We start from the raw sequence: 576,716 nt of genomic DNA, 5'->3' as shown, positions 1-576,716 counted from the left end.
AAGTTCATACCCAAATACAGAGCATAAATGAAGCAGATGCAGAGATAATGCTCCAAGTAGCACAAGGAAAACATGAAAATAAGAAGTACAAGGTAGTACAGACAACACAGAATCATTGGTTTTAGCTAGAACAAGTGACTATATGCATCCAATGAAGTGAGCTGTAGCTCATGAAAGCTTATGCTCAAATAAATTGGTTAGTCTCTAAGGTGCCACAAGTCCTCCTTTTCTTTACACGAACGTAGTGACACTAAACCTGGAGCAAACTATATAAGACAAAGCTTTACGAGTGCTTGTGTCTATCATTTTGTTAGGATGGCCAGACACCTGGGCAGAATCCCCATCTGCCTCTCAACAACACTGGAACTATCAAGACAAGTAGAGCACACAAGATAGTATCATATTATATATAAAGGTGGTTGAATCATAATACCCAGATCATTGAGGTCAGCAATTCTCATAAGAATACATCAGAACCACTGTGGAATAGAATCCTTTATCTGGGAATCAGACACTGGCCAAACATGACCAAGGATATTAGAGACCTGGTGAGCAGTTGTGACACGTGGGAAAATGGAAGCCACGTAGCAAAAAGAGACAAAGAAAATATATAGTGGTCCCAACAGACTGGGAACAATTTAAGAACGGATTTTTTCACCACAAAGCACACAGACTATCTCCTTATTGTAGGGTACTATTCATACTTCTGAAAGCTAGAGAAACTGTCAGAAATTACCACAGTGACCATCATAAAAAAAGTCATGAAGCATTTCAGCAGGCATAGGATCCCAGACTGTATAGTTTCAGACAACAGACCCCAGTTTATCTGCAGTGAGTTTGTGCGATTTACCCAGGAATGGGAATTCAATCATATCACATCACCACCATGCCACAACCAAGCAAATGGTGAAGTGAATTGGCAGTTAAAATTGCTCTATTAAATTCTATTAATCTCTATTAAAGAAAACTGCAAAAAGCAAAGAAAATAGATGGTAAGCCATTCTTGAGTAGAGAAACACTCCCACAGAAGACATTAACAGCTGCACAGTTAAAAAAACACATGACGTCAAGCAGCATACGTATGCTGGTGCTGATGGCCCCAAAATTACTGCAAACAGCAGTGGTAGAAGGAGTAACAGACAAAAAGAAAGAATGATACACAAAGGCCAATCCCTTTACGACCAACAACCTAAAGACCTCCCAGAACTACAACCAGGAGAATCTGTCAGGATCAAATTATTTCCTTAGGATGAATCATGCACTTGGAAGTCAGTTACATGTGTTGAACAGATAAATCCTTATTTCTATAATGTAGCAGTGGATGGACATATATTTCACAAAAACTACAAACACAAGACAAAACAATGAACACGGAAGACAGTTCACTCCACTGAGACTTGGTCAGCAGGACATGAAGGAACAGGGCTCATGAGAGACCAATTAGATATCAGAACAGACTCTCAAAAGACCACACCTTCAGAAAAACCAAGTGCAAAGCAGTCTCCTGTCATCACAAGAAAGATTTGCACTCGCTCCAACATCAAACTGCCTGAACGGTATACACGAGACTTCGTACCACACTAAGGCTTGAAATATCCCAGATCCAGAGGAAAATACCTTAGTTGCCATGCAAAGTTAAGAATTAGTTCATTAAAAAAGAAGTTGGTGTTAAGTTATATAGATGATGATTCCTACTTTATGACATTTTAGAGTGTTACGTTATAGTATGAATATAGTTGTAGGTCAAAGTATTCGGGTTTAATTTTGTTATCTCAAGTAAATAAGGCACAAGGGATGGTATGCTAAACATCCCCCAATTGGGGATGCTATGCTATTAGGTATAGGAACTTCGGCTACGTCTACACTTGGAGCTAGCAGTATGACTCCCAGCTCAAGGGAACATACTTGCATTAGCTCTCATCGAGCTAGTAAGCTGAAAATAGTAGCGTAGCTGCAAGCGCACAGGAAGTGGCTTGGGCTAGCTGCCCAAGTACATAGCACGGGGCACGTGCAGGGTTTGTACTCAAGGGGCCAGCCCCTCCCACTGTTGGCTGCTGCCCATTTTTCTGCAGTACATTGCTTGATGACAGCTAGTCTGAGTGTCTCCAAGCTGGGAATCAATCCCCCAGCTCCATATGTAGACGTACCCTCTCTAGTACTCCACTTTCAGGAAGTGCTTGAAAAGAGAGGACAGTACATGTGGAAGACATGGAGACTCCATGCACTGAAACTAGTTACACCAGTTTGAACTCCACTGAAGTGAGCAAGAGTGCAGGGGTGCAACTGAGGGCAGGATTTGGCCCTGGATCTCCCAGTCCAAAGATCATGCATTAATAGTAAGGAAACCCTCTTGACACTTCTAATTCCAGCTGTTTAGAAGCTATTCTTTTAATCACTTCACGTGGGCTACAGCATCTTTTATTAAAAGAGGTCTTAATTTTCTGATGCCTCCAGGATAGACTGTGCCTTTGTCTTAGTTGGTCAAGCAAGAGAGTAAGACTCCTTGAACTTCATATCCCCGTCCTTGGCCTACTTGACTTGTGGGTCTGAGTCTGATGTAGAATGCAACACCCGATCTCCGGATGTTCAGCCCTGTGAACAAGTGGGCAGAAAGGAGGGAATGGGTGGAGCTCTACTTTCACTCCCCTTACTCACTGGGCAGGAAAAGTTGGAGGAATAATCTGCACCTTTTCAAGAAGTGCAGAGCAAGAGGGGAGAAGTACAGGAATTGTGAGTCTCTGAGGCCCTGGGACAGAACCATTACATGATGCATACCGCCTTCTCAGGGCTGAGCCCCCTGGGCTGAATCTAGCCTTATGTGATCAACAGTAATTTTAGTCAATTACAGTATTGTGCTCCAAACCACAATGCAAATGGTCAGTGCATTGAATGACAAACTTGGATAGCTCATTTTTAGAAGGAGTGCAATTATTTTAAAATGTACAGATTTCCTACCAAGAGACCTTGTAGAATAAGGTGGGCGCTCTTTTATAAGTAAACAGAAATAGACATCCTTCTGCATGTTAGTTCATCACAAATTATTGAAAAGAAACGACACTTTTGTTATTTAAAATGAAAAAAAAATGTTACTTACATGTGTACATTTGAATGATATCCCTTTGGATCAGGCTTGCTGGGTGAGCATAAAACTACAACTAGCATTTTATCTTTCCCTCTTCTTACTAGCAAGTTAACTGCTTCATCTTCACATTGCTCACTCCTTAAGTAGCTTAAACTTACTTTTAACTGTTACATGCCAGCAAAACAGGTTGCTTAATTGATTTGACCTTTCACAGTATTTTTTAATTTTCAATCTTAGTTTCATTGTTCCATCTGGCACTTTAAAACGACATCTGGTTAACTGTACTTAACCAGCTGATCACTGTACAGTTATTTTTAAATGTAATGTATGCTTAAACAGATGTTATTTTTATAGATGTAGATCTAAACTGCACTTGTATACGTGCTATGTCTGCATAAGTTCTTTCTGCAATTCAAATGTTGACACCAAAAATTACAAGCCAGAATGCTTATGAACTCCACTATTATGTTACTGCACTTTTTTGCAGCTTGTTAGGTAAACATCAATTCAAGTTCTTTTTTCTCTCTTCATTGCACATAAATAAAACATTAGCATTTAGTTTATAAAGTGATGAACATTTTGCCGTGTTGGATTTAGCTTTATAAATACAACTGCTGTCAGCAAGAAAAAAGGATTTATTGAATAAATAATAAGAAAGCTAAAGGAAAATGAAAAAAATATATATATTATGCAAAACATGGTGTCTGTCAACAGGTCACATAAGGTTCCAGTTCCATTCCAGTGGTATTGGTATGCCCGTGTGAGATTACTTCATAGATACTCCACCTTTTCAAGGTAAAGTTAATCTCCTGAATCAATATATAGACTGGTGGAATACCTCAAGACCTTTAGTCTATGCAGTAAAACACTGAAACCTGTAACTGTCACAAATAACTTGGGGGCTAGATTGTGGACCTCCTAGGGTGAGCACTCACTTCCACCAGAAATCCCACTGAAGTAAATCAGAATACTCACATAAGTAAGTGATCAAAATGGTGAGTAAGGGTTGCACAATCTAGCCCTTACTGCTTCTGCATATGGCATATAACAAATTAATCCAGAATGGTGCCTTATTCTCAGAAGGCCAGCTTCTGCCACCCTTATATCAAGTAGTACCTTAGTCCTCCAATGATCCCATTGAAATCTTAAACCCTGCTTAATTTCAAGTTTACCAAATAAAAAATGTTCTGCACCTGGCAGACTTTTTCCAACAGATTAATGGGTTCTTCAGCATACAGCGCTTCCTCCCCAAAATAAAGTCTGTACATGTCATAAGGTAACACAATATTAAGGCTGTATATTACTTTACACAAAGGAAGTGGTCACAGTCTCAAATATTTCGCAGAGAACTTTAAAGTATCATTCTCAAGGTTAAAAATTGCTGTTATACATAATACCTCAGTAATTGATAGACATTTTCTCTCTCCAGAGTCCATTTTCTGTGAAAAACACCACATAACATCTGTTCATAAACAGTCCTTCTGTGAGAACACTGACACAGGTCTTGAGCTTCTACCGGCTCAATTCCCCTGCCAAATACAGATGGCACAATGTATTTATACAGCTGAATTTTTTGTAATACAAGCCCAACTATATCTTCGGGTAAGACTATGGGCAAACATGTGCTCATGCTATTCCAGTGACTTACCTCAAGTCATTTAAACTATTCCCTCTGACACAAAGACAAATTGTATCACAGTTATGTAAGTGTTTTGTCTCAAAATCACCTTCAGCAATCAGCACAGAACTCTACAGAGATAAGGACATTTTGGGCAGTAAAGGAATTCCAAGTCTCGTATTAATGAACTAACAATTATATTAAGATTCAGGACTTGGGGCTAGTCAAGATGATGTGATGTACGTATTTGTCCTTGTATGGAAAATATTCAGGTTAGCAGTTTAATTTATTGTTCTTTCAAAACAGAAATGTTAAACAAAATGAGACAGAGATACTGCCATTCAACCTCTGAGTAGGCAGTGATGGAGGGGGTAGGTTAATCACATTTTATTGCATATTATGACCGGTATCCCCCTAATGCAATTCTAAATGAATACTTCCAAATAATGCATTCAGAAATCACTTCTCTGTGTAGTTACATAAGAATATTGAAGACCTTTCCGGTATTTATGAGATTTCTTTTGCTACTTCAAATCTGACTTCTCCTTCCAATGTAGGTTGTTGGCCCTTTGATATCCTCTACTGCTGTCTCATCCTGCAGATAGAAACTTTATAGGGGTACTGGAACAATTTTTATTGTGGGGGTGCTGAGATCCATTGAACCAAACTGTAAACCCTGTATAGGATGGAAACCACTTCAAGCCAGGGGGTCCCACACCCATAGTTTCAGCACCTATGGAAACTTATGCAGATACCTCACTTACAAACTTCAATGGGACTAAATATGCATTTAAAGTAAAGCAGCAGGATTGGAGCCCTTGAATCTAGACAAATTCCAAAAACAAGAACAACCAAAGGAGAAACAAACTTTCAGCAATGCACCATTGAGAGTCTCCCACCTGCTCAGTTTTAGATACTCTGAAGCTCACCCAAATAAATACATCAAGGAACACTTACACAAATACATGTCACTAGTTTATTTCTCTGTCTATATTATAGACTGGAATTACGTATGGCAGACACATGATCAGGGAACACATCCACAACACACACTTACATTATGTAAACCACTTAGGCTCTATCCACCGGAGATGCTGCCAACAGGCCTATGTTATATTCCTCCATCTGAGTTCAGGAGCACACATGTAACATCTGCAGTCTAATGTAGGCTAACCCGTCTTTCTCTAATGCCCTGGAGATGATTTCTGCACCGTCATTCTGTGATAGTGTCATGATCTCATTCCACAATAGATACCACTCCCCGTAGGCTTATTACATGTGAGAAAGGGGGCCAAAAAGTGAAAATTATTTGCTGAGAAAAAGTTTAACCTCCATTCTCCTTTCCTATATTTGTGTTGCACAGATGTAACACAATGCCTGTAATTTTTTTTTTATATATATAAACACTAAGATATTCAGTTGGGTGATATTTTTTTCGGGGGGGGGAGGGGAAGTGAGGGAAGGGTAAAATCTTACCCCAAATCTCAAATATACCAAATTGGAACTTCTTTAAAGGGGTTTTCTATTCCATTAATGAAGTCCATTTTGGGAATTAAGGGGGATTTATTGCATAAAAACTTGGAAAAAAATCAGAATTCCTGCTCAAAAAAATCCTGTAATGATGATGCGAACGGACCAATCAGTAAGAAACACATACATTTAGATCAGATTTTTAAAGAAAGGAAATGTATGTTTGTGTGGGTACAAGCAACCCATAACCAGACATTGATACTTCCTTTTAACTATGGTACCTTTAACAAAAAAGGTATTCCTTGAAGCCTTTCATCCTCCAGAATGAATCAGAAGTGCTTTTTAAGGGTGACATCTACCCTATGCAGGGCAAGCATAAAACTATGCTCCACTTAATTCTTACTTATGTCCTGTTTTATATGGACTTAAATTGTAGATATGCCTTATGATGGCTCTCTTCTGGGTGGATTTCACCCTAAAAACTCTCTATGAGTTCAGTGGGGCCAGGACTTCACCAATATCCATAATAAATCTAAGCTAAGACCAAAAGACACATATAAGTAGAAATATCAGCAATTATGTCTTTCTTGGTGTCTTTTAATTATTTAAAGGAAATTCAGATACTGCAGTGATGGATGTCCATATCTGTACCTGAATGGACAGACAGATTTAACAGGGAAAGAAAGTGGTTTTGAGGTTAAAATAGTAGAATGGGATTCAGGAGATCTGGTTCTGTTCTTAACCCTGCCATAAACTTCCTGTTTCACCTTGGGCACGATACTAGGCCCAGATCCTCAAAGACACTTAGGCACCTAACTCACATTGAAATCCTTCGATTGAGGATCTGGGTCTTCATCTGCATATGCTTCTTAGGTTCCCATCTGTAAATGGGCATAATACTTTCCAACCTCACAAAGGTGTTGTGAAAATAAACGCATCAAAGTTTGTGAGGTGCTCAGATATGACAGTGATGCATGCCACAAAAATAGACAATAAATAATATACTCCTCTGTAAAGACTTTTGCAATTCCTTCTTTGGATTTGGGAGGTTGTCAGTTATACTTTTTTTTTTATAAGCTGACAAGAAAAACTTGTTAAATAAACACACGTTAAAAAAGAGATTACATGGGAAAGGATGCTGCTTGCTTTTTCATACAAGTATTAACAAGGAATGATACAAAATGCATTATTCCATTTAGATATTGTGCTAGCTCATGGCCTGTAATTTGGTTTGATGCATTGTAAGCAATGTCTTGACACGGTGTATGCGATAAATACAACTCAGTGTATCAGACATTGAGTGTACTAAATCCACAGTAATGCCTCCTTTTTGTAAGTAGTTTATGCTCTAATACTTTCCATTTTTGTTCTGTCAAGTATCAATTGAAAACAAACCAAGGACACTGACAACCAAGTACTTGCTGCTAGAGAACTCTGTTATTTATTTCTGATACAGCTAAAATGTTGCAGCGTGAATAAATGATGGAATAATTTCACCGTTCAGCACATTAAAATGATTATAAACAAATATCTCCTTCTAAACACTCACAATTGCATCTATTCCTCTCAGCATTTTTTTCATTTTGTGGCCCCCTTTAAATCCCCAGCAGTATTTTACTTAAACGGTGTTTCAACGGCCCTTAACACATATTATAATGATCATGTCTTCAGTTTCATTTTTCTGAAGTTCTTTTTAATTACCAAATAATATCCTATTTGAAGAGCACATCTTTGATATTCTCCTCTGAATTTGGTCATCATAATAGTTTGTTCTCATTAACAATATATTTTTAATCATGTCATAAATGTGTTTCATTTTCATGGTTTTGTTTTCTACAAACTGTTGTCTAAAGATGGTCAGACCAAGACAGGGAATTGATACATCCATTGTGCTTCACACAGCAAATGGTAGATGTCCAAGTGTCATTCAGACTATTCTCTTTGGGCTAGGTTCTGACATGGACTATGCACTGACACAAAGGACAAGGTGTAGGGATGTAAAGGTGCGGACCAGACTACCTGGAGCTTGGGTCCATGTGCACAGGAGTAAGTGGGGCTACTTGTCCGTGTGGATCCTTGGTTCCATATCTGACCCACAGGCTAGAGAAGATGAGCCAGCACAGAGATATAGTTATTAATGCCAAGCATAGCCCCAGAAGAATATTACTACTCTCCTCACCCCGAGGAGGAAACAAGAGGGCAATGAAAGTCAGAAGGGGTATTGCTGAGCCACAGTTCCTCCTGGGAGTATTCCTGGGGTGTTAGAGTAGCAGCCGTGTTAGTCTGTATTCGCAAAAAGAAAAGGAGGACTTGTGGCACCTTAGAGACTAACAAATTTATTTGAGCATAAGCTTTCGTGAGCTACAGCTCACATCCGATGAAGTGAGCTGTAGCTCACGAAAGCTCATGCTCAAATAAATTTGTTAGTCTCTAAGGTGCCACAAGTACTCCTTTTCTTTTTCCTGTAATTCATGGATTCACCTAAAGTCAAAATCCTAATATAAACAATGGGAAAGTTCATCTGAGATACACCTAACTTAGCAGAATTTTGTTTTGAGATGTATCTCATGTGATCATTACTGAGTGCTGTTCATTGGCTCTGATCAGCACATTTTCCCCTGTCAATATTAAGCTGTCACTAGCTTCTCCTAAGATAAACTCTTTTGGATATGGATAGGGCATAAAAAGCTCAGAGCATACGCATCAGCCGCCAGAGCTTGTTTCATAACAATAAAATGGCAGCGTCAGAGATGGATTAAGAGTAAATGGAGCCCATATCAGTCATAATTCCTCCCAAACTTCCTCACAGTATCTCCCTGCTCTCAGATGAGCTGCTGAGGCTCAGGCCCCTGCTCAGTTTGGGAACAGGAAGATCTCTCTGGCATCTTCCTGAAGCCTCCCACAGCATCAACCAGTTTGCACAGAATTGGGGCAGACAGGTGCTTTGTATGAGCTGATGCTACTATACTGTGTATGCTGGATGCTAGAAGCTTGGTCCTCTCTGTACCCAAATTCACAAGTCCCATGTGACCAGGGGATAGGGACCCTACTTTAGTATGCCACTGGAAAAGCATCTATCTGCGACTAAAACAGCATGCCTGCTATAGAGAACAGTGCTGTGTGTCTGCCAACTAGAGGTTAGACACTAGGGCCCACCTGAGCTGGAGCTGAGGAGCTCATAGCATGACTCAGTAACGGAGCTGGTTGGTGCACAAGTCACCTCTGTGCCCCCTGGTCCTGGGAAGACTGGGAACCTGACCAGTCCTGCCATGTAAGCTGGAGCAACTCGAAGGCTGTTCTAATTCATTTTGGCTGCCAATGGCCATAAGAAGCTGTTATACCAACCGCGAATTACTGGGGCACAGGGAAGTCCTGATCACACTCCATATTTCAGAAGCAGGGTGGTTTTATGGTTAAGAGATAGTCCTGGGAGTCCTGAGGGAAAGCTTACCTCAGGTTGTCCACAAGTCCCATTGAACTCATCCACGGATCACGATATTACTTTAGATGCCACCCGACAGTGGATACCCAAAAATGGACCCCCCCCAGAATTTGAGGCAATTTTTTTTAAAAGTGTGTTCACCTCCCTCTGCATTAGTCTCTGTAACTGAAAAATAGGAATAATCCTTCTCAATGTACACACCTCCCAAAGATGTGAGCCTTAAATAATTAATGTTTGTTAAGATATTTGGCATCTTTGGACACAAGGTGTAACATGTACAAAATATTATGACTTTAAATAGTGTGCAATAAACAAGAATACCTTTTTAGATGGTCTATAATGGTGTACAATTTAAGTCCCAGCATTGCTTCTCTGAGCTGTCCTGCACCTATATAGTACCAGTAGCACTGTCTATTGGGAAATTCACAAGAGTTTAATTAGATGTTTGTTTTAATAAGATTATTTAACAAAATATCAGCTCTTCCAGTACGATAATAAATGAGCTGCAAATACAGTTTAGGAAAATTACATTTTTATTAGCGGGAATTAAAAAATCATGTTATTAGAGTTCTTATAATAAAACCTGTGTATATTTAAAAGGCATTTAATGCATTGAGGTCTGGAGCCTTACCCCAGATATGTAGGCCACACAGCACTACTTATCTTGTAAAATTAGCCTTTCTGCAGCAAACACAGTAGGAGGTTTCACAAGAAATGTATGTACTCATATGAGCTTATGTAAGTGAGGGTCAGATTGAGCCAGAAATAACATATTATATATCTGAAGTGTTGCTGTAGCCATGATGGTCCCAGGATATTAGATAGACAAGGTGGGTAAGGTAATATCTTTTATTGGACCAAGTTCTGCTGATCAGAGAGAAAAGCTTTCGACCTTACACAGAGCTCTTCTTCTGATCACCTCGTACAGAACCTGAAGAAGAGCTCTGTGTAAGCGCAAAAGCTTGTCTCTTGCACCAGCAGAAGTTGGTCCAATGAAAGATATTGCCTCACCCACCTTGTCTCTGTATATTACATATGAGCACATAAGGCCAGATTTTCAGAGGTGCTGAGTATCCACAGTTCCCATTGACTTCAGCTGGACTTTTGAATGCTCAGCACTTCTGAAAATCAGGCTCAAATTGTACCAGCATATATACGCAATACATATTGTGTATATACACACACCATTCTGGGTGAAATTCATACCACACTTACCTCACCCACCTTGTTTATCTAATGTCCTGGGACCACACTTCACTCCTGCTCACAATGCTCAAATCTGTGCAGGGAACTCTCTAAGAGCTGGAGGGGCACAGCATATACTGCCTCAGAGCAGGTCATGTGTGAGATTGCAATGCAGCCCTATTCTGGGGTTTTGGACAACTGGACCTGGTGTCCAGTGCAAGGCATAATTGGTGCAGAGGGTCCTATATGGACTGTCCATACCTAGGAGAATTTCACCTCAGGTAAGTGAGCCAGAAACAGATTCTTTCTGGGACTACTTATGTGACTATAGTTAATCACCTGAATAAGTGTTTGCAGAATCAACCACTTAGATTGAAGCCACTCCAGGACAAGGACCTTGACTTCATACTAGTGCCCAATGCACCTAGCACACTGTAAGTGCTATCATAAATAATAATGTGTTGGCATTACATTGGCATCTCCTGCATGATCAATTTCCTGCTGTTGCAGAAGTGTGAGTGTTAGAGGACTTTGATCTTTCTGAGATTTTATGTTTCTATCATAAGAGAATCATAGCACATAAGCACTTTTTTACTAATGCAGTAAGTAAGGTGGCAATATATAGTACATGGACATAAAATGAATATTAAAAGGGACTGAAAACCATTCCTACACCATGAGAAAAAAACCCTGAAAAATACATATACAGTAGCTATTCTACACAGACTCCACTTTTCACCTTCTTTATAGATTAAAAAAAGTAGAATCTGTTAGGAAGAGATCTCAGTGCTAAAAATATGTTAAGAATATTTTAGCATATGCATTTACTAATATTGAGAATGGTGGAGGTCGGTTGTTTTTTGCAGTTTCCAAGTCTGTTTCACCTACTGCCTCTCTCTCTCTCTCTCACACACACACACACACACAGTTAAAAATCTCAGATAAAGCATTTATGTGTCTACATAAAAACAGGCATGCATTTATGGGAAAAGAGAATGCAAAACATTCTTTGCATAATTTGTTGGAGGGCAACAGTTTATATACATTGCACACTTACAATTTACGGGTGTTTCATTTTTTTACATCTCTCCAGAAACTTGTATTAAATTAGGGATCTCAAATCAAACTAGATAGTTCTCTTTTCCTCCTAGTTTATTGCATCCTGCAAATTCAAAGTTTTCCAGTTTTCTGACATAATATTGCTCCTGTCCTTAGAAGTCATGAAGCTATTTCTACTGGAAAAGTACTGTAGCCACTGTAAAGCAATGATCAAAGGATTGCTACAAATTCTGAGGATGAAAAACTTGAATCCTTCTATTATCAAAATATTTTCAAAGGTTTCCCTTTTGTATGCATATCAGTTGCTGACATGCATAATGAGATCATGCGGGAAATACACAGCTGACCTGAACTTTTAGGAATAAAAGTATAAAAAGTAAAATGAGCAAGCTAATAAAACCAGTGCATGACCCCTTGTGATTTTGGGGCATAAAATGACTGAACTTTCTTGAGAGTGGAATGAATGCTTTGTACATTCCTCCCCTACCTCCTCCCTCAAAGCATGACTGAGTGTAGATTTACTAATAATGGTTTTAGCTGTCTATATACTACATAATGTTGTATGTCATGGACAACTTTAGCATATTTCAATTTGACTTCAACTTCACTGACACAAAATCTTGACATTGTCTTGCCATAAACAATGCACAGATTATGCAGTGCATATAATGCATGGTATGTACAAAGATATCTGTTTGCAGAAACCTTGCTTGAAGAGACATTTGTTACACCTCAGTTGCTATATTTATAGAGTTCTGTATACAGCATGACTCACCCTATTTGAGAGAGAATTTAAGAGCTCTTTAAGAGCCATATGCTGCCCTTATTCCACACTCGGAACTTCCACTCTGATGGAAGTTGCATAGGTGAATGAAGGACAACATATGACCCTAAAACAGTAAATTGTAGAAAATCAGAATAGTGTGTAAACCCTTAGGACCAAAATCTGAATTATTTTGGTGCTTAAAATTTAAAGAACTGAAGTGCTCAACTCCCAGGGAAAACTCGGGTGTCTATGATTGTTACCGAACTAGAAATGTTCAAAAAGAAAAGGAGTACTTGTGGCACCTTAGAGACTAACCAATTTATTTGAGCATAAGCTTTTGTGAGCTACAGCTCACTTCATTGGATTTCCACAGTATGCATCCGATGAAGTGAGCTGTAGCTCACGAAAGCTCATGCTCAAATAAATTGGTTAGTCTCTAAGGTGCCACAAGTACTCCTTTTCTTTTTGCGAATACAGACTAACACGGCTGTTACTTTGAGAAATGTTCAAATATTCACATATAGAAGATATATTATTTTTACATCAATAGAAAGTTACTTATCCAATCTCCCACTCCCCAAACTGCACAACTGATATTTTTAAATTAGGAGCAAGAAAGCTAATAAGTCTGATATTAAAAACAGATTCAAACACTACATTTAGAATCGCAATGTACCATGACATTGTCAAATTACCCTAATACGTCTATTCGAGGAATAGTAATCAAAATTCTCTGTGATTTTAGTTTGTGGAGATTTATTTTTATATTTAGGTTATTCTCTTGTTTTTGTGTATCTATCTTAAATTTCCTATTCAACTATAAATAAAACTGTGTGTTGATAGTTGGAAATATAAACATCTTAAGTGTTTATTTCTTTTAAAGTCTTACCAGTATACTTTGCTTCAATTAAATTAATGTAGGACAGTAAGATAAAATATAAATCAACATCTTAAATTCTAAAGTATAACTAAGTTATAGATTTTGAATCATGGAAAATTCTTCTCAGCACTATTTTAGATGGGAAATTCACTCAACATTTTACCATTGTTTATTCTTTAATAACTAATCATCCGTCTTGGTCTTTCAAAAGTTCCTGGCATTTCACTAGTTTACACATTGATTGAATACTGTTCCCAGAATTGCAGGTGGCATCGTGCCAAATGCTGTGCTAATCAGCTGGAAGATTTATTCCAGTCGACAAGTGTTATAAACATAAGGATTCATAAGGCACAGTGTTGAAAATGAATACTGATGCTTTCTTTGAGATGGTTGAAAACTTTTTTTGTGAGCCTTCGATAAGAAACAATGACAGTCTTTACGATCTCCTATCTGTGGGCTTTGATTTGAAAAAAACATGTTCATTAATACTTAAATCAGGTTTAATAACTATCTGCCGTTTTAACAAATTCAAATATAATTGTACAGTGGCATATGCAGAGCAAATTGCACGTGAAAAAATACATGAGGAAATTCATAGATTAACTACTGTGCATTTGAACAGATACATTTGCTGCAACAGGATATATTATTATACTAGTAGATGGGTGGAGAGAGAATACAAAGGAAGCTGAAAAAATTCAAAGGGAAGCAGCTGGCAGGTAAATGCACTGAGCCAGAAAGGAATAATAAGGAGAGCGGCAGTGAGTGGAAAACGGAAAGGATAGTAATTTTTTAAATAAAGAAACAAAAAGTAGAGAGAAATGTATGCTGCAGTTTGGAGTACTATGAAACATAGATTACAGAACAGCAAACACGTGTACTTAGAACAAGAGGTAATTTGCTTACTTGAATATGACTGTAATAGGAAACCTCCATTATGTGGGATCTATTGAAAGAGGAGAGGCTAAAACTAAGAGCCAGAAGTGTGGCAATGTCAGAGAAGCCATAGATAATGACTGAAAGAGGCTTGTATAATGGCTACTAGAGTAACAAGAACATATGCTGAAGTTAAAGAAACAGCAAAACGCATGCAGCAATTCCATCCCTGGTCTGACTGCTGCAGTCAATGGAGTCATGCCAGGGATGAGTTTGGTCCATGATCAATACCAAGGCCAAGATTTTAAAAACTCACTAGTAATAATTGGTGTCTCTGTTTTGGGAGCCCAACTTGAGAGGCACCTCAAAGGAGCCTTATTTTCACCAAATTTTTTAGGCTTTTGACTTTCTTCTCCCATTTTTTTTTTTTTGTAACAACAAAAGGCACGGTCTTAGCCCAGACAAAATATTGCCTTTCTACTTTCTGAAAACAGTTTTGGGAGGGTCTGAGGGGACATCTACACTGAAGCAGGAAGGTGTGATTTCCAGCTTGAGCAGACATGCCCACACTAACTCTGAGATAGCACAGTAAAACTAGAAGTGTTGCCGCAGGACGGGCTAGTTTCCCTGAGTACAATCCCGTCCATGACTCTAGGTATGTATTTGGGTGTCTAGCACATCCTGCCACTCATGCAACCAATTCTTTCTTTCTTTCTTTCTTGGAAACTTTTTATTAAAGCAAAGTTACAATAAATCATTAACATATTACATTGGACATTACTTATTACTTATTCAGGATCAGGTTAATATTAAAAGAACCTGGCTAAAGATTCTGTCTTGCTGGCTGGGAAGCTCTCCTCCTTTGGAAGCTCTCCTCCTTTTTGGTGCTTCTCTTGTATATGTATTTACTTTGTGTTTCAAATCGGACTAGATCAAAGCACACTAATAAATTGTTAATGCTCGTCAGCAGGGTGCACACAGACAGTTAGTCCATGGCAAGCTAGTGCAGAGTAGATTCATACCCCAGCTTTCTGCAAATTAATTGTTTGTTTTGATAAGCCCTCGGTAATTCAGTTTACCAAGTAATTCAGTTTACCAAGCAATGTCAGACCCTTAGTTTCATCCTTGACAGTGAGTGAGATTGGTTAAAAGAAGGAGCCCTATTTATGATGTTCAGAGAGTACCATTCACTGCAGTATTGAGATGCAATCTTGAACATCGTCTTGTTTGAAATATGATACCAGGCAGATAAATTCAACAATCCAAGTTGGATGTAAAAAGAGAACTCTAATACTCCATTTCCCCCCCTTTTATGAATCATTCCAGTTTGGTTTTTAATCTGACATGAAATGAAGAGAATGGCAAACTTCTGACATATTCAACAGTGATGTCTATTATGTATGGCTAGATACAGTACTCACAATATCAGGTCATACATTGCATTCAGCTTATATTAGTAAGAGAAAAGAAGGTAAATATTAAGCATAATCTCCCTAGGATGGTTATGCTAATGGAATTCTTCTTACTGACCAAACAAAACAAGCACATTATCATCATGACATCTCACTCTTCCAAAATTTGGGAAAAATTGTGCCAGGGATTGTTTGGCAGAACTTTCCATTGGTTTTGATGAAAACTTCTACTTTAAAACCAATGGCACACTGCTCATGATGATGGTAATATAGGAAAGCTTGTGCTTTCCTCTCTGGTGCACAACAGCAGACTCCCCAGTGCCAATGTTTCCAGGGGTCAGTGGTATTACTAACGTGCAGGTGGCGGTACTGGCCCATTAAAATCAGAGACACTTTTCATTATTTTCCTTGAATAAGATAGGGCTTTTTGCACAGTCATTTCCTAATGTTTGTTAAGGGTGAAAAATTACCATAGTTTATAACAACATTTACAAGAATGTATAGGGCAAGGTTACAGGGTCCTGCCCCAGAGAGAACCCCATGTGCACAGAAGTGAGTCACTGGCCTGCTCCCCCTTGACACTGGATGCAGGATTACTGGGCTTTCCCGTTGATCATTTCCTTCAGGTGGTCACCTCTGTCTGGGTCTTCTGTGGCCTAACCCTCCGGCCAGGTCACTGAAAAGGTTAATCCCCTACTGGAGGACTCAAAGTCCCAAAATGAAGACCACCTTCAACATTTGTCCCAAGTTAACATAAAAAAGGGAGTTTGTCCCCTCTGGGTTCAACTCACAATTCTTTTCACTCTTATCAGAACACTGGACATCTTCTCAGTTCCCCTTTTCCTCTTGAGGAACACTGGCTCCAGGACTGCATCCCTAGAGCCAGGCCCCTGGAACAAGGAGTTAGCTCCACTCCCCTAGCTCAGCTCTCTTGCCACAACGCAGCTCAGTTGCTTTCCACTACAGACAGGCCCTAACTGCTGGGTTTCCTCCTTTTTAAAGTCCTATACCCAGCACAGGTGTGGCAGGAAAACTTGCATTTCCATAAGAATGTAGATGCTCAAAGCTCCCAGTGTTTTGCAATAGCAAGATGGGATTATGGCTATTGTGAAGTGGCTGAAGGAAGCTGTTATGTGCCAGCAAGATCTAAGATTCATCTACAGGTCCCCTTTCGTAACCAATCATTGTTTACAGTTTTACGATTTTTACCCAAAGCAATCAACTGCAAAGTAAATCTTAGTAAAAGCAGCCAGAAAAGATCTGAAGAGAGAAATCCATTCAAAATTTATTCAGCAAATAGTAAAAAGCATTTTAACAAACAAACATTTTCAATCACTTGAAGACATGGGACACAAGCATCAAAGACGTGAATGTGCTAGATGAGTATATCTGCTTGGAAAGCAGCTGTACATTTAATGCAATAAGGGGAAATGGAAAGGGGATGAGGCAACATGACTTACACTCTTGTGTTTATAAGAAAAAAGCGTTTGTTGGCAGTATTTCACCATGGTTTTAAAATGATTGCAACAAGAATGAATGGATGTCCTTCCATTAAAAAGGAATAAGATAATTTAAAATGCAAAAAAGGTTAATATGCATAGATATTTCAATATTATGTACCTGAATTATCTTCATCACAGAGTACTAAGGGTATAACAAATGAATAGGGTAATAGCTGAATAAGCAAATACTGAAGAGCGAAAAAGGTCAAAGCAGCACAATAAACTATTATTTTTCTAAGTGTGCATGAAGCACTGAAATAGTGATACCTTATTCTCACGGCAAAAATTGTAATGAGAACAGGAAATGACACACCATGAATCTATTGTCTTGACAATGATGTAATGAGAATGGGAAATGGGAAGAGCATAACTAATTTGCCTTCTGATCCTAAAGTTGTCATCTTGTGGGTCTGTTCAGATGACAAAGAATGAAGGATGCTGGACATCAGTGGGAAAGCGTAGGGAAAATCACAAGTAGAATGATATTGTATTGTCTAAAAGTAGAGTGCATTACAGGAATAGACTACAAACATTAGGGTTTGTCTGCTAAATTACTAAAGATGGATGCATTAAATAAAGATTATGAAGTCTTTGCTCAGTTGGGATTCTCACAAATAAAGCAAAAGTTGAAATGGCGGGATGAGAAATCAAAAAGTCTCCCACAGATGGAAATGTGAGAATGATCGAACAAATCAAATACAGAGATTCAAGATGAGTCCAAGCCACATGTTGGGCTCCAGAGCCAAAGTTCAGGCCCGCGCCCTGAGGGAAATATAGCTGGGGAGCTTGTGGCACTTATGACCGATTCTGAGATTCATGTGACTTTTATCCGCTCCCTGAGTTGAGCAGTAATTCTTTTGTGGCACCCAGTGCTCCTTTTTTAAATTCGTTTAAGTTTTGCACCCAGACCACTAACTGAAAGAAATGAATATTATTTTCATTCCTTACTGTTTAGATCAGGGTCATTGGATTGAAGTGGTCAGTGTGAGATAAACAGGCTTCATGCTAAAAACTGAACATATTACAAAGAAGGGTTCAAATCATTCACAATTTAAAACATTATACATTCACTGCCCCCAGTCCTCAGGCAGCCAGAGGATTGCCATGGATATGGTTAGAGATGCCAAGATAGCTTGAAACCAAGTTTGCATCAGGCCACTCTATTTTGAGCTGTGTGAAGTGCAGCTTGGATGGAACCCAGAATCTGGGCCACTGTTTGAAAACGCATTTTTTGGCAAGGTCAGGGGGTGCAGATGCATTAGTCACAGCTTACTGTACCCTCTTTTGTTCCTAAACACCTTTCAGAAGTATACAGTATGTTTTGTAGGGTTAACAAAAGCATATACCAACACCAGTAATTCTACAGACTATCCAGCATGTATTGATGCGTTGGTGTCGTTTGTCTATGGCTGTATTGCTACCATTCAAATTGCCACTTATGAATGACACCAAAGCTTTAGGGGTGAAATGTATGGCGAAGTTATGAATGTCTAAGAGTCCTGATTTCCATTTTGATTTATATTTAAAATATTGATTCCATCAAAGGGAGAAACAGAGGAAGATCATAAAGAAAGTGACATCTTCAAAGGGACAATGCAAACAGCAGATTGATTGATTGATTTGAAGATGGGGAGGAGTCACATTTTTCATTTTCATCGTCACCTACTCAATGTATTTTATTAATCTCATTTTGCTGAAGTACAACAGGCTGCATCTATTGATGTCATTCAATACTTTGTAATAAAACAGATCACTAAAGTGCTTAAGGATTCTCAGTTAACGATCATGAGTCATTATAGTTAACCATGATGGATATTTTTCTATCATCCTTTTCAATACAATAAGATGGTAGTGCAAAGTTACCATTTTCAAAGATGAGGTGGGACAAGGATTTCCTTAAATGCTGATCTGTGGATATAGTAACAACAGTATCTGGTGACAGGGTACCAAATTGTCTACATTACAAACTACCTTCAAATACAGCAGCACAGGAAACTGTGCTTTGGATAAAAGTTACAATTTTTCCCTATGAATGCTTTTTAATATGGATTACAGAGTACCCTTATTAGTATCAACTACAAATTGACATAGTACATCACTGCATCTACTTGAAAGAGACACATAGTTATGTCTCCAAAGTAGGGATCAACACAATACATCATAATGGCTCCAAAACTGTTGTCAGCACTATGTATTATTAAGATTTTCAGGCACCTATATTTCAGCCCATGTCATGTTCATTATGGATTGAAGCTAAGGCACCAAGCTGCAGTTAGGAAGCAAATAACATTTACTTTATTTCATTGTTGTGCCTTTTTGTATCATTAGAAATCAAGATAGCATGGCAGGTGTTTTACCCGCCTTTTCCTGTGGACTCTTAATATTAAGTGATGTCCTTCATCATCTCCCTGTTTTTCCAAAGGTAGCGGATCACCCCAGCAGAGTCTACAAGGTGTCACACCCACACACAGTAGCCACAGTAAAGATCATGGCACACTTCTTAATCTGGGAATTTGTTGCAGAGGAACTGGGAGAATTTTCCTGTTGCCTCTTAGCTGATGTGGGATGGTGACTGGGGAGTCAGTAACCATAGCAGGCAGCCCTTCAAATACCCTGCTGAAGGGAACGGGAAAAGGCCAGATGGTGCATACTGAAAACCTGGTAGCAGAGGGGAAGAGGAGTGGGTAGTCGACTGGGCCCCCATTGGAGAACAATAAAAATTAAGGAAAGGGTCACTCCAAATTCCAGTAGTTTATTTTTAATGATAGTGAGATGTGCACAATATGAGGGAGGGTTATTCCTTAAAATTAGGGTCTTTTTTTTTAACTGCCTGCTGCAACCACTTACAAGTTAGTGGAACTATTCATTACTCAAAGAAACCCAATAACCTTCTTGAAGAAAACATTTTGAGAACTATCAGATTATTAGTACTAGTGATGAGTGAGCCAGTTTGGGCAACTGAAGAATTGACCCACAACTTGCCTAAAAGTTGAAATAAACACAAACTGATCTTTGAGGTTTGAAAACAGTTAGTTGGTGTTTTGTTTGGTTTCCATTTACCTCTGTCTAGGGTTGGGCTGAATTTGTCTTTTTTAGTTTTCCTTTGGTTGACATTCCCTGTTCTCTTTCTCCCTCTTCTAAGAGCAAGCAGACTCGTTTTGTTTTGTTTTGTTTTTTAATCTGCAGGCTGGTACAGAAGACTGTGCGAGAAGGGAAGGTTGGGTCAAATAAGTGGGCCTTGCATTTTGACTTGAACATGGTAAGGATAATTCTCTCACTCAGCGCAACAGACAGATGTCTCCTGCTTCCTTCCTGTCTTGAAATTTTCCACTGTCCTTGGGTGCTGCAGATAATTGCTTTGGAGGGAGAGGGAGTCCCTAGATGGTCCCAACATATTGAGAGCCCTGAAGATCAAGACTAGGGCTTTGAAGTTGATTGTGGGTTTGATGGGCAGCTTGTGGAGCGATCTGAGTACTGGGACACATTTTCTATATTTCTTAGCAGGTGGGTTGGTGCATTCTGCACCAGCTTCAGGCTTTAGAATCAATGGATGCATTCCCAAATACAGTGGGTTACAACAGTCTAGCCTGGAGGACATGTCTTGAGAGGATGAAACAGAGTCTTCTGCCCAGCTGAAGATGCAATGTTTTCCTTGCTGTAGTTGCTACTTGGATGTCTAATATCAAGGCAGACTCTAGGAAGACTGCAGAGCACTTTTTGATGGAATAGGCACCCTCTCCTGAAAATGATAAGGTGGGGTTGGTTATGTCTTCAAAATGTCTTTCTCTACCTTTTAGTGCAGGGGTGGGCAAACATTTTGGCCCGTGGGCCACATTGGGAATAGAAATTGTATGGCGGGCCACGAATGCTCACAAAATTGGGGTTGGGGTGCGGGAGGGGGTGCAGGCTCTGGGGTGGGGCTGGGGATGAGGAGCTGGGGGTGTAGGAGGGTGCTCTGGGCTGGGATCAAAGGATTTGGAGAGAGGGTGGGGGATCAGGGTTGGGGGCAGGGGGTTGGGGCGAGGGGAGAGGCTCAGGGGTGCAGGCTCCAAGCAGCGCTTACCTCAAGTGGCTCCTGGAAGGAGTGGCATGTCCCTTCTCTGGCTCCTATGTGGAGACACAGCCAGGTGGCTCTGTATGCTGCCCCATCCGCAGGCACCACCCTGCATCTCCCATTGGAGCGCGTAGGAGCTGAGCGGGGCCATGCCGCAGCTTCTGGGAGCCATGTGGTGCGGCCCCGACCCTGCGCCCCTGCCGGAGCACCAGACCAGGGCCGAGCCATGTGATGCGGCCCCGACCCAGTGCCCCGGCCGGAGCGGGGCCAAGCTACGTGGTGCAGCTTACGAGCTGGATCTGGCCCGTGGGCCATAGTTTGCCCACCTCTGTTCTAGTGGTACTTCCATCTTCCCAACTGAACTACAGTTTGCTGATTCTGATCCAGAAGTTTATATTGTTCAGTCTCTGGGATAGCATGCTTTGCATCTGAGGGCCATTTAAGGAGGTGAAGTCTGATAGTCAAGCTGTAAATGTTGAATTAGGGTCAGAGAGAGAATGGACTTTTATAGTTAATTTCCCCTCCTTTCCAAACCTCTTAAACAACATGAGTTTGAAAGGTCAACGCTAACTCTGACCATACAGCAGTAATATATAGTGAACCAATTATGGCACTGTATTGATTAGTTGAATATTTAATATCTGGTAAAAAGATGCCTCAGACCAATGTATTGGACTCTCCCATCCTAAGCCAAATTCTCTGCTGATGTAAAGGGGCAAAATCAGTTGAAATCAATAGAGCTGAGTCCATTTACATGGCCACAGAATTGGCCATGCAGACTGGACATTGTTTAAAAACATCTACTTTTATTAGGAAAAAAAGTCTTTACAAGTATGATAGAAAATTCTTTCTAACCCAGTGACATTTTAGGAGATCTATAGTATAACTGAATTTCTTGTTTGCATTCCAACTGAAGATAAGTGTGAGCTTTGCTTTTTATTCGTCTACCTACTAGAAGCACTACATAATTCAATTATAAGTACCTCCAGGAACCTTCTAATTATATGTTAGCAGGTCAGGAATGAAATAGCCATGCAACCCTTTAGTCTGGAATAACTGACTTAAAACACTGGACAGAAAAGTTCATCTGTTCATTAAGAGGCCAAGTGTAATGTAGTTAAGAGCTGCAATGAGCTGTTTTGTTGGCGATCTGAATGTCTGGGGAACAAGCCCCTCCAAAAATGGGGGAAGTTAGTGATCTCACTTGTTACTCATTGATAAACCAAATAATGAGAAGTTGGTTAAACACATGGGAATCGTTTGTTGTTTTATTGGCTTTATCTCGGACGGAATTCACATGAGGAAGGAGAATAAGTTTGCAAGAGCAGAATAAAAATAACTCCCACAATAGAGACATGAGAATGGTATTTTTTCATAGAGGTTTCTGCACTGGTCTTAATTAAATCTTCCCCAGGCTTGCACAGCTTTAAAAAAAAGTTACAAAACAAGAACCTGTCCATCAGGCCGGTTTTTCTAAGCTCTGACAGCTCTAAACGCAGGCAGCTGCAATACAAGCTTCTCCTCAAATCCTTGAAAATGACCTTAACCTCAGGGTGAAAGATAATGTAGTTGCTATGCTCGCTCTGCACAGAGTGTCTAGTGATCAGAGGCTCGTGGCAAAATATGTATATTTTTTCTTATGATATAGACCATTGTTCGCTGGTAACTCATGTGATACCACAACATTATCTCTATGACAGTTTGATTTTTTTAAAATGTGAAGGAATGGCATGAATTCAAACAGACCGTCACTTCAGCATCTAGACAAATGACTTTGTAATGCCTTCTGAGTTAACTCCTCCAGAGCCACACAGATGCACCATTAAAAAAACTATTTAGGCTCCCAGTCTTCTTTAAATTAAACCAAGGATGGGGTGGGCTAACGCAGTTCCCAGCATACTGTGCAGCACAGTGTTATGTAGGGGCAGGTTCCTCAGCCGGTATAAATGTCATCACTTAATTTCAGTGGAACTGCGACAGTTTACACCAGCTGAGGATCTGCCCCTGGAAGTGTTATTTAGGGGCAAGTAGAGGCTTGAATGTCTATAAAAGAGACACAATTATCTGGTAGCACTATAATCAAAGCTGTTCAAAATAATTAACAATAATCATTAACAACAGCCGCCACCACCTCTCACAGAAAAAACAATCCTGCATTAAAAGAACATTATTAAACTTGCAAAGTCATGCCCTCAAAAGTTAGGAAACACCAGAATTAAGGTTTCCTGTTCCATCCAGAAGGATCCCAACATACTTTTGTACATGGTTTCTCTGAAATCAGCCACCAGCCAGGTGTTCAATGTCCAAAAAGCAGTGCATACACACCAGAAGGAGGCTTTAGGAGAATTTTGAACAAGGACACCCTGGCACAACCTCAGGTGAATCTCAAACTACAGTTTCAGAGTAACAGCCATGTTAGTCTGTATTCGCAAAAAGAAAAGGAGTACTTGTGGCACCTTAGAGACTAACCAATTTATTTGAGCATGAGCTTTCGTGAGCTACAGCTCACTTCATTGGATGCATACCGTGGAAACTGCAGCAGACTTTATATACACACAGAGAATATGAAACAATACCTCCTCCCACCCAACTGTCCTGCTGGTAATAGCTTATCTAAAGTGATCATCAGGTTGGACCATTTCCAGCACAAATCCAGGTTTTCTCACCCTCCACCCCCCCACACAAATTCACTCTCCTGCTGGTGATAGCCCATCCAAAGTGACAACTCTTTACACAATGTGCATGATAATCAAGTTGGGCCATTTCCTGCACAAATCCAGGTTCTCTCACCCCCTCACCCCCCTCCCAAAAACCACACACACAAACTCACTATCCTGCTGGTAACAGCTCATCCAAAGTGACCACTCTCCCTACAATGTGCATGATAATCAAGGTGGGCCATTTCCAGCACAAATCCAGGTTTTCTCACCCCCCCCCCCACCCCCATACACACACAAACTCACTCTCCTGCTGGTAATAGCTCATCCAAACTGACCACTCTCCAAGTTTAAATCCAAGTTAAACCAGAACATCTGGGGGGGGGGGTAGGAAAAAACAAGGGGAAATAGGCTACCTTGCATAATGACTTAGCCACTCCCAGTCTCTATTTAAGCCTAAATTAATAGTATCCAATTTGCAAATGAATTCCAATTCAGCAGTTTCTCGCGGGAGTCTGGATTTGAAGTTTTTTTGTTTTAAGATAGCGACCTTCATGTCTGTGATTGCGTGACCAGAGAGATTGAAGTGTTCTCCGACTGGTTTATGAATGTTATAATTCTTGACATCTGATTTGTGTCCATTTATTCTTTTACGTAGAGACTGTCCAGTTTGACCAATGTAAATGGCAGAGGGGCATTGCTGGCACATGATGGCATATATCACATTGGTGGATGTGCAGGTGAACGAGCCTCTGATAGTGTGGCTGATGTTATTAGGCCCTGTGATGGTGTCCCCTGAATAGATATGTGGGCACAATTGGCAACGGGCTTTGTTGCAAGGATAAGTTCCTGGGTTTGGTCCTCAATTTCCTTGGAAGGACGGAGGGCTAAGTTAACCCTAGTGGGCTCTGAGTTTGGGTTCTCAGGGAATCTAGCTCTCCCACACTGGATGCTTAGACCACTAAGACATGCCCCCAGGTACAGAAAACTCCAGAAATGAAATGTACCCATTCTCATGAAGGATCCTCCTGAATTTTGAAGCATCTCCAGGGTAGCTTCATGTTAGGGAGAACAGATCCAAACATTTTCTAGCAGGACATATAAAAATAGCAAAGTGTTATTTAAAACAATTGATCAGGAAATTCTCACTGAGAATTCTCATTTATTTTGCAAGAGTATCCTGAACTAGAATGGCAAGCAACACAGCCATCACAATGTGCGCTCTCAACTGAATTTAACATGAACAGGATTGTAGTTAGCAATAAGATATATACATGTGTGTAATCATAGTCTTATAACCTTAACCATTAACAGACATATTTTCAAAGCAGTCTCCACAACAGGCCTGCAAAGTGTCAGATCAAACCCATTGGCATGAACTGAAGCATGCATTTTACACACACAAACACAGTATACACAATGGTCCATTTTTCATGTACAAATATGAAACAGGTTTCAGAGTAGCAGCCGTGTTAGTCTGTAACTGCAAAAAGAAAAGGAGGATGTGTGGCACCTTAGAGACTAACACATTTATTTGAGCATAAGCTTTCGTGAGCTTCAGCTCACTTCATCGGATGCATTCAGTGGAAAATACAGTGGGGAGATTTATATACACAGAGAACATGAAACAATGTGTGTTACCATACACACTGTAACGAGAGGGATCAGGTAAGGTGAGCTATTACCGGCAGGAGAGCGGGGGGTGGGGCAGGGGGGTAAACCTTTTGTACTGATAATCAAGGTGGGCCATTTCAGTTGACAAGAACTTCTGAGGAACAGCGGGGGCAAGGGGAGATGGGGGAGGAATAAACATGGGGAAATAGTTTAATTTTGTGTAAGGACCCATCCACTCCCAGTCTTCATTCAAGCCTAAGTTAATTGTATCCAGTTTGCAAATTAATTCCAATTAAGCAGTCTCTCGTTGGAGTCTGTTTTTGAAGTTTTTTTGTTGTAATATTGTGACTTTTAGGTCTGTAATCGAGTGATCAAAGAGACTGAAGTGTTCTCCGACTGGTTTTTGAAGGTTATAATTCTTGACGTCTGATTTGTCTCCATTTATTCTTTTACGTAGAGACTGTCCAGTTTGGCCAATGTACATGGCAGAGGGGCATTGCTGGCACATGATGGCATATATCACGTTGGTAGATGTGCAGGTGAACAAGCCTCTGATAGTGTGGCTGATGTGATTAGGCCAAGAGCTCTACGATACAACTGCATTTGCTTCCTCCCCGCCCTTCTCCGCTCTCCTGCTGGTAATAGCTCACCTTACCTGATCACTCTCCTTACAGTGTGTATGGTAACATGCATTGTTTCATATTCTCTGTGTATATAAATCTCCCCACTGTATTTTCCACTGAATGCATCCGATGAAGTGAGCTGTAGCTCACGAAAGTTTATGCTCAAATAAATTTGTTAGTCTCTAAGGTGCCACAAGTCCTCCTTATTTTTAGCAAATGTGAAGCAGTTACACGTACAAATCTGTGCATTCACAAATTTTGTGTGAACATTTTTGAAGGCTGCTTTGACAATTTGGCCCAAAGAGACCAAATCATGAAATAGAATAGAGTTCAGAGAATACTTTGAAATGTGTATAACTGAAACCAGTTAAGACACTTTATGCTTGCTATAAATTCTGTGGTCTCAATCAGCAGGATTACTAACTGTAAAAGTACAGGCTCCCTTGGCAACCAGAAGAGCTAGAAAGTTAGCTTGAAGATACAATTTTAGGCCCACTTCCCACCAATACCTACCCACAAGAATAACTTTAGATATGTCAGCAATCTCTGTTTCCAGGATCAGGGCCTTAGATTCAGAAGAATTCTGTGGAAATCTACAGGAAGACTATTCACAGAAATCTCACGTTTTTGCATCCACATACTTCTACTGTCTCATCCATTACCATTTCACTCTTAGGTACTCTTCCAATTTTGCTAACAAAGTATTATTTGTTGGGTTCTTGGGGTGTTTTTTTATTTATGTGTTGAAAAGTCAACTCCCTGCATCCCACCTATATATTTTCTCCCTACCTTGGTCTGATTCTCACCGGAGCAGTTAGAAGATCTTTAGTTCTATAGCAGAGCAGCTGTATCAATGTAAACTATTTGTTCTAATATCGTTTATCTTTATCTATTACTTAAATTGTAACTGTAGCATTAAAATAGGGAGCAAAATAGAAATCAAAACAGAAAACAATTTTCAACTAGAAAAGTGTATTGAAAGTGTTAACAGAAGAGGCTGTCAGGCAAATTTTATAAACTTCTACCAATGAACTTTGAATTACCCTGCCCCTTTCATATTTTCCAGTTAACATACATACATCTGCTCCTGCCATGTAATCAACTGATTGTTACACAAGCATTTTCTAAAGCTATGACAAACTCAGATTTATGAGGTCAAAAAGTTCAGATTTAATCCATTCAATAGCTGCAATTTATCGTCTGATGATAATTGTATACACAAACATTGTAATGATTTAGATGACATAGTGTAATGATGAAATCCGTTTATTTTAAAAGGGTTTCTAACCTCTAAAATATGTTGCCATGAACACCTTTCTAGGTCCGCTTTTAACAACATGGTTATTATTGTTTTATTGATCAGGATTTTATTAGTGATTTGACACTTATATTTCATGTTAATCGAAAAAGGTGTAATTTTTCTACAAGAATATGACTGTAATTAATTATATCATTATTATGTTTTCAGTGCATTCCATTTAAAAAGGTCTAGAAAGTAGTGCTTAATTTATCATACATGTATTATAAAGAATATGTAAACCTCTTTTAAACAGACAGAGAGCACGATCCTTTTGGAGATGATGGGATATGACATAGGCACTATATTTATAGATTCCTGCCTCTATAGTGACCTGATTTTATAGTGCCAGCTATTTTGAAATGGGATTGTAAATTAGCAATTTAGAAAGCCTGGATTGCTCAAAATATTACCATCGTTTAGTCTTATAACGCTAATTACTGGTCATTCCATAATGCCTTCAATAGATCAAGAAAACAATCTGCCGGCAGGGCAAAGAATGGTGTGTCAGAATAACATTGCATTACATATATGACTCCTTCAACTTGCAAGTTCTGCAAATGATTAAATATTGCTGCAAACAGACTTTGGTATAGACAATAGTTGTGTTCATTTACCTTTTCTAAACATGAAGCAATGCTTGTTGTTGTAAACTTTGTACAGACTCTAAAACATTTAGCTAAATGTGAAATTTAAATTGATCTTCAGTTTATTGCCATTGATCTTTTCACTTTTCTAAATGTAACAATGTTCACCGCTGGGAATAGAAACCTGTATATACATCAGCAGAATTTATGCTTTCAACCAACATAAACTTCACAGGGGGAACTACTATATATAACCAAATGCTCATGAAATGAAGGATTATCTTGTGTTATCACATGCTGTACATTGTGCAATATCGTGTTTGCAAACTTGTCACATAAATTCAAATTCCATTAGCAATATCCCTTGCCTATAGTCAATTCAATTGCCTTACTATACATTTGCACTAGTACTCTGCAGTAATGGTTTTAATCCATACAATCGAACATCATGTGTGCAATAAAACATTATCAGTGCTCGTAAAAACAAGCCTTTCAAATTACACCTTTGTTTTATAAATACATCAGTATAAATAATAACTATATTCAAAACGTGCAGATATTTGTATAATGCTAATTATTGTTTTCCCAGTTAAAATACTTTAGGTTTACAACATTTAAAGGACAAAGCATAGACACTCAGGCCCCAATTGTGAAAACATTTATGCCTGTAACTTCACACATGAGTAGAATTAACCACATCCTTAAACTTTGGGGGCTCATGGCCTGATGGTCCAATTCTGCCTCCCTTACTGATGCTGAGCATTACCTTACCCTCTGATACCACAGAAATCAGTGGAGCTCCATGTGGGCTCAGGAATCCACTTTCAGAGACTAGTTTGAAGGATTGGTGCTTAAGATACTACTCAGCATGATGGTAGCAGAATGGAGCCCTAAATATTTGAAACCACTTATTTCATGCTGACTACTTGAATATCGTGTGTTTCAGTTGGGGGAAAACCAAAACATACAACCCATTATAAAATATTAAATGAATAGCTGAGCTTGTTCTGTGGTAATGATATGCAGATGCCTTTGTTGCTTCGTTGTTCTTAAGCAACACTAAACTGGCTCACATTTGTCACCCTTTAGATTGCTAATAAACAATAATGTTCCTATATTTTTGACAGTAAGGAGATCTGATCAGTACTGTTTGAAATGATCAGTATAAGGAAAGATTTGGCTTAACAAATGATATAATTTATCCTAATATTGTAATGAAATGGGCGAGGAAGATAAGCACCTTGCTATATTTTAATATGTGCTGAATAAATCAACAGTCATTCTGCTGGAAAGTTTGTTCTTTTGTTTGGAAAGTTGTCATGGAATGAAATTACGAGTCCCAGTTTGTTTTATAATGTTTAAACTGATACTCAGCTTGCTGCAGAGGCAAGAGAACTGTGTGAAATACACAACATTTTTTATTGTTGAAATATGCATAGCAGTAGAAAGGGCTCTTGTCTATGGCAGAGCAACCAGGGCCATATGTCCATCAAAGCTTGGTCATGGACAGGCTGCTCCAACTTATGGAAAGCTGTGGCAGCTGATAGCTTCCTTGCAGCTTCTATGCCTTGACCTTTTGGTCTGACCAGTGAACCACACTTACCCACTGAGGCTCTTTGTCTCCCTCTAGTGGCTGAACCACATATATAGGTTTATAAGTCTGTTCCCATGAGGCTAATGGATAGAGCTTGTTAGAAAAATTGCCAGAAACATTTTTGGCTGGAATTTTCCAATTTATCAAAATCAAAATGTTTTGTAGAGAGTTCAATTCTGACAAAGTTCCACTGGCAGCTTTGGGGCAGCTTGCTGTCCAGACAGCCTCAGAGTCAGGAGCCCCATGGCTTCCAGGGACCATAGCTCCAGAACAGCCAGCCTGGGAGGCTGCCTCGAAGCCATGGCCCCATTCCCTTTAATGAATAATTCCTACAGTTTTGTTTGGTTCGAAACTGGAGCAAATTCAAAATTTCAAAATTGCAAAATCCTGGAAAACAGAATTACTTTTCTCAGCCCTGCTCTACTAATGGACTTGGCCCTTTAGCTCAAGCAGTAGAAGCTCATGCTTTTAGACCAAAAGGGGTCAGGTCATTACACACACTATTGAGGATCTCTAAGCCACAGGACCCTGGAGAGACCCTTGGACATTTCTGCAAGTGAAACTAGAACAGGCCCTGGCCTCTTCTACATCTGCCTACAGCCAAAATTGCCACAAATCTCTGCCACCACTCTTCTACATGTTACCGTGAAAGGGCAAAACCACAGCCTTTCTAGATGGGGATGGAGTTTGCAAATGGAAATGCAACAGAAACAAAACAAAAAGGTTTGAGCTTTTCCAAGGCGGGGTACAAAATGCTTTAGAAAGTGTCTATGTTGCTGCTATCTACTTAAATTGACCGTCTCACAGCAACAGGGAGGAGAGAGTCCCAAAAGACAAAAATGTTTCATATAAATGTTTCATGGACTTGTGCTCTGGTAGGGCAAAGAGACCATACTGTTATTTCTGTTTCCTTGGGTGGACAATACCAGCCTCCCCCGCCTTCTTCATTCTACTTTAATGAGCAAAGCACCCACTAGCATGGTTTACATGTTAGTTACTAAGGAAGCCTGTCTTCCTGGAGCTTTGTCTTGATCTCTGGTGTGCTGATTTTCAGAGGGGATGGTTTCAGTGCAATGAGACAATAACCAATGCATATTTCTTGTTTTAGTTACTGAACTAGTGTTATCAGAAGAAACGCTGACATTTGGTTGGAGTTCTTGGTTTTACATACTCTCTCTATTACACTTTTCTGATAAGAAACCTCAGTAACAGAAATGTACCTCTGAGACTGACAAGAAAACACAAACATCATCAACAGCCTCATTCTCCTCTTTTACCCATTTTACACTGGTGTAGGTGTTACTCCTGATTTGTACCAGCATATACGTAAGGGGAGAATCAGTTCCAACATTTTAAAGTGAACTTTAAGGACTCTGATGTGTGGGATCAGCAGTCACAAGAGGTTCTGGTTTCTCATACTGAAACAACCGTATACTATTCTTTTCTTGGTGCCCAGATGCCACAAAGGTAAGCACAGAATAAGTACCTAGATAGCTACAGTCCCCTCACCCCTGCTCCAAAAAAAGCACAGGACTGTGACTCACATTCTCCACTAATAAAATACAACATTGAGGGAATGGGTCTATGTGCCAAAATCAGTGGAGTAGCAGCTTGTGGTGATGGTGTCCATCATGTGTGTGAGTGTATACGTTAAGGATGGACACATAATGTAGCAATTGGGTGAGATGCAGATATTTGGACATTTCCGATCTGGACCTTGTTCACTCAAGGCACTGGGAATTACCTTTGATGTCTTTTTGGCAGAGGTGGGAATATGGACCAGGGGCCAGCAAAGATCTTCATGGCAGGGGACTGCTCCTATTTTCCACTCCAGCTTTTTGGTCAAGTGACCATTCAGTCAGAAGCCACCTGGAAGAGATTACCTGATAAAACTGTTCTCTCCTATCCCAAATCCAGAAGATGTGGGGCAGAGAGAAACAGCTCCCACCGGCTATACTGTCAAAGAGAGAGCAAGAATGACCCCTACAACACTGCACTGATTTCCTGGGGCCAGGGACGCTCCAGTCTTCTTCATGGTATTCCTACTGCTCAGGGCCTCAGGCAGAGCATTATGCTGCTATCGCCAAAGGACCTGGGTTGTCTCAGGCCAATGCAATCTATGCAGTGGCACAGGAGCAGGAAAGAACCCCTTCCTTCCTTCTACTGTTGCTACAGTAATACGGTCTCACTGCTTCGAGGCACCCCCTACACCCTGAAGTCTCTTTTCTAGATCTAAGGAAGCAACAACCTCAGCAGGCTCCCCTAAAGATAGTTGTCTGGAGAAGCTCCATTGAGCAGGGGTCTTTAGACCCCTGGAGACAAAGGTTGATCATCAAACATGTAGAGGGGAAGTGGGATCCTGGAGTCGGGCAGGGAAGGAAAGCCTGAGAGGGATTGCGGAGAAGGGATGCTGCATTATTTAGATTCTCAAATAAGGGCTGGTACTTGAGCTAGTTAGGAAATATCTTTAGATAGGTTGCACATAACTGATATGTGTACCACTGCCCTCTGCTGGAACATAGCTAACCTGAGGCCCTTCTCCTAGCTGAATCACTGGAGATGGTATTTGTTTAGGTGACTAAGCAGAGGCTATTGTTTAACATGCCAAGTCAAGATGTTGCACCAGGAGAAAACGGGATGGAGATAGGGCACAAATCACAGCTGTTTGGTCCCCTGTTTTAATCCCCTCTTCTAAAGAGTATTGTGTGATAAGGTCAATTTGTACTGTGCTTACCTGGAACTCATGTTAGTAGAAGGGAAAATGCCAATTACTTTCATTTAAAAATAGACCCAGAGAACATGTTCTATTTTTTTCCCCTGCTGATTGCCTGGTGGTTTTATGGCACTTATTGCTGAGAAGGAAATCAAAATACCATCACTGATTAGGCCTGAAATACTTGTTTTTGTTTGGATAGCAATCTCAAAACAGAATGAGATGCTTTCTGGTAGGGAAGAGATATGTACACCCTATTTTATACTGTGTGCAATGCATGCATACCCCATTTCATAGAGAAAGGCTTCCGGAACTGAAATGTTAAACTTAATGAACTAACATTCTTCTAGGGAAAATGCTGAGAAAAGTCCCAGATGCATTAGTCCAGAGATCTCTCAATCCCCCCTAACAGTCAGTGTCCTTAATGCAAGAAATAGCAACGAAACAGAATTCACACCATCCCTGCAGCTCATTATGCAACTTGCCACAATGAAGTAGCCTTGACTTGTTTGAGGAGGAGTTCAAATGTTAGTTATTCACACTGCCTAACGAATATTTTACAAACCACATAAGAGAGGATTGCATCTGCAGTGATGGATAACAACTGTGAAGCAAAGGATGGTAATGAACAAGGAGGAGTTAAGAACAGCTGGTGATTCATCTCAAACTTTGACTCTCATGAGAAAAGCATTCTTTATATAGTATAGAACTTTATTTGTGTAAAGTATTTAGTGTCTTCCTAGGGAATGGGATGTTTGGAACAGGATGCTGGGCTACTTGGTTGGTATTAACTGGAGACCCTTTGGGTTCAGTATTTCATATATTACAAGTGGATGATTCAGAGACAAAAATCTGGATTCCATTTCATTTTGCTTCAGCTTTTTAAGCACATTTGAACAGTTCATTTTTATAGTACAGTAGTAGAGGAATACAAGGAGACAACCATGCTTGCTAAAATCTTCAAATCTTCATATGGATTTTAGGGTAAGGGAAATTCTATCAAGGAATTCATAACTTGACAAAAGAGACACTCTGATGGACTTCACAGCCAATATGTCAGGGTTTTTAAATTATGCTTTGTTATCTTCTTCACACATGGTAGAAACTTTATGAATTATTCTCATTGAGATGATTCCTCTTTATAATGTCTGAAAACTCTAGAGTTAGAGGACACTTTGATTACTGATTTCACTAAGTATTAACAATATCTCTTCTTCTCAAGAAAATGAATATTCACATATTCCACCCAAAACCAGCCTCCCCAGACTTGAAAGACAACATCAGTCATAAGTTGCATGTCTTCAATTTCAAAGGCCACTCATGACCCAGCAGAGCACATTCATTATTGAAATGTTGACCACAGCCCCGACTACCCATAATGCCAACCTCCATTGCCCATTTGTTTAATTTTCAAACAAGCACCTTTGTACTTTCTCCGATGCTGTCCCCCATGTATGGGAGGAGCTCCCTGTAAATATCCACAAAGCTACCTTATTATCCTCCTTCAAAAACTCCCTTAAAATTCTCATTTGCTGTAATGCCTACAAAAAACTTGATGACAGGTCACTGGTCCACTGATACCAGTGTCTGTCATTCTGACTGTGATGCATGGCCAGAAAGGGTTAAGCATCCTGCAGGATAAATGACCCAAATTCAACTCTTAGAGAGATTTTGGTAGAAATTTGTGGTTGTGTGTGTTTATGTAAATATTGTTAGACGTTAACAATGTAATCAAACAGTCCCTGTCTATGCTGTATTCTGTTAATTCAGAGATCAAAAGGAGATCCTAACATTTAAATGAACTGTAAAAATAGTGATATCACTGTATTCATCTCCCTTTGAAATGTATAGGAAATCACCTGTGAATGGTGGAAAACAGGAAATTGCCTTATGTTAATCCCTATAGCTAATTACCAGTGATGCTTAAGAAATAGGTCTACCTCAGAGTCTCCAGGATTGCCTATTGGTCACCTAAGGACTCTGAGCTTTCAAAAGAAGGCCTGGAACTGTATAAAGATGTCTTGAGTCCTGATCCTTTTTATCTCAGATCTGCTTGATGCTTCATGCAGGGGAAGCTTATATTGTAAGATTGCAAAAAGAAAAGGAGTACTTGTGGCACCTTAGAGACTAACCAATTTATTAGAGCATAAGCTTTTGTGAGCTACAGCTCACTTCATCAGATGCATATCGTGGAAACTGCAGCAGACTTTATATATACACAGAGAATATGAAACAATACCTCCTCCCACCCCACTGTCCTGCTGGTAATAGCTTATCTAAAGTGATCATCAGGTGGGCCATTTCCAGCACAAATCCAGGTTTGATTGAGATCTCCAGTCCCATCTGGAATACCCTGAATATGAACATCGGACTACAACCTATGGACTAATTCTGAAAGAACTCTTTGCAACTACAAGGCTCACCATCTCTACTATGAATCTGATCTCAGAACAGTACCCATGTCTGTATGTATGCTGATCTTTTAACCAATAGCCTCTCTCTCTTTTCTTTTTTAATAAATTGTAGTTTAGTTAATAAGAATTGGCTGTAAGCATATATTTGGGTAAGATCTGGAATATTCATTAGCCTGGGAGGTAATGTGTCCAAACCTTTGGGATTGGTAGAACTTTCTTATATGATGAATAAGATTTTCAGTAATCCTCATCATATTTGACTGTTGGATGCCTAAGGCTGGGCTGATATAAAGGGAACTGTGTTGTTGGCTTCTGGGCAACCAGTAAGGTATTATAGATGCTGTTTTGTGCTGGTTTGGTAAATCTAAGTATTGGAATATCCACCAGCTTTGGGGATTGTCTGCCCCGTTCTTTGCAGTTCACCCTGAGTAACTTCAGCGTGGCTCCCCTGGACCCCAGTCACAGTGACTAATATAGTCTCATTATTTCCTTGTACTCCCATCTAGCTGTCTGTATCCACCTGTTGTCTCTTGTCTTTTACGTAGGCTGGAAGCTCTTCAGGGTGGGGACCGTCTTTTTGTTCTATGCTTATATGGCACCTAGCACAATGGGGTCCTGCACTGGACTAGAGCTCCGAGACGCAATGGTAATAATAACAATAAAATAATAAGAGCTGGTTCTCTTTTTGTTTCTCAAAACTCATGTGGGGAGTGACCCTAGAAGTCCTCCACATGAGCCACTCCTTTTGACTGCAGAGGGGAATTATTCTCCAAAGTCAGTGACTGATCTGATCAGGTAGGCACAGATCCTGCTCAGGCTCTCTCCTCATGTGCTCACCACTCTGCTACCATGAACATCCAGTGTAATGAAGAGTATAACAGGGAGCAGAGGATGTATCTCATTCCTGCTATGTACTAGCTCACTGGGGGAGCCTTCGTTTAAGAAACTCAGTTATTCAGGGCTGAATTGTCACTCTGCAGCCCACTCTGAGTTGGAAGCCGTGAGCGGCCATGCTGCCCCAGGAGCAGAACTGTGACTGTACTCTTGCTGCTCTTGCTCCATGGAGGAAGTAAGTTTTGCCAGCCCTCTTTCTGGCACAGCTTACTTCCCCCTGTGCACTAGCTGAGCTTCACTGAGGGGACGGCAGCAGGGTCTTCCCACTTCTTGTGCTTACCTGCCCACTACGCACCCATCTCCCGCCAGGCACTTTTACCAGTAATGTGAATGACCCGTGCAAAGCTTTAAGGGGACTCCTTACTCCCCCTTACTTCCTGAATATAAGAATATAGCCAGCATCATGATGTGGCTCTCAAGTACTAACACAAAAACATCTCCAGTTTTTCCCTCATCTAGACCCGTTGTGACAGACATACCCTGAAAGTCTAGCTCAAGAATTTCTCAGTAAGGCAACTAGCCCTCTCAGCTCACAAACCCTGCACATCATACTAAAAAAGGATAATTAACTCACAATTGTTTACCCTTCTCGGTGGTGCTTCATCCACCCCACCAACTGGAACTCAAAAGACCCCTTTTCTCACTTTTTCAATCCTTGAGGCCCACAAGACATATCTACGGTCAGACAAGGAGCATTGGATGCGATCCAAGCCAGAGCTCATTAATGACAGGCAGAAGAAAAAATCAGTGCTGAATGAGACTATAACAGGGTTCAAAAAAAGAACTAGATAAATTCATGGAAGATAGGTCCATCAATAGCTATTAGTCAGGATGGGCAGGGATGGTGTCCCTAGCCTCTGTTTGCCAGAAGCTGTGAATGGGCGACGGGATGGATCACTTGATGATTACCTGCTCTGTTCATTCCCTCTGAAGCATTGGTCACTGTCGGAAGACGGGATACTGGGCTATATGGACCATTGGTCTAACCCAGTATGGCCATTCTTATGTTCTCACCCTCCCCTCCTAATGGGGCTGATAGTTGAAGTAGGTGATTAGATAGGTAGGTAGTAGATTAGAAAAAATAAAAATGAACCCCAAAGTTCACTTAAACCCTAACATGACCTGAGCTCCAATTCAAAAGAGGTCAGCTGAAAAATAATTAGTTTCTTTTTCATTTTCCTTCACTGCTAGTTTCTGTCTGGAACTGGAGGCAGAAAGTGGTGGAAACCTCACAAGAACATCAGCATAAATGTTACACACGTGAAACTGCCAGCTGCCTTTCTGAACCAAGCTGTACCTCCATAGCGTTGGAGTGTTGAACATCAATAGTTGAGCACGATGCATTTAGGACTGAATTGTAGAAGGTGCTGAACAAGTCCTGAAGGGCTCTGGGGACCCTCAAATCCCACTCAGAAAGACTGGCTTCACTCAGCACCTCACAGGATTTGCCTTCACAGCACCACCTGCCCTTGGCATGCTTACAACGCATGAAATGGTTCCAGAAATCATCCAGACAATAATGCCAGATTCACCTAGGCTAGCTAGAAATTTCAATTTGCATTATTGTCCTTTCTGTTTAGCAGAATCCCTGAGCAAATTCAGTTGAGCATATTGGAATATATAGCTTCTCTTATTTTTCTTGTCACAAATTCATATTAAGCAGCTGCTGGTTTTATTAATTTATGTATTTTATTAGAATATTGTATTTACATAAGTTGTTCTAATGGCAATGACATATCAGAAACCAAATGAAATATTTGTTGGCATGACACACAAAATTAATTGTTGCCTAGGGTCTAGTACACAGACAATAGCCGTTAATATGGCTTGTTTGTAGTAACAATATTGTACCAATTAAAGTGGGGCTAAGCTACTCAGATCTCTTAAGCTACTTAGTTGATGCTTGAGGATGTGAGACTTTGCACTCTACATCATGGGAAAATAACTGGACTTATTTTACTAATGCATGCCCTGCAATGGATTTTTAAAAATGTTCTTTAATACACTGAAAATGGACTAGCTTTCTTGTCCAATGTTGATTAGCGTTGAATCGCTTCTTGAACGGGGAACTGAAATCCCCACTCCTATATTCCAATGCCTCATTTAGCAAGTGCTCTGGAAGACTATTTCTCCCTCTCTTACTCCAAGTAAGCCACAGGTCTGTCCTCCAAAAAAACTTGATTGAATTAGAGATGGACTCAAGCCACAGAGTTTAGATCCAAACACTGAAAATGCCAGGATGAGAGCTGGAGTCTGCTCATTATAAATATTGGGGCCATTTGCTAAATTTGGATCTGGACATAGTTTTGGATTCCAAACCACACCTCAGAGTTGTACATAGCTGAGAATTTGGTTCAGAGCCATCTAATTAAAGCAAATAGGATGAAATTCAACTCTGTGCAGAGAAAACAGTACAAGCCCAGCAGAGCACTTATGTCCTGCTTAAGCTCTAGTCTGGAGAGGCTAAGGAGGTCTTAAGTGGCACATAGGCCTTGCGCAGGTCCTTGGCTAGAGATTAATTTCATCCTAGGATAGGGAATAAATCTCCTCCTATTCACTCAGTGTACCTGGGATTTAGAAAGTAAGGCTAATGGATCCATGTCTTTACAGATTAACTGTCATGCTGAAATGTGCCCTGCATCAAAATGTGACCTTTTTGCTGTGAAGCATGTGCAAATTGCTGTGAACATATCTTGTGGGCATGTGTACATGTGCATTGAGGAACTGACATCTCAGTGAAGCCCCTGACCTTAACCTGCCCTTTGCCCTCAAATTTCAGTGAGTGTTTCCTTTTCTTCTGTGCACACTGAATCAGTGCAGGGATTCTGCAATACTATGTGAGACTGAACTGTGGTAGATGGGGTTAAGCCTCCAGAAAGCCCCTCTCATTCAGATTCTAGGCATTTTTGTTCGCCATGGAACCTAGACTTTGGACTCTGCTGTATGACATGGGGGTTAGCTTGAGATCTACAGGAGGGCACCTGTTGATGGCTATGGAGACCTCATCAAAATGTGCCCACACTCCCCTAGTTTTCACCCCGGTCCCATAGAGAGCACATTTTGATGGGCTCCCCGTGCCTGTCAAAATATGCAACCACAGATTACACTGTCTGAAGTTAAGATAGCAGACAGGCATATTTTGAGAGGAGACCACCCAGAGTGGAGAGGTTCTTATCCAGTCAGTGGCCTGAGGGCAGGATCCTTGGCTGTGTTCTGGATGCTACTGAAAGCACTTTCTACTTTTGCAAACTACTTTTTTACTTCATGAAAATGCGCAAATCTGAACCTTGTGAAGAGGAGATTTTTATGTTCACTCAGAAAGGGTGAAATTAACCCCTGAGCAGAGAGCCTGCACAAGAACTATGTACAACTTAAGCCTATATAAGCCTTCAAAATATGGCTGAAGCAGCACAGAGGTCTTTGCGCTGGGTTTGGTTTCACCCCATTGTATGAAAAAGGCATTTCATGTAGATTGTGCTGCATGCACAATTTCCCATACAGCTGGATTTACCACATACTGTAGTGGCTGAGTGAAAGCAGGATATCTAATGGAACAGGTAACTCGTGTGTCCACCCAGGAGGAATGCACTGCCAGGAATTATCATATTTACAATATAAAGGGAGACATATTTTACCTTTGTCCCAATTAACCTTGTAACGAGATGTATTGGTGTGCTTATTAATGACAGTAATGAGATGCAGACAAGACAATGCATAAAACATCATTGGGATATAAATTAAATTCAAACACACAGATACCTTTATGCACTGGACATGAAGGGAAATTATTAAGAGGCAATTTCATAAAAAAAAGGCTAATGAGAAAGAAAGTTCAATATTTTTCCTAGCTCATACCCATCAGTGTTAGAAACCTGTTTGACCACTGACTGAGGAACTGGTCCCATTGATATTACTGTGTAAGCTATCAAATTAATTTTATGATTGTTCTCCTGAAAGGTTTAGTTGCTACAAATAGTTATATGTCCATTATCCTGTGACTATATATTAGTCTACATTTTAATTTGCTTTGGTTTGTATGCATAATTTAAAAACAAAAATGTCTTTTCTTATCGTTAATATAAGCTAATGTAGATTCGGAAAGTTTGTTTCTCTCCTGAATCAAATCAAGATCACCTTACTCACGATACTTAAGGTTTTATAGATCAAGGTGAAGGCCCCAATCCTTTAAACAGTTTCCTCAATTGGCCTGACTAATTTTGTGCATGTGAGTAGTCCCACGGACGATAAAAGGTTAACTCACATGCTTGAAATTATACACGCATTTAAGAGCTTTCCTGGATTATGGCCTAACTCTTTCACTTCTACTGGCCCTCATCTTCATTAGAGTCAATGGTTAACTCCCATGCAACTCTGAAAATGTAGTGTGTACCTCTAAGCGAAATGCAGACTTTAAAATGCTTCTCATGAACAGTGATAACAACAAACTGATTACCATGCTGGGCTTTATAATAGCATTTCACTATCTTTTCATTTATTAGAATTATAACAAACAGATAAATTACAGACACATACACAAACAGCTATGTAAGCACAGCTGATATATCACTTTATCAGAGGAGTGATTGGATCTCAATGGATACTGGAAATTATATACAGTACAAGTACTAGCTGATGGCATGACTTATAGTCATCATGAGAGGCAGGAGGCCAACGAATAGCGCTTCAGATACATAGGAATTGTTCATGTTATTACAATCATACCCAGCAGTGTTATTTATTACGTCTTTAAAATACTAAATGAGCGGAAAGCACAGAAAAAATTGTTTTTAAAATGTTGCTTTATTTTGAACAGCATCGCACACCCATATGTGCTTTCTACAGTAAATGATTAGTGTATTATACTTTTACAATATTTTTCCTCTGTTTAATTCCATCAATTAATTTTAACCAAATGCAAATCCACGACAGCCTTGATTTTCAGTCAACAGGAATAGATGCTACTCAGCACCTCTGAAAATCAGCCTCTAATATTATTACTCATATTACGGTAGCATCTGGAGACCCCCATTGAGACTGAGGTACTATTGTGCTAGGCACTGTACAAATACTTATAATGGAAAGAGACAGCCATTGCCCCAAACAACTAGCAATATAAAAAAATATATACAAACCAAAGGTGAATAATGGCAGAGCAGATATAGGTTATGAGCAGTGGTGAAAGATCACTGGGTGTGCCACCTTCACTTATACCTGTTGGCTTGAAAAAGCACTATTGTTTTTAAAACTGCTCCAAACCACTCTACAGTGATGAACAATGCAAATACAAGGAGTAGCATGAGGCAATCCCAGCACAAAAAGTTGGGGTAACCATGTTTAAATATTAAAAGGTCTGGGCCAGACTGTGACTAGCCCCTAAGATGGCAAACAGTGATGGAAGGAAGCTAAGAACTCCCAACTACTACCCCAAGCTCACACTGGGAATAGAACACAGGTTTTTTTTGACTCACAGGTCAGTACCCAATCCACTGGGTCATGCAGTAGCTTTCTTTTAAGAAGCGAACACCTGCCGAGCCTGATTTCCTTGCCAGTTGAAGTGCTATGACACAGTGCAGGATTAATGACACAGAAGTCAATAGAACTACACTGGTGAACGAGAGCAGAACTAAGGCACGCTGAGTGCAAAACTAGTATTTTTCATGAAATCAATGTCTTCCACTCAACATATGCCAGCCGAGTGGGTATAGATTTTGAAATCAGTGCTGTTTGGGGAGATGTGAGTCTGTTTACAGAAACTCTTATTTCAGATCAATGGCATTTTTTAACCTGCAGTAGTTTTTACAGTCTTCAAAATTTGGCTTGTGATCATGAAAAATTCTGTATCACTCCGCACGCTGCTTATTTCAAATCGCTTTGAGTCAAAGAAGAGAAGCAAAGTTATGTGAAAGCCTGTCTGGTTTTTATGCTCCTAGGACGAGTTACTGTTTGTTCACCAATGCCTTAGCTTGTCCATTTTATTATGTAATATTGCACGAGTGAAATTATAGGGAAGGGATGGTTTAGTAAGCTAAGCACTGGGTTGGAAATACAAAGGCTCCCTGGTGTGATAGGATTAAATCTCAGCAAAGTCAAATCAGCTCTTCTTCCCTAAATTAGATAAAGTAAGCTCCAAGCAATTTACTTTGCAGGGGTCTTTCAGGTGCGACTTTAGGCCATGTCTACATTACAGCAGCTATGGTACTGCTGTAGCACTGTGGTATAGACACTTTCTACATCAGGGATCGGCAACCTTTGGCACCCGGCCCATCAGGGTAATGCCGCTGGCGGGCTGGGACAGTTTGTTTATCTGGAGCTTCTGCAGGCACGGAGCCCCGCAGCTCCCACCAGCCGCAATTCGCTGTTCCTAGACAATGGGAACTGTGGGAAGCAGTGGCTAGCACCTCACTCGGCCCGTGCAGCTTCCCGGGAATGGCGAACTGCAGGGCTCCGTGCCTACAGACACTCCAGATAAACAAACTGGCCCAGCCCAGCCCACCAGCGGCGTTACCCTGACGGGCCGGGTGCCAAAGGTTGCTGACCCATGTTCTACATCAACAAAAAAAGGTTTTCCATCAATGCAGTTAATCCACCTCTCTGAGCAGTGTTAGCTAGAATTCTTCCGTTGACCTCACTGCTTCTGCAGGGGGAAACGGGGGTTAGGTTGACCTAACTACATTGCAGAGGGTGCAAAAAATTTTCACAGCCCTGAGTGATCTAGCTAGGCCAATCTAGTTTTGAGGTATGGACCAGGCCTTAGAAACAACTTGGTGCAGACGTCAAAAATCCCCTTGCATTTTGGTTTATTTTTTAAAGGGTAAAAACTGGCCCCAGTATCCTTGGTTAAAAATGTCACCTTGCCACACTGTTCTGCAGAATGATGTGCGCTCACTATCACCCTGGAGGCTGCTGTGTGACTCTTGCATATATATGTCTTGGGAAACTTGATGATAAAATGGCCATGCAGTTTATGGCCCTGATCCTGCATTGAGAATCACTTGGGCACAGAATTCATGCACAAAGTTTCATATTTGGGATCTTTAAAGGTAAGAGTGTTATTGTTGAGTTCGCTTGTGATTTATGTTGAAGCAAAACCAGAACCAAACTTAAAGCTAATGGTGGCAAGGCCAGGAGTGATAGCAACTGTAATGAACGCAAGACATAAGTCCAGGGGAGGAAAGTCTGGTGTCCTCATATTAAATGATCAATTCAGTTTTAAATATAGAAAAATTCTCCTAGGAGCTACAACTCCTGGAGCATGGCTCACCTTGCTGGGCAGAGGCTGCTATGACATACAATCCCAACAGGGTTTTGTCAAAACCAGATATCTCTCTCTATCTGGAACAGAGACAGTGAGCTAGGTCCCCTCCCTGCTGCCTTTATGTAACTGTATAGCAAGTAACAAGCAATCTGTTTGCACCTGACATTTTAAGTGCCAGTTGATGTGGGCCACCAGGAACCAAAAGGTATTTTTAAATTTTATTTTCTAATCTAGTTATTTTTTAATCACAGCAGCTAAGTGAACCAAGGAAGAAAACAGAGCTGCTGAACAACAAAAATTAAATTAGTAACTGTGCACCCATTGCCAAGGGCAACATACATTTGACAGAGGATATGATAATGACAGATGAATCCTCACTCCCCACCTAAATTCTCTCTCTACAAAACAAATGCAGTGTCTTAGATATTTTCACGCACATTCCAGTCACCTTCCTTCCACAGCAGCTGCTTGGAGCTTTGTCAGTGAAGGCCAATAGAGGTACAGTTTCCTGTCATTAATATAATGGGGTCACCCCAGTTTTCAGCTGACAGCACTGGATTTTTATGGCTTCTCATGCCTTTTCTTTCCTGTTCCACCTTTGTCCTTTTTTTCATTTTTTTCTGGGAATTTTGCTCTCTTCCTCTCTCTGTTTCCCCTGTTACAGTCCCTGGTGCCCACACTTTGATTCCTACACCTTCCACACCTCTTCTCTCTTTTGATAGAGTTGGATTGTCGGACGCCCGCTGCAGGCCATAATGGCAATGAAACAAAGATAATACAATCCCATTTGATTTTGTTCATTGTCTTTCAAACTGCTACAAACCACTCTACAGGGATGAACAATGCAAACACAAGTAATAGCATGAGGCAACCCCAGCACAAAAAGCTGGTGTGACCTCATGTTTAAATATTAAAAGGCCTGGGCCAGACTGTGACTAGCCCCTAAGATGGCAAACAGTGAGGGAAAGAAGCTAAGAACTCCTGAATGCAAGGGCAATTCACACTTGCAGTTCCTGCACTCGCAGCATTGGAATATGTGTCCCTGCTGGTGGGAAGCAGGCATGGCACCACAACCAGCCTGCAAACCAGGCTAGATACAGCTGGGAGGTTAGGGAGAGTCTCAAAGGTGCTAGCCCACTGTCGCACTGGGGTCTTTAACAGTTCATATGACCCAATTTTGCAGCTCAGATCTGAAACAGAATGGTGAGACGATGAGGTGGAAAGATGCAAGAAGAGTATTCCAGCTGCAGAGGAGAAGGCTCTTGTGGCAACAGTCTTCAGAGGAAGAACGAGCAAAGGAGTGTTAGATGAGCAAAGGAGTAACAGAAGGCACAGAAAGCGTCAAGGGCAGATCAAGTGCAGAGCAAGTTTAAAAGAAAAACAAACAAAAAAGAGGGCAGCTATTATACCTAGGAACATAGGAACTGCCAAACTGAATTAGACCAATAGTCCACTGAGTCCAATATCCTTTCTCCAACAGTGACCAGAGGAAGGTACAAATAATCCTGAAGTCAGCAGTTATGGGGTCACCTATCCTGCTCACAGGTGCTACCTGTGATCCTGCTACCAGCCAAGATCAGCTTATATCCCAAAACTGGAGGGTCCACACCCATTATCCCTTATGTATGGTAAGGAGCTAAATCAGACTCATATGATCTCTATAATGTACCTGAGATCTCCACCAGTCTTGAAAGCGGAAGACCCAATGCTTTTCCTAAGCCCGGGCCTATGCACTGTTGTTGCTATGCCACCAGGTTGGCAACAAGTATTCATTATAGTTACTAATATAGGCCCCAACTCTTCTTGCCTTAGTCACAGAAATACTGCCATGTGCCTAGATAAAGTGACTAGGTTTGGCACCTGTCCGGCAACTAAATTTTCCCTTTAAGCTAACCAAACACACACCTAAGCGATGTATCAAATACAGCATACACCACTTACTAATGATTAATAGAAGTTTGGATCAAGCTTTTGGCTTTCCTAGGATTATCAGACACTAATACACAATATTTAGCAGGTTTCAGAGTAACAGCCATGTTAGTCTGTATTCACAAAAAGAAAAGGAGTACTTGTGGCACCTTAGAGACTAACCAATTTATTTGAGCATGAGCTTTCGTGAGCTACAGCTCACTTCATCGGATGCATTCAGTGGATGAAGTGAGCTGTAGCTCACGAAAGCTTATGCTCAAATAAATTGGTTAGTCTCTAAGGTGCCACAAGTACTCCTTTTCTTTTTGCGAATATTTAGCAGGATGTTCATGAAAGTGCACCCAATATAGAATACATTTTATTCCTTCAAAACCTCATTTTATGTAGAGAGAAGCTTTCTCCTTGTTTTCCTTTGCCAGATAAACTCCAGAGCTGGAGAGCTTTTGTAACAAGGGGCTAGCAAACAATATAGAATTTTGGAGTGAAACCACATTTAGACAGGAGACATGAGTAACAATACTGCGTGTGGCAGACAATGGAAAGGAGGGATTGCAAACTAATAATGACAGAGCTATTTTATTATTGAATAACCAGCCTCAAATTTTAGAAACATAAGCTCTTCCATTTTCTATTGTTAATTTTAATTAGTATTTTCCCTCAATAGTGTCCCTCTTTCCATATGCTATTTATACATGTGCAAAGAAAATATACAATACATGCAATGTTAGCAGAATGTCAACAAAACGTGTTGTAAGCAATATAAGAGTTCTACTATGTCTGGATTGGGGAAGGTCCTGGCAATGATTTTAGCTTTTGTAACAGAATATTCCCTTTCATGCAACTCCCTTTACTGTGAGCAAAACAAATTGAAAAATTGCATACATTTAAATTTAAATTTGAAAGTAGATTTTGATTTGACTATGGTTACAAGCCTTTTCTGTTCACTCTCTAGGAACATCCTAACACACAGGTTTACTAGCACAACTACTCACAAAAAGCAAATTATCAACTTGATATTGGCAACAAATTGTTAAATCTGTATTGCTGACCACCAAAATTCAAAAATCATGAGTCAGACCACAAGAAATCAGGAGATCAGCCCCCAAATCATGAGTTTGTTTTTTAAAAAAAAAATTACATGGTGTTTTGGTGTGTCTTATGAGTTTTGAATTCCTCCTGCCCACCTATGTATACTTAAATATGCTATCTATGGTGTGTTGAGCCCTGATCTTGCAAAAACCATAGCTCCCAAGTTTTGTGCGGCTCCATGTATGACGTTTTATGCAAATCATTTCTAGATACGAAAAGTACATAATTTGCATACTGGCAAATAAAGGGAAGTTTATGGTCATATAAAAATTAAGGTCAATATACCCAAGGAATGGTGGGGGAAGGACATGGAGTGGCACAAAACTTGGCCAGTGTATTGTTAAAGGGTACGAAGGGAGAAGTGGGAAGCCAGGGCAGGTCTGTTTGTGGGGTGTGTGTGTGTGGAATATGGGAGTGGCTGGGGCTGCCAGAGGCACTGGGTGGGTGGAAGGGTCAGGAAGAAGCTGGGGGTAGCTAAGGGAAGCTGGGTTTGGGGGTGTATCCAGGGGAGGAAAGTAGGAGTAGGAGTCTAATGAGGGAAGTGGTGCTGGGGACAGCTGAATTTGCAGGGGGGGTCCACAGAGGTAGATGGGGGGTGGGTGCTGAGGACTGGGTGGAAGCTGTGGGCAACTGGGACCTGTTCAAGAGGGGGTGCTCAGTGAATAGGGCCCCTCATGTTCTGTTTCTCCTGCCATCTCCCTTTTTCTGCTGCTGCTTCCACCACCACAGCTTACTTGCTCTTCCAGGTGCTTTCAACCCACTAGGAGCCAGCTGGAGGAGCAGTGAGACAGAGGTCACTGGGGTGCCTGCTCAGCAGTTGTCAAAACAGCCTCTGGAAGTAAAGAGCCACAGTCGCAGGCCATCCCTACAACCCAGCTGGACACACAGCCTTCAGGCTGAGTTGCAGCAATGCACAAGGGGTGGTGTGTGAATGTTGCACGAGGTGCATGACATTTGGAAGGTGTGTCAAAAACTTACACAGGAACTTAAACATAAGACTTCAATGTCTAACATGCATATGTCTTTCTGGAATCAAGGGCTTTGTTAATAAATTAGCTCTCAATGAACACAAACATTGCTATGTGACAAGTAAATAATCAACGTAACAAGAATCATGAATATTTACAATTAACTGTTTGCACACAATCTACATGCCTAAACATTTGTCATTATTTTTAAATACCTGAATATAAAAGCAAGTTAACATTTTCAAACAAATATTTTTGGGTCAAAATTTTGACCTTTTGGAAAAGAATTTTTTCAAGATAATTTTTCAATTTTTTAAAAAAATATTATATTATTAGGAAAAATATTTAGCCTGTTGGTAGTTCTGTTAACTGCAGTTTGGAAGATATGGTTTTGGTTTTCAATTTTTTAGGCCTTGCATTTGAATTTTGATTGGTCCGCTTAATTCCAGGGTGGATTTTTTTCAAAATTAAAAATTTCAGTTTTGAATGTTTCCAATGACTAATATACATATTTTCATTTATATTTTTTCTCACATGAAATTTAGGGAAAAAATTACCAAAAATAATGGAACAAAAATGCTTTTGAATTTGCACAAATGTCCACGGTTTAAAAAAAAAATCAATGAGTTTTAATAAATGCAAGATGAAAAAGAGCAAAAATTTGTCAAATAAATTATCTGTTGTGGAATATTTGCTCATCTCTATTGTGAAGTGAAATCTAGGCCATTATCCTGCAAAAACTTACACATGTGCCCAGTGCAACCAGTCCCACTGAGCTGGCCTTAATGTCTCTAACCTTAAGATAATTAAGTACCATTTTCATCACACAATTGATTAAAATGGCTTGACACTACTCCTTCTATAGAGTCATTGAGAGATTGAAAGAGAAGCAGTGTCTGCAAAGTAATGAACAAGTTGCCTTGCAAATGGAAATAGAGAAAATATAATGTTCCAAAATAGATAAAAATAATATTTTCCACTCATATTAGTGTCTTGTCCTAGGATCTAAAAAGCACTTTACAGGTGGCTATTGTTATCTGCAGTTGACAAATGGATAAACCAAAGCATAAGGGGTTAAATAACTTACCCTGTGTCACATAGGACATCTCTGGCAGAGCCTGAAATAGTAGCCCCATTGAAATTACCGGGAGTTTTGCCATTAACATCAGTGGGACCAGGATTTTACTCCAGATTCCTAGGCCTGTGCTTTCAACAGCTAGAGACTACTATCATACTTCTTCCCAGCTTCACAATTACAGACCTAAAATTGGTGAGCCTGCCTACCTATGGGTGACTGAAAGTAATGTGTCCAGGGGAGTGGAAAATACTTGCATAGAAATAGTACTGAAAAGATTACAAAAATGTATTGACAACACAACCAAGTATTGATTGTACCCCTGAGGTGAAATTGCAGAACAAATTAAAGACCCATCCTTGCAACATTCCAAAGACTTTGACCAACAGTGTTATCTGTTACAGTGTAAACCAATGATCAAATATTAAGCAAACCTATATAGAGTAATTGAACTAATTTGTGGTCCGCATGCATGTGGAAAAGGGGGTGTCAGGTTTACTGCAACATTCATTACTCAAAGGTAGTTTCTGTAGACTATCTCCAAACCTATGTTTTACAGAAGACAATTTACAATATTGCCTGCTGTACACACAAGTAGATAATTTTATTGTTCAGTTTAAAACACATTAACTAATAAGCTATAACAACTCTATCTTTCATGCTGCCAACTTCATAAACAATGCCTAAAGATAGAACAGCCACCAACATCCCCAGAAAGTACTCTTGGTTGGCATTAATTCATTCAGACAACTCCACTGAAGAAAATGCATCTTTTTAACTACCTGCACAGTAAAGAACATATGCTTCATTAATCTTCAACAACTCAACTTGAAAACAAACTACTCCACTCAGAATAATAAGTCCATGACTGTCATTTCAAAGATACCAACCTACTACCCATAGGAATTCAGTCACCCAGAAAGCATCCCTTACAGGCAGACACATTTTTCTTGCTTTAAGGACCAGAGACAAAAAAAGGGAGCACACATGAACATGTGCCTAAATGAGAAGACACTGAATTCTGGAAGCAGATGTTTCAGGAATGCAGGGATACCCTCTTGTGTATTTGCAGGAAGGGAGAAAGAGAGACTTTCAGATAACTCAATATTCCTAACTTCTGTATGGTTGCAATTTTCAAATGGGCCTAAAGGAGCTGGCCTGTATAATCCGTATTTAAAAACACAGTAAGGAAGAATTAAAAAGAACAGAAGGACAGTGACCCAGAAGGCCTTGAGTGGAAATCTATAATTCTCGTCTAACTTTGTTGATTTCACAAAAAGAAAACAAGTGCCAAAATCTTCCACAAAAGCTGATTGACTTGTTATTGATCATAATCAGGAGGCAGTGATCTGATTTGCACATAAGTAAAAAAATTAGTCACCAAAGTATGAAAATGTAGAAACAAGAATTGAAGGTGAAGAGTAATTTCTTCTTGCTATGGACACACTCCTGCAGGCTAAAACCCCACTGCTATGTTTACTGGTCTTGCGAATTGCAGAAGGGACCTCAATTAAGCCTTGAAAAGAAAATGCTTTGCAAAATGTGCACGTCAGTGGAGAAGTTGGCATTAGCTCCTTTAACTTATTTTTCTTGGGTTAGACCTTGAGTTGGAAAGAAGTTTAGTGAACATTATTTTTCAGTTTTATCATCATTATTATTATTGGAGGGAAAACTCCAAGATGCTGCAACCATTTCTGGAGATTGAAGTCCTCTGTTTATCCAGAAAATACGGATAGTATGTGCAATTCAGTAGAAGCTGCCCTCAGATGGCTTCTGTCATGGTCTGAAGATCCGTCCTCTGTGAAATTAGCAATATCTGAGGCATCAATTTTGCTGAGCTCTATGGCTCAAGCTCCGACTGTTTGCTCTGGAAAACTATTTCTCTCTCCTCCTATCCTGCTGCACTATTGAATATTCAGGGTGGAGTAGGGTTTAGAATCCCAGACTATCACTTCTGACTGTTAGAGTAGCAAAACAAGACACGCTCCTTTATTTTTAAATTAAGTGTTAGTGCAGACGTTAGTTTATAATAGAACTGGTAAAAACGGAGAGAAAACAATGGTGAACATTTCATTTTTGCTTCATATTTTTGTTTATGTCAAAAATTTCTGGCCTTCATGGCAGGAAGCTGGAGGTGGAAATAAGTAGACAGGCAGTTCATAAAGAATTGTTTTATTTCTCTTTGCTCCTTCTGAGTTTTGCTTTGAAATCCAAATTCAAATACACCCAAAGTTTCAATAGGAGATTTAGTTGAAAATCCGGGGTTTGGACTGGTCACAATCAACCAAAACTATCAAGTTTTGCATGGTTTAGGTCCCTGGGGTGACAACTCATCTTTTGCAATCTTTCAGCCTGATTTAGGTTATTATTATTTGTATTCCAGTAGTTCCCAGAGGCCCCAATCAGTATTGGGGGCCCGTTATGCTGGATGCTGTGCAAACACATAGTAAGAGACAATCCCTACCTCAAAGAGTTTACAATCTAATTTAACAATAGATGCAACAAGTGGGTGTAGCAACTACGCAACTGGAGATAATAGGTAAGGAGATAGAGGGTAACAGTGACAGGTCATTATATAGACCCAGTGTGAACACACCTAGATGATTTTGAGTCATTTACACTTCATATAATATATTTATTTATTTAATATCAGAAATCACTACCTTGACATTATCTGCTAGTAGTTTCCCATAGCCCTCACAGTAGAAGAGGATCCTGAAGAGGTATTTGAAGGAGAACAGAGTAGTAGCTTTATGGATTGGTCTGGAGAGTGAGTTCCATATGTAAGGGAAGAATGCCTGAAGACTATGGATGGAGAAGTGGAGACAGGGGGCCAATATGATAAGATACAAGAATGGACAAGGAGGTGGGGACAGAGTTGTAAAGGGCTTTGAAGGTGAAGGTGAAAGCAAGAAGCTAGTTTATGAGAAGTGGAGAAGATGGAGCCAGTGGAAGGACTTAAAATAAACATGGTGGCTGACATAGTCAGAACAACAGATATGTAAATAATTATAGCAACAATATTTTAAATGGATCTGAGAGTAGAAAGGGGATTTCATGAAGACCAGAAAGGATAAGGTCTCACCGGTCAACATAGGAAGTGATCAAGGCCTGGATGAGAGCTTTAGGAATAGGGACTGAGAAAAAGCGCTGGATCTTGCCTTGGAGGAAGAAGACACAGCCTGTAGGTGTGCTCTAGAGAGAGAGGGAGGGAGAGAGGGGGAGGAAGATGCTGATACCCAAGTTACTGGCATGAGTAAGAGGGAGAATGACTGTGTTGTTAACAATGATAGAGAAAGGGGAATGAGAAGGTTTTGGGAGGGAAGACAAGGAATTGAGTTGTGGCCATGATAAATTGAACTTGTCAGCAAGACATCCAAAAGGATGATTTAAATGAGACTTAGCTACCTGGTCTAGTAGACGTGTAGAGTCTTGCTCTCCACATGGAACATGCATGGAGAAAACACACTTGTTATATATGTAACCTGCTGTTCATGAGTTCCCAAAGTGCTGATTGTTTCCTATTTTGGGCTCTCAGTTAAAAGTCTATGGTTATGGCAGGCACCATCAATTGGTGCTGTTGCACAGTCTCCCAAGTTATTTTTCTTAGAGTGAGAGCAAGTTTTGATGTTTGAGAAGACACGCTGTGTTGTTAGTTTTGTGTTATGCAAGGTTCTGCATCGAGGTGCCTCACTCTTCCAGGCTAACTGGACCTCTGAGAATTACATAGGCAGCATAGGGAGTTCCTGAGGTGGAATGGGAAAGAGGACGAGAAGAAAAAAGTTCCCTGAGTCACTCTTAGTTAGCCGTTGCTTGGAGAGGCAGAGGAAGAATTAATGAAATATGAGCCTTTGAGGGTGGCAATGAAGGGGAGCATATATGGGGGGGGGGTTGTTACAGAAAGGATCACAGAAGACTACATAGAGAAAGAATACAAAAACACATGGCCTTTCAAAGCTACTGAATGGTGAGATTCTGATATGGGGTGGAAAGAGAAAAAGCAAGCATTGATATATAAGAGAACATCAATATTGATGGATTTTTAAAAACTCTCCAATTTTGAAGACTGTTTTTAAAAGCATTTTAAAAAAATCTCTAAAGAGTTTTTTAAAACTATGATTCCTATTATTATTCCCCATATCCATATATTACCATATCATTTAGCACAGAATAAAGACCCATCAATTTAATTACACAGCAAAAGACAGGTGGTTGTTGTTTTCTTTGATGATGATGCACTGTAACAATAAACAGGCCTGTTATTTCGAAATTAGCATATCGGTTATTTCTTTGATGATACAACACCTGTGGTTAGAGTGCATGTTAAACCTAAGAAAATACCTTCTGGAAACATCTCTACAGACCTAAGATTTCAAATTTAGAACAACAAAAGCTCCACTCCAATCCCCTGTTATTAGAAGGAACAGCAATTAATTATTAAAAAAGGAACCAAAACATCACCATCAATCCTGCTGACAAGGGGTGCTGTTGGTTACAGTGGACAGAGACAATTATGCACATATCACAGGGCTACAGACAACTTCTGAATTACAATTACTCCAAGAAACTCACTGCAAATATCACACATGAATGTAACTGAAAAACATTATCAGAACCGGCTTAAAGCATATGTTGCACTACAATTAGCGGGGGAAAGCCAGGCACCAACCTGAAAAATTATACTCACCCAAGCACTTTTTATATGTCTCAAAACTCCGTAATTCTGGAAACTGTGCCAAAAAAAAATTAAAAAAATTAAAAAAATTCAAGTACTGCACTGGGCCATGGTACATTAAATGAGAAAGTATCTGGGCTGATTGGAGGGATTTTTCAGGTACTTAGCTCAAGAAATTCAGATTCTCTTTTCTTGAAGAGATTAATCACTGCAGTGTTGGTAATATATACTATAAGAGATGGTTAAACAGGACCTTGCAAGACGTACTGCAAATAGAACAAATTCCAACACACAGATTAATGTTCCCTGCTTGCCCACCACATATGTGCTCTATTTGGCACTGGTGAGGCCACATCTGGAGTATTGTGTCCAGTTTTGGGCCCCCCACTACAGAAAGGATGTGGACAAATTGGAGAGTCCAGCAGAGGGCAATAAAAATGATCAGGGGGCTGGGGCACATGACTTATGAGGAGAGGCTGAGGGCACTGGGCTTGTTTAGTCTGCAAAAGAGAAGAGTGAGGGGGGATTTGATAGCCTTCAACTACCTGAAACGGGGTTCGAAAGAGGATGGAGCTCGGCTGTTCTCAGTGGTGGCAGATGACAGAACAAGGAGCAATGGTCTCAAGTTGCAGTGGGGGAGGTCTAGGTTGGATATTAGGAAACACTATTTCACTAGGAGGGTGGTGAAGCACTGGAATGGGTTACCTAGGGAGGTGGTGGAACCTCCATCCTTAGAGGTTTTTAAGGCCCAGCTTGACAAAGCCCTGGCTGGGATGATTTAGTTGGTGTTGGTCCTGCTTTGAGCAGGGCCATGGACTAGATGACCTCCTGAGGTCTCTTCCAACCCTAATCTTCTATGATTCTATGGTATGGCTTCCATGGTATTGGCAGTGGGAAGAATTTGTTCACAAACTAATTCCATTATAGAATGCTCACGGGAAGAATAAGAAAAGGTCCTAAGGAAAAAAGAAAACTGATAGGGAAAGGAGAATATAAATAAACTGGGGAAGATTAGTGAGTGGGTTAAACCAGTATCCTTGGATCCTGACACTGAACTGAGAAGGTGCCTGGATGCAGGACTGCATCTGAGTGCAGTGCACAGCCAACTGGGGCTGGAGGCCCCCAGGATGGGTTCAGACTGTTTCCAATTGGAGGAAGATCAGGGACTCAAGAGTGGATAAAAGACATTGTCCATCAAGGGTACCAGAGAGGAAGTCATCTGGGCCTTTGTTAGCCTTAATTAAACCTTGGATAAAATGAACAATGAGCAAAGGAGAATCTGCAAGTAGAGTAGAAGGGGAGGGAGAAAGAAATGTGGAGAATGAGATTAGAAGGAAAGGGGGAAAGGAACTAGCAGAGAGAAGAGAAATGAGCTGATTTCTCCTTCCCCTACTATTTCCTTCCCCCTTTCCTTCTAATCTCATTCCCCTCATTTTCATGAATATATATATCCTTACACAGAGTGGGAAAGAAACCCCACTAATCTCAGTAAAAATAAAAACAGTAATAATTAGAATTTCTCAAGCCCAGTCCAACTCTTCCAGAGGATTCAAAGTATTTTACAAACATTCAATGATTAATACTCTTCTCCTGAGCCCCCATTGAAAAGAATTGGAGAGTCACACATTTTAAGGAAATAGACTACTGGAGCAGAGTTTTGCCGCGTGGACCTGATATGCCTTTGGTCATTTGTGATTTCATATATCCATTCCTCCCTCTCCCCAACCACCTGCTAATCGAAATCTCCAAGCCAATCAGAACCTGAGCCACCAAAGAAGGAATCACTTTGCAACCACCAGTTACATATGCAGGGAAGACTATAACTATCATCCAGTGCTAAAATATGGAGATACTGACAACTGAGAATTAGAGAGAGATCATGCCAGTCCAATTCCAACAATCCATTTAGGTCACCATTTACTAATATTTCCTGTCCGATGACTTCCATTTGCAATATAACTTGGGTTGTCAATTATAGTGTGCTTCAACATAACAGGCCAGATTCCACTGAAATCAGTCACTTATTTATGCCAGTTGAAGATCTGGCCCATTATCATTCAGAAATATCTCTCTCTCCTCTCCCCCACCCCTTAGCTGTATGTGTCAATGAGCCCACAGACCCATAGAACTTACATTTCACTCTTTCACTAAATATTTTAGAATAGTGAACACAAAAAGAACAACCAGAACAGCCTAACAGTGGAAAGGCCATGACAGTATTATCTGAGCATCACTTAGCATCTCTGCTATAACCTCCTCCAGCCATGTTCCCCTTCTTCCAGAAAAAAAATCTATAATATGTAATGATTTAGAATTAATATATTGATTCCCTAGGTCCTTTAATGAATTCAAATACACCTAGGGAGTCTAACCAAGACATCTGTTCATGAATAGTGAGAATTATTACTAAGTCCTCATGGAGAAGGCAAGATGCCATATCTTCCCAAAGCATCTCCCAACTGAGAAATCAACTGTCTCATAGCTGAAGTTCCCTGTGTCAATGTTTTTCAGTATTGTGCCTTTTGGGGTTGCTACTAACAAGATCCCCCTCCCTAACTTATTATATCCCCCTGAAAGGAGGAAGAAGAACCCAGCAAATTTGATTGTCCAACTAAATGTGCATACCTTTATCATATAAACGGGTGACGGCCTCAATTAATAATAATTACTGCTCCGAAGTTTCACAGATCCCTTTTTAATCATCTTTGGGCTTAACTGATTTACCCCCAAACTCCTCTGTCTGCCAAAAAATTAACATTTCATTAGACAAATCCTAACCTACTCCCTATTCTCCAATATCCAACCCATCTGGAAATATTATTCCTCATCAAATGTCAAGTTTGCACAATACAATGGAAAACACTTATACATGTATATAACAAGAAATAATGTGTACACATGTGTAGATATGTTTTATATTAAATACACCCACATTCCCACCCATCCCTCAACACTCTGCAAAAGATGTCGGTATCTTCACTGGTTACCATTTTACCTCATCTTCATTCTTCTCAATTCTTCTTTCTCCCCACTCCAAGCACCTGGCAGAGATTAATTTACCTCTACTGTCAGAAATGTAAACCATCAGCAGCCTGTAATATTGAAGAGGTTAAATGAAACTTTTGACAAGACTTGTGTTTAAAATCTATCTTTAGCTGATGACATGTCATCCACTAGAAGATGTGCAATCAGGATAGCAGGCCTGAGAGTCTGAAAAGTCAGAGAATGTGAAGTTCTACTAGAGGATTTTTTGGTTTAGCAAGTCGTAAAATATATTTTCTATTTATGGTCTGAACAGTGACTGTGTAAAAATGGCACCTTCCTACTCAAAAGATCTGCTCCCTGTGTGGATTCAGAGACATTTTTATTACTGTTCTCAGAAAAACTATGGAGCAGATCCTCAGCTGACTTAACCAGTGTATGCAGATTTACACCAGTTGAGGATCTGGTTTATAGGGTTTTTCATTATTAATACTTTTTATTTATGTTAGCTCTGAAGAACATATAGTCCTGGGAGAGAGGGACATTAACACAGTCATGTGGCTGTTAGAACCAATTTTTTTAAAAAGCAAAACATTAAAATAATCTTTTCCTCTAAATATTTTGAAAAGTTTTCACTAGCTCTAGTTTTGGAGCCATCAGCAGCAACGAGCCGCACATAGAAGCATATGTGGTTGCAAAAGAGGTAAGTGTCTTAATAATAATCATATAGTCACATACAGTCGCATTACCTCCAGGTATAGTGAACACTACAGTATTATCCCTTTAGGTGGCTACCAGCATTGATGCTATTCTGGCCACATATCAATAGAACTTTTTGCTAAATTCCCTTTGCAGCCTTGCTACCTTAAAGTATACATCTCAATTGCACTTTATATGTACGCTTATTACCATCACTTCTCAGACTGAAGCTAGAATTTCACTGTGTTGCACAGAGATTCCACATTCCTGCCAAGTAGCACCTTTCCCTTTGAAGCATATTGTAACGGTGTTCACATTTAAAAGCATTGCTTGAAATTATACACTTATTTTGTTATGTTCAGTGCTTTTTTCATGCTGTAAGGACGTGTTTTGGTCTCCTCCATATCACTTTTGTTTCCCATTAAACGTATTTGATTAAAATATATTATTAGGCATATTATTCTCCAGTTTCTACCTTTTGTTACCTGAGAAGGATTGATTAAATCAGCATGATGTCAACCGAACAGTGTTTAAGACTCAGTGTGACCACAGCTGATTTTTATAAAGGATTTTCCTTTCTCTGGATGCCAGAGGGGTGCAAATTTATTTGGTTCAGTCATTAGTGCCTTTTCCATTACGGAATTCTAAATCAAGAGACTAAACATGTCCCAGATTAGTTTTTCTGTCAATACTGTGTTAATTTTACCTGGCACTTCTGATTAACCAGAGAACTTTAGATTGCAGCCGTGCCAGTATTAGGTGCTCCAAGGTAATTTTTACAGGTTTGTTGTAACTTGCAGCACAGTTACAATAATAATACCTTAATAATAATAATACCTTACATTTATACAGCACTTTTTCTCCAGAGCTACCCCAAGGCACTTCACTGACTATATATAGGCTTTACTTCACGCACCGCCGATTGCAGCCACCTCGGGGGTGGAACAGAACAGCCTTTCTGTTTTCATCTCTGTACACTAGCTTTTGGGAGGTGGAAGAAAAAGAAAAGGTATTTCCCCCTGTAGTTTCAGGTGAAGGAATTGAGTATACAGAAGGCCAATATTCAAGATAGGTTTTAGCCAAGACATCACACCTCTGTTCTGGTCAAAATTTCTGTATGGTGTTGGATGAGCGTTAGTGGCCAGGGATATGTTTTTTATATAGAAAGTCAGAATTGTGTACTCTCCTAAAGATGTTGCTACCTGCAGCAAATTCATGTGAAGTGAGAGTAGTGCCCAAAGTGCTGAATTTCATCACAATAACCTGTTCTAAAGGTAAGTGTGTGTATCTTTTCCATAATGTCATTTCACACAAGGCATTTTCACATTCATATATGAGATTTTTATTCAGACACACACACACACAGGCTGACTCATTCACAGAGGTACTGCTGATATAGCCTTTGGTAGGTTGCAGGTTGGTACATGCAATGCTCATTCATGTGTGTCCTGACTCATGCAATTCTAAATTGTCCATGCATGTTCACAGAGATTTTCATGACCTTCACACTTGCACAAGATATTGGGATTCATGTCATGTGCTTGCCTCTAGCCTGTATTAACTGACAGATGCTAGGGAGCTTTCACCTGCTTCCAAGTACTCCCCAAAATATTTTCTTTCTGCATGCAAGCACCAGCTTTTGTGATGTTAGAAGTAGGGTTTCCACATATGCTCTCTCCCTCCAATCAGAGCCTTTACAGGACTACTTCATATCACAGCCAGAGCACATGCCTGCTAGCTGGCTGCCTACAGGAGTCTGAACCCCCCTTCTCTGAACTAATATCCATCAACAGTTTAACAAGGTGTCTCCCTCCATTCCTGACTAGCATCCAAGACATACCTGCTGGCCCCTATTCCCGCTTGGAAAGTTCCTGTCTACATAGGTATTTACATGGTCCTCATCACCATACTGTCATGCCCCCTTGTGCTCCTACCCCACCACCCCACCCCATCCAAGAAGTCTCAAACTTTCTGCAGTCTGAAGCATCCCAGCATCTTTATGCATCAGGTCATGCAAAAATTCAGGCATCAGACCTAGAAGATCTCCCATATTTTCTGGAAGTCTATCCCTGAGGACACAGGTCTGTGCAGTAGGTCAGTGAGGCTAGACAGAGATGGAGACCCAAGGCAAATAGCTCTTTACCCATGGCACATATGCTCTATGATTTAAATTACCTGAAACTTATGCTTTGCAATGTGTGCAACTTTATGAAATTTAGGGTCCATCTCCTGGCTATTAGGGGTCCATCTCCAACACGAAGCAAGTCAGGGGGCCCAATTAGAACACATGTAACTATGTGTACCTGGGAGGAAACAGTATGGTCCATTTGTAGGGGAGTGACTGGGACTCAGGTGGCCTGGATTCCGTTCCTGGCTCTACTTCTGTTGCAAATTGCTAGAGTTCTCTGTGCCTCTGTTTCTCCATACTTAGAAGGTCTTCTTGATGTAGATCATAAATTCTCTGGGGCGTGGCTGACTTTGGGGAACTACAGACTGGTCAGCCTCACCTCAGTCCCTGGAAAAATCATGAAGCAGATCCTCAAGGAATCCATTTTGAAGCACTTGGAGGAGAGGAAGGTGATCAGGAACAGTCAACATAGATTCACCAAGGGCAAGTCATGCCTGACCAACCTAATTGCCTTCTATGATGAGATAACTGGCTCTGTGGATATGGGGAAAGCGGTGAACGTGATATATCTTGACTTTAGCAAAGATTTTGATATGGTCTCCCATAGTATTCTTGCCAGCAAAATAAAAAAGTATAGATTGGATGAATGGACTATAAGGTGGATAGAAAGCTAGCTGGATTGTCAGGCTCAACGGGTAGTGATCCACGGCTCAATGCCTAGTTGGCAGCCAGTATCAAGCGGAGCGCCCTAAGAGTTGGTCCTGGGGACAGTTTTGTTCAACATCTTCATTAATGATCTGAATGATGGCAGGGACTGCACCCTCAGTAAGTTTGCAGATGACACTAAGCTGGGGGGAGAGGTAGATGTGCTGGAAGGTAGAGATAGGGTCCAGAGTGACCTAGACAAATTGAAGGATTGGACCAAAAGAAATATGATGAGGTTCAACAAGGACAAGTGTGGAGTCCTGCACTTAGAACGGAAGAATACCATGCACTACTACAGACTGGGGACCGACTGGCTAAGTGGCAGTTCAGCAGAAAAGGATGTGGGGATTACAGTGGATGAGAAGCTGGATATGAGTCAACATTTGCCAAGAAGGCTAACAGCATATTGTGCTGCATTGCCAGCAGATAGAGGGAAGTGATTATTTCCCTCTATTCAGCACTCGTGAGGCCACACCTGGAGTACTGCATCCACTTTTGGGACCCCACTACAGAAAGGATGTGGACAAATTGGAGAGAGTCCAGTGGAAGGCAACGAAAATAATGAGGGGACTGGGGCACATGACTTACGAGGAGAGGCTGAAGGAACTGGGCTTATTTAGTCTGCAGAAGAAAAGAGTGAGGGGGGATTTGATAGCAGCCTTGAACTACCTGAAGGGTGGGTTCCAAAGGGGATGGAGCTAGGCTGTCCTAAGTGGTGGCAGATGACAGAACAAGCAGCAATGGTCTCAAGTTGCAGTGCGGGAGATATTAGGAAACACTGTTTCACTAGGAGGGTGCTGAAGCACTGGAATGGGTTACCTAGGGAGGTGGTGGAATCTCCATCCTTAAAGGTTTTTAAGGACTGGCTTGACAAAGCCCTGGGTGGGATGATTTAGTTGGGGTTGGTCCTGCTTTGAGCAGGGGGTTGGACTAGATAACCTCCTGTGGTCTCTTCCAACCCTAATTTTCTATGATTCTATGATACAGTACCTAGGACAATGGGGTCCTGATTTTGGTTGGAGTCTCTAGGCACTTCAGTAATAAAAACAAGTAAATATTAGTAAATTAAGGAACATGGCATAGATTCTGTCTACACTACAAATTGTAACCATGCTGCAACTGGGTTCTCTGACTCTTTGGATTGTAGATAGACCCTAAGAAAATGGCAAGGGAAGGAAAGAGGGACTGCAGCACCTATGTCTCTGATGTTTGTATCCTGTAATATACCACTTCCTCCCCCATCTACCCGAAGTGCTTGTTTAATTCTGTTTTAATATGTAGTTTTTAGCCTCTAATGCTGTCCCTGGGAGTCATGCTCTAGTTTGTTTCCTCAGAGTTTCTTTAGTGTCATCCTTTCTTAACTGTAGATATCTCCAGTAACTCAACTATATACAACTACAAGGATTACTGAATATCCAATGCAAGAGACAGCAAGATGAGCCGTCATGCCAAAACTGTTCAAGGAGAAATTGTTTAGCCTAAGCAGTTTGGGCCAAGTTTATCCCTTGTGCAACTCCAATGAAATAAATGGAGTTGCAACAAGGAGGAAATTGGCCTTTTATGTTTGCATTGAACCTGAGAATGACAAACTCAAGCTGTCATTTCCCACAGTCAAGACACATGCAATTAGATAACTTCAACAATATTACAGTTGAGAGACAAGGTGGGTGAGGTAATGTCTTTTTTACCTTTTTATACCAATAAAAGATATTACCTCATGCACCTTGTCTCTCTAATATCCTGGGACCAACACGGCTACAACACCATTGCATACAATATCACAGTTGATAGGCATCTGCTTAAATTTCTCTAGTCATTATACCACTTGGAGTATAATCCCCATGTGATTGTTCTGACAATTAACCCATGAATGGCCTGGGAAAACAGAACCATAAGCAAGTATCTAACGCGCCGCACTCAAAAATCTCACTCCAATTAGCCTCGTCGCTAACAGTGTTTTTCTATCTATCACACGAGTGCTTTGTTCACTTTGGTGTCATTAAGAAAATGGTTAAGGGGTAGCCACTAGACAACATTTGCCTGCTGCTTGTGCCACAACACTACAAACATGTGGGGGCAATATATGTAAATGCTTTATAAATAATGACCCAGAAGGGACATAGAAAGGTCAATGCTATTTTCAGACGTGGCAAGGCCTATAAGATTAACTCTTAGCGCAAAGCGGCATTGTGCTGGAAGGTAATTTTAAACTGGCATTGATTTGAGGTGCAATTTGAAATTCATGACAGCCTATGTAAATGCGCTTGTGACACGGAACAGACACACAGTATAGATGATGTGTGACATCTTAAGAGCATGTAGATTTTTTTTATACAATATCTTCCTTTTTGATATCGTGGACCAATTCTGCTCTCAGATTACACCCATGAAATTCAGAGTAACTCAGATGACTATAGAGGTGTTATTCTGGATTACATCTTTGGCCTCTGTGGAGTTAATAATGTTCCCATTGTAAATGTAACAGAGGAAGGAAGTTTTAGGGGCCAAGGATGCTGATGATTCAGGTTCAGCACGAGTGTTAGTTCCATCACTTTACTTATCAGGGGTGGGAAATATGAAAGAGGAAAAAAGAGAGAAAATGGAATGAAAGGAGAGGAGGAGTTGGGAGAACACAGGAGAAGGAAAAAAGTGAAGGGACATTAATGCCTGTTTATTTTTCTCATAACCACTTTCTTAATCCTCTTCCCTACCTCTTCCCACTCCCTTGTGTAAAATAAGAGCTATCAGACACAAATGGGGACATGCGGATAATTTTGCTGCTCCTTTTTCAATGCACATTTATTCTTTAACTCCACAGGACCTTCCAAATATCAAGGGAAAACAGTAGTCAGTAATGGGTTTAGATACTGCCATCCTCCTAAAAGAGACAGCGTGCTGACACTTTAAGAAAACTCCAAAGGGGTTAATCTGCAATTAGTTATAGGAAGAGGCTCTCTCATGAGTGGGATAAATATGACTAATGTGCATTTTCCAGACACAGTTAAAAAAACAAAAGTAGAAAAACATGTACCCTTTCACACAATAGACCCATTATTATTTCTACATATTTTGGTATCATTTGCAAATTAGGAAAATCACAATGCTTATATTATTTCAATCGTAGTTACAAACAGAAATTCTACTGTGTTGAGTCAAAAACTGTCCCCTTGCCTCAGCTATATTATGTACAGTAGATAAATCTAATCTGGAGCTTTTTTCCCTCCCTCCACATCATTTAGCGATAAGAATATCTTTTGGATTAATTAGAGAAGTCCTTTCATTCAGTAAAAGTCAATTGTTTTCAGTTCATCCATTATGTATAATTGTTGTCTTTGACTCACACAGATGCTGGCTATTTTTCATGGTTAATTAAATCAACATTTCACCACTGTATTTAAATGTATGTAGCTCAGCTTTAACACCCTGTGTTTTATACCTAACCCTAACCCCTTGAATACCCACTTTGTCTTTTTTGAACTAAGTGCATAATTCAGCAATTCCAGCAGAGGGCAGTCAAGCAAGAATTATCATTTCTTCTTAAGCCTAGAAGCTATGATGTTGCTTCCTTATATTTTTCAAATCAAATTAATGTCTTAATGCTCCTTTTTTGACAAATGTAACTTTGGCAGTCCAGCTCACTACACACTTAGCTTACTATCTAAACCTGAATAGGAGTCCACTGTATTTCCAAGATAACAGACAAGGTATTTATAAAACACATATTAAGAACTAGAGTCACAGATTCAGTGTTAACAACTGATGTTTGTATAACCTTCCCGCCCTCTTTATTCCCCAATATAAATAGGTTTTATATAAATAAACCTTCAAATAAAAGGTTGAAACAAATTGACCTGTCTAGCAGTTATCTCCAGATTTAAAAATCTTACAGCAAATTTTTGCAACAAGAAAGGAATTGTCAATTAAATATGCTTTTTCTTCTGTTTGAATTTAAGTCCTGAATCCTGCAAACACTACTGTACATGAGTACCTTTACACATGGGAATTGTCCTATTAATGTTACTTATGTGTGTAAGTGCCTGCAGGGATTGGGTCCCAAATAATTTTTTAAAATGCAAATAAAAGTGGATTTTAAAAAGCTAGATTTTACCCATCAGTATGGGAAATGTGTATAATATTTAGATGATCTGTTATTTTAATTTTCTCTTTGAGCAGATCGAAGGAAAACTCAGCCAATTTAGCCCCAAACCATAAAATTATAGTGATAAGACTGGAAGGGTCTCTTTAATGAAGCGAATGTGAATTTTAAGCTTATGTGGGATAGACACTACACTGGACATTCTGCAATAGTTCCCTACCTCCCAACTTACTTTACATTAAACAGATATTTGTCAACCTGGGTTTCTTTGCATGAAACATTAAAGGGGACTAATTTTTATAAAATGTTGAGCATCTACCCTCTATCAGGCCTCTTTTATAATGTCTCAAGCTGAGCAACCAAAATCACTAGTTACCTTTGGAAATCATGACCTCTACAAGCAGCATGCTTAACTATATCCTCACCATGATTTGCAATTGTTCACCAATCCCAAAGACCCGTTGAGGGAGGATGGGTTGTCAGTTTTGTGAGTGGTGTAGAACATTTTTTCATATCTCTGAGGTCATGGATGCAATTCTAATCTCACTCACCAGCAGACTTTGATGGAATTTACATCAGCATAAGTGAGATCAGAATCAGACCTGTGATAGCATCCTGATATTTAATTTTATTCAGTCTGGCCCCTGCCCATCCATTCTCACAGCATTTCCACCAGTTCTGCATATACTCTTAATTTCACTGGAACGCAGATATTGAATTTCTTCACAGCTCCCCAAGGGAACGACTTTTTCTGGTGTCTGGGTTTATGGCTATCCTAGACTAGCAATCAGCTTTCTCCTTGAGGAAGGAGCAGCCTTTTCGTTCTACCAAGCAAGTTTCCTGGCTCCAAGTGAATTCTGCTTCATGGCACAAATGAGTGCCTCCTCCTTATCCCAGGAAGACTTAACCTTAAATTCTGCTTTAGAGATCAAACTTTGTAGAATAACTACATTGAATTATAGAGTTAGAAAGCTGTTCTAAATTATGTGGGGACTCCCCCTAAATCAAGGGTCTTCTGTGGTGGTGAGATCCACTAACTTATACTGTATGAAGAAGCCATAATATAACAGTCAGGCCCATGGTTTTGATTCAGGCCCATCCTTCTATATTAACTTTTTATAGAAACCTGTAAACAACATACAAAGGATGCTTTTATAGCAGTGGTAATTATCAGTTCAAGGCTAGTTTTTAAAACCTGCTCCTGAAGTGCTTGGAACATTAAACAATTATATATGACCACTTGAAACATTAGCTGTTCCACTTGAAACCATTGGCAGGACTTTAAGAACAGCCCTGGCAACCCTGTGGAAGTAACACTAAGGATGCTCCCTCTAGTCACAACCCCTTTATTTTATTTTTTTTAAGCTGCCATGGCTGTGCCTCAAAATTAAAGTTTCTAGCTATGATTAAAAGAAAACCCCAGCACTAACCTGTGTATGTTTTTCTTTTTAACCCTCAGCTGAGGCGTTCTATTCCCTTCTTGATTGTTCTGCTTGCCTTTGCTTTGCCCCATGCTTCTTTCTAAATGGAGCTGCTCTTGTATAATGCTCAGCTGGGGTGCTGCCTTCCCACCCTCACAGAACTCAGAAAGATTTGCACATCAAGGCAGATAATTGACACTAGGTTAAATAGAGTTTGTAGTCCTGATTAGGAAATCTTTGATAAACCAACCCCCACACACGTTTGTTTTATTTATTTTTTAAAAATAATAATCTTTCTGAACAGAGAGGGAAAGGGGAGTTCAATGACAGAGACCACTAAATGATGCAAGTCGGGGGACAGGTGGTTTTTCCTCACATTTAGTAGGTAGATCTTTTCTTCCAGAGGACTAAAGATGTTTATGGTTTTTTTTTTTTAATTACACTGTCCAGAAGCCACTGCACTAAGCACTGTACAAATACATGGTCCCTGTCCTGAAGAGACTACATTCTAACTAGAAGAGACACACAGAGGGTGGGAGGAAGGAACAGTTATTATCCCCCCGGGACAGCCAGGGAGCTGAAGCACAGAGAGAGTAGGGGCTAGATTCACAATAGGGGACTTGGGCTGAACAGATTTTGACTTTTGAGATAGGAAAACATTTCAATATCTTAAAAAATCTTCTAGGATGGGAGAACCATTTCCTGCCTCTCTAATAGGCATTTGCTGCAGAGAAAGATGTTTTGTTGTTTATGTCAGAAATGCTCCTAACCATGGGAGGAAGACAGCCAAGCAACAGGTATTTGCGGAGAGAATAGTAGTAAGGAACCAAGCCCAGTGAAAGGTAATGTGCAACCACGTCTGTAAAGAAAAGCACAAAGGACTATGTTTAAAAAATAAGTGAGAGAGAAAAAGTAGAGTCTGGAAGACATAAATGCCTGAGGAAATGTACATAGGAGGAATCTGTGAGTAAACAGGCATATGACTGCCGGAGAGAACATACACATAGAATTTCACAATTTTCAAATCATGCATCTTTGTGCTCTTAAAATAATAAATTAGAAAGATTCCTAGATTTACACGTGGGGAAACACTCAGTGCTACTGCTTGTTCAGACAATGGCCTCACTCCTACAAGTTCACTCACACAAACGGACCTCTGTGTCTGCGCAGAACCCCATGGAAATCTTACCAGTCATTTCAATGGGAACAAAATTAAGCCAATTATAAGGGCTTTGGAAAATCCCACCCTAAAAGTCCCATGAGGGAAAATGATAAGGCCTACTGCTGTTGAGACTTATACAAAGGTACAGGGACATTAATTATCATGCACCCTGTAGCCTATTTTAAGATGGCTGTTAACTTGCAAGAGTTACAATGGCAAAACAGTGTAAAAATATTTTATTATATTCAGTGATATTGCTAAGATCAAGAGACAAAGACACATTTGAAAGTGGCTCGCAGTCATTTATATACCTCCTGCCTCCATGCTAGCCATTTTTACTTGCAATAACCATGCATCAGTACCTTCGTTGCATTACCTTATAACTCCTTTTCTCTTTTATGGTCCTTTGTGGACACATTTTTACCTGCTTAAATCTCTCCATACCTACAAGGAAAAATATGTGACAGATACACATGAGTACTCTGCACTGTAATGAATATAACAGAGACACACAAATGTCATCACAGCCCTCAAACAAAGTTTTACTAGCTCCTTCTACAAAGACACATGTAGCTTCCTGGAAATACATTAGGCAAACTGAGAAAGCTTCTAGATCCAAAGCTTGTTTTTTATCCGAGTTACTCAGACTGTGATGACCTTATTCAAAGGATTGTCCCTCCCTTCATTTGGCTATTTGGTGTTATGCTGGTTATTTCCCTAAGGAGATATAAAACCCAGTTTGCTTCTTTTGAAAATGCGAGAGAGCTTAATTTTCTCACTGCAACTCTGGAATTGAACCATTGTTCTTAAAGGCTGCCAACAACTGAGTTAAGCAAATATCTGAGATTTTACCAAATTAACAAATGAGTCGCCCAAAAAGGTCGTCCATTCTTCTAGCGTTTAAAGTGCTTGCCGAGCCACCTCATAGCAGCTTCATCAGCAGAATGAAGGGTCCTATGAAATCTAGTCTGTTAACACTTGTCGACAACACATGCCATTGACTTATGGAGGCCACATTGACAAGTGGGTCATCGTGCAGACCCCATGTGTAGAGGTCGGATGTGCATATTCCTTGACCAGTTTGGAACCTGTTCAGCAGAGTACAAAAGTGAGGCGGCAGGTCAAATACTGGTGGTTGAATGGTCGGATCAGTGACAAGGAAATCCTGCCAAACATCTTCAGCCTATCACTCACTGCACCACAGGGTTGGTGCTGACAGATTCCAATCTGGCAGCTGAGGCCACAATGGATGCCTTGAGGTAAGGCATGCTCTGAGGTGACTTAAAATGTCCATGTACAATGGAAACCCTGGATTGGCAAGTAGTTTTTCCACCACTCTGGCTGTAGACTCTGTACAATGAATGTATGGAGGGGCTATGTTGCTCAGAACTGATAGCCAGGGGATAGCAGTGGGGCACAGGGTGCCTGTGCTGATAGGCATGGTTGAGTTCAATTTGACATTGACCAATTTAGAGTGAGGTGAACGACACCACATAGGGGTACAGTATTCCGCTGAGGAATAGCACAACGCCAGATGTGTGCAGGCATCCAAGAGTTGTCCATGAATCATGATTACAGATATCACAAGTCTTATGCCATTCACAACACCTGCACTGGTAAGCAAAATAGATTAGGGAAAAGTTGAAACTAGCTCCTAGAATGCATATCAAATTTGGCTGAATCGGAGAAATTTTGCTTGTCACTGAATCACTTTAACTAGTGTTAGTCTTGACTCAAACCAGAACAAAAACTCTTTTGGTTGAATTACAATGGAAATCTCTCTTCTCCTGGGACTCTGTATCCAGCTGGTGGAAATACTGTGAAAATGGACGTCGTACATCAACAGGAACTACAGATGCCTCAGCTAATGTATATACTAGAAATGTGGCAGGAGAGCCCATCAGCACTCATTTCTCTCTGAAGCAAAATAGTTAATGTTGACATATACATTATTAAGCTTTACAGTAAATGCTCCATTGAGATGGATGGGGAAGTTCCTGAAGCTGTTTCAATCACTCCAAGGGTAACAAATATTACAGTGGAAGGCTTGGTTCTCTGCCTCTGCAATCCTCTCTTGTTCACGTGTCAGGGTTCCAGTTGGCCACCCCCAGGGCCAGAAAGGGATTTTCCTCCCCTCAGTGTATTCTGGAATTTTATTTATTTTTTATCTCTTTCCTCTGAAGCATCGGGGTGGCCACGGCTGGAGATAGGACACAGAATGGCGAGAGCCAGGGTTCTGAGGTGACACTGAACATTCTCTCAGGTGCTTGGCTGGCTGCTTCTTGCTCACATGTTCAGGGTCTAACTGATTGTCATATATGGAGTTCGGAAGGAATTTCCCTTGGGTCCGAGTGGCATTGACCTTGGGGGGGTTTCACCTTCCTCTGCAGTGTATAGGTGCGGGTCACTTGCCAGGATTAACTGGGTGTGTCTCACTTAATCATTTCTCTGCCATTGTAGAAGCCTCTGGCACTGGAGCACCTTTGTCCATCCTATTTTCTCCCAGTTGCACATAATTGTCTCATCTCCTGTGGGCTGTATCAGCGTTGGTTTAATTTCAGTTGTTGGGTTTAGTGTGAGGATGCTGGGTCGTTTTGGTGGCCTGTGGTATATATGCAGTCAGAGTAGACGTGGTGGTCCCTTCTGGCCTTAAATTCTTTGGCCCTGATCCTCCAATCAGGCAGATCCTTATTTCCATGTGCAGTCTAATGAAGACAATGGGGATCCACATGGGTGGAAGGGGCTGCCTGAATGTATCTGACTGTAGAATTAAGGCAGCTATATGGCTGCCAGTAGTTTCTTGTTGTCTGCTGTTTTAGCATGTCCTTAAGAGCATGCTTCAAGGCTTATATATTGTTTTGGGCTTTCCCCAAGAGATTGTAGGGGAAATAATGTTTTGGGTGGATATTATTTTTATTTGGCAAATGGCTCCAATCATTGTTCAATGCTAGGCACTGTATAAACACTTATTACACAGACAGTGCCTGCCCCAAAGAGCTTCCAAAAGAGATAAGAAGGTTACAACAGAAGAAAATAAGTGGATGAAACAAACTCAGAGTAAAGAGGCAGAGGACAAATTAACAGTAATTCCAACATATGTTAGGGTAATGAATTGTAGTCACTGCTTACCTCTTGCCCAATCACTGATCCTACTGTTATTTTGCATGTTTTTTAACAACAACAACAACAACAAAAAAGAGTAAGACACCTAGAGTATTTTCTAGATGCCTTGGAGTAATCAAAACATCTACAATAAGTGGAGCAGTTTGATTTCCAGTTATGAAATGTGCATTTAGCTCTGCGTGCCTTGGAGTCTGAGTAAAGGTTAAAAATTCATAAATAATATTATTCCTGCAACTTTTGCAAAAATCTTTGAAAGATGAATTTAGCAATATGTGGCTTTTACTGGTATTACATTAAACAGCAGGATTTCCATATGGCATGAATCTGCTGGATTGTATTGAAAATGGGGACTTTGTTCCAAATTTCTATGCCATTCTGTCAGTGTGTCATGAGCTACCCACAAGCCTTTGCTCCAAATGAATGTGCCAAGTAGAATAATCTTGAGTTTGCCTTCCAAAGGGAAAATACTGGTACTGAGGTTTGAAATTTCCTAGCCCCCGACTCCCGGAAACAGAGATTTGCAGCAAGTTCTTTTATCAACAAAGGGTTAAATGAAAATGTGTCATTTTCATACTAATAATGTGTTTTATATTGAAATTTGTTCTTCACATCTTTTCTTTTTAGTATAAGTGTTGGTGTGTATGAGTGATATGAGGATAAGTTTGCTAGGGCAATTACCCATTATTGTTGAGTAGCTGAGTAGTCCCTTGAGCAAACTCATGCATAATTTGTTTGTGCATAAGATACAGCAGAGCTGAGGCTGCAGTATCTTACATGCTGCAGCTTATGGGAAAATGTAAGTTTTTTTCCTCACTATTATGCATTTCTTCCCCTATTGTTTGAACTCAGACCATCCTTCTTGCCCCCTTGATTCTGCACCCCATCATGGAGCAGGATTTTCATAATAAGTAGGTGAAGGTCAAAAATACGTTATACAGGGAAGGGGGGTGAAAACAGTGAATTTCTCCTACAAGATACATTACAATATTCATGTCCAAAAGCATCAATAGAGCCCTTAAAATAAGTCCTACTCTCATTCATTCATGGTGTCTCGTCCTATCTGCATATCCTTGTTATCTAAGGAAAGCACTGTTGTCTGCAAAGGTGAGGTTACCTTTCTCAACGCACGTGTGGAATGGTCTTGGATTAGACAGGTTTGGTTTGATATATAAATTATGTAAAATAATTACCTGATTTTTTTTAAACTCTGACCTTTTGCTTTTTGACATTGCTACACTTTCCTTACAAGCGGTGAGTTTTCTTTTCAGCTGTCCTTTGGTCAGATTCACCCTGAAGAAAAATCCTGTACAGACAGCAGAAATTGCCCATTTGAAATCTTGGATACCTTCTGTGAGCGGGGTGAATCACTATGGCTGTGTGTCCATCATGTGGACCTAAGCTTGGGATTACCTAGGCCAGAGTCACCATTCTACACCTGTGAATGAAGGTGCTCAGCTATCTCAGGTCCAGAATAGGGAGCTAGCCCCCTTTCTTTTTGGGAATAAGAGAATATGAGTAAAACCCCTTTCCTCACGTCATGATCTTGAGGTACTTCTTTCACTGGTCTGAAATTTAGAAGTGATTGCAACTTCTGATATAGCATGCACAAGTTGACATTCAGTGATTAGCAACTCAAAGTCCTCCCTGTTGTCTTGGGGAGTTGCAATTCAAATAATCCTATTTTGCCAACAGGGCCTGTTAACTGGTGATTCTTATTTGGAGCCTTGATGTAGAATAAATGTTTTCATCCAAATAAATCTATGTCAGGAACTGGGAAGTGGGTGGTTTGACTTAGTGATTAGAGCCAGAGGCCAGCCCAGTGGTCAGATTCAGAGTCAGGAACTGGGCAAATGAACAGGGCTGGAACAGGACAGGAACCAGACTGGGAACAAGGCAGCCAAAGGAGAGATCTCAGCTGTAATCATAACTGTTGAGCAACTGGCAACCTGCCACTGCAGATGAGCTTAAATACGGACCTGTTGGCGCCTTGCAGCCAATCGGGCAGGCTGGCCAATCGGACGATTCTGTCACAGCCTTGCTGGGCTCATTAACTGGCCTGAGGGCTGGGCTTCCTAGCCCCAGGCCCTGCTGAGGAACTCAAGCCCATAATTCCTGACAACCTAGTTTTATGGGTTCCTTGTCTTTTGGTGTCGCTTTGTGTTGGCTCTGTCTTGACCTCTCATTCGCCTCAGTGACCACTAAAGACCTGGGTGTGGGATGCTAATAAAAATTGTTTGAAGCCCTGGAAGGCACTTGGTAGCAATGGCCTGCTCTCTTTGAGCTTGGTGCCAGAAAAGCAAGCATCTGCCAGAGCAACTTTTCCAGCTCTAAAAGCCCCTTGCTGATGAGCATTGCAAAAAATCCTGTTCTGGATTTGTGCAGGATGTCCAGCAACCTGAGAGATTTTATCCTCTGGGCTCTAGACAGATGATGCAGGAACCACAGCCTCACCTGGAGATGATGATAATGATATGTAAGCCAGAATAGATTGTCTTCTGCTTGTAACAACCGATCAGAGCCATGACCAATCTGTTCAGCTGGCAGTAGAGCAGCGCAGTTCCAGCTGTAATCTGGGAGTGCCCTCACACTGTGCTCTCTTTGGTACCACAGGTATGCTTGATAGGAGTGCAGGAGTAGCAGTCAATACTGAAGAATGCACCTTCACTACTGCTAATTGTGAGGAGTCCAATACCAAAGAACCAGTAGGTCTTTCAATGCCAGATAGGACTCTGGTACCAAATACATAAGTGCCAAAAAACAGATGAGTAGGTGGCATAGATACCGGAACAGGAGTACTGGGAGGCCAGTACTATGGAATTTATGCAGTACTGAGGGAGCTGGTCTAGAGACACAGTGACTGGTGCCTGACTGGGTACCAGAGGTATCTTTATGCTACCCTTTTCATTTGAGGTTCTACAGGATTTATGGCTCCTCGAGGAAGGACCTGGTAAAGGAGACCTAGTTCTCTTCCCTCTGGTGACTCAGTAGGATTGTCTTTAGGATCAGGTACTTCATCTCCATTCACAGAGGAGCCAGCAGGAGAACTTTTAGATGACAAGTGATCAGATTTTTCTGTCTCAGGTATCCCAGAGTTTAATGAGAGATGCATTGATTTCTCCAGAAGGAACATTTTCAGCCAGACTTCGTAGCTCTCCGGGTTCTCTGATATAAAGATTTACAGATGGCACATCTTTCAGTAATGTGCTCCTCACCCAGACACAGCACACATCTGGGATGCCCATCATTGAGAAGCATTAAAGTCTTGCATGAAGGGCAATTTTAAAGCCTGTAGACTTATGTTCAGTCATAATGACTGATCCTGGTACGGGTGCTAAAACTCAGGGAAACAAACAAGCACATTTCCTTCTAAATGAAGAAAGGAAATGCTATCAAAAATCTCTAACACTAAACCTAATGACTAACTGCTAATTACCTACCTATTGACAAAGAATAGGCCACACAATGAGCAAAGACACTGCAAGTTCCAACTCATAGGACTGGGCAGTGAGAAGCAACTGCAGGGTGGCTGAGATTGCCTCACTCATTATTCTCTCAGTTGGAGACACGAGGACACTTGGGGTGCAGGCGTGGCCCCTAATGGACACTGCTGGACAAAAGAATCTGAGCCCAAGTACACTGGGCACATGCACACAATGGAATATATATACACCTAGACAAGTCCTTGAAGAAGAACCAAATTGTTATACAATATGAAGAATGTTATACAATATGAAGAAACAATTTTGTTACAATTAGTATTAAAGGATTGATCCTGCACTATTGAAGTCAATGGGAAGTTTTATAAGTGATGACAATGGAAGCTGGGCTAGGCCTTAGAGCTTATTAGACATATGCTAGGAAAATACTCATTTTAAAATGCTGTATATTAGTATTTATTTGCTAGTTGTCTTCACTAGAATATAAGAAAGTATTTGAATATATACTTAGGAGGATGGATACCTTCAGTCTATCAGATAATTGTAGAATAGAGGTTATTGTGCATTGCAAAAAGAAAAGACTCTGTAAAAACACAATAAAATTAAGATATAGTTCCTATTCCTTGGCTCAAAATCCTTTCCAGTCATTTATATTAACAATATAGCTTTAACACCAAATTTCTGTAACCACAAGAGGTAAAAGAAGCAATGATTCTAGCCACTTGCAATTAGGAACCACTACTAGAGAAAATAGAATTTTAATGGGACATAGAAGTTGTTTGGGTAACGATGGTTGAGTCCTTTTGGCTCTGTTTTTCCTGAGAAAAACACAGGCTAAACCATATAATGGCATATCTGAATATGGAAAATTCCTCTGCTAAAAATATCCTATGTAAAATTGTATGTAAATTAACATCTGGGTTTTTCAGCCATAAGGTGTGAAAAGCTAAAGGAGTTAGTCTTGTACTGGCTGGTTTTGTATTTTTTTTTTTTGGTTTGTTTTGTTTTGTAAGCAAAAAACTCATAAGAACAAACAGGACACTTGGGATTCACTTGGAAAATATGGCTTGTAGGTGTTTGTCTCTGTCTGAGGGGTTGGAGCAAATGCGGTTGTATTGCAGAGCTTGGCTGTAGACGATGGATCGTGTGGTGTGGTCAGGGTGAAAGCTGGAGGCATGTAGGTAGGAATAGCGGTCAGTAGGTTTCCAGTATAGGGTGGTGTTTATGTGACCATTGTTTATTAGCACTGTAGTGTCCAGGAAGTGGATCTCTTGTGTGGACTGGACCAGGCTGAGGTTGATGGTGGGATGGAAATTGTTGAAAACATGGTGGAATTCCTCAAGGGCTTCTTTTCCGTGGGTCCAGATGAAGTCCTTGAGGAATTCCACCATGATTTCAACAATTTCCATCCCACCATCAACCTCAGCCTGGTCCAGTCCACACAAGAGATCCACTTCCTGGACACTACAGTGCTAATAAACAATGGTCACATAAACACCACCCTATACCGGAAACCTACTGACCACTATTCCTACCCCCCCCCCCCCCAGACGTTCTGGTTAAACTTGGATTTGTGCTGGAAATGGCCCACCTTGATTATCATACACATTGTAAGGAGAGTGATCACTTTAGATAAGCTATTACCAGCAGGAGAGTGGGGTGGGAGGAGGTATTGTTTCATGGTCTCTGTGTATATAATGTCTTCTTTAGTTTCCACAGTATGCATTCAATGAAGTGAGCTGTAGCTCACGAAAGCTCATGCTCAAATAAATTGGTTAGTCTCTAAGGTGCCACAAGTACTCCTTTTCTTTTTGCGAATACAGACTAACACGGCTGTTACTCTGAAACCTGTCATTATGCAAGGCACTGCATTTAGCCGTATGGAGTGGAAATCTATCAACTGCATGAAAAAACTTGTACAGATACAGATAGACATCATCTTCCTTTCCAAATGCAAACAGATGGACATCGTACCAAAAGGACTGAAGGTAAAAAATCCATTACAATCTACATACCACACAGACTATGCTGACAGCTTGTGCCACACGCTCTCAAAGAAACTGCGGAATCACCTGATCAACATCCTCTACAGCAAACAGGGAAAGATTAAGAATGAGCTCTCAGAACTGGATACTCTCATAAAAAACCAACCTTCCACACAAACTTCCTCGTGGCTGGATTTTACTAAAACTAGACAAGCCATTTACAACGCACACTTTGCTTCTCTACAAAAGAAAAAGGACACTAAACTTTCTAAACTACTACATGCTACAAGGGGGCACAGCAATGGTTCCCTCAACCCACCCAGCAATATTGTTAACCTATCCAACTATACTCTCAGCCTAGCAGAAGAAGCTGTCCTATCTCGGGGCCTCTCCTTCTGCCCCTCCACCCCCACGAACATGATACAGTTCTGTGGTGACCTAGAATCCTATTTTTGACGTCTCCAACTCAAGGAGTATTTCCAAAATACCTCTGAACAACATACTAATCCACAGAGGCCTCCCTACCAACATTACAAAAAGAAAGATTCTAGGTGGACTCCTCCTGAAAGTCGAAACAGCAGACTGGACTTCTATATAGAATGCTTCCGCCGACGTGCACGGGCTGAAATTGTGGAAAAGCAGCTTCACTTGCCCCGTAACCTCAGCTGTGCAGAACACAATGCCATCCACAGCCTCAGAAACAACTCTGACATCATAATCAAAAAGGCTGACAAAGGAGGTGCTGTTGTCATCATGAATAGGTCGGAATATTAACAAGAGGCTGCTTGGCAGCTCTCCAACACCACTTTCTACAAGCCATTACCCTCTGATCCCACTGAGAGTTACCAAAAGCAACTACAGCATTTGCTCAAGAAACTTCCTGAAAAAGCACAAGATCAAATCCGCACAGACACACCCCTGGAACCCCGACCTGGGATATTCTATCTACTACCCAAGATCCATAAACCTGGACGCCCCATCATCTCAGGCATTGGCACCCTGACAGCAGGATTCTCTGGCTATGTAGACTCCCTCCTCAGGCCCTACACTACCAGCACTCCCAGCTACCTTTGAGACACCACTGACTTCCTGAGGAAACTACAATCCATCGGTGATCTTCCTGAAAACACCATCCTGGCCACTATGGATGTAGAAGCCCTCTACACCAACATTCCACACAAAGATGGACTACAAGCCATCAAGAACACTATCCCCGATAATGTCACGGCTAACCTGGTGGCTGAACTTTGTGACTTTGTCCTTACCCATAACTATTTTACATTTGGGGACAATGTATACCTTCAGATCAGCGGCACTGCTATGGGTACCCGCATGGCCCCACAGCATGCCAACATTTTTATGACTGATTTACAACAACGCTTCCTCAGCTCTCGTCCCCTAATGCCCCTGCTCTACTTGCGCTATATTGATGACATCTTCATCATCTGGATCCATGGAAAAGAAGCCCTTGAGGAATTCCACCAGGATTTCAACAATTTCCATCCCACCATCAACCTCAGCCTGGTCTAGTCCACACAAGAGATCCACTTCCTGGACACTACAGTGCTAATAAACAATGGTCACATAAACACCACCCTATACCAGAAACCTACTACCGCTATTCCTACCTACATGCCTCCAGCTTTCACCCTGACCACACCACACGATCCATCGTCTACAGCCAAGCTCTGCAATACAACCGCATTTGCTCCAACCCCTCAGTCAGAGACAAACACCTACAAGATCTCTATAAAGCATTCTTACAACTACAATACCCACCCGCGGAAGTGAAGAAACAGATTGATAGAGCCATAAGAGTTCACAGAAGACACCTACTACAGGACAGGCCTAACAAAGAAAATAACAGAACGCCACTAGCCGTCACCTTCAGCCCCCAACTAAAACCCCTCCAACGCATTACTAAGGATCTACAACCTATCCTGAAGGATGAGCCAACACTCACAAATCTTGGGAGACACGCCAGTCCTTGCCTACAGACGGCCCCCCAACCTGAAGCAAATACTCACCAACAACCACATACCACACAACAGAACCACTAACCCAGGAACCTATCCTTGCAACAAAGCCCGTTGCCAACTGTGCCCACATATCTATTCAGGGGACACCATTACAGGGCCTAAAAACATCAGCCACACTATCAGAGGCTCGTTCACCTGCACATCTACCAATGTGATATATGCCATCATGTGCCAGCAATGCCCCTCTGCCATGTACATTGGTCAAACTGGACAGTCTCTACGTAAAAGAATAAATGGACACAAATCAGATGTCAAGAATTATAACATTCATAAACCAGTCAGAGAACACTTCAATCTCTCTGGTCACGCAATTACAGACATGAAGGTCGCTATCTTAAAACAAAAAAACTTCAAATCCAGACTCCAGCGAGAAACTTCTGAATTGGAATTCATTTGCAAATTGGATACTATTAATTTAGGCTTAAATAGAGACTGGGAGTGGCTAAGTCATTATGCAAGGTAGTCTATTTCTCCTTGTTTTTTCCTACCCCCCCCCCCCCGGACGTTCTGGTTAAACTTGGATTTATGCTGGAAATGGCCCACCTTGATTATCATACACATTGTAAGGAGAGTGGTCAGTTTGGATGAGCTATTACCAGCAGGAGGGTGAGTTTGTGTGTGGGGGGGTGGGTGAGAAAACCTGGATTTGTGCTGGAAATGGCCCAACTTGATTATCATACACATTGTAAGGAGAGTGATCACTTTAGATAAGCTATTACCAGCAGGAGAGTGGGGTGGGAGGAGGTATTGTTTCATGGTCTCTGTGTATATAATGTCTTCTGCAGTTTGCACAGTATGCATCCGATGAAGTGATCTGTAGCTCACGAAAGCTTATGCTCAAATAAATTGGTTAGTCTCTAAGGTGCCACAAGTACTCCTTTTCTTTTTATTAATTATTAAGGATTTCTAGGCAAGCTTAGCTGATATTCTTGGATGCATACATAAAAATTGTCCACCTATTAAAAAAATAAACATTATAAGATAGGTTAGGCAGCCCAATGAGTTCCTTTAAAGGTCCCAACCACATCTCACTGATGTCAAATGAAAAATTCCCATAGTCTTCAGTGGGGTTTAGGGCAGGTCCAAGAGAGACAAAAGGAAGGGGAGAGAGAGGAATGAAGGAGAAGGGAGATGTTCTGCAAGGATTGGTTGGTTTGTTTTGGGTGAATGGAAAGGCAAGAGTGAAGCTTTTTTCCAGCTTGGATTTTTATGTTAGAAATTTAGGTCTTGTTTTCCCTGTTTTTTCCTGATTCTATGGACAAGTGAAGAACAGAATGGATTCTGACACAAGAGATGCCATACAAATGAAACCAGCTTGAGAGCTTGATCCAGTGTCCATGAAAGTCAATGGGATTCTTTCCACTGACTTCAATGTTTTTCAGAGTGGGTCCTAAGTAACAGAGGAACCTATTTAGTCTGACTGTTTAAAACCCTTTGGCTTGGGCTAATTGTTTTAAGTCCTGTGTAATTCCAATTGCCCAATAAACAATTGGGAGAAGAGCTGTTTCTGTATTATTTTTTTTGTCAGATTCAACATTTCCAGCCCTTCCAGTTAAGGCTAAGAAAAGTTCCACAACCCATGAGACTTCAAAAAAGTGCTACAGTAAAACCATGCAACACCAGTTAGACATTCCTGATTTTCCTAAGGTAAATTACAAGCAGCAAAAATTAACAAACAAAAAAACCCTACAGGCTTTGTACATTATAAAGAGGCAGTGGAGGTGGCCAAAGCTCATTTTTTGTTTCCTTTACAGGCCATCTTTCAACCTCGTCCATGGTGCGTCCTGTTTTAGTTTTAAATAACTCTTAAGCTTCTTCTTTTGGTAGAAATGAAGAAAACCATAAAGACCAGCTGTCTAAATGTTTGAGGGAAAAGAGAGAAAATGGCAGACTAGATTTGTATACAAACCTTTAGATGTGATTAAATGTACCCAAATAAAGCTTCTCAATTTTCTATTATTAAAAGCAAGATATAACAATATTTTGGACACTCAAGACTTTGAGCTGTTTATTCGTTTTCTTTCTTTATGCTTTTTTCCCCTGAGAAACCTAACAACTGAAATATAGTAACAGTGCAGAATATTTATCAAGGAAAACAAGCACTTAACAGAATTGCAACTTTCCAGCTTCCACATTTTCAGAGAGAAAAAGCAATAGACAATGAATCAACAAGCTGCTGATACTGTATTTACTCCTTAGAATACTGGAACACAAGAGAAATTATTTGCTTTAAAAAAAGAAAATTAAATATATAAGAATAAAAAAGACAAATCCAAGTTTTTCTTTCAAACTACACTCTTGAAGGAGCTTTAACCACAGATCTACAAACCTTCATGTTCTCCCATTTTGATAATATTTGAAAATAAGGTCAATATTGAGAAGATCTATCTAAGGAAAGAGCTAGTTCAATTGAGTCTCAAGTATTCCAAATATGGAGGGTATCCTTAGGCCCACAGGTACCACTTATACATCATCTTCTCACTACTTATTAGGGCTGTGCAAATTAGAATGCTTCTGCACAGGACCAGGGCCAGGACAGACACAGTGCTGACAGGAAATTAACCAGACAGTCCACTTCCTGCCTCTTTTGGGTCTGTATTAATCCCTTCTGTGCTTTAACGGTACAACTCCATACCAATCTCTAATATATTTTTTGTACCCAGCCTTCTGCCCTTTAGAGATTTAAATTATGATAATTTACACGCAACTACAACCCTGCCAGCTTGCCAATATACAACTTAAATCATTCACCTCACTTATGATTTTTGATCCATGAAGTGCTATATAAGCATATTGTATTGTCTGTCACAACACAAAATAATTGCAAAGCCTCTGTAGCAGATTTCATGAGATTTACTCTAAAATCTTGAACAAGTAATAGTTTGTTCTTTTAAATTCCATACTTTAGCAGCACTTGATCAATACAGATTTGTGCTATTGTCAATACAGGTGATAGTCTTCTGCAAATTTAGGCAATTGGAATTTTTTACTACGATAATGTTAAGAAAAGAAAGTAGATGATTCATTTATTTGATACCACTGAAGGAACCAAAAAATTGCTACATTTTATCCATTCAGTGAAATTTCTAATACCAACCAGCTGCTGGGAGAGAGTGGTTTTCAATGGGACTAGTCATGGTAGTAAAGTTAAGCATGTGTCTGCAGGATAGAGGCCATAAGACATAAACTTAAACTGAGTGCATATTTGCAAACTCCAGAACTGACTGGGGTTTTCCTCTGTTGTTGAAATTGTTAGTATATGCACCATCAATAATTAACTGCATGGTAGAGCAGAATGTTATTTAGGCCCCAATCCTGCAATGAAGTCTGCCTGCATGGAGCTCTTTTAAGGATCAGGGCCTAAGAATTCCTAAATGCAAGCTGGAAAAACAGGGGTATAGTAAACACTAGCTCCCTTACCAGGTTCCCACAATGTGCTAAGGTCTATGTAAGCTTTAGTAGAACACATGCAATAATACAATAAGCTTGGAGCTTTATTTACTATACAGTGAAATCAGATTTGACCAGTTTGCAGCAAAGGTAAAATAAGAACAGCAGCAGCCTGGAATCACACAGTGAGTAGGAGAGAGAGGCTGAAAATAAATAGTGTGTAGAAGGTAAAGGAGAATAAAAGTAAACTTGCCAGTAATATGCTGAAAGTCATAATCAAGGCAAAGAATAATCATGACGATTTCTGGGAAGCAGGATGGGGAGCTACTTCACTGAACAGAATTAAGAAATCTGCAAACCCGTGACTCTCCCTCTGACACTCAATGGGATCAGAGTTGAGCTAATTGAACTCAGCTATGCAGTGGCTTTATATTTATTTTTTTAAAGCTCACTGTGCTGGGTTGTAATAGTTTGTATTAATAACTCAATATATATTTCTGGCTGTATGGACATCAAAACCAACTGTTTATATGTTAATAGGCCCAATCCTACTCCTTTTGAAGTCAATGGGTGTTTTGCCATTGACTTTAATGGAGTAAAATTGGACTCAGAATGTTATATATTTATACATTGTTATATATTCACTTTTTAATGTTCTTGCTCTGCAGAGTTCTACGCAAGTAAACGTGACTTCTACCAGAATCAGTTAAGAAAAGGAGAGGACTGTAAATTTGTGTGTATTAAACAATATGAAGCAGTGTAAACCTACAGCAGAGAATCTCATGAGTATAAGATTAAAGAACATACTGGCATGTCTAAACTTACCTCCGGAGTGATTGATCCAGCAGGGGTCGATTTATCGCATCTAGTGAAGACACGATAAATTGACCGCCAAGCACTCTCCCGTTGACTCTGGTACTCCACTGGAGCGAGAGGCACAGGCGGAGTCGACGGGAGAGCATCAGCCGTCAACTTACTGCAGTGAAGACACCACGGTAAATAGCTCTAAGTACGTCGACTTCAGCTACGCTATTTTCATAGCTGAAGTTCTGTAACTTAGACCAACTTAGCTCACCCCTCCACCCCCACCCCAGTGCAGACCAGTGCATTTTTGTTTAATGCCGTATTTTGCCTTTGCCCTACCCCTTCATCAGTAATAAGGCACACATAGTACAGATTAAGGGTCAGTGAAAGTGAAAGCAGTTTCCAGATGCAGAATTAAGGGTATGTCTTCACTGCAGAGTTAACTTGAGTTTCTACAGCTGAGTTTCTCCACTCAAGCTAGGCTAGCTCAAGTGAGAGCATCCACACTGCAAAGGATAACTCATGCCATATTCTAGTTACTGCATCCTCACATGCTGAACAAAGTGAGGAGCTGAGCCTTCTGGGAGGCGTATCCCTTGCTTTTTAGCACTGCATGAGTGTGAGATGCTCTTTGAAATCTTTCAGAGGTTACTTCAGAAAACGTTCTCTTTCTTTTTTAGGCACATGAGAGAAATGGTGTTAGACCAGCAGCTCATTATAGTACAACTACTTCCGATTTTGTGTTTGCAACCTGCATTCTGGTGCTAAGGCATAGATCACGCTCAGAATGATGACCTGTACCAAATGTTGGCATTAATGGAATTCTCATTTTGGGAACAGGAGGCAGATACAGGGTATGAGATGCAGAAGAGTCCTTTTGGCAGTGACTTCTTGCTCTCAGAATAGGGTGACCAGACAGCAACTGTGAAAAATAGGGATGGGAGAGGGGGTAATGGGAGCCTATATAATTTTAAAAAAAAATCCAAAAATCGGGATGGTCCCTATACAATCGGGACATCTGGTCACCCTATCTCAGAAGGTGGCAATGTGTTTTATCTAGGACAGTGATACTCAGACCTCAGTGGTTCAGGAACCTAATTAGCTATCAATATTATCCAAAGGAGCCACATTAATGTGAATAAATTGTTCCATTTACTATTTAATATATACATACATATATTATAATTGATAAAATAATAATACTATAATAATATATTATTCTCACAGCAGAAGACTGACCAAGTATTGTTATTTTATAAACTACAATAGGTTAATAACATAGTAAAAGCATCCTGACTGGTTAATAACTTAGATTGGTTAATAATTAAATCACACAGGTTTTTTATATCATGTGCTGCAAAGAGTGGCAGGAGTCACATTGACAAGCCACTTGCGGCTTGTGAGCCTTAGTCTGAGTATCACTGATCTAGGGGATCATACAGATGCATTTAGACATCACGGAAGTGGAGACAGCCCAGGCAGACTTTCATAGCTGAGAAATATTTGTATGCTGATTGGCGGTTGTGAATCAGACCACGAACACAGAATGGCGGTTGTGAATCAGACCACAAACACAGAATGGCGGTTGTGAATCAGACCACAAACACAGAATGGCGGTTGTGAATCAGACCACAAACACAGAATGGCGGGACTACATTGTCATGCAGACCTGAGATGACCAGCAACAAGGTGAGGAAGCAGGGACCAGGAACAAGGCAGGGTCTGTTTTAGCAGGTCAGGGATCTGCCTTATTGTAAAGACAACTTCCTGGTGCTCCTTCCAGGCTTAAATAATAAGTTTGTGGCAATCAGAGGTCACAGGAGGAGCTGCCAGTTATCTCTACTGTGGGCAGCACTTCCCACAGTGACTGATATCCCAGGATGTATGGTGTGTTGACCATAGCTCTGCCCAGGCTGCCTGATGGCAGCATGGAAGTGCTACTCATCCAGAGCCCTGCACACCCAGGTTCAAGGCCCAAGAATCCTTATAGAGTGTTGCCTGTTGAGCCTGGCCCAAGATCTGTAATGAAGTGGACAAAGAGGCAGGTGCAGTGATGGATTACTGAATTTACTTAATGGGTTAGACTCTCTTTCCCGCTGATGCTTCCACTCTGTAAGAAGAATGTTTTCAGTTCCCTGTGGGTGCTGATCCTCCATGCATGCTAAAGGGCCAGTGGTGTGCCATAGTAACTGGAGAGGCAATAAATTGGTTTAACCTGTCACAGCTCTCCAGGCAGATGTCACTGTAATGGCATCTCATTGAAGGTCTGACGGAAGTATGTGTGGTAGCACATACAGACTGGAGGTTAGCCAAGCAGCTACTAGTAATATGAATGACCAAATTCAGCTGAGCAGGGTGGCTGGGACTCCAAACTGCACAACAGCATTCAGCTGGAGTAAACATCAGGGCCAATACAGATGCATAAAGGACCAAAGAGTTGGAAGGTTCCTGATTAATTTACATATCAAGGCAATGCAGAAAGATCTTTATTTTCAGGTGTTTCAGGTGAAGCCAGCATGTGAGACTATGGTTGAGTTTTACTCCCAAGCATGTGACAACTGATTGGAATGGCAGTAGCGGTTCTTGTATACGGATGAAGATGCACGGATTGGCAGAATGATTGTTTAGATGGAAAAGAGTTGCCACTGTCTTGGTTTCTTTGAAAATTAGTCTCCTTTGCTGGAAGTAAAAGGTCAAAATATCCATGTCTTGGCTGAGATTCCCTTCAATCCTATGGAAGTAATTTCCTGTGTCAGGAATACAGATGTCATCAGCATACACACACATGTCAGCCTTCATGTCAGGAAGGTCCTATGTGTATACGCTGAAGAAAAGGGGAGCCAAAACTGGCCCTTGTGGAAAGCCACTGCAGAGATGTTTAAGGCAACTGATCCCACTCCCCCCGCAATTTGCAGGATGAAGTGTTAGTTATTAATAATTTCTTGGATGAAAAGCACCAACTGCCTACAAGGAATAACTTGCAGCAGTTTGGCAGTCAGCCTAATATATCATGCAGTGTCATAGGCTTCCATTAGATCAATAAGAACTGCACTAACTTTCTTTTCTGACTCAAATGTGTTTTCTGGGTCTTGAGTCAGACACAGTACATGATCTTGGGTGCATCGTCCTCACCTGAATCCAGCCAGAACTCAACAGGATTAGTCTATCAGCTTATAGATAACATACTGTGGAGAAATTGGTTTTGTCAGTTTGTGGTTTTTCTGGCTTGGGAAAAACCTATGACATTTGCTCTGCATCACACTTTTGCAATACTGCAATCCTGAGTATAACAAATCAGAAACTGAAGCAGCCAGCTTTCCGTGACTGGGTGAAAGTGAGAGGCACACTTGTGGATGTTATATAGACCAGGAATCTTGTTAGGCTGAATCTGATGTATAACCAGATGGAGCTCTTGATTAGTAAAAGGGGCCATCAGGTTTGTGTCCACACTCGGAACCTGCAGTCTCTCAGCAACCATCATTTAACTGCATGGTTGAAAACTTAGTCTGGGTTAGGCACTCTGCTGTTGGCACCACCTGGGATGTGATGGACTTTTCTGTGAACGGGGAATGGGTCTCTCTTTTGCCCAGACTAGAATTTCAGATCAATCTCTTAATAGTTTGACAGGCTTTGTGACTGGAATACATGAAGTTCAGTTTGTAAACAGGTTCTTTTAATCACTCTTACTTGGTTTGGTCTGGAAGGTTAAGAAAGGTCTCTAATTTAGTCAAAAACCTCCTGTTAGTTCTTGGCAGATTTAAATTTGTGATATAGTCTGGTTGCATCAATGATGATACAGGAATGAATTGTTGATTAAATAAATCCCCAGGTTATATATTTCTTTGTAGGAGCTAGAACTTTATCACAAAAAGTTTGGTGGATGGCACTAATTTTGTTCCAAATAGCTGATTCCAAGTCTCTATCCACAAGAGACTCCCAACATGGATAGGAACAGATCCCACCTTGCTTTCTGGAAATTCCAATGAGGTTTGTGGAGGCTGCTTGTAATTGGAATTTGCATGACTGTTGTGATCAGGCATGACCAATGCTGGAATTGAGGAAATATATCAAGCACTTTACGCTTGATAACCATGGGAGGGTGTTGTTCAGTTGTAGAAAAGGTGAGGTTGGGAAAAGAATGTGAGGTCCATCCTTTGCTATGGAAAGTGGGTGGCTGCTAATGGTCATATAGAAGCTGCAGGTCCACCATTGACATCCACTCCTCTAGCCTTACTCTATCCACATCATCATCGGGTAGCTCCAATGGGAAAGGTGTGAATTAAAATCTCCACAGTAGAGTGAAGGACCTGAGAAGATGGTGTGCCAAAGTTCCTCCTCTGCCTTGGTGAGTCCTGCACTTATTGGCGGCTTTGCTCACCTCAGAGGTTCATAGCAGCCCTCAGTTTGGCCACTTTTGCTAGTGGCTCAAACCTGCCTTTTACTCAGCTAACCTCATCACTGGCCAGCATGGGGAAAACGAAGAAGAACAATCCCTGCAGTTTCTGCTGGTCCACCTAGTGGGTCGGGGAACAGGCCAGGGACCTTCCCCTCTGGTGGGACCCACAGTCCAGGTCAACTCCTCTTGTATCCAATAAGGGAGATGGGGGGAACGCAGGCCCACCCTCTACTCTGGGTTCCAGCCCAGGACCCTGTGGATCCAGCTGTCTACTGTGTTTCTTCTAACAGCTGTGTGACAGCTACAACTCCCTGGGCTACTTCCCCATGGTCTTCCCCCAGTACCTTCTTTATCCTCACTGCAGGATCTTCCTCCTGAAGCCTGATCATGCTTGTACTCTTCAGTCTTCCAGCAGCACACCTTCTCACTCCCTGCTCCTTGCGTGCCCCCCCCCCAACTGATGGGAGGTCCTTTCTAAACCAGGTGTCCGGATTAACCTGCCTGCCATAATTGATTCTAGTAAGTTCTTAATTGGCTCCAGGTGTCTTAATTAGCTTGCCTGTCTTAATTGGTTCTAGTAGGTTCCTGATTGCTCTAGGCCAGCCCTTGCTCTGGTCACTCAGGGAACAGAAAACTATTAATCCAATGGCCAGTATATTTGCCTTCTACCAGACTCCTGTACCCCACTGGTCTGGGTCTGTCACAATGGGTAAGTTGGCCAGTTGGCAGATGCAGTTTTGTAGATATTGATAAGTCATTTGCTTCACTTATATAGCCTGTCATTTGATGACATCATTTGGTGCTGATGATGAGACTGGAGTTACTGGAATACCTTACCTGACATAGGATGCCATCCCATATTGCCACTCCCCTGGTTCATGAAGCCCTGTAAGAAAAAGGTTTAATTTTACACTAAGCAAGTGCAGGAGAGTGGTGGGATGTGTCTTTGGCCAAATGGCACTCCCCACAAACCCGTTTGGACTGCAGCATGTATAATGCCATTCATGTTCTTGTGGCTGAAAAGTAGCCATCTCAAAAATATTAATGAATTGCTAATCTGAAAAACAGTTTAGATCAGGTCAACCAAACGTTTCATTTTTATAATTTTGAAATGTTTCATTTCTATTTTTACCTTTCTATATTTATTTTTACTTTTCTATTTTAAATTGACTAAAAATTTAAATGAAAGTTGTTTCTAACTGAAAAAAACTTATTTAAATAATGTTAAAATGGTATTTTTGACAATTTTGAAACTTATTTCAAAAATTTTTTTGAATGGGAAAATTAATCAAAACTGACCCTTTCCTACAAATAATTTTAGTTGTGAGGAACTGGCGTTTCTGAGGGGAAAAAAGTGTTGTCAATAAATTCCCAAGCAATTCTAGCAAGTGCACAGGCAGTTCAATGCCATGTCACAGTACTGGAAGTGGACATCATTAGAGTAGCTGCTATACCTCCACCACAACTGCACAGGGTTGGAATGAATAGGATACAGTTGACCACGTGCAAATCCATCCATGGAGTGGCTAACGTCCCACCCCGAGGTTACTGGTTTCAGGATGCGGTAGCATGGAGGGGATGCCATGATAGGAGGCTTGGGTGGAACCTTGGCTGGGGCCGGACCTGGATTGGTCTTGGAACTTTTGGCCATCAGTCTCAGCATGTGCTAAAACAGGTCACTTTGTTGCTGGTGGTCCTGCTCCCTCATGGACAATGCAGTTTGCAGCTATCCTCTGCTCCCTCTCCAGCATCTTCTCAACTGTAGCTTTGTTTTGCCTCTCTTCTCCATCATCTCCCTCTGCAGATCAAAGAGGCAGTCTGACCTACTGATGAAATCCCAGTGCATTGCCATCAACACATCATCCCTTCTGCTCTTCCTTCTGCTTCGGAAGTTCTGGACCCTGGTGCTGATTGTCAGTGATCTCCTAGGTGGGTGTCTGGCCTGCACTGGGGCAGATGGCCCTGAAAACAATGAAATAATTATTCCTCTCCCCGCCCTCCCCCCCAAGAGAAAAATAATATTTCTTCCTTTCCATTTTCTGCACCACACAAAAGGAAAAATTGCAACTTTTATCACCTTGGCATTCATTCTCCGCCATCTCTGCATTCCTCTGTTCTAAAGCTGCTTCAGACTTCTCAGGGACGCTAGGCTTGTATTAATAATTCTTGGTTTTCACACAGGCAGCAGTGTGTGCCGCATTAAAGCAATGCTTGCATGTTTAAAATGTATTAAAAAATCTTGCATTGCCCTTGCCAGGGGGAAGAAGGGTTTTGGGGATCACAGAAGAGGGCAATTGTCAGTAATGCCTCCTAGTAGTAAGGTCTAGTGGTTGAAGCAGAGGTCAAAGCTAGACATTGGGCTGGGACTGGGCCAAGGGTGGTGCTGAAATCAAGATCCACAGACAGGCTGGGGTCAGAACTGAAATCTGCGGGAAGCGGCGGCCAGCACATCCCTTGCTATTGCACAGGCTGATTTGCAGCGCTGGTGGGGTTGGAGAAATGCCTGAACCCAGGAGTCACCTGAGTCGTGTTGCATGCCTGGAGGCTTTGTCACTGCAGGCTCTGTGGGAAGGGGAAGCCAGTGAAGCTGAGTTGTTGCCATATGCCTGAGTCATGTCACAGGCCTGCCAGAACTTTGGTGTCAGCCTCAGGCCTGCTAGCTGTATGATGGGAGGACATTCTCCTAGATGCCCTTTGATCTGACAAGTGCAATACTGCTATAAAAAATTCTACAGGTATAGAGAGCCATAGGCCAAAGCAGGCTTTTCATACTGGCTGGATATAATTTCTGATCCAGAACCAGTGAGTAGGTAGATAAACAGAACAAAGGTTTCAGGGGGAGTTTTGGGAAGGCATCAAGGGATTAGCAGCACACAAGTGGACTCTAGCTGTATCTAGGCAGCTAGCAGTAGTTTGAGCATTAGAACCACTCCAGTTGACCCACTGACATGTCAACCAGCTCAAATGTAAAACATCACCCCACTCAAGTTAGAGGTTTTCATATGTGAATGGGAGTCAGGTTAGAGCCAGCACTCAAGTTATAACTTGAGTTAACTTTGCAGTATAGACAAGCCCATAGTAGGAGGACATTTTCTATGCCTAAGTTGTCCACCTTAGCTACTTACATACACTTTTTACTTCTACTTCTTATGTAGATTACTACTGAGATATTTCTCTCTTGAAACTTCTATGTGTTCTAATCAATACTTTAAAAGGTTGTGTATTGTGTGTGTGTGTTCTGTGGGGTGCATTCAAAAAATTTTAATATGTGTTCTGAATACTTCAGTGTTGATTCAGAACATGAATCCATGTTTCATATGGCAAGTTACAATGTTCCCTATTCTATCTTTAAGTCCATATAAGCATTTTGTTTGTGCAGAGATGTATACAGTTTGTGTGCTACATGCCATAACTTTGATAGAAAAGCAATTTGCTGTCACCAATTTAACAAAAGTTCCCCCCACCATGCATCACGTTTTCCTTCTTAAAGTCTGATAAACCACATGTATCATTTAAACAAAATCTCATCACCAAGGAGAGAGGCAAAACACTCAAAAATATACTGAAATACAGCATAAAGTTCAATGTGTGCAAACTATTATAGTGAGAGAGAGAAAGAAAATTTTGTAGGGTGGATCCAACAACCTTTTACAAGAAGTTCTAACATCTCCATTGTTTGCATCTTTGAAATTTGTCAGAGAGAACACCTTTGGGCCAGAGAAATGCCTTTCTTTGTTCCATTAGTTTCCATGCAGGTTTGACAGAGATATAAACTTTTGATAATTCCCTTCTGTCACTTTCATGGTCAGCAAAATATTGGCAGCATGTCAAAATAATAACTCAACATGAACTGGCCCCATGCCTCCATCAATGCATCATAGAAGATCATGGTTGGAAGGGACCTCAGGAGGTCACCTAGTCCAACCCCCTGCTCAAAGCAGGACCAATCCCCAATTTTTGCCCCATATCTCTAAATGGCCCCCTCAAGGATTGAACTTACAACCCTGGGTTTTGCGGGCAAATGCTCAAACCACTGAGCTATCCCTCCCCCCATCAGCTGCACACACACTGCACTGGGAGCAAATAGCTTTTCTGGAAGTGGGTGGAATAGAGTCAGACCAGTCCCTCATCTTGAACCCAGCATATGGCAGAGTCCTGTGGAAAAAACTATAGCTGCTCATATAATTTAAAGACTGTAGTATAATGCATATGCACCAGGGAGCAGAAATAAGGTTGCCTGGGCAACCTAATTTTGGCATTTCCTACTTTCAAGTGCTTGACTTTGCAATCTAAATGTTCTTTTAACACAAGTGGAGTTTTTTTGTTTTGTTTTATTCAGTACAGTCTATATTACAGAGAAAGGAAAAGCAAAGCTTATATTTACATGTAGCTATAAATGACATCTTTTTCCAAAGGAAGAAAGCAGTTCTTTATGCAATTTGGGGTTAGAAATGCAGACATTGCTCATTCATTCATTGCATCCGATGAAGTGAGCTGTAGCTCATGAAAGCTCATGCTCAAATAAATTGGTTAGTCTCTAAGGTGCCACAAGTACTCCTTTTCTTTAGACATTGCTCACCCATCTTTGTGAATGCCTGCAGGCTCATAGGAAGGACCACTGGCTGACACAGCCCCCAGTGCAAGTTAGAGCACCCTCAGGACTGCTCCAACTTGAACCAAGTATAATGGCTCCCCAGAATGCATTATATTCTGGTTCCAGTCCCTCCTGGCCCTGACACACCTGCTCCCTGCCCCTGGAACACCTCTTGTGGCAGGGGGACCAGAAGTGGCCAAACCACAGAGTTTTAGGCTGGGGCCATGAGGCAGAGTTTAGTCTCCTTGATATCACTGAAACATTCTGAGAACTGATGACATCTTCCATTATCTACCTATAGGAAGTCAAAGACCTAGAATTGGTAACAAATATATTCAGCACCATTTTTTCTCCCATACAGCTGTAGCTAGTTTTATTTTTGACAAACGCTGATAGTTATGTAAAATTATTTTGTTTTGTATTAATTGTATTTTTATGTCTCATGGTTGTTTTTGAAGTATGCGGCATCATACATTGAATCAGAAAATTCTGATCTTTCATCTACGCTCCAGAGAATGACCTGAACTTTTTAAAATGAAATTCTATAACATTTGTGAATAAATGGTCCAAGTTTAAAGCTACAGACCATCCCCCCCCAGTTCTTGTGCTTTCCATTAATTTGGGGTTGTATTGGTATTCTGTTCCAATTAGACTCTGTTAGTGCTTCAAAGCTTTATCTTATCTGCAGATAACATTAGAGATGAGAGCTTCCAGTTTTAAATTTGGTTTGTAGTTATTTTAAAGATACAAAGACATCATTTGTGAATAGCTGATCAAATGTTAGAATAAATACCTATTCTGGGATCCAAAAGAACCAGAAAACTATTTCCCTTTTTGAAGTTCAGTTTCATTTAAACACTGGGCCTGATATTCGGAAGTGCTGAATTCCCACAGCTCCTGTTAACTTCAGCGGGTGTAGTAGGAGCTCAGTAACTCTGCAATCAAGCCATGTTTCTTTAAGGATGACTGGTGGAAAGTAGTTTACATAAAAGCAGGAGCTGGTTCGCACCTGTTCGCACGAACCTGTTGTTAAATTTTGAAGCCGGTTTAGAACCGGTTGTTAAAGGGGGTGGGTAAAGTCCGGCCCGCAGGACCATCCTGTCCGGCCCACCTGAGCTCTCAGCTGGGGAGGCTCCCTTTTTTAATTTTTACTCACCCGGCGGCGCTCCGGGTCTTCGGCGGCAGACCTTTCACTGGCTCCGGCTCTTCGGCAGCACGTCCTTCAGCGACTGCAGGACCTGCCGCCGAAGTGCCGCCGAAGACCAGGAGCGACTGAAGGAACTGGTTCTTCAGCTTTTGGCAGCTCATCACTACATAAAAGTGCAAAAAGTCAGGGGAGAGGGAAAATGCTTAGGTCTGGTTTTCTTCCAGTTTAAAATCACAGTGCTTTCATTGAAACTAAGACATAGGGTATGTCTTCACTTCAGAGTTGGCTCAAGTTATCTACACTCCAGCTAATTTCTCTTGAGTTAGTCGAGCTTGAGTGACAGCAACCACACTGCAAAACACCACTCAAACTGACTGGATTAACATCAAAGACAGCTGCGTCCTCTCTGCATTGCTAACTTGAACAGCCATGTTCCAGCTTCAACCCATACCCCTATATAGGTCAGTTCGCTTGGGTTTAAAGTGCCACCTAACTCAAGCTGGAGATTTTTGTGTTTGGACAGACATTGGATTGGGGGCAACACTCATGTTACACCTCAAGCTAACATTGCAGTAAAGAGAAGCCCATTGAGGTTAACTAGCCAGGAAGGAGATGGCTGGAAAATGTAGCTGAAATAGATTATGTTAGGAGAGAGGAAGAATGAGAAGGCCAGATAACAGAGAGATCAAGGAAGAACTAACACCTGAAAGGGCAGGCAGAGTTTGCAGGTCGGTAGTGCACTGGACTGTGGGTTAGGACACCTAAGTTTCATTCTCATCTTGGCCACTGATCTGCTGTGTGACTTTGGGCAAATCGCTTCACATTTCTAAGCCTCTGTTTTTCTTCTTACCCCCTTTGTCTGTCATCTATACAGGTTGCACATGGGTTGGGAGAGGGAGCTCTCTCTTGTGTAACTACAACACCCAGCACAGTTGGGCCCTGATCTCAGTTGGTCCTCTAAGTACTACTGTGGTTCAAATGATAAGTAATAAAGGAGAAAAGAACTTGGCGGCAAAGAAAACAAGGCTTAGCACTTGAAAAGACCTTCTGCTCTCATAGTTGCTGTTGCCCCTTGGGACACAAACACTTAGTTTGCATCAGGCTGGGGTGTGACTCTACCCCATACTAACCTGCTACACGTTAACTGCCCATGTGGACCCTATTGACATGCACTAACAGTTCTCTGTTATAATGACCCACCTTCAAATGGGAGCAGATCAAAGTGCACTAAGGAACGGATAGTGCGTGTCACGTGGACACTCAGTGCACGGCAGGCTAGTGCGGGGTTGATTTACATCCCAGCTTGCTGTAAACAAGCTGTTCATGTAGAAATTGGTATTTTTCTTTTTAATTTTACAGTGGAAATATGGGAGCATTTGGGGTACTTTTCTCCTCTGCTTCCTCTATGACATTAGTAACCTCTGGCTAAACTTCTACTGCAAACCCCTACAAATGTCTATGCCCCATTTCCCCCTCTTTAAACACAGTACCACGCGTCGCCAGTCTGCTATGCCAGTGAGTAACAAAGTAAAACAAAGTTCCACAGCTCTCAATGTGGTACACAGAGTTTCTGCAAAACTCTACTGTATAGAAGATTGCTTCTCATTAGCTTTCTGAAGTTCTGCAAAGTCCTTATTTTCTTTGTACTGCTTAGAGTGGTTGCAATATATAGAACATTTGTTTGATATCTCAAATTTGCGGAGGTCCATACAAACAAGCTATTTTGCATTTGAAACATTCACAAGACTGGATGGCGTGGCTGAAAAGAGCACACACGGTACATGAAGTCACCAGGATAATTTGGCTGTACATTTTTATATGCCCACAATTTAATATTCTACCTACAGAAGTGTGATTAAGAAGAGAGTCCTTAACTCTGACAGGACACATTATACATTGTTATTGGAAATGATCATGGAAAAAAAGTAGCAGAGGAATGGAACTTCTCATGCAAATTTACTATAGCATGGGATTTTCCAAAGCTACAAAGCACCGCTTGCCAGCACACACTGAGCTGGCTACATGCTGTCAGTATAAGGCACAAGAGAAATATAACTGCTTGACCGAATGCTGTGCTTTGGACATTTCATGTGGCTGTTGATGCAAATGTCATCATTTACAAGACCTCTCTCGGAAATGAAACCACTATGGATATACTTCATATATTCAGATAAAAGTCACTTAAGACACAGAAATATAATGTTGACCTCTTTGCCATCTGGATACACCTAGGACTCTTAGACCTTTATTCCTCACTTAGATTCCGAGACTGAACATGGTCCCGGACTCTTGACCTAACACTAAGCATGTGAAGCAGTCCTGACAGTTTGGAGATTTGCTAGGACTGGGATTGAGATGAATTTTTTCTCTGGATTTGATGGATACTACAATCTATTAAAGGATCCTTTTCTATGAAGTCCTTGAAAGCATTCCTAGTTGAAGAGACCAGAAAAATAAACTCTTTTATATGCCTAAATTTCAACAAGCATTTGATGCAGTACATTTATCTGGCAACAGATTGATATCATATCTATTTTGGCATGATGATTATTTTTTATCCTCCATATAAATGCCCTATTTCATAATCTGGAAGAAAAGGAACAAGTGATGGCCCATAGCCATTTAATAGCTATAAAATAAAACCTATAAAATAAAAATGAAATGAATTATCAACCCATAAACTAAAGTTCGGTTGCTTAAAATGGGCCATGGCTTTAAAAATTCAATTACCGTTTTAATAGAAACAAGTTTACTCAATATATTAACTACCTTCTTGCATAACGTTATTTTTTTCTCCTCTTCAGAGCCTAACACTGTTGAGAATGTATGATAGCTGGCCTTTCCTCTAACTATTTTAAGACTGATTAGGAAATAAAAATATTGATGCATTCATCCAAAATAATTAATTGATGCCAAAAATAGCACACAGGAACATGTCTCAGTTGAAAACTAGTTGACCAGGATAATAAAAGTTTTCAGTTAATGTTCCTGGATAGAAAACATACTAGGACCATTCATTGAAAGTCAGCAATGGAGACCACTTTGACCAGGAAATTCTTCTGACCTTCTTCTGAACCACTTTGGAGGCTCCTTCTTTTGCTACATATTAAACCATAACGTCAGTTTTGTGTCCTACGTATATTGCACTATTATTTTGAAAGGGATCCTATAGCAAAGATCAGAGGAGACTCTTCTCTTTCTTCTGTTATAGAATACATGCCCCAATTTATTTAACTTTTTTTGACAAACAGAATCCTTACAGGTTATGGGGGAGACATTTGCCAATGGAATGTCGATGACTGGCAACAATACACATATTTTTGGATTCCAGAAGATAACGCCTACCTGGGAACACTTTTGAGGTGTGGTAGTTCTGGGGGTTGTTTGGGCTTAAGGACTTTGAGAAAATCCCTGGAAAAAAGCACGGCCCGAATGGATACATCTAAATGGGTCTGTTTCTAATATATTTTAAATCAACAAATCTCTTCATTTGACATGGCACTTCCTGATAGAACACTAGCACTGGCCCTGATTTTGCAATCAGATCTATGTAGGCAGACCTATGCAAGTCTAATTGATTTCAGTGGAACTCTACACAGAAATAGGAGTCTGCCTGCAACAATGTGGATCCAATTGCGGTATCAGCACCGCTATTTGTAGATTCCAAGCACTTGCCTCTGTTCCCCACCCAAAGTCACAGGTGTAACCACATTAAAAAGATGTGTGTGTGTTGAAGGGGAAAGTCAGGGGGTGAGAACACTTGACTCCTGAAGTTCCACCCAGGATATTAAAATGCCAGTGTGGACATACTCCTTTATACCTCCCTGCCACCCAACCAGTGGTTGCAGTTATTCCCAAATTACCCTGTTTAAATTATGTTTTTTAAACCAATGTGAGTCTCATCCTTGCATCACGCTGATATATAGTAAGAGCCGAACCTGCATTTCACAAACTAGCTAAGGACGGTAGAAGAATCTCAGTCATGTTGGACAGGAGATTTAAAAAGAGAAAGAAACAATATTTTCTCCCTGTGAGAAAGAATGACATGTGATGGGAGAGGAGAAGAAGATATTGTCATAACAAAGGGAATGTGTTATTATTTATTGGCCACACTTAAGCACTGGGATCTTGGATTACGGTATCTAGTTACAAATACTGCTTGAAATTTTGTAAATATTGCAGAAAGGTAAGATAACTGGATAACTCTGAATTTATTCCATAATTAATATTTTCAAAATTCAGCCCTAAAAATGAGTGGCTTTTTCTTTCTTGCTGCATATTACACATCTTTTTGTATACAAGATCTTGTGGGCTTCTGAGCCCTCAAATCCCACTAGCATTGGGCTTGATCCTGCTTCCAGTAATGTCAATGGGAGTTTTGCCAATGACTTTGATGAGAGCATTATACAGCCCATTAATGAAAGCATACAGCACCTCACAAGATCAGGCCAGAGAGAGACAATAGCTCTGCACCTATGAGGCGCTGACTGTAAGCTCTTTGGAACAGGGACTGTCCCCGATTGAGGCCCTACCGCAATACAATTAATAATTATAAATAAATCCTGCTTAATCCAGGCCTGCTCCCTTTGGCACCCTTGACTAGAATGACCCACTAAACTCACTGGCAGTTTGAAAGAGCACAGCACTTCACAGGATTAGGTTAGATCTTTCCTAAAGGGGCACTTCTGGACTAGTTTGCACACATCCATTATTATTTTAACTTGCATTTAGCCAAAACATTCTGGTACATTTACCTGATTTGTCGCTATTAATTTCCCGGCTCTTTTCCCTTCTTTTACAGAGTCACTGAGTTATGAACTGCAACACTAATGTGTTTCCAAACTGTTCTTGATTTGGAAAGATGACATTTTTATGCCACTCTGATAAGGCTGGGATGTTGTTCTCCGCCATCCCCCACCCCCAACCCTCCACGTTTGATAGTGCATGGAAAAAAAAAAAACCCCAAAAACCAACCCAGCAGTAAGTTGGCTGATTCTGGCAGCAAGACAAATCCAGCACCACACGTCAGGGAGGAAGAGAGCGCATTGCTCATCCTTTCAGTTTTGTCTGTGTAAGGGAATGCTGGACATCAACAGACAACAAAGGAGGCTGCAGGAAGAGCTGCTGAACTGCTTCCAAACCCCACTACTTTTACCTCTTCTGATTGTAATATACAGGTAAAAATATTGAAATGCTTTAGCAACTGGACTTAGTGAATAAAAAAGCAGTTAGAAGAAGACTAGACAGCCTAATTTTATTCCTAGCAAACAATGGAAGTAAACTACAATGTATGGTCTAATAGTTACTGTATATATAATACCCTCAGGTACTGTAACTTCGCATGCTTTGGGTTGGATGATTCTCGTTAGAGCAAATAAATTGCTGAAAGTGTTAGTAAAGATTTTATTGGTTACACTTTGCTAAAGTTACCTTTATAAATACTTTATTATTATTTATTTAATTATAGCTTACTTTGATAGCATTCTTTATAACTGCATTAAATAGGCAGTGTGGATATTTTTAGCCATAGTGGATCTATGATATGTGTTATAATGTACTTGTATTACCACCATGTTAAGAATTTATTATAAATGCATTTCATAATATAATTTATAACAACATTACTGAAGATTGCATCTACAATCAGCAATCATTTAATATTGATTTAGAAATGCTATATTAGTGTATTGTGTGAGAGATTATACAGTATATCATGGATCAGAAAAAATAGTATATGTATTCATAGTTCATTACATGATATCAGCAATCTAAGAAGAGAATACACTTTTTGTTTGGAACCTTGGTTTAAAGAGGAACTTTTGACATCCCCAAATTCTTTTCTCCCAAATAGATGTCAGAAGACGAGACAGACAAGGTAAAAATCAGAGCAACGGAAAGCTTTCAAAATGACAAGCAAAATATTCCTTGGTTGAATGAAGGTAGGTTGCATTGTTATTTATTACATTTCTATTTATATTCAGATATAATTCTTTTGGTTTATTAAAACTGATTGCAGCATAAAGACAAAAGAATGTGGATGAAACTCCCATTAACTTCAATAGGGCCCAGATTTCATCCCGAGAGTCCTCTAGCTGGAAGTCTCCAGTACATGCAAGTAATTTTGTTTAGTCTTCCAGATGGCCTAAGTTGTCAGAATTTAGAGCTGCTCAAAGGTTTGATTTCTTGATATAAATGAGCTTGCAATCATCGGGGAATCTTTGTTATTTATTAATTATTTTATTATTTATTATTAATAATTATTATTTTGTAATTATTATTATAAGCCTGCTACAGCCACAAAGCATTATGGACCAAACCCCAAGCTCCTTTCCAAGGTTTTACTAAGTCAAACTACGAGTTAAGTGAATCAAAGTTTGTACGGGTTATACAGAGTTGGGTAACAATTAAGTACGTACCTTGGAGTTTGGCCCTATATTATCTATGTTAGGGAAAGACAATATTATAATCTACTTCCAATATCCATTTGTTAGCATTGTTTTCTTTTTGCATATAAGGAAGATGACCAAATGTTAAGAAAAGTGAAGAGAAGTACCACAGTAGGAGACCGCAAAACTTTTCTTTCTGTAGGAAATAAATTGCTAATAATTATTAAAAGCATTCAGATTTTATTCAAGTGCAAGATTTGTTTAAAAGCATTTAAGAAGAAAAATACATATAAGATTATGTTACTTATTTCATAATTGCACATAGCTACAATTATAAAGATGGAAGTTTCTTCAATATTTTACACTCTAAAAATTGATCTTCCAGGTTAATACATAACGAATTACAAAATATAAACAGACACAAAGACTATCTTTGACTAGTAGAGTCACTGTATGTTATTTCACAATACGTCATGGAGGTATATATGATAACTATATGCACTAACGAGTGGCGATTCTAAGGCAAAACGTTACAAAATTTATGAAATGCATTTCTCACATACTCCATGCTCAAGAGTGTGTTATGGTTTGTATTATAGAAAATGACTTTTTAATTCTAACAATTTTTAGGAGGGGTAAAAAGAAGTGATCTGTTATTTTGAAATACTAGATGCATAGGTTTGCAAGAATGAAGAGCTCATTTATATTAATGATTATATTGTAATCTATAAAATGTGTTTTATTATATTTATGTTATTCCTACTGTATGTTAACTGAGTGGTAAGGTCTAGTCATTGGGAGTAATTCGCCCTGCAATTAAACAGAACAAGATTTTATTTTTTTCTTGTTTTTCACTCCCTATGCTGACAAGATCATTGTAGAAGTGGCACTTCCAAGGCATGAAAATCATAGCATTGGGTAAAACTGATTGGGCAACATAGATCCTCTTTTTGGTTGAACAGTAACAACTTCCTTCCTTCTGTACACAAATCCTGTGTCAGGGGGAACTCTGTGTATGCGAGGTTTGCAGGATGAGATTCACAGAAGGCAATAGTTCCGACGGAGACAACCAAAGAAGTTTCTGATGCAACAAGACAATGTTGCACTGGCACTTGTAACATCAAAACTACATGAATGAGACCAAATCCATTCCAGCATAACACACTTTTTGACATGATGCAAAAGGTGAATCATTATCATCATTTTATTGATAGGAGACTAAAGCACAGGGAAGTTAAGAGACGAGCCTAACATCGTAGAAAGACCCCAGAGGGGTGGTGGGGAGCTTGGATCTCCTGACCCTAGTCATATCCATTTGTCGGCATGGGTTCAAATAGGATTCAGCTTTATTGTGTCTCTTAGATCTGCAGATCCTTGCATTATAGGCTGATGATTCTCATCAACAGTATTTGTCAAACTAACGTGGTATTTTTTTTTGAAGCAATTACAAGTTTGGCTGATAAAGGTGTTGAAATAATGTACTTAGACTTCCTTCAAAGGCATTTGACTTGGTTGGTGTAACATGACATTTTGATTAAAAAACTAGAATGATATAAAATGAATGTAGCACAAAGTAAATGGATTAAAAACTGGCTAACCAATAGGTCTTCCAACTATATGAATGGAAGCATCATCGAACAAGTGTATTTCTAGTTGGGTCACACAGGGATTGGTTCCTGGTCCTATGCTATTTAACATTTTTATCAATGACCTAAAAGAAAACAAAGTCATCATTGATAAAGTTTGCAGATGACACAAACATTGGGGGAGTTCAATAATGAAGAGGATAGGTCAAAAACATGCAGAGTGATCTGGATTGCTTGGTAAGGAGGGTACAAGCAAACAATACGTGTTTAATATGGTGAATGTAAACGTATACATCTAGGAGCAAAGAATATAGTTCATATTTACAGGGTGATGGACTCTGTCCTGGGAAGAGTTACTCTGAAAAAAGATTTGGGGGACATGATGGATAATCAGCTAACCATGAGCTCCCAGTGGAATGTTGAGGCCAGAAAGGCTAATATGATGTTTGGACGCATAAACTGGGAAATCTCCAGTAGGAGTAGATAGGTTATTTGGAACTTCTGTGACTACTGCTGGAATCCTGTGTCCAGTTCTGGTGTCCACAATTCAAGAAGGATTTTGATAAATTGGACAGAGTTCAGAGAAGAGCCACGAGAACTATTACAGCAAATTCTTTCCCAGGTATCTGCCTGGTGGTCTTGCCCACACGCTCAGGGTCTAATTGATCACCATACTTGGGGGCGGGAAGCAATTTCCCCCTGGGCAAGATTGGCAGAGACCCTGGGGGTTTTTCGCCTTCCTCTGCAGAATGGGGCACAGGTCACACGCAGGTTTAAACTAGTGTAAATGGTGAATTCTCTGTAATTTGAAGTCTTTAAATCATGATTTGAGGACGTCAGTAAGTCAGTCAGAGGTTAGGAGTCTATTTTAGGAGTGGGTGAATGAGGTTCTGGGGTCTGCAATGTGCAGGAAGCCAGACTAGATGATCATGAAGATCCCTTCTGACCTTAAAGTCTATGAGAATGACTAAAGGATTAGAAAACATGCCTTATGATAGGACTCAAGGAGCTCTATTTTTAGCTTAACAAAGTGGTTAAGAGGTGATTGATTACAGTCTATACGTACCTATATGGGGAACAGGCTCTTCAATCTAGCAGAGAAAGTTATAACAAGATCCAATGGCTGGAAGCTGGAGCTAGACAAATTCAGACTGGAAATAATGCATAAATTAGTTAACCATTGGACCAATTTACCAAGGGTCAGGGTGGATGCTCTATCACTGGCAACTTTTAAATCCAGATTGGCTCTTTTCTAAAAGATATGCTCTAGGAATTATTTTGGGGAAGTTCTGTGTTATATAGGTCGACTGGATGATTACAATGGTTCCTTCTGGCCTTGGAATCTATGAATCTGTTTCATTATGTAGGGTAACCAGACAGCAAGTGTGAAAAATTGGGATGGGGGTGGGGGGTAATAGGCACCTACCTAAGACAAAGCCCCAGAAAATCAGGACTGTCTCTATAAAATCGGGACATCTGGTCACCCTATCATTATGTATCTACTTCATTCTCTTGAGGAGTGTGTTTCAGGGATGCCTGATTGATGAAATGATAAGTAGAGCCGGGGTCCTATGTTTCGTTAGCATTAATAATATTTTTGTCACGTTATCAGTCTCTTCTGGAGGTTAAGAGCCAAATTCTACCCACTGATGACAATTTACTGTGAAATGCAACGGAGAGTAGAATTGGGCCTGAAAGTTTTTCACAGTGACTGAGTTAATAAATGGTTGTGAAGTTTCTTGGAAGAGATAGACATTTTTATTTTTCCGTTATTTCTATTGATTTTGTATGTTTTATTAATAATTTTTACAATATTTTTTGTGTGCAAACATTTTAAATACTTGTGTATCGCTTCTGGTTTTCAAGCTAGGAGCAAACCAAACAGTCTCCAGCAGCAGCTCGACTTCTATGTTTAAACATTTTAAAAATAATAACATAGCTTTCAGCCATCCCAATAAACAATGAGTTTTCTTTAGGCAGAGTAAAAAGCTGTATGTTCTTTTAGCATTCACTTTTAAAGACAAGTTATTTTTATTCATGGTTTTGTATTGATTATTTGTTCCTTCTGAAAAAACAATCATGAACCACATAGTAGCAGAAATATGCATAAGAAATACAGTATGGAATTTGATTTTTATATAGTGTCTGTCATACTGGAGGTTTCCCAAAGTGCTCTATAAAGTAATAACTTATGTATTGTAGTGCAGTGACTCTGTATGCAAATGAGAGACCCATTATGTACTCATGGGCCTTGAATATTAGAACCTGTTTAACAGAGGAAATGTTGAGCCAAATATCAGCTTTATTTATTCTCTACTCTTTTGGAAGGGATATTTAACTTCCACCTTGCCAGCACTAGCTGAAAGGACCTTAGTATTAAATTAGTTCCAAAGAATGGCACTGCTAACAGGAGTCTTTTTGACTCTGCCTTATAGCATCGGCATTGGGTAAGAGTCAAAGCCCTATACTGAGGATGAAACTTCTGGCCACAAAAACAAGAGGGCCATCAAATGGGCCTTAATGGCATTATAAAAATATATTATGTTCATTTGACAAACACAGTCAGCAGACCTGCAGAGCTTTGCTCATCAGTAACAACTCTGACTGTATTGATACATTTTAACTCTTTCCCTCATGCTTTGTTGGTTGCTCATCTTACAAGCCAGTCTTCAAAGCACCGACTGTCTCTTCCTATGTCTGTATAGTATCTAGCATGTTGTGGGCACTATTGTAATTCAAATAAATAGAATAATTATAGAGAATTAAACTAGAAAATGAGTGGCCCTGTTTTGCTAGCCTGTTAAAGGGTCCTAGCACATTTATATACATCTTGGGTCAAACTTGTAGACCTGGAACTAGATTACCATATGAGAGACTCCACAGGTTTAGAACCATAATACTGCTGCAAGGGCTGCTGTAAGTTAAGTCAGCAGTAATGGCCTCATTCCACCAGTTAGGGATCACTGGAGACTTCAACCACAACTCTTCCTGCCAGTAGTCCATTCCCAATATATTCGCTTCACTGGAGAGCTGGAAGTGGGTATGTAGAGTTTGGTATGTCAGCTTTTTGGCATCTCATGATGCCCCTCTCTCTTTCAGAGTTGCTTTTCAGCTGCTTTGTGCTCCCAATGCCGTGCCAAACAGCTAGAATGGGGTGCCAGGATCTGGCCCCACATATTCCCACAAATGAGCTGTTCTGATTGCTGTTCCCATCCGATGAGGCTGCCAACTGGTCTCAGAACAGGCATAACTGGAACTACTCTCTCCGTCACTCATTCCAGTTGGATTGGGACTGCAGAGATTGGTCTATGCACCTAAAAATAATCGGATTTCCTGCAAACTGAAGGTAATGGGACTCTCAATGGGTCCATCTGTGTAGATCTGATTGCAAGATCAGGGCCTTATGTATATAAAATACTGGTAATTAAATGCAAAACTACTCAGAATTCAAGGATTTTTGCATTTCACTGTGTACTCAAAAATGGGCCCATTTGTGAGGAAAATTTTGCTAAGGTACACAGACAGTTTTGTGAAGCAAACACTGGCTCACTTTCTACTGAAATAGGCCTGATAATAACGAGGAGTGGACCTATATCCTAAGCACAAACAGCTTTCACAATGAAACCATGTATTTTGTCCTATTGTAAAACTGGAGGCTGTGAAACTGCACAAGGTCAAACAGTGAAGACATATATGAAACATCTCAACTCAAGTGAATGTTACCGCATAGGATCATTTACCTGCTTCTCTCTAAAAAATATGATAGGCCAAACTCTCTGCTAGCATAAATGGATACAGCTCCTCTAAAGTGGAGTTTTGTCCAGTTATACCAACGTAGAATTTGGATCAGTATCACCATCATTTTATTACTATACTAAATATGAATGAGTAAAGAGACACTGATGTAACTTGCAGGTAGTGTTAAAGAAATGTCCTTTGAGCGGTCGTAACCCATCGTTCCCACCGGTTTCACACTCCAGCCGGATGTGCAACCACCAGACCATCACACCCCAGGTAAGAAACAACACTGAGGGCGATTGAACACTCTTGAAATGTTTAATTTGAATCAAGACAATATTAGAGCATCACAGAGAGTCTTCTGAAAATGTGAATGCACGGCGGAAACTAACTGGGCAATAGCCCCCAACCTCTCACTTGCATCATTGTTGTGGTGTAGTGGTAACACAGTAGCGGTCAGAGCCTCAGCTGGGGTAAAGAGGAGTCAATAGACATATACCAATTTACACCAGCTGAAGAGCCGGTTCAAAGTTCCAACTGGAAAGAAGTCCTCGGAGTTCTGTACAAACACTAAATTTAGTCTCACAACATGAGTTAATTATGTCTGTATGGATAAACTAAGGCAGAGAGAGATTACATACTTGCCTAAAGTAGTAAGGGTGAAACTGATCCCTGTGCCAGGGGCCAGAACAGGTCTATGCATCACTTATGTCCCACAAGTCCCACTGAAGCCCTTACAACAGGCACATAAGAGGTGCATAGGCCTCCTGCTGGCCCGAAGCACAGCAGTCGGTTTCACCCAAAGTGATTAGAGCAAGGACTATAACCCAGGAACTGACACTAAAACAGTTTTATTTGTGTAAAATTCATATTTCGTTCCATGACATTTTCACACAAAGATCTACTGTTTCAGTCAGCTCAGCTCTGCACACATGCATCCCCCTCCAAATGTAACTTCTGTGAAAACTGAATGAACTGGCTTCCTTGCTCTTCCACCAAAAGTGTGAAAAAATGCTAATCTCCAGCCTTTCCCCAAAATAGCCCCTTTCCACTCTAAAGTTCTTATTCATTAGCAGCATTTTGGCAAAAAAAAAAAAAGCTCTTTTTTGGTTCATTTTCTTACAAATAGTGTGTACATCTCTAGTCCTGACTTTTAATCCCCTGCTCTAACCAATAGATCTTCACCCTAGAGGGAAATTGAGCCCTGGGCAGTGGGTCAGAACAGTGTCAGCGCTTAACCACAAACTAGGGTTTAAGCAGTAGATAAAGACTTCTGCATAGGGAGTAAATTTAACTCCCAAAGAAGGCAGTACATATAAAAGTGAGTCTTGCTTATTTTATGGACCTGATTGTAATGATGATATTCACACCAACTAGTACCTTACTCCACAAATAGTCCCACGGGGTGAGGTTCTGTGCTGCATCTCTTAATGGCACAACACAGAATTATCAGCCTGGAGCAGAGATAAGATGGCTTTCTGGGCTGTTCTTGGAGTTTTAAGCAGCCCTTACCATAACTTAGGGGGTCTAAGCATAAATTGGGTCCACTGACTTTCAATTCTTTAAGAGAGTCCAAACCTCTTTAATTTACCTCCTGATGGGAGGCTATGCTACACTGCAAACTAAGGCGCGAGTGTGATGTAGGTAGGCATACCCACACTAGCTTTAATCTAGCTAACAGAGGTAACAATGACAGGTTTCAGAGGAACAGCCGTGTTAGTCTGTATTCGCAAAAAGAAAAGGAGGACTTGTGGCACCTTAGAGACTAACCAATTTATTTGAGCATGAGCTTTCGTGAGCTACAGCTCACTTCATCAGATGTTTACCGTGGAAACTGCAGCAGACTTTATATACACACAGAAATCATGAAACAATACCTCCTCCCACCCCACTGTCCTGCTGGTAATAGCTTATCTAAAGTGATCAACAGGTGGGCCATTTCCAGCACAAATCCAGGTTTTCTCACCCTCCACCCCCCCCCCCCCACAAATTCACTCTCCTGCTGGTGCTAGCCCATCCAAAGTGACAACTCTTTACATAATCAAGTTGGGCTATTTCCTGCATAGATCAAGGTTTTCTCACATCCCCCCCACCCCCATACACACACAAACAATATGAGTCAAGCTGTCGTGACATGAACTTCCCTGCAAATAGCAATCTGAGTGCACCCCCAGCGAGCTTATACTAGGGTACTACGTCTCTACCGTTGTTACCCATGCTAGCTAGATTAAAGCTAGCGCAGGTATGCCTACCCACACCACAAGCACACCTTAGTTTGCGGTGTAGACCTATCCTAAATTCAGGAGGTTAATTAAACAGATTAGGACCCTGAAAGATTCAAAATCAGTGGACCCAAATCTGCTCTCACACCTATAAACTGGCTCCCCAAATTAAGCTGAAGGCAGGGATTTGGTCCAGAAGTTTTCACTCTCTTTCCAGCATGAATTATGGTAATGGATTTGGACAGTAGGACCTTTCAGGTCTATTCATACAGCAACCAATAAAATAACTACACAATGAATGCTGTAATCTTAGCTGATGCTGTCCAGCTAGGAATGACAAGAAAAAGAAGACGTAAAAACTGATGCTACTGATCCCAGAGGGTTGGAATTCCTGGAAGGTGCCATGTCAGCTTCAGGACTGTGACCAAATGAATTAATTAAGACAACCCTTCCTTTAAGTTGTAAAACAGTAGATTTAAAGACTCTCCTCCAATGGAAATGGAGTATATGAAATGTAAAATGATTCCAGTTCAGTGCTCCTAATGGCAGTTTTATAAACTGAGTAGTCCTTGATCTCTGTACTGCAGACCCCTTGGAAATGAAAAAAAATCAACGATAGTCATATAGTGTGAATGTTCAGTATCTGAACGAGAAGGCACACTATTCTCCAGCAATAGTAAGATATTTAAAAGTAAACTTCCACTCTGAAAGTCAACTGTAAAAATGGTTCCATGTCTGTTAAGTCTCATTTCCTTTCCATTCAAATTTGCTCAGTTGCCAGGAAAAACTAGTTTTTCTAACTAGCATTTTGGTAAACAAGCCAAGATCTGAAAATAGGCTATGTTCTTTTTGTCTCATGCATCAGTAAAGATTTTGCAGGCCCAATTCTGCTCTCAGCTGTGCCTGTGCAAAGTTATTGTCTTTAAACTTTACCCTTGGTGGCACAAGTATAAGCAAGGGCAGAATTCTGCACCATAGCTACGATTTAACTGGTGATGTGCAATCCAGAATAGACTCCAACTCACATTTCCTTAGTCCTCTTGGGTGTCAACAACTAAAGACTGCAGAATTTGGCTCAAGTGTGCTTACAAGCTGCTGGACCAAGATCTTACTGAAGCAGTCGCAAACATTCCATTCACAAGGTGGCTCAGTCGAAGCATTTTACCATCTCGCCTAGGTTAAGGACCTATTAAATGCAAAACAGGTCTGCTGTACTCCTGTAGAAGCCAGAAAGACGCACGTATGTGATTAGGCACAATAACTATACTGGATTATAAAGAACGTTTACTACCAATAAAAGTTGTGAGTATTTCAGAAGACTCTTAATAGAATTGTTAAAGATCCTGAATATAAAAATCCTCTCTCTAACAAGAATTTGTTGGTATTTGATTCTAGTACATCTACCATTTCCAGTAAGCTGTTTGCTTTTCTTCTAAGGTAAAGGGAAGCATACTGTTATTTTCCTTAACCAATGGAAACATTTTTGAAGGCTCAAAAAACAAATAATAACTGACACCAGTTGTGCTCTGGGGTAATTGCACTGACTTCAGTGGGTAGCTTTTGATTTATACTGGTCTCAAAGGAGGATAAGGCCTGATGAAGCCACATATACAGCATGTGTATCTGAAGGCTTACTACTGTGAAAAAGCAGTCTGCACTCCTGTTAGTGAGAATTGTCCATGTCTCACTGAGGTTTTCCTAAAATTCATTTAGAAATCTTTTTTATTACTTAAGAGATAACCCATCAGAAATAATCTGTTGTATAGGCCAGATTCTCAGCTGCACCCAGCCTGAAGGGGAGTTATAAATAAGTTGGTGGCAATCATACCAGCATAGGTTAGAGCAAGCTGCAGCCTGCTCTGAACTACTGTACCTGGTGATGGACCCCATTTCATGAATGAGTTTAGAGTCCTTCTGAAAATAAACAGGCTTCAGATGTATACATTCCAAAGTAACCTACGCAACTTTTCAAATGGAAGTACACTTTCATCCATTGGCCGGGAAGTATTTCAGTGCTACACCTGCACGTATTTTACCATTTAAGATTTTTTTCATAGTTCAGAAGTTTCTTTTTGCACAGCTACAATTTTCAGAAAATTGTTTTCAGTTTTTCCAGGTTATGTATTGATAAGCAGAATGAATCAGGCAGAGTCAATCATTCTGAGGTGTGCCCCTATGACAGTTAAAGTAACAAGACCTGATTGAATTCCTCAAAATGAAAAATAAATGGTAGCTGAGGCACTGATCAGTTTTTATGGAGGTTCAAAGGTCTCCCATTTTTCTTTTAATAAAGTAGGGCCTTAATTCACTACAGGTGGAATTCATCCCCGTGCAAAGGACCAACATAAGATCTATGCATGACTTAAATACCACTTCAGTGGTGGGCAAGCTTTGGCTGGCCCTCTCCACAAGATGATTTTCACCCTACTTAAGGCAGCAGCTCTTCAGGTTTCTAAATCTCCCTTCTAGTTTCTGGATTTAATCCCGTTGAACACATTCAAACAATGCGGAAAATTAGGTAAATGATAAATTCAGACAGATTGTTTATTATCTTCTTAATGCACCCATGATTGCACTGTCTAAGAAGATAATGTTATATATTCTTACACACACACATTCTATATAGACACACTCCAGAAATCTGTGTAACAAAAAACCTCTGCGTGAACATGTTGACAAGCTCCAGAGATAGAAAAGTAGATGAATTCTTCTCTGTTGAGCTCCTCCAGCCAAATAAAAATGTTTCAGTGCTGATGATGCATCTTTGAACTGATTACTAACACAAATTAAGCTTCCCTACATCGTTGCTGAAATATGCCCATAAGCAATTTGAAAGGAAATATTGTTCCAACATTCTCAGAAGATGCAGGTGCCAAGTTCTCTAAAGTTTTTAGAGATTAAATAGATGTGATGGGTACACAATTTAGCAGTAGCACTGCATCCATAATGAAAAGGAAAATATGTACTCTGCTTCAATATGATCATGTAAGTAGGGTCTAGAGAGTAAAATAATACAGGGCCTATTAATCTCTTCCCATTGAAGCAAACCAATCAGGAATAAAAATTAAGGTGAGAAAGGTCCTATTTGGTAATTTATAGAAGGCAATGTTCTAAATAAAAAGTATTGGCTCAAACAAAACATTGAAAAGCAGTTACAGAGGAAAAACAAAAACAAAATAGCTTTATGCCAATGGAAAACAGACAATGTGTGTGGGCAAAAAAGATCACATAACCTACAGGAACCCACAGACATTTGGATGCCAAAACCAAAGTTTGAATCTGCAAATCTCCTTCCTATTCCTGTAGCATATATAAAACAAGTAAATTACATTACACACAATCACTGCATTAGCTGCATGCATATTTTTCAGCTAATTGCTATTCAGTCTTTACAACTAATGAGTAGGGTTTTTAAAAATGAATTTTCAGTGCAACGTGGGGGAGATTTTGGACCTGCACACTTTCATTTAATTTAAAACAGAATATCCCTTTGGCCCAAAGCAGAATCATTTATCTTCCAACCTTTGGTTATTCCGATACAGAACCCCGGTTCCAACCACTCTTATTTTGCAAACTAAAAAAAAAAAATACCCAATGAGACTTTCCAAAGCCAAATGCAAAATCATACTGGTATTTCCCATCTCTGTTTTTCCAAGTATTATTCCAGTTGGTGAAACTTACCTCTGTGTGCTCAGAGCCAGCACAAAGTCCATGCATCAATTAACTCCCACTTAAACCTCCGTGAAGGCCCTCTGCATGGAGATGAATTTCAGCTACAGAGGGCTTAAATACCAAATAGATAGGTGCTGCATAAAAGCCTAGGATACAGTCTCATGTTATTCCAATTATGCAAAGACAAGCCTGATTTATCTACATACACCCATTAGTTGCTTTTCCTGAGATCACCTTCACCGTTCCACCTTTGAGTTAACACTCATTTTGCATACCCATTGAATGCCAAACTGGAACAACTTACACTACTTTATTATTAACGGGCCACACCACCTTGAATGGTCCCTGTCATAAATATAAAGGGAAGGGTAAACACCTTTAAAATCCCTCCCGGCCAGAGGAAAAATCCTTTCACCTGTAAAGGGTTAAGAAGCTAGGATAACCTCGCTGGCACCTGACCAAAATGACCAATGAGCAGACAAGATATTTTTAAAAGCTGGAGGGAGGGAGAGAGAGACAAAGAGTCTGTCTGTGTGATGCTTTTGCCGGGGACAGAACAGGAATGGAGTCTTAGAAGTTAGTAAGTAATCTAGCTAGATATGCGTTAGATTATGATTTCTTTAAATGGCTGAGAAAATAAGCTGTGATGAATAGAATGGATATTCCTGTCTGTGTGTCTTTTTGTAACTTAAGGTTTTGCCCAGAGGGATTCTCCGTTTTGAATCTAATTACCCTGTAAGGTATTTACCATCCTGATTTTACAGAGGTGATTCTTTTTTACTTTTTACTTCTATTAAAATCCTTCTTTTCAGAAACTGAATGCTTTTTCATTGTTCTTAAGATCTAAGGGTTTGTGTCTGTGGTCCCCTATGCAAAATGGTGAGGATTTTTACCAAACCTTCCCCAGGAAGTGGGGTGCAAGCGTTGGGAGGATTTTGGGGGGAAAGACATTTTCAAACAACGCTTTCCTAATAAATAAACCCAGATAAACGTTTGGTGGTGGCAGTGGAAGTCCAAGGGCAAAGCGTAAAATAATTTGTACCTTGGGGAAGTTTTAACCTAAGCTGGTAAAAGTAAGCTTAGGAGGTTTTCATGCAGGCCCCCACATCTGTGCCCTAGAGTTCAGAGTGGGGAAGGAACCTTGACAGTCCCATAGACTAAGTGCTAACTGCCTGTAGTAAACAATCTGTTCCATCTTGTATTTAGCTGTGACTCTTGGAGTACCTTTCCCAGACCTGAGGAAGAGCTCTGTGTAGCTTGAAAACTTGTCTCTCTCACCAACAGAAGTTGGTCCAGTAAAAGATATTACCTCACCCACCTTATCTCTCTAATACCTGGGACCAACACGGCTTCAACAACACTGCATACATATCGCCTGCAAACTGAATCTTTCTTTTCATCAGATTCTGACTAGCATTTGCAATCATCGCCAATACTTTTTCATTGTTTATGCAGTCCATTCTTATATTTTGAGAATTGTTCTATAACACCATCATTAAAAGGATTGTATCTGATTTTAGGAGCCATGTATTGCTAGCCATTATCAATAGTATCTGAGCATCTTTTGCGTTAAACAGATTAGCAATAGTGAAGTCCCTAGGGGAGTTCAGGGAGTCTCTGTCTTTCTATTTCAGGTTATAGAAAGATCTGCTTGAGGTAGGGATGATTTTAAGTGGCTAGTGTGAGTTGGTTGTGGTTGAGAATGCCACTCTCTTTATTGTGATAAAGTTTTATCAAATAGGAAGGCTTTGCAGCATTTCCTAAAGGTGCTCAGACTCTGGATTTGTCTAATCTCCTCTGGAAGTTCATTCCACAGCTGGATCCCCTCAAATGAGAATGCTTTGTCCCTGGCTCTCATATGCTTTGCCCTGAGCCATGTGATCTGCACTGACCCAGAGGAGAATTTATGCACAAAAGAGATATAACATAAGCAGCAGTGCAAGCTTCTCCACATTGTTCCAGTCCTGGCCTGCAGGGAACTGCCAGTAGTCATGAAAGGATAGTATAGTCTCCATGCCTTAAAATGTTTTCATGTAAAATAAATAAAATATAAAACTAAGCAGCGGTTTTACAGTATGACACAGCAGTATTACTTGCATTAGGCCAATTTACCACTTATGATAGCAGTAATAGCACTAAAAGCCAATAAAAACGGTCTGTTCGTTCAGAGATTGGCTTTTATGGCTTATTCTAAATATTATCAAGTGAATCAAAAGCTGTCATTATAGTGTCTAAAAAGCCTTCGTACCTTGTAAGCAAACAGTGTGACTTTGACAAATAATCATTAATATGCCTGTGTGAGGCCAGGGAAAAGAAAGAAAGAAAAAGGAAAACCCAATATTTCACCTAACATAACTCATTAAGATCATTTCAGTCAGATTTTAAATAAGATAGTTTTATACATAAACTGCCACAATTTCCCCCAATTGTTTTATCTGTGTATAATTTTCAGACAATCAGAAATGTTTAGATAGCGCAACAATGAGATGTTTAGCTGGATATAGTGACATATCTTCATCAGCTCTGGAAAATGCTTAGGGCTAGATTGTGCTTTTAGGCCCAACCCTGAGCAAGGGGTAGCGCTCAATCCCAGGAGGCATTTTGTCTCACAAGCATTACACTGAAGCACTCTTCCCCTGCGCTCTTCTTGCTCCACGAGGGAAAGTATGCTACTGCAACCCCTGAAAGAGTATCATTTATTTCCTCCCGGATACCTACCCAGTTAAGCTGCCCAGCAAGAAGGGAGAGAAGAGGAGTATCCCGAGAGCACGGCTGAGTAGGCCTAGCAAAAGGATGGGCGATTTACTTTCCCATGCTGCCCTATGCAGCTGAATAAGACAAGCTGTTACATATTTAATTGAAACTCCACCAGACCCAGTCTCAGCCATCTACATTTGTCCTTTCTAGCCTTCGAAGCCCTGACCACACTACAGCTCGAAGTTCAGTACCTATCTTGAAAATATGTATCATGGTCTGTGCTTGTAACTGACTTGCAAATACAACTGTCGCTAGCATGACTGCAGTGACTCTAGCAAAATTTCTCTAACCCGTTTTGACAAGGAAAACAGCCATACTACTGCACTTCTACAGACCACCACAGCGTGGAACAGTAGCATAGCTTCTTAACACGATTGGATCACTGTGTAACCAGGTTAGGTGTGCACCCTTGTTAAGCCTGAAGTTTCAGAAATCTGGAGATTTTACTCACATGACTTGCTTGCTGAACACGCATCAGCCTGTTTACACAGATGGCAGCAAGTGTCCTGCTTACCAGAATGTAAGATGGATGAGGCTGCAGCCTGGAATGAGTTTTAAGGACACAGGAATTGCTGTGCTCCTGCTGACTCGCCTGGTGCCCTGGTAACTCGGATGGTGCCGAGAGGCTCTGCCCCTGTTTGCTCTTTGTCCTAAAAGGCCTATGGTGGGGTTGTTAGGAGTGCTGCTTGCCCTGGGCTGGGGCGTGGAAGGGTAGGCTGGCTCCTGAAATCAGCTGGGCGAAGCTCCGGCTGGGCTGCTAGCTCCAGCTGGGTACCTAGTCCTGGCTGCTTAGGGGCTCTAGCTGTCCTGCCTATTGCTCCTAGCTATAGCTGGCAGGCCCCCTGGGGTCAGGGAGAAATGGCTGCTCCATGTCACTGTCGCCATAGCTCCACTCTATGGTTAAAACCTTCAGGGGGAGACTTAGAGTCTAGAGTCCTTGAGGGCTCTAATCCCCGACTAGAGGAGCAGCCTAGAGTGTGTCCTCAGCCCTCCAAGCTGGGCGAGTGTTAAGTCCCTAGCCATGGGCCTCCCAGCGAAGCTCATAGCCTGAAGGGTCTGGGTCTAGCCCATGTTACCATAGCAACAGCCTTACCAGGCCAGAGGTCCTGGCGGGGGAGGACCATCATTGCAGGTTCCTCTCTAGGCTCCCTTTCTTGTTTTGTTGGGTTTTTCGTCATGAAGGCCCTCTGCATGGAGGTGAATTTCAGCTTAAATACCACACTGATAGGTGCTGGTTGGGGTCCCTCTCTATCCCAGTACACACTTCAGGGATCCGAAGTGGCAAATCTATGCGTGGGGACCAGTACCCTTGGATGCAACACATTATCTCTGATGCCCTTGGAAAAGCAGGAATTCTCTCAGCCTCACTGAAGCTTGCAGGGGCTTTGGACATCTCTCATGTTCAATCAGATAAAGATATTGAGTACAGTTTAGATGCAGATGTCTGTGCAGAATGAACCAAGCTGAAGCCAGGATTAATCCATTTATTTTTTCACTTCTGAACATCGTCATTCACAGAGTCAGATTTCGTGGCCTAAAGGGACGATTATATTCATCTAGTCTGACCTCCTACTGAACTTAGACTTCATCCAGAAATTCCTGCATCTGGTCTAACAAGACCATGTTGAACTACAGCATATCTTTTAGAAAGACATCCCATCCGATTTAAAGACTCCAAGAATCAGAGAATTTACCATGTCCTTTGTTAATCCGTTCAAGGGGCTAGTTACCCTCATTGTTAAAATTGAACTGCATAAGCTCTCAAGTACACTTCATGTCTGTCAAGGTTCCTTCCCCACTCTGAACGCTAGGGTACAGATGTGGGACCTGCATGAAAAACCTCCTAAGCTTATCTTTACCAGCTTAGGTAAAAACTTCCCCAAGGTACAAAATATTCCACCCTTTGTCCTTGGATTGGCCGCTACCACCACCAAACTAATACTGGTTACTGGGGAAGAGCTGTTTGGAAACGTCTTTCCCCCCAAAATACTTCCCAAAACCTTGCACCCCACTTCCTGGACAAGATTTGGGAAAAAGCCTCACCAATTTGCCTAGGTGACTACAGACCCAGACCCTTGGATCTTAAGAACAATGAACAATCCTCCCAACACTTGCACGCCCCCTTTCCTGGGAAATGTTGGATAAAAAACCTCACCAATTTGCATAGGTGACCACAGACCCAAACCCTTAGATCTGAGAACAATGAAAAAGCATTCAGTTTTCTTACAAGAAGACTTTTAATAGAAATAGAAGTAAACAGAAGTAAAGAAATCACCTCTGTAAAATCAGGATGGTAGATACCTTACAGGGTAATTAGATTCAAAACATAGAGAACCCCTCTAGGCAAAACCTTAAGTTACAAAAAAGATACACAGACAGAAATAGTTATTCTATTCAGCACAATTCTTTTCTCAGCCATTTAAAGAAATCATAATCTAACACGTACCTAGCTAGATTACTTATTAAAAGTTCTAAGACTCCATTCCTGGTCTATCCCTGGCAGAAACAGCATATAGACAGACAGAGACCCTTTGTTTCTCTCCCTCCTCCCAGCTTTTGAAAGTATCTTGTCTCCTCATTGGTCATTTTGGTCAGGTGCCAGCGAGGTTATCTTTAGCTTCTTAACCCTTTACAGGTGAGAGCAGCTTTCCCCTGGCCAGGAGGGATTTCAAAGGGGTTTACCCTTTCCTTTATATTTATGACAATGTCCCATAAATTACACTGGGAAATTGACATTGGCCCTTATTGACACACAATATCACAGTGGAGACCAATCTAGCTGCCCCATCTCACTTAGTCTTTCTTTGACTTGTGTGGTAAGAAGATCCAGGGCAGGTGCTTGCCTGATGGTAAAATAGTTCATTGTGGGTTCAGGGCAATCCAGGGAAAAACACTTCCCAGGATGGCTTGGTTTGGAGGTGACAAGGGAAAGATTCTTACCCAGTGAGAGTGAGGCACAGCAGATGCAGGGTGCATCACTCCCAAGTACATCCTTGTGTCTGGTTTAAAAGAAGTCAACATACCTCTTACTCTTTGAAATGTGCTATTAATTACAGGCTTTGAAGGACTAGGCCCCATTGGCAGAGCTATATAGCTTGGTAGAATCTGGAGGGAAAGATGTAGTTTTCTGCCCAGTATCACTTTTTGTGGATTTGTGCCTCCTGAGTTCAAACAACTCCAGAAACAAAAAGTGAAACTCAGCTGAAACCACCACGTTTCACTTCATTTTATTTCAGGGTTGGAGAGAGAGTGGAACAGGTGCAGGGAAGGAGGCAAGACTCCTCACAGGAAGACCGAGAGGAGGGGAAGTGCTAAAACAGAGTTTACTGATTCATAAATAACAGTAAGGTGTATGATCCTTTTTAATGCTCTCTGAGTTCATGCAAATATCTCAGAGTACCTAGTAACCATTTATCCACATTACAAACGCTGCCCACAGACTGAACAACTGCTGTTCGGTGCCCAGGAATAAGCGGGTCAGCAAAGGTACAGTAATTCAGGATTGAGGAGTACAGGCTGCCTGTTGAAGATGGTAATATCAGTGTCACCTATCTGTCACTTTTAATAGCACTTTCCAATAGTGATTCATCACCCCTTCTTCTATCTCAAAAGTTACTACAAAGTTAAGAGGTAAGAGAAGAGTCTAATTCTGTGAAGGTTTCAAAGCTTGAGAACTTTGAATTTAATCTTATGGATTTGATGTGTGTGTGTTGATCAGATGACTAGCTCGTATTCAGCTATTAGTCACAATTCTCTCTTTTAGGGTGAAACTCATCCCAGTGCAGAGGACCAACACAACTCCAATCCACACTTTTAAGCCCCATTTTAAGCTCTGTTTTGAAGACACTGTGCTAGGCACAATGGTGAATTTCATCCCTAGAACCAAAGCTGCATCACACCACTGCCACATGCAAAGACCCAAATGCAGTGGAAATACAGAATTTTTGTTACAGTGGCAGGAAAAAGAGTCAGCACAAGACATTCAACTATCTGTTGCACACCACAAGGCGGTGGTCCATGGTGACTGGATGCAGAAGTGTTGAGAGAGGCATTGTGGGAGGGCCACATGAGTATGGAATATGATTTTAAGCAGAGTTTTATGACAGAGGCCCCAATTCAGCAAGATGCTTAATTCAGTGGGACTTGTGCATTTAAAGTTAGGCACGTGCTTAAGTATTTTGCTGAATCTGGGCCAAATAGGATAGGAAGATGAGGAAGGCTCTGGGCATTATTTCTGCCAATAGGCTGTAATAGAGTCTGTAGCCCAGGTGCAATGTTACTTAGCACTGTCTCTCTGATTTTCTGAGGGAATAGGTACGAATCTGTCCTCCCCGCGACTCCACCTGCATAAATCCACTGTGGCTTTGCCCAGCAGCCCAGGACTTGGCCATATTTTCCATTTTTCCTTTTTAGTGAGACATATTGATATTTTTACCTATGTGTATTTTGTTTTGTTAATGGGAACTTTTTCAAATACGGTGTGGTAATGGACTGTGGCGTATGGGATTATACATTCATTATTCTCAAGAGCACTGTGTAGACTGTACCATTAAGACACGAGCAAAACAGCAGATCAGGGGCTTGGATTCTGGCAAATGAGCTCTTCTAAGCTCATTGCTCTGTGCCCGGTAGGCTTGGTTTGGCTCCCCTTTAAAGCTTTGTGCTGACTGAGTTCCGATTGCTCCAGCCAAATGTGTTAGAAAAAGGCTGAGATCACTGAGCACTCTGCTCTGGGTCAGTCAGATCAAATCAGGGTGAAGCCATGACCATTAGCTTGAAGAACAAAAAAGCACTAGAAACAACTGGCCATATGGTGTTCCAGTTTAATAGATAAACTGTTCTTGGGGTTCAGGAATGACAACTTACTAAATCAAGGTGGGGTTCTATTACTAGAGGAAGGACGCTTATTATTTTATATCTGCTGATTTCAACTATACCTTTATCTTCCTTGGTTTTTTTGCTGGCTTTTACAAAGATAAGAGGCAATTTAACACAAGTAAAAGATTGCCATTTTACCATGAAAAAAGCTGCTTCACACCCTGAGGGGCAAATTGGCGGGGGGTGGGGGGGGCTGGGTGTTGGAGGATTCATGATTTTGCCCTTTGCGATATTTCACTTTATCTGCACCAAAAAACGAGATGGAAATAGACGCATTTTGCTAATGGAAATAGACACATTTCAGCTTCGATCAAATTCATGAGTAATTGTGAAAAAGAAAATCTCAGGTTGTGCCCATGAATACTCAGCGAGGGGGAACACCTAGTAATTTTGCATAGTTCTGCTGACTGAACAGTTTACAGCGCTGCATAGAGAACTTTAAACAATTGACTTTCCCAATAAGACAGGTGAGGCGACACTAATAATGCTTTACACCTTCCACTATATGGTCAATGAACTTTGCTGATATTAACAAGCTAAGCCTCACACCTTTGTGAAGAAGGTTGGCCTGAACCAAAACTTTGGAAACTTAAGTGAAGGTCTGCTCCAGATCTGAACGTTGTGGCTGGATCCTATTTCTATAATGGACCAAGCCAAACCTTACAGCTGAACCTTCTTGAACCCTGAGGAAGTTCAGATCAAAACTTTGCAGACTGGGTTCATCCTTTCTATAACCTCTATATTATAGGTTGAGAGACTGAAGCACAGAAATGCAAACATTGAAAAGTGGCCACCGATCTTATTTATCTCATTTTAGAGTGCCCATCTTGCACCTTATTTTCTGAGATGTCGAGAATTGCAATTCTCATGGAAAAAGAAAAGGAGTACTACTGGCACCTTAGAGACGAACCAATTTATTTAAGCATAAGCTTTCGTGAGCTACAGCTCACTTCATCCGATGCATCTCTCATGGACTTCATTTGGAGTTGTAAACGCTATGACAGTTAGGTCCCCTATGTTTTAAGTTGGTCAACCAAAACTTGTGCCACCCAAAATCACTGAAAAAATCACTTTTTTGAAAAATGTGGTCCAACATCACAAGGAGCTAAAACTGCCACTGGCTTCACTGGGAGCAGGATCCAGCCCAAAGTGACCTAGTGTCGGTACTGTATTATTAGACTCTAGGTTTCCTGATTCTCAGTCTCATATCTCAGTCAGGACTCCTATTTACTTCAATGGGCTTTGGATCAGGCCCTTAGTGTTTTCAGGAAGGAAAGTTTGGTTATTTTAACATGAACTGGATGAAAATACCGCCCTCTCTGGGTAGGGGATGTGTACAGGTTAGGAAAAGTCAATTTCCAACCTCTGCTGTAGCTGCACATTCTCCTCCTTGCTAATACCTCTCACTGTTTGTTTCTCTCTCTTTGTATTATTTAACTCTTGAATATTTTGTTATACAGGTTCCATAAAAAACACTATATAAAATAAGAGTCTAATCCTGCAAAAAGCTCAGCACTCATGCTTTGAATGCTGGGAAAACTGAGGGCATTCAACATCAGGCAAGAAGGACCATGTAACTGTTTGCAGAAAGGACATTTGTAGTACACACGCACACAAATATGCCCGTCAGTGAAACATACTTAACCTGCTGATTTTCAGTTACAGCATCTCTCTACATCCTCAATCCATAATGCTGTGCGCTGTGTTTGCTCTGCAGCTAAGATTATTCTAGCAGTTGCTTTGGAGGAAGGCCATCTTCATCCTCGAGGCAGTGTAAGCTCTCCTGTATCCAATGTCAACTAGCATTATTAGCATGTCTCTTTTAGCTGCTTATTCCCATTAATTTGTAATAATATACAAACCCATTCAAATAAATAATTGCACAGAGTGAATAAAAAAGCAATTTATACTGTTTTTTTATCTGCGGCAATTTTTACAAATAGTTCTTTTAAGTAGTCTTAATAGTATCTCTTTAATATTGCCATTACAATTCACCAGAGTTCAAGAGCAGAGCAAATTTACATCTGTTAAAATAATGGAATTGACACTGATATTACATCATTGCTATTTTAAATAATCATTCTTCATAATTCCAACCTATATGCCTCAAACTGAAAATAAAAGGCTTGATCCTGCTCCCACCAAAATCAATGGTAAAACTATTGACTTCCAGGGGAGCAGGGTCTAGCCCTAAATGTGGGGCCTAAATTGACCTTACAGTGTCTCTTTGGATTTGACAGTGTTCACTTATGTAGTAAAGAAGAAGAATTCTCTTCACTGAAAGAATTACTGGGTGAAATTCTATGGCTTGTGTTGTGCCATGATAGATGATCAAGTGGTCTCTTCCGGCCTTACAAATCTATGAAGCTAGGTAGACAAGTGTGAATTTCAAGAGAATAATAGTTATCTAATTTTATCCTTTTTTTTAATACAGGAAAATAGTATTTTATAGCTGTATTTTGTTTTGATTTTAATGGAATTTTGTGATTTTGCTTCTTGGTGATTTCATTGGGATTTTGTTTTAAATGAGTATAGTCTGAAATTTCACAAATTCACCTTCTCTCAGTGAAATTTCAGGAGTGTCACTGGTCATTAAGCAAATATTTACCGGTAAAAATAAAAACAAAACTAAAAAGGGGCTGAAATGAAAGATAAGGTGTTCGTGAGGGTCTTCAGTAAACCATGAATGCAGTGTCACCGTAGACAGCATAGCTTGTAAGAGGCTAGTATTATTGTTGAAGATAATGAAATGAGTTTCCACCATTTTCAGACATAAATCATACATAGGAAATGTAAAACCATAGCCCTTTCTCCGATCAGGGAAAAAAGTGAAATGATAACTTCAGGAAACCCAGTGTAGGATGATGATAATTTTCAAGACTATGTGATATTGGAGAATCATGGCTTGTGGTTAAGGTGCTGGCCTACAGGACAGATGAGCAACATGCAGTTCATGGCTCTGCCACTGACTTCCTGTGTGAGTTTGCACAAATGATTTGATCTCTCTGTGCTGCAGTTCCCATGTGTAAAATCCTCAGACCTCCATAGGCTATTTAGATTGTAAGCTCTTTGGGACTGCCTCCATCTAAGTGTATGTAGAGCACCTGGAGCTCCAATCATGGGGTCTCTAGCCTCTGTTGTTAATACTACTATTAATACAATGCCAGGTCACTCTATTTTACTAGAAAATCAAACCAATCAGGTGGTTGCTGGAGGTATTTATGTACTATAATACTGGGCATGTTAGATGTTTTTTGGGTGCCAGCTACTGAGTACCCTACAGAACTGTCTTATTAGAGCTAGTCTAATAACTAAAGTAATTTCAGTCTTATTTTATTACCACTGCATTGCCTAATATAAATAAAACAGCTACCATAGCTCAGCAACTTGGAGCCAAATTCAGATCTTGTTTACATCAGTGTGAAACCAGAGTAACTCCCTTTGTGTCTTGATGCATCACTCCAGATTTAGGTAGATGTGAGAGAGAGAACAGAATTCAGCCCTTTAATATTTTAAAATAAATAAGTAAATCCAGGAACAGGCAGGCTTCACTTTACTGCTTCACAATCCCTTCTCCCTCCCCCATGCTTCCCCCCAAAAACTATATTAAGGTTTTTTTCTGTTTCCACAGCAGGACACCTGCCATGCTGCTTATTTAGGAAAAGGAAACATTTAGCTTGGATGGTAGAACAATGTCTTAAGAGCAAAGATTATTAGGCAATGGAATGAGCTGCCTAAAGAAGAGGTTGAGGCACTGTCACTAAGAGGTGTTTAAGAAGAGGTTAGAGAAAACACCTAAGGTATTAGCCTACAGGAAAATTTCACTCCATGCAAGGGATTTAGCTAATTGACCCATGGGGTCTTTTCCAACTCCATCCACTGAGATTCTTGTTGGCATTGTTCTTCGGATTCAAAATCCGGGCTCATCCAGTTCACGCCTGTAGCACTAAGTCAACATGATGGCTAGTAGAAGCCAGCCTAAGGGCTGATGCTGACTCAGACTCAGTGAATCTGATTAGCGATGCGCCTCTTAAACAGAAGCTACTACTATAAATGGCCTTTTTGACCAATTTGCCTGTCTATTGCTTCACAGTCACACACACTGCATGCTAGTCAGAGAAAGGGGTGGGATAACTGATGGGGAAGGTGTATTATTGGCATAAATCCTTATTGCTCTGAACATAGGACAATTAGCCATTGCTTCCTGGACCTCACCGGTGAGAGGAAGAGGAACGAAATAAGTGCTTGAAATGATCTAAAAGGATGACTCTTCAGTCCTTGGTCCAAATTCTCCATTCAGTCTGGCTATTTTGTGCAGTCTTTACAGATTACATGAGGATTCCTCCTTCATACAGTTGTCTTCCCAGAAAAAATTCTGTGCCATCTATACACTTGGCTCCCAACTGGGGCATAAAGGGTGTTGCCTTAGCATTCCTACACACCAGCAATCCCCTTTTAAACCCTTGCAGGGGCATCAGAGAATGTACCCAGCAAAGTTCTGAGCTTAAACACGGTTTTTAAATGAATGAGGGGAACAGAAATTGTGGAAAATGCTCACTTATCAAAGATGTATATTGCTGTTACTGACAACTGTGTTAAGAAAAAAATAGCATGCACTTAAAGACAGCCTCTTTCTTGCTTGCTGATTTTTTTTGGAGAGAGATGATTTTTAAGAGATTATTGAGACACATTATTTAAGATATGATTTTAAGAGCCTAGTTTTCCTCTCACATTATCCATGTAATTCAGGAGTGACATTGAAATCAATGGGGTGAGGTTGGTGTGAAACCAGTTTAAATGTGACCCGTATCAAGCACCGAGGCATTTGTGAATAAAATGAATCATTCTTGTTTTGTGGGATGATGCTGATATCCATGAAGAATCAGCATACAAGGCCTGATTCTCCTCTTACTTACTCCATTGTAGATCAGGAATAACTGCATGGAGATCAGTGGAGTCATACTGGTATAAAATCAATGAAATGAAAGGAGGAGCAAGCCTATAGTGCCAGATCCTCAGCAGGTATAAATGGGTTCACCTCTGCTGAGATCAATAGGAGCGGCACCCATTTGCACCAGTTGAGGATCTGGTCCTTTATCTTTATTTTATTTACATCCTGAAGCCCTGCATGTATGTTGTTTTAGGGCATTTCCCTCATTTATAAATGACGGGGGTAGGGGTAGCTCAGTGGTTTGAGCATTGGCCTGCTAAACCCAGTGTTGTGAGTTCAATCCTTGAGGGGGCCATTTAGGGATCTGGGGAAAAATTGGGGATTGGTCCTGCTTTGAGCAGGGGGTTGGACTAGATGACCTCCTGAGGTCCCTTCCAACCCTAACTTTCTATGATTTGAGAGTAGTTATGCTATAGTCACAAAATACAGCATTCTATTGACATCACAGCCAAGAAGTAAGATTTTTTTCCACTAGCATCCAGTGACAGCTATATGGATATCATCATCAGCTGCGTAAGGCTGAAGAGCCACATCATAAATTGTATGGATTGTGCAAATTTGACCACTTCACCTGAACTGTGCCCACAAATCCGTCTCCATAGGGACTCCTTAATATTCCAAACTCTGAACAGCTTCTAAAAGCTTCCATTTCAGAAAAGAACTTTATGCTTTACCGCCCCACACTATCATTATTATCTGCATACATATGCACACAATATGTGGTGGTGATATAGCCACATGAACTGCAAGACAGGATCAGATTAGTGGTCCATCTAGTCTAACATCCAGTCTCTGACAATAGCCAGTATCAGCTGCTTCAGAAGAAAGTATAAGAAACCCTGGGGTAGACAGCCATAATATCCCTGTCATAAATCATGGGAGGAGAAAAAGTGTTCAAAAAACCCCCCATCCATGAAGATTAACCTTCTGAAGTTTCTGAGAAATTCTTCCCTCTGGGCAAAGAAGTCTGTGGCTATATGGAGGAGGCATGTAAAATGGCAGCCTTAAAACCTGTCTGAACCTAAGGATTTACAGGAGAATCTGGTCTCTGTGGTTCTCACTGGCCTCTTCCTACCAGAGGTCATGTCGCCCAGGCTCCCAGTATAACTGTACATTGCCCACTCCTGGGAATGGGGAGGGTGAAAGCCACTTTTAAAGAAGAGTAAATTGTGCGCAGCTGCTCCCTGGCTCCAACTCAACAACCCCCAACAAACCTGCACTGCATTGACCAGCTGCATGACATTTGTACAGAAGGGTTTCCACAGGCTGTGGGTGGGTGGAGAATGTGTCACTTCCCTTTCTGTTGATTTCATGGCCATTCGTTGTTCCATTGCTCCCATCCACACCACACACCAGAGGACACCATGTGACCTAAATTAATTTTTGTGTGATGCCTATTTTTTCTATTAGCACTCCTTGTTGTCACCCAGTCATGATATTTACATTGATTTATCCTCAAGCACTGTGGGTGGGTTCCTCAGTAGTGTAGTCGTTTACACTATGCTTGTTACTATGATCTATAGATTCTACGCACTAAATGGTCCTGTATATTGTACCCATTTCTGACAAAAAGGACACTTTGCCATTACAGGCATATCTGCAAGGTATCGCTTTTCATATCTGTGTCCTGTGGGATCCATGCGAAAATAGAGATTATATTTATTCAGAAATTAAATTAGATTAATAATATTTAAAGTAATTTACAAATAGCAATCAACCTCTGTAATTAAGCTCAAAAGAAAAAGGACATATTAACAATTGAGTATCTCCCCTCCTCTTAAAAATTTTAATACTTCATACCTGTTAATAATCAGGAAAATAGCCCTTTCAAAAGTAGCATTTGCAGAAATTGGTAGGATCATTTTGCTAATTCTAATAGTCTTTTAATGAAATAATTTGAAATAAAAAAGCATGGAGACTGAATGCCAATGGAAACATATTGCTGATACAATAAATTGTTAATGTATTTTCTAAATGAATGATTTAAAATAGCTATTAAAGTAAAGAGAATGAGCTTATGTTTTTAGTAATGACTTTTCTTCAAAAAGAATCTGTAAATCCCTGACTGCAATTTCACATCCCAAAAGGACCAGCAGTCCTGAGACCGGTGCTTATTGCCTTTATGTTTAAAAGTAGTATACTTGATTTTATGTCATGGTTTTAAATATTTAGATTTACGGTTGTTTATGCTTTTCTATTTTAAATCAAATCCTGTTATTCTCTCTGACACACAAAAACAATGCTCTCACCCAGTGAGGTCTATTTTTGTACATATACATATATACACATAGGCAAAATAAGTACAATTTTATTCATAGGAGTGCATAATGATTCAGGCTGTGATTGTTAATAAAAATGCATTTCTAACCATCAAATTTGAGTCTATTATTCTGAGTTAATTGCATTTGCCCTAAAGAGACTTACAACTGGCTGTCAGCCTATTTGTGTCAGTTTCATTTTATTCATCAGTCAATCTTGTCTTCCCCTTTTTTGCATCCCATATATTGATCAAATAGATTTGTTAGAGTGCCTCTGCAGCTTTAAAAAAAGTTTGTGTTATACATCAAGTTTATTTGATTACTGTATTCGTTTGCATGTTATCTTAATTGATATTTCAGTAGCAAATAAGTGCCCTTTTGATGGTCCCACAAGATTTCCATTACTCCAATCCAAGTAACTAACTTGTGGATGTAATGAAGGTGGTGAGAAAAAATATAAACATGAAGCCTATTTTTTAAATGACTGTTAATCTGCAACAGTGCCATGTTTGAGCATTTTATATGACCGAAAGAGAAATAAGTACGGTATGAAACTTGATTTTTATAAACATCAGTGCTATACCAGTATCTATTATGCTGCATATAAAACCCATTAACAAAACACACACAGTTGGTAATATAAATTAAGATGAAATCAGATCTGGAACAGAGTGTTTTAAGGGCAGTGGGGAAAATGAAACAAGATTATTTAAGGCATAACACCTTGAAAAAAATTGGAGAAGCTGAAATTGAAACATGGGAGGGAAAACAGTGTGTTGCATGGGCCAAGTTGCTTGTAAGGGAGACAAAAATAGGTACAGATAATTACTAGAGCAAAAGGAAAGTGGCTAAATGGTGGTCCTTTCTTCTTCAATTAATAAGGATGTGATCCTGCTCCTACTGAAGTCAATGGGAGTTCTGCAGTAAGTTATATAGAAAAAATCTGAGTTGAAATTTTGACCCCAGTGAAATCAATGGGAGTTTCACCATTAACTTAAATGGAGCCAAGATTTTAAACCGGTTCTTTTGCGAGGCAGAAGTGGTGCAGTCATTTTCCCATTATGAAAACCAGAGAAGCATTGTATACATTTTCATTATCGACTAGAGTGTGCAACTCTGGCTCATGTCAGTGAGCACTTAATCCCTGATCCTGAATCTGCACGGATGGACCCTGGAGTCTGCACGGATCCCTCGTAGCTTGCGGGGTTGTAGCCAGAAGCAATGCTCTGTGACTACTAGTATGAGTAAGTGCTCACTGCTGCCAACTGGGGTTACACAGTAAGTGCCCTATTGGCAAGATTTTCCAAACATCAGCTCCCGCATTCAGATCCAGATTTTTCAGAAGGGCTCAGCTGTCATTTCAGATCAAACTAATTGGCCAATTTTCAAAAATGTGGTTCATGCTGAGAGGATCTGGGGGGCGGGGGGAAAGATGTGACCATTTTAGCAAAAAGTGCATTTTTATTGAAATTTTTTGGAATTTTTGTGGCCAGCTCTACAGCTAGTCAAAACATGGGCTCAACTTTTCATGAAAACGTGTGTGAAAAACTTGTTTCTGGTTTTCAAAGAAAAATGTCAAATTAGAAATTTTTCAACCAACTTTTTTGCTGAGGTCTTTTGATAAGTTGGTCATAAGCATCACACTTCCCGTGCGAGTTAATTGGATACAGAGCACTTTTGCAAACCTGGCCTACTTGAAAATCAGACCCAGATCTGTTTTGGAAATCTGTCTGGTTTCTTTGTATTTCTTCTCTTCAGTAGTCTTTTGTGGGCATCCTCTCATAACATTTCAGACTTTTCACTCAATCTTTTCTTCAAGTGACAACAGGGATTTTAAAACTCAATGTTCTCGAAACAAAAATCAGCTCTGCTACAGTACGAAGGCGGTTAGCAACATTTCTGAGATTCAGAATGGTGTGGAATGATAGAATAGCACAGTGTTTCAAGTCAAAGTGTTACAACCAACCAGAACGCAATATAAACAGGAACAGATGAGAAAAATACAACCTCAACACCTTGGGACAACAAAGAAACAGGGAAATGATTGCCACATAAAAGACATTTCAAAGACCTCCCAGAAAATCAGGCATAAAAATCCCCAATAAAAAGGCTCAGAAAGAAAACTGTCACACCCCCTAAGCCTCAACAGACTTTAACAAGATGTTCACATGAGCCAGAGATTGTCTCCTTCGGCAAAAGACAAAAGGCACAGAAAACAATAGTGTCTAGCGTAGGATTAGGAGGCAAGAGATAGCTAAAAAGGCTTCCTTAACCTTACAATTAGAAATCCAAACTCTCTAGCCAAGAGGATAATCAGAAACATGCTGAAAACCTATGTCACAATAACTGTTGTACCTTTCTTTACTCTTTGAAAACTGATATATATATATATATTGCATCCCCTGAGAAATGCTTTGATGACGACTCGATTACAGGCAGCTCCCGCTACCAAACCACAATCCAGCACATGTGGCAGTAACATTTTGTTTCTCATAGTTCATATTTCCCTTGCCACCCACCAGACTGAAATTAGATTACCAAAACTCAGACCAACTTTCCAAACAGGACATTCCAGTAAATGTTCTGCTAAAAGCAAATTTAAACATAATGCCGACAGACAATTGGCTTATCGTGGCCCAACCCAGATACAAATACAACTCCCTCATGCCAAATACACTAAATTAAATAGATTTTTCTCTGGTTAAAATGGAAACAACTTAGCTAATATACTGGGCACACTGAGTTTTATTGGCATTACTAATGCTCTGAAGCAAGAGGGGGAGTATTGGCAAGTGTAGAAATGAGACTGAGGAAAAAAACAGGAAACTTACAGGCTGGAAAGACATTTGCGAGCCTGTCAAGTTTATCCTAGCTATTGGAGCTAACTAGTGGCCATAAACTGAATAGCTACAGAGATTTAATTATGTGCCACATAATTCACCACAGATTAAACTTTCTGGAGCTGAACTGGCATATCCAAAACGTTACTTTATAGACAGGAATTGTCCCCAGTTTACAGAAGATAAATTTGGACACAAATTTCAGAGTAACAGCCGTGTTAGTCTGTATTCGCAAAAAGAAAAGGAGTATTTGTGGCACCTTAGAGACTAACCAATTTATTAGAGCATAAGCTTTCGTGAGCTACAGCTCACTTCCTCAGATGCATATCGTGGAAACTGCAGCAGGCTTTATATATACACAGAGAATATGAAACAATACCTACTCCCACCCCACTGTCCTGCTGGTAATAGCTTATCTAAAGTGATCATCAGGTGGGCCATTTCCAGCACAAATCCAGGTTTTCTCACCCTCCACCCCCCCACACAAATTCACTCTCCTGCTGGTGATAGCTCATCCAAAGTGACAACTCTTTACACAATGTGCATGACAATCAAGTTGGGCTATTTCTTGCAGCCAACTTGATTGTCATGCACATTGTGTAAAGAGTTGTCACTTTGGATGGGCTATCACCAGCAGGAGAGTGAATTTGTGTGGGGGGGTGGAGGGTGAGAAAACCTGGATTTGTGCTGGAAATGGCCCACCTGATGATCACTTTAGATAAGCTATTACCAGCAGGACAGTGGGGTGGGAGTAGGTATTGTTTCATATTCTCTGTGTATATATAAAGCCTGCTGCAGTTTCCACGATATGCATCTGAGGAAGTGAGCTGTAGCTCACGAAAGCTTATGCTCTAATAAATTGGTTAGTCTCTAAGGTGCCACAAGTACTCCTTTTCTTTTTGGACACAAAGAAATTGAATAAATAGCCCAGGTTCATTTAACCTAGGAGGAAATTTCAGAGTTTAAGACATCATAATTCTCAATTGTACTTTTAAGACAACTCTCAGTATCCATTTGGAAATGGACTTCGCTACGTAATCCTTTGCTAGATACACTCTTGTTTAAACCATCTTGGAGTCACTGAGGAAGGAAAGTCACCTTTTCACACTCATTCCTTACCTGCTGCTCATGGCGGTTCCTCTCTCCAGCTCCCTGCGATCCCAATGCATATGCAGAGTATTAGAGCAGGTGCTCTGGGCACATACCATTTCATTCTGCCTAGCTATACTCCATCTCAAAAGGTGCAACTGAGAAAGATATTCCTCTTGCTGACCTGGCCTACATTTTTGTACAGTGTTGTAGTGTGGGGGGTTAAACACGTCTGCAAAGCTCTTTGTTTTCCACTGGTGCGTGAAATGATCCCTCTGTAGGTAAAGTGCTCTGGGACCAGCCTACAAAGAGCAATTGAGCACATTCTGATCAATGGGAATTCTGCACATATGGTATGCCAGGGGTACGAAAGAGGACTCTGTCTCTTCAATTAAAATAGTAGGGCTTTAGGATACATACACTGGTTTTCCAAAATACTGATATCCAGGCCATACTAGTGCTGCTACAAAATCCAGCCTCACGATGCTGTTTGTTTAATTCTTGTTTTTCAGAATTGGCCAGTCCTATCTTACAACCTCTTGGAGACTCAGGTAAGCTTCCCCACCTATCTGAGCTACCCCTTTCTGTGAGGAATATTAAATGATGTTACGATAATTATAACTATTTATATAGCACCTGTCATGCAGAAGAAAGAATTATATATAATTTAGTATGCGTAGGGAACCTGGTCTCCATCTCGGTTGGCTTTACTTATTGATCTGTCATCTGAGTCAGGTTTCAGCCCATCTCTAGAAGGTGTGTGCATATTCATTAGAACCAGCAACAGTTTAAGATGTGTAAAATAATATATCCAACTCAGAACTAAGAGGGGAATGTATGTAGGCCACCATACAGTGTATTTATGTCAGTTGTTTGCAATATTGTTGTAGCTATGTTGGTCCCAGGATATGAGAGAGACAAGGTAGGTGAGATAACACCTTTTATTAGACCGTTGGTCCAGTAAAAGATATTATCTCACCCACTTTACCTTAGTTGGGCACTTTGCTTGGATGCCGAGGTTAAACCCTTTTTCTCTTGTGAATATTGCAACGGTACCTTTTGACAGATGGTTTGATAAATAGCCACAAGGATCAGAATGTGAGCTGCATGAAACCAGCTTGTTTCAGTTTGCAGAATTTCAGCTGCCGAAACCCAGCGGTTTACTTTGGGTTGATGCAAAGCTGAGACTTCCGGGCAACTCTCACTGGCTGCCTAATGAATCTTGCTGGTTTTTTGCTTAAGTCAGAATTTAACTACTTCTTATCCCAAAAGATCTCACCTCTGCCCTACCTTTATTTATCTGCTGGAGTGGAAAGGATTGCAAAAGAACGCCCCTCACATCTGGCCACTTCTTGCTGCTTTAGGGGACTCTCTACCCCTTTAATCCAATTTAAGGCTCCTTGAAGGAGTGGGATGTCTGCCTGCTTATCCTCTCCCCATTCAGCAGCAGCAGGATTGGGAATTGTCCATCCAATCCCTCTACTTCTGTAATAGCCTTCAGCATGAGATGCGTCAGACAAAGCTGGCTATTGAGGCCTTTAAGATCACTGCCATGACTCACTCCACCCCACTCCTGACCTGACCTTCTCTGTGTTTCTGCATTAGATTGTGAGCTTATAAGATTCCGCACCAAGGACATTTGGGGATGTTATAAAAACAAGCTGCTTACAGCAAGCACCACATCATCTAACATATTTGTAAAGCATCAGGAATACTTCTGGCACTCAATAAACAAACCATACTAGTAATCATTGGAATTGGTCTCAGAATGTCCTGATATTGCATTGAATTGAGCTGAATACAATAGCTCTGTGCTGCATTTTTTATTGTTCCCCTCAGCCCCCACTGATTGAAGTTGCTTTGATCAGAAACTAATTAGCAGGAAGCTCATTGAGGGTTAGTTGGGCAAGGTCAAGACTACATTAATCTGTGCCGCTAAACCACGATGAGGCAAATCATTCAGTGTAACTAAGAAGTAATTCAGACTGCACTTTTGGCATTTTTCCCCCCTCTTTTGTTCTGTCAGTCTGAAGAGAACAGCTCGTGTGCTGTAATTTAGAATAGAGCTTTTTTAAAGCTTTCACTCAGGAAAAGCTTCTGGAGCTCTGGGGGTATAGCTTAGCTCAGAGAAATAGAAAGAAAGCAAGTTTGCATTGACAGCTTGATCCCAGAGAGAGGTGGCTGCCTGCTTGTCTAACAGGTCCTTTGGGTCTGGATGAGGCAGAGACAGAGGAGCAGTCATATTAAGTGAACGTGTGCTGCCAATGTTAAAGGAACAATTACCATTATTCTGCATAGTTCACTGTTTGCTTCTGCTATTTCCTTCAATAAAACCTCTTTTCACTTGCCAATTGGAGCTTGTCATGTAACAATATTTCTCATGCACAATACACATACTGAAATGCCCTTGTGTTTTTAATACATTTATAGTGGTTAACAATAGTGGTATAGTGACAGAAAAAACGTACTTGCTTTGAATACAGAATAGATTCAAAGAGGAATAAACCAAGGGCCCTGTTCTGAAAGGATTAATGCCAGACTTAGGGCTGGATATTTGCCTGATTTTGGTGTAAAAGTGGTGGCACCTCTTTCATTTAGTTGATGTCTAAATATTCATCTCCAAGGTCCAGGCTGTGACTTTCTTACTCCCATTGGGAAGGAGTTACTCACATGAGTCTTCAGTGGTGACTTCAGTGCATCTACTCATGTGGATCATCGGTTCATGTTAGATTCACAGTTAGGTTCCAGATTGGATTATATCTTTCAGACATAGTCTTATAATACATCCATAAAATGGTGAACAAGTCCTAAGGGTGACAGAGGAAGAGTGGCATCAAAATAAGTGAACAAGGAATACCGATGCTGGGATGCATGTTGACAAACTTGAGTGTGTCTGATTCTGTTCTGTGTGGGTATCTAAGATGTGGAATAGGCTTCAGAGGAAGATTGTGAAATCCTCATCATTGGAGGTTTTTAAGAACAGGTTGGACAAACACCTGTGTGGGATGGTCTAGGTTTACTTGGTCCTACTGCAGCCAGGAGAGGCTGGACCTGATGACAACTCAAGATCCCTTCCAACCCGATATTTCTATGATTATGTTTATATGGTGGAGACTTGCCCTTAGTAACAGTGTCAATGTATTAATAAAACAATGTCCATTTTTGACTCCTCTATTCTGATCAGAAATTTTATTTTGGAAACTTGATCATATTGGTAGATCGTCTAACTTGGGGTGAACAATGAACCCTGAGAAGAATGCAGGAAAACTGAATTAACATAGCTTTTGCTTCTGCAGCATTGCTACAATTTCAAAGGATTTTTTAAAAACAAAACAAGCTGAGCAATACAGATAGAAAGATGCATCGTACTCTTAAGCTTCACAAGCTGCAGTGAAGAATACTGTGAATGAGACATTTTCAGTTATTCTTTAACTGTAATAAATAACAACGGCTCCCTGGTGGCTTTGCCACAAACTCCATGTGGGGGACAGCACATAGCTGCACTACTGCACGAGTACCCAGGGAAGCATACTGTGACTCCAAATCCACCTCTTGGTTTTCCCCGCTCCAAAAAAGGAGACCGACTTGGCCTCAGCCCTATATTCAGTGCAGTGTATGTCCCCTGGCATACTGGTGTAGCGGTGCTGTCTGGTAGATTTATGGGGCGGTGCCTGCCAGCCCACTCCCCGACCCACTTATGTGCGGGTGTAATAGTGGTTTTGACCACGCTGCTGCCCACAATATGGGTAGCCAGGTCCGGAGAGTGAGGACTGCTTCATGACCTCTTTCTCCACTGCGCTGGTGCCCAGGATAGGCCACAACATGCCCCATTAATAAGAATAAATATAAATCCAAAACCTCAGTTCTCTGTTCAGAAGAGGGAGGATGGTGTTGTGGTTTCAAGCAAAGGCTCGGGTTGATACGTACTTGATCTGAACTGGTTCAATCATCCCTCGAGGCAAAAAGATCAGAAAAATGCACTGTAAGAAAAAAACACTAACCACAACTAATAACAGGACAGCTTCTTTACAAAAGCCCTGTGGGACTGCAGCCCAGAACATAGCAGCTTTGCCATTTAGGAGATCCAAGCTGCAGCTTAACTTCAGGCTCCGAAACAGAGATATAGCTTCTAGGAGTCTCCGAAAGGGGACTCACTTTCTCAAGTGCAGAAAGAGTCATGGCATGATACCAGTGTGCCTTGGCCACAGACAGGAGGGAATCAATTAAAAACAGGGGGGAAAAGATTAGCTATCACAAAGGTGAAATGCCACAAAGACCTGCTGCTCTCTGCACCAGCCCCAAATTAGAATTATTTGCTTATTTTTTAAACTGAAAGAAACATAGATGTTGCTTAATAGACAAATTGGAGAACAAGATCCCTACCCGAAAGACCAAGCAAGATAGTTTTAATTAATTATTAATTATTATTATTGTGTACTATGGTAGCACCTGGAGCCCCAATCAAGGACCAGGACTCCATTGTGCTAGGCCCTGTACAAACATGGAATAGAAAGATTGTCCCTGCCCCAAAGAGCTTATCTGCTTCTCAAGACTTAGCAAATAGAAAAGTTCACCCAGATTTTCTTGCCACCAGCTGAACCAAACAGAATATAAAGTACAAAAATAAAAGGTCGGAGGGGGTCTTGAGGTGGCCAGATACATTGTTATGAGGAAGAGCTTATAGTCAGAAACCTCAGGCCATCACCACAACCACCAAAATGTACAATGCAAACCAAAAAGAAATCTGGTAGGAATTGGAGATGGGCCTGAACCAGAATTCTGGACTAGAACCTCCACACAGTGTAGAGGTTCTGATCCAGAAACAAAACTCTGTGGCTCAGGCCCAAGTATATGTGATTGCATAGCGTTGGACCCAAACGACCAACTTTTCAAACATGTTTCAGAGTAACAGCCGTGTTAGTCTGTATTCGCAAAAAGAAAAGGAGTACTTGTGGCACCTTAGAGACTAACCAATTTATTTGAGCATAAGCTTTCATGAGCTACAGCTCACTTCATTCGATGCATACTGTGGAAACTGCAGAAGACATTATATACACAGAGACAATGAAACAATACCTCCTCCCACCCCACTCTCCTGCTGGTAATAGCTTATCTAAAGTGATCACTCTCCTTAATGTGTATGATAATCAAGTTGGGCCATTTCCAGCACAAATCCAGGTTTTCTCCCCCCCCCTCTCCCCCCCCCACACACACAAACTCACTCTCCTGCTGGTAATAGCCCATCCAAAGTGACCACTCTCTTTACAATGTGTATGATAATCAAGGTGGGCCATTTCCAGCACAAATCCAGGTTTTCTCACACACACCCCTTTTTTCCAAAAACCACACACACAAACTCACTCTCCTGCTGGTAATAGTTCATCCAAAGTGACCACTCTCCCTACAATGTGCATGATAATCAAGGTGGGCCATTTCCAGCACAAATCCAGGTTTTCTCACCCCACCCCCCCCCACACACACAAACTCACTCTCCTGCTGGTAATAGCTCATCCAAACCGACCACTCTCCTTACAATGTGTATGATAATCAAGGTGGGCCATTTCCAGCATAAATCCAAGTTTAACCAGAATGTCTTGGGGGGGGGGGGAGGGTAGGAAAAAACAAGGGGAAATAGGCTACCTTACATAATGACTTAGCCACTCCCAGTCTCTATTTAAGCCTAAATTAATAGTATCCAATTTGCAAATGAATTCCAATTCAGAAGTTTCTCGCTGGAGTCTGGATTTGAAGTTTTTTTGTTTTAAGATAGCGACCTTCATGTCTGTAATTGCGTGACCAGAGAGATTGAAGTGTTCTCCGACTGGTTTATGATTGGTTAGTCTCTAAGATGCCACAAGTACTCCTTTTCAAACATGATCATCACTGATGTACTTTCAACCCCCACCCCACCCCCAAATTGGCATACATAATTGAATGACTGTCTGCATGAGCCATTTCCCTGATTGCATAAATATCTGGTCACTTATTTTGGTGCAAGCCTGGGAACTAAATACTTTGAAAATCTGACACACATGCACGTAGTCAGAGTCACACACTGCAAATGCATTTGACTGTTTTGCCCAGATCTTTATTCTGAAGACAAATTACACCTAAAAACTGAACTGTATAAGCTAGGTAATGTAATAGGGGTGTTTTGGGATTAACACATCCAAAAATATTCTATAAAAAACTTGGTCAAACTTCTTTCAAGGTCCGTTACAACTACAGTTCTCTTTCGTGTAAGAAAACAAAATAGACACACACTGTTCCTTCCAAGCATGGTTCAAAGCATCTTTAAATTCAGCTTCTTTTTTTTTCAGGCTGAGCAGCCTTACTTTTTATAGTTAAAAGTAATTTTAAAGCAAAAAAAGGAACATAAACAATATACACTGACTCTTGACACTCCATTGCTTTCTTAACCTAGAATAATAAAAATTTGCAAATGAACAAAAGAGTGGGAGGAAGATATCTAATTTACAATGTTTTTGAGATAAAGAACACTACAAAAAAAGATCAATGTGAATAATAAAGCATTGTTAACTGAGTCATGACATTTCTATTCTCAGTGAAGATTTGAACAGTAGAACTCTGCAAATGAGCACCTTATGCCATTTTCAAAGTGGGAGGAAGATGTATAATTATAATTTTTAAAGTGAAGAGAATTAAAAAAAACGCTGTGAAAAAGTTTATTGAAAAACATATCGACATATCAATATGACATAAATTACTTTAATTTTATTAAACTAGGAGGGGGGAAAACTCTCTCTCTCTCTCTTTTTTTTTTTTTTTAAGACTGGTTGCAGAATATGTTCCTTGAAAAGAAATTGCTTTATGAAAAAACTCTTTTGCTAAGATGAAACAGCACAGCACTGAATGTCAGCACTACCATATATTTATTCTGTAACTCTTCCAACAGCTGAGATCTATAAAAGAAACATATTTTCAAAACAGTTTTAACCTCCATTGTCTTGATCACTTGCATTAACATTTTTCATGTCACCTACTGAAATCCCTAAAAGGAACCTTTTATTCAGTCAAAATTAACAAATCTATTTTTAAAAAACAGCCACTGAAGCATCAGAAAGACATAAGGTTGTGTATTTTATTTGACATATATTTTCAGCTGTCTCTCTCGTTTGTAGGATGAGAGCAACATTTTATACTGATGTTATCAACTCTGGGGAGGAGGGTGATTTTGAGAGTGAGGAAAACAAAGTCTGCTCCCTCTGCATGTGTGCCTTAAATTAAGAATAAAAATATAGTGTTGATCAGATCCCTCGGATGGAGCCTTTTACTGTCTTGGCATTCATGAAGCTGGGAGCCAGCTGTAAAATGATAGTTTGGGCCTAATTTTATGGTTAGATATATGCACATGGCTCCCATTTACATCAAAGGGAGTTGCACACATGACCAGAATTTGACCTTCACCTCTTCCATCTTTAAGCCTGCACAGAGCCAGAGTAAATAGGCTAAGTGCAGGCAATTTAATGGAGTTAGGGACATAGGCCAGGATTTTCGAAGTGAGTAGTGATTTTGGGTGCTCAACTGGAGAAATCTCAGCGGATGGGTGCACAGCACTTTCTGAAAATCAGACCCCTTTGATGTATCATTTTGGACACTCAAAATCACGAATCACTTTGAAAATCTGCGACATAGAATCTATTCCCAGTACAAGAGCAAGGTGCAAGGAAACCCCTTCCAGACTATTAGTTCCAATCTCTGGACTGGCTTGGCAGCCCTGCCAAACCCCTATTAACTGGCTCCTTCAGCCCACTGGAACTGTATATGCCCGTGCCAGCATAGGCAGAGCTACTGTGGAGTACAGTGCAGTAGCAGTAGCCCCCTGTTGTATCGTAGCTCTCATTGTGACTCCTGCATAGTATCATGTGCCAATTGGTGAATTTCACCCTTTGGACCAGATTCTGCCACCTTTACTCACCTAGAATTGTACATTATTTCTTGATTAGTCCCATTGACTTCAGGATAGCAGTAAGTCAATATTAGTGTAAGGATAGCAGAATAAATATTCATATAGCATGGATAGCCATGAAGGTATATGACAGAGGTGGCCAAACTGTGGCTCACAAGCCATATTTGGCTCTTTTACCATTGAAGTGTGGCTCACAGAGCCTTCCCTCCACCCCCATTCTCCACCTACCAGACGGGGGAGAAGCTCGGGACCTCTGCCTTGCAGGGGGGTAGGCCTGATCCTGAAAAGACCTTGTCATCAAATCACACTGCATAAAATTAAGCACATGCATAATAAGCCTCTGCTAGATAAGGGCCAGGGAGAGGGGGAAAGGATATATTATAAAGAGTGATCCATCTGAGCCATGGTGCACAAGTATTTGGTACTAACCCAGTTGACTTTCCTCTTTATTTTCTGTCTATATCCATCTATTCCTCACACATTTTTTGCATTCTGCATTTGCCTCCCTCCTGTTTCTGTGCCCAGCTGTTCTCGCTTCCTGAATCTACGTCGGTAAAGGGAAGTAAATTAAACCTTTCATTGAACAGATTTCAATATTAAAAAAAAAATCCCAAACCCTCAATTTCATTCATCACATTAAAATTCAAAATGAATAAAAAATGTTGAAGGTGGAAAAAGGTTGGCGGGAGGGGCATATTTTTCTTATTTCAAAACCAGTTAAAGTTACATCCATATATTGGCTTAATTAATTTTTATAATATCTGGTATAATTTGTAAGAAGTATTAATGGAACTGGATGGGAAGTGGTCAATCAACGCATTCCTGTCAGACTTTAGGATCTGGGCCAAAATGTTTGGCCAGCCCTGTGATAGACTTATAATGAGTCAATAGAGGACTTTACAGTCTATCGGGTCACTGATTGATGAACTAAGAATTTACGTGATGGGGTCAAAAATCCCCCCTACAGAGATCACACCATTAGCTTTGCCCTTCCAACAGCAAAAAACAGTAAACCCAAGCTTCTGTGAATTACTAATCCATCATCATAAATCAGAAGAGAGAAGCTTGCACAATTTCATGATGCCATGAGAAGCCCAACATGTATTTACAGCCTTGCTTCCATGCTGCAAAAATAAGCCATTTCTAAATCCCTTGTATCCTAAAGCCTGAGCCGAGTAAAATATGGTCGGCATGAGACACTAAAAATGGCCATGAATATACTCTTCTCTAATAGATGGGTTTAGAACAGTTGCAGCTCTCTCTCCCACCTTCTTTGAAATTAATCAGAACAGTTCTGTTAAGGTGTGTTCCCTCAAAGTATTCACAGTGGCAATGAGTAAACAGGGAATGATCTTGTGCAAGATATGGAATTTCAGAGTTCTTAATGCACCAAAATACTGTGAGATTTAAAGGACCATAACAACAGGACCTCCTTACCTAAGGTCTTGTTGCTGAGGGGGAGTTTGCTTGCTAGCCAGCCTTTAGACTGCACTGGGGGGAGATGATGCCCATCCAGCACAGAAGGGGAGGAGTTCCATACAACTGCCCCTGCAGTGACTGGCCCCTGAAAGACTTCAGAGATAATGGGCCTGCTCCTCTAGACCCCCAGAAGACCTGCCACAGCAGGTAAGATATGGAGGCGGGGGCTTGGTGACAGAATTTCAGGACTTCCCCCATCTCCCCTTAAAGGCTTCTTTGCTAAACATTTCAGAACCTCAAGTGAAGTTCACTAGTGTTTGGAACTGGAGATGTGTGATGTTTAGATTCTTGGTAAGACTCCATAGCCTTCCCATATTCTCACTGTAATCCTGTGGACTCTCCTCCTTTCCCAACCTTCAAATTCCCTGTACCTCTGAAAGGCAGTGGCATGCCTGCTTCCTACAATCCTCTATACCCACTCTTCATTTTGAATTCTTTTCCTTATTATTATGGGGTTGGTTTTGCTTCCTTTCCAAACAAGAAAAGCAGAAAAATAGGATAACAAAACAGGATGCACTTTCCTTTTAAAAATCCCCCAACAACCACACTTGCTTCCTCCCACCTTGACATAACAACCTTCAGAATAAACTATTGGCATTAAGCAACTTGACTGATTCATGTGCGGAACCACATTTTATTATGGTGTCTCTCTGTGCTGTGTTGCATTTTTTCCGCGACCAAGACAGCTGCACAAGTTCCCTCCCTCTCTAAGCTCTTCCCATTGTAATTCTGAACCCTGCTGACCATCCAGGTAAGATTCAGCCCTCGAAACAGTATGACACTGAACAAAATTACTGCCTAAATTTCACCTCCCACTTTCATCACAACACAAACCATGTGTGTTAGGCTGGTGGGAAAACTGACCCACCTGAAGTCAGTTAAAAGAGCTAGAAAGTTCCACCTTTTCACACGGCAACACAAAACTTGGCTTTTGGTTTTACTTTTGCTGTGATTCTATTCAAGCCAAATGAGCTGAGTTCAAAACATTAAAAATACAAGAAGTATTTTCCTTCCGGTCCAATGTAGTCCTGCCTACTTCATCAAGGGACTGAATGGACATGGCACATAGCTATTACAGTGATGGGTGCATGATAAATTAGACAGACAGAATGACAGAGGTATATGAAATAATGGGATAAAGAAGATCAGCCACGCATTCCCTTTTTACCTTTTCTCCTGATACAAGAACATGGTGACTCTCGATAAAATTAAAAAGCAATATTTTTTAAATTGATGGAAAGTTTTTCATATAATACACAATTAACCAGTGGAACTCTTTGCCACATGATATTAAGGCAAAGATCTTAGTCTGGTTCTAAAAAGGATTGGACATTCATAGGGATATTAAAAATAACATAAGCTTTAATATTAAAAATGTATGAGAGATTTCAACCCTTATGCGTCAGGACTTAGGCCAACCACTAACTTCCTGGGCTTAGGAAGAAATTTGCTCCATATGGATGTTATTGCAAGATTGTACATTGGTGGTGGGGGCAGTTAACACCTTCCTCTGAAGCTTCTGGTACAGTATATGGCTGCACAGACTGACCTGATGAGGTATATGAGTAGACAGAGATTTCTTCATTAGGGTGCATTTCTCCCCCTCCCCGCCCCTTGATTTTTTTCAGTGGATAGTTTGTTGAAGTCGATCTGACTGTTAAAAACACAGGCATATATGAGTATATGATAGCTATGCTACACACATATTTAGAAGGTAACAATGGGGTTTGAACCTCCTGCCAATCTCTAATTGTAAGGGGTTTTTTATATTCACATTTCAAATTGATAATAAATAATATCCACTGTACATAATATATTTTAAAGATTATTTGGCTTCATTTATTTTTCCAAGCACTAACCCTATTACTGACCATTATAGTATCAAACTATTAAAAAAATGCTAACACCTTTTTTATGCTGGTCTAGCATAATCTTTATTTCTTTAGACACTTTGTGCAAACATTAAATTGATAAAAGACATAATGCAGATAGACCCATAGCTGAACTTAAGGTAATTACATAAAAATGAAATGGAGACCTATAACGGTACACTGCATTCTCCCCTATTGCACTGTTTTCTGGAAGCAAGGATCCTGCTTGTCATAGCAAGTTGCTTGCTATGGTGATTGTGCCATGACTCGATCTAGCTGTACAAGACAAGTATAACATTACTTAGGGGGAGATTTTCAAACTAAGAGTCTGACCCCAAAAATGTACTGTATTTTCAAAGATGTACTATTCTTCAAAAAACAGAGGAGTCCTTGCATGGTATCTGTCAAGGTTCCTCCCCCACTCTGAACTCTAGGGTACAGATGTGGGGACCTGCATGAAAAACCTCCTAAGCTTATCTTTACCAGCTTAGGTCAAAACTTCCCCAAGGTACAAAATATTCCACCCGTTGTCCTTGGACTGGCCGCTACCACCACCAAACTAATACTGGTTACTGGGGAAGAGCTGTTTGGAAACGTCTTTCCCCCCAAAATACTTCCCAAAACCTTGCACCCCACTTCCTGGACAAGGCTTGGTAAAAAGCTTCATCAATTTGCCTAGGTGACTACAGACCCAGACCCTTGGATCTTAAGAACAATGAACAATCCTCCCAACACTTGCACCCCCCCTTTCTTGGGAAATGTTGGATAAAAAGCATCACCAATTTGCATAGGTGACCACAGACCCAAACCCTTGAATCTGAGAACAATGAAAAAGCATTCAGTTTTCTTACAAGAAGACTTTTAATAAAAATAGAAGTAAATAGAAATAAAGAAATCCCCCCTGTAAAATCAGGATGGTAGATACCTCACAGGGTAATTAGATTCAAAACATAGAGAACCCCTCTAGGTAAAACCTTAAGTTACAAAAAAGATACACAGACAGAAATAGTTATTCTATTCAGCACAGTTCTTTTCTCAGCCATTTAAAGAAATCATAATCTAACACGTACCTAGCTAGATTACTTACTAAAAGTTCTAAGACTCCATTCCTGGTCTATCCCCGGCAAAGACAGAATATAGACAGACACACAGACCCTTTGTTTCTCTCCCTCCTCCCAGCTTTTGAAAGTATCTTGTCTCCTCATTGGTCATTTTGGTCAGATGCCAAAGTGAGGTTATCTTTAGCTTCTTAACCCTTTACAGGTGAGAGCAGCTTTCCCCTGGCCAGGAGGGATTTCAAAGGGGTTTACCCTTCCCTTTATATTTATGACAGTATCTTTTGTTACTCTTTTGTTTGACAGTGTTGTACTGAAAAATTCAGGTTGCATCTATGCCTTTATATTTCTGGTTTTGATTTCTCTTCAACAGCACTTGAAGGATAAAACTTGACTTGAAACATGAATACTAGCCGTCTAGTGGATACAATAAATGTTAAACTGGCACTTATTGACTATTTCCATCTGATTTTTCAGTCTAGGTCCATTGAAGGAATAAGTGTATTGTGAGGGTGACTGCATTGTTACATAACATGGCAAAGTGAGCACTTGACATATTTGTTTAGTTATTAAAAGTAAAACCCTGCTCAGTTTTTAGGGGCACATTTTGAAAGGGTCCAATTCTCAACCTCTCCTCTATATTTGCAATCAAACACTAGTTTGTGATCACCAACAAATGCTGGTGCAAATGATAGAAATCAAAATTCTAACAAGTCTCAGTCTTGCAAGAAGCTCTGCATAGGATGGACTCCTGGGTCTGCACATTCTGAAATCAGTGAGTCTCAGAGTGGGTATGGAGGGGTCTGCCCATATGGATCTGTTTGCAGGGTTGGGGACTGAGGGACCTGTGACAGTGAATGTCTTTTACACCCACAAATCAGGTCGTTGTCTAAATTCTATCCCTTGGGCCTGCAGTTGGTCATGCCCATCAACTGAGGGAGAAACATTGATGGTGTCTGATTACAGGCCTTCTTTTGAAAACTGGGATTTCAAGTGAGAATTTGTTTTAGAAGATGCCATAGATTCAAATGAAACAAAATGTACTTTAATGTAAGAGAGTCAATATTTGTTCAGTTGTAGGTGGGTCTATCATCAGCAACTCGTACAAATATAATGTAATGATAGCTAGCTAGCTAGCTAGATACACAAGCATATGTACCTACATCCACATTTTCAAATCTATATCTGTATCTATATCTGCACACCTACATTATAGTTTTAACAAGATGTATATGGTAGTAAACCAACCTGCTTCTTGAACTACTTGTAACTGGGATTAACATCAGTTGAAACAAAATATGACCTGAGGGAAAAAGTCACTGATTCTAAGTTTGATTTAAATCAATGGGAGTGTTGCCTTTAACTTTTGTGGAAGCACAATCAGGCTGCTGGTGTAGAGACTTCCATATTTGCCTGTAACATTTCCACTTTCCTGAAAAATGTTCTAACATTTCAGAACATGTCTAAAGCTAAATTCTGCCCTCAGATACACCCATGCAACTCCAGTTTAGGTCAACACACTGGACACCAGAGAGTACTTAGCATGGTACTTATCAACTAATATTGAGGTGAACGTCTTTTATTTGCTTTGTCAGATAACTATGGTGTGGACTATGCAATAAAATGTGTACCAGAGAAAAGTTTACCAATACGTTCAAAGTAAATTGCTTCCTCCAGAGATCTGATACCTCTATTTGTGCATCCTCTTTTTTCTTAAGCCTATCCCTACTTGGAGATGCTACACAGTACAGTGTCATCAAATACAAATGGCAGAGAAATTTGTGATTAGTCCCTCATCTATGTAAGGTGGAAAATGCCAGTTCGTGCACTTGTAAATACACTCCAAGATTGACAATTTTATTGCATTCTGGGCTGGCCGGGCTGGACAATGAATCAATATATGTTTGATTTTATGTGGCTGGTGTGAAAGAGATAGTTACCTTCAGAAAGGATATATTATGAAACTAGCAAAATCCAACTTCTGCTCTGCCACTGATGCAGCCTTCATTGCCCACTTGTTACATTTTCAAACAAGACCTCCCCTGTGCTGCCCCTCACACTTCGGGAGGAGCTCCCCCTAAACACCTGCAAAGCTATCTCATTGTTCTTCCTCAAATCCCTCCTTAAAGTTTTCTTTTGCCTTGGTGCCTATAAAAAACTTGACAACAGCTAAGCAGCGGGTGTGCTGTGAGCACTCTCTAGTGTGATGATCAATACTACCTTATTGTTTCCTTGTGCTCCTTTGTCTGGCTGTATTCACCAGCTGTCTCTTGTTGTTTGCTTGAATTGTAAGCCCTTTGGAGCAGAGAGCGTCTTTTTGTTCTGTGTTTCTATGATGCCTAGCATGATGGAATGGGATGCACAGCAGAAAAGAGGGGAATGGGGGTTAACATGAAGTCATGGGGGAAAATGGGGGACGCGGGAACGGGTGAAGGAGAGAATGAGGGGAACAAAGAATCTCTGAGGGGAGGGAGATTGGGGAAACATGGTATGGGGAAAGGGGGGCACATAGAGCCCATGGCATGGAGGGAAGTGGGAATGGGGTACACACAGAGCAGCTGGTATGGGGAGAAGAATAGGGGATCCTGGGTATGTCAGGAGGGGGCAATGAGGGGCACATGGAAACTCTGGCAGAGAGGCGATGGGAGGGAGTTGCAGGAAGTTCCTGAAATGGAGGGGGATGGGAAGGTGGCATACGGGAAACTTGGTGGGGGGAATGAAGGGAAGCCAGGAGCTACAGAAGCTGTGGAGCATGCACCCCCTAGTGATAATAAAAATAGTTTTACTAACAATAGCTCTGTTCCCTTAGAAGCCTACGTGGACACAGGAGGGATTTTCACTCCAGCATTTCTTCGTAGCATCCCTTGTCTTCTTTTAAAAAAAGAACTCTTTAAAAAATGGCTCAAAGTTAAAAAGTAAAATATACAGCCCCGTACTTCAACTGTATATTCTCTCCGTGTTCTTATACTTCACTAACCTCTAGCCAACTTTTTGGTCTCTGCCAATTACTTTGTGTACAGGCAATTTAAATTACATGCAGTCTGACTATGTGTGATAATTTAAACCGATTGTTAATTAATTCTGTAAGTAAATAGCTACTGCAATCTCTATAATCATCAAGGTTTCTCTAGCTATCAACCTTTTTCTTAGCTGCTCTTTATTATACAGTATGGAGCAAAAGTATGTGGGGGGGAAATGATATGCATGATCTCTTGCTGGGTCCTTGCCACAGAAGGCAGCCCCGCTTCTTGAAAACCTTTACGGCTCTTCTTAGAATTAAATGTTTGCAAAACTGAGCTGTTTGTAAAGATTGATTTTCTGTATATAGCTTAAGAGGAAGCATATCATGAGATTTAGGTTAGATAAAAAGTAAGGCTCTGTGTGATGTGAGGTGCCAGTGTTAATCAACTGGAGATAAGAGTTGATGAGGTTATATCATCCCAGTACCAGTGAGACTGGCTATTAGTTATGTTTCTTGGCCTCTCGGTCACTTTGGAGAGCATGTTTACTAGTGCTTGAGAGATTCCTCAAGGTTAGACTGAGCTCAAAATTCTCTTAAACCATTCCCTAATTGGTCCTTAAAATTAAGATCTATTTGGAAAGTCATAATTTCCCCCCTGGTTTTTAAGCTGCATCTCTCACATTACTATAGCATGTGAATCAAACTATCTTTTAGTCACTATAACTAGGACATCCAAGGCCAACAGTGCAAATGAAAATGAAGTCCTGAAACAAGGTGTAAGGGTCCTAATCAGAGACCATCTGGCTCTCTTGGCAACAAAATTGTGAGCCATTGCGAAAGAACAATCATAGAATCATAGGATATCAGGGTTGGAAGGGACCTCAGGAGGTCATCTAGTCCAACCCCCTGCTCAAAGCAGGATCAATCCCCAATTTTTGCCCCAGACCCCTAAATGGCCCCCTCAAGGATTGAACTCACAACCCTGGGTTGTGATCCATGCTGTCCCACCTGCACACAGGTACCACCTACATGCAGTTGTACATCATGTAGCTGGCTGCCAGTCTAAAAAAAACAGTGATGCAACTGAAAAATAGTAAGATAACTTTTTTGCCTCCTAGTCTACGACCAAGAATTATAGCAGCAATGGCTAGCATGCCACTCCAATTTGGTTCTATTTGAATTAAAGTCTCTGCTGTTTAGCCTCGTTTGATCATGCCCCATTGAAGTCGATGGTAGTTTTTCCACTGAATTCTCTGGGTGTAGGAGAATATCTTTAACTGTAAGCCTGCAAACCCTTCCTTTTTGAATATACTTATCTCAGGCAAATAGTCCCATTTAAGTCATTGGGACAACTATGATGAGTAAGGCCACGGCTGGGGAGTCAGGGTTTATAAACAAGTAAGGGTTTACAAGTAAGTAAGGGTTTATAAACAAGGGTTTATAGGATTCCCACAGTGGGAAATTCTGAAAATGTCGTTCCTTTGGTCCACTGGCTTAGTACTACATGTAGACCTTTTATTTCCTTCCCCCAGATAACCAGCTTACAAGTGAAAAACATAAAGACAAGAAACCTATGAAAGGTATTATGAGTTCAGTGTCGGAATTCAGCATCATAGACGCTCCATCCAAGGACACCAAAAATGAGAAGAAATTGTCAGACTCTAGTACATCATCATTATCTTCCCTTGAGAAGTGCAGGACACAATTCACCTATATTGAAAATGATGCATCAGTTCATCAGAGAGACAGTGATGGTATGTTTTGCAAAACAGATTAAGTGTAAGCAGATTTCTAAATAATATCTGTTTAAAGAATGCCCTATTTCAGTTGAAACACCTGCTTAAACATTGGACAGGAAGTTCAAGAATCTAAACTAAGCAACCATGAGATGTCCTAGAGATGGTTTACGCTGGAGTTGGGAATCTAAAGAAGATTGCTTTAAAGTGGCCATGACATGAGGGTTCTTATTGGTGGGCCACAATACAAGAATTTAAGTCCAGTGGGGACATGTCTGTGCTTGTGCATAGGCTGACCAGAGGTCCTGATTTTGGGGTCTTTTTCTTATATAGGCTCCTATTACACCCCACCCCCGTCCCGATTTTTTCACATTTGCTGTCTGGTCACCCTACCTGTGCATGGATCTTAGGAAATAGTCTTTGCATAAGGATGGTTAGTAGGCATTGGAAGAACAGACTCCTTCTCCCAAGGCAGCAGAATGGCATTGTTATTGCTTCTGCAGCAGCGCCTATGAGCACGGACGACCCCTTATGCACAGTGGCTTGCCTGCTGGATCCATATAGTTGGGAGTCTATTACCCACAAATCTACCTTTACCCCACCCAGTCCTAATCCTGCCTCTATCAGCCTGCTGCAAAGACTCACAGAGGACCACACTGAAGAGGCCTTCTCGTATTCTGCCCCTACTGATGCAGAATACAGCATCCTGTTTATGCTGCTTTTAAGCCCTGATACGACAAGGTACTTAAACATTTGCCTAACTTTAAGCATGGTAGTAACACCACTGACTTCAAGGTGCTTAAATTTAGGCATGTGCTACTGAACCTAGGTGAAGCATGGCCTTGAGGCTTTCGATTCTGGCCTGCCTCTGCTAGCCAATATGACCCTATATATGCAAAATACTAATGTTATATCAGTACGTCACATGACTAGGGTTTTTAAACATTTGTTTTCTACCAACTTGAAAGCAAAATGCTGTATAAGGCTGTTAAAATACAGAACTTACATGGCTTTTGCATACTTTGTGAGAACACCCCTGACCCAAAGAAATGTTTGCACTTTCTAAAAGGAAATGTATTTGGCTGCTAATCCAAAATTTGCATGTGGCTATTATTTGGGGTTGTTTTTCTTTTACATAATCAAAACAAGTTATTTCTTTCTCGTTCATTATTACACAAGTCATTAATGTGCTGACACAATCTTTGGTTTTCATAAGAATTTCACTATCCACCATGTATCCATGCACCAAAGCAGAACACCCAGGTTCTGTAACTTAGTACAGACTACATCTTGTGTGAACCAGCATAACTACACTGAAGTCAACGAAGTTACACTGATTTACAGCAGCTGAGGTTCTAGCCCTAAATATTCTCATAGACATGATACATCCCAATGAAATATCTGTGATGCTCTTGTTCCGTAGACTAAATTTCCTTATGTGGGCATTTTATAATAAAGCATTGGAGAGGATTTTATTCAATATAGCTGAAACATGTCAGCTATATCATGTTAATGATCCTTGAATTAAGAACTACTAAGTACAGATCAACACAATAAACCACAATGCTCCAAAGGAGCCATTACGATATATTGTATCACTGATTCTGTAATAATTGTAGTGCTTCATATACTTCTAGTGATATCAGAGTGCATTCAATCTTCTTTAAAGAGGTGAAGTAGTTATTCCATTAAGGGGGACTGATCCAGCAGTTCCAACACAAATGGGTGTTTTACCTGTGTAGTGATGACAGGATTGGTCTCATAAATTGTTACTGGTACACAGGAGTGGTACATATGTGAAGTAAATAACAGATTTCACACAGTTAAAAAACGAAAAGCAAAGGAAATTAACGAAAACAATCTGTGCTCAATTAAGAACGTTAAGAATTGGACGTAAGCCAAGAAAATCAAGGAAACTCAAGATTTGTGTTTGTCACTGAACACTTCGTTCAATCTATTCTGACTAGTTATTGTAGCTGATTGTTAGGCACACATATGGCCAAATCCTATTCTCTGATACAGCCATGGAAAAACCCTAAAGCCAGTGAAGCCAGCTGTGTTACCTGGCTATAACTGAGAGAAGAATTTGGCTCACTTTGCAGAAACTGCTCTAGGAGAGTCTGATCCATGGAGAAGACACCCATGACTTCAATGAGATTTGAATCAGGCCCATACCGAGACTCAGCAGTATGAATTAAAGATGGATTGACACCCACAAGCCACGAAGAGCAAGAAAATGTAGAGCAAAGGCAGACCCGGAACACTATTAAAAATAGTTATTTTGTGGTAATTAATCTAATAATGTAGAAACTGAGAGCTGAGGTCATTGTTCTCACTGAGATAAATGCAATGCCTTTCAAAAGGAGCAGGAAAAACAGAAGAGAAAACAGGAGATTGCATCTTCTTTTGTGCAGTTTGTGGCTAATTTATTTTCAAATATATGAATGAATGCATAGGAATGGATGCTTAATTGCTAATATCTATTATTTATATACATTACCACTTAACACAGGACAAAAAAGCCTCACACATGCAGATTTTGCAAGATGCGTTACATCCATTAGCACAGTTCATGGTGTGTGCTCTGATGGGAATTTAAAAGCATCTTTACTGCACATCACAGACTTTGTGCTGAAACATTACTTTATTTTTAAAGTCTTGTGCTTTTTGTGCGGTCCCTTTCCTCGGTAGACCCTTAAGAACTATTATCTATTCTCATAAGATTATGTGAGCACCACTCAGGTTAATAAATTCAGGAAAATCTGTGTTATTAGAAAACAGATCTTATTTTTTTTTATTTTAGAAAAAGCTGAAAAGATCCCTAATTGCTGTATTATTTTGAATTTGATATATCTTATCAAGGTGCAAGGGGGAAATTTCATAAATATAAGATACCTAAAAAGAATAGTCTTAATTACACCATGGACTAGTGGATAGAATGATTACATTTTCTACACTGTAAATTTCATACAATTAAATGCAGCAGTGTCACCTTATAAAATGTTTCAATTTTCTAATTATTTCAGTTCATTTACTCAGAAAAAAATATAAGCATGAATTTACTAAGTATTACCAAAATCTAGTCATTCTCATTCTACAGAACTGACTGGGAAGTTAGTTGTGCTTGTCTGAACTTAAATAGATCTTGACATATTGAAATAAGTATTAAAATTGATAACATTGCCAATGCTATGCTACTTACGGAAAGAATTTCAATCACATGCTATTTATTCTTTATTCTACATGCTGAATAGACTTTTTTTAAAAAATAAAGAAGTTGGAGTGATTTTTTTTTTTTATCATCAAGGAAGTTTTAAAAAAATTCTTCTGGAAAGTGTCTGGCTGTGAACTTCTCAGTTAATTTCATTGGTCATCTTGCATTATGTTACATGATATATCTCATGCCACAACTGAACAAATGCAGCTGAATAAGATGCCTGATAGTTTGTCATACTAGAGCAAGAAATGTGATAATATCCAATATTTTTTCCTGAAAGTCCCAGTGAAAACAATTCTCACTATTGAAACATATTTTCCTTTAAAAAAATTTAAAAAAAACAAAAACAACAGTTGAAAAGATTTGGGCCCTGATAATTAATGGTGTTGATCCTTCTGGGGGAAAAAAAGGAAGACAAAAACCTTTGTTGATAGGCATTACAAGGTGCAGTAAAGTGTGGCTTCTGACATGATATCACCACAAGTATAGCTTAGGAATAACAACCAACAGAGAAAGAGAAACAAAAAGCTGAACGACCAAGGGAAAAGGTCATGTTATGGTTTCTGAAATAAGTGAATGCACAGGAAGGGCAAATCATTGGCAGAATCCACCACACTTCAAACTGCATCTCCGCCAATTTCCAAATAGTTCAGATTTGCCTCTGAACACCTTATCTTGCTTCAACACTAACAAATGGGAGCTGAGCTGTTTGGAAAATCTGGCTCTAATTGTAGAGGCCGAGCACGGGGAAATCAAAGCCTGGGTGAGCACATTAAGGCAACCTTCTGGGGCATGTTATATATACTGTAAATATGAAGTGGCTGCCAAAGCACCTGCAACATTACAGGACAATTACTCTAGTCATGAACTGGTCCTTCTGGGGCTGATGCTTGCTGATATGTAAGAGTGACTCCCTTACACAATGCTGGAAAGAAAACGACTTCCCTTTAAAATGTACCTTTCCAAGTTGATACTCTTTTTCCACATTTTTCCCCTTTTAAAAATTAACAAGCATGTGAATTAGAAGGTGAAAAGCCTATTTAAGAGAGAGGGTGAACTGTGACCCTGGGCAGAGCGTAGAATACCAAACTGCAATGTGTTAACTCTACTCTGTACTGTTCCTTTTCCACCCCCTTTTTGGTAAGTGTTGCAAGCTAGCATTCACTGAACTTCACTGGAAGTTGAAGCTAGAAAAACTCAGACTGGAAATAAGACATACTTTGTTTACAGTAAGCGTAATTAGCCATTGGAAGTACTTGCCAAGGGTTGTACTGGAGTCTGCATCACTGACAATTGTTAACTCAAAACTGTATGTTTTTCCAAAAGATCTGCTCTAGGAATTATTCTGGGGAAGTTCTATGGTCTCTTTTATACAGGAGGTAAGACTAGGTGATCACAATGGTCCCTTCTGGTGTTAGAATCTGCGAATCTATTAAATCAGACTCCTTATAAAAATCAGACTAGAAGCATGTGATTAATCTGTGCTGTTTTACACCACTCCACAAGTGAGTTCTGCTCTCACCCATAAATTCATCTAAATCCTCATACATCTGCCATGTCTAATTCTGTGATTCGGCTATACAGCATCATATGCATCCTAACTGACCCTTTCCATCTGAACAACTAATAACAACTTTAGTAGACTTTAAGGGCTTGATCCAACTCTCACTGAAGTCAGTGGAACTCTTCCTGTTGGCTTTAGTGAGCATTAGATCAGGCCCTAAAATGCTTTGATGGGCTGACAGCCCATAAAAATATTATTTCAACAGCAAGAGTGCAATCCTCAAATCTTTACATGCAGGCAAAATCCCCACTGGAAGTTTTGCCCGCATAAAGGGTGCAAGAATGGGACTGCGGATTTCTACATTGAATTACAAATTCCTATCTGAAAAATAAAATCTATTCTATAGCCTATGGCAGATGCTGTGTTCGAGTGGAATTACTGGCATCACACTAGAGATACATTTATGTAATAATGTAGTACAATGGAGAGTATCCTCACTGAGTGAAATTGACGCCTATGCAGAGGGCCAGCCCAGGGCATCAGCACTACTTACATCCTCTGTACAAAGGTAAGTTTCACTCATATGGAATACTTTCATCCAAAGCATGGTGAGGTCCAGACCAAACAACACAGGACATCATTTTATGTAATATGTTTTACTGCTGTAATTTTTCAAAATTATATTTTAAGCTTAGCTTGCAGTGATCTCTGACTTCTGTGTCTTATTTAAATGACTTCTGTGTCTCCACAGCTGCCTAAATTTGGAGTACTACGATAGTGAATCAAGCCCTCTCTCTTTCCTGTATCTCACTCTTTTTCTTTTTTCTTAGATGAATGTGCATCACTTATCCTGGCCTGCTTGTTCTGCCAATTTTGGGACTTTCTTATAATGCTGCCTAATACCTGTGAAAATTGGTTGATAAATATGTGCTGTCCATCCTATAGATATCACCATACCTCCAGTGAAAACCACTCCAACAATGACTGCAACTGTGAGTGTGACATTGATTGCAGCATTTTTGAATCCTGTCACGAAACCAGTGAATGTCTGGAACTTGCCTTGGAGATTTCTGAAGTCTGTTATCACTAATAGGAAACAATTGACAGAATTCCCATAAACTATCTGAATGGAAACTGACACAGTAAAAAGGATATACAATTTTTTAAAATAATTGGAGTGTTTGCTAACCAGGGCTGTGTGTTTTCTCTGATGTCCCTTTGGAAGAACTGTATAGCATTACCAATGAAAATTTTGTTTGTATGATTTCACAAATCACTGAAGCCAATAAAGAATGAAACCCTGTTTCCTACCTTGCAACAGATGAAAACAAAATTCCTAAATACCAGCTGTACTAATTGCTTTGCTCAGGGTCAGTCTCACTCTTTTATAAAGCTCTCCATTGCATTCAACATGGATTTCCCTCCATCCACAGACATAAGACAAATTAGGATATTCTTTTAGGAATGATATATATTAAGTCTTCTTCCTAATGGATTATTACAAAAATATGTATTACACATTGTTGGGTATTATTAATAATGTATGCGATAACATCATTTTATAATTAAAAATGTATTTATACAATCTCTTAAAATACACTTATATGCTCAGTTTAGGCAGAAAAGAAAATTAAGTGAGTTAGAAACCATGCTAGATGTAATTACAATAAAGGTCTCTAAAAAATCTCCAGTGAATTTTGAAGAGGATGCATTTTAACAGGGTACTGCAATTCAACAGTGTATTAATATGTGTGCCTACCATTATATAATATCAGGTTATGCCTATTGTTCATTAGTTATAGGAAAGAACTCCTTAATTCTAATTAGCATTAATAGAAATTGAATGCACACTTCTAGAGGAGAATTTTCCTACGGATAGCCAGTAATGTTTTTTCCCAACTTTTGTTTGTCTGATTTTTTGTAAAGAGCAGAATATTGTAAGCAATAACAGTGTGGGAAAACAGACATGAGTGCACAAAAGATTAAAAAATGCATAAAAGATAAAAAATGACAGTATCCAACTTGGAGGCACTTACTACAATCTGTAACACTCTCTGTATTTTTCTTTTCTGATAATGGGTCTGATTAATAAAAATGAAATGAACATTGTACATTACATGTGTGACAACAAAAGGATGGAAATTCAGCTACCAAGGGGCGGAGAATCTGCACATTGAGCAAAAAGGAAAATACAAAAGTTGCTCGTTCATGTGGGAGGTTTACATACTGAAGCTGGCCTGCTCTGTGGCAGCATTTGCCTTCTTTGTGCATTCACAGATTTCCAAGCAAGCTCACTGATTTCAGTACGGAAGAAATATAGTGCCTATAGGGGCCAAAAGAGGCATCCTCATGGAAAGCGTACAAGATCAGATCCTCATCGGGTACAAATCAACATAGTTCCATTGAAAGCAGTGCAGCTATAATGGACAGTATGTCTGCGCTACAGGGGGCGTGACTGCAACTCAAATAGACATATCCTAGCTAGCTTTAATCTAGCTAGCTCAGATCCCAGAGCAGTGACACTCTGGTAGCACATGCTTCAGCTCGGGCTAGTTCCACAAATAATTACCCATGGTTCCACTCCAGCAAAAGCTAACTTGGGTATGTTGACTCGAGCTGCAATCACACCCCATGGCAATACAGATACCACCTGGGATTACAATATAGACATACCTTGATTTATACCATGGGAGCATCAACCCTGAAATTTACAAGAGATTTGAAAAGATGTAACAACTACTTGTGTATTTCTTTTCTAGTAAAAAAGACTGTACATAAAAATGTTAGACTGTAATACTCTTCTTATAAATATTTTAAGGCCATATAGTCTCCTTTGCAAATTCAGCACTTTTTATTGTAATAAAAATAGACTGTATTTGGGAACAGGTGCATTAGACTCAACTGTACCTGATTTCTGTGCTTCTTGTTGAGCTGGGGGGCTGGAGTAGAAGAGGCCTGTTCACACTTTGTTGTATTATGTGCCATACAATGTCAAGCTTTTCTCAACTTTAGCCAGTTTAAGGATTGAAATGTGGGTTTCCAAATGGTCTAGCCTGTGCCAGATGTCCTACTGGGGAGTAAATTTTCAGTGTGGAGAACAGGACACAGAGGTCTGCATCTGTCAAACCCTTATTCACATTAGTTGTCCTTTCCTTATTAGTGCAAATAGTTTCATTGATTTCAATGCACATATGTGAAAGGGTAAGGAAGGCTACTCATGACCCTGACACTGCAACGTGATGCATAGAGGAGGACCTTTCACAGTTGGCCTCAGTCAGATTCATCAGGAGCAAAGAGGTCTGTCCATGTGCAACACCTAGCAAGATCAGGGTTTATTTGACTAAGGCTTTGTAGAATTGGGCCCATATTTCCTATTACCTTTCAAAGCCAGCTTTTCTTCATATCGGAATCCATAGGGGTAGTGGAGAAATGGCAAGAACAGGACCAGGAGAGTCACAACCACAACAATGACTAGATGGGACAGGTCTCCCAACACTTCTTTCGGCTGTTACATGGGTTCACCACATGGAAAAGGTTGAGAACCACTGCAGCAATCGATGATGATCTTTTAAATAGTACAGAAGTGTCTCCTCACCTAATGGTTATGGGGGCATGCTATTTGGTTTCTTGTTTTATAATGCAGATGGATATTTTTGTGCCCTACAGCATGAACTAAGACACCCTGGAAAATGTTCTTCATCCTTATGTTACCTTAATGACCGAAAGGACTAACAGCTCATGTCTTCCCTCATAAAACGGTTAATTGCAAAATACAGCATACTGCATTTTCATGACACAGAGGAACTATTTAGCACATTGAGATCAGACAGCAGAGCAAGTGGGCTAGAATAATTTTCCCCCTGAAATATTCCAGAAATTAGCTTTTCTATTTAGAGATCCATCTTATTCCCACACATACCTGACTTTCACAAGTCAGACAAAATCCATTCATCAGATTCAGACTTAGACAGACAGTGTTCAGACAGGTTAAGCACAGGTACTCAAAGCAATTCTGAGCTGCATTTTTGGTTTACCTCAGAGAAAGGCCTACTCACTCAAGTGGGAGGCATTTGGGCTGCATCATTGGTCCATGCTGTCAGAATCAGCTGTGCTGCCAAAGTGAATGTCAGCTCTGCAATGTGTGAAACCTCAACTCTTTAAGACAAGGAATAAAATATCACCATTTTGTAAATGGGAACATCTCCCTGATACTCTGCCTTTCTTCAGCAACTTTATTTTTAATCCACAAAACACTGACAGATTGGGTGGAGAAGAGAGCCAATCACAACGAGCCACTTGTTCCCCTCCTACAGAAAAGGATAACGTCCACTGCAAACTTTCCGAGAGTCTCCTCATGAAGATTCCTCTGCATCCTCCTCTCCCCCACTCCACCCGAGAGAAAATGGCCTTGCACTTCACAGAAGGCTCATAGGGCACAACATGAATGAGGCTGTAATCACTTTAAAGGCAGAGATTGCCATTCACTGTATGTTTTACAGGTCCTAGAACAGTGTGGTCTCTCACTGCTGCTGCAATATAAACGTTAAACAATAAAATAAATAATAACGATAATGGAAATCCAGGCTTTGCACTGCAACTAAATTCTGTGACCACAGGCCTGGTGTCTGCTTCTCCATGGCAATCTGAATCCCTCAAGATGTGCAAGAGAGGAACCCAGGACCAGTGTCCTCAACCCAAGAAGATGGCCAGGTATAAAGAGGAGAGCAGGCTGCATTAGCCCCCTTCATTATCCTCCAGCTTCTGAGAGCTCCGGGGCTGATTTTTACCTTTTGACACTATCTCAGGTCAACCAGGATGACCAATGTCTTTCAAACTGTAAATTGGTGGTGTGACTCTGATTAGGATCCTCAGGCACTGCTGTAATATAGATAAATTACTATTAATTATTATTATATCATTCCTGTGTTGTTGTTTTTAAATAAGATTTCTACTGAGAAACTACACACTCTTTTAGCATACAGCATATAAATTGTACAGCCTAACAAGTACAGGCAAAAAATAACGAACCCCATATTGACCTGGATTTTCTAAATATTGTGTGTGAGTAAGAAACATTGGCATCTGATCTGTGTTCCATGGCCTATATAAAATGAGTTGTGGACCGAGGCCAACTCCTAATGGGCATGTGCCTACATCATAAGCACCATCAATATAACATGCAACCCGAGCAATGATGCCAAGGATTGAGTGTACACAGAGCCCTTCCTGGCCCTTATGGTAGCTCCTCTATGCCCTGGGTCAAGGCATAATGTAAAGAGCAATGCCTGTGGTGCATCAGCTCCCTTAATAAAGGGCTTTCTTCTCCAGAAACATCAGTTGGTGTCTGATATCCACTTTAAAATGAGGGTGGTAATAATTCCGAAATCTAGAGATCAAATTCTGCCTCCCCTCTAAAGTCAATGGGATAGATTGGGGGGAAATGGGGACATAATTTAGGATGTATGCATCAGAATTCATCTCAATCTCAAAATGCTTGAGCATCCATTATTATCCCAATTTTACAGATGGGGAAACTGAGGCACAGATGTCATTGTGATTTGCACAGGCACCAGGCCTGGGAATAGAACCCTTTTCTTTTGACTTCCAGTCCAGTTCACTACCCAGTGGATCATGCTGCCTCCTTATAGAACTGAAAGGAGAAAAAAAAAAAGATGTTCACAGACATTGTAGGGAAGGCATGCCAGAACAGAATGTGGTAAATGACAAAATAATATTGAAAAACTATGCTTCTGTCTTAGACAATCTTGCAACTGAAACATAGTTATGTTCATTCCCAGACAGCATTATACTAAAACGAACATGGCACAAAAGGAAAAAGAATCATATGAGTGCACAAGGAAATGATCATCAGTGTCATTAAACTGTATACACAATGTATATTGCCAGCTTTGCCATGTTTTTCTATGAAATAAAAATAACAGCAAAGAAGAGAGAAGATTTTATGAGATCAACTGTATAAAAAGCATGAATGGCTTCCATTAGCACAGCACAGTTGAGAAAGGACAAGATTTAAGTCTAATATAAATATGATAAAATTATACAACTGAAGTGACATGTCCTGTTTAGAAAAGACAGAGCACAGAGAAAGGCGTAAGAAGACAGCTGAGAATTTAGTTTTATAGTGTTAAAATATATGTTTCATCTGGCACAGTATTTACAACTCCCTGGCTTAAATGTACTGCTAATGCTTCTATTTTATACTGTATCTGCTGTAGCTATGTAATAAGTGCCCAGCTAAGTTACAGGAACATCCTTTGTTCATCTTTATTCCAGTAAATGGGTATCATCTATCTCCCCAAAGTTTTAGTATTCCTTATCAGTTAATAAAGTAATTATACACACACACACACACTCTAAATATTATAGCTGGCTGGAGAATGACAATTACAGGTTTTGAAATTTGTTTTATTTCTGCACTAGAATGGAAACAAAACCTTTCCAATGTTTTCACAAAATGCACTTGTATCAAAATATCTGTTTTTCAGATTTAAAATGTCAGGTTTTCTCTTCTGGTCTCCCCCTCTCTGGAAGTGACTGGACAGTCCACCCTGAACCTCAGGAACTTTCTTGTCAAAAACTTTGTCAAAATCAACATGCCTCTGCAAAATATTTCACCTTTGCCAAAACACCACATTTTGACAAAAAAAAAAAATAGTTAAATAAGTTTTGGCCAGCTCTACTAAATATACACACACACAAACACATTTAGATAGATCGATCGATAGGAGTGTTTACATGTGCAAATGTATGTAATATCATATGTAAATCAATTGTTATTATCCAGTAATAAAAATGGCAAGTGATCTTTAATTTTCCAGGAATTCTCTTGGTGGTATAATATCCACCCTTTTCTGCTATACTGGAGGCAAATGTGTAATGCTATATGCTGGAGAAGAATTTGCAAAGCCATGTCTTATTCTGTCGATATGTACTATTCACTAACCCTTGTAGTTTTCAATTTCTTCTCTCACTATCTTATTTTATGACCTGCTCAATCATTTCCTAGTTTACATCTAGCTACGGTTTTTAAAACAAGTTTTCTAAATATTTCATTTCGGTAGAGCTTAAAATCAGGGACACGCATCAAGATTAATCTTTTCAAAAATATAATAACCAACAATTAATCCATTTCCAAACCCTCATTTTTAATACAAAATTCAGAGTTTTGTATAGTTTATAACCCATAATACCCATAAAGTCATTATATGAGAGAGAAAACTGGAAACATCCAGTTGGAAAGCAGAAGGTATATTTTTAGCTACATCAAGCCAATTGTATGCAGCTCTGCACACTTGTGTAATTCCAACATCAAAAATAATCCATAATATTCCAGAGGAATAAATCCAATTCTTAGTTATATACATTTTCCTACAAGTCGATCAAAACTCATTCCAAAAATGTCTCAGTCTCTTTGAGAGTTAGAGTTGGAGCAAAAGACTGATTCCTTTAAAATGCCTTCAGAGCTTCCAGAGATGTTAAATCTAATTGCCCATAGTATAGCACTGATCCACAAAGGTTTAAGTCATGGAAAATGTATTTTATCTTTATAAAAGTTTTCCTACACAAAGTTTATCATGGCACAGTAAAGTCAAATACAACTTGCTCCTTACGTATTCCAGGTGGAAAGAAATTAACCTTTGATGCTTCACCTTGATTGCCTAGTCGGGCCAGAAAAATGTATTTTCTTACTAAAGAGCTAAATATTTTTCCTTTTGAGTAAGAAATGACTGGAAGCCAAGGCACATATAAAAATTATGCATGAGGAAACTGTGGAAATCAGGCAGAGCCAAGATCAGGGTCATTTGATAACCTTAAGAAGCTGCTTTATTATTATTAATTATTGGTATTGCAGTAGTATCTGGAGGCTCCAACTGAGATCAGGGCCCTATTGTGCTAGGCAGCGTACATACACCTAGGAAGAGACTATCCCGGCCCTGAAGAACTTACCATCTAAATAGACAAAGGGTGTATTATTATTCTCAGATTACAGATGAAAATCTGAGACTAAGGCCTTGTCTACACTATGGGGGTAAATTGACCAAAGTTACGCAACTCCAGCTGTGTTATTCAAGTAGCTGGAGTCGATATAGCTTAGGTCGACTTACTGCGGTGTCTGCACCATGTTGGGTGTCTCTCCCGTTGACTTACCTTATGCTTCTTGTTCCGGTGGAGTCGATCTGCGGACAATTTAGACCCGCTAAATCAACCCCGGGTGCATCGATCACCGCAGCTTCAATCCCCGATAAGTGTAGACATGCCCAGAGAGATTCAGAACTCCATTCTAAGGTACTTGCCCAAAATCAGAAAGGAATCTGGGATAAGCCAGGAACTGAGCCCCAAGCTGCTGAGTCCCAGCCCAGGGCCTTAATTGCAAGACATGGCAGAATTCCGGATGGACATGTCTATAGAAAGGAGAGAGAAGGAACAGGAGGAGGAGACACAAATCATTTTAAAACATCCTTGCAATCATTCAAAAGGTATCTCGGTTCTAATTCTTTTTGATATATGTTAAGTTTTTAGACCTTGCCCCTTGCATTCTGCAGATCTGAGCCATTTGCTTCTTAGGGCAGGGTTAGATACACAGGCATTATTCAATGTGGACTTCAGTTAAGTCTGGAGTCAAGCCCCAGCAGCTGAGGGTAGGCTAAGAAACAGGGACCCCTCTCATCGTGGTTCTAACACCAAATCCATCTGCAGCCTTAATAAGAGATCGCTACATAGCTGAGAACAATGTTTATGGCTCTCTGTGCTCCAGTACACCTCAGATTGATGTTAAGTTTATTTTTTAAGTTGAACTAGATTGCCCTGCATCTGTATCTTGTTCCCTCCTCACTAATTACCTTGTGAAAAGCCAGGTGATTCAGCCAAAAACTTTAAGACTTAACTTGCATTTGGAAAACAATTAATAGACCAATATGACCTTGGAATTCTTCCCCTCCCACCACACCAAACCTGTTCTAGTTCCATTAAGCATCAAAAGATCATACTCTCCCCCCCTTATGGAACCAGAGAGTTTCCCTCCTATAAAGCAGAGTGTAAAGGCCAGCTGCACTCCTGTGGCTGCTGTTACAATCTGCAGCCTCACTTGCCAGACCCCAGGATCTATATAGGCTCACAAAGACTATAAAACATTTGGTGCAGAGAGGGGGGGAAGGGGAAAGAAATGCCTGAGAGCTCTGCTTTATAGGACATTTTATACTTATTTGCACCCATGCCAAATGATTGGCAACCTCTTTCAAGGGGCACCAGAATGTTACCCTGAATATACCCTGGAAGTCAAAGCCAGCTATCACCTTCTCCGATGTCAGCTCTCTATAAGACAGGACCAAAACAGAGCTGCCCTGTCCCTATGACTTGGTTAATTCTGGGTTACGTGCACACAACTTCGGCAGGTTGAAGCTCAGTTAAAGTTTTAGTCTCTCTGGCAGTCTAAGAAACAGGGACTCCAGGATCCTCATCCTGGCTCCGACGTCAAATCCATCTGCGGCCTAGGACGAGTCACTTAACAGCCCTGCCTCAGTTTCCCTTTCTGGCAAATAGCACTAATACCTACCTTGCAAAACTGTCCTGAGGATTCATTGAAGGAACATTGTCAACTTAATAGACAACCACACTTCTCTCTGAAATATTCCTCTCTCCTGTTGTTGCAACCCTAACAGCTACGGGGACTGTGACTTGAAAGCAGCTAGCAGGAATTAAAAATGGCTGGCGTTTTAGTTTGTTTGCTCTGTGCTTTGGGCAGTACTTTGTGAAGAGTCAGCATTCTTGTTTTGATTCTGGTTATTGGCACTTCCTATATCTCACAGTGGTGTGATGACATCGCCTTTATACACGGCTCTGGAGGGAGCTCGTGTGCAAGCTCTTCCCCAGGCCTAGCATGAGTTGTAGAACAGCTGCTGTTTCTCACTGTGTGTCTAGAACAGAGTCTTTTCCTGGGACCCCTATGCAGAGCCAGAGAACAAGAGAAGCCAGGTAAGAGGAAGCACAGATGATGGCTGGGGGAAAACTCGTCTTTGCTCCCCAGACAAGCAGAGGGCTGATGAAAAACTCAGACCAGGGGGCCAAGGAGCAATCGTCCTGCCTCTCCAGACCTCTGCACAGTGGTAGGTAACATCAGCAGCCTGGGGCGTGGCCACCAAGGGTGGCCCTGTCTTTACATGCTAAGCTGGCTGGAAGGAGTGAGTTTTAAAGAGATTTAAAGGAGGTGAGTGAGATTGCTTGTGAAGAGGGGTGAGGGAGGCAGTTTTAGGCACTGATGGCAGCATGATAAAAAGGCTGGTGTCATAACTGGGAGAAGAAGACTAGAGGAGCGACATGCACAGCACGTAAGAAAGAGACGGTAACAAGCCGAGATCCAGTCGGAGGCTGAGCTGTGTAGAAAGGTGAGGGCAAGTAGCTTGAATATGGAAGAAACAAGAGGCTGAAGGTTTGAGTGGTCGCCTTTGCTGTGATCACAGCTATTGCTAAGGGTCTAAAAACAAATGTGCCCTGTCCTGACATGAAAAAGGAACATTTTAACTCAGCACCTCTTTGGCCGTCATCCTTCTTTTTTTCACATGTGTGTGTGTGTGTGTGTTTTATTTGCAATTTTCCTCTCTCTGTGGGTTGTTCTTGGCAACACACGTTCAAGCAGTTTGTGCTTTTGTGACAGCCATACTTTGTATTGCAATGAGACAGGCTGAGTTGCTGATGTTGCCAAGAGTTGAGACAAAGAATATTTGAAACAAAAGAAAAATTATTTATATTACAGGAGCACCCACGCTTTGCTAGGTACCATACAGACATCTAAAAAGACATAGGCCCTATCCGGAGGATCTTAAAACATAGAAAGACAAAAAAAAGATGATATGGCAGGGAAAGAGATGCAAGATTCAAGTGCAGTGGTCAAGGTGATGATGGGCAAATGAGTTGTTAGTTCCATATTTTGGGTTGTTTGGTATTTGTTTGTATTAAAGTTCATTTAATTCTTCCTAAATGCCCTTCACCCTAGTCACTTAGTTCTTTTTTTTTAGTTTTTTTTTTAATTTACAGTGTAAACACTCATTTTTTGAAAGTGATGCTAATGAAAGCAGAAAATTAAGAACTCAAAGCTTAATAGTAACTGTGGCTCTGACCATCAGATCTGGGCAAGATCTGCTCAGCACAGGATCGGACAGGGGGGAAAGATGGGCAAAGGTGACTGATTTTAAGAGCAGAAGGAATCATCATGATGGTCTAGTCTGACCTACATTACACAGGCCATAGAATATCACTCAGTGTTTATGCATCAAGCCCAAAGACTCGGGATTCAGCTAGAGTATGTCTTTTAGAAAGACATCCAATTCTGATTTAAACACAGCGGGCCAGATCCTCACTGGGGGCAATTGGCACAACTTCACTGAAATCAGTGGAGCTCTGCTGATTTACATCAATTGAGGACTGGCCCTTTGCGCTTACCTAAGTGCTGGGAAGGCTGGGGACTGCTTTGGCTCCAGACGCAAGTTAGAACAACCTCCGGACTCCTTTAATATATGCCACCTTGTGAAAGCCCCTTGGGCGTAAGGCACTGTGCGGGGGTGAGAGAAGCATTGACCAATAAGTACATCCCCTTGCTCCTACCCAAAAGATAGATTTGATAAGAGTCACAGGGTCCCAGTTCTATAATTTAGGTCTGTGAAGTCTCAAGGCAGGCAGAGTTACCAGTGCAGGTTGAAGAGAGCTTACTTCCCCCAGTCCAAGTTCTGTCTTCCTTCACTCTTCCTGTGCAACATCTCTCACTTCTTCCTGTGCAACCTCTTTGCTGCTAATGGAGTAGCACAGGCAGAAGTGAGAGCAGAATTTGCCCCAGTAGCGTGATCTGAGATTGTTAGTGGACTGAATTTTGTCAAAACGACTTTGTTCGACCCACTATTTTGAACCTTCCTATGTACAACAGTTAAGACTCAGATTTGTCAAAACAGGATAGGTGCTGCCAGAGGATTAGTAATTCATTTTTTGTCCCTGTACAAAGCCATTTTAAGGAAAGAAACAACATGTCAGAGCTATGCTAACAACTGACTGTACCAACAAGGAGGGATTTGACGTATTTTTCTATGCTGCAGTGACTGTTATAATAAAAGACAGCAGTGCATTAGTGAAAGATTTATGCTAGTATTTCAACAATGGAAAACATGAGGGTGACTATGTTCTCATTCTCCCTGAGACAGGCAGCCAGGACACGTCATGTAACAATATTGCCAGGAATGAAGTTACAGCTGAAGAAATGCTGATTTGCTCATGCAGTAAGACAGTTCCAGGAAGCAGGACAAACCCTCGCTTTATTTGTGGTCTCAGATGGAGAATTTCATAAGGGAACTGCCCATCCCCGCCTGTTTAGGAAAAACTACTTTCCTGATCCCAGAACATGATGAGAAAAGGTGACGCACCAACCTGCCTAGAGTCACCCACCCTGCCTTGAAGGGCCCAAGTTCTTTCATGGTCCCTTCCTAAATGTAGCGTCCTTGGTGGCATCATAATTGAAGCCATCTGTACCAGGAAGACAAGCTGATTGAATTTACTAATGATACATTCTCTAGAAACCTTTGGTTGCTGAACCCAGCATTTTGTGCCCACAATTAAATTACAAACAAAAAGGGCATTTGGTAACATTTGACACCGTGATGTCCAAGTAACTGGTTTATAGGAAAATCAGCAATAAAGACCCACTCTGTCCAAAGCCAAAGGGAGATTTGACTACCGACAGAGATAAGAACAGGACTGGGTCCCTATCAGGGGTATTGGAGCTATGCAAGATTACTATTAATGTTTTGATACACATTTGTATTTAAAAACCCACCCACAGTCAGATATAACCAAAATGAGAGAAAATTATATTAAAAAGTGAGTGAGAACAGCCATGTCATCCCAAAGCAGAGAAGGGGCTCGCTCCTTTCCCACCCACCATGTACAGATTGCCCAGACTGCATGGAAAAGTGGGGGTAAAGGCACCATCCTCCCCGTTCCTTGGTGCTCCAGAGAGCCTTATCTAGGGCTGGGGACCTATGCACAGGAAGGAAGACGGGTGCATGGTCTCCATTTCTAACAAACACTTTGAGGCAGGGGCCATGCCTTCCTCATTATTTGCAGAGCACCTAGCTCAATCAAGATTGCGGTCTCCAGTCACCATATAAAAGATTAAATAATAATAATTCCTCCATGACCCTTCCCAAAAAAACAGTGGGTTGTTTACGAGGGCTATACTGACTGTTCACTTCCACAGGGAGACGCTTGGCACAGGCAGAAACCCCTAATCTCCTTTACAAGGAGGCTTGGGGGGCAGCTGCTGGCAGGGGAAGTCCTGTGAACTGTGAGGTATCTGCAAAGGCAGGCAGCATAGAGTCCCAGGGTCTCCAAGCTACAACTTGGTGCCTCCATGAATCTCCCAAGCTTTCTGCATAAATCTTGGGGCACACGTGTGTTTCAGGTGCAAAGCCCTCTACTCCGTTTCATGTTGAACAGTAGTAGGGCAGGTTCCATGAATTTCAGTCATCTGCTCACGTTTATGCAGGTACAGGAAGGGTCCAGCGAAGAGCAGTTAATGCAGATAAAAATACAAGGGGAGCTAACCAATCCTGGCGGCTGTATGTTGTTGTCAGTGTTGCCATCATATGATATCAAATTTCTGAAAGACTCATAGCCAACCACACAGCAAAATGAGTGTGTGTGTGTGTTTGTGTACACGCTTAGAGCCCAATCCTCCATGGAGGTCAATGTTCATTTCAGGTGTATCAAAGATGGAGTAGTAGTCTCCCAGGTTGCTCCCAGGGGTGTAATGAATGGGGAAGAGGAAAGAAAAAGGGCAGAGAATTACAAGGTGAGTTAAACCTTGTATCCCTCTTGGAGATAAATCTGAACTCAACCCATTAAGTTCAACAGGACAACTGTTGTGAATAAGAAAAACAGGGTTTGGCTGCTTATTTGTCTCACTTACTACTGACAGCTCTCTGATCTATAGAAAGGGCATTCTAGCAGTAGGGATGAGTAGAGATAGCTCCTATAAAAAGCCCCTGATAAAAAGAAAAGAGCACATATTTATGAACAAGCCAAGTGCTTCAGTGAACATTTTCCCCCTCTATAGAAGTCTGATCCAAAGCCTATTGACGTCTATGGGTTTTGAATAGGGTCCTCATAGAACAGGAGTATATAAACAGTAGGATCTGGCAGTTGTAATCATTTAATGGAACGGACTACATATGTCCATGGACTTAAAAATAAAGCTTTGAGGGGCTAGTTAGTTTTTTTTAAACTTCCCTACTTGCAGGGGGGACCATAAAACCATTCTAGCATGAGTCAGAGAACCAGACTTGGCAAAGTTAAGCCTGCCACTTTAAAAACAGAACACTAATTAAATAAACTAGCAACAGGGAGAATAAAATAGCTTTCCCCCCAGCCCTCCCCCCCACAGTAACTAATCTAGCCTGAAGTGAATTAAAAAATATTTTACGTGGATCCCATTCATATACAAAATAAAGAAAAAAACATGCTTGCAAAAATTCACTTGGCAAAAGTCTAACTCAAACTGCCCTGGCATAAAAGTGCAGTATTATTTTTTTAAATCCAGTCTAGATAGAAGGAGGATTTAGCTCTAAGTGATTGCATCTCTGAGGAAAGGTCAAATGAATAGACTTTGTAGAGCTGTTCTCTGCAGAGCTCATGCTGATTTGTGGCCACTCTGCTCATCCATTGCAGTGTTGGCAAGTCTCATGATTGCGGTATTTGGTGTTTTTCTAAAGCCTCAGCTCGTGGAGTCATGTTATTACATGAGAATGTTAGCTTTCATATTTTTTTAAAGAATATATATTTCCAGCCCTCAAGGTTGAAGAGAAAAGCTTAAAAATGTAAACCCTAAAGGCTCCAAACCCAGAACTCCAAATTTACTATTATTTAAAATCTCAGGATTTTTAAATTAATCCCAGGATTTCTGGAGGGGCTTGACTCATGATTTGAGAATGCACGGAGTTGGCTGTACTGGTAACAAGCTTATGAAGTGTGTGCCACGTTTCCTTCTAATGGAGAGTCAAAAATAGAAGGTAACAGCTTGCTACTACTGTCACCTAATGGAATTGCTCCTTTAGCCTGGGCTTTTGAACTAAAGGTCCTGTGTACAAATGTTAATGTGAGGGTTATTGCAGATCTACTGGCTACATTCCTGCTCCCTCCTACAACATTCCTCTATGTTTCCAGGGATGGAGTGCCTGTAGAGCAAAACTCTGCAATGCATAGGAGGTGTGAAGGTCCACATCTAGGCTCTACTTTGGTCTGTCCTCCTCTGCACATTTGAGAGCAAGCATTCCAGAAAAATAAGACCAGTTCTGAAGTCACAACAACATGCAAAAATGCTCCCATTTTCAGCACTTCAAATTGTTTTATGGACATTTGGCAATTTTCTTAGAGATTAGCCACCAATTTGTATCATATCCATTGCTTATAAGCAGCAGAATCCTAAGAAATATTAGGAACAGCGAGACACTACAAAGATTCGTGGGACAAAAGCACCAATAATTTGACAGAAAACAATCTATTTATCAAATACAACTAACTCCCCAGTAAAGCACCCTACACTTCTGGTATTAGTCAGGAGTAGATGTGAAGCTTGATGCAAGGATCACTGGGTGCGGTTCTGCAGCCTGTGTTAAGCAGGAGATCAGACTAGATGAACAAAGTGGTCCGTTCCTATAAAAATATTTCAGCCAAAATTATGCAGAAACTCTGCTCAATTTACCTAAGGGTCATCCCATTAACTTCAATAGGACTCCACTTATGTGAATAAAACAAGCAGGACTTGCTCCAGAATTTCTGTCATCCCAGATAAGCGACAATGGATACAAAGCGCACAGCCTGAAGTTATTCATTCCCAAGATTTATTTTTATTGACCGCTATTTACCGAAGTATCTGCAGCTGAACATTTGGGACTGTCTCTATGGCCAGCTTAACCTGCACAACGCTTCCCCAAGCATGAACCCAAGAGCAGGCATGATGCGCTCCCCATTTTTACACGCTGCAGCCTGTGCACTGTATGTTATTGTTATGGGAGGACTGTGCACTCCCCATGCATCTAAAGCTTCCAGTAACTTCAGCGGGAGATGCAAGCGTACAGTGAATGCAAGCACAGGGCTAATATGGGGTGGAGCACATTCTGTCCAATATTATAGGGTCTTTATGCACATACATAAATTCCATTAATGCTCATTAGCATTCCAGGCACACATTGTAAGGGAAATAATTGACTGGGGTGCAAGAGAGTTCATAGTGAGTGAGAAATATGTGACTCCTATTTATGAAGTGTCTCTCTATATTCCATGGACTACATTTGGTTTTCAGTTACAGCTGGGCAAGACCATTGGCTCAGTGGCTTATGCAGTCTATATGTCTGGAACTTATATGGCCCCATCAACAAAACATTCTGAGCCCCTCACACACATTGTTGAATTTACTCTCCCAACGCCCTCTGAAGAAGGGCAGTATTATTATACAGAGGGGGACTGAAGCACAGAGAAATCAAGTGACTTACCCAGGAAGGCTGTGGCAAACCCACATCTCTTGATTCCCAGCCCAGTGCCTTAACCCTGGGCTCATCCTTCCTACCTCCTGTAACAGAAGGTATCACGTGTTTCTAAATTTCTCATTTAAATTACATTTAATAAGGAGGGTATATGAGATTTTATTTACAGAAGTTTCCTGCTCAAGGTAATAGGAGAAAATAAAAATCTATTGACTGTGGGTAGAGAACAATGCAGACACAGATATTGTTTATTGTCACTGTGTAACTACAGATAAAAAATCATTGACTATCACTATTGTTTATGGTTATCATCTGCAGTAGTTAAAGGGACAACTCCTACCTTTTTTCCTCACACACAACTCCCATTGATTTCAGTGGGTAAAATACCATCATAATGTTGTCTCTCTATACGATAATCTTAGTAAATGATAATTTCTTGACAACCCTATACCTGAAGAATTCTCACTAAATCATAGAAGCATAGGGCTGGAAGGGATCTCAATAGGTCATCTAGTCCAGTCCCCTGCACTGAGGCAGGACTAAATATTATCTAGACCATCCCTCAAAGGTATTTGTCTAACTTGTTCTTAAAAACTTCCAAATGACAGAAATTCCACAAACTCATCGGCAGCGAGTAAATCGCCGGCTGGGGGAGGCTAGTCCCCAGCCCTGCCCCTTCTGCCTGAGGCCCTGCCCTTTCCACCACCACCCCGGCCAGAGCCCAGAGCGCCCCCCTCCCCCCGACCCAGTCCCACCCCAGGCTAGTCCCCCAGCCCCAAAGGAGTGCCAGGAGGGCGCACAGCCCCAGAGCGCTGGGAAGGTGGGTGGTGCATGGCCCCAGCCCCCCCAGCCCTGGAGCTCTGGGAAGGCGGCCCCCAGCCCCAGAGGGCGGGAGAGACACAGCCCAAGCACTGGGGGCTGGAGGACTGGAGCCACATGCAGGAAGGGGTGGTAAGCAGGGGGCGGGGGCACGCCTGGCTGTTTGGGGAGGCGCAGCCTCCTCCAGCCTATGTGACCCGCCACCCGGGCACAAATTTCCTAGGTAATTTGCTCCAGTGCTTAACTACCCTTACAACTGGGAAGTTTTTCCTAGCGTCTAACCTAAATCTCCCTTGCTGCAATTTAAGCCCATTGCTTCTTGTCCTGTCTTCCACGGCTAAGGAGAACAATTTATTACACTCCTCTTTTTAACCACTTTTTACATTCTTGAAGACTATCATGTCCCCACTCAGTCTTCTCCAGATTAAACAAACCCAATTTTTTAAAATCTTTCCTCAGAGGTCATGTTTTCCAGACCTTTAATCATATTTTTTGCTCTTCCCTGGACTTTCTCCAATTTGTCCACGTCTTTCCTGAAGTGTGGTGCCCAGAACGGGACACAATACTCCTGCTGAGGCCTTCTCAGTAAGGCTGCGAGTCTGTCAAAGAGATCACAGAAGTCACGGATACCGTGACTTTCCAGGACCTCCATGACTTCCACAGCTACAGACGCTGCCTCCCGTGACATCCACAGCTGCTGGGGTGGCCCTGGGTCAGCTACTGCTGGACCAGCCTCAGGGCCAGCCGCACCAGCTACTGGTCGGGTGGCCCCGGCTGGCTGGTCCAGGGGGCTGCCAGAGAAGCAGTGGTCTCGAGGGTGGCCCTGGAGCGACGGTCTGAGAGCAGCAGCAGTCCTGGGAGCTGCCCAAGAGGCCGTCAGAGCAGCGGCCCCCGGGAGCCTTTGAGCGGGAGGAGGCTGGGGCAGTCAGCTCCTGCCTCTGGAGCAGGGGCCGGCCGTCAGCCCCGAGGGCCCTCCAGAGCAGTGGCACCCTGGAACGCCCGGAGCAGCTAAGATTTAGTCAGGGATATTTATAGTAAAAGTCATGGGCAGGTCATGGGCCATGAATTTTTGTTTATTGCCCATAACCTATCCTTGACTTTTACTGAAAATACCCATGACTAAATCTTAGCCTTACTTATTAGTGCTGAGCGGAGTGGAATAATTACTTCTCATGTCTTGCTTACTCCTGCTAATATATCCCAAAACAATGTTCACTTTTTTTGCAACAGCATTACATTGTCGATTCATATTTAATTTGTGATCCACTATAATATCCATATCCCTTTTTTTCCAGTACTCCTTCTTAGGTAGTTATTTCCCATTTTGTATTTGTACAGTTGATTATTCCATCCTAAGTGTAATACATGGCATTTATCCCTATTGGATTTCATCCTATTTATTTCAGACCTTTTCTCTAGTTTGTCAAGATTGTTTTGAATTCTAATTCTGTCCTCCAAAGTGCTTGCAACCCCTCCCAGCTTAGTATTGTCCATAAATTTTGTCTGTATTCTCTATGCCATTATCCAAATAATTTATGAAGATATCTAACAGAACAGACCCAGAACAGATCTCTGTGGGACCTCCACCCAATATGCTTGAGTGTGAACCATTCAAAACTACCCTCTGAGTACAGTTTTCCAACCAGTTGTGCACCCGTCTTATAGTACTATAGGTTCATCTAGGCTATATTTCCCTAGTTTGTTTATGAGAATGTCATGTGAGACCATATCAAAAGCCTGACTAAAGTTGAGCTATATCACTCTACTGCTTTCTCCCTATCCACAATGGTTGTTACCCTATCAAAGAAGGATATTAGGTTGGTTTGACATGATTTGATTTGACAAATCCATGTGACTTGTTACTATATTAGCTAAATGCTTACAAATTGATTGTTGATTCATTATCTTAATGCACGTTAAGCTGATTGTCCCCCTCCTCTCACCCTCCCCCTTCCGGTTGTCCTTATTCCTCTTTTTATAGATAGGTACTATATTTGCCCTTTTCCAGTCCTATAGGATTTCTCCTGCCCTCCACAAGTTTTCAAAGATAATTGCTAGTGGCTCAGAGATTCCCTTCAGACAGATCCTTAAGTATTCCAGGATGTATTTCGGAAGCCCCTGCCAACTTGAAGACATCTAACTTGTCTAATTTCAGAGTAGCAGCCATGTTAGTCTGTATTCGCAAAAAGAAAAGGAGTACTTGTGGCACCTTAGAGACTAACAAATTTATTTGAGCATCCGATGAAGTGAGCTGTAGCTCACGAAAGCTCATGCTCAGATAAATTTGTTAGTCTCTAAGGTGCCACAAGTACTCCTTTTCTTTTTGCTAACTTGTCTAAGTAATTCTTAACTTATCCTTTCGCTATTTTAGCCTCACGTCCTGCCCCATTTACATTCTGTTAGTTTTCTGATCACTGCTAACCTTTTTGGGGAAAACTGAAACAAAAAGGGTATTTAACACTTTGGCCATTGCTGCATTTTCTGTTATTGTCTTTCCCTTCTCATTGAGTAACAGGCCTACCATGCCCCCAGTCTTCCTTTTGCTTCTAATGTATTTGTAAAATGTCGTCTTGTTGTTCTTTCTGTCCCTAGCTATTTGGGACATTTTGGGCTTTGGCCTTTCTAATTTTGTCCCTACACACTTGTGTTGCTTTTTTTATATCCATCCTTCATAATTTTAACTAGTTTTCACTTTTTACAAGGCTCTTTTTGGAGTTTCAGGTCACTGAAGATCTCCTGGTGAAGCCAGGGTGGTCTTTTACTGTACTTCCGATCTTTCCTGTGCATTGGGATAGTCTGATCTTGTGCCCTTAATAATGTCTCTTTAAAAACTGCCAGCTCTCCTTAACTTTTTTCCCTTAGACTTGCTTCCCATGGCCTCTTACCTACGGATTCTCTGAATTTGCTAAAGTCTGCCTTCTTGAAGTCCATTTTCTTTCTGCAAAAGTGTATGTCCCCAGTGGAGTAATATTTTTTGAAAGAAATTAACTGTAAATACCTTCCCTCCATCTATATTTCTACACTTGTTAGCTTTTCCTCCCAGCTCTCCTCTGCCTTTCAATATGCTAAAATTGAGCCTGGAGAAGAACAGGACATATGTATTATGAAGAGTTTCTGCCTATAGGCTTAGCATGGGACTTGAGCACATGCATAAACTTAAGCACATGCCTAATTGCTTTGCTGAACTGGGAGTTAATTTTTTTTTATTCCACAGAGGGTGTAAAATCTATTCAAATGAATTCTTATAGTTGCCCTGTGAGTCTGTTTTGTACCAACATAACCAATTGCCCATTGTAAGAAGACTGTAACAAACTCACAATACCTCCTATTCCTCATAGTACATGCAAGTAAGAGAAACTTAAGCTGTATTTGAATCAGCATTTCTTTCTGTGCTTACTAGTTGTAACACTCAGACTAATGCCATTGACTGAGCTGTATACACTGAAATATAACATGCTCTTCTATATAATTAATGGAACTTTGATTCAGGAATAAAAATAATGCAGCAACAATTCTCTTGGATCTCAGACTCCCATCAGGACCTATAGCCCTGTCTTTCTTTTTCTCTAACATTGGTCATTCTTTTCCAAAGTAATATCCATTTGACTATCAAAACTAAATGGTTTATTTTTCAAATGGTAAATTTTTTCAAAAATGTATTGCTGTACAAAATATGTCCATCCTCATTAGATCCATTTTCTCAATTAAATTCAAGTTTCTGTGTCCAAAAGGCATAAATCTGGGTATTGATTTGGTCATAAAATAATGAAACTCCCAGAAGCCTTCTAAACCCATTTTACTTGGATGAGCATATAGGCTTTTAAAATATCAAGTTATTCCAGTATTTAATACACATAACTGCTTTCAGAGGTCTAAGGCAATAAGGCATATTTCCCCACTCCATTTGAAGTACCACAGCTACAAGCAATGGCCCCCTACTATTTTTAAAGCTTTGGACCATATTTTATTCAGTGTGAGCATGATATTTTTTTAACATGAACTTTATACCCTGGAGCCAAAAATCAATAACCTATCGAATCAAAGGTCTGTAAAGCAACAACAGGCTCCTGGTGTTGTGCACCCATAAAATGCATTTCAGTCTAAATCTACACTTCCAAAATAGTCTAGTTCTGAATTTATTGCCCTGTTCCGACAAGATTACTGGATAATCAATGTGTACTTCCAAAAAACAAACTTTTTTAGGGAAAATATTGTCTTCCCTTCTTATCAAAGCAAAGAACCAAAATCAATCATGCTACGTTTTTTATTCTGGGCCCAATTCTACAGTCCTTATTCACACTGAGTATGACATGACTATGCAAGTAGTCCCATTAATTTCAGTGGGGCTGCTCATACAGGGTGAAATAGATCCTTGTGCAGAGAGCAAGCCCTAGTCCTGTGTACCACTTACATCTCACTTAGGCTCCATTTTTGAAGGTTTAAATTGGATTTATCTGGTAAATGTACATAGGATTTAGCAGTACATAGGTCTCATACTGGTGATTTGCACAGGAGTGAATTTCAACCATTGTAAAGATGGTGGAATCAGACCCAGGATAAATATCACAATTTTGCTTGATTTTACTTTGAAATCCCATCTACATTCCAGTCACAGCTTGACAAAAAATAATCACACACAGTTAAATACAGTATTTTATGAACATTCAGAAATGTTCTTTTCTAGCGTGAAGTGAAATATACATGAAAACCTATTTTGCTAAATCAGCATATATGCTGTGTAAACATTTTTTTCTTCAGTCTACAGAGTTTAACAAACAAACCTGCCTTGAATAGTGCATCATTTACTCTTTTGATAACTGGGAACAGCACTCTAAATTTGGTGCTTTTGCAACGTATTTGATGCTCCAATTTCCTTCAAATAGCTACTATGTGCTATTTCCTCACCTGCCTTTAACAATAGAGGGCTTGATTTACCATTGGTTCACAGTGGTGTAGCTCCAAGAGTTACCCTGATGTAAAACTGGATTAACAGCCCCTCTACTTGTACATGTAAGTGCAAAAATAGCTTTTGAAGGAACTTGAAGTATCACGATCACGTTTCAGTGGAGTTACACCAACATGGAGTTACAATGGGGCATTGTAGTAGTGAATCGAGCCCAGAATATTTATATTAAGATTACTAATGAGCATAGAGAAACATAGGGACTTTCATTTATGGGAGAGTCATATCAACTCTTTAAACTATGATCTCAGAACCATCTGGTAGAGAATATACAGTACATATAGTAAGCCAAATTCTGCAGTCCATTAAACTGACAAATACAAAGTGAGACCGAAGACTTCAACCAAAGCTATGCTTATTTTTGTTTGATGTATCTTTCACCTTTCAATTCCCTCCCATAAATATAGCCAGGGTCTTGTCTTTTTCAGACAGCAGACACATCTCCCCTCTGTACTAACCATCACAGACTCTAGGAGACAGACCACCTTTTCTTGCTTGATCTGTCATGTGTTTCCCAAGAACATAGTTCTTTGAATATGTTGATACCCAAGCACCATCACTATTGTATGTTCATGATCCTGTTCTCCAAACTGAATAGTTTCAGTGACTCTTATTAACTTAAAGTAATTCTTCAGACCCAGAGATAATGACAGGATTAACAGCACCTGAAATGTGCTTCTTCCAGAATTAAATCCACCACTGTAGCTTTGCAAGGCAATGCCCATCTTTGAAAGCTTGAACAGCTGCAGAATGGGAATGCAGCCTTTTCTTACTTCTTTTGTGACATCTCTTGTTTTGGCTGGTGCTTTTTTGTTATCAGAGAGATGGTCAACCAAATGTGCCGGAAAGTCCATTTCTAGCAGAGTGGACCAGAGTTTTGCATGACAAACTGTAACATTTGATTTTTGTGCTGCACCACCTGGCCTGTAGTTTCCTTGGTCTCAAATCAGAATCCTGATTATGAATGTTCTAAGCTTGACACTATCATTTATCAAGCGTCTTGTGGTTAAAAGGATGCAAGCGGCACATAACAGAAAAGGAGACACTGATGCAGAAGCATCCACAGAAAGCATTGCTCGAGCTGTCTACAGACTCCAAGATTAAGTGTGAAATCTGACAGGAAGAATATGTATTAAAAATATGTGTTGACAGAATGATTTAACTAATATTTTAAAGGCAAAACATCAACTGCATTTCCATATCATTTATAATCTTGGTGAACAGGGTACTACAGAACAGGCTATCCCCTTCTGTCATCATCTCCTTAGTCTCTACTTCATTTTACAGCTCAAGTATGCTTTAGTAAAACAAAGCTTGAGCTTTAGGACCAGATTCTCAGCCGGTGTAAATCAACATAGCACTATTGATGCCACTGGGGCCCAGATATCAATGAAGCTGCGCTGATGTACAACAGCAGAAGCTCTTAACCATAATTGTTATGCAAGTTCCTGTAGATACAGACAAAAGTCGTCTCAGGAAACAAATATCAGTGACACAAACATTGGGAAAAAAAAAACCCTCAGCACTCCATCTATGAGAAGAATCTACTATATGGATTCCACCGTGGTGTTTCCATTATCCCATAAGGGTGAAAGTATCTAGGTAAAATGGCTGGCCACCCTTCCTGCTAGAAGGGTCTGTCAGGTGATCGTTTTCCAAATGATGCTCAGTTCTCATTTTCTTTTTCCTCCATCTCAGATTCCACAGTCTCTTCACTCTCCCAAAGCCAAGTCTGCAGCTGGTGTAAATTGGCAAAGGTTTATTGAATCCTGTGGAGCGACACTAATTTACACCAGTTATAGATTTGACCCCCCCCCAGTGTCTGAATGAGGCAAGTATCTCGATGAAAGCAAACTAACTGCAGTTCAACACAGAATCATTGGCACTGAAGCCTGTTGGCAGGATTGCATTCTCACCATCTACTGAAGATGCGTGCCCACAGTCTCAGGGTCCCATTGGATCCATTACTGCTCCTACACTCTCAGATGACACAGTGTCCCTTCATATTTCTGGCCACACACATTTTCGGTTACAGTACTCTAAGACCATCTTCTTCGGGCTAGCCTTGAAATCCACCTTGAAATTCCAGCTGGAGCACAACACTACTAATCTGAGTTCAAGATTCTGCACCGGCTTCCGGGTACAATTCAAGGTAACTCATGCTCTGGGAAGGAATGATCTGAGAGATCATCTATGATCTGCTGGGACACTTAAGATTGGCTGAGATGTTTTGTGTCCTGGGGCTGATCTTCCCAGGGTTGATGGGAGAGCTTTCACGTTGGAGAGCTCACCCTTTGGAGGTCCAACTAGGCCAAAGAAAAGTAGCAAACAACACGGTCTGGCTCTTTTTTTTTTTTTTTTTTTTTAAGTTTAGCTTAGCATTTAGTTCACTGGTTTTGTTTATGTGTATGTTTGTTTCTGGTTATGGTCCAAGTCATGTTTTCTTCCTAACAGCTCAGTAGCCTGCCCTTCAGAGTAATCTTGCCACTGGTAGCAGTTTTAGTTTCATTGTTGCATCCTGTTGCAAGTGGCTATGTACTGATGTGTTTTACCTTTTGTTACTGAAACACATAATGGTCAGGATTGAAGGCACTATATTGAATACAATAAATAGGCAACTACACCAGGAATAGGTGAGGGATATGAAGATGTGAATCATCTCTGAAAGGTGGTACATCTAAGAATGTCACAGTGTTAGACCATCCCTATTGCTAAGAGTTGAAACATCAGTTGTAGAGATGATTGTAGTAGAAAGTACATGGAATAATTACCAGAATAGTAGTGGCCACCCCAGTTTAGAGGTGAATGCTAGGCAGGTCTCTAGGTGAAATATATCTGGAGGTTGCTACAGAGCTGAAATTGTTCAATCCATATAAAAATGTCAGCGCTTAGTTTTGTGAATGGAATGATACTTGTGCTGCATGCTCAATATTAGCCTTTCATATTAGCAACTTCATAGCAACTCTGTTTCTTAAAATAGGGAGTTACAGTGCAAGCTTTTATCTTATATAATCCTTTAGAAAAGAAAGCTCCGACACCTTTGGGGGGTTTAAAACATCAAACTTTCAGCCACAGACCTGTCTTATCAAAGGAACTAGCAGCTCTATCTAGGGTTTATGGTCATTAGAGGAATTCCAAATTGCCTGTTTTTTATAGACTACCTACATAACAACCTCCTACTGTATTTAAATTTTTGTAATTTTCTACCCCGATGCGATCTTCATATCTAAATGCACACAGAGTATTTTACATTTATCAGTTTAATCCCATAGTTATGTCTTTCTTTAAATGCCTGTTGCTCAACAATGTATTAATAGTGAATTGTTTTTTGGAAAGAAGATATTTAAACATAGTCAGTTTATGATGATTCCCTATATTTTTTTAGCCAGGAAAGACATCGTTAATGGCACAAAAGGCTATATTTATAAAACCTGTTTACCTATTTAACCTCATATATATCATTATTATGGGAGAACTAAAGCAATTGCATGTCTTCTTTTTACCAATGTTTGATTTTTAGGCAATAAAAAATACCGCTCTCTATTTATTATTGGTAGTTAAACAGTGCTGGCATATAAAAAATGGTAAATGCACTCCCCACCCCTATCCCCATAGAATACTGTAAATCTTTGAATTATAATCCACTAACACAAGGAGGTGTGCTGGTATTGGCAAGGAGTTTCAATTAGCTGACAAATGAAGTGAAGAGTTATAACCGGGTTGCAGCAGGTACTAGATTATCAGAGTCTAACCCTCCCACTGCAGTCCTCTTAATCTTGAGTTACAATTTGGTCTACGGCTGGGACTTACTCAAGAAAAACACTAAAGCCCAAGCTTAACTTTAAGCATGTGAATGCTTCCCACTGAATTAAGTTAAGCTTGTTCTTAAGTGCTTTTCTGGATGAAGGCTTTGGTCCCACTGTGTTTGGGGAGCAGGGAAGTACTTAACGTGGGTGCTGGTGACAGACTCTGGTCACAGAAAGAAAGAGAAAGATGAAGGTTGATGGAGAATGATTAGACAATGCAGGATTTTAAAATGACAGACATAGTGTCAAGATGTCTGGCGTGGCTCATGCCTGCGAGTGCCAACCTCAGGGCAGACTGTTAAGAAACAGGGCACAACCCCCAAATTGTCTGTGTAGTCTATAATTAGATTTCACCAACCAAGTATCAAGTGTGAACTCCTCAAGCACTATAGCAGCCTTAACATGGAGTCACAGGCAGTCCCTTGGACAATCTATCTCACCACCTAGGCAAGTTTGCCTTTGTGATAGATGGTCCCTTATATCAAAAATCACAACAGTATTCAGGTTATTCCCAGTCCCAAAGAACCAGTCACTTACCCCAGGTCCAATACACCCTGATCTCTCACCAGACAACACTTGTAGTAAATCCTATAATAAATTAACTAAAGGTTTATGAACAAGGAAAAAGAATGAGTTATTTACAAGGTTAAAGGAGGTAAACATAAACACACATGAGTTACGGTCTTAGGCTTCCAAAAGTAATAGAAGCTGCTAACATGCAATCTCTATGTGTCCTTTAGAGCTAACCCAAGCCAGGGATGCCTTGTGTATGCTTAGAAGTCTTGTCCTATTTCTGAAGTCCAAGCAGCACAGAGATAACATTTCTTCTTGACATGGATTTTTATTCCCTTCCCCCAGAGCTCAAGCTGATGGGATGAATGTTTGTGCACCTCTCATCTTCATGGGTGTGGGGAGAGCAACCAACAAGTATGTTGGCCACTGATGTTCCACATTGGCTTGTCTGGTATCTCTGGGCCTTCTTTTGATGGAGAGGAGTTGACACCTTTTGTGGTCAACTAGCATTTCACACTTGATAATGCTTCTCTCCTGACTGTGGGTGTTTACAGTTTTAGAGCAAACACTTTCATAGTTACAGAGCAAACACTTAAATATTGCCTTATAACCTGGGATACAGATGTCATAAGTGAGATTAATGCAGGAAGCAACTCACAAGCATTTCATAAAGTCTAAACCCATTTTTATAAATACTAACACACAGGTGAGCCAGACTGGTTTCCAGCTCTGCAAATTTGTCAGTGTCCAGTGAGGCCTAGGCATGAGCTGGCACCTGATCTGCCAGCATCACAAATACTATCAGGTAAATAAGAACGGTGGCTCCAAATTGTATGTTTTTTATTTAAGTGTCCCTCTTTGCTTTAATTACCCATTCCCACATACATATGAAGAGGAGGGGAAAGCAAGTGCATAGCTTTTGAAAGGCCACTGGTCTGTCCATAATCGCCAGGAGACTGGCTGGCCACTCTGATGAGCAGGAGAAAGACATGGGCAGGTCTTCCTAAGTAGCTTAGATCACATAGGTGGGCTGACCCTGGACTTTTTCCACATCCAAAACTCCCATCGATACCAGTGAAATTTTTGTGCATACAAAGGGTACAGGACAGAGCCCAGAGAAAGCCTTTTGAACCTCAAGCTCCACAGGGACTTCCCTCATTGCTGTCCTTGGCTTCCCCAGTAATGTACCTCCATAAGCAATGCTGCCACTGTCTGTCCCCCTCCTGCTTAGCTCACATCCATTCCCCTCCATTGTATGGGCAAGCTGCAAAGGAGGAGTTAGCGGTGTTCAAAGTGGAAGCTACTTACAATGCAAATACCACACAAGGTTAGGTGGAGCAACCAAATTGCTCCTACAGTATTAGGTGGATCCTGGGGCTACTCCTCTAGTAAAACCTCTTTGCTATGCAGAGCTCAATTCCAATGTAATGGCCAAGGGTGACTGCAAGGCCCAGGACTACATGCCAGGCACTTTCTCTCTTCACAGCCCTATCTGTGTACAATTAGACTCTTCCTTGTCCCCACTGTGCTGTGCAAAAGGACACGAGTATACATGGCCCTCTCTTTCCCAATGTATTGTCACTTAACAACAGAAAAACTTTAGGAAAGCACAAGCCCTCTTTTATTTACTTAACAAGCATAATTTCCAGAAACTAAATCATATTTGAGCAGTAATGTATACATAGGTCTGTGCAAGGCAGCTCAGCTCCCTGAAAAGTTGATATGTGCTGTCGATTTGCAGTGTATAATTACGAGAGAGGAAACGAAAGGGGGGCAGGCTGTCTCAGCTACCGCACAAGCCAATTTGACTATTGCAAAGCTAATTAAATATGTCTGCTGTGTATAAAATATATCATCTCCAGATCACAGCATACTGCTAAATTCTTCATCTTATTAAAAGCTTACATTAATGCTTTTCCGACATAAATTTTAATATTGGACAGGTACTATTTGAGGAGCCTGACAATAGGAATGACCTAGATTAGGCTGACAGTGCCAAAAGATGTATCACCTAAGGCCGTCTTAAAGAGAAGAAGGATGAGGAATACAGTCTCCATTATTGCTTAGCCCTGATGTGCTGGCATTATCTTCAAAAGCCCGATCTTGCTTTGCCTCCTTCTCTTTCGGTACAGTCGGTGGCTATACCAGGGAGAGGAATGATATTCCATGCTTGCCACATCTTATTCCCTGGATTATAACTCAACTGTAGAGGGATTTAATGGAGCAGTGGATGATGGTTTAAATCTGTTGACATGTCCTCCTGTAGTTTAAAAAATTACAGGAGAAGTTGGATAGTTCCATACTAATACATTTATGCACTGGGTGCAGCATGCTAAGAGAGGCTCAGAAACACAGTAATATGAATTCCATCTCCTTAAGAAAAAAAGAGAGACCTAGAGTCTGATTCTTAGTTATTCTTTCCATGTGCTTGGGTTTGGAATACACTGGGGAACAAAGGTGATTCCAATGTGACTTCAATCTGGCACCATTCCAGATCTTCGTTGTAAATTGGAACAGCCTTGGGGGTGCTTTAACTTACACACTGCTTCCTGTGGGTCCAGAAAAACAGAGAATAGTGCATTGCATGTAGTCTTCTCCCTATGTGAGGAAGCAGTGCTGGCATAGAAACCTTGTACCAGCTGGAGTATAGGGATCTGCACAGAGTGTATTCTTAGGGGGGCGTTTCCTCACACTTTACATGGCCGGAGTGGTGTAAAGGGGCCTTAGTGTACCTGCACAGAGGTGATCAGAGCTCTCTTCACAATGTCCTTATTCCCAAAGGAACCAGCAAGTAGATTTAGAAAAGTCTTTCACTTTCACACCACTTCTAATGCAGAAAACAGGAAGATTACCAAACAGCAGCACTATTTCTTACGTGCATTACTGAATATGCAAAATCAATCAATCAATAAATAAATCAATAAATAAAGTGAAAATAGCTTTAAGGATCCAAAAACAAAAGAGAAATTCCAAACTAATAGAAACTCTTCCATTGACTTTCGCACAACACTTGCATTGACACTGTAAGCTTTCTTGGTATTAGACACTTGATTGACATTGTGATGGCTCATTCAAAGCATAGATGATGTCAGTGCAACTGCATTATGGTCTTCTCTTGACATTGTAACAGCTTCTTACGATTTTTTTTTAATTCTTCCCGTTGGCATCCCAAGGGCAATTGTATTGACAGAGTAATGCTCCTGTTACAATGTCAATGTATGAGATCGTTTCCTTTCAGGAGAGGTGATGGAAAAGGGTCTCATCACAAAGCAGCTCCTGGATAAAGAATTCAATATATGGTCAATGGAACCAGGAGATGGCGTTGTAAAGGTCACACATCCTGATATTCAGCCATGTCTGGGAATTCTCTACACCAAGAACAATTTGGGGCCTGATTTTCAGAGGCGTTGAACACACCAGATTTAAGTGAAAGCTTGTGGAAGCTACCTCTGGAAATCCAGCACCTGTGAAAATTAGGCCATGTAAGCTCTCTGCTATTGGGATGATAAGGTCAAGAATCTTTTTAGAAGTCACATTTTTCTTTTGTAATTGGTGATGGTCTTTCCACTAAAAGGTCCCAATGTAGAACAGCTTTCATAGACCTCTTCCTTTTCACTTAAAAAGGCTACACAGGAAGCACTCTCGTAGCCAGGTTAATTCCCCTACAGCTGTTGTGCGTGGGGAAAAAAGAAAGGGAGAGTCACACAGATAACATTTTGTCTTCAGAATTTATTGACTAAGAAAGTGAGGAATACAAAAGAAGCCCATTCCAATGATATCCCAGAAAGGAAAATACTCCATTGGCACCCTCTTTTACTGTACCGCTGGGTGACAGCGAGGCAGGGAATGAAAAACCAAGACTTACCTGGGATGAAAGATAAATTATCCAGGCTCCCTGTAGCTCTAAACTGATAAAGTGAAAACAAGTGTCACCGTATGTCACCTAGTGATTGTATCTGGTAAAAAGAAAATTCAACATGAATTCAAAACACAGGAATGAAAAACCCACTGAGTGACAACGGAGGGGACTCTGGGCCCAGATTCAGCTGCTGTAAACAGCTGTAGATGTGCTGAATTCAATGCCCATTTTCACCAGTTAAGGATTTGGTCTCAGGTCTTCTGACAATGTCTTTAAAATAATGGTGCAGTCCTAAAACTGAAGTTACGGGCTAGAGTCTCATTTGGGCTAAGTCTCTTTTACAACACTCTGTAAAGTGGATGGAAATTACATTTACACAAACTTCAAGGCCACTTTACAATGACAGAGTGGCACAAAGTGACCTTAGTGTAAATGAGAATGCGGCCTTGTATTTTTAGAAGGAAAAGCATTATTTACCAGGAAAATCGAGGACAAACTGTTCCCCACCAGCTGAAGTGACAAATACAGTTGGGGTACCCAGAAAAATATTTGAAGCTACCCCCAAACTAAAGGGAAAAAACAAAAACAAAGAGTAACAATAAATGATCAACATAATCTGGCTGGCGGACTGGAGCACAGAAACAAAAAATTCTGCCTCTTAAAATAGGAGCTTGAATTATCTAGATATGTACATAGAAATAAGTGACAACAGCTTTGAGATAACACTTCTCCTTTTCTGCATATTTCAATAAAGTCAAAGTTGAGTGGGAAAATATTACTGCCTTGAAAAATAAATATATTACGATATATCAGCTATAAGAGGAATATGCGCCACTGCATAAATATTTAAATACAAATTTACAAAGTGTATATTTTGAAGAAACCCAGGCCAGTAAATTTTGGATTATAAATGTATATTCAGAATTTCATGGGGTTTTTTTAAAAAAAACCATGAATTCTGTTTCACTGAACAGAAATGGTAATAATTTGTTTGTGTTGTACTGATATTCATTTTGCATTCTGTACTCCATGCTAACATTTTCCAATTTCCTTTTAACCAGAAAAAAATGGAAAAATTCACCTTAAATATTTCCATTTAAATTCCTTCTATTAAATTATATACTTTTATAAGACCCCCACGATGATCAAGATTGATTTCCTCTAAGGAATTTCCACCCTTTGAGAGATTGCCAGCAATTCAATACATATAAAACACAATAAAGTCACTAAAATTTGGTAATGGAAATTCGGAACTGATATACCAGAAATACTTTTTCCCCGTGCACCACTCAGATAGCCTATGGAATGCATTGCCACAATACATCATTGAAACCAGGCACTCAGCAGGTTTTAAAAAAAGAATTCGGCATTTATACATACAGCGAGGGTGACCAGATATCCTGTTTTTAAGGGGACAGTCCTGTTTTTTCTGGTCACCCTATGTAGATTCAGAGTTATAACAGTTACAACAGTAAGGATTAAAAAAAAAACACTCAAATGTTTTTGGAGGTGATATAACCCTCATGTCTCAGGGTGTGAGCCAGCCTGTAATTAGTGTGAGCTAGGAACAGACTTTTTCTTTGGACTTGTTATTCCCAGTTATTATAACTGCCTACTGTAGGGTTTCTTGCCTCTTACTCAGAAGCACGTGGTACTGGCCATGGCTGTTGGACTAGATTGAGTACTGGTGATTCCTACGTAAACTGTTAATATCTGAAATCCTAATTCTACATTCCTTAATCAGGCAGAACTGCCATTAGGCCTTGACTCTATAAAGCTTTGCTCATGAGCAAACAGGTTGAAAATATTAAAACAAGACAGTGAATAATAAATAAAAAATTGAAGTCAGCCTGGCAAGTGTCATGAAATTGAAAATGTGAGGTGTGCCAAGAGTGTTATGATTAAGCTTGGGAAGGAAATAGACTCTGGTCTCATAATTTATAAGAAACAAAACTGCTTAAGTGGGGCTAATAATAAAATGGTCAAGGAGAAAAATAAAACTGGTCTGCTATGTGTCGACCCCGTCCTGCAAAATGTAAAAGTCACTTTTACTCAGTTTGTCCTTGCGCTTAATGCTGGCCAATAAGTGGTTCAAAGGGGGTGGGTTTTTTCCACTGCATGGAGGAAAGAAATTGAGGAGGCAGATGGGTGGGAGCATGTGATCAGATTTTGGTTTTATGTTCTTAACTGGAAAACTGACTTCCACACCATACAACACTCCACAGGTTTCAGTGGGGTAACAACGAGGTTGCAAAATTTCTTCTTTCCCATTCAGTTACTATGCTTGTTCATTAACATTTTAACTTAAAGTCCAATTTGCTGCCAATCACAGTGTGGGTTACCTTTTTAAATAAATAATGCATAATGTGTACAATAAAGGCCAAGGTAAAAATGCAAAAAATTTTAATAGGGGTGTCTTGATGAAAGGTACCAGTCATGCTTTCTGAATACTTTATTAACCTCAGAGCGTTGTGGTTTTTTATTTTTTTAAAGGCTCATAATGAACTACTAATATACCTCTAATAGTAGAAATAGCAGACTTCAGACGTGCTATTCCGATTACTGTTCTGTCTGAGTTAGAGCGCTTAAGCCCTGTGATAAATGCTTATGTGGGGCTTAAGCGATGCACAGGGTCTTGTGCAGGCCTTCTTCACTAGGTGAATTTCAATCTCTGGGTAAAAATGTGGATCCCAGTTTTTAAGGGTGGAATGTTGATCCTGAGAGAGCCAAATTCTGGTCCCATTGAAGTCAGTGGGATCTTGCCCAGCTTACAGGTAGATACTAATATTGCAGGCTAAGAACAGTAGTAATAGAAGGGTTTCATTTTGTTTTTTTACTAGGTTAATGCTCCGGGAAAGTTCTGCTTTACTCTTTCATCATATTTGGTCATCTTTGATATTTACTTAATTTTTTAAAAGGCTACTCATGGCAAAAGGTGGTCAAGTTATGCAGCTTTTAGAGTAGCAGCCGTGTTAGTCTGTATCCGCAAACAGAAAAGGAGGACTTGTGGCACCTTAGAGACTAACAAATTTATTTGAGCTTAAGCTTTCGTGAGGTACAGCTCACTTCATCGGATGCATGCAGTGGAAAATACAGTGGGGTAAGGTGAGCTATTACTAGCAGGAGAGTGGGGGCGGGGGCGGGAACCTTTTGTAGTGATAATCAAGGTGGGCCATTTCCAGCAGTTGACAAGAACGTCTGAGGAACAGTAGGGGGGAAATAAACATGGGAAAATAGTTTTACTTTGTGTAATGACCCATACACTCCCAGTCTTTATTCAAGCCTAAGTTAATGGTGTCCAGTTTGCAAATTAATTCCAATTCAGCAGTCTCTCATTGGAGTCTGTTTTTGAAGTTTTTTTGTTGAAGAATTGCCACTTTTAGGTCTGTAAATTGAGTGACCAAAGAGATGGAAGTGTTCTCCAACTGGTTTTTGAAGATTATAATTTTTGGCGTCTGATTTGTGTCCAATTATTCTTTTACGTAGAGACTGTCCAGTTTGGCCAATGTACATGGCAGAGGGGCATTGCTGGCATATATCACATTGGTAGATGTGCAGATGAACGAGCCTCTGATAGTGTGGCTGATGTGATTAGGCCCTATGATGGTTCCCCTGAATAGATATGTGGACACAGTTGGCAACGGGCTTTGTTGCAAGGATAGGTTCCTTGCTTAGTGGTTTTGTTGTGTGGTTGCTGGTGAGTATTTGCTTCAGGTTGGGGGGCTGTCTGTAGGCAAGGACTGGCCTGTCTCCCAAGATTTGTGAGAGTGATGGTCGTCCTTCAGGATAGGTTGTATATCCTTGATGATGCGTTGGAGAGGTTTTAGTTGGGGGCTTAAGGTGATGGCTAGTGACATTCTGTTATTTTCTTTGTTGGGCCTGTCCTGTAGTAGGTAACTTCTGGGTACTCTTCTGGCTCTGTCAATCTGTTTCTTCACTTCAGCAGGTGGGTATTGTAGTTGTAAGAATGCTTGATAGAGATCTTGTAGGTGTTTGCACCAGCAACCACACACCACACAACAAAAACACTAACCCAGGAACCTATCCTTGCAACAAAGCCCGTTGCCAACTGTGTCCACATATCTATTCAGGGGACACCATCATAGGGCCACTCCCTTTTCTGCCTTCCAGTCCAGAGCCCAGCCTTCCAATATGGAGGGTGATAGATCTCTGCAGCCACACCCACCTCCTTATACTACAGTAACAACTGCCATATCCAGTACATAACCCTTAAAAAACACCTGAACTACAACCTAATGGAAGAAGTGCAATTGTATATGGGTCTCTGCTAGTGATGAAGCAGATGGATGTGAGTTGCCTGTGTTATTTTTTGTCTCAAGCTAGCAAGAGATAGGGTTTCAACAGGCCTGTTTGGGAGATTTTAATTTCTTTAAGTATAGTGAAAGCATAAAAGCAGAAGAACAATAAGAACGGCCGCACTGGGCCAGACCAATGGTCCATCTAGCCCAGTATCCTGTCTTCCGACAGTGGTCAATGCCAGGTGCTTCAGAGGGAATTGTGACAAAGCTCTGTCCTTGTCTCCGTGGGTCTCGCATTTTCTGGCAGATTTTGCTAGCCTCAGAGGCTCACTGTGACGCTCCACGTAACCCTTCTCTCTCTAGAGACAAGGGTCACAGTCTACTGAGCCATTTTCATCATAAGCCAGTGAGGGAGCTGAGGAGAAGCTATCCTCCCTTGTACAGTCTCTGTTGTCTCCCAGTCTCAGTGATTAATTGCGGAGGGGGGGCAAATGGGGAAGCCCAGGCCCGCCTTCTACTCCGGGCTCCAGTCGAGGGACCCTAGTAGTATCAGCTATGGTATGACCTTTTAGAAACATGACATGTACAATTTCCTGGGCTGCTTCCCCACAGCAGCCCCCACTTCCTCAAGCTCCACTTCACCCTTACCTGAGGGCCTCCTTCCTTGTGCCTGATATGGTGTGTACTGCTCAGTCTCTCCAACAGCACAACTTCCTCCCATAGCTTCTGACATCCCACCTGACTACCTGGGAGGCTTTTAACTAGTTTCAGCCAGCCCCTGATTGGCTTCAGGTGTCTCAATCAACCTAGCATCCTCCCTGCCTTCTGGAAAATTCTTAATTGGCCCCAGGTGTCTTAATTGACCTGAAGCAGCTGCCATTTAACTTATCCTGGTACCAGGGATTTGTTTAGCCTGGAGCTAATATGTCTATCTCCCACTACTTTTCTATAGCCATCTGGCCTTGCTCCATCACAGAATGAACAGATAATCATCAAGTGATCCATCTCCTATCACCCATTCCCAGCTTCTGGCAATGAAAGGCTAGGGACACCCAAAACACAGAGGTGCCTCCCTGACCATCTTGGCTAATACCATTGATGGACCTATCCTCCATGAACTTATCTAATTCCTTCTTGAACCCCACTATAGATTTAGCCTTCACAACATCTCCTGCCAACAAGTTCCACAGGTTGACTGTGCATTGTGTGAAGTACTTCCTTTTGTTTACTTTAAACCTTCTGCCTATTAATTTCACCCTGATTCTTGTGTATGTGAAGGAGTAAATAACACTTCTTTAATTCACTTTCTCCACACCAGTTATGATTTTATAGACCTCTATCATATCTCCGTCTCCTCCAAGCTGCAAAGTCCCAGTTTTTTCACTTTCTCCTCATATGGAAGCTGTTCTGTATCCTTAATAATCTTTGTTGCCTCCAATTCTCATATCTTTTTTGAGATGAGATTACCAGAAATGCATGCAGTATTCAAGGTAAGGGTGTACCATGGATTTAGTATAGTGGCATTATCATATTTTCTGTCTTATTTTCTATCCCCTTCCTAATGATTCCTAATGTTCTGTTAGTTTTTTGGCTGCTGCTGCATATTGAGTGGGTGTTTTCAGAGAACTATCCACAATGACTCCATGATCTCTTTATTGAGTAGCAACAGCAACTTAGATCTGTTCCATTGTTGTATGCAGTGTTGTTGTAGCTTTGTTGGTCAAGGATATGAGAGACACAAGGTGGGTGACATAATAGCTTTTATTGGACGAAGCTTGTCTCCCTCACCAACTGAAGTTGATCCAGTAAAAGATATTACCTCACCCACCTTATCTCTCTAATATAGATCCCATCATTTTGTACAGTATGGGAACTTTGAACTAATTGTGGGAAGAGAGAAATGAGAAGGTAAATTTCATTTACTTTATCTCCCTTTTTACAGTAGCTAAGGTCTAAGGTAAAGGTTTGGTCTCTTTTTGGTCCATAAAATATGGATTGCTATTTTCAAACTACATCAACACCGCTAATAGCCATTCCCATTAGTCAGCCCTATAATAGCATTGTGATGCTATGATATATTGACATGATAAAACAATGTAGCCCAGAGGTTACTGATAGGGCAGCCTTTTTCATTGACAAATAAATGCAGACTTTTAAATGTACTCCTCTTGGCACCTTTCTACCCGAGTGATAACATAGAAACTTACGGCTAAACTGTGGAGCCTTTACTCATCATAGAGAGCTCTAACTTATGTGAGTAGCCCCACTGAAGTTAATGTTTCTGCTCGCCAGCATGAGGAAGAGCCCTAGGACTCTGTCCAATAAAGGGTTAGTGCTGATTATTTTAGAACACATCAAAACCAGGGCTGTTCCACTGCTCGCAGGGATGGGATGCAGGGAGCCTGCACTGAAGATGCCGACATCTTCTTGTATAGTGCCCACATTGTGGACAGAGACTTCCAGGACAGGGGCAAATGGCAGGGCTGGTGGATCCAATCTCTCTCTCATACACTATGCTACTCAATAAAGAGATCATGGAGTCATTGTGGATAGTTCTCTGAAAACACCCACTCAATATGCAGCAGCAGTCAAAAAAACTAACAGAACATTAGGAACCATTAGGAAGGGGATAGAAAATAAGACAGAAAATATGATAATGCCCCTATACTAAATCCATGGTACACCCTTACCTTGAATACTCTATACACTACGTATAGAAGTGCTGCTGTGACAGCTGCTACAGCAATACCCACAAAGCAGCTCTCCTTTGCCATTCCCACTGTCCTCATCCACACGGATCACCTTGACTATTCTGTCTACCCAATGGGAAGCGGATTTGTCCCCTTAGAGCTGGTGTCTACTCCGCCTGTTGTGTTATGATTTAAAAACACCGTTGCACTTAGGTACCGAATAAATTATCCGTCTTCCTGATTCAAAACTATGAGTGCAATTCTGTTTCAAATGGCAGCATTCCATCTCCTTAGTCAGCTATCCACAAATTGATCTTTCCATGTTAAAAAAAAAATACAAGTCCAAATACAAAAGAAAGGTAACGGGCAATTTATTGGGGCATTTTTAAACTTCAAATTGTCTGCAATGTCTGTTTGATGGATCTCTCTCCATTCTGTAGTATACTTGCAGTGTGTTCTGTATAAATTGATGTTAAGCAAAGTTCAGACGGCACTGGATCTACAATAGAGCAGATACGCAACCCTCACAGGGTTAGGGAGTCGTCCTTACAGCTCAGTTAGTAGAATACCTTTCAACAGCATTAAACTAGAAATTACCAGCTGAGGCTCTTCATATAGCTTCCAATTCAGACTAAAATACCCAGCCAGTGCTCTCTGCTCCAACAGCTAAAACACTCATCCATGCTCTGATTACCCCCTCCTGTTATTACTGAGACCTCTTGCTCTCCCAGATACCAGCTACACTGGTCCTTCCAGTCTATCCAAATTCACCCACTAAAATCATGTTCAATGCATGCCATTCAGATCAGTCACTTCCACTCCTTGAATCCCTCCAATGACTCCTTATCTATGGCTTCAAGTTTAAACTTCTTGTCCTCACTTTCAAGGCCCTCCTCAGCTCTGCTTCTGTTCACATTTCTGACCTAGAATCTTATCAAATTCATAGATTCCAAGGCCAGAAGAGATCATTATCATCATTTTGACCTCCTGTTTAACACAGGCTTCCCCAATATAATTCCTAGAGCAGATCTTTTAGAAAAAACATCTAATCTTGATTTAAGAGTTGTCAGTGATGGAGAATCCACCAGGACACTTAGTAACTCATTCTAATGATTAATTACCCTCGCTGCTAAAAATTTATGATTTATTTCCCATCTGAATTTGTCTAGCTTCAACTTCCAGCCATTGGATCATGTTACACCTATCTCTGCTAGATTGAAGAGCTCATTATTAAATATTTGTTCCCCATGTAGATACTTAAAGACTGTAATCAAGTAACCACTTAACCTTCTCTTTGTTAAGCTAAATAGATTGAGCTCCTTGAGTCTATCACTATAAGGGATGTTTTCTAATCCTTTAATTATTCTTGTGATTACCACCCCATCCTGCTCCTCTCACTCCTAGCTCACTGCCTTTTTTCACACGCCTACACCAGGCATGGAATAAATATCCACTTCATTTCTTGTTTGCTTAACTTTCACCATCTCTGCACTTATGTTCATCCTAAACAACCACTTCTGTTATGTCCACAAGAAATGAACAAAACACACACACATAGTTTGCCTTATCTCACCATTCGGGGTCAGCAGCTCTTGTTCTTCATCTCTAGGGGTTCTTGTCCAGGTTATCTTCCACGCTGACACCAACCTTCTTCATGTCCTTCTGCCACATCTCAAAACACCTATTTCCAGGTCTTCATGGTCTTTGTCCCATGACTATGAACTTCTGTACTCTCTGGCCAACATATCTCACATCTCATGGTCTCACATGACCGAGCCATCTCAGTCAATACTTCACTAGCTTTTCCGTAATGGGAGCTACCTGCATCATGGCTCATATTGTTTCATTGCAGAGATATTCCGCTCTTGTTTTACCCAACATCCATCTGAGCATTCTCATTCTGGCATGGTGAAGTAGTTAGTCAGTCTTCTTTCTTCTTCATTGGCTAGCATTCTGACCCATATGACATGTCTGACCTAATTAGGAGCTTATATGCTTTGCTCTTAGTTAAATTGGCATATTCTTATCGTAGAGAATTCCCATCAACTCCCTCCTCTTACACCAAGTGCTGCTCATGTGGTTCCCAAGATCCACATCCCCATTATGGCTCAACACTGAACTGAGGTGTTTAAATTGTTGCACAACCTTTAACTCTAGGCCATTTATTGGCTTCTTATTGTTCCTCTCCATGAATCATTAGATGTATTCCATTCATTCTCTGATTCATAAGTCATTTTCTTCCAATGCATCCTTCCATAGTTCTAGGTCTCTTTCCAGTTAGTATTTATCTTCACGGCATGACATGTCATCAGCAGAAAGCATGCTCCATGGAGCCTCTCCCCTAATCTCTGACATCAAGGTGTCCATTACTATCACAAATATGAATGAGCTTAAGGCTGCTTCTCACTACTATTAAAATACCCTTGGTCATATCCTTGATAGTCTGAACATGTTTCTTTGGCAGATTGTGCAACTGCAAGCACCACTTAATAACAGTTCTCCACAAACTCTGTCATAAGCCTTCTCTAAAGCCACAAACACTAAGTGCAATTTCTTGTGTTTCTCCTTATACTTCGCCTACAATATATGGGCTATAAACGCTGCATCCATTGTTGACTCTTCTAGCATAGACCTGAACTGGCTGTCACTTACGCTCCTCCCAAACACTTTTCTCATAATTCTTTCCAGTAATTTTATTGTGTGAATCATTAACTTGATGGGTCGGTAACTACTATATTTTTGCATACCCTCTATACATGTTAAACGCAAAGTTAACTGATAGATTTCCTGGTACATACTGTCTTATGCATTTAACTTATTAGACACAGATCCAGAAATCTCATCTGCTAGCACAGACCCCTGTAGCACCCCAGGGTAAAATCATATAGAGGTGCAAAGGCTTAGACTAGTGCCTGCAATTCATTGTTACAGCATAGAAAAGGAGGCTGAAAATTTACCTCTCACTGCAGAATTTCTTCTAGACCACAGAAACTGCCTGTATTAGTGGATATGAGAAGCTATGGTCCTTAAAATGTAGCTGTTCAGTCTTCATGCAGTCAAACTCAGCATCCCAGATTTGGATGTGAGAACAGGTCCTTGTGACAGAAAGAGTGCTGTTCAGTGATCATACTTAGAAGATGAAGAAACCTCAGGTTCTATGACAAATAGGGGGCTATGTTAATCATTGTAGCCAGATCTCCCATTTCCCAGTGGGAAGTGGGGTTAGTTGTTTAAGAGGAGGACAGAGGTCCTGTGTTGAAGGCTGAGAGATCATATGCTGGAAACTGGAGCTTCTTACCATCCTCAGGATCAGTCTGGCAGACACAGAGCTCCCTTCAGTGGAGAAACCAACCGCAGTAATTTAGCTTGTTGTGGGAAAGTGAACACATGTGCTATGTGCTAAGGCCTTTAGCAGGAAAGTTCACTGTGGATCTCTGCTCTGGAACACAAATCCATGAGCTGTTCCTTTGTCTGTAAGGGCACGAGTCATGAAAAGGAGCCCAAGGCCAAGCCAGAATTAGCCCACCAATCTGCAGATTGAGAGGCATGGGCATAACAGTGCAGAGAGCTAGTGAGCTTCACCACTGACAGTGGCAACACACTAGGAAAATGACTCACCTATATAACAGGCACATGTGAGCACTAAAAATGTCTGAGGTGCTTCTCCTGATGACTGTATACTATATTCAACTATCCAAGGAGTCACTCTAGATTGATGGATGATATGTACATAAGAAAGCAGGTGACACTTAGCTTTAAATTGGATGCTGCAGCACAAGAAGATAGACAGTCCATGGGGAATGTTTGAATGGCTTATGATTACTACCATTTCCTTTTTCCAAGTCCTGACTCGGGAAAGCATCCCTATTCAGGAAGGGCATTTTCACCACATACTTAGGTTTAATCACCTGCTTAACTTTATTTGACTTAACCACATGATTAAGTACCTTTCTGAATTGGGATAGGCTTAATCAAACTTTCCTGAATCAGCAACTTACTTCATAGGTTTGGCCATCTCTATGGGCGATGCTGAGTTGTCAAGTACTAATGAACTGTGTTCTAAGTTGATTATTAAATTATTAAATTCATGAATGAGGAAAAAAGAATAGTTAAGAACTTAGTTAAAAACAAGATTTTAGCCTCAATTATTAGGGAAATGACATGCAAATAAACTCATCCTGCCTGTTTGCCATTCTTTAGAAACTGATCGCAATCCCTAAATTAAACAGGTTTAAAACAGAGCCGTGAACTCAGTTTAATTAGTTTTAAAATATCGACATCACAGTAATAGCTGTCAGATGGAACTTCAGCACTCGATCAAATGTACACCTTCATCTGTGCCCAAAGTGAAGCTTTGCTGCTCACACTCAAAACTTCTTATCTCTTAATGTCCTGGCTGGAAATCAAGCTAATTTGGGATGGCAGATGGACTGACTGACCAACTGGTGTTTTAAGACTCTAATCCACATGTGCTAGACTTCACAGCACTCCTTGGTAAACTCCTCACCTTGTCCTGAAGCTTTCTATATGAGCTATCTTCGGTTACAAGCACAGGGAAGATGCAGGGAAGAGTTAAAAGTGAATCTCCTGCCTCTTTGAACTGTTTTCTCAGCACTGCGTGTACACAGATACACTTTTGATGTGTTAACTAGAAAATCTGACTGAAAAAGAACAAAGCAGCTGTCACTGAAAGGAAGACACTGACGAAGAACCACACAGCCTTTTATTGAGGAACTGTCAAGATTGATCCTACGGCACTCAGTTTGTCTGTTGTATTTATCAAAGACGTAGATCAGATGAAGGAAATTAAAAAAAATTCCATCCACTGGACATTTATTAATGGTCTCTGATAATGTATTTCATTTAAAACACTCATGAAGAACATTTTTTTTATCAGTTATGGGACAGGAATACATACATGTGGGGATTTGTCATAAATCTTTAAAAAAAAAAATTTGTCATTGTTGAGCAAACCCATTTAATTGCCTGCAAAGTATTAAGTTGCAGACTCACTCAGTTAAAAACTTTTCTGGTTGGAAAAGTTCAAAAATGGTTGCCATTTAAGGAAAAGCATAATGTTCAATAAACATTCGTATTATTTGTACTGAAGTAGAGACTAGTGATCCCAGCCAAGATCAAGGCACCATTGTTCTAGGTGCTTTACATATGTATATTATGAAATCATCCTTGCCTGGAAGACTTATAATTTTAAAAGACAAGACAAACAATGGGTGGGATAACGGGAGTATAATTACCCCTTTTTTACAGGGGGTGAGGGGAAATCCAAGAGATTAACTGACTAACCCAAGGTCACACAAGAAGTCTGTGGCAGAGTTTAGAACTAAATCCAGACTTCAGCATCTCAGGCCAGATCCTTAATTACAAAATGATCAAGTAAACAAACAGCCTGGCCTGACTGTTAACCAAACATGTCATACGACAGTGGGTGATAATGGGTTACATATTTGATACGACAGACCGTAATTGCCTTTAGAAAGACTTCATTTGACAACAGCTACTGTAGTGTGACATCGAAGATCCTGATCTTGCAATGAGCCCCCCTGAGAGAACTAAGACCCCAGTTTCCCCAGTAATTAGCATAAAAAACTAACTGTGGTCACTATGTGGTATCTCATATTGACAATTTAGTGATGAAGACTCTATAGTTATGTCTGACACACAGCAAACAATATAAGCCTTTTCCATGTTACACAAACCTTTATTAAAAAAATAAGGCCAATGTTTCTTTAAAAGTAGTCATAATACTTTACCTTTCCTCTAAAGATCTGAAAGCACTATGCAAATGTTGATTAAGAATCAAACATCTCTGGGAGGGCAGTTAAAGTTGTACTTACTATATTTTCTGGAGGAGTAACCTTAAGCATAGAAAAGGTAAACAATTTTTTAAAAGAATGTCCTCTTGCATCACACACAGTTGCACACCTACAATTCCTGTGGTTGTCCACACATACTAAAGTTTTGTGCATGCAAGTGGCCAGTTAGCAGCTAACTAGTCATTTTCAGCTGATTATACCCTATTTACACATTCATTAATGCCTGGTGTTACCAAAGGAGCACATGGTTGTGTGCAGAGGTGGGACTCCTTTGGAAACCAATTTGGTGGTGTGGTATGCCAAGTCATACAGTGAGTCAGTGACAAAGCCAGGAATAGAACCGGGGTATTGGCTCCCAGGCCTGTGCTCGAATGACTAGACATCCCATTTTTCTTTTTACTAAGCAACCTCATGTATATAAAACACCAGATTGTTGTGGATGGACTACGCACAGCACCTGTCAGGCTACAGCTATAGACATATTGTGCAGCCTTCAAATTCTTGTAGGCATTACTTCTTTAACAAGAAGGAAAGCATTCTTGTGGTGGGCTTTTTTTTTCTCATTATATCTTACAGTATAAACCTCCCAAGAGCAATTGACATCAAATAGAAAATACACAGAAATCCTTCTGCGTTTCCTAGGGCAAGCAACTGAACACTGAGTAGCCAAAGAAATACACTACCAAAGAACTGGCACCAGTGGTTTTATGTTGGCAAACAAAATCCTTGCTAATAAGGTACTAGCTATCTGTGGGTCATTCATGTGCCAACTGACTATATTAAACCATTTGGCACTAACCTGCTGATTTTAGAAAAGTGATGCTTTCAGAAGTGGCAATCAGCATGGCAAAGTGAGAGAGAAATACTTGGAAAGGAAATAAATATATGCCTTAGTTTATCAGTCACAGGTTAACTGAGGATGGATGCTACTTAAGTTCTCATACCACTCTCAGTGTTCTACAGTTTGAGGACCTACACCACCTTCAAAAGGTCAGCCAATCTCTGATGGATCACTGAAATTTGAAGTATTTATGTGGGGCCATTCTTTTAAGGTGCAAACACAAACTCTCACCATCTAACTTTGGTAACTTAAAGGAAAGTTTTTGTTTCTTCCAACCTAAAGAATGGAGATAATTCATTAAGGGCAAGATCCTGAAGTCCTTATTTAGTTTTTGCTCACTCCTTATTCAGCCAGAACTTCCCCTCAAGTCAATAGATGATTTGTCCGAATTACAAACATTAGCATAAGAACAGCTATACTGGGTCAGACCGAAGGTTCATCTAGCCCAGTATCCTGTCTTTCAAAAGTGACCAATGCCAGGTGCCCCAGAGGGAGTGAACAGAACAGATAATCATCCAGTGATCCATCCCGTGTTTCCCATTCCCAGGATTTGGCTGTAGAGACAGGATTTTGTTGATGTAAGATGATTTCAGTGAAGCTACCCTGCATTACATCCACTGAGGATCCGGCCCATAGATTTTACTTTTTCTGAAAAAAACACTGAAAGCTGTGACAGACATAGCCCAGTATCAAATCCCTGAGCTACAATACACAATAAAGATATGGCTTTAATAATTTTCAGTTATACTTCCTCTGCGAGCATGTTAGTGAATCTCCCCCAAAAGTAAATTATTGAGGCAAGATGATATAAAAATCTTTTGATGAGTGTCACTTTTCCATTTAAAGTTTTAGCAAGATCCTGTTGGATAAGACGCCCTTTTTTTCCGATGGCATATTTTGTTTCTATGCCTCTCTTTCAATCAGCAAGCTGTTTCTACTTTTTTAATATACTTTTCTAACAAAACAGAGTGGCCATTCAAATGGCTCTATTCACAGGAAGTGCTCACATTCAGAAATACTGATCTATATTTTATTTAATTTTAAGAATTTTTTTTTTTCATTTTCGGAAGATGAAAGCTCGAGCCAAATAAGAAATGGCAGTCTTTTTTCAAGGCAAGTTTGGAGGAAGACTTACAGTGGGTTGCATTAGGAATCCTTTTCTTTCATGTAAATAAATAGATCATTTACAAGAGCTTTTTAAGTGAGAAAAAGCGTCCAGGACACCAAAACATTTTAACTCAGTTATATGGAAAAATGTAGCAAACTGAAAGGATAAATTCCAGAATATTTCTTTTTATATTGGTACTGATATACTGAAGCCAGATTTGCAAAAATAAAATAACTATGGAATAAAATTAAAAAGCAGTTTAATTAGCCAGTCATATCCCCTTTGCTTTAATTTCAGGTATGTAAAATAACTAGTTACTTCATTTCCAGCTACTCTGTCTTTCACTTTATTTAAAAACCTGCATTTGTGACTCTGTCCCCTTACTGCTGAAAGTAACATCACAAATTTAAGTCCAATCCGAGCCAAATTCTGCCCTTTGAAGCCTTGTGTTCACTAGGGACATTCTGCAAAAAATTCCTCATTCATTCAGTGCTACAGATTGTTAACGCTGTTAAAAGTGCCATGTCAATTAGACCTGCTCTGGTAAGGGTGAGATGACATGATGCTTCAGATCCCAATTAAGGAAAGTGTCCCTGTGATAAATGAAGTGGTGGGATAGCTCCTTTTGATGGACACCCAGCTAGCCAGTTAGCTGCAAAATCCTTCTTGGTAGTTGTTCTCTGCTTGTTTTACACAGGTAAAGAAAAAAAAGTGGGCACCTGACCAAAAGAGCCAATGGGAAGGCTAGAACTTTTTAAAATGGGGAAAGAAACTTTCCCTTGCTGCTCTGTGTCCCTACAGCCCAGAGAACAAAGGGAAAGTTTCTTTCCCCATTTTAAAAAGTTCTAGCCTTCCCATTGGCTCTTTTGGTCAGGTGCCCACTTTTTTTTCTTTACCTGTGTAAAACAAGCAGAGAACAACTACCAAGAAGGATTTTCTACCTAGAAGAATTCTAAGGATTCCTTACCTAGAAGAAATTATTTGGATAGGGAATGTTTAGTTAGACGCTGTCAGGTTTATTTCTTATTTTGGCTTGTGGATCTCTGTGCTAACCCCCGATGCTTTTGTTTGCTTGTAACCTTTAAGCTGAACCCCCAAGAAAGCTATTTTGGGTGCTTAATTTTTGTAATTGTTTCTCTTAAGATCTAGCAAAAATTCTAAGTTCCAGATGTATTTTTTTCCTTTTTGTTTTTAATAAAATTTACCTTTTTTTAAGAACAGGATTGGATTTTTGGTGTCCTCAGAGGTTTGTGCATGTTGTTTGATTAGCTGGTAGCCACAGCTAATTTCCTTTGTTTTCTTTCTCAGCTCTTCCCCGAAGCGGGGTGAAAGGGCTTGAGGGTACCCCACAGGGAGGAATTCCCAAGTGTTCCTTCCTGGGTTCAAAGGGGGATTTTTACATTTGGGTGGTGGCAACATTTACCAAGCCAAGGTCAGAGAAAAACTGTAACCTTGGGAGTGTAATATAAGTCTGGAGTTGCAAGTATTAATTTTTAAAATTTTTGTGGGCCCCCACTTCCTGCACTTGAGGTGCCAGAGTAAGGATTCAGTCTTGACAGTCCCTGATCAGGACAGCACCTAAGAATGTGCTTAAACATGTGCTTAAGTCCCATTGAAATTAATGGAACTAAAGCACTGGTTTAAATGTCCTGCTGAATGACAGACTTAAGCACATTTTTAAATGATCTGGGCCTAAAACATTAGGAGGTAGCCAGTACCCATGTACTCCAACAACTTGGCAACACTCCCCGCTCAAAACAGTGGCACCTCCTAGACTATGTCATTGTGCGAACACAGAATCTAAGAGATGTCCAAATCACCGTGTCATGAGACGAGCCGACAGTTGCTGGACTCACCACCACCTGGTGAGGTCAGTCACATCCGTCAGGATTGCGCCGAAACATAGAAAGCAATCCAAATCACACAGACAGCAGTACAACAGCCAAAGACTTTGATCCTCAGTGCACCAAGAGAACTGCCAAACACTCCGCAGTGAAAAACTGGAAATGACAACACATGTGTCAAAGAAGACTGGGAAGCCCTAAAACAGATCATCCATGAGGTTTGCAAGGAATCCATTAGCATTGCTATCCACCGGCATCAGGACAGGTTTTGACAACAACAACATTGAGATTACAGCTCTTTTGGACCAAAAGAGAAAAGCTTTCTGTGACTGGCAAGACCATCCATCATCCATTCAGAAGCAGAGCTCTTTCCATCAGCTGAAAGCTGAGGTTCAAAAGGAGGATCTGAGAAATCAAAAACAAATGGTGGGAGGACAAAGCAAAAGAAATCCAAACATGCGCTGACAGACATGATATGCAGAGCTATTTTGTGAGACAATGACCCTGTATGGACCAAGCTCAAGTGGCCTCACACCTCTGAGATCGAAGATGGTAGTCCCCTTCTTAAAGATAACGAATCCATCAAAGAACACTGGAAGGAACATGACTGAAAGCTTCTAAATCGAGACTTGACTGTGACTGATGACACCATCAACTCCATCCCTCAGCACCCAATCTGGGAAACTCTTGCTAACCGTTCCACCAACACCTGAGGAGATCTGCAAAGCGATTAAACAAATGAAGAACAATAAAGCACCAGGTCCTGATGGCATACCAGCTGAAGTACTGAAAGTGGATGGAGAAAAACTGACTAACAAGCTTCACTTGCCGCTCCTCAAAATCTGGCACACTGAAGAAGTCCCTGCTGACTTACGTAATGCTAACATTGTCACCATTTTCCAAAAGGGAGACTGGGCTGACTGTGGCAACTATCAAGGCATTGCTGGGAAGATTCTTGCTAGAATCTTACTGAATCTCCTGCTCCCCCTTGCAAAGGAAGCACTTCCAGAGCCCCAGTGTGGCTTCAGACCATCACGAGACACAACCAACATGATTTTCTCAGCCAGGCAGATCCAGGAAAAATGTCAAGAACACCATTAGGAGCTGTACATGGCCTTTATCAATCTGACCAAAGCCTTCAACTCTGTCAACTGTGAGGCTCTGTTTAAAATCATGTAAAAGTTTAGCTGCCAAAGCAAATTTATCACCACTGTAAGACTCTTTCATGACCAGATGACTGCCTCCATCCTGTGCAGTCACTCAAACTCTGAGGCCTTTGTCATCCAAACAGGTGTAAAACAAGGCTGTGTATTGGTACCCACCCTTTTCTCCATTTTCTTAGCAGCTATGAAAACACTAACCCAAGACCGTCTACCATAGGGCATTGGCATCCAATATTGGATTGACGGCAACCTCTTCAACCTTTCTTATCTCCGTGCCAGAACTAAAGTAATGTTGGCAACAATAACCAAACTCCAGTACACAGTGGATTGTGCTGTAGTTGCACACTCAAAGGAGGATCTATAAACAGCCCTTAATTGCTTCTTTGAAGCTTACAAAAGCCTAGGGCTAACTCTGAACATTGGCAAAACAAAAGTTCTCCACCAGCCAGTCCCCGGTCAATCATCAGACCCAGCAAGGAAGATCTACATCGACAAAGAAGAACTGGAAAATGTAGAATACTTTGCCTATCTTGGCAGTCATCTCTCACAGAGAGCAGACATAGACGTCGAGATTCAGCACAGAATTCGCTGTGCCAGCCTTGCCTTTGACAGACTGTCTCACCGGGTGTTCAACAATCACATCATCAGAACACACACTAGACTTTTAGTTTATAAACCGGTGTTAACCACAACTCTCCTCAAGGCTGTGAGACTTGGGTGACCTACAGAAAACACCTAGAATGGCCGCACCAGTACTTTCTTCGGAAGATCCTCAACATAAAGTGGGAGGATCATTGTACTAATGTCAGTGTCCTCACGGAGGCTAACATCTTCAGTGTTGAGGCCCTGATTATGCAGCACCAGCTGAGGTGGAGGGGCCACTGTGCATGCATGCCTGATGTACGCTTACCAAAACAATGGCTGTACGACGCCCAACTCACCAAAGGAGAAAGGAAACAGGGAAGCCAAAAGAAACACTTTAAAGACACCCTCTAGGTAAACATCACGAGATGTGGCATCAACACCACACACTGGGAGACAGGGCCCAGGATAGGGATAACTGGCGAAGACTTGTCAGAGAGGGAACGTCCACTTTTGAGGAAAATTGCAGAAAAAGGCCAGAAAAGAAAGGAAAGACAATGGTGACGCAGCAATTATAGCCCAACCCTGTCTTCCAACACCACCTGCAATGTCTGCCAACGAGCCTGTGGCTCAAGGATCGGACTCCTCAGTCACCAAAGGACCCATGAAAAATAAAACCTGTGAAAGAGATCATCCTCAATCTCGACGGATCGCTGACAACAATTTTTCTGATCCCCATAGCTGCGAAATAGAACCTGTGTTGGCAACAGTGGGAAATTTTAGAAACAAATTCTCTAGTATAGACAAATCTTGATGTTTATGCTCAACACCTCAATGTGAAATTCGTGCAATAATATAATTTCACAGTCAATAATTTGCTCAGCTCTGTTCACTAATTAAAGCTCTCGTTCTTTTTTTGCCTTTGAGGGATACTGCTTCTGCCAGTCTTTTGTCTAATTCTTTATAGTTATATTTTTTCTTTGTAGTTAAAAAGTGAAATATATTAGCAGCTCACAGCGAGTGATGTGAATCCATGAAAAGCCCTTAGTTGCCAGCATTCATTAGTGAATGCAGCAGAATATTCATTTATTTCCTGACATTAGCCAAGTGGAGCACTCTCTCATTTTTGGCTCATCTGAAAGTATTGCTGTGGCTAGTTACAAATAGTTCACAAATACTGAAGTTGCCCAGGTCTTTTGCATATGGTTTACTAAAAGGCATTTTCCTTGGCTCTCTGGAAAAGCTTTATACAAATCTTTTTCCACTTCCTCCCTCCCCCCAGTCTTAGCAAAACTTTTCCCATCACGTTACCTCCACAGATAATCTCTTGTCTTTAGCTAGCAATTTAATTGTGGCAGATATTTGCAACACTTTACCTGAAAGGTTGCCACTAAGGTAGTTGGACATCATGGTCCTGATTTCCATCCCCTAGGAAAGTGGGGATTTGCATTACACTAATGAGGTGCCACAGAACTGTGTGATGTTCTGCATCCCAAATTTATACATAGAACTTAGTACAAACAACCACAAAACTTGGAGAATAATAGATGCCCATATAATGTGTTAACTCTCTCTATATCAGAATTACTTGATTTCCTCCAGGATTTATGGATTCTAAATATGGAACACAAATGAGTATTCAAGAATAAAACAAAACTAGAACGAGGAAGTCCCTAGATGGGGTTCAAAGAAGACTGAAAAGAAAGATCAAGGTCCTGGAAAACCTCTTATGTGAAAAGACATTGATAAAAAATATATGAAAAAAATATTGGAAACAATGAATGGTCTACAGAAGGTAGATTGAGAACTTCTGCTTTGTGTGTCTCAAAACACAAGACCAAAGGAGCAATCAGTGAAATTAAAATTTGAGTAATTCAGAACCAATGAAGATTAATACTTTTTCACACTTATGTGTAAGCTGTGGAATTTACAACTGCAGGAAGTTGTTGAGGCGAAGAACTTATGAAAATTCAAAAAAGGACTGAATATTTATATAGATCTCGGGAATATCCAGAGGTACCATAAGTAATAACAATACATTTTGGAAGGGATATTCAATAGCGCTGGTTGGGAATTTTTTTACAATAAGTTTTTCCGTCACAAATTGCTGATTCATCAAAACCAAAACTTGTTGTGGAAACTTTTGTCAGGAATATTTCTCAGGTTCAGGATGGAATGGCGTTTCAGAGCAAGACAGACCTACCCTAGAAGAGCCAATAACCCTGTGGGGTTAGGGCACTTACTTGGGATGCGGAAGACTCAGGTTTAAGCCTCTGCTCCAAATCATACAAATCATTTGCTTATACAGTCAGTCTCAATCTCAAAACCTGTTCCACTTTGTGTTTATATTTAGAATAAACAGACTGCTCTCTTCTAGCCCCGGCTTACCAGGAATACTGTCCTCTACTGAACCCAATCAGCTCTGAAAGGACATCTGCAGTTCAGGTTCTCAGTTTCCTTTCAACCTGTTTCCCTCAAATGATCTTCCCTTGAAGCAGCAGGAGTCTTCAGCCTTTATTTGGCTAAATATATAAATATTTAGGCACTTACAGATTTGAAATATATGTATTTGTTGGAACATTTACCACCTGCTATGTAAAGTTAATCCATGTATTACAGAAAACAACTTCTTTATCATGTTTAGTCTAATGCAAAATTAAACGCAGCTCGATGCCTACAGGCGTTTAATGCTTATGAATCAGTATTAGCATAATTACACCTTTAAGGCGCAAAAAGTGGCATAGCGCCAGAGCCTTGCGTTAGGGGCAGTGTGCAGAGGTGCAGGCAGCACTGTGCTCCCAAGGAACACAGCCATTAAACCACAGGCAGCAGACTAATGAGGGGGCTGTGAGCTTGTCTTCTTCATAGAGGCTTCTTGCAGAGTGGTTGTCCTCCCTGAGCAGAAGGACTCAGCCCATACAGGTGGGTGGCATGTGGTTCCTTGTGTACCCCTCTCCCTTGGACACACATCCAGGGTCCTGGGCGTGAACTGGCCTTATGTTCGGAGTTCATTATTTGCTCTGCTGGTGCAATGCACTCACAGGGCCTGATTCTTAGCTCCACTAGGGCACCTGTACACCCCTATTAAGGACCCAGCGCAGTGTAAAAGGGACATAGTATAAGTAGGAACCGGGCCTGCAGAGCCTGAGGTGGCCCTCTCCAATGTAGCCTTTCCTACACAAAGAATTGGTACTCTCAACATGGCAGGATGTTCTGCTGTATTTTGTGTCTTGTTTACTTCATGCAGCTTACACTGTGTAACAACCCCTTTGCTCTTGAAAAGAGGGGTTGCTTTGGGAAGCATTTGGGGCCTTCAATATGTACATTGAATCTATGTTCTCCTGGAGTGGTTGGAAACCAAGTACTTGGCAGAATGAGGTACTTGTGTGTTGCTTTTGTAAAGTTTCTCAGGTGGCAGTTTGATCAGGCATTGCACAAGTACCAGGAGCAGTAGACAGGGCCTGAATGAACAGCAATTCTTTGGGACAATACCTCACAGCAGATTAGCCACCGCTTATTGTTCTTACACATCAAATTGGGCTTGATCGTTAAATACATGGCGTTTTTTCCCCTGTAGGAAGACTTATAAAATACAAACCAAAAAAGAGTACCCCCTTAAAAATAGCCGAGTTTACCTCAGACATTTTGGAAATGTCTAAACCGCCTGGTGTTATTTTCACTAAATGGATATTGACATTGTTAGTTCATTTACAAAGCCCAGGCACACTTCAGCATTTATGCTACAAACAGTAAATGGAGTTGTACACTGAGGTGACAATTCTTGATGCTGACAATAATATATGACATGACAAGCCTTGACTTAAACAATATAGCCAACACCTGGGGAACAGGTAGAGAAAGTCAGCTTTGATCCGACTGCAAGAATTCAATAACCTTTTTTGTTCTACAGACAAAATCAAATGTTTGCAGAACCTGAACAGAAGTATTCAGGGTTGGTAATAAATTCAAATATTTTGCTACAAGTCTTCTAGGAAAAGAGAAGCATGTATCTAACCTCTAAGGAAAAGAGAAGTAAGACGCTTGAGAAGAGCTGCGCTGTGCTGAGGAATATGGCTTCCCATTTGCACTGACACCTTTAATTATAACTTCTGATGTTTTGACATATAAATAGCTAAAATGTGCTTTTGTATTCTTGTTCACTCGTAAGGTTGAAATGTCATCAAGTTTCATTGGGATTAAGATGGGGTCCAATTTGCTAAAAAATGCCTCATGCATAAGAAAGTTCTGTGCACTCTTTCACATGGGAGTCTCTCTGTCCAATTCATCATGCATTCATCTTTCACTTGGAAAGAATCTTGACACACTGCTCAGGTGAATTACTGAAATGCAGGGAGAGTAACATCAAAATGTTCTGGATGCCAGGGCCCACGTGGATGTATTTGTACAAATATTGCTAAAGTAAAAGTGAAGATATTTGATCATATATTTTACTTTTTTGTCCCTTCTGGCTAGTCAGAAACCGTGCAAAATCTGTCTGTTGGGGGGGTTCTTTTAGAAAAGTCAGACCCTGATGTGATGGGTTGGATCACAGAAACCCTCTTGGGGCTGCCAGCTGATGTGCCAAGACTACTTCTGCCCCTGCTTTCCCTGCCGGCTTGGGACTCCAGCACCCTGTCTTGCTGAGCCAGACACACCAGTCTGCTCCAACACAGACCTAGGGTCTGAACCACGTGACCCAAAGTCAGTTAAAGACTTAACTGAAAGCAACTTAAGAAGTGTTCCTGTCTTTAACACTCAGATACCCAACTCCCAATGGGGTCCAAACCCAAAATAAATCAGTTTTACCTTGTATAACGCTTATACAGGGTAAACTCAAATTGTTTGCCCTCTATAACACTGACAGAGAGATATGCACAGCTACTCCCCCCCTCCCCCCAGGTATTGATACATCCTCTGGGTTAATTAATAAGTAAAAACTGATTTTATTAAATACGGAAAGTAGGATTTAAGTGGTTCCAAGTAGTAACAGACAGAACAAAGTGAATTACCAAGCAAAATAAAATAGAACATGCAAGTCTATGTCTAAGAAAACTGAATACAAATAAAAACCTCACCCAGTAAGGTTCCTTTTACAGACTAGTCTCCTTCTAGTCTGGGTCCAGCAATCACTTACACCCCCCGTAGTTACTGTCCTTTGTTCCAGTTTCTTTCAGGTATCTTTGCGGGTGGAGAGGCTCTCTCTTTAGCCAGCTGAAGACTAAATGGAGGGGTCTCCCAGGCGTTTCAATAGACTTTCTCTTGTGGGTGGATACCCCTCCCTCACCCTGTTTAGAAGTCCAGCTACAAGATGGAGTTTTGGAGTCACATGGGCAAGTCACATGTCCATGCATGACTCACAACTTACAGGTAGCAGCCATGATTTACATGCTACCTTGAACGTCCTCATGCAGACTTCTTATGTGGATTGGAGCCTTCCAAGATCCATTGTGAGTAAAGTGCTTCTCAATTGGGCACTTAACTTGCAAATTCCTTTCTAAAGAAGCTGACCAAATGCTACTAACTATTTCAAAATCAAGCAAGTACACAGCCAATATTCATAACTTTAAATACAAAAATGATATATACATACAAATAGGATTAATAGATTCAGTAGATCATAACCTTTACAGAGATATATCAGATGGCATATGTAGCATAAAACATTCTGGTTATATCATATATACATTCATAAGCATATTTCCATAAATCCTTATGTGGGGCACCGTCACACCTGAAACTTCTGAAAGAGCCTTTGCAAAATTATTATTTTTTATTTAATTTAATCTAATTTAAAATAAATTTAATTTAAAAATTTGCAAAAACTTCTCAGTTCATGAATCTTTGAAGTGAATTTGAGTTCAGTTTAAATGAAATTTGGACACACGTATGGATTTTCTTTGACACCATCTAAATTTCCATCTGTTTTCAGTACAATATCAGGTGAAGTGCAGGTGATTTTACTTTGAGATTTCAGAAGCTCTGGGAGAGCAAACTCACATGCATTGAAGCCAAACAAAATGTTCATATGGAAACCTATGAAGCAAAGCAACAGTTTTACCATGGGTATTTTGAGCAATTCCATGATGTGAAAGAGCATCTCTTGTTGTCCTAAAACTGAGGCTCAGAGGGGTATGGAGCATGTGCCATGGAAATAAGTCATCTCAAACATAACACCGTAATTTAATGTGGCCATCTGAAAAGGCCGGTTCAACAGGCCCAGAAAGCATGCAGCTAGCCACAAGAAAAAGTCCAGGGCTCTGAATCCCCACCCCCAGAGCACCAGCTTGGGAAAGAGGATGCCCATCCAAGCAAATCTCTCTGACACTTTGTGCCCCAAACAGTAGAGCAAACAAAAGCAGACTGATATCACGTGAAAAATAAATGTCAATGCTTCCGTTCTCCCAGTGTCTCACCAACAGTGGCATGGCTCAGCCAAGCCAGAAGTGCTGCTCCTCAGGCATCCATCCAGCAAGGGGAGTAGGGTGACCCCGCTGTTTTGCTGGAGAGGGGGAGAAAGGGCAATGGAGAGGGAAAGAGAAGGAAGAGGACAAAAATAAAGAAGGAAGGCAGGGAAGGAGAGGAAGAGGTTTCTTGCCACCAATCCCTCCCCTCCATCCAACAGCAACTCCTACTTAGGCTTTGCCCCAGCAGGAAATCTATAGCCAAAACTAAAACAATCCCCCAACCAAGGTTTAATAAAACTGACTGTGTCAGAAAGCCAAAGCTGCCCTAGGGTAAAATTAGTGTCTTCATTTGGGCAATATCGCCCCCAGCTTTTGGGCAATATATTACAATCCCAGTCTGTATTTTTACTTTGAAGCCATATTTTTCTACTGCTGTCCTCTCCAAAATATACTGTTCCCTCCCATTGTGAGTATTAGGGGTGGATAAAGTTTGTAGAGTTTGAGATTTTGCAAGCCTCAAGCTCTTTTTGGAGTTAAAATTGTTAGGAACACTCATTTGACTTCATAAAATTTCTGTAGGTCCATTAATGATCATGCACTTAAATATGTACTTTTCAGGAAGTCCTATACATTAGCTAGCATCTATCATAGTTATGTGGACTACTGTCAACAGTATATGCACTTATCACACAAATGAAGGTACCAATAATCTGAACCTAGTGTACTTATGTAAACAATATATGTTTCTTAGTAACTACGATAAGAACTAAATCCTGGACCCACTGAAATCAATGGGAGTTTTGCTCTGAATTTCAAGTGGACAAGGCATTGGCCCTTAATCTATGTCTTTTGTTTCTGTATATAATAGTTGTGTTTTGGGATACAGTTTGTATAAAAACAAGTTTCTCATTTTGCTACCTCTCCTTTTCTAGATCTCTATGTAGTTCAAGATCCTTTTGGGGACCCTTACAGATATATGAATCATGTATTAATTTGGGCAGTTCACCTGTGGCACAAATAAAGAGTTTACATTAGGCTGACAGCTCTTATCTTGCTTAGGACGTACAGTTGCCTGGTTCCACATGTTTGCATGCGTTAGGATATCATCATAGAATCATAGAATATCAGGGTTGGAAGGGACCCCAGAAGGTCATCTAGTCCAACCCCCTGCTCGAAGCAGGACCAATTCCCAGTTAAATCATCCCAGCCAGGGCTTTGTCAAGCCTGACCTTAAAAACCTCTAAGGAAGGAGATTCTACCACTTCCCTAGGTAACGCATTCCAGTGTTTCACCACCCTCCTAGTGAAAAAGTTTTTCCTAATATCCAATCTAAACCTCCCCCACTGCAACTTGAGACCATTACTCCTCGTTCTGTCATCTGCTACCATTGAGAACAGTCTAGAGCCATCCTCTTTGGAACCCCCTTTCAGGTAGTTGAAAGCAGCTATCAAATTCCCCCTCATTCTTCTCTTCTGCAGACTAAACAATCCCAGCTCCCTCAGCCTCTCCTCATAAGTCATGTGTTCTAGACCCCTAATCATTTTTGTTGCCCTTCACTGGACTCTCTCCAATTTATCCACATCCTTCTTGTAGTGTGGGGCCCAAAACTGGACACAGTACTCCAGATGAGGCCTCACCAATGTCGAATAGAGGGGAACGATCACGTCCCTCGATCTGCTCGCTATGCCCCTACTTATACATCCCAAAATGCCATTGGCCTTCTTGGCAACAAGGGCACACTGTTGACTCATATCCAGCTTCTCATCCACTGTCACCCCTAAGTCCTTTTCCGCAGAACTGCTGCCTAGCCATTCGGCCCCTAGTCTGTAGCGGTGCATTGGATTCTTCCGTCCTAAGTGCAGGACCCTGCACTTATCCTTATTGAACCTCATCAGATTTCTTTTGGCCCAATCCTCCAATTTGTCTAGGTCCTTCTGTATCCTATCCCTCCCCTTCAGCGTATCAACCACTTCTCCCAGTTTAGTATCATCCGCAAATTTGCTGAGAGTGTAATCTACACCATCCTCCAGATCATTTATGAAGATATTGAACAAAACCGGCCCCAGGACCGACCCTTGGGGTACTCCACTTGATACCGGCTGCCAACTAGACATGGAGCCATTGATCACTACCCGTTGAGCCCGACAATCTAGCCAGCTTTCTACCCACCTTATAGTGCATTCATCCAGCCCATACTTCCTTAACTTGCTGACAAGAATACTGTGGGAGACCGTGTCAAAAGCTTTGCAAAAGCTATCCTGCAGAGTACATTCTGTTTTCAAAGAGCATTCTGCAGAATACGGGCATCCAGTTACACATGTTCACATCCTATTTATATAACATTCAACTAGGAATATTTACAACTTTACTTTGGGGCTCTTCTCTAGAACAAGGCAACGCATTCCAAATAGAACTGTGCAAACAGGTTCTTTCGTTTGCTGGCAGGTCCGAAGAATCAGGAAAATTTCATATGGTGTCAATCCAAACCAATTTTTTTTTAAATTTTTGTTTAACAAAAAATTGTCAGGTTTAAAAAAAAAAAGCCCATTCATTCCTCCACCACCAAAAAACCTTACAAACCCCTCAACCCAACCAAACAAAATGTTTCATTTTGATTTTGAGCGTCTTTCTTTAACTTTTTAATATAAAAAAATCAAATTGAAAGACATTTTGAAAAAAAAACTATTTGTCTTAATAAGTCAAAATGTTTCATTTCGAAAAGGTCAAAAAGGACCATTTCAACTTTCATGATTTTTTTCCTACATGAACAATTCTGCAAAACAGATCTGATTTTCTAGAAAGTTTCAGTGTCACTGAATAGGCATTTTTTGCTGTAAAAGGTTCAGCCGAAAAATTTTGCCCACCTCTAATTATAAACCCAATCTGAAAAGAGGACCCTGTAAGGTACGTTTACACGGCAATTGGGCGCGTGCCTCCCAGCACGCATAGACAGACTCATGCAAGCTGCACTCAAGCTAACATGCGGAGAATAGCAGTGTGGACTTGTGGCATGACTGGCAGCTCAGGCTAGCCCCCAGAGCTCAGATCCAAGGGGCCAGGTGGGTTTGGAGTTGGGTGGCTAGCCTGACAAGCCTCCCCTGTTGCAGCCTCCCCACCGCTATTTTTAGTGTGCTAGCTCAATTCGCACTAGCTTGAATCTGTCTATCTGGTCTGGGAAGAACATTCCCAGCTGCAATGGAGACATAACCTTATAGGTTTCCATTTTCTTGGGTGTAAGATTTGTGCCCAAGTATTCCCTATGTTTTTGTTCCTAAAGGACAGAGTGTGTCAGGTCCCAGAAGTTTCTGTAAGGAAGGAAGGAAGCCACTGTTCATTTGTAAATGCAAGGGATAACTGATCCCATTTCTCAGAAACTTTGATAAGAGGTCTGCCATTACAACACACACCTATCTAATTTATTGGACATGCTGACGACCAAGATATAAAGGATGTCTAGATATATAGAAAGACTGCAATTTTTACACTGGAAATATTTGGGAGATAGATAGATAGATAGATAGATAGATAGATAGATAGATAGATAGATAGATAGATAGATAGATAGATAGATAGATAGATAGATAGATAGATAGATAGATAGATAGATAGATAGATAGATAGAGACAAAGTTTCTTCTCTGCCTTGATGGGTCCTGTGCTTATTGGCGGATTTTCTCGCCTCAGAGGTTCATGGCAGCCCTCAGTTTGGCCACTTTCGTGGCTCAAACCTGCCATTCACTGAGTTAGCCTCGTCACTGGCCAGCAGGGGGAAAAGAAGAAGAACAATCTTCACAGTCTCTGCTGATCCACCTAGTGGATTGGGGAACAGGCCAGAGACCTTCCCTTCTGGTGGAATCCACAGTCCAGTTCAACTCCTCTGGTATCAAGTAGGGAGTTGGGGGGATGGAGGGAACCCGGGCCCGCCCTCTACTCCGGGTTCCAGCCCAGGGCCCTGTGGATTGCAGCTGTCTACAGTAGCTCCTGTAACAGCTGCGTTACAACTACAACTCCCTGGGCTACTTCCCCATGGCCTCCTCCCAACCCCTTCTTTATTCTCACCACAGGGACCTTCCTCCTGATGTCTGCTAATGCTTGTACTTCTCAGTCTTCCAGTAGTACTCCTTCTCACTCTCAGTTTCTTGCGCCTCTTGCTCCCAACTCCTCGCACACACACCACAAACTGAAGTGAGCTCCATTTTTAAACCCAGGTGCCATGATTAGCCTGCCTGAATTGATTCTAGCAGCTTCTTGATTGGCTGCAGGTGTTCTAATCAGTCTGTCTGCCTTAATTGTTTCCAGAAAGTTCCTGATTGATATGGAACCTTCCCTGTTACCTTACCCAGGGGAAAGGGACCTACTTAACCTGGAGCTAATATATCTGCCTTCTATCACTCTCCTGTAGCCATCTGGCCCGACCCTGTCACAATATATAAATAAATAAAAATAAAACATTCAACTAGGTTTATATATATAAACCCAAATATTTCCAGCATAAAAATTGCATTGTCTGTCTATTTATCTAGACAGTATACACACACACACACACACACACAGTATACAGCATGTCCATATACTAACATCTGCAGAAATATCTGCACAACCTCTTTCCTTCTTGTAACTCCATTAAGTTGTTCATTGACTCTATGGAAAGCTCCTTTTAGTTCCTACCTTCTGCTGAAGCAATGTGATCAATATGCTATTGAGAAAATAAGTCAGCTTCAATAACTGCATTTAAATATTTATCTGCTTGTATCAACATCTCATCTGTTATTGAAACAATTCAAAACTTCAGAGATTAACCATTCATTAACTAGGGATAAAAATTCAGTCCGGATCCATCATCCCTCTCTCCAGTTCTCCTCTTTTTATGGCTGTTGCCCTAGAAACAACTGTCAAATGGAACCTTTCAACATTTTTCATCAAAAACGTTTTTAAGAAGAAAAAAAGCTTTTGTGAACAAATATTTTTGCAAACAAAAAGCATTTTGGCAGAAATTTCCAATTTTTTATCAAGAAAATTGGAAACTTAAACCCTAAAAATTCTCCAGAAAAAAGTACTAAGATATACAATAGCCACCAATATGCAATCAAGAAACAAAAAAGATTGTAGGATGTTCAGTCTAATCCAAAGAAAAGTTTCTGGGTTTGACAACTGTTTTCAGCAACAAATTTCAATTTCCAATTTAAAAAAAAAAGAATTCTTGCCCAAATGAAAATTTTTCACAGAAAAATTAGTTTAAATGTTTGAACGGAAAAATACCAACCAGCTCTAATTTGGACTCTTAAAATGCTTAACACATGCCTGAACTGAATGACCATCTGATCATATTCCTGCAGCTAACTAGGATACTGACTGTTTGCAAATCCCATTTCTTGAATCATTTAAACGAATTTGGACCCAGTCCTGCGCACATTTATGCACAAGTTTAATGTTAAGCATGTGAGTAATCCCACTGAAGTACTCAAGCAACCAGCAGAGAGAGGAAGGCCGTCCAGGAGCATTATGGGGGGTCAGGAAGGGAACTAGAAGGATGATGAAAATGGTGACAGCTGGGTGTCAGGTTGGTAGCAGTGCATAGGTGAATGGGCAAAGGGATTTTCTGGAAAGCTTTAGAGATAAGCAAGAAATCACCCGGTTAGGAGATATTTGCACTTAAAAAGTTTATACCCACAGGCACAAACACACCCCATTTACTTCTTGTAACAGAATCAGGTTCCTGACTGAATTCTTACCTGCGTTCCCAGGGGGAAAGTTTCTGAAAGAGAAAAGAAGAAAAATTAGCAAATGGTAACATCAGAAAGAATGACCTGCATTCAGACTGAACATCTCAAATGAAATCCACTGTTGTGCCAATATAAGAGTCTTGTGTTAAAGCTATTACCTTCCAGACTTGGGGAAATGTGTGGAGTCTGTAGGCAGAATTAGGGCCTGGGGCTCATTTTAAAATTCCACTATGCTCAGCTATCCTGCTTGTGCCGTAGAGTAGCTTTGGATCTCCTCCAGTCACATGGCTATAAGCTTGGTGGTGATTAGTTTTACCCAGTGTCTGAAGATAAACAGGAAATTTAAGGCAGTCCCACACCTAAGTCAGCCATTACAAAGCACTCAGCCCGGTCGGGACAGCCATGGTGCAGCACTGGGGCTCCAGACATAACTCAACCCCTCTAACAGACAAGTCAGCAGGCAAATGCTAAAGTAAGTCTAGGTACCATTTCTGAGTGATGGGATTGTGACATCAGAGTCTGATGAGTGACATGGTGGAAGGGGAAACGACCCAGGCAAATCATGCTAGTGTCTCGAGAGATTTATAATGAAATGGAGTAGTACCTGTCACATTGCGATTTACCAAAAGTATTGTTATAGTCAGGATTTTAATTGCAGTCCTTAATCATTGGAACAGTTCCAAATATTTAGTCTCTCTTACACATTAATGTATCATTTATGCCACAATATATATGTAAGGGCATGTCTGCATTTCTTTTGGAGCTAGAAATAGCCTGTTGGGTCAAAATCCAATTTTTTGTGTGTTTTATTAAAGTGGGAAAATACTGATTTAGAGTTTTAATAGCTCCTCAAAATGCTGTTACAATCTGTCAAGCAAACAATACGTACTCTCAGAATTAATGAGCCTTCCTAGAGACACAGCCTACATATGGAGCCAGAACACTATGGGGCCGAAGAAAAGGCACAGCTATAGCACCTCAGACAGCATTTGCAGAGGTAGGGCTGGATTGTGCCCTTAAGGCACATCCCCTCTGGTATGTGGGTACAGTGATGCACCACTTCAAAAGCTGGCATACTGTCTCCAAGGTGTCTGAGGGCATGTGTGTTACATCCAGGCACACGGAGTTGCAGTAGCCCTCTCCCTGGAAAAGGTCAACTCTTCTGGCTAGTACGCAGGAATGGTGGAACACGAGATTTGCGCTTGCCTATGCACTAGCCCCAAGTGAGCTCTTTCCCACTCCAGCCCCAGGTTTTAAACCCACTTATTAGGCAGGAACCAGCAGTGAGAAACAGGTTGGCCAGGAGCATGACCATAGGGGTCAGGAAGGGCACTAGAAGGAAGATGGAACTGGTGGCAGCAGGGGATCAGGCTGGCGGCAGTGGATGAGTGAGGAGAGGGGAAATTGGCTTATTAACTGAAGGTGAGGATGGAAAGCTTAAGGATGTTGGAGGAGGAGATTTGGTTTGTTGGAGGGAGGGAGGGAGATGGAGAGAAGCAGGAGATGGGGCTGGGCTGAGGGAATGAAAATTAAAGCTGACCGAAAAATAGTGGAAATTGTTCGTTAAAAATGTCATTGCGATTTCCACATTTGGAAAACTGTTGACCATCTCTGTTGAACCTCATTATGGTTCCCTGTGGAAGGGTATATACCCTCTTTCTGCGCTCAAGGGAGTTAAAACTCAGCACCAGAAAGAACGTATGATTGGATACTTATTTACTGTATAAACTAGCCAAGATTAAAAGCTCTCCCACAATGTAGGGCAGTGGTGGTTTGGCAGCCTGCTCCCCCCACAGCTTCTCCCTTTAATTTCCTAGCTCAGTAAAGGCCACATAGGTAGAGCCAGCCTGTCTTTATGGGCATGGAAGGGTGGCTGGAGTGGTACTTCAGAGCATCAGGAGGCCCTTCCTTCCAAGAAGTGAGAGTTCACTGCAGCACCCCTAGCCTCTACCAGGCTGAAAACTGACTGCCTGGGCTGGGTCCCATGCGTTGATGTGGTAACATACTGCACTGGCCACCAGACTGTCCCCAATGGGGAGACTCCATTCTGCTCTTGGGGAGAACCGCACTGGCACCAGTCGCTGTAGGTGTTTTGCTGGTGGTAGACTCAGGCAGAACAGCTCAGGGAAGGTGGGGGCAGTCTAAATGTGGGATAAGCAGTTGACCGAATCTTTTTCCTTCTTTCGGTCCCTTCCCTGGTGCGGAAGGTGGAAGGACCCTTTCAGACTGCCTAGCCCTGCAGGAAGGCACAGGACAGAGGTTGTGGGTCTTCTCCACACAGGAGAATAATGGTAGTTGAACGGTTCCGTATACCATCTCCTCTCCTACTCCGTACATGACATTGAAATGGTCCCCATTGCTTAAGTAAAGTGCTGAAACAGAAAGGTAAATTCATCAGTGTGAAACATTGTACTGACCTGCAATCCCTTGACTTTACACACACACACACCCCATCATTTCAGACACCCATCTCTCAGGTATCCTAAAGCTGTTGAAAATTATGCACAAACTGCAAGGCAACAGTATACTCAGAAATCAGACTTGTACGAGGTCACCCGTGATACCTATAGCATTCTACAGTGTCACTAAAACATTCTTTAAACATGACCAATGATGGATGGGTGAGCTGAGGTGACATAATCCCTCTTTACTTAGACGCTGGCATAAAATCCAGTCCCACTTTCATGTCAAGTTCAAGTCTAAATTGTATCATATACATTAAAGAGATTGTATTTTTTTAAAATCTAATATTATGCTTCTGAATACAGAATTTACCTAAGTAAATAATTATTTTTAAACCCAAGATTTAGGCAGCTTTCGTATTCTACATTATGCTAATGTTTGACAATTACTAAGTGTGGGTATCAGGCACTTTTTTTTTTTAAGTTTAATTTAAAGCAATTTGACATGGAAAGGTTATTACTTTAGTTGCCAATAAAAGCTGTACTTTTAACATAAGTGTACACCAAGCCCTAGGGTATGTGACTATTATCTTTTCTGCAATTATGTGGTGTTCTACATGAATGTTAAAAAAAACCCTTCCAAATATCAAAAGTACTAACTTAGATACAATATAAAAGTTGAATAGATAAATGGGAAACCCGGTTAGTACAGACACAACATAGGTTGAGGTTTCCTCCTAGAGGTAATATTAGGAACAACGCCATCTGGCTTTGACTGAATATATTAATTCAGACTCTATATTAACACCACAAACACTGGGGGAGCAGAATATCGGTTTATTTTATAAACATTCTAACTTGAGGTGTAGATGTTTCCATTTTGCAAGCTCACCAGCATTTACAATAAGGGCATCCTCTTTCAAAAACTCACCTATCTTATGTGCCTTCTGTACTAAAATAAAGGGGCGGGGGAGGAAGAATCATTTATCATCCATCTTGAGCTTTGTTTTTTTTTCCCCCTTCCAAAAGAAAATGTGTGCTTGCCACTAACTCCAGGGCTATATTAATAGACTTCAAAGCCAGAAAGTGGCGCGGAGCATTTGATCCCACTTCCTGGGTAACGCAGTGTCATAGAACTTCACCCAGAAATTTTGATTGAAATGACTTGCTCAACACCACACAGCAAATGCATGAGAAAGCAAGGGATAGAACCAGGTACTCCTGGATCAAGGGCCAGTTGCCTCAATCACAATACTGCCCTCTCTCTTTAAGGAACGGACCACGTTGAGGGTACCCCAGCAGTACACCTCCCCATTAAGAGTTTCTTGGGCCATTGTGCCTCTCTCTAGGAACACAGGGGAAAGGGTGACTGCTACACCAATCTTTAACTTTCTAAGTGGTACAACAGGGCACAGGCATGGCAGCCCTGTACTCCTACAGTCCCTGAATAGAAACTGATCTTCTCCCTTATTAAATTACTCCTCAGACCACGAGAAAGGATTTTCCACAAATAGCTTGCCACCAGGTCAGACAAACTTAAGAAATCAGTCAAGGCCAGAACGCAGCCTAATGCAGGCCTGCTAGATGACCAGGTTACATTTAAAAGTGACCCACGCAGAAGTGTTTGGACAACCAGGCTCTGGGGCAAGACACATTCCAGAAACGTTTCCATCCATGGTGCCAATGCTCAGGGGCACTGGAAAAAGGGGGGCCAGGGCCCCGCACTTTTTACCGGCCGTAAGGGTGAGCGATGCGGGGAGGGGGCGGAGAGGAGGGAGCAGGGGGACGAGTCTTAGGGGGAAGAGGCAGCACAGGAGCGGGACTTTGAGGGAAGAAATGGCACAGGGTGGGGGGCTTGGGGAGAACGGGCAGGGCCTTGCGGGGGGCGATGTAGTGTGTGCGGGGAGGGGTAGTATTCCTGCCTACGTTTCCACAAGATTCATTTTTCTGGACAAGTTGAGAATTCCATGCTGAGCCGGCGCTAGGCATAAGCAGACTAAGTAATTGCTTAGAGCCCCGAAAAACTCAAGCCCCACCTCCCCCATTCGCTTTTTATTACGTGTTGGGCGGGGGGCAAAATATTTCTGCTTAGGGCCCCCCATGGGCAGCATAGCCTCTGATTTCATGCAAATCTAAACCAATGGGAATGCATCCACCTCCACTGTTAAGGCAAATACTCTGCCACTTTCACCATCCATTTATTACTGAACCAATCCTCTATAGTGGAAAAAATCCCAGTGAGAGGATACTTCCCTAACTACCTCTGGATAGGGATTGTTCTGGGGGAACCATTACTGTCCCACTCAATGGCAAACCTCTGAGCTGGGCTGGGTAGCATTAGTGTCCCTTTCAAAAGGCACAGGAATAGACCACTGTCCTCTGGGAACAAATTGGAGACCCTGGGGAAACACCTTCAGGAAGAATTCTACTTAAAAGGCCCAGTTAGTCACCTAAAGACCCAGATGAGCTAAAATTCCCATATTTGTTGCAGACAATAAAAACCCTAGAGAGGTCTTACACCATGGGTACAACTACCTAGCCTTAAAACTGGTGCTGATCATAATGTAAGCTAGGTCCTCTGAAATGAGAGACCCCAGTCTCCACAGCTCCTGAGGACAAAGTGGGAGAGAGGACATTTCTTTAGCAGGAATGAGCTGGGGATAACCTGAGGCCAGCAAGCTATACTGTTTGGAGTCTATAAGCTGAGTCATAGACTGCTGGCCAATCAAACAGGAACGCCTTTCATTGATCCTATAGAGCTGCTGGCAGCCTTTCAGGACTAACAACTAGCTGATGAAGGTAGACACACACCTCACTGGGATGTCTAGAATGAATCTCTGGGGAAGTTACACAAGTGGGCCTTCCTAGGTCCTACAAGGCTCAAAATCCAGACTTCCAAAACAAATTCAGATAAATGCTAGACATGCACAAGTCCATAGGTCCAGATCTAATGCAGCCGAGGGTGCTGAGGGAATTGGCTGATGTGATTGCAGAGCCATTAGCCATTATCTTTGAAAACTTGTGGAGATTGGGGGTGGTCCCGGATGATTAGAAAAAGACAAATATAGTGCCCATCTTTTACAAAGGGAAGGAGGAGAACCCAGGGAACTACAGACCGGTCAGCCTCACCTCAGTCCCTGGAAAAATCATAGAGCAGGTCCTCAAGGAAACCATTTTGAAGCACTTGGAGGAGAGGAAGGTGATCAGGAACAGTCAACATGGATTCACCAAGGGCAAGTCATACCTGAACAACCTGATTGCCTTCTATGATGAGATAAACTGGCTCTGTGGCTATGGGGACAGCAGTGGATGTGATTATCTTGACTTGACTTTTGATACAGTCTCCCACAGTATTCTGGCCAGCAAGTTAAAGAAGTATGGATTGGATGAATGGACTATACGGTGGATAGAAAGCTGGCTAGAGTGTCAGGCTCAATGGGTAATGATCAATGGCTCGATGTCTAGTTGGCAGCCAGTATCAAGCAGAGTACCCCAGGGGTCAGTCCTGGAGCTGGTTTCATTCAACATCTTTATTAATAATAATCATAGAATCATAGAAGGTTAGGGTTGGAAAGGACCTCAGGAGGTCATCTAGTCCAACCCCCTGCTTGAAGCAGGACCAATCCCCAATTTTTGCCCCAGATCCCTAAATGGCCCCCTCAAGGATTGAACTCACAACCCTGGGTTTAGCAGGCCAATGCTCAAACCACTGAGCTATCCCTCCCCCAATCTGGATGATGGGATGGATTGCACCCTCAGCAAGTTCGCAGATGACACTAAGCTTGGGGGAGAGGTAGATATGCTGAAGGGTAGGGATAGGGTCCAGAGTGACCTGGACAAATTGGAGGATTTGGCCAAAAGAAATCTGATGAGGTTCAACAAGGACAAGTGCAGAGTCCTGCACTTAAGACAGAAGAATCCCATGCACCGCTATAGACTGGCTAAGCAGCTGTTCTTCAGAAAAGGACCTGGGGATTACAGTGGACGAGAAGCTGGATAGAGTCAGCAGTGTGCCCTTGTTACCAAGAAGGCCAATGGCATATTGGGCTGTATTAGTAGGAGCATTGGCAGCAGATCAAGGGAAGTGATTATTCCCCTCTGTTTGGCACTGATGAGGCTACGCCTGGAGAATTGCATCCAGTTCTGGTCCCCCGCCCACTACAGAAAGGCTGTGGACAAATTGGAGAGAGACCAGTGGAGGGCAACGAAAATGATCAGGGGGCTGGGGCACATGACTTATGAGGAGAGGCTGAGGGAACTGGGCTTGTTTAGTCTGCAGAAGAGAAGAGTGAGGGGGGATTTGATAGCAGCCTTGAACTACCAGGAGGGGGGTTCCAAAGAGGATGGAGCTAGGCTGTTCTCAGTGGTGGCACATGACAGAACAAGGAGTAATGGTCTCGAGTTGCCATGGAGGAGGTCTAGTTTGGATATCAGGAAACACTATTTCGCTAGGAGGGTGGTGAAGCACTGGAATGGGTTACCTAGGGAGGTGGTGGAATCTCCTTCCTTAGAGGTTTTTAAGGTCAGGCTTGATAAAGCCCTGGCTGGGATGATTTAGTTGGGGTTGATCCTGCTTTGATCAAGGGATTGGACTAGATGGCCTCCTGAGGTCTCTTCCAACCCTAATCTTCTATGATTCTAAATGCCCTACCTCTCTCCTCCTTGCCCTTCCCCACACATTCAAAAGGAGAACATGAAAGGTAGTAGACTGGAGGAAGACAGGCTCTGGATCCAAATAGCTGGAGCTCATTAATTAAGGGAGAATTTGAATTTTGAAAAATGCAGCCTCTCATTTTGGTTGTCTGGGATTTTGTTTTGTTTTTAAAGTGACTGTGTAGCTTGTGAAATTCCCAGAGTATCCATCTTGCTCTGAAGCCTCCGCTCCCCAGAACAGATAATGCCCAGGCAGCTGAAATTCAAGCTTCCCGTAATAACTTACCAACATGCTTCCATGTTAGCCTGGAGGGACCATCTCTAGACATGAAAGGTTAGTTCAGTCTTCATGGCTTACTTGGTCCTTGTTCTGTCTGCTGAGATTGAAAGCAAGGAGTTCAATTACAGTGCCAGTGGCGACTGCGGCTTGTGCTTCAGATCAGCTGAAGTTTGCTATTTTACCCTTTCGGTAGGAGCTGCAACAAGCTGTTCACCAAAGGTCCAACCCATGATATACAAGCCCCTCTAGGATCACTTGGAATCACTCCTGATGAGTTCACCAATGTGTGCACCTTGAGATGAAAAGCCAGCCAGAGAGATGAGAGAATCGCACGAAACCCTCCAGAAAATGACACGGAATGAGGCAAGTGTGGGAGCTAATAGAAAGGCAAGAGTTTATGAGCCCAGAAAAAGAATAAAATGTTTAAGTCCTTAATTGTTTTGCTTGACAATTTCTCCCAGAATTAAGCTTTCCAGAAGCTTATGAGTTTGCCAAGCATTGTCAATAAAGTAGATCATGCACACGAGGCAAGTTTTCCAAGCCAACAAGCTCTAGTCTTAACATCAACACTCTCCGGTAAAATGAATCTACATGAAACATGAAATATTTATTAAGTATCAATGGTCTCACAGAAACCTTAATGAAGACAGGTATCTTCTTACACTTTATCCAGTATGACAATACGTTGGCGAAACACATAGCTAACAACATGATGGTGAATGTCAAGTCTGAAACAATTATAGCAATTCACCACAATAATGGGTAGCCAGCGTGTGGACATGTAGTACTAATAAAAGTAATGACATCCATCCACAATTATTTATGTTACAGTAACATATGGCTGCCAAATGAAAAACAAATGGCAAGGATTTGCAAGTGAATTCTTGCAAATAAATTTTCTTTAATCACAGAGGCTCAGCTTAAAAGTCCTCAGATGGGAGACAATATAAATGCAGAATACTGTCATTATTATTGTGCCATACTTTACTGTCTCTAAACAATGAGCCTGATTCTATTGCCCATACAGGTTTTTCCACTGATGTAACTGCATTAATCATTGGAATTATTACGGATTCACGTCAGAGAACTTGCAGTTCTCAGGAATTTTACAAAAACAAAAAAAAAAAGTTTCAGTAAAACTTTGGCTCACCTTTGCCTGACAAAGGGAAAAAAGAGCCCAAGAATGCATATGCTTAATTTAAGCATATGAATGTCCCCATTCACTTCAATGGACTTTGAATCAGAGCCATTATATTTGCAAAACATAATTCTCTGTTAAATACATAATTTTCTGGCAGAGGAGTGTATGTGTGTGTGTATATATATAAAAATACTGTGAAAAATACACCAGTAAATATAAAATGGCAACATTCAGGATCAAATGCAATCAATTTATTTTGTGAGGTCACATTTAATATTCGGGAGGGAGGCGCGGGGAAGTTAAACAATTCACAGATAACACTGATACAACATGAATAAAAAACACCCCCAAAAAAGCATGCAGCACAGACCAACTAATGTTTGCTTTAAAAAAAATGTTCCCCCGGTTAAACTAAATACCAGCTGAGGCCTTAGCTATTGTAAACTTACCTACATTCTTTTAAGTACTAACTTCACAAAGATTGAATGCAGAATGTAAAGTCTCAAAAAATTCGTGAAAATAAAGGATTACATACATTTTTCCTACAAAATTATTTCTAGACTAGATGAGTAGACAGGTCTTCAAACAACATTTTAAACAAGGAAGCACTGGTTTAACTACCTTATCTGTTTTCTGAAGTGTTTTATGCACACACTTTTGAAAAGATATATTTTTATTTTATTTTATTTACATGTAAAGAACCCAATTCTGCGAGGAACTCAGAATTCTCTGGGCGCATCTTCGCTTGTAGACTATGGTGAGAATCAGGATTCTTTCCTGTCTACTTCCCACTCTTGTGCTCATGCATTAGAAGTGCTACAACGAAGCAAGCTGCTCCGTTCTTTTCTACCACAAGCTTTGACCACCCTCTATGGCCAAATTGTGGCCTGTCATGTAATCTGAAGCTTCAGATGCCAGGTATACTACAGCCGCCTGCAGGTCTGTCACTTGAGCCAGCTTCCCAGCAGGAATATCTGTTAGCCAGCGCTGTACCAGAGGCTTCAGATCTTCAGAATGGATGAGCGGCGTGTCTACAATTCCCCTAAAAATCACACACACACAGTTACATTTTTCATACGTAGCACTTATAACAATAAAACAAGTAAAAAGAAAAGGAGGACTTGCGGCACCTTAGAGACGAACCAATTTATTTGAGCATGAGCTTTCGTGAGCTACAGCTCACGCTCACGAAAGCTCATGCTCAAATAAATTGGTTAGTCTCTAAGGTGCCACAAGTCCTCCTGTTCTTTTTGCGAATACAGACTAACACAGCTGTTACTCTGAAATAAAACAAGTGGTGACGGGAATACAAAATGCCACTTCGAAAAGAAAACCATGAAATAATAAAGTAAGATCCCAGCTTTCATAGGTGCTGGCACTAGTGGTGCCGGTCGTCCTGCTGCTGCACATCCTGGCTTGAAGTTGTTTCCATCATATACAGGGTTTACAGTCTGGTTCAATATCCCCACCATACAGATTGGTCCAGCACCCCTGGACAACGTTAGACATCATGTAGCTCTGCTAAGGAGTTAGCACACAAACTTCAATCATGGTTGTCCCTTCCTGTCTTTCATGGTTGATAAATCGACTTAGCGGTTTCCTCTTAAAGAGAGCACTCATCGTTTGTATCGTTGGCTAACATAGGTGCCCCGTTATCTTCGGTTACTTACCAGAATACCCAATTTACATTTTCCTATAGAAAACAAACATAACGTAGAAACAAAATGAGCACAACCAGTCTGTCTCTGCATTTTGGAAATGTGTTCCATTTACCAATTTCTTTTTTCATCAATGCACAGCCTAATGTTACACAACATGTTTGCATACAGTTCAGAAACTGAAAACAGTCCAAGTTTCCATATGCCAAAATACTGAAAACAAAATCCAGCAGCACCTTTCGCAGCACTAAATTCACTTTAAGATGAAAAGGGGGCAGGGAAAGGAAAAAGTTAAGCAAAATATGCCAAGCATAACCCCCCATTGAATAAACAGCATGACCAGTTACAAAACGTGTACTAAGCTGGATTGTTTCCCATTAATGAGCCAACTACAGAACGCATTAAAACTCTGCTAAGTTCATTTCCCTCACATGCCCTAAAAATGAGTGGAAACTGTAGAATGCACATTACAGTACTAATATTTGGCTGGCTTTGATGACTTTAACTGGAACTGATTTGTCATACTCCTCCTTAACAACATATTTGTATTTTGTGAAATGTGTCATTTTTTCAGTCCCTGAACAAATATATTTACATAACTGTATCTAACGAGGAATTACATTTAACTTCTCAGAAACGACAATAACTAAAACCTGAACTGCCAATTCCACTTCATTAGTGTGGTAGAAATGCATTCCAAATGTTAATAAAAATTCCAACATGCTGATAAATTAGCGCTTCTAAGGAGCATGTGACACCTTGGTTAACATATTCAACCTCAATTATATTTCTCTTCGGCACCCTGTTATCTGGAACCTTTGCTGGCAATCAGAGGTGCTGTTTTTCAGTGGCCAATTTTCTAGATAATGTAGCTTATCAACACTGTGGGTAAACTTGCCAATGAAATCAGGCTGCACTGAACCACACACGCTAATTGCATCTCTTTTTTATGCATATTTACAGACTGTCACTTCAAAGAAATCAGTGGCCCATTGAGGCACCCAGTTAGCTGGAAGAATTGCCTCTTGCAAATGAAAATTAGCAAACAAGCTAGTGATAAATATGAAATGAACAAAGTATAAAAATACCGTTTTGTTCTGAAACTTCATCATCCCAATTTATCCTTCCAAGGAAATAGGTCTGAGAAACACACTGGATTCTGGGTATGCGATTTACCTTTTGTTTTAAATGAAGCCTGAAATTTTCGATTTACCGCATTACTAGGTGGAAGGAATTCAGAATACCCCCAACATTTCCATTTTTAGTAATGGGACACACTTTAAATACCAGCTTTATATTTGCTTTTAATTATCAATAAAAACCATAACTATTCAGAAATGCTGAGCAAGGACAAATTGATTGAGCTCTCACATAGTAATACAAAAATAGAATAAATTCCAGTATAACGTGTAGACAGTCTACTTATTTCTCCTAAGCACAGTCTCCCTCCCACCTGTTTAGCACTGGTTTTCTGGAGAGAAAACCGGAGTTTTAGTTGCAGAAGTGAAAGCTATGGTCCTAATCCTCCTCTAACTTGATATACACCTGTGTAAAACTGGTGTCTATCCACTGAATTCAATAGGGTTACTCTTGATTTACACCAAGCACTATATCTGTTGGCAAACATTCGCAGGATCTGGTTCTAGGTTTCCATGCCTCTATAGTGTTTTGATACCCTAATTAGCGAATGCTGGCATTTTTAAATGAGGGTTTTGTTTTACTAAGAAGAGGATCCAGATTAAGAAAAATAATATATGTATATTCATCAACCAACTTCAAACAGATAACATGGAGACTAAATATAGTCAGAGCAAACTATAAATCATTGAACCAGTGCCTTCAGCTGCCCTTCCTTTAATTTTGTTTCAAGAGTAAGAGGTCTGATGAAAAAAAAATATCACAGGCAATTTTTATCGAGAGAAAAAGATGTAGCACACAACTTAAAGTTGCAAACACACATACTGATACTATAAATATTAAGCATGTCATTGATCGTACACATCTTCTGGGAAAGGCTTGGTGCCAAGTTGGGCAATTTAATGTTGTAGAACCCTTTTAGGCAGATTTCAGTTGGCTTCTAACCAGTTCCAGCAAAGACAAGTGCCAATGCATTAATTCCCTACCTCATCTAGTATGCCGTGCTGGGCCTATCAGTACTTTCTGTTGCATGTCAATGTTTTATCAAACTGCTGGTTCCTTAAGGTTAGACATGAACATCAGTATTCCATTGTTGATGCATAGAGCAATTTGAGACATTAAAAAACAAAAACAAAATGCAATTGCCTAAAGCATCTCCACAATGAGAGAGAGTGGGGAAAAAAAATCACTTAACTGGATTTGTGTGTGTTCAATCCCCATATGAGCGGGGTGGGGGGGAGAAGAGGGGGGAACTTCCCTCTCGGTGTAACTTGATTTCTTTCATATGAGTTATTAATTTGAATGAGTTAAGTACACTCCACTTAATCAGAAAATGTTTAATCAGGAGATACACTTAATTGGGACTTCTCTCAAGGAATTACGTTTAAATCCAAAGATACTTAACAGCAATGACTGCTGCTTAATGGGGACAGTAATGCTGCTTAATTGGGAAGCCTTTGGGTGATATAGTGGTGCTTAGCTCTTTCCTGTGCTACAATCTCACACTACTTTTGTGTGTGTACTCCCCTAGCAATGGTTTGCACACCCTCCATAATTGGGGCACATGTGGAAATTTTTATTTGCTTCACCACCTCCTGAACTCCTTTCAGACCAACTCTAGATACTGGGCATCTTATAGCTGCCTCTAGTCTAGACAGTAGCTCAGCCCCTCTTTCATTGCACATGGTGCCTCCTTCCTACTCCATATACCTATCCAATAACATGACAGGCTCTGAAGTGCCCTGGACTGCAGATGAAGCAGGAGATCATAAGCTTGAGAATCTTAATATCCTGGAACCAGGGGTGATGGCGCTTGCATGGGATCCAGGTTAAGGAGCTTGAGGCACCTTGGAATCTCCACAGAGCAAGGAGCTGACACATTCTGCTGGTGAAGCAGAGCTTATTAGTCAAGGAGGCTAAATAGCAATGCATAGAGATGGTGTTAGTTGCATGTGGAACCTGTGTTGTTTGGCAACTCAGGCCAGTTAGCTTCTACTGACGTTGCTGACAAGGTCTTCAGGGGAAAGACAAGAGAGAGTGTTATATGAGCAAGCCAGTGAGAGCACTGATTAGCACAGCTGATTAGCCCAGGCTTACAGGCCTGGCCTACTGTGTTGCTATGCAAATTAGAAGCTCTGCAGGATATGGGCTTCAAATCAAACTTCAGGGGACACATCTGACCCCCAGATGACTGAGAATTTTGGTTCACTAGGGTTCAGATAACCCAGGTTTGACCATAGTTGCTGTTCAAGGAACTTAGAATTCAAGCTCCAGCTCAAATTGCCCTATCCAAATAGAGCACCAGTCTGAAGTTCTCCCCCTTTAAAAACAAACTGGAATGAAATTTTTTGGGGGGAGGGGTATGAATGCAATTCAAAATTTGCAAAATCAAGCACGCAATCAGGACACCCTGAAAAAGCAAAGGTTCTTTTATAATGTCTACTCAGCCACATTGCATATTTGTAGTATTTTCTATCACTTGTTAAATAGAAAATGTCATATGTTATTGATTGTTGTATTAATGCATGTGCTAACATTGTCAAGGCAGCTTGATTAAGTGGGGGGCACTGTCACAGATAGAATTTACCCCTACTGTCCCTCAGGGTTTCAGCTGCAAGAGGGCAGCTGTAAGTTGTTACCTGGACTCTATATAAGCCCCAGTGGTTGCTGCCCAACTGAATAATTGCATCCATTTCTCATTCTGGTCTTGCCCTCTCACCTGCCAGTTTCGTCCAGTTTTGAGGATGTGCTGTTTTCCCATAGATCCTCAAATGAGAAGATGCAACCATTTAATGCTGCTTCAACTCTCCTCTAGTTGGGCTTCCTGCCACCAGGAGACTGGGCAGAAATTAAAAGTGGCCCAAGACAGGGTGAATCTAGCCCAGCATACAATGTGACCAATTAGGAGGCATTTGAGACACAAGGCATTACTAAAAGTTTCTCTTGAAATATTTTGCAATTTTCCAACTATGGAATGGTCCAATTTTCATCACCTTCATGTAGCATCAGTGCCAGTTCTTTGCACTAAAATAAGTAATAAATTTTAAGGATATGATTCATTTAACTTTACATAATTAGCAATTTAGCTGCAAAATCAATCAACACATAATATTTTATTCTCATGGGACATTAACACTTATCTTTCCAGTTCAGCAGCTATTAGGTATTGTATGTTGTGTCTACTGTTCTTGATGAAGATGGGTTAATTTAATGTGGGGTTTTATTTTTTTCCCCCTCACTTTGATAGTATCTGGGACAGATCTACTGGTGACCATAGGAATTTTGTCACTGATTTCAGTGGTATCAGGATGAGGCCCTATGTTAATAATATCACGTGAGAGCAAAATATAATATATTCATAAGATTCTGGCATGCAATGTCAAGGGCTGATAGGTTTTTAACACTGCCAATTGGATAGCGCATTGGCTATTTGTGATCTGGGTTGGATCCAAAGAAAATTTGCCTTGTGAATCTACAAGCTAGGAATGAACTTCTCTCTCACTCACTCTCCAACTCCCCCCATCCTCAGTATCCCTCCCAAAAAGAAAGAGGCTGTACTGGTGAACTATATAAAATGTGAGGCAGGGATACCTGGTCAGCAAGAGAATTCAGAAATTCAATAAATTATGCAAAAATCCCTGCCATAACATTGTATGCACGGATACATTTTATGCACGGCTCCGATGCTATGTTTGATATGCTCATTTACAAAAATAAATTGATGAAAGCTGACAAGAAAGGAAAAGAAAAAAAAGAGTGAATGTTGTCATGTTGAAAGAACGCTCGAGGTCAGATGTGACGATGTGGAGATATAAGGACACTGATAATAGCCAGGATCCAACAAAGCACTTCAGCATGTCCCCGATTCCAGAAGAAGGATGGACTCAGGTTTGTGCTTGCAAGCTTTCCTGAACTGGGACCCAAGTGCTCCACTATAATCATCAGGCAGTTCCATTGACTTCAGCAGGAGTACGCGCCTGCTTAAAATAAAGCCTGTGCTTAAATGCTTTGCTGAACTGAGGCCTCTGTGCACATTTCTGGGGTTCCATGGGGTCCTTTTATTGAAATAGTTGCATGTTATAATAAAGTCTATATGCCAGGTTCACTTGAGCATTCAGGTAGACCTGTAAAACCGGGCCAGACCCTCACTCTTCCACCCAGCAAAGCATTCAGCATCATAAGTGGGCCTATTGCCCCAGAGAGGAACCGGGCCTGAAATTGTGAGGTGCTGAGCACTTAAAAATGCGTGCAATGGGAGCAGAAGATGCCCAGCACCTTGCAAAATCAGATTGTGAGCTAGGACTGGAAGATTTGACTCACGGGGATTGTGTGAATATATCTGTGGACACGCCAGAACCTCTCTTTAATGTACAGAATGAGACTGAAATATGTATTCCACGTTTCCATGTCAGCAGAGAAATGAATTTGAATATCCAGTCATTGAAAAGAACATAAGTGCATTTGAGTTCAACATGCAGTGTTTTAAGTACATGCGAGTGCCAGCATGTATGTATCAAGAGCTCCTTACCTGGGTACATTGTTAATAATAAGCCAAGAAAATCATGGACAATATACGCCTGATCCGAACCCCATTGAACGTAATGGAAAAACTCCTGTTGATTTGAGTGGGCTTCCAGTCAGACCATATGTGATTATTAAATATTCATAACTAGTATGTCTAAACCAGGGTTCCTCCGGTATAGCAAAAGCTCTTTTCCTCACTGAGCATTGGCAGCCTTCAATGAACAAAAGTCTCCCTTATTACAATGGGATTCCCACATAGAGAGAGTTTGCAGGTGTGGGACCAAAAAGTCTAGGATGAGTAAGAATTATTAAAATTAAACTCAGTTTTGGTTAATGATAGAAAAAGAAAATCCTCTGAACGGATTTTTCCCTTCCAAGCATCAAAATACCTTTTCTCCATTTTCAGACAACTCACAGCTAACATGAAGTTTTACTATACTCTCTGCAAAAATGTTTTATATGTATATATATTCATTCCTGCAAAATTTCCTGCAAAAAAAGTTACCGGTTGAGCTGAAATTTCTCCTGCTTGTTAAATAAGTGTATTTAACAAGCAGCAGACATTTCAGCCCAACGGGTAATTTTTTGCAGAAAGTTTTAAACACCTGAAAGCTTATAACTTAAGTGCCTCTTTAACCACGGTTATTCTGAATGTGACACTAATATTCCGGCTATATTAATAAAGGGTACCGATATATTTCTCAGCCAGAAAGTATATTGAAACATGACCATTATTTTCTGATTCTGGTGGGCCCCAGGAGCTCCAACCTGTATATAAAAATTAATTCATTGCAGCTAAAAGCCTCTCTGCTTCCTACCTCTATTGTTAACACTAGCTCTGCCTTGCCAGTTCTTGCTACAGCTTTGCTAACTTCATTCAGTCCTCCTGGCCCTGGAAGCTGGTGTAGAGTCACTAGAGCTAGACACTGGATCAGCAACGTTGAGCTGTTGGTACTGGTGTGAGTAAATCCTAGTTCAGAAATAGGATGTTATTTAAGTAATCTGTGGATTGCAATGAGCTAAGAATGGAATCACATTTATTATTAGTAGTAATAAATAATAATAATAAACAGAGCCAGCATACAGAAGTAAATCAAAGAATTTATAGAATCAAAATAAAGATATTTTCAATTGAACTCTGTGATATTTTTCTCCACTTTATGGATTAAAATATTTAACTTGTTTTTCTTAATTTCATGTACATCATATTTTCATTATTACAAATACCAGTTAGTTAAACTTCTGGGTTAAAATTCTGCACTTCTTACTCTGATTGACTTCAGTGGTCTATGGAATTTGACCGCTCCCAATTAATGTAATCCACTTGAGTTTTTGCTCAGTATTAACTTGCACTGAAAATTGTATAATAAAGAGTGTGTGTGAGAGAGAGAAAGAGAAAAAGTGTGTGAGAGGAAAAAAAAAAACTTTGCTTCGTGTTATTAAAAGAACAAAAACAAATAAACAACATAACCCAAAACCCCCTACATCTTTAAGATTTCAAAAATTAGGTAAAATGTAACTTGTAATGAATAGTTTTTGAAAAAATTAAACCTAAAAATCCTGTAATTGCCAGAGCTGAATGGTGTCTCAATTACAGCACTACAATACAGCTTTTAAAGTGTCTGTATATTTGTCTGAAGTAAAAGAAAAAAAGAAAAAAAAAAAGGAGAAGCATTGTCTATTAAGTGCCAAAAGCCTTTTCTTAAACCACAGAAGGCCTGGACAGAACTAAGGAAATTTTTCATCTGGAAGAGAAATGCGAAAAATTACCCTTCATGTTATTGGAAAACCTATTATCAAATGCTAAAACCTTTTCTCAAATCCCTCAATATACACAGCCATGGAGAACACTTTGGTTATAGTGATTAAACCTTTGTTAAGCAGAAGGCAAAATAAAAAGGGATGCAATCCACCTGCTAATTAGCAACTTTGTTTTCCTAGATTTTCTTAATTTGAGCAGTGAACACTTCTTATAACATTTCATTTTTTCTGTACTTTATAAAATGAGACTACATTGTACTTACGGGGAAATGCAGTTGACTCTTACTCCCCTGTCAATCCATTCAGTTCCTAATGTCTGTGTTAATTTTACGACCCCAGCTTTTGAGGCGTTGTATGCTAACTGCTTCTGCGGGTGAGGCACTAGAATAATTCAGAAATATGAAATATTGATTCTTCACATATTAATATGCACAGGGAAGCTAAAAATCACAACATGCACAGATGAACTAGCTGCCCTTTCCCCTGATGTTTGGCAGGTAACATGAAGGAATTCTAATATAGCAAATCCCTACATCTATATTTTTCCTAATATAATATATTCCATCTAATATTTTTGCATTAACAGCTGGAGGATTGAAGAGAAAATGAAGAAACAACAGCAATAAAACAGACTGCAGATTTTAGAACTACAAAAAATAGATATTACAACGATATACTCAAAATATTTGGCTGTATCCCACAAATAGAAACATATGCACAAACACACGTTCAATTTTTATAATACACACATACAAGTAACTGCCTGAAACAAGTTATTCTGCTTAATTTATAACCTCTCTCTATTATCTCATCAGGTGTTTGTGGGGTTGTGAACACGTGTGCCCAAAATTCAGATGATCTACCACTTTCAAAATCTGAAGCCTTTGAAAATGTTTCACAGATGTCACATGTCAGTCATAAAGGAAAATGATCGGCTTGTTAATTACAATGTTCAAGCTTGCTTCTGCTGGATGTTCTGTTAGTTCTACCCCGTCGCTGAGCTCTTCCAGTGTTCCAAGGAAAAACTACTTTAGAGTAGAACCTCAGCTGGTGTAAATTGTCATAATGCCACCAAAATCAGTAGAAGTCAATTCTGCTCTTGCAATTTACACCCGCTAAGGATCTGCTCCTCAAGTATTTTTAGCTACCTGGCTTCCATTCTGACCTATTTAAACAAAGTTGTTAAAAAAGCAGTGAAATCTAAACATGTGCAGTTTAATATTAAATATTACTGAGCTGTAATTCTTTTTTTACTGAGGGAAATCAGTACTAAATACCATTAATGAGGTAAAAAAAAAAAAACAGTGTCTGGTATTAAAGTGTTTTAAAAGGCAGGTGCACTACTGAATTTTTGTAAGGTATATCAGCATATCAAATTGGTTTTAGTTTCATGTGACTACTGGCAAGCACCATATAATACAGGTAGGAAAATTCAGTAAATAAACAAGGGTTTGAAAATGAGCATTAAAACAGCTTAGCTAGCAATTTTATGTCACCCTTATAAGTACCAGATGGTATTCACCCAACAGTTCTGAAGGAACTCAGATAAACTGCAGAACTACTAAATGGTTTGCAACCTATCACTTAAATCAGCCTCTGTACCAGATGACTAGAGAAAAGCTAATGTAATGCCAATTTTTGAAAATTTTACCAATTTTTACCACTCAAGAAAGAGCTCTTTAAAAAAAGAGCTTTCTTTAAAAAGGCTCCAGAGGTGATTCTGGCAATTACAGGCCAGTAAGCCTAACTTCAGTACCAGGAAAACTTATTGAAACAACAGTAAAGAACAGAATCATCAGACGACAGATGAACACAATATGGTGGAGAACAGTCAACATGGCTTTTGTAAAGGAAAATCATGCCTCACCAATCTATTAGAATTCTTTGAGGGTGCCAACTAGTATGTGGACAAGGGTGAGCCAAAGGATATACTGTACTTGGACTTTCCGAAAGCTTTTGACAAGGTCCCTCACCAAAGGCTCGTAAGCGAAGTAAACAGTCATGGGATAAGAGGGAAAGTCCTCTCATGGATCAGTAACTGATTAAAAGATAGGAAATAAAGAGCAGGAATAAACGGTAAGTTTTCACAGTGAAGAGAGACCCCCAAGGGATCTGTACTGGGACCAGTGCTGTTCAACATGTTCATAAATAATCTGGAAAAAGGGGTAAACAATGAGGTGGCAAGGTTTGCGAATGATACAAAATTACTCAAGATAACTAAGTACAAAGCAGACTGCAAAGGGATCTCACAAAACTGGGGGATGAAAAATGGCAGGTGAAATCCACTGTTTATAAATACAAAATAATGCACACTGGAAAACAATCTCAACTTTACATACAAAATGATGGGGTCTAAATTAGCTGTCACCACTCAAGAAAGAGATCTTGGAGTCATTGTAGATAGTTCTCTCACAACATCTTCTCAATGTGCTGCAGGATTAAAAAAAAAAGCTAACAGAATGTTAGGAACCATTAGGAAAGGGTGAGATAATAAAAATCTCAATGTCATAGAATCATAGAATATCAGGGTTGGAAGGGACCACAGGAGGTCATTTAGTCCAACCCCCTGCTCAAAGCAGGACCAATCCCCAACTAAATCATCCCAGCCAGGGCTCTGTCAAGCCTGACCTTAAAAATATCTAAGGAAGGAGTATACTGTATAAATCCATGGCACGCCTACACCTTGAATACTGTATACAGTTCTGGTTGCTCCATCTCAAAAAAAAGATATATTGGAATTGGAAAAAATATAAAGAAGGTCAACAAAAATTATTAGGGATGTGGAACAGTTTCCATAGAAGGAGAGATTAAGAAGACTGGGACTGTTCATCGTAGAAAAGAAATGACTAAGTATGTGATAAAGGTCTATAAAATAATGAACAGTGTGGAGAAAGTGAATAAGGAAGTGTTATTTACCCCTTCACATAACACAAGAACCAGGGGTCACCCAGTGAAATTAATAGGCAGCAGATTTAAAACAAACACAAGGAAGTGCTTCTTCACACAAAACACAGTCAACCTGTGGACATTGTTGCCAGGAGGATGCTGTGAAGGCCAAAAGTATGACTGGCATAAAAAAAAATTAGATAAGTTCATGTCAATTTTTATTCAGCCAAAATGGTCAGGGATGCAATCCCATGCTCTGGGTGTTCCTAAACCTCTGAATGCCAGAAGCTGGGACTTGACAACAGGGGATGGATCACTCCATAATTGCAGTGTCCTGTTCATTCTCTCTGACACCTCTGGCGTTGGCCACTGTCAGAAGACAGGATACTGGGCTAGATGGACCATTGGGCTGACCCAGAATGGCTGTTTTTATGTTCTCACTTCTCCTATACTCCAGAACTTGCATTTATCCTCTAAACCCACTGTTTATAAATGTTGCAACTTAAATTATAGGAAAAGGCCGGTAAATAAAGAACAATATTGTTGGATTATGCAAAAACACTGAAATGACATAGGCTCCAGTTCTTCAAACACTTCAGCACATTTAAATGTATGCATGTGAGTAAGCCCATTGACTTTAATGTGACTTCTCGTGTACTTAGATTTGAGAACTTGTGTGTGTGTAGGATTGGGAGAGAGCAGGACATAGCTAATAGTTCCTCCTCTTTATGTATGCATTAAAGATTTGAAAGGTCCTTCATTTGTCAGATAATGCATTGTGTAGTTTGAAACCCAAGTCCATTCCATATTTTTTTTTCCAAAACAAAATAATTAGGATTTTATTAGAGGAAATATTTCTCCTTTCTCTCTCTCTTTTTTTATTTGGGGGGTGTGTGTGTGTATATATCACATCACAGATGCAGCACTCCATGTGGGCCGTTGAAATGGAGTGGAATATAATTCCTTGATTAATTGCTGTACACCAGCTCCAAGTTATGTACAAATTTAGTAGTTAACCTTGTCACCTCACAAAAGCAGTCATTGCTAAACTTTCCCAGTTTGTCTGTTTGTAACAAACTTGGAGTTTCCTAAGAGGATAAGGGCTTTTGCATCTTCCCCCATCAAGGCATTGCAGTTTTCAGTGTGCACAAACTAAAACAGAGATTTGCTGTAAGATGTTGGAATCTGCCTGCTGATTTTGGGACAGAAGCTCATTAGATATTTTCTAGAGTTCCTTCTTCTAAATGCGTCTCTCTTTACAGAAAGGGTTAAGGAAGGCAGTTTAGAAGATGAAATATACACCTCCTGAAACACTTGGCCTCTCTTAATTGAAAGCACTCAAGAGCGAGCCAAAGGGTGTCACAAAGTGGATGGCTTTCACAGCGGTACTGTTTTTGCACTGAAGTACATAGTACCAAATCCTGTTCTCCTTACTTCCGCTGTCATCTTCGGCTGGACCGCTCATGTGTACAAAGACAGAATTTAGCACACACATACACAATCAAAAATTGACTAGAGCATCTTCATAAATGTAAAGATTTATCTTCACCCCAGTGGAGAACACTTTAGAAAAGGTCACTTCTCTTACGGCTCTGTAGGAGTGGGGCTGGGAGAAGGGGGCTAATTTCCCTACTGGTTCACATATTCCCTACTGTTTTGCATACACGGAGTGAGGGAAATGTAAGTAAAAATATACCAACATCGGCTGAGTTATATTTTTAATATCTAATACAATGCGATTGCTTCTTTACTCAGTGATTCGGGGGTTCTACCCTGCCCTTGATACAGGCATGTAACATTAGTGGGGGGTTTATACACTTACATGTTAGAGGATAAACCCTCTTACCACCAAAGATAGTCACTGCAAAAAACAGGGACCTTAGCTACACCTGGATAACTCAGAGTAACTCCATCTGCTCTCTGTTACACTGGCATATATCTGGAATACCTCTGGTGAAGCCACTGGAGATACTCAAAATTTATACAGGCAAAACTGAATGCAGAATCTCAGCTTGATTATATTATTTATTAAACTATTTTAGGGAAATATATCTGGGAAACCACAGTCAAAATTCTATCCAATAGGATTAACTCCCCTGAGTTTCTCCTCTGCTCATTTTGTTGTATCTACCAAAGAGAACTCAACCTACGAAAAATTATCCAGTATTTCTAGAAACATTCCATACTATGCCAGTTGGCCAACATACTTAAATAACCGAACAACATATTTATTTAACATTCAGCAGATGGACACGATATGAACATCGTGATTTTCAGTTATACTTTTAGAACTATTTGGCGGGGGGAAGGGGTTAATGCCAAGATTCAAACAGGTTCATGAAGTAAACACGTTCCATCTCATCTTAATGACTGGTCTCACTAGGCCCACTTGGATTAACATTCTTTGACATTTAAGTGTACCCCTGCTGCCTTTCCCAAGATATTTTCACTTTAAAAATACTCTTTTATATTTCAGTAAAGATTTCTAATTGTGATTAACATACTTCAGGGCCAGATTGTCAACTGCTGTAAATGGACATACTGCCATTGACCCAACCAAGCTGCGCTGACTTACGTCAACTGAGAATCTGACCCTCAGTTTGCAGTTTCAGTAAGATAATTGTAATTGAAATATTCTCTCTGGAAATATCACTCATTTATTTAAATAAGAGACAGCACTTTTGAACAACAAAAATGAGAGAGAGAGAGAGAGAGAGTGTGGTATTTTAACACTCAGAAGAGCAAATCCTCAGCTGGTGTAAAGCCAAGGATTTACCTCACAGCTGTTGCCTAACATTCTATAGTGTCTATATCTACTATTAAGCCTTGTATTGTTGTTGCTATTATTCTAATATAAATTGTGGTTGCACCTCAGCACCACAGGCATGTACTAGGACCCCATTGTGCTAGGCACTGTATAAAACACATAACACAAGTTTAAAGCTTTGAGTTTGAGCATTGGCCTGCTAAACCCAGGGTTGTGAGTTCAATCCTTGAGGGGGCCATTTAGGGATCTGGGGCAAAAATTGGGGATTGGTCCTGCTTTGAGCAGGGGGTTGGACTAGATGACCTCCTGAGGTCCCTTCCAACCCTGATATTCTATGATTCTAAGTTCCGTTTTTATTTTTGCTTGTGCGATTTGCAATTCTCCATACTTGGGGAAAGGGACTACTCTTATGTTTAACCATAAGTAAAACAACTGGTAATGACACTTATAAAAAGATTAACAACAACTTTATAAATGCATTTTTGAAGAAATATTTAAAGTTACTATGTAATAAACCGAACAGAATGTCATAGAATGTCAGACTGGGCACAGTAAAAAATAAATGTTATTCCCAAGGAAAATAAAAAGACTGAATATTGATGTAACATTCAGCAGATGGAGATGATATTAATATAGGGGTTTTCTGTTGTACTTTTATAGCTACTAGATTTTCTTGTCTAGCTTGGTAACCCAAGGCACCGTTTGATTTTTGGATTTGGACAATACTGCAACAGATGTCCAGACCAATAAAATAAATTCCTAAAGGGCTATGCTTAATTTGTGTAATTGATCAATTTTTGTTACATGGGCTTCAGTTCGCCAGCCTGTAGCTGCTTCCCAGATTAGCTCAGCAGTCGGGATTTCGTTCCATATGTTCCAACAACAGTTTATTGGCCCTTTGATGACACTGCTGATACCGCAGCGTCAGTGGAGACACCTGTTGGCGACATAATGAAATAGAACAACTGGTATTGCAGCTAAGGGAAGAGTGAAAAGCTTTTGGATAGGCTGTAAACACTAGTAAGGCACAGGTTTCAGAGCAGCAGCCGCGTTCGTCTGTATCCGCAAAAAGAAAAGGAGGACTTGGGGCACCTTAGAGACTAACCAATTTATTTGAGCATGAGCTTTCGTGAGCTACAGCTCACTTCATCGGATGCATACCGTGGAAACTGCAGCAGACTTTGTATATACACAGAGAATATGAACCAATACCCCCTCCGACCCCACTGTCCTGCTGGTAATAGCTTAAGGCACAGGTTTCAGAAATGTTATACATTGCGCTCAGATGAAGGGAGTTACACCAACACGTTTCTTCCATAATTAATGTGTCAGACTCAAGGAGGGTAACTCCACCTCTTCTATAGAAAAAGTAATATGTGCTCTAAAACATGGAGGACAGATAAATGTTGAAAAATGAGATCATAAAAATTTTGTAGTGCATTTTCCCCTAATACAAAATGTCAGTGATTTACTCCTTCCCAATACAGGTTTAATTGATTCAAATAGCATTGGTAGTAATTAAAATATGGATTCTAAAGCACAACTGTTAGATATCATCACTCACCTATTAAACTTGCCATAGATGCTGTGTTAATTATCTTCCCATATCCTTGCTTCAGCATAATGCGGCCTGCAGCCTATGACAGAAATTAAAGGAAAGACCAGTGACCCCTTTTGTGATTGTGCTAATAATTACATGATAATAAATTAGTCTTCACTTTTCAGAAGAGTTTATGGATTTTTTTTAAAAGTGCACAGTGTAAAAATTTGATATAAAATGGCTGATGCAGAAAAATTTCTATTGTCATTTTAATTCAGCTACTGTGTTGCCAAAATTTTCAAAAGGTGAATAGTAATAATGGATGCCTCTAGTATTGGGAACTCCAACCGATATCCCACAAAAGGGTCTGATTTTCAGGAAGTTTTGAACACCCGGCCTCTGAAAATCAGGTCTCTTTTTAAGGTGTCTCACCAAAAGTTACTAGTTACTTTTGATAATCTTGGCCTAAATGTATACCTGATTCACAGTGTCACAGAATTGAATTTTTATTTTATTTTTTTTTTATAATTTCAACAGATAATACCAATGGTTATTTTTAAGCATTTTTAATTTTTTTTATCTATTTAAATTTTTCACAGTTGAAAAAAATGCTTAAAACCAATGATGGTGTGCAATTTTTATTTAATTAAATTTTCACAGATGTGGGAAATTATGCGGGGGAGTCAGACAATTATTTAATGACAACAGACATGGAAATACAAAAAGTCAAAGCTTGATAACCATTAAAACACAAATTGTCAACATCACATGTCAAAATACAAAAAGTAAATGTCCTTAAACTCTAAATAAGTTCTCAGGCAGCATTCTTCTTACTTTGCCTATCTGTAAATTTCAGTTGTTATGGATGGAAATATTTTTTCATCAGTTTGCATTTGTTTGCTGAAATCGACATTTACTGACAAAAATCTAATGTGGCCAAGCCTACGGATACATAGCCAAACTATTATTAACACCCGCCAATATACGTTCGATTTTATGATGATAATTAGCAACAAGAATATTATTAAACCTCTGGGTAAGTCAAATGCTCAGAAAACAGCTACAGGAAAATAGTACAGATCCTCATACTTACTTGGCAGCACAAAAACAAGCCTCGTAAATTAACGTTAAAAGTTTTGTCCCATTCTTCTAGTGAAGTGTCTTCACTTGCAGAATTCATGTTAATTCCAGCATTGTTACAGGCAATATGAACTGTGCCCCACCTAGCTACAATCGCATCCAGAATCCTTTGCACATCTTCAGGTTTGCTTACATCTGCTGCCAATGCAATGCTTTTTATCCCTAGATTAAAATGAGATTGATAAAACAAATATCGTCATTCACAGAAAACAAGGTATCCTTTCTTGTGTAACTAGTTACTAATTCTTAAAACAAACAACAACAAAACCAGTTTAATCACCACTCCACAGATGACAGCAAATTATGTGCTATTAATGGAAGCATGATGCATTGGGAAATGAATCTTTTTAAAAGTTTTTAAGTTTAACTTTGGTAGACTGCACTTACTGTAGTCTAATACACAATCAACTTATTTAAAATCAGAGTTCTGACTCTCCAGTTGAATGAATCTTTGAATACTACACCATCTTCTGTTCAAAAGTTTAACTGCAGCTTATCAACTAAAGTGATGGTCATTCCAACAATTCTCTGAGTGCTATGGATCATAAAGTGCATCACTTTCAGATGACAGTTATTAGCTCATAAACAAGACAAAACAGAGGAATATTTTATCTGTTGGGCTACAGATGTTTTTACAGTGAACCCCAGATGCCACAGAAATCAAATAAATTTGTCAGCCAAACTGATTCTAAACATCAGGTTTTTAGAGTTTGGAGTGTACATGTTCTTTAATGTGTAATAATGTATGCAAAAGCCATCCAGAACTATAGCTGTGATTTAAACATGAAAATCTAAATATTCAAAATTATGGCGCTCATAGTAACTAATTCATAGTAACTAATTCATAGTAACTAATTGGCTTCTCAGAATGTTGTTGTCATTTTGACTTTTTTCAACATGTTGGATAATGGGAAAACGTTGATGTGCTATATAATGCTTGCCAAAGCCCCCATAAAACTGATGAAACTTTGCATTGACATTGACAGGTTTTATGACAAATTTTGCTGAAAACTCAAAAATCCAAAAATGCTGACCAGCTCCATCTGTATATCTGCTTTTGCTTCTATGCTAACAGACTTGGTCCATTAGTTGACGAAGTAGAGTCTTATGCTTTTAGGTCCAGAAATCTGCCTTTCAGTCCATGCATATGACTCAACAACCAGGCTATTCATTCTTCGTACACCTTGGTGCCGATGTGCTGTGGTGCCAAAAATATCTCCATCGAGGAGTAGCTGGTGCCCTACACCACTCAGGATTGTCCATTGACCTGTGTTGGTTTGTCTCAAACCTTAATATATATGTAGCAAAATGTAAACATATTCCTGTGTTATCACTAGTCCTGCAATCTGATCTGTGGAGATGGACCTCTGTGCCTGCATGGAGTCTGACTGACTGCAGTGGAAATCCAGCCACATCGATAAGATTGCAGAATCGGGGCCTTATCTTGTATTCATAGGTAGAAAGAAGGTTTTTTTTCCAGAGCTCACCCTATTTTACCCTACACAGAATTTCATCAAGATCATTTTCACCACCTCTTTTTTGCAACATTTCAGCATCCCAACTCCCACCAGCGGTGATACATTGCTAGAGTTCTTTTTCCCCGCTGCATAAAATAAAAGTGTTTCACAACAAAATGAATAATATTTTTGCTACAATGTAGTGATTGTGGAGAATATATAATAATAATTACTGTACCTGATCAAAGTCACACTTAAATCAGGAAATTAAATGGCTAACATACGGGTCTGATCTTCCATTGATGCACCCGTGTAACTCCCATTAAAGTTAACAGGACTTGTGCACATGCATCAGTGAGAGAATAGTCCCCCTATAGGATCCAAGCATCACATCAAACAATTAAGAAATTCTGTTTTCCCCAGGTATGTATCCCCAGCTGCCGTTAATGCTAATGGGAGTGATAGGTGAGCATCTAGCGAAGGACTGAAATGTGGTTTCTCATTAAAAATAGCTTACCAAATTTAGCCAGTACTAATCAAATCCATTAAATTGCTCTAGTGCCTGAAAGGGCAAAGAAACTGGACTTTTCCCTCTTAAAATAAGATACTAAAAAGAAAATTAAACAGTTAGAAATATAGTCTTAAAGTGGGAGCCCAGTTCTGAGCCTATAAATCCAAGACAATTCAGAGTTAAAGCTAAAACCGTCTATTTAAGTCCAGATGCAGATGTTTGTTGAGATGAGCAATTTCAGGCCCCTAAGCAGTCCCCATTGATTCTGGTCATTCAACACACATGAAGGCAGTGGGACTTCTCCGATGCACAAAGTTAGTCATGGGAGTGTTTGCAGGATTGGGGGCCTTAAATTGTATGTTATGAGTCAGTTTATTGCAGAATTCTCTCAAAGCCCTAGATATGGCATGTATAATGTCAACAGACTCCAGTCGTCGGTGGGCAGGGTCGAACCTGCGACCACTGGAGCTAAATGCATGAGCCTCTCCTGCATGAGCTAAAAGCCACATGGCTATTAGCCAAGGCTGTAGCAGACTCATCAATCTCTAGCTGGGTTAGATGCCACTAGAGGAGGACAGAGTGCCACACGAAGCAGACATGGGTTACACATGCACTGAACTTGGAACAGTTTTTTCTGCAACAGTGGATTAACTTTGCAGAGTTTATGGAAACAGCTTTCAGGTTAAACCAGCCAAAGAAAGAGCTGCAAAGGAGTGAAGCACTTGATTTAGTTCTCTATGGCAGTGACTGTCTTGTTATGTGTGTGTACAATGCCTAGCACAAGCCAAAGATTGGGATTGCCACGTTTCTATGTCTAAAACTCGTTCTGGGGTGATGGCACCATTAATGAAGGCAGCAAAATGTTCCTTGATACAGAATACACAAACTGCACAAATGTAAAGAACTCTTAGGAGTAGAACCCACATTGAAAGACTCTGAAAAGATCAATCAGGTGATAATTCAGGGCAGTGTTTCTCAACCTTTCAAGTTGGTGACCCTTTAATTTGAAATCAAAAACTGCCATGACTCCCTTACACTTACTATAAAAATAAAAGTGAAAAACGTATTTGTAATAAACCTGTATAATTTATGTGAGAACAGAGCTGGTCAGAACATTGTCAATTAAATGTATTTTCATCTAAATATTGTTTCATCAAAGCCAAAAACGTTTCATGGAGACGTATTGATTTTCATAGGATCATAGAATATCAGGGTTGGAAGGGACCTCAGGAGGTCATCTAGTCCAACCCCCAATTTTGAAGAAGTTTTCAGTGGAAAGGTTACTGGGGTCCAGGATGGACTCTTGGGTCACTTCTGAGAGAGAGAGATTGAAAACCTGACCATTTCAATCCAAAAATGGACATTTGGACACAATTCAGTTTGACAAAAACTTTTTAAAAAACTTGTTTCCGATCTGCAATGGAATGAAAACAATGTCAAAACTTCCAAGTTGTTGCAAAACAGAATTGTCATCCTCCAGCCAGTTCTGTTTGAAAGGTTGATGGTGAATTCTTTACCTTAAAGGGCAAGGATGTGCGGGGAGTGAGAGATGGAGGTTTTTTTCTTTGCTTTAGATAGTAATAAAAAAGGTCACGCCTTACTACCACTCTGATTGCTTTCTGTGAACCCCCTAGGAGACACAAACCCTTGGCTGAGAAACACTGGGCATCAGTTGAGGAAAGAATGAAAAACTCCTCTGCTGAAACTGTCCTACAGAAAATTTAAACTAGGTTTCCAAAAGGAGTCGGTTTGCCGACAGTCAAAGTGTGTCATCTCCAAGAAAGTCTCTTGTTTCCCTCAAATAACCCATTCCCTTCAGAATACCCTGCTCGATACATATAATCTAACCGTGAAAGCATGTCCAAAAGGCTAGTTAACATTCAAGGGGTAGCTATGGTGTTCCAAATCCTATACCTTTGGCGCACAAGAGCATGAAGCTTTTTCAGGAAGGAAGAACTGGATATCTCAAGGAATTTGTTCTGATCTATAACAATGACCTAGAACTGAACAGCTCTGGATCCCATTACAAAGTCAAAGATCCAATGGTCAGACCCAGTAGTCAAAGCCTTACCATTAGGCTGGTGTTCAATGACCTAGGTAAAATGAGTATCTCATCACTTAGTACTGTTTCTACTGCATAAACCAGCACCTTTTTAAACAGTCTTACCAGAGAGACCAAGGATTGTATAAGCATGGAGTCTAAAACACTCCTCTCTCTGATGGAGATTTGCCCTCAGGAAATGGACTGAGGCACTAAGGCAGGACAGTGGAAGGAGTTTTATGGCCACTGCTTGCACTCTAGCTGTTCTGCAGAAGAACCAAATTTGTGTTGCAACGCTGCAAATGTACTTTTCACAACCAATTTTCATTTTAGAAAATTTCTACTTCAGCTAATACACCACAGAAAAACTGACCTAGGTCCTCCCTGCAGTAGCATACAGTCTATTACAATATCCGTTTACACAAATATTAGAATACAGGCCCAGATGGCAGTATCCCACTTTCCTGAATGAAGCTACATCTTTGATGATATTGAAGAATCCGATGTAGCGGAAGGCTTGGATGTACTTTCACAAGAGGAATTATAAAATGAGTGATACTTCATCTCTTTTCTCATTAAAACTCTATTTCCAATTGTCTATGTTTCCTTTATGAATATAGTTTAGCTTTATCATATTTGCAAACGTCTTTGGAGAGGAATTGAATTTTAGGTCCTATTTTAGTAATAAAAAACACAAAATGTAAGTGGTTTGTAGAAGATTTCACCTATTGTTTGGGATTTTACTTGTGATGTATGTAAGTATTGTGTACCTATATCTGACCTCTATGCTTTTCACTGATGCATGTTTTGAGGAACTATGGCCAATGTTTCCAAAAGTGACAATTGACGATTTTGGGTGGCTCTAAAAAGATCGGCACCCAAAAATTAACAGGCCAGATTTTCAGAATGTGCTGGCTACCCTGGCCACTGAAAATCAGGACCTTTCAATGGGTCCCAAATTGGACACCTAAAATCAGGCAGTCCTGAAAATCTTGTTTTTCAGTATGTTTATGTCTGGCATATCCCTCAAAGTTACATGTAACTAGCTGACCCCCTTAAAAATCTCAGGCATGCTCAGCATTGCTTCTCTTCAGCCCTTTCCCTAGCTCCTCTCCTTGCTTTCTGCCCTGTGAACAAATTATTCCTCAACGACGGCTACTCTATGATGCAGCGAGTGGAAGTCAAGTCACACAGACAATGCCTGCAGCCTTTTCACAGGCAAAACCCTCATTGAGGCTAATGGGTTCTGAACAATGACTGAAGCCTTTGGCCCACGATTATTAGATATACAGGAGACAGATTCATGCCATAAAAAATATTACCCTATGCACTCATGACGTGTTTGTGGCCGTACGATTGGTTTTGTGTGTGAAAGGAGAAGCTGTAGTTGGGATATGTATTAATGGGCGCATGGGCTGTGTCTGGCTGTTCTTTATTAGCAAGTCTTAAGTGCCTTAGCTGCCACGTGATATAACATAAGGAACAACTCTTTCTGGCTGATTGATGTATATTATATAGCACTTATTAATAAAAGATTGCTATTCTCTGTGCCCATCAGTCATGGCTCATTGTATGCTGTTTTTCCTTCAGGTACCCTGGATAAAGAGTTTTATACACAGTAATTTGCTTTCCTGGTTGTGCTTACTCTGTGAGGTAACACAAGCAGGCAATGTGACATTGGTTATTGCTTGCTGACGCAGTGCTAAGATGCTGCGTGAGGCAATCACCCTCGGCAACTGTGGCATGTGTGCGCTATTTGGAAATTCTTTGCTTTGTTATTTGACTTATTCTGCATCAAAACTCGATGCAAGATATTCTCCAACAAGCCACCAGCTACGCAAGTTTAAAATAACAAAGCACACAGACATTACAGGGATGAGCACTGTAGAAGTGCATGTATGAGGGCAATCAGAGAATTAGTACACTGCTTACCTTTCAGGCTGAGCTCTTCTGCTACCACTTCTGCCTTTGCAAGTACCAGATCAACAATGGCTACCTTAGCACCTGCTTCCCCCAATGCATGAGCAAAGGCTCTTCCTATCCCCTGGCCTCCACCTGTTACATAGGCCACTTTGCCATCCAAACGCAGGCGATCAAGGATGTGACATCTGTTATAGCCCCAAAAGACATCATCTTTCACCAGTTCTTTCTGTAGCAAAACACCACAATGCACTGAGGGTCAAAATTCAGTTATGTTAAACCCATTAGCCCCCCCACACACACAAATTATAGAATCATAGAAAATTAGGGTTGGAAGAGACCTTAGGAGGTCATCTAGTCCAACCCCCTGCTCAAGGCAGGACCAACCCCAACTAAATCATCCCAGCCAGGGCTTTGTCAAGCCGGGCCTTAAAAACCTCTAAGGATGAAGATTCCACCACCTCCCTAGGTAACCCATTCCAGTGCTTCACCACCCTCCTAGTAAAATAGTTTTTTTCCTAATAGCCAACCTAAACGTCCCCCACTGCAACTTGAGACCATTACTCCTTGTTCTGTCATCTGCTACCACTGAGAACAGCCTAGCTCCATCCTCTTTGGAACCCCCCTTCAGTTGAAGGCTGCTATCAAATTCCCCCCTCACTCTTCTCTTCTGCAGACTAAATAAGCCCAGTTCCCTCAGCCTCTCCTCATAAGTCATGTGCCCCAGCACCCTAATCATTTTCGTTGCCCTCCGCTGGTCTCTCCAATTTGTCCACGTCCTTTCTGTAGTGGGGGGCCACAAAACTGGACACAATGTCCAGATGTGTCCTCACCAGTGCCGAATAGAAGGGAAGAATCACTTCCCTCTATCTGCTGGCAATGATCCTACTAATGCAGCCCAATATGCAGTCAGCCTTCTTGGCCACAAGGGCACACTTCTCACGTGTGTTAGGGTGTGGGGTAGAATGTGTCGGGAGCTGTTCCTTCCTGCCCCATTACTTTGGTGCAAAAGGTAGGATTGAAATCACGCTACCCAGGTCAGTGAAGTCCAAATGCCAGCAGAGCTATCAGCTCCAGAGGGGGTATGGAGGGGCAAGGCAATGGGGTAGAATGGCTCTGCTGCTGAAAATTTCACTGGATGCTCTAGTCACATAAGTGTAGCATAGCGCACTTCACAGTGAATTCTCTTGCATGCCCAGGGGTCATTGTGAATGTCAAAGGCATAACACCTCCAAAGGCACAATGTACCTTCAACCCCTCCACTATAGGTATGTCTGTGGCTGGCCTGTGCAAGCTGACTTGGGCTCTTGGGGCTCAGGCTGGGGAGCTGTTTAACTGCAGTGTAGACATTCAGGCTCGGGATGGACCTGCAGGACCTGCAAGGTGGGAGGCTTTAATCCAGCTAACAGTGGGGAAGGGAAACTAGGTGCATATTGCATAAAGTAGACGTAAAGGGGTAAGGTAGGAGGGGGGAAATGGCAGGGTTACTGTAATCAATGATATAAAGAAAACAGCTGGCTGCCCCACGGCACATTATAATTTATGACATGCCTCACTCCGATACTGGTTTCTTTTACGATTCTTACTCTTTAGGCAATTACTGGGGAAAGTGATGCATGCAGGATACATTCTTCAAACGAGATTGTCTCTTTAATGCATAAAGTGAAAACAAAGGGTGACATCCTGCCCCAGTGAAATCAATGTGAATTTTTCCACTGACTTCAGCGAGGCCAGGATTTCACCCATACTGCTTATGGAGAGAAAATACACACCTTTGATTTAATCACCCTATCTGCGTGCGCACGGCTCCTTCGGATGACACTCATTCCGCCTTGCACAGGTAAAATAACCTGGAAAAACACGAGTGTCCAAATCAACACTGAACCATTTCGACTTCAGGGCACACCACATTGGGCCTGAGCCAAAGCCCATTGAACTATGCGGCAAAGTCTCCAAGGACTTCACTGGGTTTGGGCTAGGCCCATGCTGGGTATTATGGTGGTTCTCTCTTTGCATGCTGCTCCCTGCACATGAAAGTCCCTTCCTATCCCAATATGACAGTCCTCCATCTTACCTCATATTCCCATTCAAGACTCACTACTACTTTCACAAATGCTAGATCAATAAAAATGCCATTTTGTCTTCCAGTTTTATAAACAAGACACAGCGTCTGGGACTTCCAGTGCATCTGATTTTGATTGTCGAATGAGATTTTATGTTCTTTGGGACTTGTACCAAGATTACTCTTGGAGCTTAATAATAATAATGAGTGAATATTCTCTGGACAATCTTACCTACTACTGTTTGTGTTCTTCTGTATATAAATTACATTTTATGCTCCACCGCTATGATTTGCAGGCCTGAACTAGTGACCTGGTGCCATTGTCTAGATGGCAACCATACCTTAGTGAAAATGACACAGCATCTTGTAGACCCAACACCACTGGCCAAACACAAGAAAATAAGATGGGCAGGCTAGGTACCAGGGTGACTTAGTGATTAAGAGTAGGTGTCAGGGCCTGGACAGTTAAAGCGTCAAATACCCTCTTCTGCAATTGAAGGCAACTATTTCTGATAACACAACAGAGCATGACGATGCACAGTATGAACCATTTGGATCTAGTAAATCAGACCTAGTGTTCCACTGGGTGAATAACATAATGAACTTTTTGGTTCTCTTGCATACCCTGCTGGAACTGAGCAAAGTACGTTTTATAGCGTGGCCACTACTGTAGGGAATAGACAGCAAGAGTGAGACAGCCTACTTCCAGGACTCTTAAAACACAATATTGCTGAAGCAATTTCATAGATGCTTACAATACCAATATAACCCTTAACTAATTGTACAGCACTAACCTGCTCAACGCGAGGATCTGAATTAATTACATTATTTAATTTTCTGACAGCTAATACATTTTCATCAGATATGTTCTCCAGGTAGACTTGTCCTTTCATGAGAGTATTCTCCACACAGATCACTCCATCCATTCTCAGCAAGTGGTTATCCATGACAAAGTTGTAGTCGTTAACGGCATTTCTTTGAGCAGCATCAATAAAAACTATATCAAAGTGTTCGCCCACAGCCACTAACTCCTGGAGAAAAATAAATGATGTCAAAAGAAAAAAGTACTGTTTCCATGCAGGTGGAGGGTCTTGGAACCAACCTCCATATGAAACACATGAAAAACGCCTAACGGAAAACACTATTTTAAAGTAATTATCCTAATCAAAAGTCATTTCTGCTGGAAAGCAGCTTTTTGATTTACAGAGAGCAAGGTAGAACTGGTTGAGATGTTTCTGTATACAGGTTGCCTTGGCTATCTACATACTACCGTATCTATCCACACAGATAAGTCAAGCCCTTTAAATTCCTCCTACCAGTGCCTGTGCCCACATCTGTGTGAGCAACTGAACCCACAGTGTTTTAATACCTCATAAAGCACCACATTCCCAACTGTTGATGGATGCTTGTGGTACAAGTCAGAGGAAATACAAATCAAGATCTCTTGCATTGGCTCAGACACACATCTGTACCTCTTCACTGTGGGGTGTGCCTGCATTTATATTCAATACATTTTAAGAAGCTGCATGTAGCAGGCAATATATGATGGAATTTTCACACATGCTCAGAGTTGACTTAACTCTATTGAAGTCAACGGGAGTTTTACTATGGACTTCAATGGCAGCAAAGTTAGGCCAATGCTGAATGTAGCAATACACAACAAAGAAAATGTTTTTGACAAGAATTAAAAAAACCTCATGAAACAAAGGCTCAAAGATAGTGAGGGAGTCTACCACAACACATCCAAGCGCCCAAGTCTACAATTCCTGATTAACATCTGAACAATGCCATTCTCCTGGGTGTGACCCTTGCTCTCTCTTTCTATAATATAGTCATACTTATGCACCCGCTATCTATGTTTTGGTAAATGGACAGGTTAGGACAGAGATGGACAAACTATGGCCCACAGGCCACATCTGGCATGCGAGACCAACCTACCCTGCCCTTGAGCTCCTGGCCGGGGAGGCTAGCTGCCAGCCCCTCCCCCGCAGCCACACCACCACATGGGCAGTGGGGCTGCAAGCTCCTGCTGCTCTGAGCAGCATGGTAAGGGGGTGGTGGCGGCGGCGTGTGGCGGTGAAAAAATTGGTAGGGAGTCCCAGGGGGCAGTTGGAGGGGGCAGAGGTTCTGGGGTTGTCAGGGGTTGGGGAACAGGGGGGTTGGATAGGGCGTGGGAGTCCCGGTGAGGGGCAGTCAGGAGACAAGGAGCAGGGGGGTTGGATGGGTCAGGGGTTCTGAGGAGGCAGGAAGTGGGAGGGGGCGGATAGGGGGCAGGGGCCAGGATGTTTGGGGAGGCACCGCCTTCCCTACCTGGCCCTCCATACAGTTTTGCACCCTGATATGGCCCTCAAGCCAAAAAGTTTGCCCACCCCGGGTTAAGAGATTGCTGCTGGGACACCACGTCTTTTGTTAGCAAACTTGGCTTATGTCACTGGCTTGGTGGCTTATGAGATTAGCAGACTCTCTCTAGTCTAGCTCCTGGTGAGTTTGTGGACCTCTCACAGAAATGTCCACCATTAGTGGAACTAATTGGCACCCTTATTGGCATTGTAGCAAATGGGACAAGAAACTGAATGAATTCCTGAAGAATGAATCACCCTGTAGAGACGATATATCCAGAACAGCACTGAGGGCCACGGGTGGGGAAGTTCAGAGAGCTCGCACTGCCGCAGCCTGTTGGATGGATAAACATAAGCCTTCATACTCCAGGGCTGTCAATGCAGCACTTTTCACCAACCCTAAGGACTAGATCACGGCATTCCCACAGGCCCAGAGTAAGGGGATATGTGCATTGTGCTGTCCCAGAAGTAAACCAGGGACCAAATTATGACAGAGAGTCACAATTCAGTCCCTAATGCCTCCTTTGCATGAGCTCAGCTGCAAGGACCGAGGCACGGTAAAGGGGTAGCAGAGTGAAAGCTTCACCCACTCCTGCTTGTGCCTGCCCAGTCCCTGCCCACCTATATGGGAAAGGCTGTAATGGCTGTCAGGAGCTCCTCTCCCTTGCTCGTTATGGCGCATGACAAAGGTAGCCCACATAGGTGAGTTGGGGGCATCTCACACCCCATTAATCTTCTGCACAGTTTGTCCCAGGGGTCATGATTTAACCCTCTATGCACATTAAAATATAGTTAGGGAAGTTCCTTTTTTCCTGTGCCAGTGATTATTTTGTACGTGTTTATCATGCACATTCTTATTTGAGTCCTCTCTACACTAAGCAGATCTAACCTTTTCAATCTGTCTCCATATGGAAGTATCTCTGGACCACTTCTATTTCTACCCTATATCTTTTTTGAGATGTGTTGACCAGAGCTGAACTCTATATGCAAGGTGAGGGCACACAACTGATTTATACAATAGCACTATAGTACCTTTAACATTATTTTCTATCCTTTTCTTCAGACATCCTACCATTTTATTTTGCTCACCACTGTACACTGAGCCGATGTTTGCACTGAGCTCTCCACAAGTCCCCTGGCTTTTTTCCTGAGTATATTCAGTTATTTCTAGAAAGCAACAATGTGCGAGAGTAGTTAATATTATTTGTTCTAATGTCATCACCCTGCACATGTGAACAATAGATTTCATCTGCCATCATGTTGCTCAGGTACCTAACTCTGGTAGGTCCCCCTGGACTTAGGCACAATCTTCTCTACTCTTGACTAACCTAAATAATTTTGAGTCATCTGCAAAATGTTGCTACCTCACAGTTTACTCTTGTTTCCAGACTATTAATGCACGGTCACCTCACTGATCAACTTTATCCCACATTGCACACTGACCATTTATTCCTAGCTCTTTGAGTCTTTCTCCTAGACAGATTCTGATCCAGGACATATCTCTCACCCACGACTCTCAGTTTCTTTTCTAGCATCTCTAATGGTTTTTTGGAATGGGGTAGTAGCCATGCTGCCATGGAGCCTAGAGAAAGTTCAAAGGCGCAGTGTAATGGCCCTTGCCTCTAGTAGCTCCCTGAGAGCTACACAGGTCTTGGGAAATTTCTGGATGTAGGAAGGAACCCTCTCTCACCTCCAAGGGTGAGCAAATCCCACTGCTTCCCACCAGAAGAACTGGGAGGAATTGCCATCTATGATTCTATGAAGCACTTGCATGAGAGGAAAGCACTTGCATGAGAAAGTGATCAGGAACAGCCAGCATGGATTCATCAAGGGAAGGTCATGCCTGACTAATCTAATCGCCTTTTATGATGAGATTACTGGTTCTGTGGATGAAGGGAAAGCAGTGGATGTATTGTTTCTTGACTTTAGCAAAGCTTTTGACACGGTCTCCCACAGTATTCTTGTCAGCAAGTTAAGGAAGTATGGGCTGGATGAATGCACTATAAGGTGGGTAGAAAGCTGGCTAGATTGTCGGGCTCAACGGGTAGTGATCAATGGCTCCATGTCTAGTTGGCAGCCGGTATCAAGTGGAGTACCCCAAGGGTCGGTCCTGGGGCCGGTTTTGTTCAATATCTTCATAAATGATCTGAAGGATGGTGTGGATTGCACTCTCAGCAAATTTGCGGATGATACTAAACTGGGAGGAGTGGTAGATACGCTGGAGGGGAGGGATAGGATACAGAAGGACCTAGACAAATTGGAGGATTGGGCCAAAAGAAATCTGATGAGGTTCAATAACGATAAGTGCAGGGTCCTGCACTTAGGATGGAAGAACCCAATGCACAGCTACAGACTAGGGACCGAATGGCTAGGCAGCAGTTCTGCGGAAAAGGACTTAGGGGTGACAGTGGACGAGAAGCTGGATATGAGTCAGCAGTGTGCCCTTGTTGCCAAGAAGGCCAATGGCATTTTGGGATGTATAAGTAGGGGCATAGCGAGCAGATCAAGGGACGTGATCGTTCCCCTCTATTCGACATTGGTGAGGCCTCATCTGGAGTACTGTGTCCAGTTTTGGGCCCCACACTTCAAGAAGGATGTGGATAAATTGGAGAGAGTCCAGCGAAGGGCAACAAAAATGATTAGGGGACTGGAACACATGACTTATGAGGAGAGGCTGAGGGAGCTGGGATTGTTTAGCCTGCAGAAGAGAAGAATGAGGGGGGATTTGATAGCTGCTTTCAACTACCTGAAAGGGGGTTCCAAAGAGGATGGCTCTAAACTGTTCTCAATGGTAGCAGATGACAGAACGAGGAGTAATGGTCTCAAGTTGCAGTGGGGGAGGTTTAGATTGGATATTAGGAAAAAGTTTTTCACTAAGAGGGTGGTGAAACACTGGAATACGTTACCTAGGGAGGTGGTAGAATCTCCTTCCTTAGAGGTTTTTAAGGTCAGGCTTGACAAAGCTCTGGCTGGGATGATTTAACTGGGAATTGGTCCTGCTTTGAGCAGGGGGTTGGACTAGATGACCTTCTGGGGTCCCTTCCAACCCTGATATTCTATGATTCTATGATACTGATACTGATTATGATGTCTAATGGTGTTGACTGGTGACCAGGTGGGCGGCCTTATAGATTACCTGTGTGTGGTGACTGATGCCTTCTCTGCCCAGAAAGCTGCTCTGGGACATTCAGAATTCAATCTGGGGCCATTTTCTCTCCAGCTGCATGTGTTTCAAAAATGCAACATTTCACCCATCTACCTAGAGCAGATTTAAATTCTTTTAAGCCTTGGTGTTTAGAGTAAAAGGAGACTAATGACATTTCCCTGGATTGTTTGTTTCTACCCCAGTAAATCTTAACAGCACTTCTTATCTCCAGCTTTTTCTCTGTCATGTTAAGACTTTGGGCAAAATGAGGAAGAGCGATATCCTGTGATGTATGAAAGGAAGAGTTAACCTTAGTAACAAATGACTTTGGAGTATGAAGTATCATCTTATCCTCCTGGAATAAGTAGTAAGGTTCATGTCTTCTAACAGAGGTTTCAGAAACTCTTCTAAAAAGGTGATTTGGACCATCAAGCATGTATTTATGGTGAGAAAATAAGGGAAATTAGATAACTCCAGTGCGGATGGATGAGTTATGAAAGCTCAACGCACAGTGGTCCGGTCAGAGGTCCAGAAGATAAGCCTGATTGTTAGTATGGATAGACATACTGCTGTAAGGCACTTAGATAGCACTGGGAGGTCTACCAGAGACATGCATGAGCCTATATTTATGACACTGTTTACTGCTGAGATATAAGATATCAGATGTAATTGCAGGAGATCTTAAGACCAAATCTAGGCTATTTTGTAATAAATCCAGCATATCTAGGTCATCTGGTTTCCTGGAGCTGATCTTGTTATCTCAACAGTAGTAAGAGACTTTGTCTACACTCCTACGTAGGCCAAAGTGGTGGAAGGTCTGTGGGAGGCTAGGAAGGTCACTATTATTTTGGGAAAGTATCTCAACTTGTTTAGGCTTTTTACTCACTAGCAAAGCAGTCAGGTTCAGGTAATCTGGGTAAGGAAGGAGGAGCAATTCTTGGAATAAGAGCTTGCTGGGAGGATGGACTGGAGGTCTCTTGAAAATTCTACTAGGTCTGAGAAGCATAGCCAGTTTGGGTTGACAAGAATAACTGTTTCCTCCTTTTTGATTTTTCAAATTACCCTTCTTGATACAGGAGGAAGACATGCAGAAGCGGATTTGGCCCTTACTGAGCCAGAGCATCTGTTCCCAATGATTTCCGGTCTGCTTCCCTAGTGAAGAAAAAGCTTTTTTGGCACGTTTTTGACTGAAATAGGTCTATCTGGGGATTGCCTTGCGCCCTGGATATCAACAAGATTTCCTCATGATTCAGACACCAGTCTGAGCTCGTTACCCACTGACAATTTACCTGCTTTAGTGATCCCTTTTATGTGGAATGACATGCTGGAATAGCTTAGGTCATTTAGGTCACCAGCTTAGGGACAGGTACAGTTATTCTTTCTCATGTCTTTAGTCCAGAGGAATCCATGAAATTCCTTCATGTTCAGCCTTCCCTATGGTGTAATCTCTGTGCATGAGATCAGAAGACACAAGAGCTGGCAATTAAGATACATGGACAACACTCACTTTTGTGTCACCTCGACTCTGTGCCTGGATTTCAGTGGTCACTTTTTGCCTAGGGAGACTGTGGTCCTGCTGGCCTCTGATGAAGCTTTGGAGAGGAGAGAGGATGTAGAGGCCTCAACAAGCCATCCGGTCTCTCACCCCCTTCCACTGGCAGAGTGAGGTCCTATGAGCAGGGAGCAGTTTTGGCTAAGATCCCCTGAAAGGCACCACTTAGCCATTGCCTTGCTCTATTTGGGCAGGATTTAAACAGAGAGAAGGAGCTTAGTGTGAGCCCTGTTTGGGGAGCAATGCACAAAAAATATTGGTACTGTAAGGGAGAGGATGGGATCGGAGGGGGGAATTCTTTTTGCTGCTATCCCCAGAAGTACCTTTAAAATATGGGATTGCAACAGGTCGAGGGGGAGCGCTAGACCACTGCTCTGATTGAACTGCCAGAGACAGAGCAGCTGGCCCATGGGCAGAAGGGTTGTGGTCCAACCGAGGACCCGTTGGGAGTCTGACCTGTCTACTATTTGCAGGAAGAGAGGTGCAGCCCAAGTATCTTGGACTGGCTGAGAGGCTGAGATCCAGAAGGAAATCATTTGTCTGCAAAACAGTCTGCTGAAACCCACTTGGGAACAATTTCTGTGCAATCCCCACACCTTCGCTACAGAAGCATCAAAACAAATTGTCTTAATCCAGGGTTAGCTTGGCTGCCTGCATTTATTGTTTTTTCTTACTGTAAATAACTATTTCTTTTTAAAAAATCACAGAACCATTTGGTATATTAAAAGTACGCCAGAAGGCAACATTTTAAAGAGCATAAAACTATTGCTAGTTACGGAAAAAAAAAAAAAAAACTAGAGACAAGACATTCTGAATGAGCAAATGAATGAATCTTCCGCCAAATCTTATTTAAAACCTGATGTAGTGTTGATTGGAACCACCGCTCACACCAGGTACCTCCAGACTCACTCAGCAGAACGACTGTCCAGTTTCTTTTATATGGATCGTACAGTCAGTATATTCTAATAAAGATAAACTCCAAACTCATTACTTTTGATACACCTTGTTCTTGACCTAAATGTAATCGTAATTTTTCCTGAGGGTACATAATATACATGAAAAAGTTCAACTTCCTTTTAAAACACCATTAGAATATTTTACTGGATGTGGACATACACTCTGGTTACTCCTAAATGCTATTCTATTGAGTACAGTTTATATTCACTGGCAAAGCTAAATCTCAGGGGAAGCTAGAGAGGGAATGCAATTTCTAGTAATAACAGCTCACAACAGTGAATACTATCCACTTATCCCCACAATTTCCAGCTATTTTGGACTCCTTTCTGAATTAACCTTTCATATCAAAAGGAGCAATTCTGCACACTAGAGACTCCGACACAATTTCATGCATAATTTATTCACTCAGTTCAACATTAAACGCAGAGTCCTTGACTTTGTCAAGGTGGATTCTGCTGGCAGACTTCACAAGCAGCAAAACAGGAGAAATGAGATCTGCAGCTCAACCTATTCACCTATTCTTGCTGGTAAAGGGGGGCTGGAGGTAGAAAAAACCCTACATGGTTGCACAATGCCCTGAAGTCAGCGCAATCTTCTGCAAGCATGTTAATTTTTTCATGTTGTATTTTAGACTTTGAAATGGACATAACAAAAACAACAAACCTGAATCATTTCCCCTGCACTTTGCATTCACGTTGGGCCCGATGCTGCATTCTTTGTTCAACAAAAACTCCCCCACAAGTCAATGGGAGTTTTGTATGCAGGATTGGGCTCATTTGGTACAACCCTTGCATGTGTGTGAAGGCATGTTATTTAGACAGAATACTACACATTGGAGTATTTTTTTGAAAGGGCTTAGTTTGGAAAGGATTCTGGGGTGTCAGTGTGAGCACCAGAAGTCTGAACACAGAAAAGGGAAGCTTCCATGCTTATTTCAAAAGAGTTTAAATTCTGTATTTTTGGTCATTCATCTGTACCAAATTCGGGACACAAGAGGTTATTTTTTCATGCTAGCAAGTGCATGCTAGGCTGCCACTGCCCTTTGCTGCCTATTTTCACTTGCACCTAACGCAGGTTTGAATCAAATATTCAAATGTGAAAAGGCTATTGCATTATTATTATTAAACAGTATGCCTCTTCCATGGATGGATTTGTATATGCCAGCTACCTGCAGGAGGTAGGTTTTTACACACCTGGTGAATCCCTTCAGAAGTGGTAGCTACATTTCTAGGAAAGATTTTACTGCATTGCACATAAAGAGCTGCAGGTGAGGAGAAGTTGCCCAAATGCATTAACAAACAGGCAGTTTTTCACCATAAGCAGCATATCTATCTCAGGCCCCGATCCAGCAAAGCCCTTAAGCATGTGCTTAACTCTAAGCATATGAGTACACCCATTAACTTCAACGGGAGTACTATGCTAATCTAAATACCGTACAACCTGGTAGTGTTCTGAGGCATGGATGGAATACACAGTGCTCAGAGAATATGCCAGGCAGTCCTATTAAAGATAACTTTGGCATGTATGATGTATCTTCCCAGTGTTGGTGGCATGCAGCATTCACAGAGTTGATTTCTACCTGCAGTGCTAAACAAAACAAAGCCATGCAATAGGATGTGCAGAACGGGTAATCTTTGACAAAGGGACTAAGAAACTTGCTGTGATTATATGTTTAAGTCACTAGAGGGAGAGGCTTTGGGAAGCCTGCATGGGGGGTATATATGTATCCTCTGTGCTCTGCTGCTACACTTCATGGAAGCTCCATGAATGGGGTGAATTAGGAAAGCTATGGAAGCATGTCCAGTAGATATGATCTATATGGATCAAATTTCCTGTGGGCACAATTCCTGTGGAAGCTGTTGCAGACTACAGGCCACAGTAACACTCAAGGGGAGTTTTTGTTGCCACTCTATGACTTGGGGGTCAGGACGATTCTGTCTCCCATGATCCCTGTGGAGCACCATGAAGAAAAGGAATTTATTGGGGCTCTGCCATGGAAGAGAGCATTTGGGCTGAGCTTTCATCTCTTCATAAGTTTAAGACCAGAAGGGGCCATTACATCATCTAGTGTCTGACCTCCCACATATCAAGACATTACATTTCACCCAGAGAACCCTATGCTGAGCCCAATGACTTGTTAAACTAAAGCATTTTAGCTCTCAGGAGACTAACCTATTGTACGCCACCAGCAAAGGACAGGAGAGAGACTTAGGCACCGATGTCACCAGAAGGGAACTGATTAGGTGGCATATGTCCTGATGATCCTACCAGACAACCCGTGCTCCATTCTCCAGAGGGAAACAGAGAACTCCCAGTGTTGTCAGCCCATCTGACCCACAGGAAAATTTCTGGTGGTCAGTTAGACCCTAAGCACATGAGCACGACACATCAATCAGGCACCTAAGATAGGGGATTCTCCATACCACCTCAGAGCACCAGTCCACCACAAGCAGCTCTAGCTCTAAGGTTAGAAGGAAGAAGCTAACACACATGTCCCATTGAGCACCTGTGCAAGACACACAGATATCTGACCACTTCAATAGAATACCACAACTAAAAACATCTTTTGGCTCTAAGAAATCAACTTGAGCTGCAGACAGACATTTTCAGCTCTCGTTTTTACACGTTTACCTAAGAATATCACTGGGATTTTCACAGCTGCCTAATGGGGGCTAGAAGCACAGCTCATCAATTTCAAAGGGAATTGTGCACCTAAACCCATCCCCTGCTCTTTATAAAATGTAATATCTTTTCTATGAAAAAATAGGTTATTGTCATTACTGCTGTACCTTAAACAGGTTTTTTTTTTCCATGTACGTAAGAACATAAGAATGTCCATACTGGGTCAGACCAATGGGCCATCTAGCCCAGTATCCTGTCTTCCAACAGTGGCTAATGCCGGGTGCTTCAGAGGAAATTAACAGAACAGGTCAATTATCATATGATCCATCTTCTGTCATCCAGTCAGAGGCTTTGGGACACCAGAGCATGGTGCTGCATTCCTGACCATTTTGGCTAATAGCCATTGATTGACCTATCCCCCCCATGATCTTATCTAATTCTTTTTTTAATCCAGTATTGTTTTGGCCTTCACAACATCTCCTGGCAATGAGTTCCACAGGTTGTAGTTAATCTCCTAAAACAGTGATCCTGCTCCTGTTGAAGCCAATGACAAATTGCCTATTGACTTCAATGGTGCAGGGTCAGGTGCTAATACCGTAATTCTTCAATCTTTCCATAAGAAGGAACCCACAGCCAGGAGGCAATAAGCACCTCCAACCAAATACCGAACACATTCAACTCCCACTAGCTTAAATGGGAGTTCAAGGCACTGAGCCTCTTGCAGCATTGTGCTTGGAATGTTCTTTTGGTGGTTGCTGATAAGAAGCAACAGGAAGATATAAAATCAATTGCAGCATTATGTTTCAAGTATTTAATTTTCATGTCTTGGCTCCCATTCTGGTCCCTTCTTTAATCTCTACACAGCAGGTACCCTGCCTGCCTCTAGACATTTTAATTCAGTCACAGTAAGTCAGTTGCACAGAATGAGCACTAGAGAGCAACAGCAATTCAATTAATTTCACGCTCACTGCAGGGAGCAAGGATTTTAAACACCACTTGTTGCAGGTGATCTGTATCATTTCATGTTCAGGATGCATGCCAAAGGTCTATTTCTTTCCTATCCAAATGCATAGGTCACAAAAGCCAGAAGTCAAAAAGCTCCTGGCCATTCAATTTTAGAAATGAATACAGTCCCTGCTAATGCAAATAATGTTACAGCTGAGCCCACACTTTAAACTGACGTCATTTTCAGTCTCAAATTCATTGGCATTAGTACTAGAAATGTCCCTTGCTTAATGATGCCTACCATGGGTGATCAGCAGAAATAGAACCCTCAACCTTCAGAATCAAATGTTTGGGTAGCTAACACTTCAGACAAAGGAGTGCCTCCATTAGCAGGTATCAGTGGTAGGCTTTACTCTTCTATGGGACCAGCCTATGGACCAGACAAACCAAATCTGACTACCATGCTACATAATGCTTTGGAAGTGGAAAATTTTTGTCCTGATTCTCTGATTGCATCATCAGTAGGAATATATCTAGAGAGTATCATCAAAGAAAAGACCTCTACCATTTCAGCGGCAGAACTTGGTCCATCTTTTGTAAATCGTACCAGATGGCTAGTCTCTGTGGGGTCAGTCACAGAGGGCCACATGTATACTTTGCCCATGTGTTGCTTTGGGAATCATAGGATCTGATCCAAAGTTCACTGAAGTCAGTGGAAAAGCTTCAATTGACTTTGATGGGTGTGATCCAAAGTCCACTGAATTTAGAGATGAATCGTTCTCCTGATTAAAAAGTTTCAACTCTTCTAGATCGGGAACAGAAACAATACCGTGATTTAGCAGTCCAGTCACACACCAGGAATAACAAATAGCCCCAACTAAATAGTTGAAATGAACAGTTCATGAACAATCCACGCACTGAACTTTTTTTTTTTTTTTGCATATTTGCAAATGGCAAAGAAATCAGGATAAATCAGCAACCTGAGAACAGGAAATAGGACTACATTTATTTGCAAGCAATACCATCACCAGCTCTAAAAATGAAGTCCCCTTCCTTAAGATTGCAACCACTTTGGGCAGGGAAATGTCTTTTTGTTCTGGGTTTGTACAGAACCTAGCACAGTGGGGCTCCTAGATGCGACGGTAATACAAATAATGAATAACGAATAGTAAGTGAGTTTACCTCCAGAGTGGCTGCTGTGGGTCCCACTTTCACACTTATCTGTTTGACATGAGATGAATAATCAGACGCTTCCTGGCTTTTCACTCCAAGATATGGCTCTGTTGCACATGCAGTTATTCTTCCATCAACTGGCAATGCCTCCGCCATAGCAAGGATAACGCAACCTTTAAGCCTGCCAATTAATAAAATCCTCTTGGCTCCAACCATATGAACAAACAGCCTGAGAACTTGGCCTATTTAAAGAACATAACAAACTGTTAAAAATAACCATATTAAAGACAATACACTGTACATTGTTCACAATGAAAATTCAATCTAACTTCTAAGTGATCTTTTTTTTTTTTAATCACATCTTAAAACACTTCAGAATAGGGGGTTTAACAACAGAATCTGACAGCATCTCATCTAAAATGCTGCTAACGACAACAGAATAAAAGTCCTGGTTTTAAGTGTAGAATCTTTATTATCAATGCTGGTATTGTTTAAGTGCTTGTTAAATAGTGCTTGAAATATTGCATATTTTAACATCCCCCCAGAAGAAAATGGCTTTAAGATGTCTTCTGTATTCTTTCTGGGACCAGGTTAAAAAAAAAATCACATTACCTTGCATTTGCTCTTAGAGTCATTATCCCCAGACAGCACCATCATTTAAGAAATTTATCATCAGCGCTGTCCTTTGAACAATGTATTAGTGTAATACATTACAAGAGTGCTTCACTGCAATGATGTATCACGGAAAAGAGGGCAACATCTGGGAAGAATGAGTCCAGGAATAGATTTAGTGCAATAGCTTTGCACGTGAACACAACCCCAAGTGTCGTTAGTTTGGAAAGGACCAATACTTGCCCCACTGCAAGCACACTTAAACCACCTCTGCCAACCTGCCATTTAAAAAAAAATTGCCCTTCACCCCATTAATCTGATCTCTTTATTGTTTGTGAAAGAGGCAGAGCAGGTTTGCAAATTGGATTTTCAAGAAAAATGAAGAATTCAACCTGAGAAAAACCTCTCATTTAAATCCTTTTTGTCTCAAACACTTTCACGTTGTCCGCCGGCATCCATCAAACCCTCTCTCTGGATGCATGGGATATAGTGGGACGAGCATCATGGTCTTACTGGTATCTGGCATTCAAAGCCCGTAGCATTTAATTGTGACTCAGACCGATGGACTTGCCTTTTAGATAGCCAGAGGCACATTCTTTATGAGGCTTAACTTTTGGTTCAACTCCTGCGACTTTCAGCTGACAGCCTTCAAGTGAGGCTATTCTAAAAAGGAAAAAAATCAGCTGAATGTTATTGTCTTGTACAACATCTACAAATTCCCCCACATACACCATGGCACAAGACACGGCATGCCCACAAATAGTGGAATGATATGCAAGAATATTGGGGTCCAGAAGAACCACTGGTACCCTGAGCAACAAGGGTCCCCGGAGGGCTTTGAAGCAGGCAAGCAGCATCACAAGAAGAATAGACTGCTCTGCTGTGGTATGTTCCGGAGGCTCCTATGCTCCACAAGTCACAGAATTCATTCAGAGTCAATCCAGCTCTAGGACAGCAGTAACTCCCAGGGCATTGGTAGGTTGTGGTCATGGTTTATATAAAACAGAACCGCTGTAAAGGAAAGGAGGTCCCTCGTTGAGAGCTGATGTGTGGCAACTCCCCAGCTGTTCTTGGTATATTATCTCTGTGACCTCCACTGAGCACTCCTTTTCTGGGCTGGCAACTCCAAAACAGAGCTACTGCCTTCAGCAGGCTCAATTTCTTGGAGATGGAGCTCATTTAACCTCCTCTCTGTAGCCCGGGAAGAACCCACTGGACATCAGGAGACTCCATGATGATAATCTTGGGAGCCACCAGGCATTATTCCACAGAGCCCAGCTAGCGTACAGTGTATGCCAATCAGATAGGGTTAAATAAGGGTATGTCTACACAGCAATTAAACACCATGGCCTGAGTCAGATGATTTGGGCTCGTGGGGCTCAGGCTACGGGGCTGTAAAACTGATAGGTAGAGATTCAGGCTTGGGCTGGCGTCTGAGCTCTGGGACCCTGGGAGTAGGGAGGCTCTGCTTTGGAAAGAAGACAGCATGGGATATTGAAGCAGGCCAGAGCCACCAGGCAGGTGAGATTCCCCCATCTGAAGAGAATACCCACCACAGCTGTCAATCCCAGGAGGCTCGTGACGCTTCTACAGGCCAGAATTTTACGCCACGGAAGCTATTTTTATTCCTCCCCCCCACCCCACCCCCGCCAACCTTCAGTAAAATGAGAAAGAATTCATAACCCATATCAGACACACTCAGATAATCCAAGCCTTGAAGAGCTGAACATTTCCTATAACCTCTTTTATGCCCCTCACAAATGCTTTAACAACTTTAATAAGATAATGTATAGCTATTATCATACAGCTAGCGCAAGTCAAACAACTATCAGCTATTATTTCAGCAACAGAACTAATGCTCAGCATTCCCGTAATCCGCAGACTGGAACAGTTTACACATTGTCAATTTCAGAAAGAATTGGCTTTTCCCACAGATCAGAATTTACGCTGATAGATGGGAACTGTTTAGCAGACCCTTCACACCCAGGTAATATGCCGCAGCAAAAAGAGGAATAATGAGGGTATCAACTGGACTTCTGAATTAATGATACCTAAAATTAGCTTAATTAATTAGTTTAGTTACTAAAATAATTTAGTTAGCAGCATAATTAATATTTGTAAAGCACTTTTGAGATAAAAGCTGTACTGCATACAAAGGCTATTATGATTGGGCTGAAACCTCAGGCCCCTAATGCGTTTTATCGAGAAAGTTCAGCTGTGTTTACTCGTAACTAGAAGAAGCAAATAGAGAACAGCGTGTTAAAAAAACCAACGGCTGCATTCGAGCAGGATCTCCAATGTTGCAGACTGTTAAAAACATAGCTTGTTCTTATTAGTGGTTAAATCCTGACATTCTTTCTGAGGCCTCGATCCTGCAATGAGCTCCACATAGGGGTGCGGGGGGAAGATCCCTGTGCCTGGACAGAGCCCCAGTGAAGTTCATGTGAAGGTCAAGGCAGAACTTGGGCCTTAGCTATTAACCAATTGTTTTGCCAAGTCCTTACTCAGACAAACTCCCTGGTTTTATGGGAACAGAGAAGAATCAAGCCCCTTCTTTCTTAGCTCTCCTAAAACCAGTACAAAAAAAATCATTGCACTGTGGGTTTTAAATGAGTTCTAAACAAGAAGAAAACTGTTAAACGGTATGCATATGGTGAATCTATCAATGGGAGCGGTGGATTCTCCATCTCTTGAAGTCTTCAGATCAAGACTGGATGCCTTTCTGAAAGATATGCTTTAGTCAAACACAAATCCTAGGGCTCAGCATGGGTAACTGGATCATATTCTATGGCTTGTGTTATACACAAGGTCTATTCCATTCAGGTTGTTAGAATGTTCAACATCACAGTATCTGAGCATCAACCACTATTGCATTAAGGAACATGACTAACATCTGTCTTATGTTTTTTCTCTCATCCTCTCCTCAGTGGGAGAAGTGTGTGCAGTGGAGTGTTCTGGTTTGCATTTTTTAATGATTATATTTTAAATATATAATGTATAACAGATATGTAGCAATGTGTGTGTGTTTGAATGCACACACCCCCACATAGGTACATTGCTTTGTGTTTGGGTTAGAGAAGGCAAGGTAAAAGAAATGTGCCTTGCACTTTACAGTGGAAGGAGGTGAGGTTGTCGTTCCTGCAGGAGCTCATTCCACAGTCTTGGGGCAGCCCTGAGGGATTATGGTCCCTTAGGCCCTTAAAATCTACGGCTTTAGGGATCAGACCATGAGAAAAATGCACAAGGTAACAAATAAATCTCGTTACTTCTTTGCAGTTGACATTGCGTCCAGGTAAGGGTCCAGTCCAACAGCAATATCCAGAGCTTTCTGTAAATAATGCTTTAGCTGTTCAGGAACACGAGAGTCACCATGTGCTATTTCTCTGGCTTTCCTAAGGTTCTCAGCAATAAGCCCCATTGGTGTTTCTGAAAAAGAAAACAAAAAAGGAAGTACTTTTCAAATTGAATATGGCAGTACCCCGTACAACGATTTTGTAACTGCTCCGGTTTAATGGTTGTCCAGTGGAAAATAAAAGCTTTTCTGTTTTTAAAACCTGAAAACAGAATTTTGTTTTTTGACAAAATGAAAACAAAAGAAAACACTTGCATCAAAAATCCAAATTAAGTAAAAAAAATCCAGACATTTTAATTGAAAATACATAGAATTTTTCAAGTTGTTCTTGTAGCCATCAAGACCTTCTGCTCCAAAACATGCAAGCCCCTCTCACCTGACTTGAAGGAGAATCTCCATTAACTGTAGAAACAGCCACTAAAGGGCATTTGATGTGCACATAACCCACTGGTGAATGTGTGTTACAGGATCCTTTCTGTGCCTGATTTACAGGGTCAGAGTCTGTTATAGCCGCAGCAAGGAAGCCTCAGCTTTTCAGTTAATGCTTCTAGCTCCAGCAATCCTGGTTCAATCCCTGTGTGTCTGCCAAGATGGAGTAGTCTGTCTCACGAGCACACACACACACTGACATTCTGTTTGGTACAGGGCAGTTGTACGCACGCACACAGTATTACACGTTCCACCAGTCAGACAAAGTTTGTCTTAAAGCACCGGGGTGTTTAAAATGAACATGCTGGCTCCGGTCATGAGCGATGGTCAGGAATTTTTGACAAAACAGTTTTTTTTGGAAAGGAGAGACTGACTCTGCAGCTTGGTGCTCCGGGCACTCTCGTGGGAAGTGGGAGAACCAGATTCAAGTCCCTGCTCCAAATGAGCAAGATCGGGGACTTTGACCTGGGTGTCCCCTCCACCTTCCACATGACAGCCTTAAGCACGGGGCTGTTGGCTTCTCTGGGGTCTCCCTTTCTCTGCGTTGGATTCTGTGACAATTTTTGAAAGGTCTTTGGTTTGTCTCACTGACGAACGGGAAAAACTTCTGAAATCTCAAACATTTTCACAGGTTGGGAAAACCCTTTCTTGCCCAGCTCCTGCTGCCATTGAACTATACTATATTCAGCTACAGGCACAGAAATCAGCTCCTTCTGCTTCAAGAACACTTGAGCTAAAGCAAATGTGCTATTAAGCAGCGAAGTATTAGGACTTCTAACTGCAGCAGTAAGTCATTAGCAGGGACCGAACACGGAGGCTCTGATTTCCAAAGACTCTGAAGCCTCTCTATGTGATCAAGGAGTGTGGTTGCACTCCATCTGGGAGTGAGGGGGGGCGGCGGGGCCCTTGAGAGTCCGAGCCACGATGTCGACACAGCTATGCGTAGTGCACTGGCATGAGCCCTGTTAAGACAACTCTGTGGGCCTGGGCTGGGAGGCTTGCCCTCAGAGGCAGCGTAGAGGTGCCCAAGGAGACGAAGAGCCACTCCCAGATCCTTTTCATGAACCAGCCATAGGTGGCGACTCTGTGGGTGCTCTGGAGCTGTAGTGCCCACGGGGAAAAAATAGCGGGTGCTCAGCACCCACCAGCAATAGCTGTTCGGCCACTCGGGGAGGAGCTTGGGGGAGGGTGGAGACCAGCAAGTGGGGACCTCAGGGAGGGGGCAGAATGGGGACAGGAAGAGGCGGCGTGAAGGCAGGGCCTTAGGGGAAGGGTCTTGGGGAGGAGCACCCCTAGGGAAAAGGAGAAGTTGGTGCCTACGGAACCAGCCACTATCTGATGCCATGCTTGCAGTGACATTTCTTCAGGTAGAGAGAAGTGGCCTGTCTCTCACACACACACACGCAGCCAATCCTGCACAGATCACAGAGCGTTTCCAATAGCAGTTCTCTCAAGGTGCCTAGTTGCAAAGTCTTAGCACGAGATGTTCGTGCTTTTTTGCACAGATTCTCACTTACAGCTTTTAGCACCACACAGTGAAAAATCAAATGACAGGGGATATGGGGGGTGGGGGCATGGCAATACCCTATAAACAGCAGCATTACAATCCAGTATAACAATCGATTCACTTGAGCAGAATTCTTCCAATCTCCATTTGTCAAAACGCATGTTATGCTGTGAAGGGATCTGATGACAGCAATTTCAGGGCAGGACAAATCAAGCCGTTTTTAACACAAGTGGGGTGGAGTTGTTTTCTGAAGGGCAACATTTTATTCTCTCTGTGATAGAAAAGCTGCTAAAGAACATCACAGCAGCAAGAAGGACCAAAGGGCCATGGCCTTGGCTCCCGGCTCCCACAGGCCTGATCAGCAGCACAACCTGCAGGGAGTCTGGACCCAATGGCCACACCCACCCACCCACAGTACTCTTGGGGGGGCGACAGGGAGTGGCTTCCTCAGCAGCAAAGAGTGCTGGGAGGTCTGTAATGGAACTGCAACTCCACCTGCTGACTTACCGTGCCTGAGCCGAGGATGAGGGCAAGGTGCAACAGCTGGCCAGCTGGTCACAGAATGACCTGGCAGCAGGATTCCATCTCCCCCGATTAGGGTGACCAGAGGGCAAGTGTTAAAAATCGTCACAGGGTGTGGGGGGTAATAGGTGTCTATTTAAGAAAAAGCCCCCAAAATCAGGACTGGCCCTATAAAATCGGGACATCTGGTCACCCTACTCCTGGTGACTGAAGAGCGTTCATACGAACAGCTCAAAGGCAAGCCCCCGTGCACCGACCTCGCTTCCCATCAGGTGCACCGGGCGGGCAGAGCAGGTTGGGCCATGGGGGAGCCCATTTTTCCAGGCCTCCCCCCAATTGGCCAGAACCCCTGGGCACAGGCCTCTTTGGCCCACTTGCTAATTTGCCACTGCCAAGGCTGATCTGTTCCAGTACCCTGCTTCTGTAGCTGTCACAGTAGGTAGATGTGGATAATCTGACCCCACATTAGATTTCATCCTGATTTCTAATAGTCAGAGACTGGCTTAAGCCCTGAAGCATGATGCTTAATATCCCTTGCAAAAATGTTTATCATTAATTATGATAACTCTGCATATCCACAGAAATGTCTAATCCCTTTTTGAATCTTACTAAATTCTCAGCCCCAACAACTTCCGGTAGGAATGAGTTCCCTCATCCAATTACATGTTTGGTGACAGTCTATCTCCTCATATTAGTTTTGAATTTGCCACCTTTTTAATGTAATGGAATTAAATTATGTTCTTGTATTGCAAGAGAAGGAGAAAAGAAGCTCCGATCTATCTTTTACAGAGCATTTATTATTCACTCTGAACAGGCAAAGGTTTTATTGATAATGCAGGGAAAGAAAAGGATTTGCCTGCAGTCTATGAGTTTTAAAATCAGTGAGTGACATTAGTTTGAGTAACAGACGCAGATTCAGTTAATTCTCCAGAACATTTGCTTGCTAATTAAAACAGATTTTGTAACTCAGCCCCACCTTTATTATAACACCAACCTCAGGTGCCAGGAATTATGAAAGGAAGAGAAACAGTGAGAGCTACGTGCCAACATCAAGTATATACACATTACACAATCACCCCAGGAAGCGCTGCACTTATTAATGATACCCTGGCCCAAGAGCAGAGGTCAGAATTGCTTTAGTTTATGCAAGCCCCAGACAAGTCCGATCAGGACACAATTCACGGCTAGCGCCCTATCAAATGCTACATACTACTGTGAACTTTTTAAATTCTATTTCTACTCTGCATAATCTAGGTACGTGATAAGAAATCATTTGAGCAGCTGCTCCTCTCCTTTGCTGCTTTGGGGAAGGACCTGTCATTTTTTTGGTTGCTTGTTTGTATAGCACAAAGCACAATGAGACTATTTGGCTATATTTTCTTTTTTCTTCCCTAAGTTTCTCTTGAAGATCCCTCACACCTTCTCCTTTCGACACCTGTCCTCCTTCTCTTCACCCCATTCTCCTCTTTCTACCTTTCTGCATCCTCCCCAGCCAATCTAGCATCATAACTTCAATGTGTCGGGGGGGGGGGGAGAAAAGGACTCACCAGGAGTTGGATAACACTCCCAGATCCAAAGCCGAAAAGGAGCCACAACCAAAGGGCAGGCAGGAGCTACTTATAGGTTCTATAGCACCAGCAGTTCTTAAAACAGAACCACAACTGTTCAGCATCAACCACCGTGCCCCAGTTGCAGGCCGAGAACCCCATCTTCCTCCACCCCCCATAGAAAGGATGCTGACTCAGAGGGAGGTTATAACTTCTGGATAGAGCCGAGCTAATTTGGGACAGACTTGGATTCAGATAAGCATTCAGGAAACTCAGAAGTCAAAAAAAAGAGAAGGGAGCAGAGCATGAGGGACTCACTGTATAACCTTGTGTCATATACACAGAGCCACATTCTTTGCGGTATAAACTGGTGTAATTCCATTGACTCCAACAAAGCTGTGCAATGGAGAATTTGGATACATTCAGAATTCAAATATACCTGACGTTTGGGCAGATGATAAGAGGGTGGAAAAATAAAAGGTGAAAGACCCAAGCTGACCTTCTGCCCCAACACTCACCTCCAGTGAAGAGTCAATGACTATACTATAGGGGGTCTAAATTAGCTGTTACCACTCAAGAGAGAGATCTTGGCGTCATTGGGGATAGTTCTCTGAAAACATCCACTCAGTGTGCAGAGGCAGACAAAAAGGCTAAGAGATTGAGAAAGGGATAGATAATAAGACATATTGCCTCTATGTAAATCCGTGGTACACCCACATCTTGAATACGGCATGCAGATGTGGTCACCCCATCTCAAAAAAGATATATTGGACTTGGAAAAGGTTCAGAAAAGGGCAACAAAAATGATTAGTGGTATGGAACGGCTGCCGTCTGAGGAGAGATTAATAAGACTGGGATTTTTCAGTTTGGAAAAGAGACGATTAAGGGGGGATATGATAGAGGTCCATAAATCATGACTGGTGTGGAGAAAGTAGACAAGGAAGTGTTATTTACTCCTTCTCATAACACAAGAACTAGGGGCCACCAAATGAAATTAATAGGCATCAGGTTTAAAACAAACAAAAGGAAGTATTTTTTTCACACAACGCACAGTCAACCTGTGGAACTCCTTGTCAGAGAATGTTGTGAAGGCCAAGACAATAACAGGGTTCAAAAATAACTAAATAAATTCATGGAGGATAGGTCCATCTATGGCTATTAGTCAGGATGCGCATGGATGGTGTCCCTAGCTTCTGTTTGCCAGAAGCTGGGAATGGGTGACAGGGGATGGATCACTTGATGATTACCTGTTCTGTTCATTCCCTCTGGGGCACCTGGCATTGGCCACTGTCGGAAGACAGGATACTGGGCTAGATTGACCTTTGGTCTGACCCAGTATGGTCTTCTTATGTACTTACAAGTGAAGGCTTGATCCAGCAAAAACAGAAGAATGTGAGTAAGATTACATCTTTGCAAGATCAGACCTGTACACAATCCCCTGGGAGGCTTGAGTTATAGGCTCAGATGGACCTTGTGCACTATATGAAATAAAATAGGAATCCAAGGGTATTATCTAACTCCTGGTGAAACAGTTTTATTGTTGCACAATGAAATTGGATTGAAGGAGAAGGAGAGTTGGAAGAGGTGAAGAGTTTGCAGGCAAGTGAACAGAGGACAGGGTGTTCTGGGAAGTGCTAAGTGTAACAGTCAGTGGGGAGATCTTGTCTTCAAGAGAAACAGGAAAATATTGTCAAATAAATGCCTATTAGGGATAATCTGGCACATCAGGCATCGGAATTTGCTTTAAGCTAGTTATGTTCTTAAGTCTTTGCAAGGTGAGGATCTACAGCTGGGAAAAGGTAGGAGAAAGAGGAGTGGATGGGGGGGCTGAAAAGAGAAAAGCAACTTAATTAATTACACACAGTCACTTAGGGAATTGTTATTATTTGTGAGTAATTATGTTCAATAACTTTTTTATTTCCTGTGCATCATTTAAATTAGGGAATTTTAGCACAACACTCTAATTTAAAGGGCAGTGCATTGTTTAATACATGATTTATAGAGAGAAGACCATCATCATTTGTTTATGGTGGCCTGCAGCATGCACTACAAACTTCCCAGACAAAGAAGGGCTCCTGAAGGAGCGCAGAGTCTCAGAACAGACAGATGATAGGGGAAATTGGACAGACAAATCGGGATTTATACACACACACACACACACACACACACACACACAGAGTCAGCTAGATTAACTATAGTCAGCATGGAAGAAGTGGGAGCTGATATGTGAGATGGATAAGGATGAACTCAGAGAGGTTGTACCATACATAGGGACCTATGGTGAGGAAGGCAAAGAGATGACTGTGCACCAAGCTAACAGATGCCAGGTGTAGTTTGGGTTTTGCAAAGACAAAGCCAGGGATGACACAGGGCCCCATTTTTTCGGAACTCCAGAGGTACGAGGGGAACTGAGCTTGGGTACGGCGGTGGCTGATTTACATGTACGGTTCCATTTTTGGGGCCATCTCTATTTTACATGTCCCACACTCTTATTCATAGAATCATAGAATATCAGGGTTGGAAGGGACCCCAGAAGGTCATCTAGTCCAACCCCCTGCTCGAAGCAGGACCAATTCCCAGTTAAATCATCCCAGCCAGGGCTTTGTCAAGCCTGACCTTAAAAACCTCTAAGGAAGGAGATTCTACCACCTCCCTAGGTAACGCATTCCAGTGTTTCACCACCCTCATAGTGAAAAAGTTTTTCCTAATATCCAATCTAAACCTCCCCCACTGCAACTTGAGACCATTACTCCTCGTTCTGTCATCTGCTACCATTGAGAACAGTCTAGAGCCATCCTCTTTGGAACCCCCTTTCAGGTAGCTGAAAGCAGCTATCAAATCCCCCCTCATTCTTCTCTTCTGCAGACTAAACAATCCCAGCTCCCTCAGCCTCTCCTCATAAGTCATGTGTTCTAGACCCCTAATCATTTTTGTTGCCATAGAATATCAGGGTTGGAAGAGACCTCAGGAGGTCATCTAGCAGGACCAATCCCCAATTTTTGGCCCAGATCCCTAAATGGCCCCCTCAAGGATTGAACTCACAACCCTGGGTTTAGCAGGCCAATGCTCAAACCACTGAGCTATCCCTCCCCCCATATTCCCTCCGTATAGTAAATAGGGCCATTTTATAACCACAATCAGGGCCAGATTATCCAAATGGCTCCAACCCCTCCCCCACCCACCCCAAGCCCCAGCATTTAGTCACCAAAGTAAGGTCTGGATTTGCAGAATGGCTCAGCACATTCAGGGCTGAATCCATTTGAAAATCTGGCCCTAAATGCTACAATGGGATGAGCTGAGTGCTTGACAATCTAACTCAGACACTTCAGGGTGGTTTTGGCAGTCAGCCTCGATGATGCATCTCAGGCATTGGCAACGTCTCACTGCAACATTTACCAGGTGTTATTTCATCAATGTACACCCACCGAGACATTTTCCCAAGACCCTCTGTTCACATAAACCACAAGAGCAAAACTCAAGTGCTTTCTTTGTATCAGCCAAAGTCTAAGAACAGAATAATAGATGTAAAGGAGAAGCTGGATTCTACTGAGACTTTCTGATCCAAATTTTGCCATTGGCAGCCATAATATATTAAAAGTCCACAGTACCAAAGGGACCATGTGGTCTTCAAATGACTGATCCTATGCTTTCAACAGAACTCAACAGCCAGAGGGAATGAGAGGTGTCTTGACAAAGGATCTGATCCAAACCTCTTTGAACGCAATGAAAAGACTCGCATTGACTTCAGTGAACTTTGGATCAGAGTGTGTTACATGTGCAGTCCCTGTGTACTTCAGGTGGGTCAAAACTCTGAGGACCCTGGCTCTGAAACTTTTCCAGATATGAGGTATTCAGTATGAGGCAACAGGTTACTGAGGAAAAGCAAGAGGAAACACAAGTTGACAATAGCTTCTCTCTTACCTGTTACCTTCCTTGCAGTGTTACTGAATAGCTGAGAACTCATCTGCCTATGATAGGCATGTCCTGAAGTCAGGATAGCAAGGCTAGTAATATAAAGAAAATCATTTTCATAGATGAAAATGGAAGGTCATATGTAGTGTTTTATTTTGAGAACCTGATCCAAAGCGCTGAGAAATCAATGGGAGTTTATTGAGCACAGTGGACTTTGAATCAAGCCAGGATAGCTCAAAACGAATGATTTTTTAAAAAATTGAATTTTCATTTTAATTAGATTTTATTTAAATATATTTTTCTTTAAAAAAAACTATTTGAAAATTATGTCAATCGATATTAAGGCTTAGATTTACTATAATAATCTACTAAAATCTTTTAAATTTAAATAAAATAATAATATTCAATCAATAGGTTTGCTTCCGAAGCTTTAAAGATATTCAAACCCTGAACTGGTGGAAGTAACTGACTTGGCACCTGAAACCAGACCTTGTTGTAGTGCTCAACCAGCTTCTGACAGAAGTAACCTTTTCTGCTGGCGCAGATAGAATATTTCCTTTGTTTCAGTTTATTCAATCACTTCGGTTCCTAATTCAAAGTTGAGAAACCAATGAGGAGCTGAAAAAACTGGAAAGCTTATTTTGCTCTCCCAATCTATGAATAAAAACCAGGTGTGAAAGGTTGAGATCTGCTAGTTCTAAAACCTGGAAAGAGTGGTGACCAGAAATAATCAGTTCAATTTATAACTACCATTCATACTTCCTTGGTTTAATGCGGCCTAATAAATCAGTTTTAAATACAAAACAAGTTTTAATAAAGTTATTTCCACCTTCCTTGTGTGTCACTAACTAATAATTAGATAAGAAATCCACCATTCACCATTTTCTAACATCAAAATTGTAAAATTTAAGAACCTTAGTAAGGTAGGTTGCTTCAATAAATGTGAATCGATATAGTGTATACTCCTGGTTGGTAAAAAGAAAACTTGGAAACTATAAACTACAACCCAAACTCAAGTGGTATAATTATGCAGTAAATGTTAATTCAAATAAATTAAAATAATAAAACATTTTGAAATATATCCTAGCTCAGGGCAGTAAAGAAGAGGATTTGCTAGTTGAAGACAACAACTAGCTAAGACAGACATGTTTCCATAATACTGGAGAATGCACCTAAAAAAAATAAGAGCGGGGACATCGCCAGCTGGTGTCAATAGTCAGAAACCGACAGCGATTTCAATACAGCTATGACAATTGACACCAGCAAAGCTTCTTCCCGAAAGCACGTGCGCTTTTGAGAATAAAGATGATCCAGACTAGGAAACTAAGAACAGTTTATACCAAGTGCTATATGAAAGGGAGAGAATCCACTGCTCTTTTAACTATGTTGTCAGTAGTATTCTCCTAAATCTTCGATAGCACTTCCTTGTATGGCAAGGTCAGCTGGAGGATATGATTTACTGTCTGCCAAACATGTGCCTTTTATTTCCCCATGAGGGAAAAAAGTAGATTGTGTCCTTGTTTTAACTGAACCTAGAATGACTCACAGAGGAGGAACCCCCAAGGGATCTGCTGAGGACAGTTTGCATTGCTAAGAGTTCTAGGATATTCCCAGAACAATAAGAAACCCACAGCTTCAACTGGCATCCTAGTTCCTCCGGCTCTGCTTGCCACTCCAGACAAAAGACAACCACCTGTCCCCAATAAAATGTGCATTCCCAGCACCAATGCCTTCCCTCCCCAAACTGAAAAGGGGGGACCGATTGCCCTTGCATGGAACCCTGAACTCTGCAGAAAGGGCAGCCTGGGGAGAGGTTTACCTGTGGGGTGGTGCATGATGCTCCAATTCAGCCAGATTCCGGGGGCTGCTGCTGTCTGTGCAGTGCTCAGCTTGGTAGTGTGCATCCCTCTCCACGTGAGGGGCAGGGCTGCCATGGGGGACACGTGGGCATAGGCAGCAGAGCCTGTGGTTGCTACTGGTTATGGAATGATCGCCCCTGGCTTGGGCTGGGCTTCTTAGCCCCAGCTGCACCAGGCAGCTCCCAGGCTACTCCCTCCACCAGGCATTTCCAATAAATGCAATAGGGCTGGGGAGAGCTAACCGCATCACACAGACAGCAGTGGAGTTTTGGCATCTATTTGTTTTATGTAAGTTGTTTGCTGGCCACAGAGTGCGATTCATAGCTGGGGTTTTGGAAGTTCTGGGGCTAGGGGGAGAAAATCAGCAGTTACACAAGCTTACGGCTGCACAGTAGAAAAGACTAGAGATACGCTCCAACCAAAGGCCCAGAGACAACTTGTGAGGGGGCATGCGGGGGCACATGTCCCCTGCTGCATACCACCAGAACCTTTAAATTGTGCCCTGCCTCCCCTCCCACCACTGTCAACAGTTACGTGTTGCCTCTGCCCAGAGCCCCAAAGTCAGGAGGAATTTGAAATCCCCATAGCCCACGGTACATTTCCTAAGGGGTCTCTAGCTTTACAATAAAGTGACCCAAAAGAGCCTATAGTTTTCTTACACAATGCCTGCTGAAACACCACTGCCTGATGCTGGTGATATTGCCAGGTTTCGGCCTGTGTGGAATTGCCCTGTTTTGGAGAAAGGGAATTGAGGAGCTGGCAGGTCAGCTCTGATGGGCTAGTGGAATATTCAGACTTTCCAGACCCATTGATTGGATTGACCACATCAGCCCCCTCTTTGAATCCCTCCACCAATGACCCCGCTTCTCTACCACATCAAACATAAGCTGCTGATCTTTCCTTTCAAGGCCCCTCACAGTCAATCCTCACCAGACCTGTCATCTTTCATTTGTTATCAGGCTGTCGCTGCTCACCTCCAATCACCTGGGATGCCGGCCTCCCTTTGCCCACCTGTTAAATTTCCAAACAGGACCTTCGTTCTTTCTCCCATTCCTCTCTACACCCTTGGGAGGGGATCCCTGTAAAAATCCATATATCCACCTCATTATCCATTATCCCTCTTGAGAACTTTCCTTTTCCCAGATACCTGCAAAAGACTGGACAACACATAGGCTGCTGGTGCATTGAGAACAGCCTATCATGCTGAACAGTACTGTCTCACTATTTACTTGTACTCCTGTCTGTCTGCATCCATCTGTTGCCTTTTGTCTTATTCTTAGATTTTAAGCACCTTGGAGCTGTGGCAGCTTTTTTGTTCTGTTTGTACAGCACCTAGCACCATAGGATCCTGGTCCAGGACAGGCGCTCCTAGGTGCTACTGTAGTACAAATTATCCCTTCCCAGAAGGAGAAAGTGAGGCGCAGAGCAGTTTCAGTGATTGGTGCAAGGCTACCCAGTGAGTCAGTGTCAGAGCTGAATTTAGAACAAACCTCTCTAACCATTAGAATCTACGGATAGCCATGTAATATCCACTGCCCCTAAAGGCTTCCGTTCTGCTGGCACAGGCTGGTACAGTAGGTAATGTACCAGGTCAACCAATGCAAGGTCCTGGTGGTAGATGGTCATTATAACTAGCCCAACATTTGAGAGCTAGCTTGCCAACATTTGAAGTGAAACAGGAGACATAACAGCAGAACAAAATCATAAAAGGAAAAGCAAATAAAATAACTGACTTCAATTTCTCACTGCTATTAATCAAAACAAACAGACAAGACTAAATAGATCAGCCCCTTTAAATACCTAAGATTATCCCCATATGTCACTTAGTAAACTATGAGCCGAATTAGATCTTATAGCCCCTATAGAAACTGATGCAATCTGCATATGGATTGGGAGTTAAAAGTTTTAAGTATTTTTAGTATTGTTAGGAACAGAGTAATGCTCTAACCATTCCACAAATCATCTCTCCACAGGTTTGCTGGGTGACCTTGGGCAAGTCATTTCTCCCCATACTTCAGTTTCACCATCTGTAAAATAGGGATACATCTATTAACTTCCTTTGCAAAACACTTTGAGATCTACTGATCAAAATTGTTACGAGAGCCAGGTCTTCTTCTTGTTGTTAATAATAATTAATAATACTCTCCTTGAAGTCAAACTTACTTTAAAAGATTTTATCCTAGGAAAATTCTGATTCTATTTTAATAGCCTTTTCCAGGCAAGTTTGCTGGTCTAAATTTCAGAAATGGTTTTCAATTTCATTTAGCCCTTCACTGATCTGTAAATGCTAAATAATTCTTGTTTTATGGCTACTTAAGAACTAGTGGTTTTATAGTCTGTGATTTTAGGCATGTTTTTAATTTTCTTCATCTGTTTTTCAAGTTGCTATGCAACTCCCCTATCTTATACAATACCATTATTTTTCCCTCCAAAATAAAATCTCTTAGTAACACAGATAGCGTGTTCTGTTTTGCTAATTATTTGTCATGTCCCCCATTGATTTTGTTCATCTCCTTAAGCGGTTTAATCCCTCATCAGTCTACTTTTACTCTGTCTAGGCTGTTCTAATGTTGCCTGTGCCCATGCTATCTAAATGATTTTGTTTCTACCTGCAATTTGATTTGAAACATGGCTTTAGTTTAAAAGAGCTGGCTGAGGAGCTCGCTGGATCATTAATGTTAATTTTCAATAAGTCTTGGAGCACTGGGGAAGTTCCAGAAGACTGGAAGAAAGCTAATGTTGTGCCATTTTATAAAAAGGGTAAATGGGACGACCAGGATAATTATAGGCCCGTCAGCTTGACGTTGATCCTGAGTAAGATAATGGAGCAGCTGATACGGGATTTGATTAATAAAGAAGTAAAGGAGGGTAATGTAATTAATGCCAATCGACATGGGTTTATGGAAAGTACATCCTGTCAGAGTAACCTGTTTTTTTTTTTTTTAATTATTATTTTACAAGTTTGGTTGATAAAGTTAATAGTACTGACATAATATACTTACACTTCCTGTAAGGCATTTGACTTAGTACAGCATGACATTTTGATTAAAAAGCTGGAACAATATAAAATTAACATGGCATACTTTAAAGCATTAAAAACTGGCTAACTGATAGGTCTCAAAATGTAACTGTAAACAGGGAATCATCATCCATTGGGGTCCCGGAGGGCCTTGGCCTTAAACACCTTTAGCAATGATCTGGAAGAACACACAAAATCATCACTGATAAAATTCACAGCTGACATGAACAATTGGGGGAGTGATAAATAATGAAGAGGACAGGTCACTGATACAGAGTCATTTGGATCACTTGGTAAACTGGGCGTAAACAATGTGTGTGTTTTAAATGGCTAAATGGAAATGTATACAACCAGGAACAAAGAATGTAGGCCATACTTACTGGATGGGGAAGCAGGGTCTCTGAGAAAAATTTGGGAGTTGTGGTGGATAAGCAGCTGCTCCCAGTGTGACACTGTGACAAAAGAGCTAATGCAAACCCGGGATGTATAAACAGGGGAATCTCAAGTAGGAGTAGAGGTTGTTTTACCTTTGTATTGGAACTGGTGTGACCACTGCTGGGATATTGTGCAAAGTTCTGGCGTCTACAGTTCAAGAAGGGTGTTGACAAACTGAAGAAGGTTCAGAGAAGAGGCAAGAGAATAATTAGAGGAATAGAAAACCTGCCTTACAAGGATAGACTCAAGGAGCTCAATCCATTTAGCTAACAAAGAGAAAGTTAAGGGATGACTTGATCACTGTCTATAAGTACCTACGGGGGGTACAAATATTTAATAATGGGCTCTTCAGTCTAGCAGAGAAAATCATAACACAATCCCATGACTGGAAGCTGAAGCAGGACAAATTAAGACTGGAAATAAGATGTAAATTTTTACAGTGAGAGTAATTAATTGGAACAATTTACCAAGGGTAGTGGTGCTTCTAGTCTGTTTGCCAGAAGCTGGGAATGGGCTACAGGGGATGGATCACCCGATGATTACCTGTTCTGTTCATTTCCTATGGGGCACCTGGCACTGGCCACTGTCAGAAGACACAATACTGAGCTAGATGGACCTTTGGTCTGACCCAGTAGGGCCATTCTTATGTGGATTCTCCATCACTGACAATTTTTAAGTCAAGATGGGAATTTTCTAAAAGATCTGCTCTAGGAATTCTTTTGGAGAAGGTCTATGGCTTATGTTATACAGACTAGATGATCACAATGATCCCTTCTGGCCTTAGAATCTATGACCCTAGGGTGGTGGTGATCAAAGGACATAATTGGCAATAGGAAGGGAGACAGATGGTTTTCTCTGGGGATGGTCCAAGACTGTGGAATTAACTTCCCCCCAGAACAAAGGACCATCAGAAACCTTGCCACTTCCTTCTCCAAGTGCAATGTGCATTTTTACCTTGTCTTCTCTGATATAAACACATGGCAACAGGAAATTCATATTAAAACCAAAAAACAACAAACAACAACATCCATCCCATTCCCCCCTCCCCTCCCCAACACACACACACAACCAAAACAAGACATTCAGCTGCACACACTTCTCCCTCTGGGGAGAGGATGGGAGAACCAACAGGACAGATGTGTAGTCATGTTGCTTAATGCACTACTGGAAGGTGTTCAGATTTATAGAATCATAGAATATTAGGGTTGTAAGAGATCTCAGAAGGTCATCTAGTCTAATCCCCTGCTCAAAGAAGGACCAACACCAGCTAAACCATTCCAGCCGGGCTTTAAAAACCTCTAAGGTTGGAGATTCCACCACATCCCTAGGTAATCCATTCCAGTGCTTCACCACCCTCCTAGTGAAATAGATTCTATGGTGATGAGCATGATACAAGACCCTATGAAGAATAGAAAAGAAAAAAGTCCTCAAATATATTGCAAATTCTGACATTATAATTTGCTCTTTAAAGCATTCTCCTTGTCACCTTTTATGTCCTGTTATGAAGTCTAGTTCAAACATTACTACTCATCATTGGAAATCTGATTAAGGACAGGTTTAATAAGTAGAACATGACATTGCTCTTTCTACCCCCATCTCCATCGAAAGCCATGTAGTTATAGTGGGCTGCTCCAGAACAGCAGAGTGGGCCACTCGACCGGCTCCCTGAAGCCACCAGAGGCTAGGAGGAGAGAGCAGGCTGACTAGTCAGCCCTGAACTGGAGATCCAATTTGAGTGAGTGGCGAAGGGGGGAGGCGGAAGAGAGGAGATTCTCTTTGAAGGAAGGTACAATATAGTCACCCCTTTTTTAAAACTTGTTCAGCAGGGCAACCTCCTCCTTTCCTTATTTGTTCATGTCACATCATACCGTTGGATCACAACATCACATCGCAACAGTAAAAAGTTCAATGCAAGAAACTACGCAGAAGAAGCCATTTGCAGCGCACAATAACTTTATTGAACCTGCAGATTATAAACAATACAATATACCTCGTATTTACATGCCAATGGATGGCGCTCTTTATATTCAACAGCTGTCTACATGTATTCAGGTGCTGCTTTTGTTATACAGCATGCTCGGCACAGCACCTAGGCAAAGGCTGAACCAAAACCCTGGCTCTGAATGCCACAAGCTAGATGTGAACCCAAATCCTATGGTTTAAGGCCACCACTCGTTTTGATGTAATGTCACCATAAAAACAATGCTTCACAGCATCCATGGAAAATTGGGATTGGCCCTGATCATATCTTGGATGATCTCACAATAATCACACAATGGGCAACTGTGATTTGTTAGCATTAAAGGGTATTATTTTGATTGTCCCCTTGTGTTTCCAGTGGAACACAGGAATGAGAACTCCTGGGGGCCTATATAGCCTGCACAAATCTCCTCACCGCTGCTGCTTGTGTTCCCTCTTTGGCTCTTGCACACAGAGTGGGGCTAGTAATTAGATAAATCAGAGGTCCTGCCCAACAAAGGAATTCTTAAAACGGTATTGATATTTCATATAAAGTATTTGTCTTTCATAACACCCATTTCACTGCAGGGCATCGTGTGAGAAGCTAATTTTATAGATTTGTATTGTATTTCCAAAGGATTATAAAACTAACCAATTATACAATGCTATCTTGGGTCCTACATGTGTCTCTGGATGAGTTGTACACCTCTGACTCGTGTCTTCAGATTAGATAATACTAGTTTTATAATTTCCTCCTCCACCCACCCACACATTACCAACAGGTGAGGAGTAGACAGGACCTCCTCTTCCAAAATATGGTCAAACTGGAGCCTTTAAAAGTGACTGGAAGGCACTCACTTAGGTGAGATCTCTCAAGCTAGAGATTTCATCTGCTGGAAAGATGCCGGTGTCTGAAGAGATCTTAGCCAAAAAGGCCACAAAAGTCATGCCTGAGAATCCCAAACAGACTGATTTTCAGCTGGTGCGGATCAAGAGCACTTGGTGTCGGATCAAGAAGGGGGAAGCCATATGCAACTCCAAAGATAAGATAACCACCTCACAGGCTAAAATGTAAGTATAAAAGCTTGTGCTAAGAATACTTGATAAAAATCTGATGACAAGCTTGCTATCAATCTGGCTTGGGTTAGTCGTGTTATATCACCTTTCAGGTGGGGGAAATTGAGAGATTTGTTAGGCTTGTGCAACTGAAAAATGTTATCTAATGTCACTGCGGTGAGTGGGACTGAAACCCACCAAAAGGAGACATTCCAAGTAGAGGCTCAAACATGTTTCTCAACCCATCTTTCTGTGTGCCAGCAGTGCCGCACAAATCAGGTGTTCATCATACACCTTGGCATAAATGGAGTGAGTTGAAGGGGAGATAATTATCCCCCTCTCTGATTTTTTCACACTTTTGTGTATGTAGCAGATAAAGCTTGGAAGCTTTCTTAAAATGTCTGAGGAGTAATTAGAGGAACATGGGGATTTTTGCAGTTTGGGGTCAGTCAGTGCATATTCATAATCATTGTGGATAAAATGGGGGGTGTAGCAGATGTTTACAGAGTCGGGTAATGAAATACATAGCTTGGAAAAACAAATGCAAAAGGTACTAAAAACCACTGACATGATCAAAAAGCAGAATGCAGCTGTCACAAAATTTAGGGGAAGTTCTCCACCTGTGGCAAGGTTAGAAAAGGGTCACGGATGGGTGAATGTTTTCCCTTCAGGCTAAACACAGCTCTCTGCAGGAATGTCTCCCTCCTTAATTAACCTTGGATTGCAGGAGGATCCCCTTTCATCAGAATACAGAGCCTCATTTTGCTATTAAATATGAATGGAATACTCACAAATGTGGGGCTTTGTTTTTTGAACATCAGAAGTTTTCCAATATTTGCAGTGTCTTTATTCTATTATCACTGTGTCTGATCCTTCTCCCAATCAATTTGATAGGAGTTTTGCCGTTGGCTTCAGCAGGAACAGGTAAATAAGGTGCCACTTCCGCAGCAGACACTGCGTAGGCAGATCTGGATTGAATTCAATGGGGCTCTATCCAGGCATAGAGGTCTGCTTGTGCAGAGCTCATTCCAGGATGGGGTCCTTAGTCAATAACGTAATTAATTGACTTAAGGCCCAGTCCGCAAAGAATTGCTCATGTAAAATATCCGTTAGCAAATGGCAGGTTTGGGCTCTATTTCATAGGCATTCTGCAATTCAGACCAGGCTGTCTCCTCACCTGACCATCTCCCATGTGGCTAAAGTTAGAGTTAGGCTAAAGTTAAAAGTCTCTAAGTCACTTGGGGCCAATTTTTACTGGCATTTACGTCCTTAAAGAGGCAGATAGGTGCCTAGTAGGAAAAGCAGGTAGGTACCTAACATCCATTGATTTCAGTGGAAGTTAGGCACTTACGGCCCAGATGGACAAAGGTATTTAGGTGCCAACCTCCCATTGACTGCTGTGGGAGGCAGGTGCCTAAATACATATGATAATCTGTGTTTAGGTGGTTTTGGATACATCTACACAGCAAAAAATAACCCTGCAGGAGCGAGTCTCAGAGCTCAGGTCAGTTGACTCAGGGGCTTAGAGACCTACCTCCTCCCACGTACACACCACATTTTAGAGCCTGGGCTCTAACCTTAGCCCCACCGTTTACATGGCTATTTTTTAGCCCCCGTAGCATGAGACCAAGTCAGTTGACCTGGGCTCTGAGAATTGATGTTGCAGGGTTTTTTTGCTGTGTAGACGTACCCTTTGAAAATCCACCAGGCATCTGTGTACTTCCTTAGGCCTCTGAATAATACAAGTAACTGATTTTTCTCTTTGGGTGCCAAATAAAAAAGCCCTGGGGGGGGGGGGGGGGAATGTGGGAATGTGGTTAGTTTCAAACCAAACCTGAATTTTGGGGGGTTTTCTTGCTGAAATCGCAAAATGGAGGGGGTTGGGGGGGAAGAGAGAAAAACTGTTTCGGATAAAAACAACACCTGAAATGAAACTAAATATAAAAACCAAAAATAATTTTTGTCAGATTTTCATTTCGTTCCATTTCCAGGGTTTTTTCCAACCCAAAATGAAATTTTTAAAAAAGGCATAGAGCTAAGTTTCTAAACCTATGAAACGAAAAAAGTCAAATCATTTCATTTTGAAATGGTCAAAACTATTTTGGCTCTTTTGAAAATGTAAATGTCCTTTTTCTACCTGAGATGGGTCCCTGAAGTTAACCTGAATTCACAGATAGTTTCAGTACTTCTCACCCCCCGCCCCTCCCAGCCAAGGCATTTTCTGGTGAATTTACTATTTGCTGAAACAATTTTACCAGGCTCTACTAAGCCCCTTTGGAAATCTTTCCCCACCCATAATCCTATTTAATAGGCTCTGTTGCATTCTTAGGGCTAACTTCTGTTCTCACTGAAACCAAAGGGGAAAAAATGAAAATTGGACCTAAATAAACAAGGGGAAAAATATGAAGTGGTAGATGTGACTGAATTATTTTAAATGAAAACATGTCAGTGTAAAATGTCTCTGAACTATTCTAAATTTTTCAGCAATTTTTTTTGCCAAAAATACGACATTTTTTCATCAAAATGGAACAAAAAATTAGGTTTCAATTCAAATCATTTTTGTTTCTCTTTTTCCCTCCTTCCTTGCCCCTTTTTATGTCTATAAAAGTACAACAAAAGAGAGGAAAGGGGAAAGCAAAAAAAGTGAAAATAAAAAAATTAGATTATAATTTAATCAAAAAAATTGTTTCATCTTGGCATAATATCAAAAAGTTGTGGGAAGAACATTGTAAAACATGAAAAAAAAATAATTTCTTTAGAAATATGTTGTGGAAAATACAATTTTTCCAAGCCTAGTTAAAGCCTTGATTAAGCCAAAAAAGCTTTGACCTCTGTCCTGAAAAATCACCAGGTATAGGCTATGGCAGGCTGACCTCTACTGGAAAAGCTCTGCTATTTCATCCCAGAAAGGCAAGTTCTGTGGAGCTTCTTGTTTCCCTTTTGAGACAGTAGATCTGAACTATTACAGAATACGGGCCTGGGATTAGGGCCAGGGTATGGGTTGCCAAAGTAAGAAAGCTATTTCAACTGCAGAACTGCTTAAAAATAGAAGGACTTAGCTGGATTAAAGCCAGAGCGGTCAGTTTTGGAGTTACCACAAGCTCTAAGAAAGCGCAGCGCAACTATGTGTTGCCACTAAGAGGATCCCTTCACAAACATTAGAAACAAGGCCCTGTGTAGATCACGATTTCATGGACTGCACTGAAATCACGGAATTAGCCCAATATCATGATTCTTCCAACAGTGGGGAAAGTGGGCATGCCTACCTCTGATGCCCATTCATAGTATCAGAGAACATCAGGGTTGGAAGGGACCTCAGGAGGTCATCTAGTCCAACCCCCTGCTCAAAGCAGGACCAATCCCCAATTTTTGCCCCAGACCCCTAAATGGCCCCCTCAAGGATTGAACTCACAACCCTGGATTTAGCAGGCCAATGCTCAAACCTCATGGTATTTAGCTAATTCAGCTGCTTGCAGCGGGTGGGCAGGCCAGGGGAAGGGCTGTGATGGGTCTCACCATAACACTGGCCATCTGGCTCAGCTCCAGCCCAGGCCACTCTGCTGCTCCGGTCTGGTGAGCTAGTGGGGAGAAGGGGTCAGGGCTGACAACGAGTAGCATTTAGAAGCCTGGGCCTACCCCACAACAGTCCCTGGAAGGCCGAGGGAAGACACAGCAGCAGCGGAAACCAGGATCCACTGCTTGGAGTGAGAGAGGGTGGGGGGCAGGGTGAAGGAGCCCCTGTCCCAGTTGGGGGATGGATTCCAGTCTCACCCCAATCTCCCCACCAAGGCAGGGCCCCTCCAATACTCATGCTCTAAGTGACAGGTCCTGGTCTCAGTTCCTTCAGCATCTCCTGTGGCCTATTGGGGGCTACTATATGGTGGGCTTAGGATGACCAGGTATACGGTTTTCGACTGGAACACCTGGTTGAAAAGGGACCCTGACAGCTCCGGTCAGCACCACCTCTGTGGCCTTGCCCCCCCCCCTTACTCCTGTCTGGGTCCCCCACTCCCAGAGACACAGCCCTGCTCCCAGGCTCTGGGGGGGGGGGCGGATAGGGGTAAGGGGGCTGGCTTTCACACCCCCACTACTAAAAATGTTCCAGCACCACTGGGTGCCAGGAGAGGCAGGCAGCCTGCCTTAACGCCCCTGCTGAGGCGCTGACCAGGAGCCACCCGAGGTAAGGCCACACCCTAACCCCCTGTCCCAGCCCTGAGATTCCCACAGCCAGAGCCCCCTCCCACACCCTGAACCCCTCATCCCCAGCCCCACCCCAAGAGCCAGCACTCCCAGCCCAGAGCGCTCACCCCCTCCCGTACCCCAACCCCCTGCCTCAACCCTTAGCCCCCTCCAGCACTCCGAATCCCTCAACCTCACCCCCCAGCCTGGAGAACCCTCCGGCACCCAAACCCCTCATCCCCAGCCCCACCCCAGAGTCCTCAACCCCAGCAGGAGCCCTCACCCCCTCTCACACCCCAAGTCCGTGCCCCAGCCCAGAGTTCCCTCCAGCACCCTGAACCCTTCATTCCTGACCCCACCCCAGAGCCCTCACCCCCTCTTGCACCCCAACCCCTTCCCCAGACCAGTGAAAGTGAGCCAGTAGCGAGTGTGGGGCGGGGCCTTGGGGAAGGTGCAGGGCCTCTGGGCAGGGCTAGGGTGTTACGTTTTTTGCAACTAGAAAGTTGGCAACCCTAGGTGGGCTAGAGCTCCTAATCACCACGCATTGCCTCTGCTGCCCCACTTCCCCGCCAGCTCGCTAGACAGCTTTGCTAGGTCCCTCTGAAGAAACTCCTCACAATCTTCTCTAGTCTTGACTAGCATAAATAATTGTGTCATCTGTAAGTTTTGTCTCAGGACTTCTCACTCCCTGCCCTTCCAAGTTCATTAAAAAGAAATGTATATGAAACATTTAATACAGAACCTCAGGTAATTCATGGTTAAAATGTTGCCATGCTGGAAATTGGTCTCTCTTTCATAGCCACATGTAAGGAACTTAGTCAAAGGTTTTCCTGAAAATTTAAATACATTAGAGCACTCATCTCCGCTATCTTATAGACAAATTAGTGAATTTGAGAGGAGCAATTTGCCTTTACAGAAGCCATACTAGTTAGTCTTTGTTATATCATTTTCCACCTACCTGTTTCCTCATTTGATTTTTAATGATCCCCTCAGCCATTTTTCCTGGTGCTGAAGCAAGGTGGACTACTCTACAATTCCCAGAATCACCCCTATTGCCTATTTTAAAGATCAGTACAATATTTGAAACCCTACTCTTTTCTGGTGTAGTAGTAAACTTTAATGAGAGATTGCATATTTCAATCAGTAAGCTAGCTGCTTCATTTTTAAATTCTTTTTTTACATAGAAGGTACCTAGCTTAATTGATCTCACACCATGTTTTGTGATCCCTGACAGAGGCAAAAGTGTTTCAGACCTTGGAATTTCCTGGACAGTTGAAGCTCCCATCTCTTTCTGCTACAAAGTGGTAGAAACATGCAATCTTCTGGATCCTGCCAACAGTACACTCCTTTTTGGGCACATCATAGATTCTCAGCAATTAGAGATAGCCATTGATAGAGAAAGAGAACAGAGGCGTTTTATTGTAATGGATCAGATTGTCGATGAAAATTATGGCTCAAAAGTGAGAAAATACTTTGAAGCCAATAATGTTCATTATAAAATCCTTTCCCTGCCCACCACAGAAGAAACCAAATCCATGGATCTGGTCCTAAGCATCTTGCAAGAAGTTCACAACTTCGGCATCGACAGGCGTAAAGAGCCCATTATAGCAATTGGAGGAGGGGTTTGCCTTGATATCGTAGGCATTGCAGCATCACTCTATAGAAGACGCACCCCTTATATTCGTGTCCCAACGACCCTCTTAGCTTACGTTGATGCCAGTGTGGGAGCAAAGAATGGTGTAAATTTCCTTCAGTGCAAGAACAAGCTTGGAGGCTACACTCCTCCTGTAGCTACTTTTCTGGACAGATCCTTCATCCAAACTATTCCCCGTCGACACATCTCCAACGGTCTTGGTGAAATTTTGAAGGTACCTTTTTTTGGAATACAGATGTACTTTTGCTATATTAATTATTAATAAAAAGTTAGATCTGTGTGTGAGCCTAGAGCTTTGTGTAAGATGTTTTATACACCCAAAGGGTGGGCTTTTCAAAGCCACCAAAAGAAGTTGGACAACCAAATCTCATTATTTATTAATCATGGCCACCCACATATTTTATAGTAGTTTGGCTTCTAAGAATCTAAAAGTGTGCCTAGCCCAGCCTCTTGGGACCTGTGGGGGGGGGGCAGAGAGTCAGGATGGGACGACTCACCAGCACGGCGCCTCCTGCTGGTTGTCTAGGGAATTAGCTCTTCCCAGCCCTGGAGTACCCTCTGCCAGCTGATGTCTTGCCTACCGCTGGCCCCCGTGTCCCTCCCGGACCCTGGTGCCCTTCACCCAGGGGTTCTGCCCACCGCAGCAACCCACAATCTGGGTCTCCCCATTCAGGAGAATCCCCAACCCTCTATCCCCACCTCACCTCAGTGTCTACTGTCAGTCATCATCTAGCCCCCACTCACCGGGGCTGACTGCAGTCTGTAAAGGCCACTCATCATTGGCAAAGGGGGAGGGGGGTTGGACCTGTTGCCTCTGCCTACCTAGGGGCTGCCCCTTGGAAGCCCCAGTACCCTTTTGTAGGCCTTTGACAAGGCCTGCAGCCTGGGGTTTTACTAGGCTGGAGTTCCCCAGCTCCCTCTGCCCTTCACACAGTACTGCTCCACTCAGCTTCCCAGGCAGCCAGGTCCTTCTCTCTCAGGGGCTAGAGAGACTGTCTCAGCTTCTGGCCCACTGCCCTCTTATGAGGGCCAGCTGGGCCCTGATGGCACTGGCTACAGCTGTAGCTGCTTTCCCAGTTAGCCCAGCTCTCCTCACTGCAGCCCTCTCCAGGGCTGCTCTATCCCCTTCCAGCAGGAGCAGGGTTACCATCCTGCTACAGGACCCCTGATAATTTTTCAAGATACACATAACATATAAAGAAAAGGAGTACTAACAATAAATTGGTTAGTCTCTAAGGTGCCACAAGTACTCCTTTTCTTTTTGCGAATACAGACTAACACGGCTGCTACTCTGAAACATAACATATAGCAAAGCCAGATGTCAACTGTAGAGAAAACAGATGGAAGAAAACTCTTTCATTTCGGACCTGATCCAAAACTTATTCAAATCTATGGGAGTCTATTTACCTCTATTCATTTTGGATCACTGTCCACTAAGAGTAAAGATAAACTTTAGTTTTTTCAGAATGGAGGAAAAACAGGGAAGTTAGTTACATTTTTAGCCAAAGACGTGTTCTACAAGACCATTTATACATGCCTCAAATGTTCAAAATATATGTTGAGTTTGGTTGACCAATGGTATTCTCAATCTTTCTGGGCCAAATTCTGCTCTCATTGTAAATCTATAGTTATGCCCTTAAATTTACATAATTTACAGCTTTGAGATCTATCGATGTAATGTAGTGCAAAGTAGGATTATTGTGTCAAGTTAAGAAGTATTTAAATGTATTAAAAATGCATCCATCCCAAATGCATGCATGCAATATTAGTAAAACCTATGCAATTTGAACCGCTGCCCACAAAACTAAAAACCCTTCCAAAACCCCCAGCCCACTATATCACCCACACTCCCATTCACTCAATTCTCTCTAAAAACAATCCTGGGGGGAAAGCCTGGATTATCCTGGTGAGGTCCAGCATCTCGTTAAAAGGGCCTTAACCTGCTTGCCAGATAGATGGAAAAGCCCTTTGCAAACTACCTGTACCTGGACAGCCAGAAGCAACCAGTAATCCAACATTTATTGGCATGCATGCACTAGGATAATATAGTACTAGTTGTATGTATTTCAATATGTACTTTTCCTACAGTGTATTATTTGCTGATATAAAAATTCACCTTTTAAAGTGCTTCTTTCCATTCTTTATTCAAGATGGCGCTCATGAAACACAAAGGGCTCTTTGATCTACTGAAGAGCCATGGAAAATACATGCTGGACACAAAGTTCCAGTCTCACAACGGCTTGGTCAATCATGGTGATGCTGCTCTAAAAACAACCAGGCTTGCCATAGAAACAATGCTGGAAGAGCTTGCACCCAATCTCTGGGAGGATGACCTGGACAGATTGGTTGATTTCGGTCACCTTATAAGCCCAGAACTGGAAATGGTCAGTCACGAATTTTAGTTTGCAATGTCGTATTAAAAAAAACCAACAAGTTTTTAATCATAGTAAAAATGTTCTTGGAAGGTTTTGTTTTGTATTATACTTGTGAGGCAGCATATACCTGGGAGTCAGGAGACCTGGGATCTAGTCCAAGCTCTACCTGATGTAGAACAGTGGGCAAGTCATGTCCCTTCTGTGTGCCTCAGTTTCCCCTCCCAACTTTGTCTATGTTATCTGTTTTGATTTGTTAGAAATTTTGAGCCAGTGACTGTCTCATTTGTACAGAGGCACAAAGGAGCGCGCACATCTAGGCAGTAGCGTAACATAAATAGCAGCAACAATCTCAGCTATAACAATACAAATATTGCAGGGTTTTAAGATTCCAAACACTACTGCTATGATAAACTGCTGTTCAGAAGTGGTGCATGGGGACGAACAGACTCCGTCCCTGTGAAAAGGTTCAAGTGAGGTGTTTGCTGCGAAGGAACTTTCCTTCCTTCTCATTCAAAGTTCAGCCCTTGCCTTCAATCGAAGCAAAATCAAGCTCTCTGTGGGAGATTTTTATGTACCATTAATTATGTGGAAAATATTTTCTCCACTCCCCAGAAATAGAAAGGATGCTGAGAGTCAGCAGATCTCTAGTTCTATGACTGAGAGCCACATACTAGTTTTCATCTACAAAGTCAGACGCATTAAGAAAACCCAGACTAGTTACCGTAAGGGGGGAAAAAGCTAATTTTACTTTCATTTCAGAAAGTTTTACCATCACTGATGCATGGAGAAGCAGTAAACATCGACATGGCATTTATGACTTACGTGGCCTATGAAAGGGGGCTTTTAACTCCGGAGGAAAAAGCTGACATTATTCAGTGCATGAAGGGTTTGGAGCTCCCGGTGTGGCACGACGACTGCAACTTGCATCTAATAAAGAAGGCCTTGGTGGAAAGGTTGAAACACTGCGGAGGCCAGATGAGAATGCCTCTCCCAACTGGACTTGGGATGGCAGGTACTGCAACATAGCTTCAAAAGGGACAGACATTAACCAAGGGAAAGGGGGAATATTCACACCCTTTCACATACACAAGAGCAACTCATAGGCATACTCGCTAATATGGCCAGATTTTTAAAGATGTTTGGATGTAGATGGCTGGTTAGTGTGATTTTCAAAAGTGCCCAGGAACCTAACTCTCATTGTGGCGAGGCACTTTTGGAAATCCCACTAGGCACTCATCTATGTCTTTAGGGGCCGTATCACCTTTTCAAATCTGGCCCTGAGAGCATGATCAAATAGCTGTTGAATTCAGTGGGAGTTTTTCCATTGACTTCAAGGGGATTTGGATCAGGTTATTACAGTAAAGTCTTTGGGGATATTAATTACTTTTCTCTTGGAACTTTGTCAACTTTTTGGTTTTTACTTGTCCTGGCAACATTCAAAGAAAAAATAAAAAAACCCTCGTTACACCACCACTAAGGAATACAATATAACATGCCAACATGCCTGCCCTGCAGTTTGCAGTTATATATGTAGGGTTTTAATTGACCCTTTAACATCTTACTAGACCTGGACAGAGAGAGGGAATTCAGCTCCTGCATCTGACCACCAGAACTTAAAGACTGAGCTCTAATAAATTGCCTTAAGGTTCACCAATTTACTTTGCAAACATATTATAAACCATACTGGGTATTATTTCAGGACAATCCAAATACAGTGCTATATTTGTTTTTTAAAAAAATAGTAACAGTAAACATTCTTTTGTCATGCTTGAAAACATTTTCAAATAATTCTTGGAAAAAGGCAGCTGGTATACGATGCAATTAAAATACGTTGAACTAAATAGCCTACACCTCAGTGATACTAATGTCTGCCCAGAGTGACGATACACATGTAAATAGAAATAAAATTCAGACTAAAAAGCAGCACATAGCACCAGCTTGTGATATATCAGTCTACAGCTAGTCTGTAATAATTCCACCTGGTTGAATCTCTATGGGCTAAATTCACAAAGGAGATTTAGGCACCATTTCTACTCTGGGGGCAGCATGTTGGGTATGTCTAGCTAAACCCCACAGGAAGGCTGCATCCACACTGAAGTGTGTCAGTGAAAAGTTCGGATAGAGGGGAAGCAGCGGGGAAAGGCTCTGGCAGCTCCCTGCAGCAAGGAAAGACTCCGGTGGAGTCTTTCCCTACTGCCATCCCACTGCCAGAGCCTTTCCTTGCTGCAGGGAAAGACTCTGGCAGAGGGGCGGCACTGGGATGCTACTCTGCTAAAAACAACAGTGTAGACAAGGGAGGGGGATGGGAGTGACTTAGGACACCTGGCTGAGACTGGAGGGAGGCACTTATCTTCAGCCAGGGGCTGTCCGCTGGAGTAGGTGCCTGTGTCAGGTCAGCCCTTTCTCACGAAAAGCCACAGGGAAAGAGCCCCTCACCCCGACCCCACTATAGCCAATAACCCAGGTACTCTCAGGAAATTTGGAGAGCCAGGTTCATGTCTCTGCCCCAATGGCTGTAACTATTTACACAAAGTATAACAGCTTCTAAAGAAGAGATGGAGAGAGAGAGAGGCCTACCCCCAAAATAGCCAATTGCGAGGTGGTTAGGGCACTCACCTGGCATGGGGGAGACCTAGGTTCAAGATCCTGCTCCAAATCAGGCACAATAGGGGTTCATGTGTGGATCTTCCCCAATCCCAGGGCTACTGTCTATTCTGGGATGGATCAACACAGGCAGCCTGCAACATTCCCACCCCGTTTGCTTCCCAGCTGGCCTCCCACTGGGGAGTTAGGCAGAGGAACGCCTTCTATGATAATCCCACAGGGGTTAGGCATGAATGAGGGCTCAGAGCAGCTCCTTAGCTGTGGGGGCTGCATCAGGATTTTGGCAGCTTTGTGCTGTGCATGCCTACCAGCGGAAACTCAGGTAACTAGAAAGATTGAGGCGCCAGTTAGGCAGCCACTAAACAGTGATTTTGTGAATGGCAGTGGTGCCTAAATCATAGGCTATCAGGGTTGGAAGGGACCTCAGGAGGTCACCTAGTCCAATCCCCAATTTTTGCCCCAGATCCCTAAATGGCCCCTTCAAGAATTGAACTCATAACCCTGGGATTAGCAGGCCAAACCACTGAGCTATCCCTCCCCAGGACTCTATCTTTAGGTGACTAAGTCCCTTTGTGAATCTAGCCCTGTGAATAAGTCTTGTAAAGCTGCTCAGGGAGTGTTTACCTCACTTTCTGTGAATTAATTTGACATCCAGAGAAGCTTCTTCTACTAACTAAAAATCTTATTTTGCAGAAATATTCAATGATATCAGCGAGGACACCCTGGAAAGAGCGTACCAACTGTGGGCCAGCGAATGTAAGACAGCAATAGAAGAGGACTTTCTGATTCACTGAAAGCTGTAGGATCAGATAGAAGCAACACTGCCCCTTGGATGACATCCTGCAAAGCTGTAATGTAGTGATATGGGCTGGATTTCAAATAGAACAATTTCAGATGGCCTTATGAAATCAGCACAAAAGTTTGGGTTTGGGTTTTTTTAGGCAGCTGATCTGTTATGCCTATTACATTTGTACAATTTGTAATAGAAGCTCATAGGGGCCACATTTTGATCATATAGCTCCCAGCGCCTGGATAACACTAATGAAATAATTAACATCAGTCCCTGGAATTATCTCGGGCACGTAGCATAGTATATTCTGAGCACAACGCTGCTCCCATTGAAGTCAATGGCAGATCTTCCATTCCTTTTCCTTCATTCCATACGCTAGTACAGATTGTGGGGTGTTCTGAAATAGAGCTTGCAGAGGGATGACTCTTCACTGTCTGCCAATGGATCTGGAGTCAATAGAAGTGTTTCCCAAGTTAAGACTGCAGTATTAGATCTATAAGAGATATAAAAGGAGTTGGGGTTGATGTAGCAAATAAATACATTTCCTATTTATAACCGTCTTTATAGTGTAACATTGCACTAGTTACTTTTCAAAAAAGAAAAAAACTTTTCTATTGTAGTGTAAATGTCTTATCAGAAAACAATATGCTATGTAAAATAGCTAAAGAAAAGTAAAAGGCCTATGATACATTATGCAGCACTGAGAATTTTTAAGTTACTTTCCATGTTAATTGTTTGAGGCAAAAATACATATTGGCTTTTACTCTAACCATGTACAGAACCATACATTTTGAACACACTAACCATTATATAGTGTCAGATTACAAAAGCTCTTCATTTCAATGAGTAGCAGACGACAGTCTAGTCTAAGTAGCTGTGGAAGTCCTAGGATTTGGGACTTTTGAAACTACACTGAACAAAAGGCTAGAAAGTGTATAATAGAGAGCAACCCTGAACTGGCAGCAGTCTGGCCTCACAAAATGATCCATCATCACTTCTTACTTCTATGACTCTGATTAATTACATTTACCTTAGCTCGCTAGAAGGATGTACTGACGGTTATATATCAATAAAACATACTTGGTCAAATTCCGCTGTGCTGTAGATAGTGATGTAAGTTACACATTGGGTTTAGGTTGGACAAAAAAATGGGTGTTGGTGCTTTACCTGTGTAAGCTGTACAAGTTCAGGTTGTGCCTTGGGTGTGCCAAATAAGTGTAATTTATGTCACTTCCATATTGTGGAGAGACAAGTCTAGGTGGTACACGCAGAAGCAGCTCCCACTGAAATCAAGGGGAGCTATTTTATGCCTACTTACCCCAGGGTGGCTCATTCGAGCTCATAAAATGTTCACATTTGAGGCAACTATGATCACTACCTCCTTTGCAGTACCTTCTTCCCCTGCCTAGTCTTACTTCAGCTTTTGCTTTCCTGCTCCTTGGTTTTTGTTTGTGGGAGGGATGGGGAGAGGTCTGGTCCAGCAGAGTTCCCTCATACCCTTGACACTTGAAGCGTCGATACCTAAAACATGCAAAGAGAACAACACTGCCCCCTACTGAAAGTCCAGCCCACCAGGTTCTCCCCTGGCTTCTGACCGGAGGCTGCTCTGGGAAGAAGCAATCCTCTAACCACGGGAAGGTGCTTCTCACAAAGGATGCCAGCATTAACAAGAAAAAACAATTATCCAGTTATTGCCTGGGCTTTTTATTTCATGACACTATTTCCCCCCTACTATGTTTGATATTCACATCCATGTCACCTCTGCTGATCCTGCACATAACAGAGAAACCAAGTCAACAAGGTCCCCCTTGGTATAGCAGTTTGTGTTTCACTTGAATGAGGTAGGAACCCAAAAGTGTTGCCTAGCCTCTCCCTGTCTTAATTTATTTGTATCATAGTAGCACCTAGGAGCCCCAGGTAAAGAACAGGACCACTTTGCGTGAGGCACTGTACAAACACTGAACAAAGAGGGCTTAAGGAGTCATTGCTCCTGCATTCTTACAGTCTCTCTGTCCTATGCTATTGTTGCACCCTGGTCAAGGCACAGAAGACACTGGAGAACATTGGTACTCAGAGCTGCCTCTCTTTACTTAATAACTATGTTAACTGAGCAATCAGCAGGTCCCCATGAGGTCTAGGACACACCAGAACTGAGGATAGTCAGGAAGTTAGTCTATCTGGGGCCCCCAGTTAAGATGGAACAGGGGAAATCTACAGCTGCCTCTTTTTGACCCGAGCAGCTATTAAAATCTCAGGGCCCTAGGGGGATTCCAGGTGGAAATAGAAATGGATGCAGTCTGGTATTCTCTAGGATGCAATTCAGCTGATATACAGGGAATGTACAAAGTCCTGCTTCTCTGAACACAGGAGGAACCAAGAACAAAATAATTTTTTTTTTTTTTTTTTTTTTTTAGTTTAGTTTACAGCCCCAAGCTGTTTTAGCCAATAGAGCCCAAAGCTCTCTCTCTAGCTTACCCAGGGTTACACTGTGCTCACAGGCTACTGCCTGGCTTTCTTGCTTTTTGCCTGGCTTTCTTGCTTTTTGCCTCCCCCACCCCCTTGTCTGGTCTCAGTTTGTGTGTTCTCTCACATGCCTGGTCTCACTACGCAGTGGACCCCACCCCCATGTCCACATGGTGCTAGCTTCTGGGCAGACTCTATTTGGCCTTGTTTTAGGTGTGGACTCTTAGCTGTCTCTTACCACTATGTTAAATGAAGGGTATGTACATACAAAAGGTTTGATTGAGGGTTTAACTTTCACCCCTTAACAAGCATTCACTCATCTCATAACACTACCAATGGTATTAGTTTTTCCTCGGAGACATTTAGAAAAGCAGGGGGATGTTCCCTGTAACCACTAAAGGGCCCAAATGATCCAGAATGTCCCCATTATTGGGAACGTTCAGAGAGGGAAACGTGGCGTTTACTGTGCTCTGGGAGCAGCCCCTCCTGTCAAACTAGCAGGGCTGAATTTTTGCAGAGGATCCGACCTTCCCAGGGACCTGCCATGTCAAGGACTTTCAACCTGTCCCTATAATGGAGAGTTGATCCTGCCTCTCCCTGGAACACTGTGTACATGGAACTAAGGCATGTGCAGCTCCAGCCCATTCTGTGGTCAGAGAAAGCCTTTCCACAGGCAGCGTGGATGAAGGCGGCGGCTGACCCTTTCCATGCACGTTGCTGCAGTCCTCCCCTGCCTGCTTGTGACCTAGCAGCAAGTCCGCTGTCTGCATTCCTTCAGGCTGCTAATTCATTTGGATAGCACAAAGCTGCTCATAAACCACACACAGTGCACAAAATCAAAGATACTTTAACAACCAAATCTCTCTCCGGTTCCTCAATAGGAACCAGCGCAACAGTTGAGAATCACATCCAAATGGCAACCTTTTCCCACAGGAAAGGAGTTCTCTATACCTCTAATTAGACAAATATTGTGAGAGACAGCGCAGTGAACACTGATTAAACATAATTCTTATGCTAGATCACAAAAAATGTATGTTAATTACATTAACACAGGAACTAATGGTGTAGCAATGAATCTTCAAACTTCAGGTTGCAGAATAAATAGATGTCTATGCTCAAATGCCCACATTCATTATGGGTGAGAGGCAGATAAGGGCTTTGTCCTGCCAACTTCCATTTAAGCTAGAGGAAAAAAAATACCACTGACTTTGCTGGGAGTTTGGACTGAGCCCCTAAATACTAACACATCCAGGGGCAGAGTCAAGGTTGTTTGTATGTTGAACACTGAGAACATTTCTGTTTCATGGTCTCTGTGTCCGCACTGAGTACTAAAGATGGCATTCAAAACCTGTAAAATATTTTTCCTGGAATATGTGACTGACACAGAATACATTAGAAAACACTTGTTTGGTTAGACTGTGGAACTCATTGCCACAGGATGTCATAGAATCTTGCTAAATGATTGGCTTCAAAGAGGGATTGGACATCAGCTATTATACTGAGCTTTTGGGATTACCATCATAATTCACTTATGAGTAATGTGAACATCCTAAACTCATGTTGATAAAAACCATCTCTGGCCATCACAAATTCATATCTATATACCATTAAATGTATTGCTGAGCTTTAAAGTATGCAACGTGTTTCATGCGGTCTGGTAAAGAAACTACTGTAAAACCTGCACTGGTTGGTGAGCCAGGAGACATTACATGGCAGATGCAAAATGAGTAAATACGTAAGAGTTAAACCCGAAAGGGGAGATTTTCAGAGGCATAAAGGACATCTAAGGACCCAACTCCTATTGAAAGCTAAATGGGAGGTGGATACTTAATTGTGCTTCATATCTCAGAAATTAAACTACAAAAAAAATTTTTTTTAAAGAATGCCAGAAACACAGGTAAGAAAAGCCTGCCTACAACTTCTGGTCCAGTGCTCACTGAAGTCAGTGGAAAGACTCCCACAGACTTCAATAGGCTTTGGATCAGGCCCCCAAATGTATGACATTTTAAGGCACACTGACACCACATCAACTCCATTGGTGCGGTCACCTGTAGTGATCCACCAGACATTGCTTGCACTCCCTGAAGTGAGCTGTAGCTCACGAAAGCTTATGCTCTAATAAATTGGTTAGTCTCTAAGGTGCCACAAGTCCTCCTTTTCTTTTTGCGAATACAGACTAACACGGCTGTTACTCTGAAACATGAAATAATGTGTATCACAACACATCAAAGTATCTAGAGTACAATTAAGATTAGAAGGTGAACATGTGATTATTATTTTCCCCCTTTCTGTCTACCTCAGTGACAGAATGCGATCAACCTCTGCCATGCTTTGTTGCTTAGTAGCAGACATTTTTAATTATATACTAAAATATGCTAAAGAACATGGAACTACTATGTGACTAATACACATATATCAAGAAAGGCACATGACAGCAACTCAATTGCTTTAGTGTCTGCCAGACTTGTCATCAAGAAAATCAAGGAAAGAAGGTGGAAAGTATTATTAATAAAACAACTACTTTACAATACTCTTCATTGTTTGCAATGAGTTTTTTTTTTTTTTTTACAATCTACCACCAATTTAATTCTTTTCCATTTAATAAGCTTTGATTTAATTCCTGCTTCTCAAATGGAGCTATTATCACTAGACCTAAAATCTCAGCTCACTTCCTGATTACCTTCAATGAAATATTAGGCCAAAGAGAAAATGTAATGATGTGTAAGCTCCATCAAGGTGTTAATCAGCTGTAAATTCTGCACATATTTGCACTAGATTATTTCTGTAACGAGTGAGATTGTTTTGAAATGTATATGTGTTGGAGTTAAACAATTACTCCTTTTCCAACAGTCTGATCCACAAACAACCACTGCACCAGAGGAAATTCTTCTCAAATGAGGACAAAAAATTCTGGGCTTTAATTCTCATTTACATCAAGGTCCCTTTACAGAATTTGGGCAGCATAAGGTGGCCTTAAAGTGGGTGTTGTTACATCCAGTGTTAGCGGTATCTTGGGGTAAATGAGAATCAGGCCAGATTTCTTTAACAGTGGCAGGTGCTAGAAGATATTTGTTTAAGCCGAGAGTAAAATATCAGCCAAATTCAACAGAATTTTAATAGGGAACATGTCAACTATCCCATGTATTGTGTAACAGACTGCTAAACGTTTGTTTGGTGTCTGTCTTAAGATGCTGCTGTGGATGTAAATTACATGCTACATTCAGACAACACTACTTACAAATTAGGGTATTAAATCATGACTCACATTAGAGCAACATGAATTTACTCGGTCTTCATTGGAATAGAACTGATCATATGGAACTAATGTAATGTTGTGTGTGGATGTCACATTAGTTATGCATTTGTTATAGGAATTCTGCAAGTGCCAGAATGTAATAGAAATCAAACATGGCAGAGTGACATACAGGTCTCAACCAGTAAAGTGAAATTTAGCTTCATTAAGCTTCACACAGAAATGAAGGCTACATCTCCATAAAGTTTTGTTTTTTCTCCTTTCTTAATGATTTGTCTGGTGACAGTCACTGCCATCAAGCTGAAGGGGAATTGGAAAGTCTTTGGTACTGGATAGCTCCTTACAGGGGAGGAGAGTCATTGCATACTTTGTCTTCACTGCTTGAAAAGGTGCTTTATTTTAAAAGATAAAGATAACCTCATAGTTACCTTGCTGGGTCAGAGGAGACAAGGTGTTTGGTTTACCATGATATGGCAAGGCAAGGTCAGAATTCAACCCCCTGCCTGGGGTTGACCTTGCCTCGTTTACCTCACAACAGAGCTCAAGTGCCTTGTCTTCACTGTTTTATAGCGAATGTGGGTTATGTGCATTTTTACCATGGAAGAATAATAATAAAAAAAAAAGCTGTCAGTGAAGACAAAGCAATAGGCTATGTCGATAGAGCAGCCGGGAGAGTAATTCCCAGCTCAGGTTGATGTATACATGCTAGCTCTGCTTGAGATAACATGCTAAAAATGGCAGCGTGGTCACGGGTGGTGGCTCAGGCTAGCCACCTACCCTAGTACAAACCCATCCAAGATCCTACATACGTACTCATGTAGCTAGCCTGAGCCACCATCCGTGCCGACAAGGCCACCCTGCTATCGTTAATGAGCTAACTCTTGAGCAGCTAGCATGTCTACCCGAGCTGGGAATCACATCTCCCAGCTGCAGTGTAGACGTACCCTTAAACTGCAAGCACTTTGGAATGGCGACCGTCTTTTCATTGTGTGCAGAGTGATAAGTACAATACGGGGCCAAACCCTGATAGGGGATCTAGGTATTGCAATACAGAGAACATAAATAATATTGTGTTTCCAATTACATTGTATCAATAGATTTCTCTGGTAATATTTGAATTAAAATAAAACAATACCTCAGAACCCATCACAACAACCTTTGCCCCATGACTAGTCAGTTGTCTATATCACTTGAAACAATGTTCTGATTTGCACAGTCAGATTTCATGGCTGTGCATTGCCATGAAAACTGACCAGTGGAAAAGCAATAGCTATTACTTTCCCATTGGTAGCTAAACTGTTTTGGGGATTTGCTCACAAGAACAAACCAATATCTCCGTCCATTAAGAGTGTTCTCATAACAATTGTTAATCTTTGGATATCAATGTTCATCAAACCTTAAAGCAGAAGCTGGGTAAAGTTTTCAGTCTAATAGGTGATCCTCAAAGTTTGCAGGTGTTTGCAACCAGGATTTTAGTTCAAACCAATCTCTAGGGTAAACTAAGGTTTATAGGGCTCTGAGTTTACCAAGTATCCACATTGGAAATAGGTTAGTCTCCCACACTGAAGCAGGTTGAGTTTTGCAATTTTGCAAAACCAAAGCACAGGATAATTCAGATCCAGTTCTCATTTCTCCAATCCACTCCTGTAACAATGACTAGGTAGCTTGTGTGCTGACACCATTACTTGTTACACTAATCGTAACTGACTCGTTCTTACCTTGTGCTTCTCTCATCTACTTATTGTGTCCACTTGTTTCTTACCACATATATAGGTTGAGCGTGCTTTGGAGCAGGGACCATCTTTTCCTTATTTACTGGTACAGTGCCTAGCACAAGGGTGTCCTGAACCTTGACTGGAGCTTCCAGGAATTAGTGCAACCCAAACTACCGTTTGAGTGTAAGGGGGAGGAGATAAATGGCTCTGATTTGACCTGTTCCAGTTGAACTCAGAATGGAACATCCACACACAGTGTTTTGATGCCATCATCTGGTATTTAGCATTGGGTTTTTCACTCCATGATGTAAGGGGAAAACGTGTAAAAATCACGATAATTATTTGCACTACAGTAGCACCTAGGGGCCCCACTGATATCAGGGCACCATTGCGCTAAGTGACGTATGTAAGACAGTCCTGGACCTGAAGAGGTTACATTCTAAAGCAGAGGTGGGCAAACTATGGCCCGCGGACCACATCCTGCCTTCGGGACCGTCCTGCCTGGCCCTTCAGATCCCCACTGGAGAGGTTCTAGGGGGACGTTCAGGGGATGGGGGTGTGTGTGGATAAGCGTGGGAGTTCTGGGGGGCCTGTCAGGGGGAGGGGGTGTGGATAGGGGATCGGGGGGGTTGGATAGGCGTGGGAGTCCCAGGGGGCTTGTCAGGGGGTAGGGGTGTGAATAGGACAGGGAGTAAGGGGTGCTGTCCTGGGTGCAGTTAGAGGCGGGGTCCCAGGAGGGGGCGGTTAGAGGACAAGGAGCAGGAGGGTTGGATGGGTCAGGGGTTCCGAGGGGGGCAATCGGGGGGGGGGAGCCAGGCTGTTTTGCTCGGGCCAAAAAGTTTGCCTACCCCCATTCTAAAAAGAGTGGAAAGGGAATAGAGGCACAGGGAGGGGAAGGGTTTGCCTAAAGACACCCAGCCAGTGAGCTGCAGAGTTGGGAATAGGGCCCAGGTCTCCTGATCCCCAATCCAGTGCCCTGAATCAGGCCATCATAAATCACAACAGTGCTCAATATCCAGCTATGAGGTAATTATCATTGTGGCTGCAGCATTAGCAGAAATCCACCAGAGGGCCACAGGAAAGGAACATAAGTTTAACGTGCATCCTTTTATGACTAAAAAATCTGGGAAGCAGAGAGTAGAAGCCTCTACGGTTGCTTTTAATAAGTCAGGTGGACTTTTTCAAAGCATGCCTGAGAGTTTCTGGGGTATCGCAAAGAGAGTGAACTTCAAAACTGTTTGAAAAACAAGTATTCTGTGCTTTTAGACTCCGCTCTGCAATCGGATGTTATCGCAATGAGGGAGCACGTGGGAGAGTGGCCCCTCGCCACCTACGTTTGGAGAAGTTCAGCTCAGTGATCACACAAGGCCTCTGCCTTCTGCTCAGCCTGGCGGTGGTGAGTTGGAGACCTGTGTCCGGATGTGCTGAGCCAGCCAACCCCCCTCCCCACTCCAGCAGAGGCCTCTGCTCCAGCATCAGCTTCTAGAGCTTCCAGCGGGTAACCTCCCACAGATCTGTGCCTTCACACCAGCCCGGAAAGGTAATGTTGCTAAATCTGGCAGCTCACAGCACCTTCTGTTAACTGGCCAAGGCAGAGCAAGGGATTAGAAGGGGTCTCGTTTTTTCTTAAAAGTACCCCTGCCAAATTTTTTCCTGGAATCCTAAGGAGGAAAAAGGCTTCAAAGGAGAAGTGCAAGTCAGCATCAGCTCCTTCTGGTTCATCAACCAGTTGGACGTTCGCTCATCAAAAGACAAGGAACCATTATTTTGGATTACAAGGGCTGCTCACTGCAGAAATTAATAAAGCTTAATAGTAACCACTGAAATAACTCCCAAGCAAACCACTAAATTAGAACATAAGAACGGCCAAACTGGGGCAGACCAATGGTCCATCTAGCCCACTGTCCTGCCTTCTTACAGTGGCCAATGCCAGATGCTTCAGAGGGAATGAACAGAACAGGGTAATTATTGCATGATCCACCCCATCATCCAGTTCCAGCTTCTGGAAGTCAGAGGTTTACGGACACCCAAAGCATGGGGTTGCATCTCTGCCATCTTGGCTCTCAGCCATTGATGGACCTACCCTCCATGAACCTACCTAGTTCTTGTTTGAACCCAGTTATACTTTTGGTCTTAACAACATCCCCTGGCAACAAGTTCCACAGGTTTACCATGCATTGTGTGAAGAAGTACTTCCTAATGTTTGTTTTAAAACTCCTCTGACTTTTTTAATTTTACATGCCGGCAATCTGGCTCTATTTTGGTTTATCCTTCCTGAATAGGCTCCTCCGTTTTCAAAAGGATTCCCCAGTTCCTAATAAATCTAATCCCCTCCTCACTATGTTATCGTCTAATCCAGGGGTGGGCAAACTTTTTGGCCCAAGGGCCACATCGGGGTTGCAAAACTGTATGGAGGGGTGGGTAGGGAAGGCTCTGCCTCCCCAAACAGCCTGGCCCCCCATCCACCTCCTCCCACTTTTCACCCCGACTGCCCCCCTCAAAATCCCTGACCCATCCAACCCCCCCTGCTCCTTGTCCCCTGACTAACCCTCCCAGGACCCCTCACCCCTAACCGCCATGCCCCCATCTAAACCCCCCTGCTCCCTGACCCCTATCCACATGCCTGCCCCCTGACAGGCCCACCTGGGCCCCACTCCTTATCCAAACCCCCCCCGTTCCCCACCTGCCAAGAACCTCCGCCCCATTCAACCACCCCCTGTCCCTTGCCTGCCCCCCAGGACCTCCTGCCCCTTATCTAACTCCCCCCCACTGCTCCCTGCCCCCTCCTTACCATGCCACTCAGAGCAGCAGGACTGGCTTATTGGAAAGCTTGGGAGGTGGGCAGGTGCAAGCCACGCTGCCCACGCGGCGGCAACAAAAGGTGGACAGCAGGGGAGGGGCCGGGGGCTAGCCTCCCCGGCCGGGAGCTCAAGGGTTGGGCCAGATGTGGCCCGCAGGTCGCAGTTTGCCCACCTCTGGTCTAATCCATGCATTGGGATCCTGCAGCTCTGCCTGTTTAACTGGCCCTGTGTGTGGAACTGGGAGCATTTCAGAGACTGCGACCATGGAGGCCCTGGCCTAACTTTAGCCTCCATGACCCCTCTCCTACCTTTCCCTATGTCAGTGGTACCTACCACAGTACCATGACCACTGGCTCCTTCTCAGCACTGCACATAAGTCTGTCTAGATGTCTCAAGAGATCTGCAACCGTCACATCCGGCAAGCTAATTACCAGTTCTCCTGATCCCCAACTATCTATGTTTCTCATGAGAGAATCCCCTAGTGCAGTGGTTCCCAAACTAGGGGGTGCGGAAGAATGTTTGGGGAGGCCTGGGCCAGCCTTCGCAGGGGGCGGGGATGGATTGCCACCCAGCCCTGCTCTGCTCTGGCCCCCGACCCCAGGTGCCTCAGCCCCTGGCTTGGCTGCAGCTCCGCACCCAGCCATGGCCCCAGCTGCTGGCCCTGTCCCCAGCCTTGGCCCCCTTACCCAGTCTGCGCCAGGCCCCAACCACAGCTCCAGGGGTGGGGCATGGATAGCAGTAAGGGGGGGGGGTGTGTGACATGAAAAGTTTAGGGACCACTGCCCTATTGCTATTACCTGTCTCATCCTAATAATTGGGGTTCCCTCCCATAGAGGCATCTCCTCAGTGTGAGGGAATACCATAACACCATCTGAAAGGAGGGTCCCAACTATGGAATCGTTTCCCTCCACTCCAGTTCGATGTTCTCCTTCCCTGAGACTTTCATCCTCCTCAACAGCACAGAGGCTGTCAGACTCTGGGTGGGACCACTCTACTGTGTCCCAGCAAATCTCATCCCTCTCCGTCTCCCTTAGCTCCTCCAGTTCAGCCACTCTGAGCTCAAGAGCTCACATTTGCTGAGGGCCATGAGGTGCTTGCACTGAATGTACACGTGTCCACAAGGCAGGGAATCATACATGCCGAATTCAGCGCAGTAGACTGCATAGCCCCCACTCTGCTGCTGGGCTTCTGCCTCCATTATTTTTACTCCTCCGTTTGGTTTTTATAGGGGAGAGGAAGATGTTAATTAGACCCAAAAAACATTCTCTAAACTTAGGCTATCTGGTTCTCAACCTCCCCCTCTAAACTCTCTCGCAAAACTCCGGTTTGCTAGCTCCTCTGGTTGCTTAGGAGCTGGCTTTTTAAATCCCTGTTTTCCTTGACTATCCCTGTCCCCTGGTTTATTGATCCTAAACGGATTACGGATCAAAGCCTCGTTAAGTAGCTCTCAGCCTTGCGTATCAGGCCACGAGGCTCAGGACAGGGTCCCCCAACACAGACCACACTATAAATTTCAGTCAAGCAGGCACACAGCAAGCAAGCAAGCCCTCAAACTACAGACGACAAACTAATCCCAAGGGTCATGTAGTCACACTTCCTTCACCAGTTTTCACCTTAAGAACTGGGCCCTAGTCTCCAGTTTTATAGAAGACAATTACAACACCGTACAGTCATACGCTAAACTCTTAGTGAAGACATCTGGAATTCAGGTCATCACATAGTCATATGCATGTGTGCTGAGATGCAAACCTATGATCTTGTCCCTACTACCCATCCGTATTAGACAGGCCAAATCATTGCCCTTCAGATGAGGATTGAAGCTTCCTAAAGCTCACAGCGCTCACTCTGAAATGCTCTCTATGCTACACTCATAGTAACAGCTTTTGTCTTGCTTGGTAGTGCATTTCTGCCCAGTATACAAAAAGCATCACTCAATGCCAGAAATGCTTATACAGGCTTCAGTTGCACAGATGAACTCACATTTGATAGGAATTCTAGTCCTGCGATTAAAGCAGTGGCTTGGGACTCAGAAGAGTTGGATTCACCTTTGCCACAGGCTTCCTTTGTAAGCCTAGGCCTATTGCTTCATCTCTGTGCTTCACTTACCCTTCTGTGCAAGAGAGAATACTTGCTTTCTGCTGCTCTTAAAAATTAGGGGCCACATTTGCTGCTGACAAAAGCCTCTGAAGTCAATGGAGTTAGGCCAGCAAAAGAGTGGCCCATAATCTTCAAGATAATCACACATTTCAAAAAGTTGTAAGCCAGTGCACTCCATGGTATTAAGTAAAAACCCTTCTAATCAGAGGTCAGAAGTTTCGGTCTAGCTAAGGATTGTAGACAGGCTGCTTCTAACACCAGTTCAAGTCCTGTATCGGATCCTTAAAGTACTGGACTAAAGCAAGCTAGTATAGGTAACAGAAGTCATAAAGGAACCTGACTTTAGCTCTTTAAATACGGTGATATAAAAGAGGTTTTTTAAAAAAATTACATGCCTAGATAAACCAATGCATTCTATTCCTAAAGCCTAAGAATTTTCACAAATTTAGGCACAAACAATTACATCTCTCTGCAGTCTGAGGTGGCTTTAAGTGATTTCAATGGCTAGAGGATGCAGATATCAAGTGGGATCTTTCCCACAAGCTAAGGGGCTTGTGGGAACTTTGGATGCTCAAGGCTGACACACTTACAGCAAAGTCAACCTCACAACAATGAGGATGCAGCTGAATACTGCAGGGAGGGATGGGATGTTAGGACAAAGATGCTGTGCTTCATGCTACAGACGAGGGCGAGCCCATTGTAGGTGAAGTAGTCAGAGCAATGAGCCAGGAAGACTATTTTAGCAGCTGTAGTTTGAATGGAGTTGAGGGGCAAAAGGCAGCTGTCATCAGATTCCAAGAGGACGACATTCGTCTGTAGTGACCAGTTGTTTTTTGTTTTATGCTTAGATTGTAAATTCTTCCGGGGAGGAAGTGTCCTTGTACTGTGTTTGTACAGTGCCTAGTACAATGGCGTCCTGCTCCATGACTGGGACTCGTAGGCACTACTGCAATACAATAAATAATACAAAACAAAGGTTGCAACAACACAGTAAGAACTAAAATAACTTATTACTGTCGCTTTAAAAACTTTGGCACAATCTGTCAGTGACTAAGTCACAAACGTGACATGTACTGTTGAGAGCCTTAAAGACATTTACAACCAAGATTCACTTACACTGAACACAAGTGGCTTACACAGAGGATGTGAAAAACCAAATGCTTTAATCCATCTATGAAGAACAACAGTTCAAAGTATTTCATTGGATACATTACTATCGATCCATAATTTACAGTGCTATGGACCATACACAAATTATTGCTGCACTCAACAGCAGGTGAATATCAACAACATTACAGTACCAAGCATCATAGCAAGAGGCAGTAATTAATGTCACCTTTTCAAGAAATATAGGTATTTTATATTATCAATATCTGCTTCTCCCCAGTGCATTTTATGTGTAAAAAAAAAAAAATATATCAATGTAAGTGCATTATTTTGTGCTTTGCTTTTTTTTTTCCTTGTACACTTCCTATTTGCTTTTATAGGCGGCAGAGTTAATATTGCTATAGTCTAAAAACAATAAAGAACTTCATTATATTCTATGCGTTCATATTTGTTGCATGGTTTTGGCAAAGTGAGAATTGTTTGGTAATCCATTTCCCTGGCACGTGGGCCATACAGTCATTACAGATTGAAGCTTTGGGCAATAACTGTCCTAGGGCTGCTGCTCCATCTTGCTGATGCAATGCCTTGCCTCAAGCTGCTGACTCTTTGCCTGTCTGTAGTAACTCCACATGTAAAACATTAAGGGCCATATGCTCCATGGTGCATGTACCGTAGAGAGAATAAGGGCATCAGAACTTAACTGCCTGAAAAGTCCAGGCCTCCTCCTGGCGTACCAAATGAGAACACTCACATGCTTGCATGCAGAAGAGCTGCAATATCCAAAAATGGGGGTGCAACCTAAGGAAGCGTAGGAGGAGTTGAGAAAAAGGCCAAAGTTGAGTGTTATGTACAGTGTGCTATCTTGGAGATAAGCTACCGGCTACATACAGCATGATATGGCTGCTGGGGGCCATAGTAATGTTTATCCAGAGAAATCCTGATCTTGGTAAGGAATCATATTTTTGTCAATTTCTAAGCATATGGGGACCATCTACAAATTGCACGAGGGCAGGGGATCAGGGTTTCCTTTTAGTCCACACAGGGATCAAATAAGCATGATGCATATTTGCATACCCTACATCCAGGCCCCACTTCTATATAGATCACAGTATGGTACCCAACACGGTATCCAGGTTGGGGCCATCTTGAATGGATTTTTCTGGTTACAACACCCAAATGACCTTGGGCATCCCATTTTTGGCTTTTGCTCACCCTTTTCCTTTGAAGGGGCCTATATGACCTTGCCTTAGAGCTATCGCCACTCTTTTTCCTGCTGTTATTTCCTTCATCTGTCACCGTTAACATATTGCAACAACAAGAGAAAGTGACTGCATGCATAGTTGCTAAACTATGGCACAGCTGCTGTGCAATGAGCCACCCAGGATACATGAGCATCTTAACTGCGTTGAAGATGGTGACGGGCTGCAATAAGGAATGCTGGAGACACACGTGCAGTGCCTCTGGGCCACAGTTTGGAAACCACTGCTCTAGCAGATACAGAAAACAGTCCAAAAAACGGGCTAGGAAGAACAGGCATTTGTTGTAACACTGTGGGCTGACTCTTGCCCCTCCCGAAAAGTGACAAATCTGGTGATTATCAAAGCTAATATACACTTAGCTATTCAAACAGAAACAAAGAACCGCATAACTAACCAGTGAAAGAGCTATACAAATATAAGAAAGGATGTCAAGAATATAGAATCATAGAAGTGTAGGACTAGAAGGGACCTTGAGGGGTCATCTAGTCCAGTGCCCTGCACTCAAGGCAGGACTACACAGTAAACTAGACCAGTCTTCCATATCGGCCACATAGGAGACTTCCCTCTCAAAGACCCAGTCCACCCCAAGTACCAGAATAGAAAGCAGCAGAGCTGATAACAGGCCCAGTCATGCACTCCCATTGTCAAACAAAAAACTCCTATTGGCTTCCATGAGAGCAGGACTGGGCACCAGTGGTTTCAAGGATTTTTCATAACCAAATGTATATGTGAAAGATGCAGCATCCATCAGTATGAACCTTCCATTAAAACTCCTGACGTTTTGTCCTCCGTCTTTCAACATCACCACTATATTCACATTTGATTTCAGAACACTATTAAACAGCCATGACCAAGGCTTCTTGATCAAGTCTGCCACGTTGGCACTCAATCACTAAACAAGATTTTAATTTTTATATATTATACATATCTTTCCAGTGTAGCACAAAGAGAATGGGATGCTCTTGTTTTCTACAGAGGGTACCAGGCTACACTCCAATTTCCTATAACTATCACCCCAAAACTTTCTCCTATGCCACACTTCAGTCAGTGCTCGTCCAAGAAGACAACAACAACAATTTAAGGCACTTCATTCTGAACGAGATGCTTTTCTGACACATTTCAACTGCAGGCTGCTACTGAGAAATCCAGTCGGTCAGTCTGGCTCATAACACCATCTGTCATCTTTGTAAAAACTTCTAGGTTTGATATAATACAATTGTAACTACTGTTATTGCATAGGACTACACTTGCGTAGATAATGCACCAAACCTACTTTTACAACATTGTTGCAAGTTAAATTAATACAACGGTTATAAAGTAACAGTTATTTTAAGATACGGTATATTTACTCTTTTAAACCAGCCACATTGCTGAAATAAAACACCAATTTAATTACTCTAAGGGGCATATTAACTATATAGTTATTAGGCTTCAAAGCATATTACTATTCTTTCTGTATCACTAAAAATAAATATGTAAGTTCATTTTCTCTACAGAGCTTTGTTTTGCTACCTAGTCTAAATCTGTACTACACCTTCAATTGGGTTTAAAAATATTTCCAAAGTGAGACTGTAATATACAAAATATTCTCAAAATCTCTCAATACACAGGATCCTGCATAAAAGCTTTCTTTCAAGTGTTTACAAAGAATGCAGAAAACCTCCAGTGAGTTTTAAACATGTCAAAAAATTGTTGTAATATTAAGAGGCATATTCTTATAAATGAAATACAACTATATTTAAAAACAAAACAAAAACATGAGGATAACTAAAGAATCCATGCAAATGAAAAACCTGTACAACACACACAAAAAAAAAAGGCCAGTTAGAAATATACAACAAAATGTGCCCAGTTGATAAAATGTATTGAATTTTGTCTGAAAATGTATACCATCTTACAGTGCTCCTCTGTTTTATTGTTGATAAACAATTCTAGGTCTCCTTTTCAAAATAAAAGCCTTTAAAGAAAAGCTTGAAGTAGGAGCAGAAGGGAAACCCTTTCAGTTGAGAGTAGGAAACAACAACACTCCAAGAAACAGACAGATTCATGCTTCCCTACACTCTCTCCTTCATTTCTAGCATCATCATCAGGAACATTTCATATTGGAATCAACAATCAGTATGTGTTAATGCTAGTTTTATTATTATTAAAGTAGAATAGTGATTTATTTTAAATATCTTGTGATAAAGACTAAACTAAGTTTGAAGGATACTGTATCTTTAAGGCAGCACTATTAAATCAACACAACATGGTTACAAAGTGGATATTTTTGGTTTCTTCACATTCTCTCTCTCTTTTTTTTTTTTTTTAAGCTTTACGTTTAGTTTCCAAGTAAATAACTTGTAAGTTTCCCCTGAATAGAAACAGACTGTTTTGATTTGTAATTCTATTGCTTTGAGTAGATTTGACCAGTTCAAAGTTCTTGGCGAATCCAGTTCACAAATACTGTACATGTGTTGTACAATATTTTGGAGGCATTGGTACTTTTAAAATAGAATATACAAGTCTTTTCACAAAATTCAAAAATATATATAATATATATACTGGGCTATTGATGAAGCGAAAGTAGATTAATATTAAAAGAAAATCAAAAAAACCCCTAAAAATGTAAATTATTTAATCTACTGATTAAGAAATGAAGCAGTTTATGAGAGGCCATGCCAATTATCTGCTAACAAGCATGATCAGTATCTTCCATGCTCATGCTGCTTCTTCTGCTACTTGTTTTTGAAGCTCCAGGAGACACTGAGGAAAGGAGTGGGTCAGTAACTCCTACAGGGGAGAGAGTATCGTCCATCAAAATATCTTCCAGTTTGGATCCCACTTTTGTGGGGACACTGTAGGATCCTAGGTTATCGTTGAAAGTTATGGTACCATCAGTAAGATCAAGGGTAGTCGTGCAAGATAAATCTGAGTGGTGCTGCAATACATCTTGGTTGCAGTTGTCAATGACAGGTTCTTGCTTGATGACCCGGTTTACCACATCTGGTGAGCAAAGGCCTGTAGATGGGACAAGAGAAAGTCCATGTGCTCGAGCCTGCATCTCAAGTTCCTGTAAAGAAGGCAACAGACACAAATAAAAGCTGAAAGCAAAGATGAAGTGTAATGCTGTTGATACATCTTTGATGTACAATTTCCGATGGACACTTCTAAACCGCATCACCCTCTCAGCAACTCCCATCTCACTACGAGAGCAACAACTGCTGCAAGAATTGGACTTGATATAGCTATCATACCCCCCTCCCGAACTTCCTCCACCCAAGATCACTACTTAAATACTATTTGCTCAATTAAAAGTCTGCAGAGAGTCAATGGTGGCAGACCACTGCCAGACTTTTCCTGGAGAACCATCTCATTGCCAAAAACAAATTTCACAAGCAATATGATCAAGATGTCTTCAAGCACACCAGCAACTTAAGTTCTCAATGGATATCCAGATCAGCAGTGCTGACAGCAACCACAGCAAAGCCTTACAGATCAGAGCCATGACGACAGTTACACCACATCTTTTTGTATTATTTAAATCCGTAACTACCATAAATAGAGCCACCAAAATAAAGTATGGTAGTCCTGCTATTCATAGGGGAAACTGAGGCGCTCTCCTGGACCAAAAAAAGACACCATCACCACAGTATATTCCTTCCTCTGGTGAAAATCCCCCTGGCTTTCATCAGAGCATTGTTTAATTTACTGTTCAATGTATTTTTTTTTTTTTTACTAGACATGCAGCCATTGGCGGGCTCTCCCTGCAGCAGCTCAGTACTAGACACAAAGGGGACGCACAAAGCAGGGAAGTAGAGCTGCCAGCCTGGTGTCTTTCAAAGGATTGTGCTGCAGAACAAGGCTGGTATCCTGTTCCCCCCTTTGCCTCCAAGCCCCACTAAACTCACTCTGTGCAGAGCAGCGGCTGAGAGGCTCCTGCAGACTACCAGGGAGGAGGCTGTTAATGTAGCATCATTCCCTTCTCCCTTGCAGAGGACAGGGAGACAACCTTACATGGAGGACTCCTGCTATCTGCAGATCTCTGGGACAGCCTGTGCCTAGCGGTGGTGCTCCATGTGAATTTGTAGAACATCATTTCACTCGACTGCTCTGTTTAGGAAGCAGTGTCATGTGAGAGGAAAACCATTAGTAGTTTTCAGTCAAAAAGCATTTGAACTAACTTGACCATATTGACAACTGCTCCATATAGAATATGGCACCTTGGGCTCATCCTGCTCTTACTGGAGTCAATGGCAAATATTTCTCTGCCTTCAGTGAGAGCAGGACTGGACTCCTCATCTGTATCTACAACCTAATAATGCCCAATGTAGTTTGCAGTGCTTCAAGTTGTGTGGTGAGAGCAGAGACACACTAAACTACAAATGTTTTACAAAAAGGCTAGAGAATTATCTGCTATCCAGAAGCATCTCACTTTTTAAAGTTCCTCCTATAACATAGCTTGTCTCCTCTGGTAACGGGAGGACCAAGAACTCTACAAGTTCAACTCAGCATTAATCATAGATACTGCAGGACCAGCAATATGGCTCCCTCTAAGTTACATAGTAAGCTGGCGTTTCCTTGTAGCAAATAGATGTGAATGATATACATACATACAACTGTTAAATGCATTCATAATGTATTTATCAGCAAACCTGTATTCTGAGCAATAGATGTCTGTTGGCATGTTCTAATTTCTTCTGCCTGTTCTCAAGTTCTTTTGTGCGTTGTTGTTCTCTCTGCAGTTTGCGGATATAGTCCACCGACGCTTTTAAAATAGTGCCCTTATTCCAGCGCATGTCCCTATAAAAGTAGTGTTGGGAAAAAAATCAACCTCTTACCCAAGCTCACTGATAACTAACTCCCCTGCCAAAACGTAGAGCAGAGCTGCAGTGATGTTTAACAGCACAAGTTACACCACATCTGACAGAATTATAGTATTACAAAGTATCGACTTTGAAAAGAGCTGTGTGTAATACACTAGGGGGAGCCAGAGGGCAACTCATTAGCAGGCAGTCTACTGTACGGGATTTGGATTCACGTAATTACTGAAGAGGACACATGCTCACCATTGCTTTCTCATGGGAATGAAACTGCAGGGATGGTAAATTACAGTATTCAAGGATTCAAGTTTCACATAGATCTCATTCTAGTGCACTAGTGCCAAGGGACAGAATAGCTAAAGATGAGAGGACTCACTTGGCTTTCAGTGACATCTGAGAGGCTGCTTGACTACCTCCCATCATACCCCACCTCTGAATGAGCAATGCTGGATTTCAGCTTTGATCTTTGAACAACATAGTTAAACTCCCATTCGCTAATGGCCAACTCTAGCCCTGGACTGCAAAGACGTGTTACTGACTGAGAGAAAAGAGCATGGGAGCCTTGGACACCCTCCTATGCAAGATTCCTAGGCCCTCTTGAGCCACTAAAACACCCACTCAGAGGCTAAGTCTACATTTACAGCACCGTGTAAAGTACAGGCCTTACACGTCATTGCTATCAGCGGGGAAAGGCAGGCTGCGTCCGCACTCGTCACTGCAGGGGGTAGCTAGACAAAGCAGGGAAAGGCTCTGGCAGGGCAGAGCCTTCCCTCTGGCCAGAGCCTTTCCCTGCTGCCTCCCGGCTGTCAGGCCCTTTCCCCACTACAAGAGCCTTTCATTGTGGTGCGGAAAGGCTCCAGCAACAATGAGGCAGCTGGACACTCCACTATCAAAAATAGCAGTAAGGATGTGGGCAGCATTGCTCGGATGTGTAGAAAGCCATGTTGGGTATAAACCTTGAGGGTTCAGGAGTGCAGGACATTTTACTTTACTCAGTTCAGCCACACCATCTACACTGCTGTTTATACCCTTGCCAGGTGGGTGTGTAGCGTCTGTACGCTACACGCCGCCACAGGCCAGGGTGACCTGCTCCACACTGGACCAAAGGGAAGTGATCTGCTGATTAGGGGGTGTGGTGAACCCTCCAGCCAGCCAGCACACAGAATTCGTGTGTTAGCTACGAGTGCCTGCTACGCCTTTGCTCGTGAGAGAGTGCACGACAAACAGCCTCCCCTGTGGAATCCTACCTTGACTGGAAAGACACTAGAATTAAAAGGTTTCATTGGGAAGTATCTGGTCGCACTGATTAGGGCCCAGTTTTTCCTAGTAGGGTCTTATCACGCGATCACACAATTAAAACGTATACACAGTAGCAAGGCTCAGATCTAACATGTTGTCACACAATCTCACACATGACTGATGACGATGCAACTGAGGGTGCATTTTCCAGGGATTCCTTAGTAGGGAAGGAGGAAGAGACACGTTATGTAACGTGCGGGACAAAGACCAAGTCGTAGTGCTGGGAGGGAATGTTTTTACTTTATTTTTTTTTTAAACTGTTAAAGAGACAGACAAGTATATTTTAAAACTATTCAGCTTTGTGTGCGCATCCTTTACGAACTTCAGCACACTGATCTTTGCTCTTCTGATTAATATTGCAATCACTTGGTCTCAAGTAATATGTTGAATCACTTGATAAATGCTTACGTAGCTAATGCCCTGCTTTATTTACTTACTCCATGGCACCGAGACACTTATGAAGAGAGAAATATAGAACATTATTTTCAGTCTTCAGGATAGCAAAAACAAATGAGCTCTCTCTAGATTATCCCATCTCTGTATCAAGAATGTAAACAGAGTGAACTGTGAACCGACCAATTCTTTCTCGGTGATCATTCATGAAGAATCAGGAATCGTTGTGTATAGTGACTTTCTGTGGTAACGTAAAATGGACGTAGGTCACCGTCTCAAGAGATATGGGTTAATCAAGTTACTCCATCAATTTTCCTCTGGAGGGAACAATAACTTCCCAGTTTTGATACTGGCATATACTGATAAAGCTTTGTTGCGAGTGGAGAGCAGGCGAGATTTCAAAATACAAATGACCCAAATCCTGCACTCCTTGGATGAAGTGCCTGCTCACTTCCATCACCCCAACTGGAGTTTGGTCAAGACACCAGGATTAACACCTTCACCGGGATCATTAATGAGCCCATAGGGTCAGATCTTTGCTTTATGTACAGCGATTTCAACACAAGGACAAGCCCATTTCAGGAATGGCAGCCACCTCAAGGATCTCTCTTTCTAAATGGGTTGACCAGGAATTGAGGCAAGGGCCTACTCTTCAGGTTCACATTCATTTGCTGAACAGGGCTTCGATCTAGGGGAATACACTGGCAGGGTTCACAATTAAGTAGTTTCTGTAAGGGGTGTACCTCACAATACTCTTTTAAAAATTGCAGGAGACACTGTATAAGGGATTCTTTACATGGAGAAATTGACTGGCATAGTTACTGCTGAAAAAGCTATTCTACGATAGCTATTCCAGAATAGCTCCCTGTGTGGACACACGTCCAGAATAGATGCTTCTAATCTGGGACTGCTGATTAATGATTAGGGGTCTGGAACACATGACTTATGAGGAGAGGCTGAGGGAGCTGGGATTGTTTAGCCTGCAGAAGAGAAGAATGAGGGGGGATTTGATAGCTGCTTTCAACTACCTGAAAGGGGGTTCCAAAGAGGATGGCTCTAGACTGTTCTCAATGGTAGCAGATGACAGAACGAGGAGTAATGGTCTCAAGTTGCAGTGGGGGAGGTTTAGATTGGATATTAGGAAAAAGTTTTTCACTAAGAGGGTGGTGAAACACTGGAATGCGTTACCTAGGGAGGTGGTAGAATCTCCTTCCTTAGAGGTTTTTAAGGTCAGGCTTGACAAAGCCCTGGCTGGGATGATTTAACTGGGAATTGGTCCTGCTTCGAGCAGGGGGTTGGACTAGATGACCTTCGGGGGTCCCTTCCAACCCTGATATTCTATGATTCTATGATTCTTCTGAAGTGGAGTAATTATTCTGGAATAAAATCACTTTTATTTGGGAGTAGTGTCCACATGGAGGAGTTTTTGCAGAACCACCATGGCAGTCAGTTTTCCCCCATGTAGAAAAGGCCTAATTAATGCCTCTGGTGCCTGGTCCTCGCAAGAGGGTTAGGATACATGGATTGCTTGAAGGCATTGTACTGGAATGTGAAGATATTTTAACCCCCCTGTCCAAGCCCATCGTGACGGTACTTATGTGGGTTTGCCCTTTTGTGGATGGTGGAGAATCAGCATGTCAAGATAAGATTTAGGTCTACTGGAACATGGATAGCATCTGGCTCAGCTCAGTAGCCAGCAGGAATCCTGTTCTGGGTTCTGCATCAGGGACCAGGAACTCCCAATTCATGTACTAGAACAGGAGGCAAGTACCAGCCTGGATTCCATTTTTTTTTTTTTTTTTTAAACTTGAGAGGACTATCCGCTTGGGAGCATTATTATTTTCTATTTGAATTGCCATACCAATCAAAGCAATGGTCCACTTGGTCCAGTATCTTATCCCATAGTAGCCAGTATCAGAGGAAGAGGATCTAAAACCTCCACAGGGAACAGTTATGTGTCAACATGCCAGGAGGAAAGTTTCCTCCTACCCCAGGCTGTTAGTGGGAAGCACGTGATCTGACATCCACTGAATCAATGGTAATACTCCACTGACTTCAATGGACATGGATTCAGCCCTTTCATGATGGGCTTTCGTCCTGGAACATGAAGGTTTCATAACCTTTATATATTTGTATCCTAGTTATGATAAATTAACTACAGTAAATTACTTAATAAAGCTACTTCTGCATGGATGTGTAAGCCTGGGCATGCTTATGGCAAGTTCGTAGTCAGTGATGTGGAGAACCGGAACAAAGCAACATTTTTTTCCTGTTTTTTGAAAGGGTGGGGCAGTACACTGGGTGCTCACTGACACAACTGCTGCCAAGTTCCTGCAGGCCAGACTAGTGCTTCTGCAAAGGCGAACTCATTGCCTGATATGGTTCATTAAGATATACCATCTACACAATTTTCCAGGAGGATCAAACAAAAATTAGTCAAAATCTTTAAAGATTTCAGTTGCTGTGAAGAGACTCAGTGGTGTGGCCTTACAGGGGTTTGTCTACACGGGGAAATTAGTGCATAATAAACTAGGGTGTGAATTGCAAGCACACTAGTTACTCCACGCTAACTGTCTATGTGGACTCTCTTACTGGGTGCCCAGAGTCCCCTTGGGTGGTTTAGCTTAATGTACTCCCAAAGTACAGTAAGCTACTGAGCACAAAGGCACTCTTAAGACATTTAAACAAAAATTCACACATATCATCATTACCGAAGAGACAGTCCCATACTTACGGGTCATTTGATTTTGGTATCAACGTGCCTAATTCTTTAATGCGATCGTTAATATTAAATCTTCTCCTTCGTTCAACTTTAAGAAAATAACAAAGAAATACACATTAGTAAAAACAATGCTTTCTGCTTACAGAATGCAATCCCTTTAATTTAAAGATTTCAAAAACACTTCATGCTTTATACTTATATACATGAATACTTGATACACCACTTAAGCTTTATAAACATACTTGTGATACAGGTAAGTCTTATACCCACTTTTCAACTGGATAGATTAGGGCACAGAAACTGAGTGATTTGTCCAAGGACATCCAGTTTGTCAGCGGAAAGGCAGAAAATAACCCAAGGTTCTGAATCCCAGTCTCATTCTTTAAGTACTTTGCCATACTTCCTCAAAACACTGCATGATCCAATTTAAAAATCTTAAACCATACTGTGCCATCAAGGAGACGTCGCTATTGAAACCAGTCGGGAGTTTTGCTTTCTAACTAGAGGCATGAGATTGTTTCTTGTTTTTAGAAATGATATAAAGGATCCTAAAGTGTCCTTTTAGAATTTTAAAGTTAGTAAAACACATGTATTCATGGTGGTAAATATAAAAGTATGCTCCTTAAAAATATATAGATAGATAGATAGATATAGATAGACAGATAGATAGATATCCTTATACTTATGCACACAAGTTTAAAGAAGAGATATATGATTTGATTGTGTACATTACATTTGCATTTAAACCACAGATTTTTTTTCTGGTGAAATTTTGTACAGCGTATTTTGTCAAAGGCAACTGGCCAAAGTCTATTCTCAGTTATACTGGTACAGGTGAAACCACTGTGAATTCAGAATTTGGATCGTAGTCTCATAAGTTTATAAAACTGTTCTCAAATACTTGTTTTAAAAAATAGTGTTTTAAATTCAATAGCAGGTTTAAGGAATCAATATGAGAGAATTTGAGATATTCCATCTGTGGCTATAACCAATAACAAAGTGGTGTAAGGACTGCACAGTAAGCCACCCAAAGCTTTAATGCCTTTTTAAAAATAATTAAATCCTTAATAATCCTCTGTGTACCTTACTCCTCACTGTGGGTCATCAACTAAAATATTAAGGAAATATTGTATATAAGCATAATGAAACTTACTTAAGTTGTGATTGTCTTTTTTCTGCCTCTCTTTAGCCAGCGCCCTGGCTTCTGACTCTGTAGGGAAAATACACGCTGTGCACGTGAATGAAGTCATTAGAATTTTGGAAAGTCAAGGACGCCAACACAGCAATTTATAAAGCACATACATATTTCTGACGTCATTTATCTTATCACTAGGGATAGGCCTCACTACGGAGACCATACTAACACAGCTTTGCCGACTTAACCCCATCCAGCGTTTCTCAAACTGGCGGTCCCAACCCAAAAGGGGATCACAAAGCTATTGCATAGGGGTCGTCAGATCACAAGAAATATTGTGATAACCTTTAGATCCTTTGCTCAGGTTACCATACTTCAAGTTCCCAAACAGAGGACACTGCCGGGGGGAGGGAAGCTGGAAGGGGGGGCGGGTACAGCAGCTGCAAGACGTAAGGATGGCAATACCATATTGTTGTTTTACACTTTTGGAGAGGCTTCAGTGCCTTTGACTGCAGGGATAGTGATTACATGCTTCATTTAATGCTCCTATGAGTATGTACAGTAATTTGGTATCACTTTTTGGGGCGGGGGGGGGAAGGGGGGATCATCAGAGCCTGAAATATTTTCAAAGAGAGGCTCAGCAAAAAAAAAAAAAAAAAAAGAGTCTGAGAACCCCTGGTGTAGAGGAGGCTGACAGAAACAGAAAGGGTTTTTCCATCCATGTGGAAATCCCACCTCCCCAAAATGATAACTATGCCGATGGAAGCACTATTCCATTGACACAGCCGTGCCTATATTGGGGTTATGTCATCATAACTGAGTCAGGGATGTGTTTTTTCGCACCCCTGATTGACATTGCTAGGTCAACCTAACTTTAAGTGTAGACCAAGACTCAGAAAAGAGAAGGGACCTATTTCAGCAAGGTACTGAAGCACAATGCTAAGACGCAACATGCTCACAGCCGTGCAAGAATTATCCAAGCACTACAGAAAAAAAAAATTTCACTTCAGGAGTTTTAGAAGCAATAGGTGAAATTCATCCCCGAGTAAAATACAGTGACTGCACGGGAGTTTTACAACAGGGAAGAAGTTAACCCAAAAGTTCTACAGAGGCATGTGCATAGCCACCTAGAAAGAGGAAGAGATTCTTCCACTGGATTTGAACATCTCAGCCCTACTGTGCAGACAAGCCAAGGGTTTAAATCCCACAAGGAAAGGAGGTGTGAAAAATATGCTTAAAAACACTCTAAATCTGCAATTACACATATTCCTGTTGCAGTACAAATAATTGTTCTCATCACATGGGAACACAATACAAAACAAGGAGCAGCTCTACCACAGAACATGATGTGTTTTCCTGAACACAGAAAAGGGACTATGATGTTCTCACCAGGGGTGAAAGTAAAATGCAGCTCTTACTGGTACAGGGCTGCTCTGGCACCCCCGGAAGGGCGTGGCCTCAGGTGGAAGGGGTAGGGCTGGGGGGAGGAGGGGGAGGTCAGTGTCCCCCAGCCAGTCCATCTGCGCTCCCTGGCCTGCACTGCCTGGGGCTCCAGCAGCGATTTAAAGGGTCCAGGGCTCCAGCCGGTGCTGACACAGTAACAGCAGCCAGAGCCCTGGGCCCTTTTAAATTGCGGCCCCGGGACAGCTACTTCTTTTGCCCCCACCACCACCAGCAGCAGCTAGGGGGGGGAAGGGGGCAAAAGGGGCAGCGATGTTAAAGCTTTAATATCGCTACCCTTTTTGCACCCCGCATCGGAGGCCCTGCCGGGTCATCGCTGCCCCTTTTGCGCCCCCCCTCCCCTCCCCCCATTGGTGGCCCTGCTGGTAGGGACCCGGCAGGGCAGCCGAACCGGGGGCACAAAAGGGGCAGCAAGCGATGTTAAAGCTCTGGCACGGCAGCGCTTTGAAAGTCAGCGGTACGGGCCGGTACTGGCAGCTACATTTTACCAGTACGCCATCCCGGCCCGTACCCCCTTACTTTCACCCCTGGTTCTCACTATTAGGGTACTTCCAGACTTCAGTTATGGGAGAACAAAAGACTTTTCTACCCTGAGGATGCAGAGCTCAGAATTCAGTTTCTGTGTTCACACTGGGGACAACAAAATCCTCGTTTACAGCAACTGATGTCCTCAAGAAAACACTACTTTCTGATTTGATCTGATACTCCCCCATCCCACACGACAGCAAGACAATTGCTTTTTAAAGGGAAATTCTTCAGATGCTTCCATATTTTTATATGCATTCTGGTACCACACAAGATGGGAGGCACTGTCCACACACCGGAAGCTAGTCCCTGCATATGACCTGCTAGCACATATTTGGACGTCTCTGCTCTTACAGTATGTAAACCATTGCTCTGAACCACCCCCATCTAAGGGATGATTGTGGCAGGGAGACTGCCTGGAATTAGGTTGACTCTTATCTTGACTTAACACCCCATCTGAAAGAGCATTCCTCATTCAGAGATTTTTTTTTTTGCTTTACATCCCAAGTCTTACACAACCTTGTACTGTGCATCTGCCAGTCAGGCTGGTTTCCTATGTATTCCCTCGGGCTGTGTGCTTAGCTTGCATCCAGAGGTTCAACTAACTTTCCACCATTGTGGAACATCCTGCACCTGGTTGCTATGGTCTGCAATCAGACTACCTTTTTTAAGCATCTCTACACCTCTACTGCAATCCTAATGGCCTTCCAAGGCAAGCGACCATTTTAGCAGCCACAACTGCCTTGAGAGAAGCATTGCTTTGTTTGTGTGGCGTGACCACATGTCAGAAAGCAAACAGCGCCAATGCCTCGGCACTGGCAAAGAGGTAGGACTCCCTCCAGAAGAGTCAACACATGCAGAACTGTTCTAGGAGTACATTTAAGCTTGCTGCTGCCCAACATCTGTGGTTTACTTCAGTTAGCTTGCGAGTTTACAGGACGCCAACCTAGCAAATAGGTGAGAATGTAGGCAGCCAAGAAACTATGCCTCTGGCATGTCCGCTGAAGGTTGCGTCCCCAAATACCTGATCGTCCTTAGAGTATGTCTTTTGTTAAGAGGAATTGGTCACGTGCTTGAAGCCAGTTTTACATGTGCATAAGGTGTACTTAACAAAAACATGTGCATAAGGTGTACTTAACAAGTGGGCTGAGCTACCCCCCAACTGTGGTTAGCGGCTATTCTGCCTCATTCCCAAAAAGAAAGTGAAACTAAGACAGTGAGAAATGCCTCAAAGAATCCAAGCTTTCCCTTCTCTAAAATGCACCCAGAGTCTTAAAGCTTCACTCTAGTTTGCTTCTGTATAATCTGTATTTTAAATAGTAGAATAGGTTTTTGGGTTGCTGTTTTTTAAACTCATGTCTTTTTTAAATATATGTTCTTTTCCTTGGAGCTGCAATGGAAAGTGATTTTATCAATCTATTACTTCCTAATGCATCTAAACGTTTGGGACCAGAGCACTGTTCATATATAAGGAAAGGCTGTTTTACGACTTAGGTGATGAGATTCTTGGAAGATTCTTAACATTTGTTATGCTATAAATGAGTAAATATCCATTCATTCTACAATACCTGACCACCTAAACGCAGCAGCAAGGGGTTAACTGACACTTGTTATAGATCCCACATTCCTAGTCTGACAGTATTACAAATTATTTTCTTATCATTAACAATCACTCCCACTGGCAGAGTCATTACATACAATATTCTTCTCCATGAAGTCTCTCGAGAAGCATCATGTTCATTCAAGTCGCTATTACACCTATAGCCGGAGAAGCATATAATAGATCCAATCTAGAGAGTAGCTATGTAAGAGACGCAAAGAGCTTTCTATCTTTTAAATGCTACAGGGTTTTACTCTGCAGGTTGATTACGAAAACCCTTGGATTTCCACGCATGATGGTACTGTCCTTGTTTGTTACAAAGCAAACTGATTACATATCTATGGAAAGAAAACTAACCCCATTGTTAACATCACCCCTCTTGTGCTGTGTAGTGGAAGCTAACAGGCCTGCTAGGAAATGAACAAAGTGGAGAATCGAGAACCTTCAAATTTCCATTTGCATAACTGAATTTTCAAAAACATCTCTTAAAAAAGTAAACCCTCATGTCAGATCATTTCAAGTGATAACGTTTTAAGATCATTTACCTGTGAGCTCCCTTTTTATATTGGGAAGATTCGCTGGACACGAGTTGCTGATGTTCAGTCCTGAAGGAGGCATGCCTTGGTTGCCATAAAGGTCTATCAAATTGCCAGATACAGGTAACTGGAAAAAATAAAAGGGAGAAAGGTCACTTGCTGCGGCCCATCTGAAACACTTGAACAAAGCCAACGTTTGCTAAGAAATATGTTCTCGGCTCCATGTGCAAACAGGGAGCTCAACATCACTAATGAAAATGGGCCTGGACGTGAAAAATGACTACTCTGGGAGAATGCTGCAATCCTTTCTCAAAGGCAAGATCCCTAGAGACACAGAAAGCAAAGGATGATATAGAATATATAGACAATCCCATTTTTAATACAGACAAAACACAAGGAAGCAAAGGAACTTCATTCTCCAGACTACAAAGGACCTCTGCATAAGAGCTAAGTAGATTTTTCATAACTTATGATATTGTTCCTGTAGAGTTAGTTTTAAAAAACTAAGTATACTTGTGTTGGGCGGAAAAAGGAAAAAAGCCTTTAAAGTTTAAATGTAACCATAAGAGGGAGCCCAAACTCTCCCATAAATGTTAAAGAGTGACATTGCCCTACAGAAATGAATTACACATTCATGTAACGTGGACTTGTTTAAGCCAACTGTATTTAGTTGATCTGAGAGCTCCCTGCATAGTACAGACCTAGCTTGATTTGGGATTTTCCTGTTCTAACATGAAAAACACGTGGGGGATGTTTCCACACTTTTTTGCATTATATGGGCCAGGGTGTTTCAAATCACTGAGTTAAAGTGCCATTGCATTCTGCAGGAGTTCCAAGTACCAGAGAAGGCCTGGCAGGAGGGATCTGCAATAACTGAGCCTTGTGGTCACATGACCTCATATTAATGATGTGACTTCACCATGTGACAGGAGAGGATGCAGGCTGCACAAATTGTGCAAGCGAAAAATGTTGGGGTACAGTGGCTTATCGGAGAAATACATGGTCAAAAGTGACAACAAGAGTCTTAACCTAACTACATCCAACTCTCCTAAGCAGACAGGGTAGGGCTGCCAGGCATCCATTAAAAGTCTGGTCAGCGGCGCAAAGGCAGGCTCCCTGCCTGCCCTGGCTCCACACAGCTCCTGGAAGCGGTGGCACGTCTGGCTCCTAGGCGCAGGGTGGGCCAGGGAGGCTCCATGTGCTGCCCCCGAAGTTCCCATTGGCCGGGAACTGCAGCCAATGGGAGCTGTGGGGGCGGTGCCTGTGAGCTTGGGCAGCACATGGAACCTCCCTAGCCCTCCCTGAGCATAGGAGCCAGACATACCGCCGCTTCCGGGAGCCATGCGGAGCCAGGGCAGACAGGGAACCTGCCTTAGCCCTGCTGCGCCACCAACCAGGAGCCGCCTCAGGTAAGCACTGCCCGGCTAGAGCCTGCACCCCGAACTCCATCCTGCACCGCAACCCCCTCCCGCAGGTCAGAACCCCCGTCCCGCACCCTAACTCCCTTCCAGAGCCCACACCTCCACCCCCTTCCCCTCTGAGCCCCCTCCTGGAGCCCATACCCCGTACCCCCTTGGGCATCCCAACCCCCTGCCCCAGCCATGAACCCCCTCTGCCACCCATACTCCCTCCTGGAAGTATTGTAGCCAGCACTGCAAGGTATTTATGTGCCAGATATACTAAACATTTGTATGCCCCTTCATGCTTCGACCACCATTCCAGATGACATACTTTCAAGCTAAATTTAAATGGGTATTCTACTGTTGTTTAAAAGTGTGATTAAAACTGCAATTAACTGCAACAATTTTTTTAATCTCACGATTAATTAAGATTTTTTAAAATTGTTTGACAGCCCTAAAGAAAATGAAGGTTGCAAAGTCAAGAATTCAAAAGTTAGAAAAGTTTTTAAAATACGATGCAATGCGTGTGGGAAACCGGTTTGGGTGTATCCACCTTTGAAAGGAACTAGGAAGCGTAACAGAAGTTGTATCCAACTTCCATCGAATTGCATGAAAACTGACAACTTTAAACCATAAAAGGGATACAAGAAAAAAAAAAAAAAGGACCCAAACTGTCCAGAGCAGCAAACAGTCCTGGATGGATTTAGGAAATACAATTCTATGACAAACTGCCATATCCCTCCTTGGAGGGTATGCATATATGTTTGCAAAAGAGATGATGGGTGGCAGATCAAAGTAACCTACAAGGCTTGAGAGATACAGAGAAAGATCAATTCCAGGTAGGGACAGCATGTTGTAACAGTGTCCCTGTCTAAAACTCTGCAAAGGCGGATGGAGATTTAATATGTTGCCATATATACATACATATGTGTATCACCCCTTTTTGTTTTAATCTGATTCTCTGTCTGGGTTTTACTGCAACTCAGGTGGCTTTCCACTGTTTGGGAACTCACTGTTTGCAGATCATCTCAAAGTAGTGAAACAACCTTCAGTCTCCCAGAAGAGGTAATGGAAGAAGGGCAAGCCTGGCACCCAACTCAACTTGGTCACTCACAAGAGTATGGTATAATGAGACCTCTCCCATCAAGTGTGTCATTCTCAGGTTTTGGTCCTCCAGACGCACAGGCCACACATGAAGTAAAGTAACAGTGTAAATTTCTGTCACTCTTGTTGCAAGATTATGTCAGGATCCCTGAGTATTACAGCTACTAGAAGTCATGATTTCCAGCTAAAATAATGGCTGGTTGTGCTGGAATCTAATGAAAGGATCTCTTGGGAAACTGGGTGTCAAGTTATGAAACTGAACCATCTCACCACTGATTACAGCCTTCCTATCCTTTCGCAATAAAACGAATGTCCACATTAATTTTATTGTGAGTTTTGAATAATCAAGATGGAAAATGGTCTGGCTAATCCACAAAGCACCATGATGCATTGAGGGGCTCCCCTTTCCCAACTGGGGCATCCTACCTATTCTTAGTACTGTCCTTTTGCTTAAAATTCCTCCTGACCTACAAACATCATTCCATGACTAACACGGAGCTCCTCTAAAGAAGAGATTTGACTGTTGCAGGAAAGGCAAATTTTAAAGGAAGTCAGGCTAAACGTTCAGGAAGCATTCCGTTTTGGAATTTTGCTTAAGCTTCGTTGGTTTTGGTGAGTAGCAGTTACACTTCCCCACTCGGCTCTGCTTTTTAAACCTAATTTATATAGAGTTAAGTATTAAGTACAATACCCCAGCTATTCTGCTGCTGGGTCACTTCCAAGCATACTGCAAGTAGCATGGTGGCCTTTGTTATGTTTCTTACGGTCAGATCAAATACATCACACTTGAGTTTTGGTCACAAGTGAGAAGACAGGTCTTCGGCAGCAAAGGGCGAGTGCTGTAATTTATGGCAAAAAGCCTGATGCTTTTCAATTAAGTGGTGCTTGAACCTCCCATGAGCACTGACTCACTATAGATCTTCTATTTTGAAAATCAAGTGCACTGTTATCACATGTGGCAAACTGGGCCTTTTCTTTTTTTTTTTATAACAGAACAACAAAGTCTTTGTTATGGTCTAAGATGAGCTGAGCTATTTATAGATTGAGAGTCTCTGAGGACTGCTTCCTTTCCACGTTCTTTCACCTTGTAGTTAAATCAATAGTAAGCTTACAGATGTTTTACAATGTTACAGCAATACAAAGTTCTAAGGACCCAATCCTGCTCCCAATGGCAAAATTCCCATTACTTCAATAGGAGCAGGATCAAACTATTTGAACAGCAATTACAAGATATGTGATATATTTTTTCTTGTTGCTTGAGAAGAACACTGGCTTGAAGTTTACTGGGGAGAGTGGGATAAGCTTCCTAGCCAATGCAGTTTTACTTTGATGACACAAAGAAGTCCCGATGTTGCCAATCTTATTATAATATCTCAGTATACAGCAAAGTGTAGAAAGCCTGCATTTTTTTTTTTAAGTAATTGATCAAATTAATCCAAAGGACAGAGTCTTTCCTAACGATATTTAAAGCTACTTATGCTGGAAACTGAATACATAACAATGAACTGTATGCAATAGTATTGGACTTTAAAGTTCACTCTCATTTCATTTAAATCACAGATCTCACCAGCTGATGAGAAAGGTCCACCTATGGGAGCAGAAGCAGGCGAGTGGCAGATCAGAGAGTTTCAGGGTTTGGAGATCTCCATTACAGCTGTGAACTGTAACTGCTGGCACATGTCTCTACAGTGTTACTGGGAGCATGTATGCACATGCGGCAACTGAAAGGGTTCCCCACTAAAGTAGCACAGAAAAGCACTGGTGGTTCCTTTCTGGGGGTGCAGGGTTCCCACATCAGGGGCTCCGTGAAAGGGCATGGGGGAAGAGAAATATAGGAATCATTTATGGAAAGAGGTTCTATGGGTTTTAGTAGGGATTAATCCAATAGGATTCTATAAAAATTACTCCAGAAATTAACCGAAGAGGATATCCTTAATAGACGGTATTATACTGCCCAGGGGGGTTTGTTTTAAACCATTCTATTGGGTTTTTGTTTTGTTTTTTAAACCATGCTATAGAATTCCACAGCAGATATGTGCATTTTGAATCATGCTATGGAATTTAGGAGTGAATTCTATCTCTGCTGTAGAATTCTATACAGTGGCTCAAAACACCGATTTAAAAAAGTTATTTTTATAATCCAGAGGACTTTTCTCTGAGCGATGTAATAGAGCTTCTGCAGTGGAGCACATAAGCTGAGAGGGTGTCCCTAGGATAAGTGTGAGAGCTTCTGGGAAGAGAGGGCTAGGCTGTGTAGCATCAAGCAGGTATTATAAAAAGATGGCAACTAGTGCCAGTAAGTCCCTTGAGAGCTAGCTCTTAATTCTGGAATTAAATAAAAAACAAATATCAGCTTTGACTCAGATCTACCCCATCGGACTTAACAGCACTGATACCATAGGCAAACAATTTATTGGGGTCTCTTCCATCTCACACATCCCTCATTTCTTCTTCTCTCTGGATTTCTGAGCTCCCTTCTCGCTTTCCTCTCTTTCTTAAACTATCACTTTCTTTACTCCCTTCTGTTATTTTTCTGCCCTCTGACCAACCTCTCCCTCATCTAGAAAGAGATCTCTTGTCTACACACAGAAGTTACACTGGTTTAAATTAAAGGTGTGATGTTGAACTCATTTGGTTAAACCTGTGCAGTTTTGCATGTGGATACAAATAGGTTTAAAGCTGGTGTATGTCTGTCTGCTTACCTTGTACCTGATGTAAAGCTATGTACAGATATAGGAATGTAGGGGCACAGGGATTTTTACACCTGGGCTGCTGATTCCCCAGGTTGCTTTAACTTCCCTGGGCTAGCTCCATCTCACAGTGTAAGGACAAGACTAGGTGAAATGGACTTTCCCTTTGCTAATTGGAGACTGGGCTAGGTACCATGACGACCTCCCATTAGGGGTGAGAGAAAAAAACTCCTCCCCTTGCAACTAGCCCAGGAACAGCCTAAATCTGACTCCAAGGCAGATGGTTATGGCTATACCAAAATCCAACTCCTTGTAGCAGCTGTTCCACAGCATTTTTAAACCATTTTTTAAAACCAAGTTCCACCCTGTTGCTTTCCACTGTAAATTCTTAATGCTCATTATATCACCTACCTAACCACTAGAGACGGTGGATAGCAAATTGTGCTGCACTCCAATTTCACACTAAAAGCTATTCTAAAGCTGAGGAGATTTAGATGTAGCTAGACAGGACGTCTAGCAGTCACTATAATGGACAAGAAAGGACCATTGTACCGTATTTGCCATTTGCAGGGCAGGATCCATCAGGCCAAGAATTTCTTCATTATAACTTGATTCCAAGCTAATTATGTCATCAATTACATCATCCATCTGCAACAGAAAGGTGAACGGGGAAAAATGCAAATTACTTGAAACTGAGTTTGTAACAGTAATAGTACACAATAGTAATATTAAAAAAATAAAGAGAGAGACCCAGCAAGGCACACTGCCCCCCCTCATTAGTTCTGTATCTGTTGGACCCTGAAAGCTATGCATTTTCGCCATACTCCAATTCAGTCTCCCAGTGATAATCACTGCTCTCCCAGCCCAGGAGAGGGTAAGCTGCCTTCAGATATCATCAACGACATTCTTTAATCAGCAGGAGGAGTCAACATTGAGTTGCCAAGCAAATCAAGACCAAACATGCCACAATTCGGTTGGTTTGGGAGGTATAGGACAAGGAAAAGGAGCACTGTCTCCAGGCCACCAACCAGCCTGGCAATTCTACACCATTTCAGAATGGTTTCTGGTGGCAACTTCGGAGAGTCCGTTCTTGTATAATGGCCAGCATTTGTATTCCTAGGGACTTTGATCAGTGTGAGGTTTGCATTACAGCTTTGTAGCTGATAGCCCCACAAGCTCATTTCCCCCCCCCCACCCCCCCGAAGTACCATAAAATCAGGGATAGCAATAAACTGTGATTGCATGTGCATTGCAGAGGATGGAAACAGAAGTCTATTCAAACAAACACATATATAATTTGAGACTAGTTTCTGTGCTTTTTTAAAACTAGCATATAACTTTTTTAAAGCGTTGTGGGACTTCTATGAACCTTCCTTCCTGTTCCTCATCCATCTCTTCTTTCCAACCTCCTTTCCTCACCTTTCCTTCGCTCCCCTCCTAACCCTTGCATTTCACTCTCTTGCCCATCACCATTACCAAGGATTTCAAAAGTTTGTCCTTGAAATGGTTGCCTCCATCTCTGGTGGAATCCAACTGGTTCACCTCCCTGACACTTCTCTGTTGGCAGCTATTTCCATTGGGCGACTCATAGGAGATGCAGTTTCCATACCAGCTCAACAGAGCAGGGAGTCCAGAGAGGAAAACATAGTAAAAAAGAGACACTGTAGCAATTACAGGCTATATACTAGACACTATTTTTGCAGAGGAGTGAGAATTCATATCCTTGACCCATATTATTCCTATTCTAATAAGAAAATATTAAACCACCTCATCTCACATTGTCAAATCTGAATGCAATCTCTATAGAAAGAGGAGACTTTTGTTAGTCTCTAAGGTGCCACAAGTACTCCTTTTCTTTTTGCGGATACAGACTAACACTGCTGCTACTCTGAAACCTATAGAAAGAGGTCATTCAACATACTAGAGCATCCTAAATAAAATGATAGGATAGAATTAGAATGTATTTCTCCTTTCCACTGAAATCCTATGGAAAGAGCAACATACAGGAGCATTCTTTCCAACAGTTTTCCCAAGACTTGCTTAGAATGTAGAGGTTTTTCATAGGCTAAGATTGGCGTGTGGAAGAAGGGTCAACCCTTTTCAGATATATTTCTAATGCACTTCTGAAATAAACTCATAGAAAGGACATCACAGTTTTGGTTTCTATATAGTAATTCTGCCACTCATCCTTTAAAAAAAAAAACTGCTACAAAGTAGGGGGTAGATTTCCATATTGGTGATCATGGAGAAACACAGGTTCTCTTTATAAAGTGTTCTGTTCTCTCAACTCCTGTGTCATACAGTACCTGCATGCATGACGCTCGCGTGTGTGTGTTCAGAGCCGGGCACTCGTTCTCCACCCTGCTTTGCTCTTCAAATTTATAAAATCCCTGTAAATATAAAAAAGGGGGTGGGGGGAAGCAAAGCATGGACCTGAATTTATGGCATAGTCTCTCCTCTAGAAGGGCATGGTGGAGCCAGTGTCATGCACACATGTGCCTGATGACACAGCAATGTGAAGCTTTAACTCCTTCGAGAAAAAGCAAAATGGGGGTGTGATCATGACTATGGGACGGAGCTATTTTATTTTCATTTGTTGTAAAGCATGGAAACAATGGAATAAAAACAGGGAAAGCCCTGCTCTCTTGGCACATGCAAAGTGATTGCTGCAAAAAGTAAATCTGAGAAGACATACACATTGCATTATTATATACTATCAAAGTAGGAGCACTGGATAAATTTGTTTTTAGAAAGTCGTCTTCTTTGGACTTATGCAGGTGCACAAATACATACCAACTTATATGCACCGGATAGTCTCACACTTACAGACGTGAATTAGCACTGGCACCATTCATCAGCACCAGTAAGGCTGTTGCTGCAAATGCTGCTGCAGAAGACTTCTAGGCATCATCCAAGTGAAATTTTGCATGTGCACAAAGGAGATCTGAGACTGAAATCCCAAGCAGTAATATTTTAAAGGCTATAAACACAGTGATATTTTGGGAAGCTATCTAACTAACTCATAACTCGAAAGAGAGACAAGGTGGGTGAGCAAATATCTTTTATTGGACCAACTTCTGTTGATGAGAGAGACAAGCTTTTGAGCTTACACAGAGCTCTTCTTCAGGTCTGGGAAATGTACTCAGTGTCCCAGCTAAATATCAGGTGAAACAGATTGTTTAGCATAAGCAGTTAACACATACTTCAAGGGCCTATTCAAGGTGAAGTGGCCTGATAACACCCTTGTAGTCATAGGACAGAAAGGGGGAGGGGGGTTAAGGGAGTTACAGGTTGTTGTAATAAGACATAAATCCAGTGACTTTGCTAGACATTAAAAAATCACAATCTTAACAACAATATGAATTTAAGCTCCCAGACTTATCTTTTGAAAGTACTGTGCAGGTTTCCTTCAAGAAGGACTGAGAGATCAGATACAGACGGATTGCTTTTGTGAGAAGTAATTTCAATTTTATTTTACTTCAGTAATTCTCTCCTCACAATGGTTTGTGGTTTTCTTTCTTTTTTTAAAAAAATGCCTTTTGCTCTTTATACTCTGAATGAGCCACAAAAGCATTATTCCAGAAAGTTGCAGCCAACAAACAAAAATGGCTTTGCATTCTCCAGAGGTTAATTACTCACCATTCTGTGCACTGACCAGCCACATAAGAGGCTTTAATAAGATGCATAAGCTGAGTACAGTAGCGCAAAGGAAAAAAAAATTTGAACTGGGCCACAGATTTTTCACCCCAAATATTTTATATATTAGAAATGACAACTATATTTTTCAAGTTAACACTTCACAATAGAAGATAAATTTAAGATCTTTATGATGAGTGACTCTGGCTTAACATTCACAGAAGACAAGTTAGAATTATATTAAACATAAGACAATATCACAGTAGAGTACAGACACAGAGACACGATTATTTACCTCTTTTTCACAGTTGGAGTTAAGTGTAAGCATAGCCATTGGACTGTTCGGTGCACTGCTTCCAGTTCCAGGTGGCATGACATGATCACCAGGCTGGTTTGGACAGGGCAAGCTCAGAGCTTGGTTGGGATGTTTATTTGCTAGGGTGGTAGAAAGGTACTGCTTTACCTGCTGCCGTTGGGCTTGCTGAATGTGGTACTTGGTTGGATTTTCAAGGTGAGTCTGCACCTGCAAGAGCAGGGTAAAAATAGTGCAGTATTGTTTTGTGGAGTCATTATAACATTGTTCTAGATGCACGTTTATCCCAGATATACTTCATAGGCCTGATCCTCAGCTAGTGCAAATCTTTGATAGCTCCACTGAAGTCAATCGCATTTTGGCAAATTACAATAGCCAAAGAAATGGCTATTTGCCTCCTAATGTACCAGCAATTGCAGCTCATAAACTTAATTCAGCATTCCAGATCTCATTATTTTTCCAATATTCTGTTGATTTTAAGTGATAAAATTAAGTTACTTAGGTTGGTCTCCTGTGGTCAACGGTCAAGTGAGTTCTGTTTTTTGAAATAGCTGACAAGTTTTTTGAAAAAAACAGTAAAATATTTTTAGTTCAAACAACAAATGTAAACAAAATTAAGCAAATTAATAATTACGTTTTAGAAATGTAATTTCCTTTGCAAATAGAACACTTAATGCTTATATATATTCAGCATAATTTGAGAGAGACGAGGATAGCCTCTTTAAAACATCCACTGGAAATAACAGATGACTGAACAGAAATATTTCAGTGTTGAAAATCTAAGTTAAATTAGTTTTCTATTCAGTATGCTCAGACATTTTCATTAATAGGAAATTTTATATTAGAGCAGCCTTTTAACTCCAAGAATTTTTTTTTTATGAAATCACTCACGCTGAAATGAGCCTATGCTACCACGTAGGCAATAAAAGAAAGGCAACAGCCTTCCAAGTAAAATTTTCACCACTGTTAGAGCAATTTTGTATTTATCAGACACTGAACAGTATTGCTTTTATCAGCAAAAAATAAAGGATAAATTGAAACACATCATACTGAAAAAGCTCATTACTTTCAAATAAAATTTGATAGTGATAAAATTATTTTCAGTTGCCGAACAGCTACAAAAAAAAGTATCACATCTCCCTAATTACTTTTTGTGGAACAAAACAAATAAAATATACCAGATAATATACAGATTAAAAGGATTTCACATACACACACACAGGGGTAGTCAATTATTTTTGTCAAGATACAGTCAAGGTATAGACTCTAGGGAAAATAATTAATAATAAAAAATAAGTAAATAAAAAGATGTTGGGGTCCATTCAAAAGCATCTAGCTGTCCAGATTTGGCCCACAGTCGACCTATTGACAACCTCTGCAACCAATCATTTTTAACAGGTAAAGTGAGCGTAAGGTAACTCACCTGATAATGATTATATTCAAGCATTTCCAGCATGTCTATATGTTCCTAGCTTAACCAGGGAAATGGCTTAGCATTTATCCTTTATTTTCTGTTATTCCAGTTCAAAGGCTCACATACAGATGCACCATAAACAAGCTATCCTGAAATGGCGGAAGAAATTTTACTACAACAGCTCAGGCTTATAATAAGCCAAGCTAATTAGTTACGCACATTGAGAAATAAACAGTTCACACAAGGGGCTTTTCTTGGAAGCCATGCAAGTTTAGCCCTAAATATTGGTATTATTTTTTTTCCCATCGCTTTGACGTCATGCTTTTTCATAAACATAAAAGGACCTTTTAAGTGATGGGCTATCAAAGTCAGATTGACAGTTAGCTCAAGGCCAATTCCCTATTCATCTTTAGTTCCAGTCATACCAACAGACAATGGTAGTTTTCTTTAGCAGTAAGGTTAAGAGTTGTATGTCCCAAGTAAGAAGCGGAAGCTGCAAGAAAATGCTACGAGTTTGATGCAGTATTCACTGGCAGTGGTGTACGCTGTATGTGGTTGTCTAGTCCTATGCTGAGCTTCCATGTTTATTGTATATTGTCACGCTCCTCCTATCTTACCTAACCCTATCTGAATTGGGAGGACATAGGCTAGGGCAAAACATCCACTCTCAGCAGTGTCATCCTTATTCTTCCTCACCAACTCCTAGGGAATACCATAATAATTTTATCAGACTTGGGTCTACATTAGGACCTAAACATTGATCTGACACTCATTGTAAGTATCTAGTTTCTGGCATGGAGAGAGAATATGGATTACTAGAAAAGTCCCAACACAATTTTACGATCTGTAATTAAAAACAGGCTTCATCCAAAACTCGTTGGAAAATAAAACAGGCAACGAGCTTGTTTGCGTTCATACTGTTAGGGAAGCATATCGAACTATTCCTGTTCAATCGCCACAGAAAGTGGGATTTTAACATAATTTATTAACCTGCATGATACTTAGTTGGGCTTGAATAATTCAGATCTGTAGTGATAGAAATAGCTCTAGATTGTCCACTTTAACGTGTGTGTGCTGTGATTATGTACACAGTTTTTAAGAACAGAAATACACCTATATGTAACCAAATGGCATGTAAGGTTTATAAAAAGAGCTGTGCACATAATGGATTTTTCAATTTGCCGGCAACTCTGAAAAAATATATTGTTTTGGTCTCATGAAAATTTCATTTTGATTTTAAGCAGTTAAACATTTTTGAACTTTCTAAAAAATAAAATTGAAGGAATTTTGAAAACAAAGTGTCATTTTGAACTGAAAAATTGATATGTTTCTACATTTTTCATCAAAAAAGTTTGGGTTGAAAACTTTTTTTCCGATTTCTGTAAACACTAATATCGTAGCATGTGCAATTAGCGTCTGCGTCTATACTACCATGAACACAGAAGACTAAACCTCTTATGCTTGAATATCATAGAACTTACAAAGATACTTGTACAGTTATTTGTGTGATTTAATTATATTAATTCCATTATTTAGTACGCAAATCAAATTAACTTTACAACTAACTTCCTCTACAACCATGGCCCAAGCGAAACAGGATTTTCATGGATGGAAAAAAAATAGCTGTTTACTTGAAGGAACACAAATTCATTTGTTTCATCAATGAATAGGAAATCTACGAAAGCAGTTTATGCATTATCTTCCTTTCCAAAGGATTACTGAGGTTCCTAAGCTTATTCTGAGCTGGATAAGTATACCATGACAAATTTCCTACAGATAAAAATTATGACTCCGATCAGAAATCTAACAACAAAAATCCATAATTTTCCTTGTCCACCTGTAAACATTAGCACATGTTAAATTACAGTATGGCAGGCCGCAGTAGGGGATCAGGACACGGTTATGTGATATACTATACAAACATGTAGGAAAAGACACTTTCTGCCTCAAAATGCATATACACTTGTGAGAGAAAAAGTAGAAGGGTATGAAAGGTGATGTACCTTGGGAAATAACACCAAAAACTGGATGAGAGGAAGCTTTGAAACAAAGCCATTAACTTTTGACAAAGATGGTTTTATTGTAATAGCAAGATGTACAAGTATGGATTGCCTGCCCCTTTCCCTGTTGTATGTCCCCTCCTTGGAAATAAGTGGCAGTTGATGGTTTAAGCAAGGAAATGTCTTGCGAATGACTCATACATTTGTTAGTCTCTAAGGTGCCACACATACTCCTTTTCTTTCTGTAGGGGAAAGTGAGCCTCATATGGAAGGAAAGAGTGAAGTCACATGGAACGTTTGGGGGAATTTACAATGTCTCTGCATTAGCAGAAGTATTATATGGAGTTCAGAAATAGAAGATGCTTGTTGGCGCTAAAACACGGTTTTATTTTCAGTAATGGTGAACCGAGCAACAGCTAGAGACCAAGTCATCCTATATACACCTCACCTTTCCTTTGGATTTTTCCTCCTACAAATACACTAAGCCTGCATTTTGCTAGCTATCAAAAACTACTCTGAACAACATTAGTATCCCATGTAGGTTTTAAAAAAAGTCTCTGGATATTTAGACTGCTTGTTAATGGTCCCATAATTAAAATGGATGGAGCAAGATCCTATTTACCTGTTATGTGAAAGGACCCTCCCAACCCATTGGAGCGGCATACTGCTAATATTATGCATGGTGTAAGTAAAATCAGTATTAGGCTCCAAGATTCCCTAGACCATACAAGCAGCCGCCACAATAACCGAAAATGTATGAAAGTTAATGGATTCATTTTTTTCCAGACCTTATAACTAGGAGAGAATGGTTAACAAAGCTAGGGTATTTTCTCATCAAATATTTAGCTAATGGTTTACACTAACTCTAAACACATAATGCATACTATATTGACAATTGTTTCCTCCAAATCCATTATATCCCATACTCAAGGTCAGTAAAGGGACATCTCAGAAGTTCCATATTTGTCTACTGGTTTAGAGAATCAAAGATATTTCCCATCCAGTGGGTTGGTGGGTCCAGAGTTATAATGCTAATCCTGACAAGTACTGTGCAGAGGTGTCGGAGAGTACTGTATATTCTAGAGTTGGTTACTGTAGGTGGGAACTACATCTGTGGCCTGATGTAGGCTGCTGGAGCTATTGTAGTGTAGAGAAGTTGCGGGAGGTCCCTCTGAGGTTGTTCTGAACCTGGTCGTACATTGTGTTCTATATACTTCAAAAAAGCTTTGAACTGCTCATTTTTCTGCAATCTACAAGATGTCCCTTTGCATGCAATTGTCCGTTTTTTCTTTAGGAATTTGTAGGTAGATCTTGTTTATTCCTTATATGTTCATAATATTAAATCTCTCGCCCAAGACATTTTATAAATACATTCTCTTCTCTATCCAGACTATCTTTCTGCTCTTAGCCTGGTTATTTATAATCCTATTTCCAACCCCCACACCCGGCAGAGGCTCATCTGCTCACCTCCCACTCCTACAGGGTCACCAGTTACCATCCTCTAGCAGGTATATGTTGGAAATATTTCACAACGCTTATAAATTGCTTGATGTATTTATCAGGATACTTTCCATCACCTTACCAAATCTTAGGCCTGGTCTACACTAGGGGGTGGGGTGGGGGAGGAATATCAATCTAAGTCACGCCATTTCAGCTACATGAATAACGTTGCTGAAGTAGATGTACTTAGATCTACTTACTGCTGTGTCTTCCCTGCGATAAGTTGACTGCTGACGCTCCCCCGTCGACTCTGCCTGCGCCTCTTCCTCAGGTGGAGTACCGGAGTCTACGCGGAGAGCGCTCAGCGATTGATTTATCGCGTCTTCACTAGACGCAATAAATCGACCTCTGCGGGATCGATCACTCCGGAGGTAAGTGTAGACACGCCCTAGGTAAGTGTAGACATGTCCTACTGTAATGCAAAACTAGGTCTGTGAATCAACACCATTTACTTGCATGTGGCTTACATATCACACAGGGTATAAGAAGAGTTATTAAGAGACTAATTCATGATTCCATAAAGAGGACTCTAAGAGGTGTTTGTCTAACTGTGAAGCATACTATATTTGTAAAGGATATCAAGACGGATGTTTTTCAATTTCAGCGTAAACAAGGGACCTTAGTTTTACAGGAAGATAGAAGTCTGCTTTGCCGGGTGTTATTTTTATTACACGTAAGGCATAAAAGATTAATTAAGAGTATTTTGAGCTATCAGATGGAGATGGATAACTTCTACCTTTGGACACAGTATACAGGATTAGGTGAAAGTGGCAATGGAAAGTCAAACAACGAATTTGGGTGGACTTTCCTGGGAAAAGCAAAAGGCAGCTTCCTAACTGTAGAGACACTCCCTTATCATATCTCAATTCCCTGCTCTCAGATGTGGGCACACCAGAGCTCCTCAGAGAAATAGATGAAAAAGGTTTCTAACTATCAAAACTATCTACTTTTCCCATTCTCTGAAGTGGCTGAACTGTGTTTGCTGAAATTGTCCAAAAAACTTTTGCCTGCAGGGGAGCACAAGCATAGAAACCTTCAGCTAAAGTGAAAATGCTTTTTATAAGCAACTGAAAACAGGGGCTGATAATGGAAAAGCTTAGGCAAACTTAACTACATGTTGCATATGCTTTCTGACATACCTCTCTGTGGGCATGTTTTGGGATATGCAAATACTGTTAATAACAGTTCTTCTTTTTAAATATAGTTATGGGAACCCTGTATTTACTTGCCATTTTAACATGCTCAGTAAGGCTTGTTAGAGACCTTGTGCTAAAAATTTCTGAACATTCATGGAGTGCGTTTCCCACCTTCATAGAGCTACCTACGTGTTAAGTATACTGAGTATACTCTCAAGCTGCACAGGCTATGACAACCGTCACTATCAGTGCTACAACAGCAGCCTCTGGGGGAAGAAGTGTTGGGTTTGACCTTCAGCTCTGCAGCACACTCCCAACTAAAGGATTAAGTACTAGAGTTGGCTGCAGGAGTAGGCTGGTATTTTTCGTGCAGGATGAGTATCATACTGAGTTATGTATTAATGACTAACTTCATTTTACAGACTGCATAACCGAGCACATTTGGACAATTCCCTCTAGGAGGCAGTGTGGCAAAATGGATGGAACTTGAATCTGCCATAACAGAATCCATACTGCTAATCCCAATCTGGGACACCACTCAGTGGGATTTGAGGCCTTGATCATTCAACAAGGTGGTTTATGAAGGACACAGAATTATTAAACACCAGTTAGAAGAAATGAGTCTGGAATTTATGATCTGCGGGTTCCCAGTTCAGTGCACTGTCCTCTAGGGTACATTGATGAGAGAAAGATAATTTTGTCTGTGTCCTGACTGGAGGTTTCAGTTCTATTTCCCAGAGTAAAGCAAGATACTGAGGAACATGCTCACTGCAGAATGATCACAGAGATTTTAGCATCAGGATTCTGTACTGAGCAATAGGTAACTCAGCCAAATCTAAATGAATTTTCATGGGGACAATGAGGGAACTCTCTCATCCCAGGTCTAAGGGTGATTTATTTCATGTAGTAATCTTAAAGTAAGAAAGTTCCTAGAATAATGAAGTAGAATAAATACAAGAGATTAAAAAGCAATTTTGAACATGGATAAATGGATGTGGGGGTGATGCTGGAATTTCAGCATGAAGTCTGGTGGTCATCATGTATATAAGTAATAGCCTGAAAAGTGCCAGGATGAAGACCTGGATTAAATGAAATGCCCACATAAAGACCTGACAAGGGTGCTGAGTAAAAGTATTCTTGTTTGACATTCTATTTTCTCTGCTACTAGGGGCATCTGCTAGAGAGAACAAGGAAAATGACATCCCCATAGCTTCTGAATGTCACTCTTCATTCCTTCCTCACCAAAATTCAAATTTGGCGTCTGCACAAAGCCAAAAGCATAAATGGGTTTGGTATGTTTGGGATAGAGTTTTAAGACTACAGGCATAAATCTAGTACAGCTTGTATTATCAATCATAATTCTTTTAGTTTATGTATTTGTTGTAGCTTATTTTTTTCGGCAGAATGTTCTGTTCATAGGGAATCATTCAATGAGTGAATTTATGATGTAGTATGATGCAAGATAGGACTGAAGATGAACACAATATACTATCTGCCACATTACCATCCTTGCACGTCCAATTTTACTTTCTAAAATTAAATTCTGCAAACTATTATTATGCATCTCTTAAGTAGAGTTGGGTGAAATTTTTCAGACAAAAACCATTTTTGCCAAAAATAATTCAGATTCGAGTCAATCAAAACATTTTGCCTATTAGTGCTGAATTTGCCAAAAAGAAAAAAAGGAAAAATTAGCCAAAATCACCCACCTCTTCTACTTACCCTCACCCACCCCCCACCAAAAATAATCAGTGCTTTCCTATGGTAGTTCTGAAACAAAATATTTTGACTTTTCAATTCAAAATAAAATTGAAGTAAAAGTCAAACGAAAATTCAATAAAAAAATTGAGGTAAAAAGCCTTCAGAAACTAAACAAAATATTTTGTTTGACCTGAAATCAAGGTTTTGGGGGTTTTTTTGTTGGTTTGTTTTAACTTTTTTGGTTCTCTGAAAAGTTTGAAAAACTCATCATGTCAAACTCACCTAATAGCTTTCTTTGACAGGATAACAAGCCTGGTGGATGGGGGGGAAGCAGTAGATATGGTATATCTTGACTTTAGTAAGGCTTTTGATATTGTCTCGCATGACTTTCTCAAGCAAACTTGGAAAATACAACCTAGATGGAGCTACTATAAGGTGGATGCATAACTGGTTGGAAAACCATTCCCAGAGAGTAGCTCTTAGTGGTTCACAGTCAAGCTGAAAGAGATTATTAAGTGGGGTCCCACAGGGATCAATTCTGGGTCCAGTTCTGTTCAATGTCTTCAACAATGATTTAGATAATGGCATAGAGAGTACACTTACAAAATTTGCAGACAATACCAAGCTGGGAGGGGTTGCAAGTGTTTGAGGATAGGATTAAAATTCCAAATGATCTGGACAAACTGCAGAAATTGTTTGAAGTATATAGAATGAAGTTCAATAGGGACAAATGTGAAGTACTGCACTTAGTAAGGAACAATTACTTACACATATATAAAATGAGAAAGGACTGCCTAGGAAGGTATACTGCAGAAAGGGATCTGGGGGTCATAGTGGACCACAAGCTAAATATGAGTCAACAGCATAACACTGTTGCAAAAAAAGCAAACATCCTTCTGGGATATATTAACAGGAGTGTTGTAAGCAAGACATGAGAAGTAATTCTTCCATTGTACTCCAGTGGGAGCTGTGTCTCCAGTTCTTGGCGCCACGTTTCAGGAAAGATGTGGACAAATTGAAGAAAGTCCAGAAAAGAGCAACAAAAATTATTAAAGGTCTGGAAAACATGACCTATGAGGGAAGATTGAAAAAATTGGGTTTGTTTAGTCTGGAGAATAGAAGACTGAGGGGGGACATAACAGTTTTCAAGTACATAAAAGGCTGTTACAAGGAGAAGGGAGAACAATTGTTCTCCTTAACATCTTGAGGATAGGACAAGAAGCAATGGGCTTAAACTGCAGCAAGGGCACTTTAGGTAGGACATCAGGAAAACCTTTCTGTCAGGGTGGTTAAGCAGTGGAATAAATTGCCTAGGGAGGATGTGGAATCTCCATCATTGGAGATTTTTAAGAGCAGGTCAGACAAAGACCGGTCAGGGATGTTCTAGATAATACTTAGTCCTGCCTTGAGTGCAGGGGGCTGGACAAGACCTCTCAAAGTCCCTTCCAGTCCTACGATTCTATGATTTTCTGCCATACAGCTCGTAAGTGATTTATAAACCAAGAATTTTTTGGGGGACGGGAAATCTGTGGTAACTAATTCCAACAGCAAAAATATTCAAGCAAGCTGTAAGCTTCTCAAACAGCAGTTCATGACTAGAAAAGGAAAAGAGAAGCTCTCTGCCCATCTGCGCTCTTCCTTCTCCCCCCACTGTTCCTATATTCCAACACCACAACTAATCAAGCAGCAGCATAACAGAGTGGAGTGCAGGACATGCCCTGAAGTTCCATGTTTAAGTGCAATTATATAAGCAGGACTCTGGGGGATTCAAAACCTCCAGCCCATATGGTGTCTTCCTCTTTCCCCTTCCCATTTTAACCCTGACCTGCTGTGATGATAGCTCATTCGTAGGCATTTAACTTTTACACCTACGATTTGAAGACTGTAAACTCCTCAGGGTATGGATTATGTCTACCGCTCTGCGCGGTATTTCGTACAAGAATGCTCTGATTCTCATCTGGGCCTTGACCACTGACAGTGTTACAGGAGCCATGTGATTTTCTGCCTCAAGTCAACATAGATGTTCGTGGCTTACATCTGTGGCCCCCCATCAGCAAGGAAAGGAGAAACCCGAGTTCCATGCATTACACAGAAAAAAGAATCTCCTCTTCTAAAATGTCATCGAACCTTGCTAATAAAGCTAAACCAAATCTCTCTGCATATCAGAGGCAAGACCAGGCACAGGAACATACCAGAGATTCAGAGGATATTTATAATCCAAGAGAAGAAAATAAAATAAAATAAAATAAATAAACAAAAACGAGCATTTGTTCCATTTAAATTGCCCTAGGAGTTGCAGATTATAATTACGGATAAAATACTTTTGAGTTCATTTTCCCAGCTCAATAGCGCTTTTTGTTACTCAAACAGCTAAATGTCATGGGATTTTAAAGAAAGGTTAAAATACTGTATCATTTAACAATTAATGATACCAAAGTATAAGCCATGCAAACCCACATCAACTGAAAGAGGTGCAGACATTGGTTATGTCTACTTCATTGGAAAACAGATTCAGAGGAGCAAAATATTCCAGAAACAGGATTTTAAAGACAGATTTTAGCCACTCTAAAGGTCTGACCAATTTTTTTTGGGCAGACTATTCATGTATTTTAATACGTATTAACTTTTTGCCATAATTGACCCCACTCGTATCCGCTCCTGAAAAAGCCCTCTACTTTGTTGCATTTGTGAAGCTGAGAAAATTAGAAATAACGTGAATGTAAGAACTGCAGCAGCTTCCTGTCAAGAGCCTTCCATTGCCAACACAAAAAATAGGGGAAAAACAGGGAGAAAACCTACAATGCATACCCAACCTTTTTCTGTGCCCAGGATTAAAAACAGAGACCTGTTGCTACCAATGAAAGCCTATTCAGACCTGGGGTAATATAAAGATGTACAAACTAAGCAACAGATGAGAAAATGGCATCCAAGCTTGATAGTCAATTATTGGTGTCTATTGCCTCTTATGTTAAAAGAAATTACATTTATATGACAGGCAAGTTTATATAGTTAATTCAGTCTCAGACAGGTGGCAAACACAGATTAGTTTTAAAACTTTAGAAACTGTCCCCCCTTGCCTCATGATAAGGCTATGTCACATGTACAGTAAAGCCTTTAAGTGGTGTGATCAGCTCCCTGGGTCACCCATCCCTCATCTGCCTTCCCATAAGGAAGATGGGCTGTACACAGTGGACGAGATCCCCATCTTGGCATCAAGCTCTTTTGCACTATGTAAAAGTGCCCTAAAAGCCTCATATCAGGCTGTGGGAGAATTCCCCCATTGCAGGCACTGTGTAAGACAGCCATAAGGCTGTGTACCAAGGACCTCTACGCAAGCCCTGGCATAGAGGGCATGTTGGAGCAAAACCACAGCACTGTGGCCCAAAGGGAAGAGCAGCCAGGGTGGGGGATTGCAAAGGTGACTTGCAGCCATCTTAGTCCTCACATTATGTGGGCTAGGACTTCTGTGCTAAATGAATTAGAAGTGCGGCACAGGATCTCACCAAGTCCGTGGACAGGATAGGTTTGATTTTTCCCTAATGCCATCCAAAGTAGAAGCAAATGCAGTGTTTTATTTAGACCTCTTTCCTTTCAGCAATGTGTTGTTTGTGACCAGTATCTGGGGCTGTCAATCCCGGTACCGAGGTTTTGGTATCCAGAGCCACTACAGCATGGCAGTGGCAACACAAGATTCTACGTGGCACGCTGCATGTATACCCCAATCTTGGAAGAGCCATTTTTAAGATGTGAAAAAGTATCATAGAATCATAGAATATCAGGGTTGGAAGGGACCCCAGAAGGTCATCTAGTCCAACCCCCTGCTCGAAGCAGGACCAATTCCCAGTTAAATCATCCCAGCCAGGGCTTTGTCAAGCCTGACCTTAAAAACCTCTAAGGAAGGAGGTTCTACCACCTCCCTAGGTAACGCATTCCAGTGTTTCACCACCCTCTTAGTGAAAAACTTTTTCCTAATATCCAATCTAAACCTCCCCCACTGCAACTTGAGACCATTACTCCTCGTTCTGTCATCTGCTACCATTGAGAACAGTCTAGAGCCATCCTCTTTGGAACCCCCTTTCAGGTAGTTGAAAGCAGCTATCAAATCCCCACTCATTCTTCTCTTCTGCAGGCTAAACAATCCCAGCTCCCTCAGCCTCTCCTCATAACTCATGTGTTCCAGACCCCTAATCATTTTTGTTGCCCTTCGCTGGACTCTCTCCAATTTATCCACATCCTTCTTGAAGTGTGGGGCCCAAAACTGGACACAGTACTCCAGATGAGGCCTCACCAATGTCGAATAGAGGGGAACGATCACGTCCCTCGATCTGCTCGCTATGCCCCTACTTATACATCCCAAAATGCCATTGGCCTTCTTGGCAACAAGGGCACACAGCTGACTCATATCCAGCTTCTCGTCCACTGTCACCCCTAGGTCCTTTTCCGCAGAACTGCTGCCTAGCCATTCGGGCCCTAGTCTGTAGCTGTGCATTGGGTTCTTCCGTCCTAAGTGCAGGACCCTGCACTTATCCTTATTGAACCTCATCAGATTTCTTTTGGCCCAATCCTCCAATTTGTCTAGGTCCTTCTGTATCCTACCCCTCCCCTCCAGCGTATCTACCACTCCTCCCAGTTTAGTATCATCCGCAAATTTGCTGAGAGTGCAATCCACACCATCCTCCAGATCATTTATGAAGATATTGAACAAAACCGGCCCCAGGACCGACCCTTGGGGCACTCCACTTGATACCGGCTGCCAACTAGACATGGAGCCATTGATCACTACCCGTTGAGCCCGACAATCTAGCCAGCTTTCTACCCACCTTATAGTGCATTCATCCAGCCCATACTTCCTTAACTTGCTGACAAGAATACTGTGGGAGACCGTGTCAAAAGCTTTGCTAAAGTCAAGAAACAATACATCCACTGCTTTTCCTTCATCCACAGAACCAGTAATCTCATCATAAAAGGCGATTAGATTAGTCAGGCATGACCTTCCCTTGGTGAATCCATGCTGGCTGTTCCTGATCACTTTCCTCTCATGCAAGTGCATCAGGATTGATTCTTTGAGGACCTGCTCCATGATTTTTCCAGGGACTGAGGTGAGGCTGACTGGCCTGTAGTTCCCAGGATCCTCCTCCTTCCCTTTTTTAAAGATTGGCACTACATTAGCCTTTTTCCAGTCATCCGGGACTTCCCCAGTTCGCCACGAGTTTTCAAAAATAATGGCCAATGGCTCTGCAATCACAGCCGCCAATTCCTTCAGCACTCTCGGATGCAACTCGTCCGGCCCCATGGACTTGTGCATGTCCAGCTTTTCTAAATAGTCCCTAACCACCTCTATCTCCACAGAGGGCTGGCCATCTCTTCCCCATTTTGTGATGCCCAGCGCAGCAGTCTGGGAGCTGACCTTGTTAGTGAAGACAGAGGCAAAAAAAGCATTGAGTACATTAGCTTTTTCCACATCCTCTGTCACTAGGTTGCCTCCCTCATTCAGTAAGGGGCCCACACTTTCCTTGGCTTTCTTCTTGTTGCCAACATACCTGAAGAACCCCTTCTTGTTACTCTTGACATCTCTTGCTAGCTGCAGCTCCAGGTGCGATTTGGCCCTCCTGATATCATTCCTACATGCCCGAGCAATATTTTTATACTCTTCCCTGGTCATATGTCCAACCTTCCACTTCTTGTAAGCTTCTTTTTTGTGTTTAAGATCCGCTAGGATTTCACCATTAAGCCAAGCTGGTCGCCTGCCATATTTACTATTCTTTCGACTCATCGGGATGATTTGTCCCTGTAACCTCAACAGGGATTCCTTGAAATACAGCCAGCTCTCCTAGACTCCTTTCCCCTTCAAGTTAGTCCCCCAGGGGATCCTGGCCATCCATTCCCTGAGGGAGTCGAAGTCTGCTTTCCTGAAGTCCAGGGTCCGTATCCTGCTGCTTACCTTTCTTCCCTGCGTCAGGATCCTGAACTCAACCAGCTCATGGTCACTGCCTCCCAAGTACAGCCTTCAAGTCCATTCAGTCCTTCACTTCTCCGCTGCTAAAGAAGGTGCCATTAAATACCAATTGTGTTTTGGACAACTATTCATTACGGAAAGGACTAAGACCAATCGTTAAATTTTATGCAAAGCACATAGTGATTGGATGGTAACTAACTAACTTTCATTCAATATTCAGTTGGCCTGGACTTCAATCAGAAACTTAGAAAGCTCAGTAGTTCACTGATATACCCACTGAGATGCATAACTGAAGTATTTTTTTTAAAATGATTAAGAGCTGAAACTAGTCAATGAACTCACCTTGCATGCCATAGCAAGAACTCAGAATGAGTTATAACTGTTATAAGAATTCTTGTATTTGGTTATGTAACATCAGGTACTATAACAGGCTTGGGTAAAAAAAAGAACCCCCATGCAAAGTTTTGGGTTAAATGGATTATTTTTAATCAAAGTTATGACTGTACCCCAAAATGGGCTCAGCAAAGGTTTGCTCATTCATTGCCACCAAGGAGTTTGCAAACATTTACTCATTTTTCTAGCAAGAACAGATCCCATTTTGAATCAAGATGGCCAGGCAGCAGCAAAGGTGAAAGATGTATGGGTGTACATGTTTTAACTTCCTCAGTATTCAAAACTGGGGAAGGATTAAGCTCACTAGTTTGCTCTAAGTGTTTGAAATCCGAGACCTTGGCACAGAGAAAGGAAAAAGTCCTAAGAAATGTGTCCGTGTGTGGGTGTCACAGAGAAAGGTAATACCCTGGAGTCCAAAGAAGTGAGTGTGTGTGAGAGAGTGTGTGAGAGTGTGTGTGTGAGAGAGAAAGTGAGGGAGAGAGAGTGTCTCTCTCTCTGTGTGTGTGTGTGTGTGTGTGTGTGTATGTATTTATTTGGGCTGTCAATCGTGATTAACTCAAAAAAATTAATCCTGTTTAAAAAATTAATCACAGTTTTAATTGCACCGTTAAACAATAGAATACCAATTGAAATTAAATATTTTGGATGTTTTTCTATATTTTCATATATATTGTATTCTGTGTTGTAATTAAAATCAAAGTATATATTATTTGGATTATAAATATTTGCACTGTAAAAATGATAAAAGAAATAGTGTTTTTCCATTCACCTCATAAAAGTACTGTAGTGCAATCTCTTTGTCATGAAAGTGAAATTTACAAATGTAGACTTTTGTTACATAATTACACTCAAAAACATTCATTGCAATTCATTTTTTAATCTCTTCACAGCCCTAATATGTATATAAAATTTAAAATGGGTTTATTTGTAAATTTGCAGTTTCGCATACAGGGTCCTAACAAAGGCTATGGAAGTCAACAGAAAATCTCCTCAGACATCCATGAGCTTTGGATCAGTCCCATAGTCTGTTGATATTTGCTATTTTCTTCGGCCTGGTTTTAGTGTTACCAATCCTCCAGGATTGGCCTGGAGTCTCCCAGAATCAGCATCTATCTCCCGGTGACTATTGAAAGCAATCTGGGAGATTTTAATAGGATTATTAAGAAAACAACAATACATCATGTTGGGAGAAAAAAAAAAAAATCTCCCACAGTAGCTTCTGTCGGAGTTGACAACTCTACGTGGTCTACACTAGAAAACTAGGTCAGTATAACTACATTGCTCAGGGGTGTGAAAAATCCACACTCCAGAGCAACACAGTTGAACTGACCTAACCTCGGATGTAGACAGCTCGAGGTTGACAGGCAAGCTACCTCTTGGGGAAGTGGAGAACCTATGGAAACTGGAGAACCCCTCCTGTCAGCGTAGGTAGCGTCTTCACCAAAGTGCCACAACGGTGCCGCCTCAAAAGGTGTAGACCTCAAAGGTGCACTGCTGCAGTGTTTTAAATGTAGACAAGCCCTTAAAATGATTTAAGGAGCATTTTTGTTTACTTTTTATATAGAGCCTGCACTACCAACAGGGCCAGATATGTAAATTCTTCCACATGATCAATTGAAGAATCATATTATGGCAGAGTTAAAAAAAAAACCAAAACACAAAGCAAGCCCAAAAAACAAACAAAACAAAGACTTTCTCCTTTAGATGCTGGTCCAATTCCCATAGAAAGATTCAGTTGGAACTAGCTCAGTCCTTAAGTTCTGAATCTACTGCAACTCAGTGACTGGGCCCATATTGCTGAATGTAACCCAAGCTTTTCAGAAGTGCTGAGCACCCAAAATGCCAATCAAAATCAACAGGAGCTGCAAGTGTTGCTCAGCCCCTCATGGGGAGGAAGGGGAAATCTGGGCCCAAATTCATAAGAGGCAGAAGCATACCAAATGCCGGCAAAAAAACAAAGGTTTTGTGAACCAAAAAAGCAATACTCCGAAATCAGCAGTAAATTAAGCTCTTTTTGTGATTACATTGCAACATTTTTCTGAAGATCTGAAAACATTTTACAATGAAGTAAATTTAACAAGACCCAGTGAAGTATTACTATATCCACCATACACACGGATAAACTAAGGAACAGACATGCTGGAAGACTTTCCCCAAGGTCACACACTGAGTCAGAACAGAACACAGAAATCCTAATTCCCAAGGCCTACAAAAAAAACCCCAATGCGCTTAGAAATGTTTTGGCGTATTTATTAAAAAAGCCTTGACAATGGAACATGTTAAAGAAATGTTGAAGTATAATACAAAATTAATATATTTTATTTTAGGAAGTACCATTTATTTTACTTTAACAAAACCGTTTCACCAACACTGGTCACAGCACAAAGAACACTTGTTTTAAAATATGTCTGTTTTCAGGCTATGTACTTTGCAATGAATACTAAGTGCCACGGGAACAATTTAGCAAAGAATGAAGATTTTGTTAATTCAAAATATTGCTGTGTAGTTTAAGTGCCCAAAGCTATTAGACGTCATAGTTTAAATAAAATAAAAAAAAAAAAGTAAGCCAGAATCTACACTACTTTGCCTACAGCCTATAATGGCTTTTATGTCAGCCTGAATATGGAAAGTTTGAATAAGCCGCAGCATAAAAACAATTTAAAGGCGTTCATTTTATCATGCTATTAACGTGATAATTAGAAACAGCCTGAAAAAAAAGTCGCTAAGGCCTTGTCTACATTGCCACTTACTGCGCTGAAACTTTCTTCGCTCAGGGGTGTGAAAAAACGCCCCCCCTGAGCGATGCAAGTTTCAGCACTGTAAAGTGGCAGTGTAGAGAGTGCTCCCAGCGCTGGTAGCTTCTCCCCTCGCGGGGGTGGTTTTACTACAGTGCCGGAGCCGCAACTACAATCTAATGGCAGCTGCGTAGATATACCCTTCGTTCACATGAAGGAGACACAGGCTGGCTTCCTACTGATTTGCTTGATTTTATCCTCCTGCTCAATGAGCTCTGAGATTATTTATGTCTACGTTAAACCTACTGAATTATTAAAAAAAAGTTTCAATACCACTGAAAACAATGATCAAGCATTTTAAGAATAAGATTATCCAAGTCACCTTTATGCAAACCCAACACTCTACTGCCTCAGCTGCTCTAGTAAATACTACTATTTTTCTGCCAGTAAACCAAAAAAGCCAAAATTAACACTGAAATTTTTTTTTACATCATGCAAAAAAAGTTAATTATTGCTCCAAAGGCTGAAGTTATCCAACAGGTCTAAATAATGCTATCAAGCATCAAAACCAGAACCTGCCTCTGTTACTGTTAAATTTAATGGTGATCATATTTTGCGGTGAAAATAAGTCATGTCATTACAGCCTGGAAACTTTTAATTAAATACCACATCAAAAACATCAGCATCACTCTGCAATGGGATTAGACCAGTCATCATTGTGTAAGTGGCATTTCATGAATGTATTACTGCCTTACAGTTCACAGCACAGTGGACAACAGCCCAGTCCTCGGAGTCACACACAACTAGATATAAAAGTGAACCTTTCCTCTAGGAAATATTTGACAGCAGAAGACAAGGGGCCAAATTCTGAAGTGGTGTAACTACTGATTTCAATGGAGTTACACCAGCAGAGAATTTGCTCAGAAACTGTAAAGGTTCTGTTCTCTGTTCACATACCTTTCTATAGTGGAGTTTCTTTCTCCGAACCAGACCCACACATGAGGAAGTCCCACATCCTTAGTCTCTACTCCTTTTTGGTTCATCTTCATCTTGACCAATTTCTCTCTACCTTTAAGCATAGCTTTCGCTTTTAGAGAGCACATTTGCTCACCCCTTTAATGAGTCCTTTCTCCCTCTCTGCTGTACATAAGTAAAGGTGTGACATCATGTCGGTTATGTTCAGTTTGACAGACAAAGAAAAGTACCTTTCTTGGGAGCATCTTCCAAAAATTTAGTCTTTCCTCATTACTTCCTCTTCTCAAACATCCTGGTTTGCCAGCAGCTTCTGTAACTGCGACACCAGCCTCCATTCTGAACTCATCCCTTCTGCTCAGACATCTCCTCTGTTCACAAGTCTGCCTACCACAACCTCCTAACACTGCCCATGTACATCTACCCCTTCGTTGCCAATTGAAAACCTCATCCATGTCTCTATCTCCTTTCTCTGTGGTCTCCCTCTCTCTTTCAGGCACTCATTTATCAGAGTGACGAGTGCAATTGAGGAAAACAAGTAGATTGCTCTCCAGCACGTACAGATTACCTCCCTCCACCGTCTTACATGTTCAGTACAGCATAAATATGAATGGCCACATCCCTCAGTCTCGGACAACTCCATTAGCTCCCCAGTTTCTTTTAGAATCCAATTCCAAGTTACCCTCCTTATTCCCTACAGGCATCCATGGACTTGGTCCAACCTAATTTAAATATTCTGTATCTTTACTCCCTCCTCCGTCTTTGGTCCCTTCCAACAGGATTGCCAATTCTTCCAACAGCTTTCACCACAGCGCCTGCTGCCAGGAACTGCTTTCTTCTAGTCCCTTGCCAGTCACAGATGCCATCTCATCTCCATATCATGCTGATCACCTAAAAACACATTAGAGAATCGGCCCACAAACACACACAATTGCAAGAGAGTAACTGATTTCCCCTAACATTCCCTAGACTGAAGTCATTGAGCTAAGTAAAAAAACCACAGGATCCCCTAGTTGTAACAGCCTCCTCCCTCTATAAATCTAGGGCCCCTCCTCCACAAAATTCAACCTGATAACCTCATTACTAGTACCAATCGTAGGCAATGAAGACTAATTCTAGAGCAATGGGGTGCTTTAAAAAAAACAAAAAAAAACCCAAAAAGAACAATTGTGGCAGTGCCTCTCAAAACACTTTGACACGGGAGTACAGCATCCAACTCAGCCATCAGCTCCACATTTTTAAGGAAGTTTCCATTGTTTGGCACATATAGCTGATCTGAAGTGCCACGCAATGCTAGGTTTTGGGTAGCAAGCATTCTCACAGTGGCAATGAGCCTTTTCAGAACATTCTGCCAGTAAAGAGACTCTGATGCAATCTTCTCTTGATGCTGATCATCTATGGTGGCCTTTAACCTTAGTCTCATCTCAAGCTCTTTCCACCTATGGAATGTAATGGTCTCAAGTTGCAGTTGGGGAGGTTTAGGTTGGATATTAGGAAAAACTTTTTCACTAGGAGGGTGGTGAAGCACTAGAATGCATTACCTAGGGAGGTGGTGGAATCTCCTTCCTTTGAAGTTTTTAAGGTCAGGCTTGACAAAGCCCTGGCTGGGATAATTTAGTTGGGGATTGGTCCTGCTTTGAGCAGGGGGTTGGACTAGATGACCTCCTGAGGTCCCTTCCAACCCTGATATTCTATGACAAGAGTTCACTTTTAAACTCTGAACAGATTAAAATAGCAAAGAAATGACCTGAGTCTTCTTCCAGTTCCTACAATGTAAGCACTACACAATGCAGAGTAACAAAGAAGCTGTGATCTAAAGTCTCAGCAGTAGAACATTTTATTAATAGTTGGACAATGAGAGGACCAGCCGCTAACATACAGAATATAGAGCATTACATGATCCAGACTTTGTTAAGGAGACACGTTCTAGAAACAGCAGAACACAGCTGGGGTAGACAGACTAAAGCATGCAGAACAGGGAGCCATTTAGAAAGGGGAAAGCTTCTTCTATATGTTCCACAATTAAGAGAATCAGTTTTCAATAATGTTCAGTGGATCTCTCACATGCCCATCCCAGTCTTACAAATATGAACTGCTGTTAGCCCCCTTAGTCATATTACTCAGTATCCCAATAGAGAAACCTAACTATACCAGGGAAACTTAATTATTCACTTCCCTGGCAAGTTGAGGGGCTAATTAAGTTACTCAGAAGACAAGAGTGGTTGCTCATCTGGAGAGAAAAGGATGAATCATTTCCCCAAAAACATATTTATGGAGGGTCAGCCCTACCTGTTCATTCTTTGTTCTGGTGTAATACAATTAGCAGCCAATAATGATGTTTACACTACAGTGGAATCAAAAGACTTCAATCAGGATCCCATTGCACTGGGTACTGCACAAATATATAGGTAGATAGTTGCTGCTCAGAACGGGCTAAAAAGCAGATACAGGGAAGGTACTAGCTATAATGTAATGGACAGATATCACAACTTATCACCTGCCACACCAGAATACCTAGACATGTTTTTGCGTGTTTAACTTCAAAATAAGACCTTGATCATGCAAAGGGATGCATGGATGGGGCGGGGGGTGTCTTATTGCTGTGCAGAGTGCCAACAGTGTCAGGGTAATGCTGCAGTAAATCTCTTTGCAGGATTTGGGTCACAGGATTTAGTATATAGAACCAGACCAATTCACCTTCGCAAGAAGTTCATAGAACATCCTTTAAAAAAAATCACTTAGTCCGAAAGTCAAGTAAAAAACAAAATCACTGTCACTACAAGGAGAGGCAATATGGGCGTGACAAGGATCTACTCTAAAGTCTTCTTTAGTTTAAGATATTAAAGTATTAAAACTAAGATTGTTTTAATACTTTAGAATCATCAAGGTGCCTGGAAGCATCAGCAGACAAGCCATTTCACCCTCTCCATTCAAAGGGGAAAGGTTAGCCATATGTATTGGGTACATTGCCCTAAGGGAGAAAATCATCTCTTTGAAATGCTTTGTTTGTTTAAAAAATAAAAACAACCACCCACTTCTGCTGATGTCAGTGTAGTCATTTTAAAAAGACATGGCACAGATTCCAAACAAGTCAGTAACAAAAACTCTGCTGTCCGAAGCCAAAGCTTCAAGAGTTTCCTGACCATAGTAAATGACTAAGGTCGTGTAAGTTCCTAAACCCACATAAGACTGGAACAATACATACATAATAATAAAATAATAATGTTTTCTCTTAGAGCAGCTCCACCCTTTCTTCCAGAAGATTTTATTTCATATTGACAGAGCATAAGGAGAAAAGAGAGTAAAGATGCACCTTATAAACTAACTTCATTAGGATTTATATAAAAATAATATAAACTACATAATATAATAATTATATAAAAATAATAAAGGAGGACTTGTGGCACCTTAGATACGAACAAATTTATTTGAGCATAAGCTTTCCTGAGCTACAGCTCACTTAATCGGATGCATCACGAAAACTTATACTCAAATAAATTTGTTCGTCTCTAAGGTGCCACAAGTACTCTTTTTTTCTTTTTGTGGATACAGAACAACACGGCTGCTACTCTGATACCTATAAAAATAATGTAGCTAACCATGGATTGGCGACAACTTAACCTTTCCTCCCACAACACACAGGTCTGGTGGATATAGTATCGCAAAGCTGCTAAACCTTTCGTTGTGTTATTTCAACAGTGCTTTGGGCTTAGTGCTGTCACTCTATACCAAAAGAGATTCTGTGCAAGGATTCTTGAAGTAAAAATCTAATGGAGTTTACCTAAATTCCCCTGTTGTTTCTGTTTGACATTAGTGCAGCAGCTTTTCAACAGCATTCAGTGTTCCACCCCAAGTACAGATATGTTTCAGTTGGGAGTGAAGCGATCCTGGCATACCAAGTCGTATAACAGTTTATCAAGTACTTTGGGATCCTTTCAGCTGAAAGGCAAATTCATAGATTTTAAAGCCAGAAAGTACGATCATGCTCGTTTAGTCTGAGTTCCTGAAAAGACCATAGAATTTCCCCAAGTGGTTTTGGTATCATGCCCCTGACTTCTGACTGAGTTAGAGCATGTCTTTTAGAATGACATCTGTGACTGGAGCCCCAGGGGGGGCCAGCTGAGATCACTCAATTAGGGTAAACTGCAAAGAATGGGGCAGACAATCCCCAAAGCTGGTGGCTATTTTCAATACTTAGATTTACCAAGCCAGCACAAAACAGCTTCTTTACTACCTCACTGGTTGCCCAGAAGCCAACAACACAGTTCCCTTCAAGTAACCCAGGCTCAGGCCTCCACCCAGATACCCAAGTCAAGAATGATGAAGATTACTGAAAATCTTTATCATATAAAAGACAAGGTTCTACCAATCCCAAAGGATCGGACACATTACCTCCCAGGTTAACGAATATTCCAGATCTTACCCAAATACACGCTTACAGCCAATTCTTATTAACTAAACTACAATTAAAAAAGAAAAAGAGTATGGTTAAAAGATCAATACACATACAGACATGAGTTCAATTCTTGAGGTTCAGATTCACAGCAGAGATGGCAAGCTTTTGTGGTTGCAAAGAGTTCTTTTGGAATTTAGTCCATAGGTTATAGTCCAATGTCCAATATCACATTCAGGATGTAACAGCTTAACTAGGATCTCAATCTGGCGACTCAAACTTCCCCTGATGAAGCTTAAGCAGATCTCAGATGTCAGGATCAGGATCCAAGGATCTTTTATATAATTTCAAGCCTTCTTTGACAGGTCAGAGTCCCTTGGCTTACAATAGGTAATCAGAATGATTTTGAAGTAGATCCATCACCGCTACTTAGCTACACGAATTAACATGAGGCCTGTTTTTCACCATTTGCAGATGATCGGCTACACATTTCAAAGAGAGACAATGCTAGGATTTCTTTTGATCTCTGAATTAACAGAATACAGCATAGACAGGGACTGTTGATTACATTATTGACCACTACATATATAAATACACAAATACACAAAACCACAAACATTATCTCCCTATATGTCTTTATAGGTTGAATTTGAGTCATTCTTCCCGCAGGACGCTTGACCCTTTCTGCCCATGCGTCACAACATCCAATATTGATTTGAGGAGTTCAAGTGATGAAGAATTCTCCACCCCTGTAGGCAATTTATTCACATGGTTAACTACACCTCACAGTAAAAATCTGCACCTTATTATTAGTCTCAATTTGTCATAGCTTCAGCTTCCAGCCATTGGATCTTGTTATGCCTTTTTCTGATAGACTAAAGAGCCCTCTCTTACCATACATCTTCTCCCCATATAGGTACTTCTACAGCAAGATCCATCACCTCTCAACCTTCTATTGGATAAAAAACTAGGCAGATTCACTTCTTCAGTCATTCTCTGTAAGACAGGTTTTCCAGATCTTGAATCTAGCGAGCCATAACACTGTTACATGGCATCATCCCTGGAATTTTAGGGATCCTTTAATCTCTTTATTCCCATGTGTCATGTCATAAATTTTAAGGGCAGAAAAGGCCATTATGATAATTGAGTCCGACCTCTTGGATAACACAGGCCAGAGAATTTCACTCAGGGATTCCTGAAATCAATCCTATCACTTCTGATTGAGCTACAGCTTGTTCGGTGGCACACCACACTCGACAGACTACTATGTGCAGGAAGGGCTGCAGAACTTGCAGCACTGTGTAACTGTGTTTATTCAGGTTTCAGAGTAACAGCCGTGTTAGTCTGTATTCACAAAAAGAAAAGGAGTACGTGTGGCACCTTAGAGACTAACCACTTTATTTGAGCATGAGCTTTCGTGAGCTACAGCTCACTTCATCAGATGCATACTGTGGAAAATACAAAAGATCTTTTTATACACAGAACCATGAAAAAATGGGCGTTTACCACTACAAAAGGTTCTCTCTCCCCCCACCCCACTCTCCTGCTGGTAACAGCTTATCTAAAGTGATCACTCTCCTTACAATGTGTATGATAATCAAGTTGGGCCATTTCCAGCACAAATCCAGGGTTTAACAAGAATGTCAGAGGAGGGGGGGTGGGGTAGGAAAAAACAAGGGGAAATAGGTTACCTTGCATAATGACTTAGCCACTCCCAGTCTCTATTCAAGCCTAAGTTAATTGTATCCAATTTGCAAATGAATTCCAATTCAACAGTCTCTCGCTGGAGTCTGGTTTTGAAGTTTTTCCTGTTGTAATATCGCAACTTTCATGTCTGTAATCGCGTGACCAGAGAGATTGAAGTGTTCTCCGACTGGTTTATGAATGTTACAATTCTTGACATCTGATTTGTGTCCATTTATTCTTTTACGTAGAGACTGTCCAGTTTGACCAATGTACATGGCAGAGGGGCATTGCTGGCACATGATGGCATATTATCACATTGACGGATGTGCAGGTGAACGAGCCTCTGATAGTGTGGCTGATGTGATTAGGCCCTGTGATGGTGTCCCCTGAATAGATATGTGGGCACAGTTGGCAACGGGCTTTGTTGCAAGGATAGGTTCCTGGGTTAGTGGTTCTGTTGTGTGGTATGTGGTTGCTGGTGAGTATTTGCTTCAGGTTGGGGGGCTGTCAGTAGGCAAGGACTGGCCTGTCTCCCAAGATTTGTGAGAGTGTTGGGTCATCCTTCAGGATAGGCTGTAGATCCTTAATAATGCGTTGGAGTGGTTTTAGTTGGGGGCTGAAGGTGACGGCTAGTGGCGTTCTGTTATTTTCTTTGTTAGGCCTGTCCTGTAGTAGGTGACTTCTGGGAATTCTTCTGGCTGTATCAATCTGTTTCTTCACTTCCACAGGTGGGTATTGCAGTTGTGAGAATGCTTGATAGAGATCTTGTAGGTGTTTGTCTCTGTCTGAGAGGTTGGAGCAAATGCGGTTGTATCGCAGAGCTTGGCTGTAGACAATGGATCATGTGGTGTGGTCAGGGTGAAAGCTGGAGGCATGTAGGTAGGAATAGCGGTCAGTAGGTTTCCGGTATAGGGTGGTGTTTATGTGACCATCGTTTATTAGCACTGTAGTGTCCAGTCACGCGATTACAGACATGAAAGTTGCGATATTACAACAGAAAAACTTCAAAACCAGACTCCAGCGAGAGACTGTTGAATTGGAATTCATTTGCAAATTGGATACAATCAATTTAGGCTTGAATAGAGACTGGGAGTGGCTAAGTCATTATGCAAGGTAACCTATTTCCCCTTGTTTTTTCCTACCCCACCCCCCCTCCTCTGACATTCTTGTTAAACCCTGGATTTGTGCTGGAAATGGCCCAACTTGATCATCATACACATTGTAAGGAGAGTGATCACTTTAGATAAGCTGTTACCAGCAGGAGAGTGGGGTGGGGGGAGAGAGAACCTTTTGTAGTGGTAAACACCCATTTCTTCATGGTTTCTGTGTATAAAAAGATCTTCTGTACTTTCCACAGTATGCATCCGATGAAGTGAGCTGTAGCTCACGAAAGCTTATGCTCAAATAAATTGGTTAGTCTCTAAGGTGCCACAAGTACTCCTTTTCTTTTTGTGTTTATTCAGAGACTCTTCCCTGGTAGAAACCCTGGAAACCACCACTCAGCTGTAGTAACCATTCATTCACTGAGCTACCATGTCCAAGTCAGAATTACACCACACAGCAAGATGGCTCCTCCAGGAGCGATGACCCGCTACTGCTTCTCCATGCTTCCATGCACCAGTCCCTTCTGGCTTCCCTCTGTCTGCAGATGCCTGGACTCTAGACTCAGGAAGTCACTGCCATTTCTTTCTCATGCCTCCCACTCAAAAATGTGGGAGGATGAGGAAAACAGACACACACACACAGCCACCCCCAAACCAACCTTTGAAACCGTTGCGTGTTGGGTGCGTTTCTGTATGCCGTTCACAGCTTTCTCAATGTAATTTGGGTTTACAAAAGTAATCTCTGATTTCATAGGGGTATCAAGCATGCAACAAGTAGCAGTTTGAGTGTCTTTGGGACCTTAGTTGATTGAGATACACTTATACTGCAGTTTCTAAATTGCCGTTCAACACTTATGGTGTACTATTCTAATTTCTGTGTGTTAGGGAGAAAGGAACAGTCCCCAATACCCTTTGCACCAACAAATGAAGGCTTTACTAAGCAGATATATTAGAACATTTGGAAACTCTAGTGCCATCTGGTGACATTTTAGGAAAAAACACAATGCTATATTTGCATCAGCATGTGTTCTGAGGTATTCATCCCACATGTAACAAGAATATATTTCATGATTTAACAAAAGTGTCGGATTAACATCAGCCTGTGTTTAAATGCTGTATTTAGAAGTTTTTGAATCTGCAGGTCCAAATACCTTGCACCCAAGAGTTTATAAAAAAATTGACTTAGCAACTCACAGTCATTGATGTAATATTAAACAATTCTTGCAGTGCTGGAAGTCCCAGAGAACTGGAAAAAGATAATTGTGTTTCAACATTTAATAAGGTAAATGGGATGTCCTGGGTAACTACAGTCCAGTTAACGTGACATCAATCTCGGGCAAAGTCATGGAAAAGCTGACATGGGATGCAATCAGTGATGAATTAAGGGATATTAGTATAATTAATGCAAACCAACCTGGGTTTAAGGAAAATAGGTGTTGTCAAACTTGATATCATTTTAATATTATAAGTTTGGCTGGCAAAGGCAGTTGTGTTGACAATAATATATTTAGATTTCTATAAGACACTTGACTCAGTACTCCACAACTATCTGATTAAAAATGTTGAGTGATACACAAAGTAAAAATCAATGTGGCACATATTAAATAGATTAAAACACCATTAACTGATAGCTTATAAAGAAACAGCAAATAGGGAATCATCATCCAAGGGGAGCATTTCTAGTAGGGTCCCAAATTGATCAATTCTTGGCCAAATGCTAGTCCAGGGGTCAGCAACCTTTGAGAAGTGACGTGCCAAATCTTCATTCATTCAAAGGTTTCACGTGCCAGTAATAAATTTTACATTTACAGGGGCCCCCGACGGAACCCCAGATTGGCAGTGGGCTGAGAGGTGCCAGCGGCGGGGACCCCGGCCGGCAGGAGCCCAGACCAGCAACGCGGGTGGCAGACTGAACCCCAGACCGGCAGCGCGCTGAGATGCTCAGCCTAATTCCAGTCTGGGGTTCCACCTGCCGGGCCCTGCCAGCCAGGGTCCCAGCCGCCGGCCCCGCTCAGCCTGCTGCTGGCCTGGGGTTCTGTCCATTCATCCAGGCCGGCAGCAGGGCTGGCGGCCGGGCCCCTGGCTGGACTTGTACAACATGCATTCTAATACAAATAAAACCCAAGGTTATGTAGGAACCAAGAATGTAGATAACAGTTGTGGCCAACTATTTTGAAAGTAATGACATAAAAGAATTTGAAGGGTCATGGTGGATAACAAACCGGACATGAGCTCCCAATGTGATGCAGCGATTAAGAATAAATGTGTCCCTTTGATATTTAAGCAGGGAAATATCAAGTAGAAGTAGAGAGATGCTATTACTGATGTATGCAGCATTAGACAGACCCCATTACTGGAATACTACCTCCAGTTCTGCTATGCACACTTCAAAAAAGGATGTTGACAAACTAGAAAGGATTCAGAAAACGAGCAAAGAACAATTAAGGGACTGGGGGCGGGGGAGAAGAGAGGGGAGAAATCGGCCTTCCACCGAGAGAGTGAAACAGACTAAAGAACAGCAATCTATTTAGTTCTTATCGAACAGAAGATTAAGGGGTGATGTGATCTAGAATACCTACACAGAAAGAAGATTTTTGATAAAGAGGACTCTAATCTAGCTGACAACGAGGTAACAAGATCCAATGGCTGGATGCTGAAGTTACGACAAAACAGACTAAAAATAAGGTGCAAGTTTTTAACTGTGAGGGTAAATAACCACTGGAATAAGATTTCTCAAGAAGTGGTGAATTCTTCATCACTTGAAGTCAGTCAATATTAAATGTTTTTCTAAAAGACATGTTCCAGCTCAGTCAGAAATTACAGGTGTGATTGCTGGAACTACTTGGTGACTTTCTGTGGTCGGCAGGAAGCCAGACTAGATGAACGTGATGGTCTCATCTGGCCTTAAAAAAAAACAAAAAAAACCCCACACCTATGAATTTGCCTTTCAGGCTAAAGGATTCCAAAGCACTTAACAAAATGGTACGCAACCTTGTACACAGGGAGTGCTTCACACCCAATTATGATGATTTATTATTTGTATTATTGAAATGTAGCTATGTCTGGGATGAAGCACAGAGTAACTACCGAGTAATACTACACAACACTATGGCAAGTCTAGAAATACAAAATATCAACTAAAACAGCATGGGAAATTCAGTGAATCAGATAACTCAGTAAAAAACGATTGTTCACCTTCTCCTAACTGTTGCTCATATCCCTTCCAAAGAGGTGTACGCGCTGGGTGCACGGCTGTCAGAAAGTTTTTCCCCTAGCAGCACCCGTGGGATCAGCTGTAGAGCCCCGTGGAGTGGCGCCTTCATGGCGCTCAATATACGACCCTGCCAACCTGGCACCTCCTCAGTTCCTTCTTGCCGGTTACTCCAACAGAAGGGAAGGCGCAAAGGGTTGGAATGAATATGAGCAACACATCTTGAAGAACAACAGTGATGAGAAGGTGAGTAACCGTTTATTCTTTTTCGAGTGATTGCTCATATCGATTCCAATTAGGTGACTCCCAAGCCTTACCTAGGCAGTGAGGTCGGAGTTATGGAATCGCAGATTGGAGCACTGCTCTGCCAAAAGCTACATCATCTCTGGCGTGCCGGACAATGGCGTAATGAGGAGTGAACGTATGGACCAAGCTGCTGCCCTGCAGATTTCTTGTATTGGGACCAGGACCAGGAACGCTGCCGAGGCCTGAGCCCTTGTGGAGCGTGCCGTAAGAGCTGGGGCTGGCATTTTGGCTAGCTCATAGCACGTGTGGATGCATGATGTGATCCAGGTAGATATTCTCTTGAGATGAGACTGGTAGTCCTTTCATCCAGTCTGCCATGGCTGTGAACAACTGGTTCGACTTCCTGAATGGCTTAGTAAGCTCCATGTAAAAAGCTAGTACTTGCCCAACATCCAGGGAGCGCATCCTCTGCTCACGGCTACCGGCATGTAGCTTAGGATAAAAGAACAGGCAGGAAAATGTCCTGACTAAGGTGCAAGTATGGCACAACCTTAGGAAGAAAGGCCGGGAGGCATGTAAGTTCCGCAAGAAGAACGCAGTCGGGGTGAAGAGTAAACTCCCCAGCCCAACAGCTAACGATAACTACAATAACTAAGAACTAAACTTCAAAATACAAGCAGTTCGAATAGAAGCTAGGGACATGAGGATCTTGCAAAGCAAGACGCCACAGTTCCAATGACCATCACTAGTGGTAAGAAGGAACTGAAAAGGCGCTGGGTCGACAGCGTCACACATTGAGCGCCACGAAGTCGCTGCTCCAGGGGGCTCCACAGCCAACCCGACGAGTGCTGCTAGGGCAAAAACTTCCCAACGACTGTGCACACAGCGTGCGCGCATTCACTGGAATTGATATGAGCAATCACTTGAAGAATAGCGTACACCACGTCATTTCCAGAGTGAGAGATTAAAACTACAAATCGCACATGTAGCTGCTACCCAATTTCCAAATAATTAAGGGCTAAAGAGGAGACTAACCATTACCTCAACCTGCCTATTACTACACTAAAGTAGTCAATTAAATTCCATCAAATCATGCTTAATTAATAAAACCTGACAGGTACCCTCCAACTAAGTCTTGAACATTTTTGGTTTTTCTCTCCTCTGTCTTACTCTCTTTAGAGGGAGACACAAGAAATCAAATTTAAAAAGCTCTAGATGATCGTCAAAAAGAAATGCAATAATTAGTCACTAAGGACAAAACTGGAAATTGTTCAGAAATGGAAAAAGCAAAATCAAAACACCAGGCCCCGTTACAGACACCATATAATATTGTTTTTGTTTAAAGAGCCAAGTTATGGAGTTGAAACTCGTTGATAATGAACCAGCAGGCATTATTTTAAATCAACCAGTTTTAATAAATGAGCCAGAAATGAAAGAGGCAGGGCTAATTAACAACATTCCTTGATGAATTACCTAGTGGTGTGTGGTAAATCTCTGTGCGTCTTTGTCTTGATCCCCAAATTTATCCCTTACTTATTTCCCAAGAGGTTAAAGGACATGGGGCTAATTAAGGCACCAATCAAATGACAGACAGAATTATTCAAGGTAAGGCTGGGGGTTTTTTTGTTTTTACTTTTAGGGTTTTACATCTCTGCCTGGTACTTAATCTAAATTTTTTTATACTACTGCTAGGAAGGGGGAGGAAAAGAACTAATCTTGTCACGGCCAGGCAGGTTGAAATTGCCATGCAGTGCTGGGCGAAAAGCTACATATTTGAAATTTAGCCAGTAAGAAATTCCCTAAGCCTCTCCTGAATGGCAGGAATGTCTTCAGCTTGTCAGTTTCAATTTATTCACTCTACAGGTTCAGGTTTAAGAAATTAATGCTTCCAAACCAGCTATGTAACTGAAGCAAAGAATCATATTTGCGAGGCTGCATAAATTCTAAAGACCTAAATTTCATATTTTAACATCTATCCTATGGTAAAGTTGTTACCATCTGGTGGCCCTTTTATAAGCTACTGCCTCATTGCCAAGGAATTAAAAAGTAAACTAAGCCACCGATATTCTGAGGTCTATTTTTTTGTGCTCTTTGGCTCCTTCTTCAGCAGCAGTTAACTGATGACCAACACTAGTCTCCAGATCGAACTCTGAGGTAAGCAAGAGTCTCACGTGCAGATCCAAGGGCAGAATTTGGTTCCAAAACCTGGCATAGTGCACAACGGAGCACACCAGAGATGGCCATTTCATCTTCACTTGCGATGAGTCAAGGTACTGATGTTTGCCAAAGAACAAAAAAAGGAAAGGGCTGGTAGTGAAGAATTTGGGACCTAATTTTACCAAGTACCTTCTAATTTTGGGCTGGATTTTTCAGTGGTGCTGAGCATCCACATCCACTGACTGCATTTGTCAATGCTCAGCACTTCTGAACGTTAGGTACCTATTTTTTTAGGTACCCAAATCCATCCTTAGGTGCCTATTTTAAGCACCAACATTTGAAAGCTGATTTATTTAAATACAGAAGGTTTAAAAAACAAGTCATAATTTAAGAGATATCATTCATCATAAGCAGCAGACCTGGGGCAAAATCTTGCTCTTGAGGATCTAACCCACACCAGAGAGGAATAGTGCTGGTGCTAGGGGGAGCAATTACACCATGCTGCCAGCCGGGGGCAAATAATGAATATACAGTACGATGGCTTGCGGAAAGGGGAACGTGCTGTGTTGAGCATCTGCTTGCTGCTCCATGAAGGAGCAAGGAACCTGCAGGCCCACCCACATGTCCAGCCATCACTTCAAGCTGGTTCGCTGCTTCTCTATCCTAGGGCTGAAGCAAGATTCCAGCCTAATGCTTCCTTAGCTAGTGCATAGGTGGCAGGAGCAGAGAGGAAAGGCTCCTTGCACTCCATTTCTCTTGCTTCACCAGCATACAACAAGGCAGGATTTAGCCCTAGGACACAGGGAGGTGGTCTATGGCAGAGCCATGAATACACTGTTCAGTATCACTGCATAGAAAATTCTACCAACCAAATGATCACCAACTCAGTCACTTTAGCGTTAAAACATAGAAGCATGTAAAGTTCAGCTGGTTAGCCTATTTTTATATAGAACATAATATTAAAAAACTATGCGTACACAGATAATTGTGGCTCAAGCCGACTATTTATATCAGGGGCGGGCAAATGTTTTGGCCTAAACCGCATCAGGTTTAGGAAAGTGTATGGAGGGCTGGTCAGGGGAGGCTGTACCTCCCCAAACAGCCAGGCATGGCCCAGCACCCCTACCCATATCCCTCCACGTTTCTTGCCCCCTGACAGGCGCCCCCCGGACTTCTGCCCCATCCAACCCCCCCCGTTCCCTGACAGCCCCCCCAGGACCCCTGCCTTATCGACCCCCACGCTCCCTGTCCCCTGACGGGCCCCCTGGGGATCCCCACCCCTGATTGCTCCCCACCGCCCCATCCAACTCCTCCTCTCATTCCTGACTGCCCCCCCGAGACTCCTGCCCCATCCAATCACCCCTTCTCCCTGACCGCCTGCAGAACCGACGCCTGACTGCCCCCCGCTGCCCCATCCAATCACCCCTTCTCCCTGACCGCCCCCGGAACTCCTCCCCGACTGCCCCATCCAACCCTCCCCCCTTCCTGACTGCCCCCCCCCGGATCCCTGCCCCATTCAACCCCCCCTGTTCTCTGTCCTCTGACTGCCCCGACCCCTAACCACTACCCCCACCGAACGCCCCTGCCCTCTATCCAACCCCTCCCTGCCCCCTTACCGCGCTGCCTGGAGCGCCAGTGGCTGGCGGTGCCGCCCGTCTGGAGCCAGCCATGCACCGCACAGCACAGAGCACTGGGCAGGCCGGGCTCTGCAGCTGTGCTGCTCCAGGAACTTGCAGCCCTGCCGGCGAGAGCATTGCGTCGGCAGCCCAGTGAGCTGAGGCTGTGGGGGAGAGGCTGGGGACCAGCCTCCCGGGCCAGGAGCTCAGGGGCTGGGCCGGAGGGTCCTGCAGCCCGGATGTGGCCCACGAGCCATAGTTTGCCCACCTCTGATTTATACGCACCAGTCACTGCCAGTCCAGCCTATATTTTAATATTTCCTTTTTTCATCTGGCACTGAGCTCTGCTCCCAAAATGCTCTACTTTGCCGAGCTATGGCTTGAAATTATTTGTAGACATGCTGCACTGTTGAAATAGCTCTCATTTTATTGAGCACGAATACAAATGAATTGGTTCCAGCCCATGGAATGTTTAACCCAACTATCTAATAAGGCCTTTCTAAAGCAATGAGCAACACTTACTGGAATTTATCAATGAACTAAGCCCGAGAATGTACAATTCAAGGGGACAGAAGGTGTCCGTAGGTTTTGGCAAGTTAGATTACTTTGCAAAGACACACTTGCAGGACGCACATCTCAAGCCTAAGTTTGTTTTCATTGTATGGCATTGTGATCCCCCACCCCCCCCCGTTTAAACTTTAAAACCCTTTCTTGTAATTTTGCTCCGCTTCGATGAATTTCAGTGACACCCTCCCTGCTGTTCTTCTCCTTGTTCCATACGCATTGTCTATTACTTTGAAGGTTCCAGCACCCTTATCTTCTCACATTCTCTTCCCTCCTCTGGTTCTTCCTGTTTTGCTGCTCACAAACCAGCACATGCCCTATCACTCACCCTACTTAGCGCACCTTTTCCTGTTGCTTCTGCGACCTCATCCATGCATTCTGCTGTGATCAGATTCTTCTGGAAGTGCATGTTTGAATTTTGCACAAGAGGAAGCAAGCAATCAGTGCATCAGCCATGATGTACATTAACACTCGGCATCCATTCTCAGCTCAGCCAGGGCAGTGCAATGGGCTGTTTATGCATTAATGCTGACTGGAGGAAGGGCTTGTTGCAGCCCTAGTTAATGTCTTTAGTTGGTGGGCCACAGAAGCTCTGCAATGCTTCTAAGATCCACAGCTACAGAGACAAACTGCACCACCCCTTTCCCAAGGTCTAATGCTTTGGACTCCAGTGAGCATGCTCAGAACATTCATACAGCCAGAAACATTTTAAAGAACCAGTGAGCCAATGTTATTGGTCTCTCCCTGAAGGACTTAACAGGTGATCATGCTTAGAATTGGATTAACTGCAACAGGCTTAGTGATCACTAACCCATGTGGCTATAGAACCCAAGAAACTGGGAATGGTGGCATTTGAGCAGCATGAGCTCTTGCCTTCCAGAGGACTATGAAATTCTTTGTGAGAACATGAAATCTCTCTTTTCACTGCTGGATTTTATTTCGGGATCACAGGTAAATTTGGAACTACAAGGTTGTACTGCGAAGATCCAGCTAATCCTCAGCTTGGGCTTGCTAACATTTAGCATCAGATCATGCACTTACGGGACAAGTGATATGAATTTAATCACCTCATTTGCTCTCTGCCCACTAAACCATTTCTCCCCAGGTTTATTCTAACACACTAACTCCTTCAGCAGTAGCAAACAGCCACCAATCAGCCTGCCAATGAATTTTTTCCCCCTTTCTGTACTGTACAAGCAGTCTCCAAAGCAAAGCTACCCATTTTCCTGAGGTTCTAATTCTAAGTCTTGAGTGAACACTTTTAAATGACCTCTGACCCAAGACACAAGAACCCAAGTAGATCAGGCCACAGCTAGTCAGACAGGTACTTTTATTTAAGTAAAAACTTAAGAGTTAAGCCTGCAACAGATTCTTTATGCACAGATGTTTATATTTATCTAAGAAATCTTCAGGAAGACTACCTCCTGCTACCCCTTCAAAGTAACTACAATGAAACTTCCTAGAATTCACTAAAAAAGTAATGAGAGAGAAACTGGTCTTTCGGTAGAAGAGTTATATTTGCATCTCAGTACTAACTGATCTGACCAAAAATAAATAAATAAAATAAAATAAAATAAAATAAAAAAAATCACTTTCAAGTCAAGATTGTCAATTACATTTACTGCCCCAACTGCTTAACTAACCATCTATTAAAAACTGGAGCGCAAACATACAAAATCAACTTGCTATCATACATCTTTTAAATTAACCTGCAATAAGAAAAGAAAGTCACGAAACACAACCAAGTGCACCAATACTGTGATAGGTGCTAAAATTGCATTGTTCCTGTTCTTCCGGGCTGCAAAATACATCTCCCATAAGGAAACAGATCATGTAGAGTTTCAATTCTCTGTTTCCAACTAGACACTGTAAATAGAGAGAATATATTAAGAGCACACAGTATTGCTGGGTAGCAGGGCATATTATTGCAGGAGCAGAAAGAGAACCAGACTATTTCTGGACAGCTGCATAAAGCAGTTAATTCATACCACCCAAAAGGCGTCTGGCATTTTACAAATGGCAAAGACAGACATGGTGTCTGATCCAATTTATTTTTTAAATGAAACACAATGCTCGGCGTGCAGACACTAGGGGTAGAGGAGAGATGAGAAGGAAGGACAACTATTTGAGCATGGGCACTGAGATTTGATAATTACTTTCAAAGTAACTACAACACAGAAAATAAATCTATAAGATACATAATAATTTATTGTAGGCAGTGCATCAGGAATGCGATTAACTGAGCAGCTGGGCATTTGGTGAGCCTCCACAGCTATTTGAAATTTTCTATTCAACTGTTTGTACTAGGACCCAGCATGTATTCTACTAGGATAGGCAACAGATTAATCTATTGTAACATCAGCAGAGACCATCAGTGAATGCTTCAAAGGCAAGCAAAAAAGGGGCTGGGGGGAAGGAGCCCCAAGCCACAAATTTTGGCTCTGGGCTCTGAAGAGCACAAATTCCGATGCGTTTGGAATCTGCAGGTGTTGATTTGGGTCCCTTTTTAGAAAGGGAAAGGACATCATACAAGGTGGAGTGTGTGTACCTCACATCCAGTAGCTTGCAGGAAGGAGTTTCCTTTCACATTTACATACAATAGGGACTGGCACCATAAAGAAAAAAAGCTACGGCCCTACCTTGGAGTAAGTGTCTGAACCAACAAGCATAGTGAAGTTCATTCAGGATACCCTTATGCTGCAATCAGAGGTGTGACTGCATGCCGCAAACGTACCCATAGCCAAGCTAGCTTAAATACAGCTAGCTTGAGTGATACCATTGGAGCTGCAACAGCATAGGCTAGCCCTTACATACCCTTAGTGGCAGGTATGAATAATGGGGCACTTCAAGGTTAGCTATCTTTGGGGAGGAAGAGCATGTGCTATCCTGAAGCACAAGGCAGGAGTGGATATTCTGCAAACTGCCATAAAGAGAGCGATTTTATTTTGCACTTTGCAGAACCAGGAACCTGCTTTGTGGATATTCTCTAAAACAAAAGAATTGTTTGTTCATATTCTCTAGGAACGGCAGAAAAAGGACAAGGGGCAATTTTAACGACCTGAATGAAGGAGATGTTGGAGAGGTTTATGTTTCGTTACCAGGATTCTGTTTGCGCAATGCCCTGAAATCGATCTAGGCCACTGTATAAACAAATCAATAACAAACATTGGAACTCTTGGCAGAGGGACTTCAAGTAGCAAACAAAGTCCATTAACGCTCGAAACTGCGGGATGTGGAGTCTGAATCCAGTGATGCTCAGGAGACGTATATGGAGCTGTACAGTGGGGAAACTTTCTTCTCAACTCCGTGACAGTGAGCATAAATATTGGGACAAACATGCAGTAGGAAGACCACAGATTTATTACTATGCTATTGATGAAACTGGACAGAAATCTTGCATTGGGCAGGGGTAGTAGCTGGTGCCAGCCACAGCAGAAGCATTAGTAGTTGTCTAAGTGACGAATTCAGGGAACAGCTACCACACTGTTTCACCTGACACAGGAGACCCACTAGATTCACTTTAGGGGCTGGTTTTGATCAGTATCTGGGTCATGTGACTAGAAATGATGCATTAAGACTGCCAGGGAGTTGGACGGTGGGGTCAGCACAAAAACAAAAAATTTGGCTCCAACATAAGCAGTAGCAGCTCTCACTGACTGAATTGGGAATTGTACTCTCTGATACTAGGCCTGAATTTGGTCCAGAGTATCTCTGCCAGATGGTAATAGTTTGTATTACCATAGTGCCTAAGAGCTTAAGTCATGGACCAGGATCCCATTCTGCTAGGTGCTGTACAAACAGAACAGAAAGACTGCCCCTGTCCTAAAGGGTTTACAATCTCAGTATAAGCAAGAGAGAACAGACGGATACAGCTGGACAAAGAGGGAATAATATTGGTTAACCCAATAGGCAGTGGTCTGAGCACACCAGCAGCCTAACCACTGTCAAATTTGGTTGTTTTTTTGTTTGGTTTTTTTAGAGGACTCACACCAAAGGAGAGTTAAAAGGTAGAGATATAAAGGATCCAACTCATGTAAAGCAATGGAATTTAATTGAGTTACATCAGGGTAAAATTAGTTTCAGTGAGAGTAGGAGAAAGATGAGATGATGTCCTCGGTATTTTATCTGCCAGGAAGTCTGTGCTCTTTGGCATCTAGTGTCCTTGTTCAAACCATATTCTGCTGGACATGCAACGTGTGAATTACAAATAAAAACAAGGATAATGTGTCCGAAGTTAAAGTGAGCATCTCCCTAGATGCTTCACCTGATAAATAAACACCGTTCACGAATGTTATAAAATTATATTCACTTGCCTCACATTGTCATTTCTTACCCATCTCAGGCCATAAGTACACAATATTCATTCCACACACACTTGCAGTCATCTACTTGACCTTCATCCTACTGCTATCATCCCAGTAACACCCGCCTGCCAAACAAAATCCTACAAGAACCAGGAGGAGGTCTCAAAGAGCCCAGATTCAGCTGCTTGTGAGCTAAAGCAGAAAGCAAGGTCTGAAGCCAGTGATTCCTGAGAACCCAGGGCAGGGCCAGCTCGCCACACTTAAGCCACAGGCCTATTAGCTTGAGTAACTCAATCAATCTCTATGTCACTGGGGAAAGAGACAGCCACTCAGGTCACAAGCCATTTACGAGGTTATAGGCAGAAGCTGGGACTGGGCAACAGGGGATCACTTGATAATTGCCCTGTTTGGTTCATTGCCTTTGAAATTCTGGCACTGGTCACTGCCAGAAGACAGGACACTGGACTAGATGAAGCATTGGTCTGACTGAGTCTGGCCGTTCTTAAGTCAAAACGAAGACCTTAAATTCTGCCCAGAAGTCAGATAGCCAGTGCAGACCATGGAACACAGGTAAGATTCATTCGGTGAAGCACCATTTACCAATCAAACAGCCCCATTCTACAGCTGCTGCAATTTCTGAACAATGTGAAGATGCAGCCCCATGTCACACTCACAATATGGTAAATCCAACCTGAGGGACTCACGGGGATGGATAATGACAGGTGGCTGCATCCTAAAGAAAAGACTGAAATTATTGCCGAGCGCAGATCCTAAGATACATTCTTGGCCGTTGCTGGTATCTGAGCACCCAGAAGCAGGGATCAAGCAGTAACCTAAATTGTGAACCTTGGAAGTTAGCAGCAAACAATCCCTATAACCAGAGTGGTTTTCCCCCCCAGCCTGAGTTTAATCTCAGATCTAAAACAATCTAGGTTCTAAATCTGATCCAAGCCCTGATTCTTCCCAAGTCTCCTGAGTAAGTCTGTCCACCAGTAGGGCTGGAAGAGATGGAAACATAAGTCTGTGTGTCATCAGCACACTGAAGATGCTAAACTCCAAACCTCTTTGCTAATCCCTTAGCAGTCCCAAATACTTGGACTTGAACACAACTGAATTGAACCATGCGGAATGCTGTGTAAACTCTCCAGTACCACCTTCCTAGATTTCTCAGCAACGAAGGAGTTGATCCACTTAAGGGGAACCCTATCAACTCCTGTGAGGGTCTACAGGTACGTTAATGACAGCAAAGGCAGCTGAGAGGCAGTCTTTTAGATCTTCCTTCAATCATAACTAGGAGGTGATCAGCCACCAACACAACCAGAGTGGTTTCGATACCATGTAAAAGGCCTAAATCCAAATGGACTGGAATCAAAGATACACAAGGAGTCGAGATATAATTGGATTTGCTTTACAAAAGACTTCATGGTAGTCTTCAAGACAAGGCAGTAGTAAGAGGTGAGACTTTACCCAGGTTAGTATTTAGTATCCAATACAATTTTAAGATTTACTACTGTAACTGGGGTGTAAGGTACCCAGGAGTTTTCACATTCTCACTACATAAAGAACATAAGTAGAAGAAAACACTTAAGAGAACCCTTGTGAAGTACAACTGATGCAGTTTCTTCAATGTAGGGGACAGAACTGTGCCACTACAAATTAATAATAAATTCCATACAAATGAAAGGCTTAGACTCGCATGTTCCCCGGTTCAGAACTTTATCATCTGGAGAACAACTCAAGGACCAAACATTCAGGTTGGCCAAAACATTAAACAACCCTCCCATTCCGCCAAAAAAAAATTTCAAAATGAATGCAAAACTAAAGAACACTGGGATGAAAGAAGTTACTGTGTTTAAAAAATAAATAAATTTTTAAAAGTCCATATCACTTAGCCAAAATACATTGAACCATTTTAAGAAGACAGACTTAATTACAAAAATGCTAAATTCCTCCATACAGATAAAAATAGTGTGTGTTTCACACTTCAAAAATGGATTCAGATCTGACATTAACATAGTATGGAATTCAGGGCCTTGGAAATCCTCCAGTAAACAAGGTATTTAATTAACACATTTTAAATTATTTTGTCCTATTTTTGACGCACAGTACTTCTAAATCATTTTGCATCAGTCTCAAGTCACTCAGTGACGTCTCTGCAGTCTTAGCTCTCAGTGTTAATTCAGGCCAGTGGGAAAGAGATAGCAGGATGTGGTTAATCGGCTGCATTCCTCATGAAAATTTAAAGCAGCCTGCATCTATTCTGTACAGCCAGTGTCAGCTTTCCAGGGGCATAATGGAATGCCACAACAAACCCTATTATAATACAGGATCCTAACAGGTATTGCTGCAGATGTATTAGATCTTCTCCCAGAGAATATCAGCTAATTACCCTTCACCAAGCAATAGAAGTTTTCATTCTGTCGGGTGTTTTCTTACTACACTAAGTTACCCCACTTCAGAGATCAACGTGCAATTAGGAGCCCATCGTTAGGCACATTAAATCATATTTATTCATGTGGCCATAAAGAACATATTACATTTTATTATGCAATTTTGAGAGTGCTATAGTTATATGAAGTAGGCTAACATGAATTACTGTTCTTTTGCTGTATTAAGTACCTTCATAACAGACAGTATATGGTTTGTATTAATTATTATTTTATTAACACAGCTTTTTAAAAAAAAATCATCCATCTCAAAGCACTGTATGTCAGACGTGGAAATATCACTATCCTTTTACACTGGGTGAATGAGGCACAGGAGTTAAAGGAGTTGGACAAAAACACAGAAAACAGAAAGGTAAATAATTTATTTAACATGTGTTCCTAAGCCAATTTTCACGTTTTTATGTATTTTGTGATAGAAACTTACTTTTCAAAAATCAGATTTTTGAAAAGAAAATTGGGTATCCAAAATCCCATTTGTTTACACTATAACCTTCAGCAACTCTGCTTTTAAAAAGTCACTTTGCACATTAACGTTTATGAAAACACAGAAGTCCCATTTTAGTCTAGCATTTTGTTCAGTCATTAAACCCAGACTACCAGGATAATAAACTCACCTATCCTAATACCGTACTCATAATTAAAGCTTATGTCCAGTCTTTACAGAAGCTGGTACATAGCTCAAGGCAGATGATGTGTAAAATATCAACTCTGATTAACCGATATGTAGCGAATAAAAAGTTCCTCAATATATAGTTGGCTGTCAGTTTCTCTCATCTAAAGATATCCTGGTCTCAATTCCACATTTAAATCTGACTGCTACTTGAAAACATACATGTACCTCTGTGGTGAAATTCTTGTCTCATTGATATCCTTGGGAATTTTGCCATGGACTTCTGTGGAGTCACAATGTCATGCCTGGAATGTGTGTGCGCGCTATTATTTTTGTATCGAACACCATCCACATTAAAAGTAACAGAAAAAGATGAGATTCTAGCAACTTCCATACATTTAAAAAACAAAAGCGCAAAATTATATGGATTCTCCCCTTCCACAGAGTGTCAGTCGGTCATTTCACTAACTACGGTGCTCAGAGTATGGGTTTACACTCACTGACGTAGATGGTGCTAGCACAGATATTTATTTCACTCTAAGATGTAAATCAGTCAGTCACCATGGAGCGGCACATAAGATTCCTGCGATCTGTGTGTCTGGTAGACAGTTTTCCTGCTCCGTTGCCTATAGGGATTTGGGGGTAGACTGTGCTTTCAAGGCACAGCCCAGAGTAAGGGATTCTGCAGAATGCCTTGCACCACGTGGAAAAACAGGAAGCAGTGGGAGGCAAAATACCTCCTTGTGCACGATGGGGGCACACTTACTACTATTCCCCTTTATAGGGTGGGCCTTACTCCAACTTGGGCAAATGAAGAGGATGGAAGCTGAACAATGGAGCCGCCATCTCCTGTCAATTCTGGGGCACGGTCTTCTCTAGGGAAGTAGTGAAGTGGCTTTTCCGAGCACAAGGATCTCACTTCTTCCTGATCACTAGGCATCATACCCAGCAATCCTCATGCCTCTCGCAACTGCGCATGTGTGTGAGGACCAGGCAGAATCTGCCCCCTTAAAGTGTTATGTTATCTAATAACTGACCATCAGGTACCTCCTGCCAGCTTCTTTCTATTGGAGCCTCTGCTATAACTTCAGGCGCCATCAAAAAATAAGAAACTGCCCCTTCTCTCATGTAAGGCGGCGGCTACAAAATAATGAATCTATAGCATCTTCCTAATACTACTGCTGTGATTCTGGCAATCACATAACAAACAGGGCAATAAATATTTCCAGTAGTGGTCAAATTTAGAAGAAATAAGCCAAATATGTTGCTATAATTAAATGCCAAAAGGTGGTAGAAAACATTACACATACCCAGTGGGAGATTTGGAAATAAAGCTCTTTCACTGAGACTCTGAAAACATCATCATTTCCTTGTTAATTAAAGTGTATTCTGAATAGAAGAATATTTCACATTACAGTTTACACCGATCAGCTAGGTGTACATTAAAATTACACTATAGCATTTAGCAAGAAATTCAGTAAGTTTCTTCATCACAAATGTTTGATTGGAAAATAAATTATTCTTTGTTCATTTTAATAGCTTCTGTATTAGGGGGAAGAGTCAGAAAATTAGAGCCTGAATCAAAATTCAGATACCTTCTTTAATGTCCTTCCTCCTCACGGCGAAAACATATAAATGCTGTACTCAAATCGCATCTTATTTACTTTTTGCAGAACTCCAATAATGGCATTTTTACCATTCTTTTTATTTAACAATGCTAACACCACTGTAAGTGATAATGTAGTAACGATAAACAAAAATACCTATACAAAACTTAAAAGGAGGACTAGTGGCACCTTAGAGACTAACCAATTTATTTGAGCATAAGCTTTTGTGAGCTACAGCTCACTTCATCGGATGCGGGATACCCCAAGCGTACACAGTTTGCTTTAAATCTACCAAAGTATTGTTAAAATAAATCTTAAAATGGAGTTGGCACACAAAAATGCCAGCACTACACCATGCTCTGAAAATATTCTATTGTAACCAACTTCAATTGAATTTACTGGTTTACAGTTTGCTTACTGGCCAGAAAGAGTTACTAACCTTCATACTGTAATAAAAAGAAAACTAAGAAGGAGTTGCATGTGGTAGATAAAGCAGAATAGGTATGCAAATACTTAATTTTACTTTGATGTCGCATTATTTCATTTATTTTCAATCATGTTGTATGTTCTTTTAACAAGGCATTTCACGCTACACTACTCTATCTCAACTTACTCAACACGTGTGAAACTAAGTCTGTTCTTGTTATAGTTTTTCTCGGTAATTAGCAAGCTACATAGTCTCCGGCAGCAGGCTACTAACAAGCTCCTACAGTTTCTAATCTAACAAGGAACCCAAAAGCTACTAACAGCCGTCAAAACATTTGAGCAAAAAAGGATTACAATGGCTAGTTGCAAGAGACTGGAAACTCACCCGTATTCCAGATTAAGTCCTTTTGAGAAGATCTTTTGTCATGGATTTTGATTCAGTATTTAAAACAATTATTGAACAGAAATTAACTTGTTCTAAATGGAAGTCTGGTTTGAAATATTAATTATTTTAAGAGGGAATCTTCAAATACGTGAAAGACATTTTCAAACAAAAAATGTGTTAATTTTGCAACTAAAGCTTGCATCTGAGAACAAATGAAAAACTTCTCATTCTTCTCTGGTACTGGGACACTGAGTTAAAGCTAAAAATGAAACCAGACCCTGCAGCTTATTTGTGAAGTTTAGTTGCCATGAACATCAGTAACCGTGTCACTATTAAATAGACTATGTTTAGACAAGTATGAGAGCCAGTGAACTCGAACAAAGTCACACTCACTTACCTTGAGGACTTCCATTGGCACCTGGGTAGGAGGGGGCAGGTTACAGGGGATGCTGACGTTGATGGCTGGTGTCTGACTGAGTGGTACTCTCTGCTGCATGAACTGGGCTGCTTGCTGCTTCTGTTGTTGCTCTCGACGCTCTTGCTCCTGCATCTGCTCACGCATGAGCTGCTGTCGTAACAAAATCCGTGATGTCATACTGGAGGAGCTTAGGGGAGGCTTGGAAGCTCCAGGATGCTCGGAACTGCTGTGGGAAGACCAAAACCACAGACATCTCAGCTTCCCTGGTTAGAATAATTATTTCCTGCGATTGCAGAGTTACGTTAAGCGTGAAACAAAGTGGCTCTCACACATAAGAGAATAAGTAATGATATGCTGCCCAGGGTAAATTGGAATTTGGAGCTGATCTACTTTAGGTCCTTAGAAGCCAAATTAACCTGATTACATCTAGCCATTATTTTCAATGTTGATCTCAAGCAGCAAAGAGGGAATTTTTAAGTTTTATAAGTCTAATGCTCATTAACATCCAATAGAATTACAGGTTTCAGAATAACAGCTGTGTTAGTCTGTATTCGCAAAAAGAAAAGGAGTACTTGTGGCACCTTAGAGACTAACCAATTTATTTGAGTATAAGCTTTCGTGAGCTACAGCTCACTTCATCGGATGCATGCTGTGGAAAGTGTAGAAGATCTTATTATATACACACAAAAAGCATGAAAAAATACCTCCTCCCACCCCACTCTCCTGCTGGTAATAGCTTATCTAAAGTGATCACTCTCCTTACAATGTGTATCATAATCAAGTTGGGCCATTTCCAGCACAAATCCAGGTTTTCTCACCCCCCCCCCCACACACACACACACAAACTCACTCTCCTGCTGGTAATAGCTTATCTAAAGTGACCACTCTGCTACAACAGGGCTCAACGGGATGCTGTATTTCTTTCATACTCCCATTTACGGTGGCAATGCTTTTATTAATTAAAAATCAAAAGAATGTATTTAGCATCTTAAGTTTAACCGAACTTTACACAACTCTTTACGTAGGCATTGGGGGTCAGGGAGGATTCCCAGAACCACTGAGGTTGAATCCTGTGGCTAGAGTTCTACCACACGTTCCCGAGAGCACATGGAAACCCCTCCACGCTAACTTGGTGTTCAAGGGTGGTTTGGGGCAGTGGCCCCTTGCACCACATTAGAGTTCTAGCAGATTTGCTAGTAGCACTCTCTTCAGCTGCGAACACCACTTGTGACAGTATCAACTCACCTTGAGGGCACTAGCAGGCCTGAAGTGAGGAGTGAGATGTGGGTGCAGGCAGGGCAACCCATAGCAACAGCTTGCAAAGGATCCATGCTCTGAGGGGAAGTGAAGGGTATATGGGAATAGCGGCAAGGGGCCCTCTGCAATGCAGGTTTTCCACAGATGGAATGATCTGGCCCATTCTTTGCTCACAACAGAATGATTAATACAAATCCCATATTTTACATACATAATGACAGGAAAAGCAGACAGAGAGAAAGAGAAAGAAAAAAAGTAACTGGAAAAGTTGAAGACAAGATATTTGAAGAGGACACAATATTTGTTTTTTCCTTAACAAGTGACACAATCAAAAGTGTAAAAGGCAGACTCAGTGCAGGTTAATATTATCCAACCTGTTCATTTTATATCCCACCTACCAAGGACTATAATCAAACAGATACTTGACCAAGGACAACTTTGGGAGGATAAGAAAGTTTGTGGTTTCTAGTTCATTCCCATTTTGATCCATTTCACATATGACTTTTTTTTTTTAAAAATAGACAACAAAACATATTGTAAAATATTTTTATTTGTGCTGATTTTTTCCAACTACTATGCTGTATGATGGCATGCATATTTAGATTTGCTATAATTATTAGTCACACTTTATATGGAGGTTCTATTTATGAATAAAAAACAACAAGGAGTTTGGTGGCACCTTCAAAAACTAAGATTTATTTGGGCATAAGCTTTCATGGGTAAAAAACCACTTATGCATTTGAAGAAGTGGTATTTGAAGAATTGGGTTTTTACCCACGAAAGCTTATGTCCAAATAAATCTGTTAAATTTGGGCATAAGCTTTCGTGGGTAAAAAACCACTTCTTCAAATACCACTTCTTCAAATGCATAAGTGGTTTTTTACCCATGAAAGCTTATGCCCAAATAAATCTGTTAGTTTTTGAAGGTGCCACCAAACTCCTTGTTTTTGTGGATACAGACTAACATGGTTACCCCCTGATATTTATGAATAGTTTACAAAGAGTTAATAAACGAATAATAGATGTGTGTTTTACAGTAATATATATAGTATGCGGTATGTCATATGATGACATCAGTAGAAGGTGTTTTAAGTGGATATATGCCACCTATTGACCTCTTGCATGCTATAGCAATCTACAATAGCCAATTAATCAGTCATTAAAAGCCTTTTAAAAATGGAATCTTAATAAAAAAATAACCACTATTGCTATGGTGTCTTCAATCTAAGAACCACACAAAATAATTTAAAACCACTGAGCAGCACTTCTATGAAAGGTAGGCAAGTGCATTTTGTAGATGGTTAAAAGTTACTCAGCAGTTAAGAACAGATAATATTACAGAAACAATGCATCCATACAAGACAGCAAAGCGCCTTTTAGGTATGTATACACACACACACACACACACACACCCCCAGCCCCCTCCCCAGTACAGACATGGATTTGTTGCTTGAACCTGCACCTTTGCAGTTGATCGGTGTAGGATCAAACCCACAGCGTATGCAGAGTGCATACAGTTTGGATGAGCTATTACCAGCAGGAGAGTGAGTTTGTGTGTGTATGGGGGTGGGGGGGATGTGAGAAAACCTGGATTTGTGCAGGAAATAGCCCAACTTGATTGTCATGCACATTGTGTAAAGAGTTGTCACTTTGGATGGGCTATCACCAGCAGGAGAGTGAATTTGTGTGGGGGGGTGGAGGGTGAGAAAACCTGGATTTGTGCTGGAAATGGCCCACCTAATGATCACTTTAGATAAGCTATTACCAGCAGGACAGTGGGGTGGGAGGAGGTTTTGTTTCATATTCTCTGTGTATATATAAAGTCTGCTGCAGTTTCAACGATATGCATCCGATGAAGTGAGCTGTAGCTCACGAAAGCTCATGCTCAAATAAATTGGTTAGTCTCTAAGGTGCCACAAGTACTCCTTTTCTTTTTGCATACAGTAGGACTGGGATTTTCAAAAGCCATAACTTCTATTGAAGTCAGAAACAAAGAGCACTAACACCTGCAGTGTCTGACTTCTTATTAAGAACCAGATCCCAACACCTCCCAACAGAAATCTCAGCTGCAAAACACACTTTTCCTATTAGATTAAATGTTAATCAACCAGCATTAATCACACAAAAATTAAACGGTATTATGCCCATTACAATTTAAAATGTATGATGCTTATTTGCATCACTTGCTTTCAAATGACAGGAACTACATTAACGTGTTAAAGTGCAGACGTTCCAGTAAAGAAACATCATTGCATAGGTAAAGGGCCAGATTTTCAGAAGTGCTCAGCACCCAACATCTCCTATTGAGAAATGTGATCCTCCGGTGCTCAACACCCAATAGTTTCCATTGCTCTCAGTGGGAGCTGAGCTCTCCAGCAAATCTGGCAAGCGATGTTTAGAACGAGTCCACTAAAATTAAATTGTTCACAGTAGGAATAACAAAGGAAAGGGGTTATTTTGTTTAAATAATATTAAACCCAGATTTTCCACAGTGCACTTTTTTTTTAAAGGAAAAAGTGGTGGTGGGGGAAGAGACTGTGTTGCTATTTAAGGCCTGTCAGGTTGAAACATTCCCAGAGAGACTGATCCTTTTGATAAAACAAGAGAAAACCTTTGTGGTGAAACTAATGCAGCTGTGGAATAATCGTACTAATTAGCTGCTCAAGACAAGTCATTGACTGTGATACTCACAAAAAGAGCCTCTCAATTAACAGTTGAAGTATTCTCACATCCTAAACCCATCACAGTGTTCTTTAACTTTGTTAAAGTTTGGAAGAGCTTTTAAAAGACATTCACACATTTCCAGACTGCAGAAAGGTTCTATTTAAATGGTTGCTTACTACAATAGCTACAGGTTAGAGCTGAAATACCATTTCAGCCGCAAAAACCAAGGATCGATCCCACTCCTGTTCAAGTCAATGGACATTTTATTTAGGTTTATAGACATGCTAAAGAGGGTGCCCATGCATATGCTCTAGGCATCCTTGGCAGACTTTACAAGTACATACCATGTTTAGCCAATAGATATTCCACTCCAATCCCTCCTCAAAACAATTTACCCCTCCATTCTTCCCCTTTTCCAAAGGTCATGAGGTGGAAGGGAGGGGGTTAGATGAGCCTTGCAACATGCCCTGAAGTTCAGATGAAAGCCATTTTGAACCAAAAGAGGGGGAAGTGAATTTTGAAGCTGTAGGGCTTTTGCGAAGAATGGCCTGCCAGCAACCCCTCCTCATTCACACCAACGAGGCCGCAGCTCAAGGACCTCTGCTGCTCTCAGCTATGCCAGCATGCCATGTGGGGAGAGACGTCTGTTTTGTCATTTATTTCAATGGGTGCAGGAGCAGGCCCATCGTCTTTAATGGCAATTCATTTGATAACTCTAACATTCCCCTGCCATGAGTGCAGAAGACTGGACTAGAAGACCTCACAAGGTCTCTTCATGTCCCATGATTCTATGATCCTATGATTCTACGATTTTGTGTTCTCTCTCTCTCTCTCTCTCTCTCAAAAAAAAAAAAAAAAAAAAAAGTTCATTCCTTCCTCAGAAATGATTTTGTTCAGGTAAAGATAACCTGGAGGCAAACTCAGCCGATCTCTGACTAAGTCTGTTGATCTTATAGGTCTCTTCAACTTTCTGGTCTGCTGAAAATACAGAGTTGTGTGTGTGACTGACTTGGCAATAGAAAATCCGAGAGTATATTCCTAACACAAATGCCATCAATGAAAAACAAAAGGAGCCTGATCTTTTTCACATCCAAAACATCAGATCTGGGGGGCCAGATGAGATGGAAAGAACAAACCCTTGAGATTACAGAATGTTCTGTTCATCCTTAATACGAAGAAGCAGCCAGAAACAAATTTAGCAGCAGAAGAATTTAGTGAGCTAAGCACATGTGTAGCTCAGTTTTAATTCATGCACAAACTGGTTACATAATGGAGGTAGCCAATATAGTTTCGTTACTCCTAAAACTGACAGGATTCGGTTAGTGAGCATGCACCAATGGAAGCTGTGAAGTTGAGAAGCTTTCTGCTATGACTCCCTTTTCCAGTTGAGTAACTTGGCCCATATGACAGGTTTCAGAGTAGCAACCGTGTTAGTCTGTATTCGTAAAAAGAAATGGAGAACTTGAGGCACCTTAGAAACTAACAAATTTATTTGAGCATAAGCTTTCGTGAGCTACAGCTCACTTCATCGGATGCATTAGTGAGCTGTAGCTCATGAAAGCTTACGCTCAAATAAATTTGTTAGTCTCTAAGGTGCCACAAGTCCTCCTTTTCTTTTGGCCTAAATGAAACTTATATGAGAAAAATATTACATATTGGATCTACTACTTCCTTTAGTACAAACTTACCCTCCTCACATTTTTACTACTGACAGCTATGTACTCAGATAAAGATACTAAAACTGGCCAAACCTAGAGTCTTCAGACTAGAAGCTGTGGCAGCAGCCTCTGTCCTGCAAAAGAGCAAATGAAGTACTTGCATTACAATTACCTCCTCACCCTTCAGGGGTCAAGAAGAACTTCATTAATCGTCTGCTATCATACAGGTGATGTGGAGCCCGTGAAGGGAGAAGACTACATCATGGAGTCAGTTGCTCTTCCTTCTGCAAGGAGGAGGGGTCAGCTATAGATGCAGCTGGTGGGGGCTACACAGAGCTGCTCCATCTGTCCAGACACTAAGCACAGCTGCCCCTTGTTACTTTATGGCATATGGCCTTGGCCCCTCTGGCCTGTCATGTGCAAGGGAGAAAGGGGAGAGGTGCTTTTAAAAAGTAACAGTTGACACTCATTTGCCCCCTTTTTTTAATCAGCACAAAGAGGCAAAGTTGGCCCTTTCCTAAACTGCTGCTGCTCCTTCTCCAACAGGGATTCCCCTACATGAGCCAAAGGCAGTCAGGCAAGTGGCAAATGAGGCAGCTAGAGAAGAGAGATTATTTTTAATAGATGCATTGGATCCTCCTATTAACCCTTCCCTGAGTGCTCGCTATTAGTGGATTAGGTTCAGTCGCTTTTTTGTTTTGTACAACACGGTACATGGGGCCACCCGTGGTCATTACAAGATCGTTTGGGCTGCCGTGCCCTCTGTGGGATGGACTGTCCAGTCCTAGGTCTTCTTCCATCAGACCCAGCTGTCCAAGCTAGAGGCCTGGACGAGACTGGATTGAGTGAAACTCAATGTGGACTGAATTCAAAGATTGTACATTCCCTGGCAAAGGATCAGCATGCCCCCTCAAGAAAATTCACAATCTAGGGCCTCTTTGAAAATCCCAGGTGGCAGGAATGGCCACTGTCAGTGACCAGGAACATTGCAACCTTCTCTTCTTGATATGCACTTTACCACAATTGCCACTTCCAACTGTGATTATCTCCCGGCTCCCGCCCCCATTGGGTCTACCCCAGAAGGTCAGCTACAGACTTCTGCTAGTGCAGAACATGGCAACCCACATGGGAACTAGCCAAGACACTGAGGCAACACCCTTACTCTTGTGAAGAGTGTGTGTGATGGGATTGTTAACCACACAATGTTTGGGACCTCAACTTTAAATCTCACCCAGACTGCATTTCTGTCAGCAGAACATCATGCCCAGGCATTGATTCAGACTAATTCAACTGGTCTACCTTTTCCAGATTTGGCTCCGGACAGAACATCAGGGAGGCGCATAATGCAGTTAGTGGCCACTAGGCTGCCCATACAACAGCATGAGAACTAACCTCTTGTAGACTCTTGTGTAACCAACGAATTGTTTAACTCTGCAGTAGGAAAGCTCTGTGACACAGTAAATTCTATTTTGATAAACAATGAGCTTTAGGATCTTTCTGCAAATGCAGGAGGCGATTTCATTAAATTCCACCTACTGAAACTGACCAACCAACCCATCTTTTAAACTGACAAATCATTAAATTGGTTATCAATATTCTAACAAGCGTACTTCAGTCCGGAAGTAGTTAGGTCAGTTAGTAGTACAACAAATACATCTATGAGTATCAAATGTAACTCTGAAGAACCATAAAATGCCTGACTTTTTATTTGCTATTTAGAGCCCCAGAGAAATTACTGACGACAGTTTTTTAATGAATACAGTCCAAATGGAGTTTTCTGTCTGTATGGAAGGATGGAAGATTTGAATGACTATACATGTTACCCATAATGTGGATACAAAAAGAAAAGGAGTACTTGTGGCACCTTAGAAACTAACAAATTTATTTCAGCATAAGCTTTCGTGAGCTACAGCTCACTTCATCGGCTGCATCACGAAAGCTTATGCTGAAATAAATTGGTTAGTTTCTAAGGTGCCACAAGTATTTCTTTTCTTTTTGCAGATACAGACAAATACGGCTGCTACTCTGAAACCTCTCATAATGTAGATGGTCATTATTGTATCAAAAAAAAAGACACTGGCCAGTTTTTTGTTTTGTTTTTAAATCGCATTATTCTAAAAACCCAAATTTCTTTACCACGTTACTAACATCAGATTATTAAAACCAAACATTTTCAGAGCCTACTTTACCTTTCGCTATTTACACAGTTGGTTTAGGTCTTTATGTGTGTCTCAGCTCAAACAAAAACAAAAATAATACAGACTGACTAACTAGAAACTGTCTAATTTGGCTTGCAGGTTCTTAAGTGCCAACAGCATTTTGAATGGTCTTGGTTGCAAACACTAATTTAGGCTGGATTCTTTTGTTTGTTTAAAATATTTCCAAAGAAACTTCTAATAAAGAGTTATGAAAATATTCCTGTAGACCTTAGATTTTACAAAAAAACCCTATTGTTGCAAACCTAAATTATGGGCCAAGTTTTACTCATCCATGTCTCTTCAATCTAAAGTTTTTTATTAAGACCCACGGTAATTATGTTTAAAATAAATATGGACCGACACACTTATTGTTTCCATTTATACAGCACCTAGCACAAGGTGATCCTGGTCCATGACTAGGGCTCCTCAGTGCTACAGTAATACAGATAAATAAATAAATAAATCTAAATTCTTGAAAAATAAGGTCCTCATTTTCAGTTAGTATTCCGTGTTTATATGACATAAAACCTCCTATGTCTTTTGTCTAGTGTGGCACACAACTGATAACCTAAAGCGTTTACACTGCAATCCAAATGTTCAATATATGTATGTCACAACAAGGCGGGAGACATTCACAGTATTCTTGAAGACATGGTCAAGAAATGCAAGGATGTCCTTCACAGATATAACAGCCATTCAACAATTTTGATGGTATAGGAGATCCAAGCTGCAGCCATCACCTCTGGATGACTTGTGGAAAATGGGAGTAATCAACTAAAGTCTCGAAACAATATTTATTTTTACGTAGTGAATGTGGTAAAAGTGATACCTTAATGTAACACCTTTGTTTTCCAGTTTGTCCCACAATTTTTGATTAGCGAGAAAAGTGACAAGCCCAAACTTTCTTCACTGTTCATTTTTTCATTTGTTTTGCTGATCCTATGAACTGTCTGAAGCAGAGTTGTATGAAACTCAATGGTTAAAATTCACAGGGATGCTGTAATTTTTCCCTCATACTTGTTTCACACACTAATACTTACATTTGGCGCTGGATTTACCCCGCTGCACCCAAGTTTTTCCCCTTTTCCAGGTTGAAATGCTCGGTTGTTTGGGTGGAAGCCACCCACACCATATCAGTCTTGGCTCAAAACAGAGCTCAAAACAGGTCCACCACTTTCCTTGAACCACTAGACAAAACAGGTATAGAGTTCTGAGTTTGTAATTGAACTCAAAGCCAAGCAAGCAGAGGGTTTTGTGTCAAAAGAGCTAGAGCGCATAAGTTTGGAAGGGCTCCTCCTTGCCCCTGCAAGGGGGTTCCAAAGAGGATGGATCTAGACTGTTGTCAGTGGTACCAGATGACAGAAGAGGAGTAATGGTCTCAAGTTGCAGTGGGGGAAGTTTAGGTTGGATATTCAGAAAAACTATTTCACTAGGAGGGTGGTGAAGCACTGGAATGTGTTACCTAGGGAGATGGTGGAATCTCCATCCTTAGAGGTTTTTAAGGTCAGGTTTGACAAAGCCCTGATTGGGATGATTTAGTTGGGGATTAGTCCTCTTTTGAGCAGCGGGTTGGACTAGATGACCTCCTGAGGTCCCTTCCAACCCTGATATTCTATGATGATATTTACAATATCCCTTCCTATTTAAAGTTTGGATCAACAGGGCTTAATATGTTCTAAGCCAAGGAATTAGAAAACAACCTGTTCTTGCTGTAGTGTCCAAGAACTGGATGTGTTTGGAATGCAGGGGATAAAATCATTATTCTGCACAATACTCTGTTCTGCAATAGCTCCAGACTGGCTGGCTAATTTGGGGGTAGCTCTTGAGCTTCCAGAGTTCGACAGAACTTCAAATAAGCATCTGATTGACAGAAACAAAGAAATATGGACCTTAAGAGATCTACATAGAAAAGATGCAATGACAAGGCCACAAAATGAGCAGATTAGTATATTTCCATCCTAAAATGTTACTCCACACTCTTCCGGATAAAAGAAGGGATAGAGCTTTAAATGAAGGTATTAAAAATGCTAAAATGTGATCCCTGCCACATTACTCTACCAAGGGAGAAGACTACTGCAGAGGGCAACAGCTCAGAAAATAAGCATAGGTTACTAGACTTACTATTATCATATTTGGGGATATAGATCAGACAAAATTTGCTTACCAGGAAGTTATTACTCCTTTATAAGTCTGGACAACAATGATAGGGCTTTCAAGAACCCCAAGTGTCTGAGAAAATCTTACTAAAGCTCAACTATTTAAGTGGAGTGAGAACACACAAAAAGTTAGGCCACTTGCCACCATATGTGTCTGTGACGACAAAGCAGCACAGCATTAAAGGTTTAGTCAGGAGATCAGCCTAGCCAAAACTTTTAATGTACAAAAAAAAAAAAAAAAAATCAAGCCAACAGAAGCAACAGAGATGGTCAAGCCCAAAGATTCAACATTCCAAGAAATCTACTGAGATGAGTGTCCTTATGAGGCCCAGAGGTAAGAGAGAATGCACAGTTAGAAAAACTTGCATTCAAAGTCTTGCATTTAACCAGTTCACACTGATTTATATAGAGAGTGACTTGTGTTCCTAGTCGGTACAGCACATAAGTGAATATTCACATTTAAATTGAGATCCAAAGTAGAAATAAGAAACATTCATTTTAATCTGGAAATTGTTATGTTATTTTTTTTGAGCCACAGGTGTTAGAGGAGAACTGATAAAACCTTTCCCATTCATGTGGCTCGGAGATTTCTGTTTTTGATTAATTAAAAACTTCAGCACCACAAATTAATTTATATTGATACAGGTTTCAGTCTCTCTACAAGAGGAAAAAAATCCAGATTTAAGATTTCAGACCGACTTTGCACTACTTAACTACACTCACATAAATGCCCTTTCCCTACTCTATTGATAATAGTGAAACTTCTGATTGTGTCTTAAATGTTAGTGGATTTTGCTATTCACCATACCGAAGGATATCCCATGGAAAAAAAAATAAGGAAGCACATTACAAAAGTTGAAATAAGGGAGAAAAGATGGAGTTAGGAGAGTGTACACAACAAATTATTACAGGTTCCCCCGTAGCACTTCATTCCTAAAACTTAACAATTGATTGTGGGTTATAGTGACACTTCACTCCGCAATTCTATTGGCTGCCATGACTTAAAGTACCAATATGGGGGAGGGGGGGGGAATCTTGGCACTCTGCTACATCCTTTCCTGCCAAGGACAGCGCAGTAAACCTGACAGAATTACTCTTATAATGTTTGATATAGGTCCACATACACCATACATTTCCTGCTGCTTTGAAGCAGGAAACTGAAATTTTCCACATTTGAAAGTGAAGGGCTCATGGAGATAAGTGCAATAGCAAGCAGCCTACTTTGCTGCTGACAGAAACACATCCTCCTCCCCATTTCCCCCACCAATGTTTTCTGTGTTCATCCCAAACTACACTTGCTCTGAGCTGCTCTCCTCCAACTACACCATTTAGAAGTCCATCAAACAGTTGGATGTACTCTCAGTTCAGTACGCAGCAAAACGGGTGTGTTCTATAGTGGGATGCACCTGGGTGTATTGTCAGCAGTTGCGGGACTAAAGAATCTTTCAAAAAGCCAGTTTGCGGGGGGGGGGGGGGAGAGATGGGGGGGAAATCAGCAGGTAAATCAAAATCAGTTTTTATAGAGACAAAAAAGTCTCACAAATGATCAATTAATTGTTGAAACAGAAGGACTTTACAGAATGCAATTATCTTTAACCTACAGTTATGCATGGATTTTTTTTAATTAAAAATTCTATTAAACAGTTGTGTACTATTTAGTATTTTTCCATTTTTTTTCTTCCAGTCTTTAAAACACACCTTCACAAGCTGCTGAACATAATGCTTTTCCATCTTAATGAAAACCTCTCTCATGACCTGAGCGCATTCAGTAAATAATTATTAAGCTCTGGCGGTGGCTTTTGCAGGAGTCTTGGCTTAATAAAATGCCGTAAGTTGATTTGCTTGAATGCCTATTCACTTGGGGACACATTGTTTAGAAAACTTTATCACCATATCTCTAAGCAGGGTAAATGTAAAGAGGCAATATCTAGAAGTTGCAAAGGTCACAGAAATAAAGGATTTTACAGTTTGTCTGTTAAAAGCTCAGAGGATAATTATAAGTTCAAAATACATAAAAGAGACTTTCAAATATATTGGTTAAAAATAATCACTATAAAATAATTTAATATGGATATATGTAATATACCTCAATTTAACCAGGAGATGTCAGTAAAAAAAGAAAAAAAAGCTTCAAGATAAAACCAAGAATTTCAGCAAAGGAAAATTTGCCCTACACGTATCCCTGTGTTGATGCATTAAGAAATGAGCGTGAGTATAATAAATAAGAAACAGAACTAATCATGTCATCCCAACCCACACAGTACATTTATATCCTATATCAAACCCTGCTTTAGCCCAACCACCATGTTTTGCTTAATTTCAAAAGTCATTAAAAACAAATTAAAGCATTTCTAGGTTCCCCCTACCGAAAGTTGCTATCTCTGTCTTAGCCAGTCAGACACAGCTGTTGTAGCTTCAAGCGAGGTGACGAGGACAAGTTAACAAGCACAGTATTTTTAACTCTCAGAACAAAGCCTCCATCACAAAATCAGACAATTTGTTCAGAGTGCTGTTTCTGAAATAAAGTCTCACTTACAGATAGAAGCTTTCAAAGGAGCATGGCATGAACATCTGAACTCTAAGAGCTTCCATCTCCCCCCCCCACCCCCCACCTCTGTAAGGTGTTCTGCAAGCCCTTGGAGAAGAGTGAAAGTCAAACTAAGTCCTGGCAGTGGATATGTCACTAGGGGTGGTTCCAGATAAGACCCTGGCAACTCCAATCCAAGCAGAGTTCTGTGCCATGCCAGAATGGTGCCCTAGCGTCTGTCTGCATCAACAGACCTGTTTAATCCAGCACCTACCTGGGGCGCGGGGGGGGGGGGGGGGGGAGTGCTGCTTGTCACAGTAAAATGAAAAGCCTCATTTAAAAGTGAATGGGAAGAAATTCAGAATCACGGTTCCACAATTTATGATATACTTATATCTTACCAACAAGATATTAAGCTACTTCACAAAGTACTTGATCAGAGAATCCCAGAACAGTAGATACACATGCTGTGCCATGATTTGAAGAAATAAAGAATGGTCTGTAGCTTTAGGGTCCAATCCTGTGAAGACCTACATACAAATAACTACATTGCTAGTAGGCCCACTGACTTAATGAAACTTTAGCTGGATACTGAGGGGGGGGGGGGGGGGAGAGAAATGCTACCGAAAGCAGCTGTCCCATTCACAAATTAATGGCCTGGTCACACAAGCACTAATGCTCACTTACTCTGCAGTCCGAGAGCACTGGCTAGCAAAGGATCCCCTAGCAACCAGGACTTTCACAGAAACTGAACAACTCAGAAGACCAGAGGGGCCTGGAGAAGCAGAAGGGTCCAGGAGGGACTGCAACAGTAAGTGACCTCTATTTCTGTTGGCTTCTGGGAGATGAACCCCTTCTTGCTTCCACCATGGGACAAACTCTGCTATCAGGTAGAACAACTTTTGGAAACATTGTGTGTGAAAGCTTGGAGTTTACTGCTCCTTAGGCAAATGCAGCCTATGTGTGGGAAGACAGGGCCTTTAAATATGTATTTTCTTTAAAGAGTAAACCATTTTCACCTTCCAAGTTTAAGAAAAGGAAACCAGGTCCTCCTGGTCATAAGGACATAGCTGTAACAGGTTTCAGAGTGGTAGCCGTGTTAGTCTATATCAGCAAAAACAAGGTGCCACAAGGACTCATAACTGTAACAAACACTATAGTCAAAGCTATACTGATGTCATTAGTTGACTCCATTAGAACTGTTATAGAACCTATTTTCAGCTGTGTTTGAAAGACACTGAGGCAGAATCCCCACAGAGAAGACGGAAAAACGGTTAGGTAAGGTTGACTTCCAGCTTTCCAGCAATTGCAAGGTGTCAAAAAATAATCTAAAGATGTAGCCGACTTTAGTTAATAAAGTATTATCCAATAAACTTTCAAAGCCTTGCACCATGAGAACAAACTTATGCTTCTCTTTCACAGGTATCTGCTATGAGCTGGCTTTAAAGATTTGCCTTTCACTTGAAAGTCTTATTAGTCACCTTGTTAAAGACTTTTCCAAGCAATTCAGACACTACTTACCTATTATCAGTACTTACTGATAAAAAACATGTTTGCAAAAAACAGAGTACCCGCTACAATAAAAGCCAAAAGGTGGTAAAATGGAGCAGACAGGAGATACCACCACCCTGATAATCTCTACAGTTTAGGAGTTTTGTAATGTAAAATTTACCTTCTTTATCTAGGTAAACAAATAGGAAGATAATACTGTCGCCAATGGGTAGACAAAAAGTTTGTTAATTTCACTACACTACAGCTTTACAACTGGTTGGCCCTAAAATCTGACCTCATGTCATTTAGTTAAAAGAATAATGAGTTATGTTGATTATCACTTGACTCTTGGGACCTGTAAACTCACTCCTGTGAGCAGCCCCACTGAACGAAAACAGGAATAACTCAAGTTGAATGTTCTCAGTTTCTGCACTTATTTCTCATTTATCGGATCCTCTCCAAGGGGGAAAAAAAAGTTTACAGTGGTGTAGTAATTCAGGAACTAAATTCCTCTGTTCATCCTGGATTCTTTGTTTACTGACTTAACTTGTTACAATTGTGTTTGATAATAATTTCTAAACAATTCAAAGGTTCCCTAAATCTCATCTCTTTACACACACGACATCCTGGTTCAGTTGTATTGAATAAACAGGACTTTTAAAAGTGAGAAACGGAAATACTCACGTAAGACTTGATTAAAGAATCACAAACAACCACAATAATGAAAAATCACAATCCAAATTCTGTGCTCTGGTACTCTTAGATCTACTTTCCCATCAACGTGTGCACCCTATTAACAGTAATGCATGTTACATACATGGAGAAAACAAGCCCCCACAATAATTTCTGTTGCAGAGACAATTCTAAGATCAAAGTGATCCTTATTATATAACATACAAAGTCAGCATTGCCAACTTTAAGATAAATACCAAATATCATGGCTAAAGTCCCACTTCCTGGAGGCAAGCGATTATGCAAACAGGTCACCAAGAGAAAAAAAAAAGGGGGGGGGGGGAAGAATAAGTTTCTAGCCCTCTTAGTTGCCAAGAAAAGCTTAACAAGATTTAAAACTAAATCAGAAAGCAAACAAAAGTAACCTCAAGTGATTTTTTAAAATATTTTTAAGCTGCTCATGATTTTGGGGGCCTAACTCATTGCTTTTGAAGGCTTGGGGCTGCCAATTCAGCTAATTCTGAAGCCCTATATCTGACGCCTTCCATTCCTATGCCCATTGCAAAAAGTCGGGGAGAGGGGAATGTGCAACAAATGTGGTTTGCCCTGATGCTGTTGTGGGCATACTTCAGTGCCCAGTGGAGATTACAGGAGCTGCACACTACTCTAATTTATCTTGGACTGCCCATAGTCTGCTTGCACCTGTGGGCAGCCATGAAATGCTAGCTGGCCACACACCCCTCTTTCCCCTTTTACAACAGGTCAAGGTCATAAGGGGACCATGAGTGTGTTGAGTATGTTGCTCAGCCAGCTCTATGTCAGCTGGGGAGTGCTCCTTCTCGGAGGATATTCCTTGGGGAGATCTGCTTCCTTTAGCCATTACTTTATGTCACCAGAAAAGGACAAAGAGACCACAGGGCAACACACAATCAGGCCAAGGTCTCTGGAGTGTCTACTCATCTCCAGGTATCAGTCAAAAGGGACATTATCAACTTAAATGTAACTTGAGTTTGCAACTTTTTCTCTTTAAACTTATTGTTCCTACAGGTTAGATTGCTATAAACTGGAGGAGACTGAAGGAAAACCTTCATGATGCTTTTCGCTTGCTTTAAGTATTTTGCAGCAATTCCTTTAATCAGCTTTACTGTTTCTCCTACAGTCAATTTGTATCCCATTTGTGTGAGTCTTTCACACAGCAACAAGGAAGAGAAAACACACTTTTAAAAAAGAATACAGAAACGTGATTGTAAAACCCCAAAAGTTATCTAAGGGATCTTGGGGGCAGGAATAGGGCCGGGAATATATTTTTAGTGACATTTTAATGCCTATTATTTATTTAGGCCATACCATGAACTTACATGGTGCTTTACACAGAAAAAGAGCAATGAAAGGAAGACAACTGTTAATCAATAAAGCTGAGGTGTTTGAAGTTGGAAATTCTGATTCTTTTTATACCGAGGCAATAAGGAAGTGAAAAAGGAGGAAACTGCCCTAGAGCAATTGGCGGACAGCAAGCAAAAACAAGTAGATTTTGAGAATTAGCTTTAACCATTGAAATCAGTGGAGAGGCTCCCATATACTTCAGTGGAAGTTTGACTGGATCCCTTGTGTTAGCAGAAGACTGTGCATTTAGAGAAATACATGTAAAGTATACAAGTAGCCATGTTGCCTAACACCATCCTAATACATAAATCATATCCCTCAATGCCAGAAGGGACCATTATGATTAACTACCCTCATGATGAAATGACTTCCTGCATAAATATAACTCAAAACAACCTCACCCAATAATTTCTGCATCAAGTAGTTTCTGTTTGAACTATGGCATATCTTTTAGAAAACCATCCTGTCTTGATTTAAAGGCTACAAATAATGCAGAACCCACCACAACCCTAGCTAACATTTAATTATCCTCATTTAAAACTGTGCTCTATTTCTCGTCTGAATTTGTCTATTCAGAGTGCACATAAGGGGAAAAAAAAGATACTAACTCTGCAGATCACTACATCCAATATAAAAAAAAAAAAAAAATGGACCAGAGGATGTTGTGAAGGCCAAGACTACCAGAACCACAGGGTTCAAAAAAGAACGAGGTAAGTTCATGGAGGACAGGTGAACCAATGGCTATTAGACAGGTTGGGCAAAGATGATGTCCCTATCCTCTACTTGCCAGAAGCTGGGAATGGGTAACAGGGGATGGATCACTTGATGATTCCCTGTTCTGTTCATTCCCTCTGGGGCACCTGGCACTGTCCACTTTCGGAAGACAGAAGACTGGGCTACATGAACCTTTGGTCTGACCCAGTGTGGCCGTTCTTGGGTTCTAAGTTAAAAATTATATTTTAAGCCAGATGTGGCTCAATTAATTAAATGAAATATCACATTTTAAATAAATATATGAAAGCATGGTTTCTGCATTATGCTTCTGATAAACACCAAGAAGATAAATGTTTATGAATGGATATCCTTGAGTCAATAAAATAAACACTCACTCATCGATATACCAGAAATAAGGTTGTATGTAAATAATTTCCCAGTTTCATTCTGGGACTCCTGCAGAACAAAACAAATGGATCAGTTTCAGAGAGAGTGTGTGAAATGAGAGTTTACATATTAGAACACATGATCTTTAGAACACAGTGAAGAGCAAAAACTGATCATTACCAAAAATACATTTAAAAAAATATTCCTGTTTCAGCTCAAAACCAGGCTTGCTTTCAAGCAAAAAAATACCAAGTTTAACAGTTTTGTCATAGCATTGATTCAGTTTCATAGAGTTTTAGCAAAATGTAGAGACCTCAGATTTCAGTCTTTTCTTAATATCTTGCTCAGGCCTACATAGAGTGAGGCAGATATGGAGCAGGAACACTCTCTTTAACCTTCTTCAAAGTGTATGCACTTTTTTAAAAAGCAGCCAAATTGACAAAATGTATTTACAAGCCTATTGCTAGACAGTTTTAATCCTCTTTGGTTGCTGACAGTATCACCCTTCAATGGCTATTTCTATTCAGAGTTAGGGGTATATTTGCTGAGGAAAGGTTGCCAACTCCTGAATCATGTAAACAGGAACGAGAGCCAGAAAACGTTTCACTGGACTCTGAAGTTCACATCTGCCTTCGTTACTGTGACAAAAGGCAAAGGCAGGGATTTAGTTTATAACCTATAAATCCTGCAAGGACTTCATCACAAAACCTTGGTGAGAGTGTTCAGGATTAACTGGGTTAAAACATTTAGATCTTATTTATTTAGCACTCAGGACCGTGGCACATTACCTGCAAGAGCATTCACACAACTGCAGGGGCTCTCAAACTGGGGTTTGGAACACTTCAATTTCTGTGCCTACACAGACACCAATTTTACCATGAGAACATCAGAAAGGCTCCATGGCTTCTCCATCAACTCCTCTCCTTCTGAAAGGAAAGAAAGACGTCGTCTGTGCCCATCACTGTGGTACCCAAGACCCTGATCTCATCTTCACTCATCCCTATATTTTCCCAAAGAGGAGCAGGAAGGGATAGAATTGGGATCCCCTCATCTTCTCTCAGTGAACATAAATATGGGACTAACACTGCAAATGGTCACTGACAGTTTGTAGCCCTATGTCTATCCCTTTTTCAAGACTATGATAGATTTTGTACAAACTATGCCTTGAGATCATCTGAAAACTCACAATTTGCTGATCATTATTGTCCTGGTTAAATGTGTGTGGCAACATTGTATGTAAAGTTATAAAATTCTAATGTATGACATTACTGAGACATGTTCCAAGTTTAGAAAAGCAGCCAGTCACAAACCAGAGACAAAAGGCAAATTGATACCACAGCCAGGTGTCAATGAAACCTTGGACCATCACCTCGTTGACTGGCCACTCTTTGGCAGGAAAAAGGGTATGAGCGAGAAATTTACATCTTGGCAAAATCCCCACAGACTGACTGTCTCCTGAACCTCAGTTGGACACGACTCTCAAAGAGGAGGAAAAAGTATAAAGAATGGGGAACAGACGCCCTAAGTTATTCCTCCTATTCTCTCTACCCACAGCAGCCACAATATCTGATGAGCAAAGAAACAGCTCTGGACTTCCAGTCTGGAAGGAGTTCAGCCAGTAAGACTGCTGAAGCATGCTGCGAGAGACTTTTGCTTTGAATTCACTTAGCTTGTTAAGTTAGGTATTAGTTGCATTTTACCTTTTTGTTTCTTTGTAACCAATTCTGACTTTTATGCCTCATTACTTGGAATCACTTTAAAAAAATCTTTCTGTAATTAAACTTGTTTTATCTTAACAGTGTGCTTGGACTGAAGTGTTTGGGAAACTGCATTTGAGATAACAGGATTTGTGCATATCATTTTCTATTAATGAAATGACAGGCTTTGTATGAGCTTGTGTGGTCCAGGAGAAGGCTGGACAGTACAGTATGTATATTTCTTGGAGAAAGTCTGGGACTGGAAATTTGCTGGTGCTGCTCTGAGGTGCAATTCAAGAATGGCTGGCCATAGCACGTACACAGTATAGCTAGCAATAATTTACATGCTGGAGGTTGTCTGTGAGCAGACCAGGAGTGGTTGCTCTCACAGCGAAGCAGCATAAAAAGTACACCAGGTTGGAGAATTGAGAGGACAGCTGTTCAACAGCACAGATTGCACCCTAGAGAATGTCTGTCACCAAATACCACAAGTTGCTCTTTGGCACTGAGCTTCTGAGAAGTCATGTTTTTATAACAGTATCCTGTATTACGTGACTGGGATGGAATACTGTGGGTGGGACCAAGAATTTAAACCTAATTAGATTCCATTTCCTTGAATTGTCTACAAAAATGCAGAAGGCCAGAACAGGTCATCATAGCGGTGGTCCCTTTTGGCCTTACAATTTATGAATTTTTATTCAAGAAAAAAGACACATGAATTGGCACAAGAATTCACGTATGCCTGAAGCACAACAGCCTTTCCACGCCTAATGCATGGGAGAAATTGTTCATCTTTATAGAGAAGCTGCTGCTAGAACACTGCCACAGTCATCATCAGCTGGTGTTATTGACTATGGAACTACTCAAGCAGGTGCTTCTCATGGATGCACCTGGCTGCTCAAGAGTTTACAGTGACAGATTGCCCTCTCTCTCTTCATGCTGGTATATGTACCATCCACGACTTACCCCCCTTTGTATACCCCCTCCTGAATACAAAGCATCCCCTAGAATAGCAAAACACACCATGACATTGACAAGTAAAATGGAGGAATCCCATTCCACCACATTTTACTCTAGTGTAGATCTCACACACACACACACCCTCCAGAAAAGGGGCCTATATGTCTACTTTTTTTTTTTTTTTGCACTTAACTCTGCCTACTGTTAAGGCTTTCGCAAAAAGAAAAGGAGGACTTGTGGCACCTTAGAGACTAACAAATTTATTTGAGCATAAGCTTTTGTGAGCTACACAGCTGCTACTCTGAAACCTGTTAAGACTTTGCTACTCTTCATTCTGCCTTCTATTTGTTCCCATAGTTAGTATCTTTGGTACCCTGGTGCCAACCCTCATAACAGAACTTGCCTGTTTTATTAACGAAGCAATTATGAACTATTTACAGGTGGAACTGATGTAAAATGAACATGAAACGTGCTATGGTATACAATTCATGCTTACTGAGCAAGCACCAAAAGCCAAAGCCACTCTTAATATATGCTTGTCCTCATACTTGCTGATGCTTCATATTAGATGCCCAGTGTTAATCTTGTTTGACAAACAGAGGCAGCCCTGCTGGTTTTGAATTTTTCTGTACTTTGCTAAAAGAACTAAAAACAAAGTCTAACTGCATACTCTCATACACTAGATGGAGCCTTGTCTCTTATTTCACCTCGCCTGTCAAACTTCATTTAGCTATTCTCAGATTCCTTTGCACAAGGAATTAGAGTTCAAGGGTAAAAGAGGTGAGGGGCATTGGTGTAGTGGTTAAAAGAAAAAAGAGTGGGTAAACTCTTAACCTAAACTCTGTATTCCCCAAATGAGAAGTGGGTAAACACAGTCAAGATTCCTTCCCCACTCTGAACTCTAGAGTATAGATGTGGGGACCTGCATGAAAGACCCCCCCTAAGCTTGTTCTTACCAGCTTAGGTTAAACAGTACCACCACCAAAGTGCTACACAAAGAACAGGGGAAGTGTCCACTTGGAAACGTCTCCCCCCCCCCAAACATCACCCCAAGCACTACACTCCCTTTCCTGGGGAAGGCTTGATAAAAATCCTCACCAATTTGCATAGGTGAACACAGACCCAAACCCTTGGATCTTAAGAACAATGAAAAAGCAATCAGGTTCTTAAAAGAGAATTTTAATTAAAGAAAAAGTAAAAGAATCACCTCTGTAAAATCAGGATGGTAAATACCTTACAGGGTAATCCGATTCAAAACATAGAGAATTCCTCTAGGCAAAACCTTAAGTTACAAAAAGACACAAAAACAGGAATATACATTCCATTCAGCACAACTTATTTTATCAGTCATTTAAACAAAACAGAATCTACTGTATATCTAACTAGATTGCTCACTAACTCTTTACAGGAGTTCTGACCTGCATTCCTGTTCTAGTCCCAGCAAAAGCATCACACAGACAGAGAGACCCTTTGTTTCTCTCCCCTCCAGCTTTGAAAGTATCTTGTCTCCTCATTGGTCATTTTGGTCAGGTGCCAGCGAGGTTATCTTAGCTTCTTAACCCTTTACAGGTGAAAGGGTTTTTCCTCTGGCCAGGAGGAATTTAAAAGTGTTTACCCTTCCCTTTATATTTATGACAGCAGTGTACCCATCTTTGCCCTCAACTACATTGCTGGTGAGGGGTAAAATCCTGGCCCAAATGAAGACAGTCGGTTGGGTAAATGCCAATTGACATGGATATGGCCATGATTTCAACTGGGGTGGGTCTTTTTTAAAAACAAGCTAACAAAAAAAACCACACAGACATTCCAATTAAAAAGAAAAATTTACTCCAAAAATTACTTTTAATGAAACACTGCTCTGTAGGCTTCATAGCATCAAACATCAGATCCCATTTAAAGTTATTGAATGCTCTGCTCTAGACTCTCCAGACCACACTGAAGCCGACTCATCTAGCCTTTACCGCATGTACAATCCATCATGGTTTGAATACATGTTGGAGAACTCTATAGTTAGCCTGTGTTTTATTAATTTGTGTTTGAATTTCTCTCCTATTCCTTTAATTACATTAGAAACCTGAATTTTTACTTTTTGTTCTAATCTTTCATCCAATAAGGAGTTAAATTGCTTAGTAATTTCCTGGGTCTCATTTTTCAATAGTGCTAATACTTTTGGTTTCCTTCAAACACTGCTACCTCTGCTCTTGTCTGGTAAATTAAAAAGAATTATCATTAATGGATTGATGATGCCTCAGTTTGTCACTTGAGATTCTTCTGACTCTGCTGATTTACATACCTAGAGCAAAATAGTTTATGGCCAAAAGCTGTGGTTTAAGTCAGTGGGAATTTTGCTTAAGTGAAGAATGAAGAATTTGACCGAGATGGCTAAAACAATATCTCATCAATCTTCCCTTAGTAATGTTTGGAGGGAAAAAAATGTGTTATGTTCAAACCAAACAGTTCACTCTATGCAAACTAGAGTCTCATAATTTTAATGGGACGGTGACAGAACAAAGCCAACCTAACTTCTGGCAAGTTGGCACTCTCCCACTAGGATTTTTCAGTATGCAACAGGATACTCTGCCTGTGAGTGTGTGTGGAGATAAGGCAAAATAAGCACAGCAGAGAAGACTGCCTAAAGGAGCAACCTGATTCGTTTCGCAAATTAAACATTTAAAGAAGAGTTTGAGAGCTGGCAACACTTTAAAACATTGACTCATGAAATCTGGATGATGCCTCGAGAAGTTACTGTACTGAGGCTGGTTATTCACAGAGGGTTAATTTCTCTGTTAATGAGATCTTTCTAGCAACCTACTCAAAATTTTAAAGGGTACATTCACGCTGCAGCTTGGGATAGGATATGCAGCTTCTGTAGACACACCTGTGCAAGCTGCAATCTAGCTTGCTTGCTAAAAATAGAGGGGAGCACATTGCAGGGCACGTCAGTGCAAGCTGCACAATCCCATATGACACCTGCGGATACATTCTCGCTTATGCAGCCTGAGCTGAAGCTTGCATCGCAACCTCACTTTGTATTTTTAGACAGCGAGCATGGATGCATCTACACAAGCCTAATTCATAGACCAGCTGCAATGCAGATGTACACTAAGATAGACAGCTTGTTACCTTTTGAGGGCTGAAAGTCATCTGAAGTCACCAACTGATACCACAGGCAAAATGCTACCCCCAATTTGCACATGAAAATTCGGTGTGTAAACAAATCAAAGCCCATTCCAATTTAATGATGTACTCTGTCCATATTCTCTCATTCAGGTATAGAAAAAGTTATCTGAAATTTTAAAGGATTTCCATTGACTTGAATGAGCTTTGGATTAGGCCCTCAGAAAACCCAACATTTTAACATAGCAAGTCTGTAGTGGCAGAATCATTTGAAACTAGAATATATTAACTATCAATACAGTGAAACTCCACCCCTGTCGGAAAGTGAGCATAACTGAGAAACACTTGAATAGCCTTTTGCTCTAAGCTCCTGCACAACAAATGTGGATTTACTTGTAGAAATATGAATATGGAAAGATTCTAAGAAAACATATTTATAAAGGATTTGGTACACTGCATTGTCTGGAAAATAAATGTCAACATCTACTGTATTGCAATTTCTTGGAATTCTTTCTGTGCCAACGTTCTTATTGCCCCGTGTACTTCTGTATATTAGTCCAGCTGAGTGAACCAAAGTTCAAAAGCATTGAACTGAAACAGCAAAGAAGAAAATACCTCCAATGTGACCCCTTGTTCTTTCCCATTTTATAAATAACTTGAGTGCCTAGATTTCTGTAAATCCATTAGTTATTGCTTCATAAATAATTACTGGGTTTGGGCTGATTCTGCCTTTTCTTTGACATACTGTGTTAAGAGTACACCTAAGATTTCTGCAGTTTATATTGGGAATGATACGCAGAACTGAGTATGTGGGTTAGGCAGAGGGAGGGGGGAAATCTAGAAGAGAACAGTCACCATATTCATTGGCAACAGAATTTCAGAGAGAACATTTCTTGTTGACAGTTATTTGGGGTAAGATTTTCAAGACTGCTCAGCTCTCATTTAGGCGCACACACAAAAAACTAGCCAGTGCATATGGGGGCAATGCATACATGCTCCTTTATCTTCCTGTGTTTTCCATGCCTAAAGTTGTCCACAGTTCCATTGTTGTATCTGGTTCAGTTCATATCAACCACTCAGATTAAGATTTTTAGATTTCACCTCCTCCCCACTATCATTATCAGTGGTCTTTCTGGAGTGTTAAAAATCTGCCTAGGTCAAGAGACTCCATGTCCCTTTAATGTTATGCAGCTGCAAAGTCAGACTGTGAGTAATAAAATCAGAAGACCAGAAAAATTGAATCTGGAACTAAACCACACAAGAGCGCTGACACTATTTTCCATACAAAGAACTAAAATATGGGCTCTATTTGGCATTTTTAAGAGTATACTTAATGGGAGTTTCATATGATTAAAGTGATTTATGGTTGACATTGGACATGCCAGAATATGAATGGACAGAAAAACAGAGTTAGAAAAATATTTCAAGTTAAGAGGCTAATGTTCACACACACATTTTAAAATATTGACTTACTAAATGTTTCCTTCCTTTTATTTTCTTTCCACAAGCTCTCATGTTACTCAGTTTTATCGGAAAGCAAATGTCAGTCATCTTGGTGAACATTTGCAGAAGCCAAATTTTAAGTTCTATCGCAAATATTCACAGTAGAAATGCTTCCATCGTGTTCCAATCAGGGAACAGAAGCAATACCGTATGACTTATCTGAACAATCCAACCAACCCGCATAACTGGGGATCCCTCACCGACAACCCTCCAGGGATATCTGCAGTCCAAGTTTTAAAAAAAAAAAAAAGGGGGGGGGGGGGGGGCTGGCGGTGCGCAAATAATCTCAACACATGCATTCTGAAGCTGTGATCTATTCCTGATTACTTCTGAGGCACGAGAGGTTCAATTGGTCAGATAATCTTATTCACACTGAGCAACTTAATTTTACTGGAAAATTGATACTGAAGGAAAATTTCAATTGTGTTAGGTCAGCTCAAAAGGAACATAAGCAAGCATCACATTTTCTCACCGACGCATGCGTACGTCCCAACATCAGAAAACACAGTTAAGCATGGTAAAGGTAAATATATATTGATGACCTCTTAGTAAGTGTACGTCATATGATGAGTCCATGTACAACGTTTATCACTCACTTTTAACCATACCAATAACAATATTTGATGGAGTGTCTGTTAGTCTTTAGGGTGTTCTGTCAGTGCATGTATTAGTTCAAAATCAAACATCTGGAAGTGTTAAACATTACACAGTTGCAAAATACTGAATGAATCAAATCACAAAGATTATCCATTTCACCAAGCATCCCAAGTTCCATTAAGTGACTTGAAGTCTTCTCACTGCAAGGAGAGTCTATGGAACAGCATTAGACAATGAGACAATAATGTTTTTTTGATGGACCTTTAAACTTCTTATATTGTCTGTAATCTCTCCTAGGAATAACCAAAAAAAAGTTTGTGGAAGAAACAGCGTCATCTACATTATTTTCTTGGTCTGTTCAATGCCCGAATATCTCCATATACAATAATATTTCTGGCAGTAAGACACTGGATTTAATGCTCTAAAAATGCTCCACCGTAGCGCACATCAACACTACCTTTCTGTCACTGTCATTTGTAACCTTGGGTTAGTTTCTATGCATCTTTCTCTCCATGCCTCCAGACAGTCTCCAAGTCTTACTTCTTCCTTGGAAGATACAGAAAGAAGCTAACCCTTTTCATTATGTCATCACCAAACCCCTTGTCAAAATAGCCTTGCCTTCCACCTCAATTACTGCTGCTTTATGTATTTTGTCCTCTGTTCCTCCATCAAGCCAGAGTGTCCAATATGAACATGTGGACACTGATGTTCCAGGCAGGGATTATCTCTGCTGTTACCAACAACTGTATATATGAACATAGGAAAATAAGGTCGAGATTTTCTAGAGTCCCCAGAGACTTTAGTGCAGTGGTCCCCAAACTGTGGGGTGTGCCCCCATAGGGGGGCATGGAGGAAATCCAGGGGGGGTGCTACAGGGGCCGAGTCAGCCCCCATTGGCGGGTGGGGAGGGACCACCACCCAGCACCTCCCTGCCCCCAGATCTGCTCCAGTCCTGCTCCCAGCTACATCCCAGTCTCCCAGCTGCATTCCCAGGCTAAGCCGCGACTCCATTTCTGGACCCAGATCCTCCCTCAGCTGTAGCCCCAACCTCAGCCCCCTTATCCCATGTCTTCCCACCCTCCCCAGAGCTGCAGCCCCTCTCCTGGCCCCTGCTCTGGGGTGGGGGGGATGTGGACAGGGATAAGGGGCAGGGTGACCCTCAAAAGCTTAGTGCCTTTGTTTTTGTTGTCCATCTTGACATCTTAAAAAGGGTCCTTGATTTTCAGAAAGTGCTGAGCGCCTTCTTTTCCTGGCCATCCCAAAGAGTCTCAGGACTTTTAAAGCATCCCACACTGGACACCCAGAACTGGAGAAAAGAAATCAAAAACCTAGTCATTGTAAAATCTTGGCAATTTTCCATTTCTTCAGGTCCATGTGAAAATGTATGTTTATTATACATGCAACAGATTTTGGTTGGGCTGGAGGAAAGCTCCTTTCTCTAGGAGTTGCCATGAGGTAGCGGAGCCACTTCAAAAGTCTACCTCCAAAAAGAGTCTGGCTACCAATCAACCAACCACCTTTTGCCCATTTGTATCTATGGCGCTGGAAGACACTCTCTGGTATTTTTACTGGTCATCATACTGCATGATCTCATGGCAATCCAGAGACATGTACATTTGGTATCTTTTTTATAGGCTTAGAGGCTCCAAGACTGGGTTCTCACTGTGGTGGACACTATGCACACATTGGAGCAGGAACTTTTTCTTGACATAACAGCTGACTGTCTGTATAGACTAGACATAAGTATGTGGGAAAGGGAGAATTATCTCCACTTTACAGATAGTGAACCAAGGCAGATTTAGGAGACATTTGCAGAGTCACAAAGAGCAGTAGATGCCCAACTCCCACTGACTGTCACAGGAGAGTTGGGCACCTACCTATTATCTGTGCTTTTGAAAGTGTCCTCCAAGTGACTTGTGTCAGGTCAGATGAAATGTGTGGTAGAGACAAGAATTTAACCCAACTCCCAAGTGCCCGCCCTGGGCCTTAACTACAAGGTCATCCTTCCTCTGTAGCCATGAAGCAAACCCACATTTCTTTCGTTATCACAGGTGGAGTTAACAAGGTATGCAAAAGACACAGCAGAACTTTGGAACAGTGGGTGAAGCCACCAACACCTGTTAACAGGGTGGGTCAGCAGAAGAGTCCTTCCAGCAGGTCACACCACTACAACAATTGACAAGATCAGCATCCTTCTATCCCAAGCAGTCACAGACACTGAGCTCTTGTCTCCTTTCACCTTTAAGCTCCTCCAAAGCACATTTTGACACACTGGTAGAGCGGAAAGGGGAAGCCTTCATTGCCTGTGCAATACTCAGTCCGCAAACAGAGATTTAGTCTCCAGCACTTTTAGGTGAGGGCTTAAAAGTTATTGAATGAACAAGCATCTAGAGTGTAAAACCGGAACATGCATTTTTCCCCCCTCAAACTGTACTGTAAAATCCTGCCTATTGGAGTTTGAGCTTTGTAAAGACATTTTGATTATTCTATTAAATCATTTTCACATGAAAAAATAACATTCACCTTTTAAAAAGGTTTTTAAATGAGAATACTACACTTAGAGCAATAATGATATCAAGTAGTATGGATTGTAAGCTTCTAAAACAGAAAATAAAGTAAACCAATTGCTTACAGGAACTATGTTCTAGTTCCTTATTTTGCATACCGAATGTTTAATCAAAACCATACACATGTGGATGGTTAAAAACACAAAACTGAAAAGGATTTCCTACAACTATAATCTGTGCACTGAATGCAAAGTCTGGAAAGGCTGAAATACTGAAAGCAAAATTTCCCCCAAAACAAAGAGCAAAATGCTCTAGGTAAAACGGCAGCAGTAGCAGACCTCTGTAAATGGATATTGCAACATCAGCAGCAGCCAGAAAAATACAGTTCACATGCCAAAGCATTTTTTGTGGGCCAAAGTCTATGGTGAAATAATGGCCTTGAAAAGAATTACATGGGAAGCATTAGCAAGTACTAGCAACAGAGATACAAAACTATAAAAAGAAAAGGAGTACTTGTGGCACCTTAGAGACTAACTAATTTATTTAGTCTCTAAGGTGCCACAAGTACTCCTTTTTTTTTGCGAACACAGACTAACACGGCTGTTACTCTGAAACCATGCAAAACTATGATAGCCGCAGTGCTGCTACTAATTGCACAGCAGCTCTTTAAAAATGTTGGCTATTAGAAATAAGATTACATCTCATTAATCTTATCTTAATTTGTTAGGAATTTTATATGCGTCTCCATCTATACTCTAAGTGAAACAGAAGAATACGTCAGTAAAACAGAAGTGACAAAAGGTCATTCTACAATAAGGAACATGTAATCTTTTAGGGCCAGAAAGCACTTTGGCACACACCTTTACGCAGGTGAGCAGACTCACAGAGTTCAGCGATACGACGCATTGAGCCTGATTCAACGACTACTGCAGTCAATGGGAGTCTTTCTAGCAAGTTCAATGAAAGTAAAATCAGGCCCCATTTCCTTAAAGCTAAGCATTCACTTAGCCTGAATGAGTAATGTGCACAGAAAAAAAAATTAAAAAGCTGTTCCAGGAATTGCATTTAAAGCAATGTTACCAACTCTTGTGATAGCTGGGTTTACTTAAATCAGCAGCTCCTGGAGACAAGTGATACGCAAGAACTCTCAGTTTTCATTAAAAAAAAAAATTCTAGTCATCAGGAGTCACATTTTCAAGCTTTTTCTCCACAACCAAGTGTATCCCCTAAAGACGAAAAGCCCAGAAGGCAACTTTAAAAAACAAACAAATCCCTACGTTTATTATTTAAACATCATGACCTTTTTCAAATATCTTCTGGTTTCTCGATTTTTCATTAATACAGTAATAATGAATCCATTGATCAATAGCATACCTGTCAAAACATATTCCCGTGTGAAGGAGTTGTGGCTTGGAGAGCTTCTCTGTAATAATGCTTTTTTCTACCTAACAGCAAAGCGGAAATTAGTACTGACAGTGAACTTTTGCACATTAAAGCGTTTGTGAACAAGGGATTAAATGCAAAGAGTGAGTTAAATTGAAAAGTCAGAAAAAATCCTAAATACCATTTATTTCATTGAAACTAATGAATCAAAAATGTAAATGCAAGATAGAAAATAAGGGCTCAATCCTGCAAACATGGAGGCACATGAATATTTGTATGCATGTATATAATAAAGAAACAATATACTCAAAGCATCACCTAAATTTTTCGAACTGGAACAGCCACCATCCCTACCATCTATACAGTATTAGCCAAATTTTCTCAGTCCAACCCATTGAAAAGTTGAATTTTAACTATTTACCACCACAACCAGAAGAATACATCTAGAAAAATAGATTAACACTGTTGTGCTGAAAGTTAACTGGGATGCCAAGGAATACTGAATTGACAGTATATTACTTGGGGATTCCCGCTCCCTCCCCATTTGACATCCTGCTTGCACAAGCCACACTACCAGAGTTAACACTAAAGAAATTAAATGTTTGCCATAGAGAAAAACAAGCAAATTAAAATTCTCTACTGTAGACTCCTGTTTCCAGAGGGTGGAGATGTGTTTGTTCATTCTGGTGCCAGGTCATTTTGAACTATTTATGCTGACCTGGACTTACTAAAATCTTTATATGCAATAAAGCCAATGCTGTGAATCCAGAAAAAAATGGTTATTTTAGTTGTTAAATACAGTATGTAGCCAAATCGAAGTGTTACATTTGTACCACTCAATCATTCTCCTCCCTCCAGCTTAGCAAGAAGGGAGACAGCAAGACTCTAATAGCAAGCTCTGAGCATTTCAAAGAGAAAGTGTCTGTTTACTCAAGTTTTAGATATGTATTTAAAACAAAGCAAATTTAAGACTTAGAAATGTAAGAAAGTGGCAATAAAGTGAACTGTAACTAGATAGAATTTTAACCAGCAGCATTAAAAAGTCACGAGGAGTTTTGTTACGGATTTCAATAGGAGCAGGAAGAGGCCTTAGTACAATAATCATGGGCCAAATCCTGCCCTCCTATTTTGTATGCGTGGTCCCACTGATTTACATGTTGATTGGTCTTCTTGCGTCTCATCCTTTATCAGAAAAAAAATGCACGTTTGGCATCAACGCGGACTTTAAGCTTAATAACTGCAACCTGTTACAATTGTTCTTAGAGTTTCTTCTATTAGGGTTATGTTCCATTTGTTTTTTCTAATTTAAACATTTCTCTGCTTGTTCCCCTACCCCACTGCAAAAATTTAAAACAGATATTTTGAACAAGAAGAGTATTTATACTAGCAATTAGCAATAAGCAATATGTAAGGATTAGTTCACCCAATTCATGTTGCCCATGAAAAGTGAGTAAATTTCTCACTAAGAGAAGCATAATAACCCTATGGATTAATCTGATTTGCAAGGTAAACCTTAATCTTACTACTGGGAAAGAGAAAATGCTGTTCCTTGATTTTATTGGATTTGCGCAAGTTATACTGGAAACTCCATGGAAAGTTTAAGACTAACTTTCAGTACGTTGTGCAGCAATGACCTAATAACTCCAGATTCAAGCCCAAGTACACTGAAGTCAATGGGAGTATTTCACCTTTTCCTTAACATGGACGAGTGCTCTTCAGAAGCACACACACAAAAATGTTGAAAAGCACAGCATGCAAATTTTCAGTTAATACAATGGAGAGTCTATCCTGAAAGGACCTCATGACAGCATCACTCCAAATATGCATAGTTAAATAGTAAAGGCAGTGATAATGGACATTTTAGTCAAACATGGAAGTCAAACAGCTGATCATTAAAGATCATATAAAGGTCTTGTGCAAACTTGTTGGACTTTTCCATTTTAGAAAAAGGACTAGGGAGGAAAGATTTACAATTTTATTAAACTCCTTAAGATACAGCCAGCAATTCAATCATAAGTACCTCCAAGAGTTTTATCACCCTTATCTTTCCATTCAGAGACTACTTTTGAGTAAGTTCATATACCAACTTCCTTATCTGAACTCCATACACAGTACAAGCCAGACTCTAGTTCTTAATGCATTTCATGCAAACCAACTAACGGCAAGGAGTTAGGAACATGTAAACACAATACCATACTAGAATGGCTTCCCCCAAAACAGAAGTTGTTTGATACAAAAGCACCATATTTTACACTAACAAACAAAACAAAAAAACTCAAAACTTACCCTCTGAATTCATTTTTTTTTTTTTTTTTTTTTACTTTTTGACCCAGCGAGGCAAGAGTTCCCAATCAACTGTGTTTCTGATGGCCACAAAACCAAAGCTATACAGAAAGGTCTTACTAAGCACTAGCTTTCAGAAATGGATAGCACTTTTTCCCTCCTACTATCCACCTCCTAGCCTCTGCTATTACATTTGTGCCTGCTTTTTGCTAGAAAACTTCTGCAAATGAAAACAGATGAGTAATGACTGCTACTTTATGAAAGTCCCACACTCATCATCACTAATAATAGCTCTGTTCCTTTTGCTACTCAGAATGTTTAGAGGTTGAAATGCTGCATGAAACATTTCCTTGCACAGATCCAGTACTGTTTTCCTGTACCATACTAGGCCCTGACCCATCAAACAGTTATGCGTATGCTTAACTTCACAGATATTCATTGGATCATTGACTAGGAGTTGCTCCTCACATAAAGGGATGACATGAGAGAAAAACAAGACTGTGCTTAAACTCTGTTTCATCCATTAGTGATCCCTGAACTTTGTGGGGGAAAAGTCTGAATCCAAACCTAGATCTCAGCTTTCCAACTCAGGGACCTCTGGTATTTGGAATCCCAGAAAGATTATATAGCACCTACCACAATGGGATCCTGGACCATGTCTGGGACTCCTAGGTGCTAGGATAATACAAATAAATAGTAATAATGAAGTTTAAAAAGGAAAGTAGAGGCATTACTGTGACTTGGCCAGTCTGCTCATCACAGGCATGCTTAACTCTCCAACTAAGCAACGTATATAGTGTTTTTGTAACTGTGTTGGTCCCAAGATATCAGACAGATGAGGTGGGTGAGCTACTATCACCTTACCAGACGTTAACTAAGGCTGGTGAAGACAAGTGGAAGTAGGTGGCATTACAGGCAGGCTCCTGGATCTAAAGAGTTGGACCAGGGCTGCCCAATACATAGAGATAAAGCACATGCTTGTTACTTACTGTGGGCATTCCAGGCAGAGCGTTAGAGAAACAAAGCTTGAAGGCACTTAAGGGTTATAAGTTAAGAGGTGACAACTTTTCACCAGTCTGGATTGCATCCCAGAACATATCAGTTGGCCCAATGAAAGATATTAACTCATCCACCTTGTCCAATTAAACAATAACAGAGACTGAAGTGACTAAACCCGTCCTCCAACTATTATCATGTTGTGTGAGCAAGCAAGCCGTCAAGTGGGGGAAGGGGGCGGGGGTGGAGAGGGAGAAGAGAAGAGAAGCTGTGAAATGATAGTGGGAAAACCATGGCAAAAGCCTTTCTTGCACAAACATGGGTATGATTCATCAATTATAACAAACCTTTCATTAAACCCATACGGATTATCCCCAAGGCAATTACAGGAATGCCTGGGCACAATAAAGAGATGTGCCTTTCAAGTGATCCTTTTTCCTGACAGGTCTGCATCCTGACTGACCTAGCTGATTCATCCAGAAGGTTTCTGACATCTTCCCAGTTTAGGAAGGACCTGTTCAAGTGGTCTTTCTAGGGTGTTACTGTAAACCCTTTATAGAACTGGGAGCGCCTCACACGGCACACTTGGAACTGTTGCATTCTGCTATTCAGTTCTTTAACAGTGGAGTTAAAGATGGACAATTCTTTCTTACTCAGACACAATTAATGATATGAAAGTACATATTAAAGATATTTCATACATATTGCACTATATTTTTGAACAAAGACAGAACATGGTGCATGGCTATCTACTCAGATAAAACTTTGGGTATACTTAGATGCCTTCAGGTCTGTACAAAGCTGATTTCTCTTGAATTGGAATGGAAGCATAGCTATTCCCTGAGCAGCCAAGTCACACTAATCAGTCATCAAACTTTATTCATAAAGCTCCTACTTTTAGTACAGCCCTGTATTTAAATAAACTGCAATAAGGTTTTAGGGCCTAGTCCTAAGCTGCCTGAAGTCAGCAGAAAGACTCCCACTGACACCAACAGGCTTTGCCTCAGGCCCCTTGGCAAGATGAATTAAGAGCAACTACTCATTTTGGGTACACAAATTGATACTTTTATAAAGGGACTGATTTTGAGAGAACACAGGCCCGCCACTTTAAAGTGTGTCAAACTGGGCACCTGAAAAAGGAAGCACCCAAAATCATGCGTCATTATTGATCATCTTGGCCTTTATCCTTCTTAAAAAGGTTAATTAAGTTTTCACTAGTTGTCACAGATGCTAGCAAGCACCCTCTCCTGGCCTTCCTCTAAGACTGCTGTGAGAAGAATCCAAGCCTCTGTTCTCTGGATCCCCTGGGTTCCTCCCTTAGCACTTTCCTTGGGCACTGACTCTCAGTCTGTTACCCCTTCTCAGAAATGGGGCTCCTCAACGCTAACTCCCAAGATACCCCAACTTAAACATACGGCTCTCCCAGAACTTCACCTGAAAGGTGTGAAGCTTCTAGTTTAACTAGACTGCCACAAGGGAAAGCAGTAATTGTGAAGCAGTTAAATACAGAGTGACAATTTGCACTAACACTTTTATGCTCTTTTACACTTAATCATGTAAAGCAAGCACAGGAGAGTACAAATCATACAGAACACTAAAACTCATGTCCCTGCCTCAATCTTACCACTCCAGGGCAGTCTCGGAGCTGAGGTCCAAGTCCTTTGGGCTCAGGAAAGTGGGCAGGTCTCCCTTCCCCATGTGGCTGCTACCTGCTACGTGGCCTCTCCCTCCTGGAGTCACCTTCCTCAGCTTCTGTGACTTTGCTCTCCCTTGCCCCATGCTTCCTCTTCACATCTGGCCCCCTCTGTTCCTGTGTGGCTTTTCATTTAAATCTCTTCTGGTCACCTGGCCTCTTTTGTTCTCCTCCTGGTAACTTTCCACTGCACTTACATACACCCTCCCTTCAGAGGAAACAGCTTAAAAAAATACCTAAGGATGCAGCTGCTTTTTTAACATAACATTCCACGAGGTTTAAGTACCATTATTAATATTAAGTGTTTCCCATTGTCCCTGTCCTGGTACGTATCTGCTATACAGGGCCTGTCAGCAATGGTATATCCACATACCTGTAGGCACAGATGATACAGGGTTTTTTTTCCCCCATAATACATCACAATATCAATCAGAATGCATAAGCTGTGCAGATATAGCTCCAGTTCATCACACTAGTGTATCGATATTTCCAATTTCTACTCCATGACATTTGGCTCAAATACATGTTACCTTCTATAAAGACTTCTGCTGAGGCATAAAAAGGTTCTTTATTAATTTGTAAATGTACTTTTTACTGTTTCACAGTACGATGTGACAACAGAGTACCACTCTTGCACAACAGGAAGCTGAATTATTGGGCCAAATTCATTCCCATGTAACTCCACTGGAACTGAATGAGTTTCAAAAGAGGTGATTTAGCTCACTGTTTATTAGCACATACAGCACCAAACATGAGCCCCATTATGCTTTGCAATGTACAAAAAACAAAACATGCAGGCTAAAAAATTACTGCACAAAGAGCTTAAAAGCAGTAAGAAAGCTTTGGACTGATTTTTAAAACTAGGTGAGAGTATTAAAAATGAAATCCGTTCCAAAATGGAACCAAATTATCTGATACTTGAAACTGAAGTGCACAAGTGGCAAAACATCATACCTAGATCCTGAGATGAGATTCTTAAAGCACATATTGGGTATACAATCAAAGGGTAGTTACTGTAAAAACTAATTTTTTTACACAGAAGCACAGAATGGGAGTAATTACAGAAAACCAAACAAGCAGTACTGTAGTTGTGAATGGACTGCTGACAATAGATGGAAAATGCAGGGATACCAGCAGTGTAGTAATTAATGTTTTTTTAAAACTCTACTAGGACATAACTCTCTGCTATGAAAAACCTGATTTAGGTGTTATGTTTAATAATACTGACCAAAATAAGAACAAAAACAGAGCTATGATAGTGATTCACTTTTAGATTCTTGCACTAACAAGAGAGACGCTTACATTATTCACTCTGGAAACAGAACTAGTCTGGGAAAGATTTACATCTTAAAAAAAAGGGAACAGCCAACAATATGAATAACAACAGAATCATCACAACTCAACATAAAATGTAAAAAAGGAAAGAGGAACATACTACCATTGACCAGTCAGATTTAATCTAAAAACTTGTTAAATGAACAGAATAATGGACAGAAATCACCACAGAGAATAATGACAATATTCCGAATAAAATTACACACATTCCTCTTCCTAAGGATGTTGTTCTCAGAGATTCAACCAGTCTGTTTGCTCACTACATACTGAACTCATTCCACAAAGCCTAGACACCTGTCTGATTGGAACGGCTGTTGATCACTAGGCTAAATGTGAACATCTTGATCCATAGGTGATGGTTTCCACATTCCATCATCATTCTCTTAACGTATCTAGTGCCTTTCCATATATTTCCTCAGTGTTTTAGAAAACAAGACATCAGGAGATCTGAACTGACATTCAGAGCATATAAACAATCTTTTGTTTATATGCTTCCTAATTTAAAATTAGGAAACAACTGAAGAGTGTTTCTGAAAAAACACCTTAAAAAAAGAAAAAGAAAAAGGGGAAAAAAAGCTCCAGCCTTCCATACAAAGTATGTGAAAGTCAGAGCTGGTCAGGAACTGGAAGGAAATTCCAACATTTCCTGTTTTTGTTTGTTGCCAATCAGAACAAAAAGCTGAAATGTAGAAATTTCCTGCAAAGTGAAAATTCCAAAAAGTTTTCGTTCAGGACTAACAGCCGTTTGTTTCAATTCATTTGAAATCGACTTTTGTATTGATTATAAATATTTTTATATAAAAATCTAACCAAAATATTCTGTCTTTTCAGTCAAAAGCAGCCAAAAATCAACATGTTCCCATGAAACATTGTGGATATTTACTAACCTGCACTGAAGGTCGTTCTGTTGAACATTTTTTTGACCAGCTCTATTGAAAACATTTTACAAAGTGGCAACGTAAAGCAGAGAGGGGATCTTTACAGAGCTGACTATGGAGACGGTCGGAGGCAGAAAGGAAAAAAATAAAAGACAATAGATGAAGATCAAGTGAATTAAAAAGAGAAACCTGAAACATATTCAAGAGTTAAAAGGCTGGTAAATATGCTCAGAGACTAGTTACAATCAAGGGACTGGGGCATCAGATTCAGATGTAGGCGGGTGACAGTGCAAGATTTTTAAAGAAATATAGTGACTCATAGGTAATTTCATATATGGGGCAGCATAAGTACAAGAGCAGCCCATACAGAGTAAATGGACAGGAGACAAACTGGGAGGAAGCGTATATAAGGGTGAGTAGGTGGTAGAAGGTCAGAGAGGAGTTTAGGAGCAACAACTCCATGGAGCTTTTTCAAAACCAGCGTGAAATCTTAGCCACAATGAAATCAATGGGAGTTTTACCACTGACCTCACTGGAACCAAAATTTCATCCAATGGAGGGCAACACTGAACACGCAGGTTTTATTGCAATAGCTATCTGCTTAGCCACAATCACACTCCTCCAAACAGTCAGCCACAAACGGATATGTAGATGAAGTAACCGAGAACCATGCATTAGTGGATAATATTTACACACTGGAAAAACTTTTGCAGTTTGAAAAACAGTAAAGATTTTAGAGTAACAGCCATGTTAGTCTGTATTCGCAAGAAGAAAAGGAGTACTTGTGGCACCTTAGAGACTAACAATTTATTTGAGCATAAGCTTTCGTGAGCTACAGCTCACTTCGTCGGATGAAGTGAGCTGTAGCTCACGAAAGCTTATGCTCAAATAAATTGGTTAGTCTCTAAGGTGCCACAAATACTCCTTTTCTTTTAGTAAAGATTTTGTCAACTGTTGTTGTAACAACTGTTACGGCTACACAGTTTGGAGTATTTAATTTTGAAAGTAATTAACTTCAACCAATGTAGAAAATGTCACAGGAAATGGTCCAACAAATAAATATTACAAAATGAGTAAGGTGTAGAGCTTGTAGCCTGCTTTGCCAAGTCTCAGACTGTGATCTGCAATCTGTTAGTACACCAATTCCACCAATTTGATTTTAAGGTTGAGAAAAAAATCTCATTAGCTCTTCTTCAGAATTTATGATTCAAGCCTGACAAAAAACACACAGTGAAAATTCCAGCACTGTCACCATTATTTTTAGCTAGTTTATTCTGATGTATCCAAAATCCAAATGCAGCATATAGCTAGGACATCCACTATACTAAACAAACACACACATAAGTGTGGTTTATTAGGCCTTTAAGTGCTATCTTTGGGGTTGAAAAACCAATCTTCAATTTTCATAGCTTGTGGAAATCTGTTTCCCTCTTTGGAGAATAAACTGCTCCTATTTTTGACTCCACTTCAATTAAAAAAAAATGAAATGAAAAAAACAACCAAAAAAGTGTTACTGGAAAAAATTGGTCCTGGAAAATATTCAGTGACAAAACTCCAACAGCAGGAATGTGGAAAACTGCATAGCATATAAATAGTTAAAAAGGACACAATCTACACAACCTTACTGTACATGTACATATCCAAGTATGGTCTCAGTTGCACGTGCCCTGTATTTTCCAGGCTCTACAGCAGCGGCTCCATTTTTCATGGCATCCAGAGTTACCAGACTATACACTAGAGCTTGGAAGTGAAGCAAACACTCTGCAGTGATTGATCACTAACGACTCTCAAGCATAAACCATATTACCTAAACTCAGCTCCTGGGAACAGGCCAAATTAATTTTTCTTCTGTGCCAAGATTTATCAAATTTGCTGAGATTGCAAGCAAGTTTTCCCTAGTTATAAGACCACCACCTGGGGAACCAGAAAAAAGTGCTCTGATAAAATCAGAACCTAATGATCCTCCGCTCTGGATCGTGATTCTCCACTTGGCCTGTCAGATCCTAAAGTATTGTTGACCTTCAGGCCATAGCGCAGGGACTACACAGTCCCCTTATATTTTTGCAAAGGAGATGAGAATTGGGCAAGAGGGGAAGTGATTGGGTACAATGGGTCATGCTACTGGAGAAAGTTTGGTTTTGGATGTCTGTTCAGTCTAGATTTATGTGATTCTGTATTGAGGTATTTGTACATTCACCCAAAGCACAGGAGAGAAACATTTCATAAATCCAAATGTAAAAAGGCTTCAGCTACTCATAAATGAGATGAGCAATGAGAGCCTTTAGCTGTAAAGAGATAATGTTGATTAGCAGCAAGTCAACAATGTATGTATACTTAGAGCCACATAGATACCAAATATTATATGCATATGACAGGCAGTCACTCACATGGCCCAACCTTCAGGCATCATGCTAAATATTCTTATTTACTCCCTGTAATTAAGCTTGTCTCTAGAAGTATTAATCATTTTTAGAGACTCACGGGTCTGGCCTTCTTTACCACTATTCAAAACCTATTAGCGGAACTCTGTCAACTATGTTAAAGCCTTGTATCAAATCTCTACATAGCTAAAAACCATCAAAACCCATATTTCGTCAAGGTAGCCAGAATAAAACAGTTGGCCTATAGGCACATTTTGTCCAAGTCACAAGCATACCTAGTGCAGAACATTGCTCAAGGGAGAAACCTTCATTATAAACATTTTATTTACAAATTATCAAACCCAACCTAGCTCTAGAGGTCTGGTAAGTAACTGAAAAGTTCTTTTAAGCAAAAGTGAGTTTCCAAAGTACCTGGACAGGAATCCAGCCCTTCCTTCTCAAATACACTAGTTCTGTAGCATACTAGTTAAAAAGAGGGAATTGTGCCTACCTGTTATGTTGGAACAGTGCTCAACCACAAAATTGTTTACCAGTTTCAAGGAAATGAAGTAGTTGGAAAAAGCAGAATGGGACACCTCTTTTGCAAGAAGACTCTGCTGGTGACAAGTAATTCCAATTTAAGAACACCCTGCATGGCACAGCATATTTGTGGTTATTTATCATTAAACAAAACAATAAAATATATTGGTTCCGAACCTCTTTTTCCCAGTCTGCATCACTAACAAATAGGATATAATTTCTCTTTCATACAAAAAAAAAAAAAACCCCAAAACAAAAACAACCACACCCCGCAGTCCACAACCACAGGTAAAGACCTGCCTCACAGAAACTAAATGCACAGCACATCCAGAATTCTCTACACCTTATGTCAGGTACGTCAGGATTTCCTTCAAGGCCTCTTTCCACTCAGCTTCCCAAGAACTCAGTTCAACTCCAGACTGTCGCTCCGTGATCTTTATTTGGCATACCGCAAAGCTATGCTGAGTTGATAACACCCAAACGCATGGGATGGATGCAGCGTACATCACAGATCCAAAGTTACACAGAAACCCCTTAGAATCATAGAATATCCTTCCGCCAGTGAGTCCGCTCAGGCGGGGCTCCTGGGGAAGCCAGAGGGTCCTGCCCCCCAACTCTGCAGTCAGACGGGACTCTCAGCCGGCCAGTAAAACAGAGGTTTATTAGATGACAGGAACATGGTCTAAAACAGAGCTTGTAGGTGCAGAGAACAGGACCCCTCAGCTAGGTCCATTTTGGGGGGCAGTGAGCCAGACAACCACGTCTGCCCTTCACTCAATGTCCCAGACAGCCCCAAACTGAAACTCCCTCCAGCCCCTCCTCCTCTGGGCTTTGTTCCTTTCCCGGGCCAGGAGGTCACCTGATTCCTTTGTTCTCCAACCCTTTAGCTCTCACCTTGCAGGGGGGATGGGCCCAGGCCATCAGTTGCCAGGAAACAGGGTGTTGGCCATTCTCTGTGTCCAGACCCCTGCACACACCTGCCCTCTAGGGCTCTGCAATGATCATACACCCTTATCCCACCCCCTAGATTCTTAAGAACTGCCTAGGGGACACTGAGGCACCCCCACACTATTCAGAGGAACCATTAAGAACAGCCCCACTTCGTCACACCATCCTTTTTAAGGTCAGCCTTGACAAAGCCCTGGCTGGGATGATTTAGTTGGGGATTGGTCCTGCTTTGAGCAGGGGGTTGGACTAGATGACCTCCTTCCTTTATATAAGTCTACACATCATGTTACGTTCACTATATATTGGATTACATGTTTTGGGATTGGCTTGGTTATTTTGCAGAAACCAGTCCCTGTACAGCACACTCAGTCCATGCACTCTCCATGTCTGACTTTACACTTTACCTCACGTTTACATTCCCGACTTTTCTTGTCCACTGTTATTTTGTTCTTAGTAAATGGTTTTCTGGGTGTTTCCCCTCTTATCTTAGCTAGCTCAGACATTCTGTCTTTTAGTTTACTGACATTTACTTCTCTTAGCACAAACATCCTGTTTTCAGCCCGCAGATCTAGTTACCTCTCAAATCCCATTTTATAAGAAATTAGATTAATTAATTAGAAATTAGAAATGAAATAAGCCTCTCCCATATTGAATTACTCATGTAGGCCTCATTTGACAAGGTGTATCTTTCGTTTCATCAAGAGTGCATTCAATGATCTGGAAAACCTATAGCAAACGTAGGAAACAAAACAAACCTTTCACCAGAGATGAGGGGGCCTGGAATCTGGGAAGGTAAACCCACGACCAGAGTGGCCATCATCAGAACAAATCCCCATTCACAAACCCTGCGAGTTCCTGAGGTCCTTGCTGGAAGTTTTGTCCTTAGCACAGGAGCTCTCAAAGACCATTCAGCCCTCAATTGTCACTTGTTGCAGGAGTTTTTTTTGGAAGAGCCTCAGCCAAACTACACCTGACTTCACTCACCTTGCTTCTGCAGTACAATAATTGTAATCCATTAAGATATGCCCACTTCCTAAAACAGTATCCAAGGCTCAACAGTTCAGTTAGGCCGGTTAGTTTTCTCACCTCTACCCCACCAACTAGGAATGATATTTGGAATATACACATGAGGTGACAGAGCTTCCTTATGAAGAGGTATCACACAGCAATATCAGGTAATGAGATGGTCCCACCCCTTTTATTATGAATTACCTATATTCAACTGCACTGAAATCAATTGAGGAACAAAGGAAAGCTTGGGACAACGTAGGTAAGAACACAGGTCACCAGAACAACATTAATGACTTTTCCATACCCATCTGCCTTGCAGCTAGTTATCACAAGGTTTCCCTGGAAATAGCATCCCATCAGCACCGGCAAGATATTCAGGATAGTCTTACATTGCTGCTGTCCATTCTGTACCTATTCTAGGGTCAAAAGGAGGGTTTATGGTCTTCTCAATAATCAGTCTGCCATCTTTCATGACTTTAAATTCACCTTAAAAACCTATTGCAGAAGATAAATGACTATTCACAGAAGGTGTTGCTTGCTATCCCGTGCGCAGAAAGAAACAAGGAAACAAAAATGTGACACTGGATGAGTATTTTCAGTAGTCTAAGAATATGCTGCAAGTGCTGCAGGGGCTTTTCCAGAACTCCTTTAGACACATGACCAGATATGCCAGATGTTTCTTCATATAGCTAGGAGTAAACATGGAAGAGAGACTGCTAGCAACAGCCATTTCTGCAAAACAAAGCAATTCAGGAGACTGACTTATATAGAATTACTTTTCTTAGTTAAGAAACATGGGACTGGAGAGAATGCGATCAATTCCTCGTATTTCCTCACAAGTACATTCTCAAATATTTCTTCTAGAAACTGATCACAAACTAGAAACAGATGCAAATTTGCACATATGGCTCCATATTTCAGTATATCTAGAGAGATATAGTCAGTACATGTTCAAATGCAGAAGTTAAAATTAAATTAAATACTATACATCACTACTAAGTCATTTTCAGCTTCTCAAAACTTGTGAAGGTATTTGTTTCACAACAAAGGTACTTGCAGCAAAATACAGATCCAAACTTGGGCCTATTCTCAAGAAGGCAGAAAAAGAACGCCCAGTTTTAGAGGGGAAGGTAATGCTGACCAATAAATCTGAACCATTTATTTCAATAAAAATGAGAGCTGAAGCATCCTAGTAGGTGTGGGTCCAGACACAAATCTCCCATCCAAGATATAGCCTATGTATACACAATTTTTTCGAAGTTTGTATGTAATACATTTTTTCTTTATACACAAAAATCTGTTAAAAGCACACTATTTAATTTGCAAAGTCAAGAACTCCAGTTAGGATATGCCAGATGCACAGGTGCCTATATAACCTTAATTCTGACACCTTCTGCATCCGCACGGTGCACTGAATGAGCCAGGAGTCCAGGGGGAAAAAATGTCATCATGTAATTAAAGCCTGTGTTATAAATGTACAAGGGGTTAGAATTAAGGTTTCATGGGTAACCTTAAATTGGGCATTTTAAAATTTTTTCCAAGTATTTAACTTTCCAGTTTAAATGTTCTTTCAATGTAGTTCATGTCCATACACAGAAAATCTGTATAAGTGACTGCTGCACATCATGAGACTTGGGTTTTTACATTTTTCCTTTTTGGGGGGCTCCAGCAGCCTAGATTTACCTGCCCCTCCCCTCACTCACCAATCTCTGACGTAGCTGCTCCAGTAACAACCAGCTTGTACTAGGACATAGGGTTGCCAATTCTGGTTGGATGTGCTCCTGGAGGTTTCATCACACGACACAATATTTAATTGAATGTTAATCTTGAATTCCTGAAGACTCCAGGACAATCCTGGAGGCTTGGCAATCCTACTAGGGCAGCATGCTGTCCACGTGAGCATGCGCAGTACAAGCCAAGCAGCAACTCGGGCCATGGGCATGTGACCCAGTGTGCCTCCCCTCCCCCCTGCATACATTACCTCTGGTCAGTTAATGTTTTGGCAAGTTGTCAACACTTTCCTGAGGAATGCAAGCAGGAGAAGGGAAATGATGATTTTCAACGGTTTATAACTCAGCAAATCCTGATTGGAATTTCCTGGGACAAATTAAAGGCATCTCTAGCCTCAGGGCTTTGACCCTGCTAAATTTCAAAGGCCTTCTACAGACAATGGAGGCATTAGGACGTCTCAAAAACCTTTTACAGTGGAAACTGTTAGGTGACCTAAATACAGGTGTCACTACCTACTCCCCCTGCAATTCTGATATTGCTACTTAGGGTACTAATTGAGTGTACTTGTGCTAACAGATCACGTGTGTATTTGGTTTTCCATATGTGGACACAAGAATAGGAGTGTCTTCCTGTTCTATGGCAGCTTTAAGGGCGGAAAAGAAAAGATGCAAAGACAAAAATAAGGTCCCCAGCAAAGAGAAATGCTTGGACTCTGAATAAGACTAGACTTAACCAGTGAAGCAGCATAAAGCTGAGTTCTTAAACTTCCTTAGTAACATTAAAGTAATCTATTGATACCCTTAGCAAGTCTATGCTTTAATCATCTGGCTTACAAGATCTGACGTACAAGAGCCAGAACTGCAAGCACATCTAAGGTAATGTCATGTTTATTTTTGTTGATGACTCTAACTTGGATATTCTTGCCTTGTGTATCCTTTAGCATTTTGAAACAAACAAACCATTTCATTCTCCAGCATGTTCTTTTCATGTGTGTATTAAATTACATATTTAGGTTCAAGAGTAGGCTTGACTAGTATGTGTCAGCAGAAGAATGACTGAACAATCTGAGGACAACACAAGGTGAGCACTTCTCAATAGGCTTTCGTCTGACAAGTGTCATTGAACTGTTTTATTACATTAAAAGAACAAGCAATATTTTAATAGTAGTTCAGTGGGTCTCACGTGGAAACTAAAAAGAAGAAAAAATGAACTCACACACACACACACAGAATCCCAAAGGTGACTCAGTCTTTAGTTATGTGATTACCCAGCCAGTAGTCACAGCCACTTGAGTGTACAGTCCATGTGGCAATGTCACTCAAAATATGAACTCCTGCAATATATCCATCTTGACAGCGAGTCTTTGCAACACTTCTGAAAAGAGCACTCACCATCTCATTGGATGCTGCTCACCACACCATCAAATAAAGTATAAGCCAAAGAAAAAGATAACTATTGATCTCCTGCTGTTTTAGTGGTATTGCATGTATACAACAGCAACCTAGAGACCCACCAACAAAATTAATAGACTAGACATGGCAGTTTAGCACTCCAAAAAGTTTGGAAATACATGTTTAACTATTGGCAATGTTCACTTTGCTTGCTTGTATGCTGCAGTCTTTAGTTATCCTTTAGTTGCCAGACCTGTTATTAAGGCTGCCCAACAGTTTCCACTATAAGACCCTGCTTTCAGTTGCTTATACTTTTGCCAGACATTAACCGTTTGAGCTGAATAGTTTCCATGCCAAGGGTCTGCCTCCAGCTGATTTTTTTTTTTTTTTTGGAAAGTTTCAGTCAACATTTCAGTCATTTCTGAGAATAAGATTAGTGCAAGACAATGTATCTTTCAATTCTCTAGCCATCTTTTCTTTGGAAACCTTTAGCGCCCCTATGCTGTGGAGGAGGGAATTGCAAATGGGCAGAGGTGGCCTTTGTGTCAGGGCTGGGCCTTTTGGCATCCTTGTGAAAATCCACCCAAGTTATAAGCCTATGAAAATGCGCAGTAGAGACTTGCTAGAACTTAACAGCTAAAATCTCCCAAGATTCCATCCTCACCAACCATGCCTGAGCCTCTTACAGTTCCTGAGGTTGACCAAGCTGTGCATGTACCATCCCCATAGAAAAACTGAGCATGTCCCCTCGAGTCCAGAGCTCCAGGGTGAAGCTGGCTGCTCCAGACCAGGCACTGGAACTGACAGCAGGAAGCCCATCTTACTTGTGCTTTCAGTGTCCCTATTGCTGGCAAACAGGTTGCATGGAGAAGGAAGCAGCCCGATTCAAATGCAGAGGGGACAAGAGCCAGACCTACAGCATTGCAGAGGAGGATTAGGATGGAACAAGGTTGGGGGAGTGGGGCACACAGGGGCAGAGACTGGCGGCTGGCAGAGAGGTGAATCAGGAGACTGTGAACCAGAGGAACAGGGAAAAGGTGTGGAAGAGAGGAAATATCTGACAAGGAGCTCAAGTGTGGGGTAGAATGAAGCTGGCTGGGAAAAGACTGAAGACAAGGAACTGGGGAAAGATGAGGACATGGAGATGGGATGAGAAGCCCAGGATAGGAGATTGGGACTGAGCCAGTGGTAACAAGGAACATGGGTGAGGGTGGGGGAAAGAGACCAAGGAATTGGGGAGAGACCTGGGACTGGCTGGGCAAGCTGTCTGGAGATAAGGGGCCACAGGATACAGTAGAGTGAGGGAGACTGGGAACCTGGTGGGGTGAGATTAGGACTCACTGGACAAGGAGACTGATGAGTAGAGACAGACTAATTAGGTGAAGACAATGGGACTGGGACAAGGAGACTGTGGTGCAGTAGAGCACAGACTTGTGACAGAAGACTCACAGGAACAGTGTCTCATTCCCCTCTAGTGCTAGTCCACACAGCAATAGTAGGTTGTCATCCTCTATCAGTTACTTCAGTAGCTCAAGCAGAAGAAGTCTGAGTTTTGGATCTAAAAGGTACCATCCTACTAAGGGCGTCATAAGATGCCAGACAGTGGTATCTATTTTTTCAGTGCGTTTTTTTTTTTTAAACTAGGAAATTACACAAAAAACTACATTAAAAGAACATTACAGTTGCAAACTTCAGCTCACAAAAGTTAAGAAATGTAAGAATGACAATTGCCTGGGCAACCTTAATTTATCCCCATTGCACATATGCAGTATGATACAATCTTTAATTACATGATATTTTCTTCCCCACAGGGCGCCTGTCTCATTATGTGCACCGAATGGACACCACTCACTGAATTAACATCTATTCAGTATTCTGTCCTCTCATTGCTCAATGAGTGGCCCCAGGCCTTACTTACTGCACGCTATTCAAACCATGCTCTGAAGACAGAACTATTAATTTCCTCATAGGATTTTCTATGGTGCTCATCGCTATGGTGTCAGAGTGCTTCACAAAAATTAATGAATCTAGTCTCACAATACTCCTGTGAGATGAGTGAGCGGAAGTATCTCCATTTTACAAATGGAATTTTAGGCAAAGCAAGCTTAAAGGTCAAGAGTATTCACTAATTTGGGGTGCCAATTTTGAGCCACCTTTGACCTGATTTTTCACAGTACACAGTTTATAGCACTTTATATGTTCAAGCACAGCTCCCACCAACTTCAGCTGCAATTGTAAACACCCAGCACTGCTGCAAATCAGACCCTAGAGAACCAAATCAGGCCCCTAGAAAGAAAGGAACACACAACTAGTGACCACCTGTGAAAAGTCTGCCTTAAGTGACTTAGCTAGCATCACAAAGGAATTCTGTGGCAGAGGCAGGGAGGGAATCCATTTCATTCAGCTGACATAACCATGAAACTACCCTCTCTTCCTGCAATCACCTGCCTTGCTCACTAAGCCCCTTTCAATTTCTGCAACAAATGAGGCAGGGATCCTTACAAACAAAAGTTTCCTTCACTGCACAACCCTAATTCACCCCAAGGCAGGAAAATCCTGAACACTGAATAAGGCCTGTGGGAAAAACAGTATGTCATCATGTAACTGAAGACTCCACAGGCCATCATAATTCTTCTGCATGATCACTGCACCATCTTCAAAGGTTCAGATCTCAGGTCAAAACAAAGCTAAACACCCTGCAGAAGAAGGAAACGATTGCTCCTCGAGGATGGCTAGTTCCATGCCAAAAGACACCTTTCAAGATGGAGCAGTTTTGCCTGTAAAACTGTTCAAAACATGGTCCTTTCATTCACATGGCTCAGCCGTTCCAAAAGAACTCATCTTCAGGCAGAGACCAAGCACTGAACATTTCTGCCCCTAAGTTTACAAGCTGCATACAAGCTACGAGTGACTGCAGCAGCATTCCATTTTTATTTATTTTTTTGAAGAGTCACTTTGATGCACCAAAACCTCGTGAGCCGGTGATGACACTACAATCAATTATTTTGACTAATTTTTAAGTCTTACCAGAAAATATAAAGCACATAAGCAGAAAGATCGTAATAACAAGCTAACATAGCCTGGCTGGTTTCATGGTCCTTTCCATCAATAGGAAATATTAAAAGGGAGGTACCACAGTCTTTCAGAGCGTAAATAATTAAATTCTGAGTGACATTTCAAAGCATTCTTAAAACGAGCCCAGCTAATGGCTTAGGAAACTGTCGTTGAAGAATTAGTTTCACTCTTGCTAGAATAAAATTGACATTCATGATTTTGAGAAAAGTTCCATTCATGATATGAGCCACATAAAATTGCTACCGGATAGTTCTCGCTGAACTTGTTAACGAAGACATCAGCAAGCAAAAAGAGTTACAGATGGCAGCCATCAAGTCCCGCTACATCCCCACTCCACCCATTCTATACCCAGCACAATAATTACTCCATTTTCTTGTGTCTCTCTGGAACAGAACCCATAAATTCAAAACATGAGAGAGAGACACTTCAAGTACCAATTACCTTCTTTAGATACCACATAATGGTGGACTTTCAATAGGTCCACCACTAGAACCCGCAACAGAATTTGTATGTGTTTGCATTAGGTAGACTAATTTCTTAGCGGTCTCGGTCACAACTAGGCCCAGTCCCTAACTGGAGGGTCTCAAGTCTGTTGCAAGAGGATTCACATGCTTCCAAGTCCACTGGGTCTGGGCACCATTCTCAGCACTTGTATGTAAGGCACACGTCCAGGTTACAACCTTCTCTCTGAGCCCTTCCTTGGGATGTGGGACTCTGCAATCCAGCCACCCCAGGCCCTGGAACCACAGCCTCAGACCTCCCCAGACCCCTAGTTGCTTATACACACTCCTGCAGAGAGTTGAACCTAGGACTTTTAATCTAATCCCTTCAGGGACAACATCGCAGAAAAGTTGGAAACCACAGATTTAGCAAAGTAATTTCTTAACTAGTCTCTTTACTATTAAGCAGCACTGGAGGGTTACTTCATCTTTGGAGAAACAACAAGGCCTGAGAGACACACAGCACTCGTCTGATCTTTCCCCTTCTGAGTGTCTGAGGCATCTCAGCATTTCAGGCTAAGCAAAGGCTCTCCTGCCTTCTCTCTCCTAGCCATTCTACTTTTATGTGGCAATGGTCTGCCCCTCCTCCCCCACTCAGAGAAGCATCCCGTCCCCTTAAATACAGTCTCTCTCCTTTCGCCATGTGCTCAAGTTGAGAAGGTGCAGATCTACCAGCCATGCTAACACGCCTGTGTAGAAAATGCATTGTTCCGTGGAGTTGGACAAGCAGTTGAGAGACCTAGTTGATGGTCCTATATTGCTCCATGATAGACCTCCAACCAGGCATCAGGCTCCTTTCTTGGCAAGAGTAACTGTCTGGAATACAACATAGCAAACTTGCCTTGGGCACGGTTAGATGTGTTCAGCATTAGCACAAAATGGAGATTACAATACAAAATGGAGGTCAAGATTTGGTGCAACCATATCCCACCCTGTCAGCGTCTCTAAAATTCCAGATTTCAACATGCTGGAGCCACAGATTCAAATTCCTACAAGCTCAATTCAGCTCCAAATTCTTACGAGATAGATGAGAATTGTGCATCTTGCATGTGTGGGAGGGGGCCAAGTTATGTTGAATGAAGCCTAAAAAAGCCAGTGTCCCTTCCACTGTACAGGCATACAAGAGGACGTAAAAGTAAGGATCTGACTGTGTGGCCCTGGTTAACATTACTGCTCCCCCAGCATTTTACTGGGTGCCAGCTGGAGACAAATTTTCACCCACCAGAAGGGGATGGAGGTCAGAGATGCTTCATGTATAAGATTTAAACAGAGGAGATGAAAGGTAACTGGGAAGAGTGTGGAATAAGAGAGAAGTAAGGAAGAAAAAATGGTATTTGTGAAATGAGCAGATGGGTCAGAAGTGATAGGGTGACATCTTGCCCCTGTTCTACTCTGTCTACACAGACTGAAACCTTCAGTTGTTAAACTGCACTGGGGTGGTTATTTATATAAGGTCTTCTCACCACTTGCTGATCCATACACCATCATATTTACAGTCACATTTTCTCCTCAGCTCTCTGCCAAAGGGAGAAGAAGGAAGAGAACTCTCTACCCAGAGATCCTTCCTGGTTCTGGCTCTGCTAGCTAGCCTCTCTCTCCCCTGCACTTCCTGCTTGTCCCTTCTTTCTTATAGCTCCTGCGTTAATGCGACAATTTGCTCATTAGTCCTCCAACACATTCTAATCCACTAATTAAGCTACATCAGGTCCACCAAGTGAGGAATTAATTGGTGTTTAAGTGACCAGACTGCTCGCTCAGCTATTGATCCCCAGTACTCTGTCACAGATCTCTTTTACCCCACTTCCTTCTCTTCATTTTTTCCTTGATCACAATTTTCCTTCTCTCGAAGAAAGCGGTGGCCTGTTTAACAGGAACACCCCATTTTCAACACTTATAATTCTGAGGTAAAAATCTTTTCAACTTTCTAAAAAAAGATAAGTTTTCCAAGGAGTGGCACCAACATCTTTCCCCTTCCCACAAAGACATTGGCAGTCTTGTTACTTGCGTGTGCCATAATTGTTTAAAAGGATTATCAATCACAAAAGCCTGGTCTACACTACAAAGTTAGGTCAACATAAATCTCCTTGCGTCAACCTATCTGTGCATGTGTCTACACTAAAACGCGTCTCTGGCCAACACAAGCGCCCCATTACAGTGATGCAGTAAAACCATCTCCCTGAACAGCATAGCGTCACGGTCAACCTACCGAGGTCAACACAGTGGGCGTGTAGACACTCCTTGATCTGTGTCAACTCTAACTGTCCTCCAGCAGCGGTCACACAACACCCCAACGCCTGCGGCAGTGACAGCTCTAGTCACACTTTTAAAGTGCACTGCCTAGAGTCAGAGACCAGAAGTTAAACCCCACCCTGCTTTCAAACTGAGTGTTTCTTAAATGCCTTTTCCCGATTGCACACCTACAAGCTCTCCTTTGTCATGTGCAACTGCCAAACCAACCTCGCCGTCTCCATGAACATAGAGAGGTATTAGATGCGTTCCTGCCTGTAGTGGACAGGAAGTATTAGATCTCCTGAGTCTGTGGGAAGAAGAGGTTATGCAAGCAAAGCTACAGACCAGCTGTAGAAAGGTAGGCATCTTCCAGGAGATTCCATGGGGATGCAGGCAAAGGGGTACGACAGGAATTGGCAGCAGTGTTCTGTGAAAGCAAAGGAACTTCATCAGCGATAGGGAACACAATAACAGATCTGGTTCTGCACCAGAGACCTGGTGCTTCTACAATGTACTACATGCCGTACTTGGCAGAGCCCAAGACAGAGACCCCTGCTGTGAACAGCAAGGAGGAGGTGGAAAAGGGAGGGGTGGGGGAGAGGGGAAAAAGGAGGCAGGTGACTCCAGCCATGCCACGAGTTAGGACCTGTTTGAGACTCCAGAGTCTAGCCAGTTCTGCCAAGCTAGTGCAGATGAGTCTGATAAAAGGGGAAGGAAACTTAAGTGTGTGCATGCATTTTCCTTGCAACATTTAAGTTCAGAGATGGCGCCAGGCCCATCCCAAAGTTAAGACAAACAGGTATAGACTTTACATTGTTTTATTCATACAACGAACAGAGCAAAAAAGTATCTGCTTTGCATCCCCCCTGTTGGAATAGAGGAGGAAGTGAGGGGCCTACAGAACAGTGCATATGGATGTCCTTTTTATCCTCCTGAAATATTTTGATGAAGCTTTCATGGTCATACTCTGCAATTCTCTCCAAGGTTTCTAGGGATGGCTGCCTTATTTCTTCTTCCATGGTAGGACACATTCCCATGCCACTCTGAGATGAGCTCAGCTTTCACCATTGGAGTAAACAAGTTAGTAGCATACAGACCCAGGCAATTTGAGGAAGCCAGTAGCAGCTGTGTTCTCTAAGCCTCTGTGACCCTCAGGAGTGAAATATTAGCTAAAACCACGACCACCTATAGAAAAAACAGTGCCAACCTTCAGTACCATTTTCTTATACTCATACCCATAGAATAGGGACACAATTTTTTACAGCTTTATGTAACAAATTTCTTTCCCTCCTTCATCCATGGCAGGCCACGCTCATCATTGCTGGGGCTGGAGAACAGTGCTGTGCCAAGGCGCTACAAAGCTGAAGTGGCAATAAGCATTTCTTATTTAGAGAATGTATATGTGAATAAGGAAGGGAGCTCTGAAACATATCTTTCCCTTATGCTGTAAATCCAGTGGTACGTCTGTTTTTATCAGAATGCATAGTGGTAGACGAAGTAAGCAGTTCTTGTAAATGCAGACCAAGCGCCACAGAATTCATAGATTCAGGTAAACACCCAGCTAGATATATACGTGTAAAGCAAGAACTACACAATTCTTAGCAGCAGCCAAATCTCCAGGCCAGGAGAACACTCCAGCTGACAGCACTACTGTGGCTGACCTTTAAAGTGCTTTTTCAAAGCCTCCCTCAACCTCTTAGCTCCATGTTGGGCTTCTGTAACAGCCTGTGTCTGGCTGTTCAGAGTTGGCAGACAGCCGCTCCACCGCTGCCTCCACCCGACTGGCAGCATTTCCCCCTTTGCCTCACAGATATTACGCAGTACACAACAGGCAGCTATAACCATTGGATCTCAGTGAGAAAAATTTCTCAATCTAGTGAGCAAGCTCCAGCATCCCTTCAATCTACCAAAAGCACATTCCAACAGTCATTCTGCATCTGCTGAGCTGGTAGCTGAATCTTTCCTTGGTACTGTTGAGATAGCCAGCGTTCAGCTCCATAAGCAAGGGTCAGACTGGGTCCCCCAGAATCACTACTGGTATTTCAATATCACCAATGGTAATCTGCCAGTCGGGGAAGAATGTCCCTACTTGCAGCTTTCTGAGCAGTCCTATGTTCTTAAGGATGCAAGTGTCATGCACCTTCCCTGATCAGCATCCATTAACACTGGTGAAGCGTACCGAATGATCTATCAATGCTTGCATAACCATAGAAAAGTAGCCCTTTCTATTGATTTACTCTGGTAAGACGGGTTGGTGCCTAAATTGGGATGTGTGCACCATAGGAACGTAACAATAACCATACTGGGTCAGACCAATGATCCATTTAAGACCAGAATCCTGTCTTCCAATAGTGGCTGATGCCAGATGCTTCAGAGGAAATGAACAGAACAGGGCAATTTTGAGTGATCCATCCCATCATCCAGTCCCAGCATCTGGCAATCAGAGGCTTAGGGACATGGAGAGCACGGGGAGCACTTATTGTCCCACTGTGGTTTGGGAGCTTCATTGCTGCTAAGCCATCCACTATTTTCTACATATTGCCAAGCATCACAGTGCTGTGTAGCAGGAGACAATGGTCTGCGTACTTGCATGACAATGGCCTCCGCCGTGGATTTTCCAAAATGATATCCAACTGATGAATAGCAATCTGGCATTGCACACTTCCTTGAGTGCAATCACCAAAGTTAACGTAGCTCTCATTCTGCTGTCCTGCGCACGAAGGCTGGGATGAGCTCGGCACAGAGATCCAGGAATGTGGCCTTTTGCATCCAAAAGTTCTGCAGCCACTGCTTGTCACCCCAAACCTGCATTAGTGTGATCTCACCAATCCACGTTCGGTTCTTGAACCCAGAAGTGGCACTCCACCATCTACAGCTGCTCTGTGAATGCCACCAACAAACTCGAATAGTTCTTCATTACGTCCCTCCGCAAACTATCTTTGAAGAAATCCTCAGTCCTCAAAGAGATCCCAGTTATTGTGGTACTTCCTAAGCATCTGTAAATATAGGAGAATCATGCATCTTGTATTTGCAATGTTCATGAGAGTAGTGCAGAGCTCTGCAGGCTCCAGATGAGGATGCTTGGCACCCTGGTGCACCATGCTTTACATCAACACAAGCACTCCTGCTGAATACACGCAGCGCCAATGCAAGCAGCCAAGTATGCACACTCCTGAGTGATATACAAAACTTTGTCAGCCATACACCCGCCAATGCAGGGTTACCATATTTGAACATTCAAAAAAACAGGACATTCCACAGGGGTGGGGGGGAAGGGTTTATTTGCTCACGCTCCCCCACCCCAACTCCACCCCTTCCCCGCCCCGCCCCCACCTCCTCCCTGCCCCATTGGACCCCTTCCCTAAATCCCCGCCCCTGACCCCCCTCATCCCTCCCAGTTGCACGAAACAGCTGTTTTGCAGCGCAAGCACTGGGAGCTAGGGGGGAAAAGCGGGCACTCTCTCAAGTGATCAACATTCATGCTCTTTCTTGAATGATCAACTCTTCTTTGGGGAAAAATAGTGGACATTTTTAGATATTTAAAAATTCCTCCCGGACAGCAATTTAAGAACCAAAAAGCTAGACGTGTCCGGGAAAATACAGACTTATGGTAACCCTAGCCAATCCCACTTGTGTTGACCAAAGTTTGTAACACACATGACCAAAAGCAATTCTGTTCATATGGAGGAAAGTAGCACACTGTAGGTGCCTCCAGCAACTGCTAAATAAGGGATAGCAAGAGCCATTGTCTGTGACATTCATGAGTATTAAAATAAAAGTTGAAGTAAAGCACGTTTACAGTACAACAGGAATAATGGCTCACTATTTTGCTAACGATAAACTCCCAGTGACCTAATTTGTGTTCTTCTAATTGGACCAGGTAAATGCATTAAGAACTTTGTAGAGCCAATCTGACACGATTCACGGTGTCAAGTTATTATGTCAATGAATATGGGTTACAGGAAAGACTCTCATATGCCTGCATAGGCAGAGGGTGCCACAAGGGGAAGAAAACCTTAGCCAACCTCAAAGCATCATCACCCCACTGTAGACATGTACATTGTAGGTCTAGCCTGCAAACAGACATATTTCTCACCAGCAAGGTGAGATCAGAACAAAAGATTACAGCATGCATTCAGAGCACCAGCTAAGGGTGTCACAAACAAGGAAACCCTGAAAACAAAATCATTCGACTCAAGTCAGAATTGTTACTATTGCACTAAAGCATTATTGCAGTTCAACAGCTTCTTCAGCGTATCAGATGCTACCAACCTGAGTTTACATTACAAACGAATGCTACCTTATTAGATTTTCCTGTTTCTACTATCACACTAACTGATTTCATGACCACTGTAAGTCCACATTCACTACCCTTCAGCTTTAACAGGGCATCATATCCAGGTATTTTCCCCACACTTTGGATCATGCCCCTAGCAACCTTATCATTTATTTATCCTTTGAAAGCTCTAAAGTGCAATCTTTTTCCTTCCTGACATTTCTTTCCGTTTCCACATGTACGCTGGTTTGCTGCTTTACTGTTTGGCTTAGAGAGAGATAGGGCGCTCGACAATTACGAGCTTTACCAAGACACAAAAACAGTCAGGTCACATTCTAAGCCTACCAGTCTTGATGGCTTCTTTTAATTAAATTTAAGAGTAAGTACCACAAAGAGCGCCAATGTGGCACTGGCAATAGTTTTTTGGTGGGCCAGGTCGAGCGTCATGTTCAAATGCATGCTCCAGAAGCACATCAAGAGATGAAGCAGTGTCAGCAGTGCCAGAGAAGATTTTTTACACTGGCTGTATAATCAAGAAAATCCTTGCTGTTATAGAGCAATTAGGCTTTCATCTAAACAGTTATTTTAACCATGGAAACATTAATAGGCTGTTTTTCAGTACACATTACAAAGCTCCAACTCTTAGAAGCCACACAGACTCTGCTTAGTTATGCTTATTGCTTCAGAGGGAAAATAATGAAGCCTTTATTAACGAGAAAGAAAAATTCCATGTAGTTAAGCTGCCGCTTCTAATTCAGTTGGCAAATTTTCCTTTATTGTATCATAGCAACACGGTCAAAGTGAGTCACTATGATTGGAGTCCTTACCCTCCCCTGATGGAGACACACAGTGAGTGGCAGCAAAAGCAAAGGTGTATAGTGGGGTTGGCTGCACATTTGGGGCAAGTCACCAACTGAATGATTCCAAATGGACTCCAGGTAAATACGGTGGGGTCCATAGTGTGTGCTGCTAAGTGCAATGTATCCATTATCTGGCTTGGGGCTGAGCCATACCCATTGCCTGCTAGCTAACAGATCACACCCCCACTTTGGGCTGAGGAACAGCCACCAGCACAGAAGCCAGGCCCACTCCTAATGCTCTCCCGGGGGCAAAGTAAACACTGCGTTTTGTTGCTTGCATAGGTGTTGCATTAAAATAAATATCTTACACCCTGGCCCATTACTACAGAGACATTGAGGGGACAGGGGTCACTTTCCTGCCTCCACAGATGGCAGGGTCTGGCTCTCAGCACTGAGCAAAGGGAAGTCCTCTTCTCTAGTTCCAATACTGCGTGGCAGGAGGAGAAAGAAATGGGTGAGAGACATCCGCAGGAAAGAGGGGAGTGGCACAGGGGATGAGAGGAACCTGCCACTCCCCTGCAGTATGAGGGGGCGAGTGTGAGAGAGGTGCCGAGTCTGAAGACAGCAGGGAAGGAGGAAAGTGGGATGGAGAGATGAGGTGCCAGAGGGAGGAACAGACCTTGAGGGAATTTGCGGGGACCATATAAAAGAGTGAGAAAGGGAGTTGGGGGGTCTGCAGCATGAAGGAGGTGGAAGAGAGGTATTAAGGTGTCACTGGAAATGGTCATATTCAATCATACAGCATCACACAAGGGTAAAATGGAGGAGGGTAATGGAAGTGTCAGAGTATGGAGAGTGTGTGTGTGTGGGGGGGGCAAGTAGACAATTTCCAGAAGGAAGAGAGAAGCATGAGGGGAAGGAAGAGGGATGAACCCCATGAGAACATGAGGAAGGAGCAGGGAAGAGGAGGAGAGCAGCTCAAGGGTGATCTGTATGGGGGTGGGATGAAGGTTATTCATCAATTCCAAGGCCAGAAGGGACCACTGTGATCTAGTCTGACCTCCTGTTATCACAGGCCAGAGAACTTCCCCCAAAATATTCCAGGGGCAGATTTTTCAGAAAAAAAAACCATCCAATTTTGATTTAAAAGTCATCAGTAATGGAGAATCCACCACAACCTTTGGTAAATTGTTCCGATGGTTATTTACTCTCACCATTAAAAATGTATGCCTTATTTCCAGTCTGAATCCATCTAAGCTTCAACTTCCAGCAACTTAACCCTGTTATATCTTTCTGCGCCAGACTGAAGAGCCGATTATTAAATATTTATTTCCCATATAGATACTTACAGACTTTAAACAAGTTACTCCTTAACCTTCTCTTTGTTAAGCTAAATAGATTGTGCTCCTTGAATCTATCACTATGAAGCCGGTTTTCTAATCATAGACTCAGATTTTAAGGTCAGAAACAACCAGCATGATCATCTAGGCTGACCTCCTACCTATTGCAGGCCACAGAACCTCACCCACCTACTTCAGTAATAGACCCTTAACCCCTGGCTGAGTTCCTGAAGTCCTCAAATCATGGTTTAAAGACTACAAGTTGCAGAGAATTCTAGTACATTTAAAACTAGTTTAAACCAGTAAGCGACCCATGCTGCAGACAAAGGCGAAAAAACCCTAGGGTCTCTACCAATTTGACCCAGGGGAAAATTCCTTCCCAAGCCCACATATGACAATCCTTTAATCATTTCTCATGGCTCTTCTCTGAACCTTCTTCTGAACTGTGAGCACCTGAAGAGGACACCACTGCCAAATATAGAGGTAAAACAGCCTCTACTACTACTCCTGGAGAGTCCCCTGTTTATGCATCCAAGGATCGCATTAGCCTTTTTGGTCACAGTGCTGCACTGTGAGGTGAAGTTCAGCTCATCGTTCACCACGACCAACAAATGTCTTCAGAGTCACTGCATCCCAGGATAGAGTTCCCCATCCTATAAGTATGGCCAACATTCTTTGCTCCCAGATGTATAGAAGGTGAGAACGGGCAGAAACAGGTCTTAAGGAGAGCTGACAAGTGAAAGACTGAGAGAAAGATAGCGACAGAAAGAAAGAAGCCACTGAAGAACAAAGAGAATAAGAACAAAGGAGAAAGGATGGGATGGGTTTAAAAAACAAAAAACACGCTAACAAAAAATTTGATGCCACATCTCTTAAAATCCCCCAGTGCACACGGGCTAAATGAGCTTGAGTTTTTTCTCTCAGGCTCAACAGATGGGACTGTGGGGTGGAAAAGATGAGCTTCTTGGAACACCGGTGTGTGAGGTGGACACAGGAGACTCCCATTCCAGTGCACTGGGGAAGGAGTCACTCTCTTCAGGGGTTATTTGTTTTTGTTGCATCTCTCCTCCTCCCACAACACCGATGCTGGCTCTTTGGCTGTTAAGACACGTGCACATGCTCACCTAAGAGTTGGTGATGCTCTTTGGAGCCCTAAGGTTTTAGGGTATATTTACTTGTATTAGTATAGACATTTAATTTGCCCACTGGCCAAATAGTCTCAGTACCCGGTAGAATTCATGTTGGGGACAGGATTTCTGTTTTCAATTACCTTAAAATCTGAAGTTCTACTTGACATGTCAAAGTTTGCCCACTATCATCGTTATGTATTTGTACAGCTGTAGCACCTAGGAAACCTAGCGATGGTTCATCATGCTCTACAGACAGCCAAGATGATCTGTATGATGAAGAGCTTTCAGTCTAAAATAACAGGACAAGTTTTCACATGGTGTAGGCTGGCATAGGTTGATTTATCACAATGGAGCTACACCAGTAGAGAGTTTCACCTAGCATCTGAAGTGGACTGGAGCAAATACTGCTGTACACTCAAATGGCATTAACAGATTGGAAAATACAAAGCTCAGAATTTTTTTTTTTTTTGCTTTGTGCTGTTTGGAACACAAAAATTGCCATGCACTTAATGGCTTGTTGAGTGATGAGTTAATCATTATTAGTTGAGGTTTACAATTCAGACTCTTAGCGAGAGACCATTATAAAAAAGATGCTGAGACATTTGCCAGCTTATTTATAGTGCAAATTCTATTTGTCTTTGCAATGTTTCCTCTATTGCTGGTCCAGATGCGAACTGAAACTAGTTAAGCAAAAACAGTTCACCCTTAAATGATACAGAGTTTATAATGAGGTACTTCCCAAGAAAACTACACTCACCCTTTCTAACAATTACTCACCTATGATAAAAATAAACATGGATTGTAGTACCCTTAATTTTCTCATCAATCACTATGCATGTTCAGACAGAAGCATACTGAGGCAGTTGAAATGTTATTAGAAAACCACCACCAAGGAAACTTTATAAGTTCTCCTGACACAGCTGCTCCCATTTATGGTATAAAGTGAAGTTACACATTTTCCCCCCACAGAGATGCAACAGCTAAGTTACGTGGTAGAAGCCATAATTTGGGTCTTATTGCTGCAATATATTTTACTAAAGTTTGCTTTTAGGCTTTATCAACAAAAAGTAAAAAAAAAACCTCATTTATTACAGATATGAAATGCATATGAGTGTTTAAATGTGTGATGACAACCATCTTGTGTTAAAGGTGAGAAAAGTTTAAGCAATACTTTATTACTAGTGGCTTTTGGTTTTTATAATTGATGCCAGCAAACTAAGACTGATGAAGTACATTCACGTATCCATTAGTATTTTGCTACCTGTCACTGACAGATAATCCCTATTATAATGTTCCTACCCAAAAACAAGGTAAAACTCACTAAAATGAAAATAGATTATCTTTATGTGAAAAGTCACATACAACTACCAGCTTGTATGCAGCTCAGGCCTTTTATACCCTTTTTAATACGTACATACTAATAAAACAATGCTGAAGCAAGTAACTAAATATCAAATATGCACAAGTGCACTTCAGGTTAAATACAAGTACGATTCTGCTCTCAATTACACCAGAGAGAATTTGGAGTAGTTGTGCTGAAATAAGTGGACTTATTCTAGATACTCTCTTACATTAGTGTGTATTTTGCCCAATACATACAGACTGGTTTCTCTTTCAGCACGAGTGGCATATATTCCTGTAGTATATATACACTAGGACACTTGGTTGTAGAGTGGATGGTCTGGCCACATATAACCCATGTTATGCTTGTACAAATGCAGAAGCAAGCACACGCTTATGTAAACAAAGCTGCACAGAAATACTACATAAGTTGTTGGCAGCTTTGGAGCCAGTCAGTACTTATACCTGCCATAGTTCTTGCTCCACAAGACAACGCTGACCAAAGGGAGGCATGACCTAGTAGTCAGATCTTGGGACTGAAAGCCGAAAACTTTCCTTGCATGGATACTTGCTCCCATAGTGCCCTGGGAAAAATCATTTAACATGCCCTTGTCTGGTTTCTCCCCATCTGTACCATATGGATTACAATATGTACTTAAACTTCACAGCATCCATTTGGATCATCGTTGGTAAAGCACTCTGAAAAGAAAAATCATTAAAAAAATATTTTGGAATGGTCGAAGAACAAAAAATATAACCATGATCAATCAACAGGGCATGTCAATGGACCACAACATTTTCTTGTCTTTCAGGAGGGATCGGACAATAATTACTTAAAATGTTACATGCGGAGTTGTTGCTTACAAAGCATATACACACAAACTAACTGGTCTGCTTAAGATGCTAGTTTGTGCTAGGTAGTCACAGTATTGGTAATGCTGTGATACCAGTGTTTTTAGTCAACAAACTAAGGCGATGGTTACACTATGAACCTCACAGCGGCACAGCTGTGTCGCTCCAAGGTCTCCCGTGTCCCCGCTCTTCGCTGGCAGGAAAGAGCGGCGACACAGGAGAATCGGGGAATCAACTGTGAATCTGAGGCCAGATCTTCAGCCCCTGATCTGGCATCTTTGTGCTATTCCAGCGACACAAAGGAGCAGGAATGCTACCCTAAGTGGGCACCTGGCAATTCTCCTTGGGCAGGGGAGTTCCCGTTGGTGCTCAGTCAGCCAGACCAGGGGCTGAAGCTCTGGCCTCAGATTCACAGTTGATTCCCTGATTTGTCAAGCAGAGCATGAATAAAGCCCTTATGTTCTTATGAAGGGAGATCTTTTCTCCTGAAACGGTTCTTTATTCGATATGAACAAGATGCAGACAGGCACACTGTAACGGCTTTGGAGGGAAAAAGAGGGGGTTTTGTCCTAACAGCAACCATAAAGATCTGAATCAGTGGCCTAAGAGGGAGGGAAAAGAGGGAAGTCATGATAGTGAGAAGTGCTTTACTGAAGGAGAGAACAAATAAAGGAAAGTACTGCTGAAGGACAGAGGGATAGGGGCTGCTGAAGGAAGGACAGACAACGAGACAGATGGAGAGGATTGTGAACTGAGGGGACTGCTAGGTTCTGAAGAGGAAGAAGGAAGAGAGGGGACTGTGACGGGAAATGGAAAGGGCAGGACAGGTGCTGAAGGCTGAAAGTAACAAGGCATGTTTCCAGACAGAAAAAACAGGCAGTGGTTAAAAGAGGTTATAACACCCAGAGGAGCTCGTGCCACGCCCTCAGGCTTTTAGCCAAGGAGAGAGAGATGGTCTCTCTCACATCATTTATTTATCCCTGGAGTATAGGGACCAAAGGATTGATCCCAGAAAAGGAAGGAGTGTGGCGGGGGGGGAGAAGAGAGAGAGAGAAATGAGGAGGTTTGCTTTTGGAAGGAAACAAAAGGAAGAAGGGACGGGACAACTCTCCTTTATGTCACTTCTCAATCACCTCCTGCTCCTCTCCTGATCTAGACAACCTTATTATTTGCCTAGCCTCCACTTCTGCGAAGCCAGCCTCTCGTCTCCTCCTCTCCTCCAGTTCTAGCATGGAGGAGCACCAGGAGCTCACCTGTGCCAACAAACCTCCCACTGGACACCTCCCCTCCCTGTGTCCTTCAGCCTCCAGGTCCTCTTTCTACCCAGACAACACAACTGCTATTCCTGGCTCTTTTGGCCACGTGTAACTAATGCATGTTGTATGCAAAGAGATTTATATTTTTCAAAAAAATCTTTCAGCCAGAAACTACAGCAGAACAGACTTCTCCCTCCTCCTCCTACGCCCATGGCTTTTGATAAGAGCATAGCAGCAGGCGTTCCATGGAGCTGCCTTTTTTGTTTCCACTTCATAAATTGTTTCCCTATGTACCATATCCATGAAATCAAACTATATGGTAGGAATGAGCTTTCTAAATATTTATGACATGTTTAAAAAAAAAAAAAAGCTGCAAGAGGAATTTATGACTCACCAAGGAATTGCTAATCTAGGACTGCTTCATAAAGTATTAAATTTGTATCATTTTTCAGAAACAATGTTCAGATTTTAAACAATTATCTTGGACCTACAGCATGCAGGCCAAAAGATCAATATCACTATGTGTCACCACAGTTACTGACAGAACAAAAACAGATAAACAGCCTTCTGTTGGAGATGGAAAATATCGAGTTACCTAGAGAGCTGGATGCTACCCAGGCACTGCTGTTATAAAAAGAGAAGCTAACCTTAAACAGAAAAGGAGTACTTGTGGCACCTTAGAGACTAAACAATAATGCAGTTATTGACAGAAGTATTGTTTCTGTACTCTCCATATTTATAATCCATATAGTGCACAATTAAAGGCATTTATACAGTCTTGCAAGCACTCCTAAGAACTACAGGAGTTTATAAAACATGCAAGATTGTTCGCAGATTTCCAAGAGTGCAGCGTTCTGCCCTCCAATCTCATTTACCTCTCAAAATATTTGGCACAAGAAAAGAAAATGCCTATATTGTAATTCAATCAGTAGGCTGACACCAAACTCTAAAAGATATTACTTCAACCACCTTGTCTCACACAACTTCTCTGATCTAGCCTGTCTGAATTGGTGGTTTAAATTAGGCACAAGAACATAGGAAAGCCCAAGATTTTCTATGTCTCTCAATAGTCTTCCACCCTTTCAAATTGGGAGATCCCACAGAATTTTAGGGACAAATTTTGCTCCCAGTTACACATGTGCAACTCTATTTAAATCTCTTGATATAAGTCTATGAGAGGGCACTGGTTGAGATGTGATTCATCCCTTTAGCCATTAGTACTTTCCTAAACACCACTTTGCGATGTGTATTAAGAGATGGACTTGAGTCAGAAGAGCAGATCTAATTATATGACACTCTGTATCTGGGGGAATGTTCAGAGCTGGACTGGATTTGGGTCCCAATCTTTGGGAGTCTCTCCCACCCCAGAACATGCTATGCTTTGTTGCGAGTAACTTGAATGAAGACTCCTTTTTAAAATTTTATGTTATCTGACATTTTAACTGTACTGCAAATGATTTCATGGCATGGAACAACAGTTGGATAGAAAAGAGCCTCTCTTTTGAGTATGAAGAGCCGTCAGGAATGCAAGAGAGCGCAAAATTCTGGCTTCAGTGAAGTCAGTGACAATTTTACTACTGACTTCACTGGGGCCAGGAAGGCACCCAAAGTGCTGTTTCAGGTCTTTGCAATTATACTTTTTTTTTTTTTAAGTTTAAATCAATTGGTAAATATGCTATATAGAATACCATCACAAGTGAACCTGGTAACACTTCTTGATACCAAGGAAATGGAACATCTAGAACAGGAACATAGGAATTGCTACAGCAACACATAGTCAAGCATCCTCTCTCTGACAGCGGCCAGTAGCAAATGCTTAAGAAAAAAAAATTTCCAGAAGCGCCATATAAACTACTATAGGGTAACCCACCTACAGAGGAAGCTTCTTCCCAGCCATCCCCTCCTCCCAAATTGCACATGGGTTGGACTGGTATCTCAAGTGTGAGGTTTGCATATTTTCTACAAAAGATATTCTATTTTTGCTCATGTATCTGTGGCATTGTCATTACCTATTTAAATGTGGAATCCTATTAGTCTCTTGGTCACAATATCTAGTAGCAGTGAGTTCCACACATTAAAAAAATACTTTCACATACGGCAAGATTAATCAATTTTAAATTTGCCTTTAAATGTCATGCAGTGTCCTATTTCATGTTTTCTTGTAATACAAAGGACAAGAGATGCAACATTCACTATTTTATGCACATCTTATGGTCCCTCTTATTCATCTTTCTAAATCATGATCTGTTTAGAGAAGGATACAAATGATAAGTATTTTTGCACTCAAACAACCCACTCAAACTGCAAGTTTGTGACATTTAGAAGTTTTTGCAGCATTCTGACTGTTGCCTAAGCAACAGATGGTCTCTTCAATTACAAGAAATGCACGTACTTTATTTAATTTGCTGCCCTTAAAAAAAAATTTAGATTCCAGAAGTACAAGCACACATTTATTATGAATTATTTGCAGAGCCCCACTGCATCAGGCACTAGATACATATGTAAGAGACAGTCTCTGCCCCAGAGTTGTCTCACAGCAGACAACATTCTGTATTCCTGCAGTATTTTGAAGATGTTTTGGGGAGAAACTCATCTGAGCAATTAAACTGAACTTCGGTGTACATCAGAGTCATCAAAAACCATACATACATGCCCAGAATTATCCTTCTGGTTAACTGCATCCCAACATTGTATTTTTTGGGGGAAAACAGTTGACATTTTCAGCTGGAACCTTGTAACCAAGTGTAAGGGAGAACTCTTCAGGAACAAGCTTCCCTGGCATGGTAAGCATTGAGCTACAGAAAAATTTAGGGCCAGAGCTCGTTTGCTTTAACTGAGTTGAGTTCAGTTGAGTTGTTCCATTGAAACCCCAATGTGTAGTGTTAACATGAGTGAAGCAAGCAGGATTTGGACGTCAATAATACATCTGAGTGCTTACAGAGCTTTTTAAAAGCAACAGCAAACTGACTGAGTGGAGCATTTGAAAGTCACTGCCTGTTTCATACATGATCCAGAGCAGTAGTTCTACAATCAGTTAAACGCTATTAAAAGTACTTAATAATGGTTGTCTCATTGCTTTGTTACCCTACACACTTATTGCTCTGTTTACCATCCCTTATTTGGACAAAATGCTCATTGACTGCAATGGTGGGAGTTCTGCCTGAGTAAAGAATGATGAACAGAGCTCTGAGTATTGTTAGTCAAACAATAAAATAGGAACTTTAAAAAAAAATACTGTATGCACTGTGTGCTAGAAAGTCTTAAGCTGAACAGCGACAGGGGATGGACGGATCACTTGAACAAGCCAAGGAAATTCAAAGTGGGGGTGGTCATCAGGAGGATGAATGGTTTTGGTTTGCTATACTGAACTGGGAAGAAGAGTCTCACTGAGAAGCGGAAATAAGCGTGAGAATCAGCTATGGTAAAATACTTTTTTTTAAGCACTTTCAGAACATTGGTGGATCTAGATCCTGGCTTGCTTTGACCCATCCCCGAGTTAATTCTAGTTTCCTAGCACTCCTTCTGATAGATCCACCACTGTCGGGTGCAAACAGAGGCTAGACCACAGGTGTGGCTTTCACACTTACTCTGTCAATCTCAGTAAAAGAATTGGGTGGGGAGGGCGGTTCTCACCACACTTAGGTAAATCTTAGTTTTAGTAGTAGTGGTTACAGCATGGCCTGAACCACCTGCTTTCAGTTAGGCCCTGGGAATTTCTTCAGAGGAAGTTCTGCTCCTGGGTAGTATGTAATACAAAAAGATCTTTGGCTACCCATTTTGAAGTAGCTAAATCTTAAACAAGCCCTAAGGTTAAATCTCTGGAGAGCCTCCATGTAACAGGCAGCCTAAAGTACCCCTTAGTTACGAAGGGCTGGAAAAATTCTGCTGATGGGTGGGAAAAAATTGCCTGCTAAAGCCCATCATACTATAACGTCTTGTGCATCCCATCTGTGGGAGATCCCCAGACATCTGAAAGGGGGCTGTGATCAGTGGCGAATGTGGCAAAGTGCTCTGTATGTTATGTTTCAAAAAAGTGCTCTAATTCTTCACTTTGCAAATGCTACTTAGAAAAGCAGTGATTTGCTCTCTGTGGTATGCATACTCTATGAAAGTGTAATCCATGCATCCATAGTTTTAAGAAACACATGGATAAACATGTGTTGTGGCTCCAAAGACAGCAGAAAGCTAGAACTCTGGATGGCGCACTTCAGTTCAGCCTGGCTGGTGGCTATCACACATGCTGAATGACAGTGGAACGTATAGATACCACAGAATGTCTGAACATTTGGGGGTTTGATCATTCCTTTTTGGCCATTTCCACTGTGGTTTTCAATCATGTGGATTATCAGTGGATGTCATGGCATCTCTCTCCGTGTTGTGGATTTCTTTATTGCAGGAAAGGGTTATCAAAAAAGCACCGTGAGAGTTCAACAATAGCGAATATGGAGAATAAATGGATATTCTGTTGTTCTCATTCTTGCCAGCAAGGGTTGCTGTTTACCAGTGGAATAGCTAAAAACAATGAAGAATAAAAGGAACACTGTTCAGTTTCACTGCTCTGTTCTGTATCAGGCCCCTCCTCCTGAAGAACAGTTTGATTCATCCGTTTAAACTCACGGTGTAGCTTTTTAAAGTGTTTTTTGATAAATGTCTTGAAAACACAAGGGTTGTATATTGTTTCCTGTAAGAACTGAAGAGACATGTGATATTTTGCAGGGTAGATAAGCATATAGCAAATGCTTGTGGAGAAAATTTGTGTGGGGGAGATAACTGCACAAAGCTATTCTTAGTAACAGTTTCTGGTTGTTTAACTCCCCTGGTACTGCACTTAAAACATACCCTAACTCATACGTGCTTTAAAGGTTGTGAAAGAATACGATTTTGACTCGTGTTTTATGTCACTAAAGCATTTCTCTCTAGATTTATATAGAGATCCTTTTGATATTCTTTTATACTAAAGCAACAATACAATTAAAGAAGAAAATGGACAACCAAATCAAGGAAATTCTGAATTTAGACAGGTTTCAGAGTAGCAGCCGTGTTAGGAAAAGGAGTACTTGTGGCATCTTAGAGACTAACAAATTAATTTTGTTAGTCTCTAAGGTGCCACAAGTACTCCTTTTCTTCTTGTGAATTTAGACAGCTTGCCATTCCAATAGCAGGGAAGGAATAGGGTCTAGAGATGTTAGGGCACTGAAGTGGGAATTGGGGGTCAACAATTTCTTTGCTGGTTGTGTTACTAAATCACCAAGACCCTGATTCAGAGGTATATCCCCAGTCAGCAAAGCACTTAAGCACATGCTCAAAAATTTCAGGGATTAGGTTTCATGGGAATTGAAGATTTGGTTAAAGTTAAGATTGTGCTTGAACGCTTTACCGAATTGGAACCTGAATGCCTTTGGGTGAGACGCACAACCGCACTAGGTCTCCATTTCTCCATGTGTAAATGTGCATAATACTATTACTTCAATATAGGCAATGTGAAACTCATTAAAGAACAGTGAAGTTCTTAGCCATCTTTAGCGGAAAAGCACAGCACAAGCACAGCTGTGTCTAAGTACATTTTGGTGTACAAGGTAAGAAGTTTCCTCAGGCACAATGGAGTGGAACAGCAGAGCGGCTCTCTGAGCTTGGGCGTTCTAGATAGAAAATTATTTTAATGGACGCTGTTATTGTTTCATTGCTATAGTTTCTTTCAACGGTTGTATAAAATATTTTTGAAAGGAAATTTTTCAGGAATTTTATTGGTGTAAAAGCTTTGTGGAGCCCATTTTTAAACATAAAGGAGATTGCACTGTGTGCTAATCATCGCCCAACAAAGCGGATGTCGCATGCTAGGGAAGTATGACAGAAGATTACTGAAGAGTATCTGCATGGGACTGTTGAAATTTGGAAGGATTAGCATGGATTTATGGTGGGAAGGAGTACAACTGATGCCATATTTGCTCTATGGATCCTCAAAGAGAAGATCAGAGGAAAAAAAGATGGCAACTGGTATGGTCTTTGTGGACCTGAAGAAGATGCACAATGATGTACCAAGAGAATTAGTTTGTGGAGCTTGTGATAGACAGGTATGCCAGAAGGATATACCCATCTTAACTAAGGGTGGGCAAATGATGGCCCATGGCCTGGATCTGGCCCCATCAGGGCTTTGGATCCGACCCACGGGATTGCCAGCTCCCTGACTGGCCTAGCCCCGTACCACTCCCAGAAGCGGCTGGCACCATGTCCCTGTGGCCCCTGGGGGACGGGGAAGCAGAGGACTCCGCGCACTGCCCTCGCCAGCAGGCGCCACCCCCCACTGGCCAGGGATGGGGACCCGCGGCCAATGGAAGCTTCAGGGGAAGTACCCGCAGGCAAGGGCAGTACGCGGAGCCCTCTGCCACCCCCTCCCCCAGAGGCCGCAAGGACGTGGTGCCAGCCACTTCCGGGAGCAGTGCGGGGCCGGGGGCCTGCCTTAGCCCTTCTGCACGCAACGATGCACGCCACGCCAAAGCCACTCAAGATAAACTGTGTTGGGGTGGAGCCCACATCCCAAACCCCTCCTGCACCCCAACCTCCTGCCCTGAGCCCCCTCCCTGAGCCCCCACCTGCACTATGCACCCTATCCTGGACCCCAGCCCTCTACCTCCTCCTGTATCCCAACCCCTTGCCCTGAGCCCCTTCCTGCACATCGCACCACCTCCCACACACCACACCCCCTCCCGTACCTCAACCCCTGCCCCCGCATGCAATTTCCCCACCCAGATGTGGCCCTCAGCCCAAAAAGTTTGCCCACCCCTGGACTTAACCAATATACAATGGAGTGCCCACCTTAGTAAAAACCATATGGGGCTACAGCAGAGAATTTCCACTAAACTTTGGCTTGAACCATCGGTCAGCAGTGAGCCCTTTTGTGTTTGTGGTCCTCATGGACACAATATATGAAGGGAGCTGCCTAGGAATGCTGATCACTGATGACTTAGTGATAGGTATGGAAGACACTGAGACCCTACCAACCGACTTTGAACAGTAGCAATTCAATTTTGAGCAGGCAGGACTTAGCATGAACATTAGTAAGTCTGAGACTTTGAAAACTGAGGGAGAAGGACCTACCAACAAAGAAATTACAGGCAGAGAGCTAAGAAGAGTGAAAGAATTTAAATACCTGGAATCAATGGTTGCTAACAATGGTGCTCTCCCAAGCAATGTCCCCAATCACACCAAAGCTGCTAGTGCAAATAGAGGACACTGATCCCAGTTCTCGGTGATAAAAAGATGCCAATCAAATTAAAAGGTGGAGTATATAAAATTGTAATTTGACCCATCCTAATGCATGGAGCACAGACTGGGCCAATCACAAGAACATAAATCAGTAAACTCTCCACTACGGAAATTAAGACACGGTGTTGGTCAAATCGTCGGACACTCCATGATAGGAAGTGAAATGAAGTTGTAAGGGGCCTAATGTAGGTTGCATCAACTGAAGACAAGATGAGCGGAATAAGGCTACACTGGTATGGACATGCCCAGCGGAGACCCAAGAGCTACATTGGTAGGATGGCCCTTGCAAGGATTATGGATGGAAGATGACCACAGGGGAGGCCAAAGACTCGATACATAAATCAGACATTAGCAGGCCTTAGAGAGACCAACTTGCATGACAGCCAGGTGTAGAGTCATGAATTTTGAAAGAAGGCTATAAAAAGTCTCAGATCCCAAACAGAAAAAAAGTGGCAGGAAAGAAGAATAAGAGTTTTTGAAAGGAAAAAAGGAAAAACTCATTAACTTTTCTTCTGCTATCTATCAGCTATGCAATCCAAGGGTGCCTCAAAGCACTCTGGTGCATCTTCAGTGACGTAAGGCAGCACTGGCTGGACTACAGACTCAGCCATCATAGGAGAAGCACATTCTTTAGACTGTGAGCTCTTCAGGGCTACGTTTGTACAGCACCAAGCACATTGAGCCCCCAATCCTGACCGTGACCTTTGACAACTATCGTGATATAACTGTTTAGTACCAACGGTCATGCCAAACTGAACAAGAACGCTGCCTGCAGCACACGGCAACAGGCAATGCATTATCAGATCCTAATGAACACCAGCTCACAGTAGTGAAGGAGGAGACTGTGACATTTAGATCACTGGTTCAGACCTAACTTACAGTGACTAAACATTTTTATTTTACCATCTGATGGCTGTTGTGAAATCAGTTGGTCTCAGTCTAATTCCTAGCAGACAGCTATCCACATCAGAAAGCCATCAGCACACCTGGCACCGAGACCGTTTCTGGCGGTCACAGCATCAGAGAGGTCAAGGAATGGATGGGCATGGAGCGTGAACTACTCTCATCCCTGCAGGTGGTTCCTCCAGATCAAGCCTGAGACACCGCTACTGCCTCCAAGCTACAGGAGTTCTGTGAACAGAGACAGAACTTACTGTTCTGGCAAACCAGCATCTTTCACCGTCACTAATTAATGTTTTAAAAATTTTCCCTAACACTAACTAATTCTTTAAAATGGAGTGGTTTGGAGGAGGAGAACCAGTGCAATGAGGAGGCTGTTCCTGGCTTTAATGATTAATCTCATTGACTTCAGTGGCTTTTGGATCAGGCCCTCATAACTGGCCAGCTCCTACTCATTTGGATGCAAGGGATCTCCCCCACCTTACTAGCTTGTGGCAGCCTGCATGGCACAAGGGAACGGAGGAAACACTTTTCCAGTCAATTAAACAGCCTACTGAAATATTAGTTTATGTAACAGAAAATGTTAATATCCTTCTCTGCATCTTGTGAGCCATATCACTGCACCAGTTTTTAAGCACAATCCCCACTACAACCAAGCGTAGAGTTCTGTTTAAAAGCTGATGGCACCAATATCCTTCATATTAGGGGAAACAGAAAATATTTTTTCCTGCTAACCCATCCTCATGACAACAGTCAAAAATACCCTCCAGTAACCCGCATGTGTCAGCAAGCTTCATTTCAGCCCAGAATGTTTGGTATAACAGTTATTTCACAAGCCTCTGGCGGGACTGCACATTCTGGCAATTACAAAACTAACTTTAGAGCGATCAGAAATCTTTCACGTTTGAAACTTAAACGTTTCTAAATTCAGAGAGTGTTACCTGGATTACAAATTTACCTTTTTCTTCCTGACACTGCACAAAATTAAAAAAAAAAAAAAAAAAAAAAGCAGTATTACCACAGACCATCAGGCAGCCTGTCAAAAATGAAACAATGGAAAAGGTTATGTTCTTGGAAGACGGGAGCGCGTCCTAGTACTGAGAGGAAGTTCTTGCTTTAGGATTCTATGCTAAATCACTCTGTTCTGTGCTTTACCCCTCTGAAGTGTAAATGCTGTTACAAAACAAGGTCACATGATTGTGAGCTTTAACTTGGTCATGTCAGTAAAGGGCTGCGAGTCTTGGGTCATACTGCTGCATAAAAAGGCAAAGGAGAACTGTACTGACAGAAAGAACCAGAACAGCATTTATGTCCATGTTCCGTTTCACAGAACATTTTTACATTATTGTGGACATAAAGGAACATTTTCAGAATGTCTTAGGAGTGTTCTGTTTATTCTCTAACTTTCCTTTGATTTAACCCAGTCATTAGATTACCAAAACTTTATTGAAGGCTAAAGAGAAAGACATGCTCTAGTCATCTGAACCAATACTGGGAGCCAGGAACTACACCATTGTAATCACAGTTCTGACACCGACTCCCTTTGTGGAATCAACCTAGTCACCTATCCTCTCTGCCTCAGTTTCCCCCTGTAAAACAGCAATATCTCGTCCCATTCTCACCCACAGAGGAGCACTCAGAAGATCAGATAGTGCTTGTAAAGCACAGCATTTTCCCCTCCTCCTGCGCAAAAAGGATGAAAAGCACTTTTATAAATGTTCTGCGTTAGTATGTGGGACAAAAACAAAATCACCTAATTCAAAATAAAACACCTTCATGAGCCAAATAAAGAAAGAGAATGAATGTCGGATGAAGATACAAATTGGCTTAAAAAAACCTGACAACTCAACATATAGAAAGTATTTAATAATAAACCTCCTGTTGCATGTAAAGACCAATATTAATGGCAATTTTGGCATGAGACACATCTGGACAAATGCCAAATCAAAGCCAGCAGTTATGACAGAGAGGATGACTAATGCCAGATCTAAAGCAAGACATGTTTTCATATGGCCGTTATATTTCTTTGAACGAGAAGTCCCAGCTAATGTCAGTTTTTCCATCAGCTTTGTTTTACCCAACCAGCATAAGCGCATGGAGTTTTGGATTTCCTAACAATAACCTGCTTTGCAGCTAAAATGAGTAGCTAGGACCATCTAAATAGCCTAATACAAGTAAATGGAGGGATAGTTATATATCAGTTCCCAAAATCTTGGAAAGATTTTGCAGGCACAGTTCCAATAGTTTCGTAAATTTATGGCAGGAGAACAGAATGTGAAGCAGGTTGGCATGTTGCTGACAACACATTGAGCATTTGCTATGATTCGTTACCTCAGCCTTGAGGAGCTGTTCAAAGGTCTAATAAAAACTACTCAAGATCTGGTTTGGAAACCAGCATAATGAGAAAGAACGAGAGGTGTCAAATCCGCCCTAACTTCCTTGTTATCTTTATTAAGCTAGCACCCAAATGGCCCTTTTGGCAAGAAGCTCCATTGTGCTAGGCACCGTACAAAGAAATGGACAGTCTTAGTCCCTTGCCCCCATCTTCACACACACCCCTTACATATAGAAATGACCTGGAGGGGGACAGAATACAACATACCAACTGAGTGGTCAAGGAAATGATGATAATACCTACCACTTATACAGTGATTTTCGTTAGTTGATCTTAAACCAGGAATCTTGTCAGGTCTAGTTTTGTGTGTATTTTAAAACATCTACATCCAATCCTAGCCTAAATTTTAATTACTAAAAACCTTGCCATCATTTATCTTTTTTTTTTTATTTAACAAATACAAGAGGTTTTCTATTTTCCTTAAAAATTAATACGGTTTTCTGTTGGATTCTCCCTCCCTGAACCACCCTCAAAAATTTCTCTCTCTTTTTTTTTTTTTTTTTTTTTTTTTTTTACAGCTTACATTTAATATCAATGGAATATCATTTAGTCTGACTTGGGTATTTCCTGAAAGCAATCCTACATTTGATAGTCCTCCAATAAGATATACAACCCCTGCTTGCCATGAATTTCCCATTTGGGAAAGAATAAGTGGGTGGGGAAAGTTCATAAAATTTGCTGTGCTGGTGTCATATGATATCTGATGTGTGGGTATAAGCACTAACATTCTGTATAGTTCCTCTCTCTCAAATAGACTCTTGGGACCTGATCCTGAGGACTACTAACACCTGCAGCTCTCACCGACTTCATCCAGCTTTCTGTCCATCCCAAACTGATTATGGGTGGAAAATGGGATTCCATCGTTTGGACCCCAGACACACCCAAATGAAGGCCAATGCCTGAAAATCCAACCCTTAAAGAATGGTTTGAACAAATGATTTTCATTACTTTTTGTTTTAACATGATGGAGGAAAAATCATGCAGCATCTGGTGCAAGAACATGTAAAACAAACAGAATCAACCTCAGTCTTCCTATCAGTCACAGTGTCTTTTTTTTTTTAAAACTACAAAATACTCAATCATGTGAATCGTTAACGAGAGCAAGCAATGTGATCATATTTCTGTAAGCCTTGTGCTCTCTTTGGACTCAGGGAGACCCTGGAGGCAACACTAGGCAGTTGTGTTTACATCGCTTGGGAGGCAGAGAGAGCTCAAAGACCCTGTCTATGTCCAACAGTTTCCATAAAGATTCTCCTTTACCTTCATTACAATGGACTCTTGTCTCTCCTCTACCACGAAGGACACTAGTCCCTTGTCATGTTGCATCTTAATGTAGGCCCCAGTTCTGCATTAGGATCTGCTAGTATGGGACTCTACACCTTCATGCACTGTCACTGACTTGCCATGATGTAGGATCAGGAAAATTTAAGCTCTTAGGATATGGAGTGAAATCCTGGTCCCCTTGAAGTTGAAGTCAATATCAATGGCAGAATTCCCCTTCAGTGGAGCCAGGATTTCACTCATGGTCTTCTATTGGTCTGTAAAGCACAAGGAAAAGAAAAACTGAAAAGCTTACAGCCAGCTACAGGCAAACACCACACAAATGTGCAAGCACAAGATGTTGTGTCACACGTACAGGGTAACCTGCACTTCAGACTCCTTTTAGTCTCTCTCAGATGACAGGCTTGGCTTCCTGCACCTTACTCTGGGTGAACCCCAGGGTCCAACCCTCAGACTAGATCTCCTGTCTGTGGCTCCCTACCCTGTTAACACAACAGGTCCAACTCCATTAGACACTTGTCAGCCCTTTTGCTCCGTGGGCCAGTGATCAGCACACTGCTTACAGCAACTCAAAACCACCACCATCCAAACAAAGCAATATTCATTCGCTCCCCCAAGGTACAAAGCAGGTACAGCAAAAGGTAACATCAAAAAAACAAGTCTCTACATGCATATACCTCCTTACCTACAACTTTCCTTGCAAACTTAGGTACACTTTATCTAGCCTGGCTAACCCCCATCTGTGACTTGGAGAAGCAGACTACCCTGCTGACAGCATGCTCCCTCTGTCTCTTGTGTGTCTCCCTGCCAGCCTGTCAGCTATTGCGGAAACATCCTCAGCAGTCTCTTGCCACTCACTCAAACCCCACCCTTTTCTGAGGCCAGGGTCTTTTAATGGTTGGTAACCTCCTTTTCATTCTAGACTTCGTCTTGAAAAGAGTCAATGGTTCCCAGCCTGCCTGGTGCCAGGTAGAGGGCATGCACCAAGCAACAGTTGCCTCATTGTTTCCTCCAAGACTCTTATCTGTGTCCTTGTTTTACCTCTCCTGCTTGGTTCCAATGCCACAGAAAGCACCCAGAGGCATACATCTTACTCATGTCCCAGTTTGTCACACCACACCAAACCTTCTGCAGGAATAGCCACACTGGAAGAGCTCATGACTGGAGGAGTTTGAAGGAGAGGGAGGGTGCTTAACTCAAACGGACCGGGAAGCTATCCAAGCACAAAGGGCATCATGGTGTGGGTAAGAAGACACGAAGCAGAGAGTGAAAGAGATAAAAGGAGGTGCTAGAAAACTAGGCTTAAAAGGAATCCAAGGAGGAAGTTGGACAGTGACTTCATCATAGACAACCTGAGGAAGTCAGGGAAAGGATGAGGATACAGGGATATGCTCAGGGCAGCAGTAGTTGAAGAACTGAATAGACTATACCATATACAGACACTTGGCTCACTTTGTTTAGATCAGACAGGAGATTATATCAAGCTTTTTAGAGCAGCACTCTGGCATACCGAATGAAAGCACTTTGTGAGGGACTTTGTTGTTTGATACGTGTTTGGGGGGGGAACCCTCCTGTTTCACAACAATTCCCCTGCAAACATGAGGGAGTCTTCCTGAACCAGCACAACTTCCAACTAGCTAATACCAAAACCCCTGGCTCAAATACCAAGCTGCTGGGAAGAAACAAGTTTTAGATTCAGATGAACTGTTCTGGATGAGACTGTGGTCTCAGACATAATACACCAGCTATTCTGGCACACCCTCAGAAAACCATGAATAAGCAGCCTCTCCTAATTGATGTGAAGATCCTGGAGTGGGTAAGTAACTGCATAACAGTTTCATAAATGCCTTCTAAAAATACCGAAAGCAAAAAAGAACTCAGACATAACCGCTGGCCATTACCAGCCGTGGCTACATGCTCAAGGAATTTAATGCTTTTTGACCTATCTTGCTTGGAGAATGGACCGATAAATTGGAAGACTTCAATGCAGTAGCTGCTGGAGACCAATATGCTGTCATTTGTACTTGGAACCATTAGTTAGATTATTAGATCATGGAACCACTGGATTTAAAAAGTTTGGGAAGTGGTTGATATAGAGAAACTAGCTAGCAAAAGGGATCCCTATTTGACCGCTTAGCTACAGCTTATTAATTACAAAAAGGTCCAGTGTTTAAAAAAAAATTGTCTAAAATTTCCTTTATATTAAGCCATCAAATCTAACTCCCTGACAAAGACATCTTTGAATGTAAGCTTGATAGATGTAAAGGCTGTTAACTCTGACTCCAACTGTCTACTAATGTGTTTCTTTGCTTCTATACTGTGGATGAAATGCACCCCCATACTGAGGTGCAACAGAAGGCTCATGCACAATTTAAGTCCCAGTTCAGCTACATATAGGCTTTATGCTGGCCTTCTGCACAAGGCAGAATTTCACCCTGTGTTATGGCCTAGGAAAGAAAATATCTTTTTAGTTTAATACACAGAGTAAAAGTACAAATTATTCTAAAATAAATCAAATGACTATAAAGTCAGAAGGGCTGGTTCTGCACCCATACTGCTGTACATTGAGTGACTGGTGAAACGGAGCCATATCTGCTGAAGTGGACTAACAAAAACACACCCTTGTCCTCTGTGAAGTCTTTTAGAATGTACAATGCAACACCGTTAGCAAGGGAGCATTTTAAACCAGACAATTTGTGTCCCTGTTCTATAACATACCAGATAACGAATTTCTGTAAATGCCTTTGAGTTCATGTTACTGGATCTGGTTCCTCTGTTTTAGTGACGAATGCATCTGTAAAGGCAAGGATATAGCCTTTGTATCTCTTGTGTAATTCATGGGCAACGTCCACGGGAAGGTGCAAATCCACCTGCATGCTCACCTAGGCCCCCCAAGCAATGGAAGTGGTGTGATTAACCCACATAAAGAGGAAGACTGGATGAGAGGCAGGCTGTTCAAGAGATCTGCAGCCTAACGCAGCATGGAGCTCTTACAGCTCGAGAGTAGAGTAATGGTGCAATCAGAGAAAAGCAGCAGCGCCATCTCCGCATGGATCTCCCATGCTCTCAGTAAGAAGGGTCGATGCGTGTCCTACACCAGCTACTTCAACTTCTATGGAGCAACTGCACAGCCCACAAGGAACATTCTTCTTCCCCACCCAACACTTCAGTACATCTCCCCAGCACTCAGCTCAGTGGCTTGGGCTGGAGTTGCATGTGGCCCTAAATTAAATCCAAGGGTCTCAATTCATTGTATATATCAGACAGATTCCCTCATCTTTGGGTCACTATGAACAACACCCTCTCCCCGCACACATCTAAACCTCCGTGTGCCATAAACACATTTGTGCTAAACAGAGATGCAGTGACAAGCCAATTTCCAAAGTGACAATCTCATCTGCATTACTAATTCCCATTCTAATTCAGAATATTCCTTATCCAGGCACTTGCAGAAATAAAACATTCCCTTCTAAATGCTTTTCATTCACTGAAAAGTATCTAGTACTGTGCAATGTTCATTACACTTACTCTAATTCCTGCACTATCCTATTTCAATCTCTCCCATTACTGAACATCTTCCATGTTTAATTCTCATGGCATTAGATTTGCTGCTCCAAACTACCACTTTATGAACTCCAGAATAAAAGAGAGAGAGATTAATTACTACATCAGATTTTTTAAGTGAGAGAAAAAACCTCCATTAAGAGCCTACAGGAATTCAAAGGTTAAGATCTTAATTCCACAAGTCAAGCACTATGGAGTTAAAGTGCCAATGACAGCTTTAAAGTTACTGTCACAGTTCGTGCGGCCTCACACACACCGGGTTAGCATCTTTCACCAAAGCGTGTATTTATTCTTTTCTTGCAAAGTAACTGCGTAATGCACGCTTACAGCAAGGGTAGGCTTCCCTGCAGCATTCATTCCCCAGCCCAAACTCACCCTCAGGGCTCTCCTTCTGAAATCCCCTGGCTTCCTGCTCCTCCTCCTTATATCCTCCCAATTACATCTTTAGCCCAGTGATTACCACCCAGGTGCTCATAATCCCCCGACAGAAAGGCTGACTGCCTCCAGTTTGGCCTGCAACCTTCTTGAGACTGCAGCAATGTCAGTGGTCGGGGGGTGCCAATAGTACCTGGTCAAAATTCGCGAAATGAGCAAGCTCTCTCACAGGATTAGGGTAAAGTGTAGGGAATCTCAGAGGAGCACTGGACCCTAGAGATGCATGCAAATTAGAGACTCTACATTACATGGATGGATGTTCCCTCAGACCTGCCAGCCAAGCTCCAGTTATGGCATAGATACATGACTTCCTTTAGATAGAGGAGAACATTTGAGTCCAGACAGTCCCATGAATTCCTGAGTCCCAAAATCTTCATTTATAGTGATGTGCTCCTGGGTGGTACCCACTGAGGGCCTTGCAGTTTGTTTTAACATTCATCCACCATCTCCTTTATACATATTTCTGAGCCATGGGCTAAAGGGAGAAAGACTGGGAATATGCCTCAGAGGAAACAAGATCCTTATTAAATCTAATCATGTGCAGGAAGGATGCAACAGAAGCCCTGTGACCATCAATAAGTGCACTGTGTTATTAATACTGAGCATTTATATAGCAGTACTTTACAACCCCTGTGAATAGGCAGCAAAACCTACAGATATTGTGGCTTCATGCTTACCATCCACAGCTATGCTACTGCTTAGAAACCATACAGAAGGAGAAAACATTCCAGCAGGAGCTCAAGGATGCAAACACTGATACCATCTAAAAACATGAAGTGAAGAGAGACTGTAGAATCTCCCTGTCTTCAATTCTTGCTGGGAGCTTCTTGATGACAACAGCTAGTCAAGACCTTTCCAAAACAGACCTGCTTTAGAGAAGAAAGCAAACGCTGTTGGCGTTCTGCTTGTTTCTCAACAGTTATTGGCAAACTGTAGGGAACAAAACCTTGGATCTGTATATGATGTTTGTTTTCCATACCAGACATTCTGACACTGTCAACTGACCAAGACTACCAAAAACCATGTCTGAGCTTGAGGATATAGAGAAGTTTATGCAACTCATTGATGAGCATGATGGAATGCCAGGCAGAACCTCTGCAGGCACCATTTACATACAGTATCCCTTTCTAAGATCAAATGGAATCAAACAAGATTGTGCTCTGGCATGGAGTCTCTTTGGACTTTTCTTTGCAGTGATAACTGAGGAAGCCACCAGAAATCTGTATTGAATTTCTAAGATCTGGCAAGTTATTTCACCTGGAGAGATTGAAAGCCTCCTCAGAAGTAACGGAGCAAACTTCTTTATTGAACACAGGCTGGACAGTCTCTAATTCAAAACCCATTGAGGCAGCTGAAAACTAGAAATTTACCCTCAGTCTGAAGAAAGTTACGGTGAAGTCCTGTGTAAGGCTGCACCTGGAAAAGAACGTGTAAGATCAGTCCTACTATAGCACTAAGGTAATGGATTTTGCTGAACTTGAAGGAACTTTGACAAACACTGTCCCATTTGACTTTGAAATTGTAGCCCAAGTTACAAAGAGGCAAGTCCTGGTGACAGTACAGTGCCATACTGAGTCTAGAACAGGGGTGGGCAAACTTTTTGGGCCAAGGGCCACATCTGGGTGGGGAAATTGTACGCAGGGCTGGGGCAGGGGGTTGGGGTGCGGGAGAGAGCGCAGGGTATAGGAGGGGGCTCAGAGAAGGGGGCTGGGGTGCAGGAGGGGTGCGGACTGCAGAAGGGAGCTCATATATAATTTCTTCTTTCCTGTACGAACGTATAACAGACAAGTTAGCACTGGTGCATCAAAGAACTGGAATATTTTAATCAACAACATTGAGTTATTATACATACGAAGCAGTAAGATAACATCACGAAAAAGGAGGTTTGGCAAAGAGGTTGAACAAAGCATTTTGAAGCACTGCTTATTAAAAAAACAGCTTTTCCGCACGAGGCATGTCCTCCACAATGTGTCATATAGTATATACTGTGTGACACTTCATATCACAATGTGAGACACTATAGCAACCAACTAATCAGTTTGGCAAGTTTGGCTCCTAAACAATCATCTGGAGCAGAGATATTTGAAGCTATATGTAAACATCAAAAAGCAAGGGAATTTCTGCATGCAGAGAGAAAAGATGACAGAGATTTCGACCAAAATCTCCTGCCTAACCTAACCTGTAAATCAAGAACCGAACCCTGCCCTATAACAGCCCAAGTAATATCTTGCTAAAATCCAGTTTCAGACCGACGACAGGCAGGTTTGACAAGAAACAGTACAAAGCTCAACTTATTTATGCAGTCTTGTTGGAAGAGCTATAATGAAAACCGAGCAACACCTTTCTATTCTGTTGTATTTCTTTAGCCAAACAGTATGTCCTGAATCATTCTGTGTTATAATCTCATATAATGGAAGACTTTACAGCAACACATATTCAAAGTGGGACAGATTTCAGAGTAACAGCCGTGTTAGTCTGTATTCACAAAAAGAAAAGGAGGACTTGTGGCACTTTAGAGACTAACCAATTTATTTGAGCATGAGCTTTCGTGAGCTGTAGCTAAATAAATTGGTTAGTCTCTAAAGTGGGACAGAGTTACAACTGCTTTAGGGAAACCTGATTTTGAATTTTCCTGACCTTTGTGCAGTTATAACATCAAGCCCAATGTTCTACCAATAATGTAGCTTTTGACTTAAAAAAGAACATTTTTTTTCCAGTTAGAAGTTTGGTATGATGAATAACCTCTCCTCTCAGCGTAAGACTACAGAGAATGAATTCATTGTCCATTTTATACACTCATTAACATGTAAGACAATCATTATTTACCAATTTAAGCGTGCACAAATTTAATTACATTTCTCCAGAACATATGAAACTTTCTAATATCGAGAAGGCGCTTTCTCAACCACTCTCTCCCCTCCCCCCTAATCAAAGCAAAAGATACTTTCCTCATTCAAGGCTACTGAAGCTCAAAGGGTGCTTTTGAACAGTAGGTTTATAGCACACTTGCTGCCTTAAAACAGACTGTACCAAAGTTCTACTATATTTGTATCCTGTGTTAGGAAACAGATTATACCTTATGGGTTTTGGAAGGATTTCTTACTTTTTTTTTTTTTTAAATCTCATGGTCTTTCAGAAACAATATTGTTTTTAATTAGAATTCATCACTGAAAAGTTCTAAAGTTGGAAATATCAACTTCAAAAGCATTCCTCAATGAGGACGCTATCCTGCCAAGTGCTAAACACACCTGTCCCAGACTAGCAAAGCACTGAAGCACGTGCTTAAGTGCATGAGAGGTCTTCCTCATGTGCTCAAAGTTAAGAGTTACGTATATGCTTAACTGCTTTGCTGGATCAGGGAAAGAGTGCTCAGCACATTGTAGAATCTGGCCCTAAGGCCACGATCCAGCAAAATACTTAAGCACAAATGTAACTTTAAACCTGTGACTAGTCTTGCTAAGGCAATGTACTACTCACGTGCCTAAAGTTAAGCACATGTTTAAGTCTTTTGATGAACTGGGATCTGATCCACCCATGGGCTTAGGCAACAACTTCTCCTGGTGCCGGTGGGTGCTCAAACTCCTCCCCCGACCCCACCCTGCCCCCACTCACGGAGAGCACTCATGGAGTCAGCGCCTCTGCCCGTGGGGTCTGACCCAGCAAAGACTTTAAGTGCTTACTAAAATTTTAAGCAGGTGTTTAAATCCCATTCGTTTCAATGAGACTTAAGCAGGTGCTTAAAATACTTTGTTGAACTGGGGCAATTCAGACGAATTGTATTAGAATAGCAAATTATAAGTGCTATCCAAAAGACAAATGCTTAAGGGGAAAAATCAATATTGTTGTTTTTAAATAGACATTCAAATACAATACACACACCTCTAGAACATTCAAGTTGCTATTAAAACCTCCAGAGAATGGGCAATGTTTAATTTGTAGTCACCTCCATAAATTTTAAATTGAAATTCTGGTCTTGACCTAACCAGAAAACAAAACAGAGCCTGTTACTACGAACTTAGATAAAATTCAGTCAAGTTGTCCAGATGGTTTTCATTCCACGGAAAGCACAGAGTCAGCAGTTTGCAGAGCATGGCATTTTCTAAACATGCAAAATAAAGGAGAAAACAATACACAAATGTAAACGCTGAGCATGTTCTATTTTTTTGCCCCCAACAGAATTGCAATACAGTCAATACAATCTTGCATTTCTTAGCATGTTCCTTCTACCACCCAGGCTGCTCTGCCGTTATGAGTCCAACCGAACACTGAAGTGCACACAGTTCCTAAAAGCATTATATAGAGAGAGCAACTACCAATTAATTTTCCATTTCCAAGTCCCAGAAGTCCAAGCATTTCTTACTGCATTAAGCAAAACCATGCAGAACCATGCAGCAAGGGAAATAAATAAATAAACTTCAGATTGAGTTTGTAAACCCCAGTACTTACAGCATCAGGCTCTGGGTTTGGTAACCCTTACTCAAGCAAAGCTCCCATGTAAAGACAAAACTCTTCTTGATCAAGTAAGGGGTGAAAGTAAGGCAGTACGGGCCGCTACAGTGTACCAGTAAACAGTGGCCACCAGTACTGGCCCCTACCACCTTTGCACCCCCTGACACTGAAGCAATGAGGCGGCAAAGGACCCTGCTTAAAGTGCTGCCGCGGCAGAGCTTTATCGTCGTTTCCCCTTTTGCCCCCTACCAGCCTGCCCACATGGGGGGTGGGCAAAAGGAGACGGTGCCCCAGGGCTGGCGATTTAAAAGGGCCCGGGCCTCCGACCGGAGCCCTGGGCCCTTTAAATCGCCACTGGACCCCCAGATGGCGAGGGCCAGGCAGCATTGAAGGCCTGGCTGGATGACACTGAGCCCACCCCCCCCCCGCCCCTTCTGCCCCACCCCTTTTGGGGGCAGGGGCTGAAAACGGCCCCATACCAGTAAGTTTTCAATTTTACTTTCACCCCTGGCTTCAGGGCTGGGATTTCAAAAGAGCTAAAAAGGTACACACTGACAAAATACAGCCATTGAGAAAAGGAGAACAAAGAAAGCCAGTGCAATTGTACAAACTGAGCTGTTTTATCAACAGCTTATTTCTCAACAGAAAGCCAAGGAAGTGTGAGCCTTCATGAAGAGGCGGGCGGGGGAGTACTGGTCAGATAATGACGTGAATGCAAGTACCTCAGCAGAGCACTCAATTCACATTGAGAGATACCTGAAAATCTGATTAGAAAGGCCAGCAAGACAAGAGCTATAACAAAACATTCTCACGGATACAGTGTATATTTCACCATTTTACTTAAACCACGTTAAAACATTTTACAGCAGTTGGGCAATAGCTACAAGAAAGCAAAAGGGAAAGAACAATAGTATTCGTTACCTTCAGTCTAAACCTGCACATCTCTCTCCTCCCTCCCATCCCGTAAAGCCACAACTATTTCACATTTGGGGGCAATGTATACCTTCAAGACAGCAGCACTGCTATGGGTGCCCACATGGCCCCGCAGTATGCCAACATTTTTACGGCTGATTTAGAACAACGCTTCCTCAGCTCTCGTCCCCTAACGCCCCTACTCTACTTGCGCTATATTGATGACATCTTCATCATCTGGACCCATGAAAAAGAAGCCCTTGAGGAATTCCACCATGATTTCAACAATTTCCATCCCACCATCAACCTCAGCCTGGACCAGTCCACACAAGAGATCCACTTCCTGGACACTACAGTGCTAATAAGCGATGGTCACATAAACACCACTCTATACCGGAAACCTACTTACCTACATGCCTCCAGCTTTCATCCAGACCACACCACACGATCCATTGTTTGCAGCCAAGCTCTAAGACAGAGCTGCATTTCCTCCAACCCCTCAGACAGAGACAAACACCTACAAGATCTCTAGCAAGTGTTCTTACAACTACAATACCCACCTGCTGAAGTGAAGAAAGACTCACAGAGCCAGAAGAGTACCCAGAAGTTACCTACTACAAGACAGGCCCAACAAACAAAGTAACAGAACGCCACTCGCCATTACCTTCAGCCCCCAACTGAAACCTCTCCAGTGCATCATCAAGGATCTACAACCTATCCTGAAGGAAGACCCATCAGTCTCACAGATCTTGGGAGACAGGCCGGTTCTTGCTTACAGACAACCCCCCAACCTGAAGCAAATACTCACCAGCAACCACACACCACACAACAAAAACACTAACCCAGGAACCTATCCTTGCAACAAAGCCCGTTGCCAACTCTGTCTACATATCTGTTCAAGGGACACCATCATACGACCTAATCACATCAGCCACACTATCAGAGGCTCGTTCACCTGCACATCTACCAATGTGATATATGCCATCATGTGCCAGCAATGCCCCTCTGCCATGTACATTGGCCAAACCGGACAGTCTCTATGTAAAAGAATAAATGGACACAAATCAGACATCAAGAATTATAACATTCAAAAACCAGTTGGAGAACACTTCAACCTCCCTGGACACTCGATTACAGACCTATAAGTCGCAATTATTCAACAAAAAAACCCTTCAAAAACAGACTCCAATGAGAAACTGCAGAACTGGAATTAATTTGCAAACTGGACACCATTAAATTAGGGTTGAATAAAGACTGGAAGTGGATGAGTCATTACACAAACTAAAAACTATTTCCCCATGCTAATTTTCTCCCTATTGTTACTTACACCTCCTTGTCAACTGTTTGAAATGGCCATCCTGATTATCACTACAAAAGTTTTTTTTTCCTTCTGCTGATAATAGCCCACCTTAATTGATTACTTGCTAGAGTTGGTATGGCAACCCCTATTTTTTCATGTTCTGCGTGTGTGTGCGCACGCGTCTTCCTACTGTATTTTCCACTGCATGCATCTGATGAAGTGGGTGTTAGCCCATGAAAGCTTATGCTCAAATAAGGTGCCACAAGTATTCCTTGTTATTTTTAGAAGAGAAACTGATTATCAAAATAGTCTGTAAATAGAGAGGAGATTTTAGGAAGTCATGGAGGCAATTTTGTTCATTTCAGCTTCAACTTTAACTTTGCATTTCAGCTAGCCAGAATGACAGAGCCAAGGCTGTGTCACGCAGATTATCTCATGGAAGACCATATATTTATGTGGTACTGACAGCAGGAATCAAACATAGGATCTTGAAGAATGACTCTCTCTCTACACCTCACCATGACAATGGCAATGAAACAGGCATGCAAGGGTGCAACTCTTCCAGGAGGGGAGAGAAGACACATCACAGGCATTTTCAATGGAAGCCTCTTGGATCACAGCCTTCCAGAGTTAGGGCACAATGCAAGAGCTATCTTCTTGCACCTCCCTTCATTGAGACTAGTCTGCAATGCCACACCCAGGAACAACAAAACAAAAGTATCTTGTTAAGTGAAATGGCACAAAATGGAAGGAGGGACAAAATACAAGCCTGGATTTGCAAACAGCCTTGTTTTTGGCCCATATCTACCAAAACAGTTTCCAAAAGGAAGTGTGTGAGAGTCTGAAGCTGAAGGTGCTGAAGTGAATGGGGCACAAAACCAGTCTCTGAGGATCCCCCATAATTAACTATGACTGATTCAATTAAATATATTGAACCGACCACAACAAATTTAGAATCACAAGATGGTTGGATCTGTTTCTCTGTTGGTCTACTGATAGATTCAGTTAACACTGCACTGGAAGGTTCAAGTGAAGCTAAAGATCATTTGATCAACAGTATCAAACCCAAGTCACTGGAGGTTTAACTAAATTAGAACTTACACCATGGCAGACTCAATGCGACAGAGGTCACATCACCCATGCTTGCCACTGCAGAATTGATGTGGCTTGCAGCAAAGCCAGACTGAAACATCTCAGAAAAAGACTCTGTCAAGGGGACTGACAGATCACAGCTGCTCTGGAACAACTCTCATAAGCGGAAGGTAAATAGTCGACACTGTGACAATTAAAAGGATCATCCACAAGACAGGTCTCCTTTAGCAAGCGGTAATTGCTGCCTCCTTAGAATGACAGGGAACTCTACCAGAAAGTGGGGAACATGAATAGCTACAGTCATATACAGGGAGGTAGGTCTCCTTGTTTCACTGTGCCTGTAGGTACACAAGGGGTGACAAGGAGCAGCCTTCCTATGCTTTCAAATGCAGACCTATGCACGAATGACAATCTTGTTTTTAAAATGGGACTTAAGTGGTGCATAGGGCCAATATTATGTTGGCCTTCTGCAGTGGAGTGACTTGCATCTGTTATTTGGATTGTTATAGCTTATTAATACAAAAGCCCACCTAAAATAACATCGTTACCAGGCTTACTTCAGCACACCCAGCATCTTTGCAACAGGTAGATTTGTTTCATGCACCTTCATTTTGTTTGATGTACATGAAAAATGGAAGGTCATTGCTCTGTACCAACAGTGTATACTATGTATCTTTACAGTGATTCAGAATGAATGGCTCTGACAATACAGCTTCTAATGTAAAATAAACTGCCTCTCTACAGCGATGACTCAAAGCCCACTGAAGTCAACGGGAGCCCTTTCATCGACTGCAATGAGCTACAGATCAGGCTCTATGTACAATGTTAATGCATTCACTGCCACACTATCTAGGCTCCATCCCAGTCTCCAGACACCAGCTTATCACTGGCACAACAGCTTTACAATTGAATTGAAATTGTAACTTCAACAAGCAGAATCAAACAAATCAGTATACCAATTTCCAAATGATGTTCTATAGCAACCAATGCTCTTTACACCCACACGTCAAGCATGAATTTGTGTAAATTACAAAAATCTTATTTCAAGAGCCTCTCATGCTTCAATCTCATCTTTGTAATGTAATGGCTGCAACTCAACAGAAATAATCCACTCACATATGGGCATTCTCAGCCTCTTTTATTCTATCAAACTCTCCGGCATTCCATGTCACTTAAAATGAAGTCCTCTCAAAGAGGAGATTCACACCCCTTCACCAGCTTCTAGATCTTCTTGCCTCTCTTGATGGCTTCTGAATTTATGAGCACCATGCTGGAAAGACCCTTTGATTGCCCAATACTGAGTGTGTCAAAACCACACCTCCTCTAAAGCAACTTACCTTCCCCTCCGTCGCAATTCAGGCATTTTGGCTCTTATATACTTGGGCAAACTCGACTCTCCAGTATCTGAATTCTTATTTCAAGAGCGAACCCAGAATTCGCAGCATCTCCTAGATAACATCCTCAACATTTTGGACAATTGTCTTTTTTGTAACAGAGAGTCATAGTAGTTTAAGATCAGAAGGGACCACCGGATCATTTAGTCTGACCACTACCAACCCACCCCACAACCAACAACCCAGCTCACTAAACCCAACAACCAAAATATTATAGCTCACTGGAGACTAAACTATTATGTGCCACAGGCAGAGAACAGGAGGGACGAGGTGCATCAACGCCCAAGGCAATAGCAAGGAACTGATTAAGTGCGATATACCCAGGTAATTCTGGCAAGTGACCAGCATTCCGTGCTACAGAGAAAGATGAAAAAACCCCAAGGTCCCAGCCAATCTGACCTGGGGAAAAACTGTACTGCAAAGGGATCTTATTGTGAAGTAATATCCTTTTGACTCACCAGTTAATTCAGAAATGGAAGCACTGCTTCATTCTTAAGACTCTTCTTGTGCATAAGAAGTCTCTGTGACCATTACAATAATTTTTCTTGGTATTACTTACGTGCATTCTGGTAGCCCCTAGGATTAGGGCCTCCTTTTGCTGTGAGCTATACATATAAACAACAAAGACAACTCTCCTTGCTTACAGTCTAGGTGCTGGGCAGGTGAATAAAATGGACAGGTGGGAAGATGAGGGAATAAAATGAACAGTTACACAACACACTGGTTAGCTTGAATTCCAAAGCCACCGTGCACAAGTTTAACAAATAGAAGCAGTAGCTTAGTGGATGAATACCTTGATTTTTATTGCAGCTCTGCAAAAGACATCAAACAGCAGCCTCCACTTTACAAGCAAAAAACACCCAGCAACTGTTCCTAACAACGCCAATGTCTTCACCAGATTAACTGACACCTGGGACATGCCCCTAGTATGGCTGAGGTTTTGGGAAAGGCAAATCCCCTAGTCTGAATGAATAAAGAATGCAAGTATGCCCTCTAGAGTGAGCAGAAATCCAAATAAAATAATTGTGACATCTTCAGAGAATCACACTGCTGGGCTACTGTGTTCCCACTGATCTCCTGTGAGTTGAAAGCTGCAAATGAGCAGCCCAAAAAGACAGCTTTTTAGCTCTTCTGTACAATCCAGCGTCCTCTTGCTGGAATTCCACATCTCAGCATCATCCTGCTTCACATTCAAAAGCTCTCACAGGTTATATCTCTGTGTGATTAGGGCAGGCTGAACTTTTCAAACAACAAAAGAGTGGGGGTGGTATTATTTTCTGTTTTGATTTTTTACTGTATATTGCATTAAACTACGCTTCAAGGCGATTTGCTTTGGAAATATTCCTTGTAAAAATGCTCCTCCCTCACTTAAAAACAAAAAAATCTTAAAAACAAAAAATCTTCCAAGTCTCAGGTTGAGCCAGGCTCTGCTGCTTCAGCCATTGCCTTCCCATTTAAAACACCCCAATCTCCTCCCTAGCACTATTGCTTTCCCTCCCTAGCTGGAAACACCAGCAACTCCTATGCCCCTTCTTCCTATCCTCCTGACCCCATGAACCTGAATGACCCCAGCTCCGACTGCAGTCTTCCTGCCCTGAAACAGCTCCCTGTTTACTTTGGTTCCACCCCAACTCCCACTGTGTGCTTCCCCGCCCTCCCCCAAACAGGGAATCACAACAGTTACCATTCCTATGTGAGTTTACAACAGCGAGCACAACAGGGTTCCAGGTCTTGGGTGAACCCTTTAGGTGCTACTATAATACTGTCAAACAGTAAATAATAATTATTCATTTCCTACTCCACTGCCTCCTTAATCCAGAACACTCCAATGGATCCTATTTCTTTATTTCAGCTGCATTCCTCCACTTGAGTGGCTCCCATTTCTGCCTACCCTCTCAGATCCAAAACTCCCCAATATCCCTGCCAGAACCCTATTGTACTTCACTAGATTTCAACTATTTGTGCAGCAACGTGCATTGTTATAGGCTACCAGGTAAAAGCTGCCTCAGCATCCCAAGTCTCATTGGCAAGCTTTGATCGACTGACACCCAAACAGACAGGAATTTTTGACTACTCCCCAGAGATATGAATGGCACCTAGGGAGCCATCAAAGCCTAAAACAGACCTGTCCTTGAATGACACCAAGCCAAACAGAAGCCTGACAGTGTTTTGTCAGCAAGGTTTTCCTGCACACAAAAATGGCGCATTTGCACATGTAAAGCCCCTTTCTCTAAATCTGCACATACAAATAGGGTTTCTGTGTGTGTATAAACTATCATTTTTGTGTGAGTGCGCACACACACACAAAAAACAACAAAACCAAACCTGTGCATGCACATTTGCATACAAGTTAAGAGTTGCTACAGGTGCCTTTGAACGTTTGGCCCAACACAATCCTTCTTCCTAACCCATACATCTTCATTTCTCTCCTTCTGTGCTACTTATTAACCCTGTAATTAAGTCTAATTCTGTGGAGTGATTGGTGATAAAGGGCCAAATTCCCCAGCATGCTCTGGCTGATGTGCATGATCAGAGCTGTGCAAAGTAGCCATAAAGACAACCTAAATAGCTGGTTAAACCAGATTTGTGGCTGCTTTGTGTCACCAGAGCATACTGTAAACCTGGCCCATGGATATTATGATACGCTTTACAAAACCGGGACCTGATCCTGCAATCCCTACTCAGGGAGCAGCCTCATTGACTTGAATGCAACTGCTCATGTGAGCAAGGATTATTTATGTGGAATATGGTTTGCAGGCTCAACCCTTTAAATTGTATCTTATAGTACCATACTGTCTTTGATACTCTTTTTTTCCCCCTGAAAGAGTTGTTTGTTTTTTCTCAGTGTTATTTTCCCAGCACAATGTATTACAGAATGCACTTACATGAACTCCTCTTTGTCCTCCATTGTCTAGTTATACTGTACAAACAAAATCTTCACGGGAATGGAGTTTTTTTTTTAAAAATCTTACTGTTAAAGGCTGTTAATTGCAGTATTAAAATATTAATGTGAACTCCTATGATAAACTTCTATTCTCCTTTATATGGTATTAAATGTAACAGTTATCACCTCACACATTTCTGTTGGTTTGTGCTTGAAGAAATAATTCTGTATGGCAGCAACACATTTCTGTCCCTCATCCTGCCAGCTCAATCTACAGAGTGGCTTCTAGTGAGGAGGGGGGGAAAAACCTATAGAGGGTTTCTGTATAATCAGTTATCAATGAAGACAAATACAAACTACTGGACTCGGGGTTGAATCTTTGGCAGAAAGGTGGTTAGAAAGATGCAACTATGACAGAACAAGTTACAGTACAGATGTCATTTGTTCAATAAAATATGAACTAGAGGTAACACTTAAGCTATTAAAGACAGTTAGTGATAATATTAAAAGGCAGTTGGACTCCTGTGGCATCTAGCGATACACATGAGAATGTTTTATTACAAGGGTGGCCAACCTGAGCAGGAGCCAGAATTTACCAATGTGCATTGCCAAAGAGCCGCAGTAACACAACAGCAGCCCCCCCAGTCAGCTCCCCCCAACCTCACCCCAGTGTTTCCCACCCGCCAGCAGCACCGAATCCTCCATCCCTGCACCTCCTGCCTGCCGCAATCAGCAGTTCTGTGGTGTACAGGAGGATTGGGAGGGAAGGAGGAGCAAGGGTGTGGCAAACTCAGCGGAAGGGGCGGAGCCTTTGGGGGAAGGGGTGGAGCGGGGCATGGGGCTGGGGCAGAGCCAGGGGTTGAGCAGTGAGCACTCCCCCCCGGGCACACTGGAAAGTTGGCGTCTGTAGCTCCAGCCCCAAAGTTGGCCCCTATGCAAGGAGCTGCATATTAACTTCTGAAGAGATGCATGTGGCTCTGGAGCCACAGGTTGGCCACCCCTGTTCTATTAGTTCCTACACCTAGCAGTACTATTACGGTGAAAGGAACAAAGCTCATATTGATGATAAATACAGCTCCTTACAAGATATAGTGCCTTTCATCCTGAGAGATCCTAAAGCGTTCAGCAAAGGCGAGTTATTTATAAGCTCAGAATCTGATTCTCTCATGGAGTCCCAGAGACATCAGTAGGTTGTGGCTGTGGAGCCCTTTGCAGGGTTGGGGTCTGTGCACGTAAAATAAATCACTTCCCCACTGAATGAAGACATCTCTGGGTGGAGATCACTTCTCAACACTGGGGTGGGTCAAAAGGTGAAATTCTGGCCATGGATGCATGGGCAAAGCCCTACTATTCCAAAGACACCTTGGAATCTTTAATGCCATCACAGAGCAGACAGGCCGTTGGACTGTAGGGAGTTGTCTGAATGACACCTAACACAGTAAACTGCATAAAACTCATTTTATCTACCTCAAAAGGATAACAGGCTGAGCTGGCCCTGCCAGGATCCCTGTCTTTGATTCCAGGGAGCCTACATATTTCAAACCAGATGCTTAGATCAGTAACCCATAACCTTCTATGGATATATGCAAACCAAGCAATAGTATGCTATGAATACATATTAATGCAGAACTAAATGTTTTTGGTTTACTTGCATTGCTCCTATACTACAAATATAAAATGGAAGCCGTAACAGTATGCATGCAATTCATTACCCTGTAACTGTTCCGGTTTTACTGCATGGACCAGTGAGAAAAGTCCTTAGTCAAGTATAATAATAAATAATAATAATATAATGCAAGGAGACAGGTTTCCATGTAAAATTAACTCTGTTACAGCACCCAATCATGCAGCCTTATTATGACACAACTACTTCAGTCAGCATGAGTTTTAGTAAACAAAGATAATAGAATCAGGCCATTACTTTGCACGTTAAAACATCTGAGAATCTAAAATAGGAAAACCACCACCTATGGACAAAGTGCTGACAGAACTTGTCTGGAGCTCCCTAATTTTCCTTCTAGCATTAAAATGTCAAACTGGTAATTAAAGATTGTCCTGAGTCAACATGCAAAGTAAGCGTTTTGGAATTAAAACAAAAACAAAACCTGAAAATGACTGGCTCATTTTTTGTTTGTTTTTTTAAATGTGAAAGGGGGGTTGCTTTGAAATGCAGAGACAAATGTAACATTTTCCAAAAATATTTATATTCAAACTGTCCTATTCAAAACCTATAGGTTTCTTTCTACATTATTCACACCCAGAGAGAAAGTATATTTTGAACAAAAATGCTCTACAAATCTCTAACTTTTCCTATTAAAGATTTAATTACAGGGTGTGATAAGAAGTGACATTTACATGTCAAATAACATACCTGAAAGTCTCTATTAGTCTTCCCCTTCCCAGCATCTATTTGGATTCCAGTCAAGCAACAACAACATGAAATCGACTAGGTTCTTGCCAATTTCACAGCACCCAACAGGCTTCTGCCCAGAGTTTTGTCAGCGTACCTCTAATGCTGCCAAGGAAGCTTTAAGCAAAGCAGCACACTAGCGCTATCTGTGTGCATACTGCACAGGGCGTCAGTTTACGGTCAGTCACATTTAGAAGGTTTTGTTCACAACCCAAAGGGGAATGTTTGTTTTTTTAAAATGAAAACTTAGATTCTGCACAAGTTGTTAGTAACCTATGTTATTCAGGTTGCACAGTCAGGCACTCAAAAATTAGGAAATGTCAGGTTTACAGCGGCCTCCGCAACCGTAATTCTGCCCACTTGTGCATTGATCTTGGACACTAAATGATGCAAGGATCTGTGGGAAAAAAACAGTATGTGAACATTAATTAAAGACTATTTTTTCTTACATAATACATATACCCCGCCTGTTTCTCTTCCCCACTAGCTCCTCTGGCAGCTGCCAGGTGTGGCAGGGGTGTCAGCCTGGTCTGAGAATATTTTGTCATTAATTTGGCAGGCTGTCTGAGAAATGCAAGTGAGAGAAATGAAATGGTGATCTTCAAAAGTTACGTCACAGTAAAAGCTGAACTGAATTTCATGGGATAAAGAAAAGGCACTTTTGTATCCCAAGGGTGTCCCCCATGCCGATCATCAAAGGGCTGCAGCAAACAATGAAGGTATGAGAACTTCGCAGAGAGGTCACAAGAATCTTTTACAATGGAAAATGTTACCTAAATAGAAGAGTCACCACCAGTTCCCTACATAGGAAATATTTTGGATAGTTTAGCTTTCCCCACATTTTCATATAAGAGCCATCCCAATTACAATCACTCACCTTTGTAAATCATTTTGAGATCTATTGAAGAAAAGCACTATATAAAGCTAGATATAGTATTATTATTCGGGTACATTTATTTCCACTGTGTTTTCAAAAAAATAAAGTCACTTTCAGGTACTGTAATCATCTGTGGCTAGGGTTCTCTCTGTCGTGAAGTGAATTTGAAGTGCAGAATAAACATCAGATAATTTTACTCACTCACAAAAATGTTATGGGAGGGATCTTCAAAGATATACTGCACTGGCCTAACTCTGCTCCCACTGAAATCAATGAGACCACAGTTACTCCAACGCTTAGTGCCTTTGAAAATTTTGCCCTACATGTTGTGTTTTACTTTACTTAAAAATATGCTAATGTTGATCTTCTAGAGAAGGAAAAACCTTTCAGAAACTGTTTTAAAATTTGTTTCTCTAAGATACATTTTTTTTTTATAACATTGAGACTCTGTTCCTGGATGTAAGCAAGCACATGTGACCTGTTCTAAATAAAGGATATTTTCCACTTCTTGCACAACTGGAACAGATATAAACAGTCTGAACAAACTGCACTGCAGAATTCAACGTGAATATAAAACCCTTGAATAAGATCCTTAAATAGCAGTAATCTGAAAAAAGAACAAACACAATATTGAAAATCGTAATGTAATCGAGTTTAAATCTAAATCACACTGCAAAATTAATTTACAAAATTAGATTTGATTATATGCATAATAAAGAACTTATAACAATCCAGTTTAGTTTCAGAATTAGTATTCTCTGCAAAAATATGTGCACCAAGGATTTTCCTCCCCCAATTAGATACTACCCTTGCTAATATACAGTGTTCTAAGAGTAGGAAAACTAATTTAACCAGTCAATCTCAAACTTTGAGAGCAGCACAAGAGGACATAAAAATAAGTGAAGATCTGAATGCTGGCTAGATCTGAGGTACTGATTTATATTAGTGAAATACATGTAGCTAACATATCTGTAGCACTGAATATCTGGAGTTATGATAATTTTATATAAATTGGTTAGTCTCTAAGGTGCCACAAGTACTCCTTTTCTTTATATAAACTTGGGTAATTCAATAAATTAAATCTCAACGTTATTACTGATAAAATAAGCATACGCTTCTTTTAAAAAATTACCATGCAAACAGAGTTTTTCTTAACTTTTTCCACTTAAAATACAAATTTCATAACAGGATCATTCCTGGGATATTAAATTTAAGCTGAAAATCATCAGCAGTGCAGTAGCATAAACGGTAAAAAAAATTAGCTTCAAATTCTTGCTGAATGCAGGTTTTGTAAAACTGAAATTGTCAGCTACAATAGTTGACAATTTGCAGGCCTCCACTGTATCAAGCATATAAGCCAAATGGGTTTATATTCCTGGGTGGCAAAAGGAGAAGCAAATGGACCAACCCAACCAATTTTCACTGTTCCTAGCTCATCTGTATTAACAGTAAACTTAGTCCATCAAACAAAGTGAGCCAATTTAAATGAGCCTCCAGGTGAAAACAAAGGGTCAAATCTGCCTTCAGTAGTGCATGTGTAATGCTCACTGAAAGGGTTTGCATATGTGCTAGGGAGGGCAGGATTTCATCTTACATTCTGCAGTCTAGTAATAAATAACATAAAGGTATTAAAAAGCCTTGTCATATTGATTTAGTCACATATCCCAGTTCTCTCTCACACCTAAAAATGACTATGCAAAAACTGTGGTGCCTGTAAGAACCGTTTAGTTTTCAAAGGCTTAAGAACATAAAAATGGCTATACTGGGTCAGACTAAATGTCCATCCAGCCCAGTATCCTGTCTGCCGACAGCGGTCAATGCCACGTGCCCCAGATGGAATGAACTTAACAGGTAATGATCTAGTGATCTCTCTCCTGCCATCCATCTCCACCCTCTGACAAACAGAGGCTAGGGACACTATTCCTTACCCATCCTGACTAATAGCCATTAATGGACTTAACTGGATAAATTCATGGAGGTTCTCTTTTAAACCCTGTTATAGTCCTAGCCTTCACAACCTCCTCAGGCAAGGAGTTCCACAGGTTGACTGTGCGCTAAGTGAAGAACTTCCTTTTATTTGTTTTAAACCTGCTGCCCATTAATTTCATTTGGTAGCCCGTAGTTCTTATATTATGGGAACAAGTAAATAACGATTTTTCCTTATTCACTTTCTCCACACCGCTCATGATTTTATATACCTCTATCATATCCCCCCTTAGTCTCCTCTTTTCCAATCTTAAACTCAACCACAACAAATTCCAGAGAATCCTTAAGCATGTCTAGCACTTCCCAGTCTGAGAGGCTAAATTCTCACGTGCCCCTTAGGACTTTAGGTTGGAATCACTGTATCTTAGCCCAGCATAGTATTTTCAGTCCTTGTTACTGGGCCTTTTTGCTGGACTTACATTTTTCATTGGCCTCTAGCATTCTACTGTGGCATGGCCTAGTACAGCATTTAGAGCAAAGAGATTTTATTAGAGGATCCCTTGCAGTTTTGGATTGGAACCTTGAATTATCAAATGGGAGTATGCATTAAAGAGAAGAAGAAGAAAACGGGAGACAGGTGAATTGGGTGGTAGATGCAGTAGAACAGAATTTGAAGGAGGGAGATCAATATTGCAAGTGTTGAGTTAAATTGGGCAATGAAGTTATGGGTGAGTCTTTCGGGGCAGGAGGCAGTTGGATTTTTTTTTTTTTTAAATATATCGTGCTGGGTGGATTTCCCATGTGAGGTCAGGTCGATAATGGGGGTTGTTCTGCCTCATCACTCCAATGAGACTATAGAGAGAAAGTAATTCCCCTTTAGGCAGAAATGAGAGGCTGACTGGTTGGGTCAGTAGAGGATTTCCCTATCTTTGGGCAGGATTGATTTTGTCCATGTGAGTAAAGACAGGCAGTATTGCTTAGTGGACAGAGCAACAGACTGGGACTCCAGAGACCTGAGTTCTGCTCCTGGCTCTGCCATTGGCCTGCTGGGTGAGCGAGCAAATGACATCCCCCCTCTGTGCCTTGCTTCCACCTTCTGTAAAATGGGCATAATGATCATCTCCTTTGAAATCTACTGATGAAAAGCACTGTATTATTCTGTTTATGTCTGGAACTGGAGGGCACAAATGCCATGTACCCCTGACTGAGCTTCCTCTGATCTCACTTGTTGACGCTCCCAGTGTGCAAGGGGAGCTTCAGATTGCCTACAAGTTCAAAGTGTTCTGTGGCCCTCATGGCTAGTTTAAAAAAACAAAACAAACACACACACCACAACCCACAGAAGAAATTGAGTCTTGATAGTGGAGATTAGCAAGGAAAGGCAGCATGCCAGCACTGCTCAACCAAGTGGCCATATAGGCCCTTGTTCAACAAACCATCCACTGATGTTCATCATCATCTCATTATCACTCGATTCCTTAAATGCTTTTTGGGGTAAGGTTGTTGAGAAGAGAATGTAACTCCATGAACTTCAGGGCAGTTACTCCCGATTTACACTACTAATATGACCAAGGAAAGAGAATCAGACTCTTGATGTTCTCAGCTGTCCTCGATACCCACCAGTCAGGTTTCAGGCATGGGCAGAGCAGAGAACCAGCAGAGAGTCTCATTGGCCGATCTTCCCCAATTCATGGAAACAGGTCAGGTTCACTGGTTCTATCAGCATCCTTAGTTGCTATCATCCACCAGGTTTTACTAACCTGGCTGTGGCCCCTAGTTGGGCTGGACTTCAAGTCCAGCCGAGACTGGGGTCCCTGCCTCCGCTCAGCCTGCTGTGGGCTCTGCGTACTGCAGGAGTCCAGGGCTACACACTGGTGATACAGTGGTGTGTACAAGCTGGGCTAGCTGTGTCAATGTCAACAATATACATTCTCCCCCTGTCAGAAAGATCTCAAGAGGTTTAGGTAATTATTATTCCACCTGAGGGCTCTTTCTTGTTGGAGGGATGTGAGAGAGACACTGCAGGTTTCTATTCTGTCACCCTTGCTGCTCAATATGTACGTGAGGCTGCTGGGGAACACAGTGATGTGGTCCGGACTGCAGAACCACCATTATGATGTAATGACTCGATCTCTGTTTCTTTGGACACGGACAGGGCCCAGTGTTTGCATTCCAGGTGCACGACTCAGAGGAGGAAAGTACTTGTGCTCAGGTGACAACATGCTATCTGAAGCTCAATCCAGGTACATTGGAAACAATCCTGGTTGGTTTCAGGAAGCCACCGAGTATATGGTCATCATTCCTGAGTGGGTTTGCCCACTTAACCCCCACAGAGGTTCACAACATAGGGGTGCATTTAGATCCCAGAGGCCTAAAGCACTTTGTTTATCTGTGCCTGGGGGAGCAAAATGGGGTGGTGATAACCATTCATCTTGATTTAGGAGCTGGACCCTGCTCTCCTTGCTCTGAAGGCCTAACAGACTGGATTACTGGCCACATAATTGCTCAAGAAGACTGATCATACGTAAGGCTACGATTTAGTGACCTGCCCATGACTTTTACTGAAAATACTCATGACTAAATCTTAGCTGGGGGACAAGGAGGGCGCTGCTCTGGGGGATTTGGTGAGGGCGCCGAGGCCAGCCAGCAGCACCAGCCATGCCAAGGGCCACTCACCTGCCATTGCTCCTGCCACCCCGGGACCATTGCTCAGGGGGTCCCAGGGGCCAGCTGCACTAGCTGCTACTTGGGCAATCCTGGGGTAAGCCACACCACCCACTGCAGAAGTCACAGAAAGCCACAGAATCCATGTTTTCTGTGACATCCATTGTCAGATACAGAGCCCGACTCATAAGAAACTCAGTGCCCTGTAGGTTGCACTGGCTTCCAGGTGCAATTTAAGGTGTGAACACTGAACTTTGAAGCCCTATATTGTTTGGGTCCTAGCTACACGAGAAACACTTCTCTTCCCACGCACCACCATTACAGTGGGTCTAAAGTGCTCGCTCTACAGGTATCACTTCACTGCACAGTGATCTCTTCGCAGTTGGCTTAGCTCTGCGAAAGTAGCTATGCTACAAAATAACACAAGCTGCACAGAGTGGCTGAGTTAGCAGCTTAGGGTGTTAGGCTAACTCCAGCTTTAGCATGTACCTCTTGACAGGCAAGCCAACTTGAGTTAAAAGGATCACCACACTGAGCTAAGCAGTTTTGCATATGGACAGGGCAACACTTGAGTTATAACTCCAGTTAACTGTAATGAAAACAAGCCCCAAGCATCCCAAGATTTGAAATCCTGGGTGTTAGTGCCAGGGGTTTTTACAGGGCCTTCACTGGTCCAAAAGAGCGTGAATTTTTCTTAAGCCAGCAGGGCACAGTACAATATCTATCTATATACTTAAGACTTTTGTTTGAGGGATGGGGAACTTATTTATAGACTTACTAAAGATGGGAGGTAGGACTCTATTTAATATTTGTCGTATGCACCATGCACTATTTTAACTCCATACGTGTGCCCAGACACTGGCGTAGGGAGCATACTTAAAAAGTGAAAATAACTAAAACAAGATATGCTATCAACAAGCTTGGCTATAAATTAGATAGAATGTTTTTGCCATCTGTGTATCAGCGACCAAAATGAGCCACCCATCGTTCCACGGAGACTCATTCATCACCAGCATTACATCCATTGTGAGGAGGATGAAAGGTTTGCTGTTGACAAAGCACCCTGGAAGAAAGTCTGGAGAAGGAAAAAAAGACACTGCTGACAGAGTAAAACGTGCAGGGCCCACAAGGCACAGATGACTTGAAGTGCTAGATGCATTTGCTTTCTTTTTCCAGCAGTTCCCTAGAAGGAGCAAATGCCCTAACACAGTGTAAGAGGAGTAGAAATACGCTGAACAAGCTGGAGCCCGTCTAAACAACACAGCAGATCGAGATGACAATATAGCAGATAACTTTCGTAAACACCATTGCAAGAACTTCAATTGAAAACTTGTGAACAAATAGGTCATTCATTGATTTCAAGTAGCATGGGCCTGCTCCAAAATAAAAACAAAACAAAAAAAACCACAAGGCTTGCAACACCTGTTTTAATTTAGCATTGACTGGATCCCAAATTCTGTCCTGCACCTGTTTCCAGTGTAAAAAAAGTGTGAAACAGTGTATTACCGTATAGCCAGTTTGTTCTGACTAGCTAGCATTTATCAAGCTAGCACGATGGCATAGAAATAGACGTTGCAGGTTTTGAAACAGCACAAGCAGCTATTCTCCCTCAGTGTTGTACGTGATCATTTATTTTACCTGACGGAAGTTTTCTCCCTCACTCTTCCACAGACTAATGCAATGTTATGTAGGTGATCCTATCAGAACACTCAAACGATCCAATTTATTCACTTGTTTGGAGCCCCGTCCACCCTGAATGAAAAGGGGCAGATTTCTCTCTCACTTTCTGTCTCCTATACCCTTTATGCACAGTCAAGCTTTAGTCTGGGCCTCTCCAAGAATGACAGCGATATCCTTTGGCCAAGGCTGGATAATGCCCAACAATACCCTTTATATAACACCACACCAGAACTTGGACCCTCCCTCTCCCCTAAACACATGCCAAACAACACTGCTATTATTACAGAAAACACTAACTAAATAGCTGCTTTTATGGTCCCAACAGCATAGGATGTTTCCTTTCAATATATTTTGTTTAACATTTACAAACGGGCTGATTCAGCAATACAGAATACAAACAGCAGCCACATGGCAGCCTGATTATTCCCTCAGTAACATTTTGCAATCAGTGACATGGTTTAAACACCAGCAAACCACCACCACCATCCCAAAACAAACAGCCTCCTCAGAGTGTGACACCCCCTGGCTTCACCAGCCCGCCTCGCCCCTAAATTAGCAGGCTGCCGTTTGCAACATTTTCCCTGCTTTGACAGTGTCCCACGCTGGGAGTCAGTGACAGCCTACGCATTCAAGCCCCGAGCTCCAGTGCGCCCAAACGGGGACAGGCCCTGCAGCTTCGGGGCACAAGCAGCACCACAATGGCACTGCCAGGGGAGGGGCAGCCTTTCCCCATTCCTATCTGGGCCAAGGGGGAGGGGAGGTGTCTCTCCTAGAGGCATGGGAGAAGGGAAAAGAGAAGGGCAGATTAAGGAGAGGAGGAATAAAAGAGGAACAGAGGGAAAGGTAGAAGAGAAGGGGCCTGAGAAAGGGCAGGGTGCAGGAGGAAAGGGGGAATGGAAAGGGGGCAAAGGGAGAAGGGCAGGGGGATGAACACAGGCAGGGAGGAGAGAGAGGGAATGGGGCAAGGGGGAATGGAAAGAGAGCAAAAGAAGAAGGGCAGGGGCAGAGAGAGGGAATGGGGCAGGGGAAGAGAGAGAGAGAGAAGGAAAGATAGAGAGGGAATGGAAAGGGGACAGAGGGAGAAGGGCAGAGAGATGAACACAGGCAGGGAGCAGAGAGAGGGAATGGGGCAGGAGGAGCGGGGGCAGGAGAAGAGAGAGAGAAGGGCAGAAGGGGGAGGGATAGTTGGAAGGGGGAGGGATAGCTCAGTGGTTTGACCATTGGCCTGCTAAACCCAGGGTTGTGAGTTCAATCCTTGAGGGAACCATTTAGGGATCTGGGGCAAAAATTGGGGATTGGTCCTGCTTTGAGCAGGGAGTTGGACTAGATGACCTCCTGAGGTCCCTTCCAACCCTGATATTCTATGATTCTATGATAGAAGGAGAAAGGGGCAGGGGGATGAACAGGAGCAAGGGGAGAAGGGCAGAGAGGGGGAATAGAAAGAAAACAGAGAGGGGGAAAGGGTGGCAGGGGGATGAGCAGAAAGGGAGAATGGGCAGGAGGCAGAGGAGGGAACACGGGCAGGGGGGTGAACACCAGCAAGGGGAGAAGGACAGAGAGGGGAAATGGAAAGGGGGCAGAGGGATGAGCATAAGCAGAAGGAGAAGGGCAGAGAGGGGGAAGGGAAAAGGGGCAGAGGGATGAACACGGGCAGAGAGGGGGAATGGAAAGGGGGCAGGGGGATGAACACGGGCAGGTGGGAGAGAGGGGGAATGAAAAGCGGGCAGGGGAAGAAGGGAGGGAGGGGCACGGCGCTGCCCCAGCAGTGCCCCCCACCACCCTCACCCACCTGCTTTTCAGGGGCTGGCTCTTCAGCTCATAGTAGGTCTTGGGCTCCTCGTGAAACTCCTCGCCGACCTCGAAGTCCGCCACGATCCCCGACTCCGCCTGCATCGTCCCCGGCTCCGGCAGCCAGCGAGCAGCGCAACCTTCCCCCGGCGCTGCCCGGCGGCGCGTGCGAGTGCGCGGCCTGCCCCTGCCCCTGCCGCCGCTCGCCGCCGCCGCCCCCGGCCTACGCCCACCCCCCCCGGCCTGGGACTTGTAGTCCGCCACGGGGCCGGGCTGCCCGCCTCCGCCCGGCCGGCGCGGGGCCCTGCGCACTACAACTCCCGCCAGGCCCGGCAGGAGGAAGCGGCCGGCGGGCGGGCGGCGAGCAGGGTGCGGAGCCCTTCGCCCAGCGCCAGGGCTGCCCCCCCCCCCCCCGCCGCGCCCTCCAGGGCGGTCTCCTCACCCCCGGCTGCAAGGGGCCAGCCCCCGCCTCCCAGCCGGGATCCCAGCCAGGGCCGCTGGAGGGCGGCGGCGGCGGCGGGGGGTAATTGGGGCGCCCCCCCCAAAAAAAACCGCCTGTGCGGTCTGTGCAAATCCAGTGACGGGGCGGGCCCCAGAGAGCCCGGGGGGCTGGGCCCCCAGTTTCTCTCATCAGGCCCCAGGGTCACCTGTTCCAGTAGCCAAGGCGTTGCCGGCGTTTGGTTTGGGGGGGGGGGGTCCCCCGGAAAAGAGCCGTGGGGGTGGGGGGGTCATTGCTTCACCGGCGGCGACGTGGTGAGGCGGGAGGCGAGGATGCTGCAAAGCCAAACAGGGAGGCGGAGGCCGCAAGGCCTAGGGTCTTGAGTTTCAAGTTGCCCAGGTCGTGGGGCCGGCGCCTGGCCTGTTGACTGCACCTTCTGGTGTGGTGTAGAGGTTACATCCTGGGGAGGGGGGGTCCTCCTTTAGCCGGGGGGGGGGGAGTGAAACCACAAATGAGTTCCCTGCCTCATCCCCGGGGGGGGAAGCGCCGATCGGGTGCCATCGCTGATTCTGGCTCCTAGGCCCGGTGCGCGACAGCCAGGCTAATGCCCAAGCGCCGGGGGGGGGGGGGGTTTAACGCTTGTTAAGTGTTTTTTCAAATATTTTATCTGGATGTTTAGGCAAGGAAGTACCGCATCTCACACTGAGATTACGAAGGGGATAACAAAAATAAAGGCAAAATCCCTGTGTCAGGGGCATACCTGGTTAGCGAGCTTAGCGAGAGTTCTTGACCCCCCGTAAAGCATTGTTTTGCAGTACAACGTGGTTAATGTTCAATTAAGCTCAATGAAACGCTTATTTAGGCTCACATGCAATGCCACCTTAGCACAAGTGTCAACAATTGTAAATGACTAAGGAGAAAAAAAAGCCATTCCAGCGTGTGATGGCTAGCCGCCTGGTTCTGCCCTCCAGCTGAAGTGCATTCCGGGAAGAAATGGAGACTGAGGCAAAGGTACTTTTAACGCTCTCTTATGCTCCCCGTGGCTCAACTATAAGTTGCATTGGGGCTGCCAATGTTCCCCTAGGAGCTGTGGGCAGCCAGGAAGAGTGAGCCCGGTAGCTCTAGCCCCTGCCCAATCACCCTGTGGCTAAAAACCCTTTTAAATCATCACCCTGTGGCTAAAAACAAAGGGGACTGGGTTCCCTTTTTCTATCTTATTCTGAAACATGTTTAATGGAATAGCTTCCCTGAGGCACCCCCCAAGATCATAGAAGTGCTGCGTAGAGGTAGTCTCAGAGCTTCCTGTTGATGTAATCAGTAATGGCTCACGGACAGATCAGTGTTGAGAATGAAGCAGGTTGGCTCCTGGAGGATCAGAAACGGCAGGGTACACTGTTTTCTAAAGCAACACAAATTGGTAGGGGGAAATTGTTTACTAAGGGTCTTACCACACCCTGGCTAAAATTGTCTGGCCACAATCTGTTGCTGTCAAGGTTCTAACCTGGCTTCCCATCACCAGTGTGGTAGGGGTCTTTCTCCTTATAACCATGCTATAGGCACCTGGATTTTTACTACCTCACAGAATTAACTCCACAAAGTGCTTTCATTAAAATACCAGCTAACTCACTGGCTATCAAAGTGGTAGCCTGTGATCCCTTTGAGAGCCCCTACCCATGACCATTAGATTGTAAGCTCTCAGGGGCAGGATCTTTTTGTTCTATGTCTGTATAGGGCCTAGTGCAATTGGGGTCCTGGTTCACAACCTGGACTCCTACACACTACAGTAAATAAAAATAATAATAAAATAGCTAATAATAATAATTTTAAATAATTAGGATTTTCTCCTTCCCACAATCCCTGGCTTTTCCAACCATTAATGATCCCTCCAGCAGAAGATCCCCATGATCTGCACTCTCCCACCTCACAGTAGTAGGTCTTTTTCAGGAAGGCTGAGAGATTCACTCACTTCTGGTGGCAGGTCCTATTTGGGGAGCTAAGGTAAAGCCACAAGACTCGCTCCTCTCTGTGGCTGGGGAAATCTTGCCTCATTTCCAGAGGACCGTGCTGCTGCAACTCTTTCATCAATCACAGCAGCACTCTGGAGCTACTTGGGAGTGCTTCTGCTGAGACTGAACTATGCTGAAATAGCAAAGCCCAATAGAAACCTTCCTATCACTGAGCTTAGTGGATCTGCTTCTGAAGAGGAAGGGAAGTGAAATGAAGTTTGGGGTATACATAACCTTTTCCTAATCTCACAAGTAGGTCAGGTTCAGTCTGAGACCTGGGTGAAGATCAAGGCTGATTCAGACCTCTGGGAAGCATGGCTAAGTGGTTAAAGCACAAGGTGTAGTCAGGATCTGGGTTCACTGTGAAACCTTGGGTGGATAAGAAACCTCACTCCTGTTTTTCATGTTTTTCTCCTCTGTAACAAAGGGCTCATGGCATTTACCTACTTCACAGGGCTCTTAGAATAGAAGGCATTCTATACATCATCATCATCACTCTCATAACCATATTAGTAGTTGGGGCACCATAACTGATGAGCAATCAACTAAATGTTACCACCCCTGATGACTGTGTGTCAGTGCTTGAGTCTCCGCAAAGTCCATTCCTGTCCACTCTTTTATGTTATCAATCCATCTTTTCTTCTGTCTACCTCTTCTTCTCTTCCCCTATATTGACCCTTGGAGGATGATCTTGGATAGGCCAGATGATCTTGTTACATGGTCACTTGTCACTTCAGCTTGCACTTCTTCACAGTCATCAGTGGGTCTTCATATGACCCAGCGCATTGCGTGAAGATGTTATGGACCTCTTCATTAGTGATGTGGTCGAAGTAGGAGGTGCCCAGGATTTTACGGAAGTATCTCAACTCTACTACCTGTATTTTCCGTTCAAGTTCTGCCGTAAGGGTCCATGTCTCGCACACGTACAAAAAAATGGAGATGACTAGTTTGTGCAGCAGTTTCCATTTGGATTCGAGGGAGATATTCTTCTTCTTCCAAATTGGCTTTAGCTTTGCCACTGTTGCTGTTGTTTGTGCAGTTCTTGCCAGAATTTCTGCCTTTGATCCTTCATCAGTGATGATTGCCCCCAAATAGTTGAACTGTTTCACTGTCTCCAACTCTTGTCCACTGACAGTGATATGTGAGCTGATCCCGTCATGTTTATTTGTCATCAGCTTGGTTTTCTCTGTACTTATTTCCAAGCCATATTTTGCAGATGTTTCATCCAGTCATTTCACAAGGTTGATCTTCGCTACCTGCCAGACCATCAATGTCATCAGCAAACTGAAGATTTGAGATTGTTCGCCCCCCCCCCCCCCAGTGCTGAGTGTGCATATGTGATCTTCTAGGGCATTAGTCATTATTCACTCCAAGTAGATGTTGAACAGTGTGGGCAGAAGAAGGCAACCTTGCTGGACTCCAACAGTGGTGCGAAACCATTCTCTTATTGTGACATTGACAAGAACTGCACTGCTGGTCTTCGCATACGGTCGTTCAATGGTAAGAATAAATTTATGACCAACATTGTACTTCTTCATGGTTTCCCAGAGAGCTTCATGCCATACTCTGTCAAACACCTTCTTGAAGTCAACAAAGACGTGGTAGATGTCCTGCTGGTGTTATAAGTACTTCTCACATCGAACACGAAGGTTGAAAATCGGTTCTGTGGTATTTTTTCCAGCACGAAAGCCAGCCTGTTCTTCAGTGATGATATTCTCTGCTTGTGGCTTCAGTCTGTTCAATATGACTTTCAATATCACTTTGCTGGAATGGCTAATTAAGCTTATGGTCCGATAATTTTGACACAATTCAGGTTGCCTTTCTTTGATGATTAGTGACTGTGTCCTCCTGGAGGGCCACTCACTGGTTTGCCAGATCTTGTTGCAGATCTTGGTGAGTACATTTATTACTGTTTCTCCTCCGAATTTAATCAGTTCGGCTGGGATGTTGTCAATACCTGTAGCCTTTCCGTTCTTGAGTGATTTCACAGCTGTCTCCACTTCTTCACACAGTATTGGAAAGTCATCCTCCTCTGTTGAATCTGGGCTGTCTAAGACACTAGACACTGTCTTGGACCTCCATTTGTCTGGTGGTTGTATAGATCTGAGCAGTAGTTTGTCCACCTGTTGATGATGTCCCTTTCTTCTGTAACACTGTTCCCTTCTTTGTCTTGAATTGCATTAGCTTTGGTCCGTCTTTCCTTCATCAGATCTTTTACAGTCTGGAAGGCTCATTTGCTATTTTTATTGTTGATACATTTCAATTTTAGAGCATTGTTTTTGATCCATATTTCCTTGGCTACCTTCATTCCTTTCTTGATCTTTCTGCCAGTCGCTCTGTATTTATCAGCTCCCTCAGTGCTGTTCTTGTCTCGCCTGAGTTCTCTTCGAATGTCACACATTTGTAGTATTTCATTTGTGACCCAAGGTTTTGTCTTCTTATGGTGTTTCCCAAGGATGTCCATTGCTGCCTCATTCATTACAGCGTTGAAATTGTTGGTCATTGTTGTTTCTCTGTCTTCCTCTAGAACAAGCAGCAGGGCAAATTTTCTACCGATCGTTGCTTGGAATGACTCTGCAATGCTTCGGTCTCTAAGTCTTTCTATGTCAAACTTGGTTCTCGTGAACTTTGGCCTGACGATTTTCCTTAGCCACAGCCAAAAGTTTAGCATCACAAGGTCATGATCACTTCCAATATCAGCACCTGGGAAGCTCCTTGTTTTAGCTCTATTGATCCCAGAACTAAATCAGTTTTGCACCATGATGTAGTCGATCTGACTGTGATGTAGACCATTAAGTGCATGCCACGTTGATTGTCTGGATGCTTTATGTGCTCCTAGTGTGTCTGCAATAACCAAATTGTTATAGCTGGCAAACTCCAAAAGTCTCAGTCCTCTCTCATTGGTTACCGCATTACAGAAAGGGCTACAATAATCTCACCAATCTGCCTGTGCATCAGTACCCACTTCAACATTCCAGTATCCCTGCACAATCAGGATATTTTTCTTGTGTCCCTTATCAATGATGTCTTGGAGCTGATTATACAAATCTTCAATTTGCTCATCGTCGTAGTCTGTTTTAGGGGCGTAGACTTGTACCACTGTGATATTAAACGGTACTGCTTTTAGATGGATGGAAAAAAGCCTGCTGGATATTGGGCGGCATCCTAATACTAAATTCTTGATATCTTTATACAGAAGGAATCCTACGCTGTTGACATGTTTGTCCTCTCCACTGTAATAGAGTACATGGCCTTCTTCCGTTAGTGCCTCTCCACAGTTCTTCCATATGACTTCAGAGATTCCTAGGAGGTGCCAGGTGTATTGTTCCATTTCGTATGTGAGTTCTTTCAACCTCCCTATTTGTCTCACTGTCCTTACATTCCATGTAGCTATGGTGATGTTATCTCTTCCACAGATCCTCTTCGTTGGGGTTACACCAGTAGTATACTTGTCGCGTCTGCCCTGGTGGGAGATGGATGGCGCGGTCATTATTAACCCGGGCTGCGACCAATCCGGTATAGACATGGTTGACTTGCTCATCATACGGTGCGTCTTGGGAAAATTTCTAACTTGGTGGAGCCCATCCATCTCCAGGCAGCCCCCTTTTAGTTGCCTCTTCTGATATGCAGGAGGAGCAGTGGGCCTATTCTGTCCCTGGACCCACAGGGGGGTCCTGCAATAGAAGGCATTCTATACATACAAGATGTTATTATTGGTCTCAGTTTTTTACAAGTGTTTGGGCCATGGACCTCTTTGATTCTGGGACTGACTGGGGTCCTGTTTAGCTCCTAGCGATTAGTTAGAGCAGCTTCAGGGCTGTTCTCAGTGATGCCCTGCAGTGGTCCCAATTAGCTATTCTGGCAGCTAGAAATAGCCAGAAAATGGAGACTCTGTGGCCACACGCCCTACACCAGGAGCTGCAAGGGGCATTGGTGTAGAAGACACTACATAGGCTCTGTGCCTACAATTTTCAAAACTTTTTCACTTAAAAGCCCAAGATCCCATTGATTTCCTATGTTCTTCTGAACACTTGACCTAAGGCAGTTAGAGATTCCCTTACACTGCTGACCAGTTCTACTGGGTTTGCAGCCCCTTTGAGATTGATGCTGTGGCCATAACAGCATGAAGAATCCACCCTTTTGCTCATTTAAGCCAATGAGAGTTTTGTCTGAGTGAGACCAAGTAAGGACTTCAGGACTAGGCCCTTAAGTATGATTATTGTTATTTATGTATTTATTTTATTTTGCCTGAACCTATCCCTCAGTGGTGATTTAAACAGAAAAGGCACTTAATTAATGTATCATTTCAATTGATTGGAAGACTTTCCTGCTGGAAGCAATCCTATATTAGTGGGCTGGTGGCCTACATTGATTTAACACTGGGATCCCTAATGGTGCTTTTGGCAAAAGAACACAAAAAATCCCAACAAATAAAACTTAACCTACTCTTGAACCACTTGCAATATTTACCACCTGAGTCACCCAGAGATTGACGGTTCGTTTTATCAACTGTTTCTAATTCACTGGTTCTCCATAGGACAAGAGGCTCCATACCAATGGACATGGTAGAGAAAAAATCATGACTCATCATAATGCCAGAGGAAGCGTATTCTTGTATTTTCGGGTGTACAAACAGGACGTTCTCCTCTGCCACTTATAATACATGGTTTCGATTTTACCTTCAAACGCGTGGCAATTTTTCATTGCACCTGGATAATCAGGAATCTTTGTGCTGTTTTGCTGAGTCATGTTCTCTTCATATAGCAGATGTTATTTGTTTTATAGTTCCCTGGCAGTTAGCTTTTCAGGGGGAAGGCACCATGCTTCTACTGTGTCAGGGTGGGATAATTACACTTGAGCATACCACTGAACAAACAAGATTCCTGGAGGTGAATTATACTATGAAAACACTGCAGTTAGATCACCATAAAATACAGAGAATTATTTTTAACAATACGTAAATAGTAGGTGGCAATACAGATGTAAAGAATTCTCTATCCACATATTATTTGGATTTACTTATAACAATCTAATGCTTAGTGCTTATTAGCCATAGATCTCAAAATGTGTTATGAAGATAACTAAGAATTATTGCCCCCCCCGGACAGATAGAGGAACAAGGGGTATATTTGATTTGCCCAAGGTCAAGTAGTAAATCAGTGCCAGAGCTGGGAATAAAACACTGATCTCTTGATGCTTAATGCAGAGTTTGCACTATGGGCCGATCCTGTAAACACTTAAGCATGTGTGCCATTTTAATCGCATGAAGTCAACGGGCATGCTCCCAAATAACTAACATGCTTAACTGTTTGCAGGTTTGGGGTAAAGTATGTTACAAAGATTAATTCTCACAATGGTCTGTGAAGCAGTTTCCTGATGGGGAAACCGAGACAGAAGTGCATTGAATTGGCCAAAGCCATTAAAGGGAGCCAGTGTCACAGGCAGCATGAAGAACTGTGGCATTCCTAGCTCCTAGTTCAATGGTCAACCCACTAGACCATGTCATTCTCCAGTGGTCCAGGGAAGGTGGGGACGACTGCTGCATGAATAAATACAAGCATCTTCGAGTAGAGTGACCAGATGTCCTGATTTATAGGGACAGTCCTGATTTTGGGGGCTTTTTCTTATATGGGCACCTATTACCCCTCACCCCTGTCCCGATTTTTCACACTTACTATGTGGTCACCCTATCTTCAAGGCTGTTGTGGCATTAGACTATTATCTGAAATGCAGCAGTGCCTAAAACCCCAGTTTAGGGATCAGGACCCCATTGTGCTAGGTGCCCCCCCCCTGCAAAGAAAGTCCCCGCCCCAAAGATCTTACTAATCTAACTATTAGACAAGAGGCAAGTGGAAAGAAACAGATGGATTGGGGAGCACAAAGGAATGATGAGACAACATTGCTCAGCATGATAGATAGTGGTATCAACACACCGTTGTCAAGTTTTTTGTAGGAATTATATTAATCCTGCATAATATACAGGGAATGTCATATGTGAAAATATAGATCTTCGCAGCTGCTCCTGCCGCCATGTTGCACAAAAAGGCTATAGGCTAGCAGAAGCCAGGATTAATTCTTTATTTACTTATATATCCCCCTGAGCAGATTCATGCACAGGAGTGAGCAAACTGTTTGCTTTTGTACTGGCTGAGATCTGCCTCAGATACACTATTGATTTAAAACAAGTACTGTAGAACCTCGGAGTTATGAACACCTCAGGACTGGACGTTGTTTATAACTCTGAAACGTTTGTAACTCTGAACAAAACATTATGGTGGTTCTTTCAAAAGAGTACAACTGAAGATTGTCTTCATAACAGCTTTGCAGAAAAAAAATGCTGCTTTTAACCATCTTAATTTAAATGAAACAAGCACAGAAATAGTTTCTTTACCTTGTCAAAAAAATTTAAAACTTTCCCCTATTTTTTGGTAGTTTACATTTAACACTGTACCATATTGTGTTTGCTTTATTTATTTGTCTCTGATGATGATGATTGCGTACTTCCAGTTCCAAATGAGGTGTGTAGTTGATTGTCAGCTCATAGCTCTGAGGTTCTACTGTAATAACCAGAGTAATATAAACAGCTATATTCTGACTATAACAAAAAAAAAAAGAGAGAGAGAGAAGCTTTAAGTTTGTTCCCTGCCCTTCCCATAAAGGAAGAGGATCCCAGCTAGATCCTGGTGAGGGTTTTGGGGACAGGGTCCCAGTATAAAAAGATGATCCCGATATGGAAAATATCAAGAGCCCCTGCCTGTAGGCCATTATCCGAGGAGAAGAGACTTCTGCAGGCTATAAAACACAGTTAGCCATACAACTCTGCCATAACAATTTTTATCCTATTCATTGCTCTCACTTTATTTCAAACCAGTCTAATTAAACTGGTGCAAATGTCTAGCGTAAAGCCTCTTAAACCAGTTTAACCCTTTCTTAAATTGGTTTATCTTAAATTGGTAAATTGCTGTGCCAGCTAGACCAAGTTAAGCAAGGGTTAAACAGGGTTAAGTGTGTCTATACTATGTGTTTGCACCAGCTTATGTAGATTGAATTTAGATAAGAAAATAGCCACAATCTTGCCAATTTTAAATTCATTTTGTTAAACTGGTACGAGTAGTATAGGTGAGAGGCCTTCATAAGCTGTAAGAACTCCAAGTAACAAGCTCTAGGAGCAAAGTGCACAGAGGAATGAAGACTTGACTCAGTGTTTCCAATGACAGAGCTGATTGGCCTGCTGCTTTATAGCCACATGCCAACAGCAGCCAGCTGACTCAGGTGTAGCCCAATCACCCTTTGGAGTTCTTTTCTCGAACGATTTATTCTTAGCTTTCATGATAAACGGTGTCATTTTAACATCAACAACACTTAGGTCTAAATCTGTACCTGAAAATCTGTTTGCAGAAGGTGAGACCTGCTCCAGAACAGTTTTGGATGAAGAACCAAGGATGTTTTCAGTGAAATCTTTGAAAAGATTTCTACTTAGAAGCAGTTCTTTGGATAGATTGTATATGCCCTGTGCATCATCCCTTGTGTTTCATTACTGGTGATAGTCATAGAAAAACAGCATCTTTGTTTATTTAAGTGTTCAAAATAATAAACAACAATATTATTTGGATTGCAGCCCTACAGTGTTCAGTCAGGGATCAGGTCCCCACTGAGCATTGTGCAATGTCCTGTACACACACAGATTAAAGATGGACCCTTCCCAAAACTCTAAAGCCCAGATCCGCAAAGGTATTTAGGCACCTACATCCCATTGAAATCAGTGGGAACTAGATGCCGAAATAGCTTTGAGGATCAAGATCCTCATTGCCCACCTGAAATCATAATCCTGTTTATTATTCCCTTTTCAGCGTCTCCACAGCAACTCATTGTGATGTCACAACCCAGGGAGTTGGCCTTGAGATGAGAGAGAAGCAGCCAGGGCAGCAGAAATCCTAAACTAACACAATCCCTTTTTAATGTAACAATCTGTACGTTTGGGTATTTTTTTAAAGCAGCAAATGAGACCCAGAGAAAGAGGCTAGTCGCATTTTACATTCACGTTGCATGAGTGTAAATGAGTACACAATGGGCAAGGCCATGGCCCAAGATTTATATACAGAGAATTATTTTCAAAATTCTTCGCAAAGGGTCAGGGAGTGTTTTTACTCAGAATACATTTCTAGGTCAGGTAAATTTCCAGTTTTAACACATTTTTTACTCTTCTCTCATTGGGCTGTTGTTTGATTTGACAAGAGGTGATTGAAGCCTGTGGTAATTCTCTCTATCTACCTGGAATGAAATATTTACAAGAATTTTGTTTCTAAGACAAGAGGATTTGACAGGAAGAAAAAAAAAAAAAAAAAACCAATGAGAGTCGTATAGGCTACTTGAAATACCAGAGGTGGGTTTGTGTCAGCCCCACAGCAATTTGTAAAGGAGGGCACCAGTTTCACAAGCCAGAGATACATTTTAAGATCCAGCTGTGCGGTACCGGTTAGGTCAGTTGGAATACAAGTGGGAGAATTCACACTGCCATGAATAATGAACACTCCTTTTCCCAGTCTAAACTCCAGTGATGGGTTTGAATGTTCAGTACAAAAATGTGCCTGCAAAACACCTGTCAACAGCTAGGCAGCTGGTGCACCTAGACCACAGCCTATCACTGGTATTGTCCCATTGTTTCCTTGAACTCCCCTGTCTGTCTGTATCCATCTGCTTTCTCTTGTCTTATACTTAGATTGTAAGCTCTTTGCGGCAGGGACTGTCTTTATGTTCTGTATTTGTACAGTGCCTAGTGCAACAGGGTCTTGGACCACGACTTGGGCTACCGCAAAACAAATAACAAATAAAAATAATAATAGTACTCAGTTGTGTCTTAGTTAGACATTGAACTGAACCAAAAGCCTGGACTTCAACAGACCTGAATGCTAGAGCTGTATTCAAAATCCAAGCCTGGGTTCAAATTTAATAAATGACCCGTCTGTCCTCAGAATTCTCTGAACCCAACTCCCTGGTCTGAATCCTCTGAGCTTTGAGCTGTATAAACTCTGAGTTTGAATTCTGTGGTTTGAACCCTAATTTTCACAGTATTTGCTACAGGGCCCTTGAGTGTGTTGAGAATAAGGCTGCTGCTTCCTATCCTGTCATCTTACTAACCACTACTATGTAAAGAGAAAAGGAGTACTTGTGGCACCTTAGAGACTAACCAATTTATTTGAGCATAAGCTTGCATTCGATGAAGTGAGCTGTAGCTCACGAAAGCTTATGCTCAAATAAATTGGTTAGTCTCTAAGGTGCCACAAGTACTCCTTTTCTTTTTGCGAATACAGACTAACACGGCTGTTACTCTGAAACCTGTACTATGTAAAGGTCTCTACAAACCTTTGAAGATTGTTAATATGAACTTGAAGTGTAACAGGTGGCCTGATGACCAGTTATTCTGAGGTCAGCAACTATCTACAGTACTGCTTGCTTAGGTTATTGGATTTTCTTTGGCAGTATTATAATAAGCTCTGATACGAAGGCTTCTTTTTGCATGCTAAAGAATAGCACATCACAGACAAGATTTTAAACTGCTGAATGAATACAGTAAATAAGTGCACATGTGACTTAACGTTCCACACCCCTCTTGATGAGACAGCATGTGAAAATGAGACAGTCAAAATGCTTGGAATGGCCTGGATTGTTTGATTTGGTAGCTTGTTTGGGTATGTTGGATAACATGAATTATCTTCCTCTTTGAGGAGCTACAGGAGTGAAGAAAGCAAGTTTTGGAGTTTATGCACCATTAACGTGGCAGGACAGGATAAAAGAGTAAACTGTGTATGAGTGCTAGAGACCACAGAAAATATACAACAGCCATTTCCATAATAAGACATTGAATCCAGATGCAACCTTTTTCCTCCTTCTTCCCACCCCTGTGTTTTCCTTTTACCAGCTGGTTACAGTGTGAAACAGGACTGCAAATTAATTGCCTAGGCTCCCCACCCCAATGTGCACACTGTGTGTAACAGACTTAGTGGTTACTCCTTTATGAGGCTGTTGAAGAGGTCCTGGAGAGATTATGTCAAACTTTAGACCAGTAGAAAATAAAATAAATTCTATGCACGATCCATACTTAGCAAAATCTGCTGTAGCTGGCACTTCTTGGTATTCAGAAAACAATGTAGGTATCGCATCTGTGTTCTTAATATTGTCATTGACTTGTAGCAAAAACTCTTCATAAGACACGCAGCAAATAATCAGAACTTTTCACTCTATTCCTCCATGGGCCCTTCACAGAGGAAAAGTGTTGGCAACATCACTTTTCTCCCTGAAAATGATAAACACACACACACACAAACCCACAATGGTATTTTCCTTTAAAAATGTAGTTACAGTCAGAAAATTTAACTATGTAAAAATGGCACCTTTCTTAGTATAGTGGAGTATACATGCTTATTAGTTATTTCTATTACTGTAGTGCCTAGGGCCATTAATGATGAGTGAGCAGAATTATTTTCTGGCTCCTGCATCACCAACAAAAGTAATCAACAAAGCTGATTACGAATTTTTCATTAATAACCATGTCATAAGGAGGCACCGCATTGGTGGACTTCAGATCCTAGAACACCTTAGTGGAGCTGACAGAAAAAATACATCTCTCAATACATGTGACATGGAAATCACGGAATGAAAACAATCACGGAAGCCCACAATATTATTCTTATTGGCCCCAAATGAGCAGCCCATCCCTACTCAGCCAAACATTTAAGCACCTGGTTAACTTTCAGCATGTGCTTATGTCCCATTGATTTCAGCAGTTTTAATGAACTTTACAGTTAAACACTTGCTCAAATGCTTTACTGAATGGGAGCCATAGGGCCAGTCCTGCTCCCTTTTAAGTCAGGTTTTTGCCAGAATTACACTCATAGTCCTAGCACCTGGTTAACTTTCAGCATGTGCTTATGTCCCATTGATTTCAGCAGTTTTAATGAACTTTACAGTTAAACACTTGCTCAAATGCTTTACAGAATGGGAGCCATAGGGCCAGTCCTGCTCCCTTTTAAGTCAGGTTTTTGCCAGAATTACACTCATAGTCCTATGCTGACTATAAATTCACTTTAAACCCGACTAAAGAGCCCCGGGGAGATTCTTTCTGAGATCATTGCAAACTGCGAACACTGGAAAGCTTGTGCAGCACTTATTAAAGAAATAGTTTGTTCTTGAGTCTTAGTATCTGGGTTTTTTAAAAGGCATTCGGGACACAACAAAACCACTGCATTTCCTCTTTATGCTGAATTTTTGATCAGGAGGCTTGCAGTCCTCATTGCCAGATATTGCCCTGTTTAAATACAATTCATGTGACACGAGTTGACGCCAGCAGCTTGTTCTGCAATGTCACTCTATAGGAAGGTGAACTTGAGTGATTCCATCTGCAGTTAATCAGGGCAAATCGCATAGGATCAAATACACCCCCTAGACCGGCGTAGTCAATAGGTGGACCACGGTTCAAATCCAGAACACCAGACACTTTTGAATGGACCCCAAAATCTTTTTATTTCTGTATTATTTATTATTATTATGTTATAATTGTTTGTTTTTTAATTATTTTCTCTGGAGTCTGGACCTTGACTGTACCATGACCAAGAAATTTGGACCTTGACAAAAAATAATTGACTACCCCTGCCCTAGAGTCTGAATTTTAGAGACGGTATTTCAACTTTATTTTTAAATGTCTTATAACTTGCATATCACTTTAAACTACCAAACATTAAGCTGTTTCAGCAGAGCTATCACATCTCACTAAATATCACCCCTACCACCTCCACCACGTATCCCTTACATTGATGCACCATTCTTGCGATGGCATTATTTGGATAAATTAAAGTGCTTTTTAGTAATAACCAGATAGTAGAAAAAAGACAACTATAATTTTCTTCCCCTAAAATCTGGAGTGGATTTTTATAAGCAATTGCATTATAATAGTAAACAAACACATGTTAAATGTAAGTGCTTGGATGTTTTATTTATATTCTATCCTACATGCAGTCATTTAAGACATATTAGTCTCTTCCACAGACAATAGTATACTGTACCCCTTTCACTGTTCATTGACTTCCTCAAATCCCCATATAGCTGTGGTACAAGAACACAGAAGCGAGGAAATTCACAGTCAATTTTACTTGCTTGGACTTCAGCCCATATGGTATGTAAGATCACATGCTATTCAGAGACATCTCTGGACAAAGCACTGGGAGGGGAAGGAAGTGTGTTTTATGTTAGGTTGAACCTGTAATGCCTTGTCCATATTATAGAGTCCTGAAAACTATGCAGATATTGCTGTTCGTTTTCTTCTTGTCCTTTACTTTGTTATTTATGTAAAGATAACTTAAAATTCTACTTGAAAAATATTCAAACAAGTGTTTCCTGTTGGATCCAGTTGGCTACTAGGTTTTGGAATGGGTCTATCAATCTACCAGTTCCAGGGGCTACTGTTTCTGAAGCCCACTATCTCTCCAATACTAACGCAACACAGAACAGACCAGGTGAAGAATTCTGATGGGGTCAATAGGAATTTCCACTAGGGAACCTAAAGAACATTCTGACATATACTGTAAATGGGCCAAGCCTGCTAGCCCACCAATAGCTGTTCATGGTGCCTCGTTGAAGATCTGAGTGCATTCCTAAATCAGGCAGGTAGATGAGGCCAATTCACCTCGGCTGGAAAAGGGAGGGTGAAATGTAAGACACAGGAGTGTTGTATGTAAGACACAGGAGAGAACTGTCCCACTCTACTCAGCACTGGTGAGGCCCCAGCTGGGGCACTGCGTCCAATTCTGAGCACCACAATTTAGGAAGGATATGGACAAATTGGAAGGAGTCCAGAGAAGAGCAACAAAAATGATCAAAGGTTTAGAAAACCTGATCTATGAGGAAAGGTTGAAAAATCTGGGCATGTTTAGGCTTGAGAAAAGAAGACTGAGGGGTGACCTGATAACACCCTTCCAATATGTTAAGGGCTGTTATGAAGAAGACTGTGATCAGTTGTTCTTCATGTCCACTAAAGGCAGGACAAGAAGTGATGGGCTTAATCTGCTGCAAGGGCAATTTAAGATAGACATTAGGAAAAACTTTCTATCAGGTTAGCTAAGCTCTGGAAGAGGCTTCCCAAGGTGGTCATGGTGTCGCCATCACTGGAAGCTTTTAAAAACAAGTTGGACAAACACCTGTCAGGGATGGTCTAGGTTTACTTAGTCCTGCCACAGCACAGGGGCCTGGACTTGATGGCTTTTCAAGGTCTCTTCTAGCCCTACATTTCTATGATTCTATAACACTTGTAGCTTCTGGTCCCTAAAAACTTGCATGAGACTGCTTTATATTCTTAGACAGTGGGGGAGATGTTTCTCTCTAGCATCAATGGACTTTCCATGAGTGGAGTCATAGCCAATCTCTGTATACCTGCAGCAGTGGGGCTCACAAGTGTGACTTCTTGGGGCTCACTGTAGAAGCTTCCACCAAGGACAGGATGAACAGTCAGTGAACGTGGGAAGAATTTTAAAATGGGACCCAAACTAAAGGTACTGGGACCTCACTGGTTCATACCACTATTTCAAGACCAGCAAAGGGAATTAAAACACTGTGTGTCTGAAAGGTTACTTACACCACCAAAATAAGGTCATTGAGGGTGGAGAAATGTCCCTCTGGATTTTAACACTGGAGAACCTCCAAACATGAGTAATGTGGGATTGGCAACCTCCAAGAACGCCACAATAATGCAGGGCACAACCTTCCCCACCTCCAGATGCTGCTGGACGACGGATAGAGAATAAGATTTCCTACCATCACAGCTTAAGCTTTCCTTTTCCCAAATTCCCAACTTGTTTCTGAGCTCTCAAGCTCTGCAAGGGCTTGTAATATTAGTTTCAGAGCTTTTAGTCCACCCTTTCCCCACAGCCCTAGAGCTGGTGTAATACCTACAGACTGCATGGCGTCAGGAGGGTGGGTGCGGCCGTATATGGAGAAGCCAAGAATCAAGACTTGCAGGGGCACTCCATTCAATACATGTCTATCTCTTGGCAACCCTACATCTCCCCACTGGAGCTTTTTTAAAAAACAGCTCTTTGCCTTCTGTGGCAAGCAGACTTTTCTACTGAATGGGGCCAGCCTATCATGAAGCTAGTATTCAGAACCTTCTGCCATTGTGTGTGGGTTGGAAAGCCATGAATGTACACATTGGAATGAGCCCGAAGGGGATGAAACTTGTTTTATTTGGACATTTCTCTGTTCGCTTTTTTTGTTTTTATGAGTTGTGTGTTGGCTTTCTTAGTGGCTTAGCTAATTTGACTTTCATTTTCTTCCATTTAATATACATTTTCTTTCACGGTAGTCTTAGTTCAATTTAATTGTCCATGTTCTGATTTGCATTGAAGTTCTATATTTCTGCTTGTTTCCCAGTGTTTTTAAGAGATTCATTTAGGGAATTTCCTTTCAGAGTCAAGTTTATTCTGGCTCCCTCTCGAGTCGTATTTTGGACTGAACTGCCCTAATTTTTCACTTTGAGACATCAGTGATGTGATACCTCATATCTAAGACTAAGATTTTGTCATGGTTCTTTTCAGTAAAAGTCACGGACAGGTCACGGGCAATGAACAAACATTCAAAGAAGCCATCTGTGAGTTTTGCTGCTGCGGCACTGTGGTTTCCCCCGCCACCGTAGTGGCTGGGAGCTGTGGGGTTCCCCCTCTGCCCTTGGCAGCCAGAAGCTGCAGGGGGGCCCCCTCTTCACCCACAGCAGATGAGAGCTTCAGGGTGACCATATATTCCAAAGAGAAATGGGACACCCCCAGCTGCTCACCCGAGGCATCTCTCTCCCACCCCGTGGGAGGCTGTCACCCATTGCTGGAACCCTGAGGAGGGCCCCCTCACGAATCTGTCACCTGTCACTGGAACCTGGCAGGGAGCGCCCTGTCACCTGTCGCTGGAACCCCCACAGCCTCTGGGGCTGAAGCAGAGAATGTCACAGATTCTGTGACTTCCATGACCTCCATAAACGTAGCTTACTCATATCCTATCCATCCTGACGTTTCTAATGTGCCCCCTCCCTCTGGTACGGAGGCACCGTTGTTTATCACATCAATCCATAGTGCAGAGTCAGCATGTATAGGATGTTGTATATTATGAAACTGTGGCTTGTTTTCATAAGAACTTGGTTGCTATTGGTGCAAGAACATCAGAATAATTAGGAGTGATACATGATCTATGGGGAATTATTTGGAATTTTGTCCTAAAATAATCTGTCATTGGCAAATTCTGCCTTAGGGTTTTGTACCTAACTGCCTGTGGGCTGCCTCCCAGTAATAGATAGGCCATTGAAACTTTTGTAGTGGACTTCATAGAGTCTCTGACTCACATCTCTTCACTGGATGTAGAAAGTTCTGCTTGGACTATTTTATTTGACTGGAGGAGGTTCTAAGCAGGTTCAGATATGGTTGTTGCTATAAACATCCTTCTGGGCTGTTGGCATGATCTTCTCTTATTTCGCACAATTTTCAATACAAAACAACACCTTTCAGAATTTTCAGCCTGATCCTGTGAGCTGCTGATCTCCCTTGGATTCAGTGAAGCCAGTGTGATTACTAGTATGAGTAAGGATTACTCCTGGGGTCAGTGTTTTTCATGATCAGCCCCACAGCATAACAACTTTTCCAGTAAGCAGAAATGAAAGCTGGTAATGATTAGCATAGCAGAGAGGGGTTCACTTAATGGAATCCGTTGAAGAAAGCACAAATGAAGATGGAAACCAAGTCTTGATTGTGTTCAAATTTTCAAAATCAGTCAGAGCAAAATCTCCTGTTTATGAGCTCACCATGACTTATTGAGAAAGTCAAAGGAAAAAAAAAATCTCTCTTAACATTGTGACTTGAGAAAGGGAAGTTGTGTGGGCAGAAGCAATGAGGTAACACTACGCATCGAGACATCTCGTCTTATGATGTGCTCTTTTATGGGGATCATTTTGCTTTCCTCCAGCTGGTGAAACTTTAATGGCACAACATATTAAAGAAAATATTAAATACGTCCTGTTTTGGATGCTCTTGTTTTTAAACTGGGTCCTGATTCCAACCAGAGAAATGTTATTGCCTTCTTCCTGGGCAGTTTATTTACCGTAACTTCCTTTTTTATTTTTAAGCAAACTTTGTTACATTTTTCACCAGATTACTAATAATCACAGGCTTTGGGTGCTGAAGCCGAATAAGCTGATGTAACTGTAGGTCAACATACTAGCTCCTCTTCCTTATAGAGCCCACAAAAGTAAACATTAGGATTGTGTACATGAGGAGCCTTTTCCCCAGAAATCATAGAATATCAGAGTTGGAAGGGACCTCAGGAGGTCATCTAGTCCAACCCCCTGCTCAAAGCTGGGACCAGTCCCCAATGTTTGCCCCAGATCCCTAAATCATAGAATATCAGGGTTGGAAGGGACCTCAGGAGGTCATCTAGTCCAACCCCCTGCTCAAAGCTGGGACCAGTCCCCAGTCCCCAATGTTTGCCCCAGATCCCTAAATGGCCCTCTCAAGGATTGAACTCACAACCCTGGGTTTAGCAGGCCAATGCTCAAACCACTGAGCTATCCCTCCCTTGATAGCACTCCCCATGTGCTAAGAGCTTTCCAAATATGAAAGGCAGATAGGGTGACCAGATGTCCCGATTTTATAGGATCAGTCACGATTTTGGGGGTCTTTTTCTTATATAGACACCTATTACCTCCCGCCCCTTTCCCGATTTTTTACACTTGCTATCTGGTCACCCTAAAGGCCGAGTACCCCTGCTAGAGTGTCTAACCAGCCTGTTGGGACAGATCAATAAGGAGGTGGGATGGGAACAGGATGAGCTAAAATTGTCCCCTGAAATCAGTGAGGTTGCATGAAGGGTAAGTTAGGGCAGAATTCTACACTTAATCTCAGCCATTCATTTCCTACATCTTTCTAAACGTTAAAAGAACAGCTCATTTAAAGACCCCTTTCTTGTTGTTGTCATTTTCCTTAGGGTGCGGACTGGGACTTTCCTCTTCTGGTACTTAGCAGGTTTTACCTACCCTGTCTTCTGGGATCTGATGAAGTCACACCCCACAATATCGTACATTCCCAGTATCCACTATATACAGTAACTAAAATTTCTGCCTAATAGTGGCGTCTGAAAAAAATCCTAGAATGAGAGTTATTGCAGAGAGATGAGGAAACAAGACCCAGGTATGGTTGAGTTTTCAGACTAGCCCCTCCTCTCATGGGGGAGACTCAATGGAAAGACTGTTCCTGGATAGTCCAAGGGGAAGAGCAACACCAAACAGTGACCAGGCTGACAGGTGTGTTTGCCGAGCAAGCTTTGGGGGAAAACACTTTTGTGGAGACTTTACCCATGTTCATCTGCACCACTGTCAATGTCAGGCAACATGCAAGATGGCTTTGGGCCAAGTGCATGTGAGTGCCTCCAGGTTTGGGGCTGCCAACCTGTCACATCAAGGGGGAGACAGTTTACTATAAGCACTTCATCTGTTCGGTAGCAGCAGAGTAACCCAAACACAGCATCCACTCTGCTCCCATAGAAAATAGCTGGGCTATTCACATCAAAGAGAATGTGTGCAAGAGAGCAGGAGAACCTATTCATTCTCTCTATTCATATGCAATTCATCATCAGATATTCATCGCTGTTCATTCTTGGAGAGGTGGGGTGGACTTGGATCTCTGTCACATCCCATCCCCTTTTTAACATTTCTCCTTGAGGTCTTTAGGGGGAAAGCTGTCTGCAGTTTTTAAGATTTGCCATGTGCCTGAAGCTCTCGTTCACGTAAATGGCCCTATTTCTTTCCCAAGGCATCACCTCCACATCGCATTTGCTTTTGTTGGTATTAGACCCAGGCTCCGCTCCCAAATTGGCTGTGTATAGTTAGATGATTGGTATCTCAGTCCTGTGGCATCCCATTATCTTTACTGAAAGACGGGTTTGGGTACAGTCATTTCAAGTGCAGATTACTCTGGACAGGGTCTGAACCAAAGCCCAGTGAAGTCAAATCAGGCTTTTGAAGTCAAAGGGCTTTGGGTCTGGCCCTCATTGAAATGCTCAATTTTCTATTCTTTCTGAATGAAAACAGCCAGTTATAGGGCAGAGCAGGATTGTGCAGTAGCTTCAAAATGACTTTCAACTCAAATACAAAAGGGCCATTCTTCTAATTTAGAACCATTTCAAGAGCCGTTGGAGGCTTCAGTTGTAGTGGGCCCACAGCATAACAAATCCAGAGGTTCATGTCTGAACTTCCCTACTTTCTAGGATGCTCAGTGCTACGTTTTGAGTTCTCTCTTTAGATGTAGCATATGCCATTCCCCTCCACCCCCCACCACCACCACCCACACCCTAAAAGTGCCATAAAGAGTACATAAAGGGAGATAAGCCTCAATTCTGCAAGACACATCAAGTGCACATATGCTTTCAGCATGCAAATAAGCCTATTTCCATTCAACAAAGCACTATGCACACGCTTATCTTTAAGCAGGCAAGTAGTTCCACTGAGTTCAACGTGTCTAAGGCTACATCTATACAGCAAAACACCTAACCCGTGGTTGAGTCTCAGAGCCCAGGTCAACTGATTTGTGTTCACTTGCACTACAAGGCTAAAAATAGCCATGGAGATGTTCCCACTGGGGCTAGATCCAGGGTTCTGAGACCTTCCCCCTCACCAGGTTTCAGAGCATGGGTTCCAGTCCACGCCAAAACTGCTACATGGCTATTTTTAGCCCCACAGTGCAAGCCCCACAAGCCTGACTCAGTTGACCCGATCTCTGAGACTCACGGCCGCGGGGGTTTTATGCAGTGATGAGCTGCCAAAATCTTAACAACCGGTTCCCTATAAAAAGTTCTGATTTAAGGGATGTGCCCCAGTATGTATTTTTTGTACCAGGAGGGTTGCCATACGGCAACCCTGGGAAACTTTTAGCAATTTAAGAACCAAAAAGTATGACATGTCTGGGAAAATACGGACGTATGTTAACCCTGCATAAAGTCCCTTTTTAAAAAAGATGGGCCTGAACTAGAAATGAGCTCCAGTTCACATGTGTGGGTTCCCACCACTCCCTGGGGGTGTGCTAGGGTGACCAGATGTCCTGGTTTTGGGGTCTTTTTCTTATATAGGCTTCTATTACCCCCTACCCCCTGTCCTGATTTTTCATACTTGCTGTCTGGTCACCGTAGGGTGTGCACATGTGTGGGTCCCAGCTGCTCCTTGCCCCTGTCATTGAAGCAGGTGTGCAGGGTTACTGCCCTGGGAACTGCAGGGCACCAGTGGATGTGGGGCCAGCTGTAGACAGGGGCGTGGGGCAGGGCTAGCTGGAGGCAGGGGGTGCGGGGCTGGCTGCGGGCAGGGCAGGGGGTGCGCAGCTGGCTGGAGACAGGAGGATGCAGGGTTGGGTGGAGGCAAGGGGGTGCGGGGCTGGCTGCGGGCAGGGCAGGGGGTGCGGAGCTGGCTGGAGACAGGAGGGTGCGGGGTTGGCTGGAGGCAAGGGGTGTGGGGCTAGCTGGAGGCAGGGGGTGCGGGGGTGGCTGGAGGCAGGGGCTGGCTGAGGGCAGGGGGTGCGGGGGTGGCTGGAGGCAGGGGCTGGCTGCAGCCAGGGGGGGCGGGGGTGGCTGGAGGCAGGGGCTGGCTGAGGGCAGGGGGTGCGGGGGTGGCTGGAGGCAGGGGCTGGCTGCAGCCAGGGGGGGCGGGGGTGGCTGGAGGCAGGGGCTGGCTGCAGCCAGGGGGGGCGGGGGTGGCTGGAGGCAGGGGCTGGCTGAGGGCAGGGGGTGCGGGGGTGGCTGGAGGCAGGGGCTGGCTGCAGCCAGGGGGGGCGGGGGTGGCTGGAGGCAGGGGCTGGCTGCAGCCAGGGGGTGCGGGGGTGGCTGGAGGCAGGGGCTGGCTGAGGGCAGGGGGTGCGGGGGTGGCTGGAGGCAGGGGCTGGCTGCAGCCAGGGGGGGCGGGGGTGGCTGGAGGCAGGGGCTGGCTGCAGCCAGGGGGTGCGGGGGTGGCTGGAGGCAGGGGCTGGCTGAGGGCAGGGGGTGCGGGGGTGGCTGGAGGCAGGGGCTGGCTGCAGCCAGGGGGGGCGGGGGTGGCTGGAGGCAGGGGCTGGCTGCAGCCAGGGGGTGCGGGGGTGGCTGGAGGCAGGGGCTGGCTGAGGGCAGGGGGTGCGGGGGTGGCTGGAGGCAGGGGCTGGCTGCAGCCAGGGGGGGCGGGGGTGGCTGGAGGCAGGGGCTGGCTGCAGCCAGGGGGTGCGGGGGTGGCTGGAGGCAGGGGCTGGCTGAGGGCAGGGGGTGCGGGGGTGGCTGGAGGCAGGGGCTGGCTGCAGCCAGGGGGGGCGGGGGTGGCTGGAGGCAGGGGCTGGCTGCAGCCAGGGGGTGCGGGGGTGGCTGGAGGCAGGGGCTGGCTGAGGGCAGGGGGTGCGGGGGTGGCTGGAGGCAGGGGCTGGCTGCAGCCAGGGGGGGCGGGGGTGGCTGGAGGCAGGGGCTGGCTGCAGCCAGGGGGGGCGGGGGTGGCTGGAGGCAGGGCAGGAGGTGCGGCAGGGGCTGGCTGCGGGCAGGGCAGGGGGTGCAGGGGGTGGCTGGAGGCAGGGGCTGGCTGCGGGAGGGTGGTGGGTGCTTGCGGGGAGAGCGGCTCGGAGCAGCAGGACGCAGCCCAGGCGGAGCAGAGCAGCCACGGACCCACCAGGCAGCCGCGGGAGCCCCAGGGCCAGGGGTCAGGGGAGCAGCAGCAGCACCAGGGCTCGTGCCCAGGGCCAGGCGGCAGCCCACATGGCTCCCGCAGCACAGCGCCCCCGGTGGTCGGAGGAGGAATTACATCACTTCCCAGCCAGAGCCCATCAAAGCCTCAGCACCCCCTGCAGGGAAGCACGTTAACAACCGGTTCTAAAACTGCTTCAAAATTTAACAACCAGTTTGTGCAAACCAGTGCGAACCGGCTGCAGCTCACCACTGGTTTTATGTGCTGTGCAGACATACCCTAAATGTTGCAGGATTTGGGACTTAGTTAAGTTTGCATATCAGGGTCCAAATCCTGCAGTCTTTAGTTAGTCCAGAGTCCCTCCCCAGCAGTTCAGAATGGGAAATGAAGGCCTTAAACTCCCAGCTTTGGCGTTTGACTCTAGCTTTCAACTACCTTAAAGCAGAGAAGACGGATCACCTACCTACTAACACCACATATGTTCCATGCCAGGGCTTCTAAGCTTCCAAGTTCAGTCACTTAAGAGAGTGATTGTTCTGTAGACACCTCTCCTTCCTCTCATTTGTGATTGCATGGACTACTTGGGTGATTGAATGACATCCATATGGCAGCTACAACCTTTCTTTACTTGGGAACGTATAGTAGGAGAGTATTCAATATAGTTTTAGCTGTCTTTTAATCCAAAAAAGGAGAAATAGCCAGCACAACATAGCCAGCCAGCAAGGGTACCGCACCCCACAGTTTAGGAACCGCTGTTCTAAATATAAAGGTGAGAAACATTTCATCTTCTACATTACATACATGGAAATAATTGCCATTTAGTGATCTTAGCAGCAGAGGGCAGCACAGACTAAAGATTTGTTCAGTTTGGCTACCCTGCCAGCTTAGGATATAGCTCAAGAAAATCTTTCAGCAATATCTAAAAGTGGTTTCATGTTAAAAAACAGAAAAACAAAACCAACAAGCAAACAAAAAAGCCTGACAGATTTGCACCCTTCACTTTGTATTTACATCACTTTCCAAATGATTTTCCAGCTCGAAGTAAATAGTTTTGCAAATATCAACCAAACTGTACAATAACCAGGAGAGTGTGATGATTAGAATGGAACATCAAATTAAATATTTTCAGACTAAGTAATTATAAATGTAATTAAGTATGACAGATCGTGGGCAGCACAACGTTGGATTTTCTTCCATATGACTGAATATTTTGGGAGCTATCCTAACAATCAGGGTTGGCTTGGTATTTTCCAAATCACAGGATATAATCTGAGATTTTACCATGTGTTCGCGTTCTCATTTAAATAGGTGATTATTTTGTCCTAAAAAAGCAAGGACTTAAACGGTCCAGAAATATAAGAGGAGCTCCCTCTCTCAAAGGAATTAACCTTTTTGTGCCTTGATCTCTTTGGTTGTGTCATTATCTTCATTTTAAGGCCTTGTTCTGAATCAAGCAGCTACCATGGTAAAGGCTGTACAGCTGATTTTTGGCTAATTTATCCAAGCTCAAATTGAAATAATTCAGATGTCCATGTGATTTACGCCAAGTCAATACCCTTCAGCATAAAATCCTCACCACACAAAACAACAGTTTAACTATGAATCATAGATGGGTCAGAAACACATACCTGTGTTAGAAAGACCAAAGAAGTCAAACATTTGAACATCCACTGGGAATTAACAAGAGCAACTGAATCTGCCAAAGGAATCTTAGCTTTCAGTAAATAACGTCTCAGATTCTATAGGATAGTTCTGTATTTAATGGGGCTATCCAAAATTCTGCAAGGGACATGCAGAACATTAGCTCTTTGGAAATGTATTTTGAGGCCCCTGACACGTAATCACATTGTGACGTGAGCTGGTCGTACAGCGCATTTGTCCAGCAGGACAGCCCCTTCACCTCCCATTCTGAACTGCCTGGGGAGAAGGATGAGCTATGCAAAGTCCCTGAAAAGTCATCAGATTCAAGCTATTTTAGACCAAAAGGGTGCAGGATAGGGGCTTTATTCCAATTCAGCAAGGCCCTAAAAACAAAACAAAACAAAACAAAAAAATACCACCCAGTAGCTCCTCTATTACTCTAACAGGGCTTCCGCTCAAGCACTTCTGCCAGTCTGAGCTGTGGGAGTTTCGCACGGGGTCTCAGGTAGTAAGGACCTAAGTCATTTAGGGCTTTAGCGGTCAAACCTAGCTGCACCTACCTACCTTAAACTGCACTTGGAAACTCAGCAGCAGCCAACACAGCTCATAGGGCACTGATTTAATATACTCACAGCAAGAGACATACTCCACTTACCAAGCAGGCTGCCACTTTCATGTTACAGGGAAGAATGCCTGTGAGGGACAGGTATCTGACACTGTCCAGTCATCGTGTCTTCCGTTTCTGGGTAGTTCCAAAGGTGTCAGCTGCAGCCTACATAGTATTATCAGGTGCCTCTTCTCCCAGCACATACCCTGAAATTGACCAATTCCCATCCCTTACACAATGTTCACACTTTCTATACCAGGACAGCATTCACTTGGGGGTAAAGATGTGCTAAAGTAAGCCCCAATCCAGCAAGCTGATCTCTGTGTGTGTGAACTTCTGTGGCCTGTATGGAACCCCAGTGAAACCAACGGAGGCCCTTTCCCCACATGGAACAGCTGGCAATGTTAGGGCTTAGTTTTGAATGACCAAAGGAACAGGAAGTTGCTGGCCCACACTGGAACAGGGCAGTAATGTTTCCTGTGCGCACAGTGCCATCTCAATATATATTACTAAACCAAATTCACCTCTTATCTCTTCCAGTCAGATTATATATTGTATGCATATGCATAAAGATTTTTCAAAGAGCATCAGATAGCACTGTTGCTTATCTTTCCCATAGAACTAAACTCTTCTAGATTCATGGCTGTGCTCTATCCCTGCCTAAACAAGCAACAGAGAGAAGCCAATATTTTGTCAAAATAGGTCCATGCTATCCTGCCTCTTGTGTGATGCCTTCTGACACATCACTGTTTTGAATAAGGGGAAAACGTGCATTCTACAGCCAATTGATTGTCTCATCTTGCCCTGTCTTATTGATAGTTATTGTTATTTGTTCCATTCTTTATTTCAGGAATTTCTTTCCAAGAATATTTGTATACATCATGGGCAGGAGAAGCTGCCCAGATGCATGTTGCTGACTGCATAATTTGGATACATCTGTTTCAGGATGTAGAAGATCCACAGGGGGGAAATAAATAAATAAATATCTCTCCACAAGTGTTATTTGAGAACCAGGGCTTTAAAATATTTAAAGCATCCCTTGTTGCAGGTGCAGTGCATTGAAGTTAACAACATTTTCTGTGGTACATCTGTGAGCTAATGTAGGCCGCAGGCTTAATTTAGTAACAAGGTTACTCGGGGCAAATAACCTACCAAAAACCTTTATGCAACAAGGAAACATGCCAGAAATAAACTTGGCCAGTACCCTTAATAGATAAAAAGCCATTTGTTTTTTCTTGAGAACTTAATTAAATTTCCCACGAATTTGTTTGTAGCAACAGTGATAAATACCATATATGGAAATAGTCAATGAGCTGTTAGCAAGGTAATTTCCTGAGTTTGGCCTATATCTTAACAGTCTAAATCCACATAGATTCTAAATACAGCTGGTATGTGTTATTCCATTCTGAGTCTCAGGAGGTAGGGGCGTGTTAGGGGGACCAGATAGTGACTGTGAAAAATTGGGACTGGGGGTGTAGATGGGAAAGACTAGAGTCCTGTATAAGACAAAATCCCTAATATTGGGATGGTCACGGTTCCAATAATATCAGGATGTCTGGTCATGTGTGTGTGTCTGTATATAATTGATGAGTTTTGTGATCTTGACACCATGTTTAAGTCCACAAAACTATTGTTTGTTAAATTGTACTGAACTATATTACTAAAAGAGGTAGAGAGAGTTAATGTTACATTTTATATTTAACAAAGATGCCTTTAGTACTTATGATGGAGAAAGGATTTCTGCTCTGTCAGGGAGAAGAGATCATCCACAGAGCTTTATTGCCAACAGTTCTCTTAGATCAACTGGAGAATTCTCTTAGTACGATGGAAGATAAGGGGCTCAGCACTCTGCAAGATGAAGCCCCCTGGCAGTCAGCTGTGAGGAGCACAGTACAAACCTATTAATCATTACAACACCACTATGGATGCCACTTCTAAAGAGTCCTAACTCCCTGCCATTCTTGGAAAATATTAAATAACCAGAAGACAATGATTATTACTGAGAAAGATAAGACACAGTACACATGCAGACATCTGCAATTATCTTAGGAAGTGTCACTGAAATAAACTGACTGACACATATGAGAGAGACAAGGTAGGTAAAGAAATATATTTTAAGGGACCAACTTCTGTTGGTGGAAGGGACAAGCTTTTGAGCTTTACAGAGGTCTTCCTCAGTTCTGGAGAAGGTACCAGAGTGCCAAGCTAAATACAAGGCGGAACAGATGGTTAAGCACAAGAGGTTCACATATGCTGTAGGAGCCCAGTTAAAATGAAGTAGGCAATTAAGGGTTAGCAGACAGTATGGTGTGTCACAAATTGTTGTAATGAACCATAAACCAGTGTCTCTGTTAAGTTCATGGTTTTTAGTATATAGTATAGTTGTGAATTTAAGTTTCCAGGATCATTTTTTGAAAGTGTTGTGCAGGTTTCCTTTGAGGATGAGAGGTCAGATATGGTGTGATCACTTTGTGAAAAGTGTTTGCCCATGGGTGATAGGTTGCCTTTTGTCATTTTTCTGTGTGAGTTCATTCAAGAGCAAAGTGACTGTCTGGTTTGATTCACACAGTTGTTGCTGTTCTCCTAGTTGATGCACTGGATGAGGTATAGCACATGTTGTGATAGGCATGTGTAGGACCCAGGGACCTTGAGGGTTTGTTGCTGGGGGGTGTTGATTGTCACGGCAGTAGAGATATGTCTTCAGGATTTGCATCTGTTGTTCTGACAGGGCCTGATGTTGCTTTGAGTTGGTATGTCCTGATCTGTGTGAAGCTTGCTTCTATTGATGAACTGGGCAAGGTTAGGGGGTTGTTTGAAAGCCAGAAGAGGTAGTTTCTTTCAGGATGTGGCCCCCCCCCATCAAGTATGGGTTTTAATTATTTGAAGATACCCCTTTGGGTGTTCTAGTGTGGGACAGAAGGTGACAACTAGGCATGTGAAGTCAGTGGATTTTTTTTCTGTATTGAAGAAGATTCTCCCAGATTATTTGAGTGACCCATTCTATAAAACGATTCTACTTCTCTGGTGGAGTGTCCTTGTTTAGGGAAGGTGGTTTTAAGAGTGTTTGTGTGTGTATCCCAGACTTTCTCTTCATAGCAAATTCTGTGGTATCTGAGTGCCTAGCTGTAGCTAACAGACTTCTTGGTGCATCTGGGTGGTTGCTGGATCTGTGGAGATGGCGATGTGACGGGGTTCGACTCACCACTGCAGCATCTCCTGCTGGCTGTCCTGGGGAATAGCTCTGTATGCCAGTGTGCCCTCTTCTTGTGATGTCTCATCACCATCACTTCTGCTCCAGGGACCCATGTCACTCCCAGGACCGTGGCATCCTCTTCATGACACAGCCCTCCAGCTGCGCCACACTCCGTGTTTCCCCCTTCTGGAGGACAGTATCACAGTCCCTCAGTCCAGCCATTTCCTCAGTGTCAAGTGGGGGCAGGAGGGACCCAGGCCCACTCGCTACTCCAGGTCCCGGCCCAGGGACCCTGTAGATGGCCGCCACTTGCTGCATCCTCTCTGACTCCTCTGTAGACGTCCCTGGGCCACTTCCCCGTGGCCCCAGCACCCTCTTTGCCCTTGCCTCAGGGCCTCAGCCTGCAGATTCCTGCAGCCCACCAGGAGCTGCCTTTAGCTCTCTGGGTCTCTGTCTGCAGCACTGCTCTGTCCAGGGTGCTTGCTGCCTTCAGACTGCAAGGCAGCCAGTCCTCCCCCCTCCTCAAGCTCCAGGGAGTGACTTCCCCTGCTCTGTACTGCAGCTCTTCTTATATGGGCCTGCCTGGCCCTGATTGGCTGCTCCTATAAGCCCTTCTGTGATTGGCTGCCTCCTGCGTAGCCTCCCTAGGGCTCTATTAACACCTGAGAACAAAGTGTGGGGCAGACACCCCATCGCAGGCGATTTGTGGATTTCTTCATCTGCAGAGTTCCACTGTTGAAGCTAATTGTGGTGTCTAAGAAGTTGATGGTTCTGTGGGAGTGTTCTAGAGAGAGTTTGATGGATGGGGGGTGGTTGTTGAAGTTGTGGTGGGAATCTATGAGAGAGTTTAGCTCATCTGTCCAAAGGATTGAAATATCATCGCTGTATCTCAGGTATATCATTGGTTTTGTGCTGCATTCTGCCAGAAATTCTTCCTTGAGGTGGCCAGGAAGAGGTTTGCATATTAGGGGGCCATCCTAGTGTCCTGGCTATTCCCATGGTTTGGCCAAAGTGTTTGTTGTTACATGTGAAGTTGTTTTGGGTGAGGAGAAAATGGATGATTTTAGGATGGATTTCCAAGCATCGTTCATTATCTTGTAGGTATCTGAGGCAGGCAGTGATGCTTTCATGGTGAGGGATGTTGGTGTATGGGAAGGTGACAGCCATGGAGACAAGGATGGTGTTCTGAGGGAAGATGTTAATGTTGTGGAGTTTCTAAATCTACCTGACATTTTTGATTGTTAAATACATGATCATGAAGGTATTTATTTGGAAATGCCATGTGAAAACTTACAAAAACAGGGTCATGTCCAGCACTACACTGAGAAAGTGTGGCATTGACATAGGCTGTGTGGATTATTAATTATTTCCAGTAACACCCACCATGAGTTGGATGCTTTCTAAAGAGAAGAAGGCACAATTCGTGGCTCAAGGGGATATCACAGACGAAGGACCTGATCCAAATCCCTTTGGAGTCAGTGGAAAGGTTCTCATTGATTTCAACAGGCTTTGACCCAAGGGGAAGGGGATTGAGAAATAAATGGTTGTGTCAACAATAGGACAAGAAAATTATCCTCATGTCACGCCTCATGTTTGATGATGCCAGCTAGTAAGATTCTTGGGAATTCTTAGGATTTCTCAGAATTGAGGAAGCCGTAATATTTTAAATCCTCGTTATGATTTGGAAAAGTGTCCTTTGTCTCCCGGTGACATTTGTAAGGCTCGTACGATGGCCAGGTCCCAAAGACTTAAAGAACTAGCATCTTAACCATATTGTTCACAATCTCCTCTTTATAGTTAAGTCAACGCTATTCATGTAGTAATGCCACTACCTTGGGGCTGGCTCAGCGCCATGAGTGCTGTGTTTGAGACACTTCTCCTCCCTGGAAACATGGATTAGGATACCGCTGTGTTTGAGACACTTCTCCTCCCTGGAAACATGGATTAGGATACCAGCTGGATCTACTGAGCTCATCTTTTGTATTCACTTCATCCTTCCAAGACGCATTAGTGAGTTCCATGCAGTTTTGCTGGAATTTAAGAAAATCTGCTCTGTGCTATGGGTCTTCACCCAAAACACTTGACATATTGCTATGCAGCCTGCTGACTGTCTGCCTTGCTTCTCTCTGGGATATTTAATAAGCAACTGGGCATCAGTCTTATCAGGAGAGAAGGCCTGGCACTTTCTAATTAACTGTATGATCACACAGCTAGACAGAAGTCTCTCCAGGCCTCCAGAATCACTGATGGATAGATTATGCCACTTGCTTTGGCAGCTTATAGCAGCCGTTAGTACAGCACCCCTGGCCAGAGGAGAACTTCTCCTGTGCAGACATAGCATGGAGCTCCTGTGAACAGCCCTATGCTGCCTCCCAGTGCAGGACCCTGTTTTGGGTGTATGAGAGGTGGAGTGGCTGCAGTGCTTGATATTATGGGGATTCTGGGCTGGGATGCAACAAGTTAGATCTCTTGTGCACGGTGAACACACTCAGAGGCACAAAACATGCATTAGCATAGTCATGCACAAACTGGCAACAGGTCCCCTATCCTTGCATTCTTCCTCTGTGGCTTCTTTATTTCTTGGTTATAAGTATGTGCTGTCTGAGAATTAACATCACAGGTACAATCACTAGCTTTGCAGGGAGCGCAGACCTTTTTGGATCCCAAAGATATTTTGTCCTCAGGTCCCAGTTTCTCTACTCAAAGGAAGCAATATCTCCATTGGACATTAGATGCTAGGTCCTTTTGCCTGTCCTTCCCATCTAAGACAGTGGTTGTGTTGTGGCTTCAGCAATCCATCAGTCTCCTCCGTTTGGGCGACCTGGATTTTACTGGTTCCGTACATCTATGCACATGGTGAGTGCTGGTCATCACTATTGCCTGTGACGATTCTTCTGGCACTGATCCCAAGGCTTTTGTTCCCTCGTCTGCTTCTTCATTAATGGAGTTTTCACCTTTCACACCTGTAGCAACAGGAATCTGGGATCCCTCCAGTGTTTCAATTAAATCTCAGTTATTTCTCTGGTATCTCTGACTATTTCACACTCTAAATCCAGGCTCTTCTGGGGTGGTAACAACTCTCGCTGGCTTCCAGCTGATTGTCTAGTCTCTGGGATTCTAGCTACCACACTGTAAGTGTGGATGTTAGTTTTATGTCTGTCTTAGTAATATTATTGTGATTTTGCCTTTCTGCCAGTGACATTTAAGTGTAGTATTTGCTTAGGTTAGAGCTTCTAAGGTGTTGGGAAAGAAAGTTCATGTCCGTTGGTCCATTAGCAATGCTTCTGTTAGTATATTTCTAATATCCAATAGGTCTGGATATGAATCTTTATCATGTTGTGCTGTCTTTAGGAGATCAGTCATTGTCTTACTAGCTCTTATTGCCATCCCATTAGTCTTTGGGTATTTTGGCAAGGCGATGATGTGTCCAAACTGGTAGGTCTTTGTGAGTTCTTGAAAAGCCTCACATGAGTTCAGGAGCCTTGTCAGTAATCATTCAAAACCTCTATGACTTCCCATGTCTTACATATTGTGATCTGATACAGGTAATCATCATTCCACTATTTGTTATGAAATATCCCTCTCAACAATCATGCTCTTAAAGGAAAGAGCAAAACGTTAGTGTCCTGATTCTGCTCTTTCTATTCAGGCAAATCCCCAGTGCTAAGCGTTCTACAGATGTCTGATCTATGATCTGTCCACAGGAAGAAAATTAGGTTAACCTAGGTACTTGTAAGGATCCCCAGTACTGCCAGATCTGAGCATCTCAAAATCATGTGTGAATATATCCCCACAATTCCGCAGTGAAGTAGGTAAGTACTATCATCCCGATTTTACATATTAGAAATTGAAGTGCTTAGGCCCTGATTCAGGGACACAACACTATCCAGGTCAGCATTTAAGCACATGCTCATATGCCATGAAAGCTAGACATGTGCTCATGTGCTGTCTTGAACTGGGATGGGTTTGAATACATGCTTAAGTGCTCTCTTGAGTTGGGACCAGAAAGATTAAAGCAGGGACTTTAAAAGGCGTTAGGCACCCAACTCCCATTGAAATTCAGCGGGAGCTGCCAGCATAACTCCCTTAGACTCCTTTGAAAATCATAAGATCACAAAGAGAGTCTGACAGAGCCAGGAACCAAACCCAGGCCTGGTGAGTCCCAGCACAGTAGCTGCAAGAGCAGCATTTAAAAATGTGATCACTCAGCTAAATCATCATTTATTAATATGCTTTACAGTTATAAACATGGAAACACAGCGAATTTCCAGTGGAGACAGCACAAGGAGATTTCCTGCCAATCGTGTGGAGTGCAGCAGAGACTTACCTCAACTGGCAGCAGGCCTACTGTTGCCTCAGTTTCCCTCATTCAGTATCTTGATCCCAGGCTGATAGGCCTCTGGTGCTCCTATGCAGGAGCCTTCAGCATGCTACATCACTGAAGTGACTTAGCCCTCCAGCTAGCCCACAGAGATCAAATCTTGAGGAGTAAAAAAAAAAAAATATTGGTAACACAAGATCAAAAGATACAAGTAAATCATCTTTCATCTTAGGCTTTTCCAGGGCACCTTTTGCCCTTCCACTGGGCTCTGCCTCCCAGCCTCCTGGTCTCCAGTCACCCCCTGCATCCCCTAGTCAACAGGACAGCTGTTCTAATTCCCACAGTGGGAGCAAAAAAAGAGGGACCAACAGTGGTCACCAACCCGTTGATTGCAATTGAGTGGTCGATCCTAGAGCCTCTGCCAGTCGATCGTGATCTCCGGGCCGCTAAAAGTCCAGCGGTGCAGTGGGACTCAGGCAGGCTGCCTACCTGCTGTGGCCCCACGCCGCTCCCAGAAGCGGCTGGCTGCTGGCACGTTTCTTCAGCCCTTGGGGGGAGACGGAGAAGGAGCAGCTCCACTCGGTGCCCCCAACCCTAGCAGCATCCCCGCAGCTCCCATTGGGCGCAAACCAGCCAATAGGAGCTGCAAGGGCGGCACCTGAGGGCAGCGCATGGAGACCTGCTGCCCCCCTCCTGCCCAGGGGCTGCAGAGACTTGCCAGCAGCCAGCCACTTCCAGGAGCAGCGTGGGCCAGGGCGGGCAGGCAGGCAGGCAGCCTGCCTGAGCCCGGCTGTGCTGTCAACTGGGAGCCACCTATGGTAAGTGCCTCCCAGCCAGAGCCTGCACCTCGCACCCCTCTTGCATGCCAACCCCCTGCCCCAGCCCAGAGCCCCCTCCTTCATCCAAACTCCCTCCCAGAGCCCACACCCCTCACCCTCTCCCTCACCCCAACACTCTGCCCCAGCCTGGAACCCCGTCCTGCACCCAAACTGCCTCCCAGAGCTAGCACTCCTCACTCTTGAACCCCAACCTCCTGCCCCAGGCTCAGCCAATGCACACCCCACAGTTGAGAATGTTACACTGATTTGTGACAATCCCTGAAGGATTTTGGATCTATACACCACAAATGACATTAATAAAAAGTAAAACTCATGAAATGTCCAGTGGATTTTATGAGATTAGGTGCAGTGTGACCATATGACCCTTGCACCCAAACTCCCTCCCAGAGAATCATAGAAACATAAGATATCAGGGTTGGAAGGGACCTCAGGAGGTCATCTAGTCCAACCCCCTGCTCAAAGCAGGACCGATCCCCAATTAAATCATCCCAGCCAGGGCTTTGTCAAGCCTGACCTTAAAAACTTCTAAGGAAGGAGATTCCACCACCTCCCTAGGTAACGCATTCAAGTTTTTCACCACCCTCCTAGTGAAAAAGTTTTTCCTAATATCCAACCTAAATCTCCCCCACTGCAACTTGAGACCATTACTCCTTGTTCTGTCATCTGCTACCACTGAGAACAGTCTAGAGCCATCCTCTTTGGAACCCCCTTTCAGGTAGTTGAAAGCAGCTATCAAATCCCCACTCATTCTTCTCTTCCGCAGACGAAACATCCCCAGTTCCCTCAGCCTCTCCTCATAAGTCATGTGTTCCAGTCCCCTAATCATTTTTGTTGCCCTCCGCTGGACTCTTTCCAATTTTTGCACATCCTTCTTGTAGTGTGGCAGCCAAAACTGGACACAGTACTCCAGATGAGGCCTCACCAGTGTCGAATAGAGGGGAACGATCACGTCCCTCGATCTGCTGGCAATGCCCCTACTTATACATCCCAAAATGCCATTGGCCTTCTTGGCAACAAGGGCACACTGTTGACTCATATCCAGCTTCTCGTCCACTGTAGCCCCTAGGTCCTTTTCTGCAGAACTGCTGCCGAGCCATTCGGTGCCTAGTCTGTAGCGGTGCATTGGATTCTTCTGTCCTAAGTACAGGTCTCTGCACTTGTCCTTGTTGAACCTCATCAGATTTCTTTTGGCCCAATCCTCCAATTTGTCTAGGTCCCTCTGTATCCTATCCCTACCCTCCAGGGTATCTACCTCTCCTCCCAGGTCAGTGTCATCTGCAAACTTGCTGAGGGTGCAATCCACACCATCCTCCAGATCATTTATGAAGATATTGAACAAAACCGGCCCCAGGACCGACCCTTGGGGCACTCCACTTGATACCAGCTGCCAACTAGACATGGAGCCATTGATCACTACCCGTTGAGCCCGACAATCTAGCCAGCTTTCTATCCACCTTATAGTCCATTCATCCAGCCCATACTTCTTTAACTTGCTGGCAAGAATACTGTGGGAGACCGTGTCAAAAGCTTTGCTAAAGTCAAGGAACAACACGTCCACTGCTTTCCCTTCATCCATGAGAGTTATCTCGTCATAGAAGGCAATTAGATTAGTCAAGCATGACTTGCCCTTGCTCAAGCCCGGAGCCTCCTCCCACACTCCAAACCCCTCAGCCCCACCCCAGAGCCTACACTCCCTCCCACACCCCAACCCCCTGCCCCAGCCCGGTAAAAGTGAGTGAGGGTGGGGGTGAGCGAGCGACGGAGGGAGGTGGAAGGGAGTGAGTAGGGCGGGGCCTTGGGGAAGGGGCGGGGTAGATCCTGAGTTGATCTTAAAATCAAAAAGTGATACTTGTGCTTAAAAAGACTGGAGACCACTGCTCTACAAGCCTTCCTCCAGCTTCCTCAATGGATAAAACCTCTCCAGGGTCTCAGCTGCCGCTCCTGCTCATCTCCTTCCTCAGACCGTGTGCTTGGAAACTAAGGCAAACCTCACACTCACTCAGAGTCTTTCTCTTAACTGAGCCACTGGCTCTCCTTATGTACTTTGGCTGGTTAAATGACTGTCACTCCCAGGACTCCCATTTCCCTTACTTCACGGCAATTTCTTTAAAGAGCTAGAGTTCGAACAGGCGCACTGGGCCACGCGTGTGCTCAGGGACCAGCGCACTGTTACACAGAGCATCCAGGCCCTAAAATGTAACTAATAGCTAGATGATTTCCTTTATCCTTAGGGCAACCAATAGCATAGGGCATTAATGACCAGAAAAATAATTAAAATGTGATTGACAATAGCACATTGCAAAAGTTCTGACCTCCTTTTTTAAATATTAATTTTATTCATATTAATGTTAGATAGCAACATAAGTAAGTGATAAACAAAGAAATGCACATGAGTTTCGCAAAGATTTTGTGCAGACGGGACCCTTTTTATCTGACGTGCATTGTCACATTGCATTTTAATTACATTTCTCCTTTGGTTTCCAGGCAAGAGTAGAATACTAATGACATTGCAGATGACCCAAAAGCTAAGAGGGTTGGCAGATTAGTAGTCTCTAATAAGGCTCTCTCACAGAGGGGAAGTTCAGCAACTTGACATCAGAAGGTAACTAACGAATATTTAGTTAAAATACAGATCTTACTGTCTCCCTCTTCTGTAGTGTTGTGTTATTGATTTTATTGAAATGTTTTTAAACACTCTCTACTCTCATGAGGAACAGCCCATATTTATGAGAAAGCCAAGTGGGGAAACAAGCATTTTTACAATCTTATTCCAATTTATGTCAATACATCACAGATCACTCTGCCTAAGGACAAAAGCATTGGAGTATGGCATATAAAAATGCCATTTCCTCAGTTTTGTAATCATGAGGACCCCATCCATCCACTTTTACATTAAAACATCATGATGGTCCTGTCTGAAATAGTTATTACTGTAAGTACTTGTAACAAGCTTATGTGACCCCACTTATGGACAGATTGTCCCAGTAATTCTGTACAATGGTCATCGGTAAAGTTGTGACAAAGGATAAATGTTACAGTGATGCTGGTGGGATCCCCTAGACTAAGTGTAGGTAACACTGGGAATATCCCGGCTATGTTCATAGAATCATAGAATATCAGGGTTGGAAGAGACCTCAGGAGGTCATCTAGTCCAACCCCCTGCTCAAAGCAGGACCAACTCCAACTAAATCAATGTTATCTACCTCCAAAGGCAAAATGATGATGAATTGACTGGTACAAAGATTTCACATGTGGCTACAGAAAAAAGCTCCATTGACTATATGGCAGCCAATGGTAATCATGAAACTAAAAGGCCCAGTATAATTTTCAAAAGTTCCTAACTGATTTAGGACCCTAAATCCCCTTTCCAAAAGTGATTTAGGCAATTAAAGTCTTCCAAAAAATTTACCCTAATCCATCTCCAACTGAAGTAAATTTGAGTGTTTCCACCAAATTCAAGGGGAGCTGGATCAGACTCCAAATTATGTATTTTGTGAACATGCTGCAAGTCTCTGTTTACTTTTCTAAAACAAAATAAGGTTTGTGTTCTTCAAAATGGTGAGAATCTTTTTTTAAAATTATGCATGTATTAAAATAACCAATATTGAACAGACATACAAACTCTGCTAAGTGTCTGATATATATATCTTGTGCAACAAAAAAACCCCTTGAGATCAAAATGAATGCTTTCAAAACACTTTGCATTGCAAGAGGCTGCGCTATTCCTAGGGGGAAATTCTGTGTTATATTGCTTTCTGCTTGCACAAAAGAAAGATGTTTACTTCCATTACAGGGGTTAGTAATGCAGTATTTGCCATTTCGTTACATTGTACTTCTGCCAGAAGAATTCTGATTACCTTGGGCAGAATTCATAAGAAAGAATAGCTGGAAAAAATATTTGATGCAGTAAGATAAATCAAGGAAGGCTTCAATAGAAATGAAAACAAATCTAAAGCTATTAATTAGCCTTTGCCATATGTTACTGTTTATAGTATAATTTTGTCATCCATTTGGTCACTTGCTAGTTTTGTAGTTAATTTCCCCCCTTCTCCTTCTCTTCCTCCTTTTCCATTCTTGCCTGTTCTAGTAGCTTAGTAGCTGATTTAAAATTTCAAAATGGACAAGTTTTGCCATGTTAGGTTACTTGCCGGACTGATCTGATCGTATCTCCCTTTCTCGAGCAATATACCTTTTGATCTCCTGGGGCAGGTGGGGCTGCTCTGTAGTGACCCCCTGGGACTGATCTTGGTACTGCAGGCATTCCCTGCCTTAGTCTGTAGGTTTTGGGCTGCCTGCTTGAAATAGGGTGGGCTGAGTTGTAAGCTCAGAGTCAGTCTCTAAACAGAGAGATAACAAAATAACAAACTCAGAGTTTGGCTGTCTGCACCTTAACAAAAAATAAAAATAAACTACATATGCAGCTTAAAGGCAAGGCCTAACCAGGTTCTGGCCTAGCTCTGAGGCACTTGAGCTGGAGCTTCTGGTCCTCGTCCATCCCAGTCTTCCCCAGCTCTGCCACTAAGAAGAAGCAGGCAAGCCTTTTTAACCAGCCTGCTGGCTCCTGATTGGTCAGTGTTTCCTCCTGGCCCGTCTAGGGGTTTCTCTCTCAGGCTCTCCTGCCACAGGCTCCTGGAGGCCTGGTGCCTGACTCTGTCCTTCTCAGCTAGAATAGATCTGGCAACTCCTACAGTTACCATGCACCTTTGCTTCCTCTAGCACAACTGTGACTGAATCTCTGCATGTCACCTCCCAATTATCACTCTGGTGAAGCTACTTTGTTAAGCCAATTTGGGCCCAAAGTTTAGCGGTCAGACTGAGCAACCATTACTTACGCTAGGACCTTGCTGTTATACAGCACTGTTCATCTGCAAAACTCAATGGGAGCTAGGCACATAAATACCCTTAAGGATCTGGGTCTTAGTTCCTTATGTATAAAACCATCTCAGCTCCTTGTGGTTACAAGGTCTTATACTTTCATTATATATACAAAGAGGTTTTTGATTAAGACAGGTGGACTGATAGAGTTCTTAAAGGATCTGACTGTTTTAATATGTCACGGAAAAGTAAAACTTCTCTCTCCTGTTTTAAACCATGAATCATTTGTTCACCCTTCCCTTTATACTTCTGTGGGTGATGCTATTTACTCTGGGTGACATTAATGTTGAAAAGCAATTTGGAAAAGCTCCAAGTGACTAGAGAGATGGGCAGACATAAAGTCCATCCAGGAATGTCTCTTGTTTTTGGAAAATGTTTAAAATTAATACATGAATGTGAAAGGCTCACATTATTGTAGATTTAATACCAGTAAAATGTTAACCAAATGGCAGAGGTGAAATCCTGACAGAATGTTTCATGCAGTGCTTGCCATCCAATAGTGCATAATTTAACAGTCTTTGAGCTTTCGCCACAAATTCTTCAGGAGGTAAAGGAGTGATCAGGGTGTAGCAAAGGAATTTAAAATTAAGGCACAAATGTTGCCTCCCCTTGCACATATATACATGCTCCTTTCCCTCCTCCTCCACAAAAATGTCTTGCATTTGTATGAAACAAGGTGGGTGAGGTAATATCTTTTATTGGACCAACTTCTGTTGGTGAGAGAGACAAGCTTTTGAGCCCACACAGAGCTCTTCTTCTGGTACTTGCACTTATATAGCACCTTCCACTCAAGGATCTCATAAACCCTGGTAACACGAATCAAGTCCTCCCTGAGCTAGGGAAGCATTAATATCCCCATTTTACAGAACGGGAAACAGGGGCACAGAGAGACATCTTGCCTAAGGTCACCCAGGAATTTAGTGGTAGGGCAAGCAATAGAACTCAAAAAGCCTGACTCCCAGGCCTGTGCTTCCATCGACACTTAGATGCATTTCTGCGGCATGTTCACTGAGAGAGCAAAGAGAGGCAATGCAGAGTGTGTGTGTGTGTGTTCCGTATCTCTGCCTAGCATGGAGTGCTGCTCGGGGAGAGCTTTCTGTCATAGCGAGGGGGCGGTCCATAAACAACATGGCTCCACTGGCCAAACTGCCATGCCAGTAGTGTAGCAGACCATGGCCACTGCAGCCCAGAGGCTGCTGTGCACTATATCTCCAGACTGGGACAAGCGATTTCATCTCTACCAGCTTCTATGTAGATTGTAGCACTTTCCATGCTAAGCCTGTTGACTCAGCCTTTACACAGCGGGTGAAAGAATTCGGCCGTAACTGATTGGAGCAGTTCTCCAGCAAAAAGGTGCAGCAGGAAACATCTTAATCTAAGGCTCTGTATTTTGTGCTACTTCCCCTTCAAGTCCAGTATTTCACAGATTTAATGTTAATAGTTTAACTGACCAAGACAGACTCTGAGCATCCACAATCCATCAGTTCAACAGGAAAATTGAGTCTTTAAGTTACCACATATTCCCAGCAGACACAGCAGCAAGCCTTTAATTGTTGCCTAATTAATGCTGGCAGATGAAGCCAAATGAAAAATATGATGTGTTTCATCCAGAGTTGTAATAGGTCTTCACTAAATTAGAAAGAAAATGCTTGAATCTGCATCAGGAGATACTTTCAGCACAAATCTGTCTCTAAAAGGTCAAGTCCCCTATGCAGATCTCATAAGAAAGGTGCCCTCAAGAAACCGAAAAGCACAGAAAGGAGACAACATTGAAAACTCCTATAGCAGAGCATGGCAAGTAAATCACCATCACTTGATGAATTTTGGCTTTGTTTGTGAATTATTCACTAAGGGATGCAAACCTTAGCGAGAGGAAGGATGTTGTGGTTAAGGCACTGGAGTAGGACTCAGGAGTCCTGGGTTCAGTTCCCAACTGTACCACAGACTCCATGTGTGACCATGGGCAAGACTCTGGATCTCTGTGTGCCTCAGTCCCCTATCTGTAAAATAAGGCCAGTATTTCCTTTCTCCCATCTTTATCTGCCATTTCTATTTAGAACGCAAGCTCTGGAACAGAGACTCTTCTCTGTTGGCACAATGGGGCCACCAGGTGCTATCATAACACAAATAATACTAATAATATATTATCTGACGCATTAATTTCTTCAAAAAATATTTCTTGTCTGGCAAGTTGTTCATCAACAGTTTGTCATGAATATTTACCATCGGACTGCATGGTAGTAAACAACTGCACAGTATGAAAACTCCTGCATACTCAGGCCCTGATGTCAGGCTCTGGGATCTAGGTGGTCAGGCCTGGTGGTTGGAGCGGTGGTCGAGAATAGGTACCAAAGGTTGAAGCTGGACATAGCTGTGGGACTGGGTCAAGGGCAGTGCTGAAATTGGGGTCAAAGGACAGGCTGTGGATCAGAACCAGAGTCAGAGTCTGTAGACAAGCCAAATCAGGGTCATACCTGGAGCCTAGGTGCAGGCTGAAGGTTGAAGTTGGTTTGCAGTCCATCCAAGGGTCTGAGGACAGGAGGCAAGTTCAAGGCTGGAGTGTGTAAGCAATAGGGCTGGAGTGAGCTCAGGACAGGGTTCAGACAAGGCTGAATCAGGCTGGAACAAGGTTCAGTAAAGACTGAGGCAGGAACAGGATCGAGGGCAGGAAGCCTAGGGAGTCTGTAACACCGGTAGGCTGAAGGAAAGTTCCTAGCCAAGTGGAGCTGTTGCACAGACTAACTTGTGGCTCTGGTGCTGAGAGTGAAATACCTGTGTCTGGGTCACCTGACCTGGGTCCTGCGCAGAGCTAGGCTGCTGCAGCATGCTTGAGGGATGAGTTACTGAAGGCTCTGCTTGAAGGGTGGGTCATTGTAGCTGAGTGAGCAGCCCTGGCTGGTCCGGCTTCGGATTTGCTTCACACCTGATCCTGCAAATGTGTGCAAGGCATGACACAGACCTTCAGTGATCAACGTGCCTTGAATATCGCCTTCAAGACAACAGTGGACCAATAGTCTGCCTCATGAAACTGAAGAATGCTATTAAATTTACTTTCATTGAGCCTTGCATTCATATCTTGTTGTTTGAAGTAGAAATCTAATATTAATTAGATTTTTTCTGGCATTTGTAGCTCATGTAAACATCTTTAACATTCCATCCATTGTTAGATTTCAGAGACAAAGAGCGAGAAGGAGAAGGAGACACCAAGCTAAGTTATAAGATAATATTCCAAGGTACATTTTCACAACACTTTCACAGGAGACAGCATTTGCTAATGGTGTTTGTGTGCACGCATTTCCTGCACCAACCTAAGAACTTCTTTTTTTAAAACAGAAGCAACAGCCTCAGAGGAAAATGGGGCACAATCAAGTGTAAAATCTGAAGACTCCTCCTTGCTCTAATATAACCAGTAACCTATCTCTTGAGTGCTGAGTTATACTATGAATCTTACCATTTAAGGGACAAATTCAGTCTTGGTCTAAGAGGATGACACTCCGATTGCCATCACCAAGCTTTTATTTGGTTATTTGTCAGTCCACATGCTAGCTTCTATACTTAGAAGTCAAAGCTCATTTGAACTCAGGTGTCCACCCAATACCATGGGTTGGCATATAAAAGCAGAAGGATTGGAATTTCTAAAGCACTAACTGTCCTCCCAGTTAAGTCAAGGGCAAAGCCCCCATTGACCTCAATGGGAGCAGATTTATGTCCTTGATGAGCTTTTGAAACTTCCCCCTGAAGTGTTTAAGGATCTGCTTTTGTCAATAACAAAAAAAGATTATGGTCAAAGCAGAAAACCATTTTTCTAGGGTACTGAATTTTTTTATGATGCACATTACATTCTGCCTCTGGCAACTCCACAAACTGATGTTTGTATTGGAAGCTTACTCGACACCAAAAATAATGAGTTACCTCGGGTTCGATGCCCAAAGGGGAAAGAACCACACTAGCTGTGTAAAAACCATGTTTGTAGAAATTAGATGTAGAAGGCCATTGAAATCCCTGGCTTGGTTTACCCTCTAATACCACCAAAATATTCCCATCTAAGTGGGTAACTGTCAGTGTCAATGTCAAAACATCTTCTCATCAGAAGCAAGAGCAATTTACTTTAAAATTAGCTGCTCAGCTGGTTTTCATAGCAAAAAGCAAATGTGCTGAGTACGTCGTGACAAGCTTGCTCATTTTTCATCTTGGTTGTCTCATTACGCAACAGCCCTTAAAACGATACAATTTTCTCTTCAAACATCAAAGCTTACAAAGTACAAGTGTAAAATATACCCTCCTGCGCCAGTGGTTTAAATATAAAATTTGCCCAAATGCCAGCAGGCTAAAATAATCTGGAAGTAATGAATAATATATAACCAAAATGGATAGGTCATAGACGATGGGATGGGTTGCAAATCTCAGCCTGACGACACGTCTCCACAATCCTTTACGTTTTGTTGGCTCCATTTGACAGGATTTAAAATAATGTAGTCAAACCAACAGGCCTTTCACTGCCCATCAGTTACAACATTGATTTTAGTGGATGTTGCATGGTGCCACTGGCTTAAATTACAATTGCTGAGTTTACTGATTAACACATTTGAACCACTGACTGTTTCTCAAGCGAACGCAATAAGCTGACAACTTCAATTCAGTTAAAAGCGATGCTGGATGGAAGATTCACAGCCAGATTTCTTTTTTGATACAGAGCTGCCAGCACATCCTTTATCGAGGCATTTTGACCTGGTCCGTTCCTGCATTTTGCAGGGCTTTATGAATCAAACTGTGCAATCTGCTATGTACATGCTGCTACTTGAGAGGCCAATGGGAGCAGACTGTGCATATCAGAGTAGTTCTAAAGGAAGCTGAAGCAAGATGATGATATAACATATTAACAAGTGTAACAATGGCATCCCACTGTGAAGGGCAACTTTTTGTTGATGGTGAGAAGTTCAGAAGTTTTCAGCAGAACCAGATGGAAAAAATTCGTCCCCACCCATCCCCACCAGTGGAAAACATTGAGTTTTCTGCCAAAAATTGAAAACTGAAATATTTTGGCCCCAAACCAGAAATATTTTGATTCTGAAATGTGGTGGCGAGGAAGTCTGGTGTGGGAGCCTGGCCCGCAGAGGAAAATGTCATCCCCAAACTACAACCCACGAGGCATTGCAGGTGCATTTCAGAATCAAAATAGTTTAGTTTTCAGCTAAAATGTTTAGGGTTTTGGGTGTTCCTCTTTTCAAAGCAAAATTTAAATTCTCTGCAGAAAGGAGACACTTTTTGCCATATATATATATATAGTTTAGTTGAAAACTCCATTATTTTATTGAACGGTAGTTTTGATGGCAAATATTTGACCAGCCCTAGCTCTGAGTATTGAACTTCCCCAAAACATTCTGAGAGACCAATCTTTTAAGACCAAAACATGATGTGCTTTTTTTCCCACTATAAATGCAGTCTCAGTGCCATATGATGCTGCATGAATGATATTAATTTGCTGCAAAGACCCTAAGGCAGTAGGTTAATGTACTCCCCCTATGCAACAGAGATTTGTGTTTACTTGATAAGATGAGGAATAAGTGGCAGCAATTTCCTGTCAAAAATAAAATAACAACAACATACAAACAGAAGAAACACTGGAGCTGTGTAGTTTCCATAAAATGTTTTAAAATATAATAGTAATATCAGCATATTCTTGGAGACGCAGCACCTTGACAGACATCCTATATCAAAGCAGACAATGATGCTAATATAGTACATTCTATCAAAGCTGGAGGTTATATGTACATCACACCCTAGGAGTATTGCTAAACTTGCTTACAATGGATTATTTGATAAGTTAAAAACTCTCCACTACGTCTGAATTGTGACACTAGTACTGATAAAGAAAAGGAGGACTTGTGGCACCTTAGAGACTAACCAATTTATTTGAGCATGAGCTTTCGTGAGCTTCAGCTCACTTCATCGGATGCATTCAGTGGATGAAGTGAGCTGTAGCTCACGAAAGCTTATGCTCAAATAAATTGGTTAGTCTCTAAGGTGCCACAAGTCCTCCTTTTCTTTTTGCAAATACAAAGTAACACGGCTGCTACTCTGAAACCTAGTACTGATAGTCTTTTCTATTGTTTTAATGCTGTACGAACATTATGGCCCTGCTTTTCCAAGCTGGATGTTTTGAAGTTAGATAGGAGTGTGGGGATGAGATTCTGTGGCCTTGCATGTGCCGGAGGTCAAACTAGATGATCCCTTCTGGCCTTTAAGTCTCTGAGTTTATATTAGTGACCTGGTGTGACACCTTTCAGGGGGTTGGGGCTCAGTGGCATCCTGCTCCAGGGTTTGCTCAGCTCTGCAGATGGAGAGAATGAGTGCAAGGATCACATGATGGACAGCATGTGATTAAAAACCCAGGCGTGCGTGGTCAAAGGGAGACTCCAGGGAGACCAGAACTAGTAGAGTGTTCTCTATTAAGAGCAGGAGGCCTAGCCAGGAAAGAGACAGTGAGGAGGCCAGACTGGGGATGTATAAAGAGGCCCTGGGAAAGGAAGGGCTGGGAACCCTTATTAGGGAGTGGTTGTGGGGTCTCCCCGTACTGCCACCCTGCAAGGAGATGCAGTGACTCCTGTACACAAACTGAAGAAGGGGCTCATTAGAGCCCAGAAAGGAGATGAGCCCCTGTCATAAATATAAAGGGAAGGGTAACCACCTTTCTGTACACAGTGCTATTAAATCACTCCTGGCCAGAGGCAACATCCTGTTACCTGTAAAGGGTTAAGAAGCTCAGCTAACCTGGCTGGCACCTGACCCAAAGGACCAATAAGGGAACAAGATACTTTTAAATCTTGGGGGGGCAGGGGAAAGGGTTTTGTTTGTGCTCTTTGTTTACGTCGTTGTTCTCTCTTGGGACTGAGAGAGGCCAGACAGAAATCCATCTTCTCCAACCCATCCTAATCCAAGTCTCCAATATTGCAACCAGTAGAGGTAAGCTAGGCGAGGCGGATTAGTTTATCTTTTGTTTTATGTGAATTTTCCCTGTGTTAAGAGGAAGGTTTATTCCTGTTTTCTGTAACTTTAAGGTCTTGCCCAGAGAGGGATCCTCTTTGTTTTGAATCTGAATACCCTGTAAAGTATTTTCCATCCTGATTTTACAGAAATGATTTTTACCTTTCTTTTTTTTTAATAAAATCCTTCTTTTAAGAACCTCACTGATTTTTCCATTGTTCCAAGATCCAGGGGCTTGGGTCTTTGATGATTTTGTAACAAATTGGTTAGGATATTATTCTCAAGCGTCCCCAGGAAAGGGGGTGTGTAGGGCTTGAGGGGATATTTTGGGGGAAGACGTCTCCAAGTGGTCTCTTTCCCTGTTTGCTTAAAACGCTTGGTGGTGGCAGCATACTGTTCAAGGACACGGCAAAGTTTGTACGTTGGGGAAGTTTTTAACCTAAGCTGGTAAGAATAAGCTTAGGGGATCTTTCATGCGGGGCCCCCCATCTGTACCCTAGAGTTCAGAGTGGGGAAGAAACCCTAAAAGCCCCAGAGGAAGGGCTGATAACAATGTGAAAAAGGACAGACCTTCAGAGGGAGGGCTGCATTCACTGGAAGGGTTTGGGGCAGAAGACTTGCAATGGACTTTGATTTAAATCCCAGAATGGCTGGAGTTTGGAACTTAGCTGGAGGGCCAGGTCACTGCAGTGATGTAATAGAGCTGGGAGCCAGTGAATGACTGATTCTAAGGGGAAACCAAGGCAGAGGCAGGATCTGACACTTGGTTAAGAGACACCTGCTACACCTGGCTGTCTAAAGTGCCTAGCACCCGAGTCAGTGGAAGCTATAGACCCATGTATCCATCCAGGTACTTTTATAACCCCCATCTCCACAGTGTCAGAGCAGCTCAAAAAGATGAATAAATGTATCCTTTCCGAAAACCGGTAAGTTGAGAAAGAATTATCACTGTTCTACAGATGGAGAAACTGAGGCACAGAGGGTATGTTTATGTGGCATTTTGGATCTAGGGGGAGCAAGCCTCTCGGACTGGGATGACGGACCGGAGCTGGCAAGGCTTGTGCCAGTGCTCCACAAAGAGTGACAGAGACAGCACTTTGACGTTGCAGCTCTGAAGCCCATCCTCCCGCAGAGCTGTGGAGTATGAGCTGTCCCATGCTGGGCTGTGTGGGCACACCCAGAGAGACTAAGTGAGTTGCCTAAGGCCGTGTAGGAAATCTGTAGCAGAACGAGGAACTGAACCCAGATCTCTCCAGCATCCTATCCGGTGTCTTAGCCTCAAGACCCTCTTTCCTCTTAAAGCCTAATTTAGGCACTCAAAGGAATGGCCTAAACTCCAGAAGTGCTAAGTAGCCACAAGTCCCACCCAAGTCATTGGGAGCTACAGGTGCTCAGCCCCATTGAAAAACAAGCCACTAGTTTAGCTGCCTATCTTTGGACGCCCAGGGTGAGATCATGCCTCTGAGATCCATGTGTGGCCCTTGAGGTGTGTATTCCACCCTTCGGGCAAGGAGGCTGCTGGCTGGGTGGCACTGTGGCCCCACGCACACATCTCCTGTGCTCTTGTCATGGTTGAGATCTGTGCTGCAGACGTGGGGAAGAGAGCAGGGCTATGCTTTGGGGAGGGGTGCACCTCACCTTCCCACCACCCCATGGAATGTTCCTGGGAACACTGACCATTTCTGTGGTGCCCCTCAGCCTCTTCAAGTGGAGAATTGTGAAGATCACCAGGGCCACACCTCCAGTGGAATCACAGTGCCAGGAAGTGAAGGGAGGCACTGGAGTCTCAGGGTTGTCACGGAGTTACTAGGCCACCCACCACACAGTTCTCTATGATCTGCAAGGTTTGGGAACTGGGTGGACTCATTCTGTGGAGAGACAAACCTCATCCCTGATGACAGAATGATTCAAGAGGAATTCTATGGTGGGAGCCCTGGGACTTTCCTTCTGCTTTGTCCCCTTCCAGGGATTTTACTATGAGAGGGAATGATCTAACTCCCACTTCGGATTGAGATGCATATCTAAATCACCCATCAGCATAGTATGTGGGATCTCCTCACTGTAACTCGGTGAGGTAGACTAGACAAGAGTTAAACACCATCTATCCCTGCATTCACCAGAGTCCACTTCTGACAGATTTCTGGCACAGTGTAAGCTATGCATGTTTCTTTTCACGCTTTTCTTAATGAAAGGCCCAGTCCCAGAGTGAGTTTCGTCCGAGTTCAGGATCGGGTCCAAAAAGAGGTGGGCAGGATATTGAGCATGTGAGTTCAGGCATTAATCCAATGCAGCAGTGGGTCTCCTGGGTTCTGAAGAGGGTCATACTGATTGCTGTTTATTAATCACTGTGAAGTCCCATATGTTCCAGTGAGGAGTCTTTTATATAACCTTCCTACATAAATATTTATGTACAATGTTTGCTTGCTTTCTGCAGGTCACTACTGCTGCATGTTGGTTTTCCACATGATCATCAAAATCCAGTTCTGTTTAGGCAGCAGAAACCAATGCAGAGTAATGTTCATCTCTTTCTGTTCTTAATTAGTGGTCTGAAATACTTACTAGCATCCTCTACACAACTCCCCAGATTTTATCTAAAAAAGAAAAGGAGTACTTGTGGCACCTTAGAGACTAACCAATTTATTTGAGCATGAGCTTTCGTGAGCTACAGCTCACTTCTGTAGCTCACGAAAGCTCATGCTCAAATAAATTGGTTAGTCTCTAAGGTGCCACAAGTACTCCTTTTCTTTTTGCGAATACAGACTAACACGGCTGTTCCTCTGAAACCAGATTTTATCTGATGACAACGTTAAAAAAAAAATCACACTGGCATCCAAAGGTGAAATAAATACCCGCATGTGTAATAACTGAACTTAATCATTTGATAATGAGCATTTGTCAAGAGCTTATAAACTGTACCATTCAGCTTTGAATTTGTGTCTCAATGGTCCTAAGGCAAAGCTGTCTGTTTTCACAGATGTTAATTATTTGAGTCGACTGTTAATTAGTTGCCTGAGTTATTCAGACTGGAATAGTGTCAGAAAGACTGGATGTATCTCCCCTAAGGGAATTTTAAGGTGCTTTGTTTATTGTCCCTCCCCCTCTCTGTTCTGTTTAATCCTGAACCAGAACATTTCATTTTCGTCATGCTGCCAGAGGCCAGACCCCTTGAGGACCTTTAAAATTAAACACTTACAACGTACAGAGGGAGTTTCAGTTCCAGCAGCATGCAAGCTAAAAGCTTAAGTGATGCCTCCCAATGAATTTGTTCAGCTCGCCACAAATCACATCCTCACGTTACCATCTTCTGTGCTCTCCATGAAATCCTGACTAGTTCTTCCCTTTGATGGAAATGTTCACTACTTCAGCCACTGGTGTTCTGCTCTTTGTTACGGTATTAAACAATTGCTGCCTTCTAAATAACCGGCGTTTTATGGAAGGAAAGGGTTTGGTGCAGATAAGAAAATCAATCACCAATTTGCTAACTTCACAAATATACCATTCAAGCCAAATTCTTTCCCAAGCTTCTTATAATTAGGAAACCGCTGTTTATGTCCGTAGAGGGGTGCAGTAGGTTTAGCTTGTAAGCAGCTCTGTCTAAAACCATGCACTGAAGGCAAGTCACAGCCTTTTCAGTAAAAGGGCAGATCATATAGCATACATCCTTGTTACATCAATGCTGACTCAGGTATTTTTGTGTGTGTATGTAGAATGTCAAAAATAAGGGGTTGGAGAATTCAGCTAAGGGCTTGTCTACACTGGCAATTTACAGCGCTGCAACTTTCTTGCTCGGGAGTGTGAAAAAAAAACAAAACCCTGAGCACAGCAAGTTGCACAGCTGTAAAGCACCAGCGTAGACAGTGCACCAGTGCTGGGAGCTGCGCCTCTCGGGGAGGTGGTTTTTTTAGAGCGCTGGAAGAGCTCCAAAAAGCCACAGCAGCACTTCAGCGTTAGCAGTGTAGACTAGCCCTAAGTAGCTATCTACTAGGGCCAGGCAAATAATTCCACTGTGATTTGAGCCATCATGTGCCAGCAATGCCCCTCTGCCACGTACACTGGCCAAACCGGACCGTCTCTACACAAAAGAATAAATGGACACAAATCTGACATCAAGAATGATAACATTCAAAAACCAGTCAGCGAACCCTTCAACCTCCCTGGACACTCAATAACAGACTTAAAAGTGGCAATTCTTCAACAAAAAAACTTCAGAAACAGACTTCAACAAGAAACTGCAGAACTGGAATTAATTTGCCAACTGGACACCATCAAATTAGGCCTGAATAAAGACTGGGAGTGGCTGGGTCACTACAAAAACTAATTTTCCCCCTGCTGATACTCACACCTTCTTGTCAACTGTTTGAAATGGGCCACTTCGATTAATTGAAAAGTGATTTTTTCCTCCCTTCTTGTCAACTGTTGTGAATAGCCCACTTCCACCTTAATTGAATTGGCTCGTTACCACTGACCCCACACGTGGTAAGGCAACTCCCATCTTTTTATATGCTGTGCTTTTATACCTCCCTACTGTATTTTTCACTCCATCTGCATCTGATGAAGTGTGTTTTAGCACACGAAAGCTTATGCCCAAATAAATGTGTTAGTCTCTAAGGTGCCACAAGGACTCCTTGTTTAATTCACAATGAGTAATTTATTCACATTGTATCTTTCTGTCTGCAAATTGCCCAGGAATAGATTGATTTTTTTTACTCAAATGTGCAGTGTAGTTGTAGCTGTGTTGGTCCCAGGATATTAGAGACAAGGTGGGTGAGGTAATATCTTGTATTGGACCAACTTCTGTTGGTGAAAGAGACAAGCTTTCAAGTTTATACAGAGCTCTTCATCAGATCTCAAATTTACTGACCATTCATGCCAAAAAATGTGTGCAAATATTTCTTGTCTCTGGATTTCTTCTGAACAGTTGCAAGTATTTGATATTTGACATTCATATTATTTGCTGTTTTCATTGGACAGAGATCACGTTATGTTCTTGTTTCCAAATTGGATGAGCATAACTCTTAGAATTGGGTTTCTGGTGCAAATGTTCAGTTATGAACCTGAAGTTCATTTTCTCTCAATATTCTGCAATAATATTCACTGTTAAAGAAAACATTCCTGCCAGGAAACTCATTTACTCGAGATTCACTCAAAAGCAAACCCAAAAGGGATGCAAACACAATCAAAGAAAAATGTTTTAAAAATTCAAATGAATATTCATGGCTGTGTCTCTCGCAGCATTCACCCAGCTCTCCTGTCATATATACAGTTTGCAAAATGCCAGTGAGCATAACACACATTGCCATTTAAGCATTCATCATCCCACCACCAGATGTTCAGATCGTTGTGCCTCACAAACTAGCAAACAGTTGTTGTTAATGCATTACTGAAAAGGAAAGCAGATTGGCATTATACAGAACTTCCATCAGAATTACTTCAGCTCTGTGTCCTACATCCACATAGCCTCCTAGCCTTACATCAGAGTGTTTTTGGCACTAGGGGGTTAAATTTGGAGGGGAAAAAATGTGAAATGACAAGTACAAAGTAAGATTTTGAACTTTGTTTTGAATGAAAAGCCCTAATGTTTGATGTGTGGCTATAGTCTGTGTCCTTGCAAAGACACTTTAATTTGTAAAATAATGGGATGTGCCGATCAGGGTTCTGTAGGAAATCTGGGTACGGCATCAGACTTACACGTTGCATCAGATCCCTACATTAAACAAGCCTGTTTTTAAAAGGTTTAAATTGTGTAATTTGCTGTTGGGCCTCAAAATTCCTCCTTTGCATCTTTTTTGACCCATTCTTGGAATTCTGTTTGCTAGTCCCTAAAAAAGCCTAGAAACAATTGCAGTATTTTTAGCAGCAACACCCAGAATGGGATGAAACCTTGTAGCTGTTACGCTGCTGAGCATGTTTACACTCTCAAGTGTTTGAGTTTCACCAAGGCATTCAGGCCACTTTTGATCCAAGCACTTAATCTGGAAAGTGCTGTAACTCACAACAAAGAGTCTTGCTTGGAAAGAAACTGGAGTGTTCGGTGCCTTCGTGAAGTGATTCAACTGCATTTAACAAAGGATGTTGTCGGGAGGGGGTGGGAAGAGAGAAATAAAGAAGGTATCAAATCGGACATGATGCCAAGTCCTGGATAAAGTTGGGCAGTGAGGACGAATCGCGATTGCCTGGCACTACATGTGAAGGAACAAAAATATTGGTACTGTCTATGGAACAAACTGAGAATGGCAGTCACACTGAGGCTTTGAGCTAAATGAATTAGAGACGCTGAGAGCAAGGAAATAAGGGTGGAATTAAAAGGCTTTGGAGATAAGATGGAAGGCAGCAATTGACGAAAGAAAACACGCTGGGGTGGAGGAGTGTTTAAATTATATTAACAAAAGCTTGAGGGACGTGAGGGAAGTGAGACAGCTGGTGCTAGGGCAGATAAGACTGAATAAGAAAGCTAGAGCAAAGGAGATAACAGAGCTCCTAAATCACCTTGAAAAAAGTACTGTATGGATGAATGAGAAGAATGGAGGCATGACAGCTAGAGCCCTATCATGAATTCCTAGAGGGATATTTTACTAAGCGGATACTAGATAACACAGACATCCAGTGCACACATATGAGGCCAGATTCTCCACTGTTGTAAACCAGTGCCGCTCCATTGACTATTCCACTTTACACCGGTTGAGGATCTGGCCCATTGTCTCTAAACCCTTTGGGGCTAAGTGGTGTTGGAGCGATGGTTAGTAGTGGACAGATTCCATGGCGGAGATGTTTATCCCAGCAAAGCATTTATTAGAGTGGCAAGAAAGTAATGAACAGCCCCCAGTTCTTGAAAACCTTTCCCAAATGAAGAATCACTGAATTGTGGCATAGATCTTCTGGCACAGAGCAAGCTGGGGTGTTTTCAATGCATCTAATGATCACTGTTCATATAATTCAAGAGGAAAAACACTGAAAGGAAAGGCCTCAGTTTAAGCAGGTAGTGATTTGAACTAACATTCCCTTAGAAGTTCTAGAAATCCTGCTAAGTCTCAGTGATTAACAAACCATTTAGGAGTCTTGCTGTGGGTTTTATTAAGCCTATATTTATTGATCTCCATATTTGAGATCTATATTGCCTTTTTGGACGATTAACCATGGTCAACAGAGAAGTATCGTACTCAGACAGTGTATCCAGAGGCGCCGGCTTCCTCTGGGTCCTCAACCCCCCGCTCTGTCCCAGGCCTAGCCCCCACCCGACCCTTTCCTCCAAGCCCCCAACCATGCTCCACCTCTTCCCACCCCTGCTCTGCCCCAGGCCCCACCCCCACCCCTTCACCCAAGCCCCCACCCCTGCCCTGCCTCATCTGGCCCCTAACCCATCCCCCCTCCTTCCCCTCCCCATGGGTCCTCCTGCACATCATGGAAAAGCTGATCTGTGGTGGGTGACAGACTCTGAAAGGGAGGAGGAGTTGATCGGCGGGGCCGCCAGCAGGCAGGAGGCACTGGAGGGGTGGGGAGGAGCTGGCTGCTGGTGGATGCTAAGCACCCACTAACTTTTTTCTGTGGGTGCTCCAGGGCACCCATGCACTCGGCGCCTATGGTTTGCTGTTGCAAATAAAACTGTCAGTAAAGTCAGCAACAGTGTGATGAAGCAGAGAAAGCACCCACTGGCATGGAAGGGGTTAAAGAGAGCCTTTGGGCCCAGCTAGCCCCACACTGTGCTACCTGCAGCCAAAGCCAGGCCTAGAGTGTGGGAGAAAAGGAGAGAAGAACCTGGCTCAGTTCAGTGCTGACCGGTGCTAACTGCTTCTGTACCTGAGGGGAAGGGTCACTAGCCTGCTAGCCAAGGCGGCCACCAGGAAATAAGCACCTGGCTAACGGAGACTGAAGAAGAGAGTTACAAGCACCCAGCCTAAGAGATAACGAGGTGAATGAAGCATAGAGACCTTGTGGGGTTCTGACCCCACCAAACATATGGCTGCCCTGCCCAGGGGAACCTGGGATTGCAGCAGGATGCTGCCCAAGGCAGGCGTGGCGGAAGCACCCCAAAGTGGAGAGAGCCCCTGTCAAAGTTCTTTCCCCACTCTGAACTCTAGGGTACAGATGTGGGAACCTGCATGAAAAACCCCCGAAGCTTATTTTTACTGCTTAGGTTAAAACTTCCCCAAGGTACAAACTATTTTACCTTTTGCCCTTGGACTTTATTGCTGCCACCACCAAGCGTCTAACAAAATATAACAGGGAACGAGCCCGCTTGGAAACGTCTTTCCCCCCAAAATCCTCCCAACCCTATACCCCCTTTCCTAGGGAAGGCTTGATAAAAATCCTCACCAATTTGCATAGGTGAACACAGACCCAAACCCTTGGATCTTAGGAACAATGAAAAAGCAATCAGGTTCTTAAAAGAAGAATTTTAATTGAAGAAAAAAATAGAAGACTCTCCTCTGTAAAATCAGGATGGTAAATATCTTACAGGGTAATCAGATTCAAAACGTAGAGAATCCCTCTAGGCAAAACCTTAAGTTACAAAAAGACACAAAAACAGGAATATACATTCCATTCAGCACAGCTTATTTTATCAGCCATTTAAACAAAACAGAATCTAACACCTATCTATCTAGATTACTTACTACGTTCTAAGACTCCATTCCTGTTCTGTTCCTGGCAAAACAACACACAGACCGAGAGAGCCTTTGTTTCTCCCCCCCTCCAGCTTTGAAAGTATCTTGTCTCCTCAAGATCATTGGTGATCTTGGTCAGGTGCCAACGAGGTTATCCTAGCTTCTTAACCCTTTACAGGTGAAAGGGTTTTTCCTCTGGCCAGGAGGGATTTTAAAGGTGTTTACCCTTCCCTTTATATTTACGACAGCCCCACAGATGCCCAAAACATGGCCCTGTCCCCCCTGCGCCCACACTGTCCCTCCTGAGGTTCTGCCCCTGCTCGCTCCTCTTTGTCCCTCCCCGCATAGCTCGCCCTTATGGACAGTCAAAAGTGGGAGGGAGGCCATGGACCTCTGGCCTGCCTTGTTCCAGTGCCTCTGGCCCAAGGTTCACAAGGAGGTGCTACTAGAGACAAGCCACCCCAGCGACTTGGATGATAGGGGCCATGCCCCAAACTGAAGGGACAGCGCTAGGAAGTAGCCCAGGGCAGTGGATGTAGACTCCATGCTGGGAGGTCCCCTATGCAGGGGTTGACTTACACAGGGCCTGAGGGCTGAGGCTGGGACCCGGTGGAGTGAGAGGGCCTGGGTGTCCCCCGCACACCCGCCTTAAATACTGAGGCACTCGGACAAAGCAGAGGGCTGGAAGTCAAGTGCTCCAACCACTTGGCTGACCAGTCCGCCAAGCCCTCGGTTACAAACAGCAACAAAAATCAAGGGTCTCTTGTGAAATGATAAAATCTTGCTCCAGGAAACAGTCACAACAAAGGGCATAACCTTTACAAGGTTTATACCACAGGGTCAGTGCTTCTTAGTTTCCGGGGGGGAAAATGAGAATGTATACGGCATACGTTAAAGCCTTGGCAACTGGATGACCCAAAGCTATGCCTTTAAGGGGGGATATATTTTAGGAACAGTGCAGAGGGGAGGCTTGTATGAGCAGTACTTCGCTGAGTGATGACCGGGCATCCATTGGAACTCAAGGAGTTAAGCCAGAAAAGTGCAAATGGAGAGCTATGTTTGTGTGACAAGAGAACGCAAAGTGAAAAATTACCTGTTGGAGAATCTAGTATATGGCTGAGGGAAGCACAACCATGCAAGCCAATTTAAGTTCAAAAAATCTGTGAGAATGGATAGATAAATCAAGCACATAAAATATGATGTAGCTGGAATGGCCCTCACAGTTTTGTGCATGGAGCTCTGCTAGCCTCATAGAAGCAGCAGAAGGTGAAATTGCAGGTCCTGGAAGAGAATGGTTTCCTAATGATTAAAAATGGTGAATGAGACCCAGCTGGGATGAGGTTTACTTTACAGTATTCAGATTTCCCATAAAGAGCTAAAGGACACGATCCTCTCTCCTGTAGAATTATTCATAGATTCTGAAGGCCAAACCCCTTCATGTCATTTTTAAACGTCTTTTTTACTTACACCTTTTTCCTCTTAGCTTAGTGCAAAAGAATCATCAAAACTGCAGAAAAGTAGTGGATTTGCCTTCTGTTATATCGTGGTTCATAGCTTGATCTGTTTGAGTAATACATTGGCTAAAGGAATTCACTAGTCATTGTTAGAGTATGACATATCATGCATCACAGGAACAAATCTATCACAAAGTTTAGTCACTTCCTATTTGTTTAATGTCTGACTACATGAAGAGAGAGAGAGAGTCTGTTTATTTAAATAGGATCCCAACTACTAAACATTCATACTCAAACTAATCTTCTGGCAGGCCATTTTTTTTTGGCCTCTCCTAGGTTCCTGCAGCCCATAGAATCACGTGAGAATATGGACATTCTGCATCCGTCCAGTTACGCCAGTGGATGACACTTCCACACAGATAATCATTGCTGTGTATAGTGACAGAGACATTAACACATACCCTTGCATAGACACTCTTGGATTATCTGCTCAGATGAATGGAGTCAATACCTTTATTAAACTGAATACTAATAATCTCACGGGTAAAATAAATAAATTTCTGCAGCAAGAAAGCTTCTGACTGAGGGCAGCTACTTGTTATTCCACTTTTCCTCTAACAGCCTGATAATGAGCTTATGAGGGTTATACGTGGAGAGTCAGAGACATGATAGCTCATTATCTAATGACACTTTGATAACTTGCTGCCACATGGAAACATGAGGCCCAATCCTGTGAGAGACTTCAGGGCTTTTGCAGAATCAGGCCTCAATGAAGAGTGGAGAATGATAATCCTTAGTATATGATTTGGGTGGAATTTTCAAAAGGAGCTATATGATTTAGAAGCACAAACCCCCTTGACTTTCCATGGGCCTCTTTGAATATCCCACCTTTGTTTAATCAGGATTCTGAAAAACTTGTTTGTGCACTTAGTATAAATAGTTATAGTCAACACCCTTCCCCAAGCTGGGAATAGAACCCAGGGGTCCAGACTCCAAGCCCTTCTGCTCTGGGTGACTGGGAAACAAAATAGCAGATGAAATTTAATGTTGATAAATGCAAAGTAATGCACATTGGAAAACATAATCCTAACTATACATATAAAATGATGGGTTCTGAATTAGCTGTTACCACTCAAGAAAGAGATCCTGGAGTATTTGTGGATAGTGCTCTGAAAACATCCACTCAATGTGCAGCAGCAATCAAAAAAGTGAACAGAATGTTAGGAATCATTAAGAAAGGGATATATAATAAGACAGAAAATATCATATTGCCTCTATATAAATCCATGGTACGCCCACATCTTGAATATTGTGTGCAGATGTGGTCACCCCATCTCAAAAAAGATATATTGGAATTGGAAAAGGTTCAGAAAATGGCAAAAAAAATTAGTAGTGGTATGGGACAGCTCCCGTATGAGGAGAGATCAATAAGACTGGGACTTTTCAGCTTGGAAAAGAGACGACTAAGGGCAGATATGATAGAGGTCCATAAAATCATAACTGGTGGGGAGAAAGTAAATAAGGAAGTGTTATTTACTCCTTCTCATAACACAAGAACTACTAGGGGGTCACCAAATGAAATGAATAGGCAGCAGCAAACAAAAGGAAATATTTCTTCATACAGCGCACAGTCAACCTGTGGAACTCTTTGCCAGAGGATGTTTTGAAGGCCAAGACTATAACAGCGTTCAAAAAAGAACTAGATAAGTTCATGGAGGATAGGTCCATCAATGGCTATTAGCCAGCATGGGCAGGGATGGTGTCCCTAGCCTCTGTTTGCCAGAAGCTGGGAATGGGTGACAGGAGATAGATCACTTGATGATTCACTGCTCTGTTCATTCCCTCTGGGGCACCTGGCATTGGCCACTATTGGAAGACAGGAGACTGGGCTAGATGGACCTTTCGTCTGACCCAGTATAGCCCTTCTTATTTTCTTATGTACTATTACGGGCTTGAATAGCCTCTCACTTAGCCTGTTTTTACAATACTGTAACTATTGGCTTCACTTGAATTTCACCTAATTACAAAAGTGTGAGAAAGTGGAGAATCAGATCTATTCAAATTAAAGCATTCTAATTTTAATACAGGTTTCAGAGTAACAGCCGTGTTAGTCTGTATTCGCAAAAAGAAAAGGAGTACTTGTGGCACCTTAGAGACTAACCAATTTATTTGAGCATGAGCTTTCGTGAGCTACAGCTCACTTCATCGGATGCATGCCGTGGAAACTGCAGCAGGCTTTATTTATACACAGAGAATATCACAGGGCCTAATAACATCAGCCACACTATCAGAGGCTCGTATACCTGCACATCCACCAATGTGATATATGCCATCATGTGCCAGCAATGCCCCTCTGCCATGTACATTGGTCAAACTGGACAGTCTCTACGTAAAAGAATAAATGGACACAAATCAGATGTCAAGAATTATAACATTCATAAACCAGTCGGAGAACACTTCAATCTCTCTGGTCACGCAATCACAGACATGAAGGTCGCTATCTTAAAACAAAAAAACTTCAAATCCAGACTCCAGCGAGAAACTGCTGAACTGGAATTCATTTGCAAATTGGATACTATTAATTTAGGCTTAAATAGAGACTGGGAGTGGCTAAGTCATTATGCAAGGTAGCCTATTTCCTCTTGTTTTTTCCTACCCCCCCCCCCCAGATGTTCTGGTTTAACTTGGATTTAAACTTGGAGAGTGGTCAGTTTGGATGAGCTATTACCAGCAGGAGAGTGAGTTTGTATGTGTATGGGGGTGGGGGGGATGTGAGAAAACCTGGATTTGTGCTGGAAATGGCCCACCTTAATTAGGCACATTGTAGGGAGAATGGTCACTTTGGATGAGCTATTACCAGCAGGAGAGTGAGTTTGTGTGTGCATCTTATGCATCTGAGGAAGTGAGCTGTAGCTCACGAAAGCTTATGCTCTAATAAATTGGTTAGTCTCTAAGGTGCCACAAGTACTCCTTTTCTTTTTGTGTGTGTGGTTTTTGGGAGGGGGTTGAGGGGGTGAGAGAACCTGGATTTGTGCAGGAAATGGCCCAATTTTATTATCATGCACATTGTGTAAAGAGTTGTCACTTTGGATGGGCTATCACCAGCAGGAGAGTGAATTTGTGTAGGGGGGTGGAGGGTGAGAAAACCTGGATTTGTGCTGGAAATGGCCCACCTGATGATCACTTTAGATAAGCTATTACCAGCAGGACAGTGCGGTGGGAGGAGGTATTGTTTCATATTCTCTGTGTATAAATAAAGCCTGCTGCAGTTTCCACGACATGCATCCGATGAAGTGAGCTGTAGCTCATGAAAGCTCATGCTCAAATAATTTGGTTAATTTTAACACACTCACTTTTCATGGGCCAATTGAATTTTCCATAATATCTCTGTGACAGTTCTCAGAACACCCAGAACTGAGAGTCATCTTATCCCCCCTGCCTCTCGTGAGAGAAAGTCTTGCCTGTGGTGGATGGGTGCTAGCTCCCTAACATTACCAGCTTTTCAGACACTCAAGCACTCTCCTGTGGGCTATGCTAGCCCTGGCTTTGTCTTGCGGGTTAACAAGAGGTGTGCCCCAGTTCCTTAATCTCCTTTAAGCTTTCCTCTGTGATATCCAGTCCCTGACGCTGCCTACTCACAGAAATCCCAGCTCCACTGCCCCCAAAGAAGCAGTGTGCCCCTGTTTACCAGTTTTACCTTAGATCACCACTCCTGTGTAAAGCATAGCGTTTATGAGCACTTATAACAAAACAAACAAAAGTTAATTTGGGAGGGTGTGGAGGTTCCATTAGAAATACAAGAGAGAAAGGGAAACAGATGGTTACAATATAAAACAAAATCATAAAATGCAAACTAGGGCCCACACTTATTAATAGTTACCTTTCTTATCTAATAAAATTGGTTTTCCCCACAGTTCAGTCAGTTTGCAGAGCTGGCTGGCTTCACAAGGACCAGGATCCAAGCTCTCATGAAACACCCTCACTCCACAAGATGTTTTCTCAGTGAATTGATGCAGGGTGTATTTCTCCACCCTGTGAAATACTGAATCAATCTTTTGTCTTTCTCCACAGGCAGGGAAATCCCCAGTCTGCTATAATGTTCCTTTTTTACCTCCCAGTGGTTTTGACTGTTTGCAGTTGTCTTTGGTTTTCCATTGACTGTTTTGGGATGGAACAAGGGCAGACAATTGAACCTTGATCCTGGGGGTTCTCAAACTGGGGGTCAGGACCCCTCAGGGGGTCACAAGGTTATTACATGGGGGTTCACGAGCTGTCAGTCTCCACCTCAAACACCGCTTTGCCTCCAGCATTTAAAATGGTGTTAAAATATATTTTAAAGTTTTTTTAATGTGTAAGGGGGGCACACTCAGAGGCTTGCTTTGTGAAAGAGGTCACCAGTACAAAAGTCTGAGAACCCCTGCATTACATCAATGGCTGATCAGGGAGGGGTGACAACTCCCTCCCACTGCAATGGCTCATCACCGAGACATACGATTCCCTGGTGACTAACTTTTACTCTACAAACATAAGGCATAATTTTCAATATAGTTGCGTTATTCCTTAAATACTACCCGTACACACATTACACAATGATTATCAATATTGATAAGTAACAAGTTTTCAGCAGAGAACTTACATGCTACCCTTTGTGGATGAATACTATGTAAGTGGTATATTAGGTGTAGTGAGTTTGATAGGTCTGAGATAGGAGTTGCTAGTGAAGAAAAGTGAACCCTTTGCCTGTTGGCACCAATCTCACCAATCAGATATTTATAAATTTTGGCAGAGGAGATCTTTTAAAATTAGCCCTATGTGCTTTATTTTCCTGCTGCCTGCATCACTCTACCTAGCACACACATGCAACAGCCTGAACATCAGCCACAGAGGATTGCTCTTAATCCAGCCATGGTGAGAGCTGGACGATGTACATCTGCATGTCATGCGGAGGAATTTGATGTGTCCATTCTGATTGCTGTTATATTATGGAAATAAGGAATCTGAGCATGTTTCAGTTTGATGCTGAGCATGATGTTTGAATGTGGAGGCTTGTGAATGGAGGTTGATAGCTTTAATGAGTTTTGCACTAAAGTATTTTTATTTAGGGGGCGTATTACGCACACAGGCTCAGAATTATAGGACAACTGAAATGCAGTTTAAAAGATTAAAGCTGTACTGTACATTTTCACTGGGTTTATGAAAGCATTATCATATAAAACTTCATGTGTATAAATGACCTTGTTCTTTGAACCACAGATGACTCTGACTACGGATGCTTTTGTAGGTTCTGCTCCCTGATACACAGGCTAAGGCTCTCCATAAATGTAATTGTATAGTTCACTCAATCACCAGAACACATTACACATCAGGAGTATTCTGAAGGCTGAGAGCACTAATGTAGTTTCAACAAGTTAATCTTAGACCTTTTAGGGCCACATTCTGTTCCAGGTTGCATCAGTGAAGATACAGAGTAACTCTGATGAAAGTAAATGAGATTACTTCTGATTTACACCAGTGTAGCAAAATCAGAATTTGGCCCTTAGAGTAACTTCAGCTCTTGTGACCCAGCAAGCAGGAGCCATGTATCAAAAATAAGCTTGTTGACCCTGTTTTAGTATATTTAGCCAGCAAAATGTCTCACATTTCTTAATGTGTTTCCATAGCCTGGCCTCAGGCAAGGCTAAACAAAAGCCCTCACAGTGCTAACCCAGATGCAGGCACTGAGATATGTCTGACCTACATGCAGTGGAAAATACAATAGGAAGATATATATATACACAGAGAACAGGAAACAATGGGTGTTGCCATACCAACTATAATGAGAGTAATCAGTTAAGGTGAGCTATTATCAGCAGTATCTTCCTACTGTATTTTCCACTGAATGCATCCGATGAAGTGGGTTTTAGCCCAAGAAAGCTTATGCTCAAATAAATTTATTAGTCTCTAAGGTGCCACAAGTCCTCCTTGTTCTTTTTGCTGATACTGATTATCACTACAAAAGGTTTTTTTTCTCCTGCTGATAATAGCTCACCTTAATTGATCACTCTTGTGATAGTTGGTATGGCAACACCCATTTTTTCATGTTCTCTGTATCTATATATATATATACATATATTCCTACTGTATTTTCCACTGCATGTATCCGATGAAGTGGGTTTTAGCCCACGAAAGCTCATGCTCAAATAAATTTGTTAGTCTCTAAGGTGCCACAAGTCCTCCTCGTTCTTTTTGCTTCGGTAAGTCACTTCATCTCTCTGTGCCTCAGTTTCTCCATCAGTAAAAAAAATTATACTGACCTCTGTTGTAATGTAACTTGAGATCTACAAGTGAAAGTTGTAGGTATTACAATTACAACATGCTAAGGCCCTAATAGGTTTGGGAGGGAGGGAGGAGACATGGTGAAAAACGCCATGCAAACATCTCCCTTGAATCCCTAGGAACAAACAGGCCTTCAGAAACAAACAGGGGTAATGGATTAAATGGTTGTTTTCTAACTGCAAAAGATGTGAATGTTTCAAATAATTCCTACGATGCACAAACTAAATTTTCAAGATGACACAAGCTAACAAAAATAACCCTTGAAAATTTCCACATTTCAAAGCCCGTATATACATATTAGGAACAGTGGGGTTCCCTCCAAATCTCAACAGGAAAAAACTATTTTAAGACTTGGGGTCTTTCTAAAAGATGGGTCTTGCTGAACAATGTGGAAAATGTTTCAAATAATTCCTATGATGCACAAACTAAATTTTCAAGATGACACAAGCTAACAAAAATAACCCTGGAAAATTTCCACATTTCAGTATAAATGATCATAATGGCCCATTCTGAACTTACATTTCTCTGAATCTATAATTTTTCATTGGTTTTAAGCCTATGGGAATGAGAACACATTGAGCAAGAACATTAACTACAATGATGCACAGTATATTGTACTATCAACCCTTCGAATACCCTCCATTTCCAGGAGACTTCAGAGAGTTTTAAGACTCAAGAAATAAAGACTGTAGCTTCAGCTGGTTCCCTGTTGTTATTGGTGGACATCTACAAGGGGAATGTTCTCTGAGGATGCATTTAAGGCCTGGAGCTGCATTTCTTGTATGCCTATTAATTACCCTATAAAACTCTCATTGATTTTAGGGTGTACTAGGAATGCAGGATTGGGCCCTTAGTAAAGTCCTCCTGATCCCTTCTTCATCTCCTACTCAGTTTGGCCCCCGGGGTCGCTCAGCTCTCCCACCTGTTTGCCCAAGCTGTTGCAGTTAGTAATTATATCTAAGGTTGCGGCCTATTGTGCTAGGCACTGTCGGTACACATAGTAAGAGACAGTCCCATGCCCGGCAGCACTTACAATCTAAATGGGGAAAGGAAGGATTGTTAGTGACATTTTACAGATTTGGAAAGTGAGGGACTGAGCAACTTAATTTATAATGTAGAGCGGAAAGATGGCTCAGTGGCTGGGGCATTCGCATGGGACTCAGGAGACCCGAGTTCAGTTCCCTGTTTGCCACATGCTTTCTGTACTACCTTGGGCACATTACTTCATCTTGCGTACCTCAGGTCCTCATCTATAAAATGGAGCCAATGCCATTTCTCTGCCTCATGGGGCACTTGTGACGATCAATTCATTAAAGATTGTGAGGTGCTCAGAAACTATGCTCCACCTAACGAAGAGAGGGAAGAGCATCTTCGCAAGCAGGCTGGCTAACCTAGTGAGGAGGGCTTTTAACTTGGTTCACCGGGGGAAGGAGACCAAAGCCCTGAGGTAAGTGGGGACACAGGATACTGGGAGGAAGCAGGAGCAGGAGTGCGCGAGAGGGGAGGGCTCCTGCCTCATACTAAGAAAGCAGGACAAACAGCGAGTTATCTCAAGTGCCTATACACAAATGCAAGAAGCCTGGGAAACAAGCAGGGAGAACTGGAAGTCCTGGCACAGTCAAGGAATTATGATGTGATTGGAATAACAGAGACTTGGTGGGATAACTCACATGACTGGAGTACTGTCATGGATGGATATAAACTGTTCAGGAAGGACAGGCAGGGCACAAAAGAGGGGGGAGTTGCATTGTATGTAAGAGAGCAGTATGACTGCTCAGAGCTCCATTATGAAACTGCAGAAAAACCTGAGAGTCTCTGGATTAAGTTTAGAAGCGTGAGCAACAAGGGTGGTGGGAGTCTGCTATAGACCACCGGACCGGGGGATGAGGTGGATGAGGCTTTCTTCCGGCAACTCACAGAAGTTACTAGATTGCAGGCCCTGGTTCTCATGGGAGACTTCAATCACCCTGATATCTGCTGGGAGAGCAATACAGTGGTGCACAGACAATCCAGGAAGTTTTTGGAAAGTGTAGGGAACAATTTCCTGGTGCAAGTGCTGGAAGAACCAACTAGGGGCAGAGCTCTTCTTGACCTGCTGCTCACAAACCGGGAAGAATTAGTAGGGGAAGCAAACGTGGATGGGAACCTGGGAGGCAGTGACCATGAGATGGTCAAGTTCAGGATCCTGACACAAGGAAGAAAGGAGAGCAGCAGAATACGGACCCTGGACTTCAGAAAAGCAGACTTTGACAACCTCAGGGAACTGATGGGCAGGATCCCCTGGGAGAATAACATGAGAGGGAAAGAAGTCCAGGAGAGCTGGCTGTATTTTAAAGAATCCTTATTGAGGTTACAGGGACAAACCATCCCGATGTGTAGAAAGAATAGTAAATATGGCAGGCGACCAGCTTTGCTTAACTGTGAAATCCTTGCTGATCTTAAACACAAAAAAGAAGCTTACAAGAAGTGGAAGACTGGACAAATGACCAGGGAAGAGTATAAAAATATTGCTCTGGCATGCAGGAGTGAAATCAGGAAGGCCAAATCACACCTGGAGTTGCAGCTAGCAAGAGATGTTAAGAGTAACAAGAAGGGTTTCTTCAGGTATGTTAGCAAGAAGAAGAAAGTCAAGGGAAGTGTGGACCCCTTACTGAATGAGGGAGGCAACCTAGTGACAGAGGATGTGGAAAAAGCTAATGTACTCAATGCTCTTTTTGCTTCTGCCTTCACGAACAAGGCCAGCTCCCAGACTACTGCACTGGGCAGCACAGCATGGGGAGGAGGTGACCACAGCCCTCTGTGGAGAAAGAAGTGGTTCGGGACTATTTAGAAAAGCTGGACGAGCACACATCCATGGGGCCGGATGTGCTGCATCCGAGAGTGCTAAAGGAGTTGGCGGATGTGATTGCAGAGCCATTGGCCATTATCTTTGAAAACTCATGGCGATCAGGGGAGGTCCCAGATGACTGGAAAAAGGCTAATGTAGTGCCCATCTTTAAAAAGGGGAAGGAGGAGGATCCTGGGAACTACAGGCCAGTCAGCCTCACCTCAGTCCCCGGAAAAATCATGGAGCAGGTCCTCAAGGAATCAATTCTGAAGCACTTACATGAGAGGAAAGTGATCAGGAACAGTCAACATGGATTCACCAAGAGCAAGTCATGCCTGACTAATCTAATTGCCTTCTATGACGAGATAACAGGCTCTGTGGATGAGGGGAAAGCAGTGGACATGTTGTTCCTTGACTTTAGCAAAGCTTTTGACATGGTCTCCCACAGTATTCTTGCCAGCAAGTTAAAGAAGTATGGGCTGGATGAATGGACTATAAGGTGGATAGAAAGCTGGCTAGATTATCGGGCTCAACGGGTAGTGATCAATGGCTCCATGTCTAGCTGGCAGCTGGTATCAAGCGGAGTGCCCCAAGGGTAGGTCCTGCGGCCGGTTTTGTTCAATATCTTCATAAATGATCTGGAGGATGGCGTGGATTACACCCTCAGCAAGTTTGCAGGTGACACTAAACTGGGAGGAGAGGTAGATATGCTGGAAGGTAAGGATAGGATACAGAGGGACCTAGACAAATTGGAGGATTGTGCCAAAAGAAATCTGATGAGGTTCAACAAGGACAAGTGCAGAGTCCTGCACTTAGGACAGAAGAATCCCATATACCACTGCGGACTAGGGACCAAATGGCTAGGCAGCAGTTCTGCAGAAAAGGACCTGGGGTTACAGTGGACGAGAAGCTGGATATGAGTCAACAGTGTGCCCTTGTTGTCAAGAAGGCCAATAGCATTTTGGGATGTATAAGTAGGGGCACTGCCAGCAGAACGAAGGACGTGATCATTCCCCTCTATTCGACATTGGTGAGGCCTCATCTGGAGTACTGTGTCCAGTTTTGGGCCCCACACTACAAGAAGGATGTGAAAAAATTGGAAAGCGTCCAGCGGAGGGCAACAAAAATGATTAGGGGACTGGAACACATGACTTACGAGGAGAAGCTGAGGGAACTGGGATTGTTTAGTCTGCAGAAGAGAAGAATGAGGGGGGATTTGATAGCTGCTTTCAACTACCTGAAAGGGGGTTCCAAAGAGGATGGATCTAGACTGTTCTCAGTGGTAGCAGATGACAGAACGAGGAGTAATGGTCTCAAGTTGCAGTGGGGGAGGTTTAGGTTGGATATTAGGAAAAACTTTTTCACCAGGAGGGTGGTGAAGCACTGGAATGTGTTACCTAGGGAGGTGGTGGAATCTCCTTCCTTAGAAGTTTTTAAGGTCAGGCTTGACAAAGCCCTGGCTTGGATGATTTAGTTGGGGATTGGTAATGCTTTGAGCAGGGGGTTGGACTAGAAGACCTCCTGAGGTCCCTTCCAACCCTGATATTCTATGATTCTATGGTAATGGTGGGGGGCATAGAGACATCACACAGGGAATCTGTAACAGAGCTGGAAACAGAAGCCAGTCTTGTCCCTTAATCAAAAGTCTTCTGAGGATGGGGGTATCTCTTGGGTGTGTCTAAAGCCTAGCATGGTGGGTCTCTGATCTGGGATGGGACCTTTTAGTGCTGCTTGCTCTGCCACTGCTGCTGTTCTGTGACTAAACAGAGGACCTCCGTGTCCAGAACTGACAATCTGGCACCTTTCATAAGCATGAAATTCACCCACACATAGGTGGGGGAAAAGGAAAGACTATCAACACTAATGGAGTTTACAATCATCATTAACCCCATTAGCATTAATATTCTTTTATGAGACTAGCAACTGACAAGGCCACATTTAAACGGAGAAAAAGGATCATTGTTCAGCAATGTTATCGAAGAGATTATTTTTGATGAGATACAATTAGTGAGGCTATTTTCCCCCACATTAGAGTGACATTGCACTTATTTAGCAATTAGCTTCGTGCAGTGGAATGACATTTTTGCTGGAGCAAAAAAAAAAATTTTTTTTGGAAGCAAATCTGTTTTACCTTTATAAAAAATTTCTGCATTTTCAGTCCATGAGATCATTGCTAAAGTACAAGTGCTGGCAAGCCAGTTTCCAAAGTCTATGTATGCCATGTCTTGCCATGGCAGTACACCTTTCAGATAATGTTTTTAATCTTCTAAATATTTCTTAGGCATACCTTCTGGCCAAAAGCAGTAACAACATGGATTACTGAAAATAATGAGGGGAACAAAGAATTGCATTGCTGCAAAAAAAGAATATAACTGACTGGCAAAACAGCTTGCCACCTCAAAAAACCAACCAACCAACCACACTGGAGAATTGTCATGTCTCATGGGTCTTATATCATCTGGCAAGAAGATGGAAGAGATAACAATGCTTTCCAAAGGACACTAAGAGAAGCAGTGATGATATTAGAAGATTTCTGTTTTTCTGTTACATGAAACCACAACTATTGAGTTCATTTCACACCCATTCTCTTCACTTGAAGTTTCCTATCCTCTCTAGCCAGGCTGAAATGAGCTAATTAGAGAGGAAATCATAGCTGATTATGTTGGAAGATACAAAATTCCAAAAACTGGAATACAAAATATAACAAATTTGTAATACAGATGTGGCAGAACAGAGAGAAAGGACTTCAGCAATGTATAACAGCATGACAAAGGCATTATACACATCAGGAGCTCACTGATGTCTCAACACTGCCTGATTATTCCCCCTGAAGCCAATGGGACTCCTCACATGAGTAAAGTTAAGCAGGTGCGAACATGTTTGCTGAATTAGTGCCTTTGACTTGAATTCTGACTTCCAGAAACTACCTCCCTGGCTTCTAGGGTTCAAGTCTGCCACTGAATTTCATGTCCATAGGCAGGGGCAGGGGCAGGGGATTTGATAGTATAAAATTCAGCAAATAATTTCATTTTCCCTCTTTTCCTAAATTTTATTTTATTTTCCTAATTCCTTTTCTACAAATTTACAAAAGGTGTGTATGTAGCACTTCAGGCACCTCTGACAACAATTTAAAACTAAATAAATAAACCAAAACCAAAAAGGTGACCCTAACCACCAGCCACAGCACTCGCACGCCATCCCAACCATACGCACAAAACCTCAACACCAACAAACCCCTCCCATACTAACACCCAAATTAATAGAGAATCTTTGCCACAAGCTGTGAAAGTCAACAGTGTCACAGTTTCCGGGTAACTGCACCTGTACACGCCTCCCGCCCGGTGGTCCACTCCAGTAGTGCCCAGTTAGATCTCAGGACTCCTGACATTACCAATCTCTGGGCAGGAACCCTTGTCCCATTCCCTTCTGATCAGGGTGGGGTGGGGGTTAAGGCTGCACAACTCCCTGCCTTACACTGTGATGTCCCCAGCAAGCCAGTCTGCCTAAAGGTCAGTGTCTGAGCTTTCCTTTCTCTCCAAGGGCTATGAACAGTGTATTGCCAGCAATTACATGTTACCACACAGCTCTTTCTAAACAAGCCCCTTTATTCTTAAGGTAACAGCATTACAGAGAAAACAGAAAAACAGTGAAAGGTCCTATATGCATGCTAAAGCTTACCAGAAATCACCCATCAGACTTACGGGGCCCGGAAAGGGCAAAGTCTTTCTAACTCTTCCGCAAGGGTTCGGGCCCCCATGGACAGATGGCCCAGTCTGTTTGCTGGATCAGAATGAATGCCCTGTGTCAGTGTAAATGCAGCCTTTTAAAGTCAAAAGCCCTTTCTTTGTTTTCCCAGTCTCAGGAAACCTGGTGTGAACCAGTAGATGCAAACCTCCCTGAGGGACGGTACCTCTCTGGAGGTATTTACGATGTGAGTGACAGGTTTGAGAGTAGCAGCCGTGTTAGTCTGTATTCGCAAAAAGAAAAGGAGTACTTGTGGCACCTTAGAGACTAACCAATTTATTTGAGCATAAGCTTTCGTGAGCTACAGCTCACCTCATCGGATGCATACCGATGAAGTGAGCTGTAGCTCACGAAAGCTTATGCTCAAATAAATTGGTTAGTCTCTAAGATGCCACAAGTACTCCTTTTCTTTTTACAATGTGAGTGATTCACCTAAACCACCTCCTCCTCTCCACTCACTGTTTTAGTTCCTGAAGGAGCTGTGGCAACCCTCCCTCAGTACGCAGAACACAATCAGACGTACGATCCTGGCCTTCAGTGATACCTACACTTAAGACAATACGTTCCCCCAAAGATACTGCATGCAGTTGTAATATCTGTCCCAAACAGACCCAAGCTATTTTGGAGAAGGGGGAGGAGTAGGAAGAGGGAAAGTAGGTTCCAAATTGGGTGGTCCTCAATCTTCCCTATGATAGAATAGACGACTGTGTATTAGACAATAACCAGATTATCTGATGACAGGTTTCAGAGTAACAGCCGTGTTAGTCTGTCTTTGCAAAAAGAAAAGGAGTACTTGTGGCACCTTAGAGACTAACCAATTTATTTGAGCATGAGCTTTCGTGCCACAAGTACTCCTTTTCTTTTTGCAGATTATCTGCATCAAGCACTGGTTTCTTGAGCAGTGATGGGCAGAACAACTTCCTGAAGAGCAAGAGGTTCCTTGCTGTCCCTAACAGAGGCGCCGACCTGCTCCACACTCAGAGTTTAGTGATCAGGAAGGAGTCAAGTGACAAGGGTGACCACATTTCCCTATGCTGCATACGGGACACCTGGTAAAGTTACCTGTATTCAAGTGAGTTCAAAGGCAATCAACCAGAACTATGCAGTAAAAATGTTCAAATTAACATCAAGCTGACTGAGCCCCTGCTAAAAAGAAACACTGTGTAGTTGGATTCTTTTTATTGACCTTCTTATCTTTAAGGCTTCAGGGTTCACAAAGGGAGAGGCAACCCCCCCCCACACACACACGGGAAGAGGTGACACATACACCAGTACCCCACTCTCACACCGGGGGAGTGAACAACAGACCCGCCCCTCCCTGTCTGGCGCTCTCCACCCTCCATGCCTGTCTGGGCCCCTGGGACAGACTTGCTTCTCCCGATACCTGGCGCCACGTCTGCCCGAGGCAAGGTGTGGCAGGGGAGGGGAGGGGCATGTGGGGTCACCTCCCGCCCCTCCCAGCCCCAGATTTCTGCCAGAGTTCACACCAGAATGTGGCCAGCAGCAGCCTTTCTGCACGGTGCGGGAGGGAAGGGACGGGAGCTGCTTCCATCCGCCAGAGAGGAGGGGTGGGGAAGGGATGACCTGGCCCATGTCTTTGCAGAGCTCATCCTCCCCCACACCCTCTCCGTGGCTGGAAGCAGCTTGTCTGTTTCTGCCCGCACAGCGTAGAAAGGCAGTTAACACCTCCAGGCCGCTGCTGGCCACCGACATAACCCATCCACTTCCTGTCCCCTGGCTCCAGCGCGAGCAGGAAGGGGTTAAGCCTTAAGGATGCATTGAGCACAAGGGCCCAGGGAACCTGACTGCAGGGGCTTCAGTGGCTGTGGAGCCCAGCCAGAGAGACGGCTCAGGAGGGAAAGGTGCCTAGGAGATGGAAAAGCCTCCTGCTCCCTGGGGACAGGACCCGGGGCCGTGTGGGGAGGCAGGCAAAGAGGGTGCTAAGCTCCTGCCCAGGGGGTTGCTGTGGAGCCTGCAGGTTTGGGGTGGGAACAGGCTGGAAATCGCGCCCTCCCCCCACCAACTCCAGAGCTTAACCTGAGGGGTGCAGAGGCTTCCCCATGCCAGTGCTGTGCATGCAGGGCTCGGCTCCTCCTGGCCAGCGCCCCGGGCCAGAGGACCTTGGGCTTTCCCAGGGCACCAGCCCAGCCAGAGGCAGAAGGGGAAGGAAGGGGCCTGCTGGCCAGGCTGTTGGTGAGCTCAGTGATCCGACCATGGGCTGGTTTTCTGCACAGCGCTGGGAGAGGGAGGCACCCCGCTGCGGGGTGGGGATATGGAGGAGCAGCAGGGCTGGGGAGGGCAAAAGGGCAAAGCAGGGAGAGGACAGCGAGAGGGGAACTCATAAAAGGCTGATGGGTGGGAAGCAGAGGCAACATGTAACTGGCTGCCGCCTGGCGCCTCCCCGCACTCCCTGGTTCCTGCAGCTGGCAGCGCTGGCCAGAAACGGGACAGGGGTTGGGGCCCCGCTGGCCAAGAGCCAGCACACAGCGGGGGCTGCGCTGACGGACCGGCAGGGGAGCGGCCTGGCCCTGCAGCTTCGCCTCACCACCAGCCTGAGACACCCCCCCATCATCGGCCACTGAACCCCCGTTCCCACTTGCCACTGGTGGGAGGGCGGCTGGTGAGCAGGGATCTGGCCAGCAGCAGGACATGCTGGTACTGATGGGGGCCAGGCAGAAAATACAGGACACCTGCAGGAGGGCTTAAATACGGGACTGTCCCCTTAAAAATGGGATGTCTGGTCACCCTATAAGGTGCCACAGGACTCTTTGCCACTTTTACAGATCCAGACTAACACGGCTACCCCTTCTGATACCTACACATGACCACACTTAAAAGCCAGGTTCTTTATTTATCCACCAAAAAGGGATGTCATGAGTAGCTGTGGTGAAAACTTCCCTACGCAGCTCAACCTGTGTACCTCAACTCTGTCTTGGAGAGGACAAGGTTAGTGGGAAGAGGATATCTATGTCAGTCTCTAGGACTCAGATCATCAAAGGTCTTTAGGTGCTTAAATCCCATGGGAATTACGCACCTAGATACCTTTGAGGAGCTGGGCATAGGTCCATTTAGTCCTTTGAATGTTACATCCTGAATTTCCAGAAATTAAACATCACCTACCCCGACAATCTACATAAATTAACACCTGTGACGGAGCTCTCAGCAGAGAGACAAAGCATATTTTTTATCATTACTCTTCCTCCTTTGCAATTAAAGGAGTTTGCACAGAGATTTGGTCAGCGTTAGAATCCAACTTTCATTCAGGGGAAAACAGAACTAATTAACACAATGGTTCCCAAGAGATTCTTACCCTCATCTCACTTGAATGTCTGTGGTCTTCAGTTCCTTTACTTAGCTAGAAATGATGCATAAAAAAATACAAAAAAACTTATTCAGGGAACAGATGGCTAGGTCTTTCAGCAGCATTTTGGGTGTCTCCACACCTTCGGGAAAGGGGAGTTTCTGTTCAGTGTGGGCACAGTGCTTTGTGTACACTGTTCTTAGGAGCTGTGACTCATTTTAGTTAACTGAGACCTTGTTGAGCGTGAGAGAGGAAAACCGAGAGCTATACTGTATTGATAAAGGTTATGGTCAACTTAAGATATGTCACAGACAAGGTAGACAATTGAAATATTTACACAAGGAAGACTGAAACCATCATAATCCAACCTCACCCTTTGTAACCAGAAGATGCTGCTTCTAGAGGTAATATTGCAGCACTGGAAATAATCAAATAGAAATGGAGCGACCAAGGAGTAAAGAAGAAACTCTAGTCAGTGTGATTCAGCTCTACTAATCAGCACATGGGATGAGCTTAAGTAGGTGAGAGCAGGGACTTGACAGGGAAAGGCTGTCTATAGTGCTTGTGTGATCACAAACGCCATCCGGACAGCTCGCCGATTTCTTGTCTTCCCAGTGGTATGTCAAGCACAAGAAGAGGAATTACTTATGGATGGTTATGGTAGATGTGCCATGAACCAAACAAAGTTCTGAAATGGTGCCTCTCAAAGAGGCTGCTTTGGGCCAGCCTGGTATAGAAGTGAAGGATAAGCCTGGCAGAGAAGCTGAGTATTAGGCCACATAAAATAAGACGCAGAAAGATTTGAATGCTGATGTGAAATGGTATGAGCTCTTCAGGCCATTGTAATTTAGAGAAGGGTCTGAACCATTCCCCTGGTTCAGAACACCACTGAAACTAGGGAGACGTTATACCAGATCCAAAGGTTGTGACTCAGACCTGTCTCTAAATTAGTTTAATTTGTTTATAGTGATTGTTTTGTAATTCAGCACAGAGACAGCATGACCCAGTGGACAGGGCACTGGACTGGAAGGAAGGAGACCTGGCTTCTTATTACTGGATTTGTCATTGGCTTGCTATGGGACACTGGGCAAGTCACCTTTTGGGAGCCCTGTTTCCCTTCCAATCCTTTGTCTAGTTTGTCTCTTTAGCCTGTAAGTTCTTCAGTGCAGAGCCTGTTTGTAGAGCACCTAGCACAATGAGGTCCTGCTCATGGTTGGGGCCTGTAGGCGCTATTGTCATATAAATAATTGTAAAAAGAAAAGGAGTACTTGTGGCACCTTAGAGACTAACCAATTTATTAGAGCATAAGCTTTCGTGAGCTACAGCTCACTTCCTGAGCTGTAGCTCACGAAAGCTTATGCTCTAATAAATTGGTTAGTCTCTAAGGTGCCACAAGTACTCCTTTTCTTTTTGCGAATACAGACTAACGGCTGTTACTCTGAAACCTGTCATAAATAATTGTGTGTCCTTACATATATGCTTTCTCTATGGATTAAATCATAGTCACCTTGCTCATGTGAAGCCGATGGTCCAGATCTGCAAAGGAAGTGCCTAACTCCTTTTGAAATCAATGGAAATTAGGCTCCTAAATACCTTGGAGGATCTGGGCCCCTAACACTATTTGGGTGAGTAGGATTTGGTTCTGTGTGTCTTGTAAAAAGTGCCTTTTATGAGGCACTGCACTGCAATCACGTTTATTTTCCATATACGGCTTTTACAAAGACACATTTTCCCCCACAACCTTTTTTATTTGATAATGCTACAGTTATAAAACAGATAAAGAGCATTTATTCAACTGCTGTACTGTTTGGCTGACATTTAAAATTTAGTCTTTTCTCTGTCTCTAGACTTTGATTTGAGACGATTTGTGAAAAGCAAATGGATGCATCTGTAACATCGAAATACCTGTCAATGTAATTTCCCCTAATGAAGCAATACAATGGAGACAGTGCACAAGGTGTGTTTTTGCAGAGCAGGTAATAAGCCGTGTTTGAAATTGCTGGGTGTATTGGATGAACATTTCTATGGGTAATCATGCTAGGCAATGGCAATGAAGTGTGTGTTGGAGTGGGATACAAGTGAGGTCCTGGGGGGAAAGGAGAGAGATTTGGGAGGTGTCAGATGGTGAGTAGAGGCCGATGACATAGTGTTGTGACATTGCATCACCCTGGGACTTGTGGCAGCTTGATTCAAATATGGAAACATCACCATCTTGCACTAGAACCTGCTGGGCATTTTGGGGCACCCCCAAATCTCAAAGCTGGAGCCCTAGAAGAATAGCAAGAAGGAGGGGAAAAAACCAAGGCACCCTGAAGACAGCAAAAATAAGGCCAGAGAGCCCTGATGTGTGTGGGGTCGCTGTGGGAGGAGAGGAAAGAAAATGGGAGTTGTATGAAGAGCATTAGCTCAGATTGTGCAATGAGCTTAAGGGAACTTTAATACACTGAATCATTGGCAAGATGGAAACTGCACTTTGGCCGGGAGCAAGCCTGCACATTAATAACTATAATATGCAGAATGCTTAGGCAGGTCTGGCTATATTTATACTCCTGCCTAAAGGAAAGACACTACATAGTTTATATACAATATAAGGTAGTATATCTGTACTGTAACCTACAGCCATAGGAAATATGGAGACAGACTTAGCAATTGTGGGGCTAGCAGCTATTGTCTCTAAAAAAGACAGTATTTTGAAGAAAAACCCCATAATTAACCAGGATGGTACACTGGAATATTTTTTAGCTATATCAACAGGATATACTAAATTTCTGGAGAAATGGAGACATATTCTTAATTCTTTCACAACTGAATGTCACTATGACTTTCCACACAGCCTGCTTACCCACAATCCTTTTTCTGAGAATCTACAGGCCTTACCATTTTGCTGCTTAGTGTGAATGACAAGTCAGATTTCTAAGATCATCTGCTCCAGCCTACAGTTTACCTGACAACCACCAAACCACAGCCAAAGACTATGTTGTCGACCCATTACTGTACAGTAGACAGATATTACCCTATGAGAGTAAGAAGCCTGTATTTGTAATACAACAGTACGCATGTGTATTCTTGTGCATGTCTTTTGGTCCTGGCATTTCACATCACAGTATGAAATTCAGCCTTTCTATACTATAGATCATTTTTTATTAAAACCTGTTGTCCAATATAAATCTCCCCCATAATGTAATGAAAGAAGACAGAAACTGTCTATGTTAAAAGTCACAGTTAACAATAACTCTCAAGTGGAGGGACACTATATTAAATTGCTGTAGGCATACTGAACCGGAGGACTTACATTCTTCCTGGCACATATTTGTTTAATTGCACGCAGCAGATCTCAGACCAGGAGTGGGCAGATGGCGAGGGCAGAGCTCCCGTACTGCTCCCACTCACTGCATTGACGGCAGCGGGAGAGGGATTCCCTTGTCCTGCAGCCAGCTGGCAGGCACGAGGCACAACTTCCGTGGTAGGTGTCTCCACAGCAAATCATTCACAACATAACTAAGCGTTTCGACCAACTGCGGAAAAATCCCCCTTCTCCAGCAGGAGCCTGCTCTGATGTGGCTGGCGTGCCATGCCGCAGCCTGCTGCACCCCAGCCTCAAGTGCAGCTGTGAGCCAGGCTGGTTAAACTCCGTTATCGTTGCACTCATGGATTGCACAGGCTCTCGCTCGAGCTGGCTGCATGCAGCTCAATACAACGGGGGCGGGGGGGGTGAGTTTGCCCGCTGGGCACTCGGGCTTTCCGTGCAATGCCCATGCGGGACCCGTGCATGGCAGCTGCAAGGGCGGGGTGGGCAGTGACACCCTGCTCTGGGCTGGGCTGGATGAAAGGGCCGAGCCTGGAGAGCAGCCGGCGCCGCCGGAGGCGTGATGCCCGCTGAGCCCGGGTTCTGCAAGGCGCCGCCTGACACGGCGCTGCACCGGCCGCTCTCTCGGGCGTGCTGCACAGGACCGGGGGGAGGAGGAGGACGAGGAGAGAGGAGGAGGAGGCGGCGTGGCGGGGAGGGGGGGGCGGAGAAGCAGCAGCCGGAGCAGCGGAGGGGAGCCCCGAGCTGGCTGGCCCTGGGCAGAGCCCAGCAGAGGCAGAAGGCGAAGGTAGGTGGCCGCATTGTTGTCTGAGCGGGCGCAGGGAGGCTCGCCCCTCTCCGCAGCGGAGCGCGCAACGAGCCATTGTCCGCTTCCCCCGCAGCCAGGCGTCCCCGCGGCTCGCGCCCAGCCCCAGCCGCCCCCTCCCGGGGGGAGGCCATGGAAATCCGCCCTCCGCCGCCTGGGTGTTGCCAGGAACAATGGCAGGGCGGGGGCGTCCCTGGGTTCGGCCACCCTAGGGCGGCGCCGGCGGCACGGGAAGTTTTGCGGGTTGCAAGGCGTTGCGGGGCTGGGTTTGTTGTTTGTTTGCCTGCCATGCACAGCCAGGGGGCATGTGCTTTGTTGTCAGGGGGGTGTGTGTGGAAGGAGCTGGTGCATTTGCAAGGAGCAGGGAGGGAGGGGGGGAAGGAAGTTACAGTGCAAGAGAATCGGGCCCCTAAGGTTTGGCTGGACAGGCACTTGAAGAGGTGGGGGCTTGCTCCAAAGTCTTTTTTATTTTTTTCTGAAAGGAGAAGGCGTTGCAGGCTTGATCCCCGAGCTTTCCCCTAGCAGCGTGCTGTGTCTCTCTTTTAAAGAGCTGCAGTTTCTCTCCCCCCGCCCCTGCCAGGGGGTGTCCTGCTGCTACAGGATTAGACAGTTCTGACAATGCTGACGACCCGCTCTGTCTGGTCATGTCCCCAGCTTCCAGGAGAACCAGACTCCTTCTCCGGCTGCAGAAGCGGAATACCAGGAGATTTCTTTTGTCTTGCTCCGGCCCGGGTGTCAGATTTATTCCTGGGTGGGGTGATGCCAAACATTCCTCTGATCTGTTAGCACTTGTAGAGAAAAATCATTTTCAACTCTAAGGGTCCTCTCATTATAGATGAAGAATCACCATATCAGGTGCACTGAAGTTTTCCATCAGTGGAAAGTACCCAGACAGCTGTTGGTGGTATCTGTACTGAGAAGAAGCTGATGCTTTAGGAGCCTTCATACTAGCATTATCCCTTACTGGTTACTTTTCTTAGTAATATTCAAGGCAATAGAATAATCTGTAACCTACAGCCCCTCTTTCCCCAGGGGATTAATGTCTGCTGGGACAGAGTGCTTCCACATGGAGGGGAACAATGCAGTGAGCAAATGGTACTTAAAAAATAAAATACAGTTGTACCATTTATACAAAATACTTATGTCTTAATAGGAGTATAAAAGAATTCAAGCAGTGTTTTGAATTCCCTGGTCAGAAGAGGCTGATTACTTATTCATGGTATTTGTTTGTATGTACTTATCTATTTGTTTAAATTCATTATTATTTGCAGCATAGCATTTATATCTGGGTGTGTTGTAAAAGCAAGTAAAACCTGAAAGGACATAAAGGAGTTTAAATGTTACCTCCAGCAATATGAATGTTTTACATTATTTTACTTTTACATTGTAGTCAACGATAAATGTTCATTTCCTATACATAGAAAGTCCCAGAGCTCAGAAAATTTACCAGACACAACCTAAAGAGTAAGTCTGCTATGCTAACCAGCATGAGATGTGCCCAGGCTGTCCCCACAATACCTTAAGGCCACGTTTCCCGTCACTTTAAAGAAATAGTTTTTTGCACTATATTCATTTGCAGCATAAACCATCTGCTTTCTGTGTACATCCCTACAAACACTTACACATGTGCATACCTACCCTTATCTTTGCACACAAGAGTACATGTTTGTAGGATCAAGGCCTCCTTTAGTTAAAGTGTAACTTAGTGTATATATATTTCCCTTGCTTTTGTTACACTAGCTTTTCCTTGCTGGCCTCATCCCACTTCCTCTTTTCTTTCCTAGAATAATCTCTTTCCCAGTATTGTTTTCAGTGTTTGTTTCCTCTTGTCCTTTTCTTTCTCTCCACCCATTATATCTCTTCCTTTTTTCCCCTACATTAGGTTCTTCATTACATGTTTTCTTTCTTCCACTTCTGCCAAGACTGGTCATTCTCCCTTCTACTTCTTTTCTAACTCAGGCTTCCCTGTGCAAGAAAGTTGCCCCAGTTTAGCTAAAAGTGTGATTTTAAACCATTTGAGTCAAACTGCCAAAGGCTCTGTGGACACTCATATTTCAGGGTAGGTTAACTAGATTAGGAACAGGCTTAAACTAAAGCAAAATAAGCTATTCTTAAACTAGAAAAGAATATCTACACCAAAGTTTTCAGCAATTTAACTAAATCTGTTTAAAAACAATATTTAAGTTTAAACCAGTGCAGCTTATGTACCTAGACAAGGCCTCATCTAAATTAGAAACTCAATAGGACATATATCTGTTTTGCATGTTTAGTGTATAAAATAAATAGTCACTTTTTCTTTGGGCTCACCCACTTCTTTATATACAAGATACCAGCTCCTCAGCTGCTGTAAATCAACATGTCTCCATTCAATTCACTAAAGCTATGTCAATTTACAACACCTGAGGAACTGCCCCAAGGTGTGGACAGTGTTATTAGACACCTGGGCTCAGAAAATATGTAGGCTCCTAACTGCCACTACCTTTGTGGAGCTGGGTCTTTGTAGGTAGAGGATTTAAGTAAAATGATAGGTCCTAGTGAAAACCCAGGCTTCATCTGCTGGGATACCTACCAGAATATTGTCTCTGTAACTTGTTCAGCGTTTCTATCTTTTATATCCTCTCACCAGTAGGAATATGATCAACTTGAAGCTCCTCTTGTCCTGCTGGATTGCAGCAGGAGCTTTCACTCTCTGATTCTCTTTTTCACCCCCTTTCCATTTTTTCTTCAGTCAAGAGCTGCTGTATGGGGGATGGTGGGCTCTGCCTTTTGGTGTTCTTTGTTGAGCCCCAGGCTCTACTTAGAGCTCTTACAGGAGGTAGCCAAGTAAAGTTGACCTGAGTCTTGTCTATTTCACTGCTGGTTGCTTGGTTCCCAATAACAGCAGTGCAAGCCTGTTAAGTTTTTAATCAGTCTTCACTCAGTGGTGGCTTGGGAAAGCTCTGAGCACCTGCTTTATCTGCAGACTGAGGAAGATGATAATAGTATGGTTTTATCCTTGATTTGCATGTGGCTAGGATTTTTCATACCCAGAAGATCAAGAACCCAGAGCTAGCCAGAAAATTTTGAAAATCTTAAAATCAAGTTCTTTTGTGAAACTTTTCTGATTTTTTATTTTATTTTCTGATGTACTTGATGCTTGGGGTTTTGTTTGTTTTTTAAAGTGAGCTTATTCTGCAGAAGTCAGCAATACATGCCTCAGAAAGATCTGTTTTCCTTTGAGGTGAGTGGATTTTCAAGGTTTCATCTATGCTCTATAGAAATTCACCTTGCTGGTTTCATTGGGCTTCTATGGATGCAGCTGATGCTAGATTGGTCTTTAGTCTTCAGTCTTCTGTTTAATTTTGAGGCATTGAAATCTCCAAAAATGAAGTGTTCAATCTCAGGAGCATGCAGTTAGTTAAAAATATACGTTATCTTAATCAAAAGGCAACAACTGTCTAGATATTTTCCTTTCCTTAAACAAGCCCCAGAATCCTTTAATTTGGAAACTTTAGTGGAGCAAATGAATTCCTGACGTCTAACTTGCAGGTGTCTCTCTTTTTCTGTGGCTTTCTGCTACTAGGCTCCTTTTACTTTCATGAAAGCTGGAATGTTTTATGGCCAGTAAAACTAGTGATTCCCTAGAACGTGTCTTAGCAGTGGAAGTCGGAGACAGTGGTGTTGCTGGTTGTTGTTTTGTTAGAATTAAAAAAAAAAAAAAAACTTTTAAAGCTCCTTTTGAAAAAAAGTTGGGCTTTTTTTTTGTTTTTGTTTTTTTTTGTAGATGCATAAGAGTTATGAGATTTGTCAATTGTGAACTTTGCTAATGCAAGTCATATAGGTGAACACCATCATAATTATCAACCTTTCTAGCAGTCTTAACAATGAAGCTATGGACTGGAAAGGGGACATGGAGAATGAATTGTGGCATCCACCTCTACAGCATATAGGAGTTTGGTAATATCCCTTTAAATAGTTGGTGGGTAAAACCCACCCAGATATCATTGGGTACCAAACAACTGTGTTTGCTAACTATATACAAACATACAACTACAAGGCATAGTTACACCTATACACTGCTGCTGGGTTGGGTTAAAGTGGCTTCTGCAGTAGAGGATAGGGAGTCATCCTAGCTGGCTCACAAACTATTGAAGGGAATGCCACCCAGTTCCTGTACACTGCACACACATCTATCTCAAAAGATGGTCCTTTGAGGGACAGTGGGTGGGTGGACTAAGACAGGAATGGGGGAGGGAACAAGGGGGGAGGGAACAAGGGGGGAGTGACCTAGGGAATCCGGCAGTACCTTTGGATAAAAGAAGACTTCAGGGGCCAAATTCATCCATTATGACAGGTTTCAGAGTAACAGCCGTGTTAGTCTGTATTCGCAAAAAGAAAAGGAGGACTTGTGGCACCTTAGAGACTAACCAATTTATTTGAGCATGAGCTTTCGTGAGCTACAGCTCACTTCATCGGATGCATACCGTGGAAACTGCAGCAGACTTTGTATATACACAGAGAATATGAAACAATACCCACTCCCACCCCACTGTCCTGCTGGTAATAGCTTATCTAAAGTGATCATCAGGTGGGCCATTTCCAGCACAAATCCAGGTTTTCTCACCCTCCACCCCCCCACACACAAATTCACTCTCCTGCTGGTGACAGCCCATCCAAAGTGACAAGTCTTTACACAATGTGCATGATAATCAAGTTGGGCTATTTCCTGCACAAATCCAGGTTTTCTCACATCCCCCCACCCCCATACACACACAAACTCACTCTCCTGCTGGTAATAGCTCATCCAAACTGACCACTCTCCAACTTTAAATCCAAGTTAAACCAGAACATCTGGGGGTGGGGGGTAGGAAAAAACAAGAGGAAACAGGCTACCTTGCATAATGACTTAGCCACTCCCAGTCTCTGTTTAAGCCTAAATTAATAGTATCCAATTTGCAAATGAATTCCAATTCAGCAGTTTCTCGCTGGAGTCTGGATTTGAAGTTTTTTTGTTTTAAGATAGCGACCTGAAGCAAATACTCACCAACAACCACATACCACACAACAGAACCACTAACCCAGGAACTTATCCTTGCAACAAAGCCCGTTGCCAACTGTGTCCACATATCTATTCAGGGGACACCATCACAGGGCCTAATAACATCAGCCACACTATCAGAGGCTCGTTCACCTGCACATCCACCAATGTGATATATGCCATCATGTGCCAACAATGCCCCTCTGCCATGTACATTGGTCAAACTGACAGGTTTCAGAGTAACAGCCGTGTTAGTCTGTATTCACAAAAAGAAAAGGAGTACTTGTGGCACCTTAGAGACTAACCAATTTATTAGAGCATAAGCTTTCGTGAGCTACAACTCACTTCATCAGATGCATATCGTGGAAACTGCAGCAGACTTTATATATACACAGAGAATATGAACCAATACCTCCTCCCACCCCACTGTCCTGCTGGTAATAGCTTATCGAAAGTGATCATCAGGTGGGCTATTTCCAGCACAAATCCAGGTTTTCTCACCCTCCACCCCCCCACACAAATTCACTCTCCTGCTGGTGGTAGCCCATCCAAAGTGACAACTCTTTACACAATGTGCATGACAATCAAGTTGGGCTATTTCCTGCACAAATCCAGGTTTTCTCACATCCCCCCCACCCCCATACACACACAAACTCACTCTCCTGCTGGTAATTGGTAATTGGTCAAACTGGACAGTCTCTACGTAAAAGAATAAATGGACACAAATCAGATGTCAAGAATTATAACATTCATAAACCAGTCGGAGAACACTTCAATCTCTCTGGTCTTGCAATCACAGACATGAAGGTCGCTATCTTAAAACAAAAAAACTTCAAATCCAGACTCCAGGGAGAAACTGCTGAATTGGAATTCATTTGCAAATTGGATACTATTAATTTAGGCTTAAACAGAGACTGGGAGTGGCTAAGTCATTATGCAAGGTAGCCTGTTTCCTCTTGTTTTTTCCTACCCCCCACCCCCAGATGTTCTGGTTTAACTTGGATTTAAAGTTGGAGAGTGGTCAGTTTGGATGAGGTATTACCAGCAGGAGAGTGAGTTTGTGTGTGTATGGGGGTGGGGGGGATGTGAGAAAACCTGGATTTGTGCAGGAAATAGCCCAACTTGATTATCATGCACATTGTGTAAAGAGTTGTCACTTTGGATGGGCTATCACCAGCAGGAGAGTGAATTTGTGTGGGGGGGTGGAGGGTGAGAAAACCTGGATTTGTGCTGGAAATGGCCCACCTGATGATCACTTTAGATAAGCTATTACAAGCAGGACAGTGGGGTGGGAGGGGGTATTGTTTCATATTCTCTGTGTATATATAAAGTCTGCTGCAGTTTCCACGGTATGCATCCAATGAAGTGAGCTGTAGCTCATGAAAGCTCATGCTCAAATAAATTGGTTAGTCTCTAAGGTGCCACAAGTACTCCTTTTCTTTTTGCAAATTCATCCATGCATACATAGATGCCACTCCCCTAGATGAGTTGGGAAAATCCACTAAATGGTTGTGTAAGTTCAAGTGGGGTATAAATGAATTAGAGGGTGGGACAAGTTACGCCATCTTACCATTTACAACCATTTTCAGACCCTTTCTATCAGCCATGTGTCACTGATGCTGTAAATCAAAGATGAACAGGGTCCCCCGGAGCTCTTACTAGCTTAAAATCCTCCATCAAAAGGTGTGAGGATGGGAAAATCAAAGGTGTGTTTTTAAGTTTACAGCTATAGTTTTATGGCAAACAATTAGGTTAATTTATCTCTGGATGTTGATATTTCAGCTGTACTCAGAACCTGGGGAAAAAACAAGTTGGAGGCTGGATTCCGCTTCAGAAAACTTGGACCCATATTATAGTGGAGTGATAGTTGCACTCCATTTATAATCACAATTTGTTAGCATTTGTTGTTGGGTGCACATGGCTTAGAAAAGTTGTGATCTTGGTTCTTAGGGTGGGGTGATCAGAAATGGGGCCCTTTGTCCTCTAAGCCTTCTGGATCACAATTGTATATGTTATAACCCATTTAGTGAGTTACGAAATGCAGCTATGTGTAATGACTAGCATTTAGGGTCCTATTCCACTAACCGTTCAAAGCGGTAAACAATGCATATTAATTGTAACTCTGTGTGGAGATAGGATGTGGTGGTATATGCTAGGTAGGAAGGCCCATAACTGAAGAAATATTAACATTTCCATTTTGATATCAAGTAGCAAAGCCTACAGGCCTCAAAGTGGTGTGGTATCATTTGTAAAGGTGTCATATAGGTTTTAACTTTAAATGGTTAAATTTAAAGTCAGAGGAGGTTTAACTTGGATTGCCCTGATTTACACTGGCATGATGCTGTTGATTTAAATGAGTTACACCTGATTTACAGCACTGAGTGAGAAGAGAATAAAGCCATACATTCTTTGTACTGTACCTCTTAGCTAAAGAACTCCACCTTGTTCTAGACGGCATTCTTTGAAAGGATAATAGATATATTTGAATCTAGCATCCAGCTGTGCATGAGAGGCAGTGGAATGTCCATAATTGGAGATAGTCAAGGCTAGACTAGACACTCCTATTGGGAATTCATTAGAAATAATTATGCCAGACATCACAGTGGAAGGGAAGGAGGAGATGACCTACCAGAGAGCCCTTCCAACTCCAACGACGCTCTGAAAATGCCAATGTCTTTCATTGCTTCTTCCGCTCCATGCTGATTTCAGCTGACAGCTTCAGCATAGGCCCAGACAAGGGGTTGACCAGTGATGTCAGCTGCTGTCTCTTTGTTGCACCTGACTGAACCAATCAGATAAACTCGGTCAGTGCAAAGAATCTGTGTGAACCAGATATGTGTGGATGGGAGAGTTTTGACAGCTGAAGCTTGCAAAATGAAAACCTTGCTTGCCAGAGCTATGGAATAGCTCTGTGTCCATCACTCTGTCTGTGTGCTTTCAATTAATCTAAACAGGGTTACCGGCTATATATATTTTTGGGGGGGTTATAACCCAAAATCTAAAAATTAGCAAATGCATGGAAATTTATTTCTGAAGTAGGTAATGTTTGTATTTTATTGCAATATCACTGTAAAACGGGCTTCTTTGTGTAGAAATTCCTATTACAATATTGAATGTAAAGATTTGCCTGTTGCACAGCAAATTTAATGAAACACCCACATTTTGCTTAAGGATTTTGGGATCCTGATCAGCTAGGGAGAACTGTAGAACGTCCATAGTCACATGACCTCTCAAGAGCTTTGTAGATGGCCAGGCCACTAGAGAATGGGCTGATTGAAGAGAGGTGGAGATGGAACACCTTTTGGTTTTCTAATCAGAGGTTCAGATAAACCAGTACAAGCCATATGGATATCCAGACATATGATTAAATCAAACACAGCGTATGGTAACTAGGTCAGTGGGTATTACAAAGAGACATTCATGGAGCTCAACTAACATTCCAAAAACACATCAACATTTCATAAAGACATTGCTTATCTACAATAGCAGCGTCCAAGCCAGCTTAGAATATGTACAGCTGGGTGGTGTGTGTGGGTTTTTGTTTTTTTTTTAAAAGGGGTCAACACTTTGCTTCCAATACAATGCTTACGTGCAACGGAGAGGCTCTTAATGTTGGATCCAGCCAATTCAAAACATTAACCTTCTGCAGCCCCTTCCCCAAACATGTTGCATCAGTGCTTTCAGCAACGGTTAACAATGCAGTGGTTAAATGGGATGGGTTATAAAGAGCAGATGAAAAAAGCTTTCAGCACTGTCAAATGCACTACCTTGGAACTACAGGAATTTCTGGAAAATGTGTAATGGACATTGAATGTTTACACACTCCTGCTTCAATCAGCCTTTCATGTGATTTTTAATTTATAGCTTAGTCAACCCTTCTTGATTTCTCAGAGTAGGATTGTATATGTGAGTTAATTTTAATGTGTGAGAGCTTCTGCTGGTAGACTATATCCTGTTCTTTGATGGTTGGATGGTATCTAGAACAGCTAAAAAAGTTCCAGATCTTGATTTGCTGTCAAAACTTCAATGCAAAGAAAGGAAATAAATTTTGAATTATCTTTCACCACCTCTAACTATATCCAACTGCTAGAAATAGATAAGGAACATATGGCCTGTTGTCTTAGAAGTGGGCTCCTGGTCCATGATGATGGCTCCTATGGTGCTAAAATAATTAAAGGGCTACTGTGCAAATTGTTGGGCCGAAAAAAGGTACATAGCGCTATCCTAGAAACATAAAATATAGAGATGATAGACATTTTAAATCATCTTCTTCTATCTCCCTACCAATGCAGGAATGATTAGGATTGTCAAAGGAGCTACTTAGCGCTTACAAGGGAAGTTAGGTGCCTAAATCCTTTGGGATTCTTTTGACTGTTTAGCCCTAGAGTTTTGTCCAAACTAACTTTAAACTGCACTCAATTCCTTTGAGACAGAATTCCACAGGCGGAATTAATCTTTCCTACATAATGAATCCATTCCCTTTTTAGTTCAGTATGTAGCAGAGATTGTTTACAGATTGTGTTTAATAATTGTATGGCCTTCTTAACAAACAAACAAAAAGCTGCATGTTAACTTCTAGGCTAGCACTCCTGCAGTCAGTTTTTTGTTTGTCGTTGGAGAGCAGCAAAATAAAAGATTTTTAGGTGATTCTCTCCCCTCCCCCACCAAATCAATATCTTAACCGTGTGGATCTTTTTGATGTGTCTCCCTCCCCCCCTTTAGGATTTAATGCCCTGAGAATACATTTTATTGCCAAGCCATTGACAAAAAGATACTAGACCAACGGTGAAATCCTGGTTCCACTGAAATTCAATGGAAGTCTTGCCATTTGACACTACAGCCAGTATTTCACTGTACATTTATTTTGCTTTATTGTTAGAATTGTATTGGGTTTTATTAAAATGATATACTAATCATACAGTAATATTTTACTAGTGATAGAGTGAGGATTACTGTTGACATAGGCAAGCAGTATTGGAGGGAGAATTTAAAGTACTTTATGCCACCCTGGATATTTCTCTGAGCTGGGCACTAACCTTTCGCAGGTATATCTGGAAATTCAGAAGCCTGCTTTGTAGTATATGCTAACCTCAGTTGACATTGTAATGCCCTCTGCAGCTATTATGTCAGAAGCGTACAAGAGCACCATTCTACTATGATTCTCCTGCTGTGGTCGGACTAGTTATGGCATGGAAGCTTTAATGATGTCATTTCAAGTGCATCTCAATTATCCTTGGTTTCTGATGGTAAAATTGGAGTCCTACCACTGCTTTCCTTCTCCTGTATTCCTGGCTCTTCCCACTATTGTTTAAATAATCAGTTTGTCTGGACCTGGCTTTTCTTTTATTCCAAAACATGCTGACATTTCTCTGCTGCTACTTTTTTCCACATCCTCCTTCCACGTTCTCCATGTCTTGAACCGGCAAAGAAACAATCCAATTGAGCATTGCCAAATGAAGCTACTCTGCTAGATCTGACTGTATAGCAAAGGTTTCTCTCCACTCTGACCATTGCAGAAGATGAGGTGTGACTAGATGAGAACAGGCTGGACAGAGGTGAAAATGTTTTTCCAAACCTTCAGCATGATCTTTGATGCTTGTACAATACAACAATACGACTGGAGCTGCACAAGTCAAAAATGAAAATGGTTCCCATCCCAAAGAATTTCTAAACTTCAAGACAGATGTAGGCAAGACATGCCTCACTGGGAAACCAAAGGAAGGAGGTCACTTGAAAATGTGTTTGCTTCTCTAATGTAAATTTGTCTTTTAACTTAAAAAAATTCATCAAACAGGATTGCATTTCCCAGTCTGCTAATGTTCCACTTGTGCATTGTCACAAGAAGAACCCCAAGCAGGGAAACAGTTACTTCAGTTTATTAGTGAAGCAGATGCGAACTGGGTCTCTAATTATACAGCAGTGTGGAAATCCAATCCTAAAAAGACTTAATGTTACACATCTGAACAATCCCATTGACTTCCATGGCTCTATTCCTGTGCATAAAATTAAGCACATATATATATACTTATTTTCAGGATCAACGCCTAAGAGCAGATTCAGGTCCCAAGGCAAATTTAAATGAACTAAAATGTTGTTGACGCTTTTTCAGTAAAACCAATTTACTGCATCTATGTTTCACATTGAGCAGAGATATGAAAATTGGAGCTTCAAATGGAAATGCTGCATCACAGATTGTTTATAATTTACACAATCAAGTATTTAAATAAAGTAAAATAAAACCATTTTAAAGAACTTGCCCCAGAAAAGGAAATGTGGTGGAAAATTAATGGAGTCTAAGGTGCTTTGATTGCCAAAACCTAATTGGAGTTTTATCAGAAACATCTTTGCTATTAGAGGTAACTTAGTGAAAAGAGAGGCTTTTAACACAGCAAATATGTGAGAACTTCTAGAAAGCAGGGACTCAAATTTCCCCCTCCCCCTGCTGCAAAAAAACAAAAAGATTGAGCCGGGTAACTAATGGAAACTTGCCTAGCTTCTCTATTGCCTCATTCTTCTTGAAAGTAGGATGTATTTCTTACTAGCATAATGAAGTGCTCAGTTATCAAGCAGGGGAAAGCTGCCTTTGCCAAGGAATGTTTGGACCAGGTTACTTTTCCTGATCATTACAGCATCAAAACCATATTCTGAAGCTATTCATTTGTATCTGTTTGACAGCCCTGGAGAATGAAGTCTTGTTTGTCAACGGAGCATGGATTAAACTATGGCCGCCTGTCAATATGCCTTAACACTAACCATGTGAGACTACTTCTCTGGGTAAAAGGATAATTCACTTACCACATCTATTAGTCCTTGCCTTCTCTGCAGAGACAGCCAATTGGGGTGGTTGTGGGTATCCCTTCCTCATAGAAACTGATTGAGACAAGTTGTCATCTAGTAGCAATTTTCAGTCACTGATTTGAGGTGGTTTTGAACCAGGGACTTCGCAGACGGTAAATGGGTCCCAGTTCTCTGAGCCACTCAGATCTCTGGCAACTGTAGTATGTGGTAAGTGCTTACCAGAGTTTTAGTGTAAACTATCTGGTGTTCTTGTCAGGTTCACACTAACTGCTCTTCTGGCTGCCGAACATTCAAAGTGCCCTCACTTCATATCTGCAACGAGGAGGGTTTGTCATGGTGTATATCAACACCGGTCGACAAATCTTTGAATACGTCTGGGGAGAGGAGATCTACTGAACTGTTCACCTCATTGGCAAAGGGGCAGGTTGCGAGTGAAGTGGAGGCTGAAGTGTCTGGTTTGGAAGAGAAGAACAGCATCTCTTCGTGTAAAAAAGTCTGAATCAAAGCAGCACATTCAGGCTAAAGTAGGACCAGGCTTTAATCCCGTTGTGGAGTCCAGCCTCATCAGAACTCTTAATTACCTATTTCACTTCTCTAACCCCATTCCCTCCCCTTAGTACATTAGGGACTGGCTTTTAATAGAGTTGTTTAAACCAGGGACCCTCAGCCTGAATCTTTGTATCCTTTAACCTAATCCCTTCCCCCTCTTTATACAGGCAAAGTCTGTCTTTAGTAAGGCATTAACTCCTCGTCTCCCAGGAGTTACACCTTGTCACAGTGCCCGTTGGGATAAGTTACACCTGTTTGCCCATTCCAGTGAAAGAAATCCCTTTGCTTGCTTTTTACATACCCCAGTATAATTCAAATGGAGCCTGAGCTGCTCGGGAACTTTCAGACGAGAGGCATGTTTTGCATCAGGCACGCTTAACAGGCATTTATTTGCTTGAGTAGTGCCTTAAATAGAGTTGTGTGGGATTTGAGTGACAAGTGAATAGGGCCTTTTTGTTACGTTTAATTTTGACACCTAGTGCTTTTCTTTTTATCTAACTACATTCTAGTATTGGGCTAGGTGTCTAGCTTCACTTGGCGTCTCTTCTAATGTGTAATTTTCTGTGTGTTTCGTGGTGCCAGAGTCCTGCACTCCCATCATCTTATAATGAACATGACTTAGAATTATCTTGTAAGAATCGCTAGACACTGGTGGAGGAAGCACTGAATAATACTCCAAGGATGCCAAATTAGAAGGAAAATGGCAGATCAGCAGGATGCTGCAAGGCAGTCTTGTGCACTGGGTGGATGATAAATACTGAAATCCCGGGGGGACTGAATTGACTGTGGGGTGTGGAGGCGCTTCATAAGGGGATACAGAGCCTTTCGCTTCTAGGTTTGTGGTCTGAGGCCAGGGCTAGAAGAGGATCTTGATAAATGGAGAGATTTGGAGAGACATGGGCTCAAAATAAGCAGGGGCAAAACAGAGTATATGGCTGGGGTTCTCAAACTTCATTGCACCGCGACCACTTTCTGACAACAAAAATTACTTCATGACTGTAGGAGGGGGGACCGAAGCCTGAGACAGCCCGAGCCCCACTGCCCCAGGCAGTGGGCCTGCAGCCTGAGCCCTGCCACCCAGGGCTGAGGCCCTTGGGCTTTGGCTTCAGCCCTGGGCAGTGAGGCTTGGGGACTGGAGCGCTTGGGGAAAATCTCTACTTGGTTACCACAAGTGTGCATTGCTCTCTTCACATTGAGGGAGAGGTGGACTGAGTGTTAAACCCGTATACTGGCCAGATTTGACCAGGGCAGGAAGATACTGCTTTAGGGTCCTAGGCTGAGTAGCTGGTGGTCAGAGAGCCTGTGTGTAATCTGAAACTGTCTCTCTACCTGTATGAATGCTGCTGAAAGTGCAGGCTGGAGGGCTTTGCAGCTTGTCACAGCAGTTCAGTGTGAGAGGGAGTCCAGGCTGGTGAGTTAGAGGGCTCAGTAGTACCCCAGTTCCAGGTGGAACCCCAGGGTGAACCCATCACACTACATGTATGCGTAATTCAAATATCCGTTTTTTTCAGAGTTTGCATGTGACTGGAGGTGGGGCAGTTTCCTGCTTAAAGTGCATTTTAAGATGATCGATGGAGCGCTATTGAGCAGCCTTCTTCATGATATAAACTAGAACACCAAGAATCCTGTTGTTTCACCAGGGTCTGGAGCACACTAGACCTCTGTTTGGGGTGGGTAGGTATGATATCTCAGGATTATTTCATCCCCTGCCCCAGGGGTAGGTGGGTCGTACATGCGCTATTTAAGTAGGGAGGTGTTTGAGGTGGTGATAGAAGCATTGTTCTACTCAGAATACAACTGAATCTTAATACTCCTGAAGAAAAGATATGTAGATATAGAGAGAGATAGATACAGATATATATAATGTCAGATTTTCTTTGGTTATGAGCTGAGGAGGAGGACGGTGTGTGCGTGTGAGAGACGGGGAGTGTTTGTGTAACTCTCTGGCGAGTGGGTAGTGAGCTGCAACACACTCAGAACTATGGATGGTTTGAGAGTAGCAGCCGTGTTAGTCTGTATTCCCAAAAAGAAAAGGAGTACTTGTGGCACCTTGGAGACTAACCAATTTATTTGAGCATAAGCTTTCGTGAGCTACAGCTCACTTCATCGGATGCAACTAACCAAGTCATTTATTTTAGGAGTTCATGGGCTACCAAAATGCCATTAAACAGGAAAATGCTTAGAGCAGTCTCGTCGTCTCTATGAAGCTTGTTTAACTCCGTACGGTATTCTCTTCCCATTATGTGATGGTGACCATCTTAACCCACATAGGGGATTGAACAGGGATCTCTGGAGCTAAAGGTATAAGCCTCTGGAGCCAAGCTCTGTAACAGACTCATATCTTCTGTGGCTTGGGCACATTACAAGGGCACATTACAGACAAGGGCACATTACACTCTCTGACCAGTGGGTTATATACTTACTCTGGACAGAAAAAGCTTGTCCCAAAGGCCTGAGGCACACAACAGTTTGAATTCCAGGTGAGCCCACCTATCTGATGGCTGCTATCTTGGACTGAATCAGGAATCTTCAGCATTAAAGGTGTGTATCTCTATGACTTGAGCTAGAGAAGCAGGCCCACAACTTACATGATGGGACACTAGATGGGGAGGTCTCTGAGTTACTACAGAGAATTCTTTCCCAGGTGGCTGGCTGGTGAGTCTCATCCACATGCTCAAGGTCAAACTGATTGCCATATTTGGGATAGGGAAGGAATTTTCCCCCCAGGTCAGATTGGCAGAGACCCTACGGTTTTCTGCCTTCCTCTGCAGCATGGGGCAGGGGCCACTTGCAAGTTTAAAACTAGTGTAAGTGGTGAATTGTCATTTGAAGTCTTTAAACCATGATTTGAGGACTTCAATAACTCAGCCAGAGGTTGGGGTCTATTCCAGGAGTGGGCGGGTGAGATTTTGTGGCCTGCAAGAGGTCAGACTAGATGATCATGATGGTCCCTTCTAGACTTAAAGTCTCTGACAGCCACCATCTTGGCTGGCACCAAGACCTGAACTGGAGACCTTTAAGGATAAAAAAGGATTCACTGCTTGAGCTAAGGAGCCAGCCTCCATAGTTTGATGAAGTTTGCTGTAGCTCACGAAAGCTTATGCTCAAATAAATTGGTTAGTCTCTAAGGTGCCACAAGTACTCCTTTTCTTTTTGCAAAGACAGACTAACACAGCTGTTACTCTGAAACCGGTTAGTAAACTGTAATTCTGACTGATGAATGGTGGTTCTCTACAGAACAGGCGAAGTCTGCAAATAAACTTCAGGGTAGCAGAAAGAAGTATAACAAGAAATATTTGAAGGGTGCAAACATCAATGCAGACAAAACTATTCAGGATAGTTTTTAAGGAAGTGTAACTGCAATGGCATGAAGTTTAAGAGAAGCAGAAAATACAGGTCCACTAGTACGTAACTTGGAACTGTGTTAGGAAGGTCTTCAGAATGGCTACCTCTTTGAGGAATAGATATGTTGTTTTTTTTAAAGTGTGAGTTAGAGCTGTGGCTTTAAAATAAACTAGTGTAGTAGAACGCTTTTGGGTCCTGACCTTGTAAGCTGATCCATTTGGGTGGACCCCTGCACCTGTAGAGAGCCGTCTTCAGTAATTCTAAGGAGCAAATCTAGTTACTGTTTTTTAAAGTGGTTTTGTGTATGTAAGTTTGGCTTTCAGTAGGTTTCCGCTTTGGTATTTCTGTTGATAAACGGAGCCATATGTAATTATCGCTGCTAAGCCCTTTTATTGAGGCACTGCACGTAGCAAAGGCATATAAATGAAATGTAGCCTTCTCGGTTACATAATTTGTAAAAGGGAGAGTGGGGAAATAAAGGCATCTGCTAGTATTTCTTTGTATCTTCTGTGCCCAGTTAGTTCTCCCCTTCCCCCACACAAGAAGGAATTTTTTTCAAAAGATGCTTATTGGGGAGAGTGGGGGTGGCAAGTTAGGAGGAAAGGGTCCGTTATTTAAACCTGCCCAGCTCATTCGTTGTTAGTTCTTCCTATAGAAATTACCTATAGATTTCCTATAACATGGCAACACCAACACAGTTGAAGTACGTCTGCTTTGAGTTAGGCACAAATATAAGAAATGAAATCCTCGTTAACTGGGTGGTACTTATACCCAGGAGAGTAAGCGGTATTCTATCCGGTCCCTTCTGTCTGTTCCTAACATAGACCAAAATAAGCCTGGTTTGAGCCAGAATAAGGGTCCATACAGCATTTGCACCTGATTACTACATTAATTTAAAATAACACCTTTCGTCAAACTGGTCTAACTCTGCCTGCAGATAAGCCCTGAGTCACTTAACCTCTCTGTGCATCAGTTTATTCCTCTTAAAACAAGCAGTCCGGTGGCACCTTAAAGACTAACCGATTTATTTGGGTATAAGCTTTCGTGGGTAAAAAACCCGCCTCTTCAGATGCATAGTTTATTCCTCTGTAAACTAGGAACTAATAATATCATCTACTCAGGGGTCTTCATTATGGTTTGTAATGCTCTTGTAGACCACCGGATATATGCTCTGTAAGTGTGAAGTCCTCTAGTACCGCGCTGACAATGGGGTTTCAAATGCCTCTAACAGCTTTCTAAAATCAAACACTGAACCTTGTACTACAAGGGAATTGTTGGGCCCCAAGTCTGCAGATGGCTCTGGGTGTAGGGTTCCGTTGACTTTGATGTGGTTCTGTGTAGGAGCAGGAATCCTCCTGCCCTGAGTCCCTACTTCACAGGGATGTTGTAAGGATACCCCACCCCCACCCCCCGTTTTATTTATTTATTTTTTTTAGTGATATAGTTCTACTGGCACAATCCCTAGTGTGAGAGTTGTACCAATATAAAGATGTCTTTATACCAGTATAGCTTTCCCCCCTTCTGATACAGGACTAAACTACACCAGTACAAAGTTGCTTTATACCAATGTAAAGCCCACGCTAAGGGGGTTGTACCACTTTAACTGTATTGGTATAGTTAAAAGGGGCACAACTTACTTATGCAGACAGCCTAAGATATGCAGCATTGTTGCAACTGCATTGGTCCCAGGATATTAGAGAAACAAGGTGGGTGAGGTAATATCTTCTGTTCGGTGAGAGGGGTGAGGTTACCCGGACCACCTCTTCACGTCAAGAGCTCTGTGGGAGCTCGAAAACTTGTCTTCCTCACCCACAGAAGTTGGCTCTATAAAAGAGAACCAGTTTGGGGATTGGTGCAGAAGTGAATAGGAGGCCACTGAGCAATAGGTTCAGCTAGCTTCCATGTAACTAATTTGTGGAGTAGAATCCTAATTACGCTCCTGGTTGGTCACACAAGTTTTTTAGTATTTGCCTGAATTCTGGAGAACTTTGTATGCAACGTGCAATTAGAAAACCGTGCATACGAAGGAAACTTTGTGTGGAGTTCTGTGGACTCTGAGTAGCTTTATGACCATGAACATCCGGAACATTTTAGGAAGAGCAGCAATTGGTTCTGCTTTTATTCATTCAAATCTTGGCCTTGCGCATGCTGTGGCTCCCATCCCAATCCAACAAGTTTAAAGTAACTATTACATTTCAACATGTGTCTGGGGGTGGGGGGAAGATTTGTATAAGAGGACTAGGAGAGAGAAGTAGCTGCTGAAATCAGTGGTGCCAGCAGGCAGGCCTGTTTGATGGGATTTCTTTTTTATGACAGCAGGTGTCTCCTCCTTTCTTGGCGGGGGAGGGGAATACATGGAGTTTGCTTTTCTAAGGGAAAAGCAAATCAGACAAACCAATAACAAGAAAATGTTGGTGCATTTCTTGTGTGTGTGTGTGTCATTATTTAGAGTGCAGTGTCTCATTTTTCTGTTGTTTGTAGTTGTTAAACCTACTATAAAATCCTCACACCTTCCATACTGTATCTGTGTAATTTATGTGCAACTATCCTGTGTACTAATGAAACTCAACTAAATAAAGGTTCCAGGCCGGTTATTCCATCGGTATTTTCTGTACTAGTATAAAATAAAACTTAACGTATTGGCATTAGCGGAGGGGAAAATATTATGGCACAAATATGAAGTATTGATGCTCTCTGTTTACCACTTCCAGGAAGCTGGACCCCAACCTGCTCTCATTTAAGTCAGTGGATATACACTTAAAGAGCCCTATATTAAAGTTCACACTCAACAAAGCAAACATCAGTGGAAAATGACTCGGGTGAAATTCAATGAGCCAGGATTTCACCCATTATCAAGACAGCTGAGTTGCTATATTAGGTCCCAATCCTGCAGTGAGCTCTATGTTGGCAGACCCCATTGCAGGATCAGAGCCATAGAAACATTTACCTTAGCCACGTTTTATTTCATGACTTCATTGTTGCCTTAGTATTGATTCCTGCGTTTATGCTGGTGTATCCGAGACTGGAATTGGGCCTATGCAATGCCTTCTTCCCCATGCCACTACGTTCCTTGTGGCGTCGTATGCTCATTTCTTCTTCATGAGAACACCTAGTAAGCAGAAATTAGCCTTTCCTATACACATGGCTTTTTAGGTTCTGGCTTTCAAAGAAAAGTTGAAGGAAGCAGCGTGTTAAGATCATAATAGTATTTGTGTGGCATTGTGGATACAATGCAGAAAGTTTTCTTCCTAATCTCTATTGCAGCATGACATGTTTCTTCTGGAAATAGTGCTTGGCCAAACAGTTGGTAAACTAGACTTGCAACTTAAGGTTTCTTAAGTTTCCTTATTAAGAAATAGAGGCAGGAGATAGAAAATAGAATATTATGAAATGGCTGGTAGTCCTGACCCCAGTTTTTAACTAAGTTTGTTTCCAAAAAGAATGGTCTCTTCCGACCATCCTAAGAGTTGATGGAGTAATAGGAGAGAGGGAGATTATTTCCTGTGAATGATTGCATTGTGCTTCACCTTGGGATCAAGCATTGGTTTAGCTTCATCTCTCTTTAGTCTTCTCAAACAATCGAAGTTAAAGGAAAAAAATAAATGACAGCATGTTCTCTATACAGGCTGGAGGTAATCAGTCAGTTATGGAGAACAAAGGAAGATTTCCACATCAAGGCAATATAAATCCAGTGCCGGTTTAGCATGCTGGTCTTCATGATTGTGATTCTAATGCTGAGATATGAAAAAAGGGACTGGAGACTTGATGATATTTTAAAACATGGTGCCTGGATAGGTTGTAAAAGTAGGAGAGACCTGTAGTAGGAGGATTGAGGTGATTATACCTCTGGGATAGAACTACACAGAGAGTTTCCGAAATGATTATCCAAAAGCAATGTAATCCCATTTCCTAATTAATAAAAATTGCAGCGGATCATTAAAATGTATGGCAACAAATACATTACCTTTGTACTTACTGCCTGGGAGCCCTAATGAACAGGAAAACCTTATGGGTTTTATTCAGTACCTTGAAAAATTTCAGTATGCCTTAAATATTAAATAAAACCCATTTGTCTTCACAACAGTGTATGTGATCAAACGCTCTTCAAAGCTAAAGTGCAGTGACGATTGTAGGACTTGCCATGCTGGATCGGATCAGTAGTCCATTTAGTTTAGTAATCTGTCACTGACAATAGCCTAAAGCAGAGTTCTGTGTAAGATCAAAAGTTTATCTCTCTCACCAGCAGAAGGTGGTCCAATAAAAGGTATCATCACCTTACCCATCTTGTCTCTCTAATATCTTGCGACCAGTACAGCTACAACACTGCTAATAATGAGAGCCACTAAAGGCTGCTTCAGAAAAAGGTTCAAGCAATCCTGAATTAGGATTTCATTTACCCGCAGGGAAAGTTCCTTTCTAACCTCCATTAGTGAGAAGCTGACTCCTGCCCCAGAAGTGTGAAGGCTTAGATCCTTTCTAAAACTCTTGGCTTTACTTTAATCCTTGTTCTTACTCTGGCCTTTTTTGAGTACCCCAGGGGCATGAAAACTCCGGGATTTGGTTTGAGTTTGGTAGGCCACACACAGATACCTAGCTTCAAACAGCGGATAACAATAAGAAACATGTTGTTGTAAATTACCCTTTCTGATCAGCCATCATTCAAATGCTTTGTGTCCTCACCGCCCATTCATGGGCCTTGTATGACTCGTACAAACATTAAAGACCTGAATCTTGCAAAGTCGCTGTTAGGGAAGTCTTGATCCCATTTTAGAGATGACTAAGCTAAGTCATGGAGCCCTGAAGTGACTTACTCACATCACACAGGACATCTTTTGCCTTTTGCTTTAGTCACAAACCTCCTTCTCTTTCCAGACCAGTGTTTTCCCGAGCAGCGGATTCCAGCTGGTGCACAGGGTGGTGGGCCATCATTGAGTGAGTGGTACTATCAGCCCTGCTGAGGGCAGGGCTTCCTTTTCATCCCCCTCCCCTCCACCTTGGACTGGTGTGCCAAGGCAGAGGGTGGTCGGGGTGAGGAGGTGGTGAGCAGGAAAAGGATACTGGCCTATGATTTTTGCTACCTTCCCTCCACCAATGGATTTGGACTTTTGGTGGGTTGCCAAAAAAATCCCCCAAATGCAGTTGGTGAGTCACCCTAGTAAAAAGTTTGGGAATCACTTTTCTAGACACTCTGTAGTGTGCATGAAAATGTATCCAGTGGTCACCGTTGGCCGCTGCATACCACTCAAAGGACCACAGCTAATTTGTATTCTGTGTATGGCATAGAAGAAAACCACTGTATTGCAGATGATGTGGTAAGTGTTGTCTAATGTTGGTGAACAAGGTACGTTTACACAGTGGAAATGTCAGTTGCGGCAACTGGTTAGGAAGAGCTCATCTGTCTTTACAGCAGGGGTGTAAGAGAGCATGTTCAGGATGTCACTCCAGAAAATTCGGCTCTACAGGGGTTTTGCAGAGTGCTATTGGAAAAGCTGTAATTCTGGCAATGTCATTGAAATTGAGGCACCTGAGGCAGTCAGATATTTGTAATTTGGCGGGATCAGATTTAAATTACTGTATGGTCATTTTAAAAGCCGATGCATCAATACCTGGTAAAGCAGAAATGCCTGTCAAGATTCATTTAAAGAAGAAAATATAATCGGCTTTAGCTAGTCAATGGATTTCTCTCTCACCCACACACACACCAAAAACGCTCCTCTTCCCCACTCCTTTTGTGACAGCTCTTCCTCTGAGAGCAGATTCAGCTGATAACAGGCGTGATTTTAGAAGTACGTTGTGTTTGAGCTCACGCGTTGTGTGGTGCTCTTTTGCTTGCAGCAGATTAAACGAGCGGTTTTATAAATCCTGGAGGAAAGGTGTTTACAGGAGGGGCAGCAAATGACCCTTAACTCTAATCGCCCTGAGGGGAAATAACTGTGGCAGAGAAGCAATGACTTGCTTTCACTAGCAGATGTTAATGCTCTTGTCCCCAGTAGTTTAGCTGGTAACACTCAGTTACCTGACCATAGGCAGAATGGCAGTTCCCTTCGTCAGATGTAGCTTTGTGAATCTGAAGGCAGTGAGACAGAAAGTTTGTATTATCACTGCTGCTCCTTCTGAATACAGATTGCAGAGGAGGAAAAGAAGGCGGAATTCCCCCTTTGATGTTCAATCTACATGTAAGTACTTATGCTGTAATCTCTGTAGTCGTATTATTTCTTAGGATGTGTAGGCGGAGAAATGAAGAGCCAAAATCACTTGCTACACTCATAGTCCCATTGTATATGGAAGGCAAAATAAACTGTCTGAAATGACAGATCTTACAGCCCAGGCTTTCAAATATGCGCATACACATACACTTGCATTTTTTAAGGAACTCCATCGTAGGTCATCAGCCAGGATTGAACCCCAGACCACCTGTACTAAAAACATTGTCCGCTGCTTGAGCTAAAGGAAGAACATACCCTAGCTGGTAGCAGGTGTAGTGTGTGTCTTCCTAGATGGGGACATGTAATATGCACACTCAGCAGTGGATTGTACATTTACATGTCAACTGCATGCCTAATTTGTATGCAGAACTACATGATTGCCTTTGCAAACACCTGAATTTGCCCATATGTGTGTCCAGAAATCTGTCTAACTGCCTGTTTGCGTGCAAATACTAGATTTGCCCGTACAGTTATGGTAATTGTACAAGCGTGCATTTGGGGATACATGTTTGCATGTGCTATTGCCCACAGTTCTGAAAATCCGGTTTTAAATGCCCAGTTGTGTTAACCTTAAAGATTTATGCTATGTCTTTTTTTCAGGAATAATAGCATGGTTACAGGAGGATAACCTTTAAGATGGTCTCACCAGAGCTAGGTAGTGAAATCTGAAACCATTCAAAGCTATCATGCTTTGGAAGTTCAGAGCAAACTTGAAACTTAGCCCATTTATGGTTTTACATCCAAACAGTGTGAATGTTGGGGGGGGGCGGTGTCAGTGTAAATCTAAGGCTCTCATTAACAGAGATGGGTCAGAGCCACAGATTTTTCCCTCTGAATTCAGAGCCAAACTTCAGAGATGCTTAGATCCCAGGTTTGGCCCTTTGTAGACTAGATGTGAACGTCCTCAAAATTCAGAGCCCTTTGACACCTGGATTTTGGTTCAGACCCATTTCTTTTTGTTGCTGCTTCCTCACCTCTTTTTCTTAGTTGTATATTAAAATGTGAAAATATAATCATTTTTGTTACTTCAAAAGGACTATAAAAGGAATATTTTAAAAATTATTGCAAATGCTATAATCAGTTGTACTGGGGAGCCGGAGGGGAAAGCCTTGTATGTATTTCCTGTGAAGTCTGTTCCTCCAGGGCTAGCTTACAAATTCTTTTGATGCTGCTTTGCTTGATCTCTCTAGTGGATGCTCTGCATGGCAGAATAATCATACCAAAAATCACGGGGTTGCTTTTGGTGGAGGGAAGAATACACTGATTAGCCTCCGCGTCACTGCTAAATTATACTAGAAGCTATCACAGCGAGTGAGGAGTACGCCTTCCTCTCCTCATGGTGTTCCTCTGAGTTGTGATTGCAGTGTCCTGGTGGGTGTGTTGCCTTCTGCTAGTGGAAAGCTACTCCCAGATTAAGGCTTATTCATTTGCTTTGTGCACTTAGCTCTGCTAATTGAAATCCTCCTTGCATGTTTCTTTCATCGTGCTAGGTATTGAGCACTGATGCTGCACGGCTGTTACTCTGAAACATCTCCAAAACTGGCTTCCTATATTCCCAGACCAACCTCCCCTCCCTCTTTTCCGGATTTCATACAAAACCGTTTTGCTTCAAATGTTGGTGACCCAAAAAGAAACCACCTCTCTTATGTAGGGCTGAACTCAACCGAGTGGGTGGAACAGCTTCTGTGTTCAAGGGGTCCCCACAGCTGTCTTTAAAAAACGGAAAACCAAATCTCACTGTTTCAAATGCTGCTGCCCTGGAACCAATGCCCGGGAAGGAAGGAGCAAATATGTATGCAGGTGTCTGTCTCACTGCATTAACATAGTGCTAGCATTTATAGCTGCGTAATCAGAATGCAGCATGCACTGATAGAAACACATTCCCAATGAGGTTTCTGTTAGCAGGAACAGCTACAGTAACTTCCACTCAAACTCTTGGCAGAGGAAACCAACAAGATCACTGCTCTTCCAAAAAGGCTTAATTGCAAAGGGTAAGAAATCATCTATGGTGTTTGGTTCCCTATAATCAGCCTGGTATAAAGAGGGGCTCAGTTTGTCAGTGCTTGTGTATCTCTCTCTGGACTTGGAGTAACAGTCCTCTACCACTGGATCAGTGCAGGCACCAGCAAGGAATCCATTTAGGGGGCCTTGGGGTTGGGAGGGCATAGCCAAAAAGAGCTTTGAAAAGCCTCTTCCTTCTGTTAGGACAGACCAGGGAATACATATAACAGAAGGAGACTGGAGCTGGATTTGTAAATAGGCTGGATAATTTTTATGAGCAAAATTCACTCTCGCTGCCCTTGCCTGGTAAGGTAAAGGTAATGAAATCTTGTGTTCCTAGGAGCTAGCTGGTCTCTGCAGAAGTAGAGATGGCATTTACATTTCCTTCCCCCTCAGCCCACTTCATGGACCGCATGTCAGCTCTGGCTATGTGCATCATGGGTTTGGTCTTGCTCATGTATGAAGTATCTAATACTGTCATCTGCTGGAGAAAGGCTACTGGACTTGACAGATGAATGGTCTGAAATTGAATAATCTGTTCCTACTGTAGTGCAGACTGTTAGAGTAACTGGCTTCTGCCTTGCTTTGTTGGATATGCAGCGACTCTTTTACCCACTGCTTTAAATTGCCCGAGGGCCCCTTTGCATGTCAGTTGCACATATCCCCTTTCAGCCCCACTGTTTCACAACAGATATATTCTGCCTTATGCTCCAATGGGGGTGTGGAGGGGCCATGCATCACCTAGACTCCTAGGAGGAATTCTGGTTGACTTGAATAGAATTTATTAAAAGGATCTCCTGGCAGTACACGCGGCTGTGCTTACTAAACCGTCTTGTTCAAGAGGGACTTTTTGCAGATGAATGACAGTCATGCCCAGACCCCTTCTCTGGTCACTTCTTGGCACCTTGTTCCCAGAGGGAACAGGAACGATGGTCTCAGTCAGGCTCTAGCTGGCTCCTGTGCAAAAATGCAAAAAGGAGAAACTCCTTGTGCACTCTACCATGCTTTGTGTGCCATCCAGGGGGCTGGGCCAAAGGAAATAGTGTTTAAAACTTTCTCCTCCCTGAGATGGAATTTTGCAGAATGTTGATTTCTTGGTATGTTGTCCAAAAAAACCCTGGCACCATCATCACTCCCGCTGTTGTGGTGTTTGGCATGTGTGTTTGTCCCAGCCGAGATCTCAGCCACTGCCACCAGCCAGAGTAAACATAACTTAATATCAAACATGGGGCCAGATTCATGACTAGTGTTAGTTGCCAGAGCACCATTGACTAAGCTAACTGATGCCAGCTGATCTGGCCTATGCAATCTGAGGATCAAAGCTGAATTCTCCACTTTCTGGTAATGGTGAGAGCAAATGTACAACACCTTACAGCAGGGCCCGCGCAAGCTAATGCCTGGCACTGTGTCCTCAAGAGGAGCTACAATGGCTCTTTGTCTCAGAGGACCCATCAAGCTGAGATCGTTGTGGTGGCGTTATTTGCAACTTCTAATCTCCACGGTGATTCCAGGAGCCGATTGATCCAAATAAAAATGTTTTGGTGCCATTGTGTCCCAGAAACCGGTATTGCCGTAGCCACTCTGTCAGCATGTGTCTTGACAGAGAGAGGATAATGCTGTGACAGCTCAGAATGGACCTTGAGCTGTCCTGACCGTAGTGTTAGAATTTATACTCTTGTTTATTCATTTGTTCCATTTAATAGATGCTAGGGGGCATCTAATAATCAAACCAAAAGGTAACGAGGTGGAATACGGTGGTAGAACACAATTGGAGAGGCGTGCTCTTCCCTCTGTGTGTGAGGGGGACACACCTCCAGGGAGGTACCTGCGTAAATACCATACATGTTAATGGCACAACAGAGACCTAATTACAGGTCAATTCTCCTCTGTCACAGCTGTACCATCCATTCGTATATGGCCAAGCTGAAAATTTGGATTCCCAGGGGAGCCACTGTATGCAATTATATTTTAATGATGTTATCCAGCTAAAGTGGAGGAGAATTTCCCGTGTTCTCCTGCCCTTTGCCATGTATGCTTCCCTCCCTCAGAGGAGGAATCCGTTGTGGGTTTTCAGATTGTGCTTTTAAAACTTTTTTTCATGTCCTCTGTTTGTTTGAAAAACTTCAGAGACTTTGCTTCATTGGGTCAAACCCCGAGATGTCAGATGGATTTATACTGGATATTCATTGTGTTTGAGCATCTCAGAAGTCAGCCAGTCTCTTTGGTCCTTTTTGGGGGGTCTTTCTATTATTTCTTTCTTTTTTCAAACATATTTTTAAAAAAGTAATTTGTAACCTGTTCTCAAAATTCCACACACAAAGGAAGGCTTTAAATAGAAGGACCTCTGGGGAGTTGTGGAAGCACTAAAGCTTAATGCCAGCGAAGATTGTGAAATAAGGGGAAAAAAATCTACATGTTAAATCTGTTAAAGCAGGGGCCCTGGAGTTGTTGTAATACCATATGATGGATGAGAACCTAGCAAAAGAGACATTTGGATTCTTAAATAAGTAAGTACTTTCCTTCCCCAAGCATTTGCTGACACTAATCCAAAAAACAATATTGTGAATGTGGCCTATTTTTTCATCTCTCTTCTCCTCCTAGCCCTGCTTTCCACCCATTAAAGGGCAGAATAAAAAATATCTACAGTAACACATACAATAGCTAAAAGAAATGGAACTCTATTTTAATTTGCATCAAAAAATGGCAGGCCACATTCTAACAACAGTTACGTCGTTGTCTATGTCTGGAGTAACCCCCTTGACCTCTGTGGAGTAATTCCAGATATAAACTGGAGTAACTGAGATCAGAATTTGCCCTTTGGAATTAATTTGTTTTTCTTAAATACAGTAATACATGGTAAGTTTGTGATGAACTAGTTTTGATTATGTGGTGACCAGGTTAAAATCAGATTTTAAAAAAAATCTTCTGTGCTGTCTGACATTTTCATGTTTCTGCCCCTTTATTCACACTTCCCCTTCAAGATCTTCATGGAGAGAGATCTGTTAGGCAGTATAGCAACACCAGATGAAGCATCCCAAGAGAACGTTCTTTTAACTCTTGGTTACGCCATTGGTGTGGTACTCTAAGCCAGTGGACTGTTAAGACTTGAAATTTAGGTCTTGCCTACACTAAAAAGGGTCGTAGCTGGCCAGGCAAACCTAGTATATGAAAGAGTTCTTTTGCTAGTATAGCTCATATCCGTTCTCCTAAATAAACTGTACCATGGAAAGGACTCTTGCTGGATATAACCATATTCACGCTATGTCTTCTGCTGACATAGCTATGTCGGTGATTGATTTTTTCACATCTGTACTGTCAAAACTTTCAAGGGTAGACCAGCCCTTATTGCTTTAGGTTTAAGAGATTCCTCCTGCTGTAGAATGAAGAACTCAGCAGGAAGGGAGAGGTGCAGCGATTTTTGAGCCAGAGGCACAAAGGCTTATAAAGTTTAGACCCCTGAGGGCCGGAACCTCAGTGGATGTGAATTGGCATGACTCCATTGTTTTCAGTTCAGTTATACCATCTGAGGATCTAAGCAATGGTTCTTCCTGAAATCAGGCTAATGTATCTTAAACTTCATTCTAGTTAAACACGAGGTGAACTTCTTTTTTTGTTAGCAATCTAGCTATACTTCAAAAAAGGTTCACGTATAGGCTGGCTCACTTGCTACCTGTGTGTGAGCCTGTAAGAGCTCTAGAAATCACAGTAATGTACGTTTTTGTTGACCAAAGGTGTCAGAACTCTCTTAAATTGTCTCTCTCTAAGAGCTAGTTCAAGATGGAAATCTCAGGCAGGTGAAGCAGAGGTGGACACGTGCCAGGCAAACTGGAGACAAGAGTGAGAAATTGGAACAAGTGATGGTGGGGTACAGAGAAGATTCCTGTCAAATTACCATTAACTTGGTCAAATGATTCTTTTTGTTGCTGTAGGAAGTCAGAAAACCCCATGAACATGGTCCCAGATGCTTGGCCGTTGCTTCTGCTTGACCTATAGATACAATAATTCCACAAGAACCAAACCAAGTTACTTAAATGTAAGCCAATGTGATCAGAGCTTTAAATTACTGACTTTATCTCTTCTGGGACCAACCTGGATATGTCTGTAATTACTAATTTAATCTGGGCTATTTGAGTTTTAAATGTAATGCCATTATTTTATGCCAAGTCACGTTAATGTCTCACTGTTTTTATTTTCATAGGCGATTAACATTTTTCCATAGAGGGGGGGAAACTGGAAAGGGTTGTATGCAGATTTGTTTTTGGAACAGACCGGCTACAAATGGAATGGCATTTTATATTCTTGAGGGTTCTTTTTTTCAGATCGTCTCAGTGGGATTTGTAGCTGTTATGAGATGCACTGCTAAGAAAAGCCTCTTAGAGTCCCAGGACGTTCTGAAGGAAGAAATCGCTTGTAGAACAAGTCCTTTCATGATTACAGCCGAGTATTTATTGAGGACCTGCTGTTAAAGCAAACATGTACTTCTTAAGGAGTGACACTGGAGAGACTGTTTGTTTGTATTTTACAAACTGGTGGGAAGATGTAAAGTTTCCCAGTAGATGTTAAAAATTCCCACAGCTATGCCACCAATGAAACACAGCTGTGTTATGTAAACTACCACAGCTTGTTGTCTACCTTTTTATTTCATCGTCACACTAGACTTTTCCCCCCACCTTGTCTACCTGTATAGATTAACTGAGCAGAAGATCTGTGATTTGAACCCTCTTGGAAAAGTCCTGTAGTGTTTAATATGAAATGGTCTTCCTGTTTTGGAGCCATTCAGTAAAATGTTATGAAGAACTATATCCTTTCTGTAAACAAAATTCCACAGGGTGTTTGAAAACACCCCTAGAAAAATATTAAATTGTATTAGAGCAGAGCAATTTTTATAGAACCCTACTGGTTTCATCCCTAATTATGGGGGGGGGGGAATATTATACAATATGAGAGTGGGGTTTATTTATACATAATGTTCAGGGAGAAACTGACTGGAATGCCCGGGGAGTGCAAGGCGATCGGAAGGGGATTGGCAAGAAGCGGTAGGAGGGGAAGGAAGCTGCTTTCAGCACCGGAGTGTTAATGTAGAGAGACATAACTCCTTTCTGAGGTGCCTACGCCACCTGGATATTAGGCAAGGCTCTATGGGAAGGGTGTGGAGAAGGGGTTCCCTATATTCTCCCTTTGTATCTGTTCTTTAAAACACACAGACCCCACCAGCCATAATGTAGCCACTAGTACAGTATTTATATAACTCTTTGAAAATTCAAAGTGCCTCAGAAATGTTGGGCCAGATGCTCTCTAACGATCTGGCCCCTTAATGCTGTTCAGGGAGGGCAGAGGGACCAGATCCTGTTTGCAAAGACCTGCAGCGAATTCCCTGGCAGAGGAGAATACTCTGTATGTAAACCCAGCTCCTGTCAGCTGCTGCTTATCCTCGCCCTACACCCCTGCAGAATGTGTGAACTCAGCTACGTTCTTCCTCCACCGATGTAGGGACACTGGGCCAGTGGTGTGAGTTAGGGCAGCCTCTCCTCTCACTCAAGCAAGAGCTGACACAGACCGGCCTCTGGATGCCTCATTCCTCTATGTGGAACTTGGAGGCAGGGTTGAATTTAGCCCATTAACTAATCCTTGTCATGCAGCTGTTAGGTTGGTCAGCATGTATTGACATCTCTTCTTATAGATGGGGAAACATAAGGCAGAGAAGCTGAGTAATTTCCCAAAGGACACCGAGAGAGCCAGTGGTAGGAGTAGGATATTGGATCCTGGTCTTGTATTTGGACCACTAGTCTATACCGTTGCATACACCTGGAATAAATAACACAATTGCTGTGTTTAAGATGCAGGTGGTTGTGTTCTAAACTATGTTAGTGGCAATGGAATCGGTCAAACAATGCTATCTCCTATCCGGCAATGTTTGTACAAAATCAACTGGGCAACCCTCATGGGGCCAAATTTCCAAAAGCTTGTATGTTTGGACACCAAGAACTCTGACTCTGATGTCTAAATGGAATTTGTGTGCAGGAACTTCTGAGCAGCTAGATATCCAGAGGCTCAATTTGTGGGTGCAAATGGCTGTCCCAAAACAAGTGCTTCAATCTAGGTACCCAGAACCTTATTTGTTGCTTAATTATGGGTCCCAGGTTTGGTGACCGTGTTGTGGCAACTGAAAATTTGCCCTGTAAAGCTTTAGCTTCAAGCATAACAGAGAAACAATTGACTGTATTACCATATAAGCTTACAGTGAATTTCAAGCCAGGGGCCTGATCCTTCTGTTCAGATCAATAGTAAAACTCATTTTCATGACCAATACGTTTTGAAAGAAAGTGTTTCTATCTTAGCACAGTATTAGCATACAGTATGAATGGAGATATCATTTACCTAGTGAGCTATATCAAGATATCTACTTGTTTTAACCAGAAGTGGCTTTCTCAGCTGCACTGACCAATCTTGTTTTCTGCCAGAAAATAATAAACTATTTTCCCCCTGCAAAAATAGTCTCTTCGGGGAGTGCTGCTTGAGAATATTCCCAGAGTCTTGAAGCCTTGAATGTATTTTGCAGCTGTGTGTCTCTGAGTATATTTCAACAGGGCTTCAAACCACAGCTTGCAGTTCAGCTCCACTGAAAGGTATGTTGTAATGCTATTAATTTGAAACAATCTGCTGCAATACAGTCACTTTGTAAAGCCCTAACGAAACTGGTAAGTATTTCATCTCTAAGGGGCTAAATCAGATGGAAATCTGTGTGACGCTTCCCACCCATCACTTTGAACATTTCTCTCTCAAATGTGTTGGGGAAGTACACCGTACATCTTAAAAAGATGACCTTGTACAACTACATGGATGAACTTTACCCTTCTCCCTGCCTATATTTCACTGAAAAAAACTCAACTCCTGAAAACAGGCGGTATTATTCAGTGGTTAAAGCATAGGGCTGAAAGTCAGGAGTTCTGGATTTTATTCCTAATTCTGCCACTGACTCATGCTATTTGATTTTGGACTAGTTAGTTAATCTCTGCATCAGTTTCTCTGTTTTGTAAAATGATGAGAATAATGCCTATCTCATAGAGCTGTGCTGAGGATTAATTAAATTTGTAAAGTCCTTTGTAATCCACAGATGGAGAGGGCAATTGTGTCATTATTATGAGGGCATAACTGGCGT

At 42.0% G+C, this 576,716-nt stretch overlaps 4 protein-coding genes across 17 annotated transcripts; 2 read left to right on the top strand and 2 right to left on the bottom strand.

Annotated features, from left to right (window-relative positions):
- Window positions 1-96,689: 96,689 nt before the first annotated feature.
- On the top strand, window positions 96,690-150,059 carry MDFIC2 (MyoD family inhibitor domain containing 2). The gene is made up of 4 exons (XM_073354735.1): window positions 96,690-96,777; window positions 127,728-127,766; window positions 144,045-144,266; window positions 149,800-150,059. Exons 1-4 carry the CDS (start codon window positions 96,690-96,692, stop codon window positions 150,057-150,059), a joined length of 609 nt encoding a protein of 202 aa, XP_073210836.1.
- Window positions 150,060-219,239: 69,180 nt separating this feature from the next.
- Window positions 219,240-267,932, bottom strand: LOC140915157 (uncharacterized). The gene is made up of 10 exons (XM_078853915.1): window positions 267,896-267,932; window positions 260,409-260,568; window positions 257,714-257,805; window positions 256,540-256,772; window positions 244,592-244,828; window positions 241,748-241,964; window positions 235,760-235,968; window positions 234,691-234,763; window positions 227,737-227,854; window positions 219,240-219,435 (listed from the first exon to the last, which is right to left on the bottom strand). Exons 1-10 carry the CDS (start codon window positions 267,930-267,932, stop codon window positions 219,240-219,242), a joined length of 1,572 nt encoding a protein of 523 aa, XP_078710041.1.
- An 8,652-nt stretch (window positions 267,933-276,584) lies between these two features.
- On the top strand, window positions 276,585-288,345 carry LOC140915156 (2-epi-5-epi-valiolone synthase). The gene is made up of 5 exons (XM_073354733.1): window positions 276,585-276,754; window positions 282,153-282,786; window positions 284,723-284,956; window positions 285,707-285,959; window positions 288,245-288,345. Exons 1-5 carry the CDS (start codon window positions 276,585-276,587, stop codon window positions 288,343-288,345), a joined length of 1,392 nt encoding a protein of 463 aa, XP_073210834.1.
- A 13,482-nt stretch (window positions 288,346-301,827) lies between these two features.
- MITF (melanocyte inducing transcription factor) lies at window positions 301,828-470,044 on the bottom strand. 14 transcript variants are annotated; one of them, XM_078853551.1, is made up of 11 exons: window positions 469,684-469,764; window positions 428,826-429,059; window positions 369,612-369,858; window positions 326,635-326,862; window positions 325,010-325,093; window positions 323,256-323,351; window positions 317,519-317,636; window positions 313,406-313,480; window positions 312,265-312,340; window positions 307,671-307,818; window positions 301,828-306,088 (listed from the first exon to the last, which is right to left on the bottom strand). In XM_078853551.1, the coding sequence occupies exons 2-11, from the start codon at window positions 428,963-428,965 to the stop codon at window positions 305,708-305,710; spliced, it is 1,593 nt and encodes a 530-aa protein (XP_078709677.1). In that variant the 5' UTR covers window positions 428,966-429,059; window positions 469,684-469,764; the 3' UTR covers window positions 301,828-305,707. The 14 variants fall into 14 exon arrangements, with proteins under 14 accessions (XP_078709677.1, XP_078709678.1, XP_073207186.2 ...); XM_078853552.1 differs by having other exon boundaries at window positions 313,406-313,462; XM_073351085.2 differs by lacking the exon at window positions 428,826-429,059 and adding an exon at window positions 408,560-408,665 and having other exon boundaries at window positions 469,684-469,739.
- Between the last annotated feature and the right edge of the window lie 106,672 nt (window positions 470,045-576,716).

Source organism: Lepidochelys kempii, chromosome 7, assembly GCF_965140285.1.
Source record: "Lepidochelys kempii isolate rLepKem1 chromosome 7, rLepKem1.hap1, whole genome shotgun sequence".
In the NCBI taxonomy this organism is placed as follows: domain Eukaryota; kingdom Metazoa; phylum Chordata; order Testudines; family Cheloniidae; genus Lepidochelys; species Lepidochelys kempii.
This window is presented reverse-complemented; position numbering and strand designations above follow the sequence as displayed.

Coding starts and splice junctions, on each gene's coding strand:
- MDFIC2 (XM_073354735.1), top strand. CDS start 96,690: ATGTCAGAAGACGAGACAGACAAGGTAAAAATCAGAGCAACGGAAAGC. Junction 96,778..127,727: donor TATTCCTTGGTTGAATGAAG/GTAGGTTGCATT, acceptor CTTGTTTTTCAG/AATTGGCCAGTCCTATCTTA. Junction 144,267..149,799: donor TCATCAGAGAGACAGTGATG/GTATGTTTTGCA, acceptor CTTTTTTCTTAG/ATGAATGTGCATCACTTATC.
- LOC140915157 (XM_078853915.1), bottom strand. CDS start 267,932: ATGTCTCGGTGGGTGTACATTGATGAAATAACACCTG. Junction 234,764..235,759: donor GCTTGTTTTTGTGCTGCCAA/GTAAGTATGAGG, acceptor TTTCTGTCATAG/GCTGCAGGCCGCATTATGCT. Junction 227,855..234,690: donor ATCTATGGCAAGTTTAATAG/GTGAGTGATGAT, acceptor GAATTATTCTAG/TGCCTCACCCGCAGAAGCAG.
- LOC140915156 (XM_073354733.1), top strand. CDS start 276,585: ATGCCGGTGTCTGAAGAGATCTTAGCCAAAAAGGCCACAAAAGTCATG. Junction 276,755..282,152: donor ACCACCTCACAGGCTAAAAT/GTAAGTATAAAA, acceptor GATCCCTGACAG/AGGCAAAAGTGTTTCAGACC. Junction 282,787..284,722: donor GTCTTGGTGAAATTTTGAAG/GTACCTTTTTTT, acceptor TCTTTATTCAAG/ATGGCGCTCATGAAACACAA.
- MITF (XM_078853551.1), bottom strand. CDS start 428,965: ATGTTAAATGATTTTTCCCAGGGCACTATGGGAGCAAGTATCCATGCA. Junction 312,341..313,405: donor AAAAGACAATCACAACTTAA/GTAAGTTTCATT, acceptor ATTTTCTTAAAG/TTGAACGAAGGAGAAGATTT. Junction 307,819..312,264: donor ATACCAAAATCAAATGACCC/GTAAGTATGGGA, acceptor CTACTTTTATAG/GGACATGCGCTGGAATAAGG.